Source organism: Leopardus geoffroyi, chromosome A2 (assembly GCF_018350155.1).
Source record: "Leopardus geoffroyi isolate Oge1 chromosome A2, O.geoffroyi_Oge1_pat1.0, whole genome shotgun sequence".
NCBI classification, from domain to species: domain Eukaryota; kingdom Metazoa; phylum Chordata; class Mammalia; order Carnivora; family Felidae; genus Leopardus; species Leopardus geoffroyi.
Genome location: NC_059331.1, coordinates 72,213,042 through 72,783,699, shown reverse-complemented (window position 1 = coordinate 72,783,699; position 570,658 = coordinate 72,213,042). Strand labels below are relative to the sequence as shown.

Below are 570,658 nucleotides of genomic sequence, written 5' to 3'. Positions count from 1 at the left end.
TAATTTTCAGAAAACAGCTGGAGCTACACAGTCTCCATTCCTGCACTTCCCGATTTGTCTTTATCTGTGCCCGTTCTTCCCTTTGGCCACAGGAGACTAGCCTCTTCTCTGTTGGCTTTGGATTCTATTCCCTCCCAGTCACTCTTTTTTTCTTCCAATAGTTGTTTAGGTTTTCTCCTTCTTCCCAGGTACCTCTCTCTTGGACTCAGACTATAAATATTCCAGATTCTCCATTGTTGTATTCCCACCCAGACAAGGCATGACCTACTCCCAACCTTGCCTCTCTCTCACAGACTGCTGCCCATATCTCCTTGGCTTCACTGTGAGGCATCTTGAAGGAGTAGTCTGTATTCTATGCTTCTGTTTCCATCACCCCCTCACTCCGTATAAGCCACTCAGTTTCATTTTTCTAATCACCAATCAGGAAATACTCTCTCATAGGTAATCAAAGTCCTCTGTAGGATCAGGTTCTCAGGATCATCCACCTCACTGCTCAGCCATTCGAAGTAGCTGACGTACCAGGGCTCAAGACCCCTGCTTGCATTCCAGGGCCCTGCCCAGCCAGAAGGATGAAGGAAACGACACAAAAACACACACTTTTCCCCTGAAGGATACTTACTGGAAGGTGTGCCCACCGCCTAATGCAGTCCGGGTCTTGACCTTGCTACAGGGGGAGGTGGGGAAAAATAGTCTAGTCTGGTTGGCTAAATATCCAACTAAAATGTAAGAGTCCATTACTAAGGAAGATGGAAAAACACTGACATGTAGATATTTTAAGCTTTGTGTACCAAATGTTAACCAAAAGCACAAACGCATACACATACACACAAATGAGATTGGGGTTTAAAGATGCTATAAAATTAAGGGTCCCTGGGTGGCTCAGTGTCTGACTCTTGGTTTCGGCTCAGGTCATGATCTCATAGTTCGTGGGTTCGAGCCCAATGTTGGGCTCTGTGCTGACAGTGCAGATCCTGCTTGGGATTCTCTCCTCTTGTTTGTCCCTCCCCTGCTCCCTCTCTCTCCAAAAATAAATAAAGATTTTTTAATGCAATAAAATGCACTTCTTTGGTTATGACTTCCTGGAATTTCCATTTGATACTTTGTGCCATATCTATTGTTTGAAAATTATCGAAATTTTGAATCCCAATGTATACTTCATGTTTTCTGAATGTCTTCTGAATATATAAAAAAAGGACATACCTTTATGTTGAAGTAAAAAGTGAACAAATACATACTAATTTATCCTTATGGATATTATATATGGTTTTTGTGTGTAAGATTAAAAAAAATTTAATCCCCTTTAACAGACAACACCCTTACATTTTCCTACATATTTTTCCTAAAATGGTAAGCCATTTTCTTTTTTTTTTTTTCAAAATGAAAGGATTTTTTTTTCAGATCGCAAAGGCTCTTGACATTTATATCACATTAAGATCTTTATTTTCTATACTATAGCTATTTCCAATTTGTACTTTTTTTTTTTAATTCCACTGAAGTCATCCTTTAGAGTAGTAAGCTACATTTTTAAAGCCACACACTCTAATTGCCAGCCGTTCTGAGTCTGACAATATTAATAATAAGGAATTCAATGCATTTTACTTTATCTACTCTGTTCTACTCCTTAACTGCTGGTAATTGACCTTGGGTGACACATCCATTTTCTTATTACATGATGAATTTCATAATATGCCACTGTATGTTTGAAAACTGCTTTGCCTTGGCATTTATGTTTCTAATCCACATTTACAATATTTCACATCACTGTTAAGCTTCGTTGGTCTGAATGTTTACCTGGAGTTCTTTTATGTATAACTTTCCCATTCTTGAATTATTGCTGTAATTTTAAATTTCCAACTTCATCAGTCGAAGTACATCTTTAAGTGTATTTTATCTTGTTTTGTTTTCATAAAGGCATGTAAGAGTTCCATTTTCTGACTGCTTGCATTTTGACAGATGTTTTATTGCCTTACACATACTACTACTTAATTGGGATATGGTATTCTTGTAACATGCCCAGATACATGACTTAGAAAACTTAAAATAGCCAATTGGGATATGCAGAGAGAGCCAACACGGAAGTTTTGCAACATGGTTGGCTCTGATATGTGTGTGCATCAGTGGTGTTCCCTAAACCACAGGAACTGGCTTGTTGAGAAGCGTCAACTTAAAGCACTATAAATATAAATTGTTTTTTATTCCAATGTTTTTTATTCTATTTTTCTTAAACCCCCCCCCCCAACACACATGCCAAACTTCACCTCCAACCATGCTACGGTGAATTTTCTATCCATATCCCTTAACAACATCTTAGATGGGGTCTATAATACTTTCATTATTAAAATGCATCTAGGGGCACCTGGGTGGCTCAGTCGGTTGAGTGTTCAACTTTAGCTCAGGTCATGATCTCACAGTTTGTGGGTTCGAGCCCCACGTTGGGCTCTGTGCTGACAGCTCAGAGCCTGGAGCCTGCTTTGTATTCTGTGTCTCCCTGTCTATCTGCCCCTCCCCTTCTTGCGCTCTGTCTCTCTCTCAAAAAAAAGTAAACATTAAAAAAATAAAAATAAAAATAAATGCATCTAGATGGAAGATTCAACCTTGAGGTTGACTTAAAGAACTGGTCTCTTTTTGCCAACACATGTTTGATCCATGGCGCTAAGAATCTGAAGCATGAAGATGGGCCTGATTACCTTTTTTAGTTACACTCTATAGAGCTTTTCAAGCCAGCTGTGCTAAAACTGCAGAAGGCAGCTCGAGGCTGAAGCGACTAGCAAATAAATAATAAATAAATAAAGTAGAGAAAAATGTTCTAGTGAAGTGAAGAATGTTCTAGGAACTATGAAAGGCCAAGGTGACTCGAGATTAGTCAAAGAGGTCCCAAAAAACATGAGTTGCATTTGAGGAGTTGCGTGGTGGCCAGATGGTGGCGGGGGGGAAGGAGAGGCTCTGAAAGCCATAAAGGGACTTGAGGTTTTATTCTCACCACAGCGGGAAACTACTGGAAACCTTTGGACAAAGGAGATACGTGATCTGATTTATATCTTTAAAAACCATCTCCGACCATGTTGAGAAGAACGGTCTGTGGGTGGCAAGAATAGAAAAAGGAAGATCAGTTAGGGGAAGATGGCAATGGTTTAGGCAAGGTATGCCCATGGCCTGGAGCACGGTGGTGTCCAGAGATGATGTGGCCCCAGACTGTGCATGTACGTTTGCTGGAGACACCCATTACATCAGATGGAAATGTTACGAGGGCAATTGGATATGCAGATCTGGAGTTCCCAGAGAAGCTCCTGGCCATAAGATACAAATGCAGAGCCATCAGGGTATATATGGTATACAAAGCATGGGAATGGAAGAGGTCACCGAGTGAGAGTATATTTCAGAGAGAAGAAATCCAAAGATTAAGTCCTGTGGGGTCCCAGCATTTTGGAGTGAGGAGGAGGAGGAGGAGGAAGAAGCAAAAAAGACTGAGAAGGAGTGACCACACCAGTAGGAGAACTGGTGTGGTGCCCTCCCTGGAAGCCAGATTTAGAAACACTTGAGAAAGTGTTTCAAGAATCAGGTCAACCTCTTCTTTAGCTCCAGTGGCTTCATCTTAGACTAGCAGTTTTTCGAGAACACCAGAAAAAAACCTCCTGCTTCCACACCAAAGTATACTTTTAGAGGGACGCTTTTCCTTTGGGCTTCCTGGCCAGTATTTCTTTCCCCTGTGTAATACTACTTTTTCAAGACCTCACATGTAGATGTCCGCCCTGCCCACTTAGACTGTAGTCACATCATGTGCGCAGTGAATTCATGTGATGTGAATCATGTGCAGCTGAAGCCAAGAGAGAATGTTACAATATTGTGACTGATTGCACCTAGCACTCTTCCAAGTGCATCTACCCAAGAACAGGGGAGATAGATGTGCCTCTGATGTTTTTCTGGGGTCTCACAAATCAATACATTATGGACCTATGGGGACGTTGTGGGACTTTTCATGACAATTTCATATTTTATATATATATATTTCATATTATATATATAATATATATATCATATTATATACATATTACATATATATGAAAGATTGTATATGTATAAGATAAGAACTGTGAGATAATTTCATGATACACATGCACACACACACACACACACACACACACACACACACACATATAGTGCTAACTTATGTGCTTATCTTAGAATCCAGCCTTATGTTAGATGTGATTCCACACTGCCTGAACTGGTCAACTGGAAAGGGGTGCGAACGGTCCGTGTTACGTTTGTCAACAGAAAGGGTGTGTGGAATGTTCTCAGCTCCAGTTGTCCTGGGTCCTGGCAAGCCACCCGCACGTCCATTTCCTCATTGTCCAGCCTTGGGCATCCTTTGGGCTCTGTAGGACTAAGATGGAGTTTTCCTCATACAACACTCAGACTTCCCAGCTCTGGTAGATTCCACGGGCTTCTTTTTGGTCCCTAGCGTAGTCAGAAGACCTATGCTGGTGGTTATTCTCACCCAGAACATCCCTTTTTTTTTTTTTTTTTAATATTTTATTTTATTTTTTTTTATTTTTATTTATTTTTTTTTTTTAATTTTTATTTTTGGGACAGAGAGAGACAGAGCATGAACGGGGGAGGGGCAGAGAGAGAGGGAGACACAGAATCGGAAACAGGCTCCAGGCTCTGAGCCATCAGCCCAGAGCCCGACGCGGGGCTCGAACTCACGGACCGCGAGATCGTGACCTGGCTGAAGTCGGACGCTTAACCGACTGCGCCACCCAGGCGCCCCCAGAACATCCCTTTTTATCAGAAATCCTCTACCTTTTTCCTCAGCAACAGCGCTTCTATAGAGGTGACTACACAAGCCACAGCAGTACTGTTTGGCGGGGTGAATCTGCTTCATGTGCTTTATTCAGTTAGTTTTTCTAGAAAGCTGGCATGAAACAGCACTAGCAATTTCTAGTTTTAGCAGCACAATAGACCCTCTTGTTTGTTTGATTTCTTAACAGAGAGAAAGGAGTTAGGTAGCCCTTTAAAATATGTCATAGGTGGGGGACTGGGGTGGCTCAGTCGATTAAGCATCTGACACTTGATCTCGGCTCAGGTCATGATCTCACAGTTTGTAAGTTCGAGCCCCACATTGGTCTCCGTGCTGATGGTGCAGAGCCTGTTTGGGATTCTGTCTCTCCTTCTCTCTGCCCCTCCCCCGTTTGTGCACTTTCTCTCAAAATAAATAAATCAACTTAAAAAAAAAAAGAAGCTGTCAACCCTTTAAAAAAAAAAAAAAAAGGAGGGGGAAGGGATGCACCCAGGTGGCTCAGTCAGTTGAGTGTCCGACTTCAGCTCAGGTCGTGATCTCATGGTTCATGGGTTCGACCCCCGTGCCGGGCTCTGTGCTGACAGCTCAGAGACTGGAGCCTGCTTCGGATTCTGTGTCTCCCTCTTTCTCTGCCCCTCCCCCGCTCGTGTTCTGTCTCCCTCTTTCTCAAAAAGTGAATAAACATTAAAAATAAATAAAATTTAAAAATCTGTCATAAAAGACAAGCACATAGTGGTTTTGTTGTTTGCAAGTGGTGAGGCATAGCCTCCATAGGTGGATACAGCTCAGCATGGCCCCTCTCCTTTCCATCTGTTTGCATCAGTAGATTCCTATTAAGGGCCAAATAGCCATCCAGAAGGAAAAGAATGGAAGACTTGGCGTTCTAAGTTAGAGGATGTCTGATGGGCTGCAGTTGCCCAGAATGAGGCCAAGAGACGAGAAAAGGGGCTTCCGGGGAAACTGGATGTAAGCCCCCCCATTGGGGCCTGTGCTGCTGAGGAGAGCTCTTCTAACGGAACAGGTTCTGGGACCCCCCCCCCCCCCCGGACCAGTGTCCTGGGGAAGCGGTCTGTGCTTGGATGTAAAGTGATAGGGATGCCTAGCTTCCCCTTGGTAGCGACGCCGGGAAGCGATAAGCCCAGAAACGGTTTCCTTCAGAGGAAATTACCCAACGACCCCATTTCCTCCTCTACGAAGGGTTGTTCATTGATCCCCTTGCAGTCAGAAAACACGTGTTAGGTCCCTCCAGACAGCCTCTGGAGGAGCGACACACGCTTGGAGTCAACAATGATACGGATCTGGGGAGAAAGGAGACCCGATTTTGCACCGCCAGCTGGTGCCGTGGGTCAGGTCTTCGTCAGGATTTTTAGGGAAAATTTGAAAATCGCCCATCACAGAAAGCTCTGGGACCCCCCCCCCCCCGCCACCCCAAGGCAGTGATATTTTCTTTAGCAGCAAGGAGATAGAGCTTACGGGAAGCAGAATGTAATTAAAAGTCATATCCAATATTCTGCTGCTCAACTGATGTCTTATTAAAAATGTGTGCCTGTGGCCAAGGAAGTAGGAGGTACACTCTCAGCTGTCAGGCCGAGAAAAGAGCGCTGTGCCCAGGATCCATCCCGAAAGGCCGGCTCACTCAGATCCCCGGTCCATGAGGAGGGAGCCGCTTACATCGCCTTCCCACATGACAATCAAAATCACAGCACAGACTCCACTTTTCTCACTTCTCCTACACAAGGGCTCGTGGTTGGGCATAAGATAATGAGGACAGGCTCTGTCACCCACAATGTGGCAAGATAAGATGTGGCACAGTCAGGAGAAATTATTTTAGGGCCCCCTCCCCCAGAGTTCACACCGGTGACTCAATTCATCCCCTTTCTGGCTAATGGGTGAGAGCAGATACGGGATCCTCAGATGCCCCAAGTTTTAATTCTGGCTCAACCGCTGACTTCATTTCTGTAATAGGTATACTATAAACATCTCCTGCATATGGCTCCCGGAGGACAGTCTTCAACTCTAACTCACCTCACTAAAATTCTAAGGAACCCCAAATTATACTGCGGAGTCCTCTGTGAAGCTGGGTGGAAATTTGCATCATCCTCCAACCTGCCCAGCGCCAGTCCCCCCGCCCCCCCTGGTGCTTTGTGAACAGCCACTGCCTAGAAACTGACATTTACTCAAACACAGTTGCAACAATGTGTTCAAATCTTACTCACTTTTAGTGGTGTTCCGAAATTCTGGCCGCTAGATTTTGCTCCGAGTTCATGCTATGAAGCCTCGATAACTCTGCCACGGTACAGGTTTCTTAGACTGGCCGGTAAAACCCATCCTACGCCCCATAGAGTTTTCAGCCTTCAATTCTGTCTCCAAGAACAGAATCACTGAATCCAAAGACATTGTGTATGTTGTACCTGAAAACGGAAAAATTCTCAGCACGGCCGAAGGCAAGAGGAATGTTAAGTGAAAAAAGAATTAACTGATGGCGTTGACCTGCAGAAGAGGAGGAAGGAGAGGGGGCGCACAGGAATTAAAGAGTTACTCTCTAGACCAACAGTAAACTTCATCTTTCCTTTATTCTTGTGCCTCAGTTTGTTTATCTGGGAAATAGGAGTGACAGTTCAACTCAGCCTCACTTAGTGTTTATATTTTTGCCCTATTTATAACTACAGTTAGCATTCATTCACTAACTGCAAAACTGTAAATGCCCATCAGGCACATTACACATAGCTTTCCATAAAAAAACAGGACATTGTGGAGTGCCTGGGTGGCTTAGACGGTTAAGCGTCTGGCTCTTGATTCTGGCTCAAGTCATGATCTCACGGTTCTTCGGTTCGAGTCCTGCATCAGGCTCTCTGCTGACAGCGTGAAGCCTGCTTTGGATTCTCTCTCCCTCTCTCTTCTCCTTCTCTCTCTGCCCCTCCCCTACTCGTGCTCATTCTCTCTCAAAAATGAAATTAAAAACCACATTTTAAAAAATTTTAAAAATTAGACATCATCATAGGTCCCTGTGGATTAAATATGTTTGCGGGTTGTATTTTCTTTGTTTCCGATGAGGTTAGAAATATTTACTGATTATAGTAATGTCATATTTTTTTAAAACCTCTCTATATAAGACTTACTCTTTACTTATATGTAAGGTTCCTAAGTGCATAAAATGCTTATAAATTCATGAGAAATTCGTTGCTAAAGATTTAAGGCTTAAATATTAAAATTCCACACTCAGCAAATACTCTCAAAGAAATGAAAATATCTGGGAAGTATATAACCATGTTTTCTTGGCCTTTATTTGAATATTAAAGAAAGGGATGGCTTCTATACCCATTTAATTACATTCCCAGAGAGTCTGTGTAGGAATCAGATGATAATAGATTATACTTTCACTAGTGCAGATTGCTTCCCAAAGTGGATATTAATATCAGATCACAGTTCTTGAACCACAACCCATGCCGGCCAGACTTCAGAATTTATTGTATATCAGAAAGGTAATGTGAGCTCATACTATATATTGTATAGCATCCCCATCGGGGGCTCAAGGAAGCATTCAAACCCATTAAATTTTCTATAATGAAACACATAAATATGCACATTATAAGTGGGATAATCACTATTAAATATTCTCACATCAGTTCAGACAATTTACCAAAAATAACAAGTTTTCAGAGTTGCCCCCTTCACCCCAACCCCCAGAATTGCAGAACTGTGGATAAGCAGTTGTTGACCCATATTCTTTCAAAGTATTTGGGATGTTCCACCGCCACCTGTGGGAAAGCCCTTGAAAATTTAATGAGCACCCACGGGAGGATATAATATCACATATAAATAATAGCCGTAGGCTCACATTTTCAGGAACTCACCAAATATGTAAGCCGGGGACGTTTCCTGCCTTGGGTCCCAGGATTGAAAAATCAATGAATTCACAATACTGCCAGATAGTGTTGCAAGAAAGGTGGGAAGAGGAACCATCAAAGGAGAGAGAGGATCTGTACCGAGGAGAAGCCGTGTCGCCTGTCTCAGGAGATCATCTGGTATTTAATAGAAGACAACTAAGAATAGGTTTGCAAAGATGTCACATGAGAATTGAAACTTCCACTCAAACCTCAGGTAGCCCGGTCAGCAGCAGGGCTCTTAGCTCAGCCCTGGGCTCTAATACATGGCCCTGAACTTGGAAGGACCCGCCCTTGGTCAGTGCTCTGCTCTCAGTGATGGTTTCATAATCAGGGCCGAACAGGGACCTTGCCCCACTTCCTTTTGCAAGGGGCCCCACACATCACGTGGCCAGTCCTGTCCACAGGCAGGCCTATCCCTGGCATGGAGTGGAAGACAGTCTCTCAGACTTTCTCTCTTTTGCCTGAGAGGGAAAGCCAGCTGGTGCTCCGGGAGGAGCGAGTCTCACCAAGAGGAGAAGGCTTGCTCTGTTGGTTCCTCTCAGGTCTCCTCCTGGCACACTCAACTTGCACAAAAACTTGCAGATGAGTGATGTGCCATGCCCCCCCTCCCCCCACGCCGGCTTTGGAAGACAGGCAACTTTCTCCCTATAAACTCCTTAGGAGCGAGGCCATAGGGCAGGACGCCAGTCCCTGTGAAAGGTGGGGGTTATGGGAAGGTCTTAGCAGGTGCCTTTGCGACTTCAGCACACGGTGAAGTTTTTGAAGGCACAATCTTCCCAAGACCATACCTGCGCAGAAATTAATAACTCTTTACATTTGTCGTACATTCTACAATTTACAGAGCAGGTTAGTGGGCATTATTGGATTTTATCGACTCATTCATTCGGCCCACGCCCACACACCCCACACACATCCACGCCCCTCCACATACACATGAGCCACATACACCCCACGCATGCATACCGCCCTCCACCCACACACCCCCACATATACACTGTACCCCCCCCACACATACACATTTTTATTGTGTCAAGTTCAAGCCAAAGAGCTGGATTCTCTCCTACCTTGCCAAAGAAGTCTTTCCTCCCCTCTTTCTTACTAGTCATTGTCCCGTTTTCCTCTTTCCCCTCACAGGCAACTAACTAATGACAACTACTGTCTATCCCGGGCTCTCCACCACCTGCCCTTCTGCCACCATCATCCCACTGACAAGATGTTTCTCGTGGTGTTCACCACTATAAAGAAAAACTGTCTCTCACTTCTCAAGTCCAGCCATGGAGATATCCAATTTATAGGCACTTTCCAGAATGCTCCCTGCCTAACCATTAGGTGAGTTTGGCACTGGTGACCACTGCCTTATTTGAGAAGCTCTCCTTCAGTTTCTAGAACACTGTTCCTTTCCTGGTTTCCTTCTCTTGCTCTGGTATTACCCTAAGTCTTTCCTGGAGATTCTTTTTCTTTCTACGATGGTTGGGGTCAACTAGGATTTCCTCCTTGCCCTTGTCTTTCTTCTTCTTCTTTTTTTCGCTCTACACATTCTTCCTGGGGAATAGGATGGGTAGCTTCCTGTGGTTTCAGTAGTCATTTATGCTAATAGCAGTATGGATTGTGGTTAAGTGCCTAACTTCTGGAATTATGGAGACTTGGGTTTGAATCCTGGACATATGACCTGGACAATATACATAATCCCTAAGCCTTGTTTTCACACACATAAAACAGAAAAAAAAATCACCCCCAAGCTTTACAGTTATCACGAAGAGTCTCTCATTCATTTTACCAAAATGTTTTGAGTAGCGAATGTGCTATGCACTGGATATATAATGATATGCAAAACATACAAAAATCCCTGTGGCACTTCTACTATAGTGTGAGACAGACACTGGACAAATGAGCAAGTGGACATTGGATATGCAACAGTAAGAGGAGCTCTGAAGAATAGAGTAGAACAAGAAATAACCTAACAAATGGGAAACAGTCAGTATGGTGCCTGGCATGGAGGGGATACCCAGCAAAGGCTTCCCACCACCATCTCCCCTATCATCATCCCCTCAATCTCTGCCTCTAGCCTCTTGATGCCTACGGAGACCTCAAATCACCATGTCTAAAGCCATATTCATCCTATTTCTCTACCTCTTCTATTCCCTTATATTTAATTCACCACCTTGGTCAATAGCACCCAGGTCTCAGCGGACTGTCAGAACTATCGCGTGGATATGTATTTTGACTCCGCCTCCTTCCCCAGCCCTCCCACCCCTGACCTGATTTCGGCCTTCAGCATTTCTCACCTCACCCGGGGGGAGAGCTAAGTCTGCCTTCTTCAGATGGCTCTCCAGTCAGTCCTCTGCTGTGATGGTTACATTCGCACGACGGCTTTCTGTCACCATTGTCAGAGATATCCCAAGGTCCTTAATCTGCCCACCACTCCGGATGCCCTACTTCTCTTGCTCAGCTCTTTCCTTCCCCTCCTTCTAACACTGTAAACTCCAAGACACTGAAGTGAGAAGCTCTTGACTCTCCCTAGACGGTCCTGTCCCAATACCTTTCCCCCACCACTGCCATTTTCTCTCCCTGCAGTGTCTTCTGCGTGCCCTTTTATCCGGACAACTCCTGCTCACCATCAAAGACTCAGGGCAGACATCCCCTCCTTTATGCTCTTCCCTGATCTCCACCTTACCCCTGCCTTCCTCCAACCATTACTGCATTGGCTACTTCCCAGAAGGCTCCCATAGACACTGCCCGAATCTCTGTCTCTTTCACCGAACTCACCAGGTCCCTCTGGATTTTACATTTGTGTGTGTTCCTACCAGATTCTATTGAAAGACAGGATTGACTCTCACTTGTTTTTCCAGGTTCTTTCAGGGGCCCCTGTACCCCCATTCACCCACAAACTGTGTGCTCCATGACCTGTAACTGTCAATAGCGCATTTGCCGAAGTGTGGATTTGTCAATCGCAAAAAATACCCTGTGGGAAATACAGGTGGTTCATTGTAAATTTGTATTAATGGAAAATCTGCCTCTAACCTTTCAGGGCCACAGTTCAGCGCTGAAGATACCCAATTTACATGATAAAACAAGGCCACTTCACATCTCAGGTTATGGCATCTTATATTCATTCATATTTATAATCACTTTACTATTTTTTTTCTCCAAGAATCATGGAGTAATTCCTACATCACTTCTATGTAACCAGAGTGAATTTTGCAAATCGAGAAGAATCCCCAGTAAAGGGAACTTCCAGAAGTCTGATGGCAATATTTTTACTAAAATGCTGAGATCCCCTTCTGTTGGGTGCCCTGTAGTTGTCTGGAGCATTTAGCACAGCTCCTAGCTTCTAGAATAAAAGCAATTCTCTCTTCTCTTTTCCTTTCTTGCGCTGTCTTGTCCCTTGAGTCTCAATCTCTACACTGATAACCACCTAGAAACTCATATTCTGTTATGTTCAAAACTAAACAAAGTCCCTACGCTGCCCCGACCCATCCTTTCCCTTCTCCTGAGTTCACATCTTGGTTAATGGCACTGAAGTTTACACAGATGCCCCAGGTCAAAATTTTCTCAGTGATGCTTCACTCTTCTCTGCCCCTCCCTCGGCCTGCCTCATCAGCCTTCACACAGCACACTTCGTCTTCTTCAGTTATGCACAGTCTGTCAGTGCCCAGTCAAATGGGTTTGCACTCCCATCTCTACCCCCCACAGGCCTCTAATCTCTCGACTAAATTACTTACATGCTTTTTCTCTGTGCCAGGAAGCTCTTGCCTTCAATAGATCTTCAAACTGCTTCCAGACCTCAAGCCAACTGAGACTTTAAAGTCTTCAGTACCTTATCATCACCTGCAGAATAAATGGAAATACAGTAGCATCATGTATAAGGGGCTTTGCTCTCTGGGCCTCATAGATGTTTTCACCCTCATCCCTCTTTGTACTCCAAAGCACAGTCTCTACAACAGCCAACTCTGACTTTTTCTCAAAATGTCATGGTTTTCCATGTCTCCTTACCTTTCCACTTGCTGGTTTTTTTTCTTCCCTGTATTGTTCTCCCACCTCTATGCCCTGCCCAGAGAACCTCTTGTCCTTCTCTCAAAACCCAGCTCATATATCCTGTGGGATAAACGTAAGACTCCCTCCTCTCTTCTGTAGCCGCCCCCCCCCAACCCCAGTCTCCCAACAGAAGGCAAATTTGCTGTCAGAGGGCTTCCTTTTAACTCTATTAGTAATTCTCACTGTATTACATTTGTTTATGTATTTATAGCACCCACTAGACCAGCAGCTGCCAACAGACAGAGGGTGGGTCTCAGCCCCATTTTTTTTCCAAGTATCTACAGCAGTGCCTGGTAAACAGTCAGCACTCAATAAACATTTTTCAATAAACAATCAAATGATAATTATAGCAAAATCAGAAAAGCAAAGCATTCATCTAACATCCCATAATTTATCTTTGTTTTTATAGGAGGAAATATACGGCTCCAAGGATAATGAGAAGCTGTGGCTTCTTATTGCAAAAATTATTAGGAGCTTATAAATATGCCTGTAAAACTCACCCCTTACACAGTAGAGGAGATAGACATGAATTTAGAGATAATGACCTTACAAAGAGATACTCCCAAGAATTCTTTTGAGGGTTTACAGAACTGCTGAAATAAAGGTCAACTGTAGAGACCACAAAGAAGGTCTCCAGGGGACTATGGACAGAGAAGTTATTTGGAGTCAACTATAAAGCTCTCCTTTCATGGGAGGACATTGGTGAGAAAATGAAACACTGGCAATGAGAATGAGAGCAATAAGGAAGTAGGATGGGATAAAAGACATCAGAAAAGGAAAACAAGTTCAGTAATGACATTAGAAGAGATATAAATAAGGGGAATATAAATAATCATGTGAATGGGAAATTATCATTCTAAGATTTACTCCCTTAAAAATAGTTTTAAAACAACGAGAGGAACATTAATGAAGCTTTTAAATGGAACCAGGAATTCCCTGCTATTGACTGTTGTGGAAGAACATATATTGAAATCCTTGTTCTCAATGAAAGTACTTAACTGAGATGTGCACGTCAAATTTATCTCAGTGCTTTATTCTCATGGGGAAAGCCAAATTCAGTTGAGAAGTGTGGACAATGAAGATTGATGTTGATGGGTTACGAATCTCCAGATGGAATTGTGGATAAAATGATGCAGCCAATAGATCTCCTAGTTATCAAAGATGTATTTAAGAGAGAACTGTCTTGGGCATCCAACTGCCGCACTTTGGATTCACATAGCCACTTCTCCAGAACACTGACCTACTTCCAGATCTGCCTGGGAACAGTCTTCACACCCCTCTCTACTAGGAAGTGAGAACCCCCATTCTCCTTTGACAAATATTTTCTTTTAGGGTCCGATTTGCAGGGAGTGGAGTGATCCTCCCTGGAAGAAACTTCATAGCCCATGCAGACGCTGGCCTGCATCAGCACTGTGTTTGAGGAATAGCCATTCCAACAGCCAGGTCCTCTCCTCCCTTCCTCACTCTTATGCACATGGAGCAATTACTACAAAACCAACAGTCGCATCTCAAGTGTGGCAAGGAATTGCATCAGACTGGGCAGGACCATCTATGTTCAAGAATGATACTGAGTCATAGTGACAGAAGACAAAACAACAGAAAATAGGCTCATAGATTTTTCAGGTTCTCTAGTTAGTGCTGAGAGAGTTTGCAACATCTTACTGGCTTCCTCACTAATTAATGAATGAAATAAAGTCCTTCATGGGGCTTATTTTATATCTTAGTTGGAGTAGGGATTTACCCCCTCTTCAAATGTATCCTTTAACACATGTAAATAAGATGAGATATTAACACAATGGAGATATATCCTAAAGCATGCATTTAGCTCCTGCTTTAGGAAATGATTCCAGTTCTCAGTTCTGTGACTATATCAAAGAAATGTTCATAGAGAAATTAGTTTAATGACAGTCTCTGAATACAAATCTTTTTTGATTCATGTTTTTAAAATGATTTGGGTTTATGGAGTTGAGTTAAAGGATCTCATCTTTCCTAGTATTGAGTGCCTAGCCCTTTCCTTTACTAAATAAATTTGGCATAATGTAAAGTAAACTGAAATAAATTAAACTGAAATAAAGCAGGGGTTTCTGTCACCGGCAATACAGAGGACAGGATCCATAAGTGGCTCTGTTACTACAAATTCTTTACTTTTTATAAATTGGCATTGCAGGGCTGACAGATTGTAAAAAATACCTCTAAGGGGAAAACAAAACACCTGTGCTGGAAATTGGCCTTGGCTCTGAAGCACTGTGATGGAGCTTGTGTCCTGCAGGAGGTGGAGTTGTCAGGAGCAGTAGTGTCCTCAGCTGAATTAAGCCCAAATCCCCTCTGGAAGAAAAAGAATTCTCAGTTTAGGCCTCCACATTGTCCATATATTTCGGTCGACCAAATACACAAGAGAAAAGAAAAATTCAGGCATGAAAATTGACTGAAACTGCACACAACCCCAAGAAATGTAAATGCTCATAGAATTTAAATAACAGAATCATAATCAAGAGGGAATACATTAATCACAGAAAGGATTTTTTTAATTTTTTAAAATATTTATTTATTTTTGAGAGAGAAAGAGCATGAGCGGGGGAAGGGCAGAGAGAGAGGGAGACACAGAATCCAAAGCAGGGTCCACACTCCAAGCTGTCAGCATAGAGTCTGATGCAGGGCTCAAACTCACCAACCGTGAGATCATGACCTGAGCCGAAGTCAGATGCTTAATGGACTGAGCCATCCAGGTGCCCCAAATTGCAGAAAAGAGTTGAAGAATTTGACGAGAATTGTTAGGCTGGAAAGTAGATTGAAGAAGCTATTCAAAATGCAGCCCACAGAGACAACAAGATGGAAAACATGAAGGGGTTTGGAAGACACAATGAGAAAGTCAAACAGATACTGTATTTGAGCCCAGAAGCAAAAAATAAAGAGAATGGAAGAGAGGTTGTATGGTAAAGGTACTGAGAAATGAATGTTCCAGAAAGGATGAAAAAACAATCCACGTGGAGAAAAAGCAAAAGGAATCCCAAATAATTGTAAAAATAAAAATAATAAACATCTAGACACTTCATAGTGAAACTGAAAGACATGAAAGATGGATGATCATCATCATCATAATCATAATAATAACAGCAGCAGCAGCCAAAAAGGAAAAGTAGTTTATCAATCAAAGGAACAACAATTAAACTGGCAGCAACCTTCTCATCAGCAATCATGAAAGCCAAAAGCCAGCGGAATAATATCTCCAAAAGTGCTGAGGGTTGAGCGGGGAGATCTAACCAGAATTGTGTATCCAGGATGTCTCTTTCTCAAGAAAGAACAAAAATTAAAGAAACCAAGAATGTATAGGAGTTGCAATTTCTCCACATCTTTACTGACACTTGTTGTTTTATTGCCCACCTAAGAGGTGTCATATAGAGTTTTAAGAAAGGCACTATCTATCTTCTTTTAGAGCTATTTACCCTAGGAAAGAATAAACAAACTAGAATGCATGTAGATGTCTGTGTTATGGTCAGAAACTACCCACAGCCTACCCCACTGCACTTAGTCACAGTTGGAGGAGAGAATTCCCCACCAGAACTTTAACTTTGAAGTGGACTATAGGTGTGCACATTCACATCAAAATATACCAAAAGTGTGAGCATGCAACAGGGGAAAAGGGGGAAATGCTGCTTTTGTCTTAAGCGAATATTTATATAACGATGTCTTTCCATATTTTATTCTTAGTCAAGACTAAAGGTATAATAGACATTCCAATTTTTTTAACTGAAGGAGCACACGCATTCCAAACTCTTTCCTGTTTTTCCAACTTGATCATTAGGAAAGTGTTTTCTAAGTGCCTGCAGACAAAGAAGGGCAGGAATTCTCACCTGCATGCCCAACTCAGGAACCGAGGAGCCCAGAGCACTGTATTGGGAGTGGCGTCTGCGCATGGCCCTAATAGGCCTTCTTGGAGAATGAGTAAAAAGAAATTAAAGTCAGGTTCTTGGACACTAAAATGTAGATTGCTGAATAAAAAGAGATGGCCAGGTAGATCATCATCATCCATCTTTGATGTCTTTCAGTTTCACTATGAAGTGTCTCGATGTTTATTATTTTTATTTTTACTGTTTGGGATTCCTTTTGCTTTTTCTCAGTGTGGATTCTGTTTTGCACCCTTTCTGGAACATTCCTCTCTCAGTACTTTTCCATACAACCTCTCCTCCATGCTCTTTGGAGTAGGGTGCCCAAGTCGACAGAGAACACATCTCAAGGTAGGAGAATCTTAAAGTTCCTGGATATTGTCTTCGGATCCCATTAGACATGAGCAGAAAGGAGAGACTTGAATCAGTTTCATTAAAATGTTCTCTGGCTGTCCTGGAGAGAACCGGACACAATTAGCTCTGTGCTAAGGCTATTATAATAGAAAGTGCTACAATTCCCTTTTGAAGAGACTGCGTGCACATAGCAAACAAATTTCAAATGTCAACACAGGTGGAAGTGAGAATTCTTTCATTGAGAAGACTTGGTGGCTTGGAAACAATGGTATCAACTAGGGGAGTGTTGAGTGCAATCATGGAATGGAAAGTAACATGGCTTTGTCCCCATGAGGAACCACAAACAGCCATGGGGGACAATCTCTGAGAATCCCTTAGGACCTTTCCAGGGAAATAACAGAGACTGGCATAGAGTCTCAGGGACTCTACGAGGTGGGGCCTGGAAACACCAGATCAATGAGATTATTCCCTGATCTTGGAACTCCCTCCTTCTTAGGGTCTGAGCCTCGGGGAGGGGAGCACCAATGAGGTTTGCATTACCCTGTGACACTTAGCTAATCCTTAACTTCTCACCCTCACTGAGGCTGGTGTTGCCTGAGAGATCAAGAGTTCCAAATATAAGACCAAGAGATTCTAGCAGAGAGTCAGGATAGCATTCTACAAACATGCGTCAAAGGGCAGATTTCAGGTCATTGAAAAATTGCTCATTCCCTTAAGACTTATAAAGAAAGAAGAGTCACTTTGTTTTGTACTCTCTACTACTTTTTCTTAAAGCTATCCATATCTATCTGTCTGTCTGTCTATCTATTGCTATGGATGAATGTTTGTGTCCTTCCAAAATTTGTATGTTGAAGTCCCGGTCCCCATTATGATGACATTTGGAGGTGGGGGCTCTGGGAGCCTGACTAGGTTTAGCTGAGGTCAGGAAGGTAGAGCTCCCATGGTGGGATTAGTGCCCTTATAAGAAGAGGAAGAGACTAGAACCGTCTCTCCACACTCACAAATGGAGGAAAGGCATGTGAGCACACAGCAAGAAGGTGGCTGCTGTCTACAAGCCAGGAAGAGAAGTCTCACCAGACACTGAATCTGTGGCACCTTTATCTTGCACTTTCCAGGCTCCAGAACTGTGAGAAATAAATGTTTGCTGTTTAAGCCACCCAGTTTATGGTATTTTGTTATAGCAGCCAGAACTGACTAAGATAGGAATTATTTTTGTTACAAAATAAAGCCATCATTGAATCCTATCCAATCTCATTCCCCTTCCAGGAAATAATCTTGTTACCACTTTTATGTATACCCTTCTTGGACTTTCTCTGTGTGTATTCAAATACTTACTTAGTGACTCTTGGACATGTTACTTAACCTCTGTGCCTCAGTTTCCTCATCTGTAATGTGGATAATAATAGCACACATCTTCTGGAGTGATTGTGAATGTTAAATGAGATGGCTTATATAAAGCCATTAGCACAGTGACTGGAACATTCTTATATCTGTATTTCTATGTATAGTTTGGTTTTACGTGTCTTTATTCACACAAATGGAATCATGCTTTATGCATTTCTATGAAACTTTATTTTTCACTTAGCAAGATATCCACGATACCTTCTATGTCTAAATATATAGACCTACCTCCTTCTTTGTAATTACTGTGTAATATTTCATGGTGTGAATATACCATAGATAAGTTAACCATGCCATTGTGTTATGGTTTTTATCAGTTAGTCCTAGTGACAGATAATGCTTTAGTGAACGCTGTTCTGTAAACATTTAGATTCTTCTCCAGGATAGATACCTAGAAGAGAAAGTGATAATCATTACTAATGTTAGTAGATATTACGGTTCCTTAAAAAAACACACACTAATTTGTACAGGAACAAAGTATGTCTTTCCCAACCATATGAACCTAAGTTTTTCCACTTTTATTTTAGTCAAGTGTAAGGATTCAGCTTGTAATACTTAATGGGAAACCTGCAAACCTGTTTGGTGAAATGCACACGGCCCATTTGTTGCTGACACTTGTCACCCACACTGCATTTATGACAGTAACATGGGGTCACATTCCTTCTTCCTTGGAGCCATCGCTCTTGGGCCCTTCAAGATGCTCTATCTAAGAAAGAGGGCACAGTTCAATATAGAATATAAAACTGGAGATCATGTGGATTACTGAGAGGATTCCTAAAAATTCCCAGGAGTTAGGAACATGGTCATAGCAACCAAGGTTGTTATTTCAAGAAAACAGAATAAAAACTGCTGGGGGCACTTAGGCTGCCTTCTCCCCTCTCTCCCCCTGCCCCTTCTTCCAACTCGCTCTGCTCTCCTGTAGCAGCTGGTCACGCTCTGAACAGAACCAAGGCATAGAAGCCATCCCTTCACGTGTGTCTTCCACAAGTCTGCACCGAGCCATCAGAGTGAGGATGTTCCTCCTAGCAACAACCATCTGTGTTCAAACTCTCCAGCCTCTGTGGAGAACTCAGTTTTTCTAAGGTTTATTTATTTATTTTGAGAGAGAGAGAGAGAGAGTGCACACACGAGGGAGGGGCAGACCTAAGCCGAAATCAAAAGTCAGATGCTTAACCAACTGAGCCACCCAGGCGCCGGACAACTCATTTTTATACTGAGCAATTTACAATGTAAGGAAGCCGTTCCTTTTCTAGAAGAAATTTTAATTGTGATGACCAAAGAGACAAAGACCATGGCACATTATTTCTTCGGTAAAAGCCTTTTAAATGTTTAAAGACATTTATTTTCTTGCCAGTCAGACTTTCCTTCTTTAAAACCCTATTATCTTTCCATTTTTTCAACCTCTCAGCTCCTTACATGTGTTACGTGCCTTCTTTCTCAATGTTCTGTACCCCCTTGGCACGCAATGAAGAATTTTTAAAGCATCCAATCTGTTTTGGGTTGTTGTGGGGTTTGGTTTTGCTTTTGGTTTTGGTTTTGCTTTGAAATATTTTGGGGGATTCCAATAAGTTTTTAAAATTTAAAAGTATGGTGATACCATACTTACTGATTTGTTGAAACTTCCTTTCAGTTCTAAGTAATGTTTTGCTTTCGCGGTCCTATACTACTTCCTATAAGTCTTACTCTCCAAATAAGGGTGACAATGCAGTAGAAGAGAAAGTGGAGAGAGAAATGAAGAAACACAGGTAGTGATCAAGAGGCTGAAATGTTTTTTTCTAAGTGTCTCTCCCAGTTTAGCTAGCTTGTAATTAATAAATCACATGGAGTAACCCAACGGATTTGATTATATAAAACACGATTTACAAGTTGAGCTTGGAGGCCACATCAGTGAGTCCCATTGCTCACGGTTTGATTTTTTTTTCTTTTTTTGATGGTTACAGTGAGTGTTTGCAAGTACTTTCAGAAGTTTAGAGGTTAATCATGGCCATGCATAATGGCTTAGAACTATGGATCTGTCGGGGAATTTTTGTGGGGAAGGAATTTAGAAGGAGGTGTCCATCTTCCCACCCAACTTAAACTTAAAATTTTATACCCAGAGAAATAGATGAAGAAGCATATGAGATCAAAATGGCAGCTTTCTTATTTATAAGTTAGTCTGGATGACATGAGTTAGATATGGGCAAGTGGTCTTGCTAAGACCTGAATGAGGTCCTTCCCTGAATGAGACCAGCTTAGCCAATCACGGGCCATACCAAGCAAGAGCAAGTCTCCACCATGGGAGCCTACCCTCAGGAACATCCTCCTCAGAGCAGGTCAACCCCAAAGGGAGAAGGAGGAAACGACTGAACCAAGACTGAGAGACCAGGGCCGCAACTCAGGAAATTTCTTCATCTGATAACGGGAGGAGTGGAAAATATGTGTAATTGTCTCACCATAATATTTGGCTCACTGGTTCTTTTTTTATTGTGGTAAAATACAAATCACATAAATTCATCATTTTCATTATATTAGAGTGCATAATTCAGTGGCATTCACAAAGTTGTGCAACCATCGTCATGTTACCAGAATATTTTCATCATCCCAAACGGAAGCCTCATACCCATTAAGCAGTCACTCCCCATTCTTCTTCCCCACTGCCCCAATCTGACCCCTGGCAATCCCCAGTCTGTATTCTGTCTGTATGGATTTGTCTATTCTGGATAGTTCATATAAATGGAATCATATAATGTGAGGCTTTCGGGCCTAGTTTCCTTCACTGAGCATAATGTCTTCAAGGTTCATTCTTGTTGTAGCATGTATCAGTACTTTATTCCTTTTTGTGGCTGAATAATATTCCATTGTACAGATATACCGCATTTTATTTATCCATTCTTCTGTTCGTGGACATTTGGATTGCTCCTACCTTTTGGCTATCGCCATTTGTGTACAAGTTTTTGTCTGAATACCTGCTCTCAATTCTTTTATGTATATACCAGGACTAGAATTATTAAACTATATAGCAATTCGATGATTGTCTTTTTGGGAATTACCAAACTGGTTTCTACAGTGGCTTCACGATTTTACTTTATGACCAGCAATGTGAAAGGATTCTAATTTTCGGCATCCTTGCTGACACTTGTTTTCTTTCTTTTTTTCTTTCTTTTCTTTAAGTTATAGCCATCCTAATGGGTAGGAAGTAGCATCTCATTGGGGTTTCAATTTGCATTTCCCTAACGACGAATGATATTGAGCATCTCTTCATGTGCTTATTGGTCATTTGGATATCTTCTCTGGAGAGATGTCTATTCAAGTCCTTTTGTTACCTGGTGGTAGATGGTAAAATTCCTCCATTCTTGTTTTCCCAAAGGAAAGAATTCAATAGAGTTAATGCAGCAAAGATTTTATTTAGCCAAGTGAAGGTACTCTCCAGAGATGCAGGAGTGGGCTGACCTGAGGCTATGTAGCAGCCCGCTGAGTCCTGTATTGTGTTTTTTTATGGGGGTCTCTTTGGTCTCCTTCTTCCCATCTTGTCATTATCACACCACCCCTGGATCTTCCCTGGTTTCCTCCCCTCCAACCTTTTGTGTGTGTTCATGTCTGCCATCTTCCCATGAGCACCTAAGCAAAACCCATGGGGAAGGGAGCCAAAAACCACAAAGTACAATGATTTTATAATAGTCTTGGGATTACTAGTTGACAAGGTTTTCCTCAAGTGCTCCAAAGTTGGAAAAGTCCCTGCAGACTGTATCTTTAGCTTTTCAGACTGTGCTAAACTGCAAACGGGGTTGGTCTAGGGAGACAGGAGGTCTCAGGGTGGAGACTGGGTGGTCTCAGGGTGGAGACTGGGTGCTCCCTGGCATTTTCCCATCTGTTCTCCTCTTTTGTCCCCTCCTGCTCATGTCTAAATGCCTAGCCTAGCACTGTGACCATTTTTCAGTTGAGCTGCCTTTCCATTGTTGAGTCATAAATGCTGTTTATATATTCTGGATAATAGATCCTTGTCAGATATATGATTTGCAGATATTTTCTTAAGGATTCTGTGGGCTGTCTTTCCACTGTCTGGGTAGTGTATTTTGATGAACAAAAGTTTTAATTTTTGTAAGATTCCATCTACCTATTTTTCTTTTGTTGCTTGTACTTTTGGTGTCAGAGCTAAGAAAATATTGCCAGATCCAAGTTCATGAAGATTTACTCCTGTGTTTTTTTCTTAAGAGTTTTATTATTTTAGCTCTCATACCTCACTGATTAAAACAAACAAAAACTTTTGCCTAAACATCAACTTTATTTGAATATAATTTACTTGAAATAAAATGTACCCATTCTAAACATACAATTCAATGAGTGTAAACAGATGTCTACCCCCATTTAACCGTGACCACAATAAAGACACAAGACATTTCCATGAATGCAGACAGTTTTCTTATGCCCGCTAGCATTAGTCATCCCCATTTAAAAAAAAAAAAATCTTTATTTATTTTTGATAAAGAGACAGAGTGCGAGTGGGGGAGGGGCAGAAAGAGAGGGACACACAGAATCCAAAGCAGGCTCCAGGTTCTGAGCTGTCAGCACAGAGCCCGATGTGAGGCTCGAACTCACGAACCGTGAGATCATGAACGGAGCTGAAGTCGGCCACTTAACCGACTGAGCCACCCAGGCACTTCCCCACTTTTTTTTTTTTTTTTAAATTTTTTTTTTTTCAACGTTTATTTATTTTTGGGACAGAGAGAGACAGAGCATGAACGGGGGAGGGGCAGAGAGAGAGGGAGACACAGAATCGGAAACAGGCTCCAGGCTCTGAGCCATCAGCCCAGAGCCCGACGCGGGGCTCGAACTCACGGACCGCGAGATCGTGACCTGGCTGAAGTCGGACGCTTAACCGACTGTGCCACCCAGGTGCCCCTTTCCCCACTTTTTAATCTAGGTAGTCACTGATTTTATTTCTGTCACTTGACATAGCTTTATATGTTCTAGAATCTCAAATAAAATCGTACATATATTCTCTTTTGTGCCAGATTTCGTTTGGTCAGCCTAATAATTTTTTATTCATCTATGCTGTGTCTGGTACAAGCAGTTTGTTCCATTTTTATTACTTTGTGCTATTGCAACGTATGGATATACCACAACTTATTTATCTATTATCTATATCCAATAGGATGAGCATTTGATTTTTTACATATAAATAGTGTTTATTATAAATGACAAGTAGGTTTTGGATAGAAGAATGAGAATGTATAAGCAAAAACCGTGATTTTACTATGTAAATGTTGTTCATATTGATTTAGGACCTTTCTGAACTCCTTCTGGGAGTGTGTATGCATGTGTGTTTATTTATAAAATATGTTGATTGGGACTTTTTCCACCATTCCTGAAATTTACCTAAAGCCCCAAAGCTGAAATCAAGGGACGCTAAGGTCCCCACGTGAGATAAAGAGCCAGCCGTGGGGCTAGACGTGTTATCCGGGGGCTTAGTAAGTGGTGACAAAATCAGTCCCTCCGTGGCCAGCCAGTCCTTCCTGTAGAGTCTGTCTAAGAAAAGCAAGGGAGAATCATTCAGGCCACTGGCCTTGTAGAGTATTTAGATTTAGGATAAAAAATTTTTTTTTCATCTTTTCCTCTAATGAAGATGTCCACGCTCTTCCCACTTCAAAGCCAAGTGCGGACAGAGCCAGGGGAATCACCAAAGCAGAGGGGGGGGGGCGGTACTTGCAACAAGGTGTGGCTGGCAAACCCTCTCCAGCTGGATGTCTACTTAGGGAATGGATCTGCTTAAATGACTGCCTGGTTAGCAAAGGAAATGATAAGAAAGAGGACAAGGTGGCAAGAGGCGTCAGTGGAGTAATTTGGCATGTCCCAGAGACACATTTGTCACATCCTGGAGACACGTGTCTCCTGTGTGGTCAAGTGGAAGCCACATGAGGTACCTGGGTTCAGTCCACCTTGCCCCATTGCCCATGACGGCAAGCGAATCCTGGGAGGAAAAGGCATGTGATGATTGTGTGTGGCGGGAACTGGCAAAGAGTAGACACATGATCCACCACGGCAGGGAAGTGTAAAGCTGGCTTCCTGAGGCTCCTTTGGAAGCTCTGGAAGAGTCTGCATTTGGATGGCCACCTGGCAGAGGGTGATGCTGCCAGCTGGTGTTAGCCAAAGCCGCGGAGACAAGGAGAGGACTGCCCACGGCCAGATCATGGAGGACAAAGTCATTTCCCCGAGAGGAGCAGAACGGGCTTTTCTTTTCCCTTCCACATCCCTCCTGCTGACACCCAGGACATGGGTGCCAATTTCAGACCCGGGCTCGGGATTGAAAATTTAAACCGGAGGCTACTTGTAATAACTCAAAGTGACTGGAGCCGCATGGAATCATCTATTTTTAAGGGGAAAGGAAATGGGAACCCAAAGGGTTTAAAGTGGAAAGAAGTATGTGGAGAGAAAAAAGATTGTTTCCTACTGAAAATAGCTATTACACATGCATATAGCACATTGGAGCTATTTTTCATAAAAAAAGAGACCACACCTCATACTCTTTAGTTAGCCACTTTATATAAAATTTATCCATGTGTAATATACACTGACCGTGCCCATAAATATTCACCAGAGGCATCATTTTAAGTAGCAGAATAATATTCTGTGACATGCAGGTATCACAATTTTAGAATTGGACATTGAGACGTGTTTTCATTCTTTTCTCATTACCATACACAGTGATAGGACCCATATCATTACACAGGAATGTTTGCACACATTCTGAAATAATTCCTCGGGAGGCGGTCTGGAACTAGAACTGCTGGATCAAAGCGCATATACCTACATTTGTCTGTTAATAATATGCCTACCGACAGTGTGGTGCTAATTTCTGTGGCCACCAGCACTCAGAGCACCTTTACTTATTTTCCGACCATGTAGACTTCCTTGTGAATTGTCCTTTGATGTTATCCCGCTCTATTTGCATGAAGCAGACTGGCTGGCTGCACTTGAAGAATATATCGCTCTGTGCATAACTAGCCACGTATGTATCTGCGCTCTGTGTTCAGTTAAGGAGCTACTCTCTCATTCACCGCCGCCCTACGCCTTTCCAACGCTTGACCAGATAATCAGCAATCCATAGCGAGCTGGTCTTCTCCTTAGACATAGTTGGACGCTCATCCTTGAATCCGCCGTCTGATTAGTGAGCAGAGTGCAGGGTAGCCTAATTCCACTACTCGGTTCCACCCCACCTCCCCCCCCCCCCCCCCGCCCCACCGATTGTTTTGCCAAGTGCAATCCAATGCGATGTCGTCATCCAGGGGAAATTATAAGTGACAACTCTGTGAAATCTGTCACGTGTTTTCAGAGAGGATTTTGTGATTACTTCATAGGGTCTCCTTTGTATGAGGAGTCTTGGCAGGGTTGGGGGAGGAAGCCGTTGAGTCCCACTCTAAGAAATCACTGTTGGTTTCCTGAACTAATTTGGTTTAACCTCGTGGATACCGTGACACTTTAAAGATCTTTCAGGAAAAATCAGATTTTAGCCTACACTGAGCAAGAGGAAAAGATTTCAAGGTATCACTATTTCATTCTGGCTCTGGGCTATTTTGGTTAACCTCATGTATTTTCTTTCTCACCTTGAAATATAAGCACATCTTTCTTGTCCTCCTTGAGTCCTCTTTTAAGTAAGTTTGGAGTAAATACAGTAACAAAGAGACAAGAAAAGGGGGCCGAGGGAGCCTCCATCCTCTTTCTAGGGACAGAGGCAGATGGTTGGGACCCTGGAGGAAGGGGTTAGTAATCTGGGATAATTAAAGACATTTGGATGCTATAACATTTCAGTTAGGGACTTCTTAACTAGAAAGATGAATAGCTTTGCTTTGGTACTTTGGTTAAAGAAATCACAGGCTGAGTGATGGGGGAGCAGTAGCTTAAAAATGCTTATGTGCCTCTTGGTTAAAAAAGCCATGCGAGGACCAAATGAGAAGTGACAGAAGGCTCGTTGCTCTGGACCAACTAGCTCTAAACGCCATATCCCCCCAAAACGCAGTGATTAGCACCCCTCAGCTTTCCTCTGCACCCCTCTGGTGAGGAGCTGAGAAGGGAGGGGGCAGGATGAGAAGCAGGGGGGTGGGGCAGGATGTCAAGAGGCGCCGCTCCATGAAAAGTGTGCCCATGCGCAGAGAGCCCCCGAGCTCCACATCTGTCAGCAAGCGTGATGGCAGACAGCGGGCTGAGTGCACTGCCCACCAATCTCGTGCTCTTTTCTTGTTTCTCGAAGTTGTTCATTCCCCGCTCCCCCCATCCTTGCTTGCAACCGTTTCTTCAATAGATAAGAGTGGTTTTAGGCTTACAATCTGTTTTCTAAAAGGATGTATTCTTCATTCAACAAAAACGAAATGATGAAAAGAGAAGGAGACAGAGCAACAGAAACTCGTGTTTGAGTTGGGGTGGAGGCATGGTCTGCGTCCTGGTTGCAAATGCACGAATGCTCCTTCCTCATTTTGCTAGGGATGGCTCGATTGTGATGGGATAACTTGTAGCTACCCCCAAATCACGGAGGCTTAAAACAGCACAGATTCGGTTCTCATTCATGTCAGACATCCACGAACAATTGTGTGGGGTTCTGCAACCTGATGTTCTCAATCTGGGACTTCAGCTGATGGAATAGCCACCACCTGGAGCCTTGCCCCGCACACTGGCAGAGGACAGGAAGGCCATGGTGAAGCTCGAACTGGTTCTTAATGGGCTGGCCAAAGTATATCCTATGGCCACAACTAACTTCCAGCAGATAAAGGAGATTCCTTCCACCGAGAAGGAGAGTCGGAACATTTGTGACCCGCTCCAATGAATATCGTGGCTTTTTCTTTGTCTTTTTAATTGTTTATTAACGTGTATTTATTTTTGAAGGAGAGAGAGACAGAGTGTGAGCGGGAGAGAAGCAGAAAGAGAGAGGAAGACACAGAATCCGAAGCAGGCTCCAGGCTCTGAGCTGTCAGCACAGAGCCCGACGCGGGGCTCGAACTCACAAACTGCGAGATCATGACCTGAGCTGAGGTTGGCCACTTAACCGACTGAGCCAAGCAGGAGCCCCTCTTTTTTTTTTTTTTAAAGTTTATTTGTTTATTTTGAGAAAGACAGAGACAGCACAAGTGGGGAGGGGCAGAGAGAAAGGGAGAGAAAGAGAGAATCTCAAGTGGTCTGCCAGCACAGAGCCATATGTGGGGCTCGAACCCACAAAACCAGGAGATCGTAACCTGAGCTGAAACCAAGAGTTGGAAACCAAGTTAACCAACTGAGCCACCCAGGTGCTCCTCACATTGCTTTCTTCTAATCTAAATATTAAATCCTATTATAGTTGCTACAACCTTTAAGGAATTCTTACAAGTGTCCCCGATATTGCCGCAGGGGAATATGTGTTACAGAATTGGGACACTCTAATAGACCTCTTCACCCACCAAGTATCCCAGATCTAATATAAAAAACTGTTCCCTATGATTGTAAATCTCCCAGACCCTTCATCTGAAAGAATAGGTAGATAAGAACAGCCAAGAATATTTGAAAGAAAGAAAAATTAGTGACAATTAATTTGTACTACGGACAACAAGATGAATTCTTCCTGAGTTAGGTCTCCTTACCTAATCTAGTGTGAGATTCCCATTGGCTAAACCTTAGTGAAGCTGGAGTCAGGGAAGGAGGGGGGAGTCCAAGGCAGCCATGGAAGGGAATATGGGTAAATTTGCCTCCGACAGCCACAGGATTTCTGGGAGAAGAAATGGAGCAAAAGATGGGAGAAGCAGGAGCTGGGAGCCAGGGGGAAGCTATGCAGGTCATGGGGAAAACTGAGCACAAGACGTGCTCCAAAGCCGGTGGGACTGCTGTGAGGGTGCCTGTGACCAGAGCAGGTGCAGAGCCCCATGTGACAGGACAGCACAGACACCCGTGTGCTGATTGTCTGGCCCAGAAGAGGACCACACGGGATGTGGCACTAACCCTGAGGTGTTGGTGGAACTCACATGAGGCAGGGCGGGGCAAGGTCACAGAGGTTGTCAGACCCTGACCTCGTTGAGGCCAAATGGTGTTCCACCCAGGACCAGCTTGAGCGGCAAGTGACCAGGAAGACAAATGACGTCATCCTGAGGAGCCAAAGAGAAATCACCGGCCATGAGACACACAGTAAGCCAGCTTTACCCAGCCAGACACCATCCTACGGAACTGAAAGAGGAAGGGAGGGGCCACAAAATAAGGGGTTTTTATGCAAAAGGAACTGGGTTGTTTAGAGGATGATCAATTTCTGGGGTCAGATTGAGATCACTGAATGGAGATCAGGTTACCTAGAGAGCTTGTTTTTAACCCCTGGATGCATAGTATCTATTGGAAGCACCCGGGAGCTTTCTGACAATGCATTAGCTGGCTGTGGGCATGGGTATGGGTGTGGGGACCCGTGTTTGTGAGGTCACATCTGTACGCAACTTCCCAGTGTTTCTGATGTGTGAGTATGAACTATCTAAGCAACATACACGGTATCGTTAAAGGGCAGGCCCCGGCACACACGTGGGGCTTGTGGAACCTGCCCAAGAACTGTTGCTGTCTGCTCCCCTTCTCCAATCAAAGTGGCCTCGTACCTGCTTCTTGGCTCCGGGCTTGGGCTCTGGGCTCTGAATTCAGACCCCTTCTTTCTCTCTTTGGCTCAGCTCCCGAGGCCTGGCAATGAGTACAGCCACTACTATTTGGTTTAACCCAGCCTGACGCCTTCCTCGTCTCACAGAGCCTGCAGGCAACTAACTCTCCCTAGACCTGTCCGTGCTTTGGATGGAAAAGAGGCAGATGTAGACAAGAGATCCAGATGCCCACTGTGACGAAGGCCACGTGGAGCTGGTCCAGGCATACATTCAGCGGACCTGTTGATTCTTTCAGGTACTAAAATCTGGGCCCATTGTTGTTAGTTCTGTGGAAGGAAAGCAAGAATTCTAGACTCTCCTCTCAAATTTCCTGATAGTTAAATAGCAATTCAGTTTTTTTTTTTTTTTTTTGAGAGAGAGACAGAGACAGTGTGAGTGGGGGAGGGGCAGAGAGTGAGGGAGACCGAGAATCCCAAGAAGGTTCTGTGCTGTCAGCACAGAGCCCAGCCCACTGGAGGGCTCCAGCTCACGAACTGTGATATCAAGACCTGAGCTGAAACCAAGAGTCGGATGCACAACCGACTGAGCCACCCAGGCACCTCTAAGTATCAATTCATTTTTTTTAAACCGGTGTATATGCTGGAGAGAAAATAAAAGCTACCGAAGGGCCAGTCCTGGTCAGCGGGAGATGGGAAGCAGGCTCCAGCTGCAGGAAACCTTCTGGAGCGGCAGAAATTGCTGGAGGAAGGATCTGCGGAAGCCAAGGTTCTGCACGCCTTTTGGGGTCACGTGGGTCACAAGGCAGACAGTGAATTGTTTGAACAGGCTGTGACTGCACTAACAGTCCTTCCCGAAGGACAGCCTTACAGTAACGATAGTAAAAACCAACAGCAAGAGCGATAGTGATGATTACAGTTTGGGTCTGCATACCTGCTTTAAAGAGCCCCCCAAAGTTTTACGGAGCATTTCAACCCTTCGGACATCTCCAATGGGAGGAAAACGGCAATTGCTAGTTTCCTTTTATACCTGGAGAAACAAACGTAGGGCAAAAAGAGCTACCGATTTGACCAAATAGCCCATATTCTTCTCAGACGTAGAGAAAAATCTGGGCTTCAGGGGGGCACTTTCGTTGGTTATTTTGAAGCCATATTGAAAAACTTCTCATTTGGCATATTGGCTCATGTTATCTCTGTGACTGTCGTATCCCCTCCAGCCCATTCACATTGCACCCTTGCTTCTGGGCCAAGTTTGGGGGGCGGGGAGGAGTTCGTCTCCATGGAAACCTCCCAGGCCTCACCTGCCCCTCCCTCCTTCCTCCTCACCATGGCATTTAGGCTGAGCAGAGTTCATCTAACCATTAGTCATCCCTGTCTCTACAGAGACCTTATTACCTTGTGCTTTTATTTAGCTTTTTACATGCTGCTTAACTCCTGGTAATTCCTTCAGGGCTGGGCTGGAATCCTATCCAACTGGCTTTTGGTCTCTCTTGGGGCCCCGGACAGGGCAGGCCTCACAATACCCTCACTCACTGCTTCCTTTATCTTAGCTTTGACTTTCAGCTCTCTGCCACCATGGCGTGGGCCCAGCTCTGCTCTTAACCAGTTGCAGCTACTTTGAGCCTCAGTTTCCTCATCTGTAAACTGGGGATAACTGCGCCTACCTCCTGAGGCTATTACGAGGATATGACTGAATGTAGGTGGTGTTAGAACATCGCCCAGTACTCTGTGAGCGTTTTCTGCATGCTAGCTGCGTTTTTATTGTTAACTATTATTATTACATCAGTATAAGGAGGTTCTAAGGTGCCCTAGTTAAAGTACAGCAATGAATTTCATTGTTTTAGATCCCTTGCTAATATTGTGGGACAATCTCTCTTGGTGGGGCATATTCTGGTTTTGGCTTAATTTTATTCATTGTTACTTTTCTTCTTTAAATATAGATAATGTTTAAAATATATTAAATTTATATTTACATATATGTTTATATATATATTTCCATAGGTTCAGCATATAGGGAAGTAACAGCAAATAAGATGGGTGGGACTCATGTGCACACAAGTCACATCCGGTTTGGCAGGGAATAAGGAGGCTAAACCAACTATTACAAATGGGATATGTTTGGGCGCCTGGGTGGCTCAGTCTGTTAAGCTTCGACTTCAGCTCAGGTCATGATCTCAAAGGTTCAAGCCCTGCATCGGGCTCTGTGCTGACAGCTGGGAGCCTGGAGCCTGGAGCCTGCTTCGGATTCTGTGACTCCCTCTCTCTCTCTGCCCCTGCCCCACTCACGCTCTGTCTCTCAAAAATAAACATTAAAAAAACATGGAATACATTTCGCAAACAGGGAAACAGCAAGTGCTATGAAGGGTACGGCAGAGGGGCCTAACCTAATCCAAAAGATCTGGAATACCTCCTTCAAAAATAGTCCTAAAATGTCCACCATAATAAATGGCCAGTGGATACGAGTATTCATAGAAATGGTCCCCTTGAAGCCTGATGTCTTTAATGGTTGAAATAAATTGACCCAAACTGAAAACAGTAACAATTCCAACAGCTTTTTCACTCTTGCCGGTGGAATTTAGCTGCAGGCAGAGAAGGAATTAATGAGCGCTCAACCCCCCAGCCCCACCACATAATGCATACCAACAACCTCCAGCCACGTCCCCACCAACCCTGCCTACTGACAACTGCAGTGGTGACCGTAGATTCCAGAAATTACCCGTAAGCATCGGAAGAACTGGGAATTGCCATCCTGGGTGGCTATCAAGTAGAGACACTTTGTGGGTGGCTGGGTGCCCTCCGGCAGCTGTCCCCAGCTTATCTCCAGCCGAGGCCCTCCTGACCACTTGGTCTCTTGTGTGTTAACCTCTGGCCTCTTACCAGCAGTGAGTGAAAAGGAGATGGAGGTGTCAGAATGACAGCAGGGGACAGAGGAGGAGGGCTCTATTGGTGGGGGGGTGGGGGGTGGGGGGGTGAGGGTCACCTAGAAATTACATCATGCAGCCTTCTGCTCTAGACCCTGGAATCCTCATTTCTAAAGGGGGTTTGGAGCTCCTGGCCTCCTGATGAGCTATTTTTCCACCTTTGGATACTTCATTGCCACCTGCCTAAGCTTCTATGACACATGGGACTGAATCCTAAACTCAATATTTTTTGAGGTTATAAAACATTCCACTACCTTTTTCTGCTGTATCACATTTCAGAATGTCAGCACTTTTCCAGCTAGACTCTGGCCTCGAAATTGAAGTTCACACATGCTAAGGGAATGGCTGCTGGTTTAATAATTTCAGTCCTACTAGAAATACCAACACGTTTGGGCCTAGTTCAAATCATAATAATATGTTGGGCTTGTTTTTGACATTTCATGCGAGACACTCCAGAAGTCTGCGGAAAATTCGAACTCACTAAACCCCTCCATGCCCCGAGGAAGAAAAAGGAAGTTTTGAATTCTTCTCCTCTAGTTATAAATATAAAAGTAGATGCAGGAAGAGAAAAGAAACCATTGCTTGGCCGAGGCTCCCTGGTTGCTGGGAGCGCGGGAAGCCAGCCTGCTTGAAGGCAGAGGGAGAGGGATCTGAGTCAAAGCCAGACAGATAGGCAGAGGCAGACCCCACAGGGCCTGGAGGGTTGCGCTAACAACCTTGGTCTCACAACAAGGCTAAGGCAGGGTTTGGAGCAGAGGGTTGGCTGAGGATAATGTAATTGAAACTGTATCTTTAAGAGATCAATGTCCTCTGGAAAGTGAACAGGGGGATGGCTGTTCTGATGGCTCGGCTTCCAGGAAAAGGGAGAAGACAGTGTCAAGGATGACATTTAACAGCTAGGGGGCACCTGGGTGGCTCAGTCAGTTAAGCGTCGGACTCTTGACTTCTGCTCATGATCTCACAGTCCATGGGTTTGAGCCCCGCATTGGGCTCTGCACTGATGGTGTGGAGCCTGCTTGGGATTCTCTTTCTCCCTCTCTCTGCCCCTCCCCTGCTTGCTTTCTATCTCTCTCTCAAAATAAATGAAAAAAAAAATCAAATAAAATCAAATAAACTTAAAAAAAAAAAATGACTAGGAGAGAAAGATATGTCACTGAGCAGCCAGAGGTGTCAGGGGGCAGCCACGGGGCACGTGTTGCTATAGAATTCCAAGAGCAGAGACAGAATGTTCTCCCAGGAGGTTAGAATGATATTTGCAAAGTGATTACTTTTGGATACTCTGTGGATGCTGTCTTCCACCATGCCCTAAGCTTAAGGCAACTGAACATAGTAAGTCACCTTCCAAAGATTTCCAGTTAGGTGCCCAGCTATAGAGCTGACGTCATCTGCACCATGCAAGCTGATATTCTTAAGTGCAAACTCGAGTCAGAAGGTCTGACTACCGTCCTCGCTTTCAGAGGGGGAAACCGAGGCTCTGAGGAGGTACCTTTGCAGAAAGCAGCCCAGCTGGTCCCAGCAGAGCCTGGACTCTACTCCAGATCTTTCTGACTCCAAAGCCTAAAGCTCTTAACCACGCTCTTATGAAGCTCTCCTTCATGAAGAATCTAAACATGAAATGCCTAGAAGTTTGACTGAAATAAATAATTTAGCTTCACAGAGGGAAAGAAATATTATAAAGCATATTTCCAAACCAGCCAGGAATTTTCCAAATACACGTTATTGGTCACTGGGGTTCTGGATGACGTACCGGGCCCGGATCAGCACGATATCATGTGCTGTTTATTAGAAAAATAACTCCCATCGCAGCTCGCTGATTGGTGTGTGTGCGGCCTCTGAGTTACGAAGGACAGCACGCATACCCACGTTAGGAAATGGAAAAGTAATGATCTGCCTCATTGAGAGAGAACAACTTACTCTTTCCCCTAAATGAAATGTTATTAGATTTTGAAGAGCATTAACGTAAAGGAAATGCACCGAGGAAATGCTTTTTGCAGCCTTTCCATGTGTTGAACATATGAGCGGTGCCCCCAGGTAGTTGCAACCCACATTTTGGCCAGTTCCTGGGGAGGAGTTTTGCTTAGGGGAAGATGGGCTCCAAGGTGTTTGTACGGAAACACTGCAGAAAGCACCTGTGGAAAGAACACGGTGGGGACAATGGACAATAAACGCAACCTTAAGGAAAAGAGAAAGGACTCCAGTTGCCAAAGCAGAAACACGGGGTGTGCGAACATACACATAACAGTAAGGGGACAGGGTGGTCTTTTCTCACTCTCCACTATCAACAGCTTTTCAGGTTCTATGTGGCTAAATGCTAACAGAAGACATGGGAAAAGAACCCAAAGCCTGGGTCTAAATAATGCCTTCCTTGATTGATTGGAGATTCCAGATTGCTTGTCACAGAGAAAGGGGAATGTGAGAAGGAGACAAAAGTCCACTGGACTGTGGGGACCACCTGGGCGTTTTCAGGACAAGAGAGAGACTTTCACAACAAGAGCCTTGATTTTGCTTTTTTTTTTTTTAATTTTTTTAATGTTTATTTATTCTTGAGAGAGAGAGAGCACAAGTGGGGAGACACAGAAGGCTCCAGCCTCTGAGCCATCAGCACAGAGCCCGACACTGGGCTTGATCTCACGGACCGTGAGATTATGACCTGAGCTGAAGTCAGACATTCAACCGACTAAGCCACCCAGGGACCCCCTGCTTTTAATTTCACAGATGTGTAAGTCTTCCGATTGTTACATTTTGGGTTCAGAGAGGACACCGTCTTCCTCGTTTTGTCCTCGTCTGCTGCATGACTCTGTCTCCTATGCAGGGTGTGTCATGTGGAAGGGGTGCTGGACACACTGGGTGTCCCATCTGGTGGGGTCGTTGAACACACTTGCAGACCCAGGCAGAAACCAGCCTCACTAAGTGGAGGGTTGCAAAGGATGCTGCTTCTTTCAGTTTTGCTGGCTCTGTGCCAGAGACTCTTGACTGGGAAAAACCAGTGCAAGTCTACTGATTCAGGTATTTGTATATACAAGACACAACTTAGAGAATAGACTCGGTAGTGAGAATTAGAGCCCTTTCTCAATCTACTCAAGATTTATACACAAAAGCTGTGTGCAAATTCCACATATATCAATTACATATTTAAATCCATATCCATAAAGGAATCAAGTAGGGACTAAATGAATACATGTCATAAATAGGAATGAGATCGTTTCTGAGATTTTGCTCTTTGAACATATATATTTTTCTTTCCAATTATGAAGATTCTTAGCTACATTGGCCTTTTCAATTACGAAGAAGATTCTTAGCTACGTTGGCCACATGCCTCACCTCAGAGAAGACCCAGCAACAGTAGTAAGTGACGGTGACGTCACATCGAAAGGCTAGCTAGTCTACAGCATCCCTAAAGAGGCTTCCTCAGCAAGAAATTCTAATACTGGATGGAGAACAACACCCAATTCCTTTTTGCTACAACTGTCTCTTCCTCTAGCTCTCATTGCTTGTGACTTCCTTATTCTTCAAGTTCTTCCTAATATCCAGTAGCCCATGGATGAGTCGATATGGCAAGAAAAAGACCACGTATTTTTGTCAATGGATTTTTTTTTATTTAAAAAATTATTTTAAGTTGTTTTTTTTTAACTCACTATTTTCTTAGGATTCTAACTTCCACAGCAGTCAAGATTCTATGGGTATGTCCAGTGAACTCTCATGGTGATACGGTGGTTTCTGAGGTCAGTCCCCAGTTCCTTTACACTAAGGAACTGGGGCTAAAAAGCAGGATGAAAGGTGAGTTCTTATTTGGTGTAGACACAGCGTGTCCTCCATTATTCTATTGGCCCTGGTGTGCTGGGAGGTTCACTTTTTTGTTTCAGAGACCAGATGACTTCATCTTTTGGTTAAAGAGGAGTCCCTCAATGGACTTCTATGCATTTCTTTGCTGACCTCCATTATACTTTGTCAATTTTAGCTTTACTTCTGCTGCGCTGTGGATTTCTACCTCCAGCACAAGAGATCTGTGTCTGATTTCTCTCTCTGGGCTTGGAGTTCTCACTGCAGGATGGGAAAAGGTTATAAAGGACGCCACACTGGTGCAGTAACTTACTGCTTGGAGTCATAACCACAAATGGATCCTTTATTGAACAGGAACATGGTGGCCAGACATCATTCGTGTAATGATAAACAGCATTTCTGTTTCCGCTCTGCCCCAAACAGTATCTCAGTATACAACTGCTTAATCACTTCCTGCTCAATATTATGTATTACATCATACTAACACCTCCTTCTAGTTTCATCCAAAGATAGTGCAAATTACAGGAACACTCCATCTTGCCTTCTCACGTGGCATCCTCAAGAACATAGCACTTCCATTTCAGATGACAAACAAGACTGGTCTCCAATCTTCTTTGAATGGCAGGCCTGGCATGGTCACTTCACAAGGGAGCTGTCAGCTCTTAACTGAAAATCGCTCCTTGAAGTGATTTATAACTCTGCTATAAAAAGCTTTCATTTCAGTGAAAGCTTGTACTTTCTTTCAAGTTTTATGGCAAACACACACAGGGAAGAGCAAGGATGCACTTGCACACATGCGTGCACACGGACGTGTGCGCGTGCGCACACATACACACACACACACACGCATGCAACACGCCTCCCCTTATTCTCTTATGAAAAAAAGAAAAATGAGTTTTTAAGAATGTTGTATGGCAATTTAGGGTAGGTGGAGGGCACTAGCCACATAACTTTAAGAACTGCCCCTTGGCACCCACTTTGATTGGCCAGCACCTCTATTTGAGATGACACGCATTTGATCATTCTTTTGAGTCTATACCATCGCAGCGTCTTTCATACTGATCTTACTGATGGCAGGAATGTGGCAGCCGATCCTAATTCCATTAGAGGTGAAAAAGAAGCCAGTTCCGCAATCTTGCCAAAATGTCTAGTGTCTTGTGTTCAGCTTTCTTCCACCTACTCTTCCACGTAAATAGACCTCCTCCCATTGCACACTTCCCTGCCCCCACTGGCCTATGAGGGAGCGCTAACAGGTAAAGCTGCCTGGGACTTACTCGTACTCCTAAACCGAGAGGCTCAGGCTTCCCAGACTGATCTACATTGATTTCTGGGTTTCTGGGTTTCAGTTAGGACTTGCTTCATCCTGGAGAAGAGCTACAGTTTAGAAGAAAATCCTTAGGAGGATGTGGAGAGAGACCCCACTAGCAGACCTCCCCAAGCAGAACTCCAGGTACCTTGAACGGCAAATGCAGAGTGAAAGGCAATGTTCCAAAACAGACCGGTAAGGCACCGAAGGGTAATCAACAGCTCTTTGTAGAGTGACATGAGTTGCAGAGGGGTGGTGAGCAACGTTCTCTAAGGGCATATATTTGCTCCCTGTAAATCAGGGAGTTTGGTAAACTATACTGACCCATTGAGATCAGGTGCTTGACACCCAGGCAGGAAACAAAACCCATTTTGCATGGCTTTCCCAAGAACTTAATTCATGACAATCATTGTTTTCCATCATGGATTGAAATCCTCAGGTTCACAGCTTTGAAATGGTGTGTTTCACACCCCTCTTGTGTGTCTTCTCTTTTATCCATCACTCCAAATCAAAGGGGAAAAGCTGAGGCTGAGAACAGATCTCTAGCTGGCTTCAGCTGGTACCATTTCATGAGATAGCTTTATCTTACAACATGACTTACACTCCGAATCCAGGAACTTGATCTAATTCCTATCTTATACTCTATTATTTTATGGTCACTGTTACTGAGACTCAGGGTGGGAGGGCACATTACAAAGCTAGTCGATTTCAAGTAATATTAAAGTCATCAGAAGATTCGTGAAGTCCCAGGAGCTGGCAGAGAATTAGAACAGGTACCCGGGCCCTGTCTAAAAAGGAAAAGAGATTAAAAATGAATTAGAAAATCATAACTATTTATAGCATATAAAATATATATTTGTGTCTACAGGGCGAAGCATTTTTACTTCTCTCATGGATTTTGGAGGGATAAAAGGACTTTAAAAGAGTCTAATTTGGGAGTTAGGGCTGGCTCAACTTCGGAGAAGACGTTTAATTGTAACTACTACTGCTCCAACACCTCCATCTAGGAAATGAGAAGGCACAGGTAGTCCCTTGTTTACTTTATAGATGTGTCACCCTATGCCGTCTCATAATAAACGTATACAGGGCTGGTTTTCATGTTCACGTCACGGGTTCTTGTAATAGGAATGGAATTCTACAGCGCATAGGGAGGTCACGTCTGGAAAGGAACCCATTTCTCCATTTCAGCTTGTTCAGTATCTTGACTGGAAGTGCATTTTGCTCAACATAAACTAAGGTACCTCTTGCGGGTGGCATATGAGGTGATTGGGACCTCCCTCGCTTAGAGCACAACGAAATCGAAATATAATATAAAGATCTACAGAAATGAAATTTGCAACCCCAGAGTCTCCCAAGATTAATGCAGAACCAACCGGGTGCTACAAAGATAGCTAAAGATGGAATGTGAAACCAGATGGACATGCTCAGCATCACGCCTAGAAAACGAATTCCAAAGTCCTAGCACTGAGCAGTGTTGACCCAGGAAAGAGGCACAAGGGTCATCTTTTGTTATGGGGCAGAAACGGAGGGCATCTCCCAATGAGCAGCGCTCATGATAATGCTCTGAATCTTCTTAGGTGCCTCCACAGGCAGGGGAAGGTCTTGCACAGTGTCCCTAACATTTTATGTTATATATCATATATCTCAATATGTGAATATTTATACATTACATTTACTTACTACTATCATTGGCTAATGTCTCCAAGAACAATATGTTCTTAGAGCCAGATTATCCTTAGCAAGTCTTACAAATTCCTATCTAAAAAGTCTTATTGGTGGGGCACCTGGGTGGCTCCGTTTGTTAAGTGTCTGACTTTGGCTCGGGTCATGATCTCGTAGTTCATGGGTTCAAGCCCTGTGCTGACAGTGCAGAGCCTGCCTGGGATTCTGTCTCTCTCTGCCCCTCCCCAACTTGTGCACTCTCTCTCACTCAAAATAAATAAGTAAATTTTTAAAAAAGTCTTCTTGGTAACTTTATTTTTTCGGCCAGTTTGTTATCACATTAGAAACTACTGTTACGTTTCTAAGTTCATTGTGTGGTGGAAGGACTTGGAGGAAAGGTAATTGTCATACACTTTTTTATGTCTTTAGGTTGAGTTTACATTTTTACAAATATCCTCAATTCACGACTTCTTTGCAGAAATTGTTAAAGACACTTGCAAATACTTGGTTTAGTTTAAAAGTGATAGTAAAAGACAATATAATGTAATATAGTAAGATTATAAAGCAAGTCTCAGTAAGAGCAAATGACTGAGGTCATGCCTCACATCCCCATTTGGAGAAGGTGACATGAGACTCTGATGTGCATACGCCTGATGCTGCACATTGTAAGTTAACAAAGCTTCAGTTCTTTCCTATTGTAACATTAAAATGGAAACGGAAACGTCCAGAACCCAGTGGTAAGTCTTGTATACCTATGAGGAGGGACATCCTGTTAATTATAAACATCAGTATCTCATTCATCATGATATTAGGCCTCTACAGTCAATTAGTAGATCCATACTGGAAGAGGCCATACCAATTGGGGACTGAGTAATCTGGACAAAGTGATGGGTGTCTTGTTATAAAATAGCAAACTCTTCCAAGATGAAGAGGCAAAGGCAAATGTCTAGACCTGAAAACCAGGCATGGATCCAGAGGCATGGTGTGGAGATCAAGGGTGTTCCACTGTCTGCTCGTTGCCCAGACGCCAACTAACATCCCTGGGGCCCATTAGGCCCTCGTGCTCTCAGCTGTAACCAGCCACTCTGTCCTTTGGATATGCCATGTGACAGGCTTGTCCATATATTAGCTATCAAGTGGGGGATGTAAAAGACCACACAGATCTTTATATCTATGTGATTGATTATCTCTGCTTAATGCTTTATAAGCATTTTTGGAGTTTGCTACAAACATGAAAAACTTACTTAGTTTCATAAGACCAATGGCTGCTTCCTGAATTAGCTCATATTTCCTTTAGTCCTCCCGAAGTGGGACCCCTGGCCTTCTCCTCCCTGTGTGACATCCCAGACCACTTGGTAGTTCAAAGGCAGTCTTAGCCACAAAGCCTTTGTTATCTCCCATAAAAAGATTTCTTCCTCCTCTATTCTTTGGTAATACTTTGTACCCAGTATAGCTTTTATTACCCTTTTGTGAGTTTCTTTCTCCTCATTCAAAGTTAAACTCCTTAAAAGCAAAGATCATTCTTTATGTTCTTCCAGACATGGGTGTGGTGCCTTGAAAAGCAGACACTGGCTGCATGTAGAAATGTGTTACATTGACCCTCACGCTTTGGGCTTTCTGGGCACCCTTTTCTACTGCCTTCTTTTTAGACAGTAGGTTAAATAGACAATATTTTAGCTCAGAATATAAAAGATAAGATTGCCAGATATATGATAAAATATCCAAGATGACGTCCACATAGCCTTAATGGATTATCTGCATAGATTGGAATTAGAACTTAAATTCCACTCATACTTGCCAGGAAGACAGTCTCATAAGGAAACTCCCTTCAAAATGTGTTTCTAAAAGTCCCCCCAGATACTTTGGCACCAAAATGGACCCTGCAGAACAACTATCGTGGTGAGTGAAGGGGCAGCTAATCGGAACTATTGAAATACAAGAGTCTTACAAACTAAGGAGAAAACATTTGCAGTGTGTGTTGGGTATGGACAAAAACCTAGGTTGAGAAGCTCTAGCAAAGTAGAATGTCCTCCAGTCTCAATTCTGGAGCGTTCCTGTATTTCTTCTATTACAACTTTTTGGTGTTGTAGAAATAGGAGTTTCCCCATAAAGAATGACACATCTTCGATATCACCGAAGGCCTTGCAGGCCAAGGCTGTAAGCTCTGGTTGGGAGTCTGGAGCCCCGGGATCAGTGCCTGACTCCACCCTGGGCAAAATTCCTCACTCATGGGTTCTTCACGGTCTCTGTTATTCAAAGGCCTGGGAGATGGAGAGGAAGACATTAAAAAGACGCTGAAATCTCTGCTAACAAAGTGGTTAGATGATAATTGCACACCAGTACATTTTTCCAAGGATATTATGTAAGCAGGGGAAAAAACAGTCGAGAAACACTGTCTAATGTCAGTTAGTCCATAACCTATTCTAAGTGGAAAACACAAAGTGCCTCGATTTTTCACTTTATTGAGACAAAGTGACTTTTTAAAAATGTTTCACCGTCTCCAGAAATGGGGAAGTTTTTTTGAAAGGAGACACCAAGGCGTAGGTTAAGAAGCAACTCAACAAGGATTGTAAACTGTTCAGTGCATGAAGTCTACACTTAGTCATATGAACCTGCCCAGGTAATGTTACTGTAGTTCCTAGAGTGAAGAGTAAATGGTGAAGAAAATAACAGCTTCCGCCTTTATCAAAGCAGTGCTGTAAGACACTCATTCTTTCTGAGGTTTTTTTAGATCAAGGAGCCAACGGACACACACAACTCCTTCAACAGAAAATAAGGACTCCCTCTTGTTAAGCATTAGATGACTGCCTTCTGCATAAGCCACTTGTTCCAAGTGTGAGTTATTGGTCATCATCTCCAAGGCTCCTGTGCCTGCACTGTGCTGTCCTCGATCCAACTCTTTGATGTACTAGATATAAATTCACTTTTTCTCTGAATCAGCATGTGTTACATGCTGGCTTCTTCTTCCCAAATTGTTTTGGTTTTCTGCATAAGCGTGCTTACTTTGGCTACAGTCAAGGTATCCCACCTTCTGGATGGCCTTGTCCAGTCTGCTAGTCCCTGGGAGCCATGATGAAGGGGGGAGGAATCTGGTTCCACAATGGATATTTGTTTGTTATTTTTGGAGCTCTCAAGTAAATTGCAGGAAAATTGATTCTCTTTAGTGACCTTCTGCACCTACTCAACCCCTTCTGTTGCTCTCACATGGTTTTATTTCCTTCTGTGTTTAGGGTTTTTGTACACGTGCCATGAGAGATTAGTAGAATTGATGGAAATCATGTTGTCTAACTAGAGGGAGTTTTTGAAACTCATACAATGAAACTTCACTTCCTATCTAAGAGCTACAGATCAAGAGTTCCATTTCTTGCTGATGTAGCTGTTTGTATATATTCACTTGTCATGATAACTTGAACTACCTTATCCTAATAAAGAAAGAGAATGTTATTTGTATCTGATCTTTAGGATGGGTGTTCTCATATAATGCTTGTCCCTAAATTATTTCTCACTATTAACTAAGCCAACCAATTGTATTTCACTTTGTATCTCAAACATCCAGTTTTATCATATCATGGCTTCAAGATTATGGTTCATCTTGAGCTCCAACCTGCCAATAAAGAAATTTGCCCCACTCCACCATGGCGCTAATTTACTCATGCCAGGGATCCTCCTGTTTCTTAGCTCTATCCTCAAAGCAATCCTTGGGACACCCCCACACTATGGAGAAATCCACTTTCCTTGAGAAGCGACCTTGGAAAGGAGCGCTGACCTTTCCTTGGCCTCTAAGCTCGAAGGTGGTAACCCTCGTGCCCCAACAAAGACAAAACTCCAACTTGGAATCATATTTCACCAAAAACTCGAGTGTTAGAGAAGGAAAGTGTAACCCCGGTTTGGAAGTAGGGAGTTCCAGAGCCCACAGTCCTGCCCTGTCTTCAGGGATCCTCAAGCAGTTCCCAGCTCCTGGGTTTTGACCTCCCGGTCACCAGTGGGCTATCCAGGGACTAGCCCTCCTTAGGATCCAGGCCCAGCTAGTTCCTTTAGGCCCTGAAAGGAGATCCCTCCCTTTCTGAATGCCATCTCCTCCCTCCTCATTTTCCTAGGCTGAATGTCCTAGATGGAAGTGGAAATATTCCTTTCCTCTGGAGAAAACTCCTAGCAGAAAAATTACGTCAGCAAATCCATGAGACATACCAAGTACCTGGCTGAGCTGCTTTTCTATGGATACTCTCTTCCCTCAGTCCTTGGGTCTCAGCCCTGGAGTTCTGGAAAACAATGGCTGCACACAGAAAGCTGCAAGAACAGGCCACAGGTTTGAAGCAAAGTGCCCTTAGAATCAGACAGGCCTGGAAATGCTGGAATGTGCACCCCCCACCCAGACAACTATGTCTCCCAGACAGAAGTTTGGCTCAATCTTCCCCCCAAATTTATGTTATCAAATAGAACACTTAACTTCTCAGTCTCAAACATCTGTGTCCAGGTTAATACTGACTTTCTATTTCCCTCTAGAACAGTGGGTGAATATTTGATTTACATTTTTGTAAATACATGGCAGACTCAAGTGGTTTTCCCAGACCAAAAGCAACAATTTGCCTCTGAGGTAAATTCATGTCACTACCCTTAGAGACTGGAAATTGCTTACAGCTTTAAATGTTTTCCTTCTTTTCCCAGCTACTAAAGATCAAGTTTCTAACAATATCTTAGGGTCGGTGCCAGCTAGGGTAACCCATTACATGTCTGTGGAAGCATGAGAACCATGGCTATTTTGGAGTCTCCACGGACTATACAATTATATACACCAGTGGTTCTCAAAGTGTGGGCCTCAGACAAGCAACATCACCTGGGAACTTGTTAGATGTGTGAATTTTCAGGTTTCATCCAAGACCTATCTGCTGAGTAAGAAACTCTGGAGGTGAGTTTCGACAGCCTATAGTTTAGCAAGGCCTGCAAGTGAATCTGATCCCTGGTATACACCAACCGTAGGAGAACGGAATGATTATTCAGTGGGAAGACTCAATGGGGAAATGCATATATCCTCTAGATGCCCATTCTGGGTTCTGCTGCTGCCCTTGGACCCAGTTAAGAGGGTCTCTACCCTCTTACCAGTGTACCTGGTACACTACCCAATACACCCCAAGGATCACAAACTCTATAACAGAAGATGTTTGATTTCTCCTTGTCTATGCCAAAAGATTTTGGAAAGTTCAGTAACTACTTGAACAAACAAGGATTATGGGAGAGGACAGTGTGAGCTGAACTGAACCACCAAGCCAGAAAAAGCAGGAATAAAAGTGCTTGAGAGTGTGGGTATGTGGGGGGGGGGGGAGAGGGGGTGTAGGGTTGGGGACGGTTGGCTATGATCACAGCCACTGCCCCAAGAGAGCAGAGTGTGTCTACTTTTGTTTAAGTTGGCTGCCCTCCATCACCCAAAGTAAATGTCTAGCAGACCAATTCCCCAGATGTCTGTTCTCTTACTCCCCTATACTTAGATGGTGTCATCCTAGACGGCCCTTAGAACTACCTCGAAGTTCTGAGTCAGACAAGTGCAATATAAGGGAAAGGACATAGCCCACCCTGTCTCCCCGAAAAGCTAAGTCAGTGTTCACAACAGGTTTCCTCAGGAACAGCTTTTACCTCCTTCTGTTCCAGGAGGTCTGTGCAACCTGTCAGACTTGGGACAGGGGCTGCGCCAGGGGAGAGTGTTGCCCCCAGATCACAGAGGCAATTTAAATGAGCAGGCTGCAGAGCCAGGGGTGGGAAGGCAAACCAGTATGTAGACATAGTTTGATGTGTCGCCTTCACATATTTGCTATATGGGCCTCCATTTATGCTCTTCTCCCAGGCAATGTGGAAGGTAAGCCTTCAAGTTTTAATATAATTATTGAGAAATTGAGTTCAGTTCAATGAATTAAGCGGTGAGTGCCCACCATGTGCAAGGCCAAACACTAGGTCTCATGGCACACAGAAAGATGAATTGCGTCTATCTCTGTCCTCAAGGCCCATAGCACCTAGTAGCTGAGGGCAGAGATGTGCACTGCCAGCTTACTGCAACCCAAAACATAATATCAACTCCAAGACATCTACTGGGAGAGTCCCATGGAAGAACCACAGAAGGAGAGGTAGTATTGACCTTGGAAATCCAAAAAGGTGCTTGGAAGACATGAGATTTCAGTAGCTCCTCAATCTAAACTTTCTTGTAGCCTTGGGAGTAACTGGGAAAGTGCCCCACACCTGTCCCTACCTGACATCAAATAACAAGTGACAGAAAATGGCTTCTAAAAGCCAGTGCTTCCCCCTGGACTGGACCATCTAGCTCAGGTTCCAGAAGGGAGTCTCGATGGGTGAGCCACAGGTGAGTGCTCCCATCCTGGTGATCGCTGCATCTGTGCTATAAATCTCTGTGAGGTAGGAAAAGGAAAGTCTCTTCCAGGATATATTTGATATAAAATTTATTCCCCAGAAGGACTTACCATATATAGTAGTCACTTCGCAATCAAAAAACATGCTTCACAATGCTTTCTCCTTTGTAACTATCCTGAGAGAGTAAAACCTTGTTCCCTTACGTCGGGGTCATAAACTAAATGAGCTAACCCAAAGGTTGGCAAACTGTGACCCAAGGAATCCAGCCCATTGCATGTTTGTACAAATAAAGTTTTTTGGGCCATACCCCCACGTATTTGTTTAAAAATGGTGGAATTTGTAGTTGCAACAGAGACTGCAAAGTCCACAAAGCCTAAAATATTTGCATAAAAACCTGGCCAATCCCTCACCCATCCAAAGTCAACTGATGAGCTGGAAGGACAAAGCCTCTAAGTTCCTCAAAAAACCCTAATATCTTCCCTGAATAGCTTTGTTTATAATTCAGGGCTGGAGAATATTATAGCTCCTAACAAATGAAGGCCAGAGAGTGAGGCAGATGGCACGCTGTATGACTCAAAGTCCTAGAAGACAACAGAATTCTCTGCGGGTGGTTTGAATGAGGAGACTTTAATGAAAGGTCACTTGCAGGTATGACAAACTTAGGGAAATGAACATGGGGCGTTGGGGCAGCTGTTACCACCCTGGGGCTGAGTTACTAGAGTCAAGGAAGAGAGTCTCCTCTGGGAGCTATAATCATGGAGGGGCATGGTTGCTTCTAAGGCAGAAAAGGCAGCTTCTAAGCTGTTGAGAATGTAGAAGAAATACCCTCAAGTCTTCCTGTCTTTCCATATCTTAGTGGTGCCCCCCACCCCTCGGCTGTACCTAACCAGAAGCCAGAAATGACTAGAACTCAGGTGATGCAGTCCATAATGGTCATCTTTCTGGGGTTCAGAGAAGGGCAGGCAGAAAGGCTTCAGGGTGGATTGATTTAGTAGCTTGTGATTGCCATCAAGGAAATCTGAGTATTGGCATCTTCTGCTCTACCCATGCCAATAAGGTCCCCTTGATCCTAAGTCTGGTTCACCAGTAACAGTTAAGAAGATATGCCATCATGTTCCTGTCTGGGGATGGCCAGGGCTGAGGAGATAAGGAGGCAAGTGAAGAGTGTTCTAGTTATTCCTTCTCCATTCTCACCAGCTCAGAACCTGTATTTGTGTTGGTAGCTGGATATGTAATATATATTCTCTCTCTTTCTTGCTTTACTCTCTCAACTATATATATATATATATATATATATATATATATATATATATATAGTTCTGTTCTGACTATGTAAAGAACGGAAGGGATGGGAGGATGGGGGAACATCAACTGCAAAGCCCGCTATGTAGATATTACCAGAGAGCACTTCAAGACTGTGCTTCCTTTGTGCCAACCAGATCTTCACCTGACACAGGAGGCTTCTTCCAGCAACAGGGTAGTTTACACTGTGGAATGGTGGTATGTGTTTTTGTTCGGAACTGCAACTGATTTCCTTCCCCAAGAAGTTCATGCGACCCTGGGAAAGCCACAAGAGAACTTACGGGAAAGGAGAAAGCTACCAAGTCGAAGGTTCTAATCAGATTTTCTCCCACGTCTTTGGTAAATCATCCATCCTTTGTGCTTTGACTTCTGCTACATAATTAAGATATATGATGGTGGCAGCCGCACAGCAAGAGAAATTGCATAATGTGGGCTCAGAGGGTTTAACAGCTGAAATTAATTTGAAGGCCTTTTAAGAGGTGCTAGATGTTTTTCACACCTTCCCCCACACCTGGTAGGTGTTGGGTCCCGTTGCTGAAGTCTCCATTTGGTCTTTGATTCATGCGTTTTATACCGATGTTGCAAGGCAATCTCAGAACTCGCCTACATGGAGATTTTTCACCTCATCGTGAGCATTCTATTGTCACTGACCTAATCCTAACCCTCATCCTATCCAGAAAGGTCCTGAGATTTTAATACAGTCAGTACAGGGAAGTGTCAACAAAACAACTTACCTATTATTCCCAGATGTTGAAATCATGAACGGGGGCTCTCTGGGAGGAGAGTATGATCAGGATCTTGACAGCTGCTTGTCACTGGCAGTTGGGTCCCTGAGATTAGCGACCATCAAAAGGCAGAGTCTCCTGTTATGCAACAGAATTTCCATTAAATATATAACCAACTAACTTTGGGTAAAGCTGCATTAAAATTAAGAGGCTCTCCATTTTCCCTACATGCTTCTAATACTCAGCTTGGCTGACAAAATTGTTGACCCTGGCTTGTGGACCAGAGTAGATTCACCTCAGGGTTTTTAAAATCAAAACACCCATTCTATGGACAGGCACAAAGGCAAGAGTCTCAACAGGTGCTGGAATATCCATTTCTAACAGCATTCAAAGCACAGGAACTCAATATTTCTTCGGACATCAGTAACTAAAGTTCTGGCCAGTATAAATAAGTCAGGATCTCGGCTTCTTCTTTTAAAATCCAAATTTCCCCATGCTAAACCCAGACACATGTTTATAGTTTCCAAGTCGTTTCTCTTACAAAAATTTAATCTAAAACTTTGACATACCGCAGTACTTTTATGAGTTTCCATAGTGGCTTTTCTATACACATTGCAATAAATTCCTTATGAAAATTATGATTATATTAATCATCAGTGATTCATTTAAATTATAGTTTGTAATTTCTTATTTTTAAAAAGGTCCAGTTTCATTTTTATCACTGCCCCAAGTTTATTTTTTACTTAAAATTCACATCACAACTCAGAATGGGAAATGCCACTGGAAAGTTGTTTTTCAAACCAAGAATTTTGCTTCCAAAAGGAGAGAATCAGAGAATAAATGAACATGATAATGCCAGTAATTATGTGCTACGTGATTTTTATAACCAAGCAGTTTATTGCAACCGCTTTTGTGGGTGGTGCAAAATATTTTAACAGGTTCTCAAACCAGTTGGCAATTTATTAAATATTAGTGATTGTTATTACAGGTTGAGTTTTATGAACTATGGTTGATGTATTTGTATGGAGACCAGAAGGACACATAACCAGGCTAATATTCTGCTTTGAAAGTGTTACACAGTACTTGACTCACGTTTGACCACTTATGAGTGTATTTTAGGGTTTCGAAAGGGGGAAGCTGCTGAGAAAGCAAATAGATTTCAAGGAACTAGGAAACGCTTTTGAGTGGTCTTTGCAAAGCTGGTTGGATATCAGAAAGTTGAAAGCCCATGATGGTAAAAAGAAAAACAAACCTCAGATATGTTTAGCTTCATTGGTTTAGGACCATCTCACCTCACTAACCCTAATAAAAAACTTACATCAAATAACAACCAACTCCTATGCGATGCTGAAAGAACCAAGAATCCCAAAATGGATGGGCTTAATCGTTTTCTTTTCCAAAAAGGAGGTGGAGAGGTTAACTTGCTAATAAGCTAGATGAAAGTTGCCACTCTCACTAAACAAATACATTCTTGTTGTCATCACAATAAGCAGTGAATATAAGGGTTTCTTTAGCAACTCATAAAATTATTACCAAGTCCAGAACTTAGGACAATTTTTATAAGAATGCATTTAAACAATACCATGAATCAGTTTACTTTCCAACTGCCAATTCTTTTTTTTTTTTTTAAAGAGAGAGAGAGAGAGACGCCGTGCCCACATGTGCACACATGCAAATGAGCAGGGGAGGGGCAGAGATAGAGTGAGAGAGAGAATCCCAACCAGGCTCCTCACTGTCAGTGCAGAGCCCAATGCTGGGCTCAATCTCACAAACCAAACTGTGAGATCATGACCTGAGCCAAAATCAAGGGTTGGATGCTTAATCGACTGAGTCACCCAGGTGCCCCTCAGCTGCCATTAAAAAAAAAAAAAAAATCTAATGACATAATAACTTGGTCCCAGCCATCTTTTGGGATGACCAAGCTGATCTTAGACCCAGTCAACTTATGTCATCTCAAGTGTTGTCTTTCACTCAAAGAGGAATCCTCTCCTCTTTTTCTGAGAGTCTAGAAGTTCCATGAGGGCAGAAACTTCTCAGAACTCCATGGATCTTCCCCATGCCCAGCAACATCTACTCAAAATAGCTATGCAATAAATATTTGTTGAAGACATGACAGAATGATTGCATGAGTGAACAGCAAAAAGAAAGTGCCCGGGAATTCTCTGTCCCTCCCTCTCTTTGTCTGTGTCTCTCTGTATGTGTGCATCTCTCTCTCTCTCTCTGTCTCTCTGTTTCTCTCTCTGTCTCTGTCTTTATCTCGACAACTATAGAAGCTGCAAGCCTTGCTGAAGGATCACTCGAATAAAATCCAAGGATTCTTTTCCTTCAGTTACAATCTGATAGAACCTGGGTCATAGACTTGGGTTTATACCAGCATTTAAAAACCTATTCTTTCGGGGCGCCTGGGTGGCGCAGTCGGTTAAGCGTCTGACTTCAGCCAGGTCACGATCTCGCGGTCCGTGAGTTCGAGCCCCGCATCAGGCTCTGGGCTGATGGCTCAGAGCCTGGAGCCGGTTTCGATTCTGTGTCTCCCTCTCTCTCTGCCCCTCCCCCGTTCATGTTCTGTCTCTCTCTGTCCCAAAAATAAATAAAAACGTTGAAAAAAAAAAAAAAGAAGCACTTTAAAAACCTATTCTTTCTAAGTACTTTGTGAAAGGAAGGAAGGATGGAAGGTAGGAAGGAAGGAAGAAAAGAAGGGAAGAAAGAAGGAAAGAAGGAAGGAAGGAAAGAAGCCAGGAGAAAGGGAGAGAAAGGGAAAGAGGGAGGAAGGAAAAGAGACAAAAATAAGAATAAAATAAAATTCAATTATATCAAGCACAAAAGTAATCTTGCAGTTCAAGTAGCCAACACTTAGTTGAGAGAGTAATAAAATCTTTTTTCCCAACTACATCTTGATTTTAACAAGTATAAAAATACTTATTCAGCTAGAGTAATAGTTAAACATTAAAACTCACAATTATCCTCTTAGCACAAAAATGTAACAGAAACATTTTATTGTTTTCTAGTTACATTTACCAATTTATCAATATTTTCTTTTCTTATTTTTTTTTCTGCCATGCCCAAAAGCCTTTCCTTTCACCAAGATTAGCTGAAAATTCTCTTTCAGTATTTTTGTGGTTTCCCTCTTTACACTTAATCTTGCATCGATATTTTGTGTTTATTTTAATGCGATGAGAAGGATAAGAATGCAATTTTTCCCTGATAAATATTTAAATGTTCAATGTCATCGATATTATTCCACAACTGTTTTCTCATATACTCAACCCCCAAATGTCTTTGGATCAGTTTCTGGGGTCTTTATGCACTTACACACTTATACTGGTCCGTTTGCTTATTTATACTCCCGTGCCATGATGTTTCATTACTGTAGGTTTATATTATAAATACACCTCTATGCTCCAATTCGTTTTTCTGTTTAGATTTTTCTGGCCTTTTCTTTCATAGTTACTTTACCCATGAACTTGGAAATTAATTTATGTGGTTCTAAAAAATATCCCAGTAGTATTTCTGTTCGGCTCACAATAAACAAACTGTTTGAGGGAGAACTGACCTCATTAGGATATTGAATCTCCCTATTGAAGGTAGGATATGCCCTTCCAAGTTTTTGATTTTTCTTTTGTGTCTCTCAGTGACTTAACACTTTTCTCACATAGATTTTGCTCAGTTCTAGTTTTCTTCCCAGGCACTTTTTCTTTTCCGTTGCCGCTGCATTTTTTTTTTTTTTTTTTTTTTTTTTGGTCGTGTCTTTAAACATAAGGTACACATTAATCAGAGCCATTTAAACAGAATTCAACACCTTTGGAAAATAGAGTCGTATGGAGGTTTTGCAGCTCCCTAGTAGTGGGCAAGGAAAGGTTCAAATGTGAAATGTGGGATAACAGTCATTCTTAAGAGGTTTGTGAATGGGATAAAGAGATGTCATGAATTCCCATGGCCACTATAACTCGGGGGACTTTTCCAATTGGAATCAGAACTGTTAGGAATCTGAAAGCAGATTTTATCCCACTGAAAAGGGGGAAGAGGAGAAAACAATGAGTCAGAATAGAAGGATGAAGTCCTCCACGATTAGACTTACTGCTTCCCTTGTAATGAGCAGCTGCTGTTTTCCAGAAATGAAAGAGACAAGTTCTAAAAATCCACAAGTGTATGGAGCTGGGCTTCAGCATGACAAGGCTCTGAACTCAAGCAATGAGTGCTAAAAATCGGCAAAATGCAAACAACAATGACCAAACTTATCCTTCTTATCTTGACGTAAAGGGGTGACCATTTCGGTGCAGCTTTGCACCCACACACCCAGGAAAGGGTCAAAAAAGGACCCAGGTTAGGGATGATGACAGAACAAAATGAAGGGAATTTAGACAGAGACCCTTACCCCTACCATCTCTACATAGTTCACCAATCCCACCAGAAGGAATTAGAACTTGTAGTCAGAATAATACTTTATGTTCCTTCTAGTGTGTTGTACTAATATAATGACTATTCTTATTTTAAATGGGTAATTTGCATGTAGTCTCATTCTATAGTGTGGATTCAGTCGTTCTTAATCAATTTTTTGGTTGTCTTTACAAAGTCCTGTTTGAAAGAATCCCTTCTGTATACTAGTATAGACAGATACTAACTTGTTTGAATCCCAGTAGGCAATTAACATAAGAATTCTGGCTTCTGTGGTGCTCGGTTAAATGGTAAACCACACCCACAGAACAGAATGCTTTTTCACAGAATGCTATTGTACCATGACATATTTCTCCCTGCATCTGCTAAATATTACACTTTTATCACATGGGATCTAAGTACAACTAAAAAGTACAATTGACTTTTCCATATTGGTCTGATATCTGGTCAACGTGATGATTCATCGATTATTTCTAAGTACTTTTTCCATAGATACATTTATGTTTTCTATGTGTACGATGACATTACCTGTAAATGATGACCCTCTCTCCAAACCTAATGTCTTTCATATTTTTTCTTGTATCATTGTGATAGCTAAGATCTCCAATATAATGTTGACTGCAGCAGTGATAGGAAGCAGTGTTGTCTCCTCCCTAATTTTAAAGGGAATGGTTCCCTTCCAACAGTTCTGCATAAATACTTTGAAAATGTAATTTTAGGTAACATTTACAGTAGAAAAATCTATAAAGTTTCTAAGAATAAATGCAGCAATATATGAGTAAGCCTGTCGACAAAATAACCCTTACTCAAAGATGTTAAAGAAAATCTGGATGAGAAACACTATGTTCATGCTCAGAAAGACTTAGTATCGTTCTAAAGAGACTTATTTGACCCAAACTGATCTGTATATTTCTTATAACTTCGATTAAAATATCATGTGACTTGATAGATGGATGTTAAAATGTAACTGAAAGAACAAAGGACTAAGGATAACAAAAATGCTTTTAAGTGAATGATTAGGAAAGACTCATTATAAAGTGATAGTAATTAGGCAATGTAGTACTTGTCCAGGAAGAAACGAATTAACCAGTGGAACAGAATAGAGAACCTAGAAACAGATGCATTGATGTTAACAGACCTTTGATATATGACAGGGTGTGGTATGGCAGATCATTAGGGGGAGGAGGGCCTATTCACAAATAAATATGGAAAAATTATCTACACGCAGATGAAAAGAAAAGGAAATTAGGTTCCTACCTCAACTATAAAGAACAATCAATTCCAGATGAATTAAATGCCTGAATGCCGAAAGCAAAACCTTAACATTTTAGGAAAATATTTAAGGAAACATCTCTTAGACTCTAGGGTGGGCTAGTCTTTTTTAAGTAGTCACAAAAACGTAACTACAAAGGAAAATATTGTTAAGGTTTAAACATTGCTCCGTTTCAAATTGAAAGACTTCGTTCATCAAATAATATCATAAACTTGACAAACATATTTATAACACGTCTGCAAAAAACATAACAGACTATATAAAGAACTTCTATAAATACGTAAGAAAAAGAAAAACAACCTAACAGAAAAAAATAGAGAAATAGCTAGGCTGACATTCCATCTAAGAGAAATGCGCACAGCCAACAAAAACACGGAACAAGATGCTCACCTTCACTGCTAATCTGGGAAACACCAAGTATGTGTAAGGATGTGGAAAAATGGGTACTCTGCTACAGTACTGACCAAAAAGTAAATTCATACAACTTCTTTGCAAAACAGTTCGGCACTACGATGAGGCTGAGGATACAAATTCCTATCATCCAGCAATTCCACTCCCAGATATATGTGTATATTACAGGCTGCCCTGGCTTTGCACAGTATCGTGTTAACTGAAACTTTTGCATACTGAAACTGCGTCCTCCCTCTGCCTAGTTTCACGGCAACTGAGGAAACATGGGTAGCAGCACAAACCTGCCAAGCCTAGTCATAGTCAGGATACATACAAGTTTTAGTTAACGTGGTTCTGGGTAATGCAAAGACTGCCTATATGTGGGCACGTGTGCACAGGTGCATGCACGTGTATATGCATGAATTCAAAAGAAATGTTTGTGTATGTGCACCCAGATAAAGGACAAGAACACTAATTACAGGGATGCCTGGGTGGTGCGGTTGGTTAAGCGTCCAACTCTTCATCTTGCCTCAGGTCTTGATCTCACAGTTCGTGAGTTCGAGCCCCACATCGGGGTCTGCACTGATGACGTGGAGCCCGATTGGGATTCTGTCTCTCCTTCTCTCTGCTCCTCCCAGGTTGTGCTTTCTCTCTCTCTCAAAATAAATCAACCTAATTTTTTTTAAAAGAACACTAATTACAGTATTGCTAATAATATCCAAAACTAGGGCAAAAAAATCTAAATGTTCATGGAAAATAGAATCGGTTAATTTAGACAATAATATATTATACAGCAGAGAAAAGGGCTGAACTACAGCTACACAATAATGTCAATGGGTCTTCTAAGCATAATTCGAACAAAAGAAGAGAGATATACAAGAGATCATATACTATAAATCAATTTGTATACAATTCAGAACTAAACTCTTATTTAGGGATTCACACGGAAGTGGTAAAACTAAAGGAAAGCCAGAAAGTGGTTAGCACATGAGTGAGGATAGTGGATATTTCTCCTTGGGAGGGTGGGATTGTGCTTGAGAACACACAGATTCCTACGGCTCTGGGATTGTTTATTCCCAGCTGTCAGTGTTAGTTGCATACTGACTGTACTACCAATTGTGAATTATTTTACAATTATTTTTAAGCCACGGAATTTTAGAACTTAAGAATCATTAGGTGTAACTTTGGTCAGTCCTCTTATTCTAGTCTGAATTAACAAACAAACAAACAGGAACCGCTGAATTCAGTGATTCCCAAACTTGTATGCCTGCCCCCAAAGCCTTGGGAACCATACATGCAGATTCTTGGTTCCCCCTGGAGATTTAATTTAATGGATATTTGGAAAGGCCCTGTAATCTAAAGTTTTAAAAATGTTCTAAGTGATTTTGATGCAGCCAGCTCAAGGGTGACATTTTGGAATTAACCGTCTAGCTGGTGGTTGAACATCTGTAACAATAGGAAACTCATAGCTTTTGGACCTTGAAATAAAGCCTTGTGACTGAACTCCTACATTTAAAAGAGTAAAGGAAATAAAGGCAACTTTTTAAAGTCTTCCAGGAAAGCTTTATTGTTATTTCAGGGAAATTACCTAATACCAGATCTATGAACTTTTAAGTAATGTTACCTAATTTTTATGGCATCGAATAATACTTTGAACGTAAAAGAAGATATTCTTTTACTAAAAAGGTGTACAGTTTGTTAATTTTTCTGATTATTTCCTTTCTTAATTTTTTTTAATGTTTATTTTTTGAAAGAGAGAGACAGAGCATAAGCAGGGGAGGGGCAGAATCCAAAACAGGTTCCGGGCTCTGAGCTGTCAGCACAGAGCCCAACGTGGGGCTTGAACTCACGAATCGCGAGATCATGACCTGAGCCGAAGTCTGATGCTTAACCGACGGAGCGTCCCAGGTGCCCCTCTACGGATTATTTCTTCTAGCAAAGTACCTACCCAGAAAAGTTGCTCAAGTAACTTTCACCAAAATTCTGAACAAAATTCAAGTATGGGCATGAAGATTGACTTCGTTTTGTGCACAAATTAGACGATGGATTTTTAAAGATCTCTGTGTACTTTTTTTAGAACTGTTTTTTTTTTTTAAGAGCAGTGTTAGGTTTACAGCAAAATTGTAGGAAGGTACAGATACTTTCCGTGTGCTCTACACCCCCACATATGCACAGCCTCCTCCATTATCAACATCTCCCACCGGGGGGTATGTTTATTGCCACAGATGAGCCTACATTGACGCATCAGTAAGGGTTCGGTGTCGGTGCTGTAGATTCTGGTACGTTCTGCCTCTTACTGGGGCTGTTGGCCTCACACAATTATATGTGGCGTGGTGACCTGACTCACAAAAAAATTATGATTCTAAGACCTTTTCCCACCCAGTCTGGAAAAACTAACCCGCAGCCCACCTTCTTGGATCAAGGCCCAGAGAGAGTAGGGAGTAGTGAGAGATGTCTGCCCTTCAACGGTTAAGAAGTTAGATCTCGCTCCGGCTACTTTCTGCGCCATGTGTGCCTATGAATGTGTTCACAGAAACCTCTTCCTACTGAAAGGGTGGCTTACATTTGTGTCCAAAGTCTGCTGAGATTTTTGTGTGTGAGGCCAAGCCTTGAAATTTGCATGCTCAAAATATTTCTAATGAGGAATGGTAACCCTTGCATATTTCATTCTTTTATTTATTCATTGATTCATTGGGAACTCAGGGGCTTGCGTCCCTATAGTAAGTTAGCGGTAATATTCAAAAATAAGCTGCAGGCTCCCAGTTGTGGTTCCACGAGAGAGAGCCACCGGACCACGTCGACCCCCTGCCTCACCTCCTAGGCCCAGGCAAACCCCTCTCGCATCTTCCAGTTGACTTCTTTGGAAGCAGGTTTCCAGGAATGGTAGGGCCAGATGGAGAAATCAGCTGGGAACTTTCTGCCTCATTGACAGGAGAGGAGGGTGGGGAAATTCTCCCAACTGAAATGTTAACTCATTGCCTATTGTGGTTACTTCGGACTGTCATCAGGAAAGTTTCCAGTGGCCGGTAAGGAAGTGGGATGTTTTTCAGCTTTCATGCTTGTGCAATATGATTTCAGAAGAAATAAACAGAAAACCGGTGTGCGTGTGTGTGTGTGTGTGTGTGTGTGTGTGTGTCTGTGTTCAGCACAGAAATGAAAGATTGTCTGGAAGTATATGGGTATGTAATGAGAAAGTAAACAACGGGCGAACCCTCACAGCGCACTCATGAGCGTGACCCTGGGCTCTATCTATGTCGTTTGTCTTCAACGGTCAGTGTCCAACAGTCAGAGCCCAGACTGAAGCCAGGAGCTGTGCCATGGCAGGGCGGGGGTGACCCGGTGCGGGGTAAGGATGCACTGGAGATGAATTTAATGGGAACAAGGCTTAGGTACATATGGAAAACTGCACTAGGGTGCCACTGCCAGTCTAGGAAATGAAGCGCCTCTCTGGAGTGGTGGCTGATCCAACCCAGCCTTGCCCTTCGCCCCCAAATGATATGTGCACACATGTGCAGACAGAAACTTGAACAGAAGTGAGAGGTGACGAAAGTCCTGCTGACTTCAATTCATTCAAAGTGGGAAGAAGAAGAGGCAGTCCTGGTCATGAAGGGAATTCCCGGGGTTGGAATGACTTGTCTTCAGCCTTCTTTTTTTTTTTTTTTTTTTTTTTTTTTTTTTTTTTTTTAAATTTTTTTTTTAACGTTTATTTATTTTTGAGACAGAGATAGACAGAGCATGAACGGGGGAGGGGCAGAGAGAGAGGGAGACACAGAATCGGAAACAGGCTCCAGGCTCTGAGCCATCAGCCCAGAGCCTGACGCGGGGCTCGAACCCACGGACCGTGAGATCGTGACCTGGCTGAAGTCGGACGCTTAACCGACTGCGCCACCCAGGCGCCCCTTGTCTTCAGCCTTCTAAGTGGCCTGTGATGGGCAGCAGAGTGACGACCCGTCTGGACGCCTCTGGGCTTTAGGGCCACAGGACAGACACAAACCTCCTGAAATAACCAGCAAAGGAACCCATGTGGGAAAGAGCTTAAATCAAAGGGAGCCCAGCTTACGACCTCCTGAAACTGACACTCACCCTCCACCTCCTTCTCTTCTCCTTTCTCTCCTGTAGACCCTTACCAAGTATCCCAGTTGGCTAAATTTAGATTCCTGCCTTGTGCCCTTCCCTCAATCTTCTCCAGGAAAATTCAATGAAGACCAACAAAAAGAAAAAGGATGGGTGAGTCATAAACCCTGTTGTCCGTTAGGACCCTCACTACTCACAGCGTGGGTGGCAATTTTAGTGTCACCTGGGCCTTCATAGAAAACACAGCATTTGGGGCTCCATTCCTACCTACTGAGTTAGAATCTTGTATTTTAACAGGATCCCCAGGTGATCCCTGTGTGCTGTAACATTTGAGAAACACTGCTCTGGGACCTTCTTTCCACTTTCCTATGGTCTAAATTTTTATGTCTCCCTGCCCAATGCATATGTTGAAATCTTAACTCCAAATGTGACAATATTAGGAGATGGGCCTTTGGAAGGTGCTTGGGTCATAAGGGTGGAGCTCTCTGGGATGGGATTAGTGCCTAATACAAGAGGCCCCGGAGAGATCTCTAGTCCCTCCCACCATGTGAGGCCTTTGCAATAAGATGCCAGCCAGGAACAGGAAAGGGGCCTTGATGAGAAGACAGCCATGCTGGTGCCCTGATCTTGGCCTTCCTGGCCTCCAGAGCTGTGAACGATAAAGTTCTGTGCTTTATAAGCTACCTATTCTGTGGTATCTTATTATTATTTTTTAAAGATTTTTTTTTAATGATTATTTTTGAGACAGAGAGAGAGACAGAAAGACAGACAGAGTGTGAGTCGGAGAGGGGCAGAGAGAGAGGGAAGAGACACAGAATCTGAAGCAGGCTTCAGGCTCTGAGCCATCAGCACAGAGCCCAATGCAGGGCTCGAACCCATGGGCCGTGAGATCCTGACCTGAGCCGAAGTCAGATGCTTAATAGACTGAGCCACCCAGGCGCCCCTCTGTGGTATGGCAGCCCAAACAGACTAGGACTCGTCTTTATCCAAATGGCCAATAACTAATAGCAAATGTTAGCTACATTTCTCTTGTCCTCATCTTTAATCTTCAAGGTCCCGATGGTTGGCTCCGTAGCCATATAAAGAAAGCAAAAAGAGGAAGAGAAGGGAAACATCTCATAGTTCCAGGTTACTGCAGGTGTGGTCCTCCGATGGCAGCATCCACATCACCTGCCAGCTCCCTGAATCTCAGGGCCACCCCAGATCCACTAAACTAGCACCAGCGTTTTACCAGGATCCTGGGTGACGTGCGTTTGTGTGTGTTAGTTTGAGGAGCCCTGGTCTGAAAAGCCATGAGATCGAACATTCCCATTTGATTTTACTTCTTGCTTGTCTTCATTTGAACACATCCTCTCCTACAAAGTTACGTTGAGAGCCCACAGTGAGAGCACTCACACCCTTTGGACTTAGTTTCTCTGTGTATCTAGTCCAGTTCTCACAGTTGCTGAGAAGCGAGGCGAACGTTGGCTAATAAATGGGATAACTGCTGCCACTCAGTCTGATGCAGCTGGATGGAACCGTCACCCTGACCAGGGCCAGCACACTGGGGCTTCGGCACGACCTGAGAGACAAGCTCAACATTTCCTTCCTTTCATCAAAACATCTCTGCTCTGCACCCTCTGACTTATGTAAGCCTATAGGAACCACAAATGACACAGGAACATCCGTATAGAAATCAAACTTTCATTTTTCTACTTTTATTTCACAAAGTCTTCCTTTCCTTAATGTCTAGGTTTCAAGTTTGTTAATGTGACTGACGAGAAACTCATTATGCTCTTATGTGTAAACACTGTATTCACGACAGATATATTCCTGAACTTTTTTTGGTGGGGTGACTTTTGTAAGGCATTGAATACCCATGTATGATAACCCTGCTTCTAATGCTCCATAGGTACTGGTGAGCCATTTCAAATGACACTGATTCCTAGTGTCTCAGAACATGGGAGACAGATTCCCTAAAGCCTTCTTCCTTGGACAGCGGTTGAGAGTAGAGGAGGGAAATTATCTTATCTGTGTTAACTTTACAGCTAGAACAGGGGGAAAGGTACATGAGAGGTGGTAAATCTCCTCCAAAGCCCAGGAGACCAAGGAGAGGAAGGAACCCCTGCCATTCTACATGGAGCACAACAGGTGTTCTGGGTGTTTCGATGCAAACATTAAGTGACTTCAGAAGCAGTAGAGATCAGTGAAAGGGCCCAGATTGAAAAAAATGTATGACGACTATCAGCTACTTCACAAAACAGGCTTCCTGTAACAACTAGGCAAACCATTGAAAGGGGACCAAGGAGTCTGCCTTGGGCAGACCAGGGGAAACTGAATCAGGGATTGATGGGAAAGTATTTGCCGCCAAAAACTCATGAGGTCTGAGGTACCCTGTTACAAATCAATTCAGTGCAAGCTGTCCTTCCAGCACCTCAGGGCATCAATAATGTGTTCTCGGTAAAGAAGCCATGTGGCCCCTGTGGTGGCTTATAGCCTCTTAAAGATAGCATGCTTGAATGTAGAATCTTCCCGATAAATTGGGGAGAAGAGTTATCATCAGCCTTGCTGTGCTGGTGAGGAAAATAGAACACAGACGTCCAGTAAACTACACCAGCCAGACCATCCTACGTCTTCCAGGCTTGCTTATCTTAGAAATCCATTTCAGGTAAGATAAATTCACCTGAAAAGACCTTATGCTTGATTACATAAAGTCGGCTACACATTTTTATTTTCTTTCATTTTGAGTCACTGTCCAGAAGGCCAAATGCAGTTCCCTTTTGAGTGAAGAGGAGGAAAACTGTTCATGGAAATTATAATTGGGGTGGGAGGAAGAAAGCAGAAGTGAACTTAGTCAAAAAGAGAGAAGAGTTTTTCCTGAATTTTCCATCTTCAGATTTCTAGCCTCTTAAAGTACCCGTATAGGCTAAATCGGAACATTCCAGGGGGCGTAAACTGGGAAGTTTAGCAACCTACATCAATACCTCTCAATTCTTCATGCTGAAGAATGAAGGGGAAATTCCTATTTTTGTATATCTTTCTCAAAGGAAAATAATCTAAGTTCTAGGCCTAACTGAGTCCAAATAATTTCCAGAAAGCAGGATCCTCATCAACCTCTGAGCTCTAAAGAATTTCCAAATAAAAGCATCTATATGAGACAAGATCAACCTAAGGCCTTGACCAGCCTACAAAGAGCTATAGATTTCTTGGAATCCAAGCAGCCAAGTGGCAGCATATTTCATAAAACCTTGGTGAGAGCATTCTGGAATTTTCTTTCCAAATATGTATTAAAGACATTTCATTCAGTTGTGAATTACAGTGCTTTGGCTTTGAGTTCAGGGTTAATGAACCAGTAACATGTATCGAATAAGGTGTCTTTAAACAGAAAGACACTTAAAACCAGCTTCTGTATTGATCTGTTGATGAAAACATGATGACCAAAGGCCTGCAGGAACATCCCTCTCATTTCTCCTGGGAGCAATGGCTCCCCATTTGCTAATTCAGTGCTTTCAGTGACTTTATAGAATAACAATCGCCTTGATATGGAGAATCAACTACATATCTGGGTAACGCAAGAGAGGCAGGAAGAGAAAGATTGGACAATTACAGGCATCCCTCCCCACTTTTCCTTTTCTTGATATTTTTATTGTTGTTCATTGCTTTAGGGAGAAAAGGTTAAAATGCTAAGGAAAAGTTCCATCACCAAAGACTACATTTTACTAATTCTACCTAGAAGTGAATGTCAAGCTTCACACCTCTCACAGTTGAGAAATTTTATTTTACAATCTCAGTTGCCTTCTGTTGATTAGCTCTTCTTTGGGGGCACAAAAAGCGAGGTCCTCCAGCCCAACACACAAAATCCTTGGAGTTATTTACTCTCTAATTCATGCCAAGAACATCGGGTGATTGAAGTGTTCCTTTGATTTTCACAAACTTTATAAAACATTTCCTGAAAGATGCATTTGCAAGCTCTTGCAGGCCATGAAACATGCCTTTTTTCATTTCAGCTATTATTTTTCAGAGGGAAATTTCATTAACACCAAGCATGTTTTTCAAATTAAGAAAGAACTTGTGCTAGGAGAGCAATTAAGATTCTTGTTTGATAATTATCTTTGGTTAAGCTTATAAGGCTGACTGGAGAAGAGAAATTAAAAAGAAAGAGAAGAGAAAAGAGAGAGAGAGAGCACGCATCACTTTTAGCCCGGCCCCACGATCTGTAGGACTGTGAACAGTGTTTTATATTTAGCTACCCAATATTTTGAGTAGTTCTGAAATTGGAAAGCAATGTTTTTCCATGAATTCCCTGTAATAATTTTTCCTAAGGCAACTCTGACCAAAATACTCCCTTTTCATTGTGTTTTTCCAAGTCTAGAGAGAATCACAGAGTCTCCCCCTGCTACAATTATATCTTCCCTTAGAAGAGTGGAGAAGTTTGCCAAGCAGGGCAGACCCAGTCTAGTCAAACCCGGACTAAATTCATGATGTGTGGATGGGCACGATAGACAGATTTGCTCTGCTGAGAGGAATAGTGAGCCACAGGATTGCTCTCCACTGCCACCTCCCCCCCCCCCCAAATGCAATGAGTTCACAGAACATCCACCATGTTTTTTTCCTTGGACTTCCATCTTCCCAGGTGGAAACCCATGCATCACTGACCACCTACATCCTGTGTGACATCTCTGAGCACATCTATTAGCACCACCTAAAAATCCCTCCCGCAGTATACTCCAGGAACACAAATAAATCAACTGTTCCTCAGATACAGTTTTTGATTCAGAAGTCTTAGTAGTTACATTGAGGGTATCCTTAATAGCAGCCCTGGAGTTGCAAGAACTCAAATGGGTGTTCATGGATTGGACCTCTCCTCCAGTCTGGAAAGTGTGTGCCTTCAACGTATCTGCTATGGACAGGTGGCTTCAATCCTTGGCACCACAGTACCCTTTATATGTCTTCATCATAGCTGGATCCCCATCCAGCCAGTCCTACCCATCCCTCATATCTTCACACACCTACATACACATGGAAGGAGTATATGTGCTTCATTTTGATTGCAAGAACTGACAGAAGGTAGCAAAGGAGCACTGATAAAGCCAATTACAGAGATGATATTATGAAAAAATGATAGAGTAATGGCTTCTCCAGGAAGCATACCATCAAGTCAATGGAAAGAGCATCTTGAGCCGGGAGTGAGGAAGCCAGAATGTGATCAAGGAGGTTTCTGTGTGTTGGAGGAGAACAGACTTCGAGAACTGGAAACAGGAGCACTATGTTGCAGGTCTCTAAGAGTTTTCTGATACAAAGAAGAAAATTGCAACTAGTGGAAGGCCAGTGATTTCAGGGGTATGGATGCAATCAGTAATGGTTGTCTGTTTTGTTTTGTATTTTGGGTTGTGTGTGTGTGTGTGTGTTTTCCTAGCTTTATTTTTTTTTTAATTTTGTTTAAACTCCAGTTAACGTAGTATAATATTAGTTTCAGGTGTATAACTTAGTGATTCAACACTTACATACAACACCTGGTGCTCATCACCAGTGCCCTCCTTAATCCCCATCACCTCCTCTGTGGTAACCATCAGTTGTTCTGTATAGCTAAGAGTCCGGTGGTACCTGGGTGGCTCAGTCAGTTAAGTGTCCAACCTTGGCTCAGGTCATGATCTCATGGTTCATGAGTTCAAACCCTACAGAGGGCTCTCTTCTGTCAGTGCAGAGCCTCCTTAGGATTCTCTTTCCCCTGCTTTCTCTCTGCCTCTCCCCCACTCATGCTCTCTCAAAACTAAAACAAACATTTAAAAAATATTTAAAAAAATAAAAATAAATGCAAGAGTCTGTTTCACGATTTGCCTCTCTCTTTTTTCTTCGTATGATCATTTGTTTCGTTTCTTAAATTCCACGTATGAGTGAAATTATATGGTATTTGTCTTTATCTCAGTGACTTATTTCATTAATCATAATGCTTTCTCTGTAGCTCCATCCACGTCATTGCAAATGGCAAGATTTCGTTCTTTTTGATGGCTGAGTAATATTCCATTGCATGTATCCACCACATCTTCTTTATCCATTCATCAGTTGATGGAATTTGGGCTGCTTCCATAATTTGGTTATTGTAGATAATGCTACTATAAAGACTGGGGAGCATATATCACTTTGAAGTAGTATTTTTGTATTCTTTGATGAATACTTAGCAATGGAATTGCTGGGTGGTAGGATAGTTCTATTTTAACTTTTTGAGGAACCTCCAGAGTGGCTGCACCAGTTTGCATTCCCACCAACAGTGCAGGAGGGTCCCCTTTCTCCACATTCTCACCAACACCTGTTACTTCTTGTGTTGTTTATTTTAGCTATTCTGACAGGTATGAGGTTATGTCTTAATGTCATGATTCTGCTTTACCGAAAATTAGATCTCATCACTCCCTACCCAACCCCCTCATGCATGTCTTATTGCACTTAGAGGAGAATCTAAGCTTCTTACAAATCTCATCTCACTACCAACACCCAAGGCAAACCAGATCCATTCTATTCCCAGAACATGCCAAGTTCTTGACCATCCGAGAGCCTCCCCACCTGGTTCTCTCTACCAGCATGCCTTCCCCCAGGCTCCCTGCATGGCTGGCTCCTTCCCATGCTTTATGATCATCCCTTGTCACCCTATAAAAGCCTTCCCTACTCCAAGTACTTCCAACTCTTACCCTCTCAAATATCACTCTTTACTTCCTCACTGGTACTTGTTGCAACCAAAAATTGCTTTAGTGATACAGTTGGTAAGTCTTAAGATTTATTACCGAATCCCCATTGCCTGATAGAAGTAGAAAATCAACAAATACCTCTTGAATGAATAAATGATGAATAGGGACTGGAAAAAAAAATGAATCAATGTATCTCATTAGGGGAAAAACAAGGAGAAAACTCAAGTTCGGGAATCAACCCAAAGAGTACAAGTATTATTCAAGCATCGTGCAATTTGGAATATTTAAGAGTCACTCTGTGGAATCTTAGAAAACAAGATCAAGGTGATATTTCCTTGTCGCTTTTAATTTAAAGAACTTCCTTAGAGGCTCATAAATTATCAACTTGTTCTGAATATGACTCACCCCCACCCAGATTTGAACTGCTTTTCCTTTGAACTTTGCATACGAATATTGACCTAGGCAGTATTTTCACCAGCAAATGTCTGATGGCTTCCCAGGTAGGCTGCCAGAGCAATGAGATCCTAATGAATATGAATCACTTGCCCTGACTCTGCTGTCTGAACACAATGCAGGACATGCCTGAATGAAAGTTCTGTGCAGCCCCAAGGAGCTGGCCTCACCCTCCCTTGAATGCAGCTGGCACCTCAGTGAGAGCAAAGAAGTGAGAAGAGAAGTCTGTACAGTGGAGAGAATTCCCCCTTGCCAGTTACCAAGCTTGCAAAACTTTGGAAATTCGTTTCTTCTGACCATTGTCTTTCAAAAAAAAAAAGATAAGTATTCAGGCAATGTACTTTTTAATTTAATTTTTAATTTTTATTTATTTTTATTTTAAGCCAAAAGGCTAACAGTTTGGCCTCATGACAGGTTTCTGAAAAAGTAATTTCTCGACTTAAATCATTTCAAAATAAGTGTATTTCTAGCCAGATCATACAGGATTATAAAACAGATACTTATGTCTACAGAGAGAAGAAGGCACTGGCCAGCATGGACAATCCTCCTGGATCTCCCAAAGCCCAAATGCAACATGATATTCATGCAAATAATTATTAATTTGAGTCCCCCAAATAAGAAAGAGCTGTCTGAGACAGTGTATACACGAGTACAAGGGATATGGGTGCACATATGGAATTTCTGTAGGCTGACGACAGGATCAATTTTAGTCCAATGAATAGAGAATTTGCAAATGTCACTAGCTTTCTTCCAGGTCTCTGTGGTTGTTGTGGCAAAGCGGGCAGGTTATTTTTTAAAGGTGCTAGTAAATTAAATGTGCTATTTAAATTAATAGTTCAATTTTGTATAACGTTCATACAACAGACATAAACCCAATTAACAAATATGAAGCTAGTTATGTATTTTTGGAAAAAAAAAATTCCATCTTTTGGAACTTTCTTACAACACAGGAGCTTCCCTGTGAAAGATACAAAAAAAAATTCTTTTTTAAATTCCTTAAAATGTTAACTAGTCAAAACTAGCCATTTGGAATTAAAAGTTATGACTCCACAACAAAAGAAAGCTGGCAGATTTAATCTAATTTATTGAGATTTAAGGAACAAGGAAGAAATAATTGTTTTTGCAGGCTCATCAGGAGCTTATTTCCACGAAACATCCATAGGACGCTTTCCCACCACATGTTTGTTTCCATTATTAGGCACTTGGCCGGGATGTGTTTAGTTTGGCCGCTTGCCAAGTAGCATTCATTGGGTCTCAGTGGTACCGAATTTGACAGAAAGCAAAGCACAGGGGGGGAAAGGTATTTCCAAATCACTCTTTTCACATCAAAAATATAAAACCAAAAACCTCTCTGGCAAAATGAAAATCTTGACTATGCTTCTTCTCATTTTTCTGTGATGGCAAACCCAGGCATCCTACCTTCATGGACACCTCCAAGCACTGGCTGGCTGGAGGGGGTCCCCAACCTGGAGGATGGGGGTCCTGCAAACTCTCAAAGGCTGATCTGGTAGAACTCCCAAGCATTTGTCTTCGCTGTGTCCCCCTCGCCCTCACAGTGCCTCTTCTTGGCTTCTCAACCTCTTCTGCACACTTGGAATATTCCTTCATTATGCGTGACACGATGCATTACACAGTGATTTCTAAGTTTAAATTAGATGGTGAAAATGAGTTATTGATTTGCCATAGCCCTGACATGGATACCTGCCATAAAAGATTGTATTATTGTTCACAATCATTCACTCCCCTCTACCTGTAAGAAAAACTCACATCACCGTCACTTTCTCTGGAAGACTAGTGTGCTTATGGGAGCGGATACAACGTTTTCCATCACAAGTTTCCATGAGCTCTCTTCCTTTCTCCCTCTTCCATAAGAAGGACATACACAAATAAGGGATGAACCTTTAGCTTTAGTCCTGGAATGAGAAGGTGTGCGGAGGCTTGAGGTGGAGGGAAACCATGACAGATGGCTCAGAGCTACCCACATGTAATGGGAAGAAGAAACCAATGTATTTTTTATGTAACCGTTGAGTGTAGGAACGTTGGTTACTGAAGCAGTGCGAATCCATACATAGGTCCCATCTCTAATGTCATTGAGGAGATGCATCCCGGAATATAACAAAATATTTATGCTAAACAATATCATAGTCTCAGAGCCACGAAATAAGGAAACTTCAAAGATAGACTTCAAGACTTCAAGACAGCTCCAGAGTCGAAAGCTGACTACCATTTACAGCTTTGAACTTGGACAGATGGCTTCTAATTCCTTACCTGTACAATGTGGATACTGACAGTAGCTATGTCACAGACCAATTGAGTATGTTTAGAGAGATGATCTATGCAAAGTGACAGCACAACATGGTAACCACTACATGGATCATGGTGTCATTGGTGAGGTTCTCCGGGAAACAGACACTAAGATCAGTATTAGCTGGCAGGGGACATGTTGGGGGTATGCTGGGGAGAGCAAGAGGACAGAAGGTCTGGGCAGAGGAAGAAGGGGAGTTGCTACAGAGGATTCCCTGATGAGCCCTGGAGCTGCAGCGGCCCTTCAGAGATGTCCCAAACTGGGGGGGCCCGGGGGGCTCAGTCGGCGAAGCATCTGACCCTTGACCTCAGCTCAGGTCACGAACTCGTGGTTCGTGAGTTCAACCCCTGCTTCAGCACAGAGCCTGCTTGGGACTCTCTGTCTCCCTCTCTCTGTCTCTCAAAAATAAATAAATAAACATGAAAAAAGGAAGGAAAAAAGAGATGTCCCAAACCGAAGCAAAGGGCCAAGTTTTGTACCTTCACATCAGACCAGTCATTCCGTGCGGGTTGTCCCCCAGGGAGGAAGGTAATAGCTATGGGAGAGGCTGCTCTGTCAGCCAAAGGCCGTTCCTAGAGAGACTTGGCTGTCAGCCAAGGCAGGCGATCCTCCAGCAGCGGGAGGAATGAAGACCTAAGTCCAGGAGGGGCTATGTGTCTGGGGTGCACCCCTACGTCCACCACAGCTCACTACTGTGCGACCCAGGGGTGCTTCCTTCATGTGATGAGTTTCCCCCAACTGGGTAAACCTCCTGCAGAATCCTAGGTGGCTGCTTTTCCAGAAAGAATTAGACACCTCTGTCCTTGGAACGGAAGACAACCCTCCTTCAATATCTGGGTCTCAGGACCTACACTGGGGCTCATCATCTCCCTCCTCAATAGCCATTCTAGATTCCCTTGACTCACGGCCATCACCTTCCCACTCTAGGTGACCTACCTGGGTGGTATTTCCCAGACTCGAAGGCCACAGTTGCTACCCTTGTTCATTGACTGGCAAAACTGGGCAGGAGACTATCAAGAAATGGCCCAGTGAGTCATGTGTTTATTCCTACCCCCCTCCCCACTCGGTTACAACAGCCCCTTCTCACGTCATAGCCAGGCTATCTACCCCGGGCCAGGTTGCTGACTCCTTCCTTTGCCCGCTGGTCTACTGAGGCAGGGCCAACACAGCCTGGTGAAAACATCCCCATTCGGGAACTACGACTTCTAACCCCACAGATTTTTGAGTTACAACGATAGGAAAAACAAGTTACCCTTAGGAACGCCCCTCAGCTTGTTTTAAAAGATGTTTACAAATGTTTTGACATCCATCCCTTCAAAAGGTGGACCCGATTTCCCCTCCCCTTGAATGTGGGCCAGTCATGGTGACTCACTTCTAAAATTTGGGAGGTTGTGGAAGTGACGTCTGAGGCCAGGTCATTGAAAGGGCAGCTTCCCCTTGGCGTACCCTCCTTCTTCTCTCGAGTGTTCCGTGGGAAGCCAGCACCATGGCAGGAGGACACTCAAGCAGCCGCTTTGCTCCTAACAGTTGAGCCCCATCAGCCGTCCTGTATCATTTCAAGATCCCACCATCCTTCCGGGATGGATCTTTTCAAGATCCCACCATGCCCTGGCACTTCCTGGTTGTGCACGGCTCTCCCCAGCATGTTGCTTACCGCTTTGGGCAATGAACTTTGAGTCATCCCGAGAAACGGAGTGGGAACAGAGTGAGTTTTCTGGCCTGCCTCCAGAGAGTCCATTTCTCTGAAGGTTTGGATCATTTTGCCCACACACGTGACCAAAGAATGATGGTTTCAGCTTCGCTTGGTGTGACTGTTGCTTTCTCCAAGCCTCAGAAGTCATCATAGCAACGGGCTAGCGTTGGTCCTTAGGTTCCTCGCTGCCGCAAAGCTCCTGAATCACGGGAGCTGCGTCCACATTGAGAAACTCTCACCTTATCCAAATGTGTGCTGCACATGTTTGGAGCCAATACCCTCAGCATCCCGCTGCATACACACCCTCTTCCTTCCTGCTGGTCCAGGTAGGCTGGTCTCACAGCTCTGTGGAGATACAGTCCCTGGCTTCCTCTGAGGGAAGCGCAATCCCTCCCCCTTGTTATGTGGTTGTCTGCAGCCAGGAAAGGATATGGGGCACGTCCTAAACGAAGAGAGTAGGAGGCTTTAGGCAGAAACCTCTCAGTACCTTCAAGCAAGGGGAGGTGCTCTAGACTCTTACAGGGTCAAGTGGCTGTTTCTACAGGCCCGAAGTGTCAGGGGAGTTTCGGGTAATTCCACATTTTGACCACACCCCAATCCCAGAGTTCTCCTCCTTCCCAAACAGGGGCTGTGCCAGGGGCGTAGCAAACTTGCCAAGGCTAAGAAGCCGGCCTTCTCCAGAGCTCGGCTACCCCTTTAAGGACCCTTGAGCAGTGTCCCAGGACTTATCCTCAGTGTTCCTGCCCTCCATCTGCAGAAGATGAGTCTTTTCAAGCTGTCAGTGAGGCCCTATCGTTTTCACATTTCACTTTATTTTATTATTTTTTAAGTTTATTTATTTATGGTGAGAGAGGAGAGTGCATGAGAGCATGAGGGGGAAGGGGCAGAGGGAGAGAGAGAGAGAGAGAGAGAGAGAGAGAATCTTAAGCAGGCTCTCTGCTCAGCGTAGAGCCCGACTCGGGGCTCAATCCCAGAACGGTGAGATCATGACCTGAGCCAAAACCAAGTGTCGGCCACCCAACCAACTGAGCCACCCAGGCGTCCCTCACATTTCACTTTAAATTGGTGATTAATCACTCTCAGGCTTGTGCCGCCTGGTCACGATATAATACCTGTGTGTTTCCACAGTCCTCACATCTACCACTGTCCTTGAACTGTGGAGGCACCTGCCTGCCAATGCATCTCTTTCCCATCCCAGGCCACTGCCAGCACTGATCACCCCCCTGCTGCATGCCAGAGGTGATGGTACCCCACTCATCGCTAGTGATGGGGTCCCCAGTACTAGCCAGCTGGCGGTGGGTCCGTCTTCCAAATCCCACATTGAAATATGCCTGCTAGCCCCCTGTCGGCAGCTGCCGTAGGTCAGTTTCCCAGTGTAGTTGGCTGAATAGGTTTCCCTCACCGAAACATGCGCCTGCCCCAAACCTATGAGTATGACCTTATCTGGAAAAGTGTCTTTGCAGATGTAATTCAGTTCAGAATCTTGAGATGAGATCTTTATCAGTTACCCTGATGGTAAATCCTACCCCAAGCCCAATGACAAGTGTCTTTTTAAAAACACGCAGAGAAGAAGGTGTCTGAGATAGAGATTTGCATGCAGGTAGGAGCAAGATGGGGCAGAGAGAAAAGGTGAGCTCCAGTGTGTTTGCAGCATCAGTCTTGGCTGATCCCACAGGAAGCTTGAAGCCGATATGACCCTTCAAATATTTCCTCAAGGATAAGGCAGCTCCTTCCAGCCAAGGGCAATTCCAGGCTGCGGACTTGATGGCCATCCGGCAGCCAGCAACATGCCTGGTAGTTGGGGAACTGAAAGCTTCAATCCAAAAAGAGGGAATGTGGGTGGTGCTTCTGGCAGCTACCACAAGAGACTTTGATTATCATCATCATCTTTTTTTTTTTTTTTAATTTTTAAGTGCTTATTTATTCTAGAGCGAGAGAGAGAGAGAGAGAGAGAGAGAGAGACAGAGTGCAAGCGGGGGAGAGGCAACTGAAGAGGGAGACACAGAATCCAGAGCAGACTCCAGACTCCGAGCTGTCAGCACAGAGCCCAACGCGGGGCCTCAAACTCACACGAACCACGGATGAGATCATGAACTTAGTCAAAGTTGGATGCTTAACCGGGTGAGCCACCCAGGCGCCACTGATTATTAGCATCATTGTGAGAGCCACCTCAAAGATCGGGGCACTGGGGAATGAGCCGACCAGAGCAGATCTGAGCGTATTGATTTTACCCCCAAAAAATATTTTTAGCAGCTGAATCCAAGGCAAAACACGAAGGGAAGGCTTGAAGGCGAAAGGAGGTTGCCAAAAGGCCACAAGTGATCTGGGAAGAGAAAGTGAAATCAAGGAGGCCAGAGAGGCAGCATCACGGACTGACTCCAGGCGGTAACAAGGGATCAGTCTCAGCACCAGCAAGCGGAACTCGGTCTTCCCGGCTGCCGCAGGAGGGGCGGTGATGTCACATAGTAGACAGCTCTCTCTTGTTAATAAAAAGCTTCTGTCTCTCAAAAGGACGGGCAGCAAGCATGCGAAAAGATGCGCAACGTCCGTAGTCATCAGGGAAATACGAAGCCAAACTCTGCTGAGATCCAAGTGCACATTGGCTCACCTTGGCTATAATGAAATGACGGGCAATAACAAGTGCTGGAGAAAACAGAGAAATTGGAATGCTCATTCCCTCCTGGGGCGGGGGCGGGGCGGCGGGGAACTGAAATAGCCCAGCTGCTTAGGAGAGAACCGCCAGACCCTTCTATAGTTCACCAAACAGCTATCACATGGCCCAACTGTTCCTTTCCCAGCTCTCCACTCAAGAGAAGTGAAAACCCATGCCCTCGCAAAGACCTGCACACCAGAGTTTAGAATAGCTGCGTTCACAAACAGCCTCAAACCGGAAATAACTCAAATGTCCATCCACACGTGACTGGAGAAACACAATGCTGTACCGTCCTGCCATGGAATACCATTCAGCAATGAAAAGAGATGAATGCGAATGTTTGCAAGCCCACGGGTGAACCCCATAATCACTGAACCGAGTCGAGGAAATCAGGCATAAAAGAACACACGCTGCGTGGTTGCCTCTATACCAAACTCTAGAAAAGACCAATGCAACATACAGTGATGAAAAGCACATCAGAGGTTGCCTGGAGCCAGCAGCTGGGGGAGGGCACGGGGAAACTTTTGGGGGTGAAGAGAGAATTCTAGATCTTGAGGGTGACGGTCATGACACAGGTGTATACATTCGTCAAACTTCTGCCAATTGCACACTTAAAATGGGTACGATGAAATCGACTTTGTAAAGAGACTGACCGCGCGGAAGCCTCTCTGCCACTTGTCCTGGAGAAAACTGGGGCTGTGGGCGGTGGCAGAATGACTCCTCTTTCCTTAGCTCCCACAGTGATCCCAGAGTTACACATCAAAGGCTTTCTCCTCCCCTCCACAAAGCAAAATGACAGGGCTGTCTGCTGCAGCAATTATAACTCCCCAGACGGAAGAAGCCGCAGAAGGTCACGAGCATTCTCCAATTCCAATATCATCATGTATTTACCTAGGAGACCGCCTGGCCTGCTCGATCGTGTTACTTTTGCCCCCTGCTTCTTTCCATGTGGGTTCATTCACTAAGACACCGAAAGGTCAAAAGTCTTACTCAGAGTTGGTGACAATGAGTCAATGACCATCTTCCAGCCTGTAGTCTGAGCATTAGCCCAAAGTAGGAGCATTATTTAGAATTTCCACCACCCCCAGCACCTCTCCCCCATCCCTTTTTTCCCCTTCTTCTATATTCCCATCCTGCCATGGAACACCCAAGAATACCTTAACATCAGTTTACTAGAGAAGAGTTAGCAAATGTGTTTTCATGCAACAAATAACTTCCCTGAACACCGATCAGCTGGTGGCCTCAGGGGAGTTGCCGAAGCGCCCTGTTTTATAAATGCTTAGAATAATGTTCACCTGAAAAAAAGGGGGGGGACAGATTTGCATAGGAATTCACCGTTGTGGAGCTGACCTGGTGAAAACACCGACAGGATCAACGTGGCATCTTTGTTCAAGCAGTCTTCCAAATTGCTCCTTGCTCATGGCCAGCTGTGTAAATGCCAGAGCTATTAGATAGAACTGGTGACCCAAATGTCAGGAGAAATCATCCAACTCAGTATGGAAGACGTCATTTCCTTTGCCACACAAAGACACGATTAGCTCTGACTGAGCAAGTTCTTATGGGTAACTGTACTGAGAACATATTCAGCCGAGTGGAGGCAGAAAAAAGGAGATGCTGTTCACAGTGCTAGTCCAGACAGGAGAAAGGTTTCAAAAGTACCGATTCTTAGGTCTCATGATGAAATTCCTACTTAAGGGTCCTGGAGTAAGTCCCAAGACTCTGTATTTCTTAAATGTTCCCGAGGTGATTCGGACGTGCAGCTGAGTGTAGTCTAACCTTGGCTTCTCTGTGACTTTCCTCTTTCTGAGCACTGTGCTCAAAGAACCCCGGTCATATGCCATGGTCTACAGGAGCAGTATCCAAATGTTTGGGAAATTGCTCCCCTATAACCAAGGGCACACCCCCGATATGGGTATATTTATTTAATTGCAAATGGAAGGGGGTGCTCGGTGGCTCAGTCGGTCAAGCATGCGACTCTTGGTTTTGGCTCAAGTCATGATGGGTCTCATGAGTTCCAGCCCTGTGTCAGGCTCTGTGCTGACAGTGGGGAGCATGCTTGGGATTTTCTCGCTCCCTCTCTCTCTGCCCCTCCCCCAGTTGCACTGTCTCTGTCTCCTGCAAAATAAACAAATAAACTTAAAAAAAATTGCAAATGTAGGCATAAATGCATCATATTTCAAATGAATCGTGCTCAAATCCAGAAGTGACCCCCAAAGACAAGCAAATCATTCAGCTGGTCTTCAGATGTGGGCATCTCCAAAAGAAAGAATAAGGATATCACAGTCAGAGTCAACATAAGCAATCTGTATCTTCCTATGTAGTGACACATCGTAAGGCCCATCTCTTTCGTTTTGAGATGGCATTATTTCCCAGCGGAATGTAAATATTGCCACTTACATGAAAAAGCAATCAGAGTAAGTTTGGGAATTTGTAACCTCCTTCCTCAAGAGATTTTTGTATTTTATTTTATTTTTTTGAGATTTTTTTTAATCCAACCACAGAATGATATATACAAATATTTATTTGTTTCACTTAACGACCTGTCCTCAAAGGATGTACAGTGAATGTGTGCCCTTGTACAGCGATGGGGAAGTCCAGATCATCAGCCCATTAGACTTGGAGTCTTACATCATCTCTGAGTATGAGGCAAGGTTGAGGAGTCTCCATCCAAATTTACAAAGTGTCCTGAGCATATGCTCCCTGGCAGGGTTTAAGTGCCTCGGAGTAAAGCAACCAGAGCTCGAATTTCCCAAAATCAGAGCAAGAGAGAACAGCCCCAGCCCAGTCACAGGCCACGGAGCTGAGACGGTCTCTCCAGAGCACATGCACAGTTCCCTTGCCCCATTCTAAATTTCCTCTGGCTTCTTTTCCTGTTACCAAAATACAATTCCATATTTAAAGTAAATAGTGCTGTGTTGTCACAGATCTCTGATCTCCGTTCAACATTCTGAGCTGTCCCAATGAGTCAAGATCTCCAACTACTTGGCAACCCTAGGACAGATCACTGGGCCCTCTCCATCCTTTCCTCCTTCTTGGCTTCCTGCTCCATTCTCTGGGCTTCAAGCTGCTATCTCATCTCGTTTCTCTCCCACCGGGTGCCTCCCTGGGTCTCTCTCACGAACTCTCTTGGCCTCACTTTGTCGGTGTATCTCTGTTTCTCTTTTGCCATCCAACACTAAGCATCCCTTCGTTTCCCCTGTATAAATACAAAGGAGCTGGGAAAGTGAGCCCCAGGAATAGACAGCCATTCAGTTAGAGCATTATGCCCTACAAACCTGGGAGAGGGCCTGGCCCATCCCGGCCCTTGTCAGCCCCTTCTGTCACGAGGGCCCTTCAGAGCCGCCCCTTGGACACCTGCCTTCTCACCACAGTCCTTGCGCCCATAATGCACGTCAAAGACAAACTTTTGGCACGATGCAAGAATAGTCTGTGCTGAGCAGAAGATATGGTCTCTAACCTCAGGTTGAACTAAAAAGCACTGGAAATTTTAAGAGGCTGTCTTGACCTTTCAGGGTCACTTAGGACAGGGATCTGCCTGGCAGTTGTTAATGGCGGTTTGATTGGGCTCCAATGCTGTTTTTAAGTCTCTACTTAGAGTCTGGCCAAGTTAAACACACTTTCTTTTCATCTCTAGTCAAAAGGCCAGCCCCAGCCCCAGCCCCACGTCTTCAGTCATTCCTTGGTTCTTCTCTGGATTCTCTCCAGTTTGTTGACAGATCCTCCAGTCTTCATTCAAAATGACTTCTTCGCTTCTCCCCGATGGTATCGCACCGCATTTCCCCAAGATCAGCATTTTACTCTGCTTCTGCCCACACATCGAGCTGACTGTAGGAGCAGGAGCATAGGGAGAGCCAGGCAGGGCTGCTCAGGCAGGCCAGACCGATGCAGGGCCTTTCCAGAAAGCAGACTCATGTTCTCCTGGGGCCGGCAGGGTGCTTTGCTTGGTGTTTTTTGAAAATGAATGCCCTTTCTTGATTCCAAAATCCATACAGTCATTGCTGAAAACTTGCAAATCTGCAGATGAATGTGAAACCCATGGGTAATCGACAAATTACAGATAATTTCCGTTAATATTTTTTGGTTTTCTTCCATGGCTGTGTGTGTGTGTGTGTGTGTGTGTGTGTGTGTGTGTATACACAGATTTTTTAAAACAAATTTGATTACTTACTTATTTATTTATTTTTAATTCAAGTTAGTTAACATACAGTGTAGTCTTGGCTTCAGGAGTAGAACCCAGTGATTCATCGCTTCCATATGACAGTCAGTGCTCATCCCAACAAGTGCCCTCCTCAATGCCCATCATCCATTTTCCCTTCGCCCCTACCCCCCATCAAACCTCACTTTGTTCTCTGTATTTAAGAGTCTCTTATGGTTTGCCTTCCTCTGTTTTTATCTTATTTTTCCTTCCCTTCGCCCGAGTTGCCATAGAGTTTCTAATATATATTTACAACTGATCCAGTCCATTTCAAATAGCACTGTACTAATCCATGGGTGGCCTAAGTACTTTATAATAACAAAATATTCCTAATTCTTTTCTCCCTCTCCTTGTATTATTATTGTCATTCATTTCCCTCACATATACTCATATGTAAATATATATGTATAATCAAATACATCATTGCTCTTATCATTTTGAACTATTACCTGTTACATCAACTAAGAGTGTGAAAAATGTTGAATTACTTATTGTTTTTCTTCTAATGCTCTTTCTTCCTTTATGTAGATCCAAGTTCCTGACTTGTACCATTTCCTTTCTTTCTGAAGAACTTCTCTTAACATTTCTTGCAAGGAAAGTCTACTGGCCACAAATCCCCTCGACGTTTGTCTGTCTGAGGAAGTCTTCTTTCTTCACCACTGAAGGATCAATTTCTCAGAATATAGAATTTTAGGTTGGTAGGGTTTTTTCTCTCAGCACTTTAAATATTTCACTCCCTTCTCTTCTTGCTTACACAGTTTCTGAAAGACAGTTGAATGTAATTCTTATCCTTGTTTCTCTATTGGTAAGGTCCCCCGCTACCCACCTTGTGCTGTTTTCAAGACTCTTTCTTTATCTTTGACTTTCTGCAGTTTGTATGTGACATGTCCAGGTGTAATTTTTTGGCATTTATTCTGCCTAATTTCTCTGAGTTTCCTAGACCTGTGGTTTGGTGTTTGTATGAGTTTGCTTAGGCGACTGCAACAAAACACGTAGTCTGGGTGGCTCAAACCACGGAGATGTATTGCCTCACAGTTCTGGTGCCAGAATTCCAAGATAAACATGCCATCAGGGTTACTTTCTGGGGACACCTTATTCCCACCTTGTAGACGGCTGTTTGCTCTCTACATACTCATCCAGCCTCTTCTCTGTGCATGCATGAAGAAAGAAAGATAGGGAGGTGCCTGGGTGGTTCAGTTAGTTAGATGTCTGACTTTGGCTCAGGTCACGATCTCACCATTTGTGAGTTCGAGCCCTGTATCGGGGGTCTTTGCTGTCAGCACAGAGCCCACTTCGGATCTTCTGTCTCCCTCTCTCTCCCTCCCCTGCCTGCTCTGTCTCTCTCTTTTAAGAAATAAACACTTAGAAGAAAGGAAGGAGGAAGGAAGGAAGGAAGGAAGGAAGGAAGGAAGGAAGGAAGGAAGGAAGGAAGAAAACTAGGATCTCTAGTGTTTCTTCTTCTCTTCTATGGACACCAGTCCCATCAGTCTATGTCCCCACCCTCATGTCCTCTCTTAACCTCTATTATTTCATTATAGGCTCTATCACATTAGGTTAGTGCTTCAATATATGAACTTGGAGAAGGACACAACTCAGTCCATAGCAGTGCCTAATATTAATGTGGTAAATTCTCTGTCATTATCAGTTCGATTATTGCTTTCATTTCTTTCTCTCTTTCTTCTTCTCCTAGTATTCACATTATGCACATGTTCCGCTCTTTGTAGGTGTCCTATGTTCTTGAATATTCTCTTTCATTTTTTCCAGGCTGTTTTCCCTTTGCTTTTCAATTTGGGAAGTTTCCGATGATACATCCTCAAGCTCAGAGATTCTTTCTTTAGCTGTTTCCAACCTAATAATGAGCCCATCGATGGCATTCCTCATTTCTGTCACAGTGTTTTTGGTCTTTGGCATTTCTTTTTTATTCTTTTTTAAGAATCCCACCTGTCTGCTTACATTACACATCTTTTCTTGCATCTTGTCTAATTTTTCCACCAGAGCTCCTAGCATCTTAATCACAATTGCTTTAAATTTATAGTCTGATGAGCCCAGCATCCCGGCCATTTCTGAGTAGGGCTCTGATGCTTGCTCTGTGCCTTCAAACTGTCTTGTCCTTTGGTATGACTTGTAGTGTTGTTGTTGTTGTTGTTGTTGTTGTTGTTGTTAAACCAGGACATGGTGTACTGGGTGAAAAGAACTCAGGTAAATAAGTCTTTAGTAATGTGATGGTAAAGTGAAGAAGAAGGCGAAGTATTTTACAGTCGTATGATTTAGTGAAGTGACTAACTCTAGTCACTCAGTCTTTTAACAAGCGTGTGCCCCTGGGCTGTGACCTTCACACGTACCTTTCCATTTTTCCCTGCCTTAGGTGGGACATGATGCCTGGAAGAGGCAGAGGTTGGGTATCCCCTTCCCCAATTAGGAAGACTGGTGGGGCTGAAATCCAGTATTCCTCTCCCCTCCTCATACGGCAGGCTAGCGTGAGCTGGAGTTGGGTATTTCTCTTTCTCCACGTTGGCTAGGCTCTGATAAACCCCAATAGTTTAGGCTCTGGTAAAATAGATTCTTTTGAAAGCAGCCCTTTTTCCAAAGCAAAGAACACTCTGGCATGTTTTAAAATGGCGTGTTTTCTCTGATAGTCCCTGTGAGAACCTGGTAAAGCTCCAGGAGGTAAAACTCAAAAAAGCACCCTCCTCCTGGAGTTTTAACTCACAGACTTGTCTACACTTAACATCCAGCAATTGGCCCATTGGAGTCTAGGTTTTCCTATCCTGATACTGTTTCCAGCAGACGTTTCTGCTTGTGGGTTTCAGTTCCGGTTAATGGGATTCTCTGTATCCACCTGTCTGTCCAGTTCTGGGGGACAGCAGTCTGTCTTGTGACTGCATTGCTCTGATGGATCCAAGAAGAGCTGGGTTTTCAGTTTCTACAGCTTTCTACTTCTTGTTAATACAAAGTACTGACTTCCAGACTCTTACATGCTAGACCGGAAGCTGGAAGTCCTTTTTACCCATTTTTCTATTAGGTTGTTATTCTGTTATGTCGTTCAGTTATAGACTTATTGATTATTCCGGATATCATCTGGATGATTCTCAGATATATGGTGTGCGAATATTTTCTTTTTCTCCCATTCTGTGGATTGCCTTTTCACTTTATTCATAATCTTTTGATGCATGAAGTTTTAAATTTTGATGAAATCCAATTTATTTATCTATGTTTTTTTTCATGGCCTGTAGCTTTCCACCTCATAGCCAACAAATCATTGCCAATTCAGATTTCATGAATATTCTCCCTTTGTTTTCTTCTAAGCATTTTACAGTTTTAGCTCCTATGTTTAAATCTTTGGTTCACTTTAAATTAATGTGTTTTTTTTTTTAATTTTTTTTTAACGTGTATTTATTTTTGAGACAGAGAGAGACAGAGCATGAACAGGGGAGGGTCAGAGAGAGAGAGAGGGAGACACAGAATCTGAAACAGGCTCCAGGCTCTGAGCCGTCAGCACGGAGCCCGACACGGGGCTTGAACTCACCAATGGCGAGATCATGACCTGTGCCGAAGTCGGACGCTCAACCGACTGAGCCACCCAGGCGCCCCAAATGTTTGTAAATAGTGTAAGGTGAGGAGGCTGCTTCCTTTCCTTCCATGTCGCTATCCCGGTTTTCCCAGCACCACTTATTGAAAAGGCTGTCTGCGCCTTTGCCATTGGCTGGTCTTCATACGTTCGTCAAACATTATTTAACCACATATGCAAGGATTTATTTTGGAGCTTTGTATTTTATTCTTCCGTTGGTCTCCATGTCTGTCTTTATGCCAGTACCATACTGTTCTGGTTACTGTAGTTTTGTAGTAAGTTTTGAAGTGAGGAAATGTGAGACTTTCAACGTTGTTCTTTTTCCAGATTGTTTTTGACTATTTGGAGTCCCTTGAGATTCCTTGTGAACGTTAGGATGGATTTTTCTCTTTCTGTAAAATGGGATTGGGGTAGGAATTACATGGAATCAATCTATAGATTGTTTTGAGTTGTCTTGACATCTTAACAATTTTCCAATTGGTGAACATGAGATGTTTTTCCATTTACTTGTATCTTTAATTTCTTTCAGCAACATATTATAGTTGCACATATTATAAAAGCACAAGGCTTTTACCTCATAGGCTAGGTCTATTCCTGTATTTTATTCTTTTTGATGGCATTATAAATAGAATTGTTTTCTAAACTTCTTTTTCCGAATTTTTCATTGTTAATGTACAGAAATAACTGGGGTGTTTTGGGCCTCTCATCCTATTTTACCACAATTTGGGTGACCTTGAAGAAATCCATTAATCTCTCTGAGCCTCAGTTTCCTCATTTAAACAATACAGATTAGCTAAAAGGTTTCTATAATTTTTCCCTCTATGAAGTTCTGTGATTCTGTCTGGATACTCATTTCCCTTAATCTTTCATGTAAGGAAATCAATTCAACTTTGATGGCCTAATTCAGAGGTCATGCCTTCTGGGAGGGTCTCTTCAACTCCCTCTCCATTTTCACATGAATTCTATTACACCCATAGCACAGCTCTCTAGGTAGTGTTCCACTTACTTTTCAACCACAGCAACTAGAAACAGTCTGAATATATAATATGCAAGAAACACATAGGAGTGGACGCATAAACAAATAAATATGGCTGACTGTCCTATAGCCAAAACCATTGGTGAGGCTCCTGGTACACATGCATTAAAACCATTTTAAAAATCCCTTCATATAAGAAGATGGACTTAAAATTTTCTTTTACATGAGAATTTTCCCTAGCTATGAGAATGTCTTTTACATGAGAATTGTCCCTAGCTATCATATATATAAAACTAAAAAAAAATTTTAAATAAATAAATAAATAAATCAGGCTAGCATGTAAATATCAACTTAAAAAAAGGGGGGGCGGGAGGAAAGACTCTTTATATCTTATTATCTTATTTATGGGAGAGCCATGGAAATAATAGAATTGGGACATCAAATAACCCTTAGATTGTCTTAATCTAATTTAAATGATTTGCAAGGTGATATAGCCAGACTTAATTCTGAAGTATTATATTTGGCTCATATTCTCTACTATTCTGGGAGACTTCCTGTTTAGCATAGGCTTTTGTTAGAGACTAATTTCACACATATTCTCTGTTATCCATTCAAAATATCAAAATCACGTAAGTACTGTAGGTATTGGAGAAGAGTCAGAGAAAAAGCTTGGAGCTGACCTGGAGAGAGTCATTAATTTAGCAGGGTAGAAGAACAAATTTCAAATATTTTAAGGACTTTCACTTAGCATGGGCACCAAGAGTATTAATTTTCTAGAAGAGAACAAGTCCAATGAGTGATATTTGTAATGAAACAGCTTTGGCTCAATGTAAAGGAAACCTGTCTGCGTATTAGAGCTATTCTAACAAGGAGTCGATTATTTCAGTGGAGGATGGATTCCCTGTCATTGAAAATACCTCAAGAGCTGAAGAGTTTTCTGTCACTGAAAGTTTTCATAAAGCTGAACACTCACTGACCAAGAAAAGAAGACTCGGGATATAAATTAGATGGTCTCTGAACTTCTTTCCAACTCTGAAAGTATATGATTCTATGATTCTAACATCTCTTCACAGGGAGGCCACTGGAGTATCTGAATTCACTTACACATTGTCCTCATTTATTGGTCTAAACAATATAGATTCCTTAAGAAATCCTCATAAATTATATTCTTTCTTGCTCTTGTTCCTTAGATTATTTTTGACCACTCTTTTTTTTTTTTTACATTTATTTATTTTTTGAGAGACAGAGCATGAGCAGGGGAGGGGCAGAGAGAGGGGGGAGACACAGAATCAGAAGCAGGCTCCAGGCTCCTGCTGTCAGCACAGAGCCCGACGCGGGGCTTGAACCCATGAACCGTGAGATCATGACCTGAGCCGAAGTAGGACACTTAACCAACTGAGCCACCCAGGTGCCCCTTGACCATTCTAATTCTAGTAATTCACTCCAAGTCCATTTTTACTCTTTTTCTGCAGCTATATGATCCTGCTTTACTCCTATTGAACTCAAAATTCCAGTTTTGCTCACATATTAGTAGAAAGAAGACAGACGTTTGAGTGCAAAAGAAGAGTGAACACATACTCTCTCTTCGGGCAACTCTCTTAGTTTCTCTGATCATGAGTGTACAGGATATTGATACACACCACCAAGATCCAAGATCCCACCTCGACACCAAGACAATGCCAGTTGCCAATAGTCTTGTTTGCCGATGGCTCACAGCCATCGTTCCTGTGCAATTTCCCCTCAGCCACAGAGAAACGCCTTGTCTGGATTATTCCCCTTACCGGAAGATAGCCCACATGCAATGAATAGACACTGGAGGTCCAAAGGCTGGACCCTTTTCGATGCACAATATTTCTAATAAACCATCTCAGCTCCATCAAGCCTGGGATTCACTGAAGCCTCTGTCACAACCACATTGTAGTTCAAATGCTCCCTCTGCCAATCTTGCCCCTTCATTCTTTTACAGATTTTGTTCCTCGGAGCACTCCCAAGTGATTAACTTGCACTTAGATCTCTGCTTTTGGATCTCTTTCCTGGAGAACTTGACCTAAGAATTATCAGTCTTTGAAATGAGATTAATACTACCTCATATGGAGAAGACCAAATGAGATGTTCAAAGATGAAATTACTGAGCACGGTAAGAAACAGCTGTACGTGCAGTCAAATTTCACTCATTTTTTTTCTTTGAACCACACTTTCTCTACTAGATACTTGACAGCTATCTTTAAAAATTCCAAAGGTTATTACACAGAGGAATGAAGCTTGTCCTCTATTGTCCTATGAGGGAGAACTTCAACAGTGGCAAAATATCAGGTGCCAAGGAATGCTTGGTGCCTAGTTGGCACTCCGCAAATGCTTAGGAGTAAAAGATGGGTAGATGGATGGCCAGATGTATGGAAGGATGAAAAATTAGCATAATCTTAGAAAATTCTATTATTGTTCTCGCAGAATGCAGCGGATGGCCACAATAACCACTTAAACACAATTTAACTCCTTAACTCTCTGTGCTTCCGGTTCCTCATCTGATAACGCATGAGATAATACACGTTAAGCATGTAAAATTGTGTCTTCTCCCACAGCAAGCAAAGACTAAATATTATTTAGTATTGAATATTCATTTCATGCTAGGTACTGAATTAGGCTGTTTATAAATATTGGATCAATTTCTCCTTACACCAACACCAAAACAGGTATTTTTTACTTAAGTTTTTAACTTGAATTCCAGTACAGTTAACATACAGTGTTATATTAGTTTCAGGTGTACGATGTAGTGATTCAACAATTCCACATGCTACTTAGTGCCCGTCGTGATAAGTATACTTTTAATTCCCTTCACCTATTTCACCCATCTCCCCACCCACCTCCCCTGTGGTAAGTATCAGTTTATTCTCTATAGTTAAGAGTCTGTTTTTTGGTTGGTCTCTTTTTGCCTGTGCTCATTTGTTTTATTTCTTAAATTCCGCATATGCATCAAGTCATATGGTATTTGTCTTTCTCTGACTGAATTATTGCCCTTAGCATTACACTCTCTGGGTCCATCCGTGTTGTTACAAATGGCAAGATCTCATTCTGTTTTGTGGCTGAATAACATTGCGTTGTATTATATACACCACACCTTCTTTATCCATTCATCTACCAATGGCTGCTTCCATAATTTGGCTATCATAAATAATGCTGCAATAAACATGGGGCACATGTATCCTTTCCAATTAGCGTTTTTGTATTCTTTGGGTAAATACTAAGTAGTGTGATTACTGGATCATAACGTAGTTCTATTCTTAACTTTTTGAGGAACCTCCATTCTGTTTTCCACAGGGCTGCACTAGTTTGCATTCCCACCCACCTAAGCCAACAATGCACAAGTGTCCTTTTTTCTCCACATCCTCGCCGACTCTTGTTGTTTCTTCTGTTTTGAGTTTTTTTAAGTTTTTATTTAAGCTCCCGTTAGTTAACATACAGTGTAATATTACATTCTGAGAGGTGTGAGGTGGTATCTCATTGTAGTTTGGATTTGCATTTCCCCGGTGATGAGTGACGTTGAGCATCTTTTCATGTGTCTGCTGGCCATCTAGATGTCATCTTTGGAGAACTGTCTACACGTGTCTTCTGCCCGTTGTTAATTGGATTATTTGCTTTTGGGTGTTGACTTGCATCAGTTCTTTATACATTATGGATATTAACCCTTTATTGGATATGTCATTTGCAAATATCCTCTCCCAAGTAGGGTTGCCAGTTTTGTTGATTGCTTCCTTTGTTGTGCAAAAATTTTGGTTTGTTTGTTTGTTCTGATGTGGTCCCAATAGTTTATTTTTGCTTTTATTTCCCTCACCTCAGGAGATCTATCTATAAAAATGTTGCTATGGCTGATGTGACAAAAATTACTGCTTGTGCTCATTTCTAGGATTTTTATGGTTTCTGGTCTCACATTTAGGTCCTTAATCCATTTTGAGTTTGTTTTTGTTGTATGTGTGAAGAAGTCGTCCAACTTCATTCTTTGGCATGTAGCTGTCCAGTTTTCCCAATACCATTTATTGAAGAGACTGTATTTCCCACTGTATATTCTTACCTCTTTTGTCAAAGGTTAGTTGACTATATAATCATGGGTTTTTTGGGGGGTTTTCTATCCTGTTCTGTTGATCTGTGTCTCTTTTTGTGCCAGTACCATATTGCTTCAATTACTACAGCTTTGTAGGGGCACCTGGGTGGCTCAGTCGGTTGAGTGGCCAACTTCGGCTCAGGTCATGATCTTGCAGTCTGTGAGTTCGAGCCCCACGTCAGGCTCTGTGCTGACAGCTCAGAGAGTGGAGCCTGCTTCAGATGCTGTGTCTCCTTCTCTCTCTGCCCCTCTCCCACTCGCACTCTGTCTTTCTCTCTCCCAAGGATAAATAACGCATTAAAAAAATTAAAAAAAAAAAAAAAACTACAGCTTTGTAGGACAACTTGAGGCCTAGAATTGTGATACCTCCAGTTTTGTTTCCCTTTTTCAAGATTGCTTTGGCTATTCAGGGTCTTTTGTGGTTCCATGCAAAACATAAGATTATTTTTTCTAGTTCTGTGAAAAATGCTGTTGGTATTTTGATAGAGAATGCATTAAATCTATAGATTTCCTTGGGCAGTATAGACATTTTAACAATATTTGCTCTTCCAAATCATGAACATGGAATATCTTTCTATCTATTTATGTTGCTTTCGATTTCTTTCATCGGTGTTTTATAGTTTTCAGAGCATAGGTTTTTCATCTTTTTGGTTAAACTTATTCCTAGGTATTTATTATTTTTGGTGCAATTGTAAATGGAACCGCTTTCTTAATTTCTCTTTCTGCTGCTTCATTATTAGGGTTTAGAAATGCAATAGATTACTGTGCATTGATTATGTATCCAATGACCTTACTGGTTTCATTTTTCAGTTCTAGTGGCTTTTGAGTGGAGCATTTAGGGTTTTCTATACATAGTATCATCTCACCTGCAAATAGTAACCATAGCAGGTAATGTTATATTTCAAAAATAGAGCCTAAAACTCATAGGGCTTAAGAAACTTTCCAAATTCATCTTTTTTTTTTTTTCTTTTTAATTCCCAATCTTCCACTCCACCTTACTCTCAATCAGGACTTAATTAAAACAAACTTTCTTCTGGACACTTCTATGAGAAATTTGGAAATTATTTTAGACTATTCTCTCTCCTTTATCCCCGACGTCCAATCCTTTATTCATTCTGCCTCTTATTGCCTCCTTTTGCACATGCTGTTGGCACCCTGCCTCTATCTTTAACAGTCATTATTCCTGAGCCCATCAATAGCTTCTGACTTCAAGCACTCACAATTCCTTGCCTGAAGGCCTCTCTCTCCTCAGAAACCTCCTTTGTCTATGTATTGGGCAGGTCTAAAGTATCAGAGAGCTAAGGCCCTTAGGCGTTACCCCAAACCCAAACGATGACAAGTGAGAGTGGATAAATAGCCCCACTACCCTACCGCTTGGATAGGACAACACTGTTAATCCACTCTGGCTGCCCAGTAGAATTCTGCCTCAAGTTCAATAATCTCATCGTTTTGCTACATCCTGGAATTCCTTCTTTCTGCAACATCTCCAGCTTACTATCCTTTATCTATATGCACCCAAATAAGTGACTTGCACTCAAACCCTTGTCTCCAGATCTGCTTCTCTGGGTACCCGGCTTCACGCTTCTCCCCTTCATTCCCACTTCAGTTTAGAAATTGTTTCCTCCCACCCAAACTGTGACCATAATATGCTCACGTTCTTCTTGGCTTCATTCTCTCCCGTCAAATACTTCCTTCAGAGAAATATTTCTAAAATATAAATATGATCAGGCCACTATGCTCAGAGTTGCTCGAGGACAGACAACCATTTCCTGGAGCAACGTGGCCCCAGCCTCTCCCCAGCACTCCACACACAGTAGGTCCTTTAGGAAAGTATATCGGAGTAATAAATGGCTAAGTGCATAATGCACACAGTCTAACAGCTATCGGAACTGAACTCAAGCATACGTGTGTCCAGTCCCAAATCTTGGGTTCTTCCTACCACAGTGTGCTTTCTAAAGAAGGCAGGACACCCTGGGACTAGTGACACACAGGTGCAATGGATTTGCAATTGTCTCACGTTTTAATGCATAAGATCTTCCAACCTCTTTCCATGGTCAGGAAGAATGTGATAGAATTTGAAGGGCCTTTGAAGCAGTTCCATCAGATTTATTTCCTCTTTCCTCTTGTATCAGGTCAAATATATAACAGAGCCTCCTTCAGGTTTTGACCACATAAAACGCCTACTCCTTCCTTCTCCCTAATGTAAGTCACAACGAAAGGCTGTCAGGGGAGAGCAGAGCCAGGAAATACGATCCTATCAGGGTGGAGCAGCTCTCTCAAGAGGGCAGGCAGTGAGGAGTGAGGAAGCTGGGAGAGAAGGCTGGCTGAATTGTTCCTTTCGGGAGCAAGAGTGAGGGAGGACAGGGCTCATAGGATTTTCCAGGCGACTCAGGAAACAGTGTCTTTGTATCTCAACCACCCCCTTGTTGGTGTGTCCTGCGTGGATCTGAACCGGCCATTAAAGGACTGCCGAAATTGCATCACTCATTTGCAATTTAGACAATGTTTTTACTTTTAACATTTCGAAAAGACTTCCTTCATCAGCTCTCCCCATGCTGGAGTTGGGAGAGGGGAGCTGGAAGACAGACAGTGGAAGCTTAGCTAACACTTATAGTGACAGTGAGCATTCCACGAGCTCTCCCCTAGCCTCCTTCTTTGGTTGCAAACAATCTGCTTTTTGGTTCCCGAGCCCACCCTCCAAAGATCCAGAGATGCCCTAGTCTCTCAAGATGGCTCTTCAGTAGGCTTTGTAGTTTCCCAGCTCCCCACACAGATGCCTCTCTCCACATGGGGAGTCTTGCCTGGCCATGAGTGGGTCTTTGGTTCTGGTGCCAACATAGATTTAACTGGTACTGGAACAAACACAATTGTCATGTGATCAAATACAACTGAATATTATGTTTATTATTTACCTCCCATTCTGTCATTGTAATTACTTCAGGAGATGGCCCTCCACTGTCCCTTTATGAAAACTTCAGTAGTCCCAAGAATTTTCTGCCTACCCTTAAGTAAGCCAGGCAATATACCTTACATAATAACTTTAAAAAGCATTGATTCTGAAGTCAGTATGTCCAGACCAAGACTTAATCAAAACATCAAACTTTTCTAATATCATCAGATCTCCCCTCCTTCATCCTGAGGGCCGCAGTCTTAAGGAAGATAGTAGGTACTTCTTCCTTTTTCCTTCTGACCCTTCCTTCCTTATTGTTCTGTATTTACTAGATGTTTTCTGATCAGATCAGAACAGGCAGAGGATGAAGCAAAAAGAGGAAATGAAAGGTCATGCTGATAGGTACTGATGAGGGCTGACTGCACGCTTGGGCCTGGAAGATGAATAAGGCTTATCCCTTCCCTTCCCTTCCCTTCCCTTCCCTTCCCTTCCCTTCCCTCCCCTCTGCTTCCCTTCCCTTCCCCTACTGACACTTTCTTTGTTCTTAGGAGTTTCAATCACCAAGAGGTTTACTTGTGCTGTTACTTTGATCCTGAAAGTCACATCCTATTCCAAGTGGAGAATCAATCTTCAGCTTCTTGCTGTTGGATTTCTTTACTTATGGATAGCACCCAAGACAGTCACATCCATGGCCTTGCTCTCCCTCTGTGTGTGTGTGTGTGTGTGTGTGTGTGTGTGTGTGTGTTCCTCTATCTCCCCACTCTGCTGCATGAGAAATGAACAAGCATCCTTCAACCCAACAAGTACTGGGAACACAGACAAGTTGCAGCAACCGACATCTTGTTGTGACAGGCTGATTTAGTGCTCTAGGTATCAGACTCAGGTCCCCCGTGTTTCCAAATGCAAGGGACACATTGCATGCTCTTCAATTCGTCTGTGGAAGCCTCTCACTGGGCTTATGATGGAACATCATCCCATCCCTACTCAGGGTGGGGGGGTACTGCAACATGGTACCACAACACCTCTTCACTAAGATATCTCCTTCCAAACGTTCCATTTTTCTCTGTTCTCAATTCTTGTCTTGTTTGAAGTCACTGTGGGGGTCCAAAAACCAGGTAACTACTTTACAAACAATTTCTGTAAACGTTGCAAGTAGCAATCTCCCTGATATTCACTTTGGTGGATGGCATTTCTTAAATTCATACCCAGGTCAGAACTGTGGTAGGAAGGGTCTTCTTTTATTTTATTCTTTTTTTAATTTTTAATGTTTATTTATTTTTGAGAGAGAGAGAGAGAGCATGGGGGAGGGTCAGAGAGAGAGGGAGACACAGAATCCAAAGCAGGCACCAGGCTCTGAACTGTCAGCACAATGCCCAATGTGGGGCTCAAACTCATGAACCATGAGATTATGACCTGATCCAAAGTCCAACGCTTAACCGACTGAGCCACCCAGGCGCCCCAGAAGGGTCTTCTTTTAACATCTTGATCCTGCCGCCAAGCTGTAAGAGGGCTCACTCCCTTCCAGTCTCTAGCCTACTTTCTGATATTCTTTCTTTTCACAAACTAAGAAATGGAGGCTCTGAGAGATTAAGAAACCGCTCAAGATCACCCAGCCATTAGACCGAAGAGCAGAAATTTGAACGTAAGACTCTGTGTCCAGTCCTGGTGTTTTTAATCTCTTGGCCATGATGTCCACTGTGCATCATCAGCAAAGTGCTTCTTTTCTGGATTTTAGGAAATTACAGGAACACAGACTTTCCCCCAATGTTATAAAGGTTAGCTGTGTCCCACATTCCCGTCAGACACTGGAACCAACTTTGCTACAAGGGTACCAATCATACTGTCCCATGGCCAACTCAACCCTAGAGTCTTCAATACTTTGCTACTCAGAGGGTGATCCAAAGACAAGCTGCAGTGCCTGAGAGCTTGTTAGAAATGTGTTCTCAAGAGCACCTGGGTGGCTCAGTTTGTTCAGCATTGGCTCAGGTCATGGTCCCACATGGGGCTCCATGCCGACAGTGCAGAGCCTGCTTGGGATTCTTTCTCTCTCTTCCCTCTCTCTCTCTCTGCTCCTTCCCTACTTGCACACACTCTCTCACTCTCTTTCTCTCAAAATAAATAAATAAACTTAAAAGAAGAAGAAGAAACGTGTCCTCAGTGCCTCCCTAGTAACCTCCCTACGAGAGTCTGCATTTTAGCAAGCACATTAAGATGGAAGAAACATTGATCCCCACCGTCACTCCACGGAGACGGAGTGAACCTTCTAGCACATCTACAATTTACCTCCTGTAGCTTCCCAGGTGTCCTTTAAGAGACCCGAAGACTAGACATAATCCTCACTACACCTGTTACTTTATCGTATTAGGTTATGACATTAAACTATCTTCACCCCGAAATGTCACTTTGTTGATCAATTCTTCAGTTTTCCTAGTCTATCCTTTCAAAATAAACTCTGCTCTTTGTCTCCAAGACTATAAACTGAATCTCTAGATTAAAAATAAATCTCCAATTGGCGAATTGATGTAGCCCAGCAGGGCAGGGAGCACTTGGGCTAAAGAGTCAAGTCTAACTGCACCTAGAAAATGATTTGGTTCTTCCGTTCTCATCATCACAGCCTGCCCGCCCCACCCCTGCGTGTTCATGCCAGTGCATTGCACACCCGTTTCTTACACTCGTTTTTTATTTTTTTTTTTTTATTTTTTTTTTTAACAGTAATTTCTTTCTTTTTTTTTTTTTTTTCAGCTTTTATTTATTTTTGGGACAGAGAGAGACAGAGCATGAACGGGGGAGGGGCAGAGAGAGAGGGAGACACAGAATCGGAAACAGGCTCCAGGCTCCGAGCCATCAGCCCAGAGCCCGACGCGGGGCTTGAACTCACGGACCGCAAGATCGTGACCTGGCTGAAGTCGGACGCTTAACCGACTGCGCCACCCAGGCGCCCCTACACTCGTTTTTTAAATGAGTCAATAAACGTTTAGCAAGCAATGACTGGATTCCAGGCACGGTGCAAAGAGTAATAAATTAAAAGATGGGTTACACACGGATTCACAGGAACTTAGAGTTAATTAGGAAGAAAAGACACATACGAACATTGAGGTTTAAGGCGGAATATGAAACCTCTTGCATAAAGCATCTTTTGATGGACTACACGTTGATAATACAACTGCAAACCCTCAGTGGCTCCCAACAATTCCTGCGTGCAAAAGCCATTCATCCTTCAGCAGCATTTCTGCTCCATGCTGTTGGCATTCCTGGAATCAGGCAGGGGCAGTCTCTTCTGGGACATGCTGACTCCTTGGCCACACCACGTGGAGTCCCTTAAAGCTTCTGCGCAGAAGTAGAAGTCACTCCCTCTCACGTTCCCTGGGCCTGACGAGGTGGACCATGTCCAATGCCAGTGGGACTCCAGGAAGGGGCCGCAGAGATGGGAACAGCTGTGAAGGCAGCAAATGTGTGGAAAAATATAACACTGATCTCTCGCACGCGTCACGAGAGAGGAAGAGCTGAGGTGCTTTGAGAATCTGGACACCTGAAGAACACTTCTAACTGAGAGAAAGAAGGAACACCTCCTGAAGGGGTGTTTTTGAAACATGTGCCATGGGAAGAAGGGTGGAGGGAGGAGGGGTGGCTTCCTGGAGCCACGGAAGCAAAGACTGGGGAGGCACTATGCAGAGGGAGCAGAGAATGGGATGGCAGAGGGCAGTGATGGGAATGAAACTGAGGAACAATCACGGGAGGTCTTAAAATCCAGCGGAGGTGCTGGGACCTCACTGTGGAAGCTACGGCTGGGGAGTCAGGGCAGACAGTGGTGCGGAGGAGATGACTCCAGCCATGCTGCAGGCAGATTAATCTGGTCTGAATGCAGTGCTTCTAGGACAGGTCATGGATTTCAGAGCCCTAGTCTTGTCCTCTCTCTCTCCCTCTTTCCTCCGCCACCTCCTCTCTGTCTCTCTGTCTTTGTCTCTCTCATTCTGTGTGTGTGTGTATGTGTCTGCTTTCTCTCCTTTCTGTTTGCCTCTCTCTCATTCTCTCTCTCTTTCTCTGTCCCCCTGTGTCTCTCTGTCTCTCCCTGTCTCCCTCCCTCTCTCTCAGCATCTCTCTCTCTCATTCTCCCTGTCTTTCTCTTTCTCACACTTGCCCACTTCCTAAGACCAGCGCATATATTCCCTCGTTTGTTCCTGACCCTCTCAAGAAAAATTAATTTTTTTATAACGATGGTCCTTTTACATTTACCTTTTATCTTTAATGTGCGTGTGCGTGTGTGTGTGTGTGTGTGTGTTTCCCTTACAAAGACATGAGTTCTCAAAGGGAGAACTTGCTTTCTCCATTTTCTGTATCTTCAATTCCAGATCAGAGCTGCATATCTCTTGTCTGTGGAAAGGACAGGTTGGACGAGGAAAGATACAAAGGCTTAGTTTGATGAACATTGCAATAGGTTATTAGTCGGGTGAAAACTTGAATGGAAGGAGTCAAATGAAATATACGGGTCGGTGTTAATATGTTTGTGTATGTGCTCTTTACTTCCAGTACATTCGGAGGAAATTTATTTCTATTTTCATAAACTGCCTTTGTATTCCTGTTATGGAATACACTTGTAACCACATGCAAGTGAAGCCAGACCCTTAACAAGTCTGGACATATGTGCTTAATCCAAGACTAACTGAAAAGTCCTGTGGGAGCAAGATGTTCCAGGGAACAGAAACCCACTTCTCCTCTCCTGTCTTATGGGCAACCAGGATAGAAGGGGTCAAAGCGGAAGCTCAAATAGGGAAGTTCCAAATCCTAAAACCTGCTTTAATATCCACAAGGTCAATTAGCCATGAATATTTTCTTGCCTGAAATTCCCAATTGTCAGGGATTGTTCACTAATGGGTATTACTCCAAGGCTTTCTGGATTTTGCATTTCTCTGCCTCATTAGGACTGGAAACCTATGTGATCTCAGAGAGAGCCCAGTGAGGTTCAATGGGAGAAAATAAGCCTGCACTCCTTGGAAAGGATGCTAGAGGTGACTTCATTTTTCAACAGCCTCTCTGAAGGAAATAACAGGAATGGTGCAGATTACAGAACCCCAAATTTCACCGTTAGGCCGCAGTGACGGTTACTGGGGAATTGTGGTCAAACTGGTACAGTGCAGAGGACGGTTTATTTGATCATCGCCAAAGGTTTACGTGATCATCGCCAAACACCCACGACCTTTGCGTGAGCAGGTGTTTATTTCCTGGGGCTGCCGAAACAAATGGCCACAAACTAGATGGCTCCAAACAATAGAAGGACATCCTTGCTCAGTTCTGCAGACTAGAAGTCTGAGATTAAGAAGTCAGCAGGGCCATGGTCTCTCTGGGGACACCAGGGAAGGATCCTTCCTTGCCTCTTCTGGTGGCTGCCTGCAGACCTTGGCGTTCATTCCTTGGCTTACAGCAGCCTAACTTCAATGTTCACCTTTGGCCTCTGTCTCCAGCCTCACGTGTCCATCTTCCCTTCCCATCTGTGTTTCTGTTTTCTCTTCTTGTGAGGACAATAGTCATATGGGATTCAGCGCCCACCCTAATGCACAATAACTTCCTTTTAACTTGATCACATCTGCAAAGACCCTGTTTCCAAATAAAGTCACATTCACAAGTTGTGGGTGGATGTGACTTTTGGGGTGATGCCATTCGACCCAATATAGTAAGTCTCTGCAGGAAGAAGTGAAGTACAGAGAGGGGACTGTCGCACACTTTGTTATCCAAGGAAACTGAAAGCCAGCCCCATGAAGGCTGGTGCACAAAGGGCTGGAGAGCTGAAGTCATGTGGCCATTTTGACGAGGCCGAGCTAAAGTAATAATAATTGAATGCACATTTTCAGATATTGTCCTAGAATTTATCCCTGAGCTCTGTATGTGTCCATGAGTCCTTGCCCTGTTTTATGTAAAATAAAATAAAATAAAATAAAATAAATTGAGATATTCAGTCATAGAGATTAGAAGAATTCCGTATTCCTCAAAGAATATTCTTTCTCAAGGAAACCAGCATTAACTGAGTAGATACTATGTGCCTGGCACAAATGAAAATGCCTTGCTCATGTTATCTCATTGAATTGTGGTATCAGTCCTGACAAGTATGGGTTATTTCCTGCATAATACAGGTGAAGAAACTGAACAGATGGTTTCCTTTTCCTAAGATTAGTCATGCAAGTATTTAATTACTTTTGGCACTCAAATGGAAGTAAATATAAAACCCTATTTAAAAATTCATTTACAACATTTTCTGTAAAATATTATCTAAAGTCACACTTGCTATGGGTGATGGATCCAGACATTCAAATTGTGTTTAGGTCATACATACTGTAGGGCAGAAATTCTCTTACTTTTCTGCGTTACCTCCATGATATCTCAGTACATGAAGAGTACACAGATGGCCCCTGATGGTAGAATTGTAAATTATTTTCATAAATCCTCAAATCGGAATTCACACTTTGATCCCCAATAAAGCAGAAAAGACCACTGAAAGTCACAAGATTCCAATTCTGCTCTGCAATCTGCAGTATAACGATGGCGCCATTTGGGAAACTCAATTCTCTCTTTTTCAACTCTCTTGTTTGTAAAAACCACTGTCGTACTTCTCTATCAAGGACTCTTTAACCTTATTGCTTTATGATAGTAAGCACTTTCAAATCATAATATCTTTCTTAAGCTTCCATGAAAAATGCATGGAAACACATAGCATTTTAGATTCAAATTCTTATTTGACCACAGTCTGATTTCTTTCAGACCCATGCTAATTTGTGGGAATGCGTGGCACCGTATTGAGAATAGATGAGAATAGTTGTATCATCTCAATGTCATCTATCAATAACATACACTTTTACTCTTGACACTCATTTTCTTTTGATTATTGTCTTCCCAGATATTTACAATTTTAAACCCATGTATATCTGAGGAGAAGGGTATTTTTTGCTCCTTGCGGGTAAAGTTATTCTCCTGGACTGCCCATAAGATCGCCTCCCTTTGTAGGAAAACCTTGGATCCATGTGTTTGGCAGATGATGAAAGTGAGCCCTGTTTACAGGTTTTTCTCTTGACCCAGTAAAATCAGAAAAAGAGAAGGAACACATTAGTGACTTTCCTCTCTGCAGGGATTTTTCACCCTTAGGAACGTGGACATGATGTCTCCTGAAAATGAGTACTTTGGATTCATGTTGGCAAGCATGCCAATAAACAGAAGGACTGGGGAATAAGCCTTTAATAAGGCTATCTTTTATTTGCAGTCCTTGAATAGACCTGCTTTTTAGATGTAGGATAAGATTTTTACAAGGGCTAAGGTTGCAAGGGGCGAGCTTTACCTAGAGAGGCTGAGAAGCCATTGTTCACTGATGAGCAGATGTGTGGATTCCCTTGTCTTGCCTTAAGACTGTCAGGTAGCATTTTAGAGCCTCTGTGTTCGCGTATTGCCAACCTTGAGTCTGAGCCTTCAGCATCATTCGCTACCTGGAAATCCCAACAGACATTTTACCGTATTTACAATGCATGGATTTAAGTAATTCAAAACAGACTATCAGTTTTCTATCAGCAATTTTAAATGGATCCCATTAATTTTTATAAAGATATAAATTTTGACTATCTAATTATCTAATAATTATGTGTTAGCTTCATGTGCATGCCTTTGGGGAAGTATAATTGCCCGAACAATTAGTTCAAATATGGTTTTGGATTGAAAACCAAATATTTAAAAGGGAGAACCGGTCTTGTCTGTTTTGAAACAGGTTTCTCAGTGGTTAGGATGCGGTTGTCACAAAGAAAAAGTCCCATGACAAGCATCCAGACTGGAAGAGAATTTTTGGACTCCATATCATGTACGGACACTTGTTTCTCATGAGCAGGGTGAGTCAGTTTTAGAAATTGTTTCGTCACTTAAGGACCCCAACATCTCAGGAGACGCCATGAAAACAGCCATTAGGTATAGAAAATAATAGCAGGATTTAATGTGAAATCTGAAAGTTACATTAGTATACTAAATTCTACAGACAAATCATCTAAGAGTAAAGTAAATTTTACAACCAATGAAAATACGGAGGCCACACTCCCCCTATGGAAGAAAAGGATAAAGATGACAAACCATGGATCAGTTAGTCGGGAGAGTGGTCATTTGGGGAGTTGCTAGTTTGTAATAGGTAGCACCCCTAGACACCATCTGGACACCTGCTCAGCCGTATTCTGTATTCCGTGATTTGCCCGATCCATCCGTAGCCCTGGAGAGAGCACTGGCTCCTACCAGCCTCTTTTGGCCATATGTCTTTATGGAGCTAGATTTACAACTTTTCCTTGAATTCCAAGAAAGGCCTTGATATCCTGCCAATAAAAGTATTTTTAAAATAGCTCACCAGAATCGGTTTCCAATACTCCCGATAAGAAGAAACTTGACAGGAAAGTTAACTACAAGCCTCCAGCAACGGCAGGGATGGTTAAGTCTGCTGTGTTGTCAATCACGGGTCATGGGTGGGAACGTCCTTCTGCCACTTGTGACAGGCAGCTTACTCACCGTCCTGGCAACTTCACTTCCAGTAGGAGAAAGTCACTCCGGAAGGCTGAGTCCTCCCAGAGAGGATGCGTCAGTTGTGACACCTGTTACTTGGGAAAGAAAAGCTGTCTTCGAATCAACACAGTGAGAGTGAGGATACAAGTTACTCTTCCCTAAGCACGAGCACGGATTCCAAGTTGATGCCAGCAGACTCCAAAAGTCTTCTCCACTCAGGGTACTCCGTTCTCATTTTGGTAACCACATTATATGAATAATGGGCGGTTAAGATCAGTACCACTTGGAACTCATTTGGAATTTATGGCTTCCCCCAACTCCTGTTTTCTGGATTCAGACTCAATTTATGGCTTGGAACACAGTGTTTCCTACAGGAAAAACTTTGAAATGTGCAGAAGAAGAAAGGGCTCTTGGAGAATATTAAATATCTTACAAAACATCATGCTGATGAGTAAATAAGAGTGTAAATGAATCCAGATAAAAAGTATTGTGTTTCCATTGGAATACTCAGGGGCTTAAGAGTTAAGGGAACAAGTTTTGTGGGGAAATGTGTTTCAGGTTATGCCAAATGCAAAACGTGTGCAAAAGCGTTTGAGATGTTTTTCCTCGACTAAGATGCCGCCACATTTCTCCCTCCCGGTAATTAGTAAATTAGACAAGTAAAATTTATGTGTAAATACTCAATGCGATTCATAAGCATGAATAATGACCTCAAACTTACAAACTGAAATTAAACACGGAATATTTGCAGAGTTTCCCTGGAGTAAACTTCAGACTCTAAAGAAGTTATGAATTAGGCCATGAAGAAACAGATGAAGGCATTGACTTGTGGATTGTGATTTTATTCTTAATGTGGCTTTTAAATTATTTTGAACTTAGCCATTTTGGGAACGCCAATGTGAGAATAAAACAGAATAAACTATTTTAAGGGGGAACACAGGTTAAATTCTCATTCTCTCTAGTTCCAGAAGGGGGCAAATGCAATTGGACTTTGGTCCAGCACAAAACAGAATCGGATGGTGTTGAGTCACACGCACGGGCCCGCCTTCCACTCTGCTCCCTCTTCGACGCTATGGAGTACAACACGTTCTTTGGTGTCTCGTTTTCTTTTCTATGCCATTACACTGAGTACTTTTGCCCAGTGTGTCTAAGAAAGTAAACACCAGGGCAGTTCTCGCTTTCTCTTCCACTGACATCCACTGCTCTGTAGCAAACACTGAAGATCTGCTTTGGGGATCCAGCGATGAGCAGTCATGGCTTCTTCTCCAGAAGAGGATGATGTCAGAGAACAGAGAGGACCCCCAACAAACAAATCCAACCTAAAACGGTTCTGAGGGTATCGAAACAGAGGAATCAAGCAACACGAGGGGCTGGGAGAAGATATGAAGAAAAATTTATCTATTTTACTTTTTTGATGAACCTTCTTGGAGAACTTTAATCCACACTTATCTGTGTCTCATTTTCTGAATCCCTCATTTCCTTGCCACTTAAATAATGTGTCAACCATTCATTGTCAGTTCCATGCAGAAGGCTTTTGTCTTCTGCATCCAGAGCTGTATGCATCCAGGTCCCAGTTGAAGCTTCTTGGCTGTGATGTGAATTTCAAGTCGTCTCCTTCTTTGAAACTCCGTCTATTGTTTGCACATCGTAATGTGTAATAATCGTTTGTTATTTTTTTGAGTAAAGCAAAGGGCTATTGTGAAACATATCCACTGAGGTTTATAAATTGTTTTATTAAGTTAAATGCATAGTCTACAATGTAATAAATTCACATTTCAAAAAGACTATTGGGTAGAATTCTCTCAAAGAAAGGTGGATTTTGACCACGTGAGGTAAACTTAGTTCTGTGAGGATCGAAACAGAACTGTGCATGCTTTTATTTGGTTGGTAAAGATAATCCCAATTCGAATATTTGGCAAAGCAGAGGGATTCTCCTGGGAAGACAAACCTTAAATAAAAATCGTACCCCTCACATTTTCATTATGGCGAACACCAACTATGACCATAATTTACTTGCAGTGTTTCCAAGCAAACCACACTACAGAAGTGTGGAGGGATTTGCAATGTAGAGAGGAGGATCCCGCTAAGGCTTCTGAGTAACACAGACTTCACAGTTGGACCACGTTGCTTCGAGTTCTTATTCTAAACATAATCTAGTTATTTAGTCAGGGGGTGGGTAAAGTCAAAATGAGACCAATTTTAGTCTAATACCATCAGCAAGAAGAAAGAGGTACTGAGATCATGTGGGTGGGCTTCCAAATTGCCTTTTCAAATTGTTTCCCTGACAAATGGCTAGAGGCCAAGTGAATACACATGGAGGAGATATCAAAATAGCACTTCCCAAAAGCTCCCAAATGGGCCCTATTTATGGGGCATTCTGAAATGCTGTAGCTGACACCAATTACAAAGACACTGTGCCTCTGAGAATTGGCATGAAAATAGAAGATGAACCTTAATGCGAATTTTTCGGGGCCAGGAAAAGTGCAGTGAGGTAGAAGTTACTTCTCCCAAGGCAGAAGGTACTTTCTAACATGGCGCTGCCGGTAAGGTTATGAGCCATTGGAAAGAAATCCCTTTGGAGGGAAAAAAAACGTGGAGAGAGGCCATTTCTTTGAAATTGGGCACCTTTTTTGAGCTTTTATTTCAGTTTGAATTCACATGTTGGAGCAAGTTATATCTTTATTTTTCATGATCCCTTAGAAAATGATCACTACGTAGCACTTCGGCAGTGCGTCGTATCTTTCTTCTTGGAGCGTCCCCTGTGTGCCAGACATTGTGCTAGACAGGGGGATTGCAAAGGTAATTAAGATGCAGTCCCTGATATCAAGGAGCTTACTGTCTAATGGAGTAAACAGATGTCCTCCAGATGATTATTCCAAACTATGAGTTCCGCTCAGCAGTGTTTCTCAACCTTGGCACTACTGATGGTCGGATTGGATATTTCTTTGTTATGAGGGACCACCCTGCATAGTGTGGAAGGTTCAGCAATATCCCTGACCTTCACTCAGCGGGTGCCAGGAGTGAACCTCCGGTGTGCCAACCCCAACTCTCTCCAGACATAGTCAGGTGGTCCTGGGAGGTGAAATCATGCCGGATGGGAACCACTCCGTCAAAAGCACAGTCAAAGAATTGTGGAGGCACAGAGAATAGAGTCCATCTACCTTGGGAAGTCGGAGAAAGGATGTTGGAGTTGAGTTTTGGAATCTAGCCCTGCAGCAAATATATTGCACACCTACTGCGTGCCAAGTGTTTGGTTGTGCATGAAGGTAAACAGGAGTTTCTCTAATGGTGGGAAGCGGCTGTACATGGAGCTACACGATGTCCATGTACATCTGGGGAACCGTAGGGCATTTATATTTGTGACCTGTGGCAATTGGGATGGGCAGCGGGGAAGTGAAGCCAGAGAGCTACAGATGACCAATTGCGAGAAACGCCTTGGGCCTCCTGCCAAGGGAATTAGGGGTCTGGAATTTACACTGTGGGTGCTGTGAGGCTACGGAAAGGTTTTAAGCAAGAGATTCCTATGCTCGAATCACACAGAGCGTGTGTAGCGTTGGCAAAACAGCCTATTGAAAAGTCAAACATCCTGTCAACTACTGTCTGCCCCACAACACATGACCATCGTGTCTGGGCCTCCTCACTGAATGAATCCCACAGATGATGGCTCAGCGCTGAGTTCCCCGACTTTACAGCTCCTGCAGGAAAATGCATCTCCGCCCCTTTCTCTGGACGGCTTGCCTTTACAAGAGCTGGGAGGTAAAAGATCATGGCTGCGTGTGCTAGAAGTTGGAAGAGAAGGAGACAGGTGGAAGTAAAACCCAAATGGAGAAAGCAGTTTGCAGAGCTCTGTTTTCCTGATGCCCTAATTTCTAACTCCAGCTTATAAACGGTTCCTTTTGAAAAAGAAAGTCAGCCACTTGGATCTAGGTGGTTTGCGGCAGCCTGCCAGGCTCCCAGATTAAGTGAAAGTCATTACAAAATGTTTTACACACATGGGAAGAACAGGGCTGGTTCAGTGTTGGTTTGGCCCTCCAACATTAATTCTCATTATCTCAAAATGCAAACATGCTCTAACCTCCAGCAGATGACATTACTTTCTCCTTGACATCAGACATAAAAGAAAGAAAAATAAACACGGGATAGTGACAGCGTTAAGCTGGTAGTCATTTTTCTTTAATATTTCAAATTCAATTCCAGACCAGATTCTCCGTTTTGTCCTAGAGATTAGGATAGGAAGATTGCCATTTTAGTCTGATGAAAGCCTTTCCTTTCCAGTTAGCTTAATTAAGGGGAAGAGGGAGGGAGCCAGGAGGAAACCAGTCTGGTTTAGATCAGGGTAAGAGTCATCATTTTTTATAAACACACCACAGATTTTTGTTGTTCTCAATGTTTTTCTGGTTCTTGGTAGAAACACCAGTTCCGTTTTCAAAACAAACTAACCCCATGGGTCCAGTGACTCGGCACTCTTGGTAAATGTTTGGTGTTTCTAATGACAGTAGACCAGAATCTGTAGACTCTAACCTGGTCTCATAAACCTGAGTGATGATGGGCAATCAGTATGGCTCCCTTGTCCTCACCATCTGTAAGTATTAATACCATTTATCCAAACACTCCTAACACCACTTTAAAAAATCACATACGGTGTAAATTCTACCTGTTGTGGAGACTATGCTATAGTAAGTTCATAACCCGGTCCTTAAACTCCCAACTTAATGCTGACTCTCATTACCTCTCATTGCTGAGTGATAAGCTGTTTAGTGTGTAGGATATAAAATGTGTTATGTATGTTCAGGTATGTATGTTATGTTTTTATATTTAGGGTGACTAGCTCATTCCGATTCATGTGGGGCTTTCCTGGTTTGCCTAAGACTTTTCTGATTTCAGCACTGAAAGCGCCTCATTCTGGGGAATCCCTCAGTCCCTTGTAAACCAGGATAGTCGGTTGCCCTATTACACATGACATTGCAAATCATAATTTGTAGGGAAGGGACGATGGTACACCGAGTGTACTAAATCTCCATCTCCAGTGATTGAGCATGATTCTTCTTTGACCTTAGATATACGAGTTACTTTGTTTTTTTTTTTTAATTTTCCCCTATTTGCACACTTGGTGAAACTGACACCCTACGCAGTCAATGTCAGATTTGATGAAAGTTTCCATTCACTGTTGGTACTTACATGACAAGCAACAAACGAAGATCAAGGCAATCATATGTATTTTACCTCTGATGTTTTACCAATACAGTTGGAGGGTTCTTTTCTCATGAATAATTTTTAACCATTCCATGAGCACACACAGAGTACTACACTGCCAGAGCGTGCATTGCATCAGTGAAGTTGCCATTGAAAGGAGGAGAACCCCACTATGATGCAAAGATCGTACATTAGGAATCTATACATTACAGAGTTGGTGTTTGAGAAGGGTCATTATTCACATCCGTCTGTTTCTAATTATGCATTTATTCAAATATTTATTGTCCTGGTCTGGGCAAGATGGGAAGAATCAGAGAAATTACTAGTTCCTTTCTTCCTCAGGGAGATCAGTGATACTGCCTAAATTCTTGACAATGATGATCAGAGGAATCAGGTGGGTTTCTTTTTCTTTTGCTTTGATTTTATATTTGTTTCTATAGTGAAATGAGTATTACCACAATAAGTCTAGTTAACATCTGTCATTATACACAGTTACAGAATGTTTTCTTGGGATTACAACTTTCAAATATGCAATGTGGTATTAATGATGATAGTTGAAGTCCTGCACATTACATCCCCATGACTTATTTCTCTTTTAACTGGAATTTTGTACCTTTTGACTCCCTTCACCCATTTCACCCACCCCCTACTTTCTGTCTCTGACAACCACCAATCTGTTCTCCACATCTATCGGCTTCGTTTTCTTCCCCCTTAGATTCTACATATGAGTGAGATTATATGGTGTTTATCTTTGATTTCTTTCACTCACCATAAAGCCCTCAAGGTCCATCCATGTGGTCACAAATGACAAGATTCCCTTTTCTATGGCTGAATAATACCCATCGCACACATACAACACATTTTCTTTATCTGTTCATCTACCAGTGGACACTTAGATTGCTTCCATGTCTTGATTGTTAGAAATGATGTTACAATGAACATGGGAGTGCAGATATCGTCAGGTGTTTTTTTTTTTTTTCTTAATTTGAAGGAATATACCAGAGGAATTGAAAACTGAGTTCATACCTTCTAATTATCTAATGAAAAAGTATAAAAGAAAACAATAGGTAAAGGGGAGTGGGAGGTACAGGCTTCTAATTATGGAATGAGTTAAGTCACAGATACGAAAGACACAGGATAGGGAATACAGTCAATGGTACTGTAACAGTGTTGTAATGTGACAGACAGTAGCTACGCTTGTGAGCAAGCATCAGTAGAGAGATGCTGAATCATTATGTTTTACCCCTGAAGCTAATGTCACATTGTGTGTCAACTACACTTCAATGAGAAAAGAAAACAATGTATATAAGAGCTAGAAACAAAAAAAAAGCAGCCCAGAAACCTTAAAGAAGGAAGGGAAAAAAAATGAAAGAAAATGATAGTAGCATGGTCGCATTCTTACTGTGACCACAAATGAAGGCTGGAAAATACAACTGTGTTTCACATATGACTGACATTGAAAATAGTTAAATATAAAACAGGTTGTTTTTTTTTTTTTTTAAAGAAAGCAACTTTATTGATGTATAGTTTGTAGGCAGTAACATGCACTGATTTTAGGTGCAAATTTCAATGAGTTTTGACAGATTTAGACATCATACAAGCATTACCACAAGCAACATATAGAATATTCCATGATCTCGGGAAGTGCCTCTTCCCAGTAGATTCCCCCATTTGCCCACCCCTGACATACTCCTGCTGAATTTGAGGTTAATTATTTTGAAAATCTCAACAGGAGAAATAATTTTCTAAGACTAGTATTACTAAAGTAATTGAGTCAGAAATAAGGAAAAAACTTAAATAAACCAAGAACTTTGGAATACATTTTAAAAGTTGGCAAACAATGTCAGATGATTTCAAGGAACCTATCATTTCCAGGCAGTTTGAACGGTTATAACACATAGAAGAGGGTGAGAGTGTTCTCAATTCAATCGTAAAATCTGACAGTGATATAAAAAGGGGGAGACAGAGACTAAGACTAGACGCCCATCCCATTTGTCAATTACACGTAAAAATTCTAAATCGAATCGTATCCATTCAATTTGAACAGTATATCAAATGTGATCTACATTTACTGTAGATCATTTAATAAAATCAAATAAAATACATTTAAATAAAACACAAATGGAATATTTTTTCTTGGAATTTGAAAAATGAATTCTAAAACCAAAATGCAGGGGTGCCTGGGTGGCTCAGTCGGTTAAGCGGCCGACTTTGGCTCAGGTCATGATCTCGCGGTCCGTGAGTTCGAGCCCCGCGTCGGGCTCCGTGCTGACAGCTCAGAGCCTGGAGCCTGTTTCAGATTCTGTGTTTCCCTCTCTCTGACCCTACCCCGTTCATGCTCTGTCTCTCTCTGTGTCAAAAATAAATACACATTAAAAAAAATTTTTTTTAAACCAAAATGGAAGGACAAGTGAACAGGGATAGCAAATAAACTATTGGAGAACTTGATCTTAAATATGAAGCTATAGTAATAACACTATTTAGTCCTGGTACCAGAATAAACAAATCCCTGTGATAGAACTGAATGTCCCAAGGAGATCAACCAATATTGAGCAATGAACATGCAGATTTAAGGCCTCAAGCCTGGGGGTGTTTGTTGTAGCAACGAGCTAGTGTTATCCTATTACGCCATATAATTTACTGCTTAGAAAAATAGGGGCGCCTGGGTGGCGCAGTCGGTTAAGCGTCCGACTTCAGCCAGGTCACGATCTCGCGGTCCGTGAGTTCAAGCCCCGCGTCGGGCTCTGGGCTGATGGCTCAGAGCCTGGAGCCTGTTTCCGATTCTGTGTCTCCCTCTCTCTCTGCCCCTCCCCCGTTCATGCTCTGTCTCTCTCTGTCCCAAAAATAAATAAACGTTGAAAAAAAAAATTAAAAAAAAAAAAAAAAGAAAAATATACGAAGCAGGGCACCTGGGTAGCTCAGTTGGTTAAGCATCAACTTCGACTCAGATCATGATCTCGCGGTCTGTGAGTTCGAGCCCACGTCGGGCTCTGTGCTGACAGCTCAGGGCCTGGAGCCTGCTTCAGATTCTGTGTCTCCCTCTCTCTCTGCTCCTCCCCCACTCACACTCTCTCTCTCTCAAAAATAAATAAACATAAATAAACAAACTAAACAAACTAAGTAAGCAATCTACTTCACTTTAGTGTAGCTTTCATATCAAAATTTGACAATGTAGAAGAGAGAAGGAAACATAAACTTTCCTTTGTAAACACAGACAATACATAATTGTCTTACATGATTTTCAACATTTTAATCAAAACCCAATTAATTAGAAAACAACCAACAAATAAGTGTGCGAACAAGTGGAATTCACTATAAAAATACAAGAATGATTTAGGGTTAGAAATTCCAAATTTTATCACAGTAGATGCAAGAAGAAAATTGTATTAGTATTGTAGCAGATTCTGAAAAAGCATTCTGTAACATTCAACACCCATTCAATCTTAACTAGCAAAACCTAGGGAAGCCTGGGTGATTCAGTCAGTTGAGCATCCAACTCTTGATTTTGGCTAGGGTCATAGTCCCGGGGTCCTGGGATTGAGCCCCATGTCAGGATCCATGCTGAGGGGGAGCCTGCTTGGGATTCTGTCTTGCTCTCCCTCGACCCTTCCCTGCTCATGTGCTCTCCCTCTCTCTCTCTAAAAGAAGGAGAAGGAGAAGGAGAAGAGAAAGCAAAACCTGTACTAAGTGGAGATTTCCATAACATAAGAAAGTGTATGGATGCTAAACCAGCAGCCAATATCACATTCATGCTGAAACATGAGGATTCAGGAACAAGACAAAGAAGCCCATTCTTTCTTATTTTACTGAACGTTGCTCTGAAGTCCTGGCTATGCAAATGAACAAGAAATGAAAATTAACATGTAACTCTTGGGAAAGAGGAAGGCAAAGATTCCTTGTACTTAAGTTTGTGCATCCAGGAAACACTAAGATTAATGGAAAATTTATTATAAAAAAATGTATAAGAAAAAAAAAGTACAAATATCTGTTATATCTTCCCCAGTAACTTCCAGACCTAGATTGGAATTTGTGGACAGAGATACTTCTACACAGCTGCCGAAAGTGCAGTTGGAGACCAGAATAATTTCATAAAGAGGTCCCTCGGCTGAATCTCATCTCTCTTTCCAGCCTGTGCATTCTATTCTATTCTATTCCATTCCAGTCCATTCTATTCTATTCTATTCTCTCTCCTTCATGCACGTACACAGCCTTGAACATCTGCTAGATAGAAGAATAAGTTTTCCTATATTTTTTTTTTCCTTATGGAGAACAGTGAAGGTGGAAATACTGTAAAGGGGGGGGGGTGGAAAGCTGAGTTTGAAGCTTCATTTGGTGGATTTCCCTGTTTTTAAGGATGGAGCTCTTTTAAGTTTAGCAGCTCACTCTCCTGAGTGTGATACCAGGAGAAGATATGGTGACGTGTTGAGAAGAAGCTGTGCAAAGGAAAGCTCAGAGTCTGATTTGGCTGGAGAACAGAAGTCCTCAGCATGAAGAAAGCACAAAATTTTGTAGCAATTGACCAGAATCTGGCCAAGAGGAAAAGAGAGGGAGTGAATCTTACAACATGGCGGGAGATCAGGTCAAGGAAACAGGCTAAGCGTCTAACCCATTTCCCTTCTCTCTTCCACAGCTAAGTGGTCTTAGAGGTTGTCTCCTTCCTCACCTCCACATCCATCTTCAAAGAATTCCAATTTCACTTCCTACCCCAAATTCATCTCTGATCCTGCCTTTGTCCAGAGTAACTATGTCCATATCTCCAAACACAACAGTAATTTTTCTAATTATATCTGACCTCTCTGCAGCCTACAGGACAGCATACAGGACAGTTGGCTACTCACACTTTCTTACAAATCTTTCTTACTTGACTTCTCTGCTTTTCTCTCTGTTTCACTCTCTGCTCCCTCTTGGCCCAGTACGCTGGGCATTGATAATGCACAAAGCATCCCTGTGCATCCCTGATGCACAAAGCGTGTGGAGTTACAGGTACAATAAAAGTTATAGAAAATAATAAACTTAAAAGGAGATGGCATCTTATGTAGACGCTGGGGCTCAAGGGGTGACCTAAAATGATCCTAGACTTCAGATCGGACAAACCTTATTTCACAAAAAAGTATACTGAAAGTAGGGGTTGATTGAAATGATGGTGATGCTAATGATATATCATCCCTCACTGGGGGGGCTTGTGCTTTTTTCTCCATGAGAGACAGGGGGCAGGGGGAATATGGTCTGACATCTACCACATACCCTCATGTGGGTGAAATGTAGCAGATGGGGTGGGGGGAGGGGGAATGGTCCCGGGAGGGAAGATGGCAGTTCCAGACTGCCTCATGTTGCCTGATCAGATGCACCTAAAGCCAAAAGATCAGTTTACTTTTTCTCTACCGCAGACTTGGAGTCCTTGTAATTCAGTGGACACATAGACAAGTGCCCTTCCCTGTGCCCACTACCGCACAAAGCCACCCACTCCATGAAGGATGCCTCTCAAGTTCTCGTTTCTGCTGTAAATCTGTCAACCCCTTTCTCCTCCTTCCTCCAGAGTCCAAGAGTCCTTGATTTCTTATTCGGCTAAAACATTTACCCACATGGGGCCACTTTAGGGTTCAGGAGGCTCAGGAAGTCTCACAGCCTTCTGTGTGGTCAGTTGCTGACCACGCTAGGTGTTGTGAGGAAACCAAAGTGGTACAGAGACAATCCTTGTCCTGGAGAATATAACCACGTTAAGTGGGGGAGACCAGACAAACACCTACAAAAAGGAGAATAACAGCGCAAGGAAGCTTCAGCAAAACTTCATGGACCACGGATGTCCAGGGCAGAGAGATGAACGGGGTGCCACATGGAGTGAGGGGACCAAGGGAAGCTTTACTGAAAGATGGGGCTTGAGCTGGACATGGAGGGGAGCATGGGAATTACACACGTGGTGAGGAAGAGAAAGATGCAGGTGACAAGGACAGGGGCTGGGCTGACTGCTGCTTCCACATTCATCCAAACAGCTCCTCTCCTCATTATATTGTCCCCACTCAGCTGCCTTCATCTTCATTTCCTGGAGGGAGGGCTCACGGTTAACCCACAGGAGATCCCAGTGTCAATACTGTGGAATCAGGGTGGGTGTAAGTCCAAGAGTGGCCTGTAGCTGGTCTCCTAACGCTGATAAAACTGGATGTCTCTTCTCTAATTTGGTTTTCTTCTCTCATAACTTCTCGTGGTAGGACTCCCGCCACGTCCTCTCTGTAACATTGTTCTGGTGGAAGACACATGTTTCGTGTTAGAACTAATCAGAAGAGCCCTCTGCCTGTCAGTGCTCCGGAACCCCAATTTGTTTTTTATAAGCTTGTATGTAAGATGGGATTACGAAATTTAAATCAAAAGAGAAAGTTAAAAAATAATTAATGGCTGACACGGCATGGGTAACCCCCGTTCAGAATGGACAGCTGGTATGGGTACATACTGGCTGCGTATCAGACCCGTCGGGGCAGACGCAGGTAAGCCCCAGTTTCCACTCAGATCCTGCAAAGACACAGCATCAGGTGCTGGTTGTTTGGGACGCCATGGCTGAACACATCAGCCTGGGGAAGAACAAAATGCAGCCAAGTAAATTCGAAGATCTAATGGCTTTATTAAACGGTTCATGAATCGGGCAGCACCCCATCAAGCAAATAGAAAGGAGCTCCAAGGAGCTTCACAAAATGGCAGGTCTTTATAGGAAGAAGGGTGGGGCAAGAAGTATTAGAAAAAGAACAGATTGTTTCAGACAAGGTCACTTTCCCTTGGGGGTGGGGATGGGCAGGGGGGTCCTATTAGGTGAATTACCTCATCTTCCTTTGAGGGATAGAGAGGGCCCATGGGACAGATTACTTCACTGGTGCCGACCAGAAAATTCCTGACTGACTGGTTAAGACTACATTTTGTAGAGGCGAGTGTTGAAACTGCAATTAAGTTAGGTATTAAGTTTGGTGACATAGCCTAGCAGAAGTGACTCCATTTTGGGCCTGTGGTTTTCTTTTCGACAGCACCATTAGAAACAGGTTTCCCCGGAGCACTCAGAACATTTGCTACCCCAACCCTGGCTCCTGAACTTAATTGCTTGTCTGCACTTCTCCAGTTAGTCTAGACATCTCAACGCCCAGGTAACACTCCACCTCATGTCCAGTTTCCCGTCTTGAGCAGAGTGAGAGCTGTTAAAACTATTCTCTTCGCTTCTCGTACGATAGCCTGGGATGGAAAATCCAGCCCCCATTTCAATTGTCTACACATCATTTCCACTCTATCCTCAGAGACCTCCCTCTCTACACATTCCTCACTTTTGCCACCATCCAATTCTGTTGGCTATTTCACTGATGTGTATGTGTGTTTAAAAACTTCCCTGAGATCAGCCTTCTTATCTGGAATCGAAATGATCGGATCTGGGATTCTTCACATTCATGTTAAGGTTAATAATGTCCAGGGGTTACCATAACAAGTTGAAACTCTAAGGCCACCTCCTCCGGGTTTCCCTCCCCACCCCATTTCACCCCATCCTATAGATGCACGCACCCTGGGAAACGTTGTTTTCCAGGTACACCCAGTCCTAATTAAATTTCTTCCCGGGGTTATGCAATAACCAAGTCCACTCTGAACGGTCGCTTCATGGCGGTGAAAAAACACCTTTCATCTACTCCAGGCCTTGAACTGAAACCACACAACCTCATATTGAAGTTAGTTTATAGCTGGCCAAAGGCTACTTCCAGGTTTGAGGAAGAATGTTTTTAAAGCACCATGTAAAAGTTAATAAGACTTCTTGAACATCAAATAACTCTTACAACACAAGGTTCTGAGGAGTTACTGTAATTGCAAATGAACCAGAAACAGAGGAACTAAATCTCTTTTACGTTGCACAAGGGATTAAAAATTTAGAGAAAAAAGTGATTGGCCAAATGCAATTTGGGCCTTTGGCCAGCCATTTGGAAAAATCCTATGTCATATGCGCCCCAACCAAATTGTAGTCGTATCAGCTGCGGCATGCTCTTTGGAAATACAGTGTTGAGTGGCAGATGCAGGTGGGGCCTGGACCTATAGTGGGGGAATTCTGGAACACAGCTGGAAGCCAAGAAGGGGAGAGATAGAGAGGAAAGGGGTGGAGAGTGTGAGATAGAGCAGGGGATTGCTTTCGAAAAGGCCCCAGAGGAGAAAGTGGGACAGAGGCAGCTGACTTTGTAGAAGCGTTGGGAGACTAGAAGCCCCACCTCCCCAGCCACAGTGCCCTTCACCTATCAGGTGCGAGGACAATCTTGTTCTTTGAAAGGGGCCCCCAGCTTAGAACCTAGAGGTGGGCTGGGCCTGCAGATGTGTGTGCAAATGCAGTGAGTGATTATAAGATGTATGGTTGGAGAGGGACACGTGCTTGGCTCAGTCGGTTGAGCATCCAACTCTTGATTTCAGCTCAGGTCATGATCAAGCCCCGGGTACGGCTCTGTGCTAACAGCGTGGAGCATGCTTAGGATTCTCTCTCTCCCTTTCTCTCTGCTGCTCTCCTGCTCACATTCTGTCTCTCTCTCCCGAAAATAAATAAACATTAAAAAATTTAAAAAGATGGATGGTTAGGGGCGCCTGGGTGGCGCAGTCGGTTGGGCGTCCGACTTCAGCCAGGTCACGATCTCGCGGTCCGTGAGTTCGAGCCCCGCGTCAGGCTCTGGGCTGATGGCTCAGAGCCTGGAGCCTGTTTCCGATTCTGTGTCTCCCTCTCTCTCTGCCCCTCCCCCGTTCATGCTCTGTCTCTCTCTGTCCCAAAAATGAATAAAAACATTGAAAAAAAAATTTTAAAAGATGGATGGTTAGAGAGACTTGTCTTGAAAAATGGACAGAATAATTTTTATTTCTATTTATTTTATTCGTTTTTGAACAAAGATGAATTCAGATAAAATAAGTGTCAGGGGTAAAATATGAACAAATGTTTTATCTTGTTTCAAGCTTCTCTCCAAGTTAAAATACACACGCACACACATGCATGTTTTGGAAGCAAGATTTACAGGAAGAAAAAAATCACTGAATTTTATTGAAGACATTAGCACCAAGGGGAGTAGCCCAAGAGGAAGGGAGAAAGAGGAGGCTGTTCCACCTGTAGGAGGAAGTGGCTTAAAGTGCAAGTCAGGTTACCACAGAATTTGGAAGTCGGAAGAACAGTCCTTTGCCTTTGTTCAGGCCTTCCTTCCCCTCACAGGTGCAACAGCAAGAAATTCTCAGGTCAAGGCCAACCTGTCTTCTTCTCTTGGGTAATCTCTTCTCAGACTCTCAGCTCTTCAGCATCCAGGACAATGACTAGGTAACTAAAGCACGTTTATGGGGATCCATTCGAACCACATGCCCACAAGCACCTGTATGTGTTTGGCTTTTTCAAGTACCACAGGTCCCTTAGCCTCCCAAAATCCATGTCACGGGCATGTGCTCCCTTCCCTCGTCTCACAGAGAAAGAAGCACTCGATAGAAGTGGAAAGAGTGGACAAAGAGAAGCAAATAAAAGAGCAGCATCAACTCTATCCACAGGAATGGTGGATAAATAAGAAACAAATGAGATGGTCACTTGCTGAACATTTTGCAGTGACTCTGTCCTTCTGTGATTCATTTTGGCACAGATTTCAGAATCTTTGAGGCCACTGTATTTGGAATGCACTTTATAATGTCATAACCTTATAATTAGTGTATCGAACATGTTCTTGCTTTTCTTCTACTCTGCCTAGCAGCAGAGTTTGGACAAGGGAAATATAGATAAGAAACTATTAATTATCTGCCAGAAAGAAAAAAAAAGGCTACTTATCTTTTGGGGCAAAATAGATCTGCTGAGCACGTGTAAGAATTATAACTATTTTTTGCATAAAATAAATAGTCTCGTTTCTGTATTCTCTAGAAGGCGTGGTGGATTGTCATTTATCTTCAACTCCCGGCCTGTGTCCTTGATCCTCCTGTAACCCTTATTACTTACAAGAGATGACAGCAAGATCAGAATTCTGTGGAGCTGAAAATTGGACCGTGATTTGGCTGGAACAACAGTAAATGTCCTTGAAAGTGCCTCACTCCTGATGACCGTCTGGGTTATTATGATTCTCTGGTATTTGACATTTGGTATTAAGTCCAGCTGAGCAAAGCTGTATTTGAGAAATTGTCATCTATCTCATGTCAGTGCCCCAAGTGGCTCCAAAGCCCCAGTCATCTGGTCAGCCTGCGCGTTCCCGGGACTTCTCAGCCCTGACTCAGCACCAGTACACGTCAGGGGGTCCCACTTCCAGCCTGGTCCCATTTGTAAAGCTCCGAACCTGGAGAAAGAGAAGCAGAGAAATGGCGCTCCTACCTGATTCACTCACCGTGGTCGAGTTCACAGAGCAGCAGTGAACTTCGGCTTTCTTTGAAGACAGGTACAGACCAGGCTCCGTCCTCAGAGCTCCTCCCCCAGTTTATCCAAATGAAGTCACATTGGAGACAGCAAATTTGCAGAGCAGATTTATCTATGCAGATTCACAGTCCTTGGGATTTAGGAGAGGTTGTTGCAACATTATTTTCTCCTGTCCGGGCAGAGAGGCTTGAAAGGCTTCATACTGGCCACTTGGACATACGGAGGAAGATAAAATGCATATATTTGAGGATGCAAAGGAAACTGTTTTCAACCCCCCCACTCACAAGAAAAAAAAAAAAAAAGAGGCTAATCACAGGAGAGTTTTGCAAAATTGTCCAAGAGCATGCTTAAAGAATGATAGATTTAACATTTGCTTTCTTTGGCCTGGAAGTTTCTGAGAGTCTCCTTATATCCCTTCTTGATACATAGTATGTATTCTAAAAGGGGAGGGAGGGGTGGATTGTAACTTGGCATGATCTTCCTTTCACATAAATCCTTAAACTAAAGGGAAGGCTGGGCAATACACTCACATAGGCAATGGGAAAGGAAATAAAGAGGAGAAACCCTCTTTTACTGTTTTTAATGTATTTTAATGTTTTAATGTTTTTTAATGTTTTTAATGTATTTTAGTGTTTTAATGTTTTTTAATGTTTTTAATGTTTTAATGTTTTAACGTTTTTTAATGTTAATAAAACTCCGGCTTAATTTAGTATAACAACACTGTGACTAATTAAAAAAAATGTTTTTTTTTTTAATTTTTTTTTTTTTCAACGTTTATTTATTTTTGGGACAGAGAGAGACAGAGCATGAATGGGGGAGGGGCAGAGAGAGAGGGAGACACAGAATCGGAAACAGGCTCCAGGCTCTGAGCCATCAGCCCAGAGCCTGACGCGGGGCCCGAACTCCCGGACCGCGAGATCGTGACCTGGCTGAAGTCGGACGCTCAACCGACTGCGCCACCCAGGCGCCCCCAAAAAAATGTTTTTTAATGTTTATTTATTTTTCAAGAGAGAGATTGACAGAGTGTGAGCCCGGGAGGGGCAGAGAGAGAGGGGAAGACACAGAACTGGAAGCAGGCTCCAGGCTCTGAGGTGTCAGCACAGAGTCCGATGCGGGTTCAAACACAGGAACCGTGAGATCATGACCTGAGCCGAAGTCGGACGCTCACCCGACTGAGCCACCCAGGCGCCCCACGTTGTGACTAATTAAAGTACACACTAAATAATGAAGAAATGCCTGCTTAAAGAGATTTTCAGTAAATGTGGTAAACAATAACTGGCTTTGCTTTATTATCATCAATGTTGCTGCTAATAACAGCATTGCATGAAATCAAAAAACATCTATGACTGACTTCTTGCTCTGTTTTGCCACATGTGGTTGCATCATTTAGCCACAAATATAAGATGAAAGCTATTTATAGATAGCATTTTCTTAGCAGACGAATTAAGAATGGGTAGAGTAGTATGGGGTGCCTGGGTGGCTCAGTTGGTTGAGCATCCGACTTCGGCTCAGGTCATGATCTCGGGGTTTGTGAGTTCGAGCCAGGTTCGAGCCTGTTTCAGATTCTGTGTCTCCCTCTCTCGCTGACCCTCCCCCGTTCATGCTCTCTCTGTTTCAAAAATAAATAAATGTTAATTTTTTTTTTTTTTTTTTTTTTTTTTAAAGAATGGGTAGAGTAGTGAGGAATCACTCGATAGATGAAGAATAAAGGGGAAACAAGTGACTCTCTCCAGAGTATTTCCACAGCTCTGGCCTTGAAGGAAGGAGCACAGCCAGAGTGCCAGGAAGTGTGGGCAGAAGGGGAGGGTGGCAGGAGGGGGGCTGGACATGCCCCATATTCAGACCAGAGAGAATGCCGTGGGAATACCAGAAGACCAGGAACGGGAGGAAAGCCACCGTCCTTCCTGCTGAAGCCCTTTAGGTAGCAGGAGGCTGCGTGGGCTCCTTTAATGCCCCGGGGTCAGCACCAGCTCCGGGCCAGGCCAGGTGGGAGCCAGCCGCAGGGACATGTGGCTTACTTCTCGCTGGCCGCTGGGCCTTGGCCCCCAAGCTTCCCGAGGCCAGCTCACAAAGCCAGTGTGGACACTGAGAGAGCCCTTCAGGCCATCCTACCCGGGCTCTGGACCTGGCAGGTCTCCAACTCACCTTCATGATTTCCCACAGGGCTGCATTTTGAAGGACCGATAGAAGTTTATCCAAACTTAGAGGAAACTTAGATTAGAGGAAACCAGGTGGTCAAAGACACGGATGAGGCAACATGTTCCAGGCACCTGGGTGGCTCAGTCAGTTAAGCGTCCGACTCTTGATTTCAGCATGAATAAAGTTAAACCATTTTGAAAAAGAGAAGAATGCCACCTTGACTGCGGTCTGGAAGACAGCCACCGGCCCATCTAGATCTTGCAAGGCTAAAGATTACTCAATTTGGAGAGCTCTCATTAAACGAAAGAATTCAAATAATTGAGTATGAAAGCAAAAGCTTATTTTGAATGACAAAATAATCCAAAACAAAGTATAAATTTTATTTTTTTTATTTTAAAATTTGTTTATTTATTTTGAGAGAGAGAAAGAGAGTGGGAGGGGCAGGAAGAGAGGGAGAGAGAGAATCCCAAGTGGGGCTTGATCTCACGAACTGTGAGATCGTGACCTGAACCAAAATCAAGACTCAGAAGTTTAAGCAACTGAGCCACCCAGGCAAACCACAAAATATAAATTTTAGAATGATAATAAACACCACGAACACAAGTGGAAACATGGAAATTCCAATAAATCTCTTGCAGAACGTTTATAGAGAGAGAGAGAGAGAGGAAAAGTATGGTACTTACAATAAAATACACAGCATGACCTAGTATACTCCCCAAAGGAGAAAACTTTTGTTGTGATTAGTTGTTGTGGAAAACAAAGTCTTCTGTTTACAATTTTCTGTATCTGACGTTTAGAAGAATCCTTTACAGACCAGCTCCCGCTTTGTACAGTTTAAACTTTGCTTCTCCTTGACTCCTCAGAAATAGTTGGTTTCAGACACCACAGACACTCCTTTTTAAAGTTTCTTTTATTTTAAATTTATTTTGAGAGAGAGATTGAGAGTGAGCGGGGGAGGGTCAGAGAGAGAGGAAGACAGAATCCCAAGCAGACTCCTCATTGTTAGCGCGGAGCCCGATGTGGGGCTCCAACTCACGAACCATGAGATCATGACGTGAGCCCAAACCAAGGAATGCTTAACCGGCTGAGCCACCCAGCCGCTCCGCAAAAGACACTCCTATCACAACATGAGTGCTGGCCTGCTTTGTGTCACAGAGCTGGGTGCGTCAGTGCAGGGGGCCAAAGGAATATTCCTGAAAGTCATTCCTGCACCAGGATGCAATAACTTAGCTGCATTTGGAAACAAATGCCACCACCCACAGAAGAACCCTCTATGAAACCTGAACCAAAGGCATCTCCAACTCAACTTCCCCAGAGCCTCCAAATGCCCGTGACTAAGCTAACACGCCAACAGTAGAGGTTGGAGAAGTTGGAATGGAAAGAGAAAACAGTTTTTTTAAAGTTTATTTATTTTTGAGATAGCGCCAGTGGGGGAGGGGCGGAGAGAGAAGGGGACAGAGGATCTGAAGCGGGCACTGGTGCTGACAGCGAACCCCATGCGGGGCTTGGACTCATGAACCCTGAGATCATGACCTGAGCTGGATCAACCGACTGAGCCACCCAGGCGCCCCGAAAGAGAAAACAGTTTTAACCAATAAATAGATTATACGTTTCATACATTTTAATGCAGATGTAGATATAGACGACCACGTGAACACATTGTTCGGGTTCCTCCAGCTCTTGGCAAGGGAGAGGCACTGAAGCTGAAGCTTATCCGTGTTTTAGGAGCTACAAGGCAAAATCTTTCTCTGAGGATAGGGAATCTCTGGAGTAACAGTCAAGGAGCCAAGGCAGAGAGAGCGCGGTGGGAGTAAAAGAACAGATGTGAATGGCAACGCACAGGTAGAATCAGAGTCACTCGGTGATGACTCAGCACGGAAGATGCCCGAGAAAAGAGTGTGGCACCATGTGTTGTCATGCTTGCCCCTCTTGCCTTGTCCCCAAAATGCCTCAACCCCCAATCGTGATGTGCCAGGCAGAGTTCCCAGCCCAGCAGAGGGGGGTCTGTCACCAGCCACAATGTCTGTTTCCGAGGTTACTTAGCAAGGCTGGGATCTTTCTCTTTGTTCCTCTGAATGAGGCCACCCAGTGAGATGTGTCTAGATTCCCTGCCATCCGGACACACCCATCTATTGGCTCTTTTTGATTCAAGCTATACTTTGCCCCCCAACCTGGCCAAATCCAAGTCTCGCACCTAACTTCCGTTTGCAGGGGTAAACTGAGCGGGACACAGTTTTAAATGTTTGAAGTTGTATCTTTAGCCTGATTTTCCTCTCTGGATCTCCCCCCCCCCACACACACACACACACCAGATTAGTAAAAACACAAGCTGAATATAGACAGGAAGGAGAAAACCCATCCGCTAGCCCCTGGACACAATCTCGGCACGCTAGAGGGAAACGAGAAAACATTTTTCCATCATTATGGCTACGCTACCGAAGAATCCATACCCCTGAGAACACGGAAGCCAGCAATCGGGGAAACCCCACCGAGAAGTTTAGCTAGGCAATATGGGGATGACTCCCACAGGCACTCGATCTTTGCACAAAGTCTACAGCAAACATGCTCTTTTCACAAGAAGACTTTGCTGCTTCTCGAATAATCCCCAAAGGGGAATCCCTGGATGTCCCATAATGGATAAAACTGCTGATAGGAATGGAAAGAGTTTATGAAGGATTTTTAAACCCAAAATACCATATGTAGAGTTCAGAACATTTTATTTATACCTTTGCCTGATACTTCGCCCACGCACACAGGATTAAGGAAGAAATATATGACTGCCTGCTGGCCCAGAACTCTCTCCCCCGCTGGCCTGACGGGAGCATCGCTGACCTGGGGCCAAACGTTGATCTGGAGCACAAAACTCCTTTTCAAGTTGAAAGGAAAAGTAATAGAGAATAAAATTTTAAATAGTAAACAGGGTCCCATATATTTTGTTTTTCTTTTCAGTCTGCAAATAAAAATAAGCCTAAGTGGCCTCTTCTGGCATAAGATTACAGGTTAAAAAATAAATTCCCCAAGTATTATATAATAATAAGATAAGAATAATTAAGAATAATACAGTTCTTTTTACAAACCTTGATGGATAACCTTTAAGATGTTCTGAGGGTTGTGTTCAGGCCACACACATGATGGGCGATATTTTTTCTTTCTTTCTTATCAAAAGGACAAAAAGAAAGAAAGAAGGTTAATTTTGCTTAAAATAGAAGGAGGTCTATGGGTCTTGCATCTAAGCATTTTTTTATCACACAAAATTATCTCTATTTCAAGGACATAAAACAAAAGCCAAATGCACAACGGCTTGTGTGCACACACACTGGTGATGCGTGTGGAAAAGAGAAGCTGGTTGCTCAGGGGCCCTCAGTAGAACTAACATCTTGTGTTCTGGCCCTTCTGCAACCCCAGAGCCTGCGTGGAAGCACAGCTGTGACAGAGGTGACAAAATCTACTAGGTTCCAAGCTAAGTTCCGTTTGCCCTTTCTGCCTCTCGGGACTCCACAGGCAACTCTGAGCCCAGCAATTTTCAGCCCCTCAGGCCCCTTTTCCACAAGGTATGGAGATAAAAGGAAGGCTCCCCACTCAGTCTGCCTCTAGGAAACGAGGAAAAGACTGAAGGATTCCCCTTCACAGAGACTGGTGTGGAGGGAGCACAAAATGTCACATGTCAGCTTCCACGTGGCCCTGCCTGTGGAGCAAAGCATGGTTGGAAGGAGAGGGACGTGAAAAGGCGACGACACCTTGTCTACCATGAGCCCAGTAGTGTCACAGCTACTTATCACCCAGGATCCCTCCAATTCTCACCATAACCTTGCGAGGTGGGCGCTGCATGGGTCCCATCAGTGTGAAGTAGACAGAGGCGAGGACACTAGCCCATTCACCCAGATCAGCTCGGCTGGGCTCTGGTCTCCAGACGGTTCTAGATGTTGCTGGGCAGGTGTCTTACAGATGTGATTAGCACTGAAATCAACAGATTTTGAGGAAAGCAGATCATCTGCCATTATGTGAGTGGGCCTCACGTATCCAGGTGAAGGTCCTGAGACAAAAAAGACTGAAGTCCCCGAGGAAGAGGGAATTCCGCCCGCAGATTGCCTTCAGACTCGAGCTGCAACGTCTACTCGTCTACTCGTCCTTGGGTCTCCAGTCTGCCATCGGCCCTGCAGAAATCAGACGAGGCGGCCTCCACGATAATGTACGAGTACTTCCTTAAAATAAATCTCAGTCTCTCCTTCTCCCTTTCCCACTCTGTCCCCCTTTGCCTATATATCTCCTATTGGTTCTGTTTCTCTGGAGAAACATCCTGCCACTATCGGACCTACGATTCAAGCAGAGAGCTCTCACTCTTTTCGTGGCACCTGACTGTCAGAGGATTTACAGACACTGTGTTGAACCCACTTCCTCGTTCTTTCAGGACATACTTCTAAAGCATCTACTATCTGTTTAGTCCTGTATCAGATTCCAGAAATCCCGCAGAACTATATAAGCAGGGTCCCTGCCTTCCCAGAGCTTGGGAGTGACTGTCAAGTAAACATGCGATTACAAGGAACAGGAAAGAGAGTCAACAAATTGATAGTTGGGAGATCAGGAAGGGCTTCTTAGAATAAGTAGATATTTTTTTAAAAATTTTTTTAATGTTTATTTATTTTTGAGACAGAGAGAGACAGAGTATGAACGGGGGAGGGTCAGAGAGAGAGGGAGACACAGAATCCGAAACAGGCTCCAGGCTCTGAGCTGTCAGCACAGAGCCCGACGCGGGGCCCGAACTCACAGACCGCGAGATCATGACCTGAGCCGAAGTCGGACGCTTAACCGACTGAGCCACCCAGGTGCCCCTAGAATAAGTAGATATTTAAGTGGAGACCCGGAGAATGAATTTGAAACAGCCAAATAAGAAAGAGGATGTTTATTCAAGCAGAACCACTGTGTGTGCAGATTCAGAGGTGAGAAGAGTGGCCCAGAAGCCAGAGGTGTTGAGTGCCATAGGCTGAGAGGCAGAGATGCACCAGCTCTGTTTCTACAACCTGATAAGGCCTGTTAGAGCTTTGGACTTTACCCTGCTAGCAGATGGAAACATGGAAACCCTTTCTGTAGAGTCATAGTTAAAGATAACTTAAGTGTGGTTCGGCATAAGACCGGGGGAGGAGACATCAATCGGTTGGAGGTGAGAGTGGGCACAGGGGAGACTGAGAGCTGTAAACTTAACCAGACCTGGTCATTGGATTACCAGGTCTGGGGATAGGGACCAGGGGTCATAGGGAAAGAGGAGCCATTTGGGGAGTAAGGATACCAAATGAAATTTGGGTTTATCGTGTTTGCATTTTCTATGTGACACCAGGGGACAGATGTCCAGCTATCCCTCCATCCATTTACTGCTCTCTCCTCATCCTCTTACTTACCTCCTGCCCCAAGGTGCTGCTGGCAGCTGTAGAGTGCTTCCCCCCCACACACATGGCACTGGGGTAGGACTGAATCCCTGCTGGCCTGAGAATAAGCATGGCTGCTATGCATACCTGGGCCTAAGTCTCCCCCTGCTAAACGCAAATGAACTTTTCTCCCAAATCTTCAGCTTTTGTTTTTGCTGAAGGTTCATTCAGCTGGGGACCTATCTATTACCCAGAAATACACACGCAGGATCTCCCTGCCTCGACTTGACTCCCAAGTGGTCCTAGGCAGGCCCGAAGCAGCACGCATCTTCCCCTGCTGAAGGCCGGGACCAAGAAACCCACCACCTGCAGCGCTGATCTGTCACCGGAAGACAAGAGAACGAGAATGCCTGACCCAGCCACTTCTGGCTCTCTGCTCCCTGCCGGCCTCCGCCCACCACGGAGCACACAGGGCTTTCACCCCTGCAGTCCGCATCTTGCTCCCAGAATCTGCAGGCTCCCGCCGGACTCCCGACAGAGGCCCTTGGACGAGGACAGAACGTGGTCCTGAAGGATGACTGGGCTTGTTTGTGAAAGCCCCGGGCTGGGCGGTGTCTGAGTGCTTCTGGCTGCCGCCTAGGGAAGCTGAGAAGCTCCTTGGGAAACGCGCAGTCGGCTTGCCCCCGGGCCCGCAGACAGAGCCCTTGAACCTTCTCGGGGGCGCTGTCTGCGCATCTTCTGCCCGGGCTGCTGCTGAGGGGCGCTATTTCCGCCTAAGCCACCGGGAGCAGGGGGCTTTCTGTGTGCGTGCGCGCGTGCGCGCGCTTGGGGGCAGGAGGGTGTTGACACGCGAGGGGAGAGCGGCAGGGAAGCCTCTCCTCCTCCGTCCCCTCCGCCTTCCGTGGCATTCGGACAGCTCACAGGATGGAATGAAAGGCAGGGAGCAGGGGCATTTTTGTCTGATTGCGGGTGCGGAGCTCCCGGGTGGGCCCCGCTTCCGGGGCTCGGATCCCGGGTGAGCCCCCCGCCCCCCGCGGCGCGGCCGCGGGGACACGTGCCGTCCGGAATGAGGGGACTCCCCCCGCCCCCGAACCCGGGCGCTAACCCCTGCCCCGAGGACGCGCCGCCCGGAGCAGGGCCGGGAAAGCTCCCGCGGGGCCGCGAGCGGGGAGGCCCGGGCGGGCGCTGCCGGGAAGGCCCTCCCCCCGCCCCCGGGGGGCGCTGTTCTCCCCCCCATCCCCCACCCCCCGCCCCGCGGCTGGGCCCGCACACTCTGCCGCTTCCGGGGCCCCGCCGCGCCGTGGGCAGGGCAGCCGGCCACACGCCCGCAGGGCGGGAGCTCAGCCGGAGCCCCCTGTCCGCCTTCCCGGAAGCTGGGGCGCAGATAAGGAGTGGGTCCGGCACTCCCCGCTTCCAGAAGAAACAGCCTCCCTTGGCCAGCTCTAGCGTGGCCACTACTACCCTAACAGTGGAATCTTCCCCCTCTGATTTGTCACCCAGGGATGCCACGGGTCCTGGGACCGGTTTTGCTTCCCTGGGGCACAAAGCCAAATGCGTGGCCAATGTCCTGGAAATTACAGTGTGCGTTTTGTCCAAAAGCCCACTTCCGGATCCCTCTCTCCATATCTTCCCTTTGCCTTATTTCTTCACTTGTTTTCATTGTCTCTTGCTGCTTTGTGGCCTCCTACTTCTCGAAATCAGCCCCCCTGGGCCTTGGCCTATAGGCCCCAAGGCCTTGAGTAGATCACTAAGAATCATCTCCTCCAAGTTCTTTACACCCCTTCCGCCAGCGAGTTCCAGAAGGCAGATTTTAGGCCTGGGGCAGGCTGACCTTGGGCTCCGAGTGGGAGCTTGAAACCTCAGGATAGGTGCTCACAGGCCAAGGGGAAAGAGCTGTAGACCTGGCCTGCCACCAACCACGTCTTCTCACGAGCTGGTCACCTTTGGATCCCCAGTATCCTCATGGGTGGAAAATGGAGGTAGGATCCCAACTTCTCAAGTGGGATGTAAGAAGAGCCCCCCTTCCCCCCATCTCTCCTGACCATGCTCATTCCTGCCTCCCAGCAGCACCCATTCCCTCCTACCTGTGAGGCCCTTCCTCACCTGTCTGCCTGTGTTTCCGGTTCAGGCCTCCTTTGTGAGACCTTCTCCAGCCAAGGGTAAACTACAATACCCACATGGGACTCTACAGTTTATCAAGTGCTTTATATACACAATCCTATGGCATCTTCATTGGATTTTCTCGACCAGTCCAGACAGGTCGACAGATTTTAAGAAAACTGTCTCATGTGAGTCAAACACCCCACACTGGATTCCTCCCTTTCCTTCCTGCTCTAAGTGAATGTGTGCCAACAATATTCTAAACTTCTTTTAGGTAAAGATCACCTTAGTATCTTCTCCGTGCTAGGATATCCTCATCCAGAAACAGACACAAACATGGTTTGCCATACAGTTCCCACTCAAAATGCAATATATGTTCCTATTGAGTTATCCCCATTTTTAACATTGGGGATCTGGTGGCTGGTTCACCTCTTCCAGGCACTGAGGGCAGGACTGAAAGTCTGGAAGAGGCAAGAGGTTCCTCTGTTTTCCTGAGCTTGAGATCCTTGTCACAGACACGGGAATTAATACACAAGTGACGTGGGTCACCTGTAGATATAAGCAGTGAAACCACTAAAACCCAGAGTATTATTTTGTGAAAACAGCAAGTAATCCTCTCTCCCAAGGTTTCTCTACTGCTTTTCAGCCTTTTTCTCTGAAAAAAAAAAAGAAAGAGAGAAAGAAAGGAAAGAAGAAAGAAAGAAAGAAAAGAGAAGAAAGAAGATAAAAGAAAGAAACAAAGAAAGAGAGGAAAGCAAGAAAGAAAGAAAAGAGAGGAAAGCAAGAAAGAAAGAAAAGAAAGAGAGGAAAGAAAGAAAAAGAAAAGAAAAGAAAGAAAGAAAAAGAAGGAAAGAAAGAAAGAAATTAATTCAAGGCCAAGTGACAAAATATATCGTTACTCTCTTTTCACAGATGAAAAACTGAGCAAGCTGTGTTAAGCCACACTGAATGTCTCACGACCAGCCATGGGCTGAGCAACGTCTTAAACTGAAACTCTGGGCTCCGAAGGCAAGGGTCTCCTCAGGAAAAACTTTTCCTGATGTGTTCAGTTTACTGTTAGAGAAAGACAATGAGAACATCTTCCCAGGCAGGACCTATCCAGCCTACCCTGTGTTCTCTTGTCCACCTGCCACAGATGTGAGGGCTCCTCGTCATGGCCCGGACACCGCTGACCAGGACTAGTGTGGTGCTGTGGGCCAGAACTACACAGCTTGGCCCACTCTTGGCTCAAATTCGGCCTCTGCCTGTTTGGTGCACATCAGCCCACGCAGCTGGCCTTCAGGAGAGAAATCCCCGTGAACCAGCTAACCCACCATGCCACCTTCTTGCCCTAATTGTGATGTCCAGGGTTTGCCACAATCAAGAGACTGCGGCCAACAAAGAAAGCCTGGTACCCCCCCCCCATGTTTCAGTGTCCCCTCTTCTTGGAACCCCATGTGCTCCACACCCCACATCTCCACACCTGTCCCTCTCCTGTGCACTTAGTTGGCAAGCAGTTTGTGACTTAGGTATTGATCAGCTGGAAAAGTCGAGGTCCTTTAAGGGAGAAAGAGGAGGGGCCTTCTGGAAGTCATGTCCCATCATCATGGCACAAGTTATCAAAGTAACTCAGATGGAAGGACTTTAGGGCCGGTGAGGGGATCGTGACACCGGAAGCAAGCTGGGGAGAGCTAGTCTTGGGCCAATCTCACTTTCTTCTTTGAAATCGCAGATATTAGCAAAGGATGTGGTGCAGAATTGAGGAGGAGGTGGGGAATAATAATCGTTCCCTTGTACTAAGTGAGCACTCACTGTATGCCAGATGCTTTGCTTGATATTGAAGCACAGTTCACTGTGATAATCTGCTAAAGTAGGTAATAACACTGTAGCCACTTTACAGATAAGAAAACTGAGGCACAGAGAGGCTGGGTCACTTGTCCAAAGCTAGTAGCTGGTGAGGCTGGGATTTGAATCCATCAGGGCTGACTTCAAAACTTTTCTGTGCTGGGCACTGTGTGTAGCCCCCTTATTATCCGTTCTCTCCTTCTTCCTTAATAACAGAACACCCATTGCTTCTTAGACTGAAAGACATTTCTTGGCTTCCTTACAACTGGATGTCTTTACGTGAATGGATCTGCCCTCTGCAACATAAGTGGCAAAGAGTGAAGCAGGAACTCTGGGAAGTTTCCTTAACAAGGAGGGACTTATTTTTTCTTCTCCATATTCCTGCTTGGAACATGGCTGTGATTGCTGGAGCTCCAGAAGCCATTTTGGACCATGAGGTAACCTGGGGAAGGCCAGACCGGAGAGTCAGAAAGAGCCAAGGTCACTGATGACATCACAGATCTTCCTTCTGGCCCTAATTAGTTTACCTTCTGTGTATTGGGATGCATCTTATTTAAACCATTGCAATCTGGTTCTTCTCATAAGTGGATGAATCTTTCCTGACACACATTCCCTCCAGATATCACGCTTTCCTGGTTACCTGATTTAATCCTTACGTCCAGATTGTTAGGTGGGTGGCATCAGTTTTATGCTTGGGAAATGGAGGCAATAAGGAGGTTAAATACCCTCCACCCAAGTCACCCAGCTGGAGGGGGCAGAAGTAAGCACTCTGATGCCCAGGACAGTGGACGTCAGCTGAACATGCCCAGACTGGGCGGGGTCTAACTACATGAGAACCAACAGAGATGCTGATCCAGGAATTCTGGGTGGGGTCTGGGCACCCCTCCTGGAAACAGTGTCCCGCGGGATTTTTAACACACAACCATAATCGCTGCCCCTTTCCATGTTTAATGATCATAATTCAGGAAAATGGTGGATGGAAAAGTGAGATTAAAGCAAGAAGAAATTGAACAAGAAGGAGAATCCCTGTGGATCCGACATATTCCAATAATGAGGAGGGAGAGGTGATCTTGCAGGCCCGGGGCTCCCATCAGCTCCAGAGAATAGACTGTCTGCAGGGAGGTGGGTACCCTGGGCAGTTAAGGGGATCCAGGCTGGAAAGCAATGGCACTAACACATATATGAAGTGTGTTAATTAATACAAGGCCAAGGAGAAGTGTGAGATGTTGTTACAGTTACTCTCAGATCAAGGAGCCACAGCCTGCCTTCAGCTCCAGCTCATAACATCCATGTGGTTCTGTTCATGGCTAGTGTGTCTGTGGCCTTGGCCATTGGCTCCTTCCTCCTCTGCTTCTGTAGATCTGTTTTTATCACGGTGACCGAAGGGTGTTGACAGATGGAATAAGGAAGATAATATTTACTTTCCTGTTTTCTGTCTCTTACTAAGGCTTATCCCGGCAGCGATTAGCAGTTAAATGGCTGACAGTTGTCAGACTGAAAAATACAGATATGTCATGAATTAAGACTAGCTGCAAGAAAATCTAAAGTATAGAATTTTAAAATGATGTTTTATTACTCAACAGCACGTAAAATAATGTGCCGTCTGTTAGACCTTTCGAAATGGAGTGGTAATGGGATCCAGAACCTTCTGCACAGCTCGTTCTGCCCTAGTCACACCCTCCCTTTTGACTCTTCCCCTTTCCTTCCACAAGTCCCCAACAGAGATTTGCATACAGGTGACCGCCCTTCTCTTTCACTCCTGTGTTACTTGAGTTCCCACCATGAACCAAGCACTGTTCTAGGTGCTAAATACAGTGTTGATCATAAGCTTAAGGTGTTGTAAGGAAGATTCACGGTAAACAAAATCCAGAGGGTCCTCTGTGGGACTGTGCTCCATGGGGGTGGGAGGTTCTTTTTTGTCTCTTTTGTTCAGCCCTCTCACCAAGCTAGAACTGCCTCTGCACTATAGCTAAGCCAGTCCTCCAAGATGGAGGCTGTGTGTCCCATCCGACCCAGACTTTTCCACAGCAGAGCAGCCAGAGCCTCTTGCCACACCAGGCCAATGATAGAAAGAAATGAACATAGAGAGGCAGGTGGGAGGGGGGTAATTTATAACGAGAAATACATATGTAGTCTGCATCCCTTCCTAGGCACAGAGCTTTTAAAAACCCTTGGAATTTTCTAACTGAGGAGAACCCCAAAGATGTGCTTTGTTACGTTAATGAGGTGGCTTTGGGAAAGTCCCTAGATTACCTGAGGTTAGAACTGGTTACCTGGGGAACCAACCACATGATTAGGGGGTTGAAACTTTCGGTCCAGACCCCTGACCTCCAGGGAGGGGCTGGGGCAGGAGGTTGAGTTCAGTCACCGAAGGCCAATGATTTAATCAATTATGTCTATGTAACAAAACCTCTATAAAACCTTAAAAAGACAGGGTTTGGAGAGCTTCTGGGTTGGTGAACATGTGGAGATTGGGGAGAGTGGTGCATATGGAGAGGACACACACCTTGCTCTACAGATCTCTTCCATCTGGCTGTTCCTGAGTTCTATCCTTTTAAATTTTTTATGTTTATTCATTTTTGAAAGACAGAGACAGAGCACAAGCAGGGGTGGGGCGGAGAGAGAGGGGGACGCAGAATCAGAAGCAGGCTCCAGACTCCGAGCTGCCAGCACAGAGCCCGACGCGGGGCTCGAACTCACGAACCGCGAGATCATGACCTGAGCCAAAGTCGGCCGCTCAACCGAGTGAGCCACCCAGGCGCCCCAGAGTTATATCCTTTTATAATAAGTTGGTGACCTAGTTAGTAAAATGTTTCTCTGAGTTCTGGGGGCCGCACTAGCCAATTAATCAAACCCAAGGAGGGAGTTGTGGGAACCTCTGATCTGTGCAGTAAGCCGGTTGGAAGAACAGGTGACAGCCTGGACTTGTGGTTGGCCTCTGAAATGGGGGCGGAGGGTGTGTGCAGTCTGATGAAGGAGCGTGAAGAAGCTGAGGGCAAAATACAGGCTGCACATTCTGCCCCCCCCACCTCGGTGGAATATATGTGATATTTTTGGACACTCCTGGCTACCCAAGAACAAAGGAAAGGGGTTTAAGTGCTTGCCATGGCAATGTGGGAAACTAAGGTAAATGAAAACTTAAATTCCCTTACTGCCTACAGTTCATTGACAAGTCCTTGAAACCAGCCGAGTGACCTCCCTCTAGGAGCTCAGCTGCCTTGATGATGACACTTTGCTGGGGGCAAAAGAGAACCTTAGCTTAACATTATCCCAACTTTGAGGATCCCGTAAATCAACTTCCATTATCTCAACTGCCCCAGGATATGTGCTGGCAATCACACTCCAAGCTTATGGCTCCCCATATACATCTGTAGGGTCTCATGACGGATTATATTAAACAGTAATTAGTGGTGTTTCCCTAGCAACCGCTAGCCCCTCAAGGTCCTGGAAACCTTGCTTCCAGAATACTTTAGAGACTCACTCTATCCCTGACCCGCTCCCAGCCTGAGAGTATATAATGACTTACCCATCACAACCCCAGTGCAGCTCTTCCTGCCAATGAGTCCTGTCCTCATGCTTTAATAAAGTGACCATTTTGTACCAAAGATGTCTTCAAGAATTCTTTCTTGGCCATCAGCTCTGATGGGGGCCACGAACCCCCATCACCTGAAAACTTCATCACAGTCTTGTGGGACTGAACCCTTACCATGTGGGATCTGACACTATGTCCAGGTAGATAGTGTCAGAACTGAGTTGTATTGTAGAACACTCAACTGGTGTCAGAATTTGGCTTGATGTGGAAAAACAGTACACACTCTCCAGAATCGGTGTCACAATTTTTGGGAACGGGGGAGAGAAATAAGAAATCAAAGCCCAGGATCAAGACCACGTAATGTTCCCACCAGCCCCTTCCCACAAATTACCTTGCAAGGTTGATGTGGGGGAAAGGGACAAGATATGAAGAGAGAGAGAAATCTGGTACTCTTCCCTGGGGCCAATGGCACTAATCCTGGAACCTATGGAAATAGAAGTCCTCATTTGTGGACACAGTACAAGACTGCTAGGTACTCCAAGTTTCAGTCAATGTAAAGAATAAAACCCAGTAAGACATGAATTTATCCTCCAAAAGCCCACAGCAGGGGATCCTATGAACTGTTTATGTTCTGATACCAAAACCAAAAAAGAACACTACTAGAAAAGAAAACTACAGGCCAATATCCCTGATGAATATAGAGGCAAAAATTCTCCATAAAACACTGGCAGGACCAAATTCAGCAGCACACTAAACGGATCATTCACCATGATCATATGGGATTTATTCCTAGGATACAAGGATGCTTCTACATAAGAAAAACAATCAGTGAGATACATCACATTAATAGAATGAAAGAAAAGAATTACAGGATCCTCTCCATAGATGCCAAAAAGAGCATTTGACAAAAATTGACATCTATTCATGATAAAACCTTTTAACAAATTAGACATAGAAGGAACATATTTCAACATAATAAAGGCCATATATCATAAGTCCACAGCTAATATCATACTCAGTGGTGAAAGATTAAAACTATCCCTCTAAGATCAGGAACAAGACAAGGGTGCCCACTCTTACCACTTCTTCCCAACATAGTACTAGAGCTCCTAGCTGGTGTGATCAGGCAAGAAAAAGAAATAAAAGATACCAGAATTGGAATGGAAGAAGTAAAATTGCCTTTATCTATAGATAACATGATTTTATATATAAAAAATCCTAATGACTCAAATAACAACAACAACAACAACAAACCCATTGGATCTAGTCAGGGAATTCAGTAAAGCTGCAGGATATGAAATTAATAAGCAAAAATTAGTAGCATTTTAATATGTTAACAACAAATTTTCAGAAAAAGAAATAAAGAAATAGATCTCATTTACAATCACATCAAAAGCAATAAAATGTTTAGGAATAAATTTCACTATGAAGGTGAAAAATCTCTACTCTGAAAACTATAAGACATTGATAAAAGAAATTGAAGATACAAACAAATGGGAAGTATCCCATGTTCATGGATTGGAAACATCAATATTATAAGAATGTCAATGCATTATTCACAATAGCCCAGACATGGAAACAACCTCAGTATCCATCATGGGATAAGCAGATAAAGAAAATGCTATATAAGTGTTTTATACATATGTTTTGTATATGTACATTATATAAATGTTATATATAATATATAATAAACGTTATATAAATATATATGTAAATGTGTATATATAAATATATGTGTGTGTGTGTGTATATATATATATATATAGAGAGAGAGAGAGAGAGAGAGAACAGGATATTTATTCAGTCATAAAAAAAGAAAGAAATCCTACTATTTGCAACAACATGAATGGAACTTGAGGCCATTATGCTGAGTGAAATATGTCAGACTGAGAAAGATGAACACTGTATGAGCTCACTCTTATGTGGAATCTGAAAACATGGAACTCACAGAAACAGAGAGTAGAATGGCAGTTGCCAGGGGCTGATGGGGTCTGGGAAATGGGAGATGTTCATCAAAGAGTCCAAATTTTCAATTGTAAGACGACAAAGTTCCAGAGATCTATGGTGACCATGGTGACCATAGTTAACAATATTGTATTGTATGCTTGGAAGTTGCTATGAGAGTAGAGTTTTAATGTTCTCACCATAACAACAAACTGATAAATGTAAGGTGAAGGATGTGTTGGTAACTTTATTGTGGTAGACATTTAGTCATATATGTATTTATAAACATATATATTTCAAATAATTATTGTACATCTTAAACTTATAAGTTATATGCCAGTTATCTCAATAAAGCTGGAAAAATAATGAAAAACTCATAGCCTAAAAAAAAAAAGTTTATGATATGATCCCATATGTGTAAATAAAAGAGAAGGGAATGGTGCATGAATGAGTAGCAGGAAAGAAAGGAGGAAGGAGCGAAGAGGGAGGAGAGAGTGATGAAGAGTGGAAGAATTTACACTATAATATCAGCAAGGGTACTTTCTGAGATATGAAGCCACAGGATGTTTTAAATATTTCCTTTTGCCTTTTCTATATTTTCTAAATTTTCTAAAAGAATTTTAATTAGAGGTCCAACCTTCAGGTGCTCCCTTCCTGAAGCAAGTATATTCTGAGTTCCCCAGACAGAAATATACAGGACGATATCCCTTGGCCAAGGAAGACACTGCTATCTTCCTTTGTTCACTGTCAGCCCCAGAACAACAACTCTAATATTGCTCAGCTCTACATGGTCCCGGGAACTAACACAATGAAACAGTGCTTTCAAGGTTTTTTTTGTTTTGTTTTTTTTTTTAATGTTTGTATTTATTTTTGAAAAAGAGAAAGACAGAGCGTGACCAGGGGAGGGGCAGAGAGACAGGGAGACACAGAATCTGAAGCAGGCTCCAGGCTCTGAGCTGTCAGCAGAATCTGACGTGGGCTCAAACTCACAAACCATGAGATCGTGGCCTGAGCCAAGTTGGACACTTAACTGACTGAGCCACCCAGGTGCCCCTTCTAAAAAAATTTTTTAATGTTGTTTTTTTTTAATGTTTTTTTCAAGGGTGTTTAACGTGTAGTTTGGAACAAGAAACATTTACAGTAACTATTATCTTTTGTGAATCCAAAATATGCAGCTGTAGGGGCATCTGTGTGGCACAGTTGGTTAAGCATCCAACTTTGGCTCAGGTCATGATTTCACGGTTCGTGAGTTTGAGTCCCATGTTGCTGACAGCTCAGAGCCTGGAGCCTGCTTCAGATTCTGTGTTTCCCTCTATCTCTGCCCCTCGCCCCTTCTCTCTCTCTCCCTCTCTCTCTCTTTCAAATATGAAAATAAAACATATATATATGACTGTTGTTCTTAAAGACTTAGGTTAAGGAACTTATAGAGTCAATAAAATATCAGAGACTCTCCATTTAAGTTACATGATGTTTTGTTTTGGTTTTTTTATTTTTGAGAGAGAGAGAGAGAGAAAGAGAGAGGGAGAGGGATAGAAGGAGAGAGAGAGCCACTCTCAGTGCGGAGATCAACACGGGACACAATGCCAGGACCCCAAGATCATGACCTGAGCCCGAATCAAATCAAGAGTCAGAGGCTCCACCGGCTGAGCCACCCGGGTGCCCCTAAGTCAGATGAGTTTTGATTGAGAAGGCTGTGTCAGTTCTTTCCCCCTCGTCTTAAGCCCTGCGTCATCTTGTCACGTCCCCTGTTATGCACTATACAGTTATTTATGTCTTGAGTGGTGTCTTTTCTTACACTAGGAAATCTTCTGTTACTTGAAGGCTGTAATTTTAAATTTCACACTTAAGGGCAGAGACTTGAGCGACTCTTATTCCTTCTCAACTATGCACAGATCTATGTGTGATGTGGGTAATGTTTCTGAGATATTAACCCAACATATTATCATTCCTGGAATGAAATGGTTCCAGTGTCTTGCAGCAATCAGCCACCTGCCCTCTCATTGAATCAAACGCATTCTTTGCTTCCCAGAAAGGAAAGAACCCATCTGAGAACGCAGAAGCAATCTTCTGAAAGGAAGCACTTTGCTGTTTGCAGTAGATAGGTATCACATCCATATCACATCCAAACCTGTGATTTCTAGATCCTAGAAACACTCCATAAATCTCCCATAAATCTTAGGCAACTTCACAGCCACAACAGAATACACAACAGTAGCTCCTGGAATCCTGTGATGTGAGTCCCCTTCCCTGATAATTCTTGATATTTAAGTATTTAATGACCACTCTGGGGGCGCCTGGGTGGCTCAGTTGGTTAAACATCCGATTTCGGTTCATCATTTTGCAGTTTGTGAGTCCGAGCCCCGCATCAGACTCTGCGCTGATAACTAACTCAGAGCCTGGAGCCTGCTTCAGATTATGTGTCTCCCTCGCTCTCTGCCCCTCCCCTACTTGCACTCTGACTTTCTCTCTCTCAAAAATAAATAAACATTAGAAAAAATTAATGACCACTCTGATGTGGACTTACATACAGGGACAGAACACTTTGGCTACAGAAAATTACCACGGGGGGTGTGGGGTGTGGAAAAGAAGGAAAGAATACTTACAGGCACTATTTGAAAAAAAAAATTCAAATCCATGGTAGGAGATATGACACCATTGGTCAAGCCCCAAAGACGCTTTCACCAATGACACCAGTCCCAATCCTCACCTACCATACTCACATCAATGTAGATCACTCCCCTAAAGTTCCACCCCTTTTTTCCCCTCTTTCAGACTACCTGGCAATTATTTCAAAGTCAACACCCCCTAGATCCAGGACTAATTGTAGGTGTTGTGGGAGTGCTTCTCCCTGAGATTGTCACGGCAACCCTGCTGATGATAACTCATTTGCAACAGTCAACATGGAATCCAACCCTTTTAATTAACTCTGCTAAGGGATAAATGTGCAGGAAAAGAAAGAGTTCTGTCCCCTTACACTCTAACAATAAACATGTCAAGGGCATAGTTATGGTTATGGCTCTGTTGTACTTATTCATCAACTGTTGTTATAAAATTGCTCAAATCTATTTTAAACACAAGTCCTATCTTGGACTCTGCGATTACCCCTCTGATATGGACAATCTTTTTCTGGTAAGTGCTACTGAGATCGAGGGGGAGGAATCCCCAGAAAGGCATTTTCATAGTCATCCTGCAATTGTAGCTAAGTTTAAAATGCCAAAATGTCTGAGATCAGATCTGTGACCTAAACACTGACTCACGTGGTCAAATATAAAGATGTAGAGGGATTCAAAGCAGAGTCAAAAGGCGGTCAGTGGGAGAAACAGAAAACCTAATCGTCTTAGGTGAGAAGCTGTGAGCTCTTTCAATGGTGGTTCGGGACCCATGTATTTATCAAATGCCTGTCTGGATGCTTTATCCCCTCAATGCTCTACAGGAACATACCAGGGATGGGACTGGGGGCCTTGCCAGGATTTGGCTTGATATTTCGCATTTTGAGCTGCCACTCCTGCGATAGTTATATCTCAAGGATTAAAACAGTATTTTCTCCCTAAGAAAAGCACTTTACTATAGTCTCCAAGGATAGTTTATCAAATAAACCTTCAATGGTCTTTGCAACCAAGTCCACGGTCCCCATCAGAGTCAAACAGGCACCGTCCAGGAAGCCTCGTGTTCAAGGTACCATTAGAATGATAATGTTCTTTTCTGCCTTCTCAAGTTAGCCCCCAATTTTTATTACAACTCTGTATTTCAAGAACCTTACCGGAAAAAAATATTTTTTTTCTCTTGGTGTTCACGGAAAATTTAACGAACAGTAGGAGGTGATTTAGTGTGCCTGCCATGTGCAGAAAATAAACTACTTTGTTATTTTCATGTCTGAATACAAAAATCCACTGAGGCTATATTTTTCAGACATTCTTGATGATTACCATTATACAAGAAAAATTATTATCTTTCCCTCTGGTTCCAACAAAGATCAGAACAAGAGAGCTAAGCCAGGGCTTCTGAACAACTAGAAACAAAGTCACCAAAACACCCTCCCTGGCAACTGAACTGGGGAGGAAACTGTGAAATGTACAAAATGGCAGATGTCAGCTTTGACAGGAAGCTGGTGATCAAACAGTCCACATTTGTTTCTCTTTTACGTTCTCCAGGAGGAATTTGCCTTTCAAGTACTATTTTGTTTTGGTTTTTTTCACTTAATGGCATACTCTGTCCATGACCCATCATCTCCATCTGCCATGGAACAAAGAGGCTACCGGGACTTTCCCTCCGGTTTTTTTGAGCTATAAATGACAGTAACATTGCACCGGTTTGAGGTGAACAAATAATGATTTGATATCATTTAGGGCAAAGAGATCACCACAGTAAGTGTAGGCAATACTTTTCACTTCACATAGTTACAATTTATTTTTGTTGTGAAGGGGACTTTCAAGACCTCGTCTCCTAGCAAGTTTCACATATATGATACAGTATTCTTAACTATGGTCACCCGGGCACTTGGGTGGCTCAGTCGGTTAAAAGTCAGCTCATGATCTCACAGTTTGTGGGATTGGGCCATGCGTCGGGCTCTGTGCTGACAGTGTGGAGCCTGCTTGGGATTCTCTCTCTCTCGCTCTCTCTCTCTCTGCCCCTCCCCAACTCGTGCATGTGGTTTCTGTCAAAATAAATAAATTTTTTAAAAAATGTTAAAAAAAAAAAAAAAAACTATGGTCACCAGGCTGTATATTAGATCTCCAGAACCTATTCACCTTATAATCGAAAGTTTAGACTCTTTGACCAATATCTCCCATCCCGCCACCCCACCCCTCAGTCCCTGGAAACCACCATTCTTCTTTGTTTCCATGAGTTCGATGTTTTTAGATTCCACGTATAAGTGAGATCATATGGTATTTGTCTTTCTCTGTCTGACTTATTTCACTTAGCATTATACCCTCAAGGTCCATCCATGTTGTTGTAAATAGTAGGATTTTTTTTCTTTTTTGTGAATAATACTTTATTCTGTATGTATATGTATATATCATATTTGTATCATTATACATATATATATATGTGTATACACATTATACATATATATGTGTATATATATATATATATATATATATATATATATGTCACATTTTATTTATCCATTCATCTGTCGACAGGGTCGTTTCCATGTCTGGGCTATTGTGAATAATGCTGCAATGAACCTGAGGGTTTAGATATCTCGAGGTAATGATTTTATTTCCTTCAGATATATTCCCAGAAGCAGAGTTTCTGGGTCATATGGTAGTTCAGTTTTTAATCCTTTGAGGAACCCATACTATTTTCCTTAGTGGATACACCACTTACATGCACATAGAGGGATTTTTGTTTTATTTTGTTTTGTTTTTTGTTCTTCATCTCACATGGTCGCTGATTGCCTCCTGATTAAGTCATTACATCCACATTGGCCACAGGACGAAACATTCAGAAACAGCAGGAGAACAAAAGCTGTTTCTCCTCACTGTTCAGCTTTGGTTTGAACTTGACCACACAGATATTGGTACTCACACAGATTTTTACCAAATTCACGTTAGCATGGGTCAATTAGGAATGGATAAATGCTATTCCTTCAAAGAGGAGAGGCATGGATGACATGATTATTCTTTGAAACTTTATGAAAGGACATCGCGCTCTGAGAAATCAATGTGTGCTCAATTATCACTCCCAGGTGTTTCCGAGATGTTGATGCTAGAAGCAGAAGGGAAGGTGAGAGAGGATGGCCTCGTTTTCCAAAACTCAAGGGATGGAAAAGGGAGGAGCAAACCCTTACCTTCAAAACTCTGGTATTTGTGATCCAAGAAAATAATCATTCGTGTATCTGGTTCCAAAAGTGCTCAAATGTCTCCCTACTGATTGGTGATGACTCATGACAGAGTCAGCAGTTGTTTGCAATGCAATGAGAGATAAAATAATATAGTGGCAATTGAAGGAGGCTTTTAAGCTAGACTTATTTCATTTAAAAAACATTGCTTTATTCCTTAATAATTTACTGTCTATGTTTTAGTGGTAACTTGTATTTTCAATAAGATAATGATGACTGTTGATGATGAGTGTTTGTTGGTATTTTAATACCTGCATTTTGCCAAAGAAAGAAGCTGGTGATGCTGAGTCCTGGGAGCCACTGAAGTACCTTTGCACAAGGAGAGTGGTGTTTTCCATTCTGGAGTCTTTATCTCAAATCAATTTCATAGGCCTCTCTGAGTGGGGTTGGGGGATGGTCTACATCACTATTATTTTATTTTATTTTGTTTTATTTTATTTTATTAGTTTTTTTATTTTATTTTTTTTTTAATTTACGTCCAAGTTAGTTAGCATATAATGCAACAATGATTTCAGGAGTAGATTCCTTAATTCCTCTTACCCATTTAGTCCATCCCCCCTCCCACAACCCTTCCAGTAACCCTCTGTTTATTCTCCCTGTTTAAGAAACTCTTATGTTTTGTCCCCCTCCCTGTTTTTATATTATTTTTGCTTCCCTTCCCTTATGTTCATCTGTTTTATCTCTTAAAGTCCTCATATGAGTGAAGTCATAAGACTTTTGTCTATCTCTGACTAATTTTCACTTAGCATAATACCCTCGAGTTCCAACCACGTAGTTGTAAATGGCAAGATTTCATTCTTTCTGATTGCCAAGTAATACTCCATTGTATATATACACCACATCTTCTTTATCCATTCATCTATCGATGGACATTTGGGCTCTTTCCATACTTTGGCTATTGTTAATAGCGCTGCTATAAACATGGGGGTGCATGTTCCCCTTCAAAACAGCACACCTGTATCCCTTGGATAAATACCTAGTAGTACAATTGCTGGGTCACAGGGTAGTTCTATTTTTAATTTTCTGAGGCACCTCCATACTGTTTTCCAGAGTGGCTTCACCAGTTTGCATTCCCACCAGCAGCGCCAAAGAGATCCTCTTTCTCCCATCCTGGCCAACATCTGTTGTTGCCTGAGTCGTTCACGTTAGCCATTCTGACTGGGGTGACGTAGTATCTCAGGGTGGTTTTGATTTGTATTTCCCTGATGATGAGTGACGTTGGAGCATTTTTTCACGTGTCAGTTGGCCATCTGGATGTCCTCCTTGGAGAAGTGTCTATTCATGCTTTTTTGCCCATTTCTTCACTGGATTATTTGTTTTTGGGGTGTTGGGTTTGATAAGTTCTTTATAGATTTTGAATACTAACGTTTTATCTGATATGTCGTTTGCAAATATCTTCTCTCATTCTGTCGGTTGCCTTTTAGTTTTGCTGATTGTTTCCTTCACTGTGCAGAAGCTTTTTATTTTAATGAGGTCCTAATAGTTCATTTTTGTTTTTGTTTCCCTTGCCTCTGGAGACGTGTTGAGTAAGAAGTTGCTGCGGCCAAGATCAAAGAGGTTTTTGCCTGCTTTCTCCTCGAGGATTTTGATGGCTTCCTGTCTTACATTGAGGTCTTGCATCCATTTTGAGTTTATTTTTGTGTCTGGTGTAAGAAAGTGGTCCAGGTTCATTTTTCTGCATGTTGCTGTCCAGTTTTCCCAGCACCATTTGCTGAAGAGACTGTCTTTACTCCATTGGATTATTTTTTTTTTTAAGTTTATTTACTTATTTGAGAGAGAGAGAGAAAGTGAGCAAGCATGAGCTGGGGAGGGGCAGGGAGAGAGAATCCCAAGAAGGCTCCATGCTGTCAATACAGAGCCCAGTGTGGGGCTCAAACTCATGAACCATTAGATCACGACCTGAGCCAAAATCAAGAGTCAGTCACTTAACCAACTGAGCCACCCGGGTGCCCCTGCATCACTATCATTTTAAAGCTCCCCAAGTAATCTTAATGTGCAGCCAGTGTTAAGAACTTCTGAACTAGGGGCTGCAGGGAGCCCTATACTTTTCCTTTTTTTGTCTCTCTACTCCAGAGCATTACTAGTTAACTATTTACTGGGTGTATGAGGTGTCTATTCAATTGAATCCTAAGATTCTAAAATGCAGTTCATGGTATCCTTTTCATGTCTTATTAAATCCTGTTCAACATCATAGTCTTTAAATGAAGAGCAGGCCTTCAGAAATTATTGCAGAAAGAATAGGGAAATATCCTTTTGACAGTAGGAGATTAAAGTTTAAAGGAGGATCCCAAGAAATATTGTTTTGTTTTCACAGAAACCATCTTAAAAGGACTTTGAACTTCTCTGAATATAAGTGAGCCTAAATGAAAAATTGGAGAAAATGTGGAAAGAAGTTTTTGGAACATGAAACCTGGGAGAGATGGAAAAAGAAATAAATAGATAGTCTAACAGGAAATTTAAGACAATATGCAAACACTTGTACATGATTGCAGCCATTTTATAATCACCCAACTGGTGAATGTATTAACAGACTGCGGTACATTCAAACAATGGGATAATATAGGCATTAAAAAGGAATGAACTGCCAATTCATGGGTAGCATGGATGAATGTCAAAAATATGCTGAATGAAAGGGGTCTGACTCAAAGAGCTACACAATGTATGGGATTGTATTACTAGTTTTCATTAGTTTAAGAATATTCCTCACCTTGGGGCACTTGGGTGGCTCAGTCAGTTAAGTGTCCAACTTCGGCTCAGGTCAAGATCTCGCAGTTCATGAGTTCAAGCCCCGCGTCGGGCTCTGTGCTGACAGCTCAGAGCCTGGAGCCTGCTTCGGATTCTGTGTCTCCTTCTCTCTCTGCCCCTCCCCTGCTCACGCTCTGTCTCTCTCTCTCTCAAAAACAAATAAACATTAAAAATTTAAAAAAGAAAAGAATATTCCTCACTGTTATCCAAATATATATTCTCCACCATGGTTTACTCCTCGTTTTCTGTACTCCACTCACTCCTATGTAAGATTTTCCTACTCAATTCTCCACAAATTTTTATCTTAAACCTTCCCCGATTTTTTCCCTCAGTACTCCTTTCTGAATATTTTGTCTTATTTATCTTCCAGTTTACAAGTTCTCTTCTTTTGTGTCTAAAATGCTTTGAGATTCATCCAGTGAGTTCTAAATTTCAGTTAATGTCCACTGAGTTCTAAATTTCAGTTAATGTATTTTTCCAGTTGTTTATTTTCTGTTTAGTAACTTTTATATTTTCCAGTTATCTGCTAAAAACTTCAGCCAGGATTTCATCAGAAACACGGTTGTAAAACTTTGGGTTTGAGTAATCTCATTGTCTGGGGTCCTTTGTCCTCTTCTGCTGTCTGCTGTCTCTGCTGAGTTTTGTGCCTGTTGTCTTATTTTTCCTTATTATGGGTATTTTTTTTCGTATGTCAGGAATTGAATTTACAAATTATTAAAAAAAAAAAAAAGTCTGGTCTAGAATGATATGATCTTCCTCTACAGGGGATTTACATTCATTACTATCGGGATCACCTGACTGGAGTCTCAGAGGTTGAGATGATCTGAGGTTGTAATTCATGCAAAGACTATGGAACTTCAGTTTACTCTTGGTCCTACTGTGCAGGGATACCACACAAGGTTTCTTCATTACCTTATTTGCCCATTCATGCCTTCAAGTACATGTTTCTTAAATGTTTATTTATTTTGAGAGAGAGAGAGCATGCCTGAGCAAGGGAGGGGCAGAGAGAGAAGAGAGAGAGGAGAGAGAGAATCCCAAGCAGGCTCTGCTCAATCAATGCAGAGCCTGACGCAGGGCTTGAACTCATGAACTGTGAGATCATGACCCAAGCTGAAATCATGAATTGGTTGCTTAACCAACTCAACCATCCAGGCACCCCCTTAAAGCGTGTTTTATTAATATTTTGCCAAGCCGCAAAAGATGTCTTCAGTGACCAGCTCGGTTTGAATTACTGATTCTACTATTAACAGAGGCACAAATTCTCAACAGATCTAAATATGAACACGTCCAAAGCAAATCACATCATGTCCCTGACACCAAGGCCTGCTTCGTGGCAGTCTTTCCCATCATGGTTAATGGTGACTCCATCCTTCTAGATTCTCAGGCCAAGTCTTGGTGTCATCCATAACTCCCCTTTGTCTCTCATACCCTGACCCAAACCGTTAACAAAGTATTGGGTCTACCATCAAGATATATTCAATAACGCTGGGTGGTAAACAGCTGAATGATAAGCAAAACGGTTTATAGTAATACACTTTATAGTAATAAATGCGTACTGTCTTGATCATGGGTCTGCAGATACACTGTGGCTTGACCGACCGAGGCTAGGTTGAGGGTGGCTCCCCTTTAAGAGGCAGTCCTGGCTGGGTGTGGCTCCTCACAGCGAGTTGGTCATCGGTCTACTACAAATGTGCTCACTCTTGACAAGTCTGAAGGGTCGGCAGATACTTGGGAGAAGCTCTTCCCAAAGTGATGGCAGAAGCAGAAGAGGGCAAACAAGAGCATGTGATGTCTCTTAGGCCCAGACTTGAATGGTACACTCAGGTCCATCTATATCCCCTTGGCCAAGGTCACACAGCCGTCCCCAGACTTAGGGAGCAGAGCAGTACATTTGACCTCCAGCTGGAAGGACAGTAAAGTCACATGACAAAGGGCTGGGTACAGGATGGGGTGAGTAGTTCAGTCTCCCAAAAGGCCCCTAATTACTTCTCCGCACTATCTCCTTGTACGATCTCCTGTACGGAATCTGCTTCAGCCACGTTGGCCTCCTTGGTGTTCTCTGAAGCTTCCAGGCTTGCCCTTAGGGTCCTCACACTGGCTGTCCCCTCTGCCTGGAACACTATTCCTCATGCAGTCATCTGCATGACTTTCTTCCTCATTTCTTTCAGGACTGTATTCAACATTGGACTTCTCCCCATTTAAAATTGCATTCCCTCTATTCTTACCTCCATAGCTTCTTACCTCCTCATTCTCCCCATACCCTATCCCGCTTTATTCTCTAGCTCTGAATCATTTTTACTTTTGAGTAAACTGTACTTCACTGTGATTGTTGTCTGCTTGCCCCGCCAGAGTGTAAGATCCATAAACTTAGGAGTTTTTGCTTCGTTTGTTTACTGAGGAATTGCTATTTCCTGTTGGGCACTCAATAGGTACTTAGAACTATTTGTTCATAAATCAACAATAATAGAAGACAATGCAAAATGAAAGGGAAAAGACAATTAGAAATTCCAAGAGGAGCAAAGAAGTTGTACATTACAGAAAATATAATCAATTCTATCTGGAGCAAGTAATATCTTCATAGTCATACTATAATAAATGCCGTCTATGAATTTAAGTAAAAATAGTAATTTAACTACAATAGATGTTCCTTTAACTGGCCTCACTATAATTGACTTGCCAGATTAATTGACACCCTCTATTCCATCTGCAAATTATACTAACTCATTCCCATGCACACTGAATGCAAGCCCTCAGTACATCCTTTTCTAGCATTGTGTTTCCTTGGACAAACATTAACGATTCTTTGCCTTATTATCTTCATCTGTAAAATGAGGATGTCATGTAATTTTCAAGAAGACAAAATCATGACTCTTGTACAAATATAAAATGAACATGTGTCAAAAACTTTATTGAACTCGTTAATTAAGGGGGAAAGCAGTAAGATACCAAACCAGTTCAAAGAGAATTTGAAGATACATACACACACAGTTTAATGATTAGAATACTAGAATAAGATTGCTGGATTAAACACAAAATTGGTAATGCCCAACGCAGCCGTAAACCATAAACTTTGGGGTTATTTCTGCTTTCAGAAATAAATTATCTGCATTTCCATCAGACTCACACAAAAAATCGATAAATTAACCTCTTTTCCCTGCATGGTTGTAAAATAGCCCAGTTAATAAGAGAATGTCAAATCTCAGTACTGTACTGAAAGAACACCTCATCATCTCTTCTGGGTATTTCCAAATTTCAGATTCTTCAGCTGATAGGGATAATACTAAGAGGTAATACTAGGACCAAGAGTTTTACATCAGTAATTATGCAGAATCTTGCAAGCAAGTCCTGGTATGAGGTCAGCATAGTCCATGCCGACCAGGACGGAAGAAGCAAGAGTAGAAAGTCAGTCCTGTGCTGTGCACTTGGGTCCCAGTGGGGACTTCGACGCTTTCCCAAAGTCCCTGGGTTTGTTTCCAAACCTGTTTATTCTAATTGTATTTATTATGGTCATTATTTGATTTTGCTTCATATTACCAAAACTAATGAAATAAGGGTGTTAACAAAGAGCTCTTTGTTGCTAACAAAGTAAAGTTGAAAAATTTGATAATGACAATTCACTAAAAATATTCTTAAGAATCTGAGAGGCAATTGTTAATGATGGGGGCGGGCAGGGATGAAACTCTACAATATTCTGCACCCAGTTTGCCTTGCAAATGCTTTTAATTTTTGTACCACTTTAAAGAAGCCAAAGCTAGAAATCAATCACAGAAGTTGTGTCCTGGGTTTGCTTTTCGGCAAGCACAACACTGAGGGACACATCCTTGACCCTCCATCAAAAGATCATTTGCTTTCAGTTAAAATTAAACACTCGTAAAATTTCATGTAGTTTTTTTTTTTATTTTTTATTTTTTTATTTTTTTTTAACGTTTATTTATTTTTGAGACAGAGAGAGACAGAGCGTGAACGGGAGAGGGGCAGAGAAAGAGGGAGACAGAGAATTGGAAGCAGGCTCCAGGCTCTGAGCCACCAGCCCAGAGCCTGACGCGGGGCTCGAACTCACGGACTGTGAGATCATGACCTGAGCTGAAGTCGGACGCTTAACCGACTGAGCCACCCAGGCGCCCCAAAATTTCATGTAGTTTTTATGAATACCTGCTTTTTTTCAACTGAATGATCAACTACCAGTTCTGATTATATTGGGTAGATCTCCACAATACACAGGAAGGACAGAGGAATTAAGTAAGGCTAACATGGGCCCTCATCTATCATAGCAAGTAATAAATAGAAAATGTCTCAAAATGATAAGCCAGAAAATCATAGTAAAGACATATCACTTGGAGATGTGGGGTTAAGTCACATAAGGTATTAGCACAATGGCTAAAATGTTTGCCCCTGGAGTGTAGGACTGGTTATTTTAAACATGTACCTATATTTAAAAAATTCTTCAATGAAATAATTCTTTACGGTGATTTCAGGAAGAAGCCCTGAAAATAGCCTCTGTGACCTATACCATCCCTGTAGTCTCTAAATAAAGGTATAATTCTTCATTTCCATCAAGAAATGAATGGTTAGCCTGTTCTGCTAACCAAATCCTGCTCATTTTTTTTCTTTTACTCTATTAAATTAATATTGTTTGCCATCTACCTTTAATATTTACTACCTGTGGTGGTCTTAAAATATTTCCACAAATTTCTGACACTCCTCTCTTCCAGAGTTGGGGAGCTTAATTCTCCTCTCTCCTTAAAGATGGGCTCATGCCGACAAGACAGTGAGGTAGAAATGAAGGAGAATGACTTCTTTTTTTATTTTTTTTTCCTTTATTTTTTTTTTAAAGGAGAGTGACTTCTGATGATAGATCATGAAAGCTATTTATTTCAGGTCTTTTCTTGTTCTCTCTTGAATCACTCACTCTGGGGGAAACCAGCTGCCATTTTGGAAGGGTGCTCTAGCTAACCCACGGAGAATCCCACATCAGGAACTGAAGCCTCCTAACAATAGCCTCCTAAGTGAGCCTGGTGGCAGACCCTCCAGCCACAGTCAAGTCTTCAGATAACTGGCAGCCTGGAAGACACCTTGAGCATACAACTTGAGAAACCCTGGGCCAAAATCAGCCAGCTAAGCCATGCCCTAATCTATGATCTGTAGAAGCCACAGGATGGCATGTCTGATGTTGTATGCTACTTTCTTCTGGGGTAAATTTCTTTTTTTTTTTTTAATTTTTTTAATGTTTATTTATTTTTGAGAGAGAGACAGAGTGTGAGCGGGGAAGGGGCAGAGAGAGGGAGACACAGAATCTGAAGCAGGCTCCAGGCTCTGAGCCGTCAGTACAGAGCCTGATGTGGGGCTCAAACTCATGCACCCTGAGATCATGACCTGAGCCGAAGTCAGACGCTCAACCGACTGAGCCACCCGGGCGCCCCTTCTAGGGTAAATTTCTAAACACAACAGTAAAATAACTAGCACACCATGAAAACCACATGGATATGGTCCCTTTGGCTTTTTCTCAGGAAGTACTCCAATTCAAAAGACATTGATATTAAATACTTTTGATTGAAGAGAGAACAGTTCTTCTCAGATTGAAATGGAGGTTACCCCAGACACACAGGTTATGCAAAAAACACCAGAATAATACTTAACACTTATACAAGATTTATTATAGCTTATTCAGCCTTAGAATCTCTTAAGTCATTGGCAAGTTAAAATATCACAGTGTAACTGTCGGTGTTTTTAATTTTTTCTCCTCTCCATTCTTTTTTTCTTTTCACTATTCACCTGCCTCATTGCCCAAAGTCATTGAGCAAGGTCATCCCCACACCTGAATTATAACCTCAAAGAGGAACAATAAGGGACTAGGGGCAACAAGGCTGTAGGTCAGAAATGGTCCTCAGGTCATACTACAGAAAGCAGTACCAAAGCACAACTTGCTGTTTGCTGTCTGTGTGGTTTGTAAATGATACTCTCTTTTTTTTTTTTTTTTTGGTCGCTAAAATTCCAAATCTCTCTCATAGGAGCTCCTAATATCTACATGGTCTTTTCAGTCTTTAAAACAAAGGGACCAAAGGAGAGACTGCCAAGCAAGGATTGAAGAACAGAGAAAGGTACAGAAAGATGACACAGAAGGGAGATAGAGAAAACATGGCCACGGTCATGTGGGGGACAAGCCAGCCAATTCCGACCACTGGTCTCCACGGAGGGCTCCACAGAGCATGTGGAACACGAATGTCTGTGACTCACAACACCTTTGACTGTCATCTCTTCGCTACCTCAAAGGTGGTTTTACTTGTCATTTCATATCATCGATTCATACATTATGATTCATTGGCATCTGCCATTCATTGCAACTACTTTGGAATGACTCTTTTCCCTACAAGTCTCTTTCCCATAAACTCAAACATTTTTATCCTATTTACCCATATGTGTTAGTCTGTATTTTCCCAAATTTGACCCAGTTATATTTTCCTTGCATTTCTTCCCACAGACTAAGTATTACAAAGCCCTCCTATGCAAGACTTGCTGGTAAAGTCTTTGATAAGCCGTCTACTAACGGCATTAGTCAGGAAGTATTACATTTCAAGTGACAGAAATCAAACTCCAACTCAATCAAGCCTAAAAAGGACTTTATTTGCCCACATAAGAAGGAAGGGCAGGGATATAACTGGGGACAAGTGGAATAGGGACCTTGACACGCCCCCAACTCCGTCCCCGTCTGCATGGCTTCTCTGCTTGTGGATTTCATTCTCTCCTACTGCCAAAGGGCTCCATGCCATGTGCAGGACATGAAGAAAGTACTTCTGTTGTTACATATTCACAGGTTTGCCAACAGAGAGGAAAAGGATCTTTAACCTCCAAGCAGAGTGAAAAATTCTGTAATGGGTTTTAGTTGGGTCACATGTCCATCCTGGACATGAGGGGATGGGACACTGAAGAGGGAAGGAAGACTGGCTAAAAACTCATAGAGTAGGAAAGGAGAGTGTTGTCAGGTAAAGAAGGGGAAAGAAGGAGTGCCATGCAGGCAAAAATTATACACATATACTGCACCAACAGTCTAGATCCATAATTGTATGTCTATATCCATAATTGTAAATGATCTATAACAGTGAAATAAACATCCACAGAATCAGGGAAAATATTTGCAAAACGTATATCTGATGAGGATCTAATATCCAGAATATACAAAGGAAGTCTTAAAACTGCAAACAGAAACAAAAACAACCCAATTTAAAAAGGGGTAAAAGACTTAGACATTTCTCCAAAAAAGATACACAAATGGCCAATAAGCACATGAAAAGATGTTCAACATCTTTAGGTGCTAGAGAATTGCAAACCCAAGCTGCAGTGAGATACCACTCAGTATCATTTTTTTTAAAGAAAGTAAGAAAATAATAATATGTATCGGTGAAAACGTGGAAAGCTGGAATGTTCATTCACTCCTGGTAGGAATGTAAAATGGTGCCACTGCTTTGCAAGACAGTTTGGCAATTTTTCAAAATTCTAACAGGGGCATTAGCACATGACCTAGCAGTTCTACTCCTGGGTGGAGCTCCAGTCCCATACCCAGAAGAAGTGAAACTGTCCATGCACACAGAAGCTTAGAAACTGATGTTCATTGCAACGTTATTCTTACCAGCCCCAAATGGAGACACAACCCAAATGTCCATCAATTAATGAGTGGGTAAATAAACATGGTAGATCCATCTAATGGAATATTATTCATCCATAAAAAGGGATGAAGTACCAGCCCATGCTACAAGGAGGATGAGTCTTGAGAACATTACGCTAAGTGAAAGATACCAGACACAAAAGCTACAGGTTCTATGGTTCTATTCATACGAGATTTCCAAAATAGGAATATTCATAGGGAAAGAAAGGAGATTACTAGTTGCCAGGGGATGGGTGAGGGGGAATGCGGTGTGGCTGCTAATGGGTATGGGGTTTCTTTTTGAGGTGATAACAATGTTTTAGAATTAGATGGTGGTGGTGGTTATACAACCTTGTCAACACGCTAAACACTACTGAAGTCTTCACTTTAAAATGGGGACTTGTATAGTATCATGAATAAATAGCAAACAAAAAACCCTAATTTAGCAAGTTTTGGGGGTCAACTAAGACTATTATTTAATTGGGATTTGTTTTAGTCATGATATTTTTGTGTCTTTCTCAGCTGGAATGAAATTTTCAAGCCCCAGTACCAAATGATTTTGTTAAAAATGCTTGATTCAATTGGCTCTTTTTCCTACAAAGAAACAGAAAGAGGTTCTAAGAACTTTAGTCGAAATAATATCTATATCCTTTCATAGTTTCATTTATTCTGGAAGGATTCTTGTCAACCCTTCTCTTAAAAAGCATTTCTTAATCATCTTTGGTCATGAACTCCAGGGTATTTTTTCAAGCTGTAATGATGGCATTATTCTACCAAAAGGGCTTGCTTTGTAATCCTGTTAATGTATTTTGAATTATCCATCATGCCGCTAGTGGAGAGGGAAGAAGAAATGATAAGTTCTAAGAATTAGGCAGGATAGTCAAGGCTGTTAAGCAGTGTGCCTTTTACTGCCCCAAACCAAGAGATACTCAAATATGAGAGGGCGGAAAACAGAAAAAGATGAAGGAAATTCTTAGAATTATCTTGGTATAGAGTCCTTTTGACCAGAAAATTAGCAATCATCCATGCAGGGAGGGGCTGAGTTTAACTGCACATATTTTAAAAATTCAAACTATTCTTTTCTCTTTTTTTCTTTTCTTTTTAAAAATTTTTTTCAACATTTATTTATTTTTGAGAGAGAGAGACAGAGCGTGAGCAGGGGAGGGGCAGAGAGAGAAGGAGACACAGAATCCGAAGGAGGCTCCAGGCTCTGAGCTGTCAGCACAGAGCCCGATGCGGGGTTTGAACTCGTGAACCGTGAGATCATGACCTGAGCCAAACTCAGACGCTCAACCGACTGAGCCACCCAGGCGCCCCTCAAACTATTATTTTCTCAGTCATTTAGAAGTAATTTCATACTTAATATGTAAGTACTAAATTATCAAAGTGACAATTTATATTATTTAACCTGGTTCTCCTAGTGTCCAAAAGCCGTGATGAACGTTATTTATATATTCTGCCATACCATGATTAAAGTATATAGTGGACAGAAATGCATTAGTCTTGAAGTCCAAGCCCATCGTGGACTAACTAGACCATGTTTTGATCACTGAATTCCCTTGAGTCTCAATTTTCTTATCAATGAAGAATGTTTGGCCCTATCTCTACAGAGTTAGCTGATTATCACTATGTCCAGGCTAAAATATCTCTGCTCCAAGATGCCTTCCTTCAGCACCCCATCTAAAGTAGCTACTCAAGCTCTCTATCTCACAGCCTCATATTTGAATTCTCTGAATAGCACCTAGGGTTTCTCCATTTTTTTTTTAAACTTATTGCTCATCATCTATTTATTCTTTCAGTGCCTGCCCCCTGTGGTATTAGACACGCTTCATGAGCACCAAGAACCTGTCTACCTTGTTCACTAGTGTCTTGCCAGTGCCTGGTACAACATAGCCACTCAAACATAGTTGATGAGTGAATGAATATGAAAGGGACTCATACTAGCGGCCCCACCAGCTTTCAAAGGCTCTTGTGAGGATCAGAAAGAGGGAACGGATGTGACCAAGGTCTTTGAGGGATGGAACGCTCTGCAAATGGAAGATTTGACAACTCTGATATTGATTTTCTTGAAAGCTTAAACACACATGTCTACCTTTAAACTACCCAGATTATTTTTATACCTAATAACTTCTCCACATGGAGAGTAAGATGGCTCTCCAATTTTCTGAGGCAACATCACTCAAAAGCCATATGAAAGAGAACAAAGTGAAATTCACAAGGACAATTATGGCTGGGTCCGTGTTTTTCTGAATTATGGTTTCTCAGCAGGATTAGTTCAAATATCTTTATTTGTCTCAGTAGTCAATGGAACTGCAGGAATCGAGTGTTTTCCCACAGCATTCCAAAAGAGGTCACTAATAAAAGGGAAGCAAATAATAACATGCCTTTATGTGAGCATGTAAGTCCTTGATGTTTTCTCTCATGGCCTGGCTCTCTGACTCAACTGGTCAAGTGATGACAAAGTAGTCAGTCACAGACCTAACCTGATGATGCAACTCTGGCCTCTGTGGTCTTTTTCAAAGTTGACTACACAAAGTCCTACCCCTTTCTTAAAGCTTCATGATTTATAGAAGGCAGTAGAATAAATAGCAGCCTGGAGCCTTGCTCAACATGTCAGTGCCTTAGTATGAATTCTTCAGGCCTTGAGTCACTTGCTTTTCCTACTGGGAGTTGATGATTTGGAACAGTTTGAGATGTCAGTGTGGAATCTCCTAAGTCCACACAGCTTCCTGAGTATTAGGAAAACACAGTGGTTAAGACTAGAAGCTTTGGAGGCAGCCAGACCTGGGTCAGAAACCCAGCTCCTTCACCTGTGAGCTCAGTAACTTTGGCCAAGCTTCTTACTTCTTACTTCAATTGGGGTGATAATGTCCACCAACCTACAGAATCATTGGTAGGATTAATGGAAAATGCATACAAAACCCTTCACGGGTACCTGGAACATCGTGTATGCTTATTTATTGTTAATGTATATCACAGGTTAGAAAATATAGAACTCTAAATGCTAAAATTATAGGTTAAATTTTAAAAAAGTCTTGTAAAGTATACCCTCCAGTATCCAGAATGCATGCGGCCATGATGGTTGCTTCTTGACTGAAAGTTAATTTTCAAAAATCTTTGTGTGGAATATTTTTCTCGAGTGTATGGGTTTAATGTTTCAGTGAGTAAACAAAAATTAGATATATAATTTTTGCTCTATTATATGCATAATAATTATAGATGTGTGTATATGTAAATTTACAAAGTGACGAGGGTCACTGCAGATGTATCCAGAAATGAGGAATTAAGTCTTTAGTCTGTATCTTCCCTTGAATAACTCTTAGTTTTCACAAGCCCTAGTTTACTCTTTATGATATGTAGAGATAAGACTAGATCATTGATTCCCAGAATGAACTCTCCAGAACATAGTTCGGTTGGATGAGTGTTTATTGGTTAAATTTTGTTTGGAAAATCTTGGATAACAGGTGTCTTACCATAGAATTTCCCAAATGTTTTGAGCTCTAAATTTCCCCCAGGGGAATGTAGTTGTCTACATTTCCCAAACATAATTGATTAGAGAATTTTTCTTTTTTGTCATTGAGCATCTTGTGAGACAAGAATTCTGAGAAATGTTTTTTGAAATATTGGGCTAGATAACACCCCAGATGCCTTCCAGCTCCAAATTCTAAAGCTCTGATTCACTTTTTCCTTCTTCAGGCCTAGACTGGACTTTGCCTTCTCCTTCCTAGTCTTTCCCCAAGACCCAAGCTGCTAGACATTTCCGTAATCATCCTTCACTCTCCACTCTGCTTCATACAATAGATCCTTGTACAGCTTGACCATCAGCACATTGATCAGTGCGTGTCAATCATCATGACTGCAGGTGTGGAAAGACGAGACCACGGTCTGCAGGGGAAGGGTGGAAATGGTGGTCTCAGGGTGTCCCTGAGGACTGCTCTCACTACATGTCTGTTGGCTCTGGATTCCCAGGTAACGCTGCATTTTATCTCTTTCTTGGAGGACCGTGGCTGCTGCGAGAGATGAAGGATCACGTTGTTCCCCTGGATGGGTGCTTCTCAACTTTTGTCCCTTCATGACCCATTTAGAAAATGATACTATCTCTATGAGGTGCTTACGATGCTTGCAGCCTGAACTGAGAGGTTGGTTAAAAGAAAAAGGTGGGGACAAAAAGAAGGCCTGTGGTTTTATCATGTTTATGCTGAGGAAGAATGGAACCAAAGCATTTCAGAGTAGGGGGGTTTAGCTTCAGGGATTTGAGGGTCAGAGATTTTTTTCTATGATGGAAGATAATAAAGACTATTTGTTTGATATGAGGAATGGCCCCTGACAATACCAGCGACAAGAGGGAACAACCTGACGGGCACAGTCACAGAGATGATGAAGGGAACACAGCCCCAGGGAACAGTGGGCTCTTCCTTGGAGGAAGGTCAATCCTGCGCCATAACATGAGGCAGGAGATGGGTCCACGGGCAGATGGATTTGTGTTTGGGTGGAAGAAGAACACGGGGTGTCCCCATCCTGTTGGCTGGCTTCAGTTTTTCTAATGATAGTGCAGCTGAGAGCGCTGAGGTAAACGCTCAGTGGATATCTACCACTGCTCTCACTGTTGTTCTTATTGTGTGACTGTGTCTTTAACCTTGAGTGTGGTGGTTCCCATTCCTACACCTCTGATGAGATGGCCATCAAGAATCTCCTGACCACTATCTCTGATCCCACCCTCCTCACCTTGTCTGCAGGGTGGGTGACCAGCCTGGTATGAACCTTCTCCTCTGTGCCCTTTGGCGTTCAACCATCTTGGTTTCCCACCTACCTCTTTGTTTCTTTCCTTCTTTTTCCTAAAGCAACATCCTCAGCCTTTTATCAGTTCCATTAGTTCCCCTTCCTTTCCCTGCTTTCCCTTCCCATTCTCCCCTTCTCTCTCTCTCTCCCAAGAAATTTATATTTATTTTAGAGATACCATTCACTTTTCTACCTTTATTTCTCACCACTGGGCAAGTCCACTGATACATTAATTTTTCTCCAAAACTCCAATAGAATCTCTAAATACTGGTTTCTTTCTGGATGCCCACCCATCATCTCAAATGCAACATGTTCTCAAACAAGTGTATCACCTTTCTACCCAAACCAGTCCTTCTTTGAAAATATGTCCAGATTCATCTGGAAGGAAGTTGCACTCTCATTACATCTATATTGGCTGCTATACCAAATTGCACAAACCAAGTGTGGCCCAAAACAACACAAATTTGCCCTTACCATTCTGGAGGTCAGAAATCTTAAAATCAATGTGTCAAGGAAGCTATGTGCCTTCTGAAGGCTCTAGGGGAGTAGCCTTGCCTTGCCTTTTCCAGCAGCTAAAGGCTGCCTGGATTCTTTGGTTTATGGACCCTTCTTCCATCTTCAAACCCAGCAACAAAGTATCCAAAGCATCTTCAAATCTCTCTACCTCTCTCTCACCATTGCTTCCATCATTAAATCCCTGACTCTGACCCTTCTGCCTCCCTCCTTCCTTTATAAGAATTTTGTGATCACATCGAACCAGCCAGAACAATATCATTTCAAAATCGATGACGTAATCAGATTCAAAAAAGTCTCTTCAGCCTCATAAGGTAGCATATTCACCGGTTCTGGGGATGAGGACAGGAACACTCTGGGGAGCTGTTATTCTGTCTACCACAATCTCTGTTCTAGGTTCGACCTGTATGACTTCCCACACATACAACAGCTATTTAACCAGTTGCACATCCTTTCTCCCCATTCAAATCTCTTTGTGCAGTCTTTGACAACAGTGTTCTTGCTCCCAAATAAAATTTAAAACTTTTAATATGTAATCCCAAGGTTTGATTGCCCTTGGCCATTTCAGCTTGGCTAACACTGAACCTGTATGAAATTTTCCAAACATAATTTATGCTCTCTGGTAAAGCCAGGCTCTTCACACCTTGAGTCTCCCTATCCTCATGCCTTGGTTTTTCTCCTAATCCTCAGAGAACAGCCATTCTCCATGTGAGCTAGGGGCTAAGAAAGGGTGAGTGTTCGAGACACCCAATGTCATGGGAGATCACAGGACCCAAGTTCACATAACATAAGGGTCTATTGTCACTGCTGCATTTCATCGTGAAAAAAAAAGATGCACTTACCACCCACCTTGAAAAGTCTCCTTGTCACATGCCCACCTCTCAAAGTCCAACCTTTCTCTCAAAGCACAGTTCCAAGCTCTTCCTTGAGGAAGACTTTTTCATCCACCCAGCTACAGCTATTTTTTTGTTTTTCCAAATTCCTAGAGCACTCTTCGTCTCTACAAATGTTTCCTCAACAGGCAAGATATTGGTACTTGAGGAGGGAAAACACTTCCTTTCACCCAACTGTCCCACACCATTGGAGACATTTAACAACACTAGCCCCTGCCCACTCAGCCCCTACTAAATCACCCATATTTCCAAGTGCCCTCCAAGAAAGTAAGGTTACCCCCCTTTTAGGAACCACTGGTTACCACCACCCATTTTATCAGTCACCGATTAAAATCTTTGACCCCTGCTAGGCTATAAGTCTCTAATGAGCAGGGATTATGTACTATGAATATCCTAAACTGTGAGTCACACAGAGCTTCCTCTACAGCATTTGAAAGCTGAACGAACTATCATTTCCCAATATGGTGTAGTAGAAAAAGCACTGGATTTATGGCATTAAGAAAATTACTTGGAGGCGCCTGGGTGGCTCAGTCGGTTAAGCGTCCGACTTCAGCTCAGGTCACCATCTCGCGGTCTGAGTTCGAGCCCCGCGTCGGGCTCTGGACTGATGGCTCGGAGCCTAGAGCCTGCTTCCGATTCTGTGTCTCCCTCTCTTTCTGTCCCTCCCCCATTCGTACTCTGTCTCTCTCTGTCTCAAAAATAAATAAACGTTAAAAAAAAAAAAAAAAAAACAAGAAAATTACTTGATCTCTGTGAGTGGTGATTCATCATCTGTAAAATGGGAGTAGAACAGGATAACACCCGCACAGAACCTTCCACAGTGCCTAACACAAGCTCTATTCAAGGCATATTCTAGATTCCTTCACTGCATGCTTTCTCTCTTTTTCCTTTATGTCCTTCACATCATATAAGCAAATTTTTTTTCTCACCATTAAGCAGAGGAAAGAGGTATATGGACCACTCATGTCCCATTCACACACACATCACCCACCAGGCTCAATTAATGGATTTCAAATCGTTGTCCCATGGCACAGGGCGTTACACTGCAAGACGATGCCTCAAGAGAATTTCTTTCTCCTTCCTCCTAAACTAAATTAGTGGCATAAGCTGCTTCCATTAAGAAGGATAAAATCCTTGCATTATTGGTTTAGGTAAAGTATAGCCGAAGGTTGTGACTAAATATTAGTTCCCATGAGAGGAAAGTGTATGTTACTTATATGAGTCATAGACACTACAAGGAAAACACCAGAAAGAGAAGGAAAGCCACACTTCTATGATACATTCCGGATGGCGGGAAACTCAGCAGATTAAGATAAATAATGCCCATGACCAGAAATTGTCTGACAACACTCATCCCAGCTGAGGACTTCCTTCCGGTACATTCAATAACCACATCTTCTGATCTCGATTCCACAGACAGTCAAGGAAAGAGGCCTGGGACACAATTCCCATGACCTGAAATTCCAGGTTTCTGGAAAAGGTGGATGGGCTGGGCTGGGTCCGAGTGGGGGGGGGGGAGGGGATGACAGAGGATCGGCTGTACGCTCACACAGTGTCAAGGTAAGATGGAGCTTACACTCCTACGCTCTTGTGTCCAGGGGACAATTCCCACGGGAGGAAGGGTTGGGATTTCTGACATGACATATAGCTGGGAAAAGTACACACACTTAAATCCCCTTACTCATCATAATAACTCAAGAGGAAATGATTATCATCTCTGTGTTACAGATAAGGAAAACTCTAGTTCATAGAAGTTAAGTAACCTGCACAAATTTATAATGTTTCAAGTGGAGGCTTGAAATAGTCTTGCTTATTCTGTGTCATGCTCTATTCAACATCCTGTTAATGACAAAAATGGTCCCTAAAACAATCCTTACAAAACGTACGAGTGGATTATAAATTTAGAACACATACATGAAAATAAAAAAGCGTTTATTTTTGCCATAATTGGTTTCTAAAGTATTTCCAGAATATAATCAGAGTTCCTCCAAATTCTTCCTTGACACAAAATATCTGTTTTAGTTAAATCCCAACATCTTATTGGAGGCATCTACATGCCAAAAATCAGTAAGTTGGTGTGCTAAGGGCTAAATAACTATTCTCTTACTTCTGGTCACCACAGAGGAAATGTTAAAATGACAGTAGAAAATTGAGGGCAGAACTTTGAATAAAGTCCCCCAAAAGCATACATGCCTCTTTCTAATGGGACTTTTGGCTTTATCAGGAGCCCTGGTCTGAGAGTTAAGCAAAGTGGCTGCTACTTCTAAAGTATTGTTTCTGGGGGCACCTGGGTGGCGCAGTCGTCGGTTAAGCATCCGACTCTTGATCTTGGCTCAGGTCATGGTTTGTGAGTTAGAGCCCCACATCAGGCTCTGTGCTGATGGTGTAGAGTCTGCTTGGGATTCTGTCTGTCTGTCTCTCTCTCTCTCTGCCCCTCCCCCACTGCACACGTGTGCGCACTCTCTCTCTCTCAAAAAATAAATAAAACTTAAAAAAAAAAACACATTCCTATTAATCTCTTCATCTCACTCCTCCCTCTGAATTAAATTCACTTCTTACTGAAGCACCCCTCCAATAACAGACCTGTGGGCAGTAAATACTCTTGGTCTCCGTCCACAAGTGTCTTTATTTAATGGTGATTAAATGATAATTTCAGTGTATATAGAATCTAAAACGACAGCTATTTTCCCTCCACAATCTGAAGATACTCTCATTCACTTGTTTTAGTGGCTTATGCTAGTCTAATTTTTGCTCCTTTCAAGACAATCTGTCTTCTCTTTCTGATTGTTGTTTGGATTTTTTCTTTGGTAATTCTACAGTTTTATTCCAATGTGTGTATGTGTGGGTTTTTCTTTTCTTGTGTTTTCTTTTCTTCTCTTCTCTTTTCTTTTATTTCTTTTTCTTTTTCTTTTTTTTCTTTTCCATAATTTGTCTAGGTTTACAGTCTTCAAGCTCTGGTGTTTCTAATCCCGGGATCTAGGTATTCCTTCAATTCTGGGAAATTATCAGCCACAGTCCCTTCCATTGGCTTTCCTCTGATTCTCTACTGCTTCTTTTGAATAATTCCTGTGAATTATTACTACACAAATGTTGAATCTTCTCTTCTGCTTATCTCTTACCATCTTATTTCTTCATCCCTTTGTGAGGCTTTCTAGGTGATTTCTGTTGTCTCATTAATTCTCTCAACAATCTGCCATTTAAACTGTCTATTGAGGGCTTAGTTGCAATGAGTATTGTTTTCATTTCTGGTGCTATCAACATAGCAGGCTATTTTTTGTGTGTGTGCCAAATTAAAAAAATATACTTATATTCCTTCCTTTATTTCTTCAGTCATTAAGTTTGACTGGAGTACTAATACTAGAGTACTAGAGTACTAATACTCTAGTGTATAAGTTATGTTCCTTGGCCTGGGTTAGCAGGAGAGTAGGTTGGTTGCATATGGGATGCTCTGTGAGATGTAGCAGGTCAATGAAGGTCAAGGTGAGATATTTTAAGTGGGGACCTATAAAAATGTTTTAGTAAAAGAGTGGTATGGCCAGGTCTGCACTCTAGGTAAAGTTCTCTGACAATAGCAGGTACGGTGACTCTGAGGAGGCAGAGATCAGATTCCCGGAAGTTCTCGGAATATTCCAGAAAAGACTGTCGCTGGCAGTGTCCATGAGACCAAAAGTCCATGGTGGGAAAGGCACTTTATATTTCTCTCAGTTTGACCTCCTGGAGAAAAAGAAGCATTCGGTTTCCTGATTAGAATAGTGAAAATGTAACTAACATATCCGTGTCACTTTTTTTTTATTTCTGCTGATTACACACAGTTCCAACTCTTTTGTTTTCCTTTGACACACTTCTAGATTCATTTTCGTCTCCTTTCTATAAACACTTGTAAGGGCATTTTACTGATTGAACACCTCAGGCTTTACACGAAATTACTTTGGTTGTTAATCGACAGGGAGTTCATTATTCCGGAATTTTGTTTCTGTTTACATGGACTCATGGCCAGAAGCTTTGAGGGGTGAAGAGGAGTGCTGGTGTTCAGCTTGCTTACTTGAGCTGGAGACAAATTAGATAAACCCAGGCTCCACGGAAACGAGTGGGCCAAGATTAGGTCCCAAATAAACTCCTGTGGGTTGAAGATTCCTATGCAAGAACAGTCCTTTTTGAGAATTGGGATAATTTGTTTTTGGCAAAACACTGTTGCTTTTTTTGAGGGTGAGAAGAAAAGGGGTGTGGGAAAGGCTCTGGAAATCTTGCAAGACCTCTTGGACATGGACTATGTGTTACAAAACACATTTTTGACGAGTTAAATGTTAACCAATCAAAACCAGACAGATTGTCTTTCCCGTATTGGCTTCAAAATACAGCAGGGGAAGTGCTATTGCTGAATATGGCTGGGAACTTGCTGAACCCAGTCATTTGCAAGAGTGACAGAGTCCACATAATGAGAGGACAGAACTGGCTTTGCTGGATCCTCTTTGCAGGATGTGATTGCAGCCTCCTGGGAGGGAGAAAAAAAAAAAAAAAAAGAACAATACCAAATCAAAAACAGCTCCAACTGTCAGTAGAGGGTGGTCCAGAATTAAAATTTAGAAGAAGAAGGAGATTAGTTTTAAAGCACCATGAATTCTTTTTGTCATTGAGAACTCATCCAAAAAGCATTTCATGACAACTTTTGACAGGCAATGATCTGGAAGCTGGATATACAGAGACAGTATTTCTTGCCCATTGAATAGCTCTTAAAGTCTCCCTGGGGAAATAGATTTATAAACAGAAAATTACAATATATTGTGATTTCATGGAATTCATGGGGACAAAGGAAGAAGTGCTAACTCTGGTGAAATTGGAAAAGATCTCGCAGAATTGTTGGCTGTGATGAGGGTCTCAAAAGATGTCTGGGCACACCAGGAGAAGGACATAGCATATGTAAAGACTTAGAGCCATGAAGGAACATGGTGTTCATACATGAAGAAAGGGAAAGTGTGTCCAAGTTGCAGAAGATCAGATTGGGGCCACGGGTCAGATTGGAATGGCTCCCGCGTGGCATGCTGAAGGCTTACTGAGCCCATAATGCAACAGTTGCTTAAATAAGCATTTCAATCTTTAGATTATAACATCCATTGTTCAATAGAGATATTTGCTTTACTTTCAGGTAAAAAGCACCTCAGTCTTCAAATATTGATGTAGTGGTAATAAGAAGACAAGAGCATTGCCCTCTGCATCTAACAGTGTTAAAAACAGAACACATCATAGAAAGACACAAAGATTTAAAAAACAAAAGAGAAAGAAAGTCCAGTTTAGAGACATCGAGGATAATTTAAATACTCAGTGTATGTCTGAAAGAAGTTCCATGAAAAAGAATGGAACAAATGGTAGGAAAGCAGCAGCATTAGCAAAAAATTTTACAGAAATGAGGGGGAAAAAAAACCAACCCTTAGACTGAAAATGAATTCCAAGAATAAAGATAAATTCATATGCATATCATTATAAAATAAAATAAAACATAAAAAGAAGGGATAAGAGAAATAAAATCAGGTATAAAGAAAATCTTGAAGCTGTTGAGGCTGACAAAAGAAATAGCCTAGAAAGGAATGGAAATCAGCAGCCTTCTCAATGATGTCTTCCAAGAGTGAAGGGAAAACAACCATCAAGCTTGGAGTTTATACCCAGCTAAACTATATTGAAGAATGAGAGAAAAATGCCATTTTCAAGCTTGTAAAGACTGTGGAAATTTACTATCTGTAGAGTTCCCCAAAAGAACATCCAGGGAATGTGCTATTAAAGAAGAAAAGCGAGGCACCTGGGTGGCTCAGCTGGTTAAGCATCTGACTTCAGTTCAGGTCATGATCTCACAGTTTGTGGGTTTGAGCCCCATGTTGGGCTCTGTGCTGACACCTCAGAGCCTGGAGCCTGCTTCATTTTCTGTGTCTCCCTCGCTCTCTGCCCCTCCCCCGCTCATTCTCTGTCTCTCACAAGTAAACATTGAAGAAAACATTTAAAAGAAGAAAAGCAAAAGTAGGGATATATAATGAAATATTTTCTTAAATATTTTGAATTTAAAAATTTTTGCACTTATTCTTATGATTTTTTCATTGTTTTATTTTGTTGTTCATATTCACCTATTGTGATTATCTTCTAACTGAAAAAGTACTCAATTTTAAAGAGCAAATTAAATTCTAGACAATAAAAACAAGATTTGGGGATAGGAGAATGAAGTGTGCATAGCTTTTTATAGTGGTAACCAGGAGGGGAGAGTATATGGATTTGGTCGGAAAAAAGTACAATTAAAGTATATGTTAGAAATTTAAAGTAACCACTAAAAAAATAAAAGTATAATTTGTATATTCTAATCCAACAGAGAATGAGAAAAACATTAAGAAAACCATTTTAGTTTAACATAACACAAAAAAAGTAGAGAAAAAAAGGACAAAGAATGAAAATGTTCCATAGAACAAATAAAAGTATATGGTTGAAATTAATCCAAATATATCATTAGCCATAATAGATATACACAAATTATATGTAATAAAAAGGTACAAATTAGCATGTTAGGTAAAAAAAAAACAGGATCCAAAATGCAACTTACAAGATATATGCCTAAAACTAAAATAAACAGAAAGGCCCAAATTAAAAGGATCAACCAATATATGCTATATAAATCCAAAAAAAAGCTGATATAGCAGTATTGGTACCAAATGTAAGGCAAAATGTCTTAATAAGAATAAATAGAGGCACAATATAATAATAGTAGAATAATCATCACGCAGTTATAGTACCGATAAATTTGTATGTGTCTATGCAAAAATTCTCACAATATTGAAATTCTAAATTAACAAAATTAGAAAGAGATATTAATGGATCAACACAAAATTTAGTATAATTATATTAGAAATTGATAGTGCAAGCCTACAAATCACTAGTAAGAAGAGAGATTCTTTGAGCAATTACATTACTGAGTCAAAGGTCTCAGCAGCCCTAATTGATCTAATATGGAACATTCTATCCAACAACTATAGAATATGTGTTTTTGCAACGACACTTGGAACTTTTCAGTGACATATCTTTAAATGAATGTTTCTCAGGATATTTCTTGTTCTGAACATATGTTTTCTCCTATTTTTCACTCAGATTTACTTTCTATGACTTATGTCTTCCATGTGTCTACCGAAGAGTCATCAAGCCAGTAAGATGGTGTCTGCTGTGGCTGTGATTTGAGACTGATGTGTCTCCTGGGAGCTTCCCAACTTGACCAATGTCTTCCTTTTCAGCCTTTGAACAGTCATTAGTAGAAGATTTAGTCACACTGATGTGAATTAAGTTTAAACTTGTGGCCTTAAGTTCTGAGGGGCTCACGTTAGTTTTCGGAAGAAGAAAGTTTCCGTCTGGGACCCTCCTGCCTTTGTAGTAAGGCTCACAAGTCCTGTTGTTATCTGTGCTCTTTGGAAGACTTCCTGAGGGTTAGTGTGAGGAATGTAGTGGAATAAACCCGAAGATGATGGACACTCACCAGTGCCCTTTAATGTCGTCACTACCCCTGGCTACGTTAGCCTTTTACGGTCTTTCCCAAAGAGACCATAATTAAGTTTTCATAATGGGTCAGGGTAAATGCATCCTCTGACCCAGGCCCATCACTCCAGGCTTCCATAGCAGGGCTGGGATGTTTCCTGTTTTCACTTTCCCAGTGACGTAGAAGAAATTAGTATGCTGCCCTTTGTAAGTGACAGTGATACTCCGGTCTTACTCTAGTCTGGTCACGCATTGTGCGATGATAAGAGGTTTCCGTGGAGACATAACAACACTTCCATCTCCACACTCCCTTCCAATTTACTTTTCTCCTAAACTGGTTTCATCTGGTATGACCCAAAATCTAATGATGTAGACAAGAGAGGTGTTCTTATCTTTGTTTGAGCGATTTGAGACCAAGAGAAGTAAAAATGACATCGAGAAGGTCTCATGGCTTTGTAGAAATGAAAGGATTACGATCCATGTTGCCTACCTCAAACTTCACTGGCAATCCCACTGCTGGACTCTGACGTACGTTGCACGCTGGTTTCACCAAACAGGGCACAGTACTGCACAGCTGCCCAGGAACGTATTTCATTCTGCCAGGTGGGCTTGGCAACCCCTGAATATCCTCAAATCATACTTTTGGCTAAGAGCGCACACTCTGGAGCCAGACTGCTTAGGGTCAAATTCTGACTCCAACGCATAGTCTAAGCTGTGTGACCTTGGGCAAGTTTCTTAACCTCTCTGAACCTCAGTTTCTTCAACTCTAAAATGACGATATGAATTTTACCCACCTCCTAAGGTTGCTGTAGAACGCAGTCGGGTAACGATCCACTCAAAGTGCACAGTAGTGCCTGGCAGGTAACGAGTGCTCTATAGGCGTTCGCTGCTGTGGTGTTGTGGTTACGGCATCAGGGTTACTTGGCTCAAGCAATGAGCTCCGTGTTTACCTGTTATGACCTAAACACCACAAACAGGTCACGATAGAAGATGAGTTTAGAAGAAATGGAAGCACTTCCTCCATTGATGACACCAAGAAGATTGTATAACAATAAAGGCAGCTGGGTTTACACAGATCAAAGGTTAGACAGGCACACACGTTCTTCTCGCGGCTGCCGTGCTCCCGGACGTGGCAAGATCACCACTGCAACAGGGGTGATTTTTCTCCTCATTAAGCCTCTTTACCTCTATAACCAGCTCACTAATCTCAACCCTCCTCACCTCCACATGCCTTGGCGGCCCCGCCTTTTGGATTGTGGTGGAAAGGAATGAACTAGAGTGCGTGAAGTGCCCACAGCCCAATCCTGTTGATGACAGGGGTCCACCGTCAAGCCACTGTGGCCCGGACAGGTTCACGCTGTTTTCTTTTCCATCACTTGGCTCACTTCAGTCCAGAACTCTCAGTTCAGCTGTGAAACTCAGGGGCGCCACAATGCCTAGGTTGAAGTCAAAGAAAGCCAACAGGAAACGCTGGATAGTTTCAACTTTCTTAATTATGTGGAAAAGATTTTACTTCCCAAACATCCCTTTCTGTTCTTCCCTTGTCTCCATTTCCTCTTGTAGCCTGAGAGTCCCTTCCTGTGGTCTGCTAGTCTACCCGCGCCCGCCTGCTTAGGTGGGCTTTGGCCATCAGTGTGCAGGTAAGACTGTCAAGGACGCAGGATCTTTGCTTCTTGGGTTCTGTGAATAATTTCTGATCAGGGCTACCTCCCCTCCGGCCACCTCCCTCCCTGACCTCACATTTCCTCCTCCAAAGGATGTGCCATTCCAGAATTAGAGTTAGAATTAGAGTTGTCCCGTATTTCTGACAGTTGCAACCGTGCATCGTCAAGCGTCAGCTTCTAAGTAGGAGGTAATCGGTGGCCGGAAAAATTAAACTTAAGTACATTTCAATCAAACATCAAATGGCAGTTTACAAGTTCTATACAGCAAACGTATTAGGGAAGAAATGGAAGCCCTGTGACACACATAGGATCAGACTTTCTCTGACTTAGAGCTGACCAAGCACACCCATCACCGCTATGTGAGCTTTTTGGAGCCTCAGGTAAATTACCCACCCTTCAGTTTCTCATCTGTAAAATGGTAATAACAAGCACTGGGGCGTCTGGTTGCTCAGTCGGTTGAGCGTCCCACTTTGTCTCAGGTCACGATCTCATGGCTTGTGGGTTGGAACCTCACGTCGGGCTTTTTTTTTTTTTTTTTTTTTTAATTTTTTTTTTTTCAACGTTTATTTATTTTTGGGACAGAGAGAGACAGAGCATGAACGGGGGAGGGGCAGAGAGAGAGGGAGACACAGAATCGGAAACAGGCTCCAGGCTCCGAGCCATCAGCCCAGAGCCCGACGCGGGGCTCGAACTCCCGGACCGCGAGATCGTGACCTGGCTGAAGTCGGACGCTTAACCGACTGTGCCACCCAGGCGCCCCCACGTCGGGCTTTTTGATGACAGCACCAAGCCTGTTCCGGAGTCTCTGTCTCCCTCTCTCTCTGCCCCTCCCCCCCCCTCAAAAATAAAGAAACGTGAAAAAAAAAATAATGTCACTTATGCAACGGAGTTATGCAGATTAAATGAGCTTAGGTGTGCAAAGTACTCATGTGGTAGATAGTAAATATTCACTCGTAAATATTAACTGTTACGACGTTGCTACAGAATCTTTCTAATATTCTGCTTTTCGAGGGAACAAAATGGGGTAGCAAATAACAGATTCCCACTTGGAATCCTGGTCATTAGTCATAATCAGAGCCCCTGCATTGGTCCGGAAATATTCCAAATATAGTCACAAGGGTGACTAACCATCCCCCTCCTTCTTGCGCCGTGCAGTGGACTCAGGTAAGAGCCGAGAACCACGCTGTCAGTGTAGATGGACGGGGGAGACTGCTATATTTCAGGAAAACCCATCTCTGGCTTTTCTCAGACCCAGCAGAGCTGTGAGCAAACTCTTCCTGGCCGAAAAAAGAGAACACATTCATAAGCTGAAGACACAGCCCTCAGAGGTGTGCAACTTCCTGTTTCCCTGGCGAATGCCTCAGAAAACATTCAGTCGGGAATTTTAAAAATTTCCAGTTATTGTCACCCTCCAAATTGCACTGAAAGATGGATGGGGTGAGTCAGGGTGCTGGTGTGGGATAGTCGGCTGTGGGCAGGCTCACAGACTCTGCCTGGCTTTCTCAGTCACTCACAGGGGCCGGTGACCTCTGAATCCTGACCCTTCCTCTGGGTGAGACACTGTGACTTCTCACACACCCAGAGCATCCGAAAACCATAAGGTATTTCATGCAGGTCAATGACTAAACCATTCAGGGAAAACGAATGCCTATTTTTCTTAACAAAAATTTCTCCTGGGATAGTATCCCACTCTGATGGCTCATCACCAAGATGTAACTGTTTAGTGAACTCAAACAGTCTAGTTTGGGCCCTTTCTGACGTCTCTGCGGCCCTCAGCAGTGTAGGCATGGGCCCCAAATTGAAGCCATTTTCCTGGGGCTTCAAGGACTAGACTCTCTTGCTCAGTTTGCCCCGTTCTTTCCCCCTGGCTCCACAGTCCCAAATGCACCCCTGTTCTCTAAGTGCCCCTCAAATGTCTGGAGTTTCAGGCTTCCTTGGTCCTATTTATTCCCTTCTGGATTTGGGCCAGTGCTTCTTGACCATGCCCCCATTACAGAGCACTTTAAAGAACCTAATCAATTTCATGGATGTTTCTCTCCGTGAAATTCACACTCGCACTCTGAAACGTGGCACACACTTTCAGGGGCTCCCAAGCCCACCGGCGGCGTCCCCACAATCTCCCGTGGATTCATAGGAGAAGGGAGAAAATCATCTCTGACGACGGAGAACCGTCTGGCACTCAGGGCCGGCCGCAGTGTCAGTAAAGGCTCGCGGGCATCCGCAGCTGGTCCGAATTATCCTCCCTGTGGGTGTCGGCAGTCTCACACAATGCCAATGCCACTGCCAGACAGCCACTTGGAGACCATGGCGAAGTGAGACCAAACACGCCTACTGCATACTTTTGACTAAGCACAGACAAAAACAGGGTCAGTGTGTAACCAAGAAAATACTGCACATCTCCCTCTTGGCAAATTGGAGTGACTTCACCTGACACTTCTTTATCAGTTTCGGTTTGGTCCTTGCTCTCTGCCTTCCTTCCCTGTAGCCAAGATTGATGTAAATATCCCATCCTGGAATTGACTCTATTTTCTTTTTAATGCTTTTGTAACAGCTTTATTGAGATACATAAATTCATATACCATACAATTCACCTGTTTAAATAGTATATAATTCAGGGGCACCTGCGTGGCCCAGTCAGTTAAGTGTCCGACTTCAGCTCAGGTCATGATCTCCCAGTTCATGAGTTCAAGCCCTGCGTCGGGCTCTGTGCTGACAGCTCAGAGCTGGGAACCTTCAGAGCTTCAGATTCTGTGTCTCCCCTTCTCTCTGCCCCTCCCATGCTCATGCTCTGTCTCTCTCTGTCTCTCAGTAATAAATAAGTGTTAAAAAAATAATAATAAATAATAAAGTATATAATGCAGTGGCTTTAGTACATTCAGAGTTTGAAGCCATCATAACAATTTTAGGACATTTGCATCACCCCAAAAAGACACCTGTCACCCCCCAGTGCTCCCCCCGCCCCCCCATCCTCCCAGCTCTAGGCAACCACTCGTCCACTCTCTGTCTCTATTTTCCAATTCCGGTCATTTCCTGTAAATGGAATAGCGGAGGACCTGATGGCTCCAGCCCAGCCAGGGTCTGTCTCTAAGCACAGGAGAGACAGAGTGAGAACTGCTCAGCTAAGCCCAGCCTCCCCCAGAACTGTGGAGAGGTGATCATAACGTTGTTTCACTCTGCCACATTCAGGACACTTTGTTACACAGCGACGGATAACAGGACCAACCCTAAAGGAGCTGTAGGATCTTATCGGCGCCGACTAGCAGGAGCCAGGAGGGGGACAGGAAGAACTTGTGCATATGAAAGCCCTGTCCTGTGATAGAAGATTTCATGTGGGGGCAAGGCCCTGGCTTTAAGATAGTGCTGCTGTGCTGCTGATGTACCTTGGACACACTGTATATATACACACTTTGGAAGCTTGGACACACTTTCTGCAGAGATGCCAGACCTTTCTGGGTCAAACGGTGGAGAAGGGGCTCAAAATGCCCAGAGAAGTGAGCATACTAGAGTAGGTAACCTCTGTAAGGTCAGAAAACCTACCACGTTCCATGGGCAGAAGGGAGGAAGGCAAAGGAACTGCAGGGGGAGAGATTGGTGAGTCTAGCTAATGTCGCTCAGCAGTGCAACAGCTGCAAAGAAAAGCAGGCTTTAGGGTTTTTACGGCCCCGGGGCTTATCTGTGCTGTTAGGTTTTGGGTGTAGTTGGGCGGGCTGTGCAAGGCAGGTGGGCTCTAAATGGCAAAAATTATCTGAGTTGTGTTTACTACAATGGGACACATAAATATTTGGGTTCGATGCCAGCAGGCTTGTCAGCTAATCGGTCTCTGCTGGCTGTGAAGAACAGTCTGGAGACCCGCGCACAGAGGGCATTCTCAGCTCACCCATGAAACAGTTCTGCAGAGCCTCACCTTGTTTTCCGAGCAGAGCCAAGAGCAGAGGAGGACCCCATAAAAGACTCCGGCTACAGCGCAGGCAAGCTGTCCCTGTGGGCCAAATGCCATCAAAGACCCCGTGGTTTTCGTCGGATCTGTGGTGGGAACGGCATCATGTAGAGTTTTCGGCAAGCTCTGAGAGGAAAAGTATAGTGCACACCCCTAGGGTTCTGGGGCAAGGCCATCTTGGGAGCTCCTGCTGCTGAGATTTCACAGAGGGCTGGACCGTAGGACACGAAGCCACCAACCACACAGCCAGAACCGCCCGTCGTGAGCCGGATGCTGTCAGACCCACCGGGCCATCATTTTAAGTTAGATGTAGTACGTCAGTGCAAACCGGGATGGAGGGCACAAATAAAATGTGTGCGTATGTAGCCCAGACCATCATGTCGACTACCCCTTCTGTACTGGAATCTCTGGCTCGGGTCTTGATCAACTGACAGAGGAGGAAACAGGCCAAATTTGGTTCACAAACGACTGGGCTAAGCATCAGGGTGCCAGCTAAAAATGGACTGTCCTAAGATACAGCCAACTTAGGATGTGGTCCTGGAAGTCAGTAATGAGGCTAAACCTCCCTCAGGGGCAGAGCTTGGGTGGTGCGTGTGGGCCATTCACACTGCGCGAAAAGAAAAGTGACGTGAAGTAAGAATATATATGGACTTGTGGGCAGTAGGGCAAGTCTTGGCTGTTGGTCACGGCCCTGGAAAGGGAGAACTTGCAACATCCGGAATAAGAAGGTCTGTGAAAGAGGCATGTGGATAAGCCTGTAGAGCGGCCACAACGTGTGAGGATTCTGTGTCACATTTCTATGCCCACCTGTAAGTAAGTAGACAGACTGATTCTAGAAGCTGACAACAGTTAGCCTCTGTTACTGGCCACCTCTGATCTGCTGCAATAAACACATGATCAGTGCATTCAGAGTAACAGATAAGGAGGTTATGCACGGGTCCCACAGCTAGGTTCTCGCTCACCAATGCTGACAAGCTACTGTTCCTGAATTATCTCCAATATACCAGCAATAGATACCAACGGTGAATGATAGCATATGGCACCATTTCTCAGGGTAACCAAATGCCTACTTAGTGGCAAGCTGATTACACCATACTGGGCCATTTCCACCCTTGAAGGGATACAGAGATTCACCTTGGACAGGAAGAAATAGATATTCTGGGTACAGGTTTGGTTTTCTTTGCCTGCGGGGTCTCAGCTAGCACCATTATCCAGAATATTTGATCCACCTACGTGGGATTCCACTTAACTCTGCTTTAGACCGAAGAGGTATGACAAAGCAGCTGTGTCAGGAAGTCACAGGCCCATGGACCCCACCAGTCCTGTGACATATCACACCGCCAGAAGCTGTCAGCCTGACAGACCCTCGGAATGACCAGCTGCAGCACCATCTTGGAGATGATGCCCCATGAGAATGGGACACCATCCTCCGGATTTAGTAGACGCACCAAATCATATATGATGTTCTGACCCTGATAAGAAGAATACAGAATCCAAGAACCAAGAGGTTGAAATAAGCATGATCTTGTTTACCATTATTTCCAAAGATCCACTTGGGAAATCTGTTCTTCCCATTCCTGAAATCCCAGGGTCAATATAATTGCCGATTCCCAAGGTGGGGCAGGGGGAATTATGACGAATATTGCAAAGGTCCCATTAAACTTTAAGCTGTGTCTGAAGCTTCGTAACTTCGGGGGTCCCTGTGTCAGCGGTCCAGCAATTGAGGAAGGGATCACCAGACCGGCAGGTGTCATTGACCCTGACGTTTGGGAGGAGGTGTAGCTGCTGTGGCACGATGCAGGGAAGAAAGAGATTTGGCCCTCAAGTGGTCCAGCGAGTGGCACTCTCCAGCCCAAATACGACAAGAAATCGGCACGTGTAGCAGCCATGAACTGAGCGTGTCCTATACCAGGGATCCCTCAGGGACAGAGGTCACACGCCAGTAAGCCACCCGTAGAGGTGCTGACGAAGGATGAGGGGCAACTAGAACAGACAGGAGAGGAAGGAGATGGGGAGTACGTCTTGCAGCTGAGGGCTGTTACGGTGGATACGGTTCCTTCCACTGACTTTCTTGTAACGTTTCCTCGGGAAAGGGGCCCAGCCACAGCGCCACAGCATCAGTTTCCATGTTGGGGCAAACTCACTTCCTGTGCTGGAAAGGGGAGGGGAGGCTGGACCCCCAAATCACTTGAGGAGCGTACTGAAATTGCAAATTCCTGACTGCCAGAGATTCGGACGGGACGGGCCTCAGGCATCTGTTTTTACGCTCACACAGTAGCCCGGGAGACTCCGATGTGGACGATCTCTGATTCCGTGTCTCCTGGAGTCCAACAGGCAGCAGCAGCCTGGGGCTCAAACACAGGGCCATGAACCAGGTCCGTGTCCTGTCCTCAAATGGGCTTCAGGGCCCAGCAATGCATTCTAGGGTTGCACGGAAGGCATGAGCCCCAAGGCAATCAAGCATTTGAAGTGTGGCTGGTCCAAACCGAGGTGTGCAAATATGGTGTAGACACCAGGCCACGCACGCCTGGTGTGAACCAAACATGTGAAAGCTCTCAGTCACCACGGGGGGGGGGGGGGGGGGGGCGTTGATTACGAGCCGGACTGACAATATTTTGGATAGATGAGGTTGCATAAGACTATTACAAAATGAATTTCACTTCTAAAAAACTTTTTTTTCATGAGGCTACTAGAAAAGTTAAAACTGCGTTTGTGGTTCATCATCTCTTTCTGTTAGACGGTGAGCTAGTCTGGCCAGTCCACCCTGTCCCCAGACCTCAGATACGGTGTCCCCGGGGGGAGGGCGGGAGGACCTTCCCCGAAGCTCACGGCGCATTAATGAGAATGCTCTCCTGCGGTCTGAGTGCCCCACGGCTTATAACAAGCTCCTGGAGACCAGAACCCATCTCTTTGCCAACTGGGGTTTCCCAGCACAGTGGGCACACCCGAGGGTAGAGCCCAGCTGACGGAATAAAGAAGGGGTAGCCAGATTAAGTGCCTTGCCCACTCTCTAGGTCACAGCTCCAGATTGGACTCCCCGCCTGTCTGTAAGGCGCACACCTTTGGAACATGACACATACCGACTCTCGGGGGGGCCGTCCTGGAAGGCGATGTGCAGACCCTACTTCCACACTTTTTCTGTGATTTTTCCTCCCTCCGGTGGGGTGTTCTGACTCACAACTGTGCAGCTAGGTTGGTAAACACCAAAACTGGCCCTTGCCATTGACACTTGGGAAGGAGACCCGTAAGAAACCCAGACTAAGGCGGCCGGTGACCGACAGCCACCGTGCAATAACCGCCACGGCCACCAGGGGGCAGTGTGTGACCGCCGTTTCTCACCCGGCTCCAGGCTTCACAGCCTCCAAGCCGTTTCAGCCAAGAGGGCAGGTCTCCGTTCCAAGCGGTGGCCTTTGCTGCCTCTCTCGACGGGACTTCACTGAGTGATAAAACTGAACTTTGTGACACAAAGGCCTACAACAGCCGCAGTCTAAGCCATTCACCGTGGCAGGAGAAGGTGGCCTTCGCTGCCAGATTACAGCTGGAAGGGTATCAAATCAAAGCATCCTTAGCCACCAACGGACAAGGGATGCCTGGCCTTTGTTCCCCAAGGCATGAGTCCTGTCTGGGACACTCCTGCGTTTCTTTTGTCGCTCTCCTTCCTTTCACACACAAGGGCATGATTTCTGTTTGAAGTAACCAGCAGGCCATCGAAGATGAACTCTGAGCTGAGATGCCCCTCACTGGAGCTCCAAATTCCCTCACCTCCTGGACATTTGCACCCCATGCCCTCCTCACCTCCCCCAGCCCCCACGCTGGCTCCGCGCCCCACCGCCCTGTGTCTGGCAGCCTCCCTTTCGCCCCCGACTGCCCATGACCTTGTTGTGCTCACTCTCACCAACTTTCCCCAGTTCCTGCTGGGCCACCTGGAAATCCCACCTCCCTCTCATCCAGGGATCCCGCTGCCCCTGCACACTGAGCCTCATCCAAGAGACATTCCTCCCTGTGAGTCTGTAACCCTCTGGCCTGCCCTGCTCTAGTCCGGAAGGCTGCCCGTGAACTGGCAGATGTGTGGGCTCTGCCCCCCCCCCCGACCCCCACCCCAGCTGGCTGAGCACCTGACTGAGCTCTGGCCACACCAGTTAGGGAGCCCTGGGCACCTGCCTTAAACTCTCTCACGGTCTGCTTTTCAAATCTGCTAACGTCCCTGTCCCCGGGCTTCTTATGGGGCACACATGGTCATCACCGGGGCCTGCCCTTCCCCTTTGGGAGGGCAGAGTTGCATCCTCTGGCTGGACAAACTTCACCTCTACCCACGTTGGAATAGATTACCTGGACTTGAATATAAGGACCACAACCCAATTAGCTGAAACAGTCAGGGGACTAAGGGGAAGGAAGACCTTGCCAAGTGGCCTGGGATGAGTGGAATAAACAGCAAACACACCTCCTTTGATCCTTACAACCCTTCTATCAGGTAGCGACCACCCCCATTTTACAGGTGAGGAAACAGAGGCTCACGGGAGGTTAAATAACCTGTGCCGAGCCGTCCGTCCGGGGCCCACAGTTCAAACACATGGGTGTGGTTTCAAAGTTCATCTTCCTCGCCTTGTAACTCGAGGCTCTCTGGACAACTGCTCTCACCCCATCTCCCGGAGGAAGGGTTCAGATGGAGGGAAGCCACAGCCGCGGTTTCTCACCCGGCTCCAGGCTTCACAGCCCCCAACCAGTTTTCCCCAGGACAGCAGTCCTCCGTTCTAAGCGGTGGCCTTTGCCGCCTCTCTCGACAGGACTCCACCGAGTGGTAAAACTGAACTTCGTGACAGAGATGTTTCGCTGAGTTCATACGGATGCAAAAATTTTAAATCCCAAGCACGTTTGAAGTGACAGTCCACTTCCAAAGGTACCTTTTTTACCTACTAGCCAGTCCCTGCGTTACACTTTTAAAAGGGAAACATTCCCGTGTGTCGGGTCCCCGCCCCCGTTCTTTCCCCAGCAGCCCAGAGGGCAGAGGCCGACACCCGCTCCCGTAGCTCTGAACCGGGGACGCGACTGGATGTAATTCCCGCCTCCACCACAGGGTGGCAGTACAGCATGGGAGGAAGGTCTGGGACAGTTCAGTTCTGCCCTCTGAGAAGCCACTATTCGACGTCATCCAGGCTGGCAGTTCCCTTTGAGGACCCGCACGTGTGTGCTGAGGGGAGTGTTTAGGGAGGGAGAGAAGCTGTGTCCGCGGGCTGAGGGTTCTGGAAATACACCTTGCCCCACCTGACATGGGGACCTAGAGGGTCAGAAATACCTTGCTTGCCAACATGGTGCAACGGACCCTGCCTTTGGACCCTACACTCCCTAAGGCCAGGCCTGTTCTCCCTGCATAAAAAGTTGAGGTTCCCCGCTCGCTGGGCATCGTTGACTTGCTCTTGCCTCCTCACTCTCAGTCTAAAATGCTCTCCAAAACACACTCTCCGGCTTACTCACCATTCCCCCCACCTCTGGTTTGGTCCTCATGGTCAAACCCAGTTTGCCGCGTCGGATTCAGGGCCTGTTAACACTTAGCCTGAGTCTTTGCTCCTATCAACCCCCTCTGCCCATTTTTTCCTCCGGCCACACTTGTCTCCTTCCTGACTGCCCCTCACGGGGGTCCGCGTTCCCATCTCATGCCATCCCCTATGCCCTCCTCGGCCACCTCGTCATCTTCTGAAGGGACCCGGCCGCGGCCCAACATTTCACACATATCCCTGGACCCCTTCCCTGGGGCCTGAAATGTGAACGAGAATCAGCCCATCCCTTTCTCGCTGACTCAGTCACCTGTCTCGTGTCGTCTTGTTTTACAGATGAAGATACTGAGGCACAGCTGTGTTGACTTGCCCCAGGTCTTATAGCCAACATAGGCGGGTGGAGGACCACACAGTGGTGGATGCTCCGTGTGGATGAGCACACCCCCTGCCCTGAACTCAGAGGGGGTGGCTGCCGCCATGTTGCTCGGTGACCGCGTCCTGATTCCCTGAACAGGAAGTGTGGAGATGAGAGTTGAGCCCCGCTTGGGGCACGTGCTGGCTGAGTGGTCTCAGGCAGGCAACGTTACCTCTCTCTGTTTCTTTATTTTAAAAAATGGTGGTACAGATATCAGGGTCGTTGCGACCACTCGCCCTAAAATACAGCGTCGGGTTTATAGCAGAGTCTGTGCCTGTAGTGACTACCCTACATCACTCGATCCCCGCGAGCCCGAGCCCAGCTTCAACCACTCGGAAAGCACCAAGAAATGCAGCCGGACCCCAATGGTCTTGTGAGGCTTCTGAATAAACACCATAACTCAGAACCATGTGACGGGAGACACGAACGCGATGGAGAGTGAAGGATGAAAATGCACGAAAAAGGATCAGAGGGGGGCCGTCTTGGCAATAACTCCCAAATAAAGCAAGATGCATGTGATTGCTGCCCCGTGGGGACCGGATGGAAGCAGGGGGCGGGGGGGCTCAAGGTGTTTCCTCTCATTTCCAGAGAGCACCCCCCCGCTTCAGAGGGACCCCATTTCCCTTCAGCCTCCCGCCTGCAGCCTGAGGGGAGGGTGCCAGCCCCCGGACACCCACCCCACCAGCCTGTGCACAGGGAGTCTCTCCGGCAGCCCTCAGGTGATTCTCCAGCAGCCCTCAGTTGACACTTTGATCCCATAGCCTGACTAAGAGGAACACAACATCTAAGCTGGCTGAGCCATGCCTACACCCTCTCCAGGAGTGTTGGAGCCGTGGCCGAAACAGTCTTTTCGGGTGACGGTCACTCTGAACTGAGAGCCTGGGCACTGTGGGCCACCACCTACCGCACCAGGCAGAGCCAGTCTGCTGGGAAAGAGGCATGGAGAGAAAGATGGAGAAGAGCAGCAGGAAAGGACGTTGGACAGAGAGCGTTCACAGCCACACTTGAGCCATCGGTTCCCGTCTTCCTGAAGAGGACGCCTGCTCCTAATGACCCCCCTACCACCGGTGCGGCTGCCTCGGGCTGGTCTCTGTCACCTGACGCCTGTCAAGTCCTGGCTGCCCCATCACCCTGGCTGAGGTTGGAGGCCCCAGCATGCCGTGGCCAAGAATTGACGGCTCCTGGTGGCCTTGTCGGCAGCATCCAGGGCCCCACCGCCCCAACCCCTTCCCTGACCTGGGCTGCACAGGAAGACCAGAGGCGTAGATAGCACGGGCGAGAACTTGGCCGTAAAGAGAAGTGCCCTCGGTCTTAGCCGCTGAGCTCCTCTTGGGACAGGCAAGAACCTGACAATCCACCATCTGGGTGGCCTGACACCCAGCCTCCCTTGCTGATACTTTGGGCAGCCAACACCCGCACGGCCACCACCTTCGCACTTGCACACGTGGCCGGCCACAGGAAGCTGAGGCTGGGCGGTAGGCACACAGGAAGCCTGGTTAGCATTCTCCAGCCCTTGCCGGCTCTGGGATGTGGGCTACGTGTAAAGACCCGGATTGCCCATCCTATCTTCACGGGCCCATGGTGTATGCTCCTGTGTCATCTGAACTGTCCCCGTCTGCCTCCTGGCATCTGGGGGCCTGAGTGGCCGCACAGGCTGGAGAGTTTGATCAATCTCCGAGCCTCTGCTGCTTTGACTCCCCCTTCACTGCACGTGCTCCATTCATGACTCACGTGCATTATCACCCGATTCCCCGGTTGCCAGGATGCGCTCAGCAGCTTTGCCCACCTCTTCTGTATCTCAGGCTATGTGTGAAAATCATTACAATGTTGCAGATACACAAGCTCAGGAAGGAAAGCGCTCCCGCTCTGAGGCAGGAAGATCAGGCCACGGGGGCAGTGGTCCCATCCCGCGATCCCCTATCAGTGATCTTTCCATCCCCTCCCCACAGCCACATGTTTGTTTGCTAAAGAACTTTGACGGAGATGGAAAAATGCTCACCGTCTAATGTTACCTGTGAAAGGAAGGCCGAGAACTACATCACAAAATGTTAACAGCAGTTATTTCGGGTGGTTGAAGGACAGGTGACTTTTTTTTTTCCCTTCTGTTTTCTTTTTTCTATTTTCCACAAGGAGTGTGTATTCATTTTACGGTAAGAAAATAAGAGTTATCTGAAAAGAATTCATCACCAAAAAACTGGGGGGTAAGCGTCTTAAGAGTGGCTGTCTTCGCCATTGGTGGGGACGCAAACTGGGGCAGCCGCTCTGGAAACCAGTGTGGAGGTTCCTCAAAAAATTAAAAACAGAACTACCCTCGACCCAGCAGTTGTACCACTAGGGATTTACCCAAGGGATACAGGAGTGCTGATGCATAGGGGCACATGCACCCCAATGTTTATAGCAGCACTTTCAAGAATAGCCAAAGTATGGAAAGAGCCCAAATGTCCATCAACTGATGAATGGATAAAGAAGACGTGGTTTATATATACAATGGAATACTACTTGGCCATGAGAAGGAATGAAATCATGCCCTTTGCAACGATGTGGATGGAACGGGAGGGTATTATGCTGAGTGAAATAAGTCAGTCAGAGAAAGATGGGTATCACATGTTTTCTTTCACTCATTTGTGGAACTTGAGAAACTTATCAGAAGACCTTGGGGGAAGGGAAGGGGAAAAATAGTTTCAAACAGAGAGAGAGGCCAATCATAAGAGACTCTTAAATACAGAGAACAAACAGAGGGTTGATGGGGAGGTGGGGGTGGGAGGAAAGGGGTGATGGGCACTGAGGAGGGCACTTTTTGGGATGAGCACTGGGTGTTATATGTAAGTGATGAATCACGGGAATCTACTCCCAAAACCAAGAGCACACGGTATGCACTGTAGGTTAGCCAACTTGACGATAAATTATATTTACAAAAATAAAAATAAATTAAAAATAAAATAAAAAGGGGCGCCTGGGTGGCGCAGTCGGTTAAGCGTCCGACTTCAGCCAGGTCACGATCTCGCGGTCCGGGAGTTCGAGCCCCGTGTCGGGCTCTGGGCTGATGGCTCAGAGCCTGGGGCCTGTTTCCGATTCTGTGTCTCCCTCTCTCTCTGCCCCTCCCCCGTTCATGCTCTGTCTCTCTCTGTCCCAAAAATAAAAATAAACGTTGAAAAAAAAATTAAAAAAAAAATAAAATAAAATAAAAAATAAAATAAAAGAGAGTGGCTGTCTTTGCACAGAACTATGTTTCTAGCCACCAGACTAACAACAACTGAGTCATGTTCTGGAGTTCTAGAGAAGGTCATTTATCTCAAGATCTACATGCCTGAAGCATCCGAAGAACAAAGTTTGTGATAAAATAATTGGTAAGAAATGACCGGGGCACCTGGGTGGCTCAGTGGTTTAAGTGTCAGACTTTGGCTCAGGTCATGATCTCACTGTTTGTGAATTCGAGCCCCGCGTCGGGCTCTGTGCTGACAGCTGAGAGCCTGGAACCTGCTTGGGGTTCTGTGTCTCCCTCTCTCTGTGCCCCTCCCATGCTCATGCTCTCTCTCTCTCTCTTTCTCTCTCTCTCTCTCTCAATCTCTGTCTCAAAAAATAAATAAATGTCAAAAAAAATTTTTTTTAATGTTTTTTCAAAAAAGAAGTAACAGTGACAATAAACACTTTTCCTGGAGCAGTTGCGGGGTGCTGCGTGTGTTAGGCATTTTATATCCACAATCTCAAGCCCTCCTCACAACAACTTGGGGGGTAGACACTGTAATTGAACCCCTTTTGCAGATGGGAACACTGAGGCTCAGAGGTGTCTAAGTAAGCCGCACATCCAGCTGCCAGGGAAGATGCTGGCACTTTGTCCTGAATCAGCCCAGACCCGCTGCTCTCCAGTGAGCAGGGACCTCACTCCAGAAACGTCATGTTCTCAACTCATTCTCCTTTCTCAGTTCTGGATGTTTCTAGGGAGAAACCCCCTGTTGCATAATAAAGAATTTGGGGAGATTTCAAAACCCTTGGCATTTCCCCAGTGAGAGCAGTGTCTTTGTCATTCATGAGCCCCTGGGACCACGCCTGAGTTTATGTTCATGAGGTGATCCAAGGTGGGTCTCTAGATAGCTTCTGGATGGGGTCTGATCACCAGCGGAACTAACCATGTGATTAGAAGTTTGCAACCTTGAGGGGTGCCTGGGTGTCTCAGTCAGTTAAGCATCCGACTTCGGCTCAGGTCATGATCTCATGGGTCGTGAATTCAAGCTCCCTATTGGGCTGTCTGCTGTTAGCACAGAGCCTGCTTTGAATCCTCTGTCCCCCTCTCTCCCTGTCCTTCCCGCATGCTCTTTCTCACTCTCTCTCAAAAATAAATATTAAAACAACAAGAAAAAAGAAGTTTGCAACCTTGAGCCAGCCTGATCTCTGGATAGAGGGGTGCCAGCTATGGAGTTCGATCACATGGCCAGTGATTTGATCAGTTATGCCTTTATAATGAGACCCTGATAAAACCTCTGGGCACTGAGACTCAGTGAGACTCCTGATTGGTGAGCACACGTCAGGGTGAAGGTGACAGACCCTGACCGCACAACATGGGGGCCGAGAAGCTCTGAGTCAGGACCCTCCCAGACTTTGTCCCTATGTATGCATTCATTTGGCTGGGTGCTGAACTGTGTCTTTCATAATAAAACTATAAACATAAGCATTTGTGAGTCATTCTAGAAAATTGTATGGACCCGAGGGGTCATGGAAACACCTAACTTTGTAGGCACTCAGTCAGAGTACGGGTGGCCTGGGGAACCCCAAACTTGTGGCTGGCTTCTGAAGTGGGAGCAGTTCCGCGAAAGTCACAGCTCTTAACTCGTGGGATCTGCACCAGCACCGCTGTCCAGGTAGAAAGGGCCAGAACTACATCGCACGACACCAGCTGGGGATGGCGTCACAACATGCCTTCCCTTCCCCCCACCTCACGCTCCTTCTTTGATAAGGGAGAAACCCTATGTCTGAAGGAAGCTGGAATTCTAGTGCACATGGCTGGCAAGGATGGATTAAAATCAGCTTATTTAAAAAAAAAACCTTCCTTTTGGCCGAATGTTAAATCCTCTTGATGTACAATAGCTTCAGAATGCATTTCAAACGAGCTGGACGGCCGCCATGTTGGGAGCTGCCCCGTGCCTAGTCAGAACAGTGGGAAGTGATACGAAATCCCCTAAACCTGCACAGCAAAAGAGAACACTGTGGGTCAAGGCAACCCGCAGAAAGGTTGTTCCCTGACCTTCTGTCTTGTAGGTCAATGGAATGTCGGTCCGTTCTTCTCCCAACTGCCTCTGAGAGACTTGAACGATCGTGTTGTTGGGTGCTCCTCTGCAGAGGAGGGTGAGTGATAGAGGTCACACGGTTACCTGTGACCTCAAGTGCCACATTTATCTAAGCTCAAGGAGAAGGGGGAGGGAGCCTCAATGGGAACTGTGGCTTTTGTTCTTTGCGTGAACTTCAGGGGAAATACTCATCGTGATGCTTCATGACGTCATCTTTGGAAGGATGAGGGTCAAATGGGAGGCATCCAGGTCTCTGGGTTCATGGAGCAGCCAGTTTCTTAAGACTAGCAGGGTGGACACTGGCCCTGCAATGAATCTGTAACTGACAGCCGGCCCGAGAGCCTGAGACAGAAGCAGGGGGAAGCAGTTTCTCGGTCAGGGGACCTTGGAGAGTCCCGGAGCCATGACTCAAGGAAGACACGCTGGGATTTTCCATTTGTCCTTCGGCCAATGTGATTTTTCTTGCCTACCAAGTTTGCCGCTTATTAAAAATTATCTCTGGGCAATATGTCCGGGTATGTTTTGGGTGAGCATTTGGAGGTTTAGAATCAGCCTCCAATGAAAATGCAGGTATTTCTTGCGTTGGCTCACCAGGGACATGACCACAGACCCCTCATCCTGGTGGTCAGGAGAGCAGCTCGGCTCCCTCCCTTCTCCCCCAGAGCCCTGGCTGGCTTCCACCTCAGCAACGGAACTCCTTGGCCTGGCTGTTCAGTAATCCTCGGCCAGCTGGCTGCCTCCTTTTCCTCTGGGAGCGCAGTGAATCACACCTCCACAGTGCTGTTGGCCCCTTGCAAGCCCCGAGGGCCGGGGGCCTGTGTCTGCCAGCTCAGAGGATCCGCAGCCCAACTTCTGAGCGGGGATCACGTGGGACCCTTGAACTTCTGAGCATGGAAGGCTTCCCAGCCCCAGGGGAACAACACAGATCTGGAGACCCGCAGAATTCAAACGGTGCAGGGCTGGCTGCTCACCGGGTGGGGCAAGCTTTCTGGTTCCCCTCTTCTTAGAGGCCTGTGCAGGAGGGCAGGGGGTGGGGCTGGGGGTGTTCCGGCAGGCGGGCCCAGCAAAGGAGCACACCACTTGGTCCTTTTCCCGCATCCCCCTCAGCTACCCTCAGAGAAGGCACACTTCCATCTCATACAATCTCCGGCGGCTTGGTCGGGGCACGAGTGGGGAGCGCGCCGGGTCATACATACTAGCAAACGCTTAGCCGAGGTTTCATTTCAATGGCTCGGGCTGCAGCGCTGGGAGGGAGGTGACCCCTGCCATACCCTTTGTACCACTGGCATCGGAGGCACACGTTCCAAAGCTAGACCTTTTTCAAAAGGGGAGATAGGACAGGGTTTTAGCTGCCTCTACCTGGGGCGACTAAGGGATCCTCTGGATGGAGCTTGAGCAAGCATCCTAACTAGACATCAGCGGTGCGGGAAGAGAAAAGCCAGGCCACGCACGCTTCCCTCCCGCAGGATGGCCAGGCTGGACCACGTCTGCAACAGGCCTCTGGCCCGGGGAAGGGCCCTCAGGCAAGGTGGCCTGTGCCCCAGCGATGCCCCTGCTCCTTCCAGCCTGCCAGGCTGCCTGTCCCTCTCACCGGGCGAAGGCCTGGGCAGGCTCAGCCGATGTGCGGGCTGGGCCTGCAGGGCTGCAGCAGAGGCGGGTGGGGAATCAGCCTGTTACTTTCTTAAAATGGTCCTGTCGCACGAAAAGAAGTTCACCCCTATGCACTATTAACTGGGGGATTCCGTGGAAAGTTCCTTGCTTACCTGGTGAAGAGCCAGGGATGGCAAGCCCTCCCTGTGCGTCCCGGGCACCATCATTGCCTGAGGGGTGCTCTGCCTTTGCAAGGTGGGGATGGGGTCAGCCTCCCAGGGGAGCTGGTGGGGGGTGGGGAATCTGGGAGCGGATTGTGCAGAGCCCCCCTTGGCCCCTCTCTCCCCTCTCCTGCTTCCCTGGAGCAGAGCAGCTCTGGGCCCCGTGTGAGTCCAAGGACACCTCCTCCCCTCCCCACTCTCCCACATGCCGCCCGCCATACGGTGGACTTAGAAGTCATTTTCCCTGAGAAGATCAAAATAATTTCCCACTCCAGTCTTGTCCCCAGCAAATTCCATTCCACACATCTGTCGAAACCTGCCCTCGTCCTTGTCACCTTCTCTTATTTCCCAGGAGGGCAGGCATCTGTCCCATGAGCCAGTTGGTTTCGAGGCTTGTTCTGTTCACTGTAACGTCAACCCCTTTCTCTCTTCTGCCTCTTTTTTACTGGAGGATGGACACAGTTAAGCTTCTTGTATGACGGAAGGAAGGAAGGAAGGAAGGAAGGAAGGAAGGAAGGAAGGGAGAAAGGAGAGAGGGAAGGGCAGGGGAGGGGAAGGGAGGGAGGGGAACAATCACAAGAAAAATCCAACTTTCCTCCTCTCCTTGACCCACCGTGTCTTTCCTTTCCCTTAGAAGTAGCATATTTCATACTCTGATTTCTCCCACCTCAGTAACACCACTAATGCTGTAACGTGTTGTATAGAGGATGGAAGCATCCTGTCACTTAATCACAGTGCTTTCTCTTTCTTCCTGGGAACACAGAGTAACATGTGTCTTCGTCTAGGTGGCCATCTTGGATGTGATGAAATGTGGCATGCTACTCGAAAGAGGCCACCAAATTCCCCTTTGTAACACATTTTTTGTCCCTCAGCTGTTGTCATCTGGTTTCTGTTCCCAACCATTCCACTGAAAAGCGCTTCCCATGGTCACCCAGAGCATCCTACTTCCCAGCCCCAGTATTTTCCAGTCCGTGTTTTCCTTGACCTACGTGTTGTTTTTGGCAACACTGGCCTCCTGATATTTGTCTTCCTGTTTCTAGACCACCCCTGCTGTCTCCTGCCATCCAACCTTCCTCTCTTCCCCTGCCACCCTCCTTCCCATGTGCCTACCCCTCGTCTTGGCCCGTGGGGTCAGCGTTCTTGGGGCTCATTTTTCAACCTACCCCACCTGCACCTGGCCATGGCACTCTTCACCATTTGCTTCATCTGTCACCTGTGTACCAGACGCTCCTGAGTCTGGACACCTGCCTGCACCATGTCTGTCCTTGTACCTTCATTCCCTCTCAACCTGGAACCATTTTCTCCGCACGGAGCATAGGGCAATGTCTGGAGACATTTTTGGTTGTCACAAGCAGGAGTGGATGCTCCTGGCATCTAGTGGGCAATGGCCTGGAATCCACTGAACGTCCTACGCCATGCAGGACCGTTCCCCCACAAAGGCTACCCGATGCACAACGGCAACAATACAGAGGTTGAGAAGCCATGTCACATGCCCTTCAGATGGACAATGACCCACCAAATGCCCTCTGATCATCTTCCACTGGGTACTCTGTGCTTGTCTGTCCCTCCCACTGGGCTAGATGCCTACAGGCTCACGGTGCTTTGTTCACCTCCCTGTCTCCGGTCCCCGTCAAGGAGTCTGAATAGAGTCTTAGGCATCCAGGCAACGCTGTGAATTAGTGGAATGTGTAACTACTGCCAGCATCATATCCCCAGATAGAATGTATGTCATCTGAAGGCAGGGACCCTCATAGCTTGCCAGTGGGTGTCGAGAGGGAAGGGTGGAAACCGCAGGGGAAGCAGAAGATTCCGGTTCAGGTGAGACGACGTATAGAACCCGGGATCCCACGCCTCTGCTGGGCTAATCATGCCTGTGGCCACATAATGCCGGGGAAATTTTAAAAAGCCAAAAAACAGTTTAGATTCAATTACTATTTCTGAAAAGTATAAAGAGGTTGAATAACTAGGTAGAGGAGGCATGATCTAGGTCTACGTTGATAAAGTGAGATTTTTTTTTTTAAGCTAATATTAACAGAAAGATGGGCCCAGATTGTCCTTGGAATAGTAAGTCCATTATGAATTAAAACCAAAGGGGGGAAGCTGCCCAGAAAAGGAAAAAAAAAAAAAAAACAAAAAAAAACAGAGGAGAAAAGGATGATAAGATATTTTGGCAGTGGATTAATTGTTCCATCTATTCTAGCATTTTCTTATTAAATTCTCATTTGGGTAATACAGAACATCTTTAGGTTCCCCAAATTACCTAAACTTTTATGAAATGCCGAATAGATTGCACCCCTACCATTTCACCTCAAACTCTGCTTCTGAGTCTACGTGGGAGGTGGGTTTTTTTTTTAATTTTTTAATGTTTATTTATTTTTAAATTTTTTTTTCAATGTTTATTTATTTTTGGGACAGAGAGAGACAGAGCATGAACAGGGGAGGGTCAGAGAGAGAGGGAGACACAGAATCGGAAACAGGCTCCAGGCTCTGAGCCATCAACCCAGAGCCTGACGCGGGGCTCGAACTCACGGACCGCGAGATCGTGACCTGGCTGAAGTCGGACGCTTAACCGACTGCGCCACCCAGGCGCCCCAATGTTTATTTATTTTTGAGAGAGAGAGAAACAGAGTGTGCGCAGGAAGGGGCAGAAAAAGGGAGACGCAGAATGTGAAACAGGCTCCAGGCTCCGAGCTGTCAGCACAGAGCCCAACGCGGGGCTCGAACTCACGAACCGTGAGATCATGACCTGAGCCGAAGTTGGATGCTCCACTGAGACACCCAGGCGCCCCCAGCAGAAGGTGTTTTCTTTAAACAAAGCCTTGAACTGCACCCGACTGCCCGCTCACATGAACTGAATCTATGGCATGTGCCCCATTCCTTGGGAACCCCATTTTCCTCCCGTCCTGTCTGTAAACCTTGTGTGTTGTACTTTACCTTGACCTACTCCACGGCATACGGCTTTGTAAGCCAACGATTTTTTACTGAAAGTGGAGAACAAATTCTTTTTTTATTTTTTCCTGTTTTCATGTGGACGCCTTATGTGAGGGCTCTAGTTATGGAAGCAAAGACATCGGGGCTCATGAGAGAAGTCCTCCCTTGTGAATTAGGAAAGCTCAAAGAGTCCCTATGGTTGCAGAATCCCTGCTGGGAGATGGGGCGGGACACCTGGGTCTCCCACAGGATGGAAGTCCCCTGGGGACTTGCTGACGTACCTACAAGCGTGTGCTTGAGGGCCACGTGCGTTATCCCCTATATCCCTTGAAGGGAGAGGATCACTTATAAAAGAGAAACCAGTTCAGTTGTTAGACATCGAACCTTATCCGCATCCTTCCCCAGAGTCTGGCGAAGGGATAAAATGAAGGAAAACGATTACAGTTGTAACTGGCGTGCCTCCCAGGTAGGCACCCTCATGGACGTCCCCGCCGGCAGGTGCACCAGCACCCCAATTTGGGGAGCAGGAATGGGAGTCTCAGGACAGACGCGCACTCAGCTTGTCTGTGTGTGTGTGTGGGGGGGGTGGGAGTGGGGGTGGGTAGGGTCTGGGTCCAAACACAAGCTCTGGATCCTTCCCAGGGAAGCCGCTCTCCCTTCAGCTACGGATCAAATAAACGACCCTGGAACAATTTCAGTACAAAGCGTTTTTTATTGACATTGTAAGAAACATGGTTCTTTCTTTTTGTTACAAAAGGAGTAGGTGGTTCTGAAAGCAAAAGTAGAGTCCACGCGTGGCGGGACCGCAGCCCTGGCATGAGGTGGGCTTGGGGGCCTCACCGCACGGCTGCAGGCTGATCCGAGACGGCCCCGGGCCGGCCACATCCGAACACTACGCCTACAATCCTTAAATGTATTTACAGGGTGTTTTCTTTTAAAAAAGGATTACACATTTTATTTTTTTAAAAATCTAAAAAAGGCGAAAAAAATGAACTTGTATCTTATTTTACACGTTTGCAGGATACACAACGGTAACTTGTCAGAAGAGAACATCCTCCATCAGTTCAAAACAACACGGGAAACCGGGTTACAAGACAGCTCAGACTCGGCTACAATCGTGTGCTCGCGGCCGGCCGGGGAGCGCGCGGCCCGGAGCCCCGGTCCATCCATCGGGCGACACCAACTGGTCCCTCGCATCGACGAGATTAACATAAAATAAGGCACATACATCGCAAGAATCACAACTGCGGCTCGAGAGGATGAGCCGATATATGAGGAGCAGGGTGCAGTCTCGTCAGCTCTCCAGAAAAGAACACGGAATGGTTTAACCTGTGAAACTATGGTGAACACAGATGGTCAACAGGAGGACCATGTATGAGCCTGCATTGAAAGGCAGGATGCGAAACTAGGCAGCTGCTGCTGTCTCCCTCAACGCGTGGGGCAGGAAAGCAGAGAGAAGGTGGGAGGCTGGGGTGGGTCCTGTCCCAGCTGACACCAAGTCCACAGACTTGTACATGGCCCCGACAAACCCTCCCTCCACTGACTGTCCAGCATCACTGCTCTCCCGGAAAAGTGTGCCTTCTTCCTCCCTCTCCCCTCGCCCCCCTCTTTCTGAGATTTCCACGGAGAGAAGCCAAATGTGGAGCTGAAGCAAGAGTATCTCCTGCAAATCTAAGGGTAGAAGGTAAAAGTAGGAAAAGAAGAGGTGAAGGAAAACAGAGGCACAAGATGACAATGGTCCTCACCCAGCTGCCGTCCATCCTTCCACGAAGGACGAGGGTGACGTAGGAAACGATGGTAACTGAGAAATGGAGGTCGCCTCTGGGAATGTTACTGGGGAGGGCCGTGTGGTGCCAGGGACCCGCTGTCCTCACTCAGGAGACGGGAGAACGCCCAGGACCCAAGCTTTGAGACAGAGGGAGGACGGGGGTCAGACCAAACCGTGAGAGCATGTAAGATCAAGACCTGGAGATGCTCGGGTTTGTGGAAAAAGGAGACTCGGGGAATGGATTGCTGATTTTGTGACCGGATCCTGACCTGTGTGAGGAAAAAGCCTGGCTCTTTTCTGTTGGAGCTTGGTAGACTCCACTCCACTGAGCTCAGATCAGTAGCCGTCTTTTGCTTTGGGGCTCTGTTCCACAGCAGATGCATCCTTTGACCTAAAAGTAGGTGCTGGCTGTGGGCGGGAAGGGTCTCAACATCCCTCTTGATTTCAGGAACATCCAATTGAAAGCAAACCCAACTTTGTTAGCCACAAAGTCCCAAAGGGCACGTTTACCTCCACGCTGAGATTCTTGGTCCAAATGAGAGAACACAAACGTGAGAAAAACGGGCTGGATCTAACATTTTGTTTTCCTATGACCTATTATTTTATTTTACTTGACTTTGTCTAATACTAATTCAAATGGCAGGAATAAAGGGAAAAAGCCACCCAATTGACTCATGAATCACTCTGGATAAATCCAACTCCAGGGTCAATGGGAAAAAAGGAGCAGGTAGTCTGAGGTGTTAATATTTTATTATTAATAGTTTACATATTTGTAAATGTGAAATGCTGGATAATCCATGTACTCTGTGCACACATAGTATGTCTTTTATGTGTATCGACTGCACATGGGAAGTAGCTGTACTCCTTTTAGTCTTTAAAATGTTTTAATCCAAAACTAAAGTACAAATTAAGTCCACATTCAGGACTAACTGCATAGAACATTTAACTTCTTAAATGGATGCATCGTTTAATAGACTGGGTGTAAGAAAAGGCATCCATCCACACAGCTACTAACCGTCCTCCCCAGTGCTCTTAAACACTAACAATTGTTAAAGGGATTTATTCCAAAGGTCATCATACGTGAGCTTTTTCTTTCACAACTAAGTTTTACCAATCCCTTAAAATAGGGCACTTAGAATAGAAATACTCCTTCACTACAGTGGAATTAATATATGGCAATGACATAGGCGGCTGCCGGGTTGTTTCAATACCTATATACTTGGAACTATATATAATCAATTCTCAGTTACCTATGACAACGGGTAAAGAGATGGAACTATCATTAACAAATACAGCAAACCCACAAATGTTCCCCCAACTATCTCTACCCAGTAGCTTCACTCTACAATCTACCTAACTTCTCGTCGGGACAGATGCAAGTAGCAAACTTGTGGCCCTTCCCCTCTCTCCCTGGAGCGCGGAACAGCATCGAACGGTCATGGGGACGGAGGGAGAAAAAGCAAGACAGATAACTGAGGAGTTGAGCGTGTAGACGTACCTGCCCTGAGTGCACTCACGGACAGGAGAATTCTAAACCCCAACCGTGAACAAACTAGTTCATCTGCCAGAGCCCCAAATTCCCGCTGTGTGCAAGTGTTGAAAGCATGCCCTGACCTGAACTGGGTGGGGGGGAGGGAACGAGGAGGGGGAGCAGGTAAAAAAAATGGTTATCTCTGCTACAGCGCCCCCACCAGAGATTCTTAAACTCACTATCCTTATTCCGATTCTTGTGCCCAGTGTGGGAATTAACCAAAAACAAAAACAAAACAAAACGAAAACCCTCCAAAAAACCAAAAACAAACACAGAGCACATGTAAAGGGAAATTTGAAAAGCTGGAAGCATCACCCCTCGGTCAAAAAGCACACCAACTCCTATTTCCTTTGAGTAACAGAGAAACATATCAAATCCTTTCGTCTGACCTCTCTTTGAAAAGAAATGAGAACATGCACATCGCACATTTACACTGGTTTACTAGAAAGGGGGATGGGCTTATAGTTAAAAAAAAAAAAAGAGGATGGTTCTAGTGTAACAATACTGATTCAAAACTGAAATGGAAGACAGTTTCTCCCTAGAATACTTTAGGGTTGTTCAGAGTCCTTTTCCATAAAAGGAATATACTTGAAACACATCCCAGTTAGGTGAGATGAGATTGCTAAAATACATACAGAACTAAAAACAAAACAAAACAAAACAACAGCAAAAAAAAAAAAACAAAACAAAAAAACTGAGTCCATTTAATCTTTTAAACTCCTAAAGTTTCACGTTGGTTGGCAGCCTTCTCCCCTAACGCCCTATTGCATAACCGCAAGGAATTTGCTTTCTTCCGCGAGGGAGGTCAGCAAGGAGCTCATGTCCCCGATGGCCATGTTGGTGGTGCTCACGGACAGCGCCGGCAGCGGGAGGGACGCGCGGGGCGTAGTGAGGCGGGAGGAGGAAAGGGAAAGGTTCTGAATGATGCTGGGGCTCAGGGCTCCTGACATCAGGCTGGCGTGGTCCCCGTCGTCTATGATGGCGTCAAAATCAATCTGCACCCCTTCCAGGTCATGGCCATCAAGGCCGTCAACCGTGCTGGTCACCTGGTTAGCACCCGGGGAAAGTAATTCAGAGTTTTCGGCGCTGGCCCCCTGTAGCAGGCAGTTGGCTTCCGAGATGGAGAAGGAACCAGTCTTCATGTCGGGCTGACTGAAGCCAACGGGTTGGTCATAGAACTGACCAGAGTAACCCTGCACGTTAGAACACAGCTGATGGGGCTGCCCTTGCATCTCCGTCTTGATGCCGTTCACCTTGCAGGTCTGACTTGTGTCACTGAGCTGTCCCTGCTGCAGAGAGAGGCTGCCCCTCAGCGCAGCCTGGCGCCGACCGCCCCCGTAGCCGGCACACGGCTGGTAGCCCCTGGCGGCCGCCAAGCCTGCCGGCTGGCTGCCGATGCAGGGAGGCCCCGGCAGGCCGCTCTCCGGCCCTTGATAGACGTTGAGGTGTGAGGTAGCGCTAACCTGCCCTAGCATCTGCTGAGCGCCGCGGCCGGCCCCTGGGTGGTGCACGCTGTCGCTGAGGAGCTGATGGGCCAGGTACCCCTGTCCCACCAGGTCTTGGGTGGCCATGCCACTCACCGCGGCGCCCGCGGACTCGCCGGGCACCCCCGGCGACAGGCCAAACTCTGGCTGGCTCCCGCTTCCCTGCGCTGAGGTGCTTTTCAGCTTTGCCGCTGGAATCCCGGCCCCACACACGCCGTCCGGCAAGCCGGGCGCCCCCGGCTGCCTGTTGAGGCAGTTCCCGTACTGCTGGGCCTTGTAGGGCTGTGCGTGGAAGGCGTTTCCGCTGTGCTCGGGGCCGCCGTAGGAGCTGCCGGGCTCTGCGAGGCTCTGGTAGGCCCCGGCTGGGCCAGCTCCGCTCCTCAAGGCATCCTGTGGGTGCGCGCCCGGGTTGCCGTAGAGGCCGAAGGCTCGCGGCTGCGGCGCCGTGGGCCGCGGGCCGCATTTCAGCTTGGAGGAGCACAGGTCGGCGCTGCCGGAGCTGACTTCGTTCCACTGAATGGGCAAGTCGGATTTGCTGGCTTCGGTGCAGGGCTGCTCCAGCCGGCGGTACTGCTGGCCGGCGTGGCCGTCGGGCAGCCCCGGAGGCTCAAAGTCCCCGGGCCCGCTCCCCAAGCCGGGCCCGGGGGGCACTTTGCCGTCGTCAGAGACGGCGCTTTGGAAGTGCTGCTCGTATCCCGCTTGGTTCTGGGAATTCAAATACTGCACCACGTCATCGGGCAAGAAATCCTCATCGTTCAGGTTCACGTCGGCGTCCACGGTCAGGGACTCCAGGGTGATGTTCTCAGTGATGCTCGGAGGGCAGGGAGACGGCAGGAAGTGGCGGGGCGGGACGCCCTCGGGCCGAGTGTAGTTCTGAAGCACTAAGTTCCGCTTGTCCAGGGATGGGGGCAAACCCGGGTGGTCGAAGCCGTGGAGGCTGCTGAACCGCTGCACGCGGGGCAGGGAGAGGCTCTCGGAGACCGTCCTCACCGGGTCGCTGGCCCTCCTCACGCCGTTGCCCAGCACGTCCGGGGGCAGTAGAGGGCGGCGGCCCGACCCGTGGGCGCCCCCGTCGCTACACCTCCGCGGAGGGTGGACGGGGGGCAGGGCCCCCGCGGGCTCCCTGCCGTCGCCCAGCAGGGCCATCCGGGTCTTCAGGCTCATCCTCTCCATGTTGGGCAGCGGCGTGGGGGGCGGCCCGCCCGTGGCCGCCGCGTACTTGGCTTTCAGCCGGTACTGCTGCGCGGGCGTGAGGCTGAGCAGGCTGGGCAGGCCCTCGCACTGGCTGGCCTCGCTGGACCTGCGCGACGCGTCCGTGGAGATGGGGTCGTACGAGTCGGCCACACTCACGTTCTGGGGCCGGCCCTCGGCCTGGGACGCCTCGCTGGACCTGCGGCTGGAGAAGCAGGGGGAGATGCCCGAGGAGCGCCGGCTGCTCAGGTAGGCGGAGCTGATGGTGCTGGTGCTGCTGTCCCTCCGGTTGAGCATGTTCAGCATGGTGATGTCCACACCAGAAAGGTCGCTTCTGTTCGGGAGCAGAGTCATGGGCCCGCCCAAACTGCAGCTGGTACTGGGCTGAGTGCCTGCGGAGGAAGGGTGGGAAACACGGATTCGTTTCAGGGTGATGTGGAACAAGGCCCCAGGATTACAAGCCGGTGGGAAAGCTGGCCGACCCCCGGCTTAGACAAAACCGTAAAATCACCCTGGATCAGTTAAGCGGCTTCACACGTGGAGGTCTAGGGCAAGATGAAGAGTCCTGGAATGTGCACACAGTGCCTGGGTTACAGGCAAGGCCAAGGCCATTCCAGGAGTGTCATATGGACCGGAGGGCTTCCTTGGACATCCTGAGAAGGGGGAGTCTGCCTGAGCTGGTGGGTGGGGAGGTTCCCCCTTTAGGATACACCCGGTATTCGTTGCAATCTCAGGAGTGAAACCTGACATGGGCCTGCCAGTGCAAAAGGCTGCCTGGCTTCCCTTGAAACGTCAAATCAAGGTGGCTGCTGAACTGGGCCACCTGGGTGGCTCAGTAGGTTAAGCGCCTGACTTCAGCTCAGGTCATGATCTCGTGGTCCGTGAGTTCCAGCCCCACATCCGGCTCCGTGCTGACAGTTCAGAGGCTGGAACCTACTTTGGCTTCTGTATCTCCGTCTCTCTGCCCAGCTCCCACTCATACTGCCACTCATACTGTCTCTGTCTCTCTTAAAAATAAATAAACATTAAAAAAAAAAAAAAAAAGGTGGCTGTGGAACTCCCAACTGTAGACTGGAAACCAGATGGCAATGCTAACCCCAAATGTCTTTGTTGCAGGGATCTCCCCACCCTGGTCTAACAGCTACAATTTCACCATCAGAACGGTAGTCATGCACACAGTATTATCATCCTGTGTGCTACTTTCTGTTTCGGGATCATCCCCTTATTACCTGTTTTTAAAATATGGACTCCCCAGAAAGGCAACCCTGACACGTACGTATGGTGACAGTATAATGTGAGGACCAGGGGACATACCAACACACATCAAGCCTGGTTCCTCTCACACTGGTTTGTACAGAAAAGAACAGACAGCCCTGAGCTGACGTGAGGTAGGACACGGAACTCACCGTTTCCTATGAGAGGAGAGACTGCAGGGGCTTTGGGGGGTAGAATGGGGTTCAGTCGTGGCAGTATTCCATTCACTTGTTTGAGCCTTTCTAGTTTTACGTGTTCCATCCATTTGGTCCCTGCCGGATTCCTCCTGGCTTGCAAAGCGAGGGCCGTGGTGGCAGTGGAAATGGTCGAGTCCATGATTGGGGTTTCGTCGATGGCCCCGAGGTCTCCCACACCCCCGCTGTCGGTCAGAGGAAGCTCGAGCCCACTGTTGGAATAGTTGCTGATGGGGGACTGTTGGCTGCTGCATGAAGACTGACCACCAGGGCTTGGCTGAGATGTCTGCTGGGGTCGAGAGGAAAGCAGAGAAACGTCACCGCGAAGGAAAAAGGAAAGGGAGCTGGGAATGAGAGCTCATGCAGACCTAGCCCCGCAGGGAGCTCAGCGGGTTGCATGAGAAGAACTATGTGCTGGTGAAGGGAGGCGGCCTCCCTCGACCACAGAGACTGATGGAATGCCAGGCGGATGTGCAGTGGGGGCGATGGAAGCCGGGCTTGCTGCACGGGGTGTGAATGGCACCACCTCCGCTTGTGGAATCCCGCCCCAGAGGCCAGCTCTGCAAACACACTCCCTCAGGTGCAATCCCGCTTGCACAACCTGACTTTATCCTCCAGGCAAAATACTTGGTCACTCTGAACCTCAGTTTCCTTATCCCTTATAAAAGGGGGACATCTTCCTTATCTTCGGGACCGTTGTGGGAATTGTGAGGCCCGGAAAGCACACGAAATATAAAAAGACCTGGGAAACATTTACTGATTGGCTCTGAGAGCATCAGCTGGTCTTATTATCCCAGGTGGCTTTGGCCCAGAGGTTCATGCTGCTTGGCTACAGCATACGTGGAAGCTGAGCACCAGCAGCACACGAGACCCTCTCTGAGCTATTCAGGGATGGTTCCCCAAGCTCTCTGTGACCTCTGCCTCTTTCTGTGTGTACTTGACTGCTCTGTAGAACCCCAACCAGGCTGTGGGTAAAGGCAGCTGTAAGAGACACAACCTCCATCACTTAGCTTCTGCTGTACCCGGAGGGGTGGTGGGGGTGGGGGGCTTGAAAGGCTGCAAGTTACAGCCATCTGAGTCTGGGGAATGATCGAAAGTGCCCTGGCATTTCTCTAGGAGAATCAGGCAACGTCTCCCTGCCCCCAACCGCATGGACTGTGGAAGACAATTCTGCAACTAGACAGAAACTTGATCTAGTCCACTGACTCTCAGTCAGGGAGAGGACCCCCCCCCCCCGGAGCTCCTGGAACTGGGGAGCAGAAAGCTGACTGTCCTCAGGTCTGGGGAGCACCATATAAAATGGCCCTCAAGGAGCAGTCTGCTCTATCTAAAATCCCACCGGTGCCCTGGTTGATACACAGTATCACCCCTTTTGTGTTGATAAGAAAAGTGATATTCGTTCAGAGAAGTTCAGTGACTGACCAGAGTCACAAAGTCACAAAGTCAATGGTGTGACCAGCCTAGACTCCCAGCTGGGGGCTAGTTCCATTCTTCCACAGTGCCTTCCTCCACCATTACTCTACAAACTGGAGCCTGACAGCAGCCGGAAGAGCAAATCCTCCAGGGAGAGAGAACTACACACACACACACACACACACACACACACACACACACTCAGTGACAGACACCTACTGCCCCAGGTGGGCTGCACGGTACCGTCGGGAAGGGGTTTTAGACAGAGGGCTTCTCAGTAGAACCCGTTAACACTCGCTCTGCAACCACAGCACATACACCTAAGCAAATGAACACTTTCTAAGTGAGTGCCATGTGATACACAAAGTTTGTCCTGGGCAACCAAGCAGAGCAAAGTGAGACACACAAATGGGATCATGAGTTCGTGAAGCCTCGCTTGAGTTTTGCTTCCGCAGAATCTTGGGAGTGCCGGGCCACCTGCTCCTTCCCAAGGTACTTGGAGCATCCAGAGTTCTCTTGGTCTTTTCCTCTTGGACTGTCCACTCAGAGTGCGTGTGTGTGGATCTGTGTGGATGTGTACGTACACACGCACAGCAGACTCCCTTCCACAGGGCACAGGAGGAGATGCAAATGAGCTTGTAATGAGAGCTGCTCAGAGGAGCTCAGACATTTAAATATAGATTAACTTGCTACCAGCAAATGTATACAGATCGTCCTCAAAGAGGGAGGTACCTGTCTGGTCCAAGAATGAATTTACATGTGTCAATCTGATAATTAAATAGTCTTTGCGAACATCTGCTTGGTCGGCCCCAGTGTGATTTATTATGAAAGCCTAGACAAATAAAACGATGAGTTTCACCATCTAACTCCACATTTCCACATGCTGAACGTTCAAAACACATTGCTTCTATGTTTGAAACAGATCTGAGTAATGGTCACTACCAAAGATATCACAAAGCACAAAAAAAAAAAAAAAAGAAAAAAAAAGAAAAATGGAACGCTTAAAAGTTAAATGTTAAAATGAACACAAAACAAAAAGGGCAGAGAAGCCAAAATTCCCTCACCTTATTACCCACTGTCCTTAGGAAGTGAGAACAAGACATTTAGGAGCATTACAAAGAAGAGATGTGGAATTAATAAGAAAAAAAGAAGAAAGAATTTAATTCATAGCATGATGATCAAAGACAAGTTTTTAAAGAAAGAACATTAGAAATTAAATCTCATATGCATTAGTAAATGTCTATGAAGGTGTCTACTTCTATTTGCATGTGTATGTACACAATAACCCCAGTAGGAAATTTGATTTTTTTAGCCTTACCTATAAAATAGCTTCATCTCGATCTCTATGATCCCTTCCAGCCCATGTTTCTATGGTTTAATTACTTTATAAAATAGTTCACATCTTGGGGCATCTCAGATGTCACTGAGCCAAATAACTATAAGTTCCTATTTCTACCAATTTTCTTTTTAAATAATGGGTGTTTGGAGAGGAGATGACAAGTTTCCTTGGGCTAGGGATGTACATTAAAGGTACAAGAGGCTCTGGGTCCGTAGGATGTCCAAAGAACATAAATCATTGTCTCTCGATGACATAATCTAGGAGACTACAGATTCATTTTCCTTGTTTCATTAAACACTTGGGGATAAACTGTTGAATGTTCTGCACAGTACAGGTGGACTTTATTTTAGGAAATTGATATGTGGTCCCGAAAGAAAGGAGTATAGAAAACACTGCTCGCGAACTGATTAATTTTAAACTATAGTGATGAGTCATAACACACACATCAACTTTTGACTAAGGTGCCTTTTCTTTTTCTTTTCTGACTCAGGTGCTTTTTAAAAGCAAAATACAGCTACCCTCTGGGAAGTAATGATAAATCTGGAGAGCTCATTTGTATTATTTTTGGCTAGACTTTATGTCGCTTTCTAAAACTTATAAGACGAACTCAGTAAGTCATTAAAATTCAATCAGTCATTCAACTCCACTCTGTCAACCCTGGAACTGAATGTGCATTCCTTCTTACCCATACGTACTGCTGTGTGGTGATATCACTCAGGAATTCACAGGATGTCCACCCGATTGCTGGACTGTCCTCATTTTAAGAAAACACTTCCTTAAACTGAGTATACATATGCCTGCCTGACCATTTCCAGGCATCTGTTAATCTAAGCGCACGGAGTACCTGGTACCTTTCCTGGTACCAGGAAATCTACCTGGTACATTTCCTCCATATGCAGAGAGCGCCAGACCAGAACCTGACACGTTCCCAGAGCTGACTCCATTAGGTACACTGGCAAATACAAATGTACTGAACCTCTTCGGACAGCTTCTCTTTTCATTTTTCTCATCTTCTAAAAAGTTTTAGATATTTCAGTATGGCACATACATAAAGAAAAATCACCAACAGAAGTTTGAGAGAAGCCGCGACTGTAGCATAAACCATCCATCAGTCACCAAACCAGAATGAGTTTTCCCTGTGACATCTTTCAAATGCCTCCCTTGCTCTCTGCCTCCTTGGTTCAGGTACCACAGCAGAAATGGTCTCTGGTCTATCAAGCCAATCCCTAGCCTGGAACTCAAGCTGGCTTTTCTAAAATAAACCAGCTGTGCCAAGTCATTCCCCATCACCAGTAAAATCTAATCTTTCTTATCCTCACTTGTTTTTACTTCTGCACATCCTCCCGGGGCCCCACGGCTTCTGCGGCCCTGCCCCTGCCCCTCTCTAAGTGCTGAACTTGAGGGCCACCCCCTCAGCCTCGCCAGTCACATCCTCAAGTGCGTGGGTGGTTTGTTCCCCCCTTGAATGCTCTCATGCAGACTTGTGTTAAAGACCCAGCACATGGAGTTGTAAATATTTGCCTATTGCTGGTCGGTCTACCCTGCTGGACTGTAAGTGCCTAAAGACCGGGGGCCACGGCTTATTTATCTCAGGGTCACCCGGGCAAAGCACAAGACAAAAAACATGTTTCCAGAAAGACAGAATGGATGATTTTCTGCATTATGGCCCTGCTGAAAATGTAGACAGTCATGCCTTTCTACCTGCTACAACAAAGTGGTCTGGCTCCAGATTGATTTAGCTAACCGTTAGCAAACCTTGATGCTCTTTTCTGAGCTCTTCTACACTGATTCACCTTGAATAAGGAACCCAGGTCTCTGAGCTCCTGACCTCTTCAATCAGAGAGCCCGGGGCAGTGAGGACCCGGGCAGTCTGGTCCCTCCTAATGCCCTAGCTGGCTTTTGAAAACGACCTAGGGTGGCTTGAGGTCAAGCAGAAGGAAAGTGAATGACATACCATGGGCTTCTCTGCCTTGACTGCTTTCACTTGGAGGCATTCTTCCCGCTTTGAGGTAGTGTTGCTGAGGTCCTTCTGCTCACCAAGGGCTCCCTGAGTCTGCCGGCCAGGTGACCTGGACTGTGAGTGGCTGCCGGAATCTCGTGGTGGGGGAGGCCGAGGATGTATGTCCCCACGCTGCTTCTTGGTGACATGAGCCTCTGGGCCATGCACTGTCTTCACATGCTTCCGGAGGGAACTGGGGTCTGTGTAGCGCTTAGTGCAGCCTGGGATTTTGCACACATACGGTTTCTGCCGAAAGCCACATGGAACGAAATAAGAGACGGTTATCAAAGGGATAACGCCCCAGCCCAACAGTCTCGTGGGTGCACACCGTATCTTGAATTCCTTCAAAAGCACTGCCGCAAAGCTGTGACGTGTTCAAATACCTCTACGTACTAAGTGTTTAATAAAGGCCATCTGAATACCGGTCAGTGAATCTAGCTTTAATAGGCTATTCTTTTAGAGAAGGTGCTAGGAGAGCGAGGAGTGCGTAACTTGCCTGTATGTTCTTGGAAACATTTATCCTGAGAGTAGGAAGAAGTATCCTGTGTCACGGTAGCTACTCAATAGGTATTTGAAGATGATGGTAACAAAAGATGGTGGTAGCGACCACCATCTTCTTCTAAGAAGAAGGCTTAAAGACACCTGTCACCTAATCAGAAGAAAGCTATATGCCTTGGGGAGGGTCTGTGTGAAGAAATTCCTTAGGGATGTCCTGGTTCTCAGACCAAAAAAATCCCTCCAGCCTTTGTGGAAATGTGCTGTCTATACACAGGCATAATTTTAAAACATTGCCAACCCCTCTTCAATGTTAGAGATCACGAAAATATGCCCGTTTGGGTGGCATTACCACGGTCTGGGATGATCAGGGCTCTGAATATCCAGAACCTTTTGGATTTTCAAAGCTCTAAAGCCCTGTTAGACCGTCTATGAAAGCTCACTCACAAACTGAGAAGGGCTGTTGGATGGTGTCCTGGACATGAGGGTTCCTGATCTAGGCTTTGCTCTTGAACACTGAGGCCTGTGAATTATTTCATTTTCTTTGTGGGCCAGCGATCAAACCTACAAATGCTGTCATTAAAAAGTATATGGATGCTTATAGCTAAATTATTCACTGAAATCACAGAATCACTGTCACCGACTCATGACCAACATCAGAACTGAGATCTTGTTTACCCGGCTTGAAATATAATATATGCATGAGTGCTTATATGAGTAGATGTCTATGTATATCAGAAGGTAAGCTATTAGGTAAGTGATAGTCATAAAAAGCATGATTAATGTAATGTACCCATTATATTAAAAAAGATGTCCTGTCTTAAAGAATGTATGTGTCTAAAAGATGCTTTTTCACTAAAAGCCCAAGAACAGACTGAGTGCTACATAAAACGATGAAATGTCCTAATGTAGTAAGTGAAGACTCCGAAAATTATCCCGAGAGACTTCACCTCCAAATTTGCGATTCTTTTGGGTAGAATTGATTCCCATTAACTATGAATTACTTCTATTCAGAGGCTTGTGTGATTTGCAGCATATATATAATGAGACGAGCACATCAAATTCTATGCATTAGGGACAGAAGAATGGCTCCAGCGATCAGGGCCATTACCTTATAGTGTTCTGACATCGGCCCTGTGCCTGCTCACCTCACTGCCGTGACAGGCTGTTCCATCAGCGGGAACACTGGGATGTGTGGTGCAGGTGTCAGGGAGGGGTTGGGCCGGCGGAGGGCACACAGCCAGGCCAGCATTATGCGTCTGAGAAGCTCCTGTTCCCATAAATATATGCATGTGTATACTATGGGTTAGTTGGGAAAGGAGGACACAGCTAGAGATGGAGAGTCTACGCTTCCAGGACCGACAGCACCTACAAGTACATGTGGACCCATCCATGTGCCCTTGTGTGTGAACATACACACTATCCACTTACAAAAAAACCATCAGAACACGGGTTCAGGAAACTTAATGCGTTAACAAAAAAACACATTAACCCAATTACGTGGCTTCGCCTCCAAATTCAGTTTTGATCAATGGCTGAGATGAAACAGAACTGTAGGTGAAGATAAATGTTGCCGGTCTCACGGTCCGAGATAACTCAACGTCTGCCATGGCTGTCTTCTTTTTGACCCCCTGAACCGAAGGTACTTTGTGAAAGCCATGGATACTTTTGTGTACTTGACTTTGTAGAATTTACCCAACTAGATTTTTCAATAAACATTTCGTGGTCCCTACTCTATGCAAGACTCTGTGAACGCAAAGTTATATACCGCAGGATTTGATGTCAGGGGATATAAAATACGTAGGAGAAATATGACAGCATGTAATTATCACCAGGGTAAACTCTGAATGCTACAGAATGATGTGGACACAGGGGAACCATTTTTCAGTTGGGGTGATTGGAGGAGGCATCGGTTATTAAGTTTTTACATCTGGGTATAATGCCCAGCTCACTGGGTCATGGTAAGGGTTAAACAGGACAACATTCACAAAATGCTCACCCTGATGTGTTGCACACAGTAATTACTCAATGAACAGAGCTTTATTAGGAGGAGGCATTGCAGCTGGGTCCTGAAAGAGGAACAAGATTCTGAGGGATAAAAATGAGGGAAGGGGATGCGAAAGAAAAGCCAAGGTCCGGAGTCAGGACTGCTTCGTGCACAGGGGCATGGCTGTCAGTGCCATTCACGGCCACAAAGGTAAGAGGTCAAGCCTGGAAGGGCAGGCTTGGGCCCAGTGACAGCAGGTACAAGCCCAGGGAGTCTAAACTTTCCCTAAAGGTAAGAGGGAGCCATTGGAACTTTCAGAGTTACAACGGAGATACAACCGGAGTCAGACCCCAAGGAAACTTGTTTAGTGTGGCTTTGGGAGGACATAAGCTGTGTGGTCTGGAGGAAGGGTCCCTGGGAGAGGTCACTGCTACGGCCCCACATGGGTGAGGCAGCCTGGGGGTGGGTGGGGAGGGCCAGACTGGCTTCTAGCCCACGGTATTCTGTGCCGAACCTGGAACGGCAAGGCGCTGTGTCACCTAACTAGCTCTCCCTATTTGTTTAGCGAATGAATGAAAGTACAAATAAGAAAGCAAATAAGTGAAAGAAGATATCTAGGATTATCTAGGACCGTCTTATGACACAAATCTAGACTTCCTGGACAAACTTAATTTTGGTGGATGTGAAAATGTCCATCATTCGGAAGGCCCAAGCCTTGCATGCTCAAGGCTGTTAATTTATTTTAGATAAACTGTTCCACCCTGCTGAAAGAGAGGACTAACTGAGGTATCTATTACTCTCCTAATGGGTAAACTTTCATACAGCATCGCACTTTTTACCTCACAGAAGTGTACAAGCTTAGCTGTAATGCATTTAAGCATAGCAAACTACGGGGCACATATTTTAGGTCCATAAGAAAGACACAAAGCTGAGTAAGTATGTTTGTACGTGTGCATACCACTAATCTTAACACACTCACTGCCCCAATTTCTCCATAAGAACAGGGGTGGGCCCTGGGCCTATATACTATAGGAATGAATGTCTTCTAAATTTCTAGTCATAATTGTGCATATATATATATATATATATATATATATATATATGGAATGCAGTTAAGTACTTTAATTTAATTCTAAGTTAATCGCATTCCCTAAAACATTTTAAACTGAGATATAATTCACACACCATTAAAAGAACACTTCGAAATTGCACAGTGCAGTGGCATTTTGTACATCCGCAATCTTGTGCAACTGTCACTACTATCAATCAAATTCTAGGATGTTTTCATCATCCCCAAAAGAAATCCTTACCCTATTCCCTTCCCCTCAGCCTCTGGCAACCACTCATCTGCTTTCTGTCTCTATGGATTCGCCTAGACTCCCTGGAGGTTCTCACAAAACAAGTACAGTAGGTGACACTACAAGAAGTGCGGGTAGTAAAAGCTTTTTTATTATGTTTTAAAATATTTTCCTTTGTTTATATTTGAGAGACACAGAGATAGACAGAGCATGAGCCGGGGAGGGGCAGAGAGAGAGGGAGACACAGAATCCGAAGCAGGCTCCGGGCTCCGAGCTGTCAGCACACAGCCCGATGCGGGGCTTGAACCCACGAACCGGGAGATCTCGACCTGAGCCGAAGTCGGACGCCCAACGGACTGAGCCACACAGGTGCCCCTGTAAAAGCATTTTTGACGTGAAAATATGGGTATGTGGGATCTCTCCCAAAGCATCCTCCAACAGTTGACTAATAATGAGATTCCAAAGGATGCAATCTCCTTAGTCCACCATGACCCTTTCAAAAAGAGTTCACACATGTGAACCTGCACATATGAGCTTCAGTGTGAGTGTGCTTTTAAGAAAGTGTGGCGGATGCTTGGGTGGCTCAGGGGGTTAAGTGTCTGATTCTTGATTTCTGCTCAGGTCATGATCTCGCGGTTTGCATCGGACTCTGTGCTGACACTGCAGAGCCTGCATGGGATTCTCTCTGTCCCTTTCTCTCTGCTGTTCCCCTGCTCGTACTCTTTCTCCCTCTCTCTCAAAATAAAGAGATAAACTTTAAAAAAAAAAAAAAAGTGTCGTTAATCTCTTCAGAGATGTTTTTGCTCTGTCCCTTAAGCTGAAGGGACATTTGGCAAGGACCTTAAAGCCAATGGTCCCTGAGCTGAAAGGTCAAATGCTCCTCTCTCACACACTGCAACCGCACTGATGATGTGCTTAGCAGGGCAGAATGATGTCTCCTGTTGACAAATTCTGGCCAGCCATCGCATTTTTACCCAAAACGTGAAGAGCTTTTTTGTTCATCTCTGGATTCATTCAAGAGAAAGCATCACAGACAAGTCAGAACTTGAGCTAGACCTTCAAATAGAAGCTGGAGGCCTACAGGCAGACATGCATTAAAACACAGGCAAAACAGGGGCACCCGGGTGGCTCAGCGGGTTAAGGGTCCAACTTGGGCTCAGGTCATGATCTCACGGTTCGTGGGTTCAAGCCCTATAACAGGCTTTGTGCTGACAGCTCAGAACCCAGAGCCTGCTTTGGTTTCTGTGTCTCCCTCTCTCTCTCTGCCCCTTCCCTGCTCGTGCTCTCTCTCAAAAATGAATAAAAATTAAAAAAAAATAAGCAAAATAGTTTGGAATCATTTTCATTCTTATGCTCCTTCTGACATTTTGGGGGGATAAGTACCTACAAATAACAGCAACACAGCAGGAACCACCCATTAACCATGGGGCTTTTATTCAATATGCTGTCTTAAATGACTGACCAGCAACCATTCTGGCTTGCTGAGAATAGCTCTCCCAAGATCCTCTGGAATTGAGAATGTCTGGAAATCCTGTTTAGCCAAGGCTGGTTGCCCTGTGAAAGTCTTTTTGGATATAATGCATTTAAAGATACCACCTGGAGAAAGCAAACAAAAGTGGCTGTCTTAGCAGTAAGCTATCAGCTGTCAGCACACTGCTTCTGATCTATCCTGGGTGCTTACAGGGTCGTCCTCTGCATGGATCTGTGCTATTCTAGGCAGAGCAAGCGGTAGCAATGCCACAGTTAAATGCTCCGACTGTTTGACCAGTAGGTGGCAGTTCTGAACAACGTGAGACTAGTCAGGGGTTTGAAGTTCCCTCCTGATCTGCATTCCTAGGCAAACCAGGCCCCTTTTCAGCCCCTACCTCTGAGGCTCCGGGCCCCCACCTGCAGCCGCAGCCAGTGCACGCTCATGCTGGGGATGGCAGACAGGAAATCAGACGGGATGGGCCTCCCCTCCGTGTGCATTGCCCACGAGGGCTCTTTGTTTGCACCACGAGCTCTGGGCCCAAAGAATGTCTCGTGGAGGAGCCTCACCTCATTGGAATGCGTCCTGTTTTGGTGCTTGGCGCGATCGGAGGCATTTGAGAAAGCCTTGTTGCAACCTTCGTGCTCACAGACGTACGGTTTCTCTCCAGTGTGGGATCTCAAGTGCGTTTTCAAGTTTTCTAGTCTCGAGTAGGCCTTTGTGCAACCTTCAAACTGGGGACAACAGGTAAATCTGCATTACTCCACACAATCCCGGCTTATGCCCAACAGTCCCTCAGAGCTGATGAAAGACTGACGTCTGGAGGGTCAGCAGCTTTTCAAAACCGAGGAACAAAAGTCCACTAAACTCTGCATTTATTGGGATTCAGATGGGGCTCAGTGCAGTTCAAGAGACTGCATTTTCAGGGCTAGTAAAAGTCCTGGAGGTCTTTTTTTTTTTTTTTTTAATAGACCACTCAATGTGCACAATGGGTTTCATTATCTGCTCACTGATCTCCTCAAATTCCCACTGATTTTAGATTCAGCACAAAGTTCACTAATATGGCTTTGTGTCCATACAAAGGCACGGAATTTGATCATGTTTGTAAAGGGCCTTTAAGATGTAAAGTGCAGGGCTGAGCAGTGCCCATGTGTTTGGAGGCACCTCAGGGAAAGAGGCTGAGTCCCAGCCACCCTGCGGGTCGATACCAGGCCATGGGGACAGACTAGGAAGGCAAAGAAAAACTCTCAAGTCATCTGGGTTATACTTTTAAAAGTGAACTCAAGTGTTTCAAGTCCAGGCTCGCACCTCCTTCTGCCCTCCGAGTCCTCCAGCGTGATGGGCATTTGTGCTGGGGCCGGCGTGGTGGTCACATGCTTATTCCCAGTGCCCGCCAGGGCGTCCCAGCCACTGCTGCCCACTTGCCACTCCGCACAGCTGTGCTATCTGATGTGCTAGCTGCTTGCCAGCAGAGGCTGACTTTATATTTACCGTTCTTTAAATTAAATTAAATTAAATTAAATTAAATTAAATTAAATTAAGGGGCACCTGGGTGGCTCAGTCGGTTAAACGTCCAACTTCAGCTCAGGTCATGATCTCACGGTCCGTGAGTTCGAGCCCTGCGTTGGGCTCTGTGCTGATGGCTCAGAGCCTGGAACCTGCCTTTGGGTTCTGGGTCTCCCTCTCTCTCGGCCCCTCCCCCGCCTCTCTCTCTCTCAAAAATAAACATTAAAAAATTAAAAAAAATTTTTAATTAAAAAATTATCAGTTCCTTGGTTGCTCTGGACAAGTCTCAAAAGCACCCAAGAGGCACATGTGGCTCATGGCCACCTTGTTGGACAGTGCAGACGACTTCTACTGTCCCCCAAAACGTGGCTGTTGCTCTCCACTTCTGGCGATCCCCCCATTTCAGAACCCCTTCTCAGAACTACCGGCATTCAACACAGACCCCCGTGCCTCCAGCCACCCAGCCGCACCCCCCTCAGCTCGGTTCATCAGCATAGCATGTAGAGGCCCGCGGGTGACCCTGAACCCCAACCTGACACGCACTAGTGCCAGATGGCCCCAAGCCAGCAGCCTGTGCCGCACACTCACAGTGCATTTGTGAGGCTTCTCCCCCGTGTGTCTCCTCATGTGCACCACCAGCATGTACTGGGCTTTGAAGGGCTTCTGCTCTCTCGAGCAATCCAACCATCGGCACACGAATTCCTTCTTCTCACCATGAATATGGTCATTATTTATATGCTGGGGGTTGGGAAAAAAAAGAAAGGGAGAGAGCAATGCAGGACTCCTTTCTGAAGGCTACAGAAGGGGGCGCAGAAAGTGCCCCAACCGGAGGCCCTAAGGAACATAGGACAATTTTATATACAAGGGATTTTGTGTCAGTTCGTATGTTTCTTAAATAAATCTGCACGCTTCATTTCTAAGTAGCAGGAGTCTCCCTGTTCGGAGGAAGCTGGGTGTCCCAGAAATGCCTCTGAAGGTGGGGGGGTTGTGAAATGAGGTGAGCCCGCACATCCTCGCTGGGCCTCTGCAAAGTGGGGGGTCTCATGGTCGACAGAGCAGCTGGGTGCTCCCCAGCTCGCACGCGCTCTGGGTCCCGGGTTAGCGCTGTGGCTGACACTGCAGAGAACGGGAACACGAGCACACGTGTGTGTGTGCACACCTGATTCTGCATAAAGGGCCAGCAAAAAACCAAAGCACCTTTTCAAACTACACTTTAGTTCCAATTTGTGGGTTTTTTTCTCGTTGGGTAATAATCACAGACAAACGAACTAGATACTGAAGAGAACCAGGGAGCAACAAAATGCTTTAGTCTCAGGATCCTAGCCTTCCTCAGGGACAAAATAAAGGGATGGCTTCCCTAAGTGCTAAGGTTCTTTCCAGCTCTATGTAATTCTATTAACTTGGTTTTTAATATGAAGATAAATTTCCCTGAACTCCTTAGCAATTCAAAGTTTTCAAATAATGTTAGGCTCCCTGGATTCACACCCCAAGACCCAGGAAACCTAAGGAAGCACCAGAGGCAGAGAAAGTTCTCAACTAGGATCCCATTTAAGTCAATTTAAATAAGATGATGATGTGATTTAAGTGTCCAGTTATGGCTTAGTGAGGAAAGCTGGGTCCTTGGTGGAACCTGTTGCTTTTATTCTCTGGTCACCCTACATCCTATTTGCCTTCATTTAAGGCTCTTGCAAGCCCTTTCTGAAACATCCACGGAAACCCCCCACAAATGAATCTGTTCAATGAGAGAACGCTCCCTTTGGGTTCCATGCACTGTGTGCTGTGACAGAACACTTAATTACTTTCTTGCTTAGGCTCCGGCTCCTGAATGAGTGGTCTCCGGGGGCCTGAGGGCAAGATGCCACCCTCAGCCGGCCTTTCTCCGTTCCTCCAGGAGGCGGCCTGCTAGAACAAAGGACGTTGGTCCCACTTTCTGGAGTTGAAAAATGGGTGCGGGCAGAGAAAGGCAGTTGCTGTGAACTCTCTGTCGGAGAGTTGAGCAGCTGTCGGAAAGGTGGAAGAACCGAGGAGAGTGGGTGACTGAGCAGAGCACAGCGGGAGACAACCAGGGTCCTCTCAGAAGCGCTGCAAGCCACAAGGAAACCACACAGAGTCACTTGGGTCCCCAAGGGTGTAGCAACCCAGGACACACAGACGTGGGTGTCCTCTGAACAGCCAACTATCCTAAGTACTAGCATTTCTTTTTTTTTTTTTTTTTTTTTTAAATATTTTTTTTTTTCAACGTTTATTTATTTTTGGGACAGAGAGAGACAGAGCATGAACGGGGGAGGGGCAGAGAGAGAGGGAGACACAGAATCGGAAACAGGCTCCAGGCTCTGAGCCATCAGCCCAGAGCCCGACGCGGGGCTCGAACCCACGGACCGCGAGATCGTGACCTGGCTGAAGTCGGACGCTTAACCGACTGCGCCACCCAGGCGCCCCAGTACTAGCATTTCTTAAAAGTTATGTATATGAGGGTATGAGGAGAACAGAGGTGCTGGACAGGGGACACCATGCAATCTTCAAATTTATGCTTCAAGCGCATCTTTGCGGCCCACATCTATCAGCCAGGACTGTCCCGAGGTATGCCAGAACCCAGCCTTTAAGCCCATGGAACACACAAGGGCTCTGCAAACTCTCCTTTCCAGGGGAAACAGCTGCTGATCACACAAATCCATTCCCGAAACACTGCTCTTGGTTCACTTTCTCCCAAGTCATTGGAAATAAACTACTTGGATTGAGGTACACGAAAAGGAAAAGGAGACAGGAGCGGAAGGAGGAAGGAGGAGAGGAGCAGGCTGAGCTGGAAAGCTGAATTAGAACCAGGGCTGAGCCTCCTCCTGGAGGGCAGGATCCACATCTTTTAGCTTCTTATTCTCAGCAACTGACCAGTGTCCCTGGCACCTGGCAGGTCCTCGGTAAATATTTGCTGAATTGATTCGGACTCATGTGCACACTGAACTTTCGCTGGACAAAAGAGCTTGAACTTGATGCTCCTGCTGATCTAACTCAGCTTCATTTCACCTGGTATCCATACAACATGACTGCAAGTAAAGGGTTCTATTACTTGAAGATAACACACTCTCAAGAATTCAAAACGATTTGAATGCTATGCAGACGTGAGCTCTACCCTGCCGGGTGGAGTAAGCGAATACAAGGTGAGTTCACTCTATTTTGCATGTACACTTCCTGGAGAGAACTGAGTGCTTGTTACCCAAGACTCCCAGGTCTCCGAGGGGAGACGTGTGGGGCTACCTGAGCATGAGCTGGAAAATCAGAATTTTCTGAGTGGATGCTGCATTTAAGCTGAGTCTCAAGTTTTCTAGAAACGCTTTTTCTCATTAATTAACAAACGCTTCCTGTACGATCTGTGATTGCAACGTTTTACTGGTCTCTCATGCGTTTACTGGGGCTGTGTGTACTGGGGTCCACTCCACACCAGGCCCTGTGCCAGGGAATCAGACAGACATGCTTCCTGCCCTAAGGAAATGACAGTCTACCGGAGCCAAGCAGATAATGGCTTAAATTACCATATAATTATAGTTGTGATCAGTGTTATGAAAGGAAGTAAGAGGGTTTTCTAAAAATAATTAACAGGGGGTCTCAAATCTGTGTCCAAAGAGCAGGGTGAGTCTCTTCAATGACGTGGCAGGACCTAAGCGAGGGGCAGAGACCAGCCAGGTGTGCAGATCGGAAACGGGGTGGGGAGAAAGGGTCAGCACGGCAGTAAAGTGAGACCTGTGGGACAGAACCTGGTGCCTTTGAAGAATAGTGTGAGGAACATGCGTGGCAGGAGAGGATGGGTGGGTGGGTCTAGCAGACACAGGAAGCTTCCAGCACTGCCACTGCGTGGTGCGGTAAGAAGGTAAGAGTTTCCATGGGCTGGGAGGATGCCGCTGAGGTAGGCGAGCTTGGGCCCACTTGGGATGCAGAGTGCTGGGTCAGATCACCAGCAGCACGACTGCAGGATACAACCTTGGACAGAACGCACGTCCAGAGAGCAGCACTTGGACGCCTGCCCTCAAGGACAGAGTACCAAGGTTAACGGGCCTTACTCGGGGCGGGGAGCTGGAATGAGCAACAGGGGAGGCGTCAAGGGTGGCCAGTGAAGTCAGAGACTCTAGGAGGAGAGGGAAGGGGTCTGTTCCTCTGGGTGAGGCAACTGAGGAGAAGCCAACACCCCAGCAGCCCCCTCAAGTGCATGCCAAGCGACGGAAGGCTCTGAAGGAGAGGTTTAAACCGGAAGGCTGGGAAGGCACAGTAGCGGTCTACAAAGGTGTGGAGGGACCCGCTGCAAAGCTGGAGGAGAGAACTGACAAGGAGCTGGAGAGCACAGTGACTAAAAGATCCCCTTTCCTATTTATACCCCAACAACTCTCATTGATCTTGGCCTATGGGACGATCTCTAATCCGGGGATCCCATGGAGATCAGCCATTGCATCCCCACATGGGGAGGGACGCAGAAGAATCTGCACCAGGAAGTAGGAGCAACCTCACTTTCCCAAAGGTTAGCATCTTGGGGATTTTCCTTCTCGGTCCCTGTACAGGAGACCTGAGTTCCATCTCATATGCTTTTATAATTTGCTGAAACCGCTCGAGTGAAAATTTGGAGTGAGACCACAAGTTATTTTTCTTGAAATGAGATCCTACCACCTCAGCCGGCAGGGCCCAGGTCCAAGTGCTGAGCACAGGACATAATCAATTACTCTACAGAAATACAGATGCATCCTTCTGCCTACTTGGGCAGCTCAAATACATTTTAAGCTGAACACATTTCCTGGCCCTAGATTTCAAGTGAAAATTCAAATTCTAAGAAATCATAGATTTTACATATCCATGGGTCCTAAATATTTACGTTTCTTTCCCAAGCTGCTTTGGCCTCTGTGGCGAGTGTCCACAGGAGGGCTCATCTTAGGGCGGACCCTATGCTACAGTGGGAAGAGTGCGGGGTGGGCATCAGAAGATGCCTCCCAGATCAATTTCTGATGAGCTGTGTACCTTTGGACAGCTCAGTTCTCCCACTTGAACCTTGGTTTTCTTGTCTGTTAAATCTTGGTGATGAACCAGAGATCAGGTGTCGGCAAACATTATCTGTAAAAAGCCAGACAGTAATCTATTTTAGGCTTTGGTGGTCAGAAGTTTGTAGGCACTCAAACTCTGTCGCTGTTTTAGGCGAATGGCCACAGACAACGTGTAAGTGGACAGGTACAGCTGTTTATCCTTGACACTGAGCAGTTCACATGTCAAGAAATATTCTTAAAATTTTTTTCAAGGGGCGCCTGGGTGGCTCAGTTGGTTGAGCGCCTGACTTCGGCTCAGGTCGTGATCTCATGGTTCATGAGTTTGAACCCCGTATCGGGCTCACTGCTGTCAGCACAGAGCCCACTTCAGATCCTCTGTTCCACCTCCCACCCCTGCCATGCTCTTGCTCTCAAAAACAAATAAAACATTAAAAAATATTTTTTTTTTCAACCATTTAAAACTGTAAAAACCATTCTTAGCTCAAGGGCTGTGCAAAATCATGCAGTGGGCCAGACCTTACCTGTGGGCCATTGGTCTGCTCACCCCTGATTAGGTGATCTCACTCTCTTCTTTGGACTAGCAGAGCCCATGACATTCTTTTAAAAGTTTTCTTTATTTTGAGAGCAAGAGTATGAGCAGGGGAGGGGAAGGGAGAGGGAGAGCAAGAATCCCAAGCAGGGCCTGTGCTGTCAGTACAGAGCCCGATGCGGGGCTCGAACTCATGAACTGTGAGATCATGACCTGAGCCAGAATCAGGAGTGAGATGCTTAATCGACTGAGTCACCAGGTGCCCCAGAGCCATGACCTTCTTGGTCAGGCTGGCTCTCAAGCCTGAGGAAGTAAAATTAGAGGGAGGGAGGTTTCAGTGCAGGGAAAAGAAAAAGCCATGGGAAGGAAAAAAGCCAGGATCCTAGGCTAAACAAGGGAGGGACCTAGGCCAGACAGACTCCCCCTGCATCGTGATCCTAGGATGGGGTGGATTTTGCTCACCAAAATCCCAGGTAGCTAAGAAGACTATACAGAGTGAATTCTTAACATTCCACAGACAGAATGATCCCATGTGAAGCTGGCCTGAAATTCAATGGGCATGTGTTTATTTGTGGTTTCATTGAACATTTGGCTTCCTCGCAGTGAAAACGTTAATCAAATATATAAATAATTTAATTGGGAGGGAAAATAATGCATGATTAAATTCCAAACTAATCCAACACAAAGACATGCAATTTGCCAGAGGCCCAAGCTCCAGAAAGAGATAGATGGTGTAAATTACGGTGCTGTATGTCAGCTCTCTCAGCCGGGCCGCTCAAAACTCTCCCTGTCTGAACAAACAGGATGGGGATGCCAGGACCAGGCAACTGCCCCGAAAAGGCTGGGTCCCACCACACAGCCTCTCCATGATTCCATTTTCCAAGCAGTGTTGTAAGCCTTTGCCTCCGGGAATTGATGGCTGATGAAACAAATAATGTATCTGAGGTGCCCAGAGCAAACTAGCCAAGTTGCTGTTTCCCCACTAAGATGTGTTTGCAGCAAGGTGAGCCAGGACCGGGCATGCATTCCCGTCTTGTCTGCTCCCCGTGGAGCCTCGGGGTGCAGAGGAAGGTGGGAGAAGTCTCTCTGTTGTCCGCCTGGCCATGGAGGCAACCAGCTACTTGCATCAGCCTCGGAGGCTTCAGTGCTGTGGGAAGAAAGACCCCGAAGGAAAATGGGGGAAGGGAAGCTTTTCTGTCACCATCAGCAAAATGGAAGCCACAATGGACTTCACGAAGCTAATCAGAATCCTTTCTTCTGGCTTCGTTATTTCACTCCCAGTAAAAAGCAGGCAGTTCCTCTGCAGTCTAATTGCTAACCCTTCAGATGAAATGCACGCGTGTGGTCTATCGACCCCGAATGTTCGCGGCTCTCCAAATAAAGCTGCTATTCAAACGGTTCGTGAACCTTGGAAGCACACTGGTGCTTTCTATCTGCCTCCCTCTCCTTCTGCCAGATTCCCTGACGATTCCCACTCAGAAAGCACAAGCTTTCTAGACGGGTAAGCAGCTTCCATCTGAGCAACCGGGCTCGAGGTGGGTGTGGAAGCTTCTCTCATCTCCGTTCAAACTCTGCCAGCGTAGCACACTGGTCAGCAGACAAAGTCCTTAAATCAGGGGCGCCTGGGTGGCTCAGTCGGTTAAGCGTCTGACTTCGGCTCAGGTCATGATCTCACGGTTCGTGGGTTTGAGCCCTGCGTTGGGCTCTGTGCTGACAGCTCTGGAGCCCGCTTTGGATTCTGTGTCTCCCTCTCTCTTTCTGCCCCTCCCCCACTCGCACTCTGTCTCTCTCTCTCTCTCTCTCTCTCTGAAAACTGAACATGAAAAAACCTGTTTTTTAAAATTAAAGTCTTTAAATCAGACAGCTCCTTAACATCAAGAAGCTAAACTCCCACTGTCGTAATGAAAATGTTACCGTTACACCCACTGAAAACCAGGGACAGCAGGAAATGTAAAAACTTGGGACCCAACCCTCACCACCGTGTTCCACATGGCTCCCCTGTGCATATACCTTACACACCAGTCTTTCTGTCAGTTTCTACTGTTTCTCAGATAACACAGAACCTTGCCACCGATGTAAAAGGCTTCCACAAAGTGCGCTGCCGCCAAGTTTTTCACAGCACGGGGTACGCGTAACAAGCGGACCACGCGGTCTTCAGTAGAACGGCGCTCAAGTCGGATCTCTCTCCACACAAACCCATGTACGTAGGTATGTACAAACACACACATGGAGACACACATACACGGCACCCCTGCTTTGACGGAAAAGAAAATAAAGACTCAGAAAGTAGTGTATCTCATATACGAATGCTCAAGATGATGGAACTTGCATTATGGGCTTGCAGGTGGTTGGGTTCACTGAAGCCTGGGGACTCTTTCTGATTCATCCCTTTGCTACATTTCTCTGTTATCTTAACCCACGAACACTCCACTATTTGATGCCATGGTTTTATTTTATTTTATTTTATTTTATTTTATTTTATTTCATTATTTTTTAAATGTTTATTTTTGAGAGACAGAGAGAGAGAGACAGAGCACAAGCAGGGGAGACACAGAATTTGAAGCAGGCTCCAGAGCTGTCAGCACAGAGCCCAGCGTGAGGCTCGAACCCACAAACTGCGAGATCATGACCTGAGCCGAAGTCGGACACTTAACCGACTGAGCCACCCAGGTGCCCCTTCGTGAGTTTGTTTTAAAACTGAAGGAAATAGAACCGAAACCCTGCCTTCTCAGAAACTAGAAATGTTCAATTCTAAATCTTTTTGTATGGCCACCAGGTGAGCTCATAACCTAGGCTTGAGCCGGTGAATACATTTAACAGAATTCAATCATTTATTAACTTTTAGGGATTTGCTAAGGACGTAGGTTAAGGAGGCCCCCTATTCTGGTAGAGGATGGGCTATAAGCAGCTAAACAATTTTAAATAAGCTCCATTTTCAGTTTGAATCTTGACTTTATATTATCGACCTATAACAGCTGATCCTTGAACAACACAGGATTTAGGGGTGGCGACACCGTGCACAGTAAAAAATCCACATGGAAGTTTTGACTCCTCAAAAACTTTACTGGAAGCCTTACTGATATTATGTTAATATTATGTGTAATCAGTCAATTAACACACATTTTGTATGTTATGTGTATTATATGCTGTCTTTTTACAATAAAGTAAGCTGGAGAAAAGAAAATGTTATTGAGAAAATCATAAGAGAAAATACATTTATGGTGTTGCACTATATTTCTTGAAAAAAATCCACATATAAGTGGACCCACACGGTTCAAACCCATGTTGTTCAAGAGTCAACTGTACTATCTCTTAGTAGTCCAGAAATATTTCTGCAAAAGAGAGAGGAAAAAATAATTTATAACGGATTAAAGCTTAATTTTCATTAAAGCTGATTTAAGAAACTGAAATTGCTTGTCTCCAAGAAACTGCAAGAATCCTTCAAACCTTTCATCTGAAAGGAGACATACGCCTTCTTGTTTTGTCACACATGGGCCATTCTGTCACACATGGGCCATTGCTGGAAAGTTGTACAACTGTCGTGACACAGATTCCATTAGCAGTACCCTATGTTCGGATTTCTAACGGCATTGCTAGGCAGAAGCAGAAAAAGGCAGCAGCCTCAGACTATCAGAGCTGAAATAGGCCCTTTATCTCTATATGCACTTTAATTTTAGATAAATAAAATAATTCAAATGGTTTTGTTGGCACCCATCAATCTTCCTAACAGTATGTGATGCTTGCTGTAGGAGGGATCTCCACGAAGACCTCACAACACAATTGTTTGAATCCATGCTGGTTTATACAAGTATTCCAGCCACTTTCTAGTTTTCTGATATAACTAAAAAATTACACAGAGAAATATCAAAAGGACTCAACACGTTGGGTAAAAAACAGCATTGTCTTCTTCTTTCTGGTTTATGAATATTAAGAATTAGGTAGAGATAAAAAGCAAAAGTCCGCTTCCTGGTTAAGAGGGAATAAACGAAGGGGCGCCCAGGTGGCTTAGTCGGTTGAGCGTCCGACTTCGGCTCAGGTCATGATCTTGTGGTTCGTGAGTTTGAGCCCCATTGTTGGGCTCTGTGCTGACAGCTCGGAGCCTGGAGCCTGCTTCCGATTCTGTGACTCCCTCTCTCTCTGCCCCTCCCCTGCTCATGCTCTCTGTCTCTCAAAAAATAAATAAACATTAAAAAAATTAAAACAAAAAAAGAAGGAATAAATGAATGGAGTCCTTCTGACAGGTATCCAAATCTTGTCTGTTTCAAGGCACAAATCTGTAACAAAACTATTTTCTTTTATGTGTGAGTAAGACAAAGTTCTTTTTTTTTTTTTTTTTTAATTTTTTTTTTCAACGTTTATTTATTTTTGGGACAGAGAGAGACAGAGCATGAACGGGGGAGGGGCAGAGAGAGAGGGAGACACAGAATCAGAAACAGGCTCCAGGCTCTGAGCCATCAGCCCAGAGCCTGACGCGGGGCTCGAACTCACGGACTGCGAGATCGTGACCTGGCTGAAGTCCGACGCTTAACCGACTGCGCCACCCAGGCGCCCCGACAAAGTTCTTTAAAAGAAGGCAAATGTCAGACAAAGGGCCTTGCAATGTTGCAATTAGACAATGGAAACTAACTTAAGATACCACCCTCAGTCCCACCCTGACCTCGTTGGCTGGAGGTATGCTCCACCCACTGGAGCTCCATCACATTCCCCCTCAAAGTGAAAGGAATGATGTTCCGACACCTGTTACAACGTGGGTGAACCCAAACAATACGCTAAGTGAAAGAAGGCAGTCACAAAAGGACTCAGATTGTATGATTCCATTTATACGAATGCCCATAATAGGCAGGTCTCTATAGAAACAAGGTACACTAGGGGTGCCTGGCTGGCTCAGTGGGTAAAGCATGCGACTCTTGATCTTGGGGTTGTAAGTTCGAGCCCCACGTTGGGTGCAGGAATTACTTAAAAATAAAATCTTTTCAAGAAGAAAAATAAAAAGAAAGAAAGAAAGAAGGAAGGTAGACTAGTGGTTACCTGTGGCTGCAAAGAGACTGGGAGATGGGGTTTCTTTCTTTCTAATGAAAACATTGTAAAATTGATTGAGGGGATGGTTGCACAACTCTGTGTTTATATCAAAATACACTGAGTTGTATACTTTAAATTTTTCTTAATGTTTATTTATCTTTGAGAGAAAGAGACAGACAGAACGTGAGTGGGGGAGGGGCAGAGAGAGAGGGAGACACAGAATCGGAAGCAGGCTCCAGGCTCCGAGCTGTCATCACAGAGCCCAAAGTGGGGCTCAAACCCACGAGCCATGATATCATGACCTGAGCCAAAGTCAGATGCTTAACCAAGTGAGCCACCCACATGCCCCTGAGTTGTATACTTTAAATGGGTGAATCACATGGTATATGAGGTAGGGTTTCCCTAGTGTAGTGGTTAACATGTTTGCCTCACACAAGGTATAGTAAGTGTATGTCAATAAAGATGTTACCCTCTCCTCCCTCCAAAAAAAGAAAAAAAAAAAAAAGAAAAAAAAAGAAAACCATGAAAGTGTGCATTTGAACACTTTGAACAGCAGGGGTTTGAACTGCATGGGTCCACTTACATGCAGACTTTTTACAGTACATTATTATAAATTTATTTTCTCTTCCTTATGACTTTCTTAATACCATTTTCTTTTTTTCTAGCTTACCTTATCACGAGAATACAGTAAATAATACATGTGCAAAATATGTGCTAATCAACTATTTATGTTCTTGGTAAGGCTTCTAGTCAACATTAGGCTATTTGTAGTTTAGTTTTGGGAGAGACAAAAGCTATGCACAGATTTTCCACTGCATGGAGGGTCAGTGCCCCAACCCCTGTGTCGTTCAAGGGTCTACTGTACTTGGTGATGGACTTTGGTGACAGGGGATTGTGGGTGGACAGAGGAAAAGTGGTTGATAAATGGATCTGACTTTCTCCTGCATCCATCCCCAGACAGAGTAGGGGTTGGGCCTAGCAAATGGTTTCTCTGGCAGCACCAGGCTGTACCTTAATCATAACTTCTATTACAGAATTAACACACACACACACACACACACACACACACACACATACACGATCCACAGACAGATAAAAGTTAAAGTAGAACATACTTCAATGATACAATATTTCCTGGTGGATTTCATACTGGACTCAGAGTTAACAATCTGAGAATGTCACATAAGTGACAACTTCTCTGTATATCCCTTCCTCATCTTTCAAGTTGTAGAGATGAGTAGAAAGACGGAGAAAAGGGAACTCTGTGCAGAGACTGAAGCAACACTAAAATATCCTACGCTTGTATTATTTCAAGTGAGTTCATGCAAAATAGTGCATGATTTGAAAAACCTGGTATTTTCTAATGCATTATATAGTTTAACATGTACTAAAATCTCATGGCAAATTCAAGGGTAGTCAATTCAGAATCTTTATATTTTTGGTTTTATTGTTACCTTGAATTATAAAATTACCAGGTGTAAATGTCTCATTTGCGATATAACTGACTTGGCTTGTATCTCCTCCCACTCCAGAAGTGTGGCAGGTACTGGCTCAGAATCATGTATACACAACGATAGTATACTGGCTTCATAGTAAGATGACCTAACACCACAGGAAATTTTCATTTTTGAGAAGAATTTTTAAAAAGTAAAATGTAAGCGTTAATATAGATTAATGTTATTCATATTACTTAGTTAAAAGGAAAACATCTTCATTCTTGAAAATGGGTTCAGGGCCTCTAACTCCTTGTAAGGATTGTAAAAGTTCTTGATCTCTTGTAGTTTTGTTCTCTGAACTCTAAATTATTTTGCAGGGGTGGCTCAGTCAGTTGAGTGTCTGACTTCGGCTCAGGTCATGATCTCATGGTCCGTGAGTTCGAGCCCCGCATTGGGCTCACTGCTGTCAGCTCAGAGCCTGCTTTGGATCTTCCTCCCACCCCCTAGCCACCCCCCCCCCCCGCTCCACCACACCCCTGCGCCCTTCCCCCACTGAGCGCTCTGTCAAAAAATAAACATTAAAAAAAATTTCACAAAACATAAATGTAACTCTTCTCTTTTAAGAAGGTTCTCTTATAGTTTAATAAGGTGTTTTGTTAAACAAACAAAAAACCTTTTGAGAACTTTTCTGGAAGGGCCAGCATTTAAATCCCACCAAGATTTCAAAAAGAGAGGTAAAGTGGTTTCATCACATCTTTCAAATTACTTTCTTTCTACAAATTACATCCTTTGTACAAATTACTGGGCACATTTTGTTTTTTATCTTATTCTTTCAAATACCAACTTTTGCTTGAGGCAAAATAACAATAAAAATACAAATGCATCTTAAGGAGATGGACTGGGGGCCCAGTTGCCAAAAAGATAAATACAAAGAGTTAAGCAAGTAAAGATTTAGGATTTAGTAACACCCGTCTAGAAATAAGACTGCTAACTGCAGACAGGCAAGATAATCTTAGTTGTGTCATCACGGGATGAAACAGTTTGGAAAACCAATCTCCAAAACACATTTTTTAAATTTTTCATCTTTTTGCAATGAGCCAATCCACCAAATACAGTGAGTGCCAACGTTTCTGATCACAGCACTAGCTCCCAAGACACAGTGTGAAAGCCCCACCTTCTGGTTCTTCAACTGGCTCTAGACTAAGGCCACAGGGCCCAGGAAAGGTGGCCACAAAATGCATCCTTAGTCACTCATAGGAATGGATCATCCCTACAAACCCAGTGTATCTGGAAAGTGTTACCATCCACAGTAATGGCAGATATCACCAAATTAAAGATTTCAAAAGTCTAACTGTGTCCCCGGGATTAAAATCCTCCCACCCTATGGACCTGGATTTTGGCCATGAAGAGAAAAGAAGGTTAATGGGTAGTTTCTCTGTATAATAATAATTCCTGCTAGTTTTTGTAGAGTAGTTGTGTTCTTCAACCTATGGTCAAAGCAATTCTTTTGTTATAAACTTTAAAAGGTAGGTTGGATTGGTACAATAATATAATGGCAATTATAACAGGACTCCTTGCACTTCTAATTTTAAGGAGTTTAATGCTTACACACACACACACACACACACACACACCCATACACATGATGAAGGAAGACTCAATTTTAAAGTCTCCCTGAATGCAAAAAGGTAGATGTAAACTGTTCCTGTTTGAGATGGAAGACAGAAAGAGTTTCCATTATCTAGAAGCAGAAAAAATTTTAGCCTTGAATTAGTTCTTAATTTTTATGATCTTGGCCATCCACATGGAGCATACGGGCACTGCCCTTTGGAAAGAGCCTGAATATATAGTGTGGTAGTGAGGACATTTGAAATTCAAGAATACAATAAACACAGAGGAGTAAAGATGAGGCAGGATTTGAATGTCTCTCTTCACCGCCCTTATAAAAGTGTCTATGCTCCACCCACATTACTGAAGACTGATTCTGGACATTACAACAATTGGCCTTGAAACTGGCATACTGTCTTACAAACTCTTATTCATTTTATTTATTCATTTTTTAAGGCTTACTTATTTTGAGAGAGAGAGCAAGAGAGCCAGCATGCATGGGGGAGGGGCAGAGAGAGGGGCAAAGAGAGTGAGAGGGAGAGAGAATCCCAAGCAGGCTCCACAGTTCCAGCACAGAGCCCAATGCGGGGCTTGAACCCACGAACTGTGAGATCATGACCTGAGCTGAAATCAAGAGTCGGATGCTTAGCTCACTGAGCCACCCAGATGCCCCTTTGATAAATTTTTAAACCCTAATTTTGAGGTCTAAAATATTTGTCGAAATAATGACAGATACAATAAAATATATTTGAATTTCAAATGAAAGTCTATTTTTAACATTTGGAGAAAAGTCCAGACTCTTTTTTCCTGGGATCCTTTGAAGACATGAGGCAGAGAGTTATTCTGGTGCCAGCCCAGACCCAACCTCGTCCCTGAGGGTTTCTGCCCACTACACTGCTAGGGGAGGTTCCTGCCTGAAAAGTGCTGGGAGTCTTCCTTCAGAGTCAATGGGAGTTTAGGTGAGTGTGTGTGTATGTGTGCAAAGTAGGGGTGGGGGCTGCTAATGACAGAAATCCAGGCAAATCTCAAGAGCTATTGGAAGAAAGGAAGGAGGCAGGCAAGCAGGCAAAATTATCCACTTGGAAATCTGCCCACAAGTCCCCGCTGAGCTGACTTATTCATTCACTATTAACTCAATGCTTATTTATGATATCACAGTTACTGTGCTAAACCCTGAAGAGGCAACACTGAGTAAGACATGTCCACTGGATTTCGTCCAAGAGTGGCTGTTGGAATGCAGAAAGGAGCGCTGTTTAAAAATTAGCTTTCACATCATGGACACCATTGTAAATAAAAAGCAAGCCACTCAAAGGAATGCACGACCCTCTTCCTTCCCTCACGGCCCCACATGACAGAAAACTAGTAAGCTCAAGGCCCCTGGCTTTGCCAGTTTGTCTTAGCAAAACAGGATGGAAGGGGAACCCTAGGACATCTCCACGTTAGCAAGCTTTTCAGCGTGTGGAACTTTTCCGCCACTCTTCAATGAACTCTTATTCACCCTGGCGTACAGGACCCCTTTGAAACATCTTAGTCCCTATTGCTGGCACATGTGAGTATATAAGAATAAAATATCCTGTATGATATGGGCACATGCTAACTATTCCATATGCAGATTGTAATTTCCTTTATCATGTCAGTAGAAAGCATAGAGTTTATAGAAAGAACATTGGTCCAGGCATTAGGATATAGGAATTCATTCGTATACTGGGGGCAAGACAAGAAGAGTAAGGCATGTGCACTGTGTCTGAGATAATATTTGAAGTGGGGTGAGTGGGAAACAAGTGGTTTAACTACAGTGGTGACAGAATGAAGTCAGGGCAGGCTTCACACGCAGGTAAATGAGCTGAATCCAAAATAAAGAGAGGGAACCCGGCACAGAGAAAAGTGTATCCCAGAGGAGAGAGAGCTACAGAGGTCCAGGGTCAAGGAAGATCATGATGTGTTGGCAAATGCCACTGAGTGTGGGCTGAGTGTGTAAACACACATGTGTGCATGTACATAGTACAGGGGGACACATGTGTGTATGTATATAGTACAGGGGGATGAGTGTATTTGTCCGTGTGCACGTACATGTATATAGTACAGGAGGGGTGTGTGTGTGTGCATGTATATAGTACAGGGAAATGTGTGTGCACGTGTGCATGTACATGTATATAGTATAGGAGGGGTGTGTGTGTGTGCGCGCGTGTGTGTGCACGTACATAGTACCGGGGGATGAATGTATGTGCGTGTGCATGTGCATGTATATAGTACAGGAGGGGTGTGTGTGTATGTGTGTGTGTGGGTGCATGTGCATAGTACAGGGGGCTGAGTGTGCGTGCCTGTGTGTGCATGTACATAGTGCAGGAAGGGTGTGCGTGTGCGCATGTGTGTGCATGTACACAGGAAGGGTGAGTGTGTGCGCGCATGGGTGCATGTCCATGTACATAATACAGGAGGGGTGAGGGAGGGAGCTGGGAGTATACTGCAACAGGACTTCTGCTACCACCTAGGCTGGTGCAAAACCACGAGGGGTGCCGGATGCTCTAAGGCACCTATGCCCCAGACAGCCACCAAGAGGATGGAGAGAAAGAGCTAGACTGAGAGACAATTTGGGATAGTTTGTGGATGGTGAATTAGAGAGAGGAGGAATAGGTGATACTGAAGTTTCTAGCTTGAGAGATTCTGGGAGAATTTGAAAGAGATGATGTTTCTGTTTGGGGCAAGACATAATGCAAGTACCTCCAGGACATCTCCATAAGGACATCCGGCAAAGAAGACAAGTCTAAAGATTTAAGAATCTGAGAAAGGCCTAACCGAAGGAGGAGGGCAGCCCCTTTCCCCACGCCATATTAACTTTGGTGACCCCCACACACAGAATCTTAAGGACTTCACAAAGGCCAACGTGAAAGACCCTGACCTATGGAGACTTTGCGGAGGATGAAGGAAGTCACTGGAGATGATGAGAAACCAGTGTTTAAGAAACAGAATGAAACAGAAGTGGAAGAGGGACAAAGGAGACTGCATGCAATGGTGGGGAAGGGGGTGCCCTGGATGTATCCGGAGGACCCCCGGGCATAAGCTAAGACAACAATAGTTAGGCTTTCTAGCAGCAACAGCTTCCCAGCTGTAGTATGTTTTAGGGAATCAGATAGGGAAGAGAGCATCATGGGGGAGCTTGGAGCTTCCGAAGGACAAGTGGACCATGTGTAACTCCCATGCTGGAAGGGACTAAAGAACATTGACAGAGACCACAAGTGTCCATTATTACAAGCTCTTTGCTGGTTTGGACCCTCCGTGGTTCCCCTGAGCTGTCTGTAAAATTCCATTCTTCGTAACAGCCTTTCGTCGAGGAGGCCTGCAGGGCTGGAGAAGCAAAGATTGCTCCCCGCATCTTGCAGCATGGTCACCAGGGGCTGAGTGCCCGCAAGACGGGATGGATGGGGTGTGGGCGGGAGACACATGCGACCTGGCCCCTGCAGCACACAGAAGCAGTGCAGAACCAGTGCCTCAAAGGAAAAGTCCACTCCTGAGACTGAACGATGTAGCTGGAGGCACCTGGCTCTCATCTGGGACGGGGTCACTAAGCCAAGATTATTGGACCTCCTTCAAGTCCTCCTTCCAGTGTCACTTCCTTAATGAGACTGATCACCCCATTTATAGTACACCCTCCTCACCTCTGAACTCCCCACTCCCTTGGCCTCGGCTGCTGGATTTTCCCCATGGCCCTCATCACCTCGCACACACTATACTTTACGTACAGACTATTTCTGATTTATTGTCTGCCTCCCCATGAGGATGTAAATTCCACACAGGCAGAGATTTTTATTGATTCTGTTCCCTGATGTGTTCCAAGTGCCTGGAACGGTGCCCAGCATATAGTAAATGCTCAATAAATATTTGTTGGAGGAATGTGTTATTGGAAATACCAGGTTGAGAACTGATGTGGGCCCAGATCTCAGCGTTACCCCCAGCCCATCGCCTTCCATTTGTGCTTTGAGAACCAGAAGCCACAGGAAACAGAAGCAATTTCCTGTGATTCTTCTTTTCTCAACAATCCGATAAACCTCAGCCTCCCATACGCCTTCAGGGTCCACCAAACAGAACCCCCTTTTATGCCGTGACTATAGATTGAGGTTCTGAGCTAGTAATGACATAATGCAGAGTTATCTTAGTCAGTTCCTATACATATTAATGAAAAGGAATTCTAAAATTTATTTTTGCCCGCCATCATGATGTTGATACAACTTTGGGGTAGGGGCTCTGGCATTTAAGTCCTAATCCTGTGGAAGTCAAATCATCTGAAGTTTTGCTAAGTTTCTCTTGAAATAATTCAAAATGCTTCAGATGAAGGAGAGAGGAAAAAAAAAAAGGTCAAGTTACCCTTGTGATTAGGCTCTACTCTGTCTCCCTGGAATTTTGCCCCCTGGCTATTGTGTTTGTTGATAGTTTATACAGAGATTTCTTCCTAATGCAGGGCTGTTAAATCGCAGAAGACTGAAGGGCATATTTCATCTTTAATCTGCTTGTGAAAATCTCATTAATGTAATGGAAATTTCGCCCCCTACCATGACTAAAGCATTGGAAAAGACAGCAATGAGGAAGTAAGGCTATTCAGACAGAGTTTCAATTGGAGAAATAAATAAGGAAAACACAGATTTAAACTTGGCAACTTTAAAGGTGTGTGTGTGTGTGTGTGTGTGTGTGTGTGAAATGATCTGTGGCCCTCACAAAAGAGAACTGGGAAGTTAGCCCCCCTTGTGCTAAAGCACCATCCTTCTTCACATGGTGAAATCACTCCCAGGGGAGGTGACTTTCTTTGAATTTGAGCCATTCCTGGATTTTGTTGTGTTTGTTTCGCCTTTTACCTCTCCACCAAAGTAAAAATTTGATTTCTCAAGAAGTGCTAATTTATTCCTAAAAATATGCTTTTAATTTGGGGGTTTGATTCTATAAAACGTTATTTTTTTTTTATGAGCACATTTTCCTAGGAAAACGTGGCCAGTATACATTGTGCAATCATGCAACTTTTAAAAAGTTTAATTTGACCCTTCAAATTGCCTCCACACTGCATATTAACAGAATATTAATATAGTGTAATTATAATAGTGCAGAAACTGGTTAAAACGTTATGAATTTTAACACTCTGTAGGGGAAAAATAGTGAATGTACTAAAAAAAAAAAAAAAAGCAAACAAAAAACCCAGAGACTGAAGCTAATTGAAACTCAATGTTTGGTCCAAATCTTGTCACCTGGATATTTAAAGTAAAAGTGTCCTATTTGCCATCTTATCTACATTACCTGCAAAGCGATTTCTGTGCATTTCAATTTTCAGGTAACTCAGCTACAACAATGAGGAGCAGCAGCATGTTTTAAGAAAGAGTCAAGTTGAGCGCTGGTCCCAGGCCTTCCTAATCGAGGCCCTTCCCATGAATGGATAGAAATCCACTGCACAAGGCCACGCGAAGGTGCTGGCCAGCATTATGATCATTCTTGCTCTGCCCTCTCCTCTCCTCTGTTTCTAGGGATGGGGCAGGCAGGCTGTGTGCTGAACACCTTTGCTCACACCAACTTCTATACCGGGCCTGCTTGACCAATGTCTTTCCACATGGTTCATTCTCTCTGACCCTTTACCTCCTACAGGGGGATTTTCCTGATGCTCGGAGAGGTTCAGAAACTTATGTACTAGTGCACCACAAGTTTGTGGAAGAGATCAAAACAGAATCCAGAGCTAAACTTTTTACCTACACACAGATGAGGCTGAGGGAAAAAAGCGGCAGATTCAAGGTCAAGAAAGAGTGAACTCATTTGTCAGAAATAAAGAGCCAAAGGGCTCAACAGAGGGGGGACTTTTTTTAAAAAATTAAATGCTACAGAAAGTGCACTGTCAAGAGAGGGTGACCTGCACCCTGAAGAAAGGAAAGAAGGAGGGAGGGAGGTAAGGAAGGAATGAAGGAAGGAAACATATATCCCTTTGGGCATGTATACGAACACACACACACACACACACACACACACACAAACTGTATACTGCTTATACTTTGTATGAGTTCCAAGATCCTAGACTCTGGGGTACTACCAAAACCATAACCAACATTACGGGGGTTAAATAAGTTATCCTTGGTTGGCAATGGCCTTGACCTCTGGCAGCTCGTGGTCTGGAAGGAGATACCGAACCGGAGAAATTCCCTTTTACTTCAAATGGCAAATTTGCTGGTTCTGGAGACCATGATCTGTGGTTCAACTCCCAGGAGGTATGTGTTAACAATTCATAGGTCTGATGGAGAGAAAACTGTTTAGGGAACTCATTTTAGGTAGCTAAATGCCTTTAAATTCTATGTAACCTCCATTTACGCAAACTGCAATTCCTCTTTATTCCTGTCTTGCACCAGTATTATTAAAATAAGCGGGGTACTTTTCCTGACTTAATTTGTCATTAAAAAATTATTGGTTAGAATAGTGATTTTTCTCCCCGTCCCCACCCCCACCCCCCAGACCACGTGAGAAAGAAGGCAGCTCTTCCCAGAGCCATGGCCTCTTTCCCAGTGGTTTTCCCTGAGCTTCAGCAGTTCAAACATACCCAACCTGTGCCTTTAAAATGCTCAACACAGAGAATTCCCTGTGGGTTAGTCAACTGTTGGCTCATATACAAAGAAAATACTGTATTTTGCTCTGAAGAGCTTTCTGCATCAATTTAAACACAGTGAGACAGACACAATATCCCAGAGAGAGGAAAACCTACCTTATTACATTCCTGACCCAAGAGAAAGGATTTGCCCTTAGGACATAAAAGGAATCCGTGGGGGTGTGGGGGAAGAGTTATCTAATCCTAAACATAAGAACAGTTCATAATGCAGCATGACAGTGCTTTTAATCGCGGACATAATTGTAATATGTCTATATAATATGATACAAGGAAAGTAAACGCAGCTTGCTTTTTAGCCTTAAAGGCTTTCTTCGGTGTTCCACTTTAGGTCCTCTGGATTTTATACACGCTTGGGGGAATTTTCAGGGGGAGGTAACGTGATATTATAAGGATTCTTTCTCAGTAAGATCACATCTTGTTCCGATTTGAGCCGATGCGTCCTTATGTGGCAAGTGTGGTAAAGCGAAACGTTGAGCTCTGTGAATGCAGTGTTTTACAAGCCTTCCTTGATTTCCTGTGCAAGGTCCACGGGGCCATGAAACCATGGGCAGAAGCACTGGGATTTTTATTTCTTCATATTGGAAAGCTGCTGGGAGAGACACTCCCTTAATCTCAGCTGAGAGTGGTGTGGGCGGGAACCATTTCCCTTTTATGGCTATATAAAAAAGATTTTTTTCTAACAGAGGTTTGGGTTTTTCTTCTCTCTGATGTTTCTATACACTATATAATCTAAGTCTAAGATGCCTTCTCTCAGAAAAGAACTGCATCCTTGCCTTGCCGGTTGGAAGGCTGGTAAGAAAACCTGACTTTCTGAGAAGTTCAGCTTTTATTTTTTCCCCTTTAACATTATTTATGGAAAGAATTTTACAACATCCTTAAAAGCTGCTATGCGGTGGCTGGACTTCGCCAAGTTTGCAGCTGACGTTTTTACACTGGGCTTGCCTAGGACTAAGGAGTTGTCAATGTTCACATTTTATTAAAGTGGATGCTATGGACTATTCCTGGCGGAGCCAACGATCATTCCAGATCACAGACTGTCAGAGCCACTGCTGCTCTGGGCATTCATATGATCAGATGAGCAGAGAAGAAACATATCATGAGACAGAAACTTACAAAGAAAAGAGGGAAAGAAGGAAAGAGCTGGTGTCCCAACTGGATGGTAAATGTGCCCTAACTCTCCTGAACACTGAAATTCTTCTAAGGATAGTCTGCTCTGCATTCTACGTGGATTTATCTTAAATGAGCATGGCTGTTGGCCTTCCTAGCCTGCTTCCAGAGGAGGGGCTATGTCTCCTTCGTCTTGGTGCCCACAAGCCTTCCCCATGACCCCCACACAGCAGGTGATCAGGAAATGGTGCTCAGCTGAACAATATGAATCCATAATGTGATGCAATCATGTCAGTTTCCTCATATTTCATTGTGGGGGGGGGGGCGGTGGTAGGCTATTTACCCAGCTAGAGGCCCTAAAAAAGATTATCTCAATTCAGCTCTCATACAGATATTTTTCTTGCTGTACTTTGCATGGAAGCTTATACTCTAGGACTGAGAACATCTTCTACATGCCTGATGCACAGAGACTGTCTTTTTGTTTGTTGATTTTTTTGGCGAGAGGCAAGGATCCGGAATTCAACTGGCCTCACCAGGTCGTCCTAGGGTAATGCTTGGAAAGAGGAGGTGAATGAAGGAAGTGGTCATTAGGGAGTCAGAGGAGCCAAGAGCTGACTTCATTTATTTTATAACTAAACGGAGACAGCTGAAGTAATCAATATATGGCAGCTCTTCTAAGGTTATTCACACCACAGGCTCGAATTCCAAGCATGTGACAGAGAACACCGTATTTTCTTTACACATATTTAAAAAAAAATAGCTCTTTCACTGCTTCTTATCTGAAGTGTCCAGAAAGCCTGTAAAAACCATTCAAAGGATGCCCGGGATTTGTGGCAACCTACTGCTTCTCACTATGGCAAGACATGGGTTATGTCAAACAAATTGGTAATGAAGCATTAATGGGCCTATTCCACAGCCATCAGTTAGAGAATTTTTGCCTTCCTTAATGCCTCCAAAATATATTCCAGTTCTAACTCTTAACACCTCTCATCAGCCTATGAAGTACGAAATGCATTACTTTTAACAAGAAAGTAAAATATTGAATTGCAGCATTTCAATAGGGCACTTAATTTTATTGGCAGAGGTTGGGAATGGTGTTAACATAATATTGGCTCCACACAAATTACAGTGACAGAGCCAACTTAAGGCTCAGGCGATGGCTGTGTCCCCCTCTGCATTGCTCACCAAATTATCTTTCAAGCTTTAGACACCAGACGTCAAATCACTTTTTTGTTAAATAAAGCTTGAGGTGAATGTGAACTAACATCTTCAATTAATTTCTTCCTTTCTTTTCACCTAAAAGTATTCTTTTTCAACCAAATCTATTTCTTTTCTTTTTTTTTTAATGTTTATTTATTTATTTGGGGGGGGGAGGGGAGAGAGAGAGAGAGGGAGAATGAATCCTAAGCAGGCTCCATGCTGTCAGCACAGAGCCTGATGGCAGGCTCGATCTCATTAACCGAGAGGTCATGACCTGAGCCGAAATCAAGAGCAAGACGCTTAACCTGCCAAGCCATCCAGGCGCCCCTCCACCAAATCTATTTCAATGTCTGTTTACTTCTCTGCATTTCCTCCCCTATGGTTTTTCAGCCTCTACGGGGTATGATGAGCACATGGGTTTATTTATTTAATTTATTATTTTAATAAATTATTATTTTATTATTTTATTTTTAATAAAATTAAAATTTTTTAATGTTTATTTTTGAGAGAGAGAGAAGAGTGTGTGAGTGGGGGAGGGACAGAAAGACAGGGAGACACAGAATCTGAAGCAGGATCCAGGCTCTGAGCTGTCAGCACAGAGCTTGACACGGGGCTCGAACTCATGGACTGTGAGATCATGACCTGAGCTGAAGTCGGACGCCCAACTGACTGAACCACCCAGGCGCCCCTATGTATTTATTTTTTGATGAGCACATGGATTTAAATCTTGCTCAAGCGTATCCAAAATTTGCTACACGTAGTATGGAGTTTTTTGAAAAAGTTGGAAGTTGACTTAGTATGTAAATCACATTATTCAGATGAGTTGGGTTTCTTGTTGAAAGAGGATAGTGTTCTATTTTCCTCACTTTCCATGGGACACAACTGCATGGGAGGAATTACTCTTCAATAAAAGTCTAACCTCCGATGGCAAAAACTATTATGAAAAAAATGGAACCATCTGGATGAACATGGGTGACACATGGAGGAGACGGGGAACACCTGTTTCCACTGTCGTATCCAGAACGACAGCAGAGCTGAAAACTCAGGCCATGACTGACCTGTTACTAACTCAAGCAGCATAGTCTTGAATCAAGTCATGTTGCCCTCTGGACACATCTGAACCAGGAGGTGGACTTATCTGAAGAGGTGGAAAAAGATTTTGATTGATTTTACTGCATTCCATTGGCTCTGGGGACTGGGACCATACTGACCACAAAATTAGGCAAATATCCTCTCCCATAAAAACCACAACTGCTTTCAAGTCACCCCGTGGTTCTTCCCGCCTCATCAACCACTCCTTTCATGTTCGTCACGCACTGTATCTCCAAGCACCCTACATTTGTGGTCCTCACTCTCTCATGGTGAAGGACCCTCCCAGGCCACTCCCATCTGTATATGAGGGAGGTGTGGTCCCAGGTCCTGTCACACTAGTGCACTCAGCGCAAGAGTTTGACAATACCCAAATTTGTCCACACGTTATTCAGTGAGAGGAGCCACTGATGACAACGCTTGGACGCCAAACTGGTGACAATACTAAAATGCCACAAAAGTGTCTAAATGAACAGTCTTTTCTATCCCAGGGCCTGCTACAGAGACAGAGAAGCAGGGGGTGGTCAGCAACACGCAGTGCATCATGGGCTGAGCCCTACTGCTGAACAGCGCTGGAACCGAGAGCCCAGCCATGTGTGAGGGCCACACCACGACAAGATTCACCCGGGACAGAAGAACTAACAGCGGTCTCCCACCTAGATGGGCGGAAGGAACATTCCACCTCCGCCCTGCTGGGGTGACTGCTTGCCAAGCACGGAATCAGCTTGTGCTGAGCCAAGTGCATGCCTCTGTTTATACAGACACAGAAAGCGTGGAGGAGAATGACAATTTATATTTGGTTTGCTATTGTACTCATAAAGGAATTCCAGAAAGATGCAGAAATCAAGAGCAGTTGTTACTGGGGCGCCTGCATGACTCAGTCAGTTAAGCGTCTGACCTCGGCTCAGGTCATGATCTTGCGGTTCATGAGTTCAAGCCCTGTGTCGGGCTCTGTGCTGACAGCTCAGAGCCTGGAGCCTGCTTTGGATTCTGTGTCTCCCTCTCTCTCTCTGCCCCTCCCCCGCTCATGCTCTCTCAAAATGAATAAACATTAAAAAAAAAAGAAAAAGAAGCTAGGCTGCCTCACACAAAAAAGCAATCGAGTGGAGAAAAAAGTACGTGGAAGGCTGAGGGGAACAGGGAGCTGGTTAAAACATGTGCCAGCAGAGCGAGATGGGCAGTGGGGGCAGCGGGGAGCCCAATGGAAACCAGAAAAACCAAACTGAACCAAATTAAATCAAGGTGCGTAGTATGAACACATATATGTCCCAGAAGAAAATCAGTAGAATACTGAAAGTAGAGAGAAATCAAATTGGAGCAAACAAAATGTTCTAAGCATAAGCCACACCTGAACTTAATGAAACAGACCTAGCTACATTTGGCATCATAAAGAAATGAAAACGAAGACAGGGGGCGCTCCATCAGAGGAGGGTGTGACTCCTGATCTCGGGGTTGTGAGTTCGACCCCACATTGGGTGTAGAGATTACTTTTGAAAATAAACTTCTTTTAAAAAACGAGAGAGAGAGAAAAACCAGAAATATCCTTCCAAAGAAGCAAGCCCAGGATAACGCAGTTTGGCTATGTACCAGATTCCCAGACTTCATGGCTGTGCCCACACATTCTCCTACCGAAGGGCCACAGACCTACTGACAGTAAAGGATCAGGTGAGTCTTGGGACAAGACATGATGTATTTTGTTCATTCTAGCTTCTTGCCAGGCACCTGTCAGTATCCCACAGAACTAGTTTCTGCAGAACGTATTTTGGAAAATGTTGAAGTATATGGGTTAAGAGAAACTAAAATTTTCTCCCCCAAATAGTTGACTCATGTAAATTGCTACTAATGCAGAAAGGCAGATTTTTTAAAAAAAGTTTTTGCTGTTGACAAAGTGATCCAAAAAAGGAAAAAAAAAAAAAAAAACCCGAGACAGGAAAAGACATTGCATGAGAGGATGAAGCACTGAGACCAAATTTAACCAAAGAGCAAAGTAGGGAGATTGCTGAAAATGTGGATATCACAGGGAAAATACGCAACAATACACAGGTGACTTACACGGTAAAATTAGTAATTGTTTAATGATAACGGAGTCTGTAAGTCCCAATTAAATTGATAAAGGCAGAAGAGAAGGGGGGGATAATTTTTTAAAATGATAAGTTATTTGTCCTGCAAAATAATGTACATGTGGGTTTATTTTTGGTATCGATTTTTTGGTAGTTAGAAATCATGCATATATTTAATAAGTGTATTGGTGAACATACTGATATTTAGGACATTATATTTACTTTCTAACTGGCCATGGTAAAAATAAGAAAAATTTGGGAACACACATACACACACAAATAAAGAGAAGAATGGAAAAAGCACACAAAAATTGCCATTCAAAATAAATAGCTCCAATTGACCCACTATAGGTAAAATCTCTCAGATGATTATAGACGTAACCATAAACCTTATGAGGGGGTCAACTGAAAACAACATTATAGAGAATTGTTAAAAACTAAATGGATGTGATATTAGTGATAGTAACCTTGATATTAAACAAATCAGACTTTAGGACAAAAAGATTTAAGTGGAGCAAAGAGAATTGTTTTCTCTTGATAAAAGTATAATCCTTAAAGAAAAGCAACACTTTTCTCTGCCAAATAACAGAACATCAAAATACATCAATCAAACCTGTTAAAGTTACGAGGAAGAGAGCTTAGAAACATAACCAGTGAGACTTAATGCACCAGGGTGCCAGTTCATGATGCAGTAAGCAGACAAAGGAATAAGTGAGACAAACAGATTTTGAATAGCATTGTTAGAAAAGCTGAATGAATGAATACTGCCTCAGACTCTTTCTTTACTTTTTACTTGCCCAGAGAACACTGAAGGAAACAAATGCACAGCACGTGAAAATAACTTCATTCAAGGCGGGGTCTGCACACCCACCTCTAACATTAGCTTAAATGCACTCACAGACAGAACCCCAGGGGACCTAAGCAAACAGCCTCCCCGTTCATGTACTTAGGAAGAGGCTCCACGAGGGCTAGGATTTCTGAGTCTTGTTCACAGAGGCATCTCCAGAACCGGCAACGGTGCCTGGCTGACAGCAACAGGTCAAAAATATTTGTTGATGAGTAAGTGACTTCCTATCTACTGAATAAATCATAAAAAACTAGAGAACGTTCTGAAATATCAAAAGACTGTCAAAATTATGAGATGGAATCTGAATTAAAGTGAATGCTGACATCGCTAAGTGCATTTGTTATTTAAAAAAAAAAAAAAACTGGGGCGCCTGGGCGGCTCAGTTGGTTAAGCAGCCGACTTTGCCTCAGGTTATGATCTCACGGTTCGTGGGTTTGAGCCCCACATCGGGCTCTGTGCTGACAGCTCAGAGCCTGGAACCTGCTTTGGATTCTTTATCTCTCTCTTTCTCTGCCATTCCCCCACTCCTTCTCTGTTTCTCTCTCTCCAAAAGTAAATAAACATTAAAGAAAAAGAAAAAAGAACAAGAAAAAAATAAGATGAACATTTCATTCTAGAAGTCATAGAAGAAAGCAAAACTCAATCCAAGAAAAGCATGAAAGAGAAAACATTTTTAAAAAACAGACAAAAGGACACAAATTAAAATGCAAACACAGAATTAAGAACTAATTCCAGAAATGCATTTTTGAGGAAAAAAGGAAAATAAGAGAAATCACTGACATGCCCAAGCAGTTGGGGGAAAAGACAAATGGCAGAAAATAAAATAAAAGTAAAGTAAAAAATAAAATAAAATAAAATGAAAAAGGTAAAAAGTAAAGTAAAATAAAAAACTAAGTAAAATAAAAGTGAGACAACTAAGCACACAGAGGGCATTTATAGAAGAGTTTACGTAACCACAGTGTGATGACACTAAACTGAAAATCTCAAAGAAATGGGTGACTTTCTGGTAAAAATAAAAGTAACTCAAATCAACTCAGAAGGTTGAAAATCCAGATATGACCCAAACCATAAGAAAAACTTTTTAAAGTTATTAAAGGATTTTATTCTCAAAAGACTCCTGACTCAAACATTTTTATGGGAATATTATTTCAAATATTCCAGGACCAGATTTTCATGCTATGTAAGGTACTCTGAAGAGAGAAATGATGGAAATAATTTAGAACGTTCAAAAAAATGTCTGGCATGACTCTGATACCAAAGCGGCACAAAAAGAAACTAAGATACAAATCTCAGTCATAAAAATATGGAAATTATAAAGAAAACAACTAAACCCAGTAATATATCATAATAACTTAGCTGGCACATTCTAGAGTGACAAAGAAATGTACCATAGCACATGGTAATCTCTCTAGGTAGCAAAAAGTTAATGAAGTAACTAACATGACAATCTTTTGAGGTAACATTCTTAGAAATTTCCAAAAGAAAGATGGGCTCTTCATTCACATGTCCCAATATTATCCATCTTAAATGAGTTACACAGATGATATTCAGATTCAACACAGCTTCATTAAAACCGAATACAAAAGAAGGCTTATAGCTACCATCAGAATTATCTGACTCAATTTCAAAAAATGTATCCAATGCAATAAGACAGAAACACAATACCTATCTATTAGAAAAAAGACACAATTATTATTACTGGCAGGTGATAGGTGTGTATTAGATAATAAAATACAGAACCGTTTAGGCCATCAAGAGCATTCAGGAGGTTAACCACACACAAAATAAATAGGAACAGACACAAAACCCCAGCACCTTCCCTTTGAAAAGCAACAGCCAATTGGGAAAAAAATGTGGGGAAAAACTTTCATGCTCAGGAATGGGCAAGGAAAGAAATGCAAAGTGGTCATAAGAAGACAAATATTGGGGCGCCTGGGTGGCGCAGTCGGTTAAGCGTCCGACTTCAGCCAGGTCACGATCTCGCGGTCCGTGAGTTCGAGCCCCGCGTCAGGCTCTGGGCTGATGGCTCAGAGCCTGGAGCCTGTTTCCGATTCTGTGTCTCCCTCTCTCTCTGCCCCTCCCCCGTTCATGCTCTGTCTCTCTCTGTCTCAAAAATAAATAAACGTTAAAAAAAAAAAAAAAATTTAAAAAAAAAAAAAAAAAAAAAAAAAAGAAGACAAATATTAAGTTAAGAAAGCTCAGACATAAGTGCGCCTGGCCGGCTCAGCTGAAAGAGAGTGCAACTCTTGATCTTAGGGTTTTGTGTTCGAGCCCCATGCTCGATGTAGTGATTACTTAAAAATGAAAATTAAAAAAAAAAAAAAAAAGCTCAGATATAAAACAAACACCCTGTAATCACAAGGGAAAATTGAATTTTGAGAAAATATGGATTTTTTTCAATTTAAGGTTTTAACAAAATTCTAGGCAAAATCCCAGTGGTATATTCTTTTACATTTAGTCAAAATCATCCTGAAGTTCATCTATAATCATCAAGATTATATTTGAAAAAAAAAATCCAAAACAGAAACGAAGAATTTTACACAAAGATGTTAATTATTCCTTTTTCTTTTTAATGTTTATTTATTTTTGAGACAGAGAGAGAGAGCACATGGGGGGAGGAGCAGAGTGAGAGAGGGAGACAGAGGATCCGATCCGAAGCAGGCTCTGTGCTGACAGCAGAGAGCCCAATGTGGGGCTGAAACTCACAAACCATGAGATCATGACCCGGGTCGAAGTCAGACATTTGCTCGACTGAGCCACCCAGGCACCCAAGATGTTTGTTACTTCTGACAATAAAAAAAAAAGTCGGGAAACTCCCAAATGTCGAACACGGATGACTGATTGTGCTATATCCATATGATGAAAATAAGATCCAAAATATAAATGCACACACCAGTGCACTGAATATATTCTCTGTTGCAAAACCTACTGTAAGAAGAGAGAAAAATCTGTAACAATTTTAGTAAAAGTTGCCTTTGGTTTTGTTTATTTTAAAGGCATTATGGATTATTATTATTTTTTTTTTAGTTATCTGAACTTCAATGCTTCTGTGTTGCTTTGGGATTCCTCCTTACTTTCCTCCAGTTAAGGCTGAGTCAGTTGTACACTCCTCTGGAAGGGTTCCCTTCTGTGTATCGTTTTAGTACTTAGAAGTCTACTTTAAGGATGGATGGAGAGATGGATGAATGGGTAGAGAAGTCTCAACCTGCTTAAAAAGTACTCTTCACCCTGAATTCACACACAGACACACAGACGCACTTTTGCAGCCACCATGTTAAGGAGAAAACCAGTCGTCGTACAGGGCACTTACTATACACCGGGCCAGTCTTGGTCCTGGGAGGACAGCAGTGAACAAACAAGGTTCCTAAGGTCATGGTGCTGCTCATAGCTTTGTGGTGGGAGGCAGACAATACAATGTTTAAAACAGAAACAAGAAAGTCATGTTTTCAACTGTGAGATCTGTAAAAACTTAAAAGGAAGGCTAAGGGGAGGGATGGAAAGAGTGTATGTGTCATTTTCTACAGGCAGGTCAGGGAGGCCTCTCAGATATGAGAACTTTGGCAAGGGCCTGGAGGAAGGTCTGTGGATTCTATGAGAAGATATAGATCCAGGCAGTGGGACTCACAAGTGCAAAGGTCCTGTGAAGGGCATGTCCTTAGTGTATGAGTAATACTAAAGAGGCCCATGGGGCTGGAAAGGATATGGAAGACAAACAATATTTGGGCTGTGAAAATTAACAGGAAGAGCCATTACACACTACATTAATTGCACACATTTAATTACCCCCCAAAACCCTTTTAAATTTTACACTGCATTGCAATTAAAAAATTTGGAAAGAAACTTCCAGCATGTTGGAACTAACTGACTCTTTGACTTTAAACGCATCTACAGAGGCCAGCAGCTTTATAGAGTTTTATGAGTACAGACAAAGCACTTAATCCCAAGAGCCAAATTACAGGGTTGAAAAAACTCATGAAGTGTGAGGGAACGAAGAGTTCCAGCGAAGCTCAGGAGCTCTGAAAACAAAATAAAATGCTGGAGACCTGAGTTCTCATCATCCTCTGTGATTATTCACTGCACCAACAAGCCCTTCGAGGGGGAACCGTCAGGTGCCTCCACTGCCCTGATTGTTTCTGTGACATACACACAGGGATCCATGGTGCCTAATGACCAAGAAGTCACCCCAGGAGAAGCGCTTCAAAATTCCCCCGGAGCCCCGCCCTGGGGACAGCACCAGCCTCTGCCCTGTTGGCAGGAAGCAGGGGACCCCTGGCCCTGGAAAAAGCCCACTTACCCCCATGGGCCTCCTTTAGTCCATTATCCAGACAACGTCCACCTTGGTTCTGCCTCAACCTAATGAGCCACTGGCCTGGATGGGGAGGGAGGGCAGGGATAAAGGCGAAGGACATTTATCTTACTACAATCCCTGCTTCCTGTCCAAAGTCAGCTGGCAGACTCCAGCTGGTGAGAAGAGCTGAGGAAGAAAAGGAGGGAAGGGAGGGGGATTAGGCAGCTGTGGAGGAGGGGATAGAGACCTCTGGTCCTCAGATCACTACCTTCTTGAAGCCCCAGGTTCAGTGTAGCTTCTATAGCCGAAGGGATATAACAGCTCTTAGAGCCAAACTAGATGCATTGTTCCTACCGCTAGGAACCACCTTGTTTGACCATATGTCTCCTCTCAAAAGACAGCAAATATGTTAAGACAGTAAGGGACAGGAGCCCCGAGTGAGGCTGTCCAGCCCGATGGCATGCCCTGCTCTGGAAAGTCAGCGGGGCAACCAGTCCTCAGCTTTTTGCATGCACAGCAATTACGTGGGAGCTGGTTAGAAGTGCAGGTGCCCAAGTCCCCCATCCAGGGCGTGGCTCAGGACGAATAGGGACTACTGCTCTCGGGGCCTTGGGCCACTGAGATGACGGCTAGTCTAATCACCAGGGAGCAAATGACCCAGTACCGCCCCCCCCCCCCAGAAGACTCAAGAAGGGAGGCAAAAATTCCACTTATCAGAGTTTTACCAGGTAAAGCAAGGCATACAGGGAGATGAACATATGGGATATATCATAGAACATGGTTAAGATCCCCAGAACCGAGGGACCAGTGGAAGCCAACATCACTGAGCAGTTCTGGTGTTAGACCTAGCAGAGAAGGGCCCTGCCTGGGCCCAGTGTTTCCAGGCAGGGGAGTCAAAGCACTGGTCACTGACAAGAAGATAAAGTGCTCGTGTCTGACGGTAAACCCCCAAACACACTGTTCATTCAGCTGACAGAACTTACTTCTGAGGCAAGATTTTCTTGACCAAGAAAGAGGTGCTTTGATCTACGCTCGGCACAGCCTTCTTATCTCATTGCAGACCAGTGACGTCTGTGAACTGGCAGCTGGTCTGCAGACCATGCTCTGCTTCAGAGGGTCTTGGTGTAGCCTCTTCCAGCCACACACCTCCCCCACGGGGTGAGGAGTCAGAGAAGTGTGGCATCCAGCCTCCCTTCTGGACCACACCCTGGATCCCGGCATTCTGGAGCTCCCTGGCCAAACAGAATCCACGCCTGTTTCCAGGGCCTGGACAGGCTGGGCTCTTCTTGGGTTCCTCCTTCTGAAGATGAACCATGCCGTCACCTGATGTACGTGTGTCCTTGGGCCGAGGGCTGGCTGCTTGGGGAGCTGGGAACGGGGCCTGGACGTGCAGACCCGCCTCTCCACTCCTCTCCAGGGCCGGGAGTGGGAAGACAAGGAGGCAGGCAAGACACAACCATCCTGGGCCACCACACCGAGCCCAGGACTCTGAGAAGCCCCCTAAGTCTCGATCAAACCTGGCCTTGTCAGCTGTCATAAAGGTATAGTAGACAAGACCAAGTAGAAAACGCTCAACAGTTTGTTGGCCTGACTTACAGCTTCTAAATATTTCGACAAACAACATATGAGCCTCTGTACTTTTGCAGATATTAGGGGGCAGGCCTAAAATAACCCAGCAGTGACCAAAACTCCAGATTTGGGCAGCCAGGGTCAATTAGGTTTATTCCCAAACTGGAGATGTGCTATTCCAAAGGAGACATCTATCCCTTCAGTGGGCCAGACAACAGCCCTAGACTCAAGAGAGACATTACTAACACGTACCAGATCTCTAAAGGGGATGGCCAGGAAAACAAACGTGCATTTAAAAATAGCTTTTCAGGGGCGCCTGGGTGGCTTAGTCGGTTAAGCATCTGACTCCCGGTTTCAGCTCAGGTCATGATCTCACGGTTTTGTGAGTTCAAGCTCCGTACTGGGTTCTGTGTTGGCAACAGGGAGCCTGCTCGGGATTCTCTCTCCCTCTCTCTCTGCCCTTCCCCACTTGTGCTGTCTTTGTCACTCTCAAGTAAATAAATAAAAAACTTGAGAAAAAGGAAAAAAAAAACTGTTTTAGTACTTAAGGTAAAGGACAGTTTAGTTTTATTTGGCTCTGTTTACTCATTTCTCAGTTCCTCGGCATTTCTGAGGAATTCCTGATGACAAAAGCACACTCAGGGTAGAAGCAGTAATGCGGTCAGGTCACTTCTCAGGGGACAGAAGTGGTGCTGGTTTCACACGTGACAGGTGAGGCTCCACCAGGTGTCCTGGGCTCAGCCGAGGCTGGTGGCCTGACAACCGCTCACAATGAAGGGTCATTCTTATGTGTGTCTCACGAAAAGAAATGGGGGGGGGCGGGGATGAAGGGCCTGGTACCTACTAGGAACTGACCAACATCACCGCAGACGTCTTAGCTCAGGACACAAAGTGATGGAGTGAAATGAATTACCAAGCTAAGGAAACTAAGGAAAGAAATTAAAAAAAAAAAAAAAAAAGGAAAGAAGAAAGAAAGGAGGAAAGAAGCAGCCAATGAGAGCCATTTGCCACAGCACAATGGGGAGAAGGAGAGAGAGGAAAAGGTTGAGAGTATACTATGTAATTGTGAATGTGTGCGGAACAGTTGCAAAATCAACGCTGGGACTGCCCAGAGGACTGCCGTCTGTAAAAAAGGGATGAAACAGAAAAATCGGGCTTCAAGTTGCCAAAGATGTATGCCACGTAGCCACAGCCCGAACCCAAGAGAGACCCAAAGTCGTTTCTGAGGAAAAAAAGTCCTTTTCCAGTATTCGAAAGTATTTGATCATTTATCTGTCAATCAGGTTAGCACTAACACCTTTATCTGAAAGTATCTCAGAAAAAAATAGAAGCGATTCATTTATAGATATGTGATCTCAGCAAACCAGACTGATTTCTGAAGAACACTCTAAGGCAAATTTTCATATATAATAACCACAGCAAAATAACATGAGGAAACCCCCCCAGAAATCCAAGAAGTTTTTGGGTTAGAGACAGCGCTGGCCTACAAGGAAGCCCCTGGCCTCACAACATGCAAATTCTTATCCTAAGCTTGTCATCGGACGGACTCAGGGGTTCACTTTTCAAATGGTGTGCCAGTCAAGTTCATTTTACTAATTAGTAACATGTTTTATAATAAAAAATTTTTTTAAGTAAGGAAAAGCTTGGGAGAGGAAACACTGTTAGGAACTGATAGAAAAGGGAGATGATTTTACTAATTATTCTTAGTCAAGCTCAAATGCCAACCTGTCCTCTTCACAGAGCACATAAATGGTTTCAAGAAACATCTGTCATGTAAGAGGATCTCTCTCAGCTTTGACAGGAAGTAAAGTTCACCTAGTCCAGAACCCACTGGAAGCTCTGAATTACCTGTAACACCCCATTCCCAGGGCTGTCCAATTTCAGGGAGTTCAGGGAGTCCCTCTTTCCTGGGGCAACACTGTGGCCAGCCCTCATTGTCAAATCAGTTCTCCTCACGTTGAACTTAAATCTGTTTCCCTAGAATTTCCAGGCATTTGGCCTACAATCTGATACTGAGATCAAGTCAGATCCACCTTCCACAAGATAGCCGAGAAACCCTCAAATATGTGAAGACAGTCAGCACGCCCCCAGCTCTCTCTGCCCACCAGAAAACCCAGATATCTCTCCAGTCTTACAAGGCATGTCTGGATCTTATTCTGCTTGATCCAACGACCATAAATCTGTGTATCCTGAGAACACAGAACAATGGGCTGAGTGGTGTTTTCCAGAGAGAGTTGAAGCACAAGGCTAATAGAGTGTACTTCTGTTTCTGTAGTTGAGAATCCCATTAGCTAGTTTTGGCGGCAAATCTCAGTGCCTAGTAAAAGTGAATTTATAGTTAATTAAAGGCTTCTGTTATTATCATAATTTTTAATCTCCTTGGAGCGATTTCAGTATTTTGATTTTTCAAGATCTTTGAGGACCCCGATTCAGTCATTAAGTGGATTTGAAAACTCCTCGTAAACATCTTTGATGATAATTACACTCAGTGACTTCGTCCCGGAAACAAACAAACACCAAATTGTTAAGTAAAACAAGGCTGGGGGCCAAGCCCAGCAGCCTGCTTCTAGAAACAGCTCACTTGGCTAATGTCCAGCCATCCCTTATCATCCACCCAGTGACTACATCTCCTAACTGCTGTTTAACACAATCCTCATTTTCTGTCTTGGCCTAAGTTGCTTATTAAATGTCTTGCTGAAGTCCCAACACATACTTACTGCATTTTCCTAATCAACCAGTCTCACAATACTGTCAAAAAAAACATAAGCCCGGTCTAGAGTAACCTTTTTCTCAGTGAGCCCGAGAGTCCCGGCGATTACAATTTCATCTTGTAGTAAGACAACAAACTTTTAACAATAAAAATACAGTTTCTTCTGGAACTGGCTCACAAGTCTCCACCTGTGATTTTCAGAATTCATTTTCTCGCTCTCCTTGGAAAGTGCAGAATAACACTCACCAGCTTCAACTTTCCAGCACCTTATCCATTATTTAAGATTGTTCAAAACCGTTTGATAGTGGTTCATGGTTACGGGTATAAGGAACCTCAGCCCTCTGGGTCCAGAGAAGCCCATCCGCCTGAGAGATTCTGCCACCCAAGCTTCTGGTCTGCTTTGCAAGCCACGGTCTTACTTCCTGTTCCAGTAGGAAAGGCATTCTTCTTTGTGATGGTCTTGCTGCCCCCTGTTCTGGAAGGGAAGCCTCGAGGACAGGCCTCGGCCAGCTTCCGAATGCACCCTCAGTTCCTTGTCCCCCGTGCATGTTCACTCAAACACACAAAAAATAAGAGCCAAGTAAGAAGGGAGCTGTTCTGTTCCCATTGCCATGTGTCACCTGGTCTCAGGGGAACGTGCTTCCCTCTCCCAGACCCTACCTAGTGCTTCAGAGGCCAGTGGAGAGGATGGAGGTCGTCTCCATGTATGCACTTCCTTTCCAGCTCCCGTCTGTAGGCTTTAAAAACCTAACTTTATCAAAGAATTCCGCTGGGACCTCTATTTTTCATATCTGTGCTAGCTTTAAAATTGTTTCTTAATGTTTATTTATTTTTGAGAGAGAGACAGAGAGAGAGAGAGAGAAAGACTGAGCATGAGCAGGGGACGGGCAGAGCGAGAGGGAGACATAGGATCAGAAGCAGGCTCTAGGTTCCGAGCTGTCAGCACAGAGCCTGATGTGGGGCTCGAACCCACCAACCATGAGATCGTGACCTGAGCTAAAGTTGGGTGCTTAACAGACTGAGCCACCCAGGCTCCCAGAGTTATATTTACTTTCAATGGTATTCAACTTGCATAATAAACCTGAGACAGCTTCCCCTTGCAAGACTGTAATGGATAAAGAGAGAGACAGAGACCATGTGGTCTTGGGGGAAGGGGTGAGGGGGGTGGAGCAGGGGAAGCAAAAATGCATACGTTTAGTAGCTAAGGAAGTCTGAAGGCCAAATCTTCATTACATGCACCAAACAGCCATTTAAAACAAGGTGATTTGTGTATAATGGGGCAAATTTCGTGGTCTTGAATAAGTTTGTTAGCTTTTCCAGACCTCACTGCACTTGGTTAAAAAAGAAGGGCAGGTTAGGTCATTCGAAGATTCCACAATTAGCAGTGGTCACAACAGTACCGTCCATCAAGGGGCTCACAAAGTAGCCCCCACACAAGGATTATGTTCATTCCACTAAGCTGAATATCAACTAGATCCCCATTCATACAAATCAGCACTCAGAAATAAAATTTGGTCAGCCTATCGGTCTATTTGTCTAAGCTCATCTCACCTAATGCTTTGAATATTCAGTCTATGCATTTGTCCCAAACAGTCTTACCCTGTATGGGGGGGGGAAAGTAATGGTGGATGTACGGAGCTATTTGCTGAGGGATGCCTGTGAGCCCATGCATGGCAGTGCCACAAGGCACCCCAGAGTGCGGCACCCAGAAAGTAAGTCTGATCCACAGCCCAAGGAAGCTAGGCAAGGCCTGGGCATGGAGGTGAGGTGCCCAGGGAGGCAAAAACGGTGAGTATTTCAAAGAGGCTAATGAGGTTAGAGGTAAGACCACCTAGGAAGGCAGAGCCTGTACAACACAACTTCAAAGCTGCTACAAAGTCTGGTAGTTTCTCAAATATGTTAAACACACAATTACCATATGACCTAGCAAGCCCACTCCTAGAAACAGAGCCAAAAGCAGTGCAAGTAAGTGTTGAAACAAAAAAACTCACCCATGAGTGTCCATAACAACACAACAGCTAGCAGACAGAAACAATCCAAAAGGCCCACCAACAGATAAAAAGATACACAGAATGTGGCATAGTCATACAATGGAACATCCTTCAGCCAAGCAAAGGAATGAAGCACTGACATCTGTCTGCTACATTGCGGATGAATCCTGAACATGCTGTGCTACGTGCAAAGAGCCAGACACAAAAGGCCATATATTATATGATTCCACTTCTATGAAATATTCTGAACAGGCAAACAGTCCACAGACACAGAAAGCAGATGAGTGGTTTTCAGGTGCTGTGGAAGAGGAAGGAAGAAAAGTGACTGCTTAATGGGTCGTTTCCTTTTGCAGTGATGAAAATGTCCAGGTGGCGATGGCTGCACAAGATTCTGTATGTGCCAAGCGGCAATTAATTGCATGCTTTAAAATGGTCAACATGAGTATGTTCCGTCTCACTACTGGAAGTCTGAGCTATAGCAATTAGGCAAGAAAAAGGAATGAAAGGCATCCAGACTGGAAAGAAGTAAAATTGTCTCTATTTGCGGATTACATGATTTTAAGTATAGAAAACCCTAAGGGGCGTTTTGGTGGCTCAGTTGGTTGAGTGTCCACCTCTTGATGTTGGTTTAGGTCATGATCTCGTAGTTGTAGGATCAAGCCCCATGTCAGGCTCCACACTGAGCGTGGAGCTTGCTTAGGATTCATTCTCTCTCTCTCTTTCTCTCTCTCTCTCTCTCTCTCTCTCCAAATAAATAAACATTAAAAAAAGAAAACCCTAAAGACATGAGACCAAAATAAGGTTAGTAAACAAATTCAGTAAAGTTGCAGGACACAAAATCAGCATACACAAATCAACCCTATTTCTATACACTAACAATCAGCTATCTGAAAGTGAAATCAAGAAAGCAATCCCACTTACAACAGCATCAAAAATAATGAAATATCTAGGAATGCATTTAACCAAGGAGGTTAAAGACATGTATACTGAAAATCATAAGATGTTGATGAAATAAATTAAAGAAGATACAAATAAATTGAGAGAGAGTCCATGTTCTTGGGTTGGAAGAATTAGTTTTTCCTAAAACATCCATAGCACCCAAAGTGATCTACAGATTCAATGTAATCCCTATCACATTTCCAGAGGCATTTTCCATAGAAATAGAAAACATTAACTCATAATGGACAAAAGACCTGAAACCATAAAACCCCTCAAAGTAAACATACAGAGAAGTTTCCTTGACATTGGTGTTGGCAATGATTTCTTTTGGATTTGACACCAAAAGCATAGGCAACAAAGTAAAAGTAAACAAATGGGACTACATCAAACTAAAACACTCCTGCACAGTAAAGGAAATAATTAACAAAATGAAAAGGCAGTCTACACAATGGGAGAGAATGTTTGCAAACCACACATGTGGTAAGGGGTTACTATCCAAACTATATAAGGAACTTATATCACTCAACTGAGAAAAAACAAATAGTGCAATTTAAAAACGGGCAAAGGATCAAAAATAGACATTTTCCCAAAGGAGACATACAAATGGTCAAGAGGTACATGAAAGGGTGCCCAGCGTCACTAATAATTGGGGAATGCACGTGAGAACCACAATGTGATACCATCTCACACCTGTTAGGATGTCTTATAAAAAAGAAAGAGATAACACATGTTGGCAAGAATATGGAGAAAAGGGAACCCTGTGTACTGCTGGTGGGACTGTAAATTGGTGCAGCCACTGTGGAAAACAGTATGGAGGTTCCTCAAACCATCAAAGCTAGAACTCTCATCTGATCCAGCAGTCCCACCTCTGTGTATATACCTGAAGGGAATAAAATCTCAAAGACATGTCTGCACTCCCATGTTCATTACAGTATTATTCACAATAGCCAAGACATGGTAACAGCCTAAATGTCTGTCCACAGATGAGTGGATAAAGAAAATGTGGCAGATATAACTGACCAACAAAGCAGGGGTCAGCACACTTGAAAGTCCATGTATAACCTTTGACTCCCCAAAACTTAACTACTATTAGTCTACCATTGACCAGAATCCTCACTGATAATATAAACAGTCCATTAACACAAAATTAGTACATGTATTACATACCGATTCCTACAATAAAGTAAGCTAGAGAAATAAAATGTTAAGAAAATCATAAGGAAGGGGCGCCTGGATGGCTCAGTTGGTTAAGCATCGGGCTCTTGGTTTCGGCTGAGGTCCTGGTCTCATGGTTCGTGAGTTTGAGCACTAACAGTGCAGAGCCTACTTGGACTTGTCTCTCTCTCTATCTCTGCCCCTCCCCCACTCACGCACACCCTTTCTCTCTCTCTCAAATAAACAAACTCTAAAAATAAAGAAGATCATAAGGAAGAAAAAATGTATTTATGGTCCTTATTGAAAAAAGCACAAATATAAATGAACCTGCAAAGTTCAAACCATGTTGCTTAAGGGCCAATTGTGTGTGTGTGTGTGTGTGTGTGTGTGTGTGTATAAATGCATATGTGTGTGTATAATGGAATATTATTCAGTCATAATAAAAGAAAGAAATCTTGTCATTTGTGACAACATGGATGGACCTTGAAGGTATCACACCAAGTGAAATAAGTGAGACAAAAAAAAAAAAAAAGGGCAAATACTGAATGGTATCACTTATATGTCAAATCCAAAAATAGGAAAAAGAAAAGTCAAACTCACAGAAAGAGAGACTAGAAGGCTGGTTGCCAGGGGCTGGGGCTGCAGAAATGGGGAGATGCTACTCAAAGAGTGTAAGCTTTCATTCATAAGATGAATAAGTCCTGAGGATCTATGTATAGCACGGTGACCAGGGTTAACAATACCATATTGCATACTTGAAATCTGCCAAGAGAACAGATCTTAAGAGTTCTCACCACATACATAAGAAAAGATAACTGTGAGGTGATGGATGTGCTAATTAACTTGGTGTTAATCATTTTGCAACATATACATATATCAAATCATCACTTTGTACACTTAAAAAATACACAGTTTCAGTCATCAATTACACTGACGTAAAGCTGGAAAAAATAAGCTGGTCAAATGGTCAATTTCATATTATGTGTATTTCACCACAGGTTTTTTTTTTAAGTTGAAAAACACACATAAACTGGGCTGCAGCCAGGTGAATGAACCAGCTGCGCCCCTAACCAGGACCCTCCTTTCATCCTCTCTCCGGCCAGCCTGTATGGCTCATGCCTGAGGTTTCCTGCCTCTGAGCAGAAAGGATAAACCTAAGGAGCTCGAATGTCAGCGCGATATAAATTACGGCGGGGGAAAAAAAAGAAACAACGTGATGCATGGCTGAGGATCTAAAAGAGGAATGTCCACCATTGTTTGTGATTATGGATCACATCACAATCTAATAGCAATTTTTATTTAATCAATAATTTCCATGCTGAACAGACAGCCCTGTTACAGAGAATCGACAGGCAGGTACTGATAGCGACAAGCCTCGTTATTAATCTTTCCTCCGCTGGCTTATCAGCCAAACTACTGTAAAAGGCACCGCCAAGATGGATTTTAGAAGCCACCTTTCTCCTCTTGCCCCTTTTCTTCTTCTCTCTCCCATAACGTATCACATAACGTAGACTCTACATTTATTTGAGTAACCTGGGGCTTGAGTGGCATAAAAAGGCAGTTCACATTAAGCAATTTCACAAATCAGTGGGACCTCGACCATCGCTCAGGGTTGGCCATTATAGGCTAATAAATCATACTTTCTCTTTGAGTTGTCAATCGCCAAAAAGCTTTGTACAAACGTTGGCATCTGTAATTCCGTAAAGGCTTTTCATCTTGAAATAAGATGCTCTAGACTGATAACAAGAATAATCCCCTCTTGATCAAGAAAAAAAAAAAATCTGCATTTTAGCAATTAAAGCTGCTGCCAGAAGCCAAAAGGCTCAGTACTGAGACTCTAGTGAAGTTTATCTCCGCAAAACACAAGGAGAATACAGTGAGGGTTGTGTTGTATTTGCAGTCGGAACTGCTTTATCTTGCCCTGGGAAATGTGCCCTCTCTCCCCAGGTGGGACAGGAGAGGAAGGTGTGAGAACTTCCCATGCTTCCTGGAAAAGCCACTGGAAAGCCCTGCTCTTCCTGAACCAGGTACATAAAGAAGCGTCCTCCCCAGCGCAATCTGGTGACGCTGACAGGTGACAGGTGTTTTGTTCTCCTGACGAGGAAGACATTTTCAGAACTTCAGATTATTCATTCCTAACTAGAAAAAAAGGCACACCCCAAATTAAAACAGTGACAAAGAGAAATGTTAATAATCGCAAAAAACCATCATTAAGTGGGCCCTAAAAACTTGAGTAACACTTACAGCCGCCATGTTCTGTAAGTCATCAGAGATCATTCTCCAACAGACCCAACCATTTTGCTTTAAAGAGAGACAGCAGGGTCGCCCTACCCTCAGGTAATGAGCCGGGGGCCATGCACACAAAGCACAGGGGTCCTATGGGCAAAACTACCTTCCGGGTGCTCAGCTGGCAACCCGGAAGCTTCTGACTGCTCTCTGAAGGTCATTTACAACATCCACATGAGCTGCAAAAACGGTCACTGTCTGACATCTCCAAATTCCCAAATTAAAAAAAAAAAAAGTTTAAAATAACTTCCACTGCAGAGTCTCACTTCTGGCCCTGCCCCATTTAATACATTGCTGGTATAGCTTCTGGAGCTCTGCAGCGTTTGGCCCTGACCTTTCTGTGGCTCATACCGGTTCACTCCTTCTTCTCATCAGAAACCTCTGAATTCTCCTTACTCCACCTGGACCAGAAGTCACACTCCCAGTTCAGCAAGCAGGTCCCAGGAAACTCACTGTGCTTTAATCTCACTTCCGGTTGCCCTCTGCCTCCAGGAGCACTGTGGTTCTGTATCACCACACTACTCACCACTCTTCAAAACCAAAAGCACAGGATGTAATTGTATCTCTAACCCCACAAAGTGTCAAAAACCCCAGCCTTTTATCATATTAGCATATTAGCCACTATCACAGATAAAATTCTCCTGTACTTTCCACTTCCATTAACTTCTTCCTGTGGTCACTTCCACACAGAAGCCCCAACACCTCCCCATAATGGTCTTTCCCTATTTGAATCCACCTGTCTTTTCAAGACCATGTCCAAATCCACAAGACCTTTCTCTTGAGACTTAACCTTACCTGTTTTCCTGCTGCTCTGCCTGTACCTCTGTAGTCCTCCCAATAGTCTTCCCCGTACGTTCCCCTTACTCAAAGGGGCAGACATAAAAGATATATGTGCCCGCTCTTGTTCCCTCTCACTGGCCCTGACCATGACCCCAACTCTGGAAGTCTGACATGCAGGAGGCTCTTTTCTTCTAACACTATGCCTGCAATTTGTGCAGTGGCCACCAGGTGGTGATGATGCATCGTTAACAGGTAAAATCACCAGCCTACACAGGTGAGAGTGAATCAATGACATATTCATAGCTTTTTAATTTTTTTATGAAAAGTCTTTACATATTCTTTTTTAAAATTTTGATGAAAAATCTCCTTAATCTCTCCATTCTTCAATTAATTAAGTTGATTAGTACTTATTCTTCCTCATATTTGAATAATGCTTTAAAGTTTTCAAAGGCTTGCGTTATATGATCTCATTCTGTCCCTACTAAAAAAATAAAAATAAAAAACCCTGTGAGGAAAGTGGGATGGTATTAACATCTCCACTTTACAAATGAGAAACTGAGGGCTGAAATTATAGAATGACTTACTCAGATTCAGAAACAGTTCTTGGCAGATGTAGGAATCAGAGATGAATGCCCTCCTTCCCACTCACTGATTAATGCTAGTTTTACTGGTAATTGGATGCGGTGGGTTTGGGGTGGCTTACATTTAAGGTCTTGGCCTATCCTTTAAGGATATGCCACTTATAGCTACCTTGCCAACATTAATTGTTCTAGAAATGAAAAAAAAATTCATCTATGGCAGTATTTAGCTGATCCCAGAAAAGACTAAATGTCCCTGAATTTTCAAAAAAGTCCTTGCATTAGAAAATTGCTTTCTGTTTCTGGAGCTCTGTTTTCTGTCAAAGCAGGAGCCTGATCACCATGCTTGCCGTGATCTCAGAAGCTGAAGTCTGAGTGACTTCTCTTGGTCTGCAAAAAAAACAGTGATGGAATTTCTTTACCAAGACAAAGGACTTGGCTGGTAAGAGTCCTTGCTGAGTACCGAGTGCCTGACCTTAAAAATGTTGCTTTAAAATTAAGATCTGTAAATCTGTACATATACACACATGTACACAAACGCACATACACACCCAAATACATACCCACAAGTGTACACACATACCATGCATGTACACACGTAAGCACACACACGCACACACACAGGCACACCACATATATGTATATTTAATAGCATTTTGTTTGAGACTAACAAGCTCATCTTTTCTTTTTTTTTTTTAATTTTTTTTTTAACGTTTATTTATTTCTGAGACAGAGAGAGACAGAGCATGAACGGGGGAGGGTCAGAGAGAGGGAGACACAGAATCTGAAACAGGCTCCAGGCTCTGAGCTGTCAGCACAGAGCCCGACGAGGGGCTCGAACTCACGGACCGCGAGATCATGACCTGAGGCGAAGTCGGCCGCTTAACTGACTGAGCCATCCAGGCGCCCTGCTCATCTTTTCTTTAAAATCTGAACATTCTAGAGCACACTCAAGGAGAAAATTTATCTTAAATCACAAATATCCTTTTTCTTTGTTTTGTTTTCCACACCACAAGAGGAAAGATTTGGGACAGAACAGGTGGCAGTTTTGCACGACCCCCCCCCCCCAAGGGATATTTGGCAATGTCTGGAAAGACTTTGGGTTGTTACAATGGGGGAGGTTCCCTCCCGGAATCTAGTGGGCAGAGGTCAGCAATGCTGCTAACGGTCCCATGACAAGGTCAAGGATGGCCCTCACATCAAAGAATTCTCTGCGTTATTGTGCCGAGGGTGAGAAGCCTTGGTTTTGGGTGACCACCAAAGAGAACTTTGAGAAGGACATCAGGACAACAGAACATATAATAGCACGAGGCTCTGAATCTCAACACTGCAGAGGCAAGAATAAGGAGGGATGTACAGTATAAGGAACAGACCTGGAGACCTCTCTCCAGTCCTTCTCTCTCAGGAGTGGATGAACCAGGGACCCTTCGGCATCTCTATGCAATTATTAATTTCAGGGTGACATACCAACCCCAACACGGCCTGAATACCAACCTGAACCATATTTTTTATGGGCAACATACATGAAACTTAGCAGCCGGTAAATGTCTTTACACTTTTCACTTCTATGATTATTTTTTAAGATTTTACTTTTAAGTAATCTCTACACTCAATGTGGGGCTCGAACTTACAACCCGAGATCAAGAGTCCCACGCTCCATTGACTGAGTCAGCCAGGTGCCCCTACGCTTATCGCTTTTAGAAAGAGAATCACTAATATTTCATGGAGTATAATTTTTAGCTAATTCCCTCAACAGTTTTAAGAGGTAAATACTATTATTATCCTTATTTCACAAGGAGGAAATGTGTCTTGGGTAGAGAGCAGGCTTTGAACCTGGGTCTGTCAGCTTTGAAATGTACATCGCACAGGAGTACAGTGGCAAGCCCAAATATTCTTTCGGATCAGGTGCCATGTATTCTTACAAAGTCATCATCACCGTCACCATCATGCCTCCCAAGTCGACCCCCACGCTCTGCTTTGACCTGAACTATTTCCACCTGTTTCCCAGAGGTCTTTTCTGATATTCCTTATGTACTTCTCTCCCTCCTGTAAGTCCCCAGAATCGCAACTACACAATTCTGGCTTCATTACGTCCTGCCTCATATGCAATCACTACGCTTTTATGATTCTTTGTTTCCCCCTAGCAATGAGAATGACCAGTCCTGGAGGATTAGGTCTAAGTCCTGTGGACAGTGTGCCCACCATGAGGCTGGGGCAGGGAGGCTGCATTCCGGCTTCACCCAACACTCTTCTGGTGAGCGGTTGAGCAAATGCCTGATCTACTAATGTCAGCCTCTCTCTCTCCTGATAAACAACAGGACACACTGTACTGGGCAAGATCTGCTACAGGCAAGTATATTTCAACAAGGTACACAGCCCAGCCCAAAGTGACCGTCAATTCTTCTTGTATGAAGTGGGTCTACTCAGGATATTCCAGGGAATCTTACCTGAAGTATCATTCAGGACCAGCTCAGAGGAAAATCCTCTCCAAATGGCAGGAAGAGTTGCTTGGATTAAGAATTCCCATGAAGTATTTCAGCAGGGTACTATGAAACATTTTTGGGGTACACCACGGCAGAACAAATTTAAGAAAGACATCTTACTTAAAACACTGGTTTCTTTTTTTAATTTTTTTTTCTCAGAGAGAGAGGACCAGGGTGGTGGGGGGGGGGGGGGGGGGGGGGAGAGGGAGAGGGACAGAGAGAGAATCCCAAGCAGGCTCCATGCTCAGCATGGAGCCCGACACAGGGCTCGATCCCATGACCCTGGGATGATGACCTGAGCCAAAATCAAGAGTCAGATGCCCAACGGAGCCACCCAGGTGCCCCTTCAAAATATTGATTTCTTATTCTTTGTTCAAGAGGTAAGAACCCTTACTCAGTAAAAGAGAAATTTTAATTCCACAATTACTCAAGTAATTCATATACCACCTCCGAGAAGTGTTAAATGCAATTATTCTGGAGGGCACTTAATCTACAGGGTTGAAAAGATCCTGGGAAAAAGATGGCAAGGGACTGTGTTCTCCAAAGCCCCACCTGGGGGCAGCCATCCGTAACAGACTGTACGTCCCACCTCACCCCCACCTCCCCGACTGCAAGGGGGGGGTGCTCGCCAGGGCACCCAGGTGGTTGCCAGGCAGTAAGTGGGCACCTGAGAGGAAGCCTGTTTGCCGTCCCTATCCTAAGGACTATCTAATGCAAATCTTTCACTTGCTTTTACTAAACTGAGGTCCAAGGAGGTTAAATGGCTGGGCCAAGTCCCATCTGTTAGAACTACACTGGGAAGAATGGTTCCTGGCCTCAGTCAAGTGCACGTTCAGCAACGAGGAATATAAAATAAGCCTTGGAGCAGACTCCCAGAAGCCACAGACCCAACAGCACGGCTCCCCTCCCCTCCCCTCCCCCACTCAATCCTGAAAAAACAAATACATAAAACAAAGAGAGGGGAGGCACTCTTTTCCACCTCTGTCTGTTTCTCATTAGGCCTACTGCATGTGATCTCTGCTTGGCCTTGGATGCTGGGGACTGCATTTATTTCCATGGCTGTTTCACGGTGTGATAAGTGAGAAAATAACGTTCTGAAGGGTCATGTGGTTCCAGGGAGGTCATCCCCAGGGTCAGGGCAGAGATGGGGCTGCCACTCAGAATGTCGCTGGCCCTGGGAGGCCTTCCCTGGTGGACCACACAGCCCTTCGTGCCCCCCACTCAGGCTAATCTCCTGAGTGTCTCTATGGGAACGATTTCTGCAGGTGCAGCCCAGTCAGTAACTTTAAAAAGAACGTGACCCTTGAGGCGCAATTGTCAGAGGATAGCTTTGAAGTTTGTGGTTCTTAGTCTGCATTTTACATGCAATATTTCCAAATAATTAGAGTAACTAAATTAACTAGCAACTCCATGTAGGGAAAATGAGATCAAAATCTCCACTCATTTGTTTTACGTTTTATGTGCACACAAGACTAATTTCTGCCTCGTATCTGAGACCGCGATCACATCTTACACTTTTCTCTTAGGTAAAGATACAGAATGCAACTTTAGCAAAGGGATCAAAATTAGATGGAAAATATTTAAAATGCAAATTTAGGATCATGGTATTAAAATGAAAATAATGTCTTCAACACATCCTCACTTCCCCGCATTTCTACGGATGCACCAATTCTTCACAGATTAGATGTGCCTTCTTTACATCTAAATCTCTAGGATATTAAAAAGAAAGCCCTTCATTTTCATGCTGCCTATGTACAGAATTTGTTTTCAAATGGCAGCAAAGGTGATTATAACTGTATTCTTCTGATAAAGGGAACTACAGCATGCTTTAGAGATCAAAATTTGCAGCATAGGAAAGCATTTAAAATCCAAGTAGGTGGTTAATCACTCTACAAAAAGGTGAATTTCTGACACCATGCTTAAAAGATACAAATGGAGCACAGGGACTTAAATGCCACCCAGTTGAGGCTGGGACTAATATAGACACAACTCACGTTCTCTGCCCTTGGGCCCCACTGGCGGGAGAAAACACCCTCCTCGTGGAATTGCCTGAGGCCCTCTCTGCGGGCTCATTCTGCTAGGGATGGGTGGGGAATAAACAAAGGCTAGTATCCAAACTCTATAAAGAGCTCACCAAACTCCACACCCGAAAAACAAATAATCCAGTGAAGAAATGGGCAGAAGATGTGAATAGACACTTCTCTAAAGAAGACATCCAGATGGCCAACAGGCACATGAAAAGATGCTCAACATAACTCCTCATCAGGGAAATACAAATCAAAACCACACTCAGATATCACCTCACGCCAGTCAGAGTGGCTAAAATGAACAAATCAGGAGACTACAGATGCTGGCGAGGATGTGGAGAAACGGGAACCTTCTTGCACTGTCTGTGGGAATGCAAACTGGTGCAGCCGCTCTGGAAAACAGTGTGGAAGTTCCTCAAAAAATTAAAAATAGATCTACCCTATGACCCAGCAATAGCACTGCTAGGAATTTACCCAAGGGATACAGGAGTGCTGATGCATAGGGGCACCTATACCCCAATGTTTATAGCAGCACTTTCAACTATAGCCAAATTATGGAAAGAGCCTAAATGTCCATCAACTGATGAATGGATAAAGAAATTGTGGTTTATATACACAATGGAATACTACTTGGCAATGAGAAAGAATGAAATCTGGCCTTTTGTAGCAACGTGGATGGAACTGGAGAGTGTTATGCTAAGTGAAATAAGTCATACAGAGAAAGACAGACACCATATGTTTTCACTCTTATGTGGATCCTGAGAAACTTAACAGAAGACCATGGGGGAGGGGAAGGGAAAAAAAAAAAAGTTAGAGAGGGAGGGAGCCAAACCATAAGAGACTCTTGAAAACTGAGAACAATCTGAGGGTTGATGGGGGGTGGGAGTGAGGGGAGGGTGGGTGATGGGTATTGAGGAGGGCACCTATTGGGATGAGCACTGGGTGTGGTCTGGAAACCAATTTGACAACAAATTTCATATTTAAAAAAAATAAATAAAGCAAACTACTCTGTGAATGTGAAAAAAAAAAACTGTTAAAAAATAACGTGCCTATTTACAGACCTTAGGAAAGAACACTGTATGTGTCATTTCTAAGCCAGAAAGGGGGTTACTTCAGTGAAACAGAATGTAAGGAAGGACAGAGCTAGAGCAAACAGGTGGCCATTGGGGATGGTGATTAAACTACTTTTATTCGGCTCCCAGGCTCCCAGCAGTGATGTTTGCAAGCACACGCAGCCACTGAGCGGTGGCGACCCAAAGGAGGAGCGCATCCTCCACAAACACTGAGGGGACGTCCAATGTCATTCAGAAACAAAGTGTGCGGGTTTCAGAGAACCTGGGACTGACTGACGGGTGCTCATGCTGTATGCGTTTCAGACGCCTCAACCCTCCTAGAGCAGAAGATGGGTTCTACCTTCTAGGACAGAATTAACGCAAGAGGGAAGTGGGTCTCAGGAAGGTTTGGAAGCCTCGCTCATCCATGAGAGAAGCCAGGCGAAAAGACAGAGATGGAATTTTTTATATTCCAACAAAAATTACAACTTCACCTCGGCTCGGGTCATGATCTCATGGTTCATGAGTTTGAGCCCCACATTGGGCTCTGCACCCGCTTCGGGTTCTCTGTCTCCCTCTTCCTGCCCCTCCCCTACTCTCTCTTTCTCTCTCAAAAATAAACAAACTTAAAAAAAAAAAATACAACAAAACCAGAAACACTTCAAGAACCAATATTCTACAACTGTCAGAGATACATTTAAAATTAAGATTCAGGGACACCTGGGTGGCTCAGTTGGTTAAGTCTGACTCTTGATTTTGGCCCAGGTTATGATCTCATAGTTCCATGAGTTCGAGCCCCGCGCTGGGCTCTGCACTGACAGTGTGGAGCCTGCTTAGGATTCTGTCTCCCTCTCTCTCTGCCCCTCCCCCACTTGTTCTCTTCCCACCCCACCCCGTTCTCTCAAAATAAATAAAAATAAGCTTTAAAAAAGTAAAAAAAATAAATAAAGATTCATGTCTTTTGTAACATACAATACACAGCAGCAAAAAGAGAGTCTAATTAATTTGGAGTTGAAGGGAAAATGTGGACTTTTCGACTTATTTTGAGTCATTAGAATACGTGCTTTCAGATGTCGAGGGAAGAGAAAGCACTTGCATCTTGACAAATCAATAATAAATTCCGTCTTAATCAAAGGCGCTTTGAATTAATTTTTGTACCGTACCTCCTTCCTACACTCTCGTTCATTCTATTTTAACTGACACCAAGGAAGGGACAAAGTATTACAAAAACGTGGTTCACAAAAGTACACATCTATCTTCTTAGCTTCTGGGCACAAAAATAAATTTATGACAAATTTAATACTAGCTTGAGAGTAACTAAGCCCAATTATAATTATCTGGCTGGGAAGAGAAATTAATTAAACGTCCTGGTGATAAAGACCCCACAGCAAACCTAGAAGAAACACACCCATGGAGGAGGACAGGCGCTTGAAATAAAGGAGAGGAGAAGGGAAAGGCAGTATTTAGCCCATCTGCTGGGACAGTAATGGGACGAGGTCATCTTTTCAAGAGAACACGGAGTGCATTACCCTGGAAATGAGACTACCTGGCGGGCAAAGCCAGCCGGGTCCCTAATTCTCCTCTTCAACTTTGTGATTTGCTAATGGGAAACACATGTCTCCCTTTTGCACCAAGTTCAAATGACTCTGGAATTCCAACCGTGCAGCTCAGCGACTGAACCAGAACAAGGGGAGAACTTGTCAGGATTTAAGAGCTTTCAGCAAAGCCCTTCAATCGCAGCCAGCACCCTATTCCACGGAAGGATATCAATTATAGATAGTGACTTGCTTTAGCAGGCAGTCGGGACTGTCAGACACTAGATAGACAGCCATGAAGAATCATGAATCTTTCTATTAACTGTAAGAGGGGGAAAAAGAATGGGTCATGGCTATAAATAAGGCAGAGCATCAGAATGGTTTAACACCTTGCCTCTTGGTTGTACGTAGCATGAAAATGCAACTAATTCCCAAAATGTCCTCTCTCCAAGGAAAGCTGTGGGAATGGAAACAGTTAATACTGCCCTCCGTCTTTAAGAAAGTGGGTTTCGCAACTGGCATTTTTTCCACCTGCCACCAAAATAATGAGGTGGACGTGAAGTAGCTTTTCCTTCAATCAACAAAAAAATAAAGTGTCCATGCTACAGCAGGCCACTGCTGGTGCTAACGAGACAGCCGTGAGTGGGAAGGTGCTCGTGCATCCTGCAAAGTGAAATCAACTTAAATGCATGAATTTGGACTTTCCACACTTCAGATAACAGGTAAAAAGGTGGAAAATACGTGATATAAACTGGTATTTTTATTTATGTCACTGCAAGTCATAACTTTAATCCACTTAATTTGCATAATTTATCTCAGACTAAAATTAACATCAAAAGTAATATATTGGATTTTCCCCTAATCCTGACATGAGTAACTCCTACCTGATTTGGAATAAAAAATTTCCACTGTACATGGATTTATTTATAATTTTTACGATACAACAGACAACACAGTGGTCATTCAAGGCGACAGTTTAAGCAAACATTCCTTCAAACTACTCAGATCTCTCTATGAAAACATCATCACTACCCAAAACCTTTCGCCCCTGATATTAAGTACAAACACCTACAAGAGTCACAGTCTTGTAAAAGCTTTCACATGAAACAGACAGCGAAAAGGTGGAGTTATTACCAAAATTCCCCCAAAATGCGACCTTCAACCTGGTGTCTCATGAGGAGCACAATTCCTTTTAAATGTAGGCTCAGAGGAAGCTCCCATTCCATCCCCGCATTTGATAACAGCTGAACCATAATTACAGCCCCCCTTGGAAACTACAATGACCTATCCGCAGAGAAGGCACCAGGAGATGGGGACGTTGTCAAAAGCAAGCAGCCCAGACAGCATCTCGTTCGTGATGGCGGTTTGCATGCAAACAATTTCCCCCTCGTGGATGTCTGTCCACTCGTTGTATCACAAAGGGTATTCCTGACATCCTTCCTCTTCGGGAAAATTTGCCTACCCGAAAAGAAAAATTCCAAACTTTTTTTTTCCCCCTTTAGTATTACAATGTCTGTGATTCCCATTAAAAGTCAGCAAGCAAAAAGGGCCATTAAGTAAGGCTTGGCTTAGAAATAACACTTGCACCAAATTAAAGAGAGAGAGTCGAATTAGGTTCATGGAAAAATCTGGAAATACACCTTAATTAAAAACATTTGACTTTCTAGGTTCTTGCTGCGCTGAGAAATCTCTAATTCTTCCTGCACAATTATAAGGGGACATGATTACAAAAGAAACGTTTGGGAGGGGGAAACCCTGCTGATGTCATCATGTTAACTTCCCAAAACATCCTGTACATAACGGATCTCAAAACCTGGCAAACCTAAGACTATAATGTGATGGCAGCGTGCAGAATATATTACAGAGGATGAGCCAAGTTGCGGAAGACACACTGGGGGAGCTCACGAGGCCCATGAAAAACGTGGGCTGTGTCAGGGGATGTATAATTTTAGTGCTTAAATGGAGAAGGGCTCTCAAGAAGGATGGATCATCTACAATTAAAAGTTACTATAAAAGAAAAGAGACTGGGGGTAGTGTGTGTGATGTGTGCACGTGTGCTGGGTGGACAAAGAGTCCCCACGAAAGCTGTTCTGTCAGATCTTCTGTCACATTAAAAGCTGATGAAAAGGCCACACTCTGATGAAGCTGATGAAAAGATCATCCTTAATGCCTCGATGGGACCCCTGTGCTTCTGCACAGGAGTGTGTGTGAGCGTACAGCTTTTTATCCTCTATCATCGGAAGGCCCTTCCGTCTCAGTTGCTCCTGGTCCCTGCTAGGGAGGTTCCTCTGGTGTGAAAGAAAAGTCCCAAATAAGATGAAGCACTGGTAAAGGAAATATGCCCACTCAGGTATGTGGGAGTGGGGAGGGCACTGCATTATCGGAAACAATACTCAGGCGGGGTGGGGGTGGGGGGGTGGGCAGCAAAGGCTCCTGAACCTGGAAGAATAAGACAGAGCGTGGATCTCAATGTGACCATGTTGCTGGTTTCAAAAGCACACGCCACAGGACACATTTTAAAATACACATCACTCTTTCCATGAGACTCTCCGCCCTGCAAGGCTTGGCCGGAAGTCAAGAAATGGTGCTAATGGCTTCTCCAAGCATCTACCTATCTCACACAGAGTACTAATTGCCTCATAAAATAGTGGGAGGCTCCTCAGATGGTGAGAGTTTGGAAGAAGAAGGCAGAACGGAAAAAAGGAATCCCCCACCTCTAAAATTTTTTCTGCTGTTGCCGGGTCTTAGAGAGGAGAATCTTTAACTTGGTTAAAAGGTTAATAATAATTCATGTCCAGCTTACTATTACTCAATAACCATCAAAGACGCTAACTCAAAATAGTGTTTTCTGGCTTACAGGATCAGAGTCATTACACTCTCTATTGAAGACTTTATTGAATTTTACACTAAGCTTTAGCTGACTGAACAGGTCAAGCACCGTGGCTCAGAGTTTTCTTTATTCTCAGAAAAGTCATAAAGCCCTCTCCAGTTTGCAACGCTGCTAGCTAAGAAACTTGACTCGGCGCAGGGTCAGGGACGCTGACCCCACCGACAAGGTCGCAGAGCTGTAAAGCCCAGTCCCCGCGGCCCCCCACTTACGTGCACCAGCTGCTCCTGGGTGTCGAACTCCCGCGTGCAACCTTCCCAGTGGCAGTTTGTTTCATAGATGACTTCAGGCTCCTGTTTGCTTTCGTCTTTGTCCCCTTCCTCCTTCACTAGGGTTGTCCCTTCCGGCTGTTCCTGGGGGAGCAGGGAGGAGAGAGAGAAAGGATTCAGACACAATGGAAAGAAGGCAAGAGAAAGGGGGGAAAAAAAAGACAAAAAAAAAAAAAAAACCCAACCACGTGATTTCGGTTGGTCTGCCTCCTGACGCAATTTTTCAGTGAAAATAAAATACAGCCCAGGTCTATTAGCTGGATTTTGTGACTCGAAGAAGTCAAACATATGGAGTCATCTGTGTGCATGTTTTCTGACTTGTGGAATGTATCTTCAGAGATTGTTAATTTGGGATTAAAAACAACAGTCCAGGGGCGCCTGGGTGGCTCAGTTGGTTAAGTGTCCAACTTTGGCTCAGGTCATGATCTCATGGCTCATGGGTTTGAGCCCCGGCATCGGGCTCTGTGTGGACAGCTCAGAGCCTGGAGCCTGCTTTGGATTCTGTGTGTGTGTGTGTGTGTGTGTGTGTGTGTGTGTGTGTCTCTCTGTCCCTTCCCTGCTCATGCTCTCTTTCTCAAAAATAAACATTTAAAAAAAAAAAAAAAAAACAGCAGCCTAAGCTATGATGATGATAAGAAGTGGAGGCCAAACCTTGCCCCTGAATACAAGAGGAAAAAGAAATTAAAATGTAATCCCCTAAGACAAGCAATTAAACTAGTTCATGTTGTCTTTACTCAAAAGACTGGTCTCTTTTGGTCAGATTCTTTCCAGTGTATGAATCTGTTTATTCTCCTACTTTGGAATCAGGGACGTGGTTTGCTAGTAATTCTGATTCTGCTTTCCCTGCCATTGGAGGCTGTGACCGGCACTTTGTGGGTTTTATAGGGATTGTGTCTTCCTGGTTCAACTTCTGATCTCCAAAGATGTGGCTCGCTGCCCAAGAACCACAGCATCTAAAGGTTGGCGGCATGGTCTTTTCTCCTCTTCAAGGCAGCTTCGCGGCAGTGAAAATACAATTTCCAGAATGCTGGGAGAGTATTAGGTGCATAGACTCAGGATCTAATCTGGGACAAGGTGACAAAAACCGTAAACAGGCACTTCGGTGTAACCGCCAAGGTTGTTGGCCAGCAGAATTCCAGAGGAAAGGTGGATCTCAGAACCTACGACACCCATTTATTCCATCCTCAAAATGCTCATGCAAAAGGAAATTTGGGTGGAGGTGGTCTGAGCTTGGGGCTGAAGCAGCCTTGGATGTAGAATCCAGATTCTGTGGACGTCCAGACTCCTATCCAGCCCCTATTTCCAGGAATTAAAACTCACTGACCTCCTTCCTGTGTTGGGCACAGGGACCCTAGGAGATGGTATTATTATGCCTCTAGGCACAATAAACATATTTTACAACTGAAGCTCAGAGGATCTAAATGCTTAAAAGCAGAGACCAGATTGGAATTTCTAAACTTTTCCTTTCAGGACTTTGGAGAAAGGAAATCTTATTGGCCTTCAGGTAGGTTAGCCGTGCCTTGATCCATGCCCTCCTGTTCTCCAAGCTCTCCTGGCAAGTGGAGAAGGCAAAATAAGAACAAAGAAGAACATGATGGGTGTAGGGAATATCACTAGCTCTGCCCAGCTCAGGCTTAGGGCCAGGAGTTCATTATTTCAGGCCTCAGACCAGGGCTAAGGACCAAAGCTATCAGCGGTCAGTAACAAATTAATCCAACCACTGATACCACACACTTCAGGTTATAGCCCACACAGCTTCTTGCATTTTCTTTGTGTTTGCTTCTGAGCGAGAAAAACAAACTGAGTCACTCCACAACTGGCCTTTTGTCAAATGCATGGGTACGGCCAAGGTCAAGGCCAAGGCCACAGTGAATGAGGAAATGCTGTGAGAGACGCCAGCCCAAAGGGAGCAACGAGCTGGCCAGGGGAGCTGCGGTGCCTCACCTGCTGACCCCGTGGCCCTGGGCTGGGCAGGTCTTCGTCGGGTTTGATCTTGGACCGTTTGTTGTGCATCAGGTCACCGGTGCTACTCACCGCGGACTCACTCGTGGGCTTGTTCTGCCAGTCACATTTGCAGGGACAGAGACAAAAATTAGGTTTTCATCAATGAGCGGGACCATCGCTAAAACATGCAACTCTAGACAAGCAGACTTATTTGGCATTAGAACAATAACACTGATAATGCTCCCATCCCACGATTGCAGAGCTCAGAAAGTGTGTTTGAAGTGAGAAAATACATCCACGAGGCAGCTCCTTGTTTACACTCAGGACTAAAAACTCCCTGTGGCTTTTAAAAGCTAAGAGAATAGAGCAGGGGGGCCTGGGCTTTAATGAGCTCCCACAGCGTGTTTAGAAGAACAAAGTGGTGAGTTGGGTAGGGAACCAAAAGAAACCATCTGCAAAGTTCTCTAATTCAAGGATGCAGATTCTTCTCGGGGCAGTATTAGTGAGGCGATAAGAGGACACAGAACAGAGGGCACAGCATGGTTCTATGCTGCCCGTGAAGTATCCCATGATTCTAGGCGCCAGGGACAGTAACCGAATGAGAGCAAACCCTTCATGCAATGTAGTCTACTGGGCAGGGTTAGAGACAGCACCAGGTCAGAGGGAAGCCTCATCAGGCAGCCTGCTTTTCCACCAAAGATGAGATGACTCTGGTAGAAGAAGCTACTGTTTGGTGAGGAACACATACGGGGTGCATTCGTCAAACCTGAAGCCTGCGGCCCTGGGTTAGGAAGACCGGTTACAGTAAGGAAGCCACGACCATGCTCGGAGCTCACGAGGTGACGTGGCTCTCCTCTAGGATTACAAGACGGATCAGCTCATCGAGCTGTCTCTCTTACCTGTGAGGACTCGGAAGGGCCAGAGCTGACCTGGACGGGGTTCAGAACCGTAGGGATCCCAGGAATAGGCCTCTGCGTTGGAAAAGTTGGGGCAGGGTGGATGAGTGGAGGGCTGTGTCCAAAGGCCGAGCCTAAGCTCTGTTGTCGGCTTAAGATTTGCTGATGCATATGGAGAGACACGGGTGCAGAAGGGTAGGTGAAGCTCAAGGCAGGGCTGCGAAGGGGAAATAAAGAGAAGACCATCATTTACGCAGAACGCTGAGGTTACCGCAAGCGCGCTATGCGCGCATCTTTATGCCTACTGTTACATCCCAAATTACATGAGGTCTATCTGTTTAAATTAGAAGCTAAAAACAGTTATTGATGAACACCTTGGAAGCTTCCAAGAGAAACACGGGTACTGAGGCAGGACACGCGCATGCGTGCACCCATACAGGACACGTGCGTGCGTGCGCGCGCGCACACACACACACACACACACACACACACCTGAAAGAAGCTTCAGCAAAACGGAAACAAAAGGCGTCTGCTCAATAACAGCTATTTATTGCAATAACAAACTTCACATAAAAATGAGAATGGGTGACGACATGCTTTATAGTACTTTTATTGGCTCTCAGTGCTGTATGTTCCTGCGCATGGGGCAATTCCTTTAATCTCGGCTCACGCTGCGTGCTTTCATATGTCTCCAGATCTTATTACAAGAGGAAGGAAAATCAATTGGTTAAATGTGTTTTGAACACCATGCTTGTCATATCACTCATTTGTTTGTAAAGATGGAAAGCTTGGTTCATCCAGAATGCCACCTAAAGAATTTCCATCAGTGCCGTCTGGTTACAGAAGCTGATGGATTAACCTCTCCTGGCTGAAATCGGTGATCAATGGGCTTCGGTGGAGGAATATTCCAATGGGAGAGCACAGCCCCCTCTCCCAGCTAAATGGCATTAAATGCCTATGAAAGCCCATTATACATGCTAATGCCTGTCACCGCTTCATTATGCCACAGCATCGCCCAAGCCACTACAGTAAATTCCGAGGAAGCCACACTATTACCTAAAGATTTCTCGACAAGTAGACAGTGCCAAACCATTCTTTGTGCCAGCACAGTTTAGGAATCAAGTCCTCTTAAAAGAATGAAGTGTTCTTGAGGAATTTTCTAATGGTTTTAAAAAAATGCATGAAAAACTCTAATTGCATTCATGAACATTTCTTTCTTAAAAATAATCAGTGAAAAAAAACATATATATGTATTTCCCCCATCCTGCTGCATAATACCCAGAAAGAATCAGGGTTTCTTGTAATGTCAAAGGTAGAATTCATGCAAATTTCCAATCTGGTGGGTTAATTACTATTGCTGTTAAGCGCATTAACTGAGAATATAATAATTACAATAACAAAATGCAAACCATTTCAACAACTTTAAGTAATAATTCCGAAGATATACTCTGTTCATTAATGTGACTCCACATTTTGCCTATTTGACTACAATCCATGAAAGGCGGCTTCAATGGGATTACATTACTATTATTCCTACAGAGAACCTTGCATTACAATAGCTTGCCCATTTAAGACTGAATATCATTAAGAATACCCTATGAGAATTTCGCCAGGCTTGGAGGAACTCTCCTTTCATTCTGTATTGTAGTTCTTTAATAAAGGAAAGCAGAAACATGGTGAAAACAGTCATTGTTCACAGTAAGTTAGGGAGAAATCAGTAATAATATTCCGTTTCTGCAGTGCTACAGTTTCTGCGTGTGTTTCCGAAAGCAACCATGAATGATTACGGCAAGACTCAGCTAAGGTAGCCGTGTGGATGATTGATAGGGCATTAATCAAAAGATGCATATCTGCCTCAGAATTTGTCCACAAGCTTTCTTCTAATAGCTGATTTCATGTTCACTGAGCTCTATGCCCGTTTGTCCAATTTATTTTTCAGTGTACAAGCCATTCATCAAAAAACACAATGATTTAACACCCCCACCCTTCTCCTTTTGGTGAATGGGTATTACGGAGTATAACTACCTTATTCTGCTCATTAAAAAAGCAAAAACCAAAAGAGCCCACTACACACGTATTTACAGTGAGACACAGACTTTGCAGGAGTCTCCAGACATCTTGCCAGAGTTTCCTGAGGCCACACGATCAGGCAGGCGTGGGAGGGAGCATGGGCGGTCAGTTACACTTCTAATTCTCAGAGGCACGACATCTGGGGGCTCAAAAAAGTCAGGACCTGATTAGGAATCGAGGCCATTAGAGAAACCATTTCATAGGGCAGGAAACACCCTCAGTTGTATATATGAGTAACGTACAGATGTTCATAGCCACGCAGGATGGGTCTATTTTTCCTTTTAAGAAGACGTGGGAGAGCAGGGAGCAAGGCCTCCTGCTGCCGGGTGGGCCCTGTCCTCAAGGTACAATCAGTTTGACCTCAGCGGACAGAAGGAAGGCCGGGGACAGCTTTTGACCTGTTTGGGGAACCAACGTCCCGTCCCCTTGTGGGCCTGCTTTTTTGCAGGTGACAGGAATAAACCTCCAAAATCCGTGTCAACTCTTAGGGATACCACAAGAACAGGCACAACGGATGAGCATGTTCAACCTCGCTGCTTATTCCTAAGGAGCCAGCCACGGGAGCGCTCTCTCCTCCACACGCAAAGGGCAGGCGGTGGCGGGCACCCGCGGTGGCCTTGTCCCAGCCTGCAGAGCCGGGGCCGCCGCTGGCTCCTCGAGGCGCTGCGGGGAGCTGGCTGCTCCTCCAGATCACAGAGCCTTTGCAGAACTCGATGACAGACGTGGTTCTTGGCTCTGTCACAGCATCAGCCAGGATCTGGAGCCAAGGCTCTGCTCGCTCTCCGGAGAGTGTGGAGGTGGAGACAGAGTTGGTGAGGAAGGAGCAGAAGAGGGGTGATGTTTGGGCACTGCATAGGGATGTTGGCAACAACGGAAAGGATGCACGGGGAGAACCGCTGAGGAATTCCCACAGGAGGGGGGTCAGGGATCAGCAGGAGAGTGCCCGCACACGGGCACTGCGGTGTCCTTCCTGAGCTCAGTATGGCTGGGTCTCAGCTTTTACACGTCACCTGCTCAGACAGCAAGGCCTTCTGAGACTCACGGTCTGTCTCAATGAGCCCCTCGGCATGACTGGTCCAATCACTCTCTCCTGTTGGACATCTCTGTTCCCCAGTCACACCGGCGTACTCCGAAGTCACACCCTCCCTCCCTCTAGACTGAAGGGTCCCGAAGAGCTGACCCTTTGGTGCCTGGAACACTGCCCAGCACACAGCGGGCACTCAATGGTGAGGCAGCGAGTCACCAAATCTCTTCCTCAGTTCCCAATTGCCGCCGCAGCGAATTACCGCCAACTCAGTGGCTTAGTTACTATCACTTAAGTCACACACACTATCTTGGTGGCTCACAAAACCACCATGTGTTCTTCTGGAGTCCACAGGCACTTTAGAAGCTGCCCGCATCCTCTGCTCATGGCCCCATATCACTCCGACCCTCTTCTCCAACTCGAACTCTGACACACCCCTGCCTTCCTCTTGGAAAGATGCTTTTCATTACATCAGGGCCACCTGAATAATCCAGACTCATCTCCTCGTCCCAACATCCTTAACCACAGCTACAAAATTCCTTCTACCGTATAAGGTAACGTGCTCATGCGTTCCTGGGATTAAGACGTGGAATCTTTGGGGGCCGATCACAGTCAGAGCAGTCCATTCAAAGGAAAGCGTGTTTTCCTCTGAAAGCTACAATTTGACAACGTGTCTGTAAAACACAGTAGAAACTAAATTAGTGTCTAGGTTCCAATTGTTCTATAGGACGTCAGTGGCTGAGGATAGTCTTTGCTGAACATGGAGGTCAGAATTAAAAAGAACAAAAAATAAATCCTACCTTTAGAAACCCTAAAAAAAAAATAACTTGCTAAATAGTTCATGTATTCATTTCATAATTTCCTAGAGATATAAAGTATTGCTATTGTTGGGAATTTTTATAAATCTCTTCTGTGTCCTCTAAAGGAAGACACAGTCTATTTAAAACTTGGTCTACCTGAACTTTATTACTTCAAAGTCTTTTACATTTCTGTGCACCCTATTCTTTCCTGTGGATCACTTGAAGAAAGATTAATTTTACAATCGGACTTCTGGATCCTCATCACTCAATATCTAGCTATATTAAATATAATTAAAGAAAACTTTTTAGAGCTTTCACTTCTTTTCCCAATGACTACATGAAAGGTGGAGTAACATAAAACACACAAACATTCATAACAATGTGACCTCTAATTATCTATGTTTAGTCAATGAGACTAGGAGAGAAGCATCAGATGGCCCCCATCTTCCCAAGCAACGTGCTAACAAGGTCACAGGCCTGCCGAGACAATGATCCCAAAATAAGTCTTATGGAGGAGAAGAAAAAGAAGTGCTAAAGTCACAGAAGTCTGAGGAATGTGGGTTTCACAAGCCCGGGATCCTGTGGTGCTGTGACTACGGGATGTGTATTCCAAGCATCCCAGCCCAGATACAGCAGAGGATCTTCTAGAAACTAGTGATCCTGGCAAAACACTTTGAGCAACACTCTCCTAGGACAACAGTTATGAAGTCAGAATAAATTAATTTCAATACTAATTTGACCTTCCCTTTTCTCAAGAGCAGAAAAAGAGTAAAAGAGGGATTTTAGGTCATTGACTATAATATATGTGGTATTCTCTTCCATCAAATATAATTTCTATCCATTAGGACAGATACACAGTTATTAAGTTTTTTGTTTTATACAATACCTTAAAGGGGCATTCCTCTATGTTTGGTGACTCGGGGATAGAACTCTGAGCACATGTAAATAAAATTACACACGCACGGTCACTTGGGCGTATGGGTGGCTCAGTTGGTTAAGCGTCCGACCCTTGATTTCAGTTCAGGTCACGATTTCAGTTTGTGAGATCATGAGATCTAGCCCCGAGTTGGGCTCTGCGCTGACAGCACGGGGCCTACTTGGGATTCTCTCTCCCCTTCTCTCTCTCTGCCTGTCCCCCATGTGCATGAGCACTCGCTCGCTCTCTCTCTCTCTCTCTCAAAACAAATAAATAAACATTTTAAAAAAACAATACAAAAAACAAAAACTACTCACGGTCAGTTCCCCCATTATGTTCAGCTCTGAGCTAAGCTAACAATGATCAACAAACTGTCAACTGAGTGGGAAAAAGCTCTTCTATTTTCCAAAGGTTTAAAATGAAAACTCCCAAAGTCTGAATCTTTGAGAGAGTTTTGATGTATTTATTCTCTACCAAAAATAGAGGTAAAGTCTTGTCAATCTTCTTTTGCGAAGCATGGTTAAATTTTGCAAACTGGGCCTCATTTCTTAATTTGCAGTAAATACATAGTCTCACCTCACTCCTCCGGAAGTCTCCTGTCTGGGAATCTCAGCAAGTATCCCCAGTCTGGCTAAAATTTGGAGTGTTAAGTAGGAAGAAAAGATGTTAAATGAAATGTCCTAAAACGCACACACTAGGTCATTCTTCAACTCGGTTACGTTTTAACTAAGTACTTCTATAGATCTCATTTATAGTCCCAAAGCATAAAATCATTTTTAAAATTGGAAAAGTTACATATTATTACAATCAATATAGAGAACTCTGAAATTCATAATCAGTTTTCACTTTCACATTGTTTTTTTCACACCAAGGAAGTAATGTGAGTCAACATTTGTGCAGAAACCTTGTGATCAATCTGTGAATCAAATTTATATTTAACTCCTAGAATGATAACGTAAGTGGGGACGCTAGAGTTGGTATTGCAGACAATCATTCCTTAAACATTTATTCAACCTTACTATACGTAAATGTATTTCACAGTCATTACTATTCAAGTCAGATGGATGAAACCCAATTTAAATGGCTGTAAGATAAGCCCGTGTGTTTTAGAAACAGTGCAGGAATTCTACACACGGTAGGGGTAAGAGGGTGGGTGGGGTGCCTGGCAGTGAAATCTTGGAAGAACACAGCCGCCTAATTTGGCCTGCTGCAGTCCTATATGTTGGGAGGGTAAACAGAGCGGATTATAATATTGAAAGAGCTCTGTCTGTCACTAAATAAAAACCAGGAAAATAAACCGAGGAATCATAAGAACAATGGCAAGGGGCCAGGGGCGCCTGAGTGGCTCAGTTCAGCGTCCAACTACTGGTTTTGGCTCAGGTCATGATCTCACAGTTTGTGGGCTTGAGCCCCGTGTTGGGCTCTGTGCTGGCAGTGCACAGCCTGCCTGGGATTCTCTCCCTCCCTCCCTCTCTGCCCCTCCGCCACTCGTGCGGGCACACAAGTGCTCTCTCTCTCTCTCTCAAATAAATAAGTAAATTTTAAGAAAGATAGCTAGAGGCTGGATCACCCAGCCACTGCACACTTAAAGGTAAAAGTTTCCGTTTTATTATTTAATGACTTCCATCCAGACGTAAGATGGCGATTTTCCTGAGAGCCGCCAAGGGACGTCCACTTGCACTGAATTGGCTATGGTCCCTGTGTGTTAACATACAACCTAGATGGGGAAAGGAGGAGGAGACCGTGGGGCACTGAGCAGCGCTCCACACATCTCACTTAAATTTGCTTCAGCAGGGAGGCCAATCAGATCCCAGGTTCATTTCTGGAACCCTCACCATCTCCAGCCAGCATGAAGGGTAAAGCACATGTGGTGCCTCTGGATTCTTGGGAAATGTCTTGTTTTCAGTATAAAATCAGTGCTAACTTTTATAAACGTGTTTTTCAATTGTTCTGGTGGTTGCATTTTGCTCAGACGTGAATTTCTGAAACGCCCTTTAACAGAAATGTGCGTGATACTTTTATGATGTATTACTTTAGGCCGTGGCACTGGGATCAAGAAACTTCATGCTGTTGAGGCGCCTGGGTGGCTCAGTCGGTTAAGCGTCAGACTCTTAGGTTTCGGCTCAGGTCATGATCTCATGGCTCATGAGTTCAAGCCCTGCATCAGACTCCGTGGTGGCAGTGCAGAGAGCCTGCTTGGGATTCTCTCTCCCTGCCTCTCCCCAACCCACTCTCAGAATAAATAAATAAACTTAAAACAAACAAACAAAAGAAACTTCATAATGTAATTTCTGTGTAAAGAATCCAATGGGGACATTTGCCTTTCCGGAGCCGATTTCTCCAAGCTCTTTGGCTCATGAAACCGGTATCTGAGGTCAAGTTAGGCAACACTCAATGCCTGGTAACAAAAGGACCCCACAGTTGGACACACCGGCTTCAAGAAGAGAGAAGAAAGAAAAGTGGGGGCGGGGGGTGGGGGAGGAGGCATTCTAATCAAAACGGACTTTGTGGCCACTCTGTGGCTATTGCGCTAACGGGGTTGTCCACGTTCTGGTTACAGCTGTGGAATTTCCTGCACCAGAGCTGCCATTCAAAGCAAGAACAATTCTTTGCAGTTTTGCTGAGAACAGGCTGACACCTATTAGAACTTGTGTATGTACAGGCCCCAGGACACACATGCCTGCACGTGCTTTTATTTGAAAACAGAAAAATAAAGCTTCCACTTCCATCCGTAAAAGCTCCCAGGACAAGTTTACTGGAAAACCCAGCATCCTCGGAAGTAAGGAGCACACGAGTAAGACCCGCACACTCACAAAGCAAGTAAATATCACCCCCACATTTGCACTGACGCATATGTGCTCTGTGAATACTGCCTTGGGCAAAAATCCATTCGGCTTTATACGACAGAAGTGTTTTAAAAAGCTCTAAAAAGCCACTTTCCATTAAACAAACAACAGACAGGACCTCCAGGAACATGAATACCAGTGACACATTCTCCATGTAACTGCTCGGCCATGCAGACGTGGGTAGAAAAAAACATCAGTTTTTCAAAAACATCCTCAGGTATTAATACTGGTCCCCTGTTATGAAGAGCACTTCCTCCCAGGCCTTTTAACCGTGCCTCCCACTGGAGATTTCTAAGTGAAGGAAGGCCTCGCGGACAGAAAGAAGTTCAGGGTTGGGATACACCAGGCTCTGCCCCGTAAGTAGCTGAGCGCCTCTGATCTAGCCCACTAGCCTCTCTGAGCCTCAACTCCTTGGACCCTGACACAATGCAGCCTCCTTGGGAGCTTTGAAGGCTTCCTGCTGTTCCTGGATCAGTGGCCCGGGGCTGTGCACAACCTGGCCCCTATCTGCCTCCAACCTCAGGCTTTGGGACACCCTCCCTGTTCACTGCCATCTGGCGCCCTGGGCTGCTGACGGTCCTCAATAGCCAAGCTCTTCCCGTCCCAGGGTCTCATCTGCCCCACTCATTCTTTCGTACCTGATCGGAGGCTTGTCCCCTTCATGAGTTCTGTGAGGGCAGGGGTCATGCCTCTCACCCATTTTGGTAGCCCCCATGCCCAGCACAGTGACCAGCACAGAGCTGAATATGGAGCTAAATCTCTGCAGAGCGAATGACTAACTGATTAACTGAAGGGCTATATAAAGCCAATGGCCACCTATGGCAGTAAATAAGAACGATCTTTCTCCGTTAGTATTCATTGCTTTCGCTGCCACTGGGGGCAGGAGTTTGTCGCCACTTTCAGAAGATGCAATCAGTGTTTCAGGACCCTGGGGTCATTGGCACGGTGTTCACCTATCCCTCAATGTCGCCTCTCCCAACTTGTGACCAGCACACATAAGCTCGGAGCCGAGCTGCTGCGGAGGCCAAGCTTGTTCCTGTCCGGCCTCGGGAAGCGACAGCGGACTGGCCAGACGCGCGCTTCCTCCGGCTGCTGCCGCTGGACAGGGACACACAGGCTGTCCCGTCCCCAGCCGGAGCCCGCGGTGCTAGCAGCGGACAGCCTGTTCCCGCTGGTGGCGCTGCGGTGATGGGCACCTGACTCCTGCTTCCGGGGAGACGTTGGTCCTGGCCACGCCAGACCCCAAACCACGAAGGACACACACCCATCTTTGTGTTGGCCATTAAGGTCAAAGCTGGAACACTGGAACAGGTGGATTGGAAATGAGTGGGTTCCTCATCATTCTGTTTATGTTCACCAGAAGTCAACGGGGAGAGGAGGGTCACTGGAAAGCCCTCTCTTCCGACAGCAGTTCAATCTCAAGGGGAAGGCAGCAGCAGAAGCAGGGGTACTGCCACGGTACTGCCCTTAAGTGGATATTTATAACATCCGCCTTAACCACATAGAGCGGAGGCTGCTGGTTGTCTTTGATAAATGGGAATCATCTGGGCCTAGACGGGAGTCTTCAGGGAGACAGACAAGGTAAAACTTCTTGAGACAGTTGAATATTTCACAACCTTTCTAAGTGCGTGGGGTTTTTCTGAATGGTCATTTTAGTCATGATATATATAAGAAAAAGGCTTATGGTGGACGTTGGGACAAGATGTTTGAAAAGTGAGACATTAAAATCAAGTATCGTGTTTAAACATGCCAAGGGGCTTTTGTGAATAAATACTTGCTGCTTTTCTTTTTCCAAATGTTTATTTATTTTGAGAGAGAGACAGAGAGAGAGAATGAGCAAGCATGAGTCGGGGAGGGGCAGAGACAGAGGGAAACAGAGAATCCCAAGCAGGCTCCCCCCTGTCAGTGCAGAGCTCAATGTGGGGCTCCATCCCATGAACTGTGAGATGGTGACCTGAGCCAAAGTCAAGAGTCGGACGCTTAACCAACTGAGCCACCCAAGCACCCCAATACATGCTTTCCATGGTATTTTTATAGCACTCTGAAATATTAAGTAAGAACCATACACAAAGAGAGACATTTGCTTTTTTTGTCCCTTTATTTTGTATCCATCCCTCTATCTCTCTATAGCTATCAACCTATGGACGTACACTATTCATAAAGACTGGAATATTCTGAAAGTCAGAATTATTCATCTACCACGTAGGAAGTTCCTTTAATAAAGGTGGTGATGAGAATTCTAATTACTCACTAAAGAGCTCCTTCATTTATTCACTCAAGAAATATCCACTGAGTGGTGTCAAGGTGACAAGGCACAGACGTTGTGGGGGGCAGTGTGCAACCGTGAAAACACAGCCCTCTGGCACCTGCATTCTAGCAGAGGGGATGCAGACAGCAAAGTTCTGGATGAGCCAGCAAACATGGCGTTTCAAATAGTGGCAAGCCTGTTAGCAGCCTCTTGGAGAATAGCACCTGGACTGGACCGCTAGGTGAAGATCGCTATGGCGTTTGTTAGAAAACTGAACGTCCTCTTTACAACTTAACCAACAACATTATTCTGTGCACTGCTGATGTCAGAAGCAGGTTAGGTAACGAAAACAATGAAAAAGGCAAATGCGTTTGGGGTCAGTTAAAAAACAGGGAATTGGATGGGGCACCTGGGTAGCTCAGTGGGTTAAGCGTCCGACTTCAGCTTAGGTCAATCTCAAGGTTCATGAGTTCAAGCCCCGCATCGGGCTCTGTGCTGACAGCTCAGAGCCCGGAGCCTGCTTTGGATTCTGTGTCTCCCTGTCTCTCTGCCCCTCTCCTGCTCACACTCTGTCTCTGTCTCTCTCTGTCTCTCAAAAATAAGTAAACATTAAAAAAAAAAAAAAAAGCAGGGAATTGGAGAATTGGCATGTGATCTTCTCCGACTTTCTCTTGCAAAGGCCCACCACGTTGATGCGTAAAACAAGGGGAAGAGTATGCTTTCCAAAATCACCGTGACATGAAAACAATGAGTGCCTCACACCAAGCACGGCAGAGATTACACGCATCCTAAGTCTACACTTGCTCCTGTGTCTTGCCCTCTGGACGAAGTTAGCTACCCTTCCTAGCTTTCTGTGCTCATGCTTCTTCTCTTTCCCTTACATCCACTGGTCCTACTATGTACTGATTATTTCCCAGGTGAGTTTTTAGTGCACACGTTCAAACTGAGAACAGGGCAAGCAAAGCACTAACATCACTCCCGCTACAGGACGGACAAACAATGCTGATGATAATGATTCTAATTACTGTATTATATGGCACGCCGATCACGTCCTGGGTTACCTGCGTTGCCTTCCATGCACTAAAAGCTACATCTGACCCTAACACACACTGGCGGTCTACTGAAGAATGAGAGGTCAGGCTGCCAGAGAGAAGACAGAATGGAAAGGATCCAAAGGTGAGGAAGAACATGAGTGCATGGTGGCTGGGCCAAATGTGAACTTCCTCTTCCAGCTCTAATGAGAATGACAGGGTCTGTGTGGCAGCTCTTGGAGGCAGGGGAAAATGATCAAGCCAAGTCAGAATTTGGTACTAGATTACCTGGGCAGAGGTGAGCAGATCAAGAAGACAGAGAAGATGGGGGCAGGGGTGAGAATAAAGAAAGACAACGTTGTGACCGTCAATGGACTGTATTCTAATCTGAGGCTCTTAGATGCTGGAAAAAGTCAAACTAGCTGGGCAGAGAGCCAGGAGGAGGAAAAATCAAAAAGAAGCAAGAAAAATCAATGTGTATAAGTGATTCTGGGTGAGTATCATTTGGGAATATCCTGGCATGCCATATTTCTCATACTTTGATGATATGACCTCTAGTCAAGCCACATAACGGTTACATAATTTCAGCAAATTGACATACAGCCACTGGCAGTCGAAGACGCTGTGAGTATTTGCCAGGAGTGCAGAAACAGCCAGGCTACGGTTCTGAAATGGGCATGCTTCCTCAGAGCCTGACTGGGAGGGTCATGGGGGTCGCACGGCCAAACGGTGATAGCTCATCTCCTGCACGGACCATCCAGGATCAGTCGTCCTGAGACTTTGCCAGTGGCTAAAGGTCTTCATCCTGGCACTGCAGATGCATGCCAGCATCCGTAAAATGTGTCCTTTCCTACACAGCGGTGTCTTGTCTGTAGCTTACACATGTGAACACTGAACTTCAAAGAGCTGACAGGCAAGGAAAGTTGCAGAGCTGGGGGCAAACCTGAACTCTGACTACAGACGCGCCCAACTCTAAACCTACATCTGTGACTGTTGTGGCTAATCCTGAAGACACCCCAGGACCTCTCTCTAAGCACTGACTGCTATCATACAAGCAGAGTTACTTGCTTTTTCCTCCATGTTTCCACACTTCAATGAGCATATTAAAAGAACAAAGAAAAGCAGAAGAAAATGACATCATGTCAACATGGGGATTTACAATATTTAAACACTAACTTGTGTGCCAAGGAGCATTACTGATATTGAACAAGCGAAGAATTAAAGCTGTAATTGAGAACATTGTTGAAAAAAGAGTGGTATTCATCATTTGCTAATATGATATGTTACTAACTGCTAACCCTTTTTTTTCCAGACTGTTGGGGCTTCCTTAGTATGTATATCTATCACGAAACACCCGTCAATTAAGAACTAAAGTTACTGTCCATTTGTAGAAACACATCTATAAACAAATCCTCACTTACTCAAAGCAAGTGGAAACAGCCTTTTTGATATGTACTTTTTAAAGCAAGGAATCATCCGTGGTTTGCAAAACTCCCGTTCAAAAAGATTGCTAGTCATTGAATTCTTCAACTATGGGGAAAAAACTGAGGGGAAAGGATCACGAAAGCTGATAATCACGGTGGCATAATGAATTAACCAGAACATGATCTAATTCTAGGCCTGAAATAACTCTTTGGTAATGCACAGAGTTCAAACCAAGTGTAAAGACACCTACAATTCATCGCCCGGCTTACTTTTATTCCCTACTTATTGACATCGGCCCAAGTTTGATCATTAGCAGTGAGAAGTATTTTATAGCAAGCATGTTTACAGAACCCTGTGTTTGTCCCTTCATGTACAAGTACAGACACAATGTAGCACCAAAGGAAGTGTCGAAATGTTCCCGGTGTACTCCAAAGGAGGATGACAAGAAGAGCTCTTTCAAATTAAGCTAAAAATACTTAACAGGAATACGGGGAAGTCCTCGTTTGCCCCATCGCCGCGGACAGGTAGGTCTTCCAATGTCATCACATTTATTTTCCATTAGATTAAAAACCCTGCTGACACCTTTCCTTTGTAGACCTTTTCTGCGTAGTGAACAGCCATGAATTACAACCATGCCTGGCCTTTTGATTTCCACTCCTGTTCCTCCATGTGTTACACACAACCAGGTATGAAGCTGGTTTTCTCTCTAGAGAACTCGAATTAGTAAGAGGGGCTTGGATGAAAGACTGGCCATAGGCACTGCCTCTAGACAGTGGATTCCATCATAAGTGAGTAAGTCCGTATCTCCGTACAGGCTACGAACTAACGTCTGCGAAACAATATTACTGGCCCAGTAACTGGCTCTAAAATCCACTGTAGGGGCACCTGGGTGGCTCAGTCGGTTGAGCGTCCGACTTCGCTCAGGTCACGATCTCACGGTCCGTGAGTTCGAGCCCCGCATCAGGCTCTGTGCTGACAGCTCAGAGCCTGGAGCCTGCTTCAGATTCTGTGTCTCCCTCTCTCTCTGGCCCTCCCCCCATTCATGCTCTGTCTCTCTCTGTCTCAAAAATAAATAAATGTTAAAAAAAATAATAAAAAAAAAATAAATAAATAAAATCCACTGTAGTGATACCTGACCGGCATCCCGGGTCAGGCCCAGTGTCACGTGATTGTGTTCGTCCTCAGAGGCAGTGGGTCTTGCAAATGCAGGGCCCGCCAAGCGCTGACCCTTTATCAAAGAAACACATACTGGATTCGGGGGAAATACATACCTGATTGCACTTGCAGACAAGTGACCATAGGAACCACTTGCTGAAGAGCTGCTGCGGGAATTATTGAGAATCGTGACCAAGGAGTTGGGAGATGTCCTTATCATAGTCTGAAGGTCAAAGCTGTGATCGGACAACGGTGATATGGACAGTGTACGTTTTCGGCTCGGCCTGGCTGACAGCCTGGGGCTGGGGAATCTGGTGCCTGTTATATAAACAAAACGGAGCCCGATTACCTGCGGTTGTACTCAGTACCTATTTATCGCTACTCGCCGGGGTGGAAGAAGCCGGCAACTTGCGGTGACAAGGACCTCTCCACCCACTTGTGATCTACTGGCTACAATTGAGGAAATTAGGGAGAAATATTTATCTTCCAGGGCTTACCTCAGGGGAGCTCTGTTTATTAATGTGCAGGCAAAATGATAAATTGCTAAACAAAAGGGAAAGACTTTTACGTGTTATCCCTCTCATTTCTAGTGATTTATGAATCTGACGGCTGCTTAGATATTCCCATCATTAATTCACCACAAGCGACGAAGACAGTGGTTCCCACAGTCACACAACACCCCCCCCCCCATCCCAACACACACCATTTTAAGGCAATGAGCCGAAGGAGAAAATGAATTAAAGCATCCTCAGATTAAAAATTCAGCTTAGTTAGGCTCTCATTTCCCCATGATTTCTATGGTTATCTGATCCAAGTATACTTAGAGCTTTACTAAAACTACTGATAAATACATTATCCTAAATTAATGGCTCTCAATTGGGGGCAACTATGCCCCCAGGGGACATGTGACAACATCTGGAGACGTTTTGGTTATCACAATTCATGGGGTGCTACTCGTATCTAGTGAGTAGAGGCCAAGAATGCTGCTGAACAGCCTGAGATACACAGGGCAGCCCCCCACGACGAGAAATCATCTCTCCCCACTAGTGCCTACACCGAGGAACCCTGCCTCAGTCCCCTACACTAAAGGCGTGAGTCCCAATAAACATTACAAATCTCAGGATGCGGTTTGTTTGCAGATTTTCCAAATCTAGAAAAAACAGATTTTTTAGGGGGGAGGGAAAACCATGCAAACATTATAATGAGAGCTGATGAATCTAGTTTAATTCTCTGGACCTTGCTTCTCCAGTCAGAACTAATAGGGAATAAAGCATTTATTAATAGGAATCTCAGTTTTTATTAAGATTCCCTCGATGAAGCTCTAATCCGAAGGTCAGTAACTCCTACTTAAATGAGTGCCAACTTAATACAATGCTTTTTATATAAAAAGTTAAAAACTGAATGCCTATTTGCCTTCAATTTGGTAGATACTAGAGGTCTGAATTTCAGGAACTAGTATCAATGTGTCCCAGAGGCCCACACTCCTGCTTTTTCTAAGGTCACATTTACATTACAGAGTCATCAAACTAAAGTTTAATGAAAGAATGAGAACATCATCCCACTCCATAAGAGGCACATCAAACATGATTAGCTCTGAGTAACAATGGAGGGTTTCTATTTCAGAGTATGGGTATACCTGCATATGTAGGCACGGCAATTTAGTAACAGCCGAAACCCTGAAGTAGAAGGTAAGCCTTCTTGATAGAAAAAAGTCAAGGCACTTGGGTCTCTGGAAAATTCAATGGGAATATTTTCTTCATCATGGACATTGACACAAGGTAACAATCCAACATGCTTCAAGATATTTAATGAAATGAAACAGAAGAATATGAAAGATTCTATAGATAATACTATAGAGTAAAGAGATATACTTTATAGTTAGAAAAAATAAATGGCAAACCGGAGCTTAGGAGGTTAAGTTAGCATCATCCATGTATAAACCTGGAGAACCAGTGTGAAAGACGAGTATGGTACCTATTCAAATTTTTCTTTCAGAGATTCAAATTTGGGTTCTTCATTTAGATTAATTTCATTACCAGCCTGATTTAGGCCACGCTAGTAGAAATATAGCCTTCCCAACTATGTACACATCTTTTAGTGTCTAAATTAGCATCTTACTTTTACTATGGCATCTGCCTTACACATAAATGTTTCACATTTACTCACCAGGAGAGGCTAATTTCATCATAGTTTTCGATGAAGAAACACCGAGGACACACCAGACTTACTGTCCACCTCCATATAATCCTCAGCAATAACCCTTCTCAATGGGTCTCAGTTGCCACTGGCAGAGTTAAGAGTGACAGGACATTCTAGACACAGATCATCCCTGGAACACCTCTAATTTTTTACATCACTAGATGAGGTGGCTATCTGATGCTATAAAGTGACAAAGGCCTCATACCCCCTTATATCATCCAAAGAGAGAGCCCAGAGGCCTTCCTTCATCCCTGCCATGGAAACCTTCACATTGTCCATGGCCTGGCTAGTCCAGCCCGTCTGATTTTCCCTCCAAGATGGGCTCTTATATAAGTCAGTTTCCACCAATACCAATAATACAGTTTTCAGGAGCCCTCAACTCTAGAATGTCCTTTATAGGGATTACTTGCTCTCCTATCTTTTAAGGTCATTAATCCCAAAAAATTAGGAATTAGAGCCATAAAACAGACTGGCTTCTTCAAACATGCAACGTAGGGTACTCTACCCTGTAAGTGGCTGAAACTCAGATATGCCCATTGCTGGCACATTAAAAAGTCAAGTGCTCATTAAAACCAGTTTCTTGTGGTTTCTGCCACCTGAAGAGTCCTGAAGATCTGGTTAACAGTGGATCACAGTGACCGGCTAGATCCCGGCCAGGCTCTGCCTCTGCAGGTACACATCCCACTTAGGCATTTAATTTACAATCGTTTTGCTTCTCCACTGGAAAAGTCTCCTACGACTGAAATGCTGGGTACTCTTCTTATGTTGTGTTTAGCTAAATGTCATTTCCATTTTCTTAGCAGGAAGATAATATTTTAAGCACTTTCTAACCCTTGAATATACTCTACCTAACCCCCTAATAATCAAGCAAACAGAGAAAGTCAGCATTTTGGAACAGTGATTTGGAATCCTCTGTCAAGGGGAACAGCTAAAACACAAGGTGAACATTTTAAAAACAGCTGAAAGAGGGACACCTGGGTGGCTTAGTTAAGTGTCCAACTCTTGATTTTTGGCTCAGGTCACGATCTCAGAATTCAAGAGTTCAAGCCCCGCATTGGGCTCCACGAAGAACCTGCTTGGGATTCTCTCTCCCTCTCTCTGCCCCACCCTATCTCTCTCTCTCAAAATAAATAAATAAACTTAAAAAAAAAAGCTGAAAGAGAAAGAGATGTGGCCCAGTTCTTCACTGATTATATGGATTCCTTCTGAAATATAAGCCCGAGCATTCTTAGCATTCCAACACAGATATCTCTGATCTGGCTTTCTGTTAATTGTTTTGTTTCTCTGCTCTAATAAAAAATTCTGACAAAGAAAAAGGAGGTTTCTTTTTATGTGATGAATGATAGGACATCTAAATTCCTACTTAATGACAATCAATTTACCATATACTCAGGCAAATTAAAATTCCTTTAATTAGTTTTTACAAAGTAAAAGGGTAGCTTCATCCTTTATTTAGATAAAAACCGCCATTCCCTGACTAAACACATTCTCATCAAATACAGAAGGTAATATGGGCTGACCTTCCAAGGATTCTCCCCTATTTTAATTCTTTATTTGCAGATTTTTAAATAACTAATTTGCATAATAACGCTGAACTTGTTTTTTTCAACAATCCCTAATTGAAATGTGATTATGATGAATCTGAAATATAAGCTCTTGACTCTACAAAGCCAAACAACGAAACCCCTGCAGAAGATGTAACACGTTTCTTCTACGTTGTGTGTGGTAACGAACTCCCCAATGGAAACCATCGCAAGTTAGGATCCTATGTGACACACTGCGTTATTTCGTGGCCGTCAGGAGACTAAGGCCGTAGATCTTACTCTGTGTAAGCCAATCACTCTCTCTTTACTCCAAACCCGAAGGCTGAATTACTCACCACTGCTAGTGAGCGGACCAACGTATACCTTTGTCACATAAGAGTCCAGAGAGACTGTAGATGAGAAAGCACCGCTACCGGGAAAAACAAACAAAACACAGAGCAAATGCCCAACTCAAAGCCATACAGTTGTCATATTCGTAAGGGTCGTGGCTTTCGCTGACACCTCCGATGATGCTTCACGTCCTCTTTCTGGCACCTGGCAAATGGAACTTAAGGAATCTGAATAAATAAGAACTCTTGGGATGTTCTGAACCATGGTATTTATAGGCTCATTTGTCTACATGTCTAGATAAGTGACCCAAAGGAATCATCAGAAGCCTTGAGGGATCCAAAAATAAGGGATATAAAAAGCATGGGGGCACCCGAGTGGCTCAGTGGTTAGGTGTCCGACTTCAGCTCAGGTCATGATCTCGTGGTTCGTGAGCTCAAGCCCCACGTCGGGCTCTGTGCTGACAGTACAGAGCCTAGAGCCTGCTTTTGATTCTTTGTCTCCCTCTCTCTCCGCCCCTTTCCCACTCATGTTCTGTCTCTTTCTCTCTCTCAAAAATAAACATTAAAAAAAAATTTTAAAAAAGCATCAAATGACGCCCTTATCTTCTACTGTTATGTCCTAAAAATAGCTCTGGTTTGGAAATGCTTTTTATTTTTCCTAGATAAAAGGTCTTCGTGAAATATAATTTTTCACGTAAAGAAAACATGAGGCAAAATAAATCCATGGAAAAATTTAAAAACCAAGTACAGATTTAAAAACAAAATCAATTCCCAAAGCATAAAATCCAGAAAACCAAGGAGTGAACTGGGTGAAGCACATCCATGGAATCAAACACGTTCCCTGATTTTGTTATCACGACCATCAGGGCAGGAGAGCTTTCTGAACAGCTGCCAAATTACAATCGCCGGCATGTTCCAGCTCATCGGTATCCCTGAGCTCTGCAAGGAGTCTCGGGATGGCCAGATCTGTGGAAGCTTCTTAGCAAACCAAAGAAAGGAGTGCACCAAATGTTCTTTCCCCTTCTCTGGTTTCAGAAGTTAGACAATCACCTCGTCTTTGCATCTTCCTCTGTAATTCACGCGTTAGCATCTGCCACCACCAGGACTACAGAAAACAGCCCCATCACTTACTGTCCATGGCGTGAAGATATTCCATGTGGATGGCCCCAGCGCCGGCAGTGGCCGCGGAGGGAATGATGTCTGCATAGGGGCTGCGCTGGCCAGCTAGCAGAGCCATCTGGTGATAGTATTCTGCTGGGCTGACCCCGGCATGGGGGGCTAGGAGAGGAGACAAGGAAAGCGTGGTGACTAGCTGGAAGGTCAACAAGAAATGCTTCTGGAGGCAACGTCCGTCTGCTGAGCCATCCACGTCAGTACTCCCTTTTATGGCTTATTCTAATAAAACGGCCAGAGCTCAAACTGTGTTTTCACTGAAGTCTGCTCTAGAGAGCTTCTATTTGAAAAATAAGACAGAAACAGGAAGGGAGGCAAACCATAAGAGACTCAAATACAGAGAACAAACTGAGGGTTGCTGGTGGGGCGTTGGGTGGGGGGATGGGCTAAATGGGTGATGGGCATTAAGGGGGGGATGCTTGTTGGGAGGAGCACTGGGTGTTCTATGTAAGTGATGAATCACTAAATTCTACTCCTGAAACCATTATTACACTATATGTTAACGAACTTGGATTTAAATAAAATTTTTTTAAAAAGGATAGAAAAAAATGAAAATAAAACTAAAAAATAGAAATAATAAAATACATCCTAAAAACTTGTAAGGCTAGTTTAAAGAAATAACCAAGAATTCCAAATGATTAGAATGTATATCTATTCTCCTCCCCACATTCCCCCCGCCCCCAAGTTAAATTGTTTCTTATATGAAATCACTGTAGGTTCACATTTCTTACAGTGGTAGACAACTCAGACCACTGTGATATCTTTCCGGACACACTCAAAATACTTCCCGAAGCTTCTGGCAGGGGTGACCGAGTCAGCTCTCACTACCTGGAGGGCCCAGGGCTTATAAGTGGAAAAGACAGCACAGCTTTAATAACACATGATGGGCTGATAAGCTGCAATTTTGTGTTCCATAATTTTAGAGCTCTTTTTTTTCCCTTTTTTTCATTACAAAATCAAAAAGGAAATATACCTATCAATCTGGGGCAATTTACGGGCAAGAGTCAGCTCAGTAAGAGTGGGATAATCATGTGTTTCCACTGCCAATTTATGTGCAAAAGCGGCAAGACACTGTAGCAGTTCCGAGGGTGGTCTCCAGATTTTCCAAGAGCTGGATGCAAATCCCGACTCCTCCTCTTACCGCTGCTGCAAGGGGCTGTTGGCAACAATGATTGCAACAGCCCTTGGGAAGTGTTTACTTAGCACATAGCATTCCATCAGGAAAAGTTTGTTTTACAATTACTAGGTAGAAGCATGGGGATTCTAGCAATAGGTCTGTGTATGTTTTCCATCTGCGTGCACATACTTTTTTTGTGATAAAAATATATGTAGATATATACAAACATCTCAGACTACACATGAGAAACATCTGTGACTTGACTTTATGTGATGGAGTATTAGTTAGCCTCTTGAGAGGCAGGAAGAGGGAGGAAGAACGACCAATCAAAGAAAGCTTTATTCAGGAGCATCTGGGTGGTTCAGTCGGTTGAGAGACAGACTTCGGCTCAGGTCTCAGGTTTGTGTGTGGGTTCAGGCCCCGCGTAGGGCTCTGTGCTGACGGCTCGGAGCCTGGAGTCTGCTTCAGATTCTGTGGTTTCCCTCTCTCTCTGCCCCTCCCCTGCTCATGCTCTGTCTCTGTGTGTGTCTCTCTCTCTCAAAAATAAACATTTAAAAAAAAGTTAAAGAATGCTTTATTCATACTCATCATCAAATATTATGGAAAACAGATGAGAAGGTGCTTTAACTAGAGGTGCCACTTTCCACTGGCCCAATGAAATTTCTGCAAGGCAGGCATAATTCCAAGTCTGTTGTGAGCTGGTCGCCCTCACCCATCTCTCCCTCTCTTCTCCTGCACTGTCATTCCCATGAACTCCCAAGTACTCATGGAGATGGCTCTCCATTTTTTCCCCACTGTGAAACCAAATCCAAAACAGGAGAACTTAACTTGGGTCTGATTCTCTTACATTAATTTTTTTTTTTTTTTTAATGTGAATCTTGTCCAAATGGCACAACTTATTCCTTAGGTACCTTACAACTCTACCCACTGCACTGAATCCAAAGGAAAGAAACGAGCCGACAGCCATTGCTGGACCACAGCTGCTCCTGGACTGTGACTGGAGAGATACTCACTGAGAAACCTCCTGCGATCCGTGCCCCGACCTCCCCCCCGCCCCCCGACTTCCTACCATGCACAGCCGGCCCCGGGAGGGGTCTGCAAGGAGGACGTGGGCGGTGCAGGTTCACACCACTACTCGGTGAGATGGCCTGTGTGGCGTTCCTGTGAGCTCATACACAAGCACCAGCCGCTGCGGGCTGCCGTAGAAAACTCACAACGCATTATTTCTAATTAATATGGCTCACACCATTCTGGACCTTAATTCAGATTCCAGCAATGGTGGACAAGTGAGTTTGCATATGTATGCACGTGATGGGAAAAGCTCTTCCTGAATCAAAGGAACGTTTCATAATTTGACAGTTACGGAATACACAGCTCCAATTAAAGAGTCTTGTGAGAAGTAATTAATTGGGAAGCTAATAGAACCAACAGGAATTTGACCCTTGAGAGTTTAAAATGAGCATCAAGTATAATAAAATTAAAGTCAAAGTCTGGTTCTTTTCCTGTACATCCCTCTTCCAGTTCTCGCTGGGCATGGCCAAGGATGGAGGGCACGTGCAACAGATCTAGACCATCATGTTCTCTAAGCCTTGCTGCTCAGAGCACGGTCCACAGACCAACAGAGCTGACGTGCCACCTGGGAGCTTTACAGTGTGCAGAACCTCGGCAGCTCCCCAGACCCACCCCCCGCACAGAATCACATTTTATCATCCTCCCCGGGTGGTCCGCGTGCACAGTGCAATTGGAGGTGTTCTGCACGTGCAGAACAGAAAAGTCTCCATCGGAAGGTAAGCACAATGGCCGGTTACACGTGCGTGCTGTGTGCACGTGGAGTGGCAGAACAGAACAGTGGATGGGAGCAAGGTCTTTGGAGTCCCTGAGTGCCGGCTGTGAGTTCCATGTGCCACTTAGTAGCCACGGGGCCATGTTGCCTGTTACGTGGCCCCTCTGCCCATTGCTCTCCTCGCCTGAAAATGGAGACGGTACCCCCACCCTCATGGAGGTGTCCCAAGGCTGAAGCGAAAGCATGCTCTTAAAGCACTTAGCACAGCACCTGGCACACGGGAAACATTCAGTAAACATCAGAGCTGCTCTATACCACGCTCCGGGTGAGGCACGATGGGTGGAACAGGGGGAAAGGGCGGGTCGGGGACTGACTTACCGTCTGTGGGGCTGAGCCCCCGGGCGGCCGAGATCATGGAGAGGGACGGGCTATGAAGAGACCGGATGTAGTCCATGTAGGGATTGATGTAGGGGTGCGGAGGGCTGAAGGGGGGCTCAGAAGCTGCAGCGGGGTTCCGGTGAGGGGAGATCCTGATGAAGGGCAGGTCTGAATACGTGGGGCTACTAGATAAGGCAGAAGGCCTGGACAGAAAGAAAACCAGATACAAGAGGTGCGGGTGAGACAAATATCTCCATAGGCACAGGCTGTCTGTGAAGGAAAAGAAGAAAGATTTTTAAATGTCTTGGGGGAAAATTTATCAGCCATATACGTTTCCAGTACCATTACCTTAAAACCGTGGTGACAAATGCAGGCAGAATGGCTACCACGTGATTGTTTGGGCCAAGAAAATTAACCTGAGACATTTCGTGGCACTCTGAGTACAGAAAAATAAAGGTTGGCCTCTGGCTTCCCTTATGACAAAAAATTCTACACACCAGGCACCTGAGTTGAGCACAGTTCTGTGATTCTATGTTCCATTTGACCAGAACATTAGTTTTACCGCTGCGGACTTACCTCTCACCATCATGGCGTTGCACTAAAAAACAAAGACCGAGAAAAGGAATTGCAAATTCATCCGGTCACGCACACAGCGGAGTTGTCCACAAATAAAGAACGCTAATTGCAAACGTCTGCAAGAAATAGGACAGGAGACACTCTATATCCGTGTTTGAACGCTTACTGCAGGGGTCATGCAGCTGTGAGAAAAACCAGTTTTACAGATCTGGGCTTCACTGTTTGGGAGACCACTCCTCCTGTCTGTGTGAGCCAGCACTGAGAGAGCCTTTCCTCTGACACTCATGTTTCAAGTGGCGCCCTGGTCAGCCGTGTCCAGCAATGAAGTAATGAAGGAGTACCTGGGGCTACGAAGTTGGAAAAGAACGGGGTTTTTTTTTTTTTTTTTTTTTTTTTTTTTTTTTAATTTTTTTTTTTCAACGTTTATTTATTTTTGGGACAGAGAGAGACAGAGCATGAACGGGGGAGGGGCAGAGAGAGAGGGAGACACAGAATCGGAAACAGGCTCCAGGCTCTGAGCCATCAGCCCAGAGCCTGACGCGGGGCTCGAACTCACGGACCGCAAGATCGTGACCTGGCTGAAGTCGGACGCTTAACCGACTGCGCCACCCAGGCGCCCCTAGAACGGGGTTTTGATCAAGCGCATGCCTTGGTTATAATGAGCTGATGAAAATAGATTCTAAAACACACCTTGCTGCCACCATGGCCTGAGTCGTTCCTGGGGAGTCCTTCCCCGGGGGATAGAAGTTTCTAGAATGGCCAGTTTGGGCACCCAGCCCCCCCTCCCCCCACCGCCTGGTTTCGTCTCCAATAGGAAATGTTTTGTGTGGGTAATCCAGTGAACTGGCTACGACAGGCTGAATGCCTGTGCTCTCCGCTTCCTCATTCACAGAGGGGATGGCCATAACAGCAAGAGGCCGCGATACAGACAGATCTACTGGAAAGGGCAAATTCCTCTTGCACCACTGTGGCTTTAGGCGTAAGATGAAAGGGAGGGGAGAAACATTTTTTCATCACGCCTCCCGAAGCAAAGGCGCCCTGCCTGCCGGGTGCTGGGCCCCATCACCCTGTCAGAACATAATCTTGGGAGAAGCCAGCTCCACCAAGTGCACAGCGAGGCCCGAAATAAATGAAACCGAAGATCAGATAATGCATTTTCTCTCAGTGGAAAATAAAAGAGGGTGAAATATGGTCGGTGGGGGGGATATTCTCATTTGCTCTTTCTTACTCTTTTTCACTTTGAACTTAAAAAAAAAAAAGGAGGCTTTTTATTTGTTATTCAGATGCTACTTTTGGTGAAAATAAAAATCCAGAGTTTTCCAAATTTACACGTGGGCAGAGGGAGAATTCACCACCTGACAACAGCAATTTCTTTTCAAAACAACTTGAGGCTTTCTGCACCCACTCAGAAACTAGTAAAATTACTTACACTTACATAGAAATCAGCACAACCTAGGAGGCTCTCCTATTTTAGCTTTTTATGACAAAACAAGTTGGCTCTGTGTCCTTGGTTAAATCCAAAGCTCCCCCCAGACATGTTGCTACTTTAGAGCATGGGGAGCCTCCAGTTCACTAATTCCCTTTCTACTGGAAAGGAAAATCAATCTTTCCAGTTTGATTCAAACGTAATTCCTACAAAATACAAATCTATCTATAGATTTATGATGGGAGACCAACACAGCAGAGAGGTGGAAACGCAGACATTTCAAGAAATCCACTAGGTAACGGCCTGTGATCCCCAACATACTCGGTCTCAAAAGTTTGGACTAAAACTCGGTGGGGGCGGTGGCATTTCTTTTTCCTTTTAGACAAAAATTACAACCTGTAATTTTTCTGGAATTCCAGAACTGACCAGGGTCGTGAGAATATTCCTAGAGGCCTAGATTTCATTTTGAAGAATCATACACAGGAAAAAATAAATAAATAAATAAATAATCAGCATCCAGAACAACATGAAAATTCCAGAGGCGGGGCCAGGACGGTCACCAATCCCAAGGAAGCAAGGAAGCCAGGAGACAGGCGAGGCCCACCTCTTCGTGCAAGTCCATGGAAATCTGACATCTGCACCCGCCCGCACCTGCATTTGACCCATACCCACAAGACTGAAGAGAACTGCAAGAAGCAGCCAGGAACGAGGACTGGTCACGGCCTCCCCACAAGATGCCAGGGCCCCGCCCTCCCTCTGCACACCAGGAAGAAGCAATAGCAGAGAAGTCGGGAACCTTCACCCACTGTGGTAAATGCCACGTTCACGCATGTCCCTTCCAGAGACATGATGCTGAGGAGATATGAGGTCTGATAAAGGTGGTAGGACATGCCTTCAGACAGGAATGCAAATAAGAAAGCTGTCAAGTTATTTAATTGCCCTAGAGCAACAAACCTTCTACTATTCACAGGCCAGCCATCCCCAGGATACAAATAGGAAAATGCTCAATAAGGGTTACCCAGTGAGGGGGCCATCAGGAATTCTGGACACAGGTGAGTCAGACCACCAGACCAGTGGTACCGTGGAAGGGCTCGGGGGCTGAGGGGAACCCATGTGTGACTTCGTATGCAATGACCACCGTCTCTTAGTCCTTATGGGTAAAATGGGAAGGATTCCTACCCCCTGGGGGGTCTTGGCAACTTCATCTAAGGAAAACCTCATGCACTGAGTCTGGTATCTAATAAATATTCAATGTGTGCATATATACATACATACATATTATACTAATTTGTTCTACTCTTAATATACATACGTATGAACAAGCATGCATACATACTAGGGATGGCAAATATAGCATACTATGAGATTGTCAAACACTGACATATTGGAACCCTCTTTTCAAAGCAATACCTGTCTGCTTCGTTCCCCAACCCGACAGAGCCCTAGAAGTGCCTCCTTGGATTTCCAAGCAAAATCGTAAAACCACACAAGGTGGTTAAAGCATGAACTCAGTATTTTTTTTTATGTTTATTTATTTTTGAGAGTGAGAGAGACAGAGCACGAGTGGGAGAGGGGCAGAGAACGAGGGTGAAGAGAATCTGAAGCAGGCTCCCAGCTCTGAGCTGTCAGCACAGAGCCCAACAGGGGGTTCGAACTCACAGACTATGAGATCATGACCTGAGTCGAAGTCGGACGCTTAACTGACTGAGCCACCCAAGTGCCCCTGAACTCAGTAATTAAATTCAAGAGCTTTGAAAACACTGGACTTGAATGCAGTCTGTCACTGACTCTGTCACTGAAGGTTAAGTTCCCTTTTACACAACATGGAACAACAGCTCCCTCCTGGGAGGGACACCGTAAATGCTAAAAAAGCCCTGGGCACTCAGTAAATGGTGGTGGTCGCTGATGTTCTTGGTGGTCCTAAGAACCACCCAACAAAACTGGCGTGTGTGACTCTGAACTCAGCAAACAAGTGTCCAAATGGCAAGACTTTTGGACACTCCTTTCCAATTTCCCTGCTGTTCCAAATTCTTGGCAGCGAGATCATCTGTCAGTTATTTTGTTTTAAACTGTAAAGCAAATCTGAGAGGGCAGGTTGAGGTCTTTAAATGTAACAGGTGGATGTGTTCAATGCTTGTATAGAAGCGCCATTCAAGATTACAACCAGACGGATGGATTCTTGAAGAAGGAGAAGGTGGGAGGTGTGGAGGAGGCACCCACAAAAATCTTCCCTATAAATGACATATGTTCTTTCACAAATTATCATAAACCTGACCTGGTAAATATCTGCCAAGCTTACTGAAAGTCTGCACTGGGGATTACAATACCACCAGGAAAAGAAACTACAGCCGTCTCCTTCTTGGTTTATATTTTTAGTAGATACACAGAAATGGAATTGAAGATTACCGTTGTCTTTCTCTGCCTTTATAGCTTTCTGTTCTCTCCCTGTTCTGGGGCTGTACGTGGCTCGCTCACCGAAGGCGGCAAAAACCACGGAGAGAAAAACCCAAACAACAAACAAACATTCTAGGAAGAACACGGACACTTAGAACCTGCTCCAAGAACAGAGATTCTGTGCTATTTATGTTGTCGCCAAAGAGTATAGAAGTATGCCTGGGACCCTCCAAACTAAATCATACAAACTGCTGTCTGGGAAGCAGAGGCCCAAACCACAGAGGGTTGTCAGGGCACAGCTGATGTCCCGTTACCCCTCCACGTTGGCTCACGTGAACGAGGCCTGGCATGCCCACCCAGGGATGACACCCCATATTCCGCTTCCAGTTCTTCCAAGGCCACAAAAACCCAGTGAAGGGCTGTCGTGTGGTTTCCACATTGCCCAACAGGTAGACGAAGTACAGTTTCAGATAAGAAAGAAGGTGGGGATCATTTTGGTGTTCTCCCAAAAAGACAATAAAGCAATATAAAGTTGTGTTTGTGGAGACAACTTGACCTCGGATTAGGTTCTTCACAAGGTCATGAAAATAGACTACGATGAGAAGAATAGTGGATTCTTATTAGAGCATTTTTTAACGGCAATACTATGATAAACCTAAAAACAAAAACACAGGGGCGCCTGGGTGGCGCAGTCGGTTAAACGTCCGACTTCAGCCAGGTCACGATCTCGCGGTCCGTGAGTTCGAGTCCCGCGTCGGGCTCTGGGCTGATGGCTCAGAGCCTGGAGCCTGTTTCCGATTCTGTGTCTCCCTCTCTCTCTGCCCCTCCCCCGTTCATGCTCTGTCTCTCTCTGTCCCAAAAATAAATAAACGTTGAAAAAAAAAATTTTTTTTTAAAAAATAAAAACAAAAACACGTATTGCAGAGGATAACTGGACTTCTTAGTTAGAATGAAATAGCATTATATAATCTAATTTGTTACTGCCTTTTCATCTATCTTATTGGGTTACTGAAATGCCAAGATTAAAATCACAGTATTTAATCACCTGCATTACCCATTATGAGAGCATTAAACCAGGTTTATATGCTGGATTATTACAATGGCTTTCACATCGCTTGGGACACTGGAAACGTACACATACTTCTTGAACCTTTGCATGAGGGCTCCAACTACCAGAAGAATGAAGTGTTGGGGTTTTTTACCTAACAAGTGTACCTTTTGTTTAATTTTGTTCTTTGTATAACCAGTAGATACTCTTCATATTCAAGAAGTGGCCTACCAGAGAACAAAGGGGAGTTATCCCTTATAATGTATTTTTAACCAACTAATTAATTATTCAATAAGCATGATTTTAATAGATCAAACTTTATAATAAAAATTAGCTTTCCATTCAGTGAAGGAAACAAATAACACAAACGTCCGTGGCTAATACGCTAGACGCCCGTCAAAAATTTGCACAATCCTGGACTTCACAATCCTTTTCCTCCATTCAGGGTGAGCTTCCAGATAACCTCCCTCTGTCCCAGGAGCATTGTGTGACCCTGAAGTGTACAGACGGCTGTGTCGATTACTCTCTATTTGCCAGCCTTACCCCTGGAGCCACTGCATGCCCAGGAAGGCTGGTCTGTACAGACTCCCTTGATGGGCTGACTTTCCCTCTGGATTCTACTAACGAGATGCACTGGCAAGAGCTGGTGCTAGAGGAAAGAGTCAAGGTATGTATTCCCCTCACTTGCTCTCGCTGGCTGGAGTTTCACTGGTGGCGTTCCAATCCCAGGCCACAACTCCAGAAGTGTAATCCCATCCGAGGCTCTAGCCCCCACTGAATCACTTTTCCCTCCAATCTGCACCTTCAGATTAGGGTTGGCAACTGCTTCCAACTTCTGCTAGTCCTGGAGGCTTTCCTATCACTTTGGGGGCCTTTAAACTTGTCCACCCCTGTGTAAATACTTGCTCCGTTAAACTACCACAGCCTTGGGGTGTCTGGGTGGCTCAACTGGTTAAGCATCTGACTCTTGGTTTCAGCTCAGGTCGTGATCTCACAGTTCATGGGTTCAAGCCCTGTGTCAGGCTCTGCACTGACAATGTGGAGCCTGCTTGGGGTTCTCTCTCCCCCTTCTCTGCCATTCTCTCTCTCAAAAATAAATAATAAACATTAAAAAAACAGCTGCTACAGCCCTAGCTGATAGCATGGATCCGTTTCAGATCCCAATGCCATCACCTTTAGAGCTAAAGAGTATTTCCCAGGAGTGTGTAACTGACTTCAGGCTTTTACAAACTTACCATGTTGGATTTCAGTTTTTAAAAACTACATGCATAACTACATAGATGAATATTTTCAATGATATGTTCATTTGATATACATTTTATGGAAAAGCCACTTACTAAGAATCCATTATGATTTCACCACTTGGAGGAATTTCAGGAAACAAAATACATGATCATTTGGTCCCTGCTTTCAAAGAGTTTATAGCCACATAGGATGAACAGCATATACACGTGAATGTCTAACCAGCAAGTGCTGAGCAAGTGTTATCTGTTGAGTCAGAAAGCACCAACAGGAAGCTTCCAGGATGCATGTTGGTTACAAAATATATGGAACGTGAACTGCACTACAAAATGAAGATATGATTTGAATAGAAGTGGCCTTTGAAGATGAAGGTGAGTATACTGTTTGTTGTACACATTAGTGCTAGGGTGCTGAATATTATCTTATATAAAATTCAAGGACTATGGTTAAGTTCTTTAACAAATAAAACAGAAATACTTGTTTTAATGGTAAAACATTATTTCAAAGGATTTTCCCAAATGATTTTCTTATTTGTGTTTCTTATTTATGTCTGAGCATAAAAGCAGTTTATATCCATAAATGGAAAAGTTAAGATTATTTCAAATCAGCATTAAAAAAGTTACTCCCTGGGGTGCTGGGTGGCTCAGTCGGTTAGACAACCAACTTCGGCTCAGGTCATGACTTTTCGGTTCATGGGTTTGAGCCCCGCATTGGGCTCTGTGCTAAGGGCTCGGAGCCTGGAGCCTGCTTCAGATTCTCTGTCTCCGTGTCTCTCTGCCCCTCCTTGACTCCCCCACTAGCACTCGTTCCCTCTCTCTCTCCCTTTCAAATATAAATAAACATTAAAAAAATTTTTTTAAGTTACTCCCTATGTCCAAGCTATCCAGATCTAACCAAAATCAGTATTTTAACATATTTAGTACCAGCACTTTTTTCAGGTATTATGTGCCTTTTAAATACTCAAATTTTAAATTATACTTTCTCCCTCAATGTTAAAAGGTTCCTCTAGTATCTTTTACCAGACTGCACATCAACATCATCAATGAGTGCAGTGCAGAGTAAAGCCATCATGAGTCATCAGTACACATCCACAGAGTTGGCTAAAATTAAAAAGAGGGACAGTGGCAAGTGTTGATGAGGATCTGGGGCAACAGGAACTCTCAAACAATGTGCATATATAAGCTGGCACGACATCTTTGGAAAACAGCTGGGTATTACGTGCTCGAATAAATGCACACCCTATGGTCCAGCCATTCCTTTCCTTGATACATCCACAACAGTAATGTGTGCACGTGTGCCACAATGTCCTAGACCATTCAGAGCAGCATTATTCATGTTAAAATCGGAAACATCCAAATAGCCATCAACACCAGAATGGTGGGGCGTCTGGCTGGTTCAGTCAGTGGAGGGTGAGACTCTCGCTCTTGGGGTTTTGAGTTTGAGCCCCACACTGGTTGTACAGATTACTTAAACAAATAAAATCTTTAGAAAAAAAACAGTACAATGGGTAAATAATTCATACAATGAAACAGGGAACGGCCATGAAAAATGACCAACCACAATGTGGAAAACCTCACAATGTTGAATGGCAGAAGCCCGGTTACAAAAAGGGTATAATATACTGTATGAGCCCATTTATATAAAGTTCAATAACAGACAGATCTGAACGCTAGCGTTAGGATAGTCAGGCTAATGTTTACCTTTGGGTGTGTGGGCTTCCAGGGTGCTGGTGTTCTATTTCTAGATTTGGCTAGTGGTCAGAAGTCCTTACTTTGTGATAACTCATTACAATTCATTGAGCTATATGTGTATGTTTTATGTTTTATGTTTTTTTAAAAAGGAGACACACATCTCTATGTGCCACAGTGGTTTCAACCATTTCCATTAAATTCAGACAGTCAAATAGATATATATGTATAGCTCTTGAAATTTACGAATTATTGATGCAGAAAAAATACCATAAATAATAACATTTACTGCTGTTAAACAGACAATGTAGTTGCACATGAGTGTAAATTCAAAGTAAACCATGGAGGACAGGCTTCTGTATGTTAATTCTGGGGAAGGAAAGGTCCTGCTAATAAGCCAATCAAAGGGAGAGGCCACGTGAATATCCTCAACCCTTGTCAGTCACCTCCTCTGTCAACTGAACCAACGCTATATAGCTATCACACGGATAATGCAATTGTTTATGGCTGAATTCGACTTGATTCCTTCCTGAGAAGGCTGCAAAGAATAACTTGACAAAATTTACCTCCCTTCTGTACTGTAAATATAATTCTGTGTTAACAGATTGAGATTTCAAGGTCAGGAAAACAGTCAAAGAATTTTTAAAAGAAAGGCCATTCAGAAGGTACAATATGGGGGAATGTAGGTAATGGTACTATAATGGCACTGTAGGTGCCAGAGGGTGGCCACGCTTGTGGTGAGCACAGCAACGTGTACAGAGTTGTCCACACACGACCACGCGCACCCGAAACTAACGTAATATTGTGTGTCGGCTATACTCAAATAATAATAATAGTAAAATAAATAACAAAGTCCATTCAGGTAACCACAATGTGCAATGTGCTGTTATCAAAAAGAGTTCTTAACAAACACTATTGGTTCAAATAAACCCCTAGAGCTAAATGACCACCTCCCACGGCATAAGTCTTCTTTCTGCCCCAACTCTTGGATAGAAGAAGCCTGATTGATGCGTGTCTGTAACACGTCACAAACGAGAGCAGAAGGCAGAGAACCAGTGGGGAAGGCAGGATCCTCGACCCAAGTGGCAGCTGATCAAACAGTTTCTAAATAACCTGTCATTGGTTTTGAATATTTCAGTTCCATGAAGGCATATATATATTTTTTAGCAGCCTCTTTTGTTATCCTAATGGACCCCAAATACTCCATACAACGGTATGCTTCTTTTTCCGATGTGTAATAAATATATGAGAAATCATCTCCCTTACCTTCAATCACTACCCAACCACTGTATAGTTTGTGAGAAAAACAGAACCATTAAAAAAAGTTAACAGTATGCAGTTTTTAGAATTATTAATAGAATATATAATTACATATCTTAATATATAACTTATGTGTTATTTATGAACAGATTAAAAAATAGAACTATAATGTATTAATAATAATTAACGTACTTATAATGTACTGTAAATGTAAATATAAGGACTAATTATTAGAAGAACTAATATGTTGCCTTGTCACAAAGTCCACAGAGATACCACTTTGACAAGGAAACCACTCTGACTCCCTAGTGCAGAAGTTCAGACGTCCGGCTGTGATTCTTTTGCTAACCTGATGCCTGGCAGATGGAGGGGAATAGAGCTGTTCTCAGTGGTAAGATTCTGGAACACTGAACGGGGCCCTGTTTTCTAGAGAGCTTCCCATCCAGTTTGTGGTAACACAGCAAATGAACCCTGTCCTTTTCTCCTTTCTTCCTCTAAGACAACAGGCTGTCCTTTGGAATAGTTAACTTCGCCTGTGAATGCTCTCGCTTTCCCCCTGGGCAGGCCACGGGGGAGGCCAATCCCGCCAGGCCCACGGGGCCTCCGGACTCACTCCCCTCCGTTTCTCCCTGTGGAGGGTAGTTCTCACACAGGTCAACGTTATAAGCCCTGAGACAGATTTGGTGCTGAGTGATCTTTAATTTTTTTTTTTTTCTTTAACATTTATTTGAGAGACAGAGAGAGACAGAGCATGAGCGAGAGAGGGGCAGCAGAGAGAGGAGGCCCAGAATCCAAAGCAGGCTCCAGGTTCTGGGCTGTCAGCACAGAGCCCAACGCAGGGCCTGAATCCACGAATTGTGGGGTCATGACCTGAGCCAAAGTTGGCGCTCAACCAACTGAGCCACCCAGGTGGCCTCTGAGTGACCAGATCTTTAGAAGTCTGCTCTGCTGCAAGCTCTTTAGGCCTGGATGGAAATGAAGCAGTGTTGTACTGTTTAAGCGTTAACGAGAAAGAAGGCACAAGGCATTCAGCCTGGCACCTGTCCCATGGTAAGTTCTCAGCAAACACTGGCCCCTACAACCAACACCCTCCTTGCCGCTGCTATTTTCTAGAGCTCTGGGTTGGTTAAGGCCAAAGTCACCCAGCTTTCATGCGCTCCTTGTTCAGTGACTTCCCAGGACCCCCCAGGGATGGAGCTGTTCTGCAGCCAGGATGAGTCAGCTATTTGACACCCTTAGGAGCACCCCACCTGGCCTCACCTCACACAGCAGATAAATGAGCAACTTGACTTGACCTTAGTAAAGCGAACAGCATTTCTTTCCTCCCAAAGTAAATTCAAGGGCATGGTTATTCTTGGTTTTATTTCAAAAATTCATTGCCATGAGAAAAGAAAAAAATGGGGGGAGGGGAGTTTTGACAAAAACTTTGAAGTCTGATTTCTCGGACATTCCTGCCAACTTTCCATTCATTCTAACAGACCTTAGTTTTTGGAATTTAATGAATTACCAATTCTATCCAAAAGCAGCACTCCAAGTGGCAGGGCAGGTGTTCTTTTCCGAAAAGAAAACGCACAGCAAAACAGAAAGATACGGGAACACAATAGTGTGGGGTGACTTGGCACAGACCTAAGCCCCGTGAGCTAACTAAGAGTATCTAGAAAAACCCTGGGCAATGTGACATTTGTTCGTCCAGGTGTTAGGCTTTCTGATCATGTAGAGTTCTATCAACCATGACGTCCTTCAGTGGGGGAACTTTTGGATCTGAACCATGATACCCACCAGGTGCAAAGAAAAAGGACCATAAAGTACATACAAGAGATTCGATTAGAACTGCTGGATTCCTGGGTGGCTCAGTCGGTTAAGCATCCAAACTTTAGCTCAGGTCATGATCTCATAGTTCATGAGTTCGAGCCCCCATCAGGCTCTGTGCTGACAGCTAGCTCCAAGCCTGGAGCCTGCTTCCTCTCTCTCTGCCCCTCCCCTGCTCACACTCTGTCTCCAAAACAAAACAAAACAAAACAAAACTGCTGGATTTAGAGGCACCTGGTGCCTAGTCAGTTAAGTGTCCAACTCTTGATTTAAGCTCAGGTCATGATCTCATGGTTCATGGAATTGAGCCTCATGTGGGGCTCTGTGCTGATAGTACAGAGCCTACTTGGGATTCTTTCTCCTTCTCTCTGCCCCTTCCCAACTCATGCTCTCTCTCACTCACTCTCACTCTCTCTCAAAATAAATAAACTTAAAAAAAAAAAAACTGCTGGAGTTAAGCAACCCAACACACAAGTCTGTGTGAATTTACCTGGAAATTTCAACAATTTAAGGTAAAGAGATATTTTAAAAATCTTGAGAGCCCCCACGCCAGGATCTGTTATTTCACTGAGAGATCACTTAGTAGGAGGCTTCAGATACTGGGTGCAAATAATTAATTAGAAACAGGAAGTTAGGTTCCAACAGTAAATCCTTGCTTCACGTTGAACCCTTATGCAGGGACAAGAGTGCATCTGGAATTCTGGGCCCAGATGAGTATGAGTCTTCTGTGTTAATTTCTATTTTGAGAGGTTATTTCAAGAACCAGCCAGAGTATCCTTTCTCAGCAGCAATCTGGCATGCCGAGCATAGGTCTGTCTTCCACCAGCCGGTGTCGACTTTCTCTATACTCCATCACTATGACAATCCTCATAATAATTATTATTACTATTAACTACTGACTAGGTTGTCTTCAGGGTTGTCTCTTATGATCCTTGGCAAAATATATCTGACTCACGCTTTCTCTCCTTCTTTAAGTTATCCTTACTTTAAGGGATAATAAGGAAGTTCATCAAGGAACTATTATTAATTACCTAAATGGCTCTCCTCCAGAATAAAATCCCCAAGATTCGCTAGGTGCCTCCGGCCCAGTAAAGGTAAAATAAGTGGGCCCGTTTGATTTGGCAGGCTATTTAGATTTCACTGGCTATAGACCTCTAGGACTCTACTATGTGCTAAGACTTTATGCCCCAGTATACCTATCAACGTTCCAGAATTTTCACCCTTGGGAAGGTATCAGACTTTTCAAAAATAAATTAAATACAGCACCAGAGTATATCTAATGTACTAGGGAATAATTTGTCTATATTACTCAACAGAAAGGAAGCATTATATTCCACGTAAGGGGATGAGAATTTCCGTAGGGTCCTGACTATCCTGGCTTCAGAAAACTTTGCCCTGGGCACAGGGAGGAACATCCCTGTGGAAAAGCGACAAGGAGCCTGGCCACTGGAAAAGGACCCACCAGGTGTACTAACTACTATCCCCTTCTCCACAGCGAAAGCCAGGATTCTGATGCCACAGCAGGGGCAGATTTAAGCACATGGAAATGTCTAAATGGTGTGCTGGAATTCCTGGCTTGATCCTATGACCCTTAGAGAATGTGTGCCTAGGACCACACACTTACTGCAAATGGCTCTTTGGGCTTTACGTGGCTCATTTGTAAAATGTGAGTCTTTGGCAGAGAGGATTTCCATTCAACCCACCAGGCTTAAAGTCTCTCTGGTCCTAAAATCACATAATTTTTCTATGGTTCAAATCTTTTGTCCCTGTCTGCCACTGATGAGCTCCGACACCTCATGTGATGAAGTCTGTTACTTAAGCAAAGTTTGGTTGAAAATTTAGGGACTCTTTTCTTGAGTGTCCTACAAATGGGATCTCATTTCCTTTCCTTTCTCTCTTGAATGGCATTTTCCATCAGCACAGCGACTAATGTCCCCCCTGGGCCACTCTGGACTTCGACTTTGATATTATTCCCAGGAGAAATGAAAGGGTCTGGTTTTATGCTGATTGGATTTGGATGGTGATTGATTAGAAAAAAGTGGGACCACGTAGCCACGCCAAAGGCTCAGTACTGAGCCACGGCTTAAACACTAAAGGAGCTTTTTACCAGTGAGTTCACAGCTATTAGATATTTTTATATTAACAACACTTTTCCCATCCAGGTTTGTGCATTTTATCTTTATTCTTTCAAATCCTGAAATTGCCTGGATAAGAGGGAGGGTTTATATATTATACACACACAGACACACACACACACAGACACAGACACACACACATTTCTAAGAGCAGCCTGAACTTTTAGGGGAAATTGAAGAGGCTTTGTGTCAAGTACAGCTAAATCCAGCCTTTCCATATCAAACCTCTGCTAGAAAATTACTGTGCAGATGATAAGGCAGAAAGATATAATAAAAAGTGACTCTACTCAATTTACACTGCAATATTGGTATGACTGAATATTTTTCATTCAGGTGCCTGATAAAATCGCTAAACTGTATTGCAGATAAATAAAGGAGGCTTCTGTCAAGAATAAACACCATTAATCATGAAGTCTTACCCTCCGAGAGCCTGTGCTATGCATCTGCACAAATATGCCAACACAACCTGCACACAACACATGCTTCCCTCCTCTACAGTGTTCCAGGCTGAAGCCGTCCTCCCCTTCATCCTGGAGGGTTTAGGCAGCAACAGCATTTCCCAAACACTGTCTACACTTTAACTTTACATTCCTGCAACTAGGCGCATTATTATAACACTTGGGAAAAACTGGCTGTGCTCTTGGGGTAAAAAAAAACTTGACAATGAAAGAATTTTTTTTTTTTTTTTTTTTTTTTTTGCTGATTACATACCTACAGACACAATATATATGTGTTACATATGCTATATACTGTATCCCATCAAAGTCAAGATGCCATTGAGCTAAAGATGCAGCATTATGTTAGGTACCACTCAGAATGACAATACTTATCACTTTCAATTCTTGCTTTATACTTACCAAAAGAGGTCTTTTAGACTTATTCACACGTAGATTTTATCATGGATCACTCCAGTACTTGCACAAAAAGGGAAATATAAGGAAAAATAATTTTGTTATGGATACCTGAAACTTCCTCACCGCTACCACGTAACCAACAGTGATCATGAAACGCTATAGATTATAAGTCACGTTCCAATTTCAGAGACGGGGACAGGTGGAAAAAGGACGCACCACTTAGACTAGACTCAAATACGGTAATATGATGGATACGTATTAGGCAATTCTGCCATTTGTCAAATACCTGTGACCCGACAGATGCAGGTGTTAAGTGCTATCTACATGCTCCTTCACTGAGTTCTTGATGGAAAATGGGATTGGATAATGAAATTGGGCTTCCACAGGGCAATACCTAAATACCTAAATACCTAAGCTGGATTCAAACCCAGTCTATGATTTTCAACACAAAGGAAAACTACCCCAAACCAAACACAAATATGGGCATATATGCTTCCATACACCGATATTTTAACATGATTAAGGCTCTTTATTTTTTTTTTTAATGTTTTCTTTATTTTTGAGAGACAGAGACAGACTGACAGAGCACGAGCAGGGGAGGGGCAGAGAGAGAGGGAGACACAGAATCGGAAGCAGGCTCCAGGCTCTGAGCTGTCAGCCCAGAGCCTGACACGGGGCTCGAACTCACAGACCGCGAGATCGTGACCTAAGCCAAAGTTGGATGCTCAACTGACTGAGCCACCCAGGCGCCCCAACATTATTAAGGCTCTTAATAGAACAGATGGTATGGCTTTCCAGTTACCTTTTTACTCCAAAGGCAACCTGTTTGAATGATATTTAAATGGCTCTCTGTGCTGGCAGCAGAGGGATGTGCAAAGCGTCACTTGGAGAGCATGAGGAAGAATGAGGGAGACATGCTCTGGGTGTGGGCAAGACTCTCCCCGCAGACCTTTACAGAAGGAAAGAGGGGCAGGAGACAAAAATGACATGAGGGCCACAATATTTTCATATTCTATTCCTATTCTAAGTGCCCCACACAAAGGGGAACAATGAACAAATCAAAACTTGCCCATAACGGTGGGATGTTAAGGATCTTACAGATCATTTACTCCAACTACTCTATTTCATAGATAAAACCAAGGAGGTTCAGTGAGGTCAGGGACAGTGTTCAAAGATCCGGTTAATTTGTGACAGAGCAGAGAATGGAACTTAACTGAGGGCCACATTTATTTTGGAAAATAACATAGAAACTGGTTTTAAGAAGATGATCATCACAAGCCATATGCCAGCAGAGTTATAGTTGAATTTTCTGAAATCATACTTTGAAACCCAAGAAAAAAGTGTTATCATGGGCTAAGATAACCAACTTTATACTGGGGTGTGCTCAGAGATAATTACTGAGCAAAACTGTAATCTGGTACAGGAAGTGTCATGGCAGCTGTGTTTCAGCTCATTGGGGGATCTGTTTTCAGAGCCCATTCCAACAAGAAAGCGCGTGTATAGCCAAAAGAGGTTTAACTGCCACCTTCCAGACAAATCCTCCCTGGGTGACAAACTGTGATCCCTCAGAGTGAATACATTTATTTGCCAAAGAGAAGACTGGCGAGGGCCCCTCCACAGAAAGTCTGTGCCCCACAGTTTATGGCCATTCCAGGGCTCACAAAGATCAGGCACCAGGAGCCCAGTTCAAACCAGGCCCAGCAAAAAAAGGGGAGGACCCCAAGGAATCAGGGCCATGCCCTAGCCGTACTGTTTGGGGCCTCCCCCAGGTCATGAAGGAAGAGCTTCTAAGTATAAATACCTATTTATACTGAGTACAATTCTCATCACAGATTATGTGATCAATCACTTTGAGCAAATTCCTGGGTCCTCATTTGGGAAGTTCCAAGTCAAAACTAATTGCAGGCACTCAATCAAGAAATGCAGGTTCCCAGGAAGGTACCACATACCCCACCTGCTTATTAGAGTCCAGACGCTCAGGTATAAAAGGATGGGTTCTTACAGAACCCATGTTCACCCAGAAGGTGAACAGATCTCTGACAGAACTTTGTTATTAAGACAGCTGGATTTTTTTCAGCGGTAGCACAGTGTTTTACCAATACCTGTAATGAAGGTAGACCTCATTACCCAAATATTTAATCTTTATTAACAGAGGTTTAAAAAGCATTAATTCATAAGTCTGGTAATTGCTCATCTCTGTCTCAGTCATTAACCATACTTCAGAAAATAACATATGCATAAGAAAATATCACGGCTAGGATTAAGGTATCTGAATAATTTTTATGACCGTTGCTCATTATTTCTAAACACACAGAAATGCATTTTATGCAAATGAATATGAAATTCCTTCAAAATGCAGATTCAACTTAAATGGAGCTAATGGGCTCCCCCCAACCCCCTCCCCCCACTCCCTGCCCAGGATGATTTAGGTTACTGAACTGGGCATGGGTGTCATACCCTGAACTGCCTGAACTTCCCTCCTCCAACAGCCTTATTCACATGGAAAGGAAACCAAATGACTAGGATCACCCTTTAGCGACTTTAAAGCTCATGATGCTTCAACAGCAGCTGTGTTGTGAAACTGGAATGGAGTGCCACCCTGTCACTAATGAGGCTACCAAGTGTCTTTAGGTCTCCATGTTAGAGGCACTTAGTAAGCACCCTGCTTGGCGGGGACCCACGGCAGGTCGAAGCGATGGACTAATCACACAGGCTGGAATCAAATGGGCTGGAAGAATCTGGAGACTTGTGGCCCGGAGGAATGTAATTCATGCAGAAAAGCGTTGTCAGAGCAAGGCCAGGGAACCTCGTGGGAAGAAAGCAAAATAAACAGTTCAACAAAGAAAACAAAGAAGGGCCAATAGCCTTTTCTAAAGCTTGAGTACACTGAGCCTTCAGTGGGGCCCTGGGACAAAGGCCTCATCAAAGAACGCCCTTGCAAAGCAAACAGACCAAGAAGGATGTTTCTTTCTGATACACTTGGGGGGGAAGGGGTAGACTCCACTTTTCATTCCTTGCAATTCAGTGTTCACATACCTCCCTCCTCCCAACAAACAGAGAAACAGCATACAACAATAACCAAAATAACTGCAAAGTCCTATGTCTGCCTGGGTCAAAAGATGGGGCAAGGCGGGAAGGTTAACCCAGATTACATAGGGCGTAATGTATCTTCTGACTGTTCTTCAGATCACAGGAAGCCCTTGGCAAGTGCACGAACTGCCCAGGTCAGACCCACACAGCCTGCAAGCCACATTCTAGAGAATGGGGCCAGACCCACGAAATGCTCAAGGACTCCATGTAGAAAATCCTCTCATGCAAATAGCATATGACATTCGTGCAAATAGCATATGACATTCACAGGGAGGGTAACTATCTGACTTGGAGAGAAGCCCTCCGTGGGCTTAGCACTGTCTTTTACAGGAAGTTGGACCCCTTTTTTCAGCCCCCACACCCACAATTCCCGATTTCCAGTGGAACGTGGACTTAGATCATCCGTCTCTGAATACACGTAACTACATGTATCGCTGTGTCCTGAAATCCAAAGACTGAGGTGACCCGATTTTGGTCATTAAAACAAGATTAAAATACTTTAGACTGACCTTCTTGTCCCCTCTTGACTACTTCCATTAAGAAGGAAGATCATGTGTACTAATCCCAAGGACAAACTGAAATTACCACACAGAAAATGGATAGAAGTGAGCTCTGTGTGGATGCATAGAATACATAATATATGTAGTCAAATAATTAAGATACAGAGAATACTTACTTTAAATTTTAAAAATCCAATAAACATATTAGGTACATAAATAATATATTCCAATATACAGCTGACCTTGAACAAAATACAGGTTTGAAATGTGCAGATTCACTTACCTATGGATTTTTTTCAGTAAAACAGCATATTACAGTCAATGTGTTTTCTCTTTTGTGATTTTCTTAACATTTTCTTTTCTCTAGCTTACTTTATTGTAAGAATACAGTATATAACACATACAACATAAAAAATATGTATTAAAGAACTGTTGCCGTTACTGTTAAGGCTTCTGGTCGACAGCAGGCCGGTTACCAATTAGGGTTTTCAGGGAGTCAACAGTTATACCCAGCTTTTCAACTGCATTGGGGGGTTGGTGCCCCTAATCCCCACATTGTTCAAAGGTCAACCGTAGTTCTAACATTAATCTGTTATATCCCAGGCAAATATGATGTAAGAAACCTTTTAAAATCAGACTCCCTCTCAGAGCTCTGATAGTCTTTGTAACTGATTGACAATTTTGAATTTGTTTCTGAAAACTTTTACTGGTGTGCACCACTTATGTGGCAAACGTGTAGGCTAGGAATATGGGAATTTTGTTCTAAGGGGGAGCCAGAGAGTACTTTGAATAGAGGCAAGAGGCATTTTAGTAAGCCCGGAATGCTTTCTTTGGACTCTGTCTTAAAATGTAAATGATATTCAAGCAACATGGTTTGGTGATTTGTTTTGCAAATGAGGCAGATCATTTAACTGCTAGTGCCTCTCTCTCCTGCTCCCTCCCACCCACCCCCCCACCCCCGCGCCCACCCTGGCCCCATGTAATAGAGATGCTGTTCATTTCTGATGAACTTGGCGATATTTGGGTACTATTTGAATGTCCTGAGAAGAAGCGTATTGGTGGTTCCCTGGCTAGACCCTAACTCATTCCCAGGCAGCGGGAGACGCACATTAGCCGTGTAAGGCCCTGGGGATCACTTAACCTGCAAGGACTTAAGGTAACTCCTTCAGACAGAGCTCTGACTACCAGGGGGTGATGGGGCCTGGGGAGGATGGGGCTCCTTAGGAAATATTCACAGGTATAACTACTGCCCAGTGCCACAGGGCTCTCAGAGGTGAATCTATAAAACCCCCTTTAACTGTGATTCTATACAATAATGCATTTTGGTATTAGTTTAGATTTTCAGATTGAGGCTAAACTTGCAATTCCCTTAGAGCAGTCCCAATGGAGAACTTTTTAATGAATTTGTGATCTCTCTGAGGCTGTATAATTAAGTTTTAAATATCTATAACTTATAAACATGTGAAATGCTGCATAAACCAGAATATTAAGTGACTGGATTTTAGAATATCTGTGGTGTTAGATTACAGACCTTTATTTTTTTTTCTTTACTGGAAATGCACTCTCATGCCCTAAAGGCAGTTTCTGCCACTTCTCAGCTATTCCTGCACATTCTTTTCTTCGTGTGTGTGTGTGTGTGTGTGTGTGTGTGTGTGTGTGTGGAGGGAGACAGAGACAGAAAGGAGGGGAGAGGCAGCAGCAAAGGGTAGAGATCTAGCATTGCACTTGATGTATTTCCATACCAGAGTTTCAAAAACCATGCGAGCTGGGTTAGCTCAGGAAGCAAACATGGGACCAATAAACCATGGGACCAAGGTGTGGATTTTTACCCAACTGCAATGTAATAATGATACCCATTACTATTCTGATATGTCTTTAACAAAGATTACACCAAAACTACAAATGGTCAAGATTTTTTTTTCAATGTTCTTTTCAATACAGTTATCTAATGAATGTTCTGCCAAAACACCCCCCTAACTTTAGGGCTCAGAGAATGTGTTTCAAAACTGACCTTTCCCCTATGCTTCCTTTCCGTATGCCCAGGTCCGTGGCATCACCAAAGATGCAAAGATCTTGCTCATGTGTTACTTGAGATTCAGAAAGTTAGCAAGGGCAGGTTTCTAGAAACAAATCTGCGACCATTTTATTTTCTGACATATGAATATGGTTGGGGGCAGGGATAGGGATGCGAGAGTAACAAAAAAGAAATGAGTGACAGGCAGTCCTGTGTCATAGGCCTTTGTTCTCCTGGGGAAAGGTCTGAAATGAACTCAGCCTGCTGTGCCGCTATAGGAAATGGCATGTCTTTGTTTAGGTGGAAAAATCGGGTTCTGTTACCTAAGTGAAGGAGAGAGGGCCACGGCGGGCAGGGCGGCTTTGGTCCGGGTGGTATTCATCACAGGGAACTCACCTGAAAGTGTCTTCCCTTTGGGACAAACCCCGTTCAGGTTCCATTTTCTCAAACGCATATTTTGAAAAATAAATACAACCATGGCAGTAAATTTCTGTTTTCTTTGAAGCCAGGCTTAACATGAGTGGAAGCATTGTACTCAAAGAAAAAAGTCTGTTACAGTCCAGTAGCCCCCAGGCCCCCTGCAACAGGTTTGACAGCAGGCTCTATAGAGCCGGCGGCTTCCGGTTCAGTGACCGTGAATACCTCCAGTCAATATCTGCTCCCAGACCTGACCGCTGAGCGCAGCACAAAGAACACAGGAATTTTATCCAAGAAGCTGCCGCTCAGACTCTGTGAATGTGCGCTATAATTAGGGCCTGCTTTCTCTGCAACCGATGACCGAATTCAATATTTCAGTCATTAGAAATACTGCAAAACAGAAAGAAGTGCTATGCCCTTGGAGTATACGTTTATTTGTTTCGTGTTCATTTCTTGATGCAGAATAAGAAATGTGTACTGGTTGGTCTAAACTTAGGCCGCCGGGCTCACTCAAATGTCTAAAGTTTCGGGATTGAAACTCGCCCACCTTTTCATACTTACACAAGGAACTTTGCATGAAGGTGGTCTAAAGTCGTTCTTAAAAATTAGGCAGGCTTTCCATTTTTTCCGTTAATCATGAGAAATGATAACCAAACAATAAGAGCTATTTGCTTTTTTTTTTTTAATTTTTTTTTTAATGTTTATTTATTTTTGAGACAGAGAGAGACAGAGCATGAACAGGGGAGGGTCAGAGAGAGAGAGAGGGAGACACAGAATCTGAAACAGGCTCCAGGCTCTGAGCTGTCAGCACAGAGCCCGATGCGGGGCTTGAACTCACGAACTGCGAGATCATGACCTGAGCCGAAGTCGGACGCTTAACAGACTGAGCCACCCAGGCTCCCCCAAGAGCTATTTGCTTTTTTAAAGTGACATGACAGGCAATGAAAAAGGGTTGGGATTAGCAGTATGAAAGTCTAAAAGAAGAAAATACTGTGCACGTGTTCACTGATTAAAAAGAAAGAAAAATACAGGGCACCTGGGTGGCTCAGTTACTTGAGCATCCGACTCCTGATTTCGGCTCAGGTCATGATCTTACAGTTCATGGGATCGAGCCCGGCATCGGGGTTCTGCTAGAGTCTGCTTGGGATTCTCTCTCCCCCACCACCACCACCCCATCCCTCCCTCACTTGTTCATTTTCCCTCTGTCTCTCTCTCTCTCTCTCTCTCTTTCCCTCCTTCTCTCAAAATAAATAAACTTAAAAAAAAAAAAAAGATAAAGCAGAAAAAGGGGACAAAGGGTAGGGCTGGACAGGGGGTGTTATTTTCGATTGGGGTTGGCAAAGTATCTTTTAGGCTTTGCAGGCCATATTCTCTCTGTCTCAGGTACTCAACTAGGCCCTTGATTGCTAAAGCCACCACAGACAACAGTAAACAAGTGGCAGTCGCTGTGTTCCCATAAAACTTTATTCACAAAACCAGGCCATGGGCCTGTACTGGGCTTACAGGGCAGTTTAACAAACTGCTCAGTTGAGGGTCTTCAAAGAAGACCTCTCACATAAGGAGACATCACTGCAGACAAATGTACGACATGAGGGAGCAAGCCATGGCTACCTGAGGGAAGAAGGTCCCAGGCAGACACATGTGGTGACCTAGTCCAACATGGCTTATGTTCTATACAGTACACCGTTATAATCGCTGACCATTATTCACCCATGTTTTAATACGGTCTTCTCAAGTGTAAAACTGTTAGGCTTTGCCCAATAGGCTACCAATTGACGAATCACAATTTACCAGCCCACCCCCTATGGCTGGATATGTAAACTTGCCAGTTGTTTGGTGTCCCAAATTCTACAGCCGCAAACATTGATGTGTATCTGATTTTTCCAGCCATTGATAGGCTTATCGGGTCAAAAGGCTTTTTAAGGCTCTTCACGCTGCTGTATTTCCTACCTTAGAAATCCGCATAAGACACTGACAGCCAGTGACACTGAAAACTTCCTATCGGGTACTGTTACAACTATTTGTGCTCATCGAGGAAGCATAGACTAGACCAGCAAAATCTGCAGTGTTGATTTTCACAAGCAGAGGAAAATAGTCAAGTATAAAGGGGGTCGTAACATCTGATGCACTACTTACTCCCAAGCCTTGTAATCTCTCTGGGTCAAGGCCTCTGTATCTTTACAATAACGTTGGTAGTATCCACCCCATCATAGCATTGCTCTAAGAATTATAGGAGATAATTATGTCAAGTGTCTAAAATTGCACCTCGCCCATAGTTAATTAGGCAAAAATGTCATATAACAGCTATGGCCATTATATATTTTCTCACGTTGTATTATCTATTCATTTCTCCCCCCCCCCCGCCTTCTTTTTGGAAGTGTGCTATCCTTTTTAGGTTTTCCATTTAAGATTGTTAATTTCATTAACTTTATTTCCATATGAAGGGCCGGGGAAGCAGCAATAAATGTATATTAAATGGTACCCAGTCACATTAGGTGCCTATGGACTTTTACCACCAGTAAATGATTTAGTACCAGGGAATGCATTGCACTAAGGAGCATCACATCGCTATAGGCGCTTCTAATATAATCTTAATATTAATTAAGCTTTTGATTTTGAGTTCTAAGTGTGCTAGCCTTGTTGGCATAAAGGTGATACACTCTAACAATAGTAAACAAACAAAAACAGGAGAAAGACGTTGGCAGTGATCCTCCAGTGGCCTAAGACAAATAGCCCATCATCATTCCTGAAAAGAATATTTATGCATAAGGCATGGATCTGGCCCAGCAAATGCAAAGAAACACACAGATAGTCTTTGTACTCAAGAGATGTAATTATAATCAAGTTCATTTCTTCTTTTTTTTTTTTTTTTTTTGGCAGGGCGAGTGGGTGTTACACAATATTTGCTATAGCTATTTGATGGAATCTGTCATTGTACTTTACCAGTCCTAATAATGTTTACGGTAGAGCACTGAATGGAAAAAAAGGACTTTCCTTTGTTTATCTTACTTATTACTTTTTTAGAGAGAGAGAGTGTCCACAAGCAGGGGAGGGTCAGAGGGGGAAAGAGGGAGAGGTGGGGGAGGGAATCTCAAGCAGGTCTGCGCTCAGTGCAGAGCCTGACAGGGAGCTCAATCTCACAACTGACCATGAGATCATGACCTGAGCCAAATGAAGAGTCGGACGCTTAACTCACTGAGCCACCCAGGCACCCCTACTTTGTTCATTTTAATTCTTTTTTTTTTTTTAAGTTTATTTATTTCGAGAGAGAGTGTACTTGAGTGGGGGAGGGGCAGAGAGAGAGCAAGAGGAAAAAATCCCAAGCAGGCTCCAAGGCTGTCAGCTGAAGCCCAACACAAGGCTCCATCCCACGAACTGTGAGATCATGACCTGAGCCGAAACCAAGAGTCAGACACTCAACTGACTGGGCCACCCAGGCACCCCTACTTTGTTAATTTTAAATTGTACTATTCAAACGGTCCAAACTGGTTATGCCCCCAAATACAAATACAAGGTCCTGCTCAATCTCTGTACTTTACTGGAGGGAACAGAAACAAAGAAACCACTATCATGTGTATGGGCCCATCACAAAATTTTAAATAAGTGGCCAGACTGAAGGCTGCTTTGAACAACTTACATGTGCTCGTGATAGGGACAGGACCTAGGAAGACAAACCAGGTGCTGATTTCAGGGAGGGCGGGAAGAAAAGAGGGAAGGGAACTGAGTAGCAGCACCGGCCACCTCCTTACTCTTCCTTTGTCTAAGCTTTTACCATAATGATGCATCTTTTCTTTGACCTTTCTCTCCCTGGAAAGAAATATATTTATTCACGCTCCAAACTTGCTACTCATCTTCCTGCTCTCCTCCCTAAAAGGCAGTCACAATCATGGTGCAAAGCCTTACTTATTTCCAGAGCACTCGATGTCACAGCTAATATTAATGATCGGCTGTGCACGGAGTCCTCTCCCCAGGCACCAGGCTGCGGACCACTTTCAGTAGGAGGGACACCTCTTCTTGCTTAGGTGGAATAATTCCAGTGAGTCGGGCAGCCCCGGGAAGAGCCACATTGACTCAAGCGAGAGAATAAAGAGCCGCCGAACAAAACAGAGCATGAGCGCTCATTTCTCCAAAGAAGAGGGAAGATGAAACTGGCTTGCTGAAATGAATGAGTGATGTGAATGGTGATATGGGGCAGCCTATGTGGCTGCAGGATTGGGCACAGTGTGGCACACACCCACAGCTCCAGACAAGGGCAGCTCTAGGCTCAACTGGCAAGCTCTGTGGGGCTTCGATTATTGTAATGGGTTAGTCACTAAGGACCCCGCTTAGGAAAATGAATTGCAGAGTTCAGTATGAAGCAAATGGACTGTCTGAAATTCAATTCATATTGGTCCATAAGTGAGACAACTCTGGGTCAAAAAAAATTTTATGTAAAAGACAGACATTTCTCCCAAGTAAAAATCCAGAATAAACGTGGAATTTAAAACTTTATAATTTGGGTTTCTATTAATACACTATGTCTAGTTTATTTTTATCTTTATTTTTTTAGAGAAAGAGAGAGAGCACCTGCACCTGCAAGTAGGGGGGAGGGGCGGATGAAGGGAGGGAGAGGGAGAGGGAAAGAGAGAGAAAATCTTAAGTAGGCTCCATGCTCAGCCTGGAGCCCGACCCTGGGATCATGACCTGATCCAAAATCAAGACTCGGATGCTCAACCTACTGAACCATTCAGGCACCTCTAGTTTTTAAAAGGGAACGTGCTTAAATGAATTCTAACTCTAATTAAAAAAACAAAACAAAACAAAAAAAAAAAACATGCACTCAAAATGCAAGAGAAAGAGTACTTTCTTCATTGAAGCAAGGTAAGTCACTTAAACATACAACTGTATTCTGGGGGAGAGGAGAGTTAATATTGCGATTGTCTAAATTTCCAAGTGAAATCTGAAAATACAATAATGTTTGGCCAAGAGAGCATCACCCACCCCCATAGATTACAATAAGGCCTCCTGGAATTATGCAAGGCTGCAGCCCTGATAACCACGCAAGGCATGGAATACACAGAAGACCAGGAAGGAAAAATCTGCTTGACTCTGGATATACATTCAGGTTCTGTCATTAATGCTCCAAAAAATCTCAGTAATATAATAAGATGCATTCACTGGTATTTTTCCAGAACATTACACTTTTCTAGATCTATCTACTGGGCACAAGTCCTGGTGAAGTCAGTGGGGAGTAACTTTCAGAAGAAAAGGGGAAATCCCCCACCTCCAACGTTTCTTAATTTCCAAACTACTTCAATTAAGTAAACACAAAGCAGGAATCATATATTTTATATGACAACCTTTCTGCGACAACTCAAAGAAAGATGATGTCTACATTCCATGTCCCACTTGTAAGTCCATGAATTTAAAATCATGATTCTGAGTTAAGAAAGGAAATACTAGCAAATTCTACGATTATTTCCAGGACACTCGAAACAATGTGAGTTTCTAGACTCTGGTCTACACTGCCTAACCATACACTGTGGACAATGCCCTGAGAGTTAAGTAGGGTAAGCTAAAGGCATTGCATTTAACAAGCTGGGTTCTAAGGGACGCATTTCAGTACATATTTATAAGGCTTGGTGGTTATTATTAGGCTGTAATTGTAGTTGTTCTAACACCTAATAAGCCATGGTTGGAAAAACAAAGGCAGGTTAATTTGTGATTTCCTCTACTCATTCAGAGGCAAATTAAGTGTCAAACAGCTAATACAGAACATATTTCATTTTATGAGATTTTAATTTAATTCTGCACCATATCGTTGATGCCTTAATATAGGGTGGTTTATCTAAAAAGAGAAGCAATTTATAAACCTCTTTCAATAGAATCTTTAATGATAGGATATGATAGCATAATTATCACAGTGCCTGCCATCCTTCTAAACAGAGATCTGTCAGTATTTCCATCATCAACACAAATCCTGTTTTCAAGAGACTTATAATTTAATTTTTAAAGCTGGCACCAGAAGGACAATTATGTGTACAAAATAATGAGAATATCCTCAAATTCTGTCTTCTTATAATTAAACATGTTTATTCTAAAAACTTTGTAAGCTCACTTGGCCTCATTTTCTATGAGAAAATTATATAGCAAGCATGTTGGAACTCACGTTCTAGATGAAAGCATTTTACTTTTCCAGGATACTGCTTTACCCCTAAGCATAGATGTGCTTTTTTTTTTTCTTTTTAAATTTTTTTAATGTTTATTTCTTTTTGAGAGAGAGAGAGCACGTGCACAAGTGGGAGAGGGGCAGAGAGAGGTAGACAGAGGACCGAAGCAGCTCCATGCTGGCAGCAGAGAGCCTGATGTGGGGCTCGAACTCACGAACCATGAGATCGTGACCCGAGCTGAAGTTGGATCCCCAAATGACTGAGCCACCCAGGCACCCCCAGAGGTGTTTTAAGATTCTAGCAACCAACCCATACTTGCCTAGATTACTCTCCGCTCCTAAAATGATCACAGGCGTCTACTTATAGCACCTCAGAAGGTGCAAAGGCAAGAAGGGGTTCATGACTGAGCGAGGCGAGTGTTTCTGAGGCCCCCACTTCCTGGAATGCTAACCCCCAACATTTGTTTAGAGCTCTATGCTCTTAAAAGCGTTCACATGAACATGACTTCATTGAACTCTTCCTGCAATCTGGGAGAGTCGGGTAAGGCAGAAAACCTCATTTCCAGGGGATGAAACCAATCCACTCGAGGGTAGGTTACCAGAGTTCCCAGCACAGGTGAGTGTGAATAAAGAAAGAGTGGGGGATTGGAGCTCATCACGACTCCCAGATGGGCCACCTGAGTGTTACTGAGCACCTTTTTCGCAAGGTACCGGGCAAAATGAGGAACAGCCTCGGGGGATAGCCAGTAGGGGTGATACCTGAATTAGAACTTGAGGATGAGGAGTTTTAAGCAGGAGTCTGCCACCCGGCGAGGGAAGGCCACTGAGGGCAATGCATAATGCATAAGGAAGATTATGTTACAAAGGCACACAGGATCTGAGATGTCCCCTAGCCTTCTGGAGCCAACTGCATAAGCTCATTGTCCCCACCCAGATCCCTGCTAAGGACTAGCAGTTCCAGGAGGGCACAGACCCACCTTCTCACTATGCTCTGCACACAGTAATGGCACTCCTCTCAGAGCTCTCTGGGGCTCCTCTGTGGGCCTCAGGATTATCTACTGCCCCTATATTATGAATTTTGATAACTATCTGTTTAGGCAGCTAGCAAACAATTTAGTCCATTGCTGTGAAAGCATCCTAAGGCTTGGCTGGAACACCAGAAGTCCTGAAATCTATAAAAATCCCAGCTCAGCAGTCATACCTGAGATGCAACCCCCAACCCCAGGACTTTCCAAACTTGGCCTGCCTCATCTCGTGGTGTTTTTATCACAGGTGAGCTAAAACTGAAGGTACAGCAATCAGGGTCTAGAACACAAGGTGTGGGCGACATGAGGGCTTGCTATTGCATTCTGCCAAAGAACCAAGGCTTGGGATTTTTATTGGTAAACTCATATTTGAATTTAATAACAAGGCGAACTATAATGAACCCATAGGAATTAGTTCATTCGGTCATATAAACTTATTCTGGGGGGGGGGGGGTGGGAATTGCTCCATAACAGGGTTTTTGAAAGAGTGAACAATTCTGAAATCCCACAAAAATCTGATTTAAGTCACCACATCACAGAGGCTGGAGTCTGGGAGGACTCCATCACTGTCCATCACATGCAGGACTTGGTGACTGCATCACCAAGGCTGATCTGGCCCTCGCTGGCTCCGCACCACGGGGCAGGGCCTCGTCGGAGACCTTTGTGGTCCCATCTGCCCCACAAAACCTCCCTACAACGGGGTGAATTACATGGCGGGTTTCAGCCTGAATTTGGAATTTCCTTCCCTTTCTATAGGAGCTTTTAATTGGCCTCATGGTTTTATTTCAGTATATTTTTAGCAGGCTTCAGAACCCTGTAAATACTCACTCGTGTTCCAGTGAAAAGTCAAAGAATAAGTCACGAGTCTCCGTATTCTCTCTCTATAAATACCCACTTCTCCGTTAATGCTTATGGAAGTCTGCACCACAGATTTATTACTTACCTCCAGGCAAATCTGCTCTGAAATTACAATTCAATAATGGGGGATGGATCCAAAAAACTGTTGGTAAAATATTATATGTGTACTTGGGCATGGAGTTACGGCTGTTAATATCAATTAATTCTGTTCACAGAGGAGGACTTGTTTTAAAACAACTTCATTTTTCTTTGGCATATACGTAATTACACAGCTTAACTAATAGCCACGGAGATGCAATCTACCATCTAAATAACCAGCATTATTCTTCAAAGTATTATTTGTGCTTTTCTAACTTTACTGTCTCAGAATGAAGGGTGATTACCAGATCTAACTAGATGTATACATCAAGGCCATTAGTAAGGGAGAGCCCCTCCCAGACCGCAGCTCCAGTAATCACAGTATCTGACAATGTTTCTGGACACGACTACCAAAAAAATAGCATTGCAGTTTGCAAGCCGAATACTCTTTTTACCCCCAACCTGAGTAAGGTAATATTTATTTCCACAAAATGTTCTGCTTTCTTTTCTAATGTATGTTATCAAGGTCATGCTTTCCTCTTATCTTTGTGTAAATCGCATGAGCGACCGCAAGCGCCATTTTGTTGGGGAGACATTCCCATCCGTCAAGTCACTGTTGGTGGACGCACCGTGGGGGGTTATGAAAATTTACCACAGCATTTTCATTACAATTCATTGGCGAGCCCTGGGACAGGACTTCCAGGTAATCTGAGTTTTAGCAGGAAAAACTTCAAACCCAATCTCTCCCAGATCCATATTCTGAGTAGTAACTTCCCATTAGGCCCCTACTTTTTTAATTTAGTATTTACAGCCCACAGAACACATGTCAGAAAAATATATAGTGAATACTTGCCAGCCACCTAGTGTGATAGGCATTCTTCAGGAAGCAACGGGGATTTGCTTCAGTGCGTCCAGGAACAGATAGGCTTGCCGTATTTCAAAAGTAAATCTTATACTTCTATTACACCTTCAAAGCCCAGCAGCCACACTGTTGACAAAAAGTCGTGAGACAGAAAAAGCTAGTATCCCGTGCTGCTTCATTAAAGGGTAAAGTTTTATTACTTACACATGCAATGGAGGAATCGGAGACGGGTCATAATGGTAACGCCCCTCATGATGTCTCGCATCAATCGGCACAGGAGGGTGGAATGCAGGAAAGAGATGAGAAGGGTCTGAAAAAGAACGAAAATCCAACATGGGTAAGAGGAACACCCTGAAACAGAATCCCAGCCCACGACACAACACCGTTATACTGTCTTGACAACTTGGGTGGAGTCCACTTTAAGAATTTGTGGAAGAACTCTTTAAAGTGCATAATGAGGCTACGGGTACTACGGAAGTATGACCGAGCGCACGGCACCTGAGAAGGTGGAGGCTAGGAATGCAGTAAACCCAGACAGGAAAGTAAGAACAGGAGGTAATGTGTGTTCCACCCTGGGAGAAAGCCCAGAGGAGCACAAGGGCTGGAGGGAGCCACAAAACCAAAAGGAACGGACGACAAGACTCTTACTTTCTTTTAAATTGTACCGTCAAGTCAAATTTAGACAACGATGTAATACACATACTAGCTTCCCTTCTCCCATATCCCTGATGCTTTTTAAAGGAAGCAGTATTTTCTAAAGTCCCTGCTTGAATGCATGGGTCTACATACACGTTATGTCTACACTTACATATAAGTGTATGATACACACACTATTTTAAAGTTTAAATGCACGATCTCCTCCTTCCCATCCTGGGCCAGACCTCCACAGTCCCACACAAGGGCAAGGGCAGCCAATCTATAGGCTAGCCAGAGAAATGCTACAGGGCCTGGCCAGAAGAGGTGAGCTGACCCCTCTCGGACTGACAAAGAGAGGCTGGGAGCAAACAGAGGAATGCTTCCCCCACAGCCCTGACATTCACCTTGGACCCCGACCAGCCTCCCTCCTGCTTAGGCTGGTGTTTAGAGTTTCCTGGGTTCCTGTGTGTGCACTTACTTCCGGCCACTCCTCTACTTCACTACAGTAACGTAAGCACACGGTCTCCTACAAATCTCATCAAGGGCTTTTTTTTTTTTTTTCCTAAATAGTGATTCACTGCAAAAGCTGAAGAGAATTTTGTCGCATTTTATTCTTAGAAGCACGGCTGATACTCGAGTTTTCCCTGAGTTTCAAGAAGTGAAGTGACGGAGCGAAGATGCGTCTCCACGGTGATGAGCCTTGCGTTACGGCAAATACGCCAAAGCCTCTCTTCAAATATTATCTCCCACACGTGTCTGTCCTGGCAGCCTGCACAGAACCATCCTGCTGCTACTGCCCCAGATCTTCCCCGGGAATTGATGTGCACACCAGAGGTGCCTCAGGAAGGCTTCAAGCATTTTCTAAACGTCTGAAGGTTTTGCCTAAACCTGAGGTAGCAGGTGGCGCAGAGGATCCCAAGGGAGGCGCTGCGAACAGGTTCTGAGTGGTGGCTGGAAGAAGTGACACAGAACCTCTAAGTGGGGAATGGGGGGCTGTGCCAAACACAGACCGGCACCCACACTGTGGATTTGCGTAAGCCCCCATATCCGAGTATTAGGTGTGCATGGGGTGACTTTAGGTGTTTTTTCATTTTCCTCCCTATGTATTTCTCTTTTTTCTAGATTTTCTTCAACAAGCATCTCTTAGAATGTAAACATAATAAACTCTTTTAATTTTTATGTTTATTTATTTTTGAAAGATACAGAGAGTGAGCAGGGGAGGGGTGGAGAGAAAGGGAGACACAAAATCCAAAGCAGGCTCCAGGCTCTGAGGTGTTAGCACAGAGCCTGAACCTACAAACCCGTGAGATCATGACCTGAGCCAAGATGCTTAACGGACTGAGCCACCCAGGCGCCCTATAATAAAGTTTCAAAAAAAATTATGAAATCTTACTTCCCTTGTGTTGAACTTTGCCCTGGCTGCCTTCCTTTGAGAATCTACAAGTATGGTTATGAGGAAAAAATACAATAAGAGTGAAAAACCATTGACGCAGTGTGGACCGAACCAAGGAGGTGCCCAAAGCTATGGCTCCACCAGATTTGGAGCCTTTCTTAGAAAACTTGTGGGATTGGAAGAGGAATATTGTAACGAAAAGGTCAATTACTGACTGCATCCTGTGCTCGTTGTAAGATAGATGAAGGTGGGAGGAGTGGCAAATAGGGAGAGGAAGCATCATCCTGGTATGGTCAGGGCACTGCCACTGCGATACCACAAAATGTAAGCCACTGTATAAATTCCACATGAAAAATCAATAATATATACATTTTTTAAATTGAGAAAGAGAGCACGAGCGAGCTGGGGGCGGGGGGGGGGGAGGGGCAGAGGGAGAGAAAGAAAATGATAAGCAGGCTCCATGCTTGGCATGGAGCCCAACTCAGGACTTGAACCCACCACCTCGTGACCTGAGCCGAAATTAAGAGTCGGACACTCAATCCGCTGAGCCACCCAGGCACCCTGAAAAATCAATTATATTTTAAGTGCACCACTTAGGACTTAAATCTAAAGGATGTGGGAGTTGCTCTTTTGTAATGCAAATCTTGGTAGCTGGAATGCTAAGTGGGAAAGTTTACCCCACACTGTTGTCACATTCAGTGTGCCACGTAAGTCAGTCATCGTGCAGAGCCAAAATGTCCGACCTCACATAACCATTTTCCATGAAAATTAACCCATCCTTCTGCAAACAACATACAATCGGCTGCAGCAATCTTTCTCACTAGCTCGAAGGTCTGACGCACATTTAGTAAAATATTTCCTGGTTTTAAATTCTGAAACAGGCCTAAATGAGTCAGATTCCAGTCAGATAAGGCGGCTGGCCACCAGACACGGGGGCGGCTCTTCTTTCCCTTCTCCTCTTAGGGGTCGCTGCTCCCGCAAACGTGCTGGCCTCCAGCAGACTTCGAACTCGGCACACCATCATCAGCCCTTAGCAATCAGAGAAACAAACCCCCTAGCACTGTGTTTAAGTCAAGCATTCACAGAGTCTGACCCTCCTCCTAAGACTTTCTCCTACACATTTTCCATGGCCGTGGTGAGGGACGTTGTGACAAACACGTCAGAGCTGGAGGATCTTTTCACTTCTCTCCTTGTTGGCTCTTGGCCGTGGACTGCGTGATTAAATTCTCTCCACCAGATACGTGGGTGTCGACCGTATCTGATTTTCTCTATGTGGGTTCAGCGATGAATTACGACAGGGCGCAAATCCACATTTTTCATATACGCGGGGCTCGAAACGCGTGGATTTATTCCACATTCGGTATCTGCCTCAGACATCCAGGAAGTAACGCTCCTTATCGGTTGAGTATTGATAATGAAGTGCAATGATTATGTGCACACAGGCGAAGACCAACCTGTTAATCCTATAAAATCAAGGGTGTACCCAAGCAGCATAAAAATCTCCTCCCCAGGAAAACCTGGAAGGGCTATTGTGGACATCTGAAAGGCACTGCCACCTTTTCACTTTCAAGAAGTTAGTGTGTCTAACAAGATTTTAATTCACTCTTATTCTCTCCCTCCCTCCTTCTTTCAGAACCAAAGAGCAAACGGCCCAGCACCGCAAAACTCTTTTGAGAGGAAAACAGAAGACACAATTATTGGGGCATTTTATAGTCATTTCTCACTGTTGAGTTTGGTGTTTGGTGAGCTTAAAAATTTAATTCTGACTGGAAGTATGGGATTGTTTATGTCCTAAGGAAATCTGCGAACTGTGCATTCTGGAATTAGGGTAAATAAAGAACAAAAATTAATGGATCTCATCGGACTTGAGCAAAGACATCTGGCCTCAGTTTAAGTATTTTACAGTTTCTATTTGTTTCCCTTTTGATTTAGTCTAAAATAACTTCTCCTGGACTAACGAACATCTGTGCAAACAATTACACTTTGTGGGTCGCTTATCTGTGGAGACCACACCTCGGAAGCTACTTTCTGGGAAACTGCGATGGAACATCCCTCTTCCAGCTCGAGACATGCTTGAGCACAGCTGCACGGTACCGACGAAGGAAAAAAAAGAGTTCGATCCTGTGCTGTAACACCCGTGGCATCACGTGACATCGACCCTAACACATTTCTCAAAAATAAAAAAGTTCCCGAATCCTCCAACGCTGGGTGCTCTCCTTGCCTCTTGGCTCGTCGCCTCTGCGCGGACGATCGGCAGCGTATTCCATCACGGGCCCAAGAAGCCGTCCAAGAAAATCCACGCGACAAGCACAGGCCCGTGTCGCCAGCAGCCACCATAATTATCCCCCTCACGGGTTATTATTTACACATGAGCAGCGCAGCTGTGCACATCATAACTCAAGTGTATGTGCAATAAGTCACCGCACCGCGGCCATCTCCTGTTCTGGCCCTTGACAAAACACCACATGATGACTTTTCCAAAGTCAGGGGAAAACTGCTGGAGCAGAAGGAAGTGCCACTAGACCTGGCTGCCTCCTATTTATCATACAATTTCCTGACTGATGGTTCCACAAACCCGCTGCTAAGTGCTGTGTACTCTACTGTCAGCAAACTAACGGGCTAAATGGAAGACAGGGAGAGTAATGTGCAGAACTGGTGGAATCAATTTTACTGAGGGAATTAAAATTCTACCAGGTGGGGGTGAGTCTGCGGAGCCGCGGTAAGCAGTCAACTGTACATGCTTATGGTTGCAAAGATGATTTATTGCATGCTTGCAAGAGGCTTGACTATTAGACTAAAATTCCTCTTCTACTAAACCGAGACTTGAAGAGTGTGTGTTATCCGAGGCTCCAGTGCAATAGTCTTTAAACCCCATAAATATGTAATTGGCTTGACACGTGTTTAAATGGAAATGCATAGTAAAAATATTTGTGCTGGGTATCGTCGTCGGTATTCGGTTTCGTGCTGCCTGTCATCATACTGCGCATTAAGGATCTCATTAGGAATGAGAGGCATTGATTTTTAGGTCTCTGCACAACAGCCTGGGTTGATCATAAAACCTGTAGCCAGAGAAAGACACTTGGAGATTTATCTTCAGTTGCATCTTTCTCCCCAGAAAATAGTTTTAGTATCCTCAGGCTGGAAGATCTCTTAGATGCCATTCTGGAAAACTGCCTTTTAAGACTTGAAATTTCCATATAAAAATCGTAGATTAAAAAAGAGAGATCAAAGTAGACTCACTTCGTGCCCTAAAGGAGGATGATTCACCAGATGGCACTTGAGTGGCCGAAAGTACCCAGGAAATAGCACAGGGCCCACAAGAGCAAAGTGCCCAAGTTCTCCTGGCTTATTTAAATACTGAAAGCGTTTGCACATTGACTTCGGAAGTTATTCGAGAATGGAACTAGAGATTATTTTTCCTGTCATTAGGGTAAACCCTGCCCGCAGGAATGTCCAGTCCCCCCAAATTCACTCATTTGCCTATCATCAGCAAAAATATCATTAAAACCCCACGTGGCCAACATCCACTATACCAGAACCAAAATAATCACCCAGTGACTACCAAATGAGAGGTCTCAAGGAGGACAGAGAGAGAGAGAGAGAAAGAGAGAGAGAGAGAGAGAGACCCTTCCTCCTCCAGTGAGATGGTGAAGAGTTACCAGGGCCTTGTCTCCCCCTCTTCTGCTTTGGGCATCTCCAACCATCACATAGATGCCTGCAAGACCTTTGCCTGGGCTCAGTGGCCTGAAGGAGGCATCGCCCAGTGAACGGACTTTAACACCCAGGCTCCTTCACACAAAAATCCCTGTATTCCCGCCCATGGGCAGGAACATGCTTATGAACAACATGGCACCAGAAAGGAGACGATCTAGCCCCTGAGGACATCCCAGGGACACCTGACCAGGAATGTGTAGAACAACAAGGCAGTCTATGGCCCTCCTAGTCTGCAATGAGTGGAATCTTAAGAGTGGCATCCCACAGGGATCAGCTGTGAACCTGCTGAAACCTCGCCCAGTGGACTCACCCCATGGAGCAAGAGGAATCTTCTTTCTGGTCTTACATGAATGTGAAATGGAACCAGAAACATCTCCAGTGTCATTAGTGTATATCATCTTGTTTATAAGGCCTTCTGGAGCGTGGTGCAAGTTCTAAGAAGTTGGTTCTAATACAATCTAGAAATCCATAGACATGTCTTGCACTTAAAAAAATTTTAAAAAGATTATTTTGTCACTTTGTACCATGGCAAGAGCCTTAACTTGGAAAGAATATGCTATGGGAGGGATCTGCTAACTACTGTGTGTGGGCCAGCTTTTGCAAATAAAGTTTTTATTAGAATACACGTATGCTCTTTGGCTTACAAATTGCTTATTTCTGCTTTCACACTACAATGGCAGAGTTGACTAGTTATGACAGAGAACACATGTTACCTATGTGGCCTTTTACAAAAAATTGTTTGACGGACCCTGTCCTAGAATACCACAATAAAGTAATTTTCTGAGATTCTTACTTTTTGGAAAAACCGCCCACCAATTTTTCTCTCCTATCCATGTAGTTTTGGAGTGACAACACTATATATGTGAAGTACTTATATGTCACTTTGTGTCACTTAAAAACATCTTTATAGGGGCGCCTGGGTGGCGCAGTCGGTTAAGCGTCCGACTTCAGCCAGGTCACGATCTCGCGGTCCGTGAGTTCGAGCCCCGCATCAGGCTCTGGGCTGATGGCTCGGAGCCTGGAGCCTGTTTCCGATTCTGTGTCTCCCTCTCTCTCTGCCCCTCCCCGGTTCATGCTCTGTCTCTCTCTGTCCCAAAAATAAATAAACGTTGAAAAAAAAATAAAAAAAATAAAAATAAATAAATAAAAAAAAAAAACATCTTTATAGTAGGAGTTTCCATGCTAATAATTATTCTGAAAAGGGATACTTACCCAGTGATTTTAGCAAAACCTATGCCAAATAAATTCTAAGATAAGCACGATGATGGATGAAATTGACTATAAATCTAGCAAGTAGCAGCAATAATCATTTACACTTGCAAACTTGTTTCCTTATAAACTAAGTAACATATACACAAAATTTCACAGAAAGCTAATAAACAACAAAAACTATACTATTTCTAAAACCCAATCAATTTTATTTTTGGCAACTACCCAACATTCCTGAACCCTCTTGTATCAATTTCTACGGGCATTCCCCACTACTCAAATAGCAATCTTTCTATCATTTCTTCCATGCAAGCACATAGGCATATTACTTAATATTTTAGACCTCAATGCTACCCAGCACTACACTCCGGTCATACCATAATCCATCCACACCATGCTTCCAAACAAACGTAATCATGTATTTCCATGAGAAAATGACAAATAGCCCTCTGCCTTTACCACCTCAAACGTGTCCTGGGTAATGAACAAATAAAATGGCTGATTTCTCTTTTTGGTTCCTTCTGACTTCCTTCATCAGCAAGCCTTTGCACATTTCTCAGCCACAAATTTTATCCACTAGATTCCCAATGGCGGAAACAGACCACATCTACCTACTGGCCAACCAATGGAATCCTTCCACCCACCCTCTGGAATGTGTCTTGCCTATCTATGATCCCATATATGTGCATCCACGACATTGTTGTTGTTTCTCGCTTTCCTGCCAGGATAGGAGAGAAAAAATAAACAGAAGAAAAAGCAGCACAGAGAAATGAGAGATGGTTCACAGCCATCATGCCTAAACGGAATTCTCTGAGGGAAATCATGTGACAACATACAAGGAATCATTAAAAGTGACATTAAAAGTGACAAATCCATTTACTTTGAAATACGCTAACAGTGTATTTCCAGTGACAATCAGTAAGCCTGGAAATTAAAAGGTGGGAACTGATTACTAATAACAAAGTCTTCTATCAATGACCATTTATTTGTGCAGCACAATTCAAAAGCCAAATTCATAGCTCCAAAAACATACAGTAGGATTTAATGCCGATAAAATGAAAGCAGAGGATGAAATGTTTGCAGGAAAAATGTTTGGTATCTCAGATCTAACTACAGAGGCCTTGGAGACACAATGGACTCAAAAAGTTGCCTGGTTTAGTTAGTAAGCCAACAATTAATCAACAAAGGTAAGGTCTAGAAGTTGTATCCTATCCAAAATCAATCTACTCAAAAACTCCACTTTTTGACTGTTGCAAAATTAGCAGAAGCAGGTAGTGAAATGTGATAGCAAAGGAATACATTGCTTTATATTTTATAAAACTCATACACATTTCCTCATGGGATGCTCTTGGCAACCCTAAGAATCATTTCCAAAGCTTTATTATTATTCCCCTCAGTGTTGTTTCACTTTATTCCCTATTATCATGATAATCCCGAGAATTAAGAAGGAAAACTTCCATTATCTGCCCAGAAAATTAGAAGACCTACCCAACGCTACATAAAACTAAGGCCTTATGATCCAAGTTCATGCTCTTTTTTTTTTAGGTTTATTTATTTATTCTGAGGAGGGGGGAGGGTCAGAGAGAGAGAGAGAGGGAGAGAGAGAATCCCAAGCAGGCTCCACACTGTCAGTGTAGAGGACGATACGGAGCTCGAACTCACGAACCCGTGATTATCATGACCTGAGCTGAAATCAAGAGTCAGATGCTTAACCAACTGAACCACCCAGGCACCCCGTTGGTGCTCTTTCAATTTCCCTGGCAGAGCACACTGGAGGTGGCAGAATTCCAGGCACTATGAAGCCCCAACTGGAGTGTCAATCCTGCTTCTAGAGTAGGAAACTCGAGGAGCTCTCTGGCACACAAACTCAGTCCCTCCTGGGAGGAGAAGAGGGGCCGACATTCAGAGCATCAGGGAGTTTACCTGTGTCTTCCGTGTCCCACAGCACAGGACGATGCCACTAATCCAAGAGAGCCACCCATCCGAGTCCACTTGAGAAATATTTTGATGGCAATGGAAAACCAGGAGTGACCTCAAGGGTGGGCTGGATGGCGTCTTTGCGGCCAATAAGAAATAAATGCAGCACATATTCAGCTCAGTATCAGACAAGAAACTGTTGAAGAGTAGATTATTGATTCTCCCCTCCCCCCCACTTTAAAGTCCACTATCCACCCCATTTCTAGTTCCCATCAACCAATCCCCAAAGGTCTTCCAAAGTTTTCCCCCATGAACGGTAATTACTAATAATAAAAACAATCACAAGTGTAAGTACAATTCACTGAATACCTGAATACGTGTCCGGTGCTGTACTAAGTAGGACTCACGACCTTGTTTCTGCCTTCCTAAGACCCTGGAGAGCAGGTATGAGGAATATGCCCATTCTTCCAGACAAGGAAGATGGTTACGGGTCTTGTCCAGGCAAACGCAGGAGAGCATGACATAGCCAATGTCTTTTTCGCTCCAAAGCCAGTGCCCTGAGACTCTACTGACACTGTCAAGAGTTCAGGCTTTTTATCATTTCTTATCTAACCTAACGTCTCCAGACTTATATCCTTAAAACCTACAGTGGCCATGTCCCTCCCTGCCCCCAAAGTCTGCAGTGGCCCAGGAGAACCTTCCCGATCCAATACAACCTCCCAGGGGCAGTCAAGGCCCCCAGTAACCTGGCTGCATCCAGAGACTCCCCCATGCTAGTGCTCCCGTGCGCAGCTGTCCATTGTTTCTGACGCTGTCCCCTCACTCGAGAACAAACGCCCTCTTGCTCAACTCCTACTCTGTCTTCAAGACTCATGCAAATGCCACCTGCTTAGTGAAGCTTCCCTAGGGACCCTCATACGGAATATTTGCTCCTTCTTCCCTTCTCTGGCATTCAGGTGGGGTGAGACCACCTGTGCAGTTCTGTCTGCACCTGCTCGTGCTCGGTCATTGCCTCTCCCATCAGACTCTAAGCTCTCAGACGGCCCTTGCGCCCCTACGCAAGCGGTCTCCCTCGCACAAGTACGGGACCACTCAAGACTGAGCTGTAGGCATGGCTGTGGGAGATAACTGCTCCCAAAAAAGACAAGCGCTTACTCTGTCCCACTACCATGCCAGGAGACAAGGAAATGAGTCCCTGTCCTGGCAGGCACACTGTCAGATCAGGATTGTCCGCTTTCCGTCCCAGGCTATCTGGGCACAGGGCCAGGTGGGGTGTTGGAACCCCATAAATATTTATTATAAGAAAGGTAAAGGAGGCAGGGAAGACAAGGAAGGAAACTGAGGCCACGCAATGGCAGCAGTGGACCAGGCCAGTCTCCCACGTGGGGGCTGCAGATTGCTCCATCACCGCACAGGCCTTCCCACAAAAGCAGGGGAACCCAGAGACGCACCTGCCATCTCTTTGCAATCCTCCCTGTGCAGGATTCCAGGTGCTGCCCACGTTCAGAATGTGCACAGGGCCACCTCCTGAAGGATGCCTGCATGCCCTGGGCAACGTCATCGCGGCCCTGCAGGGCTGCCTGCCGCACAGCCAGTCACTTCATGAGGGCACGCAAAGCCCCCATCCAAACCCACCCCTCTGCAGGCTGAGCGGACAATGGCGGATGCTCAGAAATCAATACCCTCCCCACGTTGGGCCTTTTCCAAGATGCCGAATGTCCTTTTCCCGCCAAGAAAATGTTGATGCTTCAGTGAATTCAGGATACTTGAGAGGGCTAACACCCATATGGAAAAAGCTCTTTGACACAAAAGGTTGGAGGTCAAAAGTTTAAAAGCTCAGGACAGAAAATGACAGGGGCCCCTTTGCCCACACTCTCCCTCTTTTTGTCAATAACATCAAAGGCGCTGGCCAGCTCTTAATGCTATTATTGTTACGCCTTTGGAATCCATTGAAATTCCAGCACATTTATTGCACACCGGGAACACTGAAAGGCTCTACTTTCCTTAAACTCTGAATCCTCACTGTCTACGAAGCCTCGTGAAGCGGGAGCACACAAAGCTTTTAGGCAAAGAGTTTATTTTAAGTGCTTCTTTTGCCATGATTGTAAAATAATAAAGCACACAAAGTGATCCCCTTGCAGGGATGAGCAAGGAAATGAGAGAGAAGGGGGAGAATCCACCGCTGATAGGGTAAAAAAAAAATCTCCTTCACATTTTTTGGCTCCTAGGAATGCAAGAACTGAAACGTTCTTCATTTTTCTTATATTACTCCTTCCTCCACAATCCTAGATGAGCTGTTAGGCACATATTTTGCACATGCGTGCAAAGACATTGGCCACATTACCATATATCAAATGGCATCGCTTGAGGGAAACATCTTTCTGCTTAAGAACAGTGCTCTATTAACATGGCATTGACCGCCATGGCATCCCCATCATTAATGATGGAGGTGACCAAAGTGTGGAAACGCTCAATGCCTGAGACTTTCCCTGGTCCATGAATAAAGCGGAGCTTATCAACTCATCACACAGATAGTAGGGACCCAGGAAGGATGAAATTCAAAGGAAAAAAAATCAAAATCTATTTAAGGTCATCATAACCTCATGCCTGAACTCCCTCTCCACCCCTGCTGGAACAGTGGCCATCTGGCAGTGTGTCCTGTTAGCCCCTGACGAGCAGGGTCACTCACCTTACCTCTCACCTGCCTCGTCCACTGTCCGTGCACGGCCCCCACGCTGAGGGTGTGACAGAAGGGAATGCCCTCGAAGGTCCATCGTGTATACCGTTGCTGTCCATTCTGGGTGTGCAGATAAAAACCCCCAGAGCTGCCCGCATATGGATTCAGAACAACTCCGAGGTCCACTCGCCAAAATTCACAGTGGGACTTCCTCTCTTGTCGGCTGCCCTTCCTTGGCCACCATCTCATCTGACTTCCTATTTATTGATTATTAGCCTACTTCCTTTGGGGCTGCTGAATAAATTTCAGATTATCTCCGGTTTGTTGTCTCTAGGAGTACCTGCTCTCACAGTGATGCCCTTGGATGTCTAAACTGTACTGCAGGCAAGAGGCACCTCACACCCCAAACTTCTGGTACAACACCTCATCATGCCTTTAGAGAACAGAGGCCACTCGCTTCCCTCGTCTTCTCCATGTTTCCTACTGTCCAGACAAGTGAAACTGCCCAAAAACATCCACCAGGAATTCGAATTGCCACCATTCTGCTTTAGGATTGAGGTAATGATAGATAAATGGGGGTGTCAACAAACCTTCTAGTCTATTCAGCTGGGCACTGTCTGGGACCCTTGATTTAAAATTTTTTTTAAGTTTATTTTGAGAGAGACAGAGATGGCACAAGACAGGGAGGGGCAGACAGGGAAGGAGAGAGAGAAAATCCCAAGCAGGCTCCGCACTGTCAGCACAGAGCCCGACACAGGGCTCGAACTCATGAAACTTTGAGATCATGATCTGGGCCGAAACCAAGAATCGGATGCTTAACCCACGGAGCCACTCAGGCACCCCAGGGACACCTCTTTCCAGAGAGGCCAAAGGTCTTAAGACTATTTTCACTGAGCAGGGGCTTTGAGATTGCTGCCTGCATCTCTCTCCCTGAGGCCCAATCTCACCTGGTCACTTCTCCAACTGCTGCCAAGGCTGCCTATGGCCCACTGGCCTGCATCCTACCTCAAACCTCTGCATCGATCCTGGAGAGATGCACTGCCTCAAGAGGTGATCTAACTGGCCGGTTCTTCCCTGGGCCCTCCATCAGGACGGGGCAGCTGTCACCTTGTCTAAAAAGGCCCAGGTTCTCAATGTGATCTCCCCCTGGGTCCTCTCTTCCCTCTCTCCAAAGTAACCTGGCTTCTAGACCAATTGCATGGGACCCAGCCTTTACAAACTACACTTAGTAGGTGTCTAAATTCAATTGATCTCCATTTCTTCTTCCCTTCTGAGGGCAGAGAACATGATCTACTTCTGGAGTCAATATCAACACCTGGTATACCTGCGTACCCCAAAACCCCAGGGACTAAGGCCTCAATACATAGACATGCATCACCCCTGGTAATGGTGGACACACCCTTCCAAAGATGACTGTATCCTACACTTTTTTCAGTGAGTTTCCACTTGCCAGAGAAGAGTCTAGACACATTTCCAGACAGCAAGGCTGCTTCTCACCCTTTGCTGTTTGTAAGTATTAATAAAGACCCCAAGAACGATAATTTGAGAATCTCGATATATTTAAAACAAACCATGAGTTTATTTTTTTTTTTTCATGAACCGTGAGATCATGACCCGGGCTGAAGTCAAATGCTTAACTGACTGAGCCACCCAGGCGCCCCCAAAGCATGGGTTTAAAAACTGATTCCACGGAATAGACCGAGTTGATGGTAACCTACTGGTCATCTTGGAGCTAATGTGTAGTTGCACAAAATTTATCACCCATCCCGTAGGAGATTTTAGAAAAGCCATGCTTCCCACTCAGTTTCCCCTTGTCCAAAATCAGAAGACCAAACATTTAGCACACTGAATAATGAATGCATGTGGCGGCCTTTATAGGGCAGTATCTACAAGGTACACCCTCCCCACAATAAATGGCTGCTCTCCCTCTGTCCACACAGCTAAAAATGCTTCCCACTTTAAACCATATTTTATAGATTTACATAGAAACAAATGACAATAATGACTATAATCATATTTTTTTTTTTACCCACATAAAAAAGCCAGTAAGACCCAGCCCTATTTACTCCATAATGTTGTCCAAGGGCCAAGTGACACAGGGGAAGGTGGTTCATAACTCCTAAAGTACTCACATTTAAGGCATTAGTGTTGATCCTAAGTGCTTCTTCTTCAATACCAACATCCAAATAAACATGGAGAGTCAACACCTTTACACAGATACTTTCAACTTCAGACCTCATCTGATTGTTCAGCCCAAGTTTCCCCCTACACTCAAGCCTTCACTGGTCACAAGCCACATGAAGGGTTCTCCATGCCTTTCTCAGTGAGCTCTGTAGCAAAGACCCAACTCTGTCCCCTGAATTCCAGATTAGCCACACAAGGTTGTCAGCTCAACCATTAGGGGAGAGAAAAGAAAAGAAAAAAAAAAAACAACCACAGAACATTCAAATAGCTATCATTCACTGAGCACTTACTGTGTGCTAAGGATTACCCTAAACACTTTTCACATAGTTTTAAAGTCTTTTTTAAGTTTATTTATCTTGAGGGGCGGTGGGGGGGAAAGGGGAAGAGAAGGAACAGGGGAGGGGCAGAGACAGAGGGGGAGAGAGAGAGAGAGAGAGAGAGAGAGAGAGAGAGAGAGAATCCTAAGCAGATTCCCCACTGTCAGCGCAGAGCCCGATGCAGGGCTTGAACTCACAAACCCTGAGATCATGACCTATGCCAAAAACAAGAGTGAGACGCCTAACCCACTGAGCCACCCACGTGCCCCACTTTTCACACAGTTGCAAAATTTTATTACACAACTACTCGGTGAAGTAGGTGTTTGCTCTGTGAATTTCACAAATGAGAGAACAGGGGTGAGAGAAGACAGGAGGTTAAGGGCATTCAGGTAGGAACTGGCAAAAGCTTGGCCTCAGGTACAGAGAACCCTTCCTTGAGCTACAAGCGTGAGCCAGGCCCCCACTCAGGGGGCCCACGCTTGCTTTAATGTTCCGCCACTGCCATTTTGAAATTCTTAACAATTTTTGAGCAAGGGCCCGCCATTTTTCTTTTGGCAGTAGGCCCCACAAATCACCTAGCTCACCTTGAGTACAGCAATAATTCCCCTCACAGGTATCCTGCCGCTTCAGCAGCTCAAAGGCCTCCTCATCCATCCACGCAGTTATCCCTAGGAGCCCACTTCCACCCAGGCCTGAGGCGGGAATGGCGCGGGCCTTCCTTCTGGGGGGCCCTTATTTCGGCCACACAACCTCTGGTCCGGTCGCCCCAGCGCCTCAGACACTTCTCCCAGACCTCAGGGACCCAGCTCAGCAGGCTGCAGGTCCACAACATGTCTGGCCCTGGAGGATGCAGGCTGTCCGCACTGAGACCCTCTCTGGCTAGCCAGCCTCCCCTACTGCTAACAGAGTCGCCCCACCATCCGCCAGCCATCCTGAGGGCTAATTGGCTGGTTTTAATCAAGACTGAATGAAGCAGAAGTCCCTCTCCACATAAATAAATCACAATTACTAACTGCAAGACTTGAACGGCTTTCTCCTCCCCTGTGGCCTCGGCAGAGGAATTCCCAGGCCCGCCAGGGCAAGCACAAAGCCCCAGCCCGGCCCCGCAATATCCGCTCGCTGGGCTCCGTTTATCATTTCAACAGTTCCTTAACGACTCTTCCCGGAGGGGAGCGAGGCCAGACTGTTTTCCTTCCCTTCACAAAGCAGATATGCATGGCTTATTTGAATGTCTCCAACGTTTACTTTAGTCCCGGTTAAATACCTTCCACGGCAGAGTCAAACAAACAGTTCACTTCATTAGAAAGGCAAACAATTTAGCGAGAGAATACCAGCACTTGAGGGGGACCGAGCTGGGCCGGGAAACCCTCCGCCCAGGAAACGGGGGGCCTGGCGCTCAAGCCCAGGCAGCAGCGCGTGGAACTCACTTCAAAAGCCCTTTCACAAATACTTCACACATTCACTGGTAATTAACAGATAACCCCAAAGAGATTATCTGCCCCGAGGCTGAGGGCCCTAGAGGATTATCCACAGGGCTGCTCGGGAGAAGGCAGAGCGGGGAGGGCACACCCTTTTTCTAGAAGTTCAAGTCAATAAAATCATCTGGGAAAACACCAAAGTGAGCAGCTACCCCAGGTTTAAAACAATGAAGTAACATCCCATTGAAACAATATTCATTTTACCAACAGCTGCAGTGCTGTGCCTGGGAAAGACACGCGTTCCCAGGCAACAAGTGGGCGCACCGACAGACAGAAAGTTCGGGACAGGGACCAGGACAGGAGTGTGTTCGAAGATCCCAGCTCTGGGCCCTCCCAGCACACACCTGGGGCACACGGTAAGGCCTGCGGGAAGGATCATGAGCAGATTAGAGCCAGTGCCTCTCTGGCAGCTGTGAGGGACCCCACAGAGGAGAGGGTCAGTGGCCCCTTGAAACCTGAAGCCACCTGTGGGACAGCAGGCGCGCCCCCACTGCTCCAGCCAGATGCCTCAGCCTGGCCTCAGAACCCCTTTGCAGATGGAGACAGAGCCCCACGCCTGTCACCAGCTTCCCCCACGCCAGTGTACCTCAGGGCCTCACGTCACACCCTCCCACCCACCCAGAGCAAGAGCACAGGAAGTCATTTGGGGCGCATATTTAAAAAACAGAAGGACTCCACTCTCTTTCTTCTTCAAGAACACACATATACCCCTGACCCCCACCCCACGACCGCCCCACACATATACACATATCACAACAGGAAACTGTAACGTCAAAGAAAATGGTCTGGACGGTGCAGGCATCATCTTATTACACTTGAATCTGGGGTTTCGCCCATGTTGTGGTTGTGCTGGACAGGGTCAGATTAAGCAATTCTGGTACTCATGCCTTTTAAGAAGTTGGTAAACCTCAAATGCCAACTGCAATAAATCATACAAGTCTCTATTAAAACTATAAATCACTCATGAAATTTAATACTGTCATGAAGAGTAATTAAGCGCTAATGTAATAAATCTACAAGAGAAAAAAGAAACACAATAACACAGAATCTTAAGAGTAAGGGATTGCTCGTGGATTAGAGCTTTACGACAAATCTCTGTGCCCCCTAAATAAGGCCTGCGTGTTTTCCTATCCAAAGCCAGAGGTCCTCAATGGAGTTAAAAAAAAAGAAAAAGAAAAAGAAAAAAAGAAAAAGAAAGAAAGAAAAAATCATGGAAGGGCCATATTCTCGAATAAACTCGGGACCAAGAGCCAAACATAATGCCCTTCTTTTCTACAGGAAAACACCTCCAAAACTTTACTTCCATCTCATCCTATTGAGGAAAACGGAAAGGAATGAAGAAGTAAAGCGGAAAACGAGAACAGACAGCCCAACAGGCATCTGGGTTTGAAAGGAAGTTTTAGGAGCACGTCACAATAGTTTTTCACGATGTTCCCATTTCACGTATACACACACCCTTCACATAACTGCTTCGTCGCCGAGGCACAATTTTTTTCTCACTTCTTCAACTACTCTGAATCCCCAAATTTTAGATAGGATAATGAGAACCAGGAATTGTTCTGGACTGCTTCAGTCACACACCGCCTCAGGACTCCAGAACCGGCTGGTAGAAGGTGAACCCGTAAAAATCGATTCCCGGCACCGCTGTTTCCCAGGGGCTGTGTGGGCCCTGTGGACAGGAAGAGCCTGACAGGCCTTCCGCCCAAGAGGAGCACAGGGACCCACGTGTCACAAGGATCCCAGCTCAAAGTCCTGGAGAAAAGATGGCACTTAGGTGAGCAGTGGGTAGCAGGGTGGAGAGGAAGGAAAAGGGTCAGAGAAGCCTTTTCTCCTTCAAGAAAAGCCTCGTTACAGAGGTGAGTGGGTCGGGGCCCCTGGGTAGCTCAGTCAGTTAAGCATCAACTCTTGGTTTCGGCTCAGTCAGGATTTCGTAGGTTTCGAGTCCCACATCGGGCTCTGCACTGGCAATGTGGAACTTGCTTGGGATTCTCTCTCCCTCTCTCTGCGCCCCCCCCCCCACCTTGTGTTCTCTCTCTCTCTCTCTCTCTCTCTCAAAAAAAAAAAAAAAAAAAAAAAAAGGTGAGTGGGAGCCTGGGGAGGGGACCTGCAGAACAAGGGACACAGAGCAGCAGGCTGAGCTTGGGGACCTATAAGGATCTTGGGTGTTGTTTCACAGCAGGGTCTTCCAACTTCAGTGTGGCTCCAAACACGTGGCTGTTTTCTTAAAATGCCAGTTACTGGGCCCACCCTCAGAGCTGCAGATTCAGTAGGGGGGCGGGGAGCAGGGCGGGCATGCAGTTCTAACAAGTTCCCAGGTGGTGCTGATGCTGCTGGTCAGGGGACCCACTTTGAGAGAGCCCCAGAGCCGCGTGGAAGAAAATGAGACCGTGCCTGTGTCCCTGGAGAGACGGAACTGACCGACGGGCACTTGGGAAGTACTGGCTAGGTGGTAAGGGAGACTGGGTTGCAGCGGGATGAATTCGGTGAGGAGTAAGAGATTGACAGGCTCAGTGGGGGTGGGGATGAGTGGGCAGAGGATGGATAGATAAGAAGGATGAAGGGGCACAGGCATGAGGGACAAGGGTGGACGGATGGCAGATTCCTAAGGTCTCTCTTCCATGGCACCGGGGGTGAGGGGGGGCCAAGAGGAAAGGCAGGTAGGGGCCCCAAAGAGAGGCAGGTGGAGAACGTTTCCATCTGGGACGGGTGGGGTTTGAGGAAACCAAGGCATCCAGGCTCCAGCTAGATGCCTGGATTGAGGTGGGTCCACGTCTGGAATTCAGGAGCCAAGTCCAGCCTGGAGACCGGAGGTGCACCCACGGGGCAGCCGATACCATCACAGGGAGTGAAACTGGCCAGGAGAGGGTATAGAAGGACAGGAGGACACCTGGGGGAAGGCCAATCGTTAGAGACGAACAGAGGAGGACAAAGCAGGGCTGTGTGAGGAGGAAATATCAGAGACCCAGGAAAACCAGCAGTGAGTGGTTTGGAAGAGCCCAAGGGAGGAAGCAGATTCAAGCAAAATGCACAGAGGCCAGGCTGCCTGGGGCGCAGGGGGGGTTGTGCACCACACCGCAGAAGTGAGGGAGGTTGAGAGAGCAGAAGAGATAGAGACGCCCTCCCACACCCTCAGAAACGTGGCCCCTGAGAGAGAAGAGAGGGTAAGAGACCAGACAGTGGCTTAAAGGACATCCAGGGAAGAGCTGCCTGTGGGTGTTTTCACTTTGTTTACAGATGGGAGGCACCTGACTGAGTGCTAAGTGGAGGGGATGGCACCTGTCACCAGGCCAGAACAGGAAGCAGGTTAGCCCCATTCATTCCCCAGAAAGGGAGGGAAGGGGCTGACTTTGAGCTGTTGGGTCAAGGACCTGATCTGTTCCCATCCCTGGCTCACTTGAGAAATGTCAGACCCGGCAGCATGGCTGAGTCAGAGGCGCCTCTTTTAAAATTGAGGCCATATGGGGTGCCTGGGTGGCTCAGTCAGTTAAGCGATCTTTCAACTCAGGTCATGATCTCACAGTTGGTGAGTTCGAGCCCTGTATCAGGGGTTTGGAATTTTTCTCTGCCCCTCCCATGCTCACTCTCTCAAAATAAGTAAAATAAAGTTAAAAATAAAATAAAATTGAGATCATAGTTTGTTTGTTTGTTTGTTTGTTTGTTTGTTTTAAGGTAGGGACTAGGCCCTTGCTTTCAGGAGTTTTGGCTTGAAGGATGCCTTCAGAATAGTGATGCTCCTTGCTTCCTTCGCACTGGCAAAAGGAATTGCTGAAATCAGCCAGGAGCCTGTGCTCCTGGGTCCCTCTGGACCCCTGACCCACAACTGTACCTCCTTTCCCCCCTGAGATGCTCTCAGCCTGCAGAAAAAGGAGGCCGGGATTTGAGGAGCCAGATCAGAGCCAGGGAGAGCAAACAGAATGAAACAGAAATCTACAGTAGAAATCCACCGTCAAACCAGATTCTAGCCAAGCACCAGGTGCCCCCCAGAGACAGCTGTCTAAAAGCCGGATGTGAGCCCAGAGACAGGGGACTGCACCTGGGAGTGGGGCAGAGGCAGGTAGGGGCGCTGGGTGCTGGCTGCAGGGGCCAGAGGCCCAGCGGGTTTTACCAAGGGGCAGCAGCAGGGGCTTCTCTGAGCCCAGCAGAAGGGACGTTTAATAAAAGCTGTGGTCAATTTCATCCCTTTCACGGCCCTGAGTTCGGTCTTTTTATTTACGGTCCCGGACACGCTGTGGGAGATCAGAGGAGCTGGGAAAGGAGCGGGAAGACACAGAGGCAGAAAGAGTTAATAGGCAACAGCTTTTAGAGGGTAAAGCGTTTCGGAAACAGAGAATTCACTGGCACTCCCTGCTGCTTTTATTGCTTTCGCTCAACAGCTGGAGAAAATGTTTGATCAAAATATTTGTATTATTGTGTTTAAGTGAAATGACATATGACAGCTCATTATCCCAAACTCCGAATTCCCACAGCATCTGTCACAGCCACCCTACTAGAGACAGTCACTCGCCCCGGAAGATGGAGAGGCGTGGGGCGGGGGGCGGGGGGGGGAGGAGATGTGAGGCATCAGCAGGCATCAGACCCCAGACGTTCCCAGTCCCACAGGCCCCAGACTCCCAGTAAAGGGGGGCCGGTCACTGCTGGAGGGACAGACCAGCCCCTCCCGGGGCATCAGCAGCCCTCCTTCCTCTCCTCGGCCAGGAGCTTGGGGATAACACCCCAGGCTTCAGTGGCCGAGGACATGGTCAGCCAGGATCTCCCCTCTCAGACATTATTTGGCAAGATTATTTGGCAAGCTCCATTTATTAATCTGAATTCTAACAAAATGTCTCTCCCAGGCCTTCTGCCTCCAGGGAGATTTGAAATTCGAAGAAAATATAACTTTTTAAAAATCATCATGCCATTTTCTGCACCCTGAAGTGAATAATTACGTGATGGCACAGAACTCGTCTTTGTAAGCCTAACTCCCTTTTCCATGACAACCTCTGAGTAAAGAAAGGGTCCCAGTGCTGCTCCTGCCATGTTCTCCCAGGATACCCTGCGGAACCCGATGGAACAGAGATGTCTGATATGCTCTACGCCAGACACTCAAGGGAAGCAAGTTCATCTGTCGAGCACTTACTGCGTGCCCAGCCCATTTCTGAGAATTTGATTGACCTTGTTCAATTCCCACAACAATCCCAGGAAACACGTGGTATTATTTTCTCTTCCCAGATCAGGAGATTCGTGCTCAGAGAGGCTAAGCACAGGCCCACGGTCTCGGTGCCCATGTGGACGAGAAAGCGCAAGAGTGAGGCTCTGAACCCAGAAGGTCGGGCTCTAAGGCACCTCTGTTTCCCGCTGCCTCCTGGTGCCACCCACAGAGAAGTGACGAAACTGCTGGATGCCTTTCCAAACGCTGGGCTGGAATGCACACAAATATGCCTGCATCTGCCTTCTTCAGCACTCATTTAACCAATCCAAATGCTTGGACAGAAAAGTGCATGTACCCTCATCTCTGTGCCCCTGCGCAATATACTGCAGAGACGTCCATCCTAATGGCTCTAAGTTTTAGCTCCACTGCAGCAACTTACCAGTGAAGACCTCTGGATCCCCCCCTCTTGAGACTTCTGAGCCCCAATTTCCTCACCTACAGAATCAGGAAGGTGAGCCATTTCTGCTTCGTGTCGTACCAATGCCACGTGTGGCAAAGAGCCCTGAGGACGTCCCCCGGGATCAGCCATTTCTCTGAACATCCATTTTCTTGGGGATAAAACCTGCCGCACCCACCCACAGGCCATTTCAGGGATCCTAAGCAAAATGAGATAATGTATATAAAAGTGTTCTATGACCTGAAAGTGCTATGTCCGTTTCCATCCTGCCATTTGGAACTATCGTAATGCCTCGTCTGTAACGGTGCTTTTGACTCAATAATTAACATGTCCCTAATGCCGTCATGGGCCCAACTGCTCAGCTACCCCAAGAGAAAGCAAAATTAGCACCGTGCCCAAGACGAGGATGGTGCAGGACTCTCTCCATCCTGCCTGGCTCCAGAAATGGATGAACCACAATTGTCATAGCCAATTCCTACTCAGTCTTGTTACACGTTTTGAGGCTGGGACACTTAAGCTTGGGTGAACACAAGGTGCATGCTGCTGAACTCTAATGGTGGGACACTTATGAAAATAATGCACTCCCTCCTGGGACTAGAGCCACCACCCCACCTGGAGAGGATGGTTATGTCCGGAACACCGGTGGCAGAGGCTGAGAAAGCTGTGCCCCAGAAGACCAGCCTTCACCAGCTTCCAAATGGCCCACACTGGGAATCCCCGGGACATGCCATTTTCAGAAAAACCAGTTGCTGTGTCAACAGTAACTTCGTGTTTCATACGGTGAATGCCAAAAATTAGGGGTAGGAGGTACAAATGCAAACCAAGATTTCACTCTCATCACAACACTAACCTTGAATGATTACTTCCTCTGAATTCAATGGCAACCAGTAATCCACTCGCCAATAAATGACTCAATAAATAAATCCACCAACCAATGAATGACTCAATCAGTACATAAAACAGGGCACAATGAATAGTTTTTTAATTGTAACAATGATTTTTAGTAGGTTTCTTTCCCTCCATAACGTCAAATTTTTCTACAAATAAACATACAGTATTTGAAAAGTTAAAACAAAAAAACCACTTTCAAAACAGCTTCTGTGGAAAGCATGCTCATGCCAGGATACCTTCTCTGCATGGGCACGATTCCCCACCTTCGTGCTAATCCACTTTTTTCTTTGTAACCGGCATCAACATGTCTTGGCAATGAAGAACTCCTCATTCGATTACGGGTTAAAGTCTGTGTCATTCTCACACGCTATTCCACTGAGCCTAAACACAGGCAGCTTTCTCAAAGCAAGTGGGTAGTTAACACGCCAAGTCAATCAAAACCCACTGGACCCCGCCCCGCAAATGTTTTCTTAGGAAGCTAAAAGCCAGGCTTTCCGGAGCTGTCCAGTAGAGCCAGAGCACCTGAGAAGACCCTTGGTGGCTGTAACTATCCAGCAACGTGTGTCCAGCCTCTATGCTGCAGAATTAGAAGGTAATAAGTCACCTGTTGTCATGGGTTTAATTGTGTCCCCTGAAGAGATACGTCAAAGCTCTCACCCGTGGAATATGTGAATGGGATCTTATACAGAAACGCAACTATTTATAAAAGTAATCAGGTCACTAGGGAGGGCCCTAAACCAGCAGGACTAGTGTCCTTCAAAGATGAGGGCGCAGACAGGTCGAGGGCCACGGGAAGGCAGGAGGAGACACGGGAGTAATGCGGCCATTGCCAAGAAACAACTGGGGTACTGGAAGCTGAAGATGAGACAAGGAAGGCGAGGTTTCCGAGGGACTGGGGACCCTGATTTGGGCTCCGAGCCTCCAGAACTGTAAGAGAGTAAACATTTGTGTTTGAAGCCACCCTGTGTGTGGTACTTTGTCATGGCGGTCTTTGGAAATGCTGTGGTTTTGAAGAGAAGTCCGCATTCTGTTCTCTTCCTGGGCAGAAGCAATGATGAATATTGACGAGAAACAAGATAAAAATTCTCAGAAAATCTGAGGAGAGCAAAGCACATTCAGTAGGCTTCTGTCAGAGTTTTGGCTGTGGGGCATCCATTTCTTCTTCCCAAAGAACTCTGATTTCCTTTGGGGAAGGACTCCTCTATGGTAGGTGGGCTTTCTAGGAGCCTCACCCTCAGGACGGCGAGGGCTCCGGGCCCTGACAGCCGAGGTCTCTTCTGGGAATCTGAGACTTGGGTGAAGGGAGGGGGGAAGGAGAAGTGGCCACAGTTCATCGCCCACAAGAGACTATCCCTCCTCAGGGCCCAGCTGACCATTCCTGGCCACTAACACCACCTGCTTCACTAGATTTTTGGACGGTTTTTGGCTTCTGACGTCATCCCAGAAACTCCTGTTGGTGCAAGAATTGGGATCAGTTTTTGGTGCCAGTAATCAAACAACCCTGGCTGAGGTGAGAAGAAAACCACCCAGCCCAACCGCTGAGGGGCCAGAGCGGGGCTTGGGCGAATCACTTCAGGGACTCCTCAGGAAAGTCAGGAGACTACTCTTTATCTGGCTGAAGGCAGGCTCTGGGTCAGGTAACCCCAAATTCTCATCCAATGCCTATGATTAGGTTGTCTACGATTCTAAATGTTTCTGCTGAGGAGGTGAGTTAGGGAAGGGTGGGACATGGGCCTGTGAACTGCAAGTATAGGCCAGTCCTGCTCTGGCTTGCCCAAGTCAAGCAGGGCCTTCCCAAAGCCTAGTCCTAAAAACTCCCTAGTTACAGGTATACGGAGTGCCGTCTCCACGACCGACCACACCGGTGCCTCGATGCTTAACTGAGGCATAGCGCAGCACACGCCAAATTCCAAACCCGAAAGGCTTCAAAAGCTCCATCCTGCAGATTAGACCCTGCATTAATTATACGCTGCAGCAAAAACCAGATCTCTTTACGCTCAACCAGCCTAAACCAGCAAACACCTACTGTCTCACGACTTCAGTGGGTAAGGAACGTGGGGGTGGCTGAGCTGGGAGGCTCAGGCTCAGGCGCGCTCATGAGGCCGTGGTCAAGCTGTCCACCTGGGCCATGGTCACCCCGGGGCCTGACTGGGGATGAGGTGCTTCCTTGCTCACTTGTGGAGCTGCCAGCAGGCCAGGTTCCTGCGTCTGTCCAGGTCTTTCCACAGGCTGCCTAAGTGACCTCAGGACAGGCAGGGCGGCCATGTCCCCCAGAGAGAACGAGCCAAGAAAGTGCAGGAGAGCCACCCTGGAAGAAAGCCATCATCCTTGAGTGACCTAATGTCAGAAATGACCTCCCCTCACTCCCGCCTGCTCCATTTGCTAGAACAGTCATTAAGTCCATCCCCCTACTTGAGGAGGAGGGATTAGCCCCACTTCTTGAAGCAGGACAATCAAAACTCTGTGGACATATCCGTACAACCACATGGTGCCATAAATAGCTGAATTTCTTATCTAATCTCCAGTAGATTCAGTGAAATAATTCAAAGATCAAATGTATCCTATTAAAAAGGAAGCAGGGCTAGGGGCCAAACATTGTGGCTTTGATCCAAGTTCCAACAGTCGCTCCGTGTGACCCAAGATAATTGGCAAACCTCTCTGTGACTCTTTTCTCAGCTGTTACGCTCCGGCCAAGCACTGTGCTAAGTGCTCTACCCATACTATCTCGTTGGATCCTTTTATCATTGCAGTGAGGTGGATATTTGAACCTTCGTTCTGCAGCTGCAGACACTGAGTCACAAAGAGGTCAGAGGACTTACCCAAGGTTACCCAAGAGCCAGGCTGGACCCCTAAATCTGCCTCTTCGAAGAGAAAATGACACATGAAAAGGTCCAGAAAAGAGCAAAAAGTAGAAATAAAAGCATACCATTTTTGAAAAGGCAAAAAAGACAGCAAAACTGATAAAAGAAGAGATAATAATCGTGATGACTATGGGTTTGCTCTAGGATGGTGTGCTAGGTGAGCAGTCAACTAAACTGTTAGCATTTATTGTATTCCTTCTTGTTCACTGTAACTCCCTGTGAGGACCCCAAATGCCATGCGCACAAGAATGCTTATTACTTCCACTGGAGGAAGACAAAAGCATCATGCAGTAAAATGCTGTCTGACAGGCTACTAGTTAAGATTCTTTTGGGGCATCTGGGTGGCTCAGTCAGCGGAGCACCCGACTTTGACTCGGGTCATGATCTCATGGTTTCGTGAGTTTCAGCCCAGGATCGGGCTCTGTGCTGACAGCTCAGAGACTGGAGCCTGCTTCAGATTCTGTGTCTCCCGCTCCTCTGCCCCTCCCTGCTTACGCTCTGTCTGTCCCTCTGTCAAAACTAAATAAACATTAAAACAATTAAAAAAATTCTATCACACTCGCCAAAATCTTGAACTTAACTTCTTTGTCTGTCAATATTACATCCAGATCAAAGGCCATTAGGAAAGGCAATTACGTAGCACATAAAACTTACCCTGAGATATTCAGTACCCAACATCCTATAATACCCAGCCAAGATGCCCCCTGCTTTACAAAGCCTGCCCTGACTTCCCACTCTTAGGCACCAGTTCTAGAAGTTCCCACTTCCTCTTATTACAATGGGAAAAAAAGACAGCAGGAAAAGGATGTCTTACTAACTTTTCAATCCATAAACCCAATGGAATCTAGCACAAAGGCCTTTCCAAATATTTACGGAGTTAGCAAACCATCCTGAGATTAACACGTGTAGTGGGTACGACATTATGAAGCCATCATTTAATAAACACACATTTCTGAGGTTCAAACTCCTGGCTTCCGAATGCTTAAAGATGGATGGATCAAGGAACCATATAAAGTTACAAGATAACGCCAGCACTGTGGACCCAAAATCCATGTGCTGGAACACTCACTCCAAGTGGAGGCCCCAAGGTAGAGCCTTTGGGAGGTCATGAAGTCAAGAAGGTGGAGCCCTCATGAATGGGATTAACGCCCAGAGAGCTAGCTAGCCTTTCTTTCTACCGTGTGAGGACTCAGAGAGAAGATGACCATCTAGGAAACAGGAAGCCAACCTTCCCAGACGCCCAACCTACCAGCGCTCTGATCTTGGACTTCCCACACTTCAGAACTTTGAAAAATAAAAACCCGTTGTTTAGAAGTCACACAGCCCACAGTCACTTGTTGCAGCAGCTTAAGGGACTAAGACAGCCAGGAACATTACCAACTATGATGTGGATTTAAAGGAACAGACCACGAAATTCTGCCTTCATTTTACAGGTAAGAAAACAGAGGTCTAGACAGGATACATAACTTGCCCCAGGTCTTTCAGAGCCAGGCGTGAAACTATGTGTCCTCAACTCCTGGTCTGGCCGTGTGTCTGTCAGGTAGGTACCCTGAATTCAGGTGGGCAGCCTGAATTTTCCTGTCAGCACACCGATAACCAGGCTCTAAACGCTTATTTCCTTTTTCTGCTTAGTATTTTATATCTACATACAGAACTGGATTAGAACGTTAACCGCCCCCCCCTCTATTTTTCAGAAAGCATCTTGGTTCTGAGAAGCATAAATTCAGCTTCAAATTTGTATAAAAATTACAGGAAGACGAAACTCTATGGGAAAAAAGAATTATTGGCAAAGAGAAAGAGAAGTGGGAAACACAAAAGAAAGGTGTTGGGGGGGGGGGAGGCAGGGCGGTGGGGAAGGAGAAGGAAAAGAAAAAGATTAAGGAGGAGATCCTATGTACTTCAGTAAATGGGAGATGATAGAAAATCTTTTCAGGCAAACGTGTGTCTGAAATAAAACGCAGCATTCCCTAGTTCCTCTTCAGCAAGCCAACAGCGGAATCTGCGGGGCTGGAATCCTTCCATGGAGGTCTGGGCCTGCCGGGTGATGGAGCCGGCTCTCAATTCACATCTGCCGAATGGAAATGAATTTCCCTCAAGCCGGCAGGAAGCTCTCTGCCTCACCGGGTATGTGAGCGCCTCCCCGGCCGGCCTCACTCCCAGGAGAGCGATTTTAATGCGCAAGGTGTGAGGTGACACCCAAGATGCTTCAGTCTGAGCGGCCCAGACCCTCCCACCAGGAAATCAAATTTCTCAGGACATCCCTCAACTTGGAGCCCTTCTTCCAGTCCCTAATGGTTTCTCTTATCCTTTCTGTGTTTGGTTTTCCGCCACAAGGGCCAAACTGTTGAACAGCCCAGCGGGGCTGGGTGGGAGCCTGTGTGTCTCTGGCCCCCACCCCGTGGCAGTTCTGATGTGTTCTGCAACGGAGCAGGTGCACCTCACTGCCCAGCAAGCACCTCCTTGGTCTGGCCCGCAGGCTCCACACTGCTAACTGTAAATACTTGACATGCACACCCTCTCTGGGAGAGAAAAGCCCAGAGGCTGAGCGCCAGGCTGACCCTCAGTGCTGGGAGGGATGCCTCTAAGGCGTGGGGACTTCCCCACCCAACCCTTTAACCTGCTCTGGCAAACGGTGCCATGCTGCATGCTGTCGACGGTCTCCCAGGGTCCCTTGAGCTGCTAGCCCTGTAGCCACAGCAGCAAAGCCAATAGGATCCCCAGTGACCAGCAGGTGTCAGGGTTAGAGCGTTGGGGGAGGGGGAATCACTTCGGGTTTTATGGCTACATGAGCAAGCCACCTGGCCAAGGTGGCTTCCTGCTTCCAGAAAGGTGGGCTTTGTACTTACTCTGCTGCTGGAAGCTCATTCTCTTAGATTCCTTTGCAGCAGCGGCCTCGGAATACTGGCTGGAAATCTAAAAGTATGCTGGGTGGAGAGAACATGAATGCGAAGACAGGCTAGAAGGTGGCAAGCATTCACGCAGCCGACGTTCTTTTCAAAAGAATGTCTTCTGCTCGATAATGTGTTTTTCTGACCTCATGGTGTGAAAGTAGCCTTTTTGTTTGGAACTGATGGCAACAGCAGATGATGTTTTTGTTATTGTTTTATGTGTGTTCCGGCATCCCAAGCCACCCCAGCCCTCGTGTCCTTATTTGGACAAGTAAGTCCTTGGCATCCCCGCGCTGGTCTCTCCCACGGTATTGTGTTTTTTTAAACTTCGGTGCTCGAAATCGGGGGACTCCCGACGTGTGGTAATTAAGGAACAGTGAAGAGTCTTGAAGACGGAACGGAAATGCAAAAGCATCGGGATGGCTGAAAAGCAAGGGCGGCGAGTCATGTGTGAACGTGCACATGAGCACAGCGTGTATGAAGTTCAGGAGACGGAGTGTGTTTGGCATGAGAAATAGGTCACGGTACAACAGTCACAGGGCTAAAGCAGCAGGCGAAGCCAAGCCCGAGCTCCTCACTTGTTGCAGCCTGAGAAAGGCACAGGGGCTGGGGGACGGGGACAGGGAGCTGGCAGAGGAGAACAGTGGAGGCCAGGTGGCTCTCTTCCAGGGTTTTTGTGAATGGGTGGGTGTGGAGTGCTCATTTCCTGAGCATTCCAGAGGAGGGAGGAGCAGTCACCACTGAGGGGGGAGGCAGGCTGAAGGAATCCGTCCCTGGGGACAGCTGACATCTCTGGACGTTTGTTCAAAGAACCGCTGTCCAGGATTAGCGACCCGAGGGGGGGTTGGTTTCCATTTTGTTTGTTGCTGTTGTTACTTTATGAAATAACCAAGCTTGCCTGGGGGACGTTGGATTCTTTGCTGTTCCTCCCCATCACAGGCACACTGACAAGTTGGGTTGGGCCAAGTCTGAGAACCCGAGGTTTTATGTGCCTGGCATCCAGAAATCATCGACTGCTTTTTGACCAAAGCCATTGCTCAGCAGGGTTGGTGGTCAGTGGAAGAGTCACGGGAACTCCTGGACTCAGGGTAATGCACAGGGCGGTGTTACCACAACGCCCAACAACCAGAAGGAAAGTGAAAAATGCAGCCGGTTCTTCTTGGAAGAACTTGAATGCTTGGTGAGTTGGCAAAAATATCTGGATACTTAAGGTAACTTCTCACTATCGGTGGCCATGTTTAGCACTGTGCTTAGTTCAGCCCACCAATAAAATTAAAGGTGTGTCTAGGCTTAACTTTGCTAATCCTGATGAGCCAAGAATGAAATGTGTGTTATATCTCCCTCCAGAGTCATGACTAGCTGCGTGGACCTTATCTGCACAAAGATTAGAAAACTATGCCTCCTGAGGGGAGACCCAGCTCTTCTGGCACTCAGCTTGATGAGAAGGGTGGATCTTCTTGCAAATTAGAAAGAGGGACCTTTCCTCTGGGTAGACACACAGGTACAAAAAGCTCAGCTTTCTTTGCTGGATCCTTTGTGCAGTGAACAACCTGTACAACTGTACTCAGAGGCGCTGCCTCCCTCCATAGTGTCCAAACATAACTCACCGAGAAGTATAAGCATTTCAAAGCAAGAGGCTAGGATATGGTCCAGAATAAGACTTCTTCGACTTCAACTGCAAAAAGAATCTACAGTCCCTGCTCCATGAAACAAAGAAAAGAAAAATAAAAAGAAAGAAGGATAAGAAAGAAGAGAAACTGCCCCAAAGTAACTGTCCTTGTATAAACAAAACCATGGGATTGCAGAGCTGGAAGTCACTTTAAGAGTTATCTAATTATCTACCTACTGCAATCCAGCCTTGCAAGAATCCCTCACACTGTGCCCACCACCCACCCCGTGTCTGAGACCTCTGTGCCTAAAGAAGCCATTCACACAACTCTATGTATGATCCAGAAATCACCTACACTGGGGGGCCTGGGTGGCTCAGCCAGTTGAGTGTCCGATTTCAGTTCTGTTCATGATCTCACAGTTCGTGAGTTTGAGCCCTGCATTGGGCTCACTGCTGTCAGCGCAGAACCCGCTTCAGATCCTCTGTCCCCCTCTCTCTCTGCCTCTCCCCCGCTTGTGCTCTCTTTCAAAAATGAATAAACATTTATTAAAAAACAAAAAGACAAAAAGAAACCACCTACATTAAGCACAACTGTTTTTTCCTAGTGGTGACTCTTTAGGTATTGAAGACACCTAACCATGGCTCCCCAAATCTTTTCTTTGCAAGCTACATAAAAGCACCTTGCTTGAACCCCAGCCCTGTGTGCCCACACTATAGCAACTGACAGTGTGCAGAGGCGTATCTGTGGTTTGTCCCAGGAACTGCAGAGCAGCTGAGAGCCAGGTGAGGAACAACCTTGTTTCCAGGGACAGGCGATCCCGTGTTCTACGAAAAAGAATTTCTGGAAGTCGGGAACCTCGGAAGTTTAAGAAGCCCACGAACCCGCTGGGCTGTGATAAGACTGAGCTCACGTTCTGGCTGATACACTCCAGAAAGTCACGAGAGGGGCTGGAGACCGTAATGAGTAACAGCACGATGTGTTGCACCGGAAGCCCAAAAATTAAAAACTAAGGGGACGACAGACAAACCAAGGGGGCGCTGGCGTTCCCCCATTGAGCTTTCTGAGCTGACAATGAAAGAACCAACAGAACACAGCAGGGTGGAGACAGGCTTCATCCCAAGAAACCTGTTTCCGGGCACCGAAGCTAAACACTCCTGGACAAGAAGCTTCAGAACAATGAAGAATCAGCAAGTAAGATGAAGAGATGCCCCCTGATGAAGGTGCACGTCCCGTGTCCTGGAACTAGACCGGCTACCGGTGGCAAGGAGCTGCAGAGCCAGCAGTCATTTTGTGAACAGCTTTTCCACCCGAAAACGAAAGATTTAACTTCACCATCAGATGCAAGAACACTGACCATGAAAACAGTGAATTAGGAATACCTACTATAGGATGCTGGCTATTCCTATGTGAAATAGTTTATTACAAGAAACCAAGTATTCCTTTCCTAAGACTGGGATTAAATGTGAGGCATATGCACATCTTCCCTACACACGACCTTTATTGGAATGGCAAGATCATGTCTAATGCCTAAAGGCGGCTGCAGAGACTGCCAAGGAAATACAAAGCGCCAAACAAGAATCTCGCAAAAAAACGTATGCAACAAAAAGAGGACCCGATTTCCACCTTACTTCTTTCTTCAAATGTTTCCAAAGTTTACCGGAAGTTTCTCCATCTGAGTAAATACATTTTGTTTTATAATATAATTTGACAGAAAAAAAAAATTCCTCTTACAACCAACTTTTTTGTAAACCTTGCCTGGGATACCGGAATGAAGGTGCCCCACCAATCGGGGTGCCTGGGTGGCTCAGTCAGTTAAGTGTCCAACTTCGGCTCCCGCGGTTCGTGGGTTTGAGCCCTGCATCAGGCTCTGTGCTGACAGCTTGGAGCCTGGAGCCTGCTTCGGATTCTGTCTCCCTCTCCCTCTCTGCCCCTTCCCGCTCATGCTCTGTCTCTTTCTGTCTCTCAGAAATAAATAAATGTTAAAAAGAATTTTTTTTAAATAAATAAATTTTTTAAAAAGGTGCCCCACCGTTCATTCATTCATTCATTCATTCACACTTCAACAAATAGGGAATCCCTACTGTGTGCCAGGCACTGGGCTGGGCACTTACAACCTGGCCTCAGCAGCACAGACGTGGCCTTTGTCCTCGTGCAGGATAATGGGAAACATGTTATTTCATCAAAAAAACAATTACATAATTAACTGCTAAGTCCAGGGAAGGCAAAGCCCAAAGTGTGAAGAGAAAGCCAAAGTAAACCAGGTAATTTAGAATAAAGTCATGTCAAAAATGCTTACCCTTATGGTATCTACAAAACATCTGAAATGGATCATCAGTTTTATGACTACTAGTGTTGCCAATTACCTTAAGATGTTAAAACTATAATGAAAAAATATTTTTATTTAAAGTAAGTCATTGGGACGCCTGGGTGGCTCAGTCGGTTAAGCGTCCGACTTTGGCTCAGGTCATGATCTCACGGTCCGTGAGTTCGATTCCCACGTCGGGCTCTATGCTGACAGCTCAGAGCCTGGAGCCTGTTTCAGATTCTGTGTCTCCCTCTCTCTCTGACCCTCCCCCGTTCATGCTCTGTCTCTCTCTCTCTCAAAAATAAATAAACGTTAAAAAAAAATTTTTTTTTTTAAAGATTACTGAAGACTTACCACACACTCGGCAGAAATAAATAACGGATTGGTAACAACTTGAGTGGTCTATCTGCCATTCTCCAAAGCACGCTTTGCAGGAAAGGCACCGAGGGGGATAACACTGGACTGAGGCCCAAACAAGGGCAGGGTGTCCACACGAGGGTCCGGGATCAGAAAGCGTCCCAATGTGGATGACCGCAGATCTAGGGCAAGCCAAACGGCCCGATTAAGGCAGAGCATTCTCATGGGTGCCCGGGGGCAGGCAGTCAAAAGTCAGATCAAGGGGTCTGGGTGATGCTGTCAATGGGAGCCACAGCCATCAAGGAGGAGGGTAACACGCTCCTGGGGCATTTAGAGAAGATTAATGAGGCTGTGACAGGGGGGAAAGACTGAGGTGAGAAAGCCTGAAGGCCACTATAACAGTACAAGCGTGACTAGTCCAAGTGTCAGGGGACAGAATGGAAGTGATAACTTCATGACACGTAATCGTTTTCCAAGGGAGAAATGGGAGGGAGGGAGGCCTCAGGAAGGTAGAAGATGTCTGGAACGGTCAGTGTCAGGTGCAAGAAGAGTAGTACCAGAGCGCCTGTGAGTATCCATGCGGTTACGTACCATTTCTACTGGGCCATTTGGCTCTGCTGTCGGTTCACGCTCTGTGGTCCAGGAAAGAGCACAGAAAGCAGGTAGCAAGGGTTTCGGGTTTGAGCACCGCCCACAGTGTGACTGCAAGCATTCTGGGCAAACTGGGTGAGCTGGACGCACTCGCTCGAGATGACCCCATACGCAGTGCACCAATATGGAGAATGTAATGGCGGGGCCCACGGAGTGGCCATCCTCACACCCAGCTCCAGTATAATGTCTTGGAGATCAAAGACATACGAGCCTGAGGGGAACAATGGAATACGCAGCCACCAAGGATGAGAGCAGAGCCCGTAAAGGAGACGTGTTCCAGCTGACGACACCCACAGACACTGACTGTGGAAACCTTACCCCCTTCTGCATGACAGATATTTATTTCGCCGGGGTCTGGGAAGTCATAGATCCCATAAAGCTGTTCAGAAACCAAGCCTTTCTTCTCCAAATGGATGACGCTTCACCGTGCACAGTGCTCCCATTGTCACAGGCAAGGGAGCCAACCAAGGAACCTCAATTATTGAGGGACAGTGTGGGTTCCATTCCTTGGCGACCCAGTTAGCTTTATGTGGTTACACAACCTAATAATTCCAACCATCTAACATTCTCCCAACGAACGGTAATGAAGAATGATGGTGCCTGACATTAGGTTGAATGCCGGAAAAGTCGAAGGGCTAGAAAGATGTTAACCCTACGAAGAAGATACTACCGGCATCCCAGTTGGACAGATGAAGGAAATGAGGTTGCGCCTAGACGGGCGAGAGGAGATAACCAGGAAAACATGGAGCCTGAGGAATGGAGGGTGCAGAGCACGATGTGAAAGTACCAGACGTGCTTCCTTCAGAGCAAGGATGTGTGGAGGACTGAGTTGCTCATTAGGGCCAAGAGGCCTGAGGAAGAAGGAGGCGTCCCTCTGCCTTCTCTAGGTGGACACAGCTGTACCGTGACGTGAAGGGCCCAAGGACCCTACCGCCATGTTTCAGCCAGAGGCCCCTGCCTGGACAGTATTAATTCCATCAGAAATTTGTCCGTGTAGACATGCACGTGGACAAATGCTGGGAGGGACATAATTTAAGAAAACAACACAGGATTTTCAAAAATGAAGAAATAAAGGAGAAAGGGAACAAAAAACGGGTAGGAGAAAAATGCAAGGCCCTTTTTTCAAATGGGTCCCAAATCCTTTTCCCACAGTTTTGCAAAACTCAAACCGTACCCTACATTTTCATTTCTCCAAAGGAAATGCTATACAAATCACCTCTCTTCTCCTCCACGCACCTGACAGCCCAGATGACTAGGACATTACATGAACTCCATCAGGCCTCCAGGGTGCCACGGAGCATATGTGACATGGACGGCCTATAGCCGGCTCCCCACAGGAAGTGTCCCAGGGGGCCAACCTGGCAAGTTGGAGGGCCAGACAGCAGGGCCAGTAGGCTACGAAGTTGCGTGGGTGAAAAAACAAAATTCCCTCTCCAAGAGAGGTCATTTCGTGGTGGTCAAAAGTATATATAAGAAGTTTTATGTCCTGGGGCGTCTGGATGGCTCAGCAGGGTAAGCGCCTGACTCTTCGGCTCAGGTCATGATCTCCCGGTTCATGAGTTCCAGTCCTGCACTGGGCTCTGCACTGACTGGGCAGAGCCTGTTTGGGACTGTCTCGCTCCCTCTCTCTCTCTCTCTCTCTCTCTCTGCCCCACCCCTGCTTTCTCTCTCTCACTCTCTTTCTCTCAAAATAAATAAAGAAAACATTAAAAAAAAAAAAGAAGTTTTATGTCCTGCTATTTCTTGTCACACCTGACAGTGGGAAGGAGTTGGCACAGAGATTTTATTTTCACAGCACATTGTATAATTTTGGGTTGGTAGCAAGTACTAACATCTGTCACACCTACCCACAACTGTGGTAAAGACAGGACTGAACTGAAGACTGTGGTAGGCTACCTTGGGTTTTCCCTCAAAAATCCCGAGGAAGGAAGCGCCGTCAATCGGCAGCCTTCAGCGGACAGCATGGCCCCAGCACAGTGCTGACCTCTGCACATGCTTTCCCAGCGCTGAAGAGCTGTTTTGAAATCTCTCTAAGGCCACAAGGTGGAAGCTTTCCAGTCACACACACTTCTGCAAAACCTGCCCAGACAACAAGTATCGGGTCCCAAACACATCACACGGAAGCAAAATTCAAGTGAGGTGGAACACAGCTTCTATGACCAACCTTCAGGTGCAGGTTCCCTACGGAGGTGCTCAATTAAAACCTCTAAAATTTTGTGTCCTTTTTTTTTTTTTTAACGTTTATTTATTTTTGAGAGAGAGAGACCGCACGAGCAGGGAAGGGGCAGGGAGAAAGGGACAGAGGATCTGAAACCAGCTCTCTGACCGCAGACAGCCTGATATGGGGCTCGAACGCACAAACGTTCAGATCGTGACCTGAGCTGAAGTTGGATGCTTAACTGACTGAGCCACCCAGGTGCCCCGTAAACCTCTAAAATTTTGTTAAACAGCAACACAGGAGCTTCTGAGGATTCCTGTGGTGTGATCAAACATGGGTGCTGGTTAAAATGCGTGGAGGAAACAGAGGGAGGGGCAAGATGAACAGCCTGGAAACTTCACTGACACCAAGAACTTCTGAGCCTTTGAAACTGGATAAATAAATAACTGAGCACCTGCATTAATAACTGGAGGAGCAGGCCTCAGTTGGAGCCCTACAAAAAAATGAATTAAATTGAAATTTTTCTAACCCCTCTTTAAATATGCAGGAAACCTTTTGAAGTCATTCACGAAACTTACCCATGTGCTTTTACTGTGACAGGAACAATGTATAAAACACCGGACAGATGTCCTTTTGAGGGGATGGAGAGGCCAACACGGGCCACTGGACTCTCCAGACCACATGAGGTTTCTAACTAGTCATGCTGAGTTGGAGGGCGGGGGGGGGGGGGACCCGATGACATGGGGAAGAGTGACACAGAATGCCAACAGATTCCACAAGCACAGACAGCCAAAGCCACATCCCTTCCACCATCCCATAACTTAGTGGGAGTTCAGTCCACGGTATCGCAATACGAGTGCCTCATTTGAAGGTCCCTCCGTCACAGAACCTTCCAGCAATTCTCCCTAGTCTATAAAGGCATCCAGGGGCCCCGTGACTGCCGTAAAGGTCACCCACAGACAGATGTCACCTATGAACTGAAAGTGTTTTTCGTCTTGAGGGTGGAACTCAGGAGGCTCCAACGTGGAGATGCGCACTTTCAATCAGGGGTGAATGCTCAACCCTCCAACCAGAGTTCTCTATTTTGTTGGGATTCCCAGGTCTCTAATCCAATACTGATTTTGGGGGTGCTGGCATTTAAAACCCACTATGTTAAGGCATGTGGATTGCTCAACTTTCATTCAATATGGTGGTCAGAAGGATGCGAGACAGGAGAGAGAAGAGAGGAAACCAGCCCAAGGAAGGAGAGGCCAGTAACCAATGGAACCGCCTTCCCATTCCAGGGATGCCTCTTCAAGCAATGCCTTCACCTTCACCACCTGGGTGCCCCCTTCCATGACTCGAGTCCTTCACTTGTGATGCCGTCGGCAATCTGACAGGCAGTTTTTCCATCGTGCGGTAACACACACAAAAACGCCCATCAGAAACATTGTGAGAACAAGGCACTTTTAAACACTAATGGCTGCAACTCAGTTTTAAGAAAACGGAAAAACTGAGCACTCGGCATGGGGAAGCTGTCTCATCTACGGGGCACCACTGGGCTCCGTCAAATGGGTGCAGGAGAGGCAACGTCTGAAACTCAAGCTTTCAATGAAAGACCAGGGCTCAGGGCGGAAAATAGTTCTGACTTGTTTGAAGCCTGCTTTTGCTGACGAACAGAACAAATGATGGTTCAGGCTGGAGCTGCCAGCTTACATGAGAGAATTTCTGGAAAAGGGTACTATCTCAGAGGCCACGCGTGCTAATTGACAGTAGAGTTTATTTTTACTTTTTTTAAAATTTTTTAGAAATTTATTTGAGAGGGAGAACAAGTAGGGGAGGGGCAGAGAGAAAGGGAGAGAGAGAGAATCCCAAAGCAGGCTCCACGTTGTCAGCGCAGAGCCCGGCGCAGGGCATGATTTCACAAACCCTGAGATCATGACCTGAGCCGAAACCAAAAGTCGGATGCTTAACTGACTGAGCCACCCAGGCACCATTAAAGTAATGGCTGTGGATCTGGTGTAGACTCATATGCCATTAAAAAAAATTTTTTTATAATGTTTATTTTGTATTTCTAAGGTGGGGGGGAAGGGGCAGAGAGAGAGGGAGACGGAAAATCCGAAGCAGGCTCTAGGCTCTGAGCTGTCAGCACAGAGCCCGAGGTGGGGCTCGAACCCACAAACTGCGAGATCATGGCCTGAGCTGAAGTCGGACGCTTGACCGACTCAGCCACCCAGGCGCCCCACTCATATGCCATCTGAAAAGAAAACCAAGTTGGGGCTTTCCTGTCCCCCACACCATGGTGGATTCGGTGGGCCGCAGTGGGCTCCGAGGCACGTGGTTTGTTAAATGCTCCCTGGAACATCAACACCTGCTGTCTCAGGCTGCGAGTGCAGCTACATAGGCTAGTGCGTCAGAAGGTCCTTCCACACACAAAACACAGGGAAGGATGAGCTGATCTTTAACACAGATATTTTTTTAAAAAATAACAGAGCTCAAAAGACCAGCCTCAGATTTGCAAATATTCTCATTCCCTCTAAAGCTTAATAACCATGAGATACATCCACAGGGATTTTCACCTACCAATGTGTGTTTTTAAGTGTTTTCTTTAAACAAATGAGCTCCAAAATAGCTACCACTGCCTGTAATGTTGAGTCTTGGAGCGCCGTGGGCTGGCGGGGGGGCAGTTCAGATGAGCCTGTCTGCCTCCTCACAACAGGTCTGGGAAGGCAACACCTTCTCCCCTGTTTCCAGGTGTTGAACCTGAGGTTTCGAGGAGACCAAGCAAATGGCCCAAGGTCACACAGCCAGCAAGCAGCAAAGCCATGACTAAGCATGAGCCATCGAATACCCCCGAGTCTTTGGCAGGTGTTTAAGTGCTATTACGGGCACCAGTCGCAGCTGCCTTCTGAGTTCCACCGCTAAGTTACCTCCAGTTTAACTCACTTGCCCGATACAGTTAACATAGGATGACAGACTGTCAGGACAGTTTAAGAGCCCCTCAAGGAAGGGGGGCGGACGTGGTTCCAAACAAGCTCAGTGACTACTGTTTGGACGTAGAAACTGCAAAACCAGCGTTTTGAAAGAGTCCCCAAACTCTGAAAGGCAGAATAACACCAAAGCCAACGTGTGATCCCTTTCCTGGTATAGCGGAGGCTTTCAATCTGCCCTCTTAGATCAAGTGTCCATGTCGTGTGGCCGGCAGCGTGGGTGTCAACCTCCCTCTGGAACAAAGGATGGGCTCAGAGAGAGGGAGGGAGGGAGGGAGTGGCCCTCACACCAGCCTGCCAAGTCAAGAAGCAGCTTTGAACCCTGGTCTTCCAAGTTCTGTGAAGAGTCTTGCCTTCATACTTTTGTTAGGAAAAGAGGCCTTGTGGATGAATCTGTCCAATGCCTGCATTTCTATGTAATCAAAAGAAAACCAGGAAGAATATTTGAGGAAAACCATTTTTAAGTCAGGAAGAGTCCAAACTCGTGTTTTTCTCAGACTGGTTCCTGATTCACATGAAGAACCTTAAGAGTTTCCGTGGGACCGTTGACTTGTAGTTTCTTTTCACAAAAATAAAACTCGGAACTCTGAACCGGGTGAGCCACAGTGACCAGCATAGCATCCGTGGTGGTTCCACAAGGCCAAGGACGTGGGCCATCTCGAATGGCCAGTATGAGGTCAGCGTAATGGACGCCCTCTTCTGGAATTCACTACAGGGGTTTGGGAGCTTCTTCCCAAGGGCTCGGTGGCTTCAGAATGCCTATCAGTTTCTACCTAACCGTGGATCTCTTTGCTGCATTAAAGCACAAAACACTGAAATAGGATGGATGTAAAACTAACATGGCTTCCAATATCTCACATTTCCCACCTAAAAATCTGGTCGCTTCTCTACGAATTCCATAAGGGTGTGGTTTGGCACTAGTATGTCTCTTACCATCAGCAGAAATCTAGGAAATCTTTCCAAAAAGACCAACTCTAAATAATGTGCCACAGCGACACGGGGGCCCGATTTTGATTTCTAAACAATTTGACTAGGAGCATATAAAGTCACAACAACATTAAGCGGAGTAACTTTCTAGCCCCTTTTTGGTTCCCAATATGAAATCTGCTGAAATAAAAATGGACAGCCCAAAGCTTCCTGGGATGTGTTCCAGATGAACTGGGTCATACACACTCACACACACACACACACACACACACACACACACCCTGAACCACCGCACTGACAGAGGGAGTTGTTTCCATCTGTGTCCCTCAACTGAGGGCAGTGGGTCCAAAGCTGAGGACTGCTCATGAACTCAACTTTAAATTTAATTTGGGGGGATGCTAATTGTGGAGCGGTGGAAAACGCTGGCGACATTTTGACTTTAGCAGCCCCACTGCCCTGATTAAAAAATATCAGCTTTCCATCTGCAAGACATTTCTAAGGTGGACTCCTTACAAATTGTCAAGGTGCAATTTGTGCACAGTTAGTTCTTTGTTTAATCGAGAAATCTGCCCGAACCCTGATTGGGCTGATTTCCCTAAGGCCGGGAGTGAAGGTTATTTCCTTATGCCTTTTGGGAGCAGCAATCTCTCTAATACGTTTCTGAATTATTCCAGACCGTGCTGAGGCTGAACATGAGAACAAAGCCCTGGTTCCACAGCAGAAAGACTAACCGAACTCCCAGCTGGGAAGGTTTAGGCAGAGATTTATAAGTACAAACACTGAAGAAATTTGCAAGTAATTGCATGTATTTGCTTTCCGTTGTGGGATGCAGTAAACCAGTATTTATTAAAATATATCAGCAAGGTACTGTTTATTACCCCCTCTCCTTGATGCCTTGCAGAGAGGAATAAAGTGTTTGGCTTTTCTCATTTCTTTAAATTAAGAGGCCAAAACAGTTATTTCAAAAAGTGTCAAAAAGAAACGAAATTGGACACGTACTCTCGGTGGCTATGGCCCCATACTTTTAACTTGGTGCTGATGCGCAAAAATGGTTCTCGACCGTTGTTCTGATTTTATCTGTAAATCTTCACTTTCTTTTTAATTCATAAGTTTCCATGAATCCAACAGTGGGGGAGCAACCAGTAACGATTTTTGCCTACGGAATTTCTGTTCTTGCTCTGGCACGGTAGCCTGCAAACCCGACTGCTCCAGACGTACACGTTCCAAAGAGATAAAAACAACAGGCTCAGAGGATCATACATTAAGAAGGGAAGGACTTAAGCAACAAAAAAAGATACTCTGCGCACTGCCTCCGGTCTCTGATTCTCCCTCCGACCAGTTACTTTGGGCTTTAATGTGGCAGCGAGGGAAAGTCGGAAGACACCAGATGGGGCACATTCCCTCCCCCTCCCCACTTTGATGGCAGCTTGTCACCTGCTTCAGGGTCCCCGTACTAATGATGGACCCAGAACATACTCGAACACGATGGTCTTCACTGATGCATCAGTCTCATCCAGAGAACGTGTTAAAATAGATCTTTGGGCCCCAGACCCAGAGCTTCTGACTGAGCAGGTCTGAGGCGGGGCCCCAGAATCTGCATTTCTAACAAGTTCCCTGGAGGCTGTTGGTCCCGGGACCACACCTGGAGAACTGCTGGTCTGGCAGGTAGACGGGCAGGAAGTTCAGAGCGATAAAGGCATGACGGACAAAAAAAACCCAGCAAACAGTGGCAACCAGATTGCATCTCATCCTCTTCCCTCACACAGAAATGAAACACCAGTGTATGCGAGTTTAGCCAACAAATGTCAGTCACCACGCACTTGTACATGTGGTGGAAGATACTGCCTCCATCTGGGATTTCCCGAGGCCCCTCCTGCCTTTCCTTCTGTCTGAAGCCCCCTAAGGATGTGGATGGCAGCGAGACTTCCAGTCTGCAGGTTTACTCCCTGAAGGGGTGCGGGGTACTCAGTTCCCCACCTCCTCCATCAGCGCACCCGCAGAAGGTGGGTGTGAGCCCCTGGACAGGGCCTAGTACATTGGCAACAGGCACTCACTGAATACTAGCTGCAGCCCTTTTAAAAGTCTAGTCACCAGGGTAAAACCAGAACCCAAAAACAGAAGCAGGAGAGCACCTCTTCCCTCCCCCAGAGGCTGAAAACTCTGCAGGGCATCTTGGATTTTCTTAAATTTAACATTTGCAATTAATACGTCCCAGATCTTAAAATAAAAAAAGTTCCAAGCGGTCACGTGACCGCCACCCCCACCCCCACCCCCCACATCTTTATACCCGACCACAGAGAAGTCCTCACTAAGGTCGTCACAGGGAGACCAATGAGTAACCAAGGAGGAATATCGAAATGCAAACCGTGATTACTTACCCAGGCAAGAAAATCAGACAGTGTCTTTTTTTTTTTTTTCTTAACTTAAAATGTTTTATCGAGAAGATGCTGGCTTTTACATAGTTTTCCCAATTATAAAACCATCACCTCTGGTCATGTAAAATCAGATTTTCTATGATTTTTACTTGAGAAGAATGACAAGGTCTCTATACGCTGAAATTGGCCAAAAATGATACCACCGCAGCCAGAAACACCTGCTCTGTGCCAAGAGTGCTCTTTTTTTTTTCCAGTTTAACTGAAATATAACGGACTTATAGCTCTGATAAGTTTAAGCTGCAGAGCATAATAAGCTGACATACATATGCGGCAAAGTGATCACCAGCATAGGTTTAGTTAATGTCTGCCTCTTCATATAGTTCCAAAAAAAAAATTTTTCGTTGTGATGAGAACTTGTAGGATCCAGTGTCATAGCAACTTTCAAATATACCAAACAGCAGTGTTAACGCTAATCTTCATGTGGTACTAACTTAACTCCCTTAGGAGAGGTAGATGCTTCACACCGATGGGGTGTCCCACAACCAGGGACCCATCTTGTGCCCATGTCTGCGCTTCAAAGACCTGCTCCATCCCTCAGGACAAGCCTCCGAAGAGCTGAGCAAATCCAGGCTCTCTAATCCCCTCTGCACCAAGTGACGGATCAGAAAAGACATCACACTTTTTGATGATCAGGTTTCCCTAGAACCTGCAGCAGGGTGAGAAATGATTAAATGGGGAATGATTTTTACTAGAACAAACAAGTGGCTTTTAGACCTTACAAACAAAATGGACAGAAGGATAAATTTGGCTATTAAATACTGAACTACTCCAAATGTCTGATTTTATCTCACGCCTCTACTGTTTCATAGTGTTTATTACAGACGTTAACAAAACATTAGCATTCATATCAAGGAAAGTCTAATGGCAAGCCCATTATGGCGTTTATTTTATATATGGATGTCTGAAATTTGTGTTGATCAGCTCTTCAATTAACAGTTTCCACTCTGATGGATTATTGGACAGACCAGGCCAACTTTTGTTTTGTTTTGTTTTGTTTTGTTTTGTTTTACCAGTCATGGCTATATTTCCCCATTTCTGGAGATAATCGAGACCAATCAACATCTCTATATCCTGAATCTGATAATCTCAGTAATAAAACCTCACTTTAAAGTTTATTTGTTTATTCTGAGAGACAGAGAGAGAGAGAGAGAGAGAGAGAATCCCAAGCAGCCTCTACACTGTCGGCATGGAGCCTGATGCAAGGCTTGAACTTGCAAACCATGAGATCATGACTTGAGCCGAAATCAAGAATCAGACGCTTAACCGGCTGAGCCACCCAAACGCCCCCATAAGACTTTACTTCAAAAAAATTCAAAGTCTTCACCAAAACATTAACAACAGAAAAATAATTTGTAAATTTGGTGGTTATTCCAGAAAATGACAGTATTTTCATATTTAGTAAGGTCTGTGCTTTTGCTGATAACACACATCTAAATATACATGCATTAAAAGCCCTGTAAGGGTTTACATTTCCAACCCCTAAACAAAAATTCAGGCACACAAAACAAACTGTACAAATTATCCTTACTGCCTCTTGCTAATTCACTTTAGGCACAACACTCAGGAAATAATAAATAAAAATTCTCCACAGTGTCAAATAATTTGGTAACCAACTTTCTTTACCACATAGGGAAAGTAAGTGGATTTCCTCATAAGGACTCAAATTCATATTTAAGCAACTATCAAAAAGATGAAATGTAATTCAAATGGGGATATCATGTGTAACAATCAGTCGACCAAATTTACAGGACCTTTTTAAGACAGTCTGAATAATTACCAATTAGGAATTTAAAGAATTGAACTGACATTCTGATCTTCAACTTAAAGCAATAGTTCTCACACTGTTGTATAAAGACTGGTTAGAAGCACAGGATCCCAGGGGCACCTGGGTGGCTCAGTCGGTTGAGCATCTGACTCTTGATTTTGGCTCACATCATGAACGGTTCCGGAGTTCAAGCCCCACGTTGGGCTCCACAGTGTGGAGCCTGCTTGAGATTCTCTCTCTGCCCCTCACCCACTCAGGCTCACTCATGCTCGCTCGTGTGCTCTCTCTCTCTCAAAATAAGCTAACATTTAAAAAATAAACAAGTAAAAGCATAGAATCCCAGTCGCGGTTCTAACTCTGAAGCTCTGGGGTGAGGTCCAGGATTCTCCACGGCCACACGAGGACCACATGGTCACTTTCGAGGCTGCAGTTTCAAGAGCCACCCTCGAAGGCAAGGCCCTGGAGGTCCACGAAAGTCAATCAATCTCCATGTGACTCTCCAAACCATCTTCTGCCACCATCCTGCCTTCCATTACACATTCACTTGTAGGGGGGAGAAAGCCAGCCTCCATTTTCCTTTTGATAACTGGGTAAATTTCCATCAGTGTAAACACACAGCCACAATCCCCTGCAGAAGTTGCAAAGTCAAGCACGTGCTTCTCTCTACAATGTCAGGTGGTCCATGTGACTACATCTTTTTCCTTCACTCAATCGACTGCTGGAGCCGAGCTTTCTTCTGTCATTTTAAAGACTGCGTCGAATTCAAAGAGTCTGAACTGCACAAAATTCACATGTGGACAACGCTTACTCTGGGAACGTGGCCAGGTACGGCGCCTGCTTCAAGCCAAGTGCCCTCCCCCGAAGAACCAGACTGACACCAGGGAGCCAGGGAGAGGCAGTGAGTTGGATGCAAACTACCTTGTAGTCAAAGCCAGCAAAGTGACCCTGAAGCCTTGACTTAGGGCCACCACCAATCCCAGAACCAGCCCAGCCCCATAGACAGGAAGCTGAGTGTGGCAACACGGGGGCCAAAAGTCACTCCTCTACTTGTCACCAGTCAAACACATGCCCCAGAGGTCCCCCTTGCCCCCTGCGAGTGCCACCTGACGGTGTGTGAATTGCTTTGCTCCACCAAAAGCTCCAACTGTCGGGACAAAATTTATCTCTGGAATTCAAAAGATCATTTTAGTGAGTTACTGTTGGGTGCATTAAACGGGTCCCAAACAAAAATCTGCACTTTTCCTCACCAGCGGGATTATATAAAACAGAGCATCTCATAGAATGAGAGTTTGTCCTGTTCTTTCAAAGAATTCATTTCTTTTAAACGAAGTGTTCCAAACGTACGCAACTTATGCAAACAGATGTCCTCCTTGGTGCACCTACAGAACCCGTCTTAAAAACTGTGTTTTGTCAAAGGAACTCACCGACACATTCTGGAGCCAAGCGGCATCATAATTTCTTCCTAAAATCAGACAGACAAGATGTGAAAATAGAGTGGGAAAAAGTATACATTAAAACCGCAAAGATCAGAGTGGATTAGTAACAGAAGCTGGCTATTTGGAGCTAATGGTTCTCTCTGCCTCAGAACCATGGCCAAAACCCTGCCCTCGCCAGGAAGGAAAGCAAAGGATGCGGAAATACTAGCGGCCTGGAGAGGCAAGGCTGAGGGGGTGGGCCAGGGGCTGCGGCCAAGCCACATACAGGTGGCACCACGGTCCCCGGCTGGGCCTCTGGACAAAACCATCCCATGTAAACCTTAAAGAGGATTAATCCTCAAGGAGCACTGTAATGAGACCTTAAAAGACTGAACAACAGCAGCCTATCGCGGAGGAAGGCAGTCGCCTGCTCCCCAAAGTCTTGCTAGCAGAGTTACATCAAAGCGAACGGGCCCCAGATAGCAGGCTGCTGCAGGAATCCCTTATCTCGGCTCCGGCGGATGCGGCCGCTGTGATTGTCTTGAACTGCCACCTGTCCCAGGCATCTTTGAAGGCAACGCTAAGCCTCTGATGGATCTGACCTCCTTGAGCTGAGATCCTTTTATGTCTTTCTTCATTTTCTGCCCTGCTACATTCTTCCCCTGCCATGCACACGACATGAAACAAAGGGAGTTCTCACTCCTGACTCACTGTCCCCAGCCATTTGAAAGCAAAGAAAAACAATGTTAAGGATTATACTCCGCCCGTAATATGGAGCTGTCCTCAGGAGACAAGCCTCTTATTTTTGAGAGTATAACTAGACCGCACTGACGCGGAGGAGCTTTACAAAGGGGCTCGATGGCGCTGGACGCCAAGACGCGGAGGCTGCTCGCCTGTGATAACTTAAGAACACGCAAAGGGTCCTGTGGAACTTAATTAATAATCCTGTGTTTGAACGGGAGGAACACAAATTCTACAATATTAAAGCACGCTCACCAAGTCACTGCACTTTGGGACTTGAAATAGGATGGCGACAGGAAAATGTCCCTCGACCCGATTCCACTCCAAAAGATTAAGAGCAAACAAGCAAACAAAAAAAGCTGATAGGAGGGGCGCCTGGGTGGCTCCGTCGGTTAAACGTCCGACTTCGGCTCACGTCGTGATCTCGCGGTTCGTGGGTTTGAGCCCCACATGGGGCTCTGTGCTGACAGCTCGGAGCCTGGAGCCCGCTTTGGATTCTGTGTCTCCCTTTTCCTCTCGCTCTGCCCCTCCCCCCACGCATGCTGTGTCTTTTTCTCTGTGGTTCTTGGGTTCAAGCCCCACATCGGGCTGTGTGCTGACAGCTCGGAGCCTGGATCCCGCTTTGGATTCTGTGTCTCCCTCTCTCTCTGCCCCTCCCCTCACTCATGCTCTGTCTCTCTCCCTCTCTCGAAGATAAGCATTAAAAAAAGCTTTTTAAAAAACATTTACAAAAAGCTGATAGGAAAGGGAAAATTGACGCTCACAAATACTGCAGGTGAGGAAAGTTTAAAACCTGCTCGAGTTCCCTGTGGGGCCTTTCTCAGAGGCTGGAAGTATCTGACATTTCCAAATCACCCTGGGAGGAGGGCCGTGTGTAGATTTCCGCGAAAAGGGCTGCCGTTTAAGGGGAGGGAACGAGGCCGAGCTCCAAATTCATTCAATACCGTATTTCTCAACAACCTACTTCGCTGTCACACAAGTCTCTCTCCACATATTGCTTCAATAAGACTCACTTCTGTGACTCTTTCTCACATCTAGTGAAATTCTAACACTCCTTACGGACTGATTAGGAGTAGTGTTTATTAATATTTGGCTTCATTTCACTAAAGATTCCAGGCAGCATTAAAGAATTCATGCGAAAAGGTAGAAAATGCTAACGGAATAATAATCCAGACAGAGAACAGTCGAGATGCGGTCAAGACGTAGAGAAAGTTGAGCAGGAAATATACAGGCCACAGATCCCGACAGGGTTAGGATCGCGGAGCCACCAATTCAAGTCTGACTTTCCCAGCAGCCAAAGGGAAAAAAGAGAATCGAAATCAGCTACACAGCATTCCTTTTGCAAGGAATCGCAGAAGCGAGGCGCCTGGGTGGCTCTGTCAGTTAAGCATCCAACTTTAATTCAGGTCATGATCTCGAGGCTCTCAAGTTCGAGCCCCACGTCGGGCTTTGTGCTGTCAGTGCAGAGCCTGCTTCAGATCTTCTGTCCTCCTCTCTCTCTGCCCCTCTCCCACTTGCACCCTCTCGCTCTCTCTCTCAAAAATAGATAAACATTTGGGGAAAAAAAGTCACATAAGCTCCCCACCTCATAGCGTACTGTAGTCTTGCGTCTGTCTATATAGTATTTTCAAACTTCGGAAAAGCGCATAGGTCGTGGGAATGGAACCAGCAATTTGGAAATTGCCACCGTAGCCTTCTTGGGGCTTGGGCTCCATAACCCATTTGATCAGAAGAGGGTCAGCCAACAGGGCTGGGAAGCCACGGCACGCTTGGCTCTGGCTTCTAGAACCACCTCCAGCCCAAAGGAGTGAGGACCCCGCAGGAAACCAGGGGCGAGGGGCTGCCCAGAGCCGGTCTCACTCCAGCCACCCCTCCTGAATGCTCCCCACACCCGGCTGGGCCGCACCAACCCCAGGCCTATTCCAGCTCTTCCAGCTTGGATTTTCAGCTTTTCAAGTTTTCACCAGCCTCCAACCGCACAGCACGGTCTCGTCCCCTGATTGACAGCCTATCTTCCCGTTCCTGACATGGTTCGATTGCTGGCGGCCCAACGAGTAAGGAGGAGCCTTTTCAACGGGGGCCGGGGGGCTCTGCGAGAGGTGGACAGCGGCCTCAGGCTCTGAGCAAACTGCCTTCCACTCCTCTGTCCAAGCTGGAACAGAGACGTTTCTCCCGGACACGTTCTTCAGGGATGCTCAATTCAAAAAAGGAACACGTTGACATTTACTCCATGTGAGGCGGGCAAGCAGAAACTAAGTTTTCCAATTTAAAAAACAAGGTTCAGTTTTGTACAATATCACTGATCTCTCCAAGTTGATGATTTTTCAATAGTGTGGTGGCATTAAAGTGGGCCAGGTTAAAAAATAAATTCAAAAGACACCGTCTTAACCAACCACTTTAACTAAGAAAAACAAACACATATATAGGAACATATACAAAGATGTTAGGAGAAAAACTTTCGTATGCAGCAAGTCTGTGGTAAATCGGTGCTCAGTTTAAGATGTAATTAGGGGCGCCTAGGTGGCTCAGTTGGTTAAGTGTCCGACTCTTGGTTTCGGCTCAGGCCATGCATAATCTCACAGCTCTGTGGGTTCGAGCCCCGCACCGGGCTCTGAGCTTGGCAGCGCAGAGCCTGCCTTGGATTCTCTCTCTCCCTCTCTCCCTGCCCCTCCCCTGCTCACACTGTCTCTGTCTCTCACAAAATAAATAAACTTTAATAAAGAGGACATAATTTGATGATATGCATTTTTAAAAAAAATGTTTATTTTGAGAGAGACAGAGCATGAGTGGGGGAGAGGCAGAAAGAGAGAGGGAGAGGGGGAGAGAGAGAGAGAGAGAGAGAGAGAGAGAGAGAGAGAGAATCCCAAGCAGGCTCCATGCTGTCAGCACACAGCCCAATGCAGGACTCAATCCCACAAACCATGAGATCATGACCTAAGCCAACAGCAAGAGTTGAGCCTCTGACAGGTGCTTGGATATCACGCATTTCAATTGTTATGCATTAGCCAGAGCTGAACTATTTAATTCAAGTTTCTATGGAACCATCATATTGATTGCCTTTTTTTGGAGGGTGGTCTACTTGGGTAAAGAAAATAAACTAGGGGAAACTTTTCTGAGGAAATGAGTAACTAGCTCTTCAAGTGAGAAAAAAAAGTAAGACTTTTAAAATATGTGTTGGCTGGGATGGTAGTTGCCTTTGGGAAATTATACTATTGAATCACGGTATGTTCATTCCATAAAAATACAACACAACTGCCTTACCTAGTTTTTTAATCTAAGTAGAACTTTTCCCAGTTCTCAGGGTTAAATTCCATTATTTTCGAGCTTCTCAAATAAAATCACAGAGAGTAAAATACATTCTAAAAGCTGAAAGTAAGGGAAGTAATAAAGAAGGATCCAAGAGCATCGAAAGGACACAGGAGGACAGTCCCTGAGTCACACCGTCTTCGTGTGTGAGTACCTTCCTCGGGGCTGAAGTCCGGGACATGAACAAGGCAGAAGCCACTGTGCCCATGCGGGACAACTGCCCCTGGGAGGGAAGCCGATTTGCTGGGGGTTTTAGCGTGTTCTCTCCTTTACTCTGCTCCCACTCTGGGTCACCACTACTGTCCCCTTTTAAAGATGATAAAACCAGAGCTCAGTGCTTGCTCAATGTCACCCTGTCAGAGGGTGACAGGGCCAGGCCTGGATCCTAAGTTTAACTGACTTTAGATAGGCCAAAAATACAAAAAAAAAAAAAAAAAAAAAAATTAATTTATCATTTCCAATTTAAGATGGCAGGCGGGGCCAATACATCTCTTGCCTTTCCCTCTGAAGAGGTCTCTGAAATACAAGGGTGGAAGCAGACGCTTTAGTAATAATAAAAATATTTACAAATAAGAATAAAGTTTACAGGGCCCTTACTTTGTGCTGGGCGCTTCTATAAACTTTATATTAAATCACTCAATCCTCAAAACAAGCCTATGAAGTAGGTGCTATTGTAACTTCCATTGTAGAGGTGAGAAGGTGAAGGCTTCCTTAGCAAAGGCGAAGCAATTCGACCATGATCACATTGTGGAAATTGGCAGAACCAGGATTTGAACCCAGGCAGCCTGGCTAATTTCTGCAAGACACCACTGGGCTGAGACTAGAACTACAGCTGCGGCCTGTGGAGAAGCAGCAGCCTAGCATATTAAGAGGGCAAAGACAGGGGCGCCTGGGTGGCGCAGTCGGTTAAGCCTCCGACTTCAGCCAGGTCACGATCTCGCGGTCCATGAGTTCGAGCCCCGCATCGGGCTCTGGGCTGATGGCTCGGAGCCTGGAGCCTGTTTCCGATTCTGTGTCTCCCTCTCTCTCTGCCCCTCCCCCGTTCATGCTCTGTCTCTCTCTGTCCCAAAAATAAATAAAAACGTTGAAAAAAAAATTAAAAAAAAAAAAAAAAAGAGGGCAAACACAAGGGTAACAGCTGGCTCACCAGGAAGTGTTGGCCTGGATAGACCTTTACATGGAACACCTGTGCCAGTCATGTGACCTGTCTCCCGCCCCAAGGTACCAGGGGGCACAGGTAGCCCGAATCTTCCCAAGCGACGTCATTATGCCTCTTCTTCAAAAAGTTGAATGGACTCTCCCAGGAAAGTGAAATGAGCGTACATTCTGGAGCACTCTCACTGAAACGTACTCGCCATGGGAGCCACACCAGCTCTTTCCTCCAGTCAGCCCGCAGATTGGGACCCCTGGAGGTGCCCAAGGCACACTGGTTCTCACTGCTCCCCAGAAGCAAGCCCTCCGCACCCTAGCATGTGGAGGGCCCTGCTGCATTTCCTGCCAATGGAAATCCACTGGAAGGAGATCCTACCAATCAATATGCACGGGTAGGATGTTCGCTCTGAGGAAAGGAAGCCTCCTTCCTCACCTGAGCCTGAGCAGAGGGACCGGGCCAGCCTCCATCATCACACTCTCAGGGAGAATAGACACCTAGGATCGGTAGGCTTATGAGAGGAGGACGAGGGGCCAGGGGAGGACAGAAGCAACAGGAAACCATAACCCCAGGGGCAACTTGTGAGGATCGTAAAGAAGGATTACATACAAAAGGCCAGAGCAACGTGCAACAAAAATGGGAGCCATCGAGTATTTTTTTTTTTTAATTTTTTTTTCAACGTTTATTTATTTTTGGGACAGAGAGAGACAGATTATGAACAGGGGAGGGGCAGAGAGAGAGGGAGACACAGAATCGGAAACAGGCTCCAGGCTCTGAGCCATCAGCCCAGAGCCCGACGCGGGGCTCGAACTCACAGACTGCAAGATCGTGACCTGGCTGAAGTTGGACGCTCAACCGACTGCGCCACCCAGGCGCCCCAGATCGAGTATTTTTTTAAAGAGCTCTCAGAGGAACTCCTGGGTGGCTCAGTCGGTTAAGTGTCTGACTCTTAAGTTTCGGCTCAGGTCACCATCTCACGGTTTTTGAGTTCAAGCCCCACGGTGGACTCTGTGCGGACAGTGCGGAGCCTGCTTGGGATTCTCTCTATCTGTCCCTCTTGTGCTGTCTCCCTCTCTCTCAAAATAAATAAGCTTAAAAAAGTAAAGAGCTCTCAGAAATTGAAAACGTAATGACTAAAATTAAAAGGTCACCAAAAGCACTGGAAAATGAATTCAAGGAAATTTCCCAGAACACAGAACCAGAAGCAAACAGATGGGAGAATATGAAAGGAAAAGGTACGAGACATAGAAAAATAACCCAAGAGGCCTAACAGTCAAGTAAGCAGAATCTGGAAAAGATGAACAGGGAACACGGGGCAGTACAATGATTAAAGACAGAATGAACACAAAACATCCCCAGAGATAAACAATGCAGCTTCAGACTGGAGTGGTCTACCAACCGATAAGCAAACGGACAAAAATTAAAATAAGTTAAATTTAAAATATCTGCATCTGGAGATGGGTTTTCAGACACTAAGCGCAAAAAGATCAACTTCTACAAAGGAATATAAATCAAAGGGGCATCAGACTTCTCATCTACAACTTTGCATGTTAATATAAAAGGCAGCAATGCCTTGCAACATCTCAGGGGAGATGATTTTTTAAGTCAGAATTCTAGCTACACTATCACACAAAAGCAAGGGCAGGATAAAGGTACCTTCACCAATGCAAGGACTCAGAAAGTGTTACCTCCTCATTGGTGGGAAGCTACTTGCTACACCATGGTAAAATAAAACAAAGAATGACAAAGGCATAAGACCCCAGAAATAGTCGTTTCAGTGTGGATGACCATGAAGGGATGTCCCGAGACACCCAGTTCAGACTTCTTGGGAGAATGAAGTGCCCAGGAAAGATGGGGGCTCTCCCTTGGGTGCAAATGATAGGGTTAGGAGGTCGAGGGGGAAAGGAAGGATGTTTATAAAGACAAGTAAGAGAGGAAAAGCTAAAGCAGCTACAAAAATGCAACACAGCAGCTATGCAAGCCATGAAGAGAAGGTAAGAACAGACAGACGACTTGTTCTTAATGCTAACCCGTCTCTGCTGGGTCACACCAGCCCTACAAAGAAGTGAGGCTACAGATGCTTAACTGATTTCCAGCCTTTAAAGTCAACCTATGGACAGAAACACGGCAGATGTGATGCTGGCTGGAAGATTCCAGGGAGATATTAACACTGGAAAAGCTAGGCTCCAAAAGATGGGATGGGGAAGGTCACCTAATATCCTCACCTTTGAACTAGAAAATCAAAAACTACTATGAATACTTGATTAAAAGATGATGAAGAAGAAGAAAAAGAAGAAGAAGAAGAAATAGAGGTTTAAGATAGTCTTTACAAAAATACTCACCTGGGTGGCTCAGTCAGCTAAGCATCCAACTCCAGATTTCATCTATGGTCAGGATCTCACAGTTTTTGAAACCTCACGGTTTGTGAGATCAACCCCCACGTTGGGCTCTGCACTGACAGAGCAGAGCCTGCTTGGGATTCTCTCTCTCCCTCTATCTCTGCCCCTCCCCCACTCTCATGCACACGTGCTCTCTCTCTCTCTCTCTCTCTCTCTGAAATTAAAAAAACTTAAAAAAACAACGACCATTAGAGAAATAATAGTAAACATAATTAGTAATATATTATCAATATTTAAAGAGATGAGGGTACAATGTGGGAAGATTAGAGGTTTCCTCTCCTACTGGGGAGTCGATAAATAGTGCTGAGTGAAAGCATCCAGAGTCCGTATGTCAGGAAATAAAGGTGTAAGCACAGTGTGGGGTTGTGATGGTTGTCTACCAAAAGAACTAAAACAGAAATAGCAAAAACTGTCCTTGCCACTGGGGTTGAAGGAGAAAGGATGGGGGTGACTTTAGCTCTCCGTCCTAAGCTCTCACGCACTTTATCCTTTGTTGAAATGAGCATGTGCCCCTTGTAAATACAATTTCAATGAAAACACAGTAAAAGCTTACTTTACAAAGAGAACTTCAAGGTTTCACCTGGATCTTTTCTAGGGAAAATAAACTAACACTGGAGTAATCAAATAATCATCATACATGAAAAATCTTTCACAAATCCATTTTGCCTGTTCAGTTTTTACTAATCAGTTTCAGGGAGACAATGCAGCTCAGACCTGACTCAGCTTGCCAGTTTGGAATATCATCAAGGACAGGAGTGGAATCCTAGCAAAACCCTCACAATTCCTAAGTGGAGTGGAAGCTCACAGCTTCCAAATGTCATCTCACTTTGGCATTATATCAATATTAGCTCTGATGGTGTGACTCAAAGTGACATCATTTGACAGAGATGAGCCAACATTAACAGGTTTTGCAAAGCCTTTAGCCAAGGCTATATCCTAAAAGTGATTTCAAATAAAATGAGCTCTAAAAGAACACAAGGTATCTTCACTTACCCCCTTATCAACAATCAACTGCTTTAATGCCCTGCGTCATCACCATTTCCCGCTGCTATCCCTAGTGCCAAAGCCTCTCCTACAATTTCAGAACACAAAAAGGCCATCTTCAATATTAATCTCAGAGAGAAAAAAGTGGTTAGAAACATTTACTTCAAAAAAATTTTTTATGTTTATTTGTATTTTTGAGAGAGAGAGACAGAGTGCAAGCAGGGGAGGAGCAGAGAGAAGAGGGAGACACAGAATTCGAAGCAGTCTCCAGGCTCTGAGCTGTCAGCCCAGAGCCTGACACGGGGCTCAAACTCAGGAGACGTGAGATCATGACCTGAGCCGAAGTTGGCCGCTCAACCGACTGAGCCACCCAGGTGCTCCTGGGAACTTTTACTTTAAACAGTGAAATTATGGGGGCCCCCGGGTGGCTCAGCCGGTTAAGCGGCCAACTCTTGACTTCGGCTCTGGTCACGATCTAGCGGTTCATGAGTTCAGGCCCCACATCATTCGCTGTGAGCACAGAGGCTGCTTTGCATCCTGTCTTCCTCTCTCTGCCCCTCCCCCACTCCTGCTCACTTTCTCTCTCAAAAATAAGTGTTAAAAAATTATTAAAAAAAAAAGAAATTACTTAAAAATACAAACCAAACACAAAAGCACATTACCTACGCCATGAGACTACAGGGAAAAGAACACATAGCTCCTCAGGATGTTTTCATTTCTACCTTGGCCCTTTGCGAAACTAGTCTGGCATTCAGATGGAGTGTGTGTTTTGAAATAAATACTTTACCTTGGTCTCAGATACTATCAGCTAAGTAAGGACAAGCCGGCATAGAACACACAGTCGTGAATACCGCCGACATGTCCAAGTTCATTAACTCCAAAACTCAATCACACCATGCAGCCAAACAGAGCTTCTCGGCCAGATTGAATCAGGGTCTCGTTCCCGACCCCACTGAGTCCCCTCCACACGCTTCGTCGGAGGGAATTCGTGAGGCAGGATTCACCCCAAGTCAGCACCCTGCAGGATCTCGACTGTTCTCAGAAGAGAGGCCAACCACATCTCCGATATCAAGCTCTGTTTAATAGAACTTCTAACTGGAATCTTAATACTTGGGACCTGAATCGGCAGAAATAAAAAATCCATGCCTTAAAGTAAGGCTCACCTGGTGGCTCATCATGACAGAGGATTTCAGAAAATCCAAAGACTAATTAATAGCAGATGACTGGCATCAAAGCAGCAAGGCTTCATGGTTACCAAAAAGTAAGAACTTTTTAGGAATATCCTATCAGGGCAGATTAACAAGAAGGAACGATAAGGCAGGTCTCCAAACTTCTCCTCTGTGGGGCAGACAGTCCCAAGCGCTGACTAGTCGCCTCTGTCATGACTGGGCTATCTCAGTTCCTCCCTCCGTGTGGTGGCTGTGCCCCTGGACGGTGAGACCATGTGGCCACCAACATGAAATACCAAGCTCAAACAAGCAAGCTTGAAAAGGATTCATGGTTAAGAAAAATGGAGTGTGAATGACCAAAAATTGCACCTGTATGCTTCATGCCCTGAACTCGGTTCCCTGCGAACCAGCAGAAGACATAAAAAGAGAGGAAAAGAGAATCATTGGTGGCCTCTATGATACACAAAAGTGCCAAATGAAACTTTTGCCTGCGCTGGGTCAGAGGGCATGCCTATAAAGACTCAGAAAATCTATTACCTATGAGTTGCTTAGACTTTAAGGACAGGAGCCGTGTGACAGACCAGTTACACTAAGGACACTGAGGTCGGACCCACCAGGTGGGAGGCACAGTGACATCAGCAATGACAAAACCTAACTGTGTGCCCCTTAGGCCACAGGCCAGAGCCTGCAATCACACGTCCCCAAAGGGCCCCAGGAAGGGCACTGGAGAGATATAAACGCACATGCTTGGCTGACATACGAGCAAGCGTCACTATCCACTGATGTGAAATTCGCCCCCAAAAGGTCTAAAATTCAGGGGAGCATTTCAGATTGCAGCTCCGAGCCCCTCATAAATTAATGAAAGGCAGACATGAAAGTTACTAACAGCTGGAACGGATCAAGCGGAAAGAAAATGCAGCATCGGCATGTGTTATGTGAATTTCTTAGAGTCCATAAATTTGATATTTGGAAGGAAGAAGGGAAATGTTAATTAGGAGAAATTTCATACTGGATTTAAATTTGCCATGCAGTCAGAGCTCTATTGTAAAACCCTCTCGGAATCAGAAACCACCCCCGACAGACCCGGGTCGTGCCCTTCACCTGCCACGTGATACTTGCTGATCGGTTCCTTTATCCTTTGCGTGTGTTTCGCACGGTCTCTCCCCAAAACAGAAAAATCAAGAGCGAGGGTCATACCTTTTAATTCTTCTGCGTGTGGCATTAAATGAACGTTGAGGAATCGAACAATAACTTAAGAAGCCGTCCCTCTGCCTTCTCTAAAAGCCGGGTAACAGCTGGCCTTATGTTTTACACTGCTGCAGTTAGAAGTATCTCAGGAGATCAGCTACTCTGAGGTCTCAACGCTAACTTTTCTTACTGTCCTGCTACAACTTGCATTTGATTACCAGATCCAGATAGATCTCAGGGCAGATCCGGTACATGAAAACAGCTTTACGCAGGTAGGGCCCAGGGTTTTACATCAGTCTGTCAAATAAGCAGTGCCTGAGAGCAGGGGATCCCATGGCCTCCCTGGGATGTTCTGTCTCCGCCCTCCTCGGCATGGGTCTCCTGATTTGAGAGTTGCCACGTGTCTCTGTAGCCTGCACCGGCCCTGAGATTCATAGTCAGGCCTTTTCATCTTTCCTCATAAGCCATTCCTCCAGCCCCTTAATCATGCTAACTGCTTCTCCCAAGATCCTTACAGTTTTTCTGAGACCCCCAAGCCCAGAGACCAGGAACTGCCCGTGTCAGCAGGACACCATGATGCCTCTGTGCAACAGGCTTGTGTTCCCTCTCTCTCGCATTCTCTCTGCAAATAAATGTTATTCTAAATGTAAATGAAGGGGTGCTCTCTCTCTGCCACTCCTTCCCCTAGGGCCCCGTGTCACACAGAGGGACAGGGAAGGGATCGCTGTCCCCAGACAGGGCCTGGGTGGGGCCAGATACTGCATTATTCTGCTGATATGTGAAAGCTCCAGTTATTTATACAGGCTGCTTTTCAGAATCAAGTTCACATGATGAATCGATCTGTGGTCCAAGCAGACAGCCTATTTCCCAAAAGCCACTGCAGGTATGGGGGTTAACAGGACACGGTGGGGAAGGCAAAGTTTCACAAGATAAGTAAAGAGCAGTGTCATGGAGCCTCCCTCCCTCACTCTCAAACCCTCAGCCGTGGAGTCCAGACTCCAACTAGCACCGGGAGCAAGATCCCTCTGAATCTCAGTTAACTCACGTGCCAAGTGGGTTTGTGCAAAAACTGAGTCCTTAGCCTAGCACCTTGAGCACAGCAAATACTCCACATAGGGTCCTGCTGTGGGGACTGCAGTGTTTCCCAACACACTTCTCCCCCAAAACAGAAGGGCGCAGAGAGGACCAGGACGCCTGACCGTACTTAGGTCACAGGTAACTTCTAACTCTTCAGGAGAGTATCCCTCAGAAGCAATTTCTTCTCCCTCCCACGTAGCAGGGCCTGGAGCACAGCGACCGGAGGGAAGCACCTGCACTCTCCCCGCCTGGGACACGCTCATCAATGGCTGCACACCCTCCCAAGGGCATGCCAGACCCTCGCCTGTCACCACCGGCAGCACCACCACCTGGTTCTGGTAGAGTCCCCCAGCTCCCCCAGTAAGGCTGGGCATGACCCACTGCCCGCCTGGTCGGGCCCTCGCGCGGCTGTGGACTGCCATGTTGAAAGCACGGCTTAAGAATTTGAGCTCTGGAGCCAAATGATGTGGGTTCAAATCTTGGCTCAGCCACTTCTGAACCATGGAAAAATGGGCAACTTTCTTAGCCCTAATGGGCCTCAGTTCCCTCCTCTGTCAACAGGGAAAATCATGACATCTTTGTGGGAATTAAATGAATTCAACGCCCTGATGTAAGTTGTGGCACAAGGAGGGAGAGTTCAGTATCTGCCCGCCCTAATTTCTAAGACGGGAGGACCATTTCCCTCCCACCTAGGCCACGGTAACAGCCTGCTGGGTCACTTCCTAACTCTACACTTCTCTCATGAAGTCCCCACACACCAGCCAGAGCAATACTCCCCAAGAAAAAACCCAATTACGTCACACCCTCCCATGGCTTTCCATTGGCCCCCAATTTCCCCTAACCCCGTCCCCCTGCCTGCCCCTAAACTGCCCCACTCACTCACCAAGTCATTACACCAGCCTTCTCTCTTCCTCCTGGACACGGCTACAGCAAACCCACAAATTCCACTCTTGAAGTGGAATGTTCTCCCCTTCGATCTTCCCATGGCTGGCTTCTTTTCGTCATTTGGGTCTCAACTGCAAAGACCCCTCTGAGCAAGGCCTGACACATTACTACGCCCCGAGCCTCTCCCCACAACACCACCCGATTATTGGGCTCAGAGCATCAGCTGTGCTGGCTCAATGACATCTCTACCCAGGTGGTTAGTGCAAGTCCTCTAGCTGTGGTATGGGCTCCACAAGAACAAGAACCTGACTGATCTTGGCAAATGCTCAACCCTTCAGGACCTAGACAGTGTCTGGTTCATAGCAGACTCTCAAAAAATGCACAGGATTTTTGAAATGAGAATAAACGTCAAGCATCACGTACCCAAGTAAGACCTGAAGCCCATCCACCAGGGGGGGTGCTCAGAAGGGCCGGGAACCTCACAGGCTTTCAGGTACCTCCAGCTGCTCATCGACTCTCTCTCTATATCGTCAATTTACAGCAAAGTGATACACAGACTACATTCAAAGCATCATTAACGATAAAAGATAGTACATGAAAAGGCATCCAGCAGCCAGAGATACATTAAATATAAAAGTAAATTGCACGTTTGATCAAAAGGGTCAACCCATGTGGTCAGATTTGTGGAGCCAGGCTGAGATCTCAGAAGCCAAGCATATGATCCATCATATTCCAGATGGGCGGGGAGCAGGGCAGCAGTGACATTTGATGACACACCTTACTTACAGGGAGAAACAGGGATGGGGAAGGACACGTGAATTCTTGCTGACTTTGAAAACAGGCTTATCCCATGAAACCAAGCTGAAAAAAAAGCAAGCTGCTTCCTAGCCTCCGTCATGCACACTTGTCTGATCGTCTCTAAATTAGGACACAGGCAACTCCTTTTATTCCCCTCAGGAGTCATAAGCACAATCAGGATGCAGATATGGGCCCCCCTCCAGGGAACGGGTAAACACCCAGCTTCCCGGAGCAGCCTTCCTCTGACCTGCACAATGTCTGCTGATTAGCCCCACAGCCCCCTCGGAGGACACGCATCTCCTCCTCAGGGGTCCCACCACCTTCTCCTAAGATTGTCTCCGTCCAGGCTGGATTGCTGGCTTTTGCCACCACTGGAGATCTTTGTTCCCATTTCCCCCCAACAGCATTAGCTACTGGATTTTCCAGCTGAATTTCACTTTAGTTCAGGACCCTGCCCCCAACCTTACCATAGGTCCCTTGCACTTTCTCTAGTTTGACTGATGTTAGATTTCAGTTTTCCAAGAAAATAAAACTCAAGGTTTTGGGTTTTTTTTTTTTTTTAATCATGAACATTATATATTTTGAAGTTACAATGAGTCTTGATACAAGACACTCTTAATCCATTAGAAATTAAGCTGCATTTTATTGTCAATGTTTGGGATTTGTACTTGGGAGATCAAGAAAGATACCATGGGGGGGGGGTGGCGTTGCCTGGGTGGCTGACTCGGTCGAGTGACAGGCTCTCGATTTCAGCTCAGGTCATGATCTCACAGTTCATGAGATCGAGCCCCACATCGGGCTCTGTGCTGACAGACTGGAGCCTGCTTGGGATTCTCTCTCCACCTCCCCTTCTCTGTTCGTCCCCTGCTTGCACACATGCTCACTCGCTCTCTCTCAAAATAAATAAATAGACTTAAAAATAGAAAGAAAGCTATTGTGGCTATCTGGGTTACCCAACACAGAAGAGCTCAGAGTCTGAGAAAAAGTATTTTGTTGTCTTCAGAGGAAGACAGGCCACATCACCCAGGGAGGCAGCACGTGCTTGATGGCCAATGAAAGAAAGGGCCGCAGCCAGAAGTCGGGAGGGTGGTTGTCAGACAGGAATCCTGAGCCTGCAAATCCCAGCGAGGAGCTGAATTAAACTCTCAGAGACAAAGAAACTCTGGGTTAGCAATGGGAAACACAGTTATCCAAAGATCTGCTGAAATACCCAAGAGCCATGAAACACAACATGTCCTGGGGTGAGATCACCCCAGGGATCAAGCAGAAGTGCTCCCCCCAGGAGCCCGTCTGCTACCACTCCCTTCCCTGAGCTCCGCCCTCTAGCCACCCTCCCCCTAGGTTCTCACAGGGGTCAGGATTTCCTTTGCAAAGGATCTTCTCTACCTTTCTGCCACAGGGATTAGTTCAGATGTCCCTTCCTCCAGGAAGCCCTCCTCAAGTCTGGGTCCGGTATATTGTTACCCGCTCCCAGAGGACCCTGCATCTGCCTTTCTGACACATTCTTTGTGTTGGTTTTTTTGTATGAGCTTATCTATTTATCTCCACGTCCCACCAGCCTGAAGGTCCATGGGAGCAGCAACTTTGTTCATCCTTTCTAACGCCACTAGTCCTTTGTTCATCCCTTAGGACGCCACTAGTAAGCACACGCTGAAATAACAAATGACTAACAGATGAACAAAAGATACCAACAGCTGAATGAATCAAAAATGTTCCCCTGGACCCCAAAAAGGAAGGGAAGACATTAGGAAGAGAAGAACAATTAATTTTAGGAGAGACCCGACGTAAAGACCAAAATGTAAAAGCTAAACAATTTGAGGAAGTTGGATACTTTTCAAAGAGGACTGTAAGAATCCAAACTCTAGCAGAACAGAGGAAGGACGGAGCAATAAAATGCCAGATCAGTTACCCTACATTAAATCAAAGTGTAAAAGGCACAAAGAGAGAAAACTCCAGCCCTTTCACTAAGAAGTATGAAGATAGCGCACAAATTTATAGGTACAAGATCAAGAAAGCTGAAGCAGGACAGGAGATACAACTTCCAAGAGACATCAAAGGTAACATTCTTTAATTATACAAGAAACAGGAGGAGGGACCAAGGGTAATGTTGCCTCCATTAGAAAATGGGACAGAAAGCTGTTCACAGATGGCTGAGAAATGGTAAGAGTTCCTGTGTTTCTCAGGCTGTACTCGAAGAAAGGCTGGGGGGAGGGATGGACGGAAAGAACTATAAAGCAACTAAAAAAAAGTGCTGCCTGCATTGGGTGGGTGCCAAATTAGGGAAGGAAAATAATTACATGGAATATTTAAACGACTGAGTTTATAATCCCAAACCAATTCATAGACGGAGGCTCCTGTTAACATGGATTACACGCATATTTGGACACTAACAAGATGGAAAGATGTTACTGAAATCATGAACTGCCTAGAGATTATTGAAAGGAAAACAAATCGGTAAAATCTGGAGGAGGGGACACAAATACCATGATCGCCTTACCGACAGAAAAAATTCCTACACCTGTTCGATTTCGGACGGGCATCAAACACTCGGGACAGGTGGATTTCCCGTGCTGACCTCACGGTTCTGAAGAGAGGATCCTCATCCAAGTCTGTAAGCAAATGGCCAACTTCTTCCAAAGGACCACAATCCACCTCCTGTGAGAGTCCTAGCAGTCTTACATGTGCCATATGTACATGGAGGCAAATATTTTTGCTGGTTTTGAAATTTACACATTCTCTGAGTGTGCATAAATGCCCACTTTCAGAAAGGACTGGGTGACTATGCTTGGATCAGAGGTGACACAGAGGAACTAAAAATAAAATAGAGGCCGAAGCATCAGTCTCTTCAGGTTGCCGAATGGCCACTTCAGAGTGGCAAGCTTGGGACAAACTTCACCTGGGCTGTGACTCCGGTCAGGTAACAGAAAGGCTCACCCTTCCCTGTCCTGTGGAGACACCGAGGAATCCTCTCAGCCCTGCCCCAGGAATTCTGGTGGCTGTAAGAACGAGGGACCATCCCTGGACGGCCCACCCCATCATTCTAAAGACCAACATACACGGACAACACAGAACACAGCCGTGAGGTGCTGAGGTGAGAATTATAGGTCTACTTGGTGTCAGGGAAGGGAAATACCTCTGTGAAATGGAACTTAAAAAAGCCTTTCAAAGGAAGTGGTCTCTAGATAGGCCCTGAAGAACAAGTAGAACTTGAAGACAGGAGGAAAGCACAGAGTGACACCAAGAGGAACAAGGGTGTGAGTGGGGTGGCCGAGGCGGTGGCCAGGGAGCCTGACCTGGAGGCCTCTGGTGGCTGCCATGGAAGAGGGGTCTGTGCCAGGGTGAGACCGAAGACCAACTGATTTTCCCTAGAACAGGGTCTCCCTTAGCCTTTTGTGTCTGTCCTTCTGAATGGCCTTCAAGCTTCTCCCTGGTCCCCTCCAATAAATGCACCCCAAAATTCAACGAATAAAGCCAAATGTATTTTTCTAAACGCTACATGCTTTTCTCACTGCTGGTTCCCAGTTTTGCGGGCTACCTCCCAAGACTGATACGTAGAATCACAGTCATATCAGGTACAAGAGTAGTCAAGATTCACTGGCAAGCATCAATCTGGAACCCTAGGAATCATCCCTAGACTTCCACCACTTAAGGCAACAGCTCTTTAAAAATCTACGGAAGTGGCTCACAGTTTCCAATCCTTAAACGTTACCTCTGGACTACTGAAAGAAAACCTGGAAAGTTACACTGAATTTCTAATAGAAAGCCAAGAATAATCACAGAGCTATTCTTTTTTCAATTTTTTTTTTTTTTTTAATGCTTGTTTATTTTTGAGACAGAGAGAGCACAATCAGGGGTGGGACAGAGAAAGAGGGAGACACGGAATCCCAAGCAGGCTCCAGGCTCTGAGCTGTCAGCACAGAGCCCAACGTGGGGCTCAAACCCACGAACTGTGAGATCATGACCTGAGCTGAAGTCGGTCACTTGACTGACTGAGCCACCCAGGCGCGCCCCAATCACGGAACTATTCTTAAGCTCACAAATATGAGTTCTGCAAAGGTTCATAGATTGTCTGCACCTCCCCACTCCAGATCCCCCTACAGCTCAAGACTATCAGTGGAGGAAGCAAAGTACCTAGCAAAGCCCCCAAAGTATCACGTGACATCAGTCCTTCTGACTAAACAGTGTAATTTCCAACTAAAAAAAAAAAAAGAGAGAAAAGAAAAGAAAGAAAAGAAAAGACACTAAAACATTTCTGATTGGTTCATCAACTAGATGCGAATGGAACCGTGTGCTTGGGCAACTGTCACTGCCTGTGCTGTCTGGTTGACCCCAAACTGTTCATTTGTGCCCCGTAGGCATTTTTGTCTCTCACAGTCTCCAGATGACACTCCAACAGTAAGAGAAATGTGAGCAGGTGCACCTATTAAATATGTAAAATACTCATCTTCTCTTCCACTCGCTTAGAAGATGTATTTCTAAGGGGGGTAAAAAGTCACCTAATATAAAGACAGACAGGTAGAAAAACATTACTTTTTTTTTTTTTTTTTTTTTTAGCACACAAGAATGCAAGTGGGCTCGGCCCATCAGCTTTCTGCGGAAAATAAATAAATGCAAGCAATTAAAAATTCAGTTTCTTTTCTTTAAGCAAATTCCTCAGGTTTTGCTAATTAGCAACTAATAGTTCTGTCATCCGAGCTGGGAAACATAAGGAGGAATACCAGCGGTGTGTTTTCAATCAAAGCATTTGCATGCAGGAATGAATCAGATTTTCCGTGAGGGACTATTACTGCTTGGGAGCAGTTGGGGGCAGAAGAAAAGCGTCGTCACAACCACAAAACTGTAAAAGGGACCTGAAATTTTAGAAAAGGGGACCTCCTTCTCCTCCTTGTAACAGAACCAGCAGGGGCCCTGCAAGGCATGCCTGGTGAATCTGAGAAGCTCCCCACCAAGACTCCAGCAGGGACAGTCGGAACACACGAGCCTTCGCAGGAAGACAGAAGACAACGCAACCCATGTTTTCTGTCCCAGGGACGAGAGGAAAAGTTAAGCATCGGCCGGGGTGCAGGGATGCCTGAACTATGACGTCACCTGCCTTCACAAGTTCCTAAGAGAATGAAGTGCGTGGTGGTTAAGTGCAAGCCGGGGTGATGGTAGTTTGAAATAACCTGGCTACGGATGGAGCAGGGGCAAAATGAAAGCGTAGGAAGGGGACAGGGGTCCTAATCCAGACCCCAGTACAAGCAGGTCGGGGATCTGAAGCCCGGCCCCTCCCACGCTCTCCGGGACGATAAAGCGCTAGGGATCGCGCAGCAACCCGCCTGGCAGCGTCACCCCACGCCTGAGCCGCGGAGCTTGAACGTCTACTTTCTCGCCTTGATATACAAGCCCTCCGCCACTACCCTTCAGGGGAGAATACCCTCCGGGGCCCCCTGTGAGGATTTTATTCCAAACACATGTTGCGAACGTTTGAAGTGCCCGCTCTCCCTGGTATTCCTTTTTTTTTTTTTTTTTTTTTTTAAGTCAAACCCACAAAACCTAAAATACTCTGAATCCAGCCAACTGCAGTTTGCGAAGATGCAACATTCCATGCCCAAGCATAATAAAGTCTTGTGCAATAAAGATTTTACAGATGTCCTTCTGAGGGTAAAGAAACGATTTTCCCTTTTCCGGTCTTACGGGAAGCCTGCCCACACGTTAGAAATACAAAGTTAGTATATATAGAAGCACAAATTAGCCATCTTGGAAAGTCCACATTTTCCAACCACAGAGAAACGAAGGAATTCCTGTGAGTGTTCCCATGCGCAGCGACACGGGATTGAGGATTCTTTTCTCCCCAACAACCTGGTGAAGCCAGCACATGACTCAAAAGAAAAGGGAATGAACGGCCTTTAAAAAGAGGTTTCTGAACGTTGAGCCACTGCAGGGCTGCAGTACCAACAGGTAAAGAAATGGGACTGAATTTCCGGGTCTCATTTTAAAAAGACAGTGCTTTGCTCACACCCTAAAAAGTCTTGAAGATGTGACTTCAGCATCACATTGGTCATTCATTAGCTTTACCTGGACAATTAAATCCAGATCAGGGGGATGGATTTTATTATAAAGTACTAAAAAAATACTCATTATACTGCGAGAAGATTAAATGACCCAATAGGGTTCGAGACAAACTACAGTTACATCCTATCTAACTCCTTGAGGCTTAGTTGAGGACATCTTTAAAAGACTTCATTTGGGGCGCCTGGGTGGCTCAGTCGGTTAAGCATCTGACTTCAGCTCAGGTCACGATCTCGCGATCCATGAGTTCGAGCCCTGCGTGGGGCTCTGGACTGATGGCTCAGAGCCTGGAGCCTGCTTCAGATTCTGTGTCTCCCTCTCTCTGCCCCTCCCCTGTTCATGCTCTGTCTCTCCCTGTCTCAAAAATAAATAAAACGTTAAAAAAAATTTTTTTAATAAATAAAAATAAAAGACTTCATTTGAATAATTCTGCACCTGTCATGTTTTCCAGATAAGTCTGTATTTGCTACATAAAACACTTTCTGCCAAGAATTTAACAGGTGAAAACTTCTCAAAATCATCTAAATGTTTCCGTACTTCCTTCACTTATAAAAGAGCAAAAGATTAGAGAGAATTCACTAAGGTTCAGGGAGAGAGGTTATGTTCAGAAGGCCACCGTGCACAGTGCCTACACCAACCTTTTTCCCAAGGTTTATGGCCCACTTGATCTCTGATCTGTGGAAGATCTGTGGATCTCAGGGTGGCAGAGAAACACACGCGACTGCAGCACTAACAAAAATACCTTGGTTTGGAGAGTTGAACTAATCACATACAGGTGCTGATGGTGGCAATGATGATGATGATGATGGAAAGGAACAGGAGGAAGTGGAACAAGAAAATGACATAAACTTTAATGAAGTGGGCGCCCGGGGGGGAAGTGCCATAATCATGTGAAGTACTCATCATGAGCCAGAGATTTTATCAAATACTATATTTGCATGGTCTCCCTTAATTGTCAGGAAAACGCCATGGAGCAGCAGTCATATTATAACGCCAAGTAAATAGTTAGCAAATGATTTTTCGAGGGGTCAACACGCTTGGCCAAGTTACACAGCCACAAAATGGCAAAGCTGGACCTTGAGCCGAAATCCCCTAAATGGTAATCTGATCTGGGTAATCCTTGGGATTCCCCCAACCATGTTATATATGTCATGATATCATTTATTTAGGGCCAGTTTAGAGAGTACATTGGGATGGTGGGTCAAAATGGCATTTGCCAGTTGGTTATAGGCAACGTACTTAGTTTGTCAGCCACCATGCAATTTTAACAGTGACTTGAACAAAACAGTGGGGAAAGCTGAAGACATCAAGCTGTTGGTCTATGTCCTCTAAACAGAACAGTCCCAAGCCCCGCTAAGAGCTCTCCAGTGCCCTGTGCTAGTTATTATCCCACTGGTGGCCCAAGAGGCGGGTCACAAACACGGTGCCACAGATCCCAGGTGTGCAGAGAGCCTATCCCTCAATGGAGGGAGAGGATCCAATGGGCAAACCGTTAGAACCAACGAACCAAGAACAAGCTGCAAGTTAAATGGCACGGAGAGAAAGTTAACGGTCATCTGCCTACTTCCATCAACCGGAAGAGAAGTATTCGTCAGCTGTCCTGCCCAATTAAATACCTCACTAATTAGTGGGCATCTGGAATAGAAAACAAAACATAAATAAGAGACAGGAAAGTTTGTGTTCACACATAAGAATGAAAACAATGCAGGGAACTTGTGGCTAATAAGCTAGGCTGGAGTCTTTCTAAAAAGTAAATACACTCAGGGAGTAAAAATTTAGGATGCAGATTCCCTCCCATTTTCTGCACGAACAGAGATCCAACAGAGACCCGTTAAATAAAAATACAATGTAGAAAACAAGACTGTGCCCAGAGAAAAATCCTGCCAACACTGTTTCAAACTCTCCTAAAAAAAAGTAGAAAGACAATGAAATAAACTTTAATGAAGGAAGAAAAAGAGGCACGCCCCACTCCTCCTCACTTCTAGACTGGTAAAAACAACTACAGCAATGAGCACTTTTTGATCAGAGGAAGTTGTTATTTTTGACCAATAAGCACTTTTTGATCAGAGAAGTCGTAGCCTTGTTCAAAAGCTTACAAGAATCCCTAAGACCCTTTCCTCTATGCTTCTGACCACTTAAAAAATAATTCGCTCTGCACTTACAAAAATAATGTACCTTCCCTCTTTACTAACAATGTAATCTGGTCGGTAGGGAAGGGGGGGGGAGCAGTTGCTGAGACATAAGGTTGCTCCGGGCTCTTTGATCTGCACCCTGATGAGGGAACATTCCCCTCTGCTGCAAGCCAGCTAACGAAGGGATGAAATTAGCTTTTATCCTGGGCACTTTCTTGAGCAAAAAGGAAAAAAAAAAAAAAAAAAGCACTAATCAGCTGTCCTCACTAATCAGTCATCTGGCTAATGACCTTTTGCCTTAAAACACTAAAATTTCTGAATGATGTGGAAAAAGGGAAACACAAACCAGTGCCCCTCACTGGAGCTCAATGGATCATCTGGAATTGGAGCTGGGAAGGTTAAATGGCAAGTCTGTATCCTGGCAAGGTGATAAATCTGTAATCAAGAGCTGTAAGCTTTGGCACCTCAATGTGAACTTCATTACTCCACAACCAAATTATATTGTTTTTAACTAGAAACAGGCCACAAATAAAGTCACCCCTTATACATCATTCTTTGGAGAAAACCATCGTACACTTTTGTTCTGAGTGCTGGTGATTTACTTAAACTTTATTAGTGCTGGAAAAGGAGCTTCGCACATTTCTGGCATGCTGGCTGGAGAGGAAAGCAAAACAAGTAGCAAAAAATCTTCCGCATTAAGGAATTTAGCAACGATCTGTTAAAAGAGGTCTGTTCATCCTCAACAATTACGCAAAAAATCATTAAAAATGGGAATAGCTGTTGTTAAAGACTCCTGCCAATGCAGCCCACTTTAATAACTACCCCCATCAACCAATTTTCCTCCTGCAGTGTCTACTTGGGTGGAAGAAATCTGGTTCTCGTTCCCAGCAAAGGTCCATGTGGATTAGCCACAGATGGACACCTTCCTGAAGGCTTGATGTTGCTTAGAGATGTAAGAAAATGGCTCTCTCTAAAAGGAGGAATGGACAGGATGTAGGAGAGGGGGAGAAAAGTCGGGAAAAAAAGTCAATTAAACATTTATATCAATTAATACCAGCACAATAATTCATGAAGCACGCGTGCACGCGCACATGCCTGGCCTTCCGCAGCTCCCGGAATGGGGGCCACGGGACAGGAACCACTTACGGTAGTGGGGCTCCATGTAACCATTCCTGGGGTCCATGGCAAACACAGTCCCGCGGTACGGCACAGAGGGCTCAGCCAGGTGAGGCAGGGACCCATGGATCTCCTTCTTGATCAGTGAGGCCCTCTCGTCACTAGATGTCGAAGGCTCCTCGCTGATCTTGCCGAGCCCCTGGACACTCTGTGGCTGCATGGTGACTGCGTTTCTTCTCTCTCTGTGATAGGTCTGCCCAGGACTTTCATCTTCTAAGGAAAGGAGGAAAACGAAAGCTCCGTGAGCCACTGGAAGGAGTGATTCAAAAACAGTAATCAATTAGGTCTCCCTCTCTCTCCCTCCTCCCCAAAAGAAGCCTATTTCTCATTCTTGGCAACTTTGAAAGCTACACCATGATGGGATAGTCTCCAGGCAAAACTGCTTATGAATGAAGGTCCAAAATACAAATCCAAGGATGGGGGGTGGGGGCAGGAAATGAGCCTATTAAGTTGAGATGTAGGGGGTCAGCAAATTATCATCGCCAGCTTACAACCGAAATCTGCCAGGGAGGCTTTTCATCAGGGACTTGCCAATATCCCTGCAGGTCCCAAATGGAGCTGGAAGCTCTGCCAGCCTGAGGCTGTGATGTCCAGCTTCCCCCTGACTGTCTGAGGAAGCTGGGCCGCTCAGGTATCGGGGCAGCTCAGACACCCTCTGAGGCTCTGGGTGATCTAGGGATCAAAGGGCCCACAGTGATCCAGAAGTTTTCCCGTTTTTGTCCTTTTAGGTCTGTAACCCACTGGTTTACTGGAGCTTGAAATGGGACAAAAGACCCACTAGTTACAAAGGGATAAAGGTGCCAACCGTGGAAACCTACAGTGCCCTTTACAAGTTACTTCGCTGCAGCCCACAGAACATTGCTGAGAACCAAGAAGAAAATGGAGCAAGACTGTAATTCCCAGGGCAAGACGGCTCTGTGGGTGAGGCAGGTGTCAGTTGTGCGGATACTGGCACATGTTCTGCGGGGGTCCGGACGCCGCTTCAGACATTAAGAAACAGCTTTCTGAAATTCCACACACATTCAATATTCCCGCCTCCAGTATTTCCATTCCCTTTGATCCATAGGACCTTCCCATCGACCCATTATGGCTCTCTGGGAATGGGACTGGAGGACCTTTTCTATAAGAGCAGATCAAAGAACCCACGCCTAAAACTAAACCAAACGAGTGATCTGAACCCACAACAAATGGGCCAATTCATCTGTTAGAATCATACACACATTCTAAACTACAAGCTCCCAAACAAGTTCTGCAGTTCATCAGCAGACTGTGTTCTGGAAGGTCCGTGCTGACAGAAGCAAAGCCGTTTGCGCACGGCTTACACATCTAATTTGAAAACGATTTTCCATTCTTGATCTTAAATACACATATATGTATGTGAGCGATAATGCTGTTGTGCATTTCAGATGGACAGATTCTGAACACGGTTTATCCCAACATATAAACTTCTCTTCAAAGTATTGCATTAAGCAGTTCTATCTGGCCGAGAACCCCTAAACAACAGAAAAAGTATGCTTTAGCAGATTCATGGCTGTTTGTACAAATTCAGAAGCAAGTATAGCTATAAACACGGGCAAGCATGAATATATAGACTATAGTCACGACTACTGTTCTGTGTTGACTAATGGCTTGAACGACCCAAAGCAACTTGAATCCCTCTGCCTCTGTCTGGGATTTGAAGAAATAAGCAATTGTTGTTTCAGCCTAGCAAATGACTTGCAGACCAGAACAGACAATGAGGTATGCTTTGGTCTTTACAGTGAATTTGCTGACTGCTGCAGGGAAACTGTGAAACATTACTTTAGCATTGTTTTGTGCAGATCTTCTCCCCCAAATCTTGTAATTATGGAATAGATTATGAGTTTAATCTATCAAGTAACTACTAAACAGAAGGAAAAAAATCAGTGTAATCCCACACTTTCCCACATCGATCTTTACAAAAACAATTCAAAGCCCATGCTTTTGTTCATTTAAAAACAAACTACCAAAAAAAAAAAAAAAAAACCAACTCACAAAACCCTCCATTTTTATTTTCCCTTCTGACTAATCCTTGTAGGTGCCACTCCAACCTCATACTTCATTAGCAGTGAAGTCGCAGGCTATAGAATCAGGGTTTGCAAAAGGGTGTCAAAAACATTAAACCTCTTAGTCAGTTTTATAAAAATTCCTATAACCTGCAAATGGTCAACGTCATATTTTCCACTAATTTGCGCCTGTATTAAATCTTTATTTCAAATTTCAACCTGAAGTGAACTCGTGGCACTGAGGTGCAAGTTCTGTAGGATGGACCTTCATTTGGAAAACCCGAAAGCCCTCCCCCAAGAGCCGTCTTGACACATAATTAACATTCTCTGGTTAATGAATAACCAAGCTCCTCCGCTAATCTGTTCCAGGTTGAAAACAGGATTCCCTTGACTTAATCTTCCTAGAAGAAATTAACTTCTCTTCTCTTGGAACAGCATCCCTGTAATAGAGTGAGTTTCTTAGAAGCCATGCCTTCATGATGAGCCGCTGAATTCCAACTTCACAAATAGTTGAATAATTGGGCCTGGTCTGAGCAGAGCCCTCCCATGCCCCACCCCCAGTCTCCTGGGAGAAGGAAGCAATTGGGGGGCGGGGAGGAGTGGAAATGGGGTGTCTTTTCAGCTAAGTGATTTTTTTCACAAGTACTAAACTTTTATTATTTTCTTAATGAGTGATACTAACGTGTGACTACGCAAGTTATAACAAGGAATAAAGAAAGTTCAAATAGTTAATACAGAAAACCTTAACTCATTGCTTTAGTAAACTGCAGGCAAGAATGTTCTGAGTGTGCAAACTTTCATCACACTCACTTTTACGACAGGCGATGCCAACACACTGTTTACCCACCCCCTCCCTCCTCGCCAAGAAATTCCAGTAGGCAACTATTTCCTGAAGTTTACCTCGTGTACTAAGCTGCTTCTCGCTTCTAACGTGCACTCAGATCAAACCCTGACAGTACACACGCTCCAGAATACAAACAGCTCTGAGGCTAGAGAGCACGCTCTCTGCAGTGAAAAGGAAACTTTCCAAGCCATATTCCTGCCTGCTCTTATAAATTTAGCAACCACTTCAGTAAGCCAAAAGAAGAAACTGTCTAATCTTGTTCAGTTGTGCCGAGCTGTTCAATAAAGTTTGAGAGTCAGTGCAGACAGGCTACGCCAGGCCAAATTATTGACAGAAACATACTGTTCACCATGGCAACAAGCAGAAGTCGGCTGCAAAAATGTAAGCCAACAGCCCACTGCTCCAGGAGCATCTGCCAATGGACTTTAACGGCCAAACACAGGCAGGGGGCTGTTCCTGCTTCTCTATGTCAAACAGCTGCTAACTCGGGGGTCACACGGAAACATGCAATTCACTAAAAAGTGTCAGGAAAAAAACGATTTTAAATACTGTCATCAGAATCCCTCTTTGGACCTCCTTCCTTCTGTACATCCACGCTCGAGTGCAAGTTAACAAACTCCTGCCCCCCGATGGAGAGCTGTCCAAGCATCGCATTTTACATACTGTCCCAGATTTTTCCAAACTCACCCAAAGGCAACCGACATCATCGAGTCTTAGTGCCATGATCGCTGGAAACTCAAAAGTTGCCTCCTTGCAAACACCGCTCAGATCACTGACAATGAAGCCTTAACGAAACCGTATGGTGAGAAGCGGGACTCGAACACACGCTCCTGTGCACTTACTCGCAAACACCTGCACGATTTCTCCTCGCAACCCAGGAAGCAATGGCCTTTTGGCCTGGACCTTGGATAAAAGTTTCAGATGATTCTTCCGGTATAAAAATAAAACCCTGCACTGCATCACCAACCAGAAACATCTCCTGCAACCCTGGCAAAATTAGCTGATGAGGAGAGCTCACGGTGCACGTGGTTGCCTTTTTTTTTTTTTTTTTTCAAATTAACATCGATTTTTGAACTGTTCCCTTAAATCCCATTTTAACACCATTACTCCTCTCTTCCCCCAAGACAGAGAAGACACAGAGTATAAGACAACGGGCAATACTTACAACTCTGACCCCAGGCTCTGGCTAGCTACTTTCTGCAAACTTCTCTTGGTGGGCTTTCTCTAGTGTGCAGACCCTCTAGGAACATTCTCGGTGTCTCCCTGCCTCCCTCGTCCTCTCCCAGGCAGTGCCGCTCCCATTAGAGGAATTAAAAGTGGTTGGAGCCATGCTAAATTTAACAAGCTCATTAGTATTCTTTCTGAGTGCTTCCGAGTGAACTCTCTCTATTCAAGCCGCTCTCTCCAGCAGAAGGGTCAGGCGGCTAATCATTAAATCAAACTAATGTCACCCTATCACAATCAGCCCGAGAGAAGGAGGGTTTATTATTTCAGTTTATGCTAAATAAACGGTTTTACAAATGGTCCCCAAGCAAGGTCAACAGCAGCTTCAATTACAAGACAAACTTAACAAGAGTTGCTATAAACCAAGTACTCTGTATTGACTTAAGAACAGGCTCAACTCCACATATTGCCACTGGCGGGGTTGTACCGGAATGCATATTGTAAAATAAAGGAGCTTCTTTCTTTGCCAGAATTTGCGACTGCACAGCACAGCGACTCCTCATTCACCTGTCTCCAACCAGCTAGCTGCTCAGCTCAATTCACCCCACACAAAGGCTGGAGCCCAGACCTCAATGGACCGAGTGAAACATGTTCAAAACTAGGCTCTCTATTGTGACTGAATTTCTTAACATCTTTTCAAAAAGCGGAGAATGCCTTGAGGCTAAAGGAAGAAACAGGCTAATGGTGAATTGGGAATTCTGAGCAAATTTCAGAGCCCTTTCCTCCTAGCTTTTGAGGTTGAAAGCAAGCTCTTTCCTTTCAAGTTTCAAAGTCCTTTTTCCTCCCGCAGTGTCACAGAAGGATTTGAAAAGAAGGTAATTGTGCTCACAGTCTCCCTGATCAGAGCTTACGTCCTATTTCTGGTATTTCGGAATACTTCTTGCAATAATAGTGCATATAGCTCAATCCCTTAACCGGCCTGCACTCTGCAATTGCTCATTAAATGAACAATTGCGGGTATAAAATGCCTTTTATGTTCAAGGTCTGGATATAAGATAAGCATTCTAGGACTCTAAATTTGGTTTACTAAGGAAACTCTCCATCATTAAATTACAAAACTGAAGTCAGAATATCAGGCTTTCCCAGAAAAGTGGCACTCAGGTTTCGGTGAGCCAAAAGGAAAGGCGGATGGGGGCAGGGGGGTGGGGGGAAGGGGTGAGGGGAGGAGGCAACAAAATGTTAAGGGGAGAAAAAAAAAAAAAAAGACTGGATGCTCAGATTTCTAGCCGAATGGACTTCTAACAGGAGAATAGTATTTCCATGTTTCAGAAGGTCTGAGTGTGTGAAACCTCACCATTTCCATACTGAATGATTAATAATAAAGTCATCTTCAAATGGATTAAAACAGAGGTGTGAGGCCAGGTCAGGATGCAAATGACGATGTCTGATGTCGGCCCCCTCACAAGCAAACATCGCCCCCTTCCTTAAACCAAGAAATAATCCTTTACCCCCACACAGTGCTATAGTCTCTGCCATCTCATGGGGTCCCCACAACAGTCCTACTGCAGCAGGACGAGGGGCTGGGTCCACTGTCCAGATCAGAAACCGGCAAGCAAGGGACACAAGAAGAGTCCCAACCGTGCCCTGCTGAACGAAGCCACTCAGCCCTGTTAACGGGACAGGGGGTCTATTTGTGAACAGGTTTGGGGAGTGACACCTGGAGTCTTTAGGCACTCCCAGCCTCGGCCACCACAGCCGCCGCCAAAAGAAGACAGAGAGTAATTCCAGTTTTGTGCATAGACATTTTCAAAACTCCGCTACTCCCCCAGTAAGTTTTTGTGAATGTAACACACCCTTGGGAAGCACCCAGAGGGCCCGAATGACAAATCAATGGTGAGTCATCTGACCTCGGGGCCTGGGTACCATGAGGCATCCCAGCAGCACAGGCGTGAGACGCACACATGCCCTCTGCCCGGCCCTCGCACCCCACCGAGGCTCAGCCAATGGCTTTTGTGCACTACAGCCGCTTGTGAAGTGTTTCCACCAGCCTGGGGCCCCACCCTCCCCTTCTGAGCGAGAAGCAGAGCCCAGGTTTCTGCTTTCCTCCCAGGAAATCGCCTCGCTGTGTTTGGAAGGAGCATTATTTCATGTTTTCCTATGACGCGTCTGTTGCGTCTTGTCAGCTTTACTTCTTTGGTGATTTACATTTCGACGTTCTCTGAATAAAGACCCGGGGGACCCAAGTCCTCGCCTCCCTGTTTCGGAATTCTCCTCCAAGACTTTGACCAAAGAGAGATCAGAAACGAAAGAGGGAAGAGGCTGAGTAGATCCAGAAGCATCGCAGAATTAGGCTGCGAAGGAGGAATAAAGTTCCCGTAGGTTTTAGAAGCACAGTCTTGCCTCTTTCCTTCTAGACTGCAGCTAGGTCTCAGCCAGGGGCTGCTCCCTAGAATGTCTGGAGCTTGGCTTCCAAAGGCAGCGAGCAAACAATGCCTTCTCTAAGAACATTTCCAATGCCCTTGGGGTCAGACATGGCCCTTGAGCGGCTACACATACATCTCCCATTGACAATGACTGATGACAGAGGGAGAGGCCCAGATGGATCAGGAGAGAGCACTCCGCTTTGTCTGCACCCTTTAAACCAACTGCAGGGCCTGCAAGACGAGGCCAGCAGCAGGATTTGGAGCTCTGGAAAAATTCCAGTGGCAACCCTCCCCCTAAGATTATGGCGTAGCTCTCTCTTCCCGCTTTCATCAAGCAGGACGTCCAGGTGAAAGGAGAGAAAGCAGAAAATGCTGCCCTCAGAGGACGGGCATCTTAATGTGTGAATGTTTCTAGAGTTCTTCTGCCGAAGAACAGAACTTAGTCTAGATCGACCAACTTCCCACCAAACCGTCACCAGGAACTATCTCCTCCAAAAAAGCAAGTCAGTGCTCAACCCAAGGCTGATTTCTCACCTCCCTCCCCACTACTCCACTCACAGAGTTCCATGCGACTTCAGAAGGGGAGCCGGGGACAGAAGAAAGCAAGCAAGAAAGGCAAAATGGGAATTCAGATCACCTAAAACACCAAACCTGCAATGGCTGTTAGTACCGCTCCAAGCCCAGAGCTCCGCACGCCCAGCGAGCAGCCTCCTGCCTTCTCCAGAGACGATACAATGAGGGCTCCTTGCCCATCACGAGCTGATAACGCTATCAGCTTGTCTGAGGCCTCACCAGGCATGCCCGGTGGCCCACAGGGCTTCCATTCACTCTCCTCCGTGCCTCTGACTCCCAACAAATCCGAGGTCTATAACCCTGCTCATCCTTGCTCCTGGGCATTGTACACCAGGACAGCAAGGTGTTCCTGTGACCTGGGGAACGCTACCCAACCTGGTGGGGTGTTTAAATCCAAACCCAAACCCAACAGTACTAACCAACTTTGAAAGTTCCAGACAGAAGGCACGAGCCAAGTCCCGCCTACGCCAGGGAAGAGAAAATAAAACAGATGAAACAGAACCCTGAGGGCCCCTGCAGGCGTTCCTGTAAAAGGGAGGAGGAGATCTTCCTTATTTTCCATGAGCTTGCGAAGACCCTTCTTCGAATGAAGGATTCTAAAATGTCATGAAGCTTCTTCTATTAGCCTGCTATTAGTTGCTGGGCGCTGCTTACACAGAGTGAGTTAATTAGTGACATCAAAGGCAGCACAATAAATTCTCAGGAGGGCCAAAATTTTTTTTTTTCTTTCCGTTTAATAGCGCATTTATGCCTATCTGTGAGTAACAGTCTCACGAACATTTAGGCATTAGAGATGTGTTTCAGAACTTGGTTTTCATCTTTTAGAAGCATGAAGAGCCTCTCTTTCTCACTTTGCACAAACAGACGTGAACAGTGCGGATTCCAGAAGACTCACAACCAACAGTTTACTAGAAACAACGAAATGCCTGTTCCCAAAGCCAGAGCGTGCAGGTCGCTGCTGCCCGCCGTGTCCTCTGATGGGACAGGTCCTATCACTCTGGAGATCCACCCCAGCCCATTGAGCGGGAGGACTCAGAAGAGCCTTCTCTTCCTTTAAAGGCACGCAAGAACATTCTGGCAGCACTTTGGAATGGTGGCTTCCAGGTTTGCACCCCTCCTCCACCTCCAGATCAAAGTCCCATTCCCTAACCTTTCTACCATTTTTTAAATTGCAAGAATGAACACAAATTTAACTGGCTTCATCTGCTGTGTTTATGATGCATGGTTTTTGTTTTCAGAAGACTGCATAATGAGAAAGCCTGAGCATATGGCGGTATTATATTTTTAATAAAATTTTAAAGACCATGCTTACTCCATTGCAGAAATCAGACCCTCCTGGAGAGCACATTTAAATATCAAGAGAATATCATTACTGTACCGAAATGAACCAGAGTCTCCATCCCTATGACAAGATTAGGGGAGGGGAGCAGGGCTCACTTTTGCTGACTTAGCCTCTGGGCAAGGCCAGGCGGTGCTGGGTCAGGTTTCTACAACAGAAGCTCCCTCTAGCAACCACCCACTTTGACCTCAGCTATGAAATGTGTGTTTGAGAAACGCAAATTAAATGCGTTTGGATTCTGTACAATTTTACCATAGGTAAGGCAGGAGACTGCCTATCCGGCCTGCTTCATTCAGCCATTAAAGTCGGCAAGTTTGTATAACATTTTCAAGTAATGGCTCAGATACCATCTTAGGAGTGAAGCAAGAAGGGCCATAAAACCTAATCTCTCCAGAGCACACGTTCTTGGTCATAGCCAACACAGGATGCTTTGGTACCCGCTCCCCCGGTCAACTGGGCACGGTGGATACCCAACTATCCCGTGAGACTGAGAACCAGGACACAAGTCAGACCTTTCTTTTGCCTCTGTTTCAGATTTCTAGGCACATTCAGGAGAACCTAACGTCCCAACACTAAGGGAATGCATTTTTTTAAGAAGTCCCAGTAAGAGCAATTAAGGAAACTGAAGACCAAATTCATCTACCTTTCTAAAATACAAGTAATTTTGTTTTCACTCATTCTTCCTACCAGTCTCTTTTCTCAAAAGCCTGCCAACTTAAATCTAATAACCACTGACCAATTAATAACAGCTAACATTTTCTTACTATGAGGTTGGAAGGACGATGCTTGCCTGTGTCGCTTTGTCATCACTGTAACTTGATTAGAAAGACACCGTTATTTGCCAGATGAGAAAACTGTGACACAGGGAAGCTTGGTTACTTACCCAGATCACACAGCTGCTCCTCAGGCAGAACCTGAAGCCCACGGAGTGACAACACTAAAGCCCACACTTAAATATTTGGCTACTGGACCTCCCTACTCAGTGATAAATAAAAAATAAATTTGACTTTTGGTCCAAAATTCAAGTTTGTATAGACCTACAAACTTCGTAACTACCCAACTCTGCTGCTACAGGATGAAAGCTGCCATAGACAAGACCTAAACCAACGAGCATGGCTGTGTTCCGATAAAACTTTATTCATGGATCGTGAAATGTGAATTTCATATCATTTTCACATGTCCCATTTAAAATGTAACAAACCATTCTCAGCCCATGATCTGTATAAAAATAGGTAGCATACTGGATTTGACCACAACGGAGGCGAAGTACTACCCTAAAGGAACATTCGTCCTTTCGACACAAAACTTACATCCAGAAAACAACTGAGAACATTCCAGTAAAACTGTAAGAGCAATATTATTGAGTATGAGGAGAAATACTGAGAAATATTCATTTTCTCACACATAAAAATATTTCCACAATTGGCCAGGTGATTCCACTTCCAGGATATATTGAAGGAAAAAATTAGCAAAGAAGACAATGATTTATATTCAAAGCTGTTCATCATAGTGTTATTTATAAGGAAAACTCATTAACCAAATACCCATTATCTTATTTGATGGCGTATGGTCATTGACTACAGTGCATGCAAGGATTTTAACGAACACAGAATAGAACTGTACTGATTGGCAGGAACTGCTCCGAGGCCCTCTATGCCAATCCTAAGAGGTAAGTGTGATTGCAATTTGTGTATGTGCAAAAACTGAGGCACATTTGTCCAAGAAAACACAGCTAGACAATGGCAGAGCCAAAACACAATCTAGAGCCCATTCACTCACCCACTACCATGCTTCCAAATTTCTGGAGGAAGGAATGGTAGGAGGAAAAGAAATATATAATTATTTCTACACAAAATTCCTAAGTTGAAAAAAAAAAAAAACCCTTAAAGGAAATGTACCAAAACGACATGAAAATATCTCTATGGATTACTTTTTTCTTTATGTTTCTATATTTCCCGCCATTTTGAAATGCAGAAACAGCTGGTTTGTTTACTTTTACTTCTATCGTAAGTATGACCTTTACAATAAACCTCTAGAGAAGTCCAAATTAAGTTCACCCAGATTCAAAAATTATCCCACAGATTTAGCTCCTGAAGTCTTGTTTCGAAATATTTATTCCACCTCTTAAAATCCAAGTGCCTGGCAGGCTTTTCGTACACCTAGTAAATAACTCTTAACACTGACACTGAGCTGTACACAGATTTCAATAAACTTGTTTATTTACAATTATAGGATTATTTTTTTTAAGACTGATTGATTGATGGAAGTAATCTCTACACCCAACGTGGGGCTTGAACTCACGACCCTAAGATCAAGAGTCACACACTCTACTGACTGAGCCAGCCAGGCGCCCCTAAAATTATATGATTATTTAAATTAGTCCATACCTATACACAAGTGCCTCCCAAACAACACCAAATGCCCTAACCTCCCTCCCTGCCAAACGTGGTAACTCAGCTTTCACCAGGCCACGCCTGAAAGGTATAGAGGGGAAACTGCATTTTAAACAATCATTACTACCATGGCTAGTGCTCACACTTACTGAGCACTTACTAAAAGCCGGGGTGTGTGCAAGTGCTCCGTCTGTGTTAATCCCTTTGAATGTTCACAGGCCCATCAAGTATGCAGTCTCATCACCCTAGTTCTTCAGGTAAACATCCTGAGGCTTAGCAAGTTTAAGCAACCCGCTTGGAGTCATACTTCAGGTAAGTGGCCAAATCGGCATGACTCCCATCTATTGTAAATGACTAGTAACCCCTGCAAAATCTCTACTGCAAAATCTCTACTGCAAAGCCCTTAGAACACTGATTTGCTTCCCATTTTTCTATATGTATGTGGGAAGATTACGGTCATTGTGAAAACTATTCTACCTCTCCCTGTGAAAGTTATCAGGAAAAGATACTTCAGACTGCAATCAAGTGACCCGTTATCTTGCCATAGTGTTTCTGGGTTCTGAATAGTTAGCAATTCTGCAAAGGCATACTTAATACTGTCTTCTGTAGGATTGTGTTGCAGACCTGGATGCAAGAAAAAGTCTGAGTACTTGGTTTGTGTTCAAATTAACAACAGCTCCAACAGTTAAAGCCGTACACAGTTTATGGAAGGGGGCAGATGTCCAATAGTTAAAGAAGCATATGGTTTATGGAGAAAGGGGGAAAATTGGTGCTTGGAAGCAGCTTCGCTTGGATTATTTACCAACAAATGAAAGGCCCTTCACGCCGCCCCCAGAGCATACTCCCCTCCCACAGGCTGCAGAGGAACGCTGAATGAGTCAATAAAATCAGCGACACACTAAGCAGAGACCTTCTCCCCAACGAAAGATGATTATCGAATTATGGCAAATTTAAGAAAGTTTTCTCTTTTTTAATCAAGAACAAAACCAGACTACTTCTTAAAATGCACTATTAGGAATTGTAACCGTTCCTAAAAGTGCCAGATATATTTCCATCCATGCAATATTAAAACTAACAAGCGTCTTTTCAATTTCTTTTAATGACAGGGTATGCAATAAAAATACAGCAGTGCTTCATTTAGCCAAAGGAGCTGAAGCAAAAAGAAGCAAAATAAATAAATAATAAACTTACATGGGCCACTTACCAAAAATAAAATCATTTAATTCAACCTTTTACAGGAGGTGCGTGTAGCATTTTGAAAGCAAAAATTCTCATAACACGAACCTCTCCACTTAAAAATCACTGCCAGGGGCTGGAACCGGGGCAAGACGTTATTTCTTTTTCAATTTATTTTTTAATGTTTGGGGATTAATGACATCAACAGCCATGTCATATAATAAGGCAGCACGGTGTAATAAAAAGGGTTAGAAAACGAACGTCCCACACTTGCCTCCAGCCCTTCATCGGTGTGTGACCCAGGGTAACTTGAAATATATCAGACTGTCAGTTGCCTTACGTAACAGGCAAATAATAAAACTTGCCCCTCGTACTTGCCAGGGTCTTCTGAGGGTTAAAGAGTATATCAAAAAGGATCTATATAAACTATGGCATTTATGAATGCCAGGCACCAGCACTAATCCCCTCATTATCTGTTTGATAGCAACACAAAGCAGGGGGGTGGGCTGCAAGTGCCCCGGGCCAGAAGCTAGGAGGCTGATATAAGGCTTCCCCTTATATCAAATGATACGCCAGTCCACTCCACCAACCTACTGCATGAGATGAGGCAGAAAAGTGCTCCAAAATCCACCCCCGCTTGGGAGCAAACCAGTGCGTACCTTTACCAAGAGTCAGGCTACACATCTGTAGCATTTCTGCTGTTTCAGAACAAGATTCAAGATAATGACTTGTAATTACAACTGATCATCTCTTTCACTTACGTCTTTGATGTACCTTGGGTCAGGCTCATAATCAACATTTACAAAGCATGCCTACTTGAAACTGGCACTGACAAGACTCCTCTCTTCTCTACTTGGTTTTCAAAGATGACTCAAGACACTTGAACCTTCCTAAGAAAACCACTTTTTGTTTCTCCAAGGATGATATTTACTAAAAAAGAGTACACAAATTCCTTGAGGGTGACGGTTGGCCGCTGACGCTCATGGCCCCGCTATTGTACACCGGTGGGCTAAGAGTGGATTTTATAGTTTTAAATGGATGGAAAAATCAAAAGAAGAAGAGTATTTTATAACACATGAAAAGTGTGCGAATTTCAAATGACAGCGTCCACAAATGCACAGCCAAGTCTGTGGATTCTCATATCTGTGGCTGCTTTTGCACTACAAGAGCAGAACTTGAGTAGTGACGAGAGACCAAATGGTCTATACAAATCCTGAAATCGCTACTAGCTGGCCCTTAATGGGAAGCATGTGCTATCCTCTGACTTACCTGTCTGTCTCAGGACATGCTAGGAACACCCACCAGTGAAATGATGGGGCAGACCTGGGAAACATACAAAATAAGGCAATGCCATTTTCAAAGAACTTAGTATTGAATTGATGCTTCCAAACCTTAAGAGAACTCTAAGGTGGATCACCCCCATTTTACAGATGAAGGAATCAGGTTTAGACACGTGACCTTCGCCCAAAATCACAAGTCAGTAAAGCTGGGGATGAAATCAGTCCCCCACGATTCCAGCCCTGACAACGTATATGGTTAGTGAAAGGAGGATTCAGGCTTTTCTCGTAAACCTGAAGACAGAATACATTTCCTGTCTCCCCTCTCGATGTGCTAAGTGCCAAGAGAACTAATGAATTTCAAATATACAGTCTGAGGAGCGTGTGATTAAGGGTGGGCCTTCTTATCCAGCTTAGCGTATGTCTGCAGTTGTCTTCGCTCTGCTTGCTTTTTTCAAGAACAATCACAGAACACACAAGTACACATTTATGTCAAAAGTGACACACTCTCCTTGGAAGTTAAAGGGGACAGAGCTCATTTCCCACACAACAAGCTATTTGATGCACTTTTTTTTTTTTTTCCAAGTACCAGGAAAAGTACCCTCCATTGAGCCAGATATATTCCCTCATGACCGGTTTCTAAAAGCAGGACCACCCAGAGTGCGCGCACTTTTGCCAGCAGGGAGAGAAGGCTCACGCAAGAATCAAGGTTTGAGACTTCCTAGTCCCACCAAATTTGGGGCTCTCCTGACCAGATGCAGCAGCAAATGCTGTCAGGGTTCCCAGACAGTGTTTCTGCAACTTGCATGAAAAACTGGGTCCAAGGGGTTTAGGTCTGGCTGAGTCAAAGAACACAAAGAACACACACGGGCTCGGGCTGGCGGTTCTGCACTCTAGTCACACAGGCGCATCCTTGTCAAGGTTCCCGTGTGCCCCAGCACCTAACCTGACCTTCCGAGAGGTGTATAAACAAAAGGCTGCTGCCCTTGTGGCTCCTGTGACTGTGGTTTTCCTAGACATGGCATTGCCGGAGAAAACAGCCACGGCGTTGGTACAATGGACAGGTGGGCAGTCAACTTGGCGTTGAGAGACGGCTACTGGAAGGAAAAAGTTCTTCAGGTGTGAGGGTGGGTGTCCAGACCCCGGGGACCTTCTTAGAGGACGTCTGGGAAAGTCTTAGGTGAATCTACTCTAATTCAGATTGTCAAGAAGGCTGGCCAAACCCCACCTAACCCCTCAGGGACGCCTTCAACTGAATACCATAGTATTAGCAATGGCTCTGATGCTCCAAGATAGTCCACCTTGGCCTTGAGGGCGTCTGCATGGTTTTGTTTGTTTGTTTTTGCACTTTTCTTTCTTCTTTAATTCACATCTTGCTGACACAAGTGGAAATTCGTACTTCTTGGCAGAAAAGCTTTAACTTTACTGCCAAGCCATGCATGCAAAGTCTTCCATTGCCGTCTCATTGCCTGGAACACTTCGACTCAAGTCTTCAGGAAGAGCTGGAGAAGACAGCAACCAAAACATATCATCCAGGCAGTTTTATTGTGCCTGACAATTCTATTAATTCTATTGGGTCTCTTTCATCTATTCTATAATTTATAGGGGGAAAAACGTCCCAGTAAGGTCCAGCTAGCAAATGTAACAGCCCTCCCTATAAAAGCATTGCGTTCTCCGTTCGCTGAGCAGAACATCAGCAACCACCGCAACTTTGGTCCCAGCTCAGTCTCAAGAGAAGTTGCTTCCCCTTGGCTCTTAAGTAGTGCAGCGACAGTAAAGGAAGCTCAATTTTATTTGTCTTCCTTCCTATGCATTACTGGTGCTGGATTCCCGGGGAGGAGCGGTCCAGCAGAGGAAGAAGGAAACGCTTTTTTTTTTTTTTCGACTTCCACCTCGTCTTCAAATCTGCACCACAAACCCATCTTTTCCTGCCAAACAGCAAGTTTTCGCAAATTACGGAATTCCATCCAAACACTGTTTCTGGGCAATACTGACCTCTTTCTGAAGTATTCAGGCAATCGTCTTCCTTGCCAAAGGCCTCATAAATTACTCAGAGTAAAACCGAGACGGGCGCTGACCTCTATCCACCTGCCTTCCCTCTCATTCGATTCCTTCTTTGCGCCATGTTAAAGAGTACTTTTTAACTGCCACATACCCCGATGCTGACACCAGGGATGCTCATCCCAGCCACCAGCTCGCCTCTTTCTTAGAGTCGCCTCCCTCTGATTTGCCTTTTCTCTAGCTAAATCTCTGTTGGACCCAACACCGCCTCCGTCTGATACACCATCTCTCTTCTGTACACGTCAGAACCACTGAACAAACCCTAAGATCTCCTGACCACCAGTGTCTGGACTTTGTATGTCTTGCACTGGACTCCTGAAGTTGTCTGCAACGTTCCAAGAAGTGTCATTTGGCCGTTTTAATGACTTCCTCTCTGCACCGATGCTTCCATTCAAGTAACTTTTAAGTACCTGTCTTTCTCTATCATTTAAACTTGAATGGCTCCAAAATGTGAATATCCAGGCCACTGTAAATTCATTTACCCAATTTTAATCGGTCTAACAAAAATCATCGCTGGCCTGGGTGGCCAGTCTGGTTAAGCACTGGGCTCTTGATTTTGGCTCAGGTCATGATCTCATGGTTTGTGGGTTCCAGCCCTGCACTAGGCTCTGCGTTGATGGTTCAGAGCCTACTCGGCATTATCTCTCTCTCTGTGTCTCTCTCTGCCCCTCACCCACTCTCTCTCTCTCTCTCAAAATAAATAAAAAACTATAAAAAAAAATCATTGCTAAAAATATCCTGTACATACCCCTGCACTACAAAGTTCTGAAAAGTGTTAATGTTTATTTTTTAGAGAGAGAGACAGAGACAGAGAGCGAGCAGGGGAGGGGCAGAGAGAGAGAGGGAGAAACAGAATTCAAAGCAGGCTCCAGGCTCCAAGCCATCAGTGCAGAGCCTGACGCAGGGCTCGAACTCATGAATCGTGAGACCATGACCTGAGCCAAAGTCAGACACTTAACCAACTGAGCCACCCAGGTGGCCCCAAAAGGTGGGGTTTTACTATGGTTGTATGCTCCCGTGTTTCATTCCATTTAAAGAGTCTACAAAGAGGTTTCTTTTTTTTTAAGTAATTAAACTCCACATTCTAGGAGTTTTATTAGTGCAAGAGAAAGCAATAATGAAAGATGAAGAATTAAAACCTATGCAACAGACTGCACTCCCTGGCAAGTATAGTGAATCTGTTGAATACCTTTTGCTTTAGAGCAACCCCCTACAGAAACCACAGAAACCACCAAAAGTGCTAGTAAAATACTTCCTTATCCAACATGAACTGTCTTGCTGTGTTCCTAGTTGAAGGTTTTAGGAGTTAAAATAATTTGCAAGAGCATCAGGGTTTTCATGGGGGGCTGGGAGGATATTTATTTAATTACTTTTTAAAATAACCCCCTCAGAAATACGGATTCCTAAAACCCAAAGACAGACCCATTTTTCCACATGAACCCTGAAAAAAAAATGAGAAAACAGAAGCCACAGATTAGCTTAATGACACTGATCAGGTCACAAAAAGAAATGTCTCACACAATTTATCGTGTCATTAAAAACTGTATAAGGCTGGTGCATTTGGGGGTCTCCTTCCCCACTCACTCCATGGCTGGCCTTTTTCATTGAAAACTAGCCGCTGGTGATACCAAGTCCTGAGCCTGTTTACTGCTCTGCCATACTGACCACGGAAAAGAACACTTAAAAATCTCCTTAAAAGTGAACAAGTGAATTCTGTAAAGTCACTGATCATCGTAACATTCTCAACAACTCAATCAAAGACGTAGAACCCAGTCTGGCAAAGGAGCTTCAAACCATAGAAAAAATACGCTATGCTGGGAAACAGGTATCTCGTGAATCCTAAAATCTCATACATTTGATCTTAATTCCAAGAGTGAAAACCGTGCAGTACTGAAGCCCAAAACACTGTTACAAGTTCCTGTGACCCACTGCCGAAAAATCTTCTCCTCTGCTCGCAAACCTTCCAGGAAGCCAGGGGTCGACAAGACCAATCAATCCCAAGCTGCCTGGCCTGAATACAGGCTCTGTGCACAAGGAACCACCTTCAGCCTCCTCCCTCCCCAGCCTCTGAGGCTGCACCCCTCCTGCCCAATGCCTCCAGGGCATCTCTCCCACTCTCCATAACTAGCTGTGTATTTGTTGATCTCGGCCAGGAGAACCCCTAGAATGTGAGCTCCCTGAGGGCAGGGGCTGCATCTAGCTGCTGCAGGTTCTCTTACACACCAAGCACACCACAGGCACTAGAGAATCCCCCAGGGGGGGTGAATCCGGAACTGATATGCAGAAGGACTAACAGGTGCTGTCTGGTCCTGACCGGGCAGGTCTGCTGCTGCTACCGTGTTGTTTCCAAGGGGGGTGGCAGCATCGACCTGATCAGGATGAAGGCCAAGGAGGAAAGGATTCTGGGGGGCCCGGGGGGGGGTCCGGCAATGGGGCCCCCAGAAACAAGATGCCAGAAACAGAAGCATAGCTCTAAACAGGGGAGGGGTGACAAAGAAGGGAGAGAGGGAAGGAAATCAGCTATGGCACCATTTCTCCAGGGGCTGGTTCTGCTTATCTGTGCTCCTTTTACTGTTGCCAGATTATTAAGAACATCATGTTGGGGGGGGGCGCCTGGGTGGCTCAGTTGGTTAAGCATCTGACTTCGGCTCAGGTCATGATCTCACAGTTCGTGGGTTCGAACCTCGCATCGGGCTCTGCACTGCCAGCTCAGAACCTGGAGCCTGCTTCAGATTCTGTCTCTCCCTCTCTCTCTCTGCCTCTCCCCACCCCACCCCCTCTCTCAAATATAAATAAACATTAAAAACAATTTTTTTAGAAGAACATCATATTGTTGTTCATCAATTTAAGGCTAGTGTCCTTTGATGGCAGATAAAACATTAAGGACACCAAAGCAATGAGAGTGAAAAAAAGCAAACAGACAAAGGACACATACTGTTCTACCAGGGGACTCCCTCCCAACATCGGTGTTTCACCTGTTCAAGGTGGAGATTTGTCATGTGTCCAATACTCGCTTCTTGGGAGTCACTGGGGAGATGAAAATGTAGCCACGCATATGAGAGAAGTGTAGAGTGATTCGTAGTTTACAGAGATACCCATACAACTGGAAATATACCGACAAATACCTGGCTCTCCCCAAGACACTGAATTGTCGGGTTGGATGTGTTTGCAGAAGGTATTGATAAGTTTTAAAGAGATACACACAATTGACGGATTAAAGAATAATAATTTAAGAAACAAGCCTTTCCCTCCACGTACAGAGAGAGGGGGCGGCAGAGGGGAGGAAGGTAACTGCCAGTTCCTTGCAAGGGCAGGGCATTTTTATGTAGCACATGGGTTGTTTTTTTTTTTTTAAACTCCCAGTCTTTCATCTTCTCTCTGGTGAGGACTGCATTTGCCACAGGCTGATAAGTGAATGTGGCAGAACTTCAAAACTCATGTCAGCCAAAGAATCTAGAGACAGAGAGAAAAAAATCAGACATAAAGCTGGTAAAAGGCAGCTATAAATTTTTTTAATGCCTTTTATTTAATTCTACCAAAAGATCACACAGCAATGTGATCTAGATTTGGTCCATCTCTCAAACTCGGCTCACGCACGCACATGGCCTAAGTCCAACTCCTTACCCCAAAGATGTGGTTTTCATTAAACCAGTAAACCCAGGCAAGTTGCTTGTAAGACCAATGTGTTAATAAACTCTTTCCTCTGAAGACCATTTGAACCTTCAAGTTTACTGGGGCGAATCAAGAACTGATAAAGAAGAAAATAACAGGACAGAAAATGTTAATTCTCCACGTAAAGATGAGAGCCCAGCCTGAAGCCCACAGCCATTAGCTACAATTTAGATCAGTCCTTGGTACCTTGTTAAGAGAACTTCATTACTCTCATCCTAACTAAAAGGAACTCCATGGAAAGACAGGACAAGAACACGGTCCACGCAAGTTCACGCTGCTCTTTTACTTTCTGTTCAAGAGACAGAGGTGTAGGGGGGGGCCGAAGAGGCATGTGGACACATGAAGCTGGTTAAAATGCCATCTAACACCAGGGCTACCAAGACATCTACTAGAATATTTACAACAGCACCATTTGTAGCCAAGAATCTGAAACTGCCAGATGCCTGTCGGCAGTGGAAAGGAGCCACATCGTGGCACATTGGCGCACAAAGGAATACTACAGAGCAAGGTGGACGGACATCTACAGCTACCCAGAAGAGGGGTGCATCTTACAAACATAATGTAGAGCAAGAGGGAAGAAGTCAGACACAAATGTACCAAGTACAAAAACAGCCACAACTCACCTACGCTGGTAGAAGAGGTGAGGGGGCTCAGAGGTGCTTACGATGGTCGGTTTCTGGGGCTTGGTGCCGGCTGCACAAGTACATTTGGTCTGTGAAAATCTACGACGTGCACTTCCCTACATGCATCCTTCCTTCAGTGGAAAGTGGGAAAAACTTCCAAACCGTTTCTAAACATCCTCTTCTTCAGACTCCACTCGTGCGCTCCCATTCCCAAGTGCTATTCTCTTTCTTAAATGTGACACTTCCACCTGTGTATTTCAAGTGGCTTAATACAAATACACTCAGGGGCACTGGGGTGGCTTAGTTAGTTAAGCATCTGACTCTTGATTTTGGCTCAGGTCGTGATCTCATGGTTCATTGGTTCGAGTCCCACATCAGGCTCTGGGCTAACAGCACGGAGCCTGCTTGGGATTCTCTGTCTCCCTCTCTCTCTCTGACCTTCCCCTGTTCTCTCACTCTCTCTCTCTCAAAATAAGTAAATAAACACTTAGAAAATACAAATACATTCAAACTCACACCATCTAAAAAAGTGTTACTCTACAACAGAAAAAAAAATAAAAACAAAAAACTCCCTAATAGGCAGGGGCGGGGGTGGGAGGGATGAACAGGCAGTTCACTGAAGAAGAAATTTAAATGCACCAGGAGAAAATAAGACGTAGTTTTTAACTTCATTACATAATAAAGGAAGTGAGCACTGAAACAGGACACTGGTTTTTTGTTTGTTTGTTTTTTGGCCTTGCTACCAAATTAGGAAGAGTGGGTGAAGGCTGAGTGAGTAAAGGAGAAAACAACATTGCCAGCAGGGTAAAAGCAGTACATTGAGTACTCTCACGTTCCTGTCCACCAGTTTGGTGACCTGTGTGACAAGTCTTAAATGTCTATCCCAGATGGCCCAATACTCCCTTTGCTGGGTACGTATCCAAAGGAGTCATTTAGCTTCCATGCAAAGTCTTGGTTTCAAGGATGCTTGCTGAAATGCTATGTGTAACAGCAGGGAACTCCTAAATGGCCCAACAATAGGAGAGGAATAAGCAGAGAGGAGAGGTGGGAGGCCAGGAAGGAAGCGTAGACCAGAATGGTCACAGGGGTGGTTATCTCTACGCGGTCGATGAGGAGTGGTTTTTATTCTCTTCCACTTGCTGCATTATCTCACATTTTTCTAGAATTAAAAAAAAAAAAAAAAAAAAAAAAAAAGCCTTCAAGGAATATTTAATTTAGAGAGAAATAGGTCTTTGCAGAGCTATCTCAGGCTTAAATATTATCCATTTCCTACACAGAGCGCAATGGCTCTTTAAGAGAGCTCTTGGTCTTTGTGAAATATGAGTTAGCGGTAAATAAGAGTGATGCCAGAACCCTCACCGCAATTGCCACAATCAAGTATTTGAGCATTTTTTTTCCCCTTTCCTAAATCCCCCTCGGGGGTGGGAAGGAGGTATTACGCACTCTTTGAGCTCATGCCCAGTTTAACCCTGATTCCCCAGACAAAATACAACCTGTGAGGATTCATGTGTCTCTCCTCCCTGCAGCTAACACCCAGCTGACTCAGCACACGGCTATTTATTAATCATTCTGCGTGCAATCACACAGTTCTAGAAAAACTGCAATGGCAATGTCTTCCCCTGCAAACTCACACTGTTTTTTCCAGCTCCTCTGACCCTCTGCAGCTCTAGGCACTATATTGTCAGATCACTCTGTCCAGCCTCTCACCTTGGCTTGGAACAAGTGTTAGATTCAAAAGTGTTGGTTGAGATTGCAAAATTCTCAAAGGTTGCTCAGAAATATGGGATGTGTAAAAATAATAATAATAATAACAACATAATAAATAAATAAATAAATAAATAAATAAATAAATAAATAAAGCGGGGGGAGGCGGGGCCTGGGTGGCTCAGTCGGTTAAATGTCTGACTTCAGCTCAGGTCATGATCTCACGGTTTGTGAGTTTGGGCCCTGCGTCGGGCTCTATGCGCACAGCTCAGGGCCTGGAGCCTGCTTGAGATTCTGTGTCTCCTTTTCTCTCTGCTCCTTCCCTACTTGTGCTCTGTCTCTTTCTGTCTCAAATAAACGTAAAAAAAAAAAATTTTTTTTTTTAAAGAAATCTGGATGGGATGTGATTTTGTGCCCTTTTCTATCATATAAGTAACTGTGTCATGCGTTTCACAAAACAGTATGTTTTTGGCTTCTGTACGTGAAAACCTTAGGATTTTAAAATCCTTTCCGACAAGAAGAACTGAAAAAGGAGATCATGAGTCAAAGCACATACGGAAGGAATTAGACAGGAGAGTTTCCAACTCCTCTGCCATGATGGGGAAGCGATGTGAAGATATACATGTGTAGAAAAAAGGCTAGAAGGGAATGTGCTAAAATGTTAATTTTCACCCATATGTGAGTAGTGGAATTAGGGTGAACTTTAGTTTCTTTTGCTATGTTTTTCAATATTTTCTACATTCAGTATTGCTTTGCTATTAGAAAACCATAATCAAATGCTACGGGACACAGAAAGTGCAGTGAGACAGAAAGGACAGAGGCTGGGCATCAAAGGCCCTGGGATGTGGGGCTTCTCACAACATGAGAGTTTATAATTTCCAAAGGTACTTTTTCCCAAGGTATGCCGATGCGTGGCACTGGACTCTCCTGAGGATTCCCCTTCCCACTGCAGAAAACATCGGACATTCATTATCCACACAGGGGTTAGATACTAGAAAAATAAAGGAAAGACCTAAGACCATGTTTTATCTATTTCTACTAGGAATTCTCCCCTATGTTTTAATGATGTTTTGGGGGCGAGGGGGGGAATGTCTCTTTTTTTAACCCACAAAAGTTAAGCACAGTGTGCCCTCACACTGACCCTAAGGATAAAATCATGTGAACAGCTCCAAAATGAGGCAGGGGACCCCTGCAGGATTCACACATGCTGCTCAGGTCCCAACAGCTCATTTTGGGTGGATCTCCTAGGTGCCCTCACTGCCCCACCATGGGCCTGTAGGACAGAAGATAGACAGCACTTTGGACGGCCACCGCGGAGGATCCCCGGAGTTGGAGAGTTTGCACTACTGCGTTTCTATCAATCAGCACAATTAGATGGTAAAATGAAGAAGCGGAAACGCTTAACGGGCTAAAAAGATGAAGTGGCCTCAAAACCATCCTCGGCACCGCCGTCCTGGGTCATAGCCTGTCCGGAGGCTCCCTCGCTGGGTGGTGCGGGCAGCTCTGGGGATGGACGGCGCTCAGACATCCCAACTCCCCCGGTCTGCCCTCCCACCTGGGCTCCAACGCACTGCCCAGGATAGGAGAAGAGCCTTCAGCAGCAGAGGTGAGATTTACCCTGGAGTAAAGGTAACACAAGTCCTCACTTACTGTTAGCAGCTTGCATTTAACAGGACACTTGAAGAGCTCTGCATGGACCCTGCAGCTGCCCTGTGAGCTGTGAAGAGGACCGCACATTGTACAACGGCAGAAACCGAGACTCAGAGAGATGAAGCCCCCTATTCAGAACCCCATTGGTAGGGAACGGCAGTCAGAGCGAGACAGACAACCAGTCAAGACAACCGGCCAACGAGCACGATCCTCCCCAACCCCAGCAGCGCCTCTGGTAAGACCCTGCCCTTTGGAGGGGGGACCTCTGTCAGCCACTTACTGATGGTCCCTCGCTATCTTCCTGCCAAGTCAAGCTGTCGTGACAATGGTTAGGTTTTCCTCTTGCATCGTGCCACAGGAAGCTGCACTGCAGGGGCTCCTGAAATGCCTGAAGCCTGGCTCATCTGGGGAGATAGAGCCTTCATGAGCACCAGGCTGGGTGAGCCGGGCTGCCCTTGACAGACACATGGGCAAGAACAGTCTAACACACTCTGAGAGCTCTCCTCCCTCGTGTGTTCCTGCACAGCCCAAGTTACTTACTTCTAAGGCCCCAGTCTGGCTCTAATGTCTGGAAAGGGAGTTTTTATTTTTTTTTTTTAATTTTTTTTTTCAACGTTTATTTATTTTTGGGACAGAGAGAGACAGAGCATGAACGGGGGAGGGGCAGAGAGAGAGGGAGACACAGAATCGGAAACAGGCTCCAGGCTCTGAGCCATCAGCCCAGAGCCTGACGCGGGGCTCGAACTCACGGACCGCGAGATTGTGGCCTGGCTGAAGTCGGACGCTTAACCGACTGCACCACCCAGGCGCCCCTGGAAAGGGAGTTTTTAAACTGTGTTAATATTACCTTTGTGGTCTCTATAATAAGTCTAGTGACATGAATGAATGAGCGTCCTGCACAGACCTGGGGTAACAAGGTTGCAGTCCATTTTTGCTTTTGTGTAAAGCTGCCCCCTCTTATTCTGATTTAGACGTCAACACACAGAATGATATTCTCCAACAACGTTTCTTCTGTATTTTCCTGTCCTCCTTCCCTTTTCTTCACTTGCCTACCAGAATAGACCTGCCAGAAGAATGACTAGAACATTCCAAACCAGGCTCCTGTCCTAAGCACATAGGGTTTTCTGAGTCACTGGTCCCCCCAAAGCAGAAAGAACCTCGGGTAATTCTGCAGGAACACTATCAACTGAAATAACAGCCAGTGGCCTCAAGAAGGGCCTGTGTTCTCTCCAAAGTAGAAGGGACCCAGGGCAGACAAGGGAGAAAAGTAAAAGCTGTCACTGAGAACAAAAGCAGAGCTCATCCATTCGGTTCTTACAACTTTATACGTGTGGACATTACATATTAGACACGCACCTGGCCACTGCCACGTGGCTTTGGTTTCTGAGACGTGTTGAGGGATTACAGAAATATTTGGCCAACTGTGATAACTCTACAAAATATCCCAACTTAAGATTTCTTCCAAAGGACCAAAAGGACAACGCAAAGCAGATTCCTGATGGTATCGGACTAAAAACAAAATTAAATGTAGGATGGTTTCACGTGTTCTACAGGGTAAAACTTGGCAAATATGCCAAGGGCATTCATAGAGTGTAATAAAAATACACAACCATTCCAATTGCTCCCAACTTTCAGGGGGCATTTTTATCACACTGAAAATCAATTAAAGATGCCCATCACCTGTTAACACCTGGGCACCTAGTTTTTCTTTTCTGCCTTCTTCCACTTAAACCAGGTAAACTCCCCCACCCTCAAAGTTGCAGATTTTGTTTGGCCACTCTCATCTGTGAGGAAAGTGGGCAACTGACCCTCCGATTCTGGTTTCCTGACTGGCTCCCTGGGAACCGGTTCCACATCGCGTCTACAGAGGACACTCTGTGTCCGTCTTTCCACTGAATCCACCTCTCGGCCGACTCCACGCACTTGGCCTCCTTCACCCCCGACGCCTGTGTATTCATTTCCTCCCCTGGAAACATCCACGGCTCCGTGTTGCTAACCAGCTGCCGGAACGGAGCAAAGCCTCAGACATCGGCCCTTTGCCGGCCGACCTGGGAGTTCACGGTGCCTCTTCACCGACACACAGAGCATAACTGAAGCCCGTCTCGGTTCACACACACAAAAAAGCCTTCACATGTTCACAGACCTCCTCTTTCATCTGCAGCTTCTGTTCGTTTTTGATGAACTGTGTTCGTCCGCTGCCCCCTCCCTGGGGCCGCACAGAGGGTGACAGCACGGCCGTGGAGTCTGGCTGCCGGGGTTCAAGGCCCCGCCCCTCTCTGCACTCAGCTTCGGTTCCTCGTCGCGGAGCGGGCGCGAGCAGAGCAGCGGGCTTGCGGCGAGGATTAAGCGGACGCACATGAGAAGCGTGTTATAGATGTTAGTTCTCAGAAGAACCTCTCACCCCACGCTGCAGACGCTCTGTCGGCAGAGTGTGGGATGTCTCTGCTGCCTGATTTATAGAAATTCAGCCGGTTCCCTCGGAGTCGCACCCATTGTGAGTCCTTTCAGTTCCAAGAGAGGCCTTGAGGCTAGCTGATCAAAAAACACACCGCGCGTGTGGCATTTCATCCACCTCCCCCGGGGTCTGTAACCAACAGGGATCGATGTTTTTAGCTGCCACTTGGCGGTGACGCGAGCGCGAATAAAGTACACGGGACCAATCCCCACCCCCCCCCCCGCCCCGCCCCAAATGCTTGCCTTCTGCACCTCAGTCCAGTTGTGCGAGCCGAGGAAACAAACCTCACCCCTCTGGGCCTCGGTTGCTTCCTTTTGAAAACCGGAGGTGACGGCAGTTTCCCTTACAAACGTTCTGCGGGCAGGGAACAAGTTTAGTTTCGCAAACTTCTGTGGAAAAGCAAAACCTGTGGGAGTAAGTTCGCCGGCTAAGATGAATAATAACACAGCGACATCCGAAGCTAGTGAATGCCAGGCTGTGCGCAACCCTTCACGGCACTGATTTCCTTAAATCTTCACCACAATCTTAACCATTCCTATTTTGGCAGGGAGAAAACCAAAGCTCAGAGAGGGTAAGAAACTTCCCCAAGGTCACACAGCAGAGTCAGAAACAAAGCCTGGGCCCAGGAATCCTCAGCACTACCGTCATTTGTGGCATGTCTGAACTTGTCCACCGAGCTCCACGTCACACACAGAATGATGGAGGAGGACAGCCACACGGGTGAGCCAGCAAGGTCATCCAAATCAGGTATGGTGACCAATAAGTGTCAGATGTCCCAGCCAGCCTGTCATGAAACCCCATCTCTACTGGATTTAATGTGCACTCAGACCCCATTACCCGTACCCCACATATGTTGGGGCTGACCCAAGGATATCCTCAGAGATTCATCAAGATGCCAGAAGGAGCTGGGTTCCAAGCAGAGGTCCAGAGAACGCCGCCTCCACAGTTTTGTGTGCTGCTTTGCCCCTAGGTTCTGACAAATCCTGTTCAGGCCCATACACTACTCTGTTTCTCTGTTTCTCTCTCTCTCTCCCTCCCTCCCTCTCCAGGTGCTTGGCCCAGCTTGGCCCCAAAACCTCCTCAGTCAGAAGAAACAGAACAAGACATGAATTCATGCAAACAGATGCCCAAAGTTAGCTGTACAAATAACAGCCTCCCAGCCCCGGTCTGAACTCAGCTGGGACGGCCTGCCTCCTCACCCTTCAAGGGTCTCAGACAACCTGCTTCTTTAGCCCTAGGCTACAGAGAAAAAGAAAAGGTCCAAAACTTAATTTGGCGAGGATTTCCTCCAAGGCACCGCTTCCCGAATCTTCAACGAGCTGTGCTGCTCTTCTCCGGACCTGAGTTGAAGGCAGCGTATCGATCGCCGGGTCTGCAGCCCAACTCCTGCACTCCGCTGCCTGAAGGGGCTGGGAAAGGCGGCAGGGCCCAGGAGCCCAGGAGGAACGCAGGGGCTCTGCCCTCCCCTGGGCACCCTTAAAACCCTTCCCTGAATTTCAAGGTGACGGCCAACATACTGGACAGAAAGCACACACCAGACTAAAATAAGGGAGCAGACCCAGGTCATAAGTGAACACTGCAAGGGGCCAAGAACGGGGCACCTGTGTTTATTCCCCTGTAATTTGCCCACTTACTGAGCCCTGTTGTGTGACACAGGGCATTGTGCCAGGGGCCGATGGGACCATCTCTGTACTCCCTCTGGGAGCTTACAGGCCCCTGGCAGAGCTTGTACTCTAGTGGGGGTCAGTGGAAGTGGAGGGGGTCAGCAAAGTCCCCAGGGGACCCTCAGACTGAGTAACAGAAAACAGCTCGAGATTCCAGCGCTGGGAGAAGAGAGAACCGGGGGGACGGTGGGCACAGGAGGTCGGCACATTCAAAGAACAAAAACATACAGGCCACTCCCGGGACTTCAAACATAGAGGAAGGTGTCACTGCGATGGGTCCTCCGGAAGCCAGGGGCACTGAAAGTGAAAAGGTTAACAAGGGGGCAAAATGAGGCCACGTCCACTGCCATCACCGGCCTGCAGGTGAGGAGGCCCAAGTGCAAAAAGGCAAAGAACAGATATAGTAAATGGCAGCGTCCTTCTGACGCCAGGACCCAAGCCTGTGACCCATGATCTCCAGTTCCACTTTTCTGTGGCTTTAAAATGTAGAAACGTAAACAAAGCAGGCAAGAATATCCAATGGGAAAAAAGAATGTCTCTCCAACAAATGGTGTTGGGAAAACTGCACAGCAACATGTAGAAGACTGAACCTGGACGACTTTCTTACATAATACACAAAAATAAACTCAAAAAAGATTAAAAACCAAAATGTGAAACTGAAACCATAAAAGTCCTAGAAAAGAGCACAGTAACTCCTCTGACATAGGCCATAGCAACATTTTTCTACATACGTCTCCAGAGGCAAGGAAAATAAAAGCAAAAATAAACTATTGGCACTACATCAACATAAAAAGCTTCAACACAGCAGAGGAAATGATCAACAAAACTAAAAGATAACCTACAGAAGGGGAGAAGGTATTTGCAAATGACATATCTGATGAAGGGTTAGTATCCAAAATATATAAAGAACTTATACACATCAACACCCAAAAAAACAAATAATCCAATTAAAAAATGGGCAGAAGAAGCGAACAGACATTTCTCCAAAGAAGACATCCAGATGGCCAACAGACACAGGAAAAGCTTCTCAACATCACTGATCATCAGGGAAATGCAAATCAAAACGACAATGAGATACCACCTCACACCTGTCAGAATGGCTAAAATCAAAAACACAAAAGACAACAAGTGTTGGTGAGGATGTGGAGAAAAAGGAACCCTCTTGCACTGTTGGTGACAATGCAAACTGGTGCAGCCACTGTGGAAAATAATGTGGAGGCTCCTCAAAAAGTTAAAAATAGAGCTACCCTATGACCCCGCATTCACACTACTGGGTATTTATCTGAAGAATACATAAACACTAATTCAAAGGGATACATGCACCCCTAGCAGCATTATTTACAACAGCCAAACTATAGAAGCAGCCCAAGTATCCACTGATAGATGAATGGATAAAGAATATTGTGTGTGTGTGTACATATATATATATATATACATATATATATATATATATTCTGCTATATTATGTATGTATACTGTTATTTATATCCTGTTATATTATATATGGATGTTATACATATATAATATTCCTTTACATATATGTTACATACCTACATACATATATACATATGTATATAACAGAATATTACTCCACCATAAAAAAGAATGAAATCTTCCATTTGCAACAATATGGTTGGAGCTAGAGAGAATAATGCTAAGTGAAATCAGTCAGAGAAAGGCAAATACCGTCTGATTTCATTCATGTATGGAATTTTAGGCACAAAACAAGTGAGCAAGGGGGAAAAAAGAGAGTAACAGACACACAAGCCAAGACTCTTAACTACAGAAAACAAACTGATGGTCACCAGAAGGAAGGTGGGGGATGGGTGGGCAAAATAGGTGATGGGGATTAAGGGGAGCACTTGTACCACCTGAAACTGAATATTAACTATTCTGGAATAAAATAAAACGCAGAAATTAAAAATGTCAAATTTGATGCAAGGATGATCATTAGCAAGCAGTTTAAAAAGGGGATGCAGGGACTAAAGCCAAACTGCAAAGGGAATCAAGTTCAAAATCGAGTTTAAAATCATAGATCAGCAGGGACAAGTAAGGGGCATTTTTTTAAAAAAATTGTTTCAATGTTTTGATTTATTTTTGACAGAGAGAGAGAGACAGAGCACAAAGTGGGGGAGGGGCAGAGAGAGAGGGAGACACAGAATCCGAAGCAGGCTCCTGGCTCCAAGCTGTCAGCACAGAGCCCGATGCAGGGCTGGAACTTATGAACCACGAGATCAATACCTGAGCTGAAGTCGGATGCTTTACCGACTGAGCCATGCAGCCACCCCAATAAGGGGCATTTTAATCACAGAAAACCAACGCAAACAACTACCGAGCCCCTCAGTAGAAATTCTCTGTGCCTCCTGGCCTTGGTCTGCCCAAACAAGACCATGCTAGAGCATCATGTCCTGGTGGGGTGCCTAATTCCTTACGTTTTCCCCCAATTTTTTTTTTTTTTTTTTTTACTTTGGTAAAATACACAACATAAAATTTACTGTCCTAACCACTCGTAAGCATTCAGTTCAGTGGTGTTAAGTACGTACGTATTGTACAACCATCACCACCACCCTGCTCCAGAACCATTCACATCTGCCTAACGCATAACTTCGGATGAGGTTCTATTTGCGCACTGTCATGCACAATTCCATAAACATTCCTAACACCCTGCCATGTGAGGGACTGGCCTGGATGTTGGAGCACCGAGACAGATACGACACAGCTCTGCCTTCAGGGAGCTCGAAGGCTGTTCACAGAACCGGAAAAACGCATTTTCAAATCAGCACTAAAACAGATTTCAGGTGCTGTGCAACTTACAGACCAAGTGCACGGGGCAGACGCCCTGCCCCGGGGCCCGTGGACAGACCAATTGCACGGAGCAGATGCCCTGCCCCTGGGCCTGTGGACAAGGAGGGCCCAGCTGCGGCCCAGCTGAGAGGATGCTGGCCAAAGACAGCAGGCAAATGTCATTGTGGACCAGAAGCCACCTACGCAACTTCTCTCCTCTGGAACAGAAAGTTCCAGAAAAGTCAGTACAAAAATGTGTATCACCCAAAGCGCTGACAAAGTTTTAAAAGTTAACTTGATGTTTCACACATGTAGCTTCTGCTGGGACCCTCGCTTACAGGAGGTAGTTGGTTGGTCACACCAATGAGACCAAACTGCCGGCCCCCAAGAAGCAGGTGCTTTAATCCCACAGTCACACGCAAAAGTCCCTTTGGCAGCTACCAGCGCTGCAGAAGCCACGGTGCTGACCACACTGGAATACGTGCCTTCGCAAAGATAGCCTGCTCTCGCCACCTAAGCTAAGACAGAACAAAACAAAATGACCTTGCCTTTGATCTCCAAGGAACTCATCATCCCCTCTCCTGAGGCAATGAGAGTTATTTCTTCAGTAGCACAACAGAAGGGCCCCACCAGATGTAGCTCCAAAATGTGGGCTATACCACCAAAATAAACATGGATCCCCATCACTGGGAGCTCAGTTATAGAACAAGCAGGCAGCATTTGTCAGAGGGTATCAAGAGCTATAGAGAAATAAAAGGATAAGTGGTGTAAGTGGAATCAGGCCATGGAGGCCATGCGGAGGCCAACAGGCGGAAGTTCCCCCTGGAGCTCACCGAAAAACACACCCAAAAGAGGTAAGGGAGTTAGCAGAACAGATTCAGAAGAAGAAGGAACAGCTGGACAAGAGGCTCCAAAATGGCCCACAGGCCAGTGTGGCTGGAGCAGAGACAGGGAGGGAGAGAGTGTGGGTAGCAGGGGAGGGACAGAGGCCTTTGGCTCCAAGTGATGGTGACCATTAGTGAATTCTGAGCTCAAGAGCAACACAATCCCACTGACTTCTTGTAAAGGCTCACACTGGCTCCGCGTTGACAAGAGACCACAGGGAAGCAAAGATGGAGGCAGGGCGCAGGGCTACTTGCCATCCGGAAAGGAGCAGCAGGTGGTGAGCAGGGAGCAGGTGGCTTGTGAAAGCAGAGCCGACCAAATTCCCTAACAAGCTAGACTTGGGGTCGGTGTGCAAAGAGAAAGAGAGGGAGAAAGGATACGGTTCCGACCTTTGGGGCCTGAACAACTGGAAGATGGCCTTGCCATCCACAGGGGATGAGAACGGTGGGCATGAGCAGGTTAGGGTGCGGGTGCTGGAAATCAGCTCGGTGTTCAACCTCACGTCTAAGAGGCCTATCAGATTATTGCAACAGAAACGTCTAAGAGTTGAATATACACGTCTAGAGTTCTGGGGAGAGAGGTCTGGGCTAAAAGAATACATCTGGAAGTTATGAGCAAGTCAAGAAATCAATGGTATTTGAATTCATAAGCCTGGCTGCCGTCGCTAAAGGAGTAAACTGAGAGAGGGAGGATGACCCAGGACTTAACTCCGGGGCACCCCAAATCGAAAGGCCAGAGAAAAAAAGAAGCCAGAAAAGGGTACGGATAGGCAGTGGCCAGAAAGCAGAAAGCAGGCAGACGTGTCAAATAAAGAAAGTACCCCGAGGTACATCCAGCGCCACCAAGAAGCCAAGTACGATAAGGGCTGAACGCTGACCACTGGAGTCAGCAACGTGGGGTCCCTGATGGCCTTGCAAAGCAGAGTCCATGCAACAAGAGACCAGGAGAGAAGCCAGAGCAGGTGTAAAAAGGGAAAGAGGGGCGCCTGGGTGGCTCAGTTGGTTACATGTCAATTTTGGCTCAGGTCATGATCCCATGGTTCAAGCCCCACCTTGGGCTCTGTGCTGACAGCTCAGAGCCTGGAGCCTGCTTCGGATTCTGTCTCCCTCTCTCTCTCTCTCTCTGCCCCCCCCTTACCCCACCACTTATTCTCTCTCTCTCTCTCTCTTAAAAATAAATAAACTTAAAAAAAATTGTAATGAAAAAAAAATACTAGTTTTAGCATCCTCCCAGGGTTAAACAATACCATGTAAGTGGTGCCTACCTCTGTAACTGCCCATCACTCTGTTCTGGCAAATGGCACCATGACAGGTGGCAACACACAAAAGGTTCACATGTGCCAGACTGTTCATTGTGGGGGTGAGTGGAGAAGGGACCTGAGGCACCTCAAAACGGCCTTTTCTTACCCCAACCAGTCCCGTAGCAATGGTTTAGGACAAGTAAGCATTTGGAAAGTGAATCATTTCTGGGGACAGCAGTGGGGGAAGACGTTCCTGGCAGGAATCCATATCCTTTACAGGTAAATCAGTTTTGTTTTCCTTGCAGGTCACCAACAGACCTGTAACAGCCTGGACTTCCCCCAACAGAATCCCCAAATGGACAAGAACATATAGGATGCAACCAGTCAGATCTATACTTATCTTGCACAGTTGCTCAAGTCAAAATCCAGGACTCAGTTTCCCCTCTCGTCTCTGTTTGACCTCCCACATCCCCCTCCCTCTGCACCTGCCCATCACAAAGGCAGCCTGGCAGCCGCTTCGGTCCGTCTCCAGAGCGAAACCACCTGCACCTCAACATCCTCAGGCAGGAATCCTACCCTCACCCCACATATTAATCAGGCGATCTTCCCAGAACTCAGGAGGTCAGGGGCGCAGGATCAGAAACACGACGTCCTAGGTGTGGGTCCCCAGCTCTGCCACTTTCCAGCCCTGTGGTAAGTCATCTACCCTGTGTTCGGTTTCCTCACCTGCAAACCGGGGGACCAACAGCACCTACTCGTTAGGGCTGTTGTCAAAGTGAGTCCCACCAAACCTAACAGGAACGGCATGTGCCAAGCGTCTCCGCAAAGTGCCTTCTCTAGAAGAGCTCCTTTCTGCTTCCACACCTTGAGTCAGTCCCATCCTACCTAGAATAAAATCTAAACTCCTTGCCTTGGTCTCCTTTCCTTCCACGCCTCCCCCTCTCTTACAATTCTGTTTGTGTTCTGGAACACACAGTGCCTGTGTTCCCGATGGGGCCTGGCCATGCACTCGGCCCAAAGGCTCTTCCTCCCTGCTCCCACGGCTTCCTCGCCCTCAGCCCCTCCCTATCTCAGTCCTTCCGTGACCGCCAGAGCATCCATTCCACCTGCCACCCTCATGTCCTGTGTACCGACGCGACGGTCTTCTGACTGGAAGGCTGGCTGGGTCCCCAGTGCAGGGCCCGTTTTGTTCAATGCTTTAGCTCCAGGACCTGCAACACTGCCTGGTTTTCGTAAGTGGACAGTGCACACTGGCTGATGGATTGCTTCTGGGAATGAATGAATGAATGAATGAATGAACAAAGGAACAAACATGCATACATAAATATACATATGCATCCATAAACATATATATACACACACACATATATTGTGGTGACCAAGAAAATGCCCAACGCAGATCTCCCTTCACTGAACCACCTATTGACCCAGCTGCTGTTGGCCAGCAGCCTTCAGCTCAGCCCATGCAGGGATCACCTGAGCCACAGAGTACCGCCTTCTTCAAGGTCACCCTCCTTTCTGGAGCAACCGTCACCTGATGACTCACCTATATGGGAATATGGAGATCTGGCCACCCCAGGACAACGCTTACAGTCCATTGCAGATGCAGTACTGCCTGTGGGGCCAGCCAAAGCTGGTGTTGGGCCCTCAGTGCATCTGGACATCTCCCTGCAGCCACTTCGGTTCCTCCCCATTCACAGCCACCATCTCCAAGGCACTCTGGAAGAAACATCCTGCACTTCAAGCTTCACCTCACACAAAACGCAACCTGTATCACACACGACGCTGCTAAGGGGGACACGGGCCCCCCTCTACCCAGGCACGCAGGTCCGTGGGCTTGGGAGGTCGGCACGCCTGGCATTTTCTGCCTGTGCTACTGAGTCCTCTGTTCAGCCTGGACTTTTATATACTTCAGTGCCTGGGGCTCAAGGCCCAGCTGGCCAAGGTGGTGCTGCCTCTGGAGACCACGTTTCCCAGGGGTCTTCAGAATCCACACCTGTTCAGATCTACAAGTGGTATTCTTGTTGAAATCCAGCCACTATCTTTTTTTTTCTAGGCTTATGGGAAGTAAATCGAAGTAAAAGACCACTTCCAATTCCCCATCACACACTCATGTTCTCCTGCATCCTTTTCCAGCATCCCTTCAGATGCCCAGAAACCTTTAAAGTGGTAGTTTGAGCCCTACACCGAAAGCCACCTTTTTCTAATCATTACGGCAGGATGCTCAGAGATCTTTTTTGTGCAGGTCTCATGCTATCGGTGAGCTGTAGCTGCTGTCCGGCAGCACTAAGAATGTACAGATATCCACATGCCTTGCTCGTGCATTCCAGACCCACCCGTGAGTCCGAGCTTTCCTTGGACGATCGCATCACAGACGTGCTGCTACACGGGTGCGTGCGTGGTCGGCCCCACCAGCCAGTGGTCTTCTCTAGCCGGCGACCGAGGCTGTTAGTGCCAAGAACTGTGATTAAGGGGCGCCTGGGTGGCTCAGTCAGTTAAGCTTCCGAGTTCGACTCAGGTCACGATCTCACAGTTCGTGGGTTCGAACCTCGCATCGGGCTCTGTTCTGACAGCGCAGAGCCTGGAGCCCGGTTCAGATTCTGTGTCTCCCTCTCTCTCTGCCCCTCCTCTGCTCACGCTCCATCTCTCTCTTTCTCCTTCAAAAATAAGCAAACATTAAAAAGAAACCAAAACCAAAAACAAAACTGTGATTAAAAAACAAAAAAAGAAAACAGCCTGGTGTCAGCATCCAGGACCTGCTTTCTGGGGCTGACCATCTAGACAAACATGACCTCCTGGAGCCCAGGGGCTTGACCTGTCCCCCCAGTCAACTTGGCTCCCTCTCTGCACTATGGCGGCCACTTCTGTAACAGCTGGCTGGTGCCTAGAGAGAAGCAGGGGCTGAGGATTTAGCCTCCCTGTCACCCTGTGTTAAGCAAATGATCCCACAAGCCCGAGCGTATCGGCAGCAACCACAGGTATGAAATTCTAGCTCCAAGTGTGTCTGGGCACTCCAGAGCCGAACAGTATTCTTACAAACCACTGCTTTACGCTACAGAAGCTCGCATTTGAAACAAAAAGCAATCGGATCTGAGCTCCTCTTGTCGGCTTTCCCTGACAACTCCCTTCTGATGAAATAAGCGATCATTCTCTCCTGTCTCCCCTGCCCCACCCCACCCCGCCCCCCCAGCATTTTTAAAAACTCCCAGCCAGAATACTGGTTGCATGGCATCATGAAAGAATTTGGAGGTATTCTCCTCTGCTCGGCGGAAGTTTGCATTGCTTGAAATCTGCCCTCCTCACCTTGGTGAGCGTCCGTTGTGACCAGCACAGTGCACAGGCAGGTACACAGGAAAGATTTACAGAAAAGACAGTGAAGCTCTTGATTGCACTGGAAAAAAAGGCACTTTCAAGGTCCTCTCCATTCCCAAGGCAACGTCATGTGCAGCAGGAAGACACAGTAGACAGAAAGCTGGAAAACCACACGGCCACCCAGACAAAACTGCGGTAGACAGACAGCCACTGACTTCGAGGCCCATCAGTGTGACTGTGCCAGGGGACGGGAATCAGAGTCCTTCATCATGTCTCGCCATGAAAAGGCCCACAACATCTGCAACAAATAATCTGAGGTGGCCTCTAAGCCTAGACAACACCATCTTTAAAAACTTGAATTTTCAGGGGTGCCTGGGTGGTTCAGTCGGTAAAGCGTCCAACTTCGGCTCAGGGCATGATCTCATGGTTCATGAGTTCAAGCCCCGCATCAGGCTCTGTGCTGACAGTTCAAAGCCTGGTGCCTGCTTCAGATTCTGTGTCTCCCTCTCTCTCTGCCCCTCCCCCACTTGTGCTGCCTCTCTCTCTCTCTCTCTCTCTCTCTCTCAAAAATAAATAAACGTTTTAAAAAAATTTTAATAAACCTGAATTTTCAGTGAGTGCAAACAGACCTGACTTCCGGTTTCACACCATATCAGCTTTCAAATCCTAGGACATCTCATTTTTATGACAGCTACATTTGGGGATTAAATAAAAGAATACCTAAAAAGAGCTTTTAAAGGTTTTTGTGCTCTCTAGAATAAAAACGACTGAGTAGTGTTAACGATTATCATTAGAAACAGTGTTAGCCATAAAATTATAAGGGAAGCGCCTCCTATGCAAGTAAACCCGCATATATTTTATTTTTTGAAGGGCTAAAGTTTGAGATGTAGGATATGGCTATTTAATATCTACATGAATAAGGAAGAAGAAATCAAGAAACAAGGTTATCAAGAAATCAAGAATAAGGTTTATCCCTGGAGATGCCACCACCACAGAGTAAAATAAGTTCTGTAATCAGTCATTCCTGGGGCTGTGGCTGAGGAGTTTTGCTTTTCCAATGAGATTTACATTACTTTTAGTATCAAAAAAAAAAAAAACAAACAAACAAAATCAAAGCAACTGTATTGGTTTGAATAACGTGCCCCCCCCAAAATCGTGTCCACCCGGAACCTCTGAGTGCGACATGATTTGTGCAGAGGGTTGTTGCTGATGTAATTAGTTGCATTCGATGAGGTCATGCCGGATCGGAGCAGGCCCTAAATCCAACGAGTGGTGTCTTACAAGGAGGCCAGTAGCCACAGAGACAAACACCGAGAACACCACGTGAAACAGAGGCCGAGATTAGAGTGATAGAGCTACCAGTCAGGGACCAAGGATGGCCAGGATTCTTCCCCAGAGAGGATTATGACCCTGGCCACACCTCGACTTCAGACTTGTGGCTTCCACAACTCTGAGGATAGATTTCTGTAAGCCACCTCATTGGTCATAATTTCTTACGACAGCCTGAGAAAACCAGCAGGGGAGAAGGACTCTATTGTTTCATCTACTGCATCGTAAAAGATTAAAAATATCAATGTACACATTGCTGGTGAAAGGGTAAATTGGTTTAGCCTTTCTGAATATGTATTCTTTGATCCAGCCATTCCAGTTTAAGAAATAGATGCAAATAATCAGAGAGAGAAACGATAAATTAGCTGCAAGGCAAAACACCACAGTGCTTTTATATTATTTATTGATAAAAATCTAAAAAACTAACTCTAAGTAAATGACAATACAAGACTGATAAAGTAAATTTATTCCAACCAACCGGTGGAATATTTGGAGGAGCAAACTCAAACTGTACAATCATCAACCAAGAAAAGAATATGCAATGTACAGAAATCTTCATCCAGGGCACCTGAGTGGCTCATTCAGTTAAGCTTCTGACTCTTGGTTTGGGCTCAGGTCATGATCTCACAGTTGGTGAGATTGAGCCCCACATCAGGCTCTGTGCTGACAGCATGGAGCCTGCTTGAGATTCTCTCTCTTCCTCTCTCTCTGCCCCTCCCCTGCGTGCACATTCATGCATTCTCTTCCTCTCTTGCTCTCTCAAAATAAATAAACATTAAAAGAAAAAAAGAATCCTTATACAGGAGAAGTGGTGCAGAAAGTCAATATGTGTAAGAACAAGGTAGAAAGAGACAAGAAACCACAAAAGTGAACGATCTGGTCAACAGTTAACATTGCCAAGCTCTTGCACTAAGCACTAATCATGGTCTTCCAAAAGTAAAGTTTTTGGGTTTTGTTTTTTTTTTCTGTTCTCCGTTTGTAAAAGGTAATCAGGAAAAGCTGCCATCAACCCAAAACAAAATAAAACGATCAGTGGAGAAAATAAAACATGGGAGTTCGGATAACGTAACGTGTATCTTCAAGCACGTAAAGTATTAGTATGAACAACCACTTTGTACTCCAATGGCTTTGAAGAATAAAGAAAAGGAAATAAGTTAAAAAAAAAAAATAGCAAGTTAAGACCTGATGACACAGAAGTGAAAATATCCTTACCAAAATCTTACAGAGTCCTGGGGTAAATTAGCAAGGATAACAGGAGTCTGTCTTCCTCCCTGCCAATTAGCAGCACCAGAATGAACCATTTCCTTTCTCGGCTTCCGGGAAGCAATGGCCTAAATCAACACGCTCTTGCAGTCTTTCCCAGAGCGAGCGTATCGTATTACGTCTTGACAGCCTCAGGTACATCCTATAATGAACGCTCATGCTCCAGAGTTAAGTGTGTACACACACGTGCAATTTCATGGCTTGCAAAACTACAGGGACAATGCAAAATATATTTACGTTTGCACACACGATTACGAACAGTCATCGTAGATGGTAACCAAACTGGTGGCGCAAGCACAGTTTTACTGTTACAGAATCCAATATACGAATTCACGTGCCAAGTTTTTAGAAGTTGTAAAAAGGAAATCAGGAATAAGTGAAAATAATGGTGACGTCAAAAGAACTATGACTTGGCAAATTGAAAACCATTATAACTTATCAGAACATTTCAAAGCAGGTTGTTTGCGGGGCAAGGGCACGATGAAACGGAAGGACCACTAGCAAGTGCACCTACGATTAAAAGGACAGAAAATAACAAGCACCAGCTGGGGAGGAGATAGGACTCTGGATAAGGAAGAGCTCTTGGTTTCTTTTAATGAAGCACTCATTGCAATCAGATCATAAAATCTTGAATTAAGAGCCGGAAAATATGAAGGATCCAATAACAACAAAGAAACTGGAAAGCCATTCAAAAGGATTTCCAATAAAGGCTTCAGACCTAGTTCCTGGTAGTCTTAGGTGTGAATTTATTCAAACTTCCAAAGGACAGATGATTTCGTGTTACAAAAAAAGTTTCTAAAGGAAAACTTTGGGAAAAAAATTTCAATTCATTTGAAAAACTAATGCAATTCTAATGTCACAATCTAACACTACGTGAACGAAGGAGAAAAACTAAAAATTAAAACTACTTATAGACAAACAGTAAAACTACTAGGCTCCTAAGTACAGTATTAGCAAATGAAATCACATCAAGAATCAAGTAGATTATAGGACGCCTGGGTGGCTCAATTGGTTAAGCATCTGACTTCGGCTCAGGTCATGATCTCATGGCTCGTGAGTTTGAGCCCCGCGTCAGGCTCTGTGCTGACAGCTCAGAGCCTGGAGCCTGTTTCAGATTCTGTGTCTCCCTCTCTCTCTCTGACCCTCCCCCGTTTATGCTCTGTCTCTCTCTGTCTCAAAAGTAAATAAACGTTAAAAAAAAAATTAAAAAAAAAAAAAGAATCAAGTAGATTCTACACCAGAAAACATGATTAAGAATATTATGAGAGGGGCGCCTGGGTGGCGCAGTCGGTTAAGCGTCCGACTTCAGCCAGGTCACGATCTTGCGGTCCGTGAGTTCGAGCCCCACGTCAGGCTCTGGGCTGATGGCTCAGAGCCTGGAGCCTGTTTCCGATTCTGTGTCTCCCTCTCTCTCTGCCCCTCCCCCGTTCATGCTCTGTCTCTCTCTGTCCCAAAAATAAATAAACGTTGAAAATAAAGAAAGAAAGAAAGAAAGAAAGAAAGAAAGAAAGAAAGAAAGAAAGAAAGAATATTATGAGATACACTGAAAACTACAAGACATTAATAAAAGAAACTGAAGACACAAATGGAAAGAATTCCATGTTCATGGATTAGAAGAATTAATACTGTGAAAATGTCGATACTACCCAAAGCAATACACAGAGTCAATGCAAAACTCCAACAGCATTTTGCACAGAAAGACAACAAACAATATTATGAAAATGTCGATACTACCCAAAGCAATACACAGAGTCAATGCAAAACTCCAACGGCATTTTGCACAGAAAGACAACAAACAATCCTAAAATTTGTACAGAACCATCTAAGATCCCAAATAGCCAAAGAATCTTGAGAAAGAAGAACAAAGCTGGCGGCATCATACATGATTTCGAACCATGTTACAAAGCTATAGTAATTAAAACGGCCCGGTATTGGCGTAAAAAACAAACATAGAGATCAATGGAACAGAATAGAGGGCCCAGAACTAAAGCCACACATATGTGGTCAATTAATTCAAGACAAAGGAACCAAGAATGTGAGGTACAGTGCTATATACAAGGGTTCCCTTTTCTCTACCTCCTTACCATCGCGTGCTGTTGCTTGTCTTTTTGAGCCTAGCCATTCTGACAGGTGTGAGGTGATATCTCATTGTGGCTTTGATTTGCATTTCCCAAAGAAGACACACAGAATGGCCAACACACACGTGGGAAGATGTTCAACATCACTCATCATCAGGGAAACGCAAAGCAAATCCACACTGAGGGATCACCTCACACCTGTTAGAATGGCTAGGATCGAAAAGACAAGAAATAGCAAGCGCTGGCCGGGATGCAGAGAAAACGGAACTCTTACACAGCACTGGTTGGTGGAATGGAAGTTGGTGCAGCCACTATAGAAAACCATAGGGAGTTCATCAAAATATTAAAACTAGAACTACCATCTGATCCAGCAGTTCCACTTCTGGGTATTTATCTAGAGAAAACAAAACACTAACTCGAAAAGAGACCTGCACACACATGTTCACTGCAGTCACATTCTCAATAGGGAAGGAATATTATTCAGCCATAAAAAAGAATGAAATCTTGCCATTTGTGACACCGTGGACGGACATTGAGGGCATTATGCTATGTTAAATATGTCAAAGTCAAGTACCATATGATCTCTCTTACATGTGGAATCTAAATATACAGAAACACATATATAAACAAAGCCCATTGAATCAAGATCCTGAGAAGAGATCTGGGTTGCCAGAGGCAGGGGAAAGGGGGTGTGGGTGAACTGTTATGGTGTAATGGGTTTTTCTTTTTTTTTTTTTTTTTAGTTTAAATACACTGAAATTTTAAAATTAGCATTATAAGAAATGTAAAAAGACCTTCACGTGGTCAAGGGAGAAAAACCATATATCACAAAAACAAAAGATTATGAAAAAGGTATTTGGTAAAATCCAACACCCAATGTTACAAAAGTACCAAACCCAAACTAGAAAGATATTCCCTTAGCATGATAAAAAATAATAATAATATTAAAGTAACAGCCAAGAGGGGTGCCTGGGTGGCTCAGTCGGTTGGGCACCCGACTTCGGCTCAGGTCATGATCTCACGGTTCGTGGGTTCGAGCCCCGCGTCGGGCTCTGCGCTGACGCGGAGCCTGGAGCCTGCTTCAGATTCTGTGTCTCCCTCTCCCTCTGTTCCTCCCCTGCTCTCACTCTGTCTCTCTCTTTCTCTCTCTCCCAAAAAATAAAATAAAATAAAGATTAAAAAAATAAAAAATAAATAAATAACAGCCAAGATAGTTATCATCACTCTTAATCACTATTATCCAGGAGGCTGAAGGCAGTTCAACAAGATATAAAACAGAAATCAAGTATACAGCAATTGAAAAGGGAAGAAAAATATTTTTATTGGCACACGGTGTTACAGTGTAACCTAGAAAGCCAAGAAGATGTACCAGAAAAATTATTAAAACAAATAAGACATTTAATATAGCCATAAAATAGAAAATAAATATCCAGAAATCAACAGCTTTTCTATTTACTAGCAATCACCAGTTAATAGAAACAGATCATTTCTGAACATGCATTAACTGCCAGAAATGGTGTGAAGTTCTTAACACAGTAGCTCATTTAATTTTCAAAACAACCCTAAGAGGTAGATACCATTATTATCCACATTTATAGGTGAGAAAGCCAAGACTCAGCAGGATTACCTGTCTCACCAGAAGGCACACTGCTGGCAAATGGCAGAGCAGTGGGAGAAGCAGGCCATCTGAAAGCCAAGTCCTCACGTCCCCTCGAGTTCCACCCCCACCTCCCAATTAAACCTAAGGGCACACTCCTAACTCAAGCAACAATGCCAAGAAATAAACACATTGAGGAATACATACAGCCCATACGAGGACACTAAAAAATACAAAAACTTTCTGACAGTCACAAACAAGACCCTATCTGAATAGAGACATGCCATTTTTCATAAAAATGTCAATTAGTCCCAAAGTAATAAATAGATTTAATGTAATTCCTATCACAATCTACTACAGAGATAGTATTACTTTTGTTGATGCTTGATTTCCTTGCAGGGGACGAGGGGGGGGGGGCGGAGACAGAGTTTAATAACGTGATTCTAAAGTTCCTCTACGAGAAACAAAAGGGACTATCCAGTCAAGAAATGTTAATAGCTGGGAGTAAACTGTCCTTTCAGATGTCAGTCACAGTCTTCTCTAGGCTTGGGTCCATGCGGTTCATTGTTCCTACAAGCACCTTCTTAATAGAGTTCTGCGTACGCCTTTGGTGGCCCCTTATTTCGAGAAACATAAGCAAAATGCAAAAGAACGCATAGAACCTAAACGCAACAGGGGCATGAAGACTCAAAAGAATATAGGCTAAAGTTTAAAACAGTTCTTGTGTTAAGGTGACGAAACCATGTTTGATACCTAGTTTCTGGTCTTCAAACTTCAGAGTTAGAATCTTCGTCATTGGAAGTAAAAAGTAAAAAAAAAAAAAAAAAAAAAAGGGCAAGGGAAAAAGGGAAGAACAGATGTATAAAAAAATAATTTAGGGACGCCTGGGTGGTGCAGTCGGTTAAGCGTCCGACTTCAGCCAGGTCACGATCTCGCGGTCCGTGAGTTCGAGCCCCGCGTCAGGCTCTGGGCTGATGGCTCAGAGCCTGGAGCCTGTTTCCGATTCTGTCTCCCTCTCTCTGACCCTCCCCCGTTCATGCTCTGTCTCTCTCTGTCCCAAAAATAAATAAACGTTGAAAAAAAAAATTATAAAAAAAAAAAATTTAAAAATTATTTTAGGAGCACACAGGTGGTTCAATCAGCTAAGTGTCCGACTTCAGCTCAGGTCATGATCTCGCAGTCTGCAGATTCAAGCCCCGCGTCAGGTTCTGTGCTGACAAGCTCATAGCCTGGAGCCTGCTTCAGATTCTGTGTCTCTCTCTCTCTCTTTGTTCTTCCCCTGCTCGTGGACTGTCCTTCTCAAAAATAAATAAACCTTTAAAAGAAAAAATATCTTCGCGGGGCACCTGGGCGGCTCAGTTGGTTAAGCATCTGATTCTTGATTCTGGCCCAGGTCACGATCCCACAGTTTGGGAGTTAGAGCCCTGCGTCTGGTTCCACGCTGACCGTGCAGAGTCTGCTTGGGATTCTCTCTCCCCACCTCTCTCTGCCCTTGCCCCGCTTGCGCACTCTCGTTCTTTTTCTCAAAATAAATAAATAAACTTAAAAAAAATTATCTTAGGAAAAAGAACACCTCTTTAAAAGACAGCATACGTACAGCACGTTTAACCTGGAAAAGCGAGGCCGAGGAATCATCCAGCAGCTGTACTAAATGATGCTGCCGCCTCCTCAGATGAGCACACCAGCCGGGCCTTCCAGCCTCACATTGGGGGGCCTCCTCTGCCGGGCTCCCCCACAATCCAAACACCACCTGAGCTGAGGCCCTTTGCAGCCCTTCTCTACCACTTAGCACCAGATCCACTGGGCACTGCGTTCTCTAATTGCGTGCAAACCAGACTGGAGGACCCTGGGGCAGACCTGCTGCCCCCTCCCAGCTTCCCAGGCCCGGGAGGCCCGCCCACCGTCTGGGAGCCCTTGCCAGACCCAGAAATCCTTGTTGATTCAGAGACTGCAAGTCAGCTCCAGGGCTCTTAGCAAGTTTAAGGTTTCAAAAGACGGGGAAACGGCCACATCAAAAAGGTGATGATTTTCTGACTCAGCTCCAGCTTTTTTAAATATTATGTTTCTAAATAAAGTAAATGGATACTCTAAAGGAATAGCTAAAGGAAGGTCACAGAGCAGAGCAACTACTCAGAGACTTGATAAATCAAATAAACAATGAGGCCAGCCCAGAAAAGCAGAAAAGCAAGCTACAGACCCTCTTGCCTTTTTGTTTTTCCATTAAGGAACTGTTCTTATAAACAATGAGCCCATTCAAAAGGGGTTTTTAAAAATCCCTGGAGGAAGCTTCTATCTCCTGGACCCAAAGCGCTGCTCACCCCTTTTCCCCCTGGCCCGTGAGCCTCCGCCTCTGTGAGCGCCATCCCGCCTGCATTTGGATGGAAACACCTTTGATCAGCAGCTCCAAGGGGAAAAAAAAAAAAAAAAATCAAAACACTCCTAACTCCAATTACTCAGGAATTATACTTGTAGCAAAAGGTGAGCAGAAAGTAAAGACCTCCGTGTAGAAAGAATCTGCTTCTTTGTGGACCTCTTCTGTGCAGACAAGCAATAGAGGTTTTTGATTTTGTTTTTGCGACTTTTAACGGAGAATTATCTGAACATCCACAGCCACCAAGGCCAGGATTCCGAACACAGCGATGTGCGTGGATGGCTGACTGGACACTCTCACGCCTTTTAACTCATTATTTATTTTTAAACACATTGATTATTGGTTTATTACTAGTTGTTATAACCTGTCTGGCCTCCAAGGATTCCTAAAGCTGAACAACCCAGGCAGTCAGCATACACACCGTCCCATCTGATTTTTGTTTCTTTTTTAAAACTTTTAATGATGAAACATTCCTAATGTACAGGAAAGTACTAATAATGATACGGTAGAATTTTCCAGGCTACCTACAACCCAGATGTAAGCCATGTGAACATGTTCCCATATTTGTTTCAGATAGTTTTAAGAAAATGGGACTTCCTCTCTCCTGCCCCTCCCAGAAATACAAAAACAGCAAATAAGCTGATATTTATCTTTCCTATGGATACTTTTGCTTTCTGGCCCTTGACAATAATATTGATTTTTTTTACGTTTTAAAAATGCATAACGGGGGTGCCTGAGTGGCTCGGTTGGTTGAGCATCTGACTCTTCATTTCGGCTCAGGTCATGATCATGATCCCGTGTTGGGCTCCGCACTGAGTGTGGAGTCTGCTTGGGATTCTCTCTCTCCCTCTCTTTCTCCCCCTGCTCCCCCCTATTCGCTGCGTGCGCGCGCACACACACACACACGCTCTCTCTCTCTCTCTCTCTCTCACTCAAAATAAATAAATAAACATTAAAAAATCCATAAATGGGGGGCGCCTGGGTGGCTCAGGTGGTTGAGCATTTGACTTTGGCTGAGGTCATGATCTCATGGTCTGTGAGTTCGAGACCCACGTCGGGCTCTGTGCTGACAGCTCGGAGCCTGGGGCCTGCTTCAGATTCTGTGCCTCCTCCTCTCTCTGCCTCTCCCATGCTCATACTCTGTCTCTCTCTGTCCCTCAATAATAAATAAACCTTAAAAATTTTCTTTTAAAAATCCATAAATCTCTGTGCCTTGCCCTCTTTCCAGCCAGTATCAACGCTGCAGAGCAATTTTTTTTTTTTTTTTTTTCAGAAGAACCTTCCCTCCCACACTGTATTTGTTCTAATGCTGATCAACCTTATTATGGACACATTTTTGCCTGTACAGTATCAAAATGAGGAGAACAAACTGAGGAAAGAAGGAAAACATAAATACAATTAGAAAGGATGGGCCCAAACTTGATGGTTTACACACATTCTCATTTAACCATGCTCTTTCAGAAAGACGACATTTCTTCCTCTGTCTGGGGGTGTGCACTGTTGTCCCATGGGGCTCAGGCCTACAGTGGTGTCTTCCTGCTCTGCTTCCGTGACCTCACGCCTTCCCAATGACCATCAACACTTCCAACCCAAGCCTCTTTTCTAAGGTTCCAATCACTTGGATGGCGGTGAACCACCTGTCAAGGTGAGGCCCTTAGAGTCTCCAACAGCGCTCCCGCTCCTGTCTCAGCGAGAGGCACCACCATCTACCCAAGAAGCCCACCCTACAGTCCTGGACTGCCTCTTTCACTGTCCCTCCTTCACCCCCACAGCCCTATTACATACACCCTGCCAAACTCAAGCTCGTGTCTCTAGTGCATTCCACTTGTCTCCTCCCACTGCCACCAAGGAGTCTAAGCCACCACCCGAGCGCGTGAGAGTTCATGCAGTAGCCTACAAGGTCTTCCTGACTTCTGTGCGGCCCCCTTCCGCCCTGTTACAAACACTACAGCTGTAGTGATATAACCCAAATACAGTCTTATCATCCATGCTTGAACACGTTATCTGTCCTTTGGATAGAATCCGAACAAGGGATCCTGGACCTCCACAACCAAGACCCAGTCTCAACAACACGCACCCCCTCTCACTCCATTCCTTAGCTCCTCTGGGGTTATTTTAGTTGCTTAAATACACAAGGATCCCTTTCACCTGCTGCTTGTCTGGAACCTAATTCCCTCTGTACCCACCTCCTCAACTCTTCTTACTTGGCTTTCTTCCAATTCATTATTATTATTTTTTTTATTTTATAGGTTTTAGAGTGAATATCTCTTCTTCCAGAAAGTCTTCCCAGATGCCCACCTCCAGTCCCAACAATGTCAGCACCCCTGCTTTATGCTCCATCACAGCAACTGTGGCAAAAGCAACGTCTGGTACATACGATGTTTTCAAAAACTATTCACGTTAGAAATTAATGGATGAAGCAACAGGCATTCAATAAATCTGGTTGACTGTCTTCACCCTGCAGGACACATGGGCCAACTGAAAAGACACAGTATGTCATGCTCCATGTATCTTGGCTCTAGCTAGAATGGCTGTAATTAAATTTACTTCCATTTTGATCATTTTTCAAACGTGATTGTGCTGCCAGCTTGTCCAGGTGGAGTGTCTCAAGTAAGCTAAACAAAGTGAAATGCAAAAATGAATAGTTAGAAAAGCAAACAGCCTCTCATCCTCACTAACGTTAAGTAGCACATCTATAAGTGAGGCAGGTCCCCGAGATGTTTCAGGAAACAATTCTGGCCCTATTCACTTAGCTATGACTAAAGATAACTTCATGGTCCTAAAAAGAAAGGGAAATACTTTTTAAAGGGGCCTATATCTAAATGTAGATACAGGTATCCCCCACTTTTCAAGAGTTCACGTCCTGCCACTTTGCTCTAACATTACTACCTGTTTTCATAAACCTGAGGACGATTTTTGCTTTTCCAAAAAAAGCCAAATGGCAAAATTAGCAGTCAGCCTGTGTTTTGCAGGGAGCTGTTACAGAGGCAGCGCACATCCCAGGCTGTTCCAGCCCCTTCCCCAGGAGCTGCGCTCAGTACCTAGACACCACTGTCTGTGAATGTTTGTTTTATCGCTATTTATTCTCTGTATCTGTTAGCAAGATGTGTCCTAAGGTATCAGAAAAGCCTGACAGGTAGTTTTTGGGTCTGGGAATGCTAAAAAAACTTTTCCATCTAAACTTCTTTTCTTTTGAGAGAGAGAGAGTGCTTGAGAGGTGGAGGGGGAGAGAGGGATGGGGTCAGAGGATCCCAACTGGGCTCGGCGCTGACAGCAGTGAGCCCAATGCAGGACTCGAACCCACAAACCATGAGATCACGACATGAGCTGAAACCAGGCGCTCAACTGACTGAGCCACCCAGGCGCCCCAAATTTTCCATGTAAATGAACAGTCATTGCTTCTTCTTCATTTTACACCATTTCAACTTAGAAAGGTTTCACAGGAACGCTCTACTTTCAGATGGGGGGGGGGGGGGGACCGTACACTATAAATCTCTCTAAGCAAGAAGTAGCAAAGAAACATAGTTGCAGGTCAGCTCTTTTGATGTAAGCTAACAATTCTTAACAGTGTTAAATTGGAGCTTTGGGAAACATGGAGGAGACGGCAGATACATGAGAGGATACACAGATCATCGTCCCACAAAGCAATCTTGATTAACATTTTATTACGCAAGATGAACCTCCCAAGAAAGACCTTGCAAAAAATCTGTATTTAGGGGCGCCTGGGTGGCTCAGTTGGTTGAAAGTGTCCAGCTCTTGATTTGGACTCAGGTCATGATCCCAGGGTCATGGGATCAAGCCCCGCCTGAGGCTTCAGCGTTGGAGCCTGCTTGAGAATTCTCTCTGGGGCGCCTGGGTGGCGTTAAACATCCAACTTCAGCTCAGGTCATGATCTTGCGGTTCATGAGTTCGAGCCCCGCATCAGGCTCTGTGCTGACAGCTCGGAGCCTGGAGCCCGCTTCGGATTCTGTGTCTCCCTCTCTCTCTGCCCCTCTCCTTCCCTCCCTCTCTCTCCCTCTAAAAAATAAAAAAAATAAAAAAATAAAAAAACCCAGTCACTCACTAGAGAGCTGAGACGTTTGGCCACTGGACAGCCTTGAAGCCATATGTTCAAACACTCCCCAAGTTAGTCTTCATTATACAACTTCAAAGCAGGAAACAAATGTCACGCTCCTGGAGCAGGAAGCTCTACTGACTTTCCAAAGAAGGAAGGAGGCCACCTTTGCCCACCTTTGCGTTTACCATTTGCAAGAGGGCAGCTCACTACTCCCAGGCCTGATGGCGATCTCAGGCTTCACCATCCCAGCCGTGGAAGCAAGCACTGCCCTCCTACTCTGGACGGAACCAGCTTCCTGACGGGGTGTCCCAGAACCTGGTAGAGCCCCTGAAGGCTCACACCATGTGTGCAGAAGGCTCTCGCTCCCCATCATCTTCACTAAGCCCACAGTGGTGTTTCCAAAGAAACTAGTCAAAGACTGTAAAGACAGACTGAAAGTGGGAGCAGACTAGAACGATCTTGGTAAACATAGGTGTAGCTGCCCCAAAATACATGGCACAATCATCTGCTCTGCAAGTTCATAGAACCCACCGGAAGCTGAAGAGAGTATATAGAACAGCATCTTATAAAAGAAGTGAAAATTCTCCTAAATCCCTCCAAGTGCAGGTTGAGGTCATTTTTAGACCCACCCATCCATTCCACACGTATTTATTGAGCCCCCACACTGTGCGAGCCCCTGTTCCAAGCACAAGTACAGTGTAAAGGCCACAGGAGAGGCTCTTAGTGCTTAGATCCTGGTGCAGAGACAGTAACATGCAAACGCGTGAAAAGTAAAATACCTTCAGAGAGAGACAAATTTTCTGGAAAAAAAAAAAAAAGGAAATGGGATAGGAGGTGCCAGGCGAGGGCAGAGAGGGGACTGCAGAGAGCCAAGAGCGGATGCCTGGTCTCTGGAAGGAAGCAGGTTGTGGGGGAGTCTTTCCAGCTCCCCCACCTGTCAGACCCGGGCTGCAGAGCCACCCCCTAGGGGTGCTGAACTCCAGGGACGTGGGAGGATTGTATGACTGGCCTCACAGGCCAGGGCAAGTTCTGTTTGTTCTCCAACCAGCTTCTACCTCATCACATGGTGGTTTGGCAAGACCTGGACTGAAGGCCTTCTAGGCAAATGGCCCTGGAAGATATCAAGACCAAAGAAGTTCCCTCAAGAGATTGGTTTAATATCTAAATCTTTAAGAATCAGTAAATCCCTCTTAAGGTCTAACTTCGATGCCTCCTTCAGACATGCCCTCCCCCACACATGTACTCACAGGAGCACACATGCGCGTGCGACACATCCACGGATTAACTTTCCTGCAGAGAAAACGTTGGACTCTTAGTTTAAAAATAATCAGATAAAGCACAATTAATGAGGGGCGCCTGGGTGGCTCAGTCGGTTGAGCATCCGACTTCCGCTCAGGTTATGATCTCGTGGTTCCTGAGTTTGAGCCCCAGGTCGGCTGGGCTCTGTGCTGACAGCTCGGAGCCTGGAGCCTGCTTCAGATTCTGTGTCTCCCTCGCTCTCTGCTCCTCCCCAACTCACACTCTGTCTCTCTCTCAGAAATAAAACATTAAAAAAAATGTTTAAAAAACACAATCAATGATTCTGAAGATACATACCTTAAAATTCTCAAACTTCTTTCAGAAAGTTTCTTTTTTCTACCATGGAAAAGGCTGGGGACAATCTCCCTGCCAACTACAATGACAAAGCATTTCTCCCCCTAAATTTACTATGATGATAGATAACAAATGGCATCTATAAAGCAGTTGGTCAATAACCAAAAGCAAAACAATGCACTGCAAATCTGAAGAACAGAGTTAGAAATATGCCAGTTAGGCGTGCAAGAGACAGCAGTGCTTTGAAAACGCACAGTTTGATCCAAATGTTAGATGTGGTTTTCCCTACTCACCACAAAGTTGGGTTACGAACATTTCTAAAATTTCTGAAAATGATTTTCAGGCTGCCGGTCTGCTTGGGAGCAGATGAAAAATTTCCATTGTTGATACACACGTGCTTGTACGCAAGGTAAACAACAGACAAGATACCGAGTTCTCCTAACTCTGCAGGAAGCACATTAAAAGCCCAATCAGGGAGCGCCTAGGTGGCACAGTCATTTGAGCGTCAGACTGCAGCTCAGGTCATGATCTCAGGGTTCATGGGTTCGAGCCCCACGTCGGGCTCTGTGCTGACAGCTCGGAGCCTGGAGCCTGCTTCGGATTCTGTGTTTCCCTCTCTCTACCCCTTCCCTGCTCGTGCTCTCCCTCTCTCTCAAAAACAAACATTAAAAAAAAAAAAAAAATTTTTTTTTTTTTTTTTAAACACAATGAATGAGAACTCTGATTTTCCTGGGACACAGTGCTCCCCTCCGTTCCGCATCTCTCCACGCAGGCCTCAGCGCCAGCCAAGCTGGGCGAGGCCTTCTGAGCTCCTTCCTCTCCTGTCTCTGTCAGTTTTGCTTCCAGGGTCACAACAACTTTTAAAGCGAGTTCTTATGCGTGATGGTTCTTGCGCAAAAACAGAAGAGAGGTGATAACAGACACGTGTTGAGGGTGTGTGCGTGGGTACGCACACGCGTGTGTCCTCTCTTTTTACTTGAGCCTCGTAAATCAACAACGTGGCGAGCTCTTTGAGGGCAGGAGTCATGTCAGGCTGAGGCGAAGAGGAAGAAATTTTATAAGGATAAATATCGAGGTCTATAATTGAGGCCCAAAGAATCAATACTCAAGTCATTTTCATAGAGTGGCAGAAATAGGACTTGGCAGTGAAAGGTGAGCTAGGGGAGCACTTTTCCGTCGAGAGGAGTGGATCAGCTGCGAAAGGCGGCTGTGCCCAAACCCGGCCTGAATCTCACGCAGGAACCCAAGCGGTCCCGCTCAGCTGTGTTCTACACTTTCATACAGTGAATACTCAAAGCCAACCCAGAAAAGAAAAAAGGTAGAAAGAAGTAGGGAAGGAGGCCCTGGGGGCTTATTCGTCTTCAAATATTTGCAAGTATCTGTGGAAGAAGAATTAGCATGACTCTACGTGGATCCAGAAGACCGGAGAATCAACCACGCCTCTCACGTCCGTGGTTTGAAGTGCTTCTGACCGGGACAGGGTGGGAAAGGGACAGGCAGGCTTGAATTTACGGGAAGGTGGATCACTGACTCGGCACCTTACCTGGGGGAAGGGTGCGGACGTGTGGAGGGCAATCTGGGGGCGGGCAGGCGTTTCCCAGTCAGGGAGTGGACACCACGCATGGCCACGGAGTAGGCACAGTCCACGCGGTACCTCTCTGTGCAAATGTATCCCTCCCACCCTCTGCCGGCAAGGCCCAAGTTTATTCAGCATCCTCCAACTTCTTCAGGGAGGGCCACCAACTTGGAACGGAGGGAATGGAATGGATTGGAAAACCCCCTCTACCTCTCTCTACATCAACTGCATCCCTAGAAGCTTCGTTCCTCCAAGATTTTGAAGTCAGAATTCCACTGACCCTACTTTTTCACCTGCAAACTTTGTTTCTGAAAATTGCTGGCCAATTAAAAATTATTAGGTTTGGTGGGGGGGGGGGGGGGGCACCTGGGTGGCTCAGTCCGCGAAGTGTCTGATTTCGGCTCAGGTCAGGTCATGATCTTGCAGTTCGTGAGTTCAAGCCCCACGTCAGGCTCTGTGCTGACAGCTCAGAGCCTAGAGCCTGCTTCGGATTCTGTGTCTCCCTCTCTCTCTCTCTCTCTGCCCCTTCCTGCTCATGCTCTTTGTCTCTCTCAAATATAAATAAACATTTTTAAAAAAATTATTAGGTGTGGGTTTTTTTAATGTTTATTTTTGGGAGAGAGAGAAAGAAACAGTGTGAGCGGGCAAGGGGCAGAAAGAGAGGGAGACACAGAATCCGAAGCAGGCTCCAGGCTCCGAGCTGTCAGCACAGAGCCCGACGTGGGGCTTGAACTCACGAACTGCAAGATCATGACCTGAGCCAAAGTCAGACACTTAACAGACTGAGCCACCCAGGTGCCCCTAGGTGTTTGTTTTTAAAATAACTTGTCTCCTATAAGGAGCAGTGGTATACACATAAAAAGTGATGCTCACAGACCAGCAAATTCTGTAAATTTACAATAAGGCTGGCAGGAATGGTTTTCTTGGGTCTGAAAAGATGCTTCTCACACGGGACAGGCTAGTCTGGCCATTCAGTTTGTGAGAGAGGCCCAGGCTCCGAGTTTTATTCTCACTCTCTCATGACTTCCTGGGCACTGTGGGAAAAACATGAGACAGAAGAATCTCCTTCAGTCTGGACTTTCCAGGGGGAAAAAAAAAAAGACATTCATATCTGGACTGGTTCAAGACGAACCTGTCTGAAAACAGAGACACGAAAACGCACAAAGCACTCTAGGATCTGAGAAACAACAAGATGGTGAGCATTTCAGAATTATCCAGTATCTGGGCCGCCTGGGTGGCTCAGTGGGTTAAGTGTCCAACTCGTGACTTCAGCTCAGGTCATGATCTCACGGTTTCATGAGTTTGAGCCCTGCAAGGGCTCTGTGCAGACAGTGTGGAGCCTACTCGAGACTCTCCCTCTTTCTCTGCCCCTCTCCTGCTCAAACTCTCTCTCAAGATAAATAAACTTAAAAGAATTTTCCAACATCAATGAATAGAGTGAGTGGCAGCACTTGTAGGCAGTTGACACATGAGTCCATGGGGTAGAACTCTCATCGCCACAGCTGTAAGACAGGCGATGCAGGTCCCCATCCCAAGACCCACTGGCCATGGGCAATGACACAAGACGACCCTTCTACTGAGTGCTTGTCGTGCCTTTTAAAGTATTTCCAGAGACTGTCATGTGTATTTCAAAGTAGCCCTTTTTCAGTTTGCTGCGTTGAGATGGAATCATGTGTTTCAGTTTTCTAATGGCAAAGAAAGGACACAGATTTCAGAGAGGAAACACCCGCGTGCTGTGTACTGAAACAGAACCAGAGACGACACATGCTCAGTGGCACTTCTACAACTTGTGTATGTGTACGTATTTCATGGGGACTTCGTCGTGGTTGGCAACGAAACATCACCCAACAGAAAATTACCACCGCTCACGTTCTGCGGCAGCTGCCGCTTCTGGTGTTTTGATTCAAGACACCGAAGTGTGGTATCGCCACTTGTGTGGCTGGCTACCCCCACCCGGCTCTGAGTAGAAGGAGGCCGAGAGCCAAGAGAGCAGGAGCCTGGGGACAGTCCCGCTTCTGACCAGCTAGGGGACCCTGGGAAGCCAACCTCCACGGCTCAGTTTCCTCACCTGTGGTATGGGTGTTTAGCACAGAGGACTCCGTCTGGTTCTGGCAGGCTGTGATTTGTGGCGAACAAGGGACATCTCAGCAAAAGTGCTGTGAATTTCTTTTGAAAGAGCCAACATGAATACTGGGCCGTGGCCGCTGGGATCACAAGGCACAGGGTGGGAGCACATCAACCCCACAGGTTCTTTCCTTCACTCTGCCCTCCTTTCCCACACAACCGAGCTGGCCACAAGAGGCTCTTTGCAAGGTTTCATACGATGGTCATGCTTTCTGAATCCAGAAAACACTGAACTAATTTGGCCAAAGGAAACACAGATGCCTGAATGCTTGCCCTCCTGCACCTCTCCAGCTCTTTTTCAGGAAGCAATTTCGAGGACTCCACATGTGTATCTGTCCCCACAGCAAAATCCTCAAAGCTGTCACTCCGTCATCATTAACAGAACAAAGAAAGAAGAGAACCAGAAACCATGAAATTGCCTCGTTGGTCCTGCAGGCTGCACAGGGCAGGCCGTCACACAGCGTTGAGGATGCCTGGGTGCTTGGGGTCTCTCGACACTTCTTGGGGTTTCCACAGGGCTTCGGGCAAGCAGAACCTGCTGTTTGGACGGCTCTGGCTTCCTCCCCCCAGAGCAGCCTATGCGCAGGACCTCCCCACACATGGAATGATGGATTCTCCTAGGAAAAGAATTTGCCTTCTCCAGGAGGGGTGGCCGGCTGGCAGGGGAACATCGCTGTTTTGTTTTCCTAGTCCAATCCTTGGGCATCTCTTCTGCCCTCCTCCCCTGCTGCTTCCCTCATCACATCCACACATCTGGCTACCTGATGGCCCCCAGCAGCTCACAGTTCCTTCTCCAGTTGCCAAGACAGTCAGCGTGAAGCTGGACCCCTACTCCCCTCTCCCTGGTCTTAGTCAGCATATCATGGCCATGGGCTCCTGCCCAGCTGCAGTCCTTTAAGGAAAACCAGCTAGGGATGGGGAGGAAGAGGAGAGTGTGAGTGTGTGTGTGTGCGTGTGCGTGTGCGTGTGCAAAGCTCAGCTCTCAGTATTTCTCCAATGTCTTTCTGAACAGACATAAATTCAAATCCTAACCATTCCTTTTAAGAATCCTAAGCAATACACGAACAGGCAACAAAAAAGGGATTTTAATATGCTTTCCATATTAAAAGGATTTAAGGGGCACCTGGGTGTCTCAGTCAGTTAAGCATCTGACTTGGTTTTGGCTCAGGTCGTGATTTCACAGTCTTGTGAGTTAGAGCCCTAAACTGCGCTGTGTCCTGGCAGTGTGGAGCCTGCTTGGTATTCTCTCTCTCTCTCTCTCTCTCTCTCTCTCTCTGCCCCTCCCCTGCTCATGTTCTGTCTCTCTCTCTCAAAAAAAAATAAACATTTAAAAAATTTTGGGGGTGCCTGGGTGGCTCAGTCGGTTGAGGGTCTGGCTTTGGCTCAGGTCATGATCTCACAGTTCGTGAGTTCGAGCCCTGCGTCGGGCTCTGTGCTGACAGCTCAGAGCCTGGAGCCTGTTTCAGATTCTGTGTTTCCCTCTCTCTCTGCTCCTCCCCCACTCACACTCTGTGTCTCTCTCTCTCAAAAATAAATAAACATTGAAAAAATTTTTAAATTTTTTAAATAACTTTAAAGTAATTATTTTTATAATAAAAGAATGTATTCTATTTTTTTAAGTTTTTAAAAAATTTTTTAAATATTTATTTTTGAAAGAGAGAGAGAGAGAGCAAGCCAGGGAGGGGCAGAGAGAGAGAGGGAGACACAGAATCCAAAGCAGGCTCCAGGCTCCAAGCTGTCAGCACAGAGCCCGACGTGGAGCTCGAACTCACAAACCGTGAGATCATGACCTGAACCAAAGTTGGACACTTAACCAACTGAGCCACCCAGGCACCCCAAAAATAAAAGAATTTAAAAGGTCAAAGTAGATACAAGCACACAAACACACACATAGGAACCAGCGTTAAAAAAAAAACAAAACAAAAAAAACAACATTAACTCTTACAGTAAACAAGACTGCGATAAGATTCCAAGCATAAGGTCATTGGCCCATCTTTGGTCAGTGTTATCCCCCAAATCTGAGCTCACCTAAAATTCATAGGATCACGCACACAACAAAGCAATGCACTCCACTGCTCCGCCGGGTAGCCCTCCTGGTTCTAAAACCACGCACGACAGCATTTCTACTAAAAGCAAGCAATTTATGTCGGGGCAGTAGTCAGTACTGATTTTATCCATTGCACGTCAGTAACCAGGCAGTATGGTGGATTCACTCAGGACATCCCTATGAATGAAGGCGAGGCCACGGCTCTCCTCCCTTTGAGGGCCTTTCAGAACTGTCCTTTTGGGCAAATAAGTGACCCAGGGTGTGAACCCTCCCTGCGTGTGTGTGTGTGTGTGTGTGTGTGTGTGTTACCACGCCAAGCGGCTGAGAGGAGACACAGGAGCCCTGCATCTGGCCTCCTCCAGACCCCAGCTGCAGCCGATGGGGTTACAGATGCCGTCCAACCCTGGTCACGTCCACCCTGAGCCGGGCCCCTGATGCTCCCGGGGGTACTACCTGTGAATACTCAGCACTCCCCATTCCTCACAAAAATCTGCCATTCCTAAACCCACTCCTGCTACTTTGTGTCACCCTTTACAAATTCATGGAGGAAATGGAGACAGGCAGACACAGGATCTCTGCATCTCCCTCCCTTCCTTCTAGTTTGTACCAACAGATTCACTCACAGGTGAAGCTTCACATCCCAAGGTCCCACCACGCGGGCCGGCCCAGCAGCACTACCCCGTGGGTCCTGCAAAGCCTCATGGCCAGCCTGTCACGGCCCCCACCCCTGCTCTCTGCACCCCTCACTGCCCTCCACCCACCACCAGACTCAGATGCCCATCCTATATCTCCAGCTCACACGCCCTCCACCTCCTTAACGTGCGACCCACACAGAACGGTTCCCCTGCCCCACCCGCCCGGCCTCCCTCTGCAGTCCATTTTACTGCCATCTCACTTCTGCATCCCCCTAACCTAAATCAGCCTGGACACCACCCCTATCTCCCCCCCACCCCGCCCCATCGGTGGTCCTGGTCCTCTAGCCCAATCCCCTTACCTGCCAGATGCCCCTCCCGAGTCCCGCCCACTGCTGTGTCCCCTTCCCTTTCACTCCTTCCCGTTGCCATTACTACCCACATACTTCTGAGATGAATCCTGAATCTTTATCCTCAGCCTGTCTTCCTCCTGAGCCCTTTCTGTCCGGTTCCAATACACCCTGGAAGTCACAGGGCTTAAAATCGAAAGCTCCCTCCCACCGGGCCCCTCCTCCCCTCTCCCGATTTCCTGCACATATGCCGGCCTCCCCTGGTCCCACTCGCTTCTCTCTCTGCTGCTTCTCTTGCCTTGTCTGACATGACCTCCCTCTGCCCTCCACTTCCGCAGCAGGTGCACCGCCCGCTGGATGCCTGGGGGCCTCCACGCCTCCACTCTCCCCTCCAGCGACTTAAGCAGATGACACGCTCTCACTCCCCTCTTCCCACTCACATTAAGCATAAAGCCCGGACTCATCAGCTGTGCATTCACAGGCCTCCGCTATGTGGCCTCAATGTGCCCCTTCCAATGGCATTTCCATAAGCACAACCCATGCATCGCCGCTACATGGCCTACGCTGCCGGGTACCATTTCCCCAAATCACCAAGAACGTCCCCACTTCCAAGGCTGCTCCCCTCTGCCTGGAATGACTTTCTTTATCTTATTCTCCAGCCACTCCCCACAACTCCTGTCTGCCCCCACCTTAACCCTTTATAAGATCTAATTCAAGTATTACTCTTCTATGAGACTTGCCTTGACACTCTGTGGGCATCACTTACATACACCTAGTAAGTACACTGTAATGTGGCCGTTTACTCATCCACGTGTAAATATCTTGAGAGCTGGCCCCATATTTTATCAATCTTCAGCATCAGATACAATGTTTGGCACTTAGCAAGGCCTTAGGAGTATCTGTTGGCCATGGGCAGCATAGCAGTAAAAAAAAGAACCTTACATTTACAACTCCATGGACTTGGGCCCCAAGGAGTTGGGAAAATAGGATGGTCCGGGGTTTCCTATATTTTCTTTCCCTGCATCCTATCCCCAACCTCTTCCTGAGCTTTGTTCCATTCGAGTACGCATAAGAAAAAAAAGAAAAGGTTCTTATTAGACAGAAATCCCCTGGGCAGGGTCTAGACATGAAAAGTTCTATTGTATCCATGATTTCCCTGAGACACTCCTGCGGGAAAAAAGGGAAGTTCGAATTTCTCTGTGGGCTGGCAAATTTTCTGTACTTATTGGCATGGCTCTGGTGAATGCGTATCTCCCCAGACAAAAGGCCAACAAAACACTGAATGATCTGAAATTTGGAGAAGACGCAAGAGTCGTGTCTCTCAATTATTTCCAAAAGCTCTAGGCAGCAGGTTGTGGGCATGCTTTCCAGTGAACAAAGCTGAGGCTTCAGAAACCACTGGAATTACACCTTTGATGGCAACACTTCCTATCTTCAAAGGGGTGTACGTTTTGCTACTTGGCGTTCTTCAAGATGTGTGTGACGGTCTTCTTTTTAGGAGTTCTGCTTCCTACACATGTGGCACAGAAACACGTCCCACACAGCCCCGAGACCATATGCCTCACCCACCTTTTTTTCTCTTCGATGTGGCCATGTCCAGCATCATCTTAAATCCAGCACCACTACTCATTAGTTAGCTGGGGTTACCCCACGGTCAGGGTAACTTAAGGTCAAAAGTAAGAAAGCCAAGATCCCGTAGGCCTTTTCCACTGCTATCAAAGTTCTCCCGACAACACCAGCAAACAAATAAACAAACAAATAACAAAGAGCCTCAACCCACTCCTAATCCCTGACCCTGGCATTGATTGATTTCAGCAGAAAAAGCCACCACGGAACAGATACCACTATCAGGGAATACAGAGGGCAGCTGCTGGGACTGGATAAAAATGCAGCCTGATGCAGGGAAGCGGAGCACGGTATTTCTCCTGCGAGAATACAAGGGATATTTGCATTAACTCAAGCACTTATCGATGTACCGGCAACTTTCAATTCAAGACAGATGAGACAAAGCTAAAATTAAATTGCTTCCAGAACAAGGTAAAGTAGAAAAGGTGAGAGTAAAGCAAACACCTGTTAGGTCTTACCAACTGCTATTTCCTAAGCATCTTCCGAGAAGGGGCAGATTTCTAAAAACTACTTCTGAAGATGAATGCAGAACGTGGATGCCAAAGGAGTGTGCATGCGTGCGTGCTTTGATGGGAGTCACCTTGCGAGGACGCGGCCAAGGACCAACCAAGACTGTGGCCCACGACCATCGGGTTCCAGTAAGGCCTGGCCAAACCAGCTGAATGTAATTCCAAGCAAAATTTCAAAAGGGTATCTTTTAATCGCGACGTATTTCAGAGAATAACATAAGCACCATCAAGAAAGATTACCCACCACCCAGATCTAATAACTTTAATATTTTGCCATATTTGCTTAAAACCTTTCCTCTTTAAAGGAATGCGGTGGTACAGGGGCGCCTGGGTGGCTCAGTTGGTTAAGCATCGGACTCTTGATTTTGGCTCAGGCCATGATCTCACAGTGTGTGACATCAAGCCCCACATTGGGCTCTGCGCTGACAGCACAGAGCCTGCTTGGGATTCTCTCTCTCCCTCTCTCTGCCCCTTCCCTGCTCGTGCTCTCTCTCTCAAAAATAAATATATAAATATTCTTTTCAAAAAAGAAATAAGGTGGTACATATATATCTGAACCCTCCCCACCGTATTCCCTCTCTGCTCTCCCCAGAGGTAACCACTACTGCTGAACTGATTTCATCGATCATGACTTTATACTTCTATCACATATTTATGAATTCATTAACAACACAATTCAAAAAGATGTCCCTAAAGCTCATCTAGGAGAAAAAACTGAAGAGAAGCCAAGAAGCATTTGAAAAGGAAGAATAATAAAAGATGATGGGCACTATCAGGTAAATGTATTGTACGTTGTAATGTCTGAAAGAAGGTAGTACTTGACTGAAGAACAGGCAGGTCTAGAGGCACCTGGGTGGCTCAGTGGGTTGAGCATTGGACTTTGGCTCAGGTCATGATCTCGTGATTTGTGAGTCAAGCCTCGTGTCAGGCTCCAGCACAGAGCCTGGAGCCTGCTTTGGATTCTGTGTCTCCCGCTCTCTCTACCCCTCCCCTACTCGTGCTCTGTGTCTCTCTCTCTCAAAAATAAATAAATATTAAAAAAAAAAAAAAAAAAGAACAGGCAGGTCAATAGAATAAAAACAGTTCAGAAAAGGATGCTACAAAATAGAGTAAGGCAGTGTCAGATAGAAGTATCATTTCAATTCAGTGACAGGACAACTCACAATTCTTTATCCCCAAAGAACTACAAATTAAAAAAAAAAAAAAAAAGATTTCGACACCACCGAAAAGGATACCCTCTGGATCTGCATGCTGCTAAGTTAGATGATGCGTTAAGCTTTGGGAAAAATTCATCATTCTGCTCCCACGTGCCCTGTGCACTTTTCTATCTGTGTGCTATACTTCAATTAAAAACTTTTGGGGCGCTTGGGGGACTCCGTTGGTTAGGTGTCCGAGTTCGGCTCAGGTCATGATCAAGAAGTTTGTGAGTTCAAGCCCTGCATTGGGCTCTGTGCTGATGGCTCGGAACGTGGAGCCTGCTTCGGATTCTGTGTCTCCCTCTCTCTCTGCCCCTCCCCGACTCATGCTCTCTCTGTCTCTCTCTCTCTCTCTCTCTCATTCAAAAATAAATAAATGTTAAAAAAAAAAAAACTTTTAAAAATGAGGGGAAGTTTTCACCTATGATACTATGCTGCCAAGTCCTCCTAAGAAGGCGCAGTCCCAGAAACAGCTTGCTGGAATTCTAAGTTGCTACCACCCTTGGAACTAATTCGGTAAGACGCAGTCAAGCCACACAGACGTTTTTAGGATCTTCATCATATCCTCGTTTACAATGAGAAAAAGAGAAGAAAAACGTCAGCATGCAATGACAGGGGACTGGCTGACTACCCCCTCATCACCAGTTAAGCTGCAGAAGGGTAGCACATGACATGGAAAATGTCCCCCAAATATGGCTGCCTGGACATGTAGTCCCTGCCAGAGACGGCGACAGAGAAAGACTGAAAATAAGCCCAAGGGTTAACAAAGGCCAACCCTGGATGGGGAGACCCAGGGCACATCCCTGTGTTTCTTTGTGCATTCCTGAATTTCCCAATGAGCACGTGTTCCTTTTACAAAAACGAACAGATAAAAAGGTTGGAGAGGAGAGCAGAAAATAAGAGAGATAGTCCTAAGGGCTCAGGCTGCCCAGACATTGCTTAAGCGAGAGGTGCCCTTTACTGTTCGTACTCTTGAGTGTCCATTTTCACTGAAACGCTTTTCCAAAATGCGTTATTTTACCAGTCTCTGTATAACGAGCCATCTCATCTTCCTTATGGGGTGCAGTAGTGTCTCCCTTCTGCACGCGCCCTCTGACCTTTGGCTCCGTACCCTTCCCTGGGCTGCATGTGAAGGGCACCAGTAACACTTCCCAGCTTCAGCCTATAAATTCCCCTCTCAGAGAATAATGACAAATGCGGGTTATTTGAGAGGTTCGGTGTTTAGGAGCCTGGTAATCAAAGTTTATTGTGCTCTCGGTTTTGTGTCCTTTTTTCTACTCCAAAGAGTTTAAAGCACGTTGAGGAGCATCAAAGAAATTTGCAAAAGCTCTCAGCGAAGCCATGCTAAAACAGAACTACATCAAACCAGATGCCAAACAGAAAACTATGCGGAGTGCTCCGTGAGGAGAGTTCAGGAGGTTTACAAGAAGGCCAAGGTCCGGGAAGAGGTAGTCACCCAAAAGGCAAAACGCTCCTCCAGCCATCCCCACATGGACTATGACCCTGTCCTACCAAGAAGATGAACACTAGAAGTCGGGCCAGGAATTAATGAAACCAGGTCTGGATCAAGGACACACACATCTCAGATTTCAGAGGACCCAGTGCTTTTGTGGTAATTACTTGTAATGATCAGCAATTCAGTCAAAATTGGGCAGAAATCTCCCTAGAGTTTTAAGACTATTATCTATAGACTGCCCTTCAAAATACCTGGGATGGTCTTGACTTACCAATGTGATGGCAAGTTGTGGCCTAAACAAAATCAGCAGCAGCTTTTACCCCAAGACAGACATGTACACATAACCTGTACAATCCATTTGAAAGAATTGTGGATTTCCCTGTCTAAACACGGATTATGTTACCTCATTCCTTTCAAGGTCCTCTTATTTACCAGACATCTTTCCTGTCGCCATACATTCTTCCAAATTCCCGGGGAACCTAAGGTGGATATCATGGAGACAAGAGTTTTTGAGGGGAAAAGCTCTTTAAAATCGCATGCCCAAGCTCCTCATTTAAAGTGAGATAAAGTGATGTGCACACGGAATCTTCTGAATTCTTAATGTGCAGCCCCCTATCAAGTAAGCTGTGTCACCACTGTGGTTATCCCTTCACATTTTACATGAGAAAGATTCAGTTTCGTGGTCCCTAATCACTATAGGGTTCTCGTCTCCTAAGATAATCATTCCTTCAAAGAGCCATCCTACTCCTTCAATCAATATTTTCCTAAAGAAAGTCAGAGCTCCGAAATCTTCCCGCAGACAAGTTGCTTCTGGCGAACACAATGTCATGAATGTCTTTAAGAACCTGAACAAAGAGGGCACAGGCACCTGTCCATAAAGCGTTGCATAAAATAATTTCAAGGTGTTGGTCCATTTTCTGAAGCAGATCCACGAACCTCAAGGGTTCCTAGAGTGCCAGTTAAGCCCCCATGCTGAAAAAGATGGTTCATTTCACATGGTGCCACGTTGCTGGATAGAACTTGTTCCCAACTGCATGGAGGCAGGAGCTAGGCTTTCCTAGGCCGTGGAAAACTGACATTACCTTCATGAGAAAGATTTTCCATAAAAACTTACCTCTCTTTTTTTAAGCACATATAATCTTTCAGATGTACTTCAAAATGAAAAGCTTCTCAAATTAAAACAAGGTACAAAATTAAACCAGCACTTAGATGTAAGATCCATACTTGTTTCATTAGTATACCCACGTATTACTAAATTTCTATATTTAAACACTGACTTTCTCCCTGCCTCCAATCCCTCCCCTCAGCAGCGCAAAAATCATTGATCTAGTCTAGCATGGTAATTAAGCAATATTTTTGTAGCCTGGCCCCAGCTAACATAACCACTTCTTTCTTAACACACGAATGAGATTCTCTTCTTTGCAACTCCTTCCCAACCCTGAACTTTCTGAACCAGGAATAAGCAACAGGCACATAGTTTATATTTAAATTATATTATCTTTTTCTTCAAAAAGAAAAAGGGAATAGATAAGGAATTTACAAAGCACCTTCTTATCCCTCTCTACCCTTATCATCTATTGTTGTTGGAAAGAGAATTAAGAGATAGATACTTTTCAGATAGTCAGATGAAGGCCTAGCAACAGGTACATATAGGACCCTGTTCCCCCTGGACAGTCTAAGAAAACAACCAAAGCAAACCAGAGGAGTGCTGTCTGGTGCTATACCAACACTAGTCACCAGCAGGAAGAGCCACAAGAGAAATGTTCCTGCTATAACGTTGCAACTGCCTCTGTTCTAATACCCAGCCCTTCATATCCTTGGATTCTCTAGTATTCAGCCAGTATATATGCTGGGTGCCTGTGTGTGCATGTTTTTAAGCATCTTTTTTTTTTCTTCCATTCACCCAGTTTTTTGGGGGTTAAACTGATGGATGAAAATAGTCTCAATGTGCATGAAACTGATCAAAGAAGGTGCTTTGAATTTATGTGAAAAAGTTTCCCATTAAGATGGTAGCTATTTTTTTCAAACATGATTCCTTTTAATTGCGGAAAACAGCCCAAAGGCTTTGTCAAGGGGCACATGTTTTCTATAAATCAAAACATAAATAAATGTGAGGTTATTTCGCTAGGCATACATATGGTTTCTGCTAAGTAAACTCTATTTATAAAACATTGTTAGCCTTCACCGGAACTGCTGTCAACATTTATAGGAAAGGAACTTTTCTACTGCTCTGCAACTTGCCAGGATTTGAAAACAAGCCTAGAAACATTAGTTTTTCAAGACAGATCTGATTTAAACTTAATGTGAAATGGGCCACTGTGTGTTCTCTAATTTTTAAATGCTTGGAAGAAACCTTCGACTGAGTATTAGGTTCGTATTTTACCAGAAAATGTTTACATTTCTGGAAGTTCCATTATTTTAACCATGCCATTGTTCTTTTCTTTCTAGAAGTTCTCTTTTGGTTACAGGCAAAGGCCTGAGATTATTTTTCTTATCACTGCCAATAGAACAAAAATATTCTGTGAAAGGGGAGTCTTTGACATCCCTTAAAGCTTAGTGTTCATAATTGCCTCACCATCTTCTCCCAAGGGCTCATTTGCATGATCTCTTCTCTTTAGACTATAAACACATTTATCAGTCCTACTCAGGGCGGTTCTCAAAATGAAGTTTTCTGTGAAAGGAATTAGCTATAAGCAAGTATGAAGCAATAGTCCTTGACACCCCAGAGCAAACCGTACAAGGTAACAGTAACTGTAATAATATTGTACATTCTCCATTTTCCACTCAACTTTTCTTTCTTGGACTGCAGTGCCTTCCAAAACAGAATTTTTTCCTATGCTTTTGCAATCAGTCCCTACTCTAGGTGGACCTAAGCCAATAGTTACAGTACAACTGAGAGCGCTTCCAGAAAGAGCTCTCTCGCTCTCTCTTGTTGCTTTTTTAAATTTTTAATTATTATTATTATTTCTTTCCACCTTGAATCTTCCCCAGTTGTCCCAGTTTCTCACCTCCTTGGCATGGAACGCATTAATGTTTGTTTCCGACTGGCAAGACGAAAACGTTAACTAGTTCCATAAAAGTAACTAAAAGGACTTTTTAAGTCCTAAAATCTTAAATTTCCAAGGTAATAAGGCATTTAAATATACTTACTGGTGACCTACCTAATACACCATTACCCATATATAATTAAACTGCTTTGGGAACAGTGTAAATGGTTTTACTCCCAAATACTGTCCCAACTTATGTGCGGAATTCCAAAATATGTATCCCAAGTTATATAAGGAATTCTACATCTTTGCGGTACACTTAAAGGGGAAGGCTGCGTATAAAATGTAGCCATGGTTCCAATAAACTTAAAAATAGATCCAGAAGAAAAATCCACCGTTTTCTCTGTCATTCGTTTTTGTAATTTTGCAGATCAGGACCTGGCTGCCCTAATGGTAGACGCTAACGAATTTGCAACGATAAGGAAATATAAGGAATTATAAGGCAGAATTCCCCAGAACTTCTGTTCCTAATCAATCACCAGAGATCAGTGACATCATTAGAGCCTTTGATCACGGCTCCTCTTTCAAGCTCAGATGGGACTGGATTGATCCTCGCTGGCACCGAGGAAGGAGAAACACCTAGGAATACAGTTCACCGTGAAACATGAGCAGACATCAGCATCTCTTCCCCTCCTTGGGGAGGAACAGAGAGCACATTCCAGGGCAGCCCGACACCAAACAATAGAGCCACCTCGTTAAATCCAAACCTAATTCCCATCTTACTAGGATTCCCAAAGCGCTTTAAGAGCGGAACAGACAATAAGCGACTTTTCTTCAGTTTGGTCTTCCTTATCCACTGTATGTACCCAGGACAAGCCCCAAATCCCTTCACCATGGGGAGGAAAGAGGTTCTGTGGATTTTGTTTCTCCCATTTTGCCCATTCCTAAGCGCTTAATTCAGAACTTCCCTTCCCCCCCCCCGCCCGCCCCTCCCCTCCACCGACTTCTGAATTTCACTTCATGAATCTTTACTAAAAACGCTGGCTAACTCCTCATTGGCCAAAAGGAAGGTCCTGGAATACCATGTTGGCCTTGATAATTTCAAAATTACTTGGACTGCAATCACTCAGAATGTCCTGATCTGAAATGGTCCCTTTGGGAATGAAAGTTTTAAGTGACCTTTACTACTTTAGCTCCCTTGTTTGTTTTCCACACACACCCCCCCCCCCCCGCTTCTTATTTGTAATATGAATCTAATTGAGCTTCGTGAGCATGGTGGAATGTAGTTTATTATCTCCCTCATCAGTTGATCAATGATTTCATTAATAAGACAGATAACAAAACTGTCATATCATCGACACTGTTATGAAAGATGATCCTGGCTTCCCGCTCCATTTTCCAAGGTCCGGGGTTCTCTGTGGCAGCTCTGAGTCCATTCAATATTTTCCACAGACAGAGAAAAGTGAAAATCCATTTTGAAACCAATTTCAATTAGGATCCAGAAGCTGTTATCACAGGTGTCCCGGAATGGGCCTGTGAGTGGAAATGTCGCCTATCCATTCTGAAATGAAACCTTATCAGGGGCTACAAAGATGGCTGGGGACAGCCTATCTGTAAATTACTTTCCGTCCTGTGTTAACTCAACCTTAGTCCTGTCATATGGAATTCTTTCCATCCACTGGTAATAATCTAATGACTAACTAGACACAGCGCCCAAACGGCTTGCAGCCGGACAGGGCTGTCCCCTTAAACTGGGGTGCAAACGTGAACACACTCAGGCGGCAGGCAAGCCGAGGGTCGGGCATGCTTGAAATGATAGAACTAAAAGTTTATTATGGGAAATAAAAGAAGCCCGTCTCCACCCACTGCATTCCTGGTGATTTTTCAATTGCAAACTTCATTAATGCAGCACCCAAGTCGCGAGGCTTTTCTCTCACATCTTCCAGGCTCCTTTTAGCAAATTATCCCATGACGGCGGATTTATTCAGTCAAAGACCTCGGACTTTGAGAGGCAACAAAAGAATCAAGAGACTTTCTGGTCCACCTGCCTGGCGAATGATGAGCCAGGGAAAAGTCTCCCCCAGAGAAACCAATCAAACCATTGTGTGGCACAGCCAGACCTTTTCAACTGTCAAGCCAGAGAGCAGGGGGAAAGATGAAAGGGACACGGGATGAAGCTACCATTTACGGAACCATGTGGGAATGGTCTCCTAAGATTTAATAATTGGGATGGAACTCAACTTTCTACAACCAAAAGGGAAAAAGAGAGAGAGAGAGAGAGTGAGAGAGAGCCAGCCCGAGAAGAGGAAAGAGTCAAAGAAAGGGGGGGGGGGGGAAGAGTGAAAAAGGAAAAAAAAAATAGCAGTCGAAGTCAGAGTGGGGATAACTTTTATATAAAAATTTCCTCTACCCAAGATGAAGTCCCATCTATAAAAGTAGAGGGGAAAGAGAGTGAGGTTACAAAAAAAAAAAAAAAAAAAGCAAAAGGAGGAAGAAAGAAAACAGACTGAACAAAGGCTTTGATATTTTTTTTTTTCTCTAGGTTGGAGCTGCATTAAATGTTTTAACGTTCTCGTGCAATTAATTCATGGAGGCAAAACAGCAGAAAAAGCCCTCATTACTATGAGTGCCTTGTAGTTTTAAGTAAAATGACATTTTAAATTGGCCTAAAAGGAAACAATACATTGACTGGACGCTCAAAAAAAAAAAAAAGAAGAAGAAGAAAAGAAAGAAAGAAAGAAAGAAAGAAAAGAAAACACAGACTGGCAGAGACACTAGGTCATATACTTCTGGGCAATTTTCAAGAACATTTTACTTCTACTACCAATTCAACATGATGTATTCAAAAAAAAAAAAAAAAGTTAATACGTAACAGTAAGTAAGGTTAACAGGGCCTAAAAAAAATCATGGACTTTTAAAAAATACGAAATAAACATAACATCCAGCAGCTACTGCTGCTCTAGAACTTTCTGTTATTGCTGTTGACTCTGATGGTATGTATTGCTGAGCCAAGTTTAAAAAAACAAGTGTGTGTCAAAATTTTGGGGGGTGCTGGAACCGTTCTGTGTCTTGATTGTGGTGGTGGTTACGTGACTTTAGAGATCTGTCAACACTCCTAGAACTGCACAACAAAAAAGAGTGAATTACGCGGCATGTAAGTTTTTTAAAATAAACATGAATTGCAGCAGATATATTTGGAAAGATTTCCATGTAAACAAGATAACACGGAGATTTTTGCTTTTACCGTCACCCCGCCTCCTTCTCTGGCTGGGACCCTTGCGGATCCAGCGTTCGGGATGGCAATCCTCTGGCATCGCACCTTGCGAGCTGCCTGGAAGCACCAGCCCTTCACCCACCTACCAAAGAGGTGCGAGGGGGAAGGCCACCAAGCTACCTCCCCATTGGGAGACCGCCCACCCACAAGCGCCATTTTGTTTGGCCCCGAGCTGTTACTGCTGAGGTTACTGTTTCTGATTCTGACCAGTTTCCTTCTGGCAATGTGAAATAACCACATCGCTTGATCACAAGTAATCAAAGCAGCCCAGAAACTTTCCACGGGCAGAACACATCACGCTGTGGCTTTTCACTCCCAACTTTGGAAAGCTGTGGCAAGATGGGCTTGATACTCACTCCTGATTTATCTGCGGGCCCAACAAATGTCCTTTTAGAGGAGAAATCCAATAACTATATACGTGAGAAAAAGGAGCCTTGTCCTCAGGGAAGCCCATTGGCACAGGAGTTACTGATTTCATCCCATAATCTGAATGAATATTTATGAATGAGAAGTAGACCCTGAAAGCATTTGATTAGTTAAATCCAAACTTGTACCAGTTTCGGGACCAGTGATTCGAGGTAGCTTGCTGATCCTGGCTCCCGTCATCTGCTCACCTGCTGTTAAGCTAGGTCCTGAGGACCACATTTTCAGGGTTTTCTGTAAACCAGTAACCTCTGATTCTCTCAATCAGATTAAAGCTTATCCACCCCTAGAGTATTTCCAAACGATGCTGTGCTGAAAGCGCAAGATGAAATGTGTCCGTGAATGAAATCCTGCCAACTTATACTATTACTAACAATAGCTGACATTTTGGGCACTCACTGTGCCAAGCTGCAGAGATGCTAAGTAATTAGCCTAAAATCACACAGCAACAAAGTGGCAGAGCTGGGATTCAAACCTCAGCATTCATACCTGTGTTCCATAGGCACCTTACAGGCCGCTTGAGTACCTGCTGAGGCTCTCAAGCACAAAACACTGAAGCGGGGTGAGGTGTCGGGGTGGGGGGTGGGGGAGGGGTAAACCAGGTGCCCCTTTCAAAAAGTTTTAACTAAACGGTAACAATTGAGAATTACGGAGGGGGGAGGGGGGAATAAGTGGAGCACAGGATTTTTAGGGCAGGGAAACTATTCTGTATGATATTGTAACGGTGTCTACACATCATTATACATGTGTCCAAACCCACAGAAAGTACGACACAAGGTGTGGGCCCTAATGAAAACTACGCACTTCAGTTAACAATAGTGTACCAGTATTGGTTCATAGGGGAATCTAGGGAGGAAGGGAGTGTGCAGGAACTCTCTGTGCTTTCTGCTCAATTTTGCTATAAATCTAAAACTTCTCTAAAATACAGGCTATTAATGAACATAACAATAATAAATAAAATACCAAACAATCAAGCATTGGTAGGTAATTCCCCAAAAGGACACAGGACTGCATAGAGAGAAAGAGACTGAAGACACAGTCACATCTGAGAAGAACTTACACTCCTTCTGTGGAAGAATAACACGCAAACGAAGGCAAAGAGCCCTTCAATTTACCTAAAATATGGGTTACAGAGCCGACAGTATGGTAGCAGCATGTCAGACGAGAAAGACTGCAGTCAGACTCTGGAAGATACCTAAGTGTCAATCAAAGGATTTTGAACTGTATCCTCTATGTAGCTGGGAATCACTGAAGGTTCTAGAGGAGGGGCGTGGTGTAAGCAGAACCGTAAAAAGATTAATTTGGCAAGAGCAAGTTCCATAAATGACAACAGCAGAGGAAAAAAAGGCATGGTGAGTGGATAGAAGGTGGCTTTAACTGTCTAGGCATGAGGTAGTAGGTTTTAAATAGCACAGTGCAGTAGGGTGGCCTGAAGGGACCCAGGAGTGAATAATTACAGAGGAAAATCTACCAGGACTTCAAAACTGGTAGGATGTGGGAAGCATGAGAGACGGAGGGGTCAGAGGTGACGGTGCGGTTTCAAGCCTGGGTGACTGCAGGAAAGATGATACACTTGGCCAAAATAAGAATCAGAGGTTGTCAGGTTCAGGGGCACGAGTTTGGAGCTCAAGAAAGCCCGGGCTCTTATGAGAATCAGATTATCCATCATTAGTCACTTGATTCAAAAAGGTGAAATCTCCTTTTAAGAAACATTTAAAATCTAACTCTAATACAACCAAACCACCTCATAAATGAGAAACACTTTACCCCCGAAAAAGAATCAAGAAAAGGGATGCGCATATGCTCTTTCTTATTCTAAGCCACATAATGTTAGTTTTCGAGGTTAAAAAAAACAAAACAAAACAAATTTTCTCAAAATTCTCTTCCCTATTTTCTGGCTCCCAGAAGAATGCATTCAGAAGAATGCTACAAAACAAAAACTTTGGTTTCATTATCCATCCTTCCTTAAGATAAGCAAACTTGGTTACAGTCAGGATTTGTGAAACATCTTGAACTATTTTTCAGAGTCCAGCAAATTCAAAATTACTTTTACCAAACATTTTTCCCTTAATTTCAAAACCTATGTGTATTCTCAAGAAAACACAATCCTTTTGTTTTGGATTCATAGCATTTACTCATCTACACACTCTGTCCAATAACTACGGCTGACATTTGCTAAGCTCTTACTCCGTTCAGTGCGTATAGAACGGTACAGCATTGCCTCACTTAATCCCCTAAAGATCCTGTGAAGTGGGTCTAATTACTTTCTTGCTAAACAGATGAGGAAACTGAGACTTTGAGGCGTTCATTTGCGCACACCCACACATCTAGTCTAGTCCTGTTGCCAGAATTCAATCCAAGCTTTCACATTTCCCAAACTTGTGGGTTCTCCTAACCAACATCCTATAATTTGAAATCCATTATTTCCGACAGCCCTTCCCATCCATCTGTCATATGCCAGAAAACAAAATGTGGCCAAGGGGGGGAAAAAAAAAGGGTTGAACATCTAAAGGGGCAAAAAACCTAAAACTCACAACCTGCTGTTTATATAGCACAAACTGCCCGCCATTTCTGAGCAGAATTAAGCACGTCGTCTCTTACCATAAAAAATAGTCAGAGACGAGAACTCATGGTAGAGAACCGCCAATGAATTCCAAATTCCCAACAAAACACTGAGCCAGGAGACCAATTGATATCACGATTAACACTGATAGGTGTTACTGAACAGTTTGAAAGAAAATCCCAAGGCCAGGAAGTGACCAAAGGTTAAAGTAAAAAAAAAAAAAAAAAAGTATCTCCTTACATACTTGTAGACCACAACTCTATCCCCTTACAAACCTGGAAGATTTTTTTTTTTAAGCTGAGGGGAAACAAGCTCTTCCTTTTGAAAGAAACGAAGAGAACAGGGAACTTCCTCTCCATTGTTAATCTATCAACTTTGGTTTCATATTGCATCACCATTAACATTATAATTTCTGCTTTCTATCACTTTAACGTATGTTCCCAATAACCATCAGAGTCAATAAAAGATCTCTGAGGCCTTAGCCTACATACATTCATTATTAGTGCCCTTCTTTTTTTAAAGCAGAGTAGTAGGTTAATTAGAAATATCAGATTGCTCCTTTAAAAAAATCATTGGCCAAAAATGACATAAAACATTTCAAAACGAAAAGTCAGTATTGGCAAGTCATGGAAGGAAATGCTTTGGAGTAAGGATAATGTTTAAAACATTGGACTATCTGGATTAAAAAGCATTTACCGTTTACAAAACACAACAGGTAGCTTTGAAAGTAATGAATCCCTACCAGCAACAAACAGATTATTAAGGCACTTTGCTTGTGGTGCTAGCATATTAACACACTTGGAGGTTTTTAAGTAAACAGTGGCACCTAATAGCTGAGTGTTCGCTGTACATGTGAAATACATTAGATGCCAAAAATAATCCTTAAGTCACAATTGCATGTAACAGAAATCCGGAAAACTAAGTCTTTTCTTCTGTCATTTATGTTTAACGAACGACACCGAAGCTTAAAATCAAACTATGGCACATGAAACACACATTGTGGTGGGTAAGAACACTGAATGCTTTCTGTGTCGATATCGGTTCTTACATGTTACAAAAATCAAATAAGGCCTGTCATTTTCCCATAGAAGATTCAGAACGCAGTTTCTTACTTGTGCCGTTTTAAATTTCAGTGTTAAGAGGCAAATGCCTGTTTAGAAGGTTGTTCATTTTCGAACCCTACATTTTAGCTGTGTGAATGTGTGTGTTTAAACAAAAGTCTGTTTCAATGTTATTCTAGGAGTAGATACTCAGCTGAGGAAACTAAGAAAACAGATCTGTAAGGACATGCAGTGGAATGTGCGTGGTTTGGCCGGGAAGCTCACAATCAGGAACAAATTGTAGCACATAATGGCTGGAAAAGTTAATTAAGTCAACCTAACACAGCACCAGTAACAAAACTTCTTGTTTGCTTGTTTTATTTTTATTTTAACCCTTGAAATTGTGGATGGGAGAAAAAAAAAAGGCATGGAATACATGCATTTTGGTTCTTGTTGCTAAACTCACCTTTAACTGCTCATTGACAAATCCCTGAATGTCAGACCTTTGTAAAGAAAGCCCCTCGACACAGTAGCAATCACTACTACCTCGAGGGGATCCAAATGATTTTCATTTTCTTTTTGTGAGATGTTTGTAAAGAGAAAAGAGAAAAAAGGAAACAGAAGAGGCGAAAGAAAAATGACCATGGCAATGACAGCTACCTGCCAGCACCCCCACACGCTCTACAACCCACACCAAACTCAGACCAAGGCTCCCAGACTAGCTATATGAACACAGCGACATGCGGAGGAAAAGCATGAGACCAGGTAAGAGTTTGCAGAACAGAGAAGAGGCTGGGTCATTCCAGCCCCTGGCACACGATCCTAGGGCTGTAAAGAGGCTCCAAGCTCGTTAGGTAAAACCTGCAGAAACTCTGGGGGAAAGATCTTACAATTATTAGCACCGCTTACATAAAGCAATCACAAAGAAAAAGGTCTGTTCCTGTCTTTAAATCTGTTTGCAGGGTTTCCTGGAATCTTCCAGAATTGCAATCCATGCATAAAAACACCACTTCCATTTTTCTTTTACTTGGTTGGGTCTTTATATTCTCCCAAAATAAAAAGTTAATAAATCCCTTAAAAGCAACAGGAACACTGGAAAAATAGTCAGAGCTCCAGGATTACCAGGACAGCTCTCCTTCAGGCAGGCATGTGCCTTGCAAACCCAACTAATGAGCATTTGCCCCCAACAGGACAGGCTTTACACCCATTTAGGAGGCCATGTGTACTTCAAGGGCACAGGCCGATCAGGGCAGGAAGCCAGGGGATTTGGGCTCAGGATCCGTGATTACTGCAGACGACAGGACCAACTTCGTGAATCCTGACTGCTCCTTCTCTAATGTTCTTGGGTAGCTTCTTGGCTGCCACTTAGCTCTGCTCCCAGTCACCCTAAATGGTTACATGAGAGGAACTCAGGGTCCGAGTGGCCCAAGACAGACACAGCAGCACCAAAACCCTCCCGAGCATGCGTGGGAGAGGCAAAGGCAGTGGCACCTTTGCAAGGACAGACAGACCACTAGTGGGATCCCGCTGTAATCCACAAATGACAGTGGCTCACAGAGGGTCCACACAGCACAGCTCATCTATCAGTTCACACGTGCTCTCATCCATTCTCACACACCCACATGCACACTCCTCTACACTCATGCTCACGCACACCCACACGCTTCGACGCACCCTCACATGCACTCACACACACACAAGCCTAAAGGTAACCAAAAGTGGATGTTTTGTGAACCATAATACCCAGAAAGTGCTTATTCCTACATAATTACCATTCTGTTGAAATTACCAAACCATCTACCCGGCATAGACTAATTCTATTTTTGAAATAATAAACTTGTCTAATTTTTCCGAATTCCAGAAAAAAAAAAAATATTTTTTTAGGAGAAAGTACGTCTTCTATAACCTCACTGGAAGAATAACACAAATATTCAGCTCAATTAAAATAAGCTCCCCGTCCTGGGGCTCCTGGGTGGCTCAGTCAGTTGAGTGTCAGGCTCTCAATTTCAGCCCAGGTCATGACCTCACGGCTCCTGAGATAGAGCCCTAAGCCAGGCTCCGTGCTGACAGCATGAAGCCTGCTTGGGATTCTCTCCCTCCCTCGCTCTCTGCCTCTCCCCCACTCACGCTCTCTTTCTCAAAATAAATAAATAAATTTTAAAAAATTAAATACCACAAATAAAGGGAGAAATACGGATAAATTTCCACATGTACGTAAAGTAAATTCATTATTTTAGACATAAATATATCTCCCTACGGATCAATTCAAAACTGGACCCATTCGCAGCAGATTTAGTGCCAGCCCCTCCAGTGGCCCAGACAAGCCAGCGGTGCACACTGGTGACATCCGGGAAGGAGAACGCAGGAGCGGCACGCACTCGCCATGAGCAGGGATGGGCACAGGGACCAGGGACCAGGCTCCTCAGTGTCAGCTCAGGCAGTGCCAGTCAGGAAAGGCAGGTGCAGCTTTGTTTCCTGGATGTCTGCCTTCAGAGTCAAAGGATCTGAGCTGCAAGTTACCTTCCAAAGTAGATTTGGACTCCCCAATTGTATATAAAAAAATGTAAATCAAGCCAGTAAACTCTTTCTCGGAATAAATAAAATAAAAGCCCATAGGGAAGGAGGTAGCACGTTGGCTCACGGAAATCAGTGTGTCCAGATTTGCAGTGCCCGAAAAACCGGGAGAAAAGTCTGGCTTATTCTTCCTAAGAGCACATGGAAAAGTGGAGAACAATGAGAGAGGGGGACCAGGGAGGCTATGAAATCTGCAAAAAGCAAAGGTACCAACTGGCCTAAGAGAGTAGAAAAGGGGGGCAAAGGAAGCGGTCACCATGAACCTGTTCAGCCTGCTTTTTTCCAGAGGGGGCTCTGGAATTTGTTTGCAATGCTCCATGCTTGAACTGAAATGCCTCTCAACACTGCTTAAAATATTAAAAAATACAACATACGGGAACAACAGCTATGTGTTATCTGCGAACACAATTAAGTCCATTTTTATAAGCAAAACCTGCATCTCAGATAGCAGTGTTACCTCGAGGTCCAACCATTAACAGCTTTTAAAATTCTTTCGAATGAACTCCAGAGTTGGGGGGGGGGGGGCGCGGGGGGGTGCAGATCCCTAAATCTTGACAAGGCAACTTTTGAGTCTTTTGTAATAACTAATAACTAATTATTCCGACTAGTGGAGACTTTTCCGTGTGAAATGCAAAGTATTTTGAACTCCTGCCAGGCTAATCAAGATGATTTCCAAAATGCCACAACAGGAACTTCCTATAATAAATAACCTATCACATTTACATCTCAAATTAGAAAATTTGGAAGAAAACATGTAGCTGCGGTGCCAAAATAGAGACTGCTAAAGCCTGCCCATCCCACGCCCCCCAGCCTCCACCCCCATTTGCTTTCTTTAGCCTCTCAAGGAATAGACCCCGGTCCAGGTGCAAATGCTCAATGCACCAGGAATGCAGAGAACACAAAAATGACTGTAGGCTTGGCTGCCGGTGATCCCCGTGGCCGCTCACCATTGGAAGTGGTGCTGGAGGCCACGGCTTTCTCGCTGACATCTGTTCGCGTGGAGCATTTCACTATGGAATTCTCCACTTTCTTCTTCTCAGGGGTGGTGGAACTGCGGGACTGGGCCTCCATGATGCTTTCTCATTACTTCAGCTCTCTGCTACCAGGAACGCCTAAAACGAAACAGTGCCATCAGCTTCCAGGAAGGGTGGGGGGAGGGGGGCAGGAAAAAAAATCTCACTGAGAAGCCCACTTCACCTGCCGAGCTTTAGCAGGGTCCAAAATCTGGAAGACCCTGGCCCACAAGTTTTCTTGCAAAAATACCTCCAAGTCGGAATAACGAGCCAAATTCTGTCTACACACACCAAAGGAGATGGCAGGGGAAATACCCACAATGTGAGACTTTCCCCAAATTCCTACAGGGGCATCTGTTATCAAGTGATGTCAAGATTCCGATTTCCAACTGTGTTTAGAGTGTGAAACCCAACGGTAAGCCACATCTACAAATGCCACTTCGGGTGGTCAGATTTGTAGGCAGGGGCACTGTGACAGCCTTCCAAAAAAGGGGAAGGTTTGTAAGTATCAGTTAGATGTTTTAAAGAGCATGACCGTTTCTCAAAATCCAAGCCCTACTCATAGTTTGGAAGCAGAGGGTAATCTGAGCCAGGAAGCCAGTGATGTTTGCTCCCCTCTCTAAGATGATCTGAATTGCAATACGCCCTTGGATTGAATTAATCCTAATTCAATCAAGTAAACCAGACTCTTTAAGCTTTCTTAAAACATGAGAACGTTTCAATCCATTTGTGCTACATTTTTAAAACCAACAAAGGCGTCAGAACATGCTCTGGATCCCACAGGAAAAGTCAAAGATTGCGGACAGCAAAGCCTGGGACTGCTTAAGAAATACTGAAACCCCGCTAAAGGCAAGCACAGTGGGTCCTCTTTCACTGGCTTCATTCGTGTGGTAACTGTCCTAACTCATCATTCATCAATTTTCACTCTCTTAGGTTCTTGTTCTTGTTTTGTGTTTTTTTTTTGTTTTTTTTGTTTTGTTTTGTTTTTTTGCAGTTGTGAGCTGCACCTACAAAGAAGACACGAGAAAATGAAAGGTACCCTCTCCCACATGTTTTCTTCAAGCCATCTAGATTGCGAACACTCATGGTGGCCCCTTCTTCGGGCAAGTCTGCTGATTTTCCACATTCAGCTGACACCACCGTGTTCCATCAAAACAACGATCAGCAAAATAAAATAAGCAATTGCTTAGCCCACTGAAAGAGTTAAAATACCAGATGAAATCTTTTTAGTCATCCTCAACTCCGATTTGCGAGGGAAATGTAAATTCTTTCTTTATTGTACCAGAGTCCCCTAGATCTGGAATTCAAGTAACTAGAAAAGCTTCCGATCCCGAGGCTGCCTCCCACTGGAGCACCAGCTCTTCTGCTAACTTCTACTGTCATTCACTGCAAAACACACAAGTTTTTTAAGAACAGCTGTTCTAGAATAAGAAAGAAAAAAGGCAGCCTGGAGTTAAATTTACATATCAACTGTGAGATCCCCTGCAAATTCGGTAACATGCCTCAAAGAGCACTCGGTAGCAAAGTACAACAGTAAAGGAGCCTCCGGACTGCCCTGCTGCTGGGCAACACCCTCAGGAGCAGCTACCTGAATGGTGCCCCCGGAGTTTTCCAGTGGTTGGGTTTTCTCTTCTGTCACATAACACAATCACACCTTGGGACCTGGGGCTTAACCTTGGGGGAAGGTGGGTATAGTCCTCTTTAAGAGTTTGTGAAAGGTTATGGATCTTGAGCCCAGAAAAATACTCTGAAACACACACCAAAAAGGGTACGTTTGATTTCCAAGGGATCACAGGCCCTCCAAGTTCTCCCATGAATCCAGATAGAGAACCCTTGGAGGAGAGACTCTCAACAGTCTCTTTTTGCTCTAACGATCTCAGAGCCATTCTAATGTTTTGGACTGCTCCCCCTAGATTGATTTAAATATTATCTTTAAAATATGCCATGAGAACACTTCATCCAAGCCCGAGTGCTGATTCCCAGGGTAGTCAAAGAGCCACCTGGACCAGCCTTGCTACAGGGCTTGCAAAACATTTGGATTCCCAGGTCCAATCCCTGAGGGCTCTAGCAGGTGGCACCTGGAATCTTTATTTTAGCCAGGACTGGTGATCATCAGGCTCACTGAAGCTTGCAGACAACCATTCCACTCCTTTGTGTTCACTGTATGGACCCCGTGCAACAGGTACCCATTTTAGTTTTTGCTGATTCGATGACATAAGGAGTGAATGGCACCCCAGAGTACTGAATGTCAACAGCCCGCCATCAATAATGAACTCATCTTCCAGAATCTTTTGCAGAACGGCCTCATGGCCGTCTTCTCCTCTAGATCCTAACTAAGCTCTATGAAGACAAGCACCACGGTCATCTTCCTCGTACCTCCATACCCATAAGAATGTTTACGGAGTAAATAAGTGATCCAGAGATGACCCAGTGGCCTGGAGAATTCTGCAATGTCTTGACTCTTAATCACCACTGATTTCGCTACATATGTTGTCTTTTATACCCAGTGTTTCTTTGAAAACTGACAAATTATATAAAAACTAAAAACTTTAACAGGAATATTTAATTAATCAAAACAGTCTGTTTGCAACCATTTTGGGATGAACAGGCATTTACTATAATTGTTTCCCTCAAAACCCACATACAGTTTTATTGGTCGCATTTGGATGGGGTTTGCTAAATTAAAAATGCACATGGAAACAAGCCAATGGAAGGAAGGAAGGAAGGAAGGAAGGAAGGAAGGAAGGAAGAGAAAGAAAGAAAGAGAGAAAGAAAGAAAGAAAGAAAGAAAGAAAGAAAGAAAGAAAGAAAAGAAAAGAAAGAAAGAAAGAAAAAGGGAAACACATGAAGAGATGGGATTCCTTCCTGGCTAAGAAGGAAGTCTCTCCCTAAGTAGAGGGAGCTAATTAACATTGGTGAGGTGACAAGTCGCCAAAGTTCCTTGACAAACTTGGGTTTTGTGGAGTTGTTGGTTTTTCCCCCAAGCAAAGGACTTCGTTTTAACAAAGCAATAAACCCTCCAAATACTCATCACCAGAGAGAGAGGCTCACGTGAGAAGAGGTAAAGCCCCAGGCACTGACGGAAAATGCACTAATTAATGGTCTTAGAGAATACTAATTCCTATCCCCTCCCCCTGTTGGAAATGGATTTCTAAAAAATGGGCCTTTGGTCACTCAAGAATCTACCCCTTTCTTCTATTTTGACAACTTATTTTTGGATCTCATTAGTTAGTAACTAATTATTTAAAAGTGTGGTTTATGCTTGGAACAGGGCTATAAAAATGGCAACTTGCCAAGGCAGACATCTGCTTCCTGTATATCCCTATAAATTATATCAGCTTATTTTACTGATAAAAACACAACTTTGTCCCTGTCAGTTGCAAAGGAGAAAGTTTTAACATTCTAGGCCCTCACACCTCATAGCAGAGAAGGGTCTGCTTCTGGCTGTGGTGGCAGTTTTTTCAGAGACACGTCAAGCCGTTTGGAACTCAATCCTGATTTGATGTACAAAAGCATGAGGTACAGAAGTGACTAGTATAAGCCAATCAATCAATCAATCAGTCAATCCTGGTGGAATCTTAAAAGTCACGCAACTGAAGCAGTGGCCCCATACTATTTTCACAACCTGGAATTTCTGAGATAATAAAGTGTAAGTTATTTAAAACATAAGTTGCGAGGAACACTTTTCGGGTTCAGCCTCAGTTCGAAGATTCTTCTCTGAAGAAAACATGCCACTGGTTTTTAGATGTGAATGAAAGGTGACTCTTCCCCACCCTGACAGTGTTCCCTCCTTGCCACACTCCACCCTGTTGTTCAGGCCCTTTCCACCACTGCAGCACTGCATGCAAGATTTGCTGGCATGCCCCTTGACTGTTTAGGCTTATGGGGAAAAAAATCTATTTGTAACTGATGTTGGAGCAGTTTGGGGGGGGGGGGGGGAGGTGGGAATGCAACCTAGGAAAACTCTTGATAGTGTGGACCTGCTCAAGCTTGAGGCTGCATAGGTAAATGGAGGGATAAAAATTCCTTCCTGAGAGCAAACAGTCCTGGCTTTTCCCATTCAACTGTCCTTGAACCTTTTGTAATTTTCCCGGAGGCCTAAACCCAGGGCACGATTAATTCCAGAACCCTATTCTCAACCTAATCCCTTGCCTACTAGAAACCTGGCTGCAGGTGGGTCTTTCCTCTCTGAATTGTAAGTCCGAACTTGCATCAACCGCCTCCAGAAGCAAGCATCCAAAGCTTGCCGGAGCCACTGACCAGCTGTCGGTGGAGTTAGCGCATGGCTCCCGGCCAAAGTTGGCTAGACTGCAACAGACCAAATTCTGACCATTCTTGTGGGGACCTACGTTTGAAACTGCACTTTCACACAGATGGCCTCGAGTGGCCCGCTCTTTAGAGCTGCAATGGAAAACCACTACCACGACCACCACCCAGGAACTTTCATCACTGCAAAGAGGAGTCCCCACCATTCAGTATTATAACAACTATCCAGGCCGTGGGCCCTGGTGATTTCGGGAGAGCTCCCGCGCTCGGCCTGCGCTTCCTCACCGGCCTCCCTTCGTGCAGTCCCGCCGACGGTGGCGGGCTCCCGGTCCTCGCGCCCGTCCCGCTCCCCCGCGCCCCTCCCCGGACGGGCCTGCAGCTCTCAGCGGGCGCGCGGTGCTCCGGGCCCGGGTCGGTCCGGCGGAGGGCTCGGCGCCGCGCCCGCCCTCCTCCCCCCCGGCGGCCGGCAGGCCCCCCCCCCCCGCCCCGCGGCCCCGCGGCCCCCCGCGCCCCGCGTCCGGGTCTGGCTCCCAGCAGCCGCTCCGAGTCGCATTCCTGAGGCGGGCTTCCTGCAAGTCGCAAGCGGCGGGGCCCAACGCCCCGAGCCCGCCGGGCCTGGGCAGGGAAAGGAGCGCCCCAGATCACTTCCATCGCGCCGGCCACCCCGCTCCCCGGGAATCTTGCCGGGCATTGGAGCACTCTGCAGCTGGCCGGGCAACCCTTCCCGCGGACCGTCGTCCGCGGTGGCCCTGCTTTCGTTCACACGGCTGTTTCACCAGTTGAAACCAGAGAGGTGCAACTTTGCAGGTACTGTCTGCAGTGCAACACCCTACATGTCTCGCCGTGATAAAACATCGGGGGAACTCTTGGGGTCTTCAGGAAACCAGGGGCTGTGAGCTTCACTCCCCAAACTTCTAACTCGCCGTCCATCAACCTGGCCCCCAAATGAGGTTTCTGCACCAGCTGTCCTAAGTAGATTCAGATGTTGTGAATGGTGAAGGCACAGACACATCTTGTCTCTCAGGGAGGGAGGCCCTCAGTGGAGTTCCAAAGTTCAACCTCAACCATGAGGCTTTACGTAGTAAATAGAGAGGATGAAAAATCACAATTCTGGCAACGTGCAGAAATCAGCCTTTCCCCTTGCACATCTCTGCAGTGAAACCTGGGATCCACATGCAAGCAGGATTTCTTCATAACTTCAACAGTTAAAATTTCTTAAAGAAAGCACCAGTGCTAAAACCAACATTTAAAATGATGTTTGAACTGTATACAAGGACTTTCTAATCTAAGGTGAAATGAAACAGTAGTTATAAACTGATAATGCATCCTTTGTGAACAGCAGACTACTTAATTTATTTCCCTAATCCAGTTGGTTTATTTTTAAGTTGCCTGAACTTGGGCAATAATTCTCTTCCATTTTTTTTTTCCTTAATGCATTCAAAGATGTAAAAAAACTAAGTTAAAAGCTTGCTGTGGTAACCTGATGCGTTTCTGATAGGTTGAAACAGCTCCTGCCAATGAGGGATCAGAGAGAAGGCATTCCAGTAGACAGCAGCGCTTTTAACAGCACCATGATTAGGCCTGAAGTGAGAAATTATTCTGTGCAGCCTAGGGAACTATTGCTCACGTGGAATAAGGCTTTCCTCCAGAGAAATTACATTTACTTACACCTGCCTGTATATTTATAAGCTGAATGATCTCCTTAATGTGCTCATGTTTTAAAAAGCCAGGAGGAACCAGCCTGACTAAAGATATCTGAGGGGTCCCCCCTGCATCACTGAGGAGTGACATTTCTCTCACACTTCACTAACTAGCACATTGACTCCTACTCCAAGATGCTACTCCTGAAGCATCTTTTAAGGAAATTTTCCTATTAAATAGTTTAAGGAAAATTTCCTATTAAATAATTATACCTTCCTACAGCATTAAAAATCAGTTTCTAATGAAAATGAATCCTTCAGGAAGAGGGGGGAAAAAATCAAGAAGCACAAACTAATGCTGATTTTAACTTTAGATCGATTCTGGAAGTAAAAACTGGGTCTGAGTTTCAAGGAGCAACATTTAGGAAATGTAAAAGGCTTCAGTGGATTTCGTATAACCATGCATTAAGAAAACCTCTCCCAGGTTTGTAATATGGGTGATGTTTCCTTGCGCTCCAACTGTCTTCCTGAACTTAAAATCAATTTCATATGCAGAACCTGTGACCCGCCAACCTTTCCCAAGATCTCAGGCTTTCTCTCCTCACCCTTCCCTGCCTGCACTGCTTTCCTTTTCTGCAAGAAAAGAAGCTCTACTTCCTAAGTTCTTAATGAAATCTTCATGAATGGTTAACTACAGCATTTTTAAATGTACAATTATTTTTACCTTTACGTACGATTTTACTTTTCCTTAATTAGAAAAACCTAAAGGGTTGGTGGCAAATAAGAAAGCCACGATCTGTTCCAAGTTGCCTCAAGTGGCCTCTGGTAGCCTAGAGGGTTCCCCAAATCTGCTGCCTATTGTTTTCGATCTTTCGTTACTACATTTGAGGATCCTGATCTCAACTAAGCAGCATTCATGACAGACATCCCAAAATGGAATTACTCTAAAAGGAATGGAATTACTCGAAGGGGAAATGACTGCCTGGCTATGGATTAAGTGAATTTGGCTTTAGTCAATTAATGACATCTAAACTTTGAAGAAATCCACATACTTAACTTCAACCATTGAAAAGCTTTTTTGACATGAAGTAATCACTGCTATTACGGTTAAAATCGCAAATGACAGTTTGTGCAGCGGCCTGCCATCTGTATTTAAGACAAAAGATCAGCAGCTACTCTTTCTCTGCTGCCAGTAGCACTTTATGAGAAACATTTGAGGGGAGTATAAGGTCATTATTTAATACTTGTTACCATTTCGGAGTTTTGCAAAATGGTAAAGCATCATCCAGTTTACTCTGGTTAGGCTTTGCAACTCCGCTTAGGCTTTGCAGGAAGCGCCCTGCATCAGCAGGTGCCACTCACAAATGAGTAATAATGTGGAGTAAGCCAGCACCCCCACTTTTCTGTGTGTTTGCCGAAGACAGTCCTCAGACAGAAAATGAGATCTAGAAGTCAGTTGTCAGTCTACGGATCAGCTGAGCTCATGAAAACTGTATTTCCCTTAAACCCACATATTATCACAAAAACATCCTGTCTGATCAAAGGTGTTCCTTGTCTCCCGTCGCTGAGGTCTACATGAATTACAAGTTTTCACACATTTTCAGAAGAAAAAAAAAAAAAAAAAACCTGAATTTAAAAATTCTTCTTCTAGAACTTACATAACTTTCGGTTCCTAAAATCATGTGTGTCTTTACATTCAAGCTTAAGGGGAGAGAATGAATGTCCTATAAATAGTAATTTACTTTTCAACCATCACAAATACTAGACCAAGAATACCTTCTGGGTGTAAAAATCAGCTGGGAATATCCCAAAGGTACTTACTGTATTTTCTATGATGTGTTGTTCATCATACTTTATCCTCACAATTTTTTAACTTGTGACTCTGGAATCTTAATTGTGATTTAAAAAGCAAATTTTCAAAAATTTAAGGATTTTTAATGAGTCTTAGTAAAAACCGGCCCCTGCTCCACTCAGCCTGTAAACTTGGCTTGTTCACAGACAGAATTCTTCAGCTTATCGTTCACACCCGCCCCCCACGCCCCCAGTCATGTACAAAACTGCCAATTCAAACTATACCAAACTGCACACCCTCCCGGTGAAATGCTTGGGTATGGGATTTCATTTGAACACCCACAGTCCACACCGCAGGTGCTTTTCTGAAGAGCCATGACCTGGTCCACACTGCTGGCCACTCCATTCAGCTTTCCATTCATATGAGTTCATTAAGGCTTCATTCTTGGGAGGCTGGCTGAGGTTTCTCTACACACAGGTAACTCTCTTGAGACTGAACTCTTCTTTTTAAAAATATCACAAAATGAAAACAATAATACAGTGTCACTGCCTCATGCCTTCATTACAGCAACTTGTGAGTTATCTTTCATCCAAATTGTGAGTTTTCGGTTCCTTGTTATAAAAAAACGATACTTTATGGTGTAAAGCACCCTGGAATATTGTTAGGTATTTTATGCAATTTTCAAAAAAAGTCAGGGTGGCTAAAGCTAAAAACGTGCAAATGAAAATAAGCACATAAGATACCACACTGCTTCCTGAGGTACGCCAACAGGCAGAGATTTCAAAAAAATTACATTTGTCTCCCATTACTTAATTTTGTGGCATAAAAATTATTCAAATATACAATCAAATGCTTATGTTTCAAACATACTCTTTTCTCTTTCACGCGCGCGCGCACGCACACACACACACACACACACACTGTTGCCCCCCTCCCATCAAAAAAAAAAAAAAAAAAAAAGTAAAGAAAAGCCCCAAAGCTGTTTCAGGCCAGCAATCAATCCAATTTACTGCAGGTACAATTTCTATGTACGGTGCATGCCACAACAAAATCACAGTATGATGCCAACAGGGCCCTTAAGAAAGTTCTCCCCTAAATCTCTGGAAAGGAGCTTTAAAAGAAAGCAAGGATTACAGTCAGCTAGAAGGTAGGGAGGGGACTTACCTCAAACCCAGCCAAGCGGAAATCAGAGCAGTAATTCTACAAGTCGACAGAGTACACTTTCAAAGCTATAATGGTGTGAAGAAGTGCCGGGCAGCATGGCCTGAAGGCAGCACTAATACACTGATGACTAATGGCTGGGCCAGGGCGGACAATGAATTTGGGGCTTGAAAACTAACAGAAACCATGCAGTACTTTGACAAATGGGCTTTCACAATTTCATTCATTGAATAACCTTTAAGCACAAAATTGGCCGAGTTCTCTTGGGAATTATATGACATGTTGTTGGACGATGATGTAAGTATTTTCTTTTCTAATTATGACTCTTCTGCAAAATGCAAAAGCACCGTATATGAGGACACGAGTGCAGATACTACAGATGCAGATGTGGAGCTCAACACAATATTGCCTTTCAGGAGGGGGCTGGAATGTTCCAATGCCACCTTATTAACTATGTAATGGCTTGTTCATTCAGTCTCTTTAGAGAGCCATAGATTTTTCTGGGACATTCTGTCGGGTTGAAATATACACACACAGAACAAAAAACACTTTCACATTTAAAAAAAAAAAAAACCTACAAGTGGCCATGAGTAGCTAAGAAGTGTGGTGCTAAAATATAGTACATTTCGACTTACACGTGGAAAAAAGTCTAATTTTAAGGGGCCGGGCAAAGGCAGGGTGCCTTAAAACAATTGAGACACCACGTGAAGTTTGCACTTAGGAATGCATTTAACATCCCAGGCCTTTCAGAGGGCTCCCTTCCCTCATCTCTGCCTCACTGGTCCTTCGATTTACAAATCCTAATTTTGGCAATTTTTAGAGAGAAAATGAAATATCTAAAGTGTCTCTAAATTAACAACATCACTTACTCCAGACAGCATTGCCTTTAGCAGCTCCTAAAAACTTAAGAAAAGGATCTTGAAACAGGAAGCTTAGTGAGCTCATAAAACTGTTGTTGGAGCCAGGAACACATAGCATATTTAATCTGCAAACTGTGGGAGTCTACAGTGATTTCAGCAAGATCTGAGGCATGCCCTCAAGGTTTGCTGGGATCTGGGATTAGGGGGTTGATAAGAACCTCTACTGCCCATGGACATGTTTTTCTTCTGCAGTTAAACACAAATGCATAGAGACGTCTGACTGCTGCTTGGCGTTACTGCTCAAGTTATATAAAAGCTTTGCAGCTCCTTTTGCTGTCAATATATCAAAGTTTAAAAAAAAATCATCAAAGTGTGAAATTTCATTTAAAGTCTTCGCCAGTCTACAGCTCTATTTCACAGGCCCATCACATAAAAGTAAAGATGAAAAATACACTGAAAGTACTCGGAAAAGTTTGCAGCGGTACCCCTGCCCTGCTGTTGTTTATTCTGTCTCCCTTTATTTGCTTTGAAACTCGAACAAATCAATTTTCATCTAGAAAAAAACTGACACGAAGTCAAGGGCAGCATCTTCTACCAGCCTTTAATGAAAGAACAACCTGAAGTCATTATTAGAGTTGGGATATTTTGCTAAACAAATTAAATTTATACACGCGCGTGCACGCGCACGCACACACACACACACACACAGAGGCACATTCCCTCTATAGTCACTTCAACGTTTTAATTGCTTCTCATGATATAAGTTGGCAGAAAATTTTTTGAATCTTCCAAAACAAGTCAGACCGACTATGGAATATGAATGCCAGCAAAACTAAAACCTCCTTCAAAGAACTCTTTAGCTGGGGATTTACAACAATTGCATAGAGAAGAAAAGTCTGACTTTTAAGATAATCTACTATAGTCTAAAAGCATTAACATTCCATTGCTAAGGTTTTCTTGAGGATTTCATGACTCAGTGATTCACTTTTCCTCCAAGACTGGTTTTCCTTAGTACATAACTGCCTCCATATAAGTAAGTGCATGGAACAATGATCATTAAATCGTTTCCTTTCATACACTCCCAAACCCAAGCCTCCAAAAAGGGGGGGAGGGGAGAATCTCAGTAAGGCAGGATACCTTCCACACAGAGAAGGACCTCGGAGAGGCGAAGCACAGGGTTAGTCTGAAACCCTTGCAGCGTGCAGGTAATTAAAACTGGCCAAGAAACAAAGGAAGGTCCAACTTTTAGGCTTGGGCATCAAGTTGATAAATTAATGACTCTTTCATTAAATAAGTAATGAAAGAACTCAACAGAGCCATTTTTCATCAGTACTGAATTTTCTCATTTCTGTCTGTAGTCCTTTGCAAATCAGGCATACAATAAAAGTGTGTTTAGATCAGGGCTCGAGGAAGGAATACACACACGTCAAAGGTACTGGGAATTAGTCGGTCTCAGAGTTGGACCTACTTTTAGCCTATGAATAATAACACAATCTATACCTTGTGAAGTGCTTCTGCATGTGTGAAATTTCACTAGACACCTCTCACATTGGACTCATTCAGGCATCTTAAACCAAAGCTTCCCGAAGGCTGACTTTAAGAATTATATACCCTGAAAGGATCTCCCCTTAGGCAGGGAGTTTCTAATTAAATAGCTTTTAGTATAAAATAAACTCTCTTCTGTCTGTAAGTATGCTATTACAACTAATTTAAATGTTATTTCATGTTTGTTTTAGGTCAGACTATAGTCTAACTGGCCCAAGTGTTTGTGTATCACGTTATTAAGACCCAATATTTCCTAACATAAACAAATTCTTTAGATACTTCACACAGTTTACATTGTTAAGACCAATCGCCACGGTCTGCATCAAGCCCCTCAACTGAAATGCTGTTCTGCTTTAGAGAAATGAAGAGATTTTGAGGTGATTTCCCTACTTTAAAACACAGCATTTTCTTCCTTGAAAATAATCTTGACACATGTAATTAAGAAAATGTCAGACTATTATTAATTTTTAATTTAAAACCTAAATGAAATAATTACAGGAATCAATCAATAAGGCACCTATTCAAATTACAGAACAATTACATAAATACTCAAAATTAATACTTTAGGCCAATTCTTGAAGATCTCAGTCTGTAATATGCTAAGACATCAAACAAGGTAAAAAAAAGTGTAACGTGGAAACGATGAATAGTTCCTGCCTGAAACAGACTGAAATGAGGTCATTTCAGTTGGCCATGGCAGAGGCCCCCCACCAGCCATGCCCAACACACTCAAGCTGGAACTCTCTTTAAAAGTTCATTTATTTCCACCAGACACACATTTCAGGGATCTAAAGCATGGCCTCATCCAAATTTTGTACAAAATCACATTTGGAGGGAAATGCCTCGTTCTTGGGAATTTCCAGCAAAGTGCTCTGGAAAGACTAATCGCGGAGGAGAAGGGGGAGAAAACAAGGCGAGCAGAAGGTGTTTTTTAGAGCTTATAATACCAGTCCACCTAATGGCACTGCCCGGGTCTTTGCACAGCGGCCGGCCCTCCATACCTCTGACTAAAGGGCTCTTTTACTTGGAGACGCGGACAGTCCATCATTTCAAACTGAAATGGCAGCTGGAAAATGTGGAACAGCTGGCAAAGAGCTGGGAGAAAATGTTTTACATAAATATATGTACATATAAACTGGCAGAGGGCCACGAGCACTGTACCCACGGCCAGAATCTATTCGGCACTGCACACCAGGGAGATGAGAAGTTGGAGGCAGCAGGAGTCGCGAGGAAGATGCCTCCTTAATCCTCCTTCTGCGCGGGGTCAGCCAGGGAAGCCTGGGTCCAGCCCCTCTAGGGACCGCATCTCCTGAAGGAGGTGCAATCAAGGACAGGAACACAAAGTTCAGGGAAGGATAAAAGGCCGGGGTGTGCAGTGGAGCTTTGGCATCTGGCAATCTGCTTAAAAAGTCGCTTCACAGACTCTCCAAGTTTGGGGTAAATATTTACTCCCTCTCCACTTCCTCCCGCCCATTTTCCCTCTGCAACTCAAGAAAGTAACTGTCCCCTGCAGAGCGATTCATACCCAACTCCGCTCTGCGAAAACGCGGCCTCTTAAAAGATCACTGCACGGGCCACGATTGCCCGTACCCCCGCACTCACTCCCTGCAGCTTCTAGCGCTTTTATTTCTTTTGTTTTCTTTCTTTTCTGGTTTTTTTATTTTTTATTTTTTTGCGCTGTCCCTGGAAAGGAAAAGAAATAAAAGAATCCCAAATCATACACAGATGGTACAACTTTCACTTTTCCTCTCCGACGACCGCGGCGCGCGCCTCCGCATCCACACACACCGCACCCCCCCCCCGCCCTCCCGGGGGCGGCGCGGGCTGCGGACGGCCCCCGCAGCAGCGCTCCCCCAGCGGACCCACCTCGCCGCCCGCGCCCGCCGCCCCAGGGGGACGCCGTGGGGCGGGGAGAGGCTCCGGGAGGGGAGCGGGGACGCGGGCGCCACCAACTTCGTCCCCCTCCGGGATGGGGAAACTCTCCGGTCCGTCTCCGGCTGGCCGCGGGCTGAGACACTTGGCAAAGGAGCTCCGGGAAGGAGGGAGCGAACGAAAGCCTCGCTCCGACGCCGCACGGGTCGCTCTCCAAATCTGGGCGCCTTTTGACAGCCATTTTCATTTCCTCCCGCTCCCCCCGTCGGGGACCCCCTCTCGACCCGGAGGCGCGGGCGCGGCCGCAGGAGCCGGCTGCCGGGTGCCCCGGCCCGCGAAACAAAGAACTTCGGGCGGGACGTACCTGCGGCGGCGGCGGCTGTCAAGTCCCCGAACTTCCCATAGACCCGCGTCCGGGGCGCGGGCGGGCGGCTCCCGGCTCCGCGCGGCCGCGGGCGGCGCGGGCTACGGCGAGCGGCCGGGCCGGGCGCGGGGTGCGCCCGCCGCGGGCATGGTGCGGCGCGGGCGGCCGCGGGGCGCGCGGGGAGGGCTGGCGAGCGGCGAGGGCGAGTCGGGGCGGCGAGTGTGCGCGAGGGCGAGTGTGCGAGCGCGCCGGTGCCGGTGGCGCTGCCCCTGCCCGCTCCCTCCCGCTCGTGCAGCTCCGGCATCGGTTTCAGGGATCGTGTAATCCGATCCCTTCTGACTCACAGGCCCTGAGTGACAGTTCTGATTTGGTTCACCCGCGGGAGGGAGGGGAAAGGGAAAGAAAGCAAGCCCCCGCCGCAGTCCCCTCCTGGCATCCAATCGACTTTCTGGAAGAAGGGCCCATCCCGGCCGGGCCGCCCGCGGGGTGGAGGAGCCCCCCAACCCCGACCCCCGCGCCGCGGGCGCTACTCACGGGGTGGAAAAGTTGTCCCTCCGCTCTCTCTTCCCTCCCTCGCGCTCCCTCCTTCCCTCCTCTCTTCGGCTTCCTCCTCCTCCTCCTCCTCCTCCCCGCGCTCCTCCTCCCCCAAGTTTTAACAGAAGTTGCCGGACTCTCCCCCGCGCTCCCTCTTCCTCCGCCCCCGCCCCCGCCCCGTCCCTTTTCTTTCTGCCACTCGCCGGCGCAGTGGGGACGCGCCGAGCAGCGGGACGCCGGCCGCCGCAGGGGGCGAAGTTGGGAAAACTTGGGAGTGCAGCTCGCCTTACTTTTGCTTTCTCGCTCCTTCCAGGCCGCGCCGGGGCCCGTGCTTCCCGCCCGCCGGGTCCCCGCGCCGGGAGCGGGTCCCAGCTGCGACGCGGGCGGCGGCGGCGGCGGCGAGGAGGCGGCGCGCCGCGGGCCGGGATCGGGGGCTGGGGGGAAGCCCGGGCGCCCCGAGCCACGCGCGCGCCTCTCCCCGCCCTCCTCCTCCTCCGCCTCCTCCGCCCCTCCCGGGTCCTCACTCAGACAGATTCTAGCCTGCTCCTCCTCTTCCCCCTCCTTGACCCCGCGCCCGCTCGGCGCGCCGAGGCCCCACCCACCAGGCGAGGGGAAGGGGGCCCGGGCGTGATGTCACGGCCGCCCTCCCCGCCTGCGCCCGCGGCCCCGCCCGGACGCCCCCACCGCCCCCACCCCAGCGCCCGGCGCACGGGGCTGCGTCCTGCCCGCTCCCGTCGCCTCCCACCCCGCCTCGGCTCTCCTTTCTCTCGCTCCCAGTTTGGGCTCCCCTTTCTTCTTTTAAGGCCTCTCTGATCACACCCCGCCTTACCCCCCCCCCCTCCTTTTACATTTCCCCAAGCCAACCCTGAGACTCCCTAGCTCGCCAGAGGATGCTTTTGCAAGTTCAGGGTTTTCCTCTCCACCGGACTCATCTGCCCTTGGGGCCAAATCTGGGAAGTGGGAACTCCCACTACACAGCCTACTGTCCCCATGGGCCACTTTATAAAGGACACAAAAACAAAGACCCCGGCTTTGGAGCCTCGACTCCGACGTGGTGCTTTCCCCTGGGCTGCGGAGTGTCTCTGTCCCTGATTTCCTTGCAGCGGCTCATACTAGTAAGAATTCTTTTCCCTCCTTCCTCAACCGGCCAGTCTACCTTCATCTGTTCCCTCTGAATGTACCCAACGTGGACATGTAACTTAAAAAAGGAATTCCCGGTGGGGGTTGGGGGGAACACACGAAAAAAAGCAAGGAAAGAAAACCCTGTGACATTCCAAAATCCACTCTTCCTGGGGGTAAGCGGAGAGTCTACCCACCCACCAGCCGCCAGCCATGCCTGGAGCTGAGGGTGCACTTGTGTTGACTCGCTGAGCTTCTTGACTGAAGGAAGAACGTGGGTGGATGAATGATTAGCTATTATGATTTGAAGAGCGTTTTGAGATTCAAATGCTTAACTGGAGAATTTTTTAACGGAATCGATGGTGGTGTTCACTATTTGTTTCCTGGGACTTGTTGCTTATCTCAAAAACACGACAAAGCAGACCCTGACTTAAGCTTTTATGGTAGAAGCTGGAGATAAAGTAAGGCTGAAGGTCCTTTTTTAGCCATTGATTTTAAGATTTCTCTCTCTGCCTTACCACTCTTTAAAAAAAATAACTATATAAACCACCACTGACTCATCATACCGAGCAGGGGTCTCAGGATACCTAGGTGGTGGTCCCAGCTTCCCCTCGCTAACTGGCCCCAGGCCCAGGCCAGGGAGGATTCTCTGAGCCTCCCTAAGGCTCTGAGTCCATCTGTGGGATGATGATAGGAAAACCAGGCCACATACCTCCCAGGATGTGTGTGGGTTTCCAATGAGATAATGCATGTGAAAGTATAAAGGGACACAAATGTGTAAGAATTATTATCCTCCCTCCAGCATCAGTGAAATTTTATTTTTTTGTATTCGAGCACTGCTTCTGCCTCAATCACATGAATGCAAATAATACATCCCGATAGCCTCTTCTGTTCACCCACTGGCAAAAAATAAATAAAAAGAAAAAAGACAGCCAATAAATCAACAACTTGAATAAACTAGATATTTTGACTTTTACTTAAAACAGTCTTGGAGCACATTTTGGATCATGAAGATCTCCATTCTTGGTTTTTAAAAGACAAGAACAAAGAAAAGGCAGCTAATCTTTCCTCTTACCCTGTCAGAAGAGCTAAAAACAAAAGAGAAAGAATGCTGGTGTCTCCCCATTTCCTCACCGTAGATCCTTGGCAGAAACTTAACTGCTCTCCACTGTAGTGGTAAACATATAAGTGAGCACATTTTGCAAAATGGTGGAGTAAAAAAAATAAAACATGATTTGCCTTAGTGTGAGTTAAATACTGCCATAATGCTGTGACTTTAGATCTATTTTAACACAAGAGCTCTTTTTCCAAATGAGATCTTGTATGGAATCCTAAACTGTAAAAAGAGAGTTACTCTGGTCACAAGTGGGGTGATGGGGTCTCAGAGTCCAGCCCCCTCGCCTTTCTCTTTGTCACTCACCCCCTTTCCTCCAATGGCTTCAAAGACATCTCTAAAAATCCCAAAGTCATGCTGGAAACATTGGAACTTGTCAGGATAAACAGGGACTTACAGAGGTACTGGGCTCTGAGATGGCCTTCCTCCATGTCTAAAATTCCACCATTATAGATTCATTTATTGCCATCTCTCATCAGTTCTCTTTTCAAATGCAAATATCCTAGGAAATTGTAATATAGTGAGTCCTCAAAACGATTAAGCCTATAAGACAGACTTTTTTTTTCTTCTTTGGCAAAAAATTGGCTGAAGTGGGAGACTTGAAGATATTTGTATTAGTTTCCTAGGAATGCCATAACCTGAGACTTACCGGGACTTACCATACCTGGGTGCCTTAAAACAACAAAAATCTATTGTGTTACAGTTCTGGAGCCTAGCAGTCCAAAATCAAAGTCTCAGCAGCTCCCTCTGAAACCTCTAGAGGAAGTTCTTTCCTCGCCTCTTCCTAGCTTCTGATGGTGTCTGTCAATCCCTGGGCTTCCTTGGCTTACACAGCTGCTCCACTCCAACTCATGCCTCCTTAGTCATATGGCATGCTCCCCGTGTCTCTCCTCTTCCTAAGGACATCAGTCATACAGGATTAGGAGCCCACCCTAGTCTGGTATGACCTCATCTTAACTAAGTGCATCTGCAACAACACCGCTCCCAAATCAGATCACGTTCTGCCATTCTGGGAGTTAGAACTGCAACATGTCTTTTTGTGGGAGGAACTCAATAACAACCTTGAAAAAGGTAGCCAGAGGGGGATGAGGATCTGCATTTGAGAGGCCAAAGGATGAACCTGAGAACAAACTTCACATGCTCCTCTGCCTTTCTTTGCCTTGTCCTGTGTGCTGCATGTAACTACCATTCTTGCCCTTACTTACCCCTGCAGCTCTTCCTTCCCCTCACCGTGGCCCCCGAGTAATTGTTGGGAAATTCCAAGAGGATATTTCATGTGTACTGAAAAACTCCTAGCGGCAAGTGACAAAATTCCAAGTCAGATTGGCTTCCGTTCATTTTAAAGGAAGGGAGAGGGAGGGTATCGGCTGAGAAGTCCCTATGTGGGTAGGTAGGCTTCAGGCAAGGTAGGATCCAGAGCTCAAACGATGGCTGCTGAATTGTTGCCATCTTTCAGCTAGGCTTTATTCACATTTAATTCAGACTTTCTTTAGGCAACCAAGGAGGTGACCAGAGGCAGCTGCATTTTACCTAATCAGTCTTACTATTTGCATTCCCAGAGAATAATCACCTTCCTCAAGGGGGACACATATGCCGCTTGGCTAGGCAAGAGAGAGAATTGCATGTCAGGTAAACAATTAACACACATCCTGTATAAAGCCCAACATGGTGGCTGCCATTTTCTTCCTCTTTGTGCTGGTCTCCTCCTGTAAATGCAGGACTACCCCCTTTGCCTCAGTTGCCCACCACAGGGCTGCCTACAGGGAGGTGATGCCTTCCATCTAACATGTTCTCGGGCGTCCTCAGTGCTCTGAAGTCCCGTACATCCCACATCTGCGTGGGGAGACAGATTCTCTTGGTCTTTGGAGTTTTATTTGATCACAAGGCTCTGAAAATGTTGTTCCTCATGTATGAATACCTTACCACTTTTTCTCTTTGAAAATAGCGCAGAAGTACTTAGAATCTTTTTTCCCCTTAAGGATTAACACCTCCTTCATGTCCCTAAACTGAAGATAATGAAGGCTCTCATGATGCAAATACAAATATTCACACACACCCAGGTTCGCACCCACCGACGCATCCAGCAGTGAGACATTACCACTGGACCAAGTCTCTCTGCTGTGTACTCTTCATTTATGGTGAGTGATTTCCCAGGAGGTTCCTCAGTCTGGCATGCAAATAGACTACTTGCAGATAGCATAAGGATCCCACCCAACATGTCCAAACTTTTCTGAAATACAGCAGAGCAAACAGCTTAATGCCGAGACTGGGACCATTAGTATCTCTGTCTGATAGTCCCAGGAGTTTGTAGGTATCAGTTAAGACATCTTTCCCTAGAGATTCTCAACACCTTGAAAAATGATGGGAATTCAAATACTGTATTGCCTACGTTTGCGAACCAGACCCCAGCTCAAAAAGAGGGTTTCTTAAGTCCATTCTGGATCCCCCAACCGCCCTGCCCCCTGAGTGAGAGCAGCTAGAGAAGACAACCTCCTCTCTCCCCAGCCAGCAAACCCTGACTTGCAGATTGTCCCCTGGATGTCATTACAAGGAGTGGGGAGCCGGGTGGGAGGCATACAAGGTATACAAGGGAGACAGAGCAAGAACCAAGGTTCTAGACCCCTGTGTCACTGGCTCATTGCTCTTTCTAGCTCACCCTCCCTCTTCTGACCCCCTAATTTCCTAAAGTGCTCTCTTCTGGATTCACTCCCAGGGCCATGACAAACGATTCCTAGACTGAGCTGATTGACTTGCTGAGGGCAACACTAGGCCCACAGAGGCCTCCCGCTGCCCTCTCTCATTTCCTGGCATCGTGGTTCTGTGAGCACTGCACCCACCAGCCAGGGTGCACGGAGGGAAAGCATTGGTGGGGGGGGGGGGTAGTGATGCAGGCCAATCCTCAGCCACGCAAAGTCACAGGGGTGCCCCTGGGAAGGAAAGACTCTCTGAGGGGGAGCAGAGTGGACGTACGTGAGCTCCCCCACGCTGACTGGCTGCTTGCCAGAGAGGGAGTATGCTTCACACAGGTGTCCTTCCCAGGGTCTCTCACTCAGCACCCGCGTAATTTATTCTTCCATCTTCCTGGAACACTGGGATTATAAATGTAACCCAGATGTCAGCTGTGTCCCTCTTCACCTTGGAGATGTAGCTGTAATTGGCTTGGACCTCAGCCAGTCCCACAAGTTGGGGAGACCGAAACCCCTCCCTTTGGATCTCTGCAAAGTTCAGAACCCCACAGGGAAAGTTCACACTCCAGGGGAAACCCACCCGCAGGGGGCACGGGGCGAGTTTCATAGACTCTACCAATGATTTGGGTAGCTTGGGTGGATTTTCTCCATCCCTCTCTTTTAAAAACAAAATAAGTTTCTTTCTGTGTCTCAAACAAAGCGGTTTAGTGACCAGCCTCTGTTTCTGGAGATCTCACCTTCCTTCCCTAGAAGCTCATTTATGTGACATGCTAGTTCACCTCCTTCGTCTCTCTCCACCCAGGTCCGCTCTATTACCTTCTGGATCATCTCCCATCCACCTGGCAGTAATGCTCATCCCTTCTTTGAGTTTCCTTCAAGGTCAGGCAGTGACCTGTGGGACACGTGTTGTCCGCTGATGCATATTATTTGAAATGCGGGAGTAAATTTGGCCCTGTCCTCCCCTATGATCTCTATCACTCCCATACTTGCAGCTACACTCATTGACATGATGTGTCTCCCTCCTGAAAACATCTGAGGTTGCGTGTTTTCGCCCGAAACAATCAACTCACACAAACTGTGGGTTTTATCGTGAGTCTTTTCATTAAACAGTCCGCAAAGGAAAGGATGCAAAGGAGAGCCAACGCAATGCAGCAACTAGCTCCAATATTTCCCGCTAGAATGTCTGTCCTTCGTCTGTCTCTGGCCATGCCTCATTGCATTATTTTAATTTGCTCTGCTCTTCTCCTGTTCAGTGCCCAGCCCCACTGATTTCTCTTTCCTCAGGCCGAATGATTCACTTCTGCCCCTCTGACCTGGGTGTTTCGAGAGCCTCCAATGTGCAGCAAAACAAGGGCCCTGCAGTCAAAACAAGGATCCGTCTTCCTTGGAAAGTGGTTTAGAACATCTTGTACAAGCTCATCTTGTCTTCTGGGTCTCACTCCCAACCCTTCTACACACGTACCCAGCAACTCATCACTGTATATTTTCCAAAAAAAGATATGAAGAATTCCTATGAGGAATTTCCGTGAACAAAACTTCCTTGTATCTGCTACCTAAGAAACTGGGAAAACGGAGGCTGCGTATCTGGGAACCCGATGAAGAGTTAGGATATTTTATTAAAAGACGAGCGACGGTGGTCATGTGTTTGGGAGCCATGACACTCGTAGAAGGAGGGACCTCGCCCACCTCAGCCGCTATGGTGTTCCGTAAGGACCTGTAGAGCAGTGCTTATGGTGGCCGTGGGAGAATGTTAGAGGACACCGAAGAGAATATGTGTCCTCAGAGAACGGAGCAGGGGGAACGAAGGACAGAGGAGCGCTGTGCTGCGTCATCCAATAGCTGAGAGCGGAGAGCCAGTGATTATTTGCATACCTTTGACAGACAAGGTGAAATGTAGGCCTTCTCTATCTCTATCTCCTCAGCTGTCTATCCATAATGCATAGCATCTGGTTCTGCTTTTCAGGATAATGACTGCAGTCTCACTGCTTTGGGGCTTTAATATTAATCAGAAGCCTACAAGACAGAACAGACCCAGACTCCGATCAGTTCTCCACCATTGCTATCTCTGTAACTTTGCCAAGTCAATTCACTCAGTGTGCCCATCTGTAAATTGGAAATAATGATATCCATCTCCCAGAGTTATTGTGGGAAGGCAATCAGATGGTGTATCCAAAGGGGTAGGCCTTCTGTCTGGTTTAGGAGATGCCAGGAAGACCAAATTTCCTCTTCCTCTTACTTTTTCTGCCAACCGAGTTCCAGGCTAAGGAAGCCACGGCTTTTTCATACTCGGTTAAGGAAGACACGTGAAGATACGTGGGGATTTATGTCTCTGTCTTCCTCACCTAGAAACGGGGGACTTGGTTTGAATACTTTTTCTACTGAAACATACAAAGTCACAGGACTATTTCAAAAGTCTATTACTCACAAAGAGCTCTTGGGAGAAAAATTTCTTCAGAGAAACAAGCTGCCAATTCCAGATAACTTGCTACTCTTCCTTGCTCATGATCCTTTCGAAGTCATTTACCATTTATCATTCGGAAAGAGCAAAGATCCAAAGCTCCTGACCCTCAGACACTCTAGGTTTTTCGTTATACAAACCCATCAACGAGTGCGATTTGCTGGATGACAGTGTGCAGGCAGCACTCTGTGCAGAGATGAGGTTTCTTTCCTAGTGTAGACTGCATACACCCGGGAAACCTGGGATTGATTGTCCGTTCAGTATTTATTTATTCACTCAGCGAACGTGCACTGAGCATATGACACATGACCGGCTGCACAAGCCCTTGGGCATATGGTGGGGAGCCCACAATCACATTCCTTGCCCTCACGGAGCTTAGCACCTAGCAGGGAGGGCAAACACAAGCACACACACACATTGTGGTGAGCAGTATAAAGAAAAAGAACAGGGCAATTTACGGCAGGTATCAGGGTAAGTACCTACCATAAACGGAGTAGCCATGGGCAGGAGCGGGGGGAGTGGTCTCTGAGAAGGTGTCTGTGGCTGAGATCCGAGAATGGTGAGCAGTGATGAAGGCAGAGGAAGGCAGAAATAGCATGCCTGGCTGCAGGCTCGGAGGTAGGCAGAGCTTGCCAGGACGGAAGGCTGGAGTTGGCTTGACTTCTATTCCGCATGTTACGGGAAATTCATCCCACAGCCTTAGGTAATGTCAAAAAGGGTTTCAAGATCCTTGTCTAAAAGCCTGGGTGGCTCAGTCGGTGAAACACCTGACCTTGGCTCAGGTCATGATCTCACGGTCCCTGAGTTCCAGTCCCACTTTGGGCTCTGTGCTGATAGCTTGGCACCTGGAGCCTGCTTTGGATTCTGTGTCTCCCTCTTCCTCTGCCCCTGCTCATGCTCTCTCTCTCTCTCTTTCTCTCTTTCCCTCTCTCTCTCTCTCTCAAAAATGAATTAACATTAAAAAAATGTTTTTAAAGACATGCTGTTATAATGAAAATGTCAGTATGTGCCTAATTCATAATTTTACTCCTAGGTAAATTAAGAATGACACATTGCATTTCTTTTTCTTTCCTTAATGTTTCACATCATATTTGAAGGACTGATTCTACATGGTGCTTCAGTTCCCAAGATACCATCCAGAGAAGCAGGCTCCACTTATTTACCAGTTGAAATACCAAATAAAAAATACTCATTCTCGGGTGCCTGGATGGCTCAGTCGGTTAAGCGTCTTTCTTCGGCTCAGGTCACGATCTCACGGTTTGTGGGTTCAAACCCCGCAGTGGGCTCTGTGCTGACAACTCAGAGCTTGGAGCCTGCTTCGGATTCTGTGTTTCCTTCTCCCTGCCTCTCCCCTGCTCACGTTGTCCCTCTCTCTTTCCGTCAAAAATAAATAAAACATTAAAAAAAATTTTTAATTAAAAAAAAAAATTCAATCTGCCCACTTCTTAAGCCTACCATTTCAGGTATGTTTTAGAGCATACGTATACAAAGTTACATGTGGTATCTCTCTATACAGCATATTTTATTTTTTAAAAAATGTTTATTATTTATCTTTGAAAGAGAGAAAGATAGTGTGAGCAGGAGAGGGGCAGAGAGAGAGGGAGACGAAGAATCTGAAGCAGACTCCAGACACTGAGTTGTCAGCACAGAGCCCAACGTGGGGCTCGAACTCACAAACCACAAGATCATGACCTGAGCTGAAGTTGGACACTGAACCCACTGAGCCACCTCGGCACCCCAATGTGGAGCATATTTCAAAGAGAGGCACACCAAGGAGCACGTTAGTCTGAAGGCTATAAGTAAAATCAAGGTTGAGCCCAAAACGCCAATGTGGAGCGGCCTTATTTGCTTGTGAACTTGAATTAACAGTGCCTGAACAATTGCAGTCAGATTTCATCTACACATGCAAAATGAAGTGGAGAATTGAGTAAATTATCTTTATATGGGCCAGGCAATTAAGGCAAAAAGTGGTTAGTTAGCCTGGATTATCCAGATCCTGGTCTTATCAGAAGGCTGCATCAGAAAGCCAGAATAAAACACCGTTCTTTTAAAAAATGTTAAATAATCACAGTGCTGATTGGAAAGGTGCTGGGTAGATAGCCATCAAGGTTAAAGTCTCCCAAAGAGGGAGCCAGGCCGTGAAGAATCCATTCAAGCCTGCCCAAATAAAAGAAACTCGGGCAGTAATTAAATTCCTGCATATTTCTTGAACCCAAAGAGAGGGCATTCAGCTTGGACAAAGCACCTTTCACAATAGAGCTTCTATTAAGGACAAGGTTTTAGGGTTTTTAGAAACTTTTTTTTTTTTTTTTTTTTTTTTTTGTATTGCCAATTATACCATGCCTAGATATCTACGTTTCCCAAGGGAAATGATTCACAGCCCAGAATCATAACCTTCAGCTCCAGCTTGTTGTCAGGATCCCAGGGGCACAGGGTGGAACCACAGAAGGGTCTACTGGTTTATGGTACTCTGGCCTTTCCCATTCTTATCTCATTTCCAGCAGATCCCTGTCATGGAAGTAATGGAAGGGAAGAAGTCCATCCACTTGCTATCAAGTCACTATTGAAGGGGTACCTGGGTGGCTCCGTTGGTTAAGCAGGGGACTCTTGATTTCGGCTCAGGTTGTGATCTTGTGGTCATGACATCGAGCGGTCCGCAGTGTGGAGCCTGCTTGGGATTCTCTCTCCCGTTCTGTCTTTCCCCCGCCCCCACTCATGCACACTCTAAATAAATAAATAAATAAATAAATAAATAAATAAATAAAATAAACATTTTTTCAAAAAGTCAGCATGGAAGCTCCCTTTATCCTTAAAATTCAGCTCAGTGTTGGTGACAAAGCCTGAGCTCCAAGAACCCTGGGAAATTTTAGTTCCTGAACCTTCTTGGCATATGTTTTTGGCAAGCTGCTCCATTGCTCTGAGCTGCAGTCTCCTCATAGAGCAAATGGAATCCTGAGACCTATTTAATAAAATGATTTAAGTAATTAAATAAAACAATACATAGATATTCACCTTTATTTCTTTCCCCCTTATCTTAAAGATACTTAGAGTAGTTCCAGTGTGCGATCTCCATATACCTTTGTTAAATGAATAAAATAGCTGATGGGGAGAGAGAGAGAGAGAGAGAGCACTCCACAAAGGAAAGACCATAACGAAATGATGCTGGATAGTATTCTGCTCAAATAGGGGTTGGAGGGCTTATGTGGTACACAGGTCACAGAGAGGGGAGAGGTGCCCGGGAGGTAACAAAGATCACATCCTCTGGAGCTGAGCCCCTCCCCTTGCTCTCTGTGCCTCCCTCATCGATTTCCACCTTGTGTCATTCCACAATTGCGGTTCAAAGGCATGGGGGCATCGGTCTCATAAAACCTGGCCCCTGGGTCTCATGTGTCCACCTGGGGTAGAGGGGCTACAGCACCCACTTAACAGGGGAATAGGCAGCCGTGCTGTCAGCCCAGGACATCAGCCTACCTGGCATCTTCACTGGGTTCAATCACTATTTTGCAGCCTCTCCCATTCTCATGGTCTCCCAACTTATCTCTATATGTAGCCATGGGCTAGAGGGAATCACTCACGTGTGAGAGTTTTCTGTTCCTATTTATGCATTTATTAACAATTGCACACTTTCTTTTCTGATGGACGAGGCCATCTTTGAGCCCTGCCTGTGGCCTCCTAACAGGGAAAAAGGAATCACTGCACCTTATCAAGGAGTTGTATTGATTCGAAGACAGCAGACTGTACATATGGTAAAAACTAGAGCTGCCCTAGACCTATCTCTGACTGTTGCGCCCAAGGGAATTGCCAATGTTATGTTTTCTTCCCTAAATAATATCTTCATGAAGCCCTCCAAACCAGCTGTTATCTTCAACTGTCAACAAAGTTTTAGTCCTTTGGGAGTTAAAGTCTTAATGGATGATGGATGATTACAGTCTTTTTTTTTTTTTTTTTTTTCCAACAGAATACTATCCCTTCTGCTGAGACTACCTGGCAAAAGTTTGTCCGTGACATCTTCTGGGAATGGGTTTATATGCACCCATGTGTTATGTGACAGCACTCCAAGCAAGTCAGTCTATAATCACAGACCTTCGAACGTGGTGGCTCCTGCTGTGGCCTCTCAAATACCTGAAGTTCATGGCTTTCTCTTTATTTGCTGGTCACAGAAACCCAATGGTTTAAGTCAAAAAGAGTGAGACATTAGAAGGCTAATATAAGAGCAAGCTTCGGGAAGGGAGAATGCAGATGACCTTCAGAGTATCTCTGTTGAGACTCTCTTTCTTCATCTCTCATCTCTAGATTTCTCTGGGTCATGGCTCGAGTGTCTTGCCGAGGACTGTGTTTCTCCCACCACAGGAAGAACACGTACTTCAGATGGGAAGAAAATGAACCACTTATGGCTTCAGACCCTGGAAAGGGAACGACTTTCTGATTCTTTTCAAAAATCCCAGTTGGGACTTGTTGATTGCTTTGATTTGTAGCAGGTGAGGGAGAGTGCACAGTAACTCCCACTCTGTCATATTGGTGATAAGCTGGTGGCACCAACCTCAGGCTGGGTACAGGACTGAGGGGCATGTGGTAGAGGTGAAGGGTGTGGTCGGAGGCGGGGCTGGGAGAATATGTGCCATTTTGATATTTCAAGCTTGAAGTCTGTGTGGTAATAAGAGGTAGAGATATTTTTAGGATAGTGGGCATGTAAACATGGAGTTGGGTCCAGGTGGTGGTGGGGGGGGGGGGACAGGTTTGAGCTGGAGATAAAGACTTGATCATCCTAAATACATATTAGGGAAAGCTATGGAAAAAGATGGGTTCACCAAGAAAAGCATACAGATCCAAGGAAGACAGTATGACACAACCCTCGGCGGGGACAACACTGAAGTGATGGACTAATGAGGACAATCCACCCAGGAAGGACTGAGAAGAGGAAGCTGGGGCCATAGGAAGGAAGCCAAGAAAGGAAGGGTTGTTGCGGAATGAAGCGGTCCCCGTTCAAGTGCAAAGTTAGACGAGGTGACAATTCAAAAGTGGCTCTCGGATTTGGCAATTTGGCTTCCTTAGGAAACACCGAGCATCTGATATGTGCCAGGCACAGTTCTAGGTGCTGAGGAGAGGGTGAGGAAGGCAGGAACTCACATGGTGCCTCTCTAACTTGAACGTGAATGTCACCTACTTGGGGATCGTGGTGCCATGTGTGGGCTGTGGCAGGAGCCTGCGGTGGGGGCTGGGGGTCTGCATTTCTAACAAGCCCCAGGTGATACGACACTGATCATTTATAGGCCCCACTTTGATCCTCAAGAGGTTAGACAGTATGACCATATAGATCATAATAAGAAGTTGGCTTTGATTCTCAGTGATGGAGTGGGAACTATTGGTGTCTTTTTTTTTTTAACTTTTTCTTTTAATGTTTATTTTTGAGAGAGACAGAGACAGAGACAGAAAGAGAGAGAGAGAGAGACAGAGGGAGACACAGAATCCAAAGCGAGATCAAAGCTCCGAGCTATTAGCACAGAACCTGACACGGGGCTCAAACTCACAAACGGAGAGATCATGATCAGAGCTGAAGTCAGACGCTTTTAACCGACTGAGCCACCCAGATAGATGCCTCTATTGATGTCTTTGTAAAGCAGTTTTAGAGAAGCGTGGAATTGCAGTCAGTTTACATTGGGAAGTCAGAGAGCAGAGACGAAATACCGAAAGGAAGGAGATTTTGTGTTGAAAGGGGAACTTTCTGGCAGCTCAGATGGAACTTTTGGCTATGTGCGTACCACTTTGGTCAACCAACCACAACAAGCAGGAGCATTTTCCAGGTGACACTTTCTGTCCCTCAAACATACCTGCCTTCTTCCCATTTTTCAAACATAGCATGTGCCATTTTGTGGGCCCCTCTAGTCTTCACCAGTCATAGTGCTTAGAATTTGGTCTCTCGGAGCATACAATTATATAAACAAAACAAAAATGGATTATATGTGAAATGTTAACATGACGACTCATTTGAGAAGCTGGAAGGTTGATTTTTTTGGACCGGTGGCTTCTATGTCAACATTTTCATTGATTTAGCCTAAAATTATTTACGCCATGAATTTGGACTGCTTTCATTAAACCACTTATAAACAGACGCAGGCCTAATGTCTGGCTTTCCAAGGTTTGAGGTAGATGTAATTGCTAATGTTATTTGTTTTGTTCTGAGGGAAGCATCGGCACGGTGTGTAGAGGTAGGGATAGAAGGGAGAGGATGAACATTGTCAACTGTCTTCTGTGATCGCTGGACTAAGATGTGATGTCCCTCCTCTAGTCCCCAGCTGTATGGAGCTGGGGGCAGTTCTGGCTTGCATGGAAGGTTGCCCAGGACCGATGTGGACTAGTTGGGTATGGGTTTCCAGGCTACCTGTTGATTAAGAACTTCCAACTGTGACCCTCTACTGTCATGGTCCAATGTATTGAGAGGCCACAAGGTTCATCCAGCTGCAAACATCTGTAGGTTTCAGAGGGAACAAAGCAAATGATATTACAGAAAAGAAAGAATGCAAAATACTCCATTTCTTTTCAGCCTACTGCCAGGTTTCTGTCTCTCATTTCTTTTAAGTTTTTTGTACATGATCCAGTATTGAATCTTAGGATGGGTTGACATCACACCTAAGGTATTAGAAAATGATGAGAAATCATTGACATTCTATTGGGCAGGGGCTACAGAACACTTCAGAACACTTCTGCCCATCCCTCCCTACAGATTAGCTGCCTCCCCAGGCAAGAGGGGCATAGAGCTGGGGCATGGAGGGGCTGGTCTGGAGCTCCAGCTCTGGGCTGGTTTCCTGTAGGAGGAATTTCTCTTTACAAACTGTTGCATAATTGTGACAGTCCGTGGCAACTTGGAATAAAACATGAGCTTGCCCTAGGAAGAATTACAATTCTATTTCTGAGTCTTCCTATCTGATCCACCCATCAGAACAACGCCAAACTTCTGGTAGAAATATGTGCCACTGGGGTACCTGGGTGGCTCAGTCGGTTAAGCGTTGGACTCTTGATTTTTACTCAGGTCATGATCTCATGGTTATGAGATCCAGTCCTGTGTCAGGCTCCCCACTGAGTGCTAAGCAGGGAGCCCGCTTGGTATTCTCTCTCTCTCCCCCCCCTTCCCTGCTTGTGCCCTAAATAAATAAATGAATAAACAAACAAACAAACAAACAAACATTAAAAAAAGAAATAGGTGCAACTGAGAAACACAATGAGTACTTGTAGTGTTTGGATCTGTATGCCAATGGGTGAAACACTCTGGAAAAGGGATTCGATATTTTTTTTTTTGTAGATTCCTGGAAGTACATTCTTTAACTTAAATAAATAAATAAATAAATACCCATTTAAAACTCATACCAGTGTAGTTTTTAGTCCTCTTCTAAAGACCCCCAAACCTCAAATTGGTAATACACTATAGAACGATAAAAGTTTCTACAGTTTTTCCCTCAATGAGTCCCTGGAAATCTTCTTGAGAAGCAAATCATCATAAAGTTGCTCATATTTTCCTACAGGGACAGTGGCATAATTGGGAGTTGAGATACTGACTAAGGATTCGAAGTGAAATAAATCATAAATATGGCCACCAATCTACCATGAACGCAAAGCCATAACTGCTATAAACCTCAGTGATCACTTAACATTTTAAAATTATGTCCTAAGTCACAGAGGCCTATAATTTTATTACCATAAGGGACCTCAGTGATTATCTTGTCCAGCCCACAATTTGGAGATAAGGAAATTTAAATCAAAGAAGGTTAAGTGATTTGCTTAAATTCAGTTAGAAGCAGAGCCACGACCAGTCCTCATCCTCCCCTCTGCTGAGTCCTTCCCCGGCAATTCCTGCAAATGGAACATGTAAATAATGATGGTGCAGGAGGAGCCAGGAAAGTTACTTTACCATCAATGTGACCGAATGTGAATCTTTTCGTTATAATAAGATATGAATTTGACGTCGATTTCATAATTCTCTTATCCTTCTTAGCATTTAGGAGAATATTTAGGGGACTCAACCCTGCAGTCGTAGCACAAAAGTAGCCAGAGACGACACGCAGAAGAATGAGTTGTACTGTGTTCCAGGAGATCTATTTATGGACGGTGACATTTGATTTCATCTAGTGTTCATAATTTTCATGTGTCACAAAATGTTCTTCTTTAGATTTTTTTCCCCAACAATTTAAAAACATAAAAACCGTTCTTGAAAACCATTCTTAGCTCCAGCCATACAGAAGCAGGAGGAGGGCCAAATCTGGCCTGTAAGTTTGCTAACATGTCTGAGGGAGAAAGGGGGGGGATGAGGGGTTCAAATGAAAAAAGACCTAGTTTCAATTTTTTTTCATACCTTGAGGTTGTTACCTCACTTTCCCGTGTCTTAGTTTGACCGTGTGGGTGATACCACCTACTTCATAGGAAGGCTGTGAAGACTGAGTTAACACGCTCAGGGCCCGGCGTGGAGTCTGAGCACTGCAGGGCTCAGTACATGTGAGTTCCCTATGCCGCCTTTTCTCTTCCTGACCCCCATGTCGGTACACACACGTGCATGCACACACACACTTCTCTTACTTCCTAATCCCCATGCAGGTACATACATATGTACCCACACACATACCCCTTTTACTTCCTAACCCCCAGGCAAACACACACACACGTACCACACACATACATTTTTTTACTTTAAAAATGTTTATTTCGGCGCACCTGGGTGGCTCAGTCTGTTAAGCGTCTGACCTTGGCTCCAGTCACGACCTCATGGTTTGTGAGTTCAAGCCCTGCGTCAGGCTCTGTGCTCACAGCTCAGAGCCTGGACCTTGCTTTGAATTCTCTGTCTCCTACTTTTTCTTCCCCTCCCCACCCCCTCAAAAATTAAAACATTAACAAAAAAAATTTTTTTTAAGTTTATCTCTTTCCTTCCTATTCCATTCCTTCTTCCTTTTCCAAGTTAACCCACAGCACTAAAGTATGTGGAGCTTACACAAGACCTAGTTGCGATGGCCGGAAAATCAGTATTCTCTATAATATGGACCTTTGTTATTTTCAGACCTCAAAAGAAAAATAAAAACAACAACAACAACAAACCACAAACAAAACCCTGAGATCTTCAGGAGTCCAAATGCAGGAAAAAAAACTGATATGTGGATGTGGGTGATTCATTGAGGTGAGAATGAGAAAGCTTTCACAAACTCATCAAGGTAGATGTGCTTCAATTTGTCAGAACCCAGAACCTTCTGCAACCTTCGCTCGGGAGTCATCACTGTGCTGAAAGGTGTGGTCCAGCTCACGTGGCCCTTTCTCAGGCCTTGGCTCTGGGCCCAACATAACTAACTTCCAAGCAGCCAGAGAAATCTCACTCATGACAACTGTGCACACTGTCCAAACACTGTGAAATTCCCATGTACCCTAGCGCATGGCTGACACCAAAGTGCCTCCAAACCTTCTTCTGATCCATGGACAACCCTGAAGGGATGCAGTCACACAAGGGCAACTGGATGGATTTGTGTGAAGAAAGGGGATGCCATTTTTTTCTTTCAACATAAAGGCCAGTGGGAAGTTGGGACAGGGGAGGGGAAGGGGGAAAATATTATGAACACTTGCCTCTGTAATCAGACTTCCAACAACTTGTCAGAAAAGTTAGCAGTTTCTTCCTGTCTTCCTGAGTCATTGCTATGGAAACGGGACAGAATGGTGTTCTTCCATTCACATATTCGTCCGCTGGCAGGTTATTGAGTACCAGGCACCATGATAGGGGCTGGGAATTCATAAGCTTAAGCAACAGTCCCTGCTCTGAAGGACCTTGCTCTGATGAGGGAGCAGTGGGAAACAGATGAGAAAATGAAAATTTCCATGCGCTGTCATAAGTGCTATGGCACTGTGGACTCTTTGAGCTCCTAAGAGAATCCGCTAGCCTAGTGTGAGCTACACAGGGAAGGTTAGCCAGAGGAAATGACATGTGAGCTGAGGTCATAAGGTTGGTGTGATTCCAGGAGGCAAAGGGAGGATAAGAAGGGGCACAGAGAGGAGAACGAGGGAAAGAGAAACATCAACAACAGCTGACATTGCTTAGGTGCTTACTACATGCCAGGCATCATTCTGGGATGTTGACATGTATCACCTCGATTATGAGGTAGTTATTATTGTGATGTCCTTTTAACATGATAAAACAGAGAGGTTAGGTAACCGGCTCAGTGTCCACAGGTAGTAAGTAACAAAGCTGGGATTCAAACAGGCATTCTGGTTCCAGAGCCTCTACTCTTAACCACTACATAGAAAAACAGCAAGAGAGAGCATGGGGTGTTCAGAAGAAACTGCATGGAATTATCTGCTATGCATGGGAGTTAGCCTGTGTGGTTGAATGGGGACACACCTGTGGAAGAAAATGTTTCGAAAAGTGAACACTCTTCACATAGAGCTGAACTGTGTGCAGAGAGGTGCTCTCAACTTATTCTCTCTCGTCATAGTACACACAGAGAGAACCAATTAGAGCAGCTAAATGGAATTTGGGGGGCATTGCTGTGATGCTTGATGAAAACTTAGTTACATTTTCTTTATATTACATAATTATGACAAAAATAAAATTTAAAGTATTAAAGAAATTATTAATAAACTTTATATAAAAGTTTTAAGTAGGGGTGCCTGGGTGGCTCAGTCAGTTGAGCATCTTGGTTTTGGCTCAGGTCATGATCTCAGGGTCCATGAGTTCCGGCCCCGCATCGGGCTCACTGCGGTCAGGGCAGAGCCCGCTATAGATCCTCTGTCCCCCTCTTTGTTTGCCCTTCCCCTACTCACACTGTCTCAAACATGAATAAGTATTTATATAAAAAAAAGATCTCAGTAATATCTTTTCAACATTTTTGGTGAAGAACTTGAGCTTCTTCCAATCAACATAACCTTTTTGTAACAGGTTTTATGCTTCAGATGTCTATCAGGAGCTCCCCTCAAGATTTTGTGACGTTCATCTCTTCAACAAGAGATAGTCACCATCAACAAGAAACTTAGTCCACACAGGTAATAAAACATTTTAAATGTTTTATTTTACAACCCTTCAAAATGTACAAAAGTTAAAATTATATTAAAATATCTAAAAGTTCTTCTTGTTTTTCATCGACAAAGGTGGAAATGAGAATGGATGTCCATTACCATTTACAACTGCACCAAAACCAGTAAAATATCTAGGAATAAACTTAGCCAAAGAGGTGAAGGTCCCGTGCTATGAAAATTATAAAACACTGATGAAAGAATTTGAAGAGGACAAAAAGAAATGGAAAGACATTCCATGCTCACGGATTGGAAGAATGAACAGTGTTAAACTGTCCCTACTACCCAAAGCAATCTACAGATTCAGTGCAATCTGTATCAAAATACCAACAGCATTTGTCACAGAACTAGAACAAATAATCCTAAAATTTGTATGGAACCACAAGACTCCCAATAGCCAAAAACAATCTTGAAAATGAAAAACAAAACTGCAGGTGTTACAATTCCAGACTTGAAGTCATATTACAAAGTTGTCCTAATCAAAACAGTACGGTACTGGCATAAAAAGAGACACATAGATCAATGGAACAGAATAGAAAACCAAAAAATAAACCCACAATTGTATGGCCAATTAATCTTCCTCAAAGCAGGAAAGAATATGCGATGGGTATTCTTCTTCAACAAATGGTGTTGGGAAGACTGAATAGCTACGTGCAAAAGAATGAAACTGGACCACCTTCCTACACCATACACAAAAATAAACTCAAAATGGATTAAAGATCTAAATGTAAAACGTGAAACCATAAAAATCCTAAAAGAGAGCACAGACAGCAACTTCTCTGACATTGGCGTTAGCAACATTTTTCTAGATATGTCTCCCTAGGCAAGGGAAGTAAAAACAAAAGTGAACCATTGGGACTACATCACCCATCAACATAAAAAGCTTCTGCACGGCAAAAAAAAATCACGAAACTAAAAGATAACCTACAGAACGGGGGAATGTATTTGCAAATGACATATTTAATAAAAGGTTAGTAACCAAAATATATAAAGAACGTACATAAATGAACACCCCCAAAACAAATAATCCAACTTAAAAATGGGCAGAAGACATGAACAGACATTTCTCCAAAGAAGACATCCAGATGGGCAATAAACAACATGAAAAGATGCTCAACATCACTCATCATCAGGGAAATGCAAATCAAAACTAAACTGATATATGACCTCACACCTGTCAGAATGGCTAAAATCAACAACACAAGAAAAAACATGGGTCGGCGAGGATGCGGAGAAAAAGGAGCCCCTTGCACTGTTGGTGGGAATGCAAACTGGTGCAGCCACTGTGGAAAACAGTATGGAGGTTCTTCAAAAAGTTAAAAATAGAACTACCTTATGATCTAGCAGCTACACTACTGGGTATTCATCCTAAGAATACAAAAACACTGATTCATAGGGATACATGCACTCCTTTGTTTATAGCAAAATTATTTACAATAGCCAAGTTATGGAAGCAGCCCAGGTGTCCATCAGTAGATGAATGGAAAAATACATATATATGGATGAATGGATTCCATACATATGTATGGAATATTATTCAGCCTTAAAAAAGAATGAAATCTTGCCATTTGCAATAACATGGATGGAGCTAGAGAGTATCATGCTAAGCTTATAAATAAGTCAGTTAGAGAAAGACAAATGCTATATGATTTCACTCATATGTGGAATTTAAGAAACAAAACAAATGAGCAAAGGGAAAAAGAAAGAGAGAGAGACAAAGAAACAGACTCTTAACTACAGAGAACAAACTGATGGTCACCAGAGAGGTGGGTGGGGAGATGGGTGAAATAGGTGATGGGGATTAAGAGTGCACTTGTATGAAGAACACTGAGTAATGTATAGAATTGCTAAATCCCCGCATTGCACACCTGAAAACGAATATGACACCGGATGTTAACGATCCTGGAATTAAAATAAACTGAATAAAAATAAAAAATAAAACATTTTCTTTTACAACCATCCAAAATCAGACAAAAGTTAAAATTACATTGAACTATCTAAAAGCCCTTCTTTCTTCTCATTGACAAAGGTGGAAATGAGAATGGATTTCCAACGCAGTCAAACCATGATCAGGAGAGCTTTTGAAGGTACTGATGGAACTCACATCAGCAGAAGGCACGAGCAGGGTCAGGGTGGCTGCCAAGCAGCCAGCTGAGCCGACTAAAAGGGATGGTTACGTCAGCCAAACTGGACAGATGTATTCGCTTATGAAGACAGCGTTTCCTGCCCCACCTCCTCTGTCACCCTGCTCCTCAACCATCAGCATCTGGGGTTGCTCCCCATGCCCCCAGTGCACCTGCAGCTCCGGGAGCGCCTTGTCCGCAATGCACAGTAGTGCCCTCTGCAGCTGCTGCTGAGGCAGACACCCAGGGTTAGGGTGTCAGCATGTCTAGTGGGCGCCGGTCAGGGCTCTCCACTCCTGCTGTGGGACTAAGGTCTGCCCTCGGACCTGCTCTGCTACCCGCTGAAGAGCCCTAGACAAGGCTGCTCACAGCCTGAGGCCACCCGGCTGGCTTCCCCAAGGCCGAACCAATTGATTTCTGGTAGCACATCTGCAACTCATTCATGGCTCACCAACTGGGAAGTTCTGAATTAAACAGTGCTTAAGCATGAAGGCTCTGGAGCCAGACTGCCTCGATCTGAGTCCCAGTTTCTCCTCTTCTCAACTCTGTGTCTTCTGGGTAAGTTGATTAAAATTTTTATTTCCCAGTTTTCTCATTTGTAAGCTCATAGGCTTTATGTGTGTTAAGTGACTTTGCACATGAAGTGCTTTAAACCTGTTCTCGAAGGATGGGAAGTGCTCAGTAAATGTGAGCCATGGTTATTACTCCCCAATCCATGAATTTAGTATCGCTTAGTGATTGAATTTGGCTGTTGGTTTCATCGTTGAGGTCTTTAAGCTCTGAGGCCTTTTCTCTTTTATTCTCAAATACTCAACTGGTATTCATTTATTTGTTCATTCATTTAACAGGCCTGTATATGCCAGTCCTGGACTAAGTGCTCATGATTATAAGATGAAATATGGTTCCTGCATTCATGGGGCATTCAGTCCAGTAGGGAAGAAAGATGCCAAACAAGTAAATGTGCATATAGAGACTATGCTAAGTGTCAAGAAAGCAAACATGGGACACCAAATGAGAGCTTAACAGGTTAAATTACTTAACTCTGCTTGGAAAGTGGTGGGGATTTCCCCACCCTTACACAAAGGGACATTTACTGAGGCACGCCTACTGAGCAGGAGTTGGCAAAGACATGGGCAGGATCAGGGAAACTCTTCTAGGCTAAAGAAATCACATCCACAAGGCCTTCCAGCCATGTCAGAAATAGAGCAACAGATAGGCTGAACATCATGACCATGTGCGGACAGGAGTGACCGGAAATAATCAGCATTAATATGTAAAGGTCAGATCTTGCAGGGCCCTTCTGGGCCATGTCAGGGAGTTTCTTGTTAACCTAAGGTTTTGAAGGGTTTTGAGAGAATAGAAACATGGGCCAAACTGATGGATTAGAAGGCAATGGAAGCTGTGAGCCCATTAGGTGCTGCTTTCGATAACCCCAGGTGAGAGATGGTGGTGGATTAAACCACCTGGTGACAGAGGAGACGGAGAGAAACAGGTGGATGATGGTATATTTTGCAAGTTGTATTGACAGGATCTGGTTAAAAATGTGGAGGCAAGGTGAAGAAGTGGGAGGAGAGAATTATGATTCTCAGTTGTCTGTCTTGAGCAAGTAGGTAGACGGTGTCATTTTACTGGGATTTGGGAAGAAAATTTAATTTTGAACATGGGTTCAGGGGCTTGTGAGATAGCAATGTGAAGATGTCTGGATATGCAGTTGATTATGTCTAGTGAACTATAAACTTTGTTAAAGAGAAAGGAGTCATCGATGTATAGTTGGTATTCAAAGTCATTGGAATGAATGAGATTGCCCGGGTGAGCATGTAGTGAGGAGGACAAGACCACTCTGTTCACATCCCTGAACTGCAACATGTAGAATGACTGCAGGTGAAGGAGTGGCCAAAAAGGTAAGAAGAAACCCTACCTCACAGGATGAAGAAAAGGGAGTATTTCCAAGAAAAACACTGGTCTACTGAGTTTAACACTGCTGAACAACCAAGGAAGATAAACGTCTAAATGAGCAATACTCAGTTGATTAAGCGTCCAATTTTGGTTCAGGTCATGATCTCCTGGTTTGTGAGTTCGAGCCCTACATCGGGCTCTGTGCTCACAGTGTGGAGCCTGTTTGGGATTGTGTCTCTTGCTCTCTCTCTGCCCCTCCCCTGCTCTCTCTCTCTCTCTCTCTCAAAAATAAACAAATAAACATCAAAAAATATATATAAACGAGCCATGAATTTGGCAATAGAAGTTATTACTGATGTTAGCCAGAAAACTTTTTGTGAAATGGTTAGAGAAGAGCCAGGCTGGTGAGAATGGGAAGTGAGGAAGCTGAAGAGTGTTCATTTGAACCTGTTTTCTATTCACTGCCCTATATCTCTCCTTCTTTTTATTGCCAGAATTATTGAAATGCTAGCCTACATCTGTTGTCTCCTTTCCTACACACACATTCCTTCCTCCATCCCCAGCCAAAGCCATTCACACGTTTATGAAATGTGTTTCCCACTTCCAGAAGGCATTGCTGGCAATCTTCATGAGAAGCCCCGAAATCTCTGACTTCACTTGATAAGTAGGAAAATAAATCCCATCTCTTTTTAGTAGGCATTTTCAGGTACCAGGTGCAGAGGTAAAAGTGATAAGCATATCGTCTTGGCCAACTGCTAGTGGGAGCCAGAGATAAATAATTATAATTAAATGTGACAGTTGCAGTGGGAGGAGCACTGAGATTTCATGATATCATCTAGAATAGTTCTTTTTCTTATCTTAATCCCATAATGGGTAACTTTCACATGCATGGCAAGTTTCATGAACTTCTTCTACTCCTTTGCATTTTAGTCAAGAAACCATGGCAGTACTGGAATGCAAATGGGAGCAAGTGACATGTTAGGGAGAATTTTGAACCCATTCTAATGAATGAAAAAGGCAAAGGCTCACAAACTTCAGAACTTTATTATTAATAACTCATCCCCTGTAATACACACAAACTGGGTAAAAGAAGTTGAGTACAGTTGAAAGCCTCCAAGGGGCAGGTTCAAGTAGTTGGGTGTTGAAGGTAGGGAAGAGGTGAGGAAAAACAGACAAGGAATCCACTCATGAAGTACCTTTGGGTCAAGGAAAGGTGTTATCCAGTGGAGTGAGAGGGAAGCCATTCTGGAGGCTGGATTGAGCCAGGATGGGCTGGGAACATGGAGGTCGGTTAAAAGGCTATGCAGTAATCCAATGGGAGATGATAGTGGCCCAAGCTAAGGGAGACTGTTGAAAAGAAAAGAAAACATTTGCAAGAGAAACAAATGTCATAGCTTTCCATAGCTACCTGATCCTACTTTACCCAGTAAATTGCTTCATTATGCTCTTTTTCAGCTTCCTCTTCTTACTCTTGCCCCATGGTTCATAACAAGATGAGTTAGTTGCAAAGAGGAAATCTAGTTTTGTTTTCTCTTTATGCTCCCTTTGAAAACCCATCAACTCCCATGGAATCCACTTACATTTTGGTGTTGATGGTTCCCACCCAACCTCCCAGGAGCCCAAAGTCACCACAAGCCTATCCGAATGTAGGTCTTTTCACCTTGGCCTTTACACTAGCTGAGTTTTTAACATTTTCTGGTTTCCCTCATGCGTACTAATTCTCCTAGTCACTGAAATTCACAACTTCAATTTAATTTAAAATTATCCTCTTCTAAAATTCCCTTTAAGCAATCAACAAGTTGCTTCAGATTTTTCCTTCAAAATACTTCTTATATGCATCTTCTTCTTTAGCGTTCTACCACTTACCACAGTGCTAGGTATAATGCAGGCATTCAGTATTTATCGACTAACTGCCTACCCAAGTCTAGTACCTTAAATCTTGATGTCTTGACCATTGCTACCACCCTCTAAAATGGCTTTCATCTGCTTTTTCCCCTTGAAGGAAAGCTTTTTAACACCTTCCCACTGCCAGTAGAATGAGACCCTAGCCCCATAATCGGGCCCCAGCTACCTGTGTAAATTTATTAGAGTCTAAAGGGGTGAAAGAGAGCCGAGGGCACCTCAGGCACACGGGGGACACATGAGCATTCCTTTCTTCATTCTATCGGTCCTCTGCGGGGATCTTTCCCCAAAGACTGTTTCAAAGCATTGTGCAAAGGAAGTCTCTCCTTTTCCTCCACGCCCAGCCTCTGGTAACTCCCATTCTACTCTATGTTTCTGTGAATATACAATGGAATATTATTCAGCCAAAAAAAGGAAGAAAGAAAGAAAGAAAGAAAGAAAGAAAGAAAGAAAGAAAGAACGAACATGCAACATCATGGACAAAAGTGGAAGGTATTATGATAAGTGAAATAAGCCAGAAAGACAAACATTGCATGATCCCACTTCTATTATTTCACTTGCCTTCTAACCTGGTTGCCTTAATTCCAGATTTGCCTTTTTCTCTAATCCATTATCCATCGGTAGCAAGGGATTGCCAAATGATAGCCGGAGGGCCAAATCTTGCCTGCTACTTATTTTGTAAATAAAGTTTATTGGAACACAGCCAATGTCATTTGTTTACATTTCTGTCAGTGGCAGCTTTTGAGCCACAAAGATAACCCTAAGTATTTGCACTAAGATCCCTGATAGCTTGATAGCTGTCTTCCCCTTGTGTTATACTCTGTCTGCACGAACATCCTTTGTGTTCTGCCTGGCCTCCTCCTCATACCCAAGATCTTTGTACATGTGGTTCTTTCTTCCTGGGATGCAATTCATGCTTTTCCCCTGTTTTCTGTTCTCCTTTCACCCCAATGTCATGTTACACAGCATAATCCTGGTCCTCTTTCAGATCAAAACTTAAATGTCTTTTCCTTTAAAAAAATTTCTCTGACCTTCACAGTCTAATTTGGTCACCTTGCTCCATTCTTTCATGGCACACTCAGCCTTGTTATTTTTTTAAGTAGCTTTACTGAGGTATAATTTGCATACCATAGTACTGTATATACATTGTAGCTAGAGAATCCAATAGTTTTTAGTAAATTTATAGTTGTATGACCATCACTACACCGTTTAGAACATTTTCAGGGACACCTGGGTAGCTCAGTCGGTTGGGCAACCAACTCTTGATTTCTGCTCAGGTCATGATCCCAAGGTCATGTGATTGAGCCCCACATTGGACTCCAAGCTGAGCATGAAGCCTGATTAAGATTCTCTTTCCCTCTCTCCCTCTGCCCATCTCCCTTCTCTAAAAGGAAGGAAGGAAGGAAGGAAGAAAGAAAGAAAGAAAGAAAGAAAGAAAGAAAGAAAGAAAGAAGAAAGAAGAAAAGAAGAAAAGAAGGAAAGAAGAAACAAAGGAAAGAAAAGAAAGAAAAAGAAAGAGAAAAATAAAGAAAGAACATTCTCATCATCTCAGAAAAAACACTCATGTCTACTTGCGGGTAGTCCCTGATCCTACCTAGAACTTTAGGCATCACAAAAATGCTTTTTGTCTAAATTTGACTTCTGGGGACACTTCATATAAATAGAATCACATAGGGGTGCCTGGGTGGCTCAGTTGGTAAAGCATCTGACTCATGGTTTGGGCACTAATGGTGTGGAGGCTGCTTGGGAGGTATCTGTCTCAGTCTCTCTCTCCCTCTCTCTCTGCCCCACCCCTACTTGTGCTGTCTCTGTCTCTTTCAAAAAATAAATAAACTTTAAAAAAATTTAAAATGATTTAACATCTGGATTTATTTACTGAAGATAAGGTTTTTGACATTTACCCATGCTGGAGCCTATTTGTCCTTTTTCATCGATGAATAGTATTCCTTTGCATGGATGCCCACATTTTGTTTATCCATTCATCAGTTGATAGATATTTGGCTTGTTTTCTATTTTCTTTATAAAAGTTTATTTATTTATTTTGAGAGAAAGAATGCACGAGCAGGGGAGGGGCAGAGAGGGAGGGAAAGAATCTCAAGTGGGCTCCATGCTGCCAGCGCAGAGATCACAGCCTAAGCTGAAATCAAGAGTCAGATGCTTAACTGATTGAACCACCCAGACATCCCTTGTTTTCTATTTTTTACTAAGATGAATAACGCTGCTGTGAACATTCATGCACATATCTCCACAGAAATGCATGTTTTCATATATTGCTAGAAGTGAAATTGCACAGTATAGGATCAGTTACATCACTTTTTAAGAAACTGATGAATTGTTTTCCAAAGTGGCCATACCATTTTACATTGTAAACAGCCGCATATGAGGATTCCAGTTTCTCCATATCCTCACCAACACCTGATATTGTCTTTTTTAATAGTGAGTGTATAGTGATATTCCAGTATGGATTTAATTTACATTTCCCTGATGACCAATGACTGTGAGCATCTTTCCATGTACAAATTAGCCATTTACATATCTTCTTTAGTGAAATGACCTCTGAAATATTTTGCTTTTTTTAATGAATTGTCTTAATGTTATGAATGCTTTATATATTGTAGATACAAGCCATTTATGAGATATGTGATGTACAAATGTTTTCTCCTAAAGTGTGTTCACCTTGTTTTTTCTGTCTTTTGGAGTACAATTTTTTTTATTTTGATGCAATCCGGTTTATCTGTTATTTCTTTTATGGATCATGTTTTGGGGTCCTAAGAACTCTTTGCCCATCCCAAGGTCTTGAAGATTTTCTGTTACAATCCCTCCTCCCAGAAGTTCTTTAATTTTGTCTGTTCAATTTAGGTTTATAATCTGGTTTGGGTTAGTTTTTATGCATAGAGTGATATGAGGGCTCAAGTCTATCCTTGTATGTTTGGACATCCAATAGCTGCAGCACCAGTTGTTGACAAGAATATCCTTTCCCTTTGGAAGTGTCTTGGCAGCTTTGTCGAGCACCAAGTTGATCATAAATATAAGGATCTATTTGTGGACTCTCAAGTCTATTCCACTGATGTATGCCTATCCTTGCATCAACACCATCTTGATTATTGTGGATTTATAGTAAGTGTTGATATTTGCTAGTATATGACTTCCAAATTTGTTCTTTTTTTTCCCAGCTAGTATATGACTTCCAAATTTGTTCTTTTTTTTTTTTTTTCCAGCTAATATATGACTTCCAAATTTCCAAATTTGTTCCTTTCTTTTTTTTCCCCCAAATTGTTTTGACCATTCTTGGTCCTTTGTTTTTCACATAACTCTTAGAATCAGCTTAACAATTGCTAAAAAAAAAAAAAACCAAAAACCAAAAAACAAAAAAACGAAAAACTGCCAAATTGCTTCTGGGTGTTTTGGTAAGGATTGATTTCAATTTGATTTCAATTATTCAAAACTGTTATCTTTTTAATACTGAGTCTTCCAGTCTATGAGCATGAAATTTTTTTTTCTTTATTTAAATCTCCTTTGGTTTTTCTCTGCAGTCTTTTGTAGTTTCAAGTGTAAAAGATTTGCATATTGTTTGCTAAATCTAAATATTTTATTTTATTCCTAAATATTTTATTCTTTTTGTCACTGTTATGAGTTGAATTTTATTTTGTTTTCAGAGTTTTCTTTGCTAATAAATAGAAATACTAATTCTTTATATTTATAAAAATATGAAATAAATACAGATTTGCTACTAAACATAAATGTTGTTTCTATAAATATATTTCTATATAATATATTTCAGTTGATTTTTATAAATGTATCTTGTAATCCTGCATTCTCCAACCTTGTTAAAATAGTTTATTAATTCTCAGAATTTTGGGATTTTCCACTTATAGTATTATGCCATTTGTGAATAAAGGCAGTATTACTTCTTTAATAAGATGACTTTAATTTCTTTTCTTTCTTTCTTTCTTTCTTTCTTTCTTTCTTTCTTCCTTCCTTCCTTCCTTCCTTCCTTCCTTCCTTCCTTCCTTCCCTCCCCTCCCCTCCCCTTCCCTCCCCTTCCCTTCCCTTCCCGCACTGGCTGAATCTCTAATACAGTGTGGAATAGAAGTGGTAAAAGCAGTCCCCTGATATCAGGAAGAAAACATTAGCTCTTTTGCTGATAGGAGTGATGTAAGATATGGGTGCTTCGTAGATTCTCTTTAACAGATTAAGGAAGTTCCCTTCTATTCGTGTTGTTGGTTTATCACGAATAAATGTTGGGTTTGCCAAATGCTTTATCTGTATCTACTGAGGTGATTATGTTGTTTTTTTTGTCATTTATTTTACTATTATGGTGTATTACATCTATTGCTTTTTGGATTTTTAAGCCAACCTTATATTATGGAGATAAAACCCACTTGGTCATGGTGTACAGTTCTTTTTACATGTTGCTGGATTTGGTTCGTTGATATTTTGTTAAGAGTTTTGTGTCTCTGCTCATGAGGAATATTGATCTGTAGTTTTCTTTTCTTGTGATGTCTTTGTCTTTGGCATCCTGTAATTTTTCCTTTACACTCTTGATTATAAATATGTAACTAAAATGTCATGATTTCTTTCTTTTTTGTTGTTGTTTATTTATTTATTTTTAGAGAGATAGAGAGAGAGAAGGCAAGGGGCAGAGAGAGAATCCGAGGCAGGCTTTGTACTGTCACCACGGAGCCTGATGTGGGGCTTGAACCCACAAACCGTGAGATCATGACCTGAGCTGAAACCAAGTGTCGGACACTCAACCGACTAGGCCACCCAGGCACCCTATTTCTTTAATATCTGTCTCTCTAACTAGACCTCAAGCTTTATAAGGTCAGGGAATGTGTCTATCTTATATATTTCTGTGTCTTACACACACTCAAGCCAATTGTTGAATGAATATAGACAGATATGACACCCAGGTGCCAGTATTTTATATATTGATCTTAGCATAATACATACATTACCTGCAAGACTTCAGCATTTTTAGTCCTCTTTGCTCATACTTAGCTCTGGTCCATACACTGTGGTCAGGTTTAATTTTGTCTTTTTTTTTGTTGTTGTTGATAATGTGTTAATGGAGGAGTGTATATATTCACACGTGTAATCCTCTTAATGATGATTTTTTTTCATATTTTGAATCCAGAATCTGTTGTCTTCCAGGAATTGTTTGTATTACCTTCAAATTGTATTAGAATGCCTTCTTGATTATTTGTTTATCTATCATCCTTATTGAAGTATAATTCACATATAGTGTTGTATTAGTTTCAGGTGCACAAGATAATGACTCAACAGTTGTATACATTACTTAGAGCTCATCCCCCACCTCCCCTCTGGCAAGCACCAGTTTGTTCTCTGTATTTAAAAGTCTTGGGTTTTGTTTGTCTCTTTTTTTTTCTTGTTAGTTCGTTTGTTTTGTTTCTTAAATTCCACGTATGAGTGAAATCATGGTAACTGTCTTTCTCTGACTAGTTTTACTTAGCATAATATGCCCTCTAGATCCATCTGTGTTGTTGCAAATGGCAAGATTTCATTCCTTTTTATGGTCGAGTAATATTCCATTCCAATGTCCCATATCTTCTTTGTCCATTCATCTACATTGGTCACTTGGATTGCTTCTATACCATCGTTATTGTAAATAATGCTGCAATAAACATAGGGGCACATGTATCTTTCAAATTAGTGCTTTTGTTTTCTTTGGGTAAATACCCAGTAGTGGAATTATTGGATCAGATAATAATTCTATTTTTAGTTTTTCTGAGAATGGCTTCTTTGTTTTCCTTCTTACGATCAAGATGTCACCATAACTCTTCTTCCTGTTTGGTGCACGAACATCGTGCTTGTTGTTTTAGTCTGGCTCATTGTTCAGAATGCAGCTAAGCATGTATGAACCAGTTTGTTGTTGATTCTCATGTGCTGTACATCTCTGGGCTGGAGATCTGGGCCCAGTGGGAGATATCCACCGACTCGGTTGTCTGTTAATATTACAGCTTCTCCAAGCAGTCAGATTATTCTCAACTTGTCTATCATCATGTTCCAAGCTTAGCTAAAAGAACCTTTTTGTTGTCTTCAGCATGGTCTCAAATTTTTAACTCAATCTAAGCTTTGACTATTGTGATGTTATTCTTATAAATAAATGCTACTATTTTTGTGTCTGCAGAGCAGAATAAAGAAGGCAATTCATGAGCCTGTCTACTGCACTCTGACATTCAACAAATATAAACATCTAATGGGGTACGTTCCTTCATAAATAAATGGTAGCATTATCTTTAGGGCTTAGAACCATAACTTTGTATTTTATGTGGTATTTTATAGGGAAGTGGTTGAGAATGTGGCTATTCCTGGTTAGGCTCGACCTCTAATCCTCACTGTGTTTTATAATCTGTGAGCAAAGAGTTTAACAGTTGTAATTTGTTCTTGGGTTGTTCAGATCAAATCATGTAATTTATGTAAAGTGCTAATCCAGTGCCTGACACATAGTAAGCTCACAATATATTGTTATTATTTTTATTTATTATTACTCACTAGTTTAAGCATGCTATCTGCATTTGTAGGGATTTCTATAGACTAGAAAACTATTTGTGGCCCCTCATGCAAGTGGTTATGTTTTGAGAAAACACAAAGGACCCTATCTTTTTCTCCAATCTGTATTCTCTGATAAAGGAAAACATTTAGGATCTAAATCAAAATACCATATAGGGTGCTTTCCCCTAGGCTTTTGACTCAAAGTAGCTTGGATTCAATTCACAAGAATTTAATCTTTGCTAAATAATCTGCAGGTCCGTATGTTTTACTCACCATTTTGTTCCATATTCGGACAAAGTGCCTTAGTGTGGATAACATCATACACCTGTGCTATTGCAGCTTTTCAGGACTGTGTTTTGGCGCTGTATGTATACAAAATAACTAGGAAATTTATCATGAGAAAATGCTGACTGCAAAAGCCTGTATCTCCCATACAATATTTATCAGGAGGAGCATTATAGGTACCGGAATAAAGGGTAAAATCATAGATTTCAATTATGTAGTGAATTGTGGGCTACAAAATCTCTAGAGAATATGATAATTTCTACAGTGTGGGGAATGACACATACAGTGAACACCTGCCTACCAGTTCATGTTTTCTACAAATAATCCCACCAGCAGAATCAGGTTGTGTTTCCACAAATGTTCATGTATCTGTTGAAATTCCCACTGCTCTTTGCACATACTGTGCTTCAGGTAAGCAAAAGTAATGCATGAAACCATTTTATTCATTCGCTGTATCAGGGCAGTGGGAAGATGTCCACAGTGTGTCCATGTATGAAGGGTGTAGTATTTTTAAAAAGTATATGTGTGGGGGTGCCGGGGTGGCTCAGTTGGTTACGTGTCTGACTTTGGCTCAGGTCATGATCTCACAGTTCGTGGATTCGAGCCCAGTGTTGGGCTCTGTGCTGATGGCTCAGAGATTGGAGACTGCTTTGGATTCTGTGTCTCTCTCTCTCTCTCTCTTCCACTCCCCCACTTGTGCTCTGTCTCTCTCTCTCTCTCAAAAAATGAAAAAAACGTTAAAAAAGTTAAAAAAAAAAGTATATGTGCATGATGTGTGTGTTTATAAGCATGCACATATGTAGAAATGGGACGTGTTAGGAAGAGGGTGCCCTAAATAATTACCTCTAGTGGGTTAAGTTTTGATGAACAAGGCAGTGAGAGTGTGCACTCACTTTCTAACGTAATTTTAAAAAGCCAGTAATGTGTGTCCAATTTACATTTTTAGAAGTTTAGCTACCCCTTGAGAATGGGGGACAGGGGACAGACAAGAACAAGAGCTGGTAGAGCAAGAAGGGCATCTCAAAGAAAGACCACGTTGGCTTGCACCAGGGTGAAATGGAAATGAAAATGGGGACAAAACAAGAGATTAGGGATGCGTTTTGCAGGTAGAGACAAGAGGGCTTCCTGACAGAAAGGGTACAGGCAGAAAAGCACCGAGTGGAATAAAGGAGGAATCCTGTTTTCTTTGGCCTGAGAACCTGGGTAGTTGGTGTTATTTACTATATTGTGTCTGGGAAGCCGGCGATTGCAAGGTTTCCAAGATGGCTGCGGCCTATCATCCGTTCGTCCATTCTTAGCTACTGACTGACTAATGTACATGGCACCAGTATTCTGAGCACTGGAGATTCAGGAGTAACCAAACCAAGCCCTGATCTCATAAAGCTTACTGTAGGGCGTTAGACAGAAATAAACATGTACATATTTAATAAGCGGCATTATGTATTTCAGATAGTCATTAGGCGTTACTGTCCAGTAAGCCACAGACGAGAGGACAAGACAATATCCAGTCAAATGTGCCCTGCTCAGAGGTTTGGACTCTGTGTTTGAGACAACGAGGGGCCAAGGACAGATTTTTGACCAAGGATCCTTTGAAGGTAGAGATCTGAGTGAATTGAAAAGTGAGTTGTATTCTGGATTGACACGGGCACCCTGAGGTACAATTTTTATTTTCTAACTAGACATTGAATGAGTCGCATAATTTCTGAGGCAGAATCTCTCAGTAGTTCTGAGTGTTTAAGAGTTACTTTAGGGGCACGTGGGTGGCTCAGTCAGTAACGTGATTGACTCGGTTTTGGCTCAGGTCATGATCTCACGGTTTGTGAGATGGATTCCATGCCGTGCTGTCAGCGCGGAGCCTGCTTGGGATTCTCTCTCTCTCTCTCTCTCTCTCTCTCTCTGCCCTTCCCCCATGCACTCTCTCTCTGTCTCAAATAAATAGAAACTTAAAAACAAGAGTTACTTTATGGCACAACTTATAAATAATGCCAGTGTACCCTTTTTATGAATTACTTTAAACAAACTCATACAGGGGCAGTATCCCAAGTACCATTTGCTTGCTTGATCCACTTCCTAAGAATTCTGAAGAGTCATCCCTAACATAACTTTTAAATTATTCAAGAGATATATCCCATATTTAGCTTTATGCCTAGATGTACAATGTTAAGGAGAATGGGAAAATGAACAGGATGCACCACCCGCTGTCTTACAGCAGCAAGAAACAAGCAAAGGACAAACTTTCTTTTTTTTTTTTTCCAATATATGAAATGTATTGTCAAATTGGTTTCCATACAACACCCAGTGCTCATCCCAAAAGGTGCCCTCCTTAATACCCATCACACACCCTCCCCACCCTCCCACCCCCCATCAACCCTCAATTTATTCCCAGTTTTTAAGAGTCTCTGATGCTTGGGCTCTCTCCCACTCTAACCTCTTTTTTTTTTTTTCTTCCCTCCCTCATGGGTTTCTGTTAAGTTTCTCAGGATCCACATAAGAGTGAAAACATATGGTATCTGTCTTTCTCTGTATGGCTTATTTCACTTAGCATAACACTCTCCAGTTCCATCCACGTTGCTACAAAGGGCCATATTTCATTCTTTCTCATTGCCACATAGTACTCCATTGTGTATATAAACCACAATTTTTTTATCCATTCATCAGTTGATGGACATTTAGGCTCTTTCCATAATGTGGCTATTGTTGAGAGTGCTGCTGTAAACATTGGGGTACAAGTGCCCTTCTGCATCAGTACTCCTGTATCCCTTGGGCAAATTCCTAGCAGTGCTATTGCTGGGTCATAGGGTAGGTCTATTTTTAATTTTTTGAAGAACCTCCACAACAGCTAACAAACTGATCAAAAAGGATTTAAACAATATAACAGAAAGTGAATTTAGAATAATAGCTATAAAATTAATCACTGGACTTGAAAACAGTATAGAGGACAGCAGAGAATCTATTGCTACAGAGATCAAGGGACTAAGGAATAGTCAGGAGAACCTAAAAAATGTGATAAACGAGCTGCAAAATAAAATGGAAACAACCACGGCTCGGATTGAAGAGGCAGAGGAGAGAATAGGTGAACTAGAAGATAAAATTATGGAAAAAGAAGAAGCTGAGAAAAAGAGAGATAAAAAAATCCAGGAGTATGAAGGGAAAATTAGAGAACTAAGTGATGCACTAAAGAGAAATAATATACGCATAATTGGTATTCCAGAGGAGGAAGAGAGAGGGAAAGGTGCTGAAGGTGTACTTGAAGAAATAATAACTGAGAACTTCCTGGATCTGGGGAAGGAAAAAGCCATTGAAATCCAAGAGGCACAGAGAACTCCCTTCAGACGTAACTTGAATCGATCTTCTGCACGACATATCATAGTGAAACTGGCAAAATACAAGGATAAAGAGAAAATTCTGAAAGCAGCGAGGGATAAACGTGCACTAACATATAAAGGGAGACCTATAAGACTCGTGACCGATCTCTCTTCTGAAACTTGGCAGGCCAGAAAGGAATGGCGGGAGATCTTCCATGTGATGAACAGGAAAAATATGCAGCCGAGAATCCTTTATCCAGCAAGTCTGTCATTTAGAATAGAAGGAGAGATAAAGGTCTTCCCAAACAAACAAAAACTGAAGGAATTCGTCACCACTAAACCAGCCCTACAAGAGATCCTAAGGGGGATCCTGTGAGACAAAGTGCCAGACACATCGCTACAAGCATGAAACCTACAGACATCACAATGACTCTAAACCCATATCTTTCTATAATAACACTGAATGTAAATGGACTAAGTGCGCCAACCAAAAGACATAGGGTATCAGAATGGATGAAAAACCAAGACCCATCTATTTGCTGTCTACAAGAGACTCATTTTAGACCTGAGGACACCTTCAGATTGAAAGTGAGGGGATGCAGAACTATTTATCATGCCACTGGAAGTCAAAAGAAAGCTGGAGTAGCCATACTTATATCAGACAAACTAGACTTTAAATTAAAGGCTGTAACAAGAGATGAAGAAGGGCATTATATAACAATTACAGGGTCTATCCATCAGGAAGAGCTAACAATTATAAATGTCTATGCGCCGAATACAGGAGCCCCCAAATATATAAAACAATTACTCACAAACATAAGCAACCTTATTGATAAGAATGTGGTAATTGCAGGGGACTTTAACACTCCACTAACAGAAATGAATAGATCATCTAGACACACGGTCAATAAAGAAACAAGGGCCCTGAATGATACGTTGGATCAGATGGACTTGACAGATCTATTTAGAACTCTGCATCCCAAAGCAACAGAATATACTTTCTTCTCGAGTGCACATGGAATATTCTCCAAGACAGATCACATACTGGGTCACAAAACAGCCCTTCATAAGTATACAAGAATTGAAATCATACCATGTATACTTTCAGACCACAATGCTATGAAGCTTGAAATCAACCACAGGAAAAAGTCTGGAAAACCTCCAAAAGCATGGAGGTTAAAGAACACCCTACTAAAGAATGAGTGGGTCAACCAGGCAATTAGAGAAGAAATTAGAAAATGTATGGAAACAAATGAAAATGAAAATACAACAATCCAAACGCTTTGGGATGCAGCGGAGGCAGTCCTGAGAGGAAAATACATTGCAATCCAGGCCTATCTCAAGAAACAAGAAAAATCCCAAATACAAAATCTAACAGCAAAGGACAAACTTTCAATAAGTCCTCTCACAGGAGCTAGCAGACCCTTTCAGAGGCCTTGGCAAAAGTTGCTACACTGCTTCCTTGCCCGAAGAATGGATTTTGTTGGTGTATTAGTGGGTCCCTCCCCTGCCCCAGGGTTTGAACCATAACTGGCATTCATGACCCCTTTGCCCTTTGCAGGTGGATGGGTGTAGGGATAGCCTCGGGGCTCCTGGCGAGCCAATGGGCCTACTGGGAAGTCTGCTAATAGGTTTCTGAGAGGCGGACCCTTCCTGCTTTCTTTCCTGCTTGTGGACATCAGTGAGTAAGGAAGTAATTCTTGAATCCTTGGCTGTCCTTGTGACCAGGAGGAGAAAGCCAAGGTAGTCAGAATGAAAATGACCCAGAACTCTGACTTTGTTGAGCTGCTGGGTTAACCAATCCTGGAAATTTTTACCTCCGGATTTCTAGTTCAGTGAGTTAACAATAACCTTTTGTAAGTAACTTTATTCTTGTTAGTGTTGCAGCAGAAATATATCCTGATACACGAGACAAAATCACTCTTACTAGCCTCGCCAGAAATTTTGTAGCATCTGCAGTGTGTAGAATTTAAAAAGTCACCAAAATCTTTCTGATTCTTTGAAAAGTCAATCAAGGGAGCCAAAATACATAGTTTTTCTTGTACTGTTTCTAGGTGCATTCAGATTCATGATTGGCCCTTCTCAGAGAATTTTGTAGTATGTCTCTATCTGTCCCAGAGTTTCTCATCTTAATTTTGTCTAATACCAGTACAAATATTTAGATTTTTGCTTATTTATTTTTACTGTGTTTCATGTAACACAGAAACACATGTGGATCTTGTTTTTGTTTTTCCAGTCCGACTAAGTAGAGTTCAGTTCCGTTCTTTATGTTCATTGTGATTACTGAAAAATTCAGCTTTATTTCTGCCATCTTATTTTTGTGCCGTCCACTCATGGTTTCCCCCTGGCTTCTTCTCTTTCCCTCCTTCTGGTGATTAATGAAATGTGTTCGCTTTTCTCATCCTGCTAATTCCTGAGGTAGAAATGACGTATTTCTACTTTCAGTAGGTTGTCTTCCAATTTTTACCACAAACATTTTACTTCATAGCCTTGTGAAATATAAAATAAGTCCGTAGCTGTGGTTTTCCTCTGAGGAGAACCAAATATTTTAGCGTACTCGAATACGTTTTCAAATTCTTCCCACTCGTTGACCTTCTCGATTAATCCAAAATCGAATCTTATTCATATTGCTGTTATATTTTTGGTGAATAATTAATTAAATCACTGCTGTAGTTCAGTCTTAGTTTTGCCTCATGTTGCTTTCTGTATCACATTCTGTCCTTGCAGTTTATTTATTTATTTTTTTTGCTAAATCTCATCCTTTGATATTTCTTTCAGGAAGAGTCCATTGGTAACATTCTGTTTTAGTTTTTGGGTGACTGAAAAATCACTTTATTTCGTTTTCACTCCTGAATAAACTTTTAGTGAAATATAGAAACCTAAGTAGCTAGGTTCTTCTCACCCTTCCCCACCTCTTCTTCCCTCTCTTCCCCTTCCCCCTCCCCTTCTCCCCCTCCTTCTCCCCTCCCCTCCTCCTCCCTCTTTCCCCCTCTGTCTTTCTCCCCCTTCCCCTCCTTCCTCCTTTTGCCCTTTTACCTCTCCCTGCCCCCTTCCTCCCCCTCTCCTTTCTCCCTTTTTCCCTCTCCCTCTCATCTTCTTTCCACTTCTTCCTCTGTCTTCTCAGCACTTTAAAGACATTACTTCCTAGACTTTGGCCTCAGTCGTTGCTTGTAAGAAACATGCTCTCTCCGCAAGTGCTATTATTTCTTTAAAGTTTATTTATTTATTTTGAGAGAGACAGAGACAGAGTGGGGGAGGCACATAGAGAGAGGGAGAGAGAGAATCCCAAGCAGGATTCCTGCTGTCAGCACACAGCCCAATGTGGGGCTCAAATTCATGAAACCACGAGATCGGGACCTGAGCTAAAACCAAGAGTTGGAAGGTTAACCGACTGAGCCACCCAGGTGCCCCTTTAAGTACTACTTTTTATGGGTAATGGGTCTCTCCTCTCTGTTCAATTTTAGTATTTTCTTTTTATCTTTGATGTTCAGCAGTTTCACCAAGATCAGTCCAGTTGTAGATATTCGTGACACACAAGGCATGGTTTCTGGGAAACCTCATGTCTTTCTTTCATTCTGGTAAATTCTAAGCTATTTTGTCTTTCACTAAGTCCTGCATCACTGCAGATTCCTTTGTCACATACTGTGGACTTCCTCTCAGGAGAGAGATGGAGTCTCACAAGGCTGTGTTTCCACGCACCTCCATTGCCCACCTTCCCTGAACTTCTCTTTCTTCCTTCTTCCATGCTTCCTTCACCTCCTGCAGATTATTCTGAGCAGAACCAGCTCTGCTTCTAAGACCCGCTGGTTAAGTAAGTTGCCCAAAGTCTCACAGTGATAAAGCAGTAGAGTACCCCTTCACCCCCTGCACTATAGAACCTTCTGGAAAGGGGCTGAGAAAATGAGACAGGTTGATTGGGGTTCAGGAATGGCCTGGCCACAGATGTGTGGCTCACATGGGGTCATCCCACAGCCTGCTGCTGGCAGCTCACAGGCCGGGCTCTCACCGCCCTCCGTCCTCATTGCTGCTGGAGCGTGATGGTCTTGGGGCCTTGGTTGGCCTGCACAGCTGGTCCCTTTCCAGGCCCCGTTCTACTCCTGTGCTGGAATGTTCCAGCTTTCGAGAAGTGTTGAACTGCAACTACTCTGTTCTCCTTGGGGGTGGGGATGGAGCGTGGGAGTCTGGTCTTCCTCTACTCTCTTTTCAGTCCCCTTCTGGCACCAAGGCTCTGTCCTCCTTTCTCTAAGGCCTTCTCTTTTTGCTTCTTAATAGCCTTTTCTTCTCTTAAAAGCCTTCCCCTTGCATATCAAAAACTTTGGCTCTCAAAAGTATTGTTTCTCATCTGGGATCAAGAGCTTATTTTGGAAGCTAAAAAACCACTGAACACTGACTATTTCTTTCTCTCTGTGTTTCAACTGTCCCCCTTCTCCTTTAGGTTCTGTGGGAGCTGTACAAAGAAGAGAAGAAAAGCACAGACATTTGTATTTCAAGATGTTTCCTGCCCTGGCATTTAAAATAGAGCCTGGCATACAGAACATATGCAATATATATTATTAGCAATCTTACTACCATCTCAATCATTTTTAAGTAGCTAGCTCAGTAGTGTCATACACATTCCTAATGTTGTGTAACCAATCTCCGGGACTTTTTCATCTTGCAAAATCAAGACTCTGTGCCCATTCATCAACAACTCCCCCATTCTCCCTCCCCCCCCTCCCCCCCAGTCTCTGGCATTCTGTTTCCTATCTCTGTGATGTTGACTACCCTAAGTACCTCTTATGAATGGACTCCTACAATACTAGTCTTTGTGGGACTGGCTTATTTCACTGAGCATGATGTCCCAAGGTTTATCCCTGTTGTAGCACATGTCAGAATTCTCTCCCTTTTTAAGGTTGAATAGTATTCCATTGTGTGTGTATGCCACATTTTCCTTTATTCATTCACCCGTTGACGGGCTCTTGTATTGTTTCCACCTTGTGCAAATCTCTCTTCAAGACTGTGCTTTCAGTTCTTTTGGATATATACCCAGAGTAGAATATTGCTGGATCATATGGTAATTATAATTTTAATTAGGGCACTCCTGTTCTAGAGCGGCCACAGTGTTTTACATTTTCACCAACCATACAAAAGGGTTCCAATTTCTTCACATCCTTGCCAACATTTGTTATTTTTCTAGGGGAGAGGGGTTGGTTTGCTTTCTTGTTTTGTTTTTGGTTTTGGTTTAATAGTAGCCATCCTAAGGGGTGTGAAGTGGTATCTCATTGTGGTTTTGATTTTCATTTCTCTAATGATGTGATGGTGAGAACTTTGTCATATTCTTGTTGGTCATTTGCCTCTTGCATTTTTGCAGTGTCTACTGTGTTCATTTCAGAGTAAGTGCTCCAACACACAGCTGTCCAGTAAGCTCTTTGGTAAACACCTCCAATCTTTTTAGGTTCTCCATTGGCCCCTCAGCTTCTGACCTTTTTTAACTACAGGAGAATCTCAGTTTGCAAGCATAATTCATCCAGAAAGAGACTTGTAATCCAAAGCACTTGTATATCAAAGCGAATTTCCCTATAAGAAACAATGGAAACTCAGATGATTCATTCCACAACCCAAAAATATTCATATAAAAATTATTACAATACTGTAAAATAATACAAAACAGTCAAGAAAATACAGAATATAAAGAAAAATTAAAAAAATTAACCTGCAGTTACTTTTGAAAACCTTTGTGGCTGGCGTGAGGAAAATGAGAGAGAGGAGGGTTATTGCATAGGATGACTTTCACTATCACTAATGGAATCATTGCTATCTATTGGCTCAATGGAATCTTTTTTCTGCATGGGGGCCATTGTATATGCTCGCATGGATATTGACTACAGTACAGTATTAATAAACTCTCATCATATACTGTATTTAATGTAACTGGCAATAAGGCAGCAGAGGAAAGGGTCTATATTTGCAGGCAGCCTGACCTAGAATGAAGCAAAGCATTCCTAAGCTTAGTCGTGCATGGAAAAGCAAAGGACTGGCCGTATAGGTACTTTGGAGCTACAAAAATACACTAGTACCGTTGTGGGCACCTTCCATCGTTCTGGAAAATCATTGATTTCTGCCAAACACCGCGGCCAGAGATGGAGCATCTTGAGCATGGGAGATGATAACCCACAATTCCACACAGAGAGAGAGAGAAAGGGAGAGAGAGAGACAGAGAGAGAGAGAACCACTGACTCAGTTGTGATCAAGTGACATCCGGCATGATGTACTACTTGTATTGCAAGACATCACTTGTTTATCAAGTTAGAATTTATTAGAAATGTTTGCTCGTCTCGTAGAACACTTGCAGAAGTTACTTGCAATCCAAGGTTTTACTGTACCTAGTTTTACTTATTCTGCCCAAGGCTTGATCATCCACAGGATTTTGGCTTTTAGACCTTCTGTGCTGAGGAAGGCAGAGACTAAGGGCTTATTTTAGACTAAGTGGTTGCTTCTCGGAGTGAGGGCTGTGCGGAAGCAGGCAAAACTAAGTAGGTATGGCTGTTTTGTGAAAGAAAAGGGTAAGGGGTGGGATTGGGAGCATGGGAAGACCCGAAGCATCACGTCCAAGGAAGCAGCTGGAAAGCAAAACTTGGATCCAAGGCAAATTTCCCACAATACGGAATTGGGTCTGTGGTTCACCTCTGAGGTCCTATGGCCCGTGGGGTGGGGGTGAGGGGTGTACTTGTGCTTAGCTTGCCCCCATCAGGGCCTCGTGTGCATGTACCCTGGCCCCACCTGCTACCCTGTTCCACCAAAGGGCTCCTCATGGGCAAGGAGGAGGCTGGAGTAGGAAGGCAGGTGTAGAATGAACGGGATGTACTTTGAGAAGTATCTCCAACCCAAAATACAAAAGGCTTTCACTCTTATGGCAAATATAAATTAGTCACCTGATGACTATAGTATTTCACAATCAGGACTTGAGCGCTTTGGGGTGAAATACGTCTTTTACAATCTGGATGTTATGTCGATATGGTGGATTCTTTTATTTAATTTTTTTTTCCCCTGAGAATTCATTTTGGTAATTACTTACATATTGTCTCTTCTTTCCCTCTGAGAACATGGACACATTTTATAGGTATAAGGCAATATGAGAGGCACAAAAGGCTGCTATGCTGATTGCTATGTGGAAATCTGCAATTTTGAGTAGTGGCTTTCATGCCCAAATCTCTGTTCAGTGAATCCACAGGATTCTAAGACATTGCGTCCACCTGGCATATAGATTACCTTTCGTGCATTGATTTGATTCTTGCAAGAATTTTTGCTTCTGCTTTCATTTTCGTTTTGAGTCCATGCAGCTTACATAGGCCTGTAGTATGAGTAGGAATGAATCTAGTTACCCATCATTTGAAGGCATTGCTCTGTATTTAGGCAATCCTGTTAGTGATCAGCAAAGAAAATAGTGCCATTGTGTAGCATGCTGAGATCAAGACAAAAACTTGGTGTTACCACCCCCCCCGCCCCGGCCCCTCTCCTTGTTTGTTTAAATCATCAAAAATGTGACATAAATACCCAATTACTGGTAAGGGTGGCATAAAATGGGAACTGGTAGGCAGTTAGCAACATTAACCTGCAAAGAACAGTTTTGGAAAGTGATATGGCAGTGTGAACTGACCCTGCAGGCTGCCTCTTGTGAGCATGGTTCCACTACATTAATGGTGAGACTTCAGGAAAGTACTTACCTTCTCTAAGGCTGAATTATCTCTTCTGCAAAATGAAGATGATAATAATACCTAATTTAGAAGTGCCCTTGTTAGGATTCAATGAAAATAATTACTCAGGGAATCTAAGTAAGGAATTAAAAAGAATGAAAAGGTTGCATATATATCACTTATAATTTAAAACTTTGAAAGTCACTTGAATGTCCATTGGTAAGAGATCCATCAAGGATATTATTGAATAGCTGTTTGGTGGAATGTTTTGCAGCCATTACGTGAATATTTTTGAAGATTATGCAGCAAGACAGAAAGAATAGAAATTTCCAAATAACCTAAATTAAAAGCGTAAAAAACAAAATTTATTTATAGCATGATTAGAGCATATAAAATGTAAGTATAAAAGAAATAAGTTTCTTGTTCCCACAATGGCAATGGATGGTTGAGTTTTACATCTTTCCTGGTTTTTCCATTCCATTATATATTGCCTTTGTAATTAAAACACAATAACATTATTAATTACCTTTATTTCTCCTACTTAGGAAAAAATAGTTACTTTAAAAAAATCTAGATAATGTAGAAAATCATGAATAATAAAATTAAAATTACCTTTAATCCTGCCGTTAATATTTTAATTTGCTGCGTTGTACTTTTTCAAAATTAGCATCGCTTTGCTTTCTGTTTTACCCCTGGGCCTGCTTCTCAGGCTGCCGCTTTTCCATCTCCTCTTTGTCTTTGATCTTTCCAAAGGGGCCTATTCTCCCTGTTCTAGGAACTAGGCATGCCTGCCTTATTGAGAACACCAGTTCCCCCCCCTTTTTTTTTTTTTTGTGAAATGTTCTTGTGTCTCCGGTCAAAAATAATTTTCAGAGGTGAACGGTGCTTGCAAAACTTCCAGATAAAACCCTTCTTTCTGTGGTGCTGTGTGGATCTCCCCCCGCCCCCCACCGTGCCATGCTATTTAGTAGGTGGCTGTTTTCTCTTTAATCATCCTTCAGTGATGCCAGACCCACCCAGACCATTGGTTTCCTGCACTTTCACTGAGTCCAGGAAGACTTCTCCCAGCTGGAAAGCAGGAGGGGAGGCCAGTGCGCTCTATTCCCTTCTGACAGGCCTTAATTCTTCTGGATTGAAGCGGAGTATTCACCTGTTCCTTGCCCAGCGTTCTCAGAAGTGGGGAGACCTTTATTTCTATGTGAACAGAAGCTCCTTCCGCAGATGTGCCCACGTACAGCGCTCGGTCCGGGGGGCACATCCCCGGGGCTCTTCTGCTCTCGCTCCACCTGTCATGTCTGATGTGAAAGAAACTACCTACCTGTTGATAATACTTATTCTCTTCTGTTTCTCGCTTGGGCACAGGACAGAGAAGGGAAGAGTCTACCGAGCAGGATAGGTTTTTGTGTATGGCTGTCACTTACTTTATCAAAGAGTCAGTTTTAGGACCGGGCGGCTCTCTCACTTGGTGCCAGAGCCAACTAGAACAGTGCCTCTTCCAAACGAACAGGACACACGCGAAACCAACCTTTTTCTCCTATGAGTTGGAGCTTCTGGATGAATGTAGAAAAGAATGCTAACAGGAGGCCGCTAAATGGGTTTGGTGAGCAAAATATTTGTGTTATAAGTCAGTAAATCAGCAGTGATGGCTATATGGATTTAAAACAAAATTTTTTCCCCATCATTTGCAGACCATAGATGTCCCAGCTAGGAGTAGATAGTGGGGGAAATTTGAAACTTCTTCCCACCTATTTTATGAGAGGTGATCTTATATTTCAAAGGGGAAAGCATGTCAAAACCAGTTCTGTTTCTCAATACAAGTACCTATGCTCGGCAGTAATTTTAGCAATACTGCCAAGAAGTTTTCAAAATTTTACTTGTGATCTTTGGTTTTCAGAGATGCTTTCTTTTTTTTTTTTTTTTCTAGTTATTATAATAGGACTGTGGGTGAAGACACTCAAGAATGCCTTTTTAAACTGAATGTTCCTGATTTCAATTTAAATACTTTATTAAATATCCTTTGAAATAAATTGTAGTGTCTGGCCCTTTTTTTTTTTATTTTTTTTAATGTTTTATTTATTTTTGAGAGCAAGAGAGACAGAACTTGCGTGGCAGAGGGGCAGCGAGAGAGAGGGGGATACAGAACTGGAAACAGGCTCCAGGCTCTGAGCCGTCAGCACAGAGCCCCACATAGAGCTCGAACTAACAAGCCATGAGATCATGACCTGAGCCGAAGTCAGACGCTTAACTGACTGAGCCACCCAGGTGCCCCTGGCCTTTTCTAACATATCACTAAACTTCCCAAAATAGTGTAGAAGTACACGAATATTTCTCAAAAAAAAAAAAAAAAAAAAAAAAAGAAGGAAAGAAAAGAAAAGAAATTGGTCTGCAGAGTCTTTGAGGAATTTTTAAAACTGTAAGGCCAGTGGGCATGGATTTGAGAATAAGAGTTGGTACCTCACCCACCCATCCCCTTGTTAGAGCACCGCATTTCTGCCTGTGAAATTGATGGAAGAAAGGCGAGAAGACATCCATTCTCCCCTCGCTTCCCCACTCTGTGACTCAGAGCTGGGATTTGACCCAATCGGAAAGCTAAGTGGTCATCACTTTACTGTCTGGTTGCCCTGCTCTGCCAGGGCCGAGCACTTCCTGAATCTCAAAGGGAACAGAGGGCGGACCGCAGCTGGACACTGTAGCCAGGGACATGAAGTTGTCCACGGTGCCTCCCGGGAAGGCACTGAGAGCTCTGCCCATGAAACAGGCACGAAGACAGGTGTGAAGAGTGGATTAGAACACCCCCTACGTGGACCATCCCAGAGAAGATCTTCGAGGCGACATAGAGGCCGCAGTTGAGGTCATGAATTAAAGAGAAAAGCGTTTTGGTTTGGTTATAATATCCGAAGAAAGAGGCAAGGCAGAGGGACAGAATCTAGGCCGAAAGTGGGCATTACAGCTGGGGGAGAGGAGGTTTGCCCTGCATCTGGGAGGGAGAGAAGAGGAGATAGATTTCACCACAGATTTCCATGCTGAGGGTGGGAAGGAGGCTGAGCTGAGCGATGGGGACCACCGTGCATTCTGGGGAATGTAAATTTCTACACTTCTTTGGCCAGTGGGGAACTTTGGGCTGATTAAAATGATCCAGAAGTAAATTCTCCTCTGCTGGCTCAGATGACCAGCCAGGGGAGTCAAGGAGACCCTGTCTGCGGGGCAAGAAAGTTACACGTGTCTGTTGACAACTTGTTAGCAAAGCTCTTGGGCAACGATATTTTGGATGGGTTTCCAAGTGTATCACTACATCAGTTATCTGGAATCAGTGCAGAATGATGCATTCTGGAGAGAAGTATGGTTTTGGTAATTTAGAGGACTCTTTTCTTACCCCAGCCGTGGCTGCATTACCTCCGATTGTATTTTTGTAGAAAATAATTTTGTGATAACAAAAAATCAGAGACGGATAAACTACACAATTAAACTTGGTAGAAGTGCATAGAAATTGCTTATTATTTACTTTATAGGAAAAATTATTAGCTTCTATCACAGTTTTATATTATGAAATTATGCTCTATAAACTTAAAAAATAGCCCAGTAATTTCATTATGGTTACCTTAATAGTATAAACAGCACAAATGCACAGGCATAGGGCAAAATAAAACGTAGGAGGATTTTTCTGTCTGCCTTAGTAACAGAGAATGAGTCAGGTTTGAAATACAATGCATGCATGCGGTAAAGCCCAGTAATTGGAAGTTTTATGTCAGAAATATTGTTGATGCAACTATGTCTCACCACGCGGTAGGACTAACCAGACAACCCACAACACAATGAAATAATAACAGAGGTTAAAGACTAATTTATATTTAAAAAAGCAAAAACAGCAGCAATTAAGAATCGCAACTGACCTGAGACAGCAAAACGGACTAAACTATTAACAAAGTAGACATTTCCCCCCCAAACTGGACGTTTTGAAATCTACATGTGCATGCCGGGTAGGACGTTTACAGGTGAGAGGGTTTCGTGTGACAGACACATATCTAGAAGAATACTGATGAACAGTCCTCAGTAAACTCAAGGAACTGTTCATTGTAGTCTATGAGCGCCAAGTTTAATGGTCTTGAACATCTCTATTGGTAAGTTGTGACTATGTAGCTCTAAGTAGTAACGATCTCCGGACTCAGGAGTTCCCTCCCCATCAGAACTCACAAGTGGTCTTGTGGACGTGTTCACAGAGCCCTTAAGGACTACGCTTCACGAGCTGTTGAGCTAGAATGTCCTTGGTGTAGGAGGGAAGACAAAGGTCTTGTCTGGGGTTAACAGGTTCACTTACTACCAACCCGCGAGGCAGAGAAAACCTGACTCCCGGGGAATGAGATCTAGAATGATGTAACACTCCTCCACCACAAGTTGAGAACTGTTCTTAAAAGGACTGGCATTTTTAAGAAGCATTTTTAATGGAAATTACGCCAAAGATGTGTACTAATCATTTCTGTGCCTTTTAACTAGAGTATCCTCGTACCAATTAAGTTGTCTTCATCATTGTTATTAAAATCAGTTGTTGCAAAATGATGTCATAAAATGATACCCAAAGGGGTGTCTAAGAGTGGGATGCTTCCACCTAAATTACATAAGCATAATCTCCTCCTCAAATCCAGAAGGTTTAATAGTTTTTTTCCCAGTCTTCTTTCTTGCAGTCAGCTTGAAATTCTCCCCTCTCAATTCTCCAGCCTTCTAACTTCTTTCTCCTGATTGTGAAGAACTATGATGTTTCAAAACATACTCTTTTTTAAAAAAAATGTTTATCTTTGAGAGCAAGAGAGCGAGAGAGCGAGAGAGAGAGCTAGCAGGGGAGGGACAGAGAGAGAAAGAGACAGAGGATCCGAAGCAGACTCTGGGCTGACCACAGACAGCCTGATGTGGGGCTCGAACTCACAAACCGTGAGATCGTGACCTGAGCCAAAGTCAGCTGCTTAACTGGCTGAGCCACCCAGGTGCCCCTCGTGTAATTCATACTTTAAAAAATTGTGATTTAAAGTCCTTGGATTTGAAGGCAGTGTTTTGGTTGTAGAGAAAAAAGACCTTTTTTGGTTACAAGCTTTATCAGTTTTAGATTACTATTATTATTGAGTTAAATAATAACAACACTTTACATTTTTATGATACCCTTCAATTTGTAAACATGTTGACCCATCTTATCTCAAGGAGTCCTTACCAAAATCCTGGTAGGTAGGCAGAGCTAAGCACACTTCATCCATTCATTCACACAGCTAATTAATATTCACAGATGCTGATCCCTGTGCCAGGAACTGAGGAAACCAGGACTCTGAGAGTTTACATAATACAGAAAAAGCAAATGCCTAGCGAATAACAAATCCTGATTTGACTCGTGGGCTCTCTATTCAGGGATCTTTCCCTTATAATATGGGGTCCAAATGGTTGCATTCTTTGGGGGTAAGGGGTAATTGCATTATTTAATAATCTATATTGTTTTCTGAATTAGATATTTTTATAGAGAGAGTATTTAAGGCACATCCAGCTCAGAGCCATGACCATTTGTAAAATCAGAGTCGAGGCAGTCAGTCAGCCCACTGGCTCTAAATGGGACGTGATCCTTGACCAGGATATCATTGCACAGTACTCGTCTCTTACATACAACATTAAAAAAAAAAATCTTTGCTATTTTTAGCTCTGAAAACCTCAAATAGGCAGAAACATCCCTTCCCAGTCACTTTTCTTGAAGGCATTGGAAGTCTTTTATCTAGTGAGGTGGGTAAGTGGCTCCTTCCTAATGTGCAAAACCCAAAGGCCTCCATGACCTTTTCATCTCCTATTGTCTGCCATGTGGATCCTCCCTGAATCTGTCTTCCCTGCTGTGCTTCCCCAGACAGAAATCTTTTTAGAAGGCCTTAGGTTTCCAAGTATTGTCAACTTTTCTTCCGGAAAATAATCTTCCTTTACAGAAATATATGCCTAGGTCCTTGCCCAAATACGACTGTGTCAGAACTAAGGAATAAATAAGAGTCTACGATATGTCCTTTCCTGCAATGATAGAAGTGGAGAATTCTGGCTAAAAAGAAAAAGAAGAATAAAACAAATTTCCTTTGATTCATAGAAAGGTAGAGCTGGAAGAAACTTTAGGAATGGATTCTTTACAGGAGGTGTCCTTCCCCTTGGCCGTGCCTGAGGGACCTGGCCCCAGACCTCCAAAAGGTGATGTAATTGCTCAGTCTGCTCTGAGAAGTTGGACCAGGCAGAGAGGGACCCTGACTGAGGACACATTTGTCTGATTCGCCTCCACGGGGCATAGTGGCATCATAGTCAAAAGTGTGCTTATTATGTATTGCCCGAACATGCAGTTGATATTGGATCAGGATATTTCTGGGAGTAGAGAAAGGAAGATCAGGACCACATTTTGCGATTAGAAGAAAGAAATCAGAGATGTTGAGCTACTACTCTCTTCTTTTGTATGTTGAACACTAAAAGTAAAAGAAATCTGAAAAAATCATGGGCTTTCTGAATTGACAAAAATCATGGCACTCGAATCATAATTTGTCTTATGACTTCACTGAGAATGCATGCCTAAATTTAATAATTATAAACGTTTTCTTTAAAAAAATTTTTTTATATGTTTATTTTTGAGAGAGAGATAGAGAGAGAGATACAGAGTGTGAGAGGGGAAGAGGCAGAGAGAGGGAGACACAGAATCCGAAGCAGGCTCCAGGCTCTGAGCCGTCAGCACAGAGCCTGATGCGGGGGCTCAAACCCATGAACTGTGAGATCCTGATGTGAGCCAAGGTCGGAAACTTAACTGACTGAGCCATCCAGGCACCCCTAAACCTTTTTGTCAATCTATTTTTCCCCATAAGTCTATGTGTTAAATGTAAGCTCAATCCCCAAATGACTCAGTGAGCTACTGTTATTTCCCTCCACTAAGCTACAGAGCAGTTATGGAGCTTGTCTGTGGTCTTCCTGTAAGTGACAGAACAAAATTCCACCCAGACTGCCAGGTTTCTGACCCTCAGTTCTTGAGTACTGTGATTCTTGTCATTTGGAAACATCTCTTTTTGCTCTCTAGCTTTCCAGAAGGAGCCAGGTTTCAAAGCTATTATTATAAAATATTTATTTAAACTGGTCAAAGAAATGACTTTCCTGAAAATAATTCAGGCTTTTCAATTAGCCAGTAGAGGTGAGAGATGATTCTGTGTGATTCCAGCTAGATGAAAGCCAGCAGGCACTGGGTCCCATCTCCAAGCTCTCCTGCTGAGGAGCAGAGAAGGAATTTATCCCAAACACCAAGCAAATACCAGGACAGCAGCTCAGCCGCACTATCCCTTGGCAAACGTGGTGGCCAGAGTCTTCAACGTGGGGGAGAATAATGGTCAAAACCGAAAATTTAACATTAACAAAATACTGCAAAACATTATAATAAGTGAAGGGATCCAGACACAAAAAGCCACATGTTGCTGTTGATATGAAACATCCAGAGTAAGCAAATCCATGGAGACGGAAGACAGAGTAGAGGTGTCCAGGGGTAAGGGGGTGGAGGAGAATGAGAAGTTATTACTTCATAAGTACAGGGTGTCCTTTCGGGGTGTTGGAAATGTACCGGGACTAGACAGCAGTAATGGTCGTACAAGATTGTGAATGTACTCAAAGCCCCTGAATATTACACTTTAAAGTAGTTAAAATGGTAAATTTTGTGTTATGTGAATTTTCCTTCAATTAAAATAAAAATTTCAATTCTGCAACACAAGAGAAGGAAACATTATTCTGAAAATTCAGGAGAAAAACGTGCCTATGAAGATGACTTATTATAAGAACCAGAAAAGAAGCATTCTCAATAACTTCAACTGAATGTGAGAAGTTATGACCCCTTGTAGCAGGTGCAGAGAGATTGAATGAGGGGATTCTCTGGGGTTAAGGCAATGGAACAATGTGAAAGGGAAGTTATATGTGATATGGAAGGTTTGAAATAGAATCCAAATTGCCGCGTAGAATTTAAATCCGGTTGTAAGCACTCAAAAGCTGGACTGACACCGTGAAGAAGTGACTAGCTGAGGCACGAGAAGAACCTCAGATGCCCTCTTGGAATGCAAAAAGAAAGAACGAGTAGAAGAAATGATGGGAGGGGCGCCTCAGTAGCTCAGTCGGTTAAGTGTCTGGCTCTTGGTTTCAGCTCCAGTCATGATCTCACAGCTGTGAGATCAAGCCCTGCCTCAGGCTCTGCGCTGGCAGCACGGAGCCTGTTTGGGATTCTCTCTCTCCCCGTCTCTGCCTCTCCCTCGCCTGCACCGTCTCTCTCTCAAAATAATTAACAAACTAAAAGAAAAACAAAATGATGAGAGTGTAGGGAAGTACCACAGACAGAATGGGAGAGCTCAGAACAGCAGACTCAGTGATCCAAAACAATTGAGGTCTTTCTGCTAGAACAAAGGTCTACAAGTAGAGGTGGAAGATATAATATTACACGTAATATCCTTGAGAAGGGACCGTTTTGTATCCACGTTGTGATTTTTTTAAAGCAAAGACAAAGGAAGCGTCATATGAATTAAACAAACAGGACAGACTGGTTGCTTGCAAAAAAAACAAAAGTTGAGCTGGACACAGACACATAGATTATTAGAAGACGTTGGGACAAATTCTGTAGGATTTTAAGGAAAAGCTATTGTGAAACAAGTATATTTTCCCAGCCCATTTATCATAACATGCGAAGGCAACAGAGAGATCTTCTGAGATAAGGGAGAGCTGAGAAAATATAAATTTGTATCTCTCTTTTTAAAATTGCTTGAGTAAAATGGTACAGCCCCTCTGGAACACAATTTGGCAGTTTCTTGTAAAACCAAACAGGCAATTACTTATGACTTAGCAATTGCATGCCTGGGATTTATGCCAGAGGAATGAAAACGTATGTTCACACAAAACATGAATGTTTGTAGATGTCTGACTTGTAAGAGCCCCAACCTGGAAACAGTCAGATGTCCTTCGAAAGATGAATGGCTTCACTGTGGTACATCTAGCCAATGAAATACTAGTCAACAATAAAAAGGAACAAACTGTTGATGTACTCAGCCACTCTCCAGAGAATTATGATTAATGAAAAGGCAATCGCCAAAAGTAACACACTATAAACATTCCATTTATATAACATTCTTGAAGTGGGAGAAAAGAGAAATAAATAAATGGAGAACAGACTAGTCATTCCCAAAAGTCAGGGACCAGACAGGGGTGCAAGGGTAAGGGCATGAGGTGGGCGTGCTTATAAAGGGCAGTATGAGCCATCCTTGTGGTAAGGGAATTACTCCGGGTCTTGAATGTGACGGTGGATACTCGAACCTTCACAAATGATAAAATTGTATAGGTTTAACACACATGCAGTCACACATGAGTGAGTACGTGTAAAACTGGGAGAATCTGAATAAGATCTGTAGATTGTATCCGTGTCGATATCCTGGTTGTGGTATGCACAGGCCTACCTCAGAGATATTGGGAGTCTCATTCCAGACCACCACAACAGAGCAAATATCTCAATAAAGCGAGTTGAATGAATTTTTTGGTTTCCCCATGCATATACATGGATGTTGCGTTAAGCAGGCATGAAAACGATATTAATCTCGTTTTGCATCTCCATCGGAGCTCTTGGGTGACCAGATACATTGTCAATGGGCAGTAATACTTTGCAAGGAGCTTTTTCTTCCTGAGTCATAGTTCTCAAGAGTGGGCTTAAAAAAAAAAAAAAAAAAAAAAAAGGGGCACCTGGGTGGCGCAGTCGGTTAAGCGTCCGACTTCAGCCAGGTCACGATCTCGCGGTCCGTGAGTTCGAGCCCCGCGTCGGGCTCTGGGCTGATGGCTCAGAGCCTGGAGCCTGTTTCCGATTCTGTGTCTCCCTCTCTCTGCCCCTCCCCCGTTCATGCTCTGTCTCTCTCTGTCCCAAAAATAAATAAACGTTGAAAAAAAAAAAAAAGAGTGGGCTTAAAACATTTAGTAAACTGTGTTGTGTGCAGATGTGCTGTCATCCAGGCTTTTTTGTTCCATTGACAGAACACAGGCAGAGTAGATTTAGCATAATTCTCAAAGGCCCTGGGATTTGGGACATGGTAAGTGAGCACTGGCTTCAACTTTAAGTCAGCCGCTGCCTTAGCCCCTAACAAGAATCAGCCTGTCCTTGGAGGCTTTGAAGCTTTGAAGCCAGGCATTGACTTCTCCTCTGTAGCTATGAAAGTCGTGGATGTCTTCTCTGTAGCTATGAAAGTCGTAGCCTTCTAACAGAAGGCTGTTTTGCCTCCATCAAAAGTCTGTTGTTTGGTGTAGCCGCCTTCATTAATTCTCTTAGATAGATTTGGATAACTTGCCATAGCTTCTACATGGTATGGAGATGGCTTCTTTTCTTAAACCTCATGAACCAACCTCTACAAGCTTCAAACTTTTCTTCTCCAGCCTTCATAGAACTTCTCTTCTATGAGAAGGCTTCACTTCTCTCAGCCTTCCGAGAACTGAAGAGAGTTGGGGTCTTGCTCTGGATGAGGCTTTGACCTAAGGGAATGTTGTGGCTGGTTTGATCTTCTATCCAGACTGCTCAAACTTTCCCCATGTTGGCAATAAGGCTGTTTTTCACTGGAATGGTGCTATTATTGTCCTTCTAGAACTTCTACTTTGCATTCCTAACTTAGCTAACCGTTTGGCACAGGAAGCCCTAGCTCTTGGCCTGTCTTGACTTTTGACATAACTTCCTCACTAAGCTCGATCATTTCTGGCTTTTAATTTACAGTAAGAGATGTGTGACTCTTCCTTAATGTGAACACTTAGAGGCCATCGTAGAGTTATTCACTGACCCAATTTCAATATTGTTGTGTCTCAGGGAATAGGAGGCCCAAGGAGAGAGAGAGAGAGAAAGAGGTGAGGGAAGGGCAGGCCAGTGGAGCAGTCAGAACACACACAACATTTAGAAAGTTCAGTGTTTCATATGCACATGGTTTGCAGCACTGCAAAATAGTTACACCAGGTAATGAGTAACATCAAAGACAAGTCACACTGGGGTGCCTGGGTGGCTCAGTTGGTTAAGCGTCCGACTTCAGCTTAGGTCATGATCTTGTAGTTCATGAGTTCTAGCCCCACATCAGGCTCTGTGCTGACAGCTCAGAGCCTGGAGTTGCTTAGGATTCTGTGTCTCCCTCTCTCTCTGCTCCTCCCCTGTTCATGCCCTGTCTCTCTCTCTCTCTCTCTCTCTCTCACAAACAAACATTAAAAAAAAAAGTCACATCAAAATCACTGATCACAGATCAGTGATAACAACCATAATAATAATGAGATTTTGAAATATTGTAAAAGTTACCAAAACATTACACAGAGACACAAAGTGAGCTCCTGCTGTTGGGAAAACGGGGCCCCTTTACTTGGGGCCCAGGCTTGCCACAAACCTTCAACTTATAAGAAACACAACGTTTGCAAAAAGCAATAAAACGAGATGTGCCTGTGCTAGAGTTTTACAAGACACTGGGGGAAACTGAGTAAAGTGTATATAGGAACTGTCTGCAGTATTTCTTACAACTGCATGCAAATCTACAGTTATCTGAACTAAAATTCTAGTACAAAATCACCTGCAATGTACTCTCCTTACTGAAAGTTTAATCAAGTTAAGATCTGAAGCATGGAAATCTGGAAGAAAGTATAAATACCATTCTAGATTTGAATCCTAATGTCAAAAATAATTTCTGAAAAGGACTACGTAAGATGAAACAAATGAACAACAGTCTGGTTTAAAAATTTCATTTTCTATGAGCAAAGAATGGGAGGTAGAGGAAATAAAATGGGAAAAGTTTATTTTTCTAGCTATGAGGAGTCAAAAAGAACTTTTCATGTTCAATGTTTTTAAAGTTAAAAAAAATTACTTGCGATTTAATTGATATGCGGCATTGTATTATTTTGGGATGTTTTATTATTTATTTTGACAGAGGAGTAATATTTTTAAAATGCTTACAGATAACATGAAATAGGATTGAAATACGACGTATACCTTTGAAACCTTTGGGAACAATAAACATATCGCAAAACAAAGGAAAGGAAAAGTAAGTAATAAATAATAGAAAGCAAAAAGAAGATGACAAGTGAGGGTAATCACTGGCCAGGCCAATAAAGCTAAATACACAAACTACCTGAGTAAGATAAAAAAAAAAAAAAAAATCATCAGATAAGTTTAAAGACAACAGTGAACTGTATGCTGCCTTTGAAAGTCACACCTAAGGGGCACCTGGGTGGCTCAGTCAGTTAAGCATCCGACTTGGGCTCAGGTCCGACTTGGGCTCAGGTCATGATCTCGCAGTTCATGAGTTCAAGCCCCACATCTGGGCTCTGTGCTGATAGCTCAGAGCCTGGAGCCTGCTTCGGATTCCGTGTCTCCCTCTCTGTCTGCTCTTCCCTGCTTGTGCTCTGTGTCTCTCCCTCTCAAAAATAAATAAACATTAAAAAAAATTGTTTTAAAAAAGAAAGTCACCTCTAAACTGTAATTACACAGAAAGTTTAAAATCAAAGGTTAAGTGCTTATTTAGCAAATACAACCCAGGAGAACACAAGAGGTGGCATCGTCACCAATTTGAGAAGAACACGTCACCAGTGATGCTGCAGGACTGGGGAGAAGAGCGGACTTGGAGGTCCACTTACCATACGTCTTGCTGTTCCAAAGTGAGAAGTCAAGCCAACAAACCTAAAACGCATCCTCTCCTCCGACCTTGACACATAAACCTTCAGAACAATCTGGAATTTCAGGATGCAGAGCAGAATCCTCAGACAACTCTGAGTATTGACATGGAACATGGTAACCAAGTGCAAGTGGGGGGGCAGCTCTGGTCAACGCCTGACCCAACCCCACCCTGCCACCCCCCACTCCCCCATCCCCACTCCTCTGCCCCTCTTCCACCATTTGCCTTCCTGGCACAGCACCTGGCCTGGTCATCTCCCTACCACACCCAACACCTGCCCTGGGTCCACCCTTGGGGCCTAGGGATGTGCATTTCGCTTGGAAGATGACCTTAGCAAGAGGCTTGCCTGGGGTTGTTATCTGCTTCTTTTGCTTAGCAGAACCTCACGCAGAATTTTCCAGAGGGCTCCATGTTCTTTTACAAACGTCCTCACACTGCCATGTAACCTCGACTTATCCAGAGCTCCTGCAAGGAAGCCATTGGGACATGGGGAAGGGGCTTTTGGTCCCCCACATTTGGAGTTCAGACAGTGCAAATTTACATCCTGAGCTTCTGCTTTGTATTCTGTTTAAAGTCGGGAATGGTTTATAGCTTAAAAAAAAAAGATTTTCGGGGCGCCTGGGTGGCGCAGTCGGTTAAGCGTCCGACTTCAGCCAGGTCACAATCTCGCGGCCCGTGAGTTCGAGCCCCGCGTCAGGCTCTGGGCTGATGGCTCAGAGCCTGGAGCCTGTTTCCGATTCTGTGTCTCCCTCTCTCTCTGCCCCTCCCCTGTTCATGCTCTGTCTCTCTCTGTCCCAAAAATAAATAAACGTTGAAAAAAAAAAAATTAAAAAAAAAAAAAGATTTTCGAATTTCAATTTGAATGACTTAATTTGGGGTGCCTGGGTGGATCAGTCGATTAAGAGTTCAACTCCTGATTTTGGTTCAGGCCATGATCTCACAGTTCTTGAGATCAAGTCCCCTGCCTTGGGCTCTGCACTGGCAGCTAGGAGCCTGCTTGGGATTCTCTCCTTCTCTCTCTGCCCCTCCCCTGCTTGCACTCTCTATCACTAAAAAAAAAAAAAAAAAAAAAAAAAAAGAATGACTTACCTAATTTTCTACTGTTGGGTATTTAAGTTGCTCCCAGGTTTTCTTTATGATGAACACCTTCCCCAGCTTTATCTAGCTAGTTCATATTCTTCCATGAAAAGTCTTTTAGTTTTTTTTTTCCCCACCTTTCCCAAAGAAAGTCTTTCTTTTCTTTTCTTTCTTTTTTTCTTTTTTTCTTTTTTTTTATTAAGGCAACCCGGTTGGATTTCCTTGCCAGGTGTCCTGTAGGAGCCAGGTCCCCTGTGTGGCACTGCATAGCTCTGCACAACCTGTCTCTGAATAAGATCCTGAGTCCCTTCCACCTCTGTATTCCTGCAGAGGATGGGTGACTAATGTTTGTTGGGTACGTGGATCTGCTATGGGAGTTTTTGCGCAAGTCCTGTGCGGGCTGAACCAGCAGGCACACGGTCCTGGGGAGAGTTCATTAAAGCAGAGGTTCCTTCCCAAAGCCATCGATGCCTGCCGCCCCCACCTGCCCCTGGGAGGACTGAAGCAGACAGCCTTCTCTCTGTTGTCTTCCTGGGAGGATTTTCTTTGGTGGAGAAAATGTTCAAACAGTTACTAGAAAGAGGAGGGCCTGCTTAGAGGTTCCCTTTTACCCTGTAAAATGAATGAGCAGAAATTCTGGTTTCCACGGCCATTGTTTTATGAGTTTGGTTAGTATGTGTGATTGTCCCTGAGTTTGGTGCACACGGTGAAAAACAGACCAAGTCCACTTTCCATCCCTCTCTTGCTGGGGTCCGGCTCCTGGAACATGTGGACCCCATTACGGTGGGGGTAGCTCTGAGCAGCTGGCCGGATGCCTTCCTCCCAGGCCTCTCTATCTTCTGCCTCATCGCTACTGCAACAAATTAAGTATCTTTTTCTTTCTAATCACTTCCAAAACGTGATTATAGATTTATGCCTGTCAGCATGTGTGTCTAGAAGCCAAAGTCTCTCCTTCAGTAACTGGCCCTAGAAGGAACCACAGGCCCACCTCATTGTATTGTCCTTCACTTTACTGCCCTTTGCAGATACTGTTTGCTTTACACATTGAAGGTTTATGGAATCCTGCGTCAAGCAAGTCTATCTGCGCCATTTTCCCAACAGCATTTGCTCACGTCCTGTCTCTGTGTCAATGAAGTATTTTGAAATTAAGGTATGTTGTTTTTTACATATGATGCCATTACGCACTTTATGGACTACAAGTTGATGTAAACATAACTTTTACATGCACTGGGAAGCCAAAAAATTCATTTGACTCGCCTTATTGCAACATTGGCTTTATTGCATTATTTGCTTTATTACAGTGGTTGGGAACCAAACCCGTGGCATCTCTGAGGCACGCCTGTCGATGCAAAAGACAGAAGTAAATCCTAGCTGTTCTAGACAAGCAAAGAAACTCAGAAATGCAGAGCTCTCTCAGAGATGGAGGGGGCGACTGGTAGGAATTCTGTACTTCCTGGAGGGTAAGTCATAGTCAAGGTGTAAGGTAGGGGTGATGTAAGGGGTGGGGGAAATAATTCTGAGGAAGCGACTCATTACCCCCAGAACTGGCATGTAATCAAACACTGATTATAGGTGGGAAATTGCCTTCTTTTGATTCTCATGCACTTAAATGATGCTATAGAAAAGGAGTCTTAGATGCCCTGGCTCCTATCCAGGACAATATTATTTAATAATAATAGGTGCTCAGTTCTCACCTTGGTCGAGTTTGCAGGGTGGGAGGTTGGTTCCCTGATGCCCCTTTATGTTCTTTTAGTACCTTTCATCCCCAGGGACTTTACAACGTGTTATTTATCTTCAGAGTCTGCTCTGTGTGTTTGCGTGTTTTGGGGAAGGGCGGGGGGGTGGGGCGGGCGGAACGTAACAGCAGCAAATGTTAGCACATCACTTTATGGCTGGGGCAAAGAAAGCATCAGAGGGCGTGTGATTTGTTGAAGTCCAGATCTAATGGCTGTCAGTAGCTGTTCTTGGCAGCGAGGGGAGGTTTAGATGCCCAGGGGTTGGCAACACTTACAGATTCTTGTCGTGGGAATGATTCATTTAAATACAATATGAGTACATGGTTTACATTTCCTCACAGAATTAAAAGAAATACAGGCAGCAAATGCAAGCTGGCTTCCACTTCTCCGAATGATTACAGTCTTACCAAATGGTGTGGCTCATAGTCATTCTTAATATGTCATGTATATTTCTATAAGTTCTGAGGGAATTCAGCCAACTGAAAATAAAAGGAAGCGTTTTGAATTTTCTACCGCAATGATAAGGAAATACTGTGGAATGGAGATTTGAAGCTGACACGAACTCCAGGTCCTAAAACCAATACTGAATTGTTTCGGCAAATAAGTACCTGCCCCAGGTAGGTCTGCGTAGCCCCCACTCCCCAGCCCCCTCAACTCCCCTCTTTGGATATTTATTGCCCCTACTTGAGTCATTTTCCCTTACATACTGCTGGAATATGGTGGTGGGGAGAACCAGAGCAGAATTTTCCTCCATCAGGGGCTCGGAGGGGTGCTCTGGGAGATGGGACTGGGATCATCAGGAGCTGTCACCCAGACCCCAGATCTGCTCTACATCTCCAAGCAGCATTGCCCGTTCTATGAAAGGGGGGTGATGCCAACTTCGGCCTCATCCCCAGAGCTTGGGGACATGAGCAGCTTCTCAGTCAGAATTTACAGGAAGGTATGAGGGTTTCTTCCTTCATTCCAGACGATCTCTTAGATCATGGGTTCAGGCCACAACAGCTCTCACTGTGGCATCCACACCGACCTTTTAAACACTTTAGGTGGCTGGGAATAGACCTCTGATCCCCTCCTCTAACAGAAACACAGCCCCCAAATCAACCAGATGCAACATCTCTCCTAATTAATACCTAAACGGGGGAGGGGGGAGCGGCTTAAGGTATGAGCGTAACGTGGACATCAAATTTGGATGGCATATAGCTGTCTTTAATAAACCTCTCTTGAAATCCTTTGACATCTGGATTAATCTATCAGCCATGTTGTCTGATACTTCAAGATTAAGGCAAAACTGGCAGTATGTGAACCCCCACACAGGCTAATAATTTAGGGGACCTTCATATGACATTTATAAACTGGGTATTTGACATCCATTGAGGGGAGAGGCTGAATGGCTGGAGAGGAGGACCCCAGGCATCCTGCCCCCTAACCTTAGTGGGCAGTTTACAGGCTACAGTGGTCATTGGACTCTCCATCCACACCCCAGCGGAAGCCCCAGCACACCCTGTATGTGAAACAACAAAATTCTTCTAATCACAGTTATCTCTCAGAGAACTCTACAATATAAGGTTCCCCCCTCCCCAATTTCTTTCTATTTTTTAGTGTAATTCGGGGTCATAATAATGTTTTTCTCTCCCTTTTAGACTGGAAGCCGAGTTCCTCTTGGCCTACTCTTTAGTCTAGCCCTGTTAACGGTAATGCTAATTAAAAGCCTTTAGTGACCAGCTCAATAAATTCAGCCTCAACTCTGAATACTGGTCCAAATACAAAACATACCACTTTAGCTGGAGGTTCAAATGTCACTTCATCTAGCTGAAAGCATTTTGCTCTATCTTGTTAAAAATAAAACAAACCCAAACCACCTCAGACTTTTATTGTTGACCCATGCAAACAAGCCCATTCCTGCTATCTGTTTTGCTGTCTGTTAAGTAGTGAGATTTATTTCCCAAAATACAAACCATTTTGGTTATAAAGCCAACTGGCAGTCCGCTTGATTAATATATTACTAGGGCTAAGAGCTTGGGATCAGAAGAGCAAACCGTATTAGATTTTTTTTTTTTTATGTGTGTGTGTGTGTGGGGGGGGGGGGAAATTTAAGGCTTTTAATTCCCAATAATTTATCAGGGAATAGCATGGAGGACATACAAGGGATACATTTGCCGCTAGAATGCAACTCTTAAGTTAGAGATTAAAAACAACAACAACAAAACAAACCAGAGGTGAAAGAGTTATCTTGAGGTCAATATTATAGTAGGATATTTTTATAGAAATCATTAAAAAACAAGCTCTAATGATAAAGCAGGACTCACTGATTATTTACTCTAGATAAATGAGAAATGTGTAGGAAACCAAACTGTCTACTGTTTTAGAATCCTTTTATCTTAGGGTTATCTGGGACCTAACCAAATGTTATCTCTTCCACTTTTGATCTGTTTGCAGAAAGTTTGGGGAGACGGAACTTCCTTCTTTAGTTTTTAGGCAAAATTATTAAGACTAGGAATACAAGCTACCAGTTTTCTAGACTGTAGTTAAAAACATACTATCAGGCAACATCTATAAAAAATAACTCATGATGGGATCATAAACCGAAATATAGAATCTAAAACTGTAAAACATCCAGAATAAAGCATAGAGCAAAACTTTGTAATGTTGGGTGGGGCAAAGATAGCTCAGATGTGGTGCCCGGAGCACAACCCATAAAAGAGAAAAAAAAAAAAAAAGATAAATTGGCTCCATCAAGATTAAACACTTCTGCTCTCTAAAAGCCATTATTAAGAGATTGAAAAACAAGCCATCAACAGGGAGAAAATATTTACGAAGCACCTATCTGACACAGACCTTGTATCCAGCTTATATAAAGAACTCTCAAAACTCAATAATGAGAAAGCAAACAATATAATTTAAAAAAATGAGCTGAGGTTCAATTAGACAATTCACCTGAGAAAATATGTGAGTGGCAAAGTAGCACATGAAAAGATGCTGAACTCATTGGCATTAGGGGAACACAAATTTAAACTACAGTGAGTTTCTAGCATATACCTATTAGAATGGCTAAAACACACACATGCAAAACCAAAAACCAAACCAAACCAAACCAACAAAAATGGCTGAAGACAATAACAAAACCTCCAAACGAAACAAAAGCCAAAAAATCCCAACGTGTTGGCCATAGCAAACCCTGGAGAGGACCAGGGGCAACTGGAACCCTCATTACACTTCTGGTAGGGATGCAAAATGCTGCGGCCACTCCGGGGAACAGTTGACAGTTTCTTCTAGAGTTAAACATATACTTACCCTACCACCCAGTGAACCCATTCCTGGTGACTTACCCAAGAGGTATAAAAAACTTATGGGTCACATAAAACCTATATGTATATATTTATAACCATTTTATTCATAATAGCCACAAACGGGAAGTCACTCAAAGGTCTTCAGTCAAGTACATGGTTAAGCAAAGCATGGAAGCCACACCATGGAATACTACTCAGCAGTGAAAAGGGTCACATTATTTATAAGTGCAGCAGCATGAATGCATGGCAAATACATTGTGACAAGTGAAAGAAGGCAGATTCCTAAGTCACATACGGTATGATTCCATTTACCCAACGGTTTAGAAAAAGCAGAACCATAGGGACAGAAACAAGTTGGGTGGGGCTGGGAGTGGGGACAGGAGTTGACCCCAGAAGGCTTTCATAGGATGTTTCAGGGTGATGGAACTGTGCTATGTAGTGGTTGTGGAGGCTATTATACACTGTATTCATTTGTTGAACTTAATGGAACCCTTCCCTGGAAAGGTTGTATTTTATTGAATGCAAATTATGCCTCAAATAGAACATCTCTAATATCACCTCCTCAGAACAGATAGTATTAATTAGGAAAATGTCTCCTTTTAATAATCTACTTCACTGTCATTGGCAAAGTTCCGTGCTTATAAACAGATCCCTGCTTTGGTGAATCACCTCAGAGAATTTTCGAGCAGCCCCATTTTTATTCCCACTCTCTGGCTTTGTTCAGGCTCTCATCATCTCCCAAGAAGAGTATAACAGTAGCCTCCAAACTCCATCAGATCTTCTGTGATCCATATTGACCTTTCTTTCACGGCAATACTACCACTTTTCTGCCCAAACCCCATTAACAGGGTAAGCTTTCCCTTACCCAAGGATGAAATTTGACGTCCTTGGCAATGTTTGTGGCCTTGCCCTTGACCACAAACTGCTCCCTTCACTCCCTCAAATGCACACAAACTATCTGCTTGCATCTGTCCACATTTTCATGCCACCATACTGTTCCCTCTGCCTGATATTCCTTTCCCCATCTTGTTTACCTGGTTACTTCTTACTCATCCCTTAAGATTCAGCTAAAGGCAGATTACACATACTTTTCATCCCTTCCACAGCATTCTGGGCATGGAAAATGTACTTTAATAGTAACTTTTGTATCAGCTTATGTTGTTCTGTCTCTGCTATTTCCTTCTGATCTCCCCAAAGTCTGTTCCCTTAAATCATTCACCATATCCTTATGGAGCACCTCCTTTGGGATAGGAATACGTTGTGCTGGGCTTGTGGGAAAGAGTCCCTGCCCACGAATAGCCCACAGCCTAGCGGGAGAGAAAGAATGACAGCACATTAATGATAACACACCCTGAGAAGAATATTGATAGAAGTATATGCAAGAGAAGGAGATACCTGGGGCAATGATTAATAGTGAGTTTTTGCTGATTAATAGCTAGTTGCGGTGTTCTTTGAAATGTTCTAAGACCACATGTGAACATGCCCTAATATGGCTTTATCACCTTATTACAGAAGAGAGAATGTTTATTCCTCCAGGTCTTTTAGCAGTTCTGAAAAGCAGGCTTAATTTACATATTTATGTACTTATGTATTTATTTATAAATGTTTTATTTATTTATTTTGGGAGAGAGAGTGTGTGTGAGCAGGGGAGGGGCAGAAAGAGAATCCCAAGCAGGCTCCACACTCAGCACAGAGTTTGGTGTGGGGCTTGATCTCACAACAGTGAAATCATCACCTGATCCAAAATCAGGGGTTGGATGCTCACCCGACTGAGCCACCCAGGAAATGTAGGCTTTAAAATTGCCATTTTACTAATTTGGCACATGGGAACCAGAGTGGTTGACCAAAGCAAGTAAGGAGAATGTTTGGGGTTGGAACTGGGAATGCAATGCCCACATTCTTTCCACTGTCACATTCCCTCTACGTAGATCTCATTACTTAGGGGCTTTCCCTTTGGTTGTGTTTCTTTTCTTGTGTCTCTTTAGCTCCTGACCTTACCTTCTCCTATTTCTAAAGCTTTACCTTGTTTTGGACACTTTACTAAACCCAAAGACATAGCTCCAGGCTGATTTGGCTAACCCATGCCAAAGTTGATATTCAAAATACTTAACAACCAGGGACGCCTGAGTGGCTCAATCAGTTAAGCATCTGACTCTTGATTTTGGCTCAGGTCATGATCTCATGGTTCCTGACATCGAGTCCTGTGTCCGTCTCTGTGCTGACAGTGCAGAGTCTGCTTGGGATTCTTTCTCTCCCTTTTTCTCCATCCCTCCTCTGCTCATGTTCTCATTCTCTCTCTCTCTCTCTCTGTCTCTCTCTCTCTCTCAAAATAAATAAATAGACATTAAAAAAAAGAACTATACAAAATGTTTAACAACCAGACTTTATGGGCACCAACCATTCACGGTGGACACTGATCCATCAACTGGTGCCTTCTGGCCTGAGGACTACCCCTCTGACCAAGCCCTGGACCTGGACTTACTCCCTGGCATTTCCCCCCTTGATTGGAATCCCTGCCAGCCCTTCCTAGGCCCCTGGTGAAGGAGACTTTCAAGGAGAATCTTGCTATCTAGAAAGTTTGGTATTCTTGCAGAGAATGGTAATCCAGTAGGATATATGTTTAAGAGGAGACTTGCACAAGGGAGAACAAGAACTTAGGAAAAAGGATAGCTGAAGCCCATGAGGAAATTAGAGCAGGTTAACAATGACAAATAGCCCTCGAGTGGTCTTTGTTCGTTCTGTGTCGCACTCGAGGTGGAGGTCACGACTTGGAAGCATGGTGGTGTGAAGGGTCAGGCAGGAAATGAAGGGCATATCAGCATGATAGAGCAGGGTCATGAGCACCTTCCATGGGTTGAGGGGTTGACTGTTGATCCAGATGTGGAGGGCCCTCTGTGCGCCATGGCATAGAATCTGCATGCTACACGTATCCTATAGAAACGGAAGAGACCTAGTGACCTTCAAAGAAGAGTGATTGTCCCATCAGAAGATTCGGAAGTGTTGGGCAAGATCAGTTGCCAATTTTGTCTGCTGGCCTCGGTGGAGTGGGATTTCTGGAAGGCCAGTGTGGTCATATGTAATCCATTGTGCAAGTACCTCTTCGCTAAGGTATCTAAATTTATCTGTTCAAATGTGAAGTTTTCTAAGTTCTGTTAGTAGGCCCTGATCTTGTATTTCAAGTTTTACAATCTAGCTTTAATTAAATGAATATCAACTTATAAAAGATCATGTACCTGACCTGTAAAATGAAGGCATTCTTTGTCTGCTATACGGGAAAAAAAAAAATCAAAATTAAGAGGCCCAGGAACTAGATGACATTATGTATTTGCATATTTCTCTAAGCTTACAGAAAGCTGTCATATGTAGTATCTCTCTGGCACTTAAAAGCTCTCTGGGGTGAGCAGGGAAACCCAAAAGCTGGAGATGAAGGTGGAGCTAGTTTCAGCTCAAGTCGAGCCCAAAGTAATATTTCCTGGATTCCCTTGACATGAAGAACATCCATTCTGGGCAAGTGATACAGTTCTAGCATATACTTTTGGTAGCAAATATCATAGATCCATGTGAGCCAGCTTACTCAAGAAAAAGCAGCATAATTATTACCACACAATGTCTCCCAAATCCTAAGTGCTGAGCTTTAGGATTGGATTGAAACCTGAGAATACCACCAAGCTTCTTTTTTCATTTCTTTCCATTTTGTAGTGGCTTTATTGTCCACTTAAAGTTTACAATTCAGTGGTATTTAGTATATTCACAAAGTTGTACAGCCATCACCACAATCGATTTTAGAATTGACTTTTTTCCCTCTTAAATAGGCTTCATGCCCAGTGCGGAGCCCAATATGGGCTTGAACCCATGACCCTGAGATCAAGACCTGAACTGAGGTTGAGTTAGACGCTTAACCGTCTGAGCCACTCAGGGCCCCTAGAATTAGTTTTATTTTATTTAATTTTATTTTTTTATATGAAATTTATTGTCAAATTGGTTTCCAAATAAACACCCAGTGCTCATCCCAACAGGTGCCCTCCTGAATTAATTTTAGATTTATATATTTAGAATCGATTTTTCATCAACTTCATTAACCCCACAAACTCGTAGCAACCGCTGATCTGCTTTCTGTCTCCAGATTTTCCCATTCTGGACATTTCATTCAAACAGAATGATATAATTTGTGGCTTGTAAGTCTTACTTATTCCCTCCCCATAATATTTACAAGGATCATCCATGTCGTAGCATGTGTTAGTACTTTATTTCTTTTTATTGCCAAATAATATTGTATTGTGCAGATATGCTACATTTTATATCCACTCATCAGCTGATGGATATTTATGTTGTTTCCACCTTTTGGCTATTAAGAATCTTTGTATACAAGTTTTCATGTTGACATATGTTTTCATTTCTTTCGGATTTATAAGGAGGAGCAGAATTGCTGGGCCATATGGTAACTCTGTGTTTAGGAGTTTGAGGAATTGCCAAACTTTTCCACAATGGTTGTAGACAAAATGTGTCCACTCCCCACCCCATTCATATGATGAAGCCCTAACCCCAAATATGATCTTATTTGGAGGTGGGGCCTTTGGAAAGTTTAGATGAGGCCACGAGGGTGGACCCCCAGTATGGGATAGCATCCTCATAAGAACAGGAAGAGACCAATGCTCCCTCTCTTCCCACCATATGAGGATATAGGGAGACGGTGTCTGTCCGAAGGCAGGAAATGGATTCTTACAAGGAACTGAGTCTGCCAGAACCTTGATTTTGGGCTTTGCAACCCCCAGAACTGTGGGAAACATCTTCTGCTTAAGACACCTAGTTTATGCTATTTTGTTTTAGCAGCCTGAAGTAATACAGTGGCTGAACCATTTTACATTCCCACAGCAAAATCCAAGAGTTCCAGTTTCTTCATATCCTTGACAGTGCTCATTATTTTTTGCTTTTTTTTTTTTTTTTTTTTTTTTAATTTTTTTTTTTCAACGTTTATTTATTTTTGGGACAGAGAGAGACAGAGCATGAACGGGGGAGGGGCAGAGAGAGAGGGAGACACAGAATCGGAAACAGGCTCCAGGCTCTGAGCCATCAGCCCAGAGCCCGACGCGGGGCTCGAACTCACGGACTGCGAGATCGTGACCTGGCTGAAGTCGGACGCTTAACCGACTGCGCCACCCAGGCGCCCCTATTTTTTGCTTTTTAAAAAATATATATTTTTATTTTTAAATTTGCATCCAAGTTAGTTAGCATATAATGCAATAATGATTTCAGAATTAGATTCCAGTGATTTATCCCCTACATATAACACCCAGTGCTCATCCCAGAAAGTGTCTTCCTCAATGCCCCTTGCTCTTTTAGCCCATCCCCCCACCCACAACCCATCCAGCAACCCTTTGTTTGTTTTCTATATTTAAGAGTCTATTATATTTTGTCCCTCCCTGTTTTTATACTATTTTTTGCTTCCCTTCCCCTGTGTTCATCTGTTTTATGTCTTAAATTCCACATATGAGTGAAGTTGTATGGTATTTGTCTTTCTCTGACTGACTAATTTTGCTTGGTATAGTACCCTCCAGCTCCATCCATGTAGTTGCAAATGGCAATGTTTTATTCTTTTTGATTGCTAAGTAATCTTTATCCATTTGTCTGTGACAGACATTTGGGCTCTTTCCATACTTTGGCTATTGTCGATAGTACTGCTATAAACATTGGGGTGCATGTGCCCTTTTGAAAGAACACACCTGTATCCCTTGGATAATTACCTAGTAGTGCAATTGCTGAGTTGTAGGGAGTTCTATTTTTAATTTTTTGAAGAACCTCCATACTGTTTTCCAGAGTACCTGCACCTGTTTGCATTTCCACCAGCAGTGCAAGAGTTCCCCCTTCTCTGCATCCTCGCCAACATCTGTTGTTGCCTGAATTGTTAATGTTAGCCATTCTGACATTCCTACTGACACAGATACCACTGTGAGGTGGTATCTCATTGTGGTTTTGATTTGTATTTCCCTGATGATGAGTGATGTTCAGCATTTTTTCATATGTCTGTTAGCCATCTGGATGTCTTCTTTGGAGAAGTGTCTATTCATGTCTTTTGCCCGTTTCTTCACTGGATTATTTGTTTTGTGAGTGTTGAGTTTGATAAGTTCTTTATAGAACTTGGAGTATATTTTGGATACTAACCCTTTATCTCATATGTCATTTGAAAATATCTTCTCACATTCCATTGGTTGCCTTTTAGTTTTGTTGGTTGTTTCCTTTGATGTGCAGAAGCTTTTTATCTTGATGAGGTTCCAATAGTTCATTTTGCTTTTGTTTCCCTTGTCTCTGGAGATGTGTTGAGTAAGAAGTTGTTGCAGCTGAGTTCAAAGAGGTTTTTGCCTGCTTTCTCCTCATGGATTTTGATGGCTTCCTGTCTAGCGTTTAGGTCTTTCATCCATTTTGAGTTTATTTTTGTGTATAATGTAGGAAAATGGTCTGGGTTCATTCTTCTGCATGTCACTGTCCAGTTTTCCCAGCACCATTTGCTGAAAAGGCTGTCTTTATTCTATTGGATGTTCTTTCCTGCTTTGTCAAAGATTAGTTGGCCATACGTCTGTGGGTCCATTTCTGGGTTCTGTATTCTCTTCCATTGATCAAAGTGTCTGTTTTTGTGCCAATACCATACTGTCTTGATGATTATAGCTTTGAAACTTATCTTGAAGTCTGGGATTTTGATACCTCCAGCTTTGGTTTTCTTTTTCAGGATTGCTTTGGCTATTGGAGGTCTTTTCTGGTTCCCTACAAATTTTAGGATTATTTGTTGTAGCTCTGTGAAGAATGCTGGTGCTATTTTGATAGGGATTTCACTAAATATGTAGATTGCTTTGGGTAATATCAACGTTTTAACAATATTTGTTCTTCTAATCCATGGACATGGAATATTTTTCCGTTTTTTTGTGTGTCTTCTTCAGTTTCTTTCATAAGCTTTCTATAGTTTTAAATGTATAGATTTTTCACCTCTTTGGTTAGGTTTATTCCTAGGTATTTTATAGTTTTTGGTGCAATTGTAAATGGGATCGATTCCTTGATTTCACTTTCTGTTGCTACATTATTGGTGTATAGAAATGCAAGCAATTTCTGTGCATTGATTTTACATCCTGTGACTTTGCTGAATTCAGTTCTAGCAGTTTTTTGGTAGAATCTTTTGGGTTTTCCATATAGAGTAGCATGTCGTTTGCAAGGAGTCAAAATTTGACTTCCTTCTTGCTGGTTTGGATGCCCTTTATTCATTTCTGCTGTCTGATTGCTGAGGCTAGGACTTCCAATACCGTGTTGAATAACAGTGGTGAAAGTGGACATCCCTGTCATCTTCTTGACCTTAGGAAGAAAGCTCTCAATTTTTCCCCATTGAGGATGGTATTAGCAGTGGGTCTCTCATATATGGCTTTTATGATCTTGAGGTATGATCCTTCTATCCCTACTTTCTTGAGGGATTTTGTCAAGAGAGGATGCTATATTTTGTCAAATGATTTTTCTGCATCTCTTGAGAGGATCATGTGGTTGTTGTCCTTTCTTTTATTAATGTGATGTATCACATTGATTGATTTGCGTATATTGAACCAGCCTTGCATCCCAGGTGTAAGTCCCACTTGATCATGGTGATTAATTCTTTTAATGTATTGTTGGATCCAGTTGGCTAGTATCTTGTTGAGAATTTTTGCATGTATGTTCATGAGGGAAATTGATCTATAGTTCTCCTTTTTAGTGGGGTCTTTATCTGGTTTTGGAATCAAGGTAATGCTGGCCTTATATAATGAGTTTGGAAGTTTTCCTTCCATTTCTGTTTTTTGGAACAACTTCAAAATAATAGATATCAACTCTTTTTAAATGTTTGGTAGAATTCCCTGAAAAGCCATCCAGTCCTGGAATCTTATTTTTGGGGGGATTTCTTATTACTAATAAAATTTCTTTATTGGTTATGGGTCTGTTAAAATTTTATATTTCTTCCTGTCTCAGTTTTGGTGGTTTATATGTTTCTAGGAATTTCTTCATTTCTTCCAGATTACCCAATTTATTGTCATTAATTGCTCATAATATTATATTATTATTGTTTCTATTTCTGTAGTGTTGATTGTGTTCTTTCATTCCTGATTTATTTATTTTGGTCCTTTCATTTTTCTTTTTGGTCAAACTGGCTAAGGGATTATCAATTTTGTTAATTCTTTCAAAGATACAGCTCCTGGTTTCATTGATCTGTTCTATTTTGCTTTTTTTGTTTTGTTTTGTTTTTTTGATAGCATTGATTTCCACTCTAATCTTTATCATTTCCCATCTTCTGCTGGTTTGGGGTTTTATTTGCTGTTCTCTTTCCAGCTCTCTAAGGCATAAGGTTAGGTTGTGTATCTGAGACCTTTCTTCCTTCTTTAGGAAGGCCTGGATTGCTCTATGCTTTTTTCTCTTATGACTGCCTTTGCTGCATCTCGGAGGTTTTGGGCTGTGGTGTTATCATTTTCATTGTCTTCCATGTACTTTTTAATTTCCTCTTTAACTTCTTGGTTAACCCGTTCATTGTTCAGTAGGATGTTCTTTAGTCTCCAAGTATTTGTTGTCTTTCCAAATATTTTCTTGTGGTTGATTTCAAGTTTCATGGCATTGTGGTCTGAAAATATCATGATATGATCTCGATCTTTTTGTACTTGTGAGGGCTGGTTTGTGTCCTATTATGTGATCTATTCTGGAGAATGTTCCGTGTGCCCTGGAGAAGAATGTGTATTCTGCTGCTTTAGGATAAAATGTTCTGAATATATCTGTTAAGTCCATCCGGTCCAGTGTGTCATTGAAAGCCATTGTTTCCTTGTTGATTTTATGCTTAGATGTTCTGTCCATTGTTGTAAGTGAAGTATTTAAGTCCCCTACTATACTTTGTTTGTGATTAACTGTTTTATATATTTGGGTATCTCCACATTGAGGGCATAAATGTTTACAATTGTTTGATCTTCTTGTTGGATATACCCATTAATTATTATATAATGCCCTTCTCCATCTCTTGCTACAGTCTTTATTGTAAAATCTAGATTGTCTGATATAAGTATGGCACTCCAGCTTTCTTTTGGCAACCATTAGCATGATAGATGGCTCTCCATCCTCTTACTTTCAACTTGAAGGTGTCTTTAGGTCTAAAAGTGGTCTTTTTTAAATAGCCTATAGATGGATCTTATTTTCTTATCCATTCCATTACCTTATGTCTTTTGATTGGAATGTTTAGTCATTGACATTTAGAGTGAGTAGTGAAAGATATGAACTTATTGCCATTGTGTTGCCTGTAGAGTTGGAGTTTCTGGTGGTGTTCTCTGGTCCTTTCTGGTGTTTGTTGCTTTTGGTCTTTTTTGTTTTGTTTTGTCTTTTCTCCCCTCAGAGAATCCCCCTTAAAATTTCTTGCAGGGTTGGTTTAGTGGTTATGAATTCCTTTAGTTTTTGTTTTGGGAAACTCTTTATCTCTCCTATTTGTTTTTCTTTTCTTTTTTTTATAAAAAGACATGATTTAGTGACAATGCACAATCAATTATTCAACCAATCAATTGATAAAGCACTGAAAGAGAAAGGTCGGTGGACATTAATAGAGGTTATACTGAAAATTTATAACTAAAGGGAAAGAAATAAAGTAGTTCTCATGACTTCTCGTATATATTATATTTCAGGTTAATCAAAGAAACCCTAATTGATATGAGAACTTAGTTTTATTCAGATTAATTCCAGCTAATAAATGCAGAAGGAATAAGAAAATAAGAAATTTACCAGTTTGAAAACTCTAATGAAATAACTACTTTAAGCAATTGTCATCAGTGGTTTGTTAACATCTTTAAGTAAAAGAAGGTTAGAGAACTTTACAGTGAAGGGATACAAGCATCATCACTTGCACCCACTGATCTATCTTGTCATCAAAAAAGTGGCATAACCAAACATCATATTTCTCTTGATGTAATGCAACATGAAGTTCACAACTCCACTTATGAAGATTTTCAGAAAGGACTCAAGTCTTTTCTTATGACAAAATGTGGGCTCAATGGATAAGTAACACAACTGGGAAGAAAAGTGGCCAAATCCAGAATGTAGATATTCCACAGGAAAACTGTATAGACTTCTTCAACAACTTAGTGGCAGTCACAATTTCCAGATATGCTCAGGAGCTGTGAAGACTCCTGCCTTGGCAGTGGAGTAAGCTTGTTGTAGCACACATGACAGCCCTAGTTCTCTTCTTGAGTAGGATGATCTGAACCCATCAATTTTTCTACCATTTGGCTGTGCTCTCAGGAATATTCTTTGTTCCACTACCTTGCATGGCCACATCTGAGATGAGCACTGGAGAAAATGTCCTTCTTAGCATCTTCATAGCTTTCACTGCCTGCTTTTCATTGGGCTTCAACATGTAGAATTTTCTTTAGGGATCAATCCAACATTGATTTTTGCAGGGCAGGCTTCCAGTCGGTTCTCTGTGTAGGTAATCATAGTTCTAAATCTTGAATAGCCTTGATTTTCAAGTCTGAAGACACTATTATCTTAATCTTACTGAGCAAGCCTGCTCTGCTTTTTCACCACTCCCTTATTAATTAGGCCACTCTGAGGTTATCTGAAGCAATGAGTTTGAATGAGAAAGTAACACTCAAAACCTTGTTTTGCCAGTATGTTTTTGTCTTTTTGTGTGGAAGAAATTTAGTTTTATCTCCTATCATGGCTGTTGCATCAAAGCCAATGTTTATAACTGTATCAGTTTCAGATACGAAGCAGTCATTATTTCACTCCTGTAAGACTCTAAATTACACAACTCTCAGTTAATATATATTGTTAACTGCAGGCAAAAATTAACTTGGTAGACTGTATTACCTTCAATTTCTGCTTGTTGGCAGGAGTTCTAACCAGAATTGATCTCTCATAAGACTTGGTGATAGCACTGTAGTTTTTCATTGCCATATACAGAAGTGTTCCTTCTGAATTCTCAGTTGGTAGTACACTGTTTTGTGGCAACAATATTTTCAGGTCCGATAAGTAATAAGAATCTTCAGCTTGTGAAGTCAACATTAAGAATACTGCTTTATGAAAGATCTGGAATCCAGGTGAGACATTACAGCATCTTTATCAGTTCTTACTGGGTAGTGGAATATAGTGATCAAATGTCCATGTTTCGTTCATAGAACAGCACTGGGTTAATGGCCTCCATTTTTTGGTCAGGGCCTATCTCTCCTATTTCTAATGACAGCCTTGCTGGATAAAGAATTCTTGGCTGCATATTTTCTGATTCAGCACAATGAATATATCCTGCCACTCCTTTCTGGCCTGACAAGTTTCTGTGGATAGTTCTGCTGCAAACCTTATCTGTCTTCCCCTATAGGTTAAGGATGTTTTTCCCTTGTTGATTTCATATTTTTTTCCTTCTCTATGTATTTTGTGAATTTGACTATGATATGCCTTGTTGATGGTTTTTTTTTTGTTTAATCAAATGTGAGTTCTCTATGCTTTCTGGATTTTGATGTCTGTGTTTCCCCAGGTTAGGAAATTTTTCCACTATGATTTGCTCACATAAACCTTTTACCCCTTTTTCTCTCTCTTCATCTTCTGGGACCTCTATGATTCAGATGTCCTTCCTTTTTAATGAGTCACTGAGTTCTCTAATTCTTATATCGTGCTCTTTTGCCTTAGTTTCCCTCTTTTTTCTGCTTCATTATATTCCAAGGTTTGTCTTCTATCTCACTGATTTGCTGCTCTGCTTCATCCATCCTTGTCTCCGTGCAACCCATTTGATATTGCATCTCAGTTATTGCATTTTCAATTTCATCCTGGCTAGATTTTACTTCTTTTATCTCTGCAGAAAGGGATTTTATGCTAGTATTCTTTTTTTGTGATTCTAAATTCTGGTTCAGACATCTTGCTTGTATCTGTGTTGATCAAGTCCTTGGCTGTCATTTCTTCCTATTCTTTCTTTTGGGGTGAATTCCTTCATTTCATCATTTTGGAGGAAGAAAAAGAATTAATAAAATAAAAAAGTTAAATTAAAAAAATTAAAAACAACATAAAAAAGTCAAATAAATGTAGCTAGATCCTAGGTGTGTTTTGGTTTGGTTGTTGAAAGAAGCTTGATAGAATAGAGAAGAAAGGGAAAGAAAAGGAAAGGAAAGAAAGGAAAAACATAAAAAAGTAAGAAAATGTTTATAAATAAAAAAGTGTATACAATAAAATAGAATAAAAGTAAATTAGGCTAAAAAATCTACAAAAAATATAGGAGAAAAAATAAATAAAAATATATATATATATATATTTTTTTAATTTTTTTTTTCAACGTTTATTTATTTTGGGGACAGAGAGAGACAGAGCATGAACGGGGGAGGGGCAGAGAGAGAGGGAGACACAGAATCGGAAACAGGCTCCAGGCTCTGAGCCATCAGCCCAGAGCCCGACGCGGGGCTCAAACTCACGGACCGCGAGATTGTGACCTGGCCGAAGTCGGACACTTAACCGACTGCGCCACCCAGGCGCCCCAAAAATATTTTTTATAAAAGCAGAAAATAAAAATATTTTTTTTTCTCTGTATCCAAGAATAAGAACAGAAAATAAATGAATAGATGGGTTAGCTAACAGAATGAAATCCAAACAAAATTGAATCCAGTTTCCCCTAGAAGTCAAACAGTGAAGCACTTTATACTCTGTATACTAAGCAGGGGCAGAGACTTGTGTTCATCCTCTAGGTCTTGGTTGGCACAGTTGGACGAGGCTTGGTGTAAAGGCTCCATTCTGCACTAGGTGATGCTTCTTAATTTACTGGGGTGGATTGGTGTGGCACATGTACGTGTATATGTGCATGTGCAGGGAAGGTGAAAATGGTGACACCCAGCTTCCTAGTCTTTAGCATCAGAACTCTGTGCTCTCGCCAATAGGCAATCAACTACCCCTCCTTTGTCTCCAGCTTCTGTCCTCTCACCACTTCTACACTGTCTGCGACCAAGCTGTCAGCCTGTCAAGTTGCAGCTGCCTCCTGAATTTTTCTCAGATGGGGCTGTGTTTCCAACCCACCCCCCCCCACTTCTGAGGGCCCTGTGGCCTGAACTCACTCTGACCATCTGGGGGATGATCTCCCTGAGCAATGATCAGGTGCCGGCTTGCCCCAGGAATGCTCACACAACCACACCACTGCAGGGGCCTAGAGACTATAGCCGTTTGCCAGCCCATTCCAGAAATATTTTATGTGATGGTGTAGCAGCAGTGGTTCAGGGACTATGGTAAATCACAACACATATCTGGTGCTAGGCTTCTCTGGAACCTAACATCTTTGTTCCAACACCAGCAAATATGGCTATAATCTGGGTTCTTCTGGGACCTTTTCCTGTGGGTAGGCTGTATGGCCTCTACCAAATGTACTCCTGGCAGGGGAACTGCCTCTCCCCATGTGGTCTGACCTTGCTGTCTGCTCCTGGGGATTTGCTCTTCTCACTGAAACACTGCCAGGTATCGAGCTGCAGAGTTTCTGACTCTGTACTCCCTGTTTATAGAATCCTAATGATATTGAAACCCTCTCCTTTCTCCTTTCTTTTCAGTTTTTTCAGTTCCTTGTGGGTGTTTCCATTTTTTCTCTTTCTCTTCAGCTTCTTTCAGGGGGCATGCTTTTATACCCTCTTCCCTGTCTCCATCCTCTCTCTGCAAGCAAAAACAGTTCTCCACGCCCTATGGCTTCTCTCTCACTCAGTTCACCTCTCTGCGCCACGTACCTGCCAAGTTCTGTGACTCAAGTTATGCAGTTTGTTGTGTTAGTCCTCAGATCAATTTTCTAGGTGTGAAAAATGGTTTGGAGCTGATCTAGCTGCGTTTCAGGGATGAAAAAAGCAGGAATATCCATGCCGCTCTGCCATCTTGGTTCCTCCCTAATTATTTTTCTATTTTTTGCTTTTTTAAATTACAGCCTTCCTACGGGGTTTGGAGTGGTATCATATTGTGGTTTTGATTAGCCCCCTATGACTACTGATGTTGAGTACATTCTCCTGTTCTTGTTGGTTATTTGTATATCATTTTGAGAACTGTCTATTCAACTCAAAATTACAAAATGCAGGTAAGAGCATGTGGAACACTATGTAGACAATAGAAATGCAAGATATTTTTTTAATGGACATAAAAAGACATGATGCTAAGAGCTTGAGGATATTGAATTGTGGAAATAAGTGGTTAATGGTAGTTCAGAAATTAAAAGATAGAAGTAGGGGCAGAAGATAGGAAGATTGAGAAAGAGATGATGTCAATGATTGTGCTACATTTCTTGGACTTTAAAAGAGATGGAACCATTATGTAGTAGTGTCTTTAATGTGAGTTCCATATGTGAGTAAAAAATTTCTATTATATGTATGGGACAGGTTTCTCAGTGTCAGCATGATTGACATTGGACCAGATTATTCTCCATTATGGGGGCTATCCTGTGCACGGTGAGATGTGCATCCCTAGCCTCTACCTATTAGATTCTTGTAGTACCCCCAGTTGTGACACTTTGCCCCATTTCTCCTCAGCTGAGAACCACTGGTGTAGGATAAGGATAGGAGGAGTAATTCCTGCTCAGTCCTGAGGTAAAGTTGGATGACCTGCAAAATCCCATTCCAGGCAGGTCCTAGCTGGATAATGTATCCCAGGTATCTGCTTCATTGGTGGCCCTTGGTGTTTTCTGCAGTTGATTTGCATTACCTTTTCGGCCACTAGTTCCTCTCATTTAAATCCATATGGGTTGTGTCTTGCTGGCTTCCCAGATACTTGAACAATTCGGACCTCACTTCCCTCTTTTCTGGCACCTTTTCTTCTCACCATGTACCTTTGCCTCAGCTGCGATGAACTTCCAAGTCTTCCCTGGAAATGGCTATGCCCAGATATGACTTCAGCTTTATAAATACAGTTCTCCCAGCCCAGAATGTCTTCCTCTACTTCTCAGCCAGAAAACACCCATAAATCTCTTTTTAAGACCTAGCTTAGATGTCATTTCCTCTGGGAATCTCTTTCTGACAACTTTAGGAAAGATTGGTGTGACTCCTTCCTCTGTACTTCTAAAGCACTCACTTAATAGTTTTATTGCAGAACTTTTTGTACAGAATTTTAATGATTTGCTTTAATTGTCTGTCTCACTTATCCATAAAAAATTAGATTCCTGGAGGGCAGGGACACTCCGCTTCATTTGTCATGCACTAGGCTTCTATCACTTGGCCTGGAACACAGTAGGTGATTTATACTGATCGATGTATGAAGGAAGAGTGGATGATTGATGTCAAGGTACCCCGTCGACGCATCCGTAGCACAACTGGATGGTCAGTTTGGATAATAAGTTTAGGTTTTTCAGTTCTCCAATAGCTGATGGAGTTCTTTGATAAGGAATATTGAACAAGGAAGGGATTTGAGTTGAGCAGAACCAGACAATCCTATGGAAGAGGCACATACAAATCTACCTCCTAATTAATTTAGACCTGCACACGGCTAATTACAATATGCAGAGTGCAGGTAAGATCTTGTTCCATCACTCATCCCTGTTCTGGTAATCACAGTGCCTAGCAGCCATGTCTCAGTGGGGATCCGGTGTCAGACTAAGCCCCACCTTTGGTGTCTGACTCACGTTGTCTGCCCTGCAATCTTGGTGCCAAGTCCTTGTCCCTCTCTTATAGGACACTTTGTGCTTCTCTGACTCCTGCTGCCACTGTTGCCCTGGCTCCTCTGGGCCTGTGCAGTTCAGCATTGCCTCATGCTGCACACAGGCAGAAGCTGCCTTTGTGGGTCAGGACTCTGCTTCTGTTGTGCTGCCAACCTGACTATGCAAGCTACATTCCCACCTGTCTGGCCTCACACTGACCATCCTTCATCCCATGTTTGTGCCGTGTCCCTCCTGACGTGCCCAGGTCATTGCTGTATATCTGTACATCTGCTGTTTGCTTTCCTCAGCACTTTGGGAGGGACTGCTTATCCCTGTGGTTTCTGGTGGGAAGAAATAGTTTCGGGGCAGAGCCTTATGAAAAAGTTCTTAGAAACAGATCTCTTTCTCTTGGTTTCTTTCTGCCATCTGCATTGAAGCCTCCCCTGCTGGAGCTGGATGGTAGGAATTCTTGTCTATTGCATGCCTCTGCTTAGATAGCTGGGATTGGAGAAAGCCTCAAAAGTTTTTGGACATCTTTGGTTTAAGTACAGAAGAAAGTGTACAGTGAGTTTCTATTTGGGGAAGAAAGGGAAACAAAACCACATGCATGTATTTGCATGCCTATACATAGAACTTCTTTGGAAGGATATATGCAAAAATAATGGAATTGGTTGCTTGTGGGAAAGGGATGCTGGGTAGTGGGGAGACAAGGGATGGGAAGGAAATTTTACATGTCTTATTTTGTAACCTTTGACTTCTCAGCCAAAGAAACATGTTATCCATTTCAAATATCAAATGGACAAAAGCTACAGATGAACAGAAAAAGAAACAGCAACATTTATAAAGATGTGAGGAGATGTGCAAAGGAACTTTTAACAAAAGAAGCGTACATTTAAACTGGAGGTCAATTTTTATGTGTTCAGTTGGCAAAGATCAAAACATTAAGTACCACAGTGTTGGTGAGATTGGGAAGTAGGTTCTCTTATGTAAATGAATCCAACTTATGGAGATTTGTAGCTATCAGCATGCTCTATGACATTGCAATGTCTCTTCTAGAAACTTACCTACATATATATATTTTCATATATCAGTACAACACAGATACAAAATTCATTGCAGAGTTATTTGTGCTAAAAAATGACTAGAAACAATCTAAGTCTCCATCAATGGTGATTGGGTGAAGAAATTATGGTACATTCATATAGGTATAATATTGTCATTAAAAAGAACATGCTATATTTACATGTGCTTATATGGAATAACCTCCAAGACATTTAGTTCAATGGAAAAGTTATGACGGAGAAGAGTGTGGATACAGTATGTTCCTCTTTTCATGGCACGTTTATCCTTTAGAACATCTATTTTTCAGGGCACCTGGGTGGCTCAGTCTGTTGAGCATCTGACTTCAGCTCAGACCATGATCTCACTGTTAGTGAGTTTGAGCCCCGCATCAGGCTTAATGCTGTCAATGCTGAGCCTGTGTCAGACCCTCTGTCTTATTCTTTCTCTGCCCCACCTCTACTTACTCTGCAGTGCACTCTCTCTCTCAAAAATAAATAAACATGAAAAAAAGAACATCTATTTTTCTATTCTTATATCTGTCATTTATTCCTTCTATCTATCTATCTATCTATCTATCATCTATCATCTCTATCTATCTATCTATCTATCTATCGTCTTTTATAACCTCTCTCCCTCTATTGTATCTCCCTCCCTCCCTCTCTTCTTCCTTCCTTCCTTCCTTCCTTCCTTCCTTCCTTCACCTGCTTATATATAGAAGACTGTAGAAAGTTATACAGGAGACATTACCAGTGGTTGTCTCTAGTGAGATATATTTCATTTTCATCGGATACCCTTTGGTACTGCTTGAACTTTATCATATTAAAGCATATATAAGGGAGGTGGGCGGGGGGGGGCTAAGCATGTGATGGGCATTAACGAGGGCGCTTGTAATGAACACTGGGTGTTGTATGTCTTAAGTAATGAATTACTAAATTCTACACCTGAAACCAATTTTACCATATATGTTAACTTACTAGAATTTAAATAAAAACTTGAAAATTTTAAAAAGTCAAAAAAAGCATATATAACTTTTATTTTAATATTTGTATTGTAAAATAACTGCCAAGTCTCTATTTACTGTTTTCTTTGCTCAGTGGAACAAACCAGAAAAAGTACAGCTCAGTGATTTATCCCAGAGTGTGCACCTCTGCCAACACCACTCACAGGGAAAAATGAAACCCTGTTAACAATGTGGATGCTGTTCTGTGCACCCGCCCAGGCCCTGCCCTCCCCTCCTCCCCAAGGTAACCATGATCTTGACTACCAGGATAATCACTTTTTTGTTTTTCTTTCCCATTAAAGCATTGCAGCTTAGTTTTGCATACATTTTGACCTTTATATCAACAGTTTAGTATAGTATGTACTCTCTTGTGTGTGACTTCTGTTGGCCAACTTTGTGTTTGGAAACTCGTCAGTGTTGCTGCATGGACATATATTGCTCATTGTCCTTAGCGCACAAAATTCCCATCGTGTGAACGAATATACTGCACTTTATACGTTTACTGTGAAAGAATAGTTAAGTTTACAGTTTGGGGCCATTACAAACAAAGCTGCTGTAAACATTCTTGTCCATGTCTCTTGGAGTCACATTTCTATTGGATAAAAAAATCAAGAATGAAATGTTTTGGCCATGTTGTAATGTATTTTTAGTTTTAGTGGTTAATGTCAAAGAATTTTCCAAAATTGTTGTACCAATCTGTGGTCTTCCCAAAAAATAAATGAGAGTTCCTTTTACTCCCCATCGTTGCCGGTATTTGGTATTGTTTTCTGTTTTGTTTTGTTTTGTTTTGGCCATTTTAATAGATGTGTAGTGAGTGATGTCTCATTGTTTTATTTTACAGTCTATAATTACATTTGATGTTGATATGCCTTTCATATGCTTATTTGCTATTAACTTCTTTGGTGAGTTGTTGATTTAGATCTTTTGCCAACTGTTAAATTAGGGTGTTTTTTTTTTTATTGAGTTAAAGAGCTCTTTGTATATTTTTAATGCACACATCCTTTATCATATCAGCTTTGCAGATATTTTCTTCCAATCTCTGGTTTATTTTTCATTCTCTTAAACTCTCGATAATTTTTTATAGATTTTTATTTTTGCTTATTTTGGCACATTTTTGTTAGATATATTCACATGGGTTTGATAATGTTGATGTTATTACAAGTAATGTTACCACAAATGTGATCTCTGATATATGGAAATACCATTACAATTTATGTTTTTCTCAAGTATTATTTCTAATAATTTGTCTGTACATTCTTTTGTTTATGCTAACTTTATTTGTTTTAGGTATTGTATACTAGCTTCATAAAAATGTTTTGAGGTTTTCAATTTTACTCTCCTATTTTCTGGAACAATATATGTAGTGTTTTGATGATCTGGCCTTTACATATTTAATAGAATTTCTTAGGAAATTATCAGAAGTGGGACTTTTTTTGTAGGATAATTATTAAACACCTTTTTAATTTCCTATATGAAAATAGGTTAGTTTAGACTTCCTGCCTCTACTAGGGTAAATTTTTACAAATTGTATTTCTCTGTGAAATTATTTACTTTATCTGATCTGGGTTTTCAAATGACATAGCTGTGCAAAGTGGTGCCTTATGATTTTCAAAATTTCAACTCTTTTAATATTTATTACTTTTTTATTTTGTATATTTTTGCTTTCTTTTCTTCCCCTTAAATGTATTCCTATTGTAGAAAGTTGTAGTTTGTCTATGTTGACAATTTTTTCCTCAATGAAACAGCAGTTTGGCTTATTCATTTGTTGTATTATCTTTTTATTTTCTACCACATTCAGCTCCTTTTATCATTGCTTCCTTCCTTGTTCAATTTATACTTTTTTCTACTTTTGTAGAGGCTTTTATTTAATTCTTATAACTTATTCTTCAATATCGATTGCTATACGACTACTATTTAAGGCTATTAGTGTTTCTCTAATCATTTATTTAATTGTGGTCCATATATTCTATTATGTAGTGTTATCATTTATGGTAGACATTCTGCAATTTTAGACTTTTTTCCCCCACTTTTTACATGAGTTTTTTAGTAGAGAGTTCTTTTTTTTTTTAATTTCAGTGCACCTATCTATCTATCTACAAATTTTATTTGTAGAATAAATTTGTAGATTTATTTATATCTACACCCACTGTGGGGCTCGAACTTACAACCTTAAGAATCAAGAGTTGCATGCTCTATCGACTGAGCCATGTGGGTGCCCTAATTCTAATCCATTTAAAATTTTGCTATTAATTTCTACTTAAAACTTGCATAGAATTTTTTGAGATTTTCTTTGTGATCTAATTATGTATAGTAAATCTTTGTAAATCGTCTGATTATGCTGAAGAAGTCAATATCACTAGGAAAATTTCATATATATATACTTAAAATTTATGCCTTATGGGTAACATTGCTTAGAACTTTTATAGTATCACTAATTTTTTGTCCACTTTACTTGTCTTAGGCTGAAAATAGTGTTTCAAAATCTCTTACTATATATTTCTGCCCATTTTTCCTTGCATCTATATGTTCTGCTTTATCAAAGAAATCTTTAGTTATTTGCTGCACAGACATTCATAATGGTTTATCTTCATTCTAACATGTTTTTCTTTGCCATGTTTAATGCTTTTTGGCCTATATTTAATCTTATCTGATATCAGGCTCTCTATCCTTGATTTTATAGTATTGGCATTTGCCTGGTATATATTAGCCCAATTCTTTATGTTTAGCCTCTTTGAATCAATTTGCTATAGAATTAGATTTTGTCCTTTGGATCAATCTGAAAGTCCTTTTATTCCCCATGGGCATTTTATGTTATTACCATTCATTGATATGACTGTTATGCCACATTATTTTATATTTATTGTGTACATTTTATTGTATTTACTGTGTTTTCTTTCTTCATGTAATCTGTTTTCTTTGCTCCATTTTATAGGTTTTTTTTCCCCTGATATTTAAGTAAGTTTTCATTTTTATTCTATTGGTTACCTTATTACTATTACATTGTATAATGTTTTTAGTACTTAGTTTTCCTTATTTTGGCTTCTACTATTTAGTTTGTTTAAAAGATATTTTTTGACTTCCACATGTCTTCAATGCAATAGTAAATTCTACTTCCTTCTTTTTTTCTCCCTATTCTTTCCATTTGTTTTAGTTTTCCTAGTTTGTCATAACAAAGCATTTACATACTATTCTTCTTTCTTTGTCCCTGCTTTGGCTTTGGTCTTAGATGTATTATTAAATATATTCAATTGTTATCAACAACCCTTTTGCTGAATTTTTGCCTGGTTATCTCTTGCTATATGAAGCTGATCCTTTACTCATCCTAGGAATGGCTTGTGAGTATAATGTTTCCTGAGATTGTGTATGTATAAAATAGCCTTGGTATTTCAAGGGCAGCTTGGCTGGATATAAAATTCTTCATTGACACTTTACTCACATTTCTTGGAAATTTTGATTACTGTTCTCTTGCGTGGTATATTTCTGTTACAATGTCTTTTGATAACCTATGTCCCACTTTATGACTTGTCTTTTGTTTACCTGTGTAGAGATACTTTTCTCTTTCAAATCTAATACATTTATTATGGTATATTTTGGAGTTAACCATTCCAGCTCAGTTATCCAGGTACATGATGGGCTCTTTCAATATGTAGATTAGGCTTCTTTTATTTACAAAAATTTATTTATTATAATTTTAAATACATTTTTAGTTACATTGTTTTTATTTTCTACAACACCTGCCCCCACCCCTCAAATGCTCAGAGACTCCAGTTATATGAATGTTGGGTCTTCTTTGCCTGTCTTTTTGTATCTTTTTTTCTCTCTCTCTCTCTTATCCTATTTAACTCTGACTTTATTTTTTTCCTTGGTGGTTTTCATTCCTCTCTTCAATTCTGATCAATATATTTTCAATCAAATCTATTTGCCCTTGGGGTGCCTGGGTGGTTCAGTTGGTTAAAAGGCCAACTTTTGATTTCAGCTTCAGGTCATGATCTCATGACCTCAGTCATGAGATTCAGCCCCACATCGGACTCCATGCTGGACATAGTGCCTGCTTAAGATTCTCTCTCTCCGTCTCCTTCTGCTCCTCCCCTGTTCATGCTCTCTCTTTCTCTCTCAAAATAAATAAATAAACTTATGAAAAAAGCCTATTTTTCCTTTGACATCTAATTATAGTTTTATTTTCCAGAGGATTTCATCTTTTTAAAAAAACTTTCTTCCTGAATTCTCTCAATTCCTGTTTCCCATGGTTCCGTTTTCATGTACTTTTGATTTTTGTTTTTAAAATTATCTGGTTAGAATATAGATATAGATATAGATATAGACATAGATATAGATATAGATACGATTTTTGTTTAAAGATATTTATTCCAGTTTGGAGTATTATGTTTTATGGTTGTTTTATGGTGAGAATTTTCCTTAGCTGAAATATTTTATTCTTATTTTCTGTTTTCTCCTATTACTAGCCTGTGTGGCTGTTACTTGCTTTTTTCTATTCATTTTGAAAGGTCTTCTTTTTTTTTGGACAAATACTTGTAGGAAGATATGATGGGCTTGGATAAGCCTTAGCTCAAGAATGCCCATTTCTTTTAGTATAATATAGTTCAGGGTTTTAAAAATGTTTACTTATTTTGAGAGAGAGAGAGAGAGAGAGTGAGAGAGTGCTCGTGCACACACGGATGCACCAGTGGGGAGGGGCAAAGGGAGAGGGAGAGAGAGAATCTCAAGCAGGCTCCACTCTGTTAGCACAGAGCCTCATGAGGGGCTCAATATCACAAACCACAAGATCATAACCTGAGCCAAAACCAAGAGTTAGATGCTTAAGTGACTGAGGCACTCAGGCACCCCAATAAAGTTCAATTTTTTTAAAAAAAATTAATGCTTATTTATTTTTGAGAGAGAGAGAGAGAGCCCACATCAGCAGGGGAGGGGCACAGAGAGAGGGAGACACAGAATCTGAAGTGGGCTCCAGGATCTGAGCTATCAGCACAGAGCCCAGTGTGGGGCTTGAACTCATGAACTGCGATATCATGACCTGAGCTGAAGTCGGATACTTAACCGATTGAGCCAGGTGCCCCAAAAGTTCAATTTTTTTAAAAAAATGATAGTTCTCTTTTCTGTGCAGGGATAGGGGATGGATTTGGTATACCTCCTGAATTTGTATTCTTTTTTCTGTAGGCCCCTAATTTTCACTGCTTTAATTCCTTCCTAGCCATGACCACTGAGACTTCAAAGTCCTACCACCACTTTCCCAATTGACACCCTCTGCTCAGAAGTGCTGCCTTCCTGAGACCCAATCTCTGGTCTTGTACTTTTCCTTCTAATTACCTATTTGCCAGGGAAATCTTCTAAGTCTCAGACCTATTGTAAGAATGTCTCCATTCTGGATTGAACTCATTTTTGGGGATGAGGGAGAGGATAATGTGTCTTGATCTTTAGTTGTCACTGTTAACACCATGATGCATTTTCCTGTTTTATTTATCTTTTCAGGAATCCTGCGATAAGGCCCCAGCATGTACACCGGGGCTGGCTCTGCTGGTTCTGCAGTGTTTGTTTCTCACTCACATGGAATTTTATGTTTGTGATAGTCTTTATTTCTTGGTCATTCTCTAGGCATAGTCACAGGGGGCTTAATTTGCTTTTTTTTTGTTGTTGTTGTTGTTATGCTACCTAGTTTTTGTTTTGTTTTGTTTTGTTTTTTTTCAACGTTTATTTATTTTTGGGACAGAGAGAGACAGAGCATGAACGGGGGAGGGGCAGAGAGAGAGGGAGACACAGAATCGGAAACAGGCTCCAGGCTCTGAGCCATCAGCCCAGAGCCCGACGTGGGGCTGGAACTCCCGGACCGCGAGATCGTGACCTGGCTGAAGTCGGACGCCCAACCGACTGCGCCACCCAGGCGCCCCAATGCTACCTAGTTTTTGAAGCATTTGTTAAGAGATTCAGATTTAGGTTTGTCTAGTGGCTCAGCTGGTTTAGTGTCTGACTCTTAATTTCAGCTCAGGTCATGATCTCACAGCTGGTCATGAGATCGAGCCTTGAGTCAGGCTCCGTGTTGGGAATGGAGTCTGCTTAAGATTCTCTGTCTCCCTCTCCTTCTGCTCCTCCCCTTCTTCCCCCTCCCCCCACATTAAAAAAAAGAGAGAGAGATTCAGATTTAGGGGTCTGGTTATCCTCTAGAAGCCCTGGAGACCATTCTCTTTTAAGACCTCAGGGATGTATTTCCATTGTTTTCTGGATCTTACTGTTTCTGCTTAGAAGTCAGATGTTAATGGGGCACCTGGGTGGCTCAGTCAGTTAAGCTTCCGACTTCAACTCAGTTTATGATCTCGTGGTCTGTGGGTTTGAGCTCCAGGTCAGGCTCTGTGCTGACAGCTCAGAGCCTGGATCCTGCTTCATATTCTGTCTCCCTCTCTCTCTTTCCTTCCTGTGCTCATGCTCTTTCTCTCTCTCTCTCTCACTCTCTCAAAAATGAAATCAACATTAAAAAATTAAAAACAAAGTAGAAGTCAGATGTCAAAGTGTTACTATTGACAGTAAGTCATTTGTTACTTTCCTCTGACAACTTTAAAACTTCCTCTTTTCTTTCCTTTTCAGCACTTTTTCTATAATGGGCGGAAGATTTCATCCTCCTGGGGGCTCATAGCACATTTTGAATCTATGGCTCGACGTCTTTCATCAGTTTTGAGATACTTTCAGTCATTATCTTTTAAAATATTGCTTTTGGGGGTGCCTGGGTGGCTCAGTCAGTTAAGCAGCCGACTTCAGCTTAGGTCATGATCTCGCGGTCCGTGGGTTCGAGCTCTGCGTCAGGCTCTGGGCTGACAGCTCGGAGCCTGGAGCCTGCTTCGGATTTTGTGTCTCCCTCTCTCTCTGCCCCTCCCCCACTCATGCTGTGTGTCTCTCATCTCTCAGAAATGGATAAAGGTTAAAAAAAATTAAAAAAAATTGCTTTTGACCCATTTTGTCTCTCTCCTCTTTTAGAACTTAAATTATGTGTGTTTTGGGCTCCTTCTCTGTTCTCTGTATTTCTTACACTCTCTTCTGTATTGTGCTTCTTTTGTCTTTCTTCTGGATGTTTTTTATTCCTAGATATTTTCTTCTGACCAAATTTTCATTTACTATTTCTCTTTTCTAGTGTGTCCTCTGCACTAGTAATCCCATGTATTGAGTTGTTAATTTTAGTAATTGTATTTTTCATTTGTGGAATTTACATTTTAAAAATAGTTTCCAGTTTTTTGCTGAAATTTTCTTTTATTTTGTTAATTAAAAAAAGTTTAATGTTTATTTATTTTTGAGAGACGGTGAGAACCAGGAAGAGGCAGACAGAGGGAGAGGGAGACACAGAATCTGAAACAGGCTCTAGGCTCTGAGCTGTCAGCACAGCGCTTGATGCGGGGCTTGAACGCACAAACCATGAGATCATGACCTGAGCCAAAGTCGACCGCTTAGCCAACTGAGCTACTCAGGCACCGCCACTGAAATTTTCAATACTATCTTTTCTGGAGTGGTCAGCACTTTCAGTATGCTAGGATTTCTGACAATGAAACTGAAGAAGTCTCAGACAAATCAGGATGTGCCAATTATTTTATCTTCTTAAACATAGTAAGGAGCATTATTTTAAACTTTGGTTTGTATACCTCCAACACATAAAATCTATTTCTATCATCTATTTTTTTCCCTTGCTGCTTTTCTTTTATGATATCTTGCGTGGTTGCGTGCTTGGGCCACCTTGAACTCTCTGTTGGACAACATATATATTTTTTAAAGTTTATTTATTTTGAGAGAGAGAGAGTGTGTGTGTGTGTGTGCACCAGTGGGGGAGGGACAGAGAGAGAGAGAGAGGGAGAGAGAGAATCTCAAGGAGGCTCTGCATTGTCAGTGCAGAGCCCTATGTGGAGCTCAAACTCCCAAAATGTGAGATCATGACCTGAGCCAGAGTTGGACTCTTAACTGGCTGAGCCACCAAGGCACCCCTTGACAACATATTTTTAAAGTAGTTTATAAAATAACTTGAAGTCTAGTATGAAATTATCTTTCCCCAGGAGAATTTTATGTTTGTCATTGTCAGATATGTAAAACTACCATCACTCTGGGAAACCTGATAACTTTTAGGAAAATGGGATCACTTTAATCCCATGGTGATTCAAAGGTGAGCTGAATTCCCTGCAAGAACCTGACTAATCAATTCACGCTTAATTCTAGAATCAACTCTTTGAGGTCCAAGCAAAGCACTGGGAATGTACAGGACCATCCCATTTCACTGACCCCTAGATTCTGATCTCTGTTTTGCCAATTTTGTGAGGCTACTAAAAATGCTAGTCTCTCAGCCATTTCCTTCATTTTTAGCAAAGTCTCCCAAAGAAAAACGTTGGTTTCATCTTCCTGGGTCTTCACCCTCCATCACATTCTTGCACTAACTTATTAGCTCTCTGATGCTTTCAAATACATTCTGAACTGCTTTTATCATGATTTTCTGATATTCTGTACTGATTTTCTAATTATTTCAGCAAGAAAGTTGGTTCAAATTACTGACTCCTCCATTATTCTGTGTTTCTTAAAAAAAAATAAAGCATGCTAATTTGAAAACTCCTTGGCCCCTCTTCACACTTTTAATATTACATAAGCCACAGAGTCAGGTATATGGAGACTGAGGAAGGAGTTATGTTGTCTATATCTCTAGAAATAAATCACCCACAAATTCCCCTGTTCTTTAGGCCCTGGGTTTCTGTTGCCAGAAAAATCTCCATCACATTTTCCTCTAGCCAATCCTCAAAGCTGCACAGAAATACCTACAACCAAAGATAAAGGAAAGAGATCTGCCTTTCTTGGCCCTCTCATTGCTATAGGGATTGGAGCCGCCATGATGATTTCAGCCCACTCCTTGAAAGCTCTTTATCTCCCAGCTTCCAGTTGGACACATTTCTTGTCTATCCCCTGCTGTCTAGTTTAAGGAAAAGCTAACTGGGTTACATTTCCATAAGGTAAAGAGGCAGACTGTGCTGGTAGTTTGCTCTGGGTCGTACCTGTATCCTGCGCTAAAGAAGGTGGTGAATCAACAAAAATCGAGTGAGCAAAGATTAATCCAATGATTAGAACATCTTGGAGAAGCTTTGGCTTTTGGCCAGAGCTTGAGAAGCAGCTGAGACTTTGGCAAGATTAAGATGATGGATGTGCCTTGAGGCAGCCACAGATTTCTAAAATATGCAAGAAAGTTTCTTCTTCCTCAGAGTTCTTTCTGTGATCTTCCTATGCTCCCTTTGCAGAAGGAGACAAGGGTGCATTGCATATGGCAGAAGATACTTCAAAGGAGTTTGTTTAGACTAGCAAGAATGTGGCATTTGTTTTTGTAATCTCCTGGGCTCTAGTTAGAAGTTAGAGAGATGGTAAGCACACATTGTTTTGGGGTTTTCTTGTAAGTATCCACCACATCTCCCAAGCTTATAAAGTTTCCCTTGCCACATAGTCCTGCTGGGGCACATGGTGATCTTTTCCACTTATATAGGTGGTTGGATGCCATCCACTTAAATTGATTCACTTAAATCAATTTGAAGTTGAAGAAAAAAAGATTTTGTTTCTTGCGTCAACATCCTTCCCAGATTTCTATTGTTGAGTGTTGTCCTAATTAAAATAAAAATTTGGTTTGAAGTCCCCTTTTAAATGATCTCTGGTTTTGTTTTGTGTTTGGTTTCATTTTGTTTCCCCTCCTCCCTCTGCTGTTTAAAATTAAGTTTATTTAAATGCAAAGAATGCACTGTTTATTCAACCAAATGGTATCTTTATGTGGAAAAGGAAAACACACACACACACACACACACACAAAACCCGGAGCTACTCTACTGCCTCAGCTTAATAACTCAGTGGTTTGTTTTTTTTTTTTCTCTTGTGTGCATTTTTACTTCCAGCTGGGCTGCACACATAAAACTGTGCTGTGGTGAGAATCTTTGGTAAACTATGCTACTTCACTGTTCATTGAACAAACAATTGCTCGTCATCTCCCAACCTTAATGAAATACTATTGTGATGCCTTCTTGTAAAAAAAAAAACAAACAAAAAACAACTTGAACAACTGATTTTCCATCCACATAAAATTTGTACTGAGCGTGGGCTTGTGGGAGTTTTGTTTTTGTTGCCATTGAGAGCGTCAACAGCGTGGAGACAACATTTCCTTTGATTGTATTACCTGCACTGTGATGTTTTTCATTTTGCTGCAACGTCTGCATGTGGAAACGATCAGCATTTTCAGGTGTCCTGTGGCCGTTTGCTATTGTGTGCTATATTACTTTGAGGTCCACTGTAGAAGAGAAATGCTGTTATTTCTCTTTTCTATCCTTGTAATTAGTAACCTTTCATAATTCTGCTGGGAAAATTTGGGGGGCAATGAGGAGGAAGAGAGAGCGAAAACTAACCAACTTCAGTCTAATGGTCAACTCTGCCCAACATTTTGTTTCATAAAACTAACACAAAGGAAACATTTTGTGGGAGATGATGATGATCTCCTTAAAAAGTTCAAATTCTAAAGATTCTGGACATCTTCCAAATGGCCTTAATTTCCTCAATAACACATTATATGCTATTTATTACCTTGCTGTGCTTAGGCTTACCCATGTTTCTGGCCTCTATCACCTCTTGGGGGAAAAGAATTCTATAAATGTATAAAATGGTTTTCCCTTTCCTTTTTTTTTTAAATAGACTTTATTTTTTATAGAGGTTTTAGGTTTATAGCAAAATTGAATGGAAATTACAGAAATTTTGCATATGTTCCCTGGTCCCTCACATGCACAGCCTCCTGCATTATCAACATGCCCCACCAGGGTGGTACATTTGTTACAAATGATAAACCTACATTGACACATCATTAGAAACCAGAGTCTATAGGGGTGCCTGGGTGGCTCAATTAGTTAAGTGAGCAACTTCAGCTCAGGTCACGATCTCACGGTTCGTGAGTTCGAGCCTCACGTCGGGCTCTGTGCTGACAGCTTGGAGCCTGGAGCCTGCTTTCGATTCTGTGTCTCCCTCTCTCTCTGTTCCTCCCCTGCTCACACTCTGTCTCTCTCTCAAAAATAAATAAAGATTAAAAAGAAAGAAAGAAACCTGAGTCTATAGTTAACATTAGAGTTCACTCTTGGTCTTAGGTTTTCTATGGGTTTAGCCAACAGTGTAGTGACAGGTATTCATCATGGTACAATATAAAGTGATTTCATGGTACGATATAGGGTGATTTCACAAAGTCTTCTGTGATCTGCCTGTTCATCTTTTCCGCTCTCCCAATCTCTAGCTACCAATGATTTTTTTTTTTACTGTCTCTATAGTTTTATATTTTCCAGAATGTAATACAGTTGAGACCATACAGTATGTCAACTTTTCAGATGGGCTTCTTTCATTTGGAAAGATGCATTGGAAGTTCTTCTCTGTCTTCTCCTTGCTTGATAGCTCATTTCTTTGTAATGCTGAATGATATTCCATTCTGTAGATGTACTATGGTTTATTTATCCAGTCACCTACCAAAGGACCTGTTGGTTGCTTTCCAGTTTTTGTGATTATAAACAATGTTGTAAACATCCCTGTGATGGTTGTTTTGGTGGACACATTTTCAACTTCTTTGGGTTACCAAGTAGTGCTGTTGCTGGGTTGTATAGTAAGAAGTGTGTAGTTTTTTCAAAAATTACCTAACTGCCTTTCAAAGTAGCTGTACTAGTTCTCATTCCCATCCATAGTATATGAGAGTGTCTGTTGTTCCACATCCTTCCCTGTATTTGGTGTGGTCAGTGTTCTGGATTTTGGTCATTCTAGTAGGTATGTAGTGGTATCTCGTTGTTGTTGTTGTTGTTGTTGTTGTTAAGTCTTTTTTTTTAATTTGAGAGAGAGAGAGAGAGAGTGTGAGCAGGGGAGAGGGGCAGAGGGAGAGAGAGAATCCTAAGCAGGCTCCAAGCTAAACAGGGAGCCCGATGCAGGGTTTGATCCCACAGCCCTGGGATCATTAACTGAGCCAAAATCAAGAGTTGGATGCTCGACCAACTGAGCCACCCAGGCCCCCTCTCATTGTTGTTTGAATTTGCATTTCTCTCATGACATATATGAAGCATCTTTTCATATGCTTATCAGCCATCTGTATATCTTCTTTGGTGAGGTGTCTGCTAAGGTCTTTCATTTTTAATCAACTTTTTTTTGTTTTCTTATGTTTGAATTTTAAGATCTTTGTATATTTTGGATATGAATCCTTTATCAGATGCATCTTTTGCAAATATTTTCTACTAGTTTGTGGTTTGTCTTTTCATTATCTTGACTGTCTTTTGTGGAGCAGAAATTTTTAATTTTAATGTAATCTAACTTATCAATTCTTTCTTTAATGAACCATGCCTTGGCATTATATCTAAAAAAATCTTTGCTAAATCTTTGCTAACCATGCTTTGGCGTTGTATCTAAAAAAATCTTTGCTAAATGCAAGGTTATCTAGGTTTTTTCGTATGTGACCTTCTATGAGTTTTATAGTTTTGTGTTTTATATTTAGGTCTGTTACTCATTTTGAGTGAATTTTTATGAAGCGTGTGTGTAGATTAATTTTTTTTTTTTTACAAGTGGATGTCCAGTTCTTCTATCACCATTTATGAGAAGGACTGTCTTTGCTCCGTTGCTTTGCTTTTGCTTTTTTGTCAAAGATAAGTGATTGACTGTCTTTATGGGATTGTATTTCTGTACTCTCTGTTCTGTCGATTTACCTATTTCTCTTTTCTTTTGCTAATATCACACTCTCCTGATTACTGAACCTTTATAGTAAGAGTTGAAGTCAAGAAGTCTCAGTCCTTCAACTTTGTTGCTTTTCAACATTGTGCTGGCTATTCTGGGTCTTTTCTCTCTACCTATAAACTTTAGAATCAGTTTGTTAGTATCCACAGAGTAACTTGCTGAGATTTTCCTTTGGATTTCATTGAATCTATAGAGCAAGTTGGGAAAAACTGGTATTTTGAAATACTGAGTCTTCCTATCCATGGATATGGAATATCTCTCCACTTATTTAGCTTTTTATTCCATTCATCAGTTTGTTAGTTTTCCATATATATATATATATATATATATATATGTTATCCATATTTTGTTAGATTTATGTCTAAGTATTCTAAGTATTTCCATTTTGGGGTGCTAATGTAAATGTTATTGTATTTTTTTAATGTTTATTTTTAAAGGAGAGAGAGAGACAGAGAGAGAGAGAGAGTGTGAGAACTAGTGGGGGAGGGGCAGAGAGAGAGAGGGAGACACAGAATCTGAAGCAGGCTCCAGGCTCTGAGCTGTCAGCACAGAGTCTGACGCAGGGCTCAAACTCATAAGTTGGTGAAATCCTGACCTGAGCCGAAGTCGGACACTTAACCAACTGAGCCACCCAGGTGCCCCAATGTTATTGTATTTTTAATTTTAAATTTCACTTGATCATTGCTGTGTATAGGGAAGTGATTTACTTTTAACCTGTACATCCTGAAATCTTGCTATAATGACTTATTAGTTCCAGGTGTTCTTTTGTTGATCCTTTCAGATTTTCTAAATAGCAATCATGTCATCTGAAAACAAGGACGGTTTTATTTCTTTCTTCCCAAACAGTATTCCTTTTCTTTCCTTTTCTTATCTCATTAGCTAGAACTTCCAGTGTAATGGTTAAAAGGAATGATTGAGATGGTACATCCTTGTCTTGTTCCTAATCTTAGTGGGAAAGATTCAAATTTCTCACCATTAAGTATGGTGCTAATTGCAGGTTTTTTGTAGATATTCTTTATCAAGTTGAGGAAGTTCCCACCATTCGCACTTTACTGAGAATTTTATCATGAATAGTTATTGAATTATCCTTTACTTAAAAAAAAACAGCTTTGGGGCGCCTGGGTGGCGCAGTCGGTTAAGCGTCCGACTTCAGCCAGGTCACGATCTCACAGTCCGTGAGTTCGAGCCCCGCGTCGGGCTCTGGGCTGATGGCTCAGAGCCTGGAGCCTGTTTCCGATTCTGCGTCTCCCTCTCTCTGACCCTCCCCCGTTCATGCTCTGTCTCTCTCTGTCCCAAAAATAAATAAACGTTGAAAAAAAAAATTAAAAAAAAAAAACAGCTTTGTTAAGATAATTCACATGCCACAAAATCAATCCATTTAAACTATACAATTCAACTTCTTTAAATTTTGTTTAATGTTTATTTATTTTTGAGAGAGACAGAGCGCACGTTGGGGAGGGGCAGAAAGAGAGAGACACACACAGAATCCAAAGCAGGCTCCAGGCTCTGAGCTGTCAGCACAGAGCCCAAGGGGGGGCTTGAACCCACAAACCATTGAGATCATGACCTGAGCAGAAGTTGGATACTTAATTGAGCCACCCAGATGCCCCAATTCAACTTATTTTAGTATATTCATAGCGTTGTACACAATCTAATTTTAGAATATTTAATCACCTTAAAAAGAATCCCTGTACCCATTAGCTGTCATTCCCAATTCCTTCTTCCTCCTGGCCCTAGTGAACCACTAATCCACTTTCTACTTGAATGGATTTGCCTATTCTGGACATTTTATATAAATGTAATCATACAATATGGGCTTCATGTGTCTAACTTCTTCCACTTAGCATTATGTTATCAAATTTCATCCATGTTATAACTTGTATAGTAGATCATTTATTTTTATTACTAAATAATATTTTATTGTCTTGCTATGCCACATTATTTAATCCATTCATCCGTTGATGGATATTTGGGTTGTTTCTACTTTTTGGCTATTATGAATAACGGTGCTATGAATAGTCATGTGTAAGCTTCTGTGTGGACATATTGCATTGCATTTTGGTGTATATCTAAAAATGGAATTTCTAGATCATATGGCAACTCTGTGTGTGTGTGTGTGTGTGTGTGTGTGTGTGTGGAGAGAGAGAGTGATAGAGGAATTGACAAGTTTTTTCCAGAGTCAGCCATTTTACTTTCCTACTGCAATGTATGAAGGTTCTTTTTCTCTATGTCTTTGTCAAAACTTGTTATTGTCTTCTTTTTTGTTTGTCTCCTGTAGCCATCCTAGTGGGTGTGACATGATAGGTCATTATGCTTTTGATTTGTATTTCCCTAATAACTAATGTTGTTGAACACTTTTAATGGGCTTATCCACTATTTGCATGTATATCTTCTTTCGAAAATGCTTATTTAAATTATTGGTCTATTGAAAATGGGGTTATTTGCACGGCACCTGGGTGGCTCAGTTTGTTGAGCAATCGACTTCGACTCAGGTCATGATCTCAAGGTTCATGAGTATGAGCCCCATGTCGGGCTCTGTACTGACAGCTCAGAGCCTGGAGCCTGTTTCAGATTCTGTGTCTCCCTCTCTCTCTCTCTGCCCCTTTGCCACTTGTGCTGTCTCTCTCTCTCAGAAATAATAAATGCATAAACTTTACTTTAAAATTTGGATTATTTGCTTTTCTTCCTTTACTCTTCTTCTACATTTTCCTTTTTGAGAGCTTTTTGAGATGTTTGCTTGACCAGTATCTGGCAGGATTACATATATTCTTGTTTACAGTCTTCATGATTTTCTTGATGTTAATAATGGCTCAAGCCTTTCAGTCCATCTTCATAGAAGAGCCTATCTACCCCTTGGGCATTTTAATTGCTTTTTTCCTGGCCTTTCCCTGATTTTATGAAGCTTTTCTTGAGCTGTACAGATAAACATTGTAGGTGGCTGTTTATTGTTGTGCACAATGGGAGGGAAGTAGTCCCTAGTAGTCCTCTAGTCCCCAGAGAAGGGTCTGGGATAACTATAGTGACTTTCTTCTGTCATAATTGGTACCTTCCTTCTGCTACATTAGGTTTATCTGTCTCTTATACAGGTGGAATGGAGAAAAGAAAGCCTGGAATTTATTATAATAAGTAGGCCTGATTGAGAAGGCTGCTTCTGCTACGTACAGTTTTGTGACCGGGGGCAAGTTGCTTAATCTCTTCATTAGTAAAATTGGGATGATCATAACCACCTCATATTATTATCGTGAGGATTAAACTGATAATGACTGAAAGGCAGCTCACACAGTGACTAAAAATGAGCCGTAATTGCCCAACAAATATTAGCTGCTTTCCCCTGTGTCGACATAGAAACTCTTATTAGCCTCCCTTCCTACTTGTTGCTTTAGGTACTATCACGCCATCGTAATTTCTCAACACCTTAAATCCATTTTTTAAACCTTCAAGCCTTACGTTTACCAAAGGACATGCTACAGTCTGGTATTTGTGTCTCCCCACCTATCAATTCATATGATGAAATCCTAACTCCCCCAAAGATGATGGTATCGGGAGGTGGGCCTTTGGGAGGTGCTTGAGTCATGACAGTGGAGCCCCCATGAATGGGATCAGTGCCTTCTAAAACAGGCTTCCGTAGGATCACTAGTCCCTTCTACAATGTGAGGACATAGCAAGAAGGTGCCAGTTTCGAACCAGAAAGAGGGGCCTCAGGAGAACATGAGTATGCTAGCACCTTGATCTTGGACTTCTAGCCTCCAGAACTGTGAGAAATAAATTTCTGTTGTTTAGAAACCACCCAGTCTATGGTATTTTTGTCGTAGTACCTGAGGAGACCAAGACATTATACTATAAAATTTGCAGATTAACCTAATTCCGGCACTGATTCCCCAGACCTATTTTGTACATTTCCTTGCTATTTTGAGAAACGTGTTTGTGTCTGCACGGGCACGTGCACTCTGCTCATTTCTGTACTGATGACAAAGCAGCCTTTGTCAATGAAGGATTACACATTAAGAATAGTTTTTTTTGGCATATTGCTTCAATCTCTCAGGTTCTTAATCACTGGTTGAGTGGAATCCACTTTCTCCTTGAAGTGACTCTATCAGAGTCTACAGAACTCATTTTCAGTTTTGACTGATTGATTAGCTTTCACTCTGAAATTTCTCTGCATTTCCTTTCTGACTTAGCTCCAGTTTTTCTTGTATCACATGCCCTTTCTTTCTTAGATCCCAGTTTCAGCTTTCCATAGTACATCCTCAATAACACTTCCAGAAAGGAAATGTCGGGAAAAACCTGACAGTCATGATGTCCATAGAGTCTTAGGTTCAATAACCATGTCCCTCCAAATTTCAAACTTTGTTCTATGTCCATCTAGCATGCTCATAAGAACTCCACTATTCTGATTACTGTTCATTTGTAAATAAGCATTTACACCCCTCCCCCTCCTGAAGATTTTAGGGTATTGTTTTCAGTCCTGCTCTTCTGAGTCAAGATGTGTTTAGGAGTGGGATTTGCTTTAAGTTTGAACACTAGCATCCCTCTTATGCTTTGGTGGAGGTGAAGGAGGGGAATGAGGAGGAGATTTCCCAAAGCTTCCTCTTATTTCCTACATCCTATTTTCTTTTTCCAGAACTATTAGAGAGATGTTAAACCTTGGGGTTTATCCGTGGTGTTTCTTAACTGCTCTCTTATGTTTTCTGTGTCTGGTATTTTCTAGTGTCGGAACACTTCCTTCGAGTTTCATTTTTAGAGCTTCAGTTAAATTGTAAAGTTGCTTTTGGAAGGGAGGAATCATATTTTCATTTCCATAAACTCTTTTTTATTCTTTGATGTTCATTTTCAACAACAAAATCTCTTTCTACCTTATAGACCCATTGCCTTCAAAACCTTTTGAGGATATTCATCATAGCTTTTGAGAAATTTGTCTTCTTGTCTTTAAATAATCCATATTGGTTTTTCCGAGGGTCAATTATTGCATTTAGCTCTTTGTCTTTTTATTTTGCATTTGGTTTTCCTCAAATATCTGGTCGTCTTGGTTATCCATTTACACTTAGGAAGAAAGAGTTTCCTCTGCAGCTGTTTAGATGTTTTCCCCCATCTGCCATATCCCTCAGTTCCAGCTTCCAGTTGTGTATTTGTATCTTTACCCTTTTTATCATACCCTGGGGTATGATTTTTCAATCAGCTGGGATGATTTTTCCAAGTATATCTGGCAATGTCTGAAGACATTTTTGGCTTCCACAAATGGGGTTACTACTGGCATCTAATGGATATAGGCCAGTAGATTCTAAACCCCCAATTGTACAAAATACAGTTCAAAGGACACCCTCCACAACAGAGAAGTATGCTGCCTAAAACATCAACACTGCCACTGCTGAGAAACTCTCTAGGATATATGGGCAGAAAGTGCAGGGAGGCTGATCATTCTCTTTAGTGTTGAATAGGGAGCACCTTTCCTTCGGGGTGCTGATGTTAGGAATCTGGCTTTCCCAGGGCAGAGTGCTCACTCTCTGAGGAAACTTCCAGTTTATTATGACAACATATGTTACTGTTTCCTATCTCTCAGCATTATGAATGGGAGAATGGTCCCAGATGTTGTGTGGGCAGTTTTTAATTAATTACCTGCCCACGGGTTTCTGCCTATGGCTCTTACATTTACATTCAGTGCTTTCTGACTGGGCTTGGAAGTTCTCTGGTTCCACTGAGGAGAATCAATATTTCCTGCCTTTACTACAGCCTTTCCTAAGCATATTCTTAGCTATCGCTTTCTTTTGAAACAGTCCTCTTTGTATCTTCAATAAATTAAGCAAAAATCTCTTGTCTTCTGATGACTACCTTCCTGTCCTCTATGTTTTTATAAGTTTACTCATTTTTATTCACTCTTACTTTCATTTCAGTAAAAGTTTAGGGAAAAAAGAAGATAATCCACTTCATAAACAAATTGAAAGTACATCTAAGTTTAAAAGTAAAAAAAACGAATAATTTTCTTTTTGACGGATATCATTTTATCAGGCTTTTATTATACAAATGGTTAGCTTTTCTTGAATTTAATAACCTCATAAAAGTTTTTCAGTGTGTCCTCTTCCATCATAATATTAAACTTAGTACCATAAAATGTGAATGCAGAAGAGATTTTAGAGGTTTACAAGATCAAGCCATTCTTTCATAGATGAGAGAATCGAAGTCACTACAGAAGTTATTATTTATGTGGTCCATCTAGTGAAGAAGTTTTCCTAAGTACTTTGGGCTTGCTGTTGCCACTGAAAAGAAGCCTTCTCTTTCTTATTTGATGTGGGAAACTGGGCTTTCCTCTCAAGCCCTGGCACATAAGCCAGTATTTCCAAAGAATGCTCCATAGAAAACAGATCCCACCAGGTCACCTTAAAAGCTAGTTTCATAAGCAAATGTTTCAGAATGGATTCCAAGAATATCAATACATATTAACATATTAAATGTTCTTAAAAAAACTCTCAGTAAAGAAAAACTTTTTAAGAACTTTACTTAATCCATTATTTCTTATGCTTTATCATATGGCTCCAAGTTGGCTGTCAGTTCGCTAATGATCTCACCTCTGACCATAGATCGGGGCTTCCAATCTGTTGCTTTGCTTAGAGAGGTAGGGGATGTTTTATTAATAATCAAAAGCAAAAGAATTAGTTGTCTTGATATAAAGAGAGTATGGTATCTTTGTGGGTGGATACAGGAAAACAACTCAGTGAAATTATGCAAACCCAAAGGCTAAGAAGACCAAACTCCAGGCTTAGAACGCCTTATCTCTAGGGACAAGATTTCCTCTGGAAATAAAGGAGGAATTAGGGTCATTTGAAAGATGGGGCCCAGTTTTATTATCAATATAGTATTAATGGGAGAATAAAGGAAATATTTAGAAAGGCAGGCTAATTTGGAGGCAGATAGAGGGCTTAGATGAGTGACCAAAGATGGTTTTGATGGCCAGGCTGGACGGATGTAAAAGACAGATGTCCTTAGAAAATGAAAATAATTCTAACAGTGGAAGAAAGGCCAGACCCAAAGAGTAGCTCAGGTTGGTTTCTTCAGAAAAATCCAGGACCCAGGAAACAATTTCATGAAATTTACTTTAAACTGATGACCAATTTAAGAAATGCCCCCCCCCACCCCGCCACCAAGAATTGGGAAAAATATATCACATTGTTACAAATAGTCTTTATAAGTTGAGAAGAAAAGACCAGCAAGGCCAGCATGGGACACTTCCATCACTGGATGATGTAGGAACTTTCGAGGTCCTGAGACAAGGTGCCTAAGAAATCTTTGGAGCTGTGACTTTGGAGGGCAGCACAGGGAGAGTAAAACATAGTCAAGGGGACCAAAGCAAGAAAAGAATAGCACATTGGGTCTAACTAGAGAATCCTTCCTGTGTGCTGTTTCCTAATTCCTAGGGAAGTCAAGAAGAGCAAGATTTGCTTGAACACCGCCGACTTTGGCAGAACTAGGCTACCTCTGCCTCTCTTTTTGGAGGACCTCTCACAGTAAAACCTAAAGGAACATTTCTGAAAAAACAAACTCCCCAAAACCCATTGTCTCAGTTAGATAGCAGAGGAAAAAAAGAGAAAATCAGCCACCTAACTACATCAAACAATTGTAACTGTAAATATGGTAACAAAAAAACTCCCAAATCACATTTCAAATAAAGTTCATTCTATGGAGGAAATTGAAATGGAACCATATGTGACAGAAATAGATGCTATTTCATTATTGCAACGTTAAAGGTGAGGTACACATGGCAGAGATATTTATCTATACCAGGCTTCTGGAGGGACAGGTTTCAGAAGCACCAATTGTTGCTTCAGTTTAAGAATATGCTGCAGTGATTGACCAGTTGAGGGCAATTTAGAGACAAGAGTAAAATTATCTGGGAAGCACTCTTGGTGGCTGGATCTAAGCAAATCCAGAGCACAGGAAATAAGGTCATGGACTGACAATGTAATGGGTGTTAATGATCTTGAACACAGAAGATGAGGAGAAAAATAAAAGACACCCTGGGCCCATGGGACACCACCATTACAAAGTTCTGAATTGTGTAAGAAAGCAGAAATATCTCAGCTGTCATTCTCTAGAGGAGTAGTATAGATGAGGTTCACCCCCACCCTCTGCCTCCTTCCACACACATGGTAAACACAATTCCACAGTTAACCTTGTGATTGTCCATCCTGGACAAGTTTTGTAGACTGGCCTCTGGCCCCTCTCATTTCTCTAGATAACCTTGATGAGGTTTCATGAAATTAATGGGGCTCAGGAAGTGTGCAGATGGAATTAGCCTTGTGATTGCTCGTCCTCTCTCTTAAGAGGGACAGTCATATCCTTGACTGACCAGAGTCTTTGAGCTCATGCCAAATGAGTCAGGAGAGAAAAAACTTGGGATTGTTGCATTGGTAGTTATTCCCCACTCTTTATGTTTCCATGACAAGCAGTTTCTGTTAGTAACACTCCCGGCTTCTGTCTATACCCTCAGCCCCATGTAGACGGTAACTTTTCTAGAAGACAGCTCAGCTCCTTCTGTCTTTCTCTTTCAGATCTTCCTATTTTTAAGAGGCGTACATTCTGGTTGCTTCTCTGCCACACAGTAAGTAACTGGGTAGGAAAGTTTGTCTATTTTAAAAGGAGGTTGGGGCGCCTGGGTGGCGCAGTCGGTTAAGCGTCCGACTTCAGCCAGGTCACGATCTCGCAGTCCGTGAGTTCGAGCCCCGTGTCGGGCTCTGGGCTGATGGCTCAGAGCCTGGAGCCTGTTTCTGATTCTGTGTCTCCCTCTCTCTCTGCCCCTCCCCCGTTCATGCTCTGTCTCTCTCTGTCCCGAAAATAAATAAACTTTGAAAAAAAAATAAATAAAAGGAGGTATTAGCAAGCTCAGTGAGCCATAGAACTAAAGCCATGGCCTTCAATCAGTTTCCTTGGGAAGAAACATAGTGTTTTCCTGTTGGTGTGACTGACTTTTGTGTCTGACCCTCAGTGGACCTTGAACTTGGAAGAAGAGAAGTGTTCTTGTTTTAATTTGCCAAGGCTGCAATAACAAAGTGCTCCAGACTAGGAGCTTAAACAACAGAAATTTATTTCCTCACAGTTCTGAAGGCTACAAGTTCAAGATCAAAGTGTTTGCAGAGGTGCCTTCTTCTGACGCCTTTCTCCTTGGCTTGTGGAAGGCCATCTTCTCCCTGTGTCTTTACTTTATATTCCCTCTGTCCATGTCTGCATCCTAATCTCCACTCCTTAGAAGGACACCTGTCATTTTGCTAACCTAGTGATGTCCTTTTGACTTAATTACTTCTTTAAAGATCTTATCTCCAGCTATGGTCACATTCTGAGATACTGTGGTTTAGGACTTCAACATGTGAATTTGGGGGACACAGGTAAGCCCATAATAGGTACACCCCAACTGGTACGTGTAAATGCATTTCTAGCCACATCTAAGGGTCATGCTTTTTTATTCCCCTGGCACTTTTTTATTCCTCTAGTGCAGGCATGACACAGAGTTGCTTCTCAGTATAGCTATTAGTTCTGGACCTTAGCATAAGTTTTCACCCCTGACTCTTAAAATGACTTATCAAAATGGCTTAACAGCCTGGGTCTACTAAAGTTAATTACATAAGCAAATAACTGTAAGAAGATTCAAATCATCACATCCTGGAAAAGAATGTGACCTCAAATATTTCGACCAGGATTATAAATTACCAAAGCCATATAGCTCAAAAATGATTTATGTTATTAGTCATTTCTAACAATCGATTCACTTTCATGACAAGAAATGTGGGTTTAGAATATCAAAGGACCTTGGGTTTCCCAGTTGCAGAAGGTTAACCTAAGACACTGGAAAGCTTCAGTGGAAAAGTCAACAGGGTGTTGAGTCTGTACCTGAATCCTGTAGTAAGGAAGCATGTGAGTTGCATGGAAATGGATAGAAGGAACTACATGAGAATGTTTTGTGTCCTCAGAAGCTAAGGGGCTAAGGCAAAAGAGCAGGATTTATGGGGTAAGTCTTCTGGAAGGAGGCACTATTGAATCAGACCCTGATGAGTATGTGGGATGAGGCCAGAACAGGGAAGCTGAAAGAGTGGAGAGTGTCATCTACAAAGACACAGAATTGGAGGAACAAGATGTTTTCACAGTTTGGGGAACTGAGTCTTGTTAGGAGAATGGGAGCATAAACTAGAGAGGTTCAATGAAAAAAAAAAATCACATCCTGGAAATCTAGAGGAACTTCTGGTATGAAGGCAGTATTTTACAGCTGCCTTCACTACTTGAGAAACCCAGGTTGCTCCTTAGAGACGAAGGAGGTATACATTCAAATGGCAGGGATCAGGCCGGATTGGTAGGCAGGGGCCAGATTTTGAAGGGCCTTTTCTTTTGATCTTGTGTTGATTTCTCTCCCTCCTTCACCATACGATTCCTTATTTTTACTCATTGAAAGCCATCATTTCTCCAAAACCGATTGTTGTAAATCCTGACATTGTCCTCCAGGTTGATCTTGTAGGTAAATCAAGTCACTGTGTTTTTTCATCCACTATTTATATCCTTGAGATTAAGGGCGGGATGCTGAAGGCAGGTAAGTAGTAATTGTTAAAGTACGTGTAGACGTGCCCTTCCGCATTTACTTGGACCCGCTCGTTAACAAGTCTGAGAAAGCATTCTGACACAGCAGCACACAGGCTTTATGCAAACTTCAATTAAATAATCAGAAGTGTTTATTTGTTTCTTTCCTCAGCATTTAAAGAATAGCCCATCAATGAAGGACCCTATAAAATATTGTGTTTTTTTATTTACCTTTCAGTTTTTCACTGCCGGGAAAATAAAATTCCTTTGATCCGAAATTGTTGTAAGATGAACTTTTGAAGTTCTCTTCCCACCTCGTCTGGAATCTTTAATCTTTACAGATCATGAAAGTAGAAAAGATTGTTGCAAAATCATTGGTTGAATTTAAGACTGACAACAGAGTGGCTTTTAAGAGGCCCTAGCTGTAGTTTTGGGGCAGAGACTGACTTCCCAAGCCCTGTCCTTACCTGCAGCATTTTCCATGCTCTTTTCCTGGCCTATTGCTCTGGGCACTGCAATAGCCTGTTTTTCTTACCTCCTTTCTCTATGAAAGCAAGAATCTGAATCTTTCCCAGTCTGGTTCTTTAATAGGTTACAAAAAAAAAAAAAAAAAAAAGGTTGTCTATGAAAAATCAGAGATGTGGCTTGCTGCCTATGTGTAATATAGGCGTATTATAGAAGAGAAATGGGCAGTCCATCAGAAGTAGGCCAGCTCTGCCACTTTTGTTCATCTCTTTTTAAAAGAAATTTTTTTTTAATGTTTATTTTTAAGAGAGAGAGAGAGAGACAGAGCATGAGCAAGGGAGGGACAGAGAGAGGGAGACACAGGATCCCAAGCAGGCTCCAGGCTCTGAGCTGTTAGCACTGAGCCCGACCCAAGGCTCGAACCCACGAACCGCCAGATCATGACCTGAGCTGAAGTCATACGCTTAACTAACTGAGCCACCCAGGTGCCCCATGGAAAGATCAAGAGCATTCATCTCTTTAATAAATTGTTACCAAACAGCTCTGTACACCAGGCATATTCTGGAAGTGCAATTTTATCAAATTATTTAACTTCTCCATATTATTAAAAAAATTTTTTAATGTTTATTTATTTTAGAGAGAGAGTGTGAGCTGGGGAGGGGCAGAGAGAGAAGGAGACACAGAATCTGAAACACGCTCCAGGCTCTGAGCTGTCAGCACAGAGCCTGATGTGGGGCTCAAACTCACGGCCCCTAAGATCATGACCTGAGCTGAGGTCGGACGCCCAACCAACTGAGCCACCCAAGTGCCCCAACTTCTCCATATTTCTGATTCTTCCCAATGTCATTGTACAGATAAAATAAAATAACCAATTTTAAGTGTTGACTAGTATATGGCATGAGGAAGCTCCAACAAATGTAGATACTCTTTCCTCCTCTTTATTGACTTTTGAAGATTAAAGTTTAAACGTGCCTGGTACCCTAGAAGAGTGTGAAGTCAAAATTTCTTGGTTCTTGTCTTGCATCTACTTGCATTTGCTGAACTTGTCCAATTTTACATAACTTCTTTGAACAATAGTATCTCCACTTGAACCAGAATCATTAATACACACCTCGTATTAATATACATCTGAAGATTTATTGACATTAAATACAGGCCTGGTACAAAGCCTGGCATGAGAAAGAGAGAGAGAGAGAGAGAGAGAAGTTGCTATTGCTCTTTTCTTCCTATCGTGGGTTTTCCCTCCATATATCATCGTTCTTTAACCCCAATGACTCTAAAGTGCCACACAAATAAGAAATTCAAACTCATGGAAAGATAGAAAGGATGGAACCTTTTATGTAAGAACGCTTTAAGGTAGGCACTTCATATACATTTTTAAGAGAGTTATAATGCTCTGTTATGTGATGTTTTCACAGCAGACTTAATCATATGTTTTCAAATTACTCTTTTACAAATGAATTTTATTCACGAATGTTCAGAATAGGAAGAAAGGGTGAACACACTCTCACAGAATAAAAATATCCTGGAGAAGTTCTGTGTGGGTAAGAAAGAGGCCAAATCAAGAAAACAAAAGTATTCGTGTTACAAAGTGAGGACAGGATGAAATTATTAATTATGTATCATCACATAGCAGATTTGGTTTGATCATGAAAAGGAAGATAACAACATGGGAAGGAAGATGCCCACTGGATCTCGGATTAGATGAGCAGATTCCTGAAGTATCATAGTTATTTATTTATTTAGTTTTTAATTTTAATTCCGGTGTAGTTAGCATGCAGTGTTACATTAGTTTCAGGTGTACAATATAGTAATTCAACAATTCTCTACGTTACTCAGTGCTGGTCACAGTAAATGTACTCTGAATCCCCTTCACCTGTTTCACCCTTGCCCCCACTCATTTACTTATCTATTTATTGCCATTAATGCCACAAAATACTTGAACAGTTTATAATTAGTTCAGAGGAGCTGCCAAAAAAAACCAGGAGCAGCAGAATGATAAGAATAAAGGTAACAACAAATGCCCAGGAAGGAAAAGAATCTGATGTCCAACTGCCATATAATGTTGCTTAAAACATTCAGTTTTTCAACAGAAAAAATTGTGATATAGAAAGGAAAAGGAAATTATGGCCCATACACAGGAAAAAAGTAGTCAATAGATACAGTTTCTGAGTAATCCCAGACATTGATCTTACTACCTGACGATTTTAAATCAGTCAATTTAAATATGTTCAAAGAACTAAAACAAAACATGTCTGAAGAACTAAAGTCTGAAAACAATGTCTCACTCAATATGGATTATCAATAAAAAGATACAAATGATAAAGAAAATTCAGAGAAATTCTGGAATTGGAAAGTACAGAAATTGAAATAAAAAATTCACTAGAGGGGAACCACCAGCAGATTTGGACAGACAGAAAAAAGAATCATCAAACTTGAAAAGAGGTCCACTGAAACTACTTAGTCTGAGGAACGGAAAGAAAAAAGAATGAAGAAAAGTGAACAAAAAAACCTCAGAGACTGGTAGGACACCTTAAAGAGTACAATATATGCATAATGTGAATCCTAGAAGGACAGAAGGGGAGGAAAGGGGCAGAAAGAATATCTGAAAAGATAATGGCCTCATACTTCTCAAATTTAATGAAAAGCATAAATCTATGCATCCAAGAAGTTGAACAAACTCTAAGGAGGATAAAATCAAAGAGATCCACAGCTAGATACATGATCAAATTGTCAAAAACCAGACACAGAGAGTCTTGAAAGCAGCGAGAGAAGCATCATGCAGAAGGAAGCCTCAGTAAAATTAACAGCTGATTTCTCGTCAGAAACCGTGGAGGCCAGAAGACTGTGAAATGATATATTCAAAGTGCTGACAGAGAATGTTAACCAAGAATTCTATGTCCAGCAAAACAATCTTTCAAAATGAGGAAGAGGAAAATGACAAGGATGTCTGCTCTGACCATTTCTATTCAGCATAGTGCTGGAGTTTCTAGTCAGGGCAATTAAGCAAGAAAAAAGGCAAAGAAGAGGCATTCAATTTGGAAAGGAATAGTAAACCTACTATTTTCAGATAACCTGATGTTTTATATGGAAAGTACTAAGGAATTCAAAAGGAAACTATTAGAGTTAATAAACAAGTTCAGCAATGTTACAGGATATAAGATCTAAATACCAAAATAGTATGTCTATCAATACACAACCTAAAATAAAATGAAGAAAAAATTCCATTTAAAATAACCTAAAATGAGGCTCAGTTGGTTAAGCGTCGAACTTCAGCTCAGGTCATGATCTCATGGTCCGTGAGTTCAAGCCCTGCATTGGCCTCTGTGCTGACAGCTCAGAGCCTGGAGCCTGCTTCGGATTCTGTGTCTCCCTCTCTCTCTCTCCATCTCCCACTCACACTCTGTCTCTGTCTCTCTCTCTTTCTCAAAAATAAATAAACATTAAAAATAAATAAATAAAGAGAAAGAAAGAAAGAAAGAAAACCTAAAAAAGAATAAACTATTTAGGAGTACATTTAACAAAAGAAATGTTAAGATTTACACACTGTAAGCTACAAAACATTTTGAAAGAAATTTAAGAAGACAAAGTGGAAAGATATTCCATGTTTACAGATTGAAAGACAATATTAGTGCCAACACCCCCAAAACTGATCTACATAATCAGTGAAATACCTATCAAAATCCCAATTGCCTTTCCCCCCCATAAGTTAACAAGCAGAACCTACAACTTATAGGGAAAATGTAAGGGACCCAGAGTGGCCAAAACAATTTTGAAAAAGGTGAACAAATTTGGAAGGTTCACATTTCCTGTGTTCAAACCTTAGCACAAAGCTTCAGTCAGCTTTGTAAGAAGACATTATGATATTGGCATAACAATGGATATATATCAAGGTGATTAGAATGAAGAATCAAAATCAATATCAAAAGAATTAAGAATGAAAAAACAAACCCTAACTTTTATAGTCAATTATTTTTCATCAGGAGTGCTAAGACACTTCAACGGGGAAAATAGTCCTTTCTACAAATGGTGCTGTGTTATGAGATAACCACATGCAAAGGGATAAAGTTGGACTCTGTCTTCATACCACATACAAAACTTAATTCAAAATCAATCAAAAAGCTAAATGTAACAGTGAAAACTGTAAAACTCTTCAAAGAAACGTAGGTGTAACTCTTTGTGACCTTGAATTAGGTGATGGTTTTATGGATATAAAATTCCAATAATGGTTTTTTCAATAGAATTTTGGTTGAATAAGCAACCGAAGGAAAAAGGAAGCTGACTTCATCAAAACTAAGAAAAAATTTGTGCCTCAAAAACCACTATCAAGGAAGTAAAAGGTCAATCAACAGAATGAGAGAACATGTCTGCAAATAATGTATCTACTAAAGGGACTCGTACCTAGAATATACAAAGAACTCTTACAATACAAAGACAAAAGACCCAATTTAAAAACAGGCATTTTAAAACAGGATTTGAACAGGTACTTCCTTATAGAATATGTACAACAGGCCAGTGAGCACGTGAACATCCGTTAAACATCATTAATCATTAGGGAAATGCAAATCAAAACCACAATGAGATATCATTTCACACATACAAAAATAGCTGTAACTTAAAAAATGGACAACAAGTCTTGGTATGGATACAGGAAAACTGGAAGCTTCCTACATCACTTGGAGGAGTAAAATGGTACCATTTCTGCAAAGTTCACTTTGGCAGCTCATCAAAACACTAAATATGGAGTTCTCATACGACCCAGAAATTCCACTTCTAAATATATACCCAAGAGAAATGACAACACGTGCCCACGGAAAAGCTGGTTTATAAATGCTCACATCTGCATTAATTAGAAAAAGCCCAAAGTAGAAACAACCTAAGTGTCTATCAACTGGTGATTGGGTAAACATAATGTGGTATGTACATTATATCCATTCAACAGGATAGTATTCAGCCCTCTAAATGATTCATGGATGAATCTTGGAAACATGCTGAATGACGGAAGCCAGACACAAAAGGTTTGTACTGTATTATTCCATTTATATAAAATGTTCAAAATATGGAAAGCCATACATTTCAAAAGCAGATGAAGAAAATTAGCGGTTACCTAGGAATGGAGGGAGGGAGAAATTGGGTGTGACTGCTAGTAGAAACAGGGCTTTTTTTTTGTGGTGATGAACGTGTTCTAGAATTATTGTGGTCATGGTCATCAACTCTGTCAATATACTACAAACCATTGAATGGCACACATTAAATGGATGAATTATGGTTTATGACTATGAACATGATACAAGAAACATATCTATTTCTGAGCTCCAGTGGCATGATATCCAACTGCTCGCCTTTAACCTCCTTCTGAATACTTCAAAGATGTCTTAAAGACAGTGTATCCAAATTGGATTAACACTGTCCCTCTCATCTCCTGTTCCCCTTTTAGATTTCCCTGTCTCGGTGTACAACTCTGTTCTCTCATTTGGCTATATGATGCAAAAACCCAAGAGTCGTTTTTTTTTTTTTTTTTTTTAAATTTTTTTTTTCAACGTTTATTTATTTTTGGGACAGAGAGAGAGACAGAGCATGAACGGGGGAGGGGCAGAGAGAGAGGGAGACACAGAATCGGAAACAGGCTCCAGGCTCTGAGCTGTCAGCACAGAGCCCGATGCGGGGCTCGAACTCCCGGACCGCGAGATCGTGACCTGGCTGAAGTCGGACGCTTAACCGACTGCGCCACCCAGGCGCCCTGCCAAGAGTCGTTTTTTATTCACTTCCCTCTGTTTAACTAAGTCCTGCCCATTCTACTTCCCGGGTTTTTCTTTCATCCATTTTTGTACATCTCCACATTACCACCATAGTAAGTCTGGACCATTTTAATGGTCTCCTAACGAATCTTTCCGTCTCCGTGGTTAGCTTTCTCCACATTGAATCAGGATGTGTTTTCAAAATGCAAATCCAACTGAACCTATGGGCCCAGATTCTAAAGAGACCCTGCGTTGAATGGCTTCTTTCTGCTCGTTCAGGCTTTCACACCTGATTCCTACTTAAAAAAAAAAAAAAAATCAACAAGTCATACAAGTAGATGGCCACAAAACTGTTAATCAGATTACATGTTTCAAAGTCTTAAAAAATATCTATGCTTGAAACACACCCACTATTCAGGATTTTACAAGTAGGAAGATGATTATGGTTACTGCATTAACATGGATTTTTCAATAATATTTTTAATGACAATGCTTGATAGTATTATTATAATGGCTTTGACTGTAAATTCATGTTTCCATAAAGGGATAGAACCCAATTTTTCTTTTTTCACTTTCCCCTCAAATTTTAAAAGCAGAGGAAGACTTCTTGCAATGGAATCTTATTAGGAAGCCCAACGTGAAATGAGAAAATTAGTTGCCCTGGTAAGATAATGGAACCTGGGCTTCTGTCAGCTTGATCTTCTTCTTAGCTTCCAACCCAGATTCTGCACCATCTAGGGAACACAGCTGAAATCCACTGGCTTAACCTATCAAACATTATTAAAAAAAAAAAAAAAAAAAAAAAGGAGCAACGCCACAGCTTTAAACTTTTCCATTTGCATTGATAGTTCTTCTAACGTATTTATTTTTGGGAATCTTCCATGTACCTATTTTTTATATCATCAATGCAATCCCCATTCCTCTTTTCC

The 570,658-nt window shown here is 44.1% G+C and overlaps 1 protein-coding gene and 1 long non-coding RNA gene across 8 annotated transcripts; both read right to left on the bottom strand.

Moving 5' to 3' along the window:
* Positions 1–179,685: 179,685 nt before the first annotated feature.
* Positions 179,686–462,193, bottom strand: GLI3 (GLI family zinc finger 3). Of its 7 annotated transcripts, none has more exons than XM_045494343.1 (15): positions 461,973–462,193; positions 447,583–447,747; positions 372,678–372,920; positions 305,514–305,619; positions 275,886–276,088; positions 272,566–272,712; positions 267,479–267,680; positions 253,851–254,064; positions 252,952–253,065; positions 250,951–251,091; positions 198,509–198,658; positions 196,984–197,148; positions 191,122–191,412; positions 186,374–186,701; positions 179,686–185,359 (listed from the first exon to the last, which is right to left on the bottom strand). In XM_045494343.1, exons 2-15 carry the CDS (start codon positions 447,704–447,706, stop codon positions 183,054–183,056), a joined length of 4,734 nt encoding a protein of 1,577 aa, XP_045350299.1. In that variant the 5' UTR covers positions 447,707–447,747; positions 461,973–462,193; the 3' UTR covers positions 179,686–183,053. The 7 variants fall into 7 exon arrangements, with proteins under 7 accessions (XP_045350299.1, XP_045350298.1, XP_045350300.1 ...); XM_045494342.1 differs by lacking the exon at positions 461,973–462,193 and adding an exon at positions 461,683–461,793 and having other exon boundaries at positions 186,374–186,704; XM_045494344.1 differs by lacking the exon at positions 461,973–462,193 and adding an exon at positions 461,683–461,793.
* LOC123606240 lies at positions 286,967–288,938 on the bottom strand. Its single transcript, XR_006716184.1, has 3 exons — positions 288,011–288,938; positions 287,142–287,145; positions 286,967–286,977 (listed from the first exon to the last, which is right to left on the bottom strand). It is a non-coding gene; the product is annotated as an uncharacterized LOC123606240 (long non-coding RNA).
* Positions 462,194–570,658: the final 108,465 nt, after the last annotated feature.

Coding starts and splice junctions, on each gene's coding strand:
- GLI3 (XM_045494342.1), bottom strand. CDS start 447,706: ATGGAGGCCCAGTCCCGCAGTTCCACCACCCCTGAGAAGAAGAAAGTG. Junction 267,681..272,565: donor ATATCTTCACGCCATGGACA/GTAAGTGATGGG, acceptor TTTATATAACAG/GCACCAGATTCCCCAGCCCC. Junction 251,092..252,951: donor CAGGGCCACGGGGTCAGCAG/GTGAGGCACCGC, acceptor CTGCTCCCCCAG/GAACAGCCGGAAGGGACAAC.